The 576,716-nt window shown below is 41.5% G+C and overlaps 5 protein-coding genes, 2 long non-coding RNA genes, 2 other non-coding genes and 5 pseudogenes across 15 annotated transcripts in view; 9 read left to right on the top strand and 5 right to left on the bottom strand.

Annotated features, from left to right (window-relative positions):
- The first annotated feature begins 10,196 nt into the window (after window positions 1–10,196).
- LOC109687487 (mitochondrial import inner membrane translocase subunit Tim8 A pseudogene) lies at window positions 10,197–10,508 on the top strand (annotated as a pseudogene).
- A 66,086-nt stretch (window positions 10,509–76,594) lies between these two features.
- Tm9sf2 (transmembrane 9 superfamily member 2) lies at window positions 76,595–128,254 on the top strand. The gene is made up of 17 exons (XM_020165398.2): window positions 76,595–76,922; window positions 85,308–85,375; window positions 87,034–87,127; window positions 94,493–94,620; window positions 99,685–99,814; window positions 100,617–100,741; window positions 101,664–101,775; window positions 102,765–102,844; window positions 103,749–103,857; window positions 109,374–109,506; window positions 111,699–111,818; window positions 114,237–114,294; window positions 117,525–117,684; window positions 119,842–119,993; window positions 120,812–120,923; window positions 124,656–124,827; window positions 127,571–128,254. The coding sequence occupies exons 1-17, from the start codon at window positions 76,749–76,751 to the stop codon at window positions 127,636–127,638; spliced, it is 1,995 nt and encodes a 664-aa protein (XP_020020987.2). The 5' UTR covers window positions 76,595–76,748; the 3' UTR covers window positions 127,639–128,254.
- On the bottom strand, window positions 89,056–89,181 carry LOC141413186 (small nucleolar RNA SNORA66; annotated as a pseudogene).
- A 25,572-nt stretch (window positions 128,255–153,826) lies between the features above and the next one.
- Clybl (citramalyl-CoA lyase) lies at window positions 153,827–400,061 on the top strand. Of its 4 annotated transcripts, none has more exons than XM_074043055.1 (9): window positions 225,993–226,011; window positions 233,256–233,379; window positions 300,602–300,788; window positions 368,670–368,858; window positions 372,700–372,801; window positions 374,515–374,608; window positions 375,956–376,123; window positions 380,471–380,595; window positions 385,180–385,344. In XM_074043055.1, exons 2-9 carry the CDS (start codon window positions 233,288–233,290, stop codon window positions 385,327–385,329), a joined length of 1,107 nt encoding a protein of 368 aa, XP_073899156.1. In that variant the 5' UTR covers window positions 225,993–226,011; window positions 233,256–233,287; the 3' UTR covers window positions 385,330–385,344. The 4 variants fall into 4 exon arrangements, with proteins under 4 accessions (XP_073899157.1, XP_073899156.1, XP_073899155.1 ...); XM_020160884.2 differs by lacking the exons at window positions 225,993–226,011; window positions 385,180–385,344 and adding exons at window positions 397,830–397,949; window positions 398,927–400,061 and having other exon boundaries at window positions 233,014–233,379; XM_074043056.1 differs by lacking the exons at window positions 225,993–226,011; window positions 233,256–233,379 and adding an exon at window positions 153,827–153,919.
- Window positions 156,065–156,178, top strand: LOC141413074 (U2 spliceosomal RNA; annotated as a pseudogene).
- Window positions 214,133–214,260, top strand: LOC141413234 (small nucleolar RNA SNORA40). Its single transcript, XR_012438034.1, has one exon. It is a non-coding gene; the product is annotated as a small nucleolar RNA SNORA40 (small nucleolar RNA).
- On the top strand, window positions 264,922–265,028 carry LOC141413083 (U6 spliceosomal RNA). Its single transcript, XR_012437907.1, has one exon. It is a non-coding gene; the product is annotated as a U6 spliceosomal RNA (small nuclear RNA).
- On the bottom strand, window positions 357,028–369,281 carry LOC141411429 (uncharacterized). Its single transcript, XR_012436158.1, has 3 exons — window positions 369,060–369,281; window positions 363,386–363,504; window positions 357,028–358,092 (listed from the first exon to the last, which is right to left on the bottom strand). It is a non-coding gene; the product is annotated as an uncharacterized lncRNA (long non-coding RNA).
- Window positions 400,062–457,317: 57,256 nt separating the features above from the next.
- Zic5 (Zic family member 5) lies at window positions 457,318–465,994 on the bottom strand. The gene is made up of 2 exons (XM_020160879.2): window positions 464,415–465,994; window positions 457,318–460,217 (listed from the first exon to the last, which is right to left on the bottom strand). The coding sequence occupies exons 1-2, from the start codon at window positions 465,862–465,864 to the stop codon at window positions 459,775–459,777; spliced, it is 1,893 nt and encodes a 630-aa protein (XP_020016468.1). The 5' UTR covers window positions 465,865–465,994; the 3' UTR covers window positions 457,318–459,774.
- A 10,221-nt stretch (window positions 465,995–476,215) lies between these two features.
- Window positions 476,216–480,742, top strand: Zic2 (Zic family member 2). Of its 2 annotated transcripts, none has more exons than XM_020160878.2 (3): window positions 476,216–477,604; window positions 479,421–479,584; window positions 479,728–480,742. In XM_020160878.2, exons 1-3 carry the CDS (start codon window positions 476,533–476,535, stop codon window positions 480,079–480,081), a joined length of 1,590 nt encoding a protein of 529 aa, XP_020016467.1. In that variant the 5' UTR covers window positions 476,216–476,532; the 3' UTR covers window positions 480,082–480,742. The 2 variants fall into 2 exon arrangements, with proteins under 2 accessions (XP_020016467.1, XP_073899154.1); XM_074043053.1 differs by having other exon boundaries at window positions 479,691–479,864.
- Window positions 480,743–492,107: 11,365 nt separating this feature from the next.
- LOC141411579 (uncharacterized) lies at window positions 492,108–529,888 on the top strand. Its single transcript, XR_012436418.1, has 7 exons — window positions 492,108–492,442; window positions 492,952–493,000; window positions 495,487–495,541; window positions 518,316–518,350; window positions 524,532–524,658; window positions 527,846–527,942; window positions 528,156–529,888. It is a non-coding gene; the product is annotated as an uncharacterized lncRNA (long non-coding RNA).
- Window positions 522,340–524,049, bottom strand: LOC109684488 (asparagine synthetase [glutamine-hydrolyzing] pseudogene; annotated as a pseudogene).
- Window positions 529,889–546,708: 16,820 nt separating the features above from the next.
- The window catches only part of Pcca (propionyl-CoA carboxylase subunit alpha), a 356,147-nt gene continuing 326,139 nt past the window's right edge, over window positions 546,709–576,716 (top strand). For 2 of the 3 annotated variants that reach the window (XM_074043045.1, XM_074043044.1), the window contains exons 1-4: window positions 546,709–546,867; window positions 559,142–559,219; window positions 562,247–562,294; window positions 562,399–562,467. In XM_074043045.1, the coding sequence (XP_073899146.1) occupies window positions 546,763–546,867; window positions 559,142–559,219; window positions 562,247–562,294; window positions 562,399–562,467 (300 nt within the window). In that variant the 5' untranslated portion in view covers window positions 546,709–546,762. The remainder of the gene's footprint in view (window positions 546,868–559,141; window positions 559,220–562,246; window positions 562,295–562,398; window positions 562,468–576,716) is intronic. The other variant, XM_074043043.1, reaches the window with a different exon arrangement.
- LOC109684494 (E3 SUMO-protein ligase PIAS2 pseudogene) lies at window positions 559,821–561,641 on the bottom strand (annotated as a pseudogene).

Here is a 576,716-nt window from a genome sequence, read left to right as displayed (position 1 = left end):
AATCAGTGACTGGGTAAGAGAGAGACTCCCATTAGCATGACAACTCCCACACACCCTTATAAACCTTTGGGTAAAGGAATAAAATGTTCAACTGCTAAAGTCCCACTGGAGGGGCCCTTTTGTGGTTGTTTTGTCTACCACCACCATAGTTAAGGTAGCAGAGATTGTTCCCTGGATCCACTACTGCCGAGTAAAGCCAGCTTCCCTCGAATGCAAGTGCATCCCTGATCCAGCCTCACCATACAATGCCTGTGCCCTCTTACATCAGGACCCTGCTACCCAGGAGACAACAGGAGACCACAGACAGTGAGACATCAAAGACCATGGACAATGAGACTTCATGCCTACTCTAGTTACTCCTGAAGCTGACTAGTCCATGCATGGTGGAAGCTTGGGGAGTCACACATCTCACCTTTGAGGATGACTCCATTCCATGTATTCTTCTTACTAATCTTGGTCAGCTCTCTACCTGGGGACCCCCAGGCTTTGGACTGTGACTCATGTATGAGCACTATCCAAATGGGGAGTGCTGTTACCAAAACTCTGGTTTTCCATACTTATTATTCCTGTGCAGGCACCATTGCTGGGTCATGCACCAGCAACCATACCACCACTCAGTGTGCTTTCATGATGGTCAGTATATCTGTTTTAACCCCATCTATTGCCCTCAGGAGCAATGCCTAGAGGTTGAAAGCTTCACCAGCACTGGGAAGCTCGTTAACCACACCTGAATTAATGACCTCAACAAACCTGTGTCTATATACTTTGATGTGTGTGCCACAATAGCTAAAAACACCAGGCCTCAGGGCAACTTCGGGGTGTTTAGCCTAGGAAAGGACCTACAGGTTAAATGACAAGTATGTATGTCAAAAGATGACAGTGGAACATCTGGTTGTGTATACTGTGAACAACTCTACTGCCTTTTTGGGGTTATAAAAGGTGGGCAACTTGGCTTAAAGGGGAGGTCCATACCTCACATGGAACTGCCACACTTTTACAAAAAAGGGGAAGCAACCCCTAACTACATTCTTGGTGCTTGTAACCCTGTAAATTTCACTATTTTCAACCTGAATTAAAGAAGCAGCAAAGTTGGAAAAAAGTTTAACATTTTAATCTATTAAAAAAAAAAAGCAGATCTTGGTACTTTGCTGCATTTTCAACTCATTATGAGAGCTGCTCATACCAGGTCTTTCACTACTTTTACAAGGAGTTACAAAGTGAGTTTCCCATCTCAGTTACAACCAAAAACCTGTTCCTCTCACTGAGTCCATAGCACAAACTCTAAATGTACCTTCGTGTTGTTTGTAGAGGAATGAATATGAGATACCATTGGCTGTATCTGTGGAGGCAAAAGAGCTAAATCCACAAGAGCACTTTAATGAAACCATTCTCCCTAGCCTCGGGGAGAGCGTTTGGCTCCTAAAAACCTCTATTATTGGGAATTACTGTATCTCCCATCCAAAAGGCCAATTCTCCACCCCCCTGCAGGGGACTTGATCTGCTTGGGACAAAAGTACAATGATGCAACTCAGGAGACTCAGTTGTGGGGGGCTCCCAATCACACAGACTCCCAACCTCACCCACTGGCTAACTTCCCTAAATTTATAGTAACCTAAAATAATCTCAATCTGAGTAACTGCTGTTTACAGATTGATGATAAAAAAGGGTAATTAAAGAAATTACCAACAAGATAAAAAAAGCTTGCTCATGTCCATGTGTAGACCTAAAATGGATAGAGTCCCAGTGACCTATTCAGGGGCTGGTTCTCAACCCTAGGTGGGTTCAATACCCTAACAGAGACAATGTTCCTTGTCATAAGACCATGCTTGATATTACCCTGCCTAATCCAGTGGTACTGGGGTCTTTATCAAGATGATGCTCTTTGACCTAAAAGTGGGTCTGAGCATCAAAGGGGGGAATTGTGGCTGGAAGGCAGGGAGGGGAAAAAGAGATTAATGCGTGATATGGTAAAACAAATTAAAACCAGAGCTGGGGAGTGTTATCTGGAGGCCAGAGAAGGGTCACTTCACCCCAGAGGTTAGAGCAGTCAATGAAATGACATGTGATTATGTATGGGACAAGCTGCACCTTCCCTCCAATTTCTGTAACTTGCTGTAAATGGTATATAAGGAAAGCCACCCTTTTGTTCTGGGGGCTCAGCCTTTGGACTTGAGTCCCCTGAGTTGCTGCAGGCTTACTTAATAAACTTGCTTCCTGAAAGCTTTGGTGCCCTCTCAGTCTGTCTGAGCCTTCCTGCAACAGAAGAGCTCTGTTTCCTCAGAATTAAAAATCCCAGGGGAATTCCAAGATGGCAGCTAGAGGTAGGAAGCAGAAAGCGACCCTCCTATAGTGAAATCTTGGAGAGATGCTGGAGACACACTTTACAGGCATAATCACAGAGAAAAGGCATAACTTTGACCCCTCCACATCTCCAGCCGGTGCAGAGAATCTCCACTTCACGTTAAACGGAGAAACGAGGAGGGCCCCCGGGGCCACCAGTGGCCAGCGCCCATACAGCTTGGGAAGACGCGGACCAGGTGAGCTTCGTGGTACCACGGTAGCCCCACAGACAAGCCTGGGCCAGAGCAGCATAGCCCCCTGGACAGACTGACCTCCACCCAGGAAAAAAAAAAAAAGAGAAACTGAGTAATAAGCAATAAGAACAGTTAAGACACGCTGGAAAGAGGGTGGGGCACCCTGAGCGCTGAAGATTGGGGGAAGGGAATCCTTCCCGGGACTGTAAATAAACAAGCCGGGCAGGCCGGAGAGCCTCTGGCGGGAGTGGGGGCGCGCACCCAGCAACCAGGAGAGGGGAAGCTTGTGGGAGGAGGGAAGACCCACTTCCCATGTGAACTGTAAACAAACATGGCGGCCGGCAGGAGCAGCAGCACCACCCAGTAAGCAGGAGCAGGAAAGCTTCTGAAAGTGGCAGTGGGAGGAAAACTTCAGAGGAGAGGGGGGAAGACCCACCTCCCACATGAACTGTAAATAAACACGCAGGCCTGACAACGCGGGGGCAGTGTCACCTTTCCCAGTGCTTGGAAAGGGGAAAGCCTGTAGCAGAGGCTCCCGCACAGGAGAACTCTGAGCAAACAAAGCCTGTGGGACCAGGTGAGTGCTAGCTCACCCCAGAGATCTGCATAAATAACGCCGCCAGCTACAGGCTGAGAGCAGCGGGCAGGCAAGCCACAGTTGCAGATACCACTCTCAGAACTGTCTCCAGATGCTTTTTTTTTTCTTTTTCTCCCTACCTTTGATGAGAGAACAACCGAATTACACCTGCAAGCCAAAAAACTTACTGAAACTGTATTGCATTTGAACTGGGGACACTTGGGGCTTTGTGTGTGTGTGTGTGTGTGTGTGTGTGTGAGTGTGTAGTTTTGTTCTACTTTATACATCCCCTTTGATGAGACAACTACAGAACAACATCTGAGGCACCAACTCCAGGACTGGAGATTGAGACGGACACCCAAATTATTAAGACTGAAACTGTATTGCATATAAACTTGGAAGTTTTTTGGGTTTTTTTTTTTTTAATTTTCTATTTTCCATTTTATTTTAATTCATTTTTATATATAGATATTACTTTCATTTACTTATTTTTTATTTTTTTATCTTTGATTTTCAATCCTCTCTCTGTCTCTCTAATGTCTGTTCAGTTTACTGTCGATTAGTACACTAACACTCCCTGTTTATACCTTTGAAACTCTCTTGTCTGATACCTTGTTCTGCTTTCTCCCTCTTGTCTGTATATTTGTTTTCCCCTTTTCTTTAACTTCTTGCTTTCCATCTCAGCTCACTCTTCCATTCTAAATATTACCATTGTTATTATTACAAGCTAGAAAATACTTAATTACACACAGTACAGGGACAGTAACAACACCAAGGACAATGACGAGAAGACAGAAAAAACAGGGAAACCAGTTTCCCCACAGCAAAAAAATTAGTACAGGAACCAGAGGGGAATGAAGAGAACAGAAACTCAGATCTCAGAAGATAAACTATGCCAAAGGACCCAATGAAGCCCACAAGAATAATTTAAAAGACATACTACAAGTATTCAATGAGAATTTTATAGAGATGATACTGGATAGGGTCAACCAAAATGTACAGAAGACACTCAAGAAATTCCAAGACAACAAAAATAGACAGTTTGAAAAAGCAAAAGAAGAAATAAAGGAAACCATAGAAGCACTGTATAAACACCAAAGTGAAAGAGAGAACACAATGAATAAATGGATAAATGAACTCAGGACAAAAATAGACAACAATAAAGAAGAAAACTGCCAGGATATGGAAAACCTCAGAAAAAAGAACGAAACAGAACTGCAAAACAAAATGGAAGGCCAATCCAGCAGAATAGAACAAACAGAAGACAGAATCTCAGAACTTGAAGATGAAATGGTAATTAAAGGAAAAACCGAAGAACTATTAATTAAACAACTCAAGACCTGTGAAAAGAAAATGCAAGAACTCACTCACTCCATCAAAAGACCAAACTTGAGAATCATGGGCATCGAAGAAGGAGAAGCGGTGCAAGTGAAGGGAATGTGTAATATATTCAACAAAATAATAACGGAAAATTTCCCAAATCTAGAGAAAGATATTCCCATACAGATGCAAGAGGCCTCCAGGACACCAAACAGACCAGATCAAAATAGAACTACTCCACGACATATCATCATTAAAACAACAAGTTCAGAAACTAAGGAAAGAATATTGAAGGCTGTAAGAGAGAAAAAACAAGTAACATACAAAGGTAAACCCATCAAAATCACAGCATACTTCTCAACAGAAACATTAAAAGCAAGAAGAGCGTGGGGTGAGATCTTCCGGGCACTGAATGAAAATAACTTCAACCCCAGGATACTCTACCCAGCAAAGCTATCATTCAAAATAGATGGAGCAATAAAAGTCTTCCATGATAAGCAGAAACTAAAACAGTATGTGACCACAAAGCCACCATTACAAAAGATTCTGCAAGGGATCCTGCACACAGAAAGTGACACCCAACTTAACCATGAAAAGGCAGGCAGCACCAAACCACAGGATAAGAAAAAGCAAGACAGTAGAGAGTAACCTCAACTTAGGTACACACAATCAAACCTTCAAACAACTAAGACAACTAAATGGCAGGAATCACCACATATCTATCAGTACTAAAGCTTAATGTTAATGGACTTAATTCACCCATCAAAAGGCACCGTTTGACAAAATGGATTAAAAAAGAAGATCCAACAATTTGTTGCTTACAGGAGACTCATCTCACCAACAGAAATAAGCATATGCTTAGGATGAAAGGCTGGAAGAAGATTTACCAAGCCAATGGCCCCCGAAAACAAGCAGGAGTAGCAATACTTATCTCTGACAAAGTAGACTTCAAACCTACATTGATCAAATGAGATAAAGAAGGACATTCCATACTACTAATAAAAGGGGAAATAGACCAAAAGGAAATAATAATCATCGATCTGTACGCACCCAATGTCAACGCACCCAATTTCATCAAACATACCCTGAAAGACCTAAAAGCATATATAAACGCCAACACAGTGGTTGTGGGAGACTTTAACACTCCATTATCATCAATAGATAGGTCATCCAAACAAAAACTCAATAAAGAAATCCAAGATCTAAAATATGCAATAGATCAAGTGGACCTAGTAGATGTCTACAGAACATTTCATCCAACCTCTACACAATACACATTCTTCTCAGCAGCCCATGGAACCTTCTCCAAAATAGATCATATCCTAGGGCACAAAGCAAGCCTCAGCAAATATAAGAAAATAGAAATAATACCGTGCATACTATCTGACCACAATGCAGTAAAAGTAGAACTCAACAACAAAAGTAAAGACAAAAAACATGCAAACAACTGTAAACTAAATAACTCATTACTTAATGAAGAATGGATCATCGATGCAATAAAAGAGGAAATTAAAAAGTTCCTGGAAGTCAATGAAAATGAAAACACAACCTACTGGAACCTATGGGACACAGCTAAGGCAGTCTTGAGAGGAAAATTTGTAGCCATGAGTGCATATATTAAAAAGACTGAAAGATCCCAAATCAATGACCTAATGATACATCTCAAACTCCTAGAAAAACAAGAACAAGCAAATCCCAAAACAAATAGAAGGAGAGAAATAATAAAAACAAGAGCTGAAATCAATGAAATAGAAACCAAAAAAACCATACAAAGAATTAATGAAACAAAAAGTTGGTTCTTTGAAAAAATAAACAAGATCGATAGACCCCTGGCAAACCTGACTAAAATGAGGAGAGAAAAAACCCAAATTAGTAGAATTAGGAATGCAAAAGGGGAGATAACAACAAACACCATGGAAGTCCAGGAAATCATCAGACTACTTTGAGAACCTATATTCATATAAATTTGAAAATCTAAAAGAAATGGACAGATTTCTAGATACATATGATCATCCAAAACTGAACCAAGAGGAAATTAATCACCTGAATAGACCTATAACACAAAATGAAATTGAAGCAGCAATCAAGAGTCTCCTCAAAAAGAAAAGTCCAGGACCTGATGGATTCTCTGCTGAATTCTATCAGACCTTTAAAGAAGAACTGATACCAACCCTCCTTAAACTGTTCCACGAAATAGAAAGGGAAGGAAAACTGCCTAACACATTTTATGAAGCCAGTATTACACTTATCCCAACACCAGGCAAAGACACCTCCAAAAAGGAGAACTATAGGCCAATCTCCTTAATGAACATTGATGCAAAAATCCTCAACAAAATAATGGCAAACCGAATTCAACAACACATCAAAAAGATCATTCACCATGACCAAGTAGGCTTCATCCCAGGGATGCAGGGGTGGTTCAACATATGAAAATCAATAAACGTAATAAACCACATTAACAGAAGCAAAGACAAAAACCACTTGATCATCTCAATAGATGCAGAAAAAGCCTTTGATAAGATCCAACATCATTTCATGATAAAAGCTCTAAGAAAACTAGGAATAGAAGGAAAGTTCCTCAACATTATAAAAGCTATATATGACAAACCTACAGCCAGCATTATACTTAACGGAGAAAAATTAAAACCATTCCCTCTAAAATCAGGAACCAGACAAGGATGCCCACTATCTCCACTCCTATTCAACATAGTACTGGAATTCCTAGCCAGAGCAATTAGGCAAGAAGAAGGAATAAAAGGAATACAAATAGGTAAAGAAACTGTCAAAATATCCCTATTTGCAGATGACATGATCCTATACCTTAAAGACCCAAAAAACTCTACTCAGAAGCTTCTAGACATCATCAATAGCTATAGCAAGGTAGCAGGATATAAAATCAACATAGAAAAATCATTACCATTTCTATACACTAACAATGAGCAAACGGAAAAAGAATGTATGAAAACAATTCCATTTACAATAGCCTCAAACAAAATCAAATACCTAGGTGTAAACCTAACAAAAGATGTGAAAGACATCTACAAGGAAAACTATACACTTCTGAAGAAAGAGATTGAGGAAGACTATAGAAAGTGGAGAGATCTCCCATGCTCATGGATTGGTAGAATCAACATAGTAAAAATGTCAATACTCCCCAAAGTAATCTACATGTTTAATGCAATTCCCATCAAAATTCCAATGACATTCATTAAAGAGATTGAAAAATCTACTGTAAAATTTGTATGGAAACACAAGAGGCCACGAATAGCCAAGGCAATACTCAGTCAAAAGAACAATGCAGGAGGTATCACAATACCTGACTTCAAACTATATTACAAAGCAATAACAATAAAAACAGCATGGTACTGGCACAAAAACAGACAGGAAGACCAGTGGAACAGAATAGAGGATCCAGATATGAAGCCACACAACTATAAGCAACTTATCTTTGACAAAGGAGCTAAAAATATACAATGGAGAAATAGCAGCCTCTTCAACAAAAACTGCTGGGAAAACTGGTTAGCAGTCTGCAAAAAACTGAAACTAGATCCATGTATATCACCCTATACCAATATTAACTCAAAATGGATCAAGGATCTTAATATCAGACCCCAAACTCTTAAGTTGATACAGGAAAGAGTAGGAAATACTCTGGAGTTAGTAGGTATAGGTAAGAACTTTCTCAATGAAACCCCAGCAGCACAGCAACTAAGAGATAGCATAGATAAATGGGACCTCATAAAACTAAAAAGCTTATGCTCATCAAAAGAAATGGTCTCCAAACTGAAGAGAACACCCACAGAGTGGGAGAAAATATTTGCCAACTATACATCAGACAAAGGACCGATAACCAGAATATACAGGGAACTTAAAAAACTAAATTCTCCCAAAACTAATGAACCAATAAAGAAATGGGCAAGTGAACTAAACAGAACTTTCTCAAAAGAAGAAATTCAAATGGCCAAAAAACACATGAAAAAATGCTCACCATCTCTAGCAATAAAGGAAATGCAAATTAAAACCACGCTAAGATTCCACCTCACCCCTGTTAGAATAGCCATCATCAGCAACACCACCAACAACAGGTGTTGGCAAGGATGCGGGGAAAAAGGAACCCTCTTACACTGTTGGTGGGAATGTAGACTAGTACAACCACTCTGGAAAAAAATTTGGAGGCTACTTAAAAAGCTGGACATCGATCTACCATTTGATCCAGCAATACCACTCTTGGGGATATACCCAAAAGACTGTTAGTCCAGAGGCACCTGCACATCCATGTTTATTGCGGCACTATTCACAATAGCCAAGTTATGGAAACAGCCAAGATGCCCCACCACTGACGAATGGATTAAGAAAATGTGGTGTTTATGCACAATGGAATTTTATGCAGCCATGAAGAAGAACGAAATGTTATCATTCACTGGTAAATGGATGGAATTGGAGAACATCATTCTGAGTGAGGTTAGCCTGGCTCAAAAAACCAAAAATCGTATGTTCTCCCTCATATGTGGACATTAGATCAAGGGCAAACACAACAAGGGGATTGGACTATGAGCACATGATAAAAGCAAGAGCACACAAGGGAGGGGTGAGGATAGGTAAGACACCTAAAAAACTAGCTAGCATTTGTTGCCCTTAATGCAGAGAAACTAAAGCAGATACCTTAAAGCAACTGAGGCCAATAGGAAAAGGGGACCAGGAACTAGAGAAAAGGTTAGATCAAAAAGAATTAACCTAGAAGGTAACACCCACGCACAGGAAATCAATGTGAGTCAATGCCCTGTATAGCTATCCTTATCTCAACCAGCAAAACCCCTTGTTCCTTCCTATTATTGCTTATACTCTCTCTACAACAAAATTAGAGATAAGGGCAAAATAGTTTCTGCTGGGTATTGAGGGGAGGGAGCGGGAGGGGGTGGAGTGGGTGGTAAGGGAGGGGGTGGGGGCAGGGGGGAGAAATGAACCAAGCCTTGTATGCACATATGAATAATAAAAGAAAAATGAAAAAAAAAAAAGGAAAAGGGGAACAGGTACTAGAGAAAAGGTTAGATCAAAAAGAATTAACCTAGAAGGTAACACCCACGCACAGGAAATCAATGTGAGTCAATGCCCTGTATAGCTATCCTTATCTCAACCAGCAAAAACCCTTGTTCCTTCCTATTATTGCTTATACTCTCTCTACAACAAAATTAGAGATAAGGGCAAAATAGTTTCTGCTGGGTATTGGGGGGGGGAGCGGGAGGGGGTGGGGATAGGGGGGAGAAATGAACCAAGCCTTGTATGCACATATGAATAATAAAAGAAAAATGAAAAAAAAAAAAAAGAAAATCCCATCAGATTTTATCTTTGTTAATTTGAGTCAATAAGTTTTGGTTAAACAAAAGGTCATAGAAACTTTCTCTAATCTGTTTAAGTTTTATGCTAATTTTCATTTTGCCTGGTTTTTGACTAGCAGTTTTATAAACCCATTAGTTTCTTCATTAGAGATCTGGAAATCCCTTTGTCATCCAATAATACTACAAATTCAGAGTTACTCCAAACTTGTACTTGGAACTGAGTGCTGAAGCCTGGGCACGCTGCATAGCACAGCCAACTTGGGTGCTAGCCTCAGATGCTGAAGCAGTGCGTTCCCAGGCAATCTCTCAGGCGAAGGCTGCAGTTCCTTCCGGTTGTGGTTCCTTCCGGTTGTGGTTCCTTCCGGTTCCGGTTCAAGGCAGAGACACCGAAAGTTCGGTGCTCTGGTGCGCAAGCGTGGTATGGGCAGCATGGATCCCTCCTGGTCTTGGTCCTCGGCAGGATTAGGCGCGATGGACCCGCAGTTGCAACATTTCATTGAGGTGGAGAAGCAGAAGCAGCGCTTCCAGCAGCTGGTGCACCAGATGACGGGGCTTTGTTGGGAAAAGTGCATGGACAAGCCCGGGCCCAAGTTGGACGGTCGGGCTGAGGCCTGTTTGGTGAACTGCGTGGAGCGCTTCATTGATACGAGCCAGTTCATCTTGAGTCGACTGCAGCAGGTGCAAAAACCCAAGTCAGTCTTCGCAGAAAGCTTTTCTGACTGATCTCAGCATCGCCCCTTCCGAAGGTAGTTTAAGAAATGAAGCATTGTTGATGGGATGGTTCCGCCATGCGGGAATTGGCCTCTGCCTTTTGTCACTCTTGGGACATCTTGTCATCTGCAAATGAACAAAGACCAATTTTGCGTGTGTAGTGGGGATGAAAAGTGTTTTTAATTTTTTTTAATGCTAATCTTGTGAAAAAATAATTGACAGATGAACGGAAAACTAATAGATGCATATTAGATTATGTGGACTATGTTTTTCTCAAGGTCCCCTCAACTGCTTCCTATAATTTCAATAGTGGAACTGCTTTCTATAATTTAACTGTGTCTACTAATGCTGGGGAGAGGGGGAATCTATGGAGTGTTCACACCATATACTTTCTAGGTTTTCTTCCTCCCCTGTACTATGATTTATTTAAATACTTAAAGTATGGTCTCAAGGTAGAACAGGTATCTTGAGAATCTCCAGACCTTCACTTGTAAAGGAATCTAGTCAATGAACATAATTCTTATTACTAGACTGCTACAGAAAAAAGTTATCTTACCTTTATATCCGGATACAAAAAAAAATTTCAATGTACCCAAAGAAATTTTAAAAATTTAGGACAGTCAAACTTACAGCAGTTTCAGGTAGAGGCACATGCCTGATAGTAATCATTTTAGATTCTATGTACTGCATTCTTTTGATCACTGAAGCAAAAGTTTCTACTGGGTTTAAAAAGAAAATCTGTACCTATTAATTCTTTTAATACTTTCTATGAATCTCCTTGAAGACACAACTACAGAATTATTGGTGCTGGCAAAAAATCTTCCAGAAAGACATTAGAATAAAACAATTTCACTGTGGACAAGACTTAAAATAGCTATAGTTAAAGATCTGATGAGCAGCCACAATTGATAAATTTGGTTGTTTCTTTAGAACACAAAAATTTTGTCATTAGTAATAACACACACAAAGACATATCAGATTTCTAGGAATCTCATACCATTTTGGGCACATATTAATAACATATTTATACAAATATAAACTAATATATGTCTTTTGTACTTCCAGGTATATTCTGAAGATCCCAAAGTTAATTCTATATGGAAAATTTTAGACTCACGCCTAAAATCCTAGCTCTTCAGAAGGCAGAAATCAGGTGGATCATGGTTTGAAGTTAGCGTTGGGCAAATAGTTCAAGATACCTTATCTCAAAAATACCCAACACAAAACAGGACTGGTAGAATGATTCAAGTGGTAGAGCATCTGCCTAGCAAATGTGAGGCATACACACACACAAAAAAATCTAGAGGTTTAAGCTATTTGATCAAGTATAATCTTGGTTAGTTATTCAATTAAAATATAACAGGTACATAGAAACTATTTGCTAAAAAACATTGACTCCTCACTTGGGCCCGCAAGTTAATTAAAAGCAGGATAAAAGCCTGGCATCCCTGCCTTCATTTTGTATTTGTCTCTTTTGCCTTAAAATATTGTATCAGATTCCTGCTAAACTTTGCACATAGACATGTTAATCACTCAAGGAGTGTCTGTCTAAAAATGTGATTCCTAACCTATCTCATCCCCCTTCAAGGCTGAAGGCACAGAGATAAGAGCAACTGAGGCATCTTACTATCAGCTCTTGCAGTGTCCTGTTCCAGACCCCCAGAAAGGCATCCAAAAGTCTCCAGTCATTGTCATAAACCTGTAGTCACCATGGATTCCAGGAACAGCAGAGCCTCACAGACAGATCATCTTATGATGAGATCACCCCCAAGCAGGAGCAGTCATCTAGAGAAAACTGGATTGTTCCCTCAAGCAATAAAGATTTCTTCGAACCACCTTGCAGAACCAGAACTGAGATAATGATTGGCCAGACCACACTTTGACCAAGACTGCTTAATTATGCAAACCTCTGCCCTCCTGCCCCAGTTCTTCATCTATTTAAACCTACAGCTCATGTCAGTACCCCAAAGACAAATTGGAGGAGGGGTATCACTGAAGCCCTTTTTTTATCTGTACTTCCCAATGTGGCCATGTTGAATAAATCTCCTTTCTCTGCCCTTTGTCACTGCCTGCCTCTTTGATTGGCATATTGGAATGGGTGGCCAAACCTAGTCCATTAGACTCCCAGAGCCAAGCTTTTGCCCTGAAACTCCTTTTTTTTTTAAAGTGATAATAAAAATTAAAAGGCAAATTAAGAAGTTTTGAGATGTTAAAAACTTAAGTTTGAGAAGACTCACTTCTCAGTAATCAGAAGGACCTAATAAAAGCACAGAGCACAAGGAATTATCTTGTAAAGACAGAGTTGTGTTGGAGCATTTTTCAAGTGGTAGAGCTCCTGCCTATCAAGCACAACACCTGAGTTCAAACTCCAATACCATCACAAGACAAAAAAAAGACAATATTTTATTCCTAGGCTAGCTATCTAAAACTTTGTTGTTATAGTATATATGAACTATATTTTCATTTTGCATTAGTGTACATTTGATATAGGTTAGCCTATAAATAATTCCCATTTAATTTTAGCCAACTTGATCACACATAAAATTGCTTTCACAAGTTCATCCTGTACAGGCTACACCTTGTTTAACACTTCAATTTTGCCAGGCACTGGTGGCTCACACCTATAATCCTAACTACTTGGGAGACTGAGATCCAGAGGATCAAGGTTCAAGGGCTAGCACAGGCCAATAATTCATGAGACCCCCATCTCCAAAATAACCAGAGCTAAATGGTGGGGCTCAAGCAGTAAAGCACCTGCTTCAATACTTTTTTCCTTATTTTAACAGCAAAATATTGTTTCTTAAATAAAAATTACTTTATCATAACTTTCTTTCCCTAAAATATATCCTCATACTTAACCATTTTTTCTTTTGGTGGTTCTGGGGTTTTAATTCAGGACTTCATGCTTGCAAGACAGACTCACTCCACTGCTTGAGCTATGCCTCCAATCCTTTTTTGCTCTGGTGATTTTGGAGATAGGGTCTCATTTTTTTGCCCAGGTTGTCCTGAACCATGATCCTCCTAATTTAAGCTTCCCATCATTGCTGGAATAAAGGCACATGCCACTGTGCCCAACTTTTTGTCCCTTGCGATGGGGTCTCACAAACCTACCTCCCACCCCCACTGGCTTGGAACCATGATCCTCCCAATCTCAGCCTCCCAACTACAAGTGCACATCAATGTGCCCAGTTACTGGTTGAAATGGGGTCTCATGAACTTTTTGCCTAAGCTGGCCTTGAACTGCAGTCCTCCTGATCTCAGCCTCCCAAGCAGCTAGGATTGCAGGTTTTAGGCACCAAAGCCTGACCAGTCTCAGTCATTTTAGAAAAAGAATCTTGTAGGGAAGGGATTTTAGAGCTTATGGATCATCATAGAAGTCTGAATCTGGATGTCCTGGTTGTTGTTGTTGTCCTAATTGCTCTGCTTGCTCTACGTTAAAAAACATTTCCTCCTTCTGAGAGAAGGAAATGTGTGCAAAGTGAGTTTCTGAGAAATTCCCACTAAGAAGATGTATTAGTGTAGATGGGATAAGTAGAAAATAATGAGAGGTCAGAAGAATCCTCACTTGGAACGTGAGTTGGGACTTGTCACGATGAGCTATGTCAGAAACATATACAGACATGCTTGTGTCTTTCTGCAATGTCAGAATTTATTGAGCAACAATAAATTCACCAGCTACGTCAATTTTGTTGGCATTAATTTGCCAAGTACTACTGATTCTTTTTGATAGCCATGAGCCAGTTGGCAAAAGTTTCTTTTAATTTATGTGCGTATGTGTGTGTGTGGGTGGGGGGTACAGGGGTTTGAACTCAGGGTCTTACATTTGCTAGGCAGGTGTTCTTCCACTTGAGCAATTCCACCAGCCTTATTTTAATTTCAATTACTAATATTAGGTCTCAGATCACACATTATACTCACAATATATCAGGTACAGAATGACTAAGAAAGAGTTAAAGTGGCTATAGGATTCAAAGAGGCTTTGATGAAAGCAAGAGTAGAGACCTGATACAGATGCAAAGGGAGTCACTGCAGGTGGCTAGATATTAACATAATGAACCCAGTCACAGTCACAAAGCTGTTGAGGTACAGTGGTATCAAAACATGGCTGGTGCTAATTCATGGTTCAATGCTGGTTCAAGGCACAGAACTGCTTCCAAGCTTTCTGGATCCAGATGGATTTGAATGGATCATGTCAAATAGGAAGAATGAGCTGAGTGAAGCCCCAGGGACAGAGTTGGAAGCTCATTCCCCATTAATCTATGATACATCCACTGCGTGGTCTGATGTCAGGCCAGTGTGTAGCACTGTATTCCAGTGTCAGGTGTCCCTTCTTTTATATGATCCAAGTGAGGGGATTGCATCATTCCTTGGTTTGGTGTGTTCAGTGAGTTCATTGACCTGGTTTTTCTGATGTTTTTTATATCCCATGTCTCCATGATTTAATTTGATAAGTTTATAAATGGTACTTTCTTATTTGCATAAATAAGTTATTTATCAGTCTGTCTCATGGTTTGTGCTGGACAGATGATGGTTGTTTCCTTGCACAACAAGATGTACAGTCATTCTGCCTTGGCATTTGCACTCAAAATGGAGCAAACTGCTGTTTTATAAAGTGACGTCACTCAGGGGAAGGCACAGCCTGAAAGTTATTGTTCTGTACAACAGCAGGGCACAGCCTGATCTCCACAGAACCGATAAACAGTCATAGAGATAAGAGTATGCAGGTAGAAAGGGAACAGCAACACAAAGAAGTCAGAGAACAGGTGCAGTACCAGACCAGGTACATTTTGCCATCCTTGAGTATGGTTAAATATGACATAGGCTACTTCTTAATGCAGTGACCGACAGTCCTCCAGCAGAGACCTTTCCCACTAAAAAGGTTAGCCTGGGGCCTCATCTACAATTCATTAACGTTGCATACATGTACCTCTCAAATCGGCATTTTGGCTCTGAGGACACTGTGTTAGGTAAACCACCTCCTGTCCTCCAGTTATTGGAAATTTCTTCCTATTTCTCAGAAGCCTCCACAGTTATGTAAATATCCTTAGCATAATCATTAAACACTAACCAAAAAAGTGACTAGGGCCCAGGAGCTCAGCACACTTGACTGCTTGGTAAGCTGCCTGCCTTCACTCTCCTAGGGGGGGTGTTCTTTCACTTATGTTTAATCTAGCTTTTGCTTTAATATGTATCACTCTACTAAAACTCCTCTGTTTGTCTGCCCCTGAATTCTTTCTCAGCGAGACCAAGAACCTGCCATTTACCTCAGCTGTCAATACAGTTCGAAACCCCCACCATTTAAATGGTTTTAGTACTCTGAGGAAGGGAGGGATCACATAAAGTGCTAAGGTTGAGGATAGACGGAGTGGCTCCAGCTAGTTCCTATTTGAGTCCAGTTTCTTCTTTGTTGATAAACATTTCGATTTCACCTAAGGTGTTAGTAAGGAGAAAAATGAAAGGCCCCCTGGGAACTCTCAGGGCACCCCATGGGAGTATAAAGGGACCAGGGCACAGCCTAATCTCCACAGGACTTATAAACAGTCATAGTGAGACAGGAAACCTCTTGCAGAGGTTTTTCTTTTTTTTAAGGGAGGGTATAGGGCTGAAGGTGTATCTCAATGCCTAGCATGTCCAAGGCCCTAGGTTTCAAAGGGAGAAGGTAAAGTGGGGGGAAGCTGCAGTGTTCCATCTGTCCTCCCTTCTACTATGCTCCACCTCCGAAAGTTTCTACGCCCCTGATAGCACTACGGGCTGGCATCCAGATCTTTACCACATGGGCTTTGGGGTCACCTATCCAAACTATGGCACTGTTTTTTTGTTTGTTTGTTTTGTGGTACTGGGGTTTCAACTCAGGGCCTATACCTTGAGCCAATCCACCAGCCCTTTTTTGTGATAGTTTTTTTTCGAGATAGGGTCTCAAGAGCTAGCTTCAAACTGCCATCTTTCTGATCTCTGCCTCTTGAGTAACTAAGAGTACAGGCATGAGCCACCAGCACTCAGCACTGGGTTTTTATAGATTAAAAAAAGAAGGCTACAACAAACTGATGATTACAATTGCATGGTCAATAAGAATAGCACAGGACGTTGGTTGGTCATTGGTTACTTATATTGAACATTCTAGGTAAGAGTTATGAAAAGAAGGAAAAAGCTTTTACTGGAGTTACTTATTATCTTTATGACAGCAGAAACATGCCATGCTAGGTCAGAGTGACCTAAGTGACTGTGGTCTCATGTCCTATGTTTCTCCCAAGCTACAGAATTTTACACCCTCATTATTAGGACATGACATTTAAAATCCTTTCTCAGGGAACTCACCGCACAGAGGCTCAGTGTAACATCTGCCCATCTGGTGTGACGTTATCATCTCTGCTAACCGTGACTCTTAGCTTTGCCTAGGAGTCAGCATCAGTCCACATTGGCCAATGTAACTTCAGTAGAATGAGCCCTGCCCTGAACACTGCAGTCAGTCTCCTGGCCCTTCCTTTCTCCTGTCCTTCATTCTGGGCTTTTCACCTGTGCTACACACTGGATGCTACATTGGCTTGGCTTGTTCTGTTTCTTATGCAGAGCTGTTTCCTTTCAATCCGCTAATGAGTTCCTCAAGGGTAGAAATTATAGCAGCCTCTTTTATATAAACCAGCTGCTGGGGCTAAAGGGATTGGAGAGATTATCCAGTCCATGGGGGCCAGAACCCAGGAGGCCTGTGAGCTGGGGTGTGGAAACGATTACATTTTTCTTTTTACGAGACTGTAACTGAAATGTGGCATTTCAGTTATGGACGCAGGTGCCAGCCTCTGTGATCTGAAGAGTACCCGTGACTTAGTCTCTGACAGACACCTCAGACCTTCTCATATCCCATTGCAGGTGATGCACCATTTATGCTCATCGTTACTTTGAAATTTCAGTTGTTATTAGGTATATCACTAGTGGCTAAAGAAGCATATATAGCATTGCAAATCTGGTTTTTAAGCTTGGGCATTTATGTTCTAATATGAGAGGGTTTTTGTTTTTTGTAATCTTACATGTTCTACTTTATACCTTTAAAACCCATTATTCTGGGAAAGGGTCTATGCCACAAGAAAAGGTAGAGGATCCTTGATCTAGTCTATCAATTTTATCTCACAAGTCGGGAAACTGAGGCATGGAATGTTTTCCAAAGCCTCCAGGGTATCCATCAAGACAGGATAGGAGAGATGGGGGTCTAGCTCAGTGATAAGAGTTTGCCTAGCATGTGTGAGGCCCTGGGTTTGATCCCCAGTACTGAGAAAAGAAAAAAAGGACCTTGGGTGCCTGAACCCTCTTCCATTTCAGGGCTCCCCTCACTTCTACCTTCTCTCACTACCAAATTAATGATGACAGAGGAAATATTGTTCCCTGAAGACTGAAATCTGGACCTAACGTATGACTTCTTGATCCACTCATTGTTCTGATTCCTTCTCAAGATGGACTCACAGGCTGGGTGCCTGTGGCTCATACCTATAATCCTAGCTACTCAGGAGGCAGAGATCAGGAGGATTGTGGTTTGAAGTCAGCTTTGGGCAAATAGTTTTCAGGACCCTATCTTGAAAAAACCCATCACAAAAAAAGGGCTGGTGGAGTGGCTCAAGGTGTAGGACCCGAGTTCAAGCCCCAGTACCACACAAAAAAAAGAAAAGATGGCTTCATGAGCCTCCTTCCTTTTAATCCATTTTTCATCTCACACCTGGCCCTCAACAAATGTCAGTAGGGCCCAGAGCCTCCCTGTTTGTCCAGGAAACCAATAGTGACACCCATAACTGAGGCCCTACTGTTTGTCAAACATTCAGCTATATTTACATTTACCTGACTTTGTTCATGAAGAGGCGTTATTATCCCCATTTTGTAGATGAGGAAATGAGGCTCAGAGAAGTTAAGTGATTTGTCCAAGGCCCCATAGCCAATTGTATCAAAGACCCAGATTCTTCAGAGGGGTTCAACCACAAGGAGGTAAGGGCTGGGGCCTCAGGTAGGAAGGTGGCCAAACCCTAGTCTCTCTCAGATCTGAAGGGCAGGCACATGGTGGGCTGCTGTTCTTGCATGGGGGGAGGGTGGGTAAAGCCCTAGGCTGCTGACAGTGTTTCGCCATCCCCCTGAAGCAGCTTCACACAGCACTGATTTTCTGTGCCGCCCCAGCAGAGCAGAGGTGACACCCCTATCTCATCTCTGTGGTTGTATGGCTGCTTCAGCCCTGAGCTGAGCAGAGCCACCATGTGGCTTAGCTCAGGGCACTACATCCTGGAGCTGCTATAGGCACCACTTTTTTCTTTTTTAAAATGTTGAAGAGGAAAAGAATTGGAAATATTTGCTACTTGTCCTTCCTCACTTGCCCTTTATTCACTGAAAGGACTTCTCAACACATGAGCAGCACACTTGTATTTAATGCTTGCTGGTGCTACACTTTGCCTGGTTTCCAGGACTGGCTAGGTGTGCAACGGGGACAAAAGCCCCCCTTCTGGGAAAGGTTAAATGGGCAGGTGAGAACTGTGGGCAAGAGACAAAGCATGCAGTGCAGGGTGCTGAGGTGACAGGGGAGGAGACTCTTCCTGGTTCCGGGCAGTCAGCGAGATTCCCCAAGCACCAGGGTGAGGAATATGTTCAAGTCCAGGTCCATCTTCCCTCAGATTCTCTATAGTCCATTTTCCTTTTCTGTGACAAAATACCTGAGGCTAGGTAATGCTTAAAGAAAACAGGTTTATTTAGCACAGTTCTGGAGATTCAAGAGCAGGGGACCAGCTTCAATTTAGCTGTGGTAAGAGCTTCATGGCAGATGGCATCACAGTGGCAGGTAATTGTGCATCATGTGACAAGACAGGAAGCCAGAGCGATGCAGGGTTGAGGCCCATGCTGTTATAACAACTCACTCTGTAGGAACTAACTGAGACCTACAAGAAATATCTTAATTACATGCAAGGGCAGTGGCCACAATCATGTAGCCACTTCTCACTAGGCCACGCCTCTTAAAGGTCCCACAGCCTCAATATCACCACCCTGAGAGCCAAGCCTGTAACACATAAGTCTTGGGGAGCAAAGCACATCCAATCCAGAGCAAATCCCCTCCACCTCCTGGTTGGCCTGTCCTCCAAAGCACCTCCCCATGGCCTCTCTGTGCCTTGCTCATACTCCCTAAATGTGCCATCACCCCCAAGTCACCCTGGTTCTGTGTTCTCACCTCCTCCACTGCGTTCTGGTGGCAGTGGGCTCTCTAAGACAACAGTCACAGCTCCTCCCTTCCTGGCCTCTGACCTTGATTCTCCAGTCCATTCTACATTCTGCTTCCTGCTAGGAGGCTGAGTTTGCTAAAACACACAGCAGATTGTGCTCTTTGCTGGCACAATCCTTTGATGGCCCCAACTTTTCTTTAGGACACAGTCCTAATTCCATGACCTGCCATTTGCTACTCTCTCTGCCTGGAATGTGTTTTCCCCTTCTCATGCATGTATCCTCATCAATTCTGCTTACTTCCTCACTCAAGACTCAGCTCTCCTCCGCTCAGTCTTCCTTGACTGCCCCATCTCCCATCTAATTTAGATGTTCCCTACACTATGTCTTGATATTAGCATACACATTAAGCAACTATTGTTGGTCAGGTAGGAAGCCATTTAGGGACATGACAGCTCTTACTTGTCATCGTCCCTCTAGACCTGTCACAAGGGTTGGTGCAGAAGAGGAGCTTGGTAGATGGTTACTGGCTTGAGCAGTGAGTGCTGTTCCACACATGCCTCCACTCTGCCTACTGGTTTGACTCTACACTTCGCCCAAAACCTTCTTCCCCCAATATGCACTGAGCACCTCCATTGTACCCCATGCTAGCCTCTGTGGAGGACTGGGACACTGTCTGAGACACATTCATACCCAAGAAGTTGCGTGGGAAGTCACTAAGAACCACCTGGTGTTCAAAGTGGGGATGGCAGCTGGGGAAAGAAGCCACCCTGTGCCTCCCTTTGCCGTCAGAGAGTAACCAGATAAAGGAAACTGATGAAGGCTCACAAATGGGAGATAAAGAAGTCAAGGCCCAGAGAGGTCACACTAGTCACCTGTAGCCAGCCAGCTGCCACCAACACCACTGAGACCCAGGCCAGCCTGGGGGCTCTGAAGCAAACACTCCTCAAGAATCAGAAAACATGGCACCTGCCCCTTCCCCACATGCACTAAGAATGACGAGAGGAAACCTTGGGTTCACTGGACCACCTGTAGTTTTGTCACACACGTCTGAGGGGTCTTTTGTTCTATCCTGACAGAAAAGGCAGGGAGCAGCTCCGTCAGTGTGGGCACTCCTGGACCTCCGAGTTGCCAGAGTCTTATGGGCAGGGCTTTCCAAGCCAGAGGCTCACAGCTCTAAGCCTGGAGAACCAGAGGCCCATGGCTCTAGGTTGTCACAGTCAGAGGGTTGTCACTCTGCTTTGACAGCCAGTGGCCCAGACGCTAGTGCTACAGTCCCAAACTTCAGGCGTCAGGACTCTCAGTTTGTAGCCACCCTGGGTGGCTCCTTGGCAGCCACAGTTGGTAAGCTCCAGCAGCTTTCTGGAAGTCTTCCAGTGGCCAGGGTCTGTAGCTCACCCTCTTGGTTCCTTTGCAGCCCCTCACCTTCTGCAGTGTCGGCTTCCCCCACCTCTTACTTCAGCACTCCCGCTGTCCTTCGTGGTCCACTCCTGGCAGCTTTCTGGGACTCCAGCTTCCTTCCAGCTGCTACTGGCTGTGCCTGGGACTGGAAGCCCCAGCTTTCTGTCCACTCTTCAACAGCCAGTTCAGTCCACTTACCCATGATACAGACCACAGGTAAGCAGAGAGAGACTTTTATTGGAGCCTGAGGTTGTAACATAGGGGGCTGGTGCACAGGAGGGAAGCCTTCCAGACTGACCTGAGGAGGCTGAGTGAAGTGCTGCTTACAGAGCCAGTTCCAGCACCCACACTAGCTGTCGTGGGTGGGGAAGGAGATGCAGTGGGCGGAGTCAGTAAGAGCAGTGGGATCCTCTAAAGGTCATCTAGAATTGTTGAAGGATGGGATGTGGTGTCTCACACATGTAATCCCAGCAACTAGGGAAGCAGAGATCAGGAGTATTGTAGTTTGAGGCCAGCCCAGGCAAAAAGTTAGCAAGACTCCATCTCAATTAATAAGCTAGGCATGGTGGTATATACTGTAATCTCAGCTAGGGTTATCACATAGGTAGGAGGATCCTGGTCTAAGGCTGGCCTAGGCAAAAGTGATACACTATCTGAAAAATAGCTAAAGCAAAAAAAAGGGCTGGGGTGTGGCCCAAGCGGTGGAGCACCTGCCCAGCAAGCACAAGGCCCTGAGTTCAAACCCCAGTACCACCAAATAATAACAATAATGAAATGAAAATAGGGTCGTCGAGGCCTGAGTGACATCACGCTGAACCATCCAGGGTGGTTGGTGTGACTGTGACTGCAGCAGAGTTTTTCTGAGCAAAGCTGGGGTTGGAGCTGAAGCCGTGACAGTGGCAGTACCCATGGCCGTGGCAGTACCCATGGCCAGATGGAGTCCTTGGGGTGTCTGCAGCTGGATCAGAGCTGCCTTTGGACGTCTGAGGCTGGACTGCAGTCTCCCAGAGTGGCCAAGAGTTGTTCAAACAGCCTTGGCTGTTCTATGACAGAGCAAAGAAATGGTGAGGGGCTGGTTGTTTGATTGACAGCTCCAGGGAAAACTGCAGAGCTGAAGCCACATGGCCTCCTCGGAGAGATAGCAACCAGATTCCGCCTCATCCCTACGCGGCCCAGGGCACTCTCCTAGTTCCACTCTCAGGCAGCTGCTGCTGCAGTGGGGGAAGGTCCGACAGCTGTCAATCAAGGGATCTCAGGGCCTTCCCCCACAATTTTGCCTATTCAAAGAAACATAATAAAAGGGTGCTTACAGTAAAGACCTAACCCCAAATTAAATTCTTCTCAAACTGGGCATGGCATGGTGGTACACATCTGTAATCCCAGCTACTGGGGAGGCAGAGACAGGAGGAGCTCAAGTTCAAGGCCAGCCTAGGAAAAGTAGAGAGCTCCTATTTGAGAAACAAAACACAAAAGGGTGTAGGGATTTAGCTCACGTGGTAGAGCACTTTAAGTTTGCGGCCTTGAGTTCAATCCCCAGTAATGCAAAATAAATAAATAAATAAATAATAAAATTCATCTTTGGTAAACCTTATCTAACAAGGCTAAATCCCAGCCAAATGAATACCCCTTAGAGGAAGCTGGGTCCTCCTGGTGTGTCTGTTTTTCTTCCCTGCACTCGTCCTTCAAGAGGCAGTGCAATTTAAATTAAACCATTTCTTCTTCCTCTCTTTTAGTGATTGAAGCGCCTTCCGTGGTCAAAGCACCATGCACCACACCGGACACAGCCAAGAGAAAAATTCACCCTTGCTTCGGGCTGAGGGGACAAACCTGTGTGCCTGACACATTAACCAAGAATGCGAGGGAAATGCCAAAGGAAAGGTTCAAACCGGGAAGACAGTTGCTAAAAATTTCAGAAGAAAATACCCCAAGGAGAGATTTAGTCAGACAAACAACTTCTGAGAGATCCCTGGGCTCAATTTACCCCATCGTGAGCACCTGCCACCTACCATCCTACTGTGTGGAATGACTTGAGATTGTGAGCTCCTGCATGGGAATGTGCAGAGCCCACAAAATTAGAAGTTATGATCACTGGGTCAGGTTCTGTATTAGACCCAAGCGCTCCGAAAGGAGGGGCGCTGTCCTCCCCCAAGGCCCTGCGTGGTGTCTGTCTCAGGCCCCAGGAACCAATGTGCGTATGAGCTGAATAAGTAAGAGCTCAACCCCAATGAGGTATAATGTGGTATAGGATGCATCACCCCCACATATGACACAATGGCACTTAAGAGGACAGCAGGGGCAGGGCGGTCACACTCAGTGTCCCTAACCTTTCTCCCCTGAAGCAGGTCAGAAAATCTTCATTTGAGAGACGGTCTGCCCACAGCCACGGGAAATGAACATTCTTGTCTCTGAAGACACAAGGACCCAGACAGGAAGCTGAGCAAACAAGCCTTACTGTGCGCCCACCAGTTTGCTAGCATTAGGTCACACTTGTGAGCATTTCACACTTGGTCACATTTCTCCACGCCTGTCCACTCTTCAGCACACCTGAGCACAAGAATCCGTGGCCTCCCTGTTTGCTGGACTTTACTCCTTATGGAGGCTCTCAGGTCACATGAAGCTTGTGCTAAATGCAGTGGTACGCTTCTCTTGTAACCCGTCTCTTGTTCCCAGGCTTTAGCCAGGAAGCTAGAGATGGGTGAGGAGAGATATTTGTTTCACCTAAGAGTTAAGAAGTAGCTCTGCAATTCTTAGTTTGGGGGTTTCTCTCTCTCTCTCTCTCTCTCCCTCTCCTCTCCTCTCTCTTCCCCTCTCCTCTCCTCTCTCTTCCCCATCCCCTCTTGTCTCTTTTAATCTTATCAAGTACTTATTCCAAATAGGACAGGACAGAAAACCAAGGCTCCATGGCTGGATAATCTGAATCGTCAACTTCTCTTGAAAACTTAAGTAATCAAGATTGTCATTTATCTATAAAATTGTCAAAAAACATATTTCTTCCATAAGCATTTAGTCTATAGGTGGCCAACTTCAGTAGCAATCTCTAATAATTATTCAAAATAGGGTTTTTTTGGGGGGGACTGTGGTTTGAATTCAAGGTTTTGTGCTTGAAAGCAAGCATTCCACTGCTTGAGCCCTTGGGTCTGGGGACCTAAAGGACAGGTGAGTCAGTATCCCATCTGCCTTGGAGAGCACTATGAGCCCTGCACCCTGAGAAGGAGTTACAGGGCCTCATAAATCTGCCACGAGGCTGATAGGATGCTCTCAAGGTTGTTCCTCCGCCCTCCCTCTCCCCCTCCGCCCCTCCACCCTGCTGCATAAGGAGCAAACAGACCAGCTCATCTAAGAGCCCGCATGCAAACCCATGACCAATGGAAACAACCCACCTAACCCTTACCTTAACCCCGAATTAAAGCATCCATAAAAAGTCCCAGCTTTCACCGGAGCAGGAAGCCACCAGTTTCCGGGCTCTGCTGCACTGCTCCAGCTGCAGCCTTTTTTTTTCTAATAAACCTACTGTGTGTGCACTATCCATGTCTCATGAGCTTATTCCTAAGCCCAGCAAAGACAAGAACCCCTGGAGCGGCTGCCCTGTACCTCACAACAGAGCCATCCTCTGGTCCATTTTGGAGATGGGGGGTCTCATGAACTATTTGCCCTAGGCCTTCAGCAATCCTTCCAATATCAGCCTCCCAAGTAGCTAGGATTACATATCTGAGCCACAGATCTGTGGATTTGCCCAGCAAAACAGTTGTCTTAATTTGTAAGTAAGTGCATCTTCAAATGAGTATTCCTAAAATAAATGCCTCCCCCTGTAAATACAAGTCCTAGTGAAATTTAAGTTAGTTGTGGAACATCAAAACCACCTCAAATATTTTCTTAGGCTAGCTACCCAGAACTCTAAGACCCACATGATTCAAAATCCACTGCAGTATTCAATCTTCAACTAGATCAACTCAATTTATCAACAGAAAATTTAATCTTATTACTAATGATTTCTTTTATTGAGTACATGTGCTTTTAGGATTCACTATCCTAGCTTATTCTCATCACACGAAGGAAAATTTCCTCCCAAATAAAGTTAAAATGCTGGGTGCAGTGGCTCATGGCCAGGTACAGTGTCTTGTGCCTGTAATCCCAGCTACTCAAGAGGCAGAGTTCAGGATGATCAAAGTTTAAGGCCAGCCCAGGCAAAAAGTTATCTGAACCAATAAGCTGGGCATGGTGACAAATGACTGTCACCATAGCTACCCAGGAGGTGCAAATAGGAGGATCACTGTCCAGGAAAGCCTGGACAAAAATGAGAGACTGTTTTAAAAAAACTAAAGCAAAAAGGGCTGTAGTAGAGTTCCTCGCTTATAAACTCAAGGCTGTTCAAACCCCAATACTGCCAAAAAAATATATATCGGGATAAGTTAACTGATAAATGAACAGAAATATCAAGCACAAAACTTAATCATTATATAAAAACTTTAGGCAGAAACTTGACCCAATCTTTAAGTGTTTTATTTATTTGGTTTTTTGGCAGTACTGGGATTTGAACTTAGGACCTCATATTTGCTAGGCAGGCACTCCACCACTTAAAGTGTTTGTTTTTTGTGTTTTCTAAAGAGAGAGTTAACTTAGCATACAATTCAAGTAATATACATCATTTTATTACAATTTTTTTTTTTGCAGTACTGGGGTTTGAACTTGGGGCCCACACCTTGAGCCACTCCACCAGCCCTTTTTTTGTGTTGGGTTTTCTTAAGATAGAGTCTGGACAACTGTTGTCTGGGGCTGACTTCAAACTGCCATTTCTGTCTCCTGAGTAGCTGTAGGCATGAGCTACAAGCGCCGACACAATTAAAAAAAAAAAAAAAAACACAAAATGCAACAACCTAAAAAACCCAAAATTTACTACTAATACTAATTCCTATGATGCTTTCTGTGAAACCATATGCGAGAAATTAAAGAAACCATTAAATATTTAGGGATATGTGACATCAAAAGCTTTAAAATCTTAAAGCATTTTCACTGCCCCTCAACAAAACTACAGTCTGCATTTTTAAAAGAGCATTTTCTCTCCATGAATCTTATCAGCTATTCAAAATATCCATACAGTTTTTATATTAAAACTAGCATTGGGCTAGACTTGAATTCACACCCTTAGCAAGACAATCGCCTGAGCACATGCCCGTCCACATCACTTCAGGACAGACATTGGTTCTTCATCCTCTTCCTCGTCTTCTGGTTCATTCTTAGTTGAGCCTGTTGGCTTGCTGGGCGTCCCTCTTGCCCTTGGCACGGTATCGGTGACATCCTGTCCATATTTCAGCTGCTCTGTTCTCGTGCTGTTACCTTCGGCCCACCATTCAGACACATTTCACCCACGTTTTTGCAGTGACCCCAATGGAAAGCCTTCGGCTGTTGACTTGTGATCTTTGGGTGATGTTCAGGACAAAATAGGAAAGAAGCAGATGGTGGTCTTGTAGGTGCGTCAGGATTTTTTTTCTTTCCTTTCTTATCTTTGGGAAGAATGTAATTTTTCATTTCCTTGTCACAGCAATCTTTGTTACTTTTGTCCTGTCTTCAGACTTTGACTTTTCCTTTGCAAACATGGTCTTCCATCTCTGAAAACTTCTTGGAGAATTTAGCCAAGTTGACAGAAGAGTCCGGGTGCTTCTTTTGTGCACTTCCCAGCAGGTCTGCAGAAAGAAGCTACAGGACACTGCCCCACAGCTTGTTGGGGTCCCCTTCACCCATGATGGCAAAGAAGTGCCTACCTGGTGCGAGCTTTTCGCAGAGGCTGGCAGAGTGAGATTTGAGTTGACAGAGATGCTTCCTTCCCAGGGCTCTGGTCTGAACTGGTTTAGTTCATTTTTGGTTTTGTTTGTTTGTTTGTTTGAGACAGGGTTTCACTATGAGGACAGGGTTGGCCTTGAATTTGAGATCCTCCTGTCTCAACCTCCCTGGTGCTGGGATTGCAGGTATGCACTGCCACTCCTGGCTCCTTAGTTGTTCTTTCAGTAAAGTTTTTTTGGTTTTGTTTTGTTTTTTACTGAAGTAGAACACATATGGCAAGGGAGAAAATATAATCTCTTTTCTCACCCATCACAGATTCCTGGCTGCTGACCCTGTAACAAAATCCATATCAACAAGAGAAGATCCTAAGAGAAATATTTGATAGTTTTACATGATACAGTAATCTTCAGAAATGAAGACCCAAAGAAACAAGGAAAGCTGTATTTTATGCTCAGGTTTGATGCAGAGTAGACAGTAGTGTACAGGTAAGATTGCTCAAGGTGGGGGGGGGGTCAACCTAATGGGAACCCCCTGGGCTGAATTTAGCAGCCTATTCATATTCTTCTTGGCCTTTAGGCATAGGGCAGACATAGATCACACAGGGTTTTAAGACTGACTTTCAGGGAGTTACATCAGAGAATTCTTTTATGGCCAGGCTTCAGGGGAGAGAGATAGGAGAAAATCAGAGTGACTGTCTCACTTCTTTACTTCTCTCCATTTCCCTCAGCTACAGTGTTGTATTTTGAGAGGTTATTGGTTCTGAGCATCAATAATACTTTCAGAAAGGATCTGGGCACAGTAGCACAGGCCTGTAATTCCACCTACCCAGGAGGCACAGGTAGGAGGATAAAGGTTCAAGGCCAGCATGGGCAAAAACACAAGACCCTATTCAAAAAATAGCTAAAGCAAAAAAAGGGCTGGGGTTGTGGCTCAAATGGTAGAGTGCTTGCCTAGAAAGTGTGAGGTCCTGAATTCAAACCCCAGTACTGAAAAAAAAATTACAAAAAGGGCACAAATCATAAACTCCATGAATTTCCACATTAACATATCCATGTTACTAGAACCCTGACCAAAAACACTCAGAAGCTCCTCCCAGACTCTACCCTCCAAGCTTAGTCCTACATGAGTTTTGTCTCGAACTTTATATAAATGGAATCTTACAATACATGTTCTTTTGCTCAACATTATTTTGGTGTATAGGAAAGAAACCTAATGCGTTTCCCTCATCCATCACCAGAGGTTGTGGCTCGTATCTCTATAAGAAAGGACAGACATACAAGAGAAAACACAAGTTTACCAGTTTTACATGACCCCAAAAACATGACTACTGGTTTTTATCCTTAGTTTTGAGGAATAATAGACAGTCATGAAGAAGTATGACGGAGCAAAAAGGGCCTAAAATGTAATGTTAGAAAACTGAGTGAATACAGGGCGCAGCCAAGCCTCACCAGATCCTTCTTGGCCTCTGGGTATAGGGCAGGACCTCTCTAGGAGGAAGGTCATGTGACCTGACAGCAGGCAAGCTGGGTCAGAGAATTTGTTAAGACAGCCCTACTGCAGAAAGGCAGGGAGATCTGGCTTCTTTGTTACTGGGGTTTGAACTCAAGGCCTACGCCTTGAGCCACTCCACCAGCCATCTTTTTTTTGTGTGATGGGTTTTTTTGAGATAGGGTCTCTCAGACTATTTGTCCAGGTTGTCTCTGAACCTCAATCCTCCTGATCTCTGCTTCCTGAGTAGCTAGGATTACAGGTGTGAGTTACCGGTGCCTGACCACAATTAGACTTTTTAAAAAATAACTGAGGCTGAGGATTTAGCTCAGTGGCAGAGTGTTTGCCTTGCATGTACAAGGCCCTGGGTTTGATCCCAGAGATCATGATAATAATTTTAAAATCATAATAGAGGACTGGAGGCATGACTCAAGTGGTAGAGCTCCTGCCCAGCAAGCACAAAGTCCTAAGTTCAAATCCCAGTACTGCCAAAAATAATAATAAAAATAGAGAAGCTGGGTGTGGCGGCACATTTCTATAATCCCAGTACTTAGGAGGCTGAGCAAGGAGGATCTCAAGTTTCAGGTCACCCTGGGCTACATAGCAAAACCTTGTCTCAAAAAACAAAAAAAAAAATAGAGAAAAGCATAAAAATGCTTTTCAACCTGTGGGTTGAAATCCACAATAAGTTGTTTTAAATTTTTTTATTGTGGCAAAATATTTGTAACAAAGATTTACCACTTTAAACAGTTACAATGGGTATGAGATAATTTTAGTGGGTCATATGCAGAATTTAAAAATGAAACTGGAACAGAGCAGGAAAAGTGAGCCCTAGGAGGGATACCTGCTGTATCCTGAACTTTCCTTTCAGTTGTGGGCACTCTGCGTCAAAATGGTTTGCGAAACACAGGTCTTGCCCAACCCTTTTCATTTACAAATTGGGAAACACTAGAAGGGACATTCGGGGTCCAGTGCAGTTTTTCCCAAGCCCATCTCCACGTCTTTGCTGTTGATCTTGTCAGACTCACAGCTGGCGGGACAGAATCTTCATAGGGCCATTGGTGATAAGAGGTGTCACAGTCTTTGCCACCTGAGTTGATCCCCAACATTAGACGGTGGGACTTGGAATGGCAAATCCTTCCACGTCTTAGCCAAGGGTGCTCCATTTGACCCTGTCTGTTTTGGGGTCAACCAGGAATAGTACAAATCTAGAAACCTAAAAGAAGAATGGGGAACGGGCCTGCGGTTTGACATTTTTCAGAATTTTTTTCCTGTGTGTGTGTGCGTAGAGTGCTTTTCATGTGTGGGACTCTGCAGAGGAAGCACTAAAAATAGAAGGCCACGGAGAGGGGGAAGGGAGAAAGGAAGTGTGCTGGGGCACCTGTGACTCTCTAGATCAGGGCCCTGGTGGGGCTTTTCAGGGGCAATTCAGAAGCAGACATACACACACACACACACACACACACACGCATCTCACCAGAAACTTCCCCAGCCCGGCCAAACCCCAAGCTCTCTGGCTCAGTTCCATGCGCCCCAGCTCCAGCCTGACCCCAGGGCCCCCCAAGACAGCCATGGGAGGAAGCGGAGCCTTGCAGATGTGAATTTCTGAGACATTAGGGCAGGACTCAACCCGGGTGCAAACCAGTCACGCCTTCCCAGTGGCTTAGAACGCCGCCCCAGCCATGCCACGCGCAGTAGACCCCGAGAGGAAGCCCACATTTCCTCCAGCAGGTGGAAGGGAGCCAGGTCCCCAGTCTCCACTTACTTGGACGTCATTTGCTGATGTGATGTACAGTTCAGTTCCTTGGGGGCCAGCTTTGGTAGGAAGAAGAGAAAAGGCCATGGAGATTGCTGGGGGAAGGGCCTGATGCCCTCTCTTTCCTGCACCCCTCATCCCTACCTGCCCCCTACCTCACCTTTTACCCCCACGGTGCCCCCACCCCCACCTCTCTCGTGCTTTCTCTGTGCCTGTCCTGGCCACTCCTCCCACTCTTGGATCTCCACTGTTCATCACTTTGGTGGAGAGGGTGCCAGGGACTGCACCATGGGTCAGCCCTGTCACACCATGGGCAACTCCCTCAAACACCTGCTGCGGGATGTGCCAGTTGGACTTCGGTTGTGTAATTATTAAATCAGCTCCCCTACCCCCACACGCAGAGAACTGAGAGGTCTGGGGACCATCTGGGTTGGTTCTGCTCAATGCTGTTACCCACACTGTGGTGTAGTGGATACACAGGAGTGACCGCCCAGGACATGAGTCATTGGGGTGTGAGTGCAGAGAGATGGAGGGAAGGAGGAAGGGAAGTAAGAAGGACAGGGTGAGAGTGCAGGGGCAAGGAGGGATGGAAAGACAGAGAGAAGGGAGGTGAAGGAAAAGGAGGGAGGAGTGAGAGAGCCAGTTATCATTAGGAATGAGGGGCTCACTCCCTTCCTTCTGGTCACTCCATGAAAACTGGTTTTACAGTCCCCACCCCTCCCACCTTCTAACTAGTCAAGTCATCTTAAAATGGCTGACTCCCACAAGTTTCATTGGAACACAACCAGGATAAGAGGCCCTTGGGTAACTGCAGTCCAGAGGGAGATACGAAAAAACCCTTAGGGGGAGTTATGCTCCAAAGAGCCTCTGCCAAGGTGGTGGGTGCCAAGGGAGACCCAGACCAAGGGTAAACAGGTAGGATATGGCTAACAGATCCAGAGCTAAGCAGCTTCCCATCCCCCTTGTCCAACATTCTCAAAGAATATCCATTTGAAAGAGTCCTATTCTATTCTGCCCGGTGTGCTAATTGAGGTATGATTTTCATGCCATAAAATGCATCCTTTCATAGTGTGACTCAATGATTTTTAATAATTGTAGAGCTGTGCAACCATCCCCACAGTCCAGTTCTAGAACATTCCCATCACCCTCAAACAGATTGCTTGTGTCCACCTACAGTGACTTCCAGTTACATTCCAGCCCCAACCAACCTCCAGTCTAATTTCTCTCTAATTTCTCTCTATGTATATTTGCCTTTTCTGCACATCTCACGTGGATGGAATCAGCCTTTGGAATCTGGATTCTTTCAAAGACCATCATGTTTTTGAGATTCATGAGATGGCATGCATATATTAAGTTTGTTTCTTTTTTATTGCTGAATATTACTCCCAGGTCCTATATTTTTATCAACAGAGAGGGAAGATGTTTGCAGTCTATAGAAACCATTTCTTTCTTTAAGGATGCAAAGAAGGGGGGATAGCCTGACTGAGGCTCCTATAAGGGGACTGAGAGATGGATCTTCATTGCAGATGGAGACATACATCAGAAAGACACAGAAGACACTGGATGGCAAAATTTAAGATCTCAATGGGATAGAACGGCCAACAGTGCTGAAGGGTTCTAGTTTCTCCATATCCTCATCCGCATCTGTTATTTTGTTTGTTTTATAATAGCTGTCCTAATGGGTATGAAAGCCACTGCCTTTCCTATGTTTGTCTTGTATCCAGCCACCTTACCAAACTCTCACATTAGGTTTTTATTCGATGTCTTGGACTTTCTAGGTATATCATCTGCAAAAGTGACCATTTTGTTTTTTCTCACTTTATGATTCATGCCCCCTTATCTTATTTTACTACATTGGTGAGGTCCCATGTTCCAAGGTGGGAGAGAAGCATCCATGGCAGGTATCTCTGCTTTTACTGTGTCACTATTAAGTGTCATGATTTGTATAGATGGCACCTTTGCCAAGTTAGGAACATGGTAGCTTTTGTGCTGGATTGCTGAGAGTTTTATCAACAGTATTTAGCTTTGTCAAATGCTTTTCTGGGTGTCTCCTGAGATAACTGTGCAGCTCAGTGCAGTGAATCACATTGACAGATTCCCTAATGATAGCCCATTCTAGTGTTAATTGGATGAACCTACTTGTCATGAACGACTTGTCCATGCTTAGCCCCCAAACCTGGTGAGATAAAAACTCTATTTGGACTTGGGCTGCCTAGGTTCTCCCACACGCACGAACAGTGGCTGAGATACACTGTTGTAATAAAATGAAGAAAACTGTATTCATCAAAATGAACCTTGAGAAGAATTCTGGGTGGGTTTGGAAGAAACCATTTGACAAGCAGCTTGAAATAACTGAACTGCCTATCCAAGAGGAGACCCTTGCCCTGGGCTGAGATGAGTAGGACTGGGAAGGAGCTGGGGCTGAGCAGAACTTCTGGAATGCAGAGGGGACCAAGTAAAGAATGAAGAGGAAGAATGGGGGAGTCCAGGGAGACCTGTCAAGGTTAGGAGGAAAGAGGGAAAGAAAAGGACGAATTCATGGCATGGGAACAAAAAAGACATAGATGGCTGTAGGGGGATGGAAGCCCACTCAGTTTGTGGGTTGGTTGCTGTGATCTGTGCCACAAATCTCTGTGAACTGATGCTTTTGTGCCATGGGCCTGCTGGGGGAGCGGTAGGGAAAGCCCAGTACTGACTCCAGATGGAAGCTGTTATGGAGATGAGGGCAGGAGCTGAGGACACCTCACTTCAGATGACATGAAGGTGTTGAAAGTAGCAGCCCTTACAACTGAGCCACTGGGGGGTTGAAAGATGACTGGCTAACTTGAGAGACAGACTAGTCTGGAGGCTTTTAACCAAACATACGTGACTCCTCCAGGGTTCCATGAGTAGAACTCAGTGGGTTCATGAACCTAAATGGAACACTTTAATAACTCTAAATGCCTTTTTTTAAGGTTGGGTCTTCCTGTATAGGCTGGGCCTGGAACTTGAGATCCTCCTGCCTCAGCCTCCTGAGAGCTGGAATTGTGCACGCCTGACTGAGCAATTCCTTCCAGTCGGAACATAGATTCTGACCACTTAGTATTCACTGATAGAATAACAGAAATTTTCCTTCCAACATTTCCGAATACTGTTTATGCTCATTGCTACTTCAGAATCACGTGGGCAGAGACCCATCCTTGTGGGTGTCGGAGAGAGTGTTATAGTGCTGAGGGTCCCATCTGGGCTTTGGTGTTGTCATTCAATCCAACAAACATTTACTGAGTACATTCTCTGGTGGTTAGAGCAAATCCAACAATGAACAAGACAGAGACTTGGGGAGGAACTTGGAGTGGGGAAGGCACACTTCTAAGCATGATGAGTAATGATGACTCCTGTGTGAGTTGTGCCGAGATCATAAGGAAGAGTTGGAAGGTCAGACGTGGTTTCTCATGGGAAGTTACATTTGAACTGACTTTTTCAGGATATATTAAGAAGGGTGCACAAGGACTTAGGACTTTCCTTTAACCAGAAAAATCCCACGTAAAGAATATGTGTATCTCAGATCAGAGTTCAGAGAAGCAAAAAGCAGAAATTTCCCCTGGCTGTGGGGCTGAAACAGGAAACCACCCAGGAGCCCTCTGCAGAAGGAGGATGACGGGGATTCCCAGCTCCCCAGGACCAGGACGACATTTTCACAGGAAACATCTCTGGGTGCACCTCCCTTCTGTGCCCTCCCCCCTTCAGAGTGGAAGCCTCAGGTGGTCACGGAGTGCTCTCAGTTTTGAGAGCTAATAGAGGCCTGGCACCTGTGCCTGGCCCAGAAGTCTCCTGAAAAGGATTTGTTGACTGCATGAAGACCCGAGGTCTAAACCTTCCAAAACATGAGGACAGGCCATGGCTCTGTCTCTGTGTGGCATGTGTGTCTTCATACAGCTTTATTGCCTGCAGTCTAGGTGACCCTGAAAGGACAGCCCTTCCTCCTAACTTCAGTGCATCCAGACAGCTTCACAGCACTGAGCAGATGGAATGCCCCACACCTGGCTATTCAGGTATAGATAATTCTGTCTGCTCCCAGAACTGCAAGTCATTGGTCCATGATAGTGGGGGTGTCCACCCTGGGAACCCCCATCTTTGAGCTCGCTTGTGGTGGGTGGGAAAGACCACCACTTCCTGAGGCCTGACATACGCTAGTTCTTGATAAGTAAGGGCGAAAGCAGGATATTTTCCACATCACCTCTGTTACTTCCACCAATGTTATGGATGGAAATGTGTCCCTTCCCGAATTCATACGCTCAAGTCCTAATCCCCAGAACCTCCGAATGTGACTGCATTTGAAGTCAGGGCTTTTAAAAAGGAGTAAAGGAAAAACGATGTGATGTGGGTAGGCCCTAATCTACCAGGCCTGGTGTCCTTATTAAAAAGAGGAGATTGGGGCAGACAATCACAAGACCATGAGAAGATGGTCAAGGAGACAGGCTTCAGAAAAGACCAGTCCCATCTGCACTTTGATCTGGGACGTCCAGCCTCCAGAACTGTGAGGAAATGCATTTCTGTTATTTAAACCACCCAGTCTATGGCCCTTGGTTATGGCAGACTGAGTGTCTGATGCAAGCATTCTCACTCAGTGAACATCTTCCCCACTCCCTCCCTCCCTCCCTCCCTTCCTTCTCTCCTCCCTCCCTCCCTCCTTCCCTCCCTTCTCCCTTTCTCCCTCCCTTCCTTCCTCCCTCCCTCCCTTCCTTCTCTCCTCCCTCCCTCCTCCCTTCCTCCCTTCCTTCTCTCCTCCCTCCCTCCCTCCTTCCCTCTCTTCTCTTCTCCCTCCCTCCTCCTTCCCTTCCTCCCTGCCTCCCTTCCTTCCTCCTTCCCTCCCTTCTTTTCTTCCTTTCTTCCTTCTTTCCTTCATCCCTCCCTCCCTCTCTCTCCTCCCTTCCTTCTGTGCTGGAATTGAACCCAGGGTCTTGTACTTGCTAGGCATGTGCTCTTCCACTGAGCTGTACCCCCAGTCCTTAATGAGGTTTTTCAGTGGGCCCCCACAAGAAGAAATAAAGGAAAATATAGACCTGGTCCAGAAGTCACAGGTCAGAAAGGCCCTGTGACTCCAGGTGGCCTGTTTGGTCTTTGGGTGATCTGCCTGCCCTCTGGGGAAGATGAGCGGGTTTCAGAGTGCAGACTTCCCAGCAGCTTCAGTGCTGCCTGCTGATGTCAACCTTACAGTAAGCGGGTTTGCTGAGGCAGGTTTTACACATGGAGAACCACAGCCCCGACATAGATTAAATGGCTCATGTCTGCAGGGAGCTGAGTGGGCTTTTGATGTTAGAAAACAAACAAAAACTCAAGCTGTCTTGTTCTTTTACAAGGTTTATAGCCCAAAGAATAATAAAGTAAGTCAATTTGGAAGTTTCATAAGGCCCTTGGCAGTCTTTGAATGTTAAGAAGATTTCATTTCTGAACTGAAAATGTATATGGGGAAAGGCAAGTGGGCCCCAGCTCTCTAGGTCCCCTCCCCTGGCACTTTGCCTTTGATTGCTCTGGGCTGATCTCCTGCAGCCAGCTGGGCTCCCCTGCCACCTGTGGAGTGACTGATGCCAAGACTGCTTTCTGCAATTTAGGTTGGGTCATACCACAAGTGCCTTCTACTGGGACCTACCATCCTGCCACTGTCTGCCCCACCAGAGTGTGAATGGAGGGGGGTAGAGGTACCAGGGGGTGCAGGCTTAGCAGTTAACTGGCCAAGTTGCTTTACTTTCTGGGATTCAGTTTCATCCTTCATAAGACAAAAACAATCATAGCCACCCCTCAGGGAACTTTTGAGAGGATTGCAGAAGTCTCTTTCCCACGGACTGTGTCTGGGGCACAAGGACTCCTAAATGTCCTTTTCCTATCTTCTACAGCAGGACGATGACTTCTATACCCCCACATCACCTGAGAATGGAATAGGAATGCACTAATGACTTGCTTGGTCTTCTGCAGTGCACACATCACTCACCCGTATCAAGCTCAGGCGGTACTATCTGTGGAAATTTCAAGACCGAAGTGCAGAGTGTGTATGCAAACACAAAGAAAATACACGTGGTCAATGCCAACACCTGGAAATAATCATCAGTTAATATTTGGGGTATTTCCTTCCAGTACAGATGGGTCCCCGGCTGTCCTCCACAGCCTGGGCATTCAGTGATGTGTCCCAGGGCAACTCAGAACCATCACTCAGCTTCTAACGCCTGAAAGAGAAGACATGCTTTCTTCATGAAGCAGGCCACACATGCAGCCTCTCTCTCTCAGTAGATGAAGGACTATATATACCTGGTCTTGTCTCACGCTTCTGCCTCACCAACAGTCAATTCTGCTCCTACATTAATGGCACAACTAAGAGAGTGCTGGAGGCCCCTTCAGCTGTGCACAGAATTCAGAGACAAGAAGGCCTCTTGGCTTCTTGGCGTCTTGCTCTGTTCTGTCATCTGGCGGAAGCAATATAGCAGTTTTGTTTTTCTGCTTGCTGAGGAGAAGCTGGCATAGGGCCACCTCAGATCCTTTGCTTAGCTTGAGGAAGGCAGGCGTTGGCAGCTCGCTCATTCCTTCCCTTGCTCATGTTAGCCAGCATGCCCAGCCTGGACATTCAGTGGGGTTTCTAGGCTGGGCAAATTAATCCAATCCAAAGCATTTTTAGAAAACACAGATTGTTCTGATCACTTATAGGGTGATCAGAGTCCAGCAGGACCCCAATGTGCCTTTCTGTTTGGAGCCCTGTCCAGAATTCTCATCCCAGAAGTGTGAACAGAGCCCTTGTTCTGGTAACTGGCTCTCCTATCATTGTGGTTTTTGTCTTAAACTGGGTGCCTTTTGAGTCTGGGAGTCTTTCCCTGATCAATAGGCCCCTCTGTCTCTGCTGATGAGCCCAGGTACCCTTGAGATGCATGAAGCAGGGGACAGAGTTGCTCGTGTGTGGGTATGCAGGATGCGTGTGACTGTGTGTGTCTCTGTAGAAGAGGGGAAGGGGAGACACTCCAGGCTCAGACTTGCACGGTTTCTTCTTGACTAGGTCTAACTTTTAACAAAGTTTTGGTCCTGAGACTATCTGCTTCTCTCTCTAGTTTTTCTTCAGTATTCATACTCCGCCCTTCGTCCTGAAATATGCTGGGTACTGAGAATACATTTATGTGTGTGTTCGTACACACAGGTGCAGGTGTGCACACAACCCACACCCACACCCACCCCACTCCATACACACATTCAGGGCTTCACTCCCCAACAGGCAGACAGTTAGTGACAGCTTGGTTGTTATTGTTGCTGGGAATGAAAGTCTGGCCTTTAAAATCCAGCGTGAACAGAAAAGGAGCCTCCAATATAGACCTGAGAACAGACTTCAGTTGTGTACAAAACCACTTCCCTAAGGGAAAGTGTCAAGTTGTCTGTCTTAAGTGGCTTGAGTGCATGCTGTGCCTCCTGGTGGTGGAAAGAGAGCATGACAGAACGACTGTCATGGTGAGGACACTGGAGATTTTCCTTGGTGTGCATGTTAGCACACTCTATTTGCTGACTATTACTATTCATCAGCCAGCTAGCCTGGTAATATACTAGGTAAGCCTCTTGCAAATCTTACCTCATGCAACATTTATAGTGACCTCACTGGATGACTGTTGTTAGCATTGATGTTTATAGAGCAGCAAGCTACAGTTCAGAGACATTGAGTAACCGTCCAGAGTCACACAGCTCATAGAAAATGGGCCAGGACTTAATCCCATGCTTTTAAGCACGTATCTACTTTAAAAAGTCTCTCTAGTCACCGATAGAGCAGTGTTTCTCAAAAGTGAGTTCCATGCAGGCCCCTTAAAAAATACTTTTTTGTGAATCAAAAAAAGAAAAGAAAAAGAGACTTCAATTTGAGAAACTATTGCATCAGTAAAACTCAGTAAGGGCAGAGGGTCAGGTACAAGGACAGTGATGCCTCAGAGCCTAGGGCAGACCCTGCAGGAATGTGGGGCGGGTGCTCAGAACAAACCATCATTTAAAATGTTATCACCAAAAAGAGAACAAAACTAAATTTAATTCTCAAGGGACCTGTGATGAGGCACTGCCTTCCTTAGCTCTGCAAAGCGTTTTGAATGGACCGCAGTCTGAGAAGTCTCCGCGTAGAATATGTGTAAAGAACTCCGATGGCGTGTATTTCACGGAGGCTCTGCTGCTGGGAACCCAGGACGCCTGAGACTCAACCTTCAGATAGGAGTAGCTGTGCCAGGAGAGCCTGGGGTTTGGTGCCTCCCCCACACACATAGGTCAAATGAGTAAGTGCTTCAAAAATTAATTAATAATGTAGAGTATGTGGCCGGCATACTCTGTTTCCTGTGTAGGTTATGCATTGACAGGATCAAAATTCAGAGGGTGCAAAAGGCTCACACCCTGCTGCCAGGTCTCATTGGTGGTGACAAGTGTTATCAATTACACAGGCTGGGGCTGGGGTTCAGTAGTAGAGCATTTTCTTAGCATGCTTTCATCCCCAGCACCACACACACAAAAAGTGCAGGCACTATTGTTTTCATTTCACAGTGTCTTAGAAACCATTCCATAGAAGTGATGGGATTCAAGACAGGCTACCCCCAAAATGTGCACAGTGACACATTGAGCACATTAAGCAAAAGGAATTTGAGAAGTGTCAGGTGCCATGCCAAAAGGACTCTGACCTTCCCCTGCAGCAGGTCATGAAAGGTGCCTCCCTATACCACAGGGACCATGACAGTGACACTTTTGAAAAGCTTTTGATTTGCAAAAGATTGAGCTCTATAAACCAATTAGCTCTACAAACCTCCCTGTACCCAGAGGAACAATGATTGGAATCTGAACAGGCCTTGAGCCCGCAGTATACCAGCCACAACTCATAGCTGGTCATTCTACCATATCTTGCCAGGACACTCCACTCTTCAGCAACCCTCATCTAAAAACATTTGGGTTTAACCATTCTTTGCATCCTCGTTTCCTTATTGTGGCTCTCATGTTAGGTACAATTTAATTTAAATAATGTGTATGTTTTTCTCCTGTTAATCTGTCTTTTGTGCCAGGACCCTACCACAGAACCTAGAAGGGTGGAGGAAAACTTTGGTTTTTCCTCCTCTACTGTAGTTTTAAAGGAACTCATTCATTCATTTTTTTCTCTCCTTGACAGTTGCCTTGTGTTTCATTGCACAGACTTGTCGTGGGGACAATTCAATTGTTTCCAGTAACTTGCATGTGTGCAAGTATACCTGCCAGATAAAGAAGATTTTCAAAAGATTTCAAAAGGTATGTGTATTTGCAGTTTTTATAAATATTGCCAGAATAGACTCCAAAGAGTTTAGACCAGTTCACATTCCGTCAAGGACATGTAATCTACCCCTCCCTGCCACTGCTGCCAACCTAATCAATGAAAATTGTATCTCAGAATTATTTTTAACTTATACTTTTTTGCAATGCTGGGAATGGAACACAGGGCTTCATGTATATTCAACAAGGGCTCTACCACTGAGCTACACACGCCTGCCTCTACAAATTCATACAAAAGTAAGAGGCTGGTGGAGTGGCTCAAGTGATAGAGCACCTGCCTAACAAGAGGCTTGAGTTCAAGTCCCAGCTCTGCCAATAAATAAATAAATTAATTAATTAAACCCTCATACAAAACTAAGATTGAACATAATTTTATGTGTTTAAGAGCCTGGGGTTTCTTTCTGTGAATGGGTAGGCTATATCCTTTGGCTATATCCTTTGTTTTTGCTGTTTTATGCTTGATGATTTGTAGAGCTCTTTATCTGTTAGGGAAATTAGGGCTTTGCATAGGATATGTGTATGTTATGACATAGAAATTGCATATCATTGGAACAGAGTTTTTTTTCTTTCATTCTTATGAGTAGTTAATTGTAATTGTGGGTGCTCACACCTATAATCCTAGCTACTCAAGAGGCAAAGATAATGAGGATCACAGTTTGAAGTCAGTTGTGCAAATAGTTTGCCAGACCCTATCTCAAAAAAAAAAAAAATCATCACAAAAAAGGGCTGGTGGACTGGCTCAAGGTGTACGCCCTGAGTTCAAACCCCAGTAACACACACACGCACACAAAATGTTATAGCATAATTGGTCACACAGGCGGTTTTCTTATTCATTTCTGGGAATTAGACTAATACATTGGCTTTAAATGTAGTAAACTTTCCCAGGTGTCACTTGTAGGCTAGTTAAATATTAAATCTTTTGTTTTGCTTTCTTTCTCCAAGATTTTATTTCAGCTCATGTTGCTATTATCTGATATATGTCCCGATGGCCCACATCCTCCCAACGTCCTGAACTCAAACCAAGTCTCACATGGTTGATGACCAGCCATGTGACATCCACGTGGTCGCTCCCTTCTCTCAGCCTCTGGGAGGACGGAATAATGGGAAGGACATAGGCTTCACCAGAACACCCAAAGAGGTCCTTAGCTTCTGTCTGGGCTGCAGTATCATATTGTATCCAGGAGAGGGCACTAGAGTACCTATGCAAAGCTGTAGCAATTAACACTGCACATTTTCTGTATTTCCATGCAATACAGAAATGTCCTCTACATTTCTATTTTTTTTAGAATATTAATAATGTATGCACTGTGATTAGAATATGGAAATGCTTTCAGGCCTGCTCTCCTATGTATCTGTTGACTTAAAATTCCCATAACGTTTTTTAAATGATTACATGAACAGCTGGTACTGAAGTTATTTTTAAACTGTATCCTATAGCTGGAACTACTTTGTAATTCCTGTTCTGTAGAAAAGTAGGAAATGAGCATAAAATGGAAATTAATATAAAGAATAACCTGGGGTGGGAGCATAGCTCAGTGGTAGAGCATATGCTCAGCATATGCAAGGTTCTACTGTTTGATCCCAGCGCTGCCCCTCAAAAGAAACATCCAGCCTGACCACGTTACAGATAGAGTGATGAGGGAGTTTGGGTGCTCTGCAGGAAAGAAGGGAGTTCAAGGTCCCTGCCCAGCCCAACTAGAGCATTATCAGCTTTGCATTACTGTGACAAAAGATCTGAGGTGACTAACTTAATGAAGAGAAATGGTATATTATTTAACTAGACATTTTGGAGGTTCAAGTCCAAGACTGAGTGATTCCATTGGTTTAGGTTTCTGATACAGGCACAGATGGCAATGGTGGAAGCTTGTGTCAGAGCAGCCATATCTGGAGCCAGGAAACAGAGAGAGAGAGACTGAGAAGCTAGGGCCCCACCTCCAATGGGGCCCTACCTCCAATGACTAACGATCTCCCATCAGACCCCACTTCTTGTTTTCTTGCGGTGCTGGAGATCAAACCCAGGGCCTTAGGCAAGCCAGGCAAACACTCTACCACTGAAACTACATCCCAACCCCAGACCCCTCCTTTGAGAGCTGGAGACCAAGCTCTACATATGGGTCTTTGGAAGAGACACTAGAATTATAACAGTACCATTACCCAAAGGCACCCTTGGTGTATTTATGTTCTTTTTTCCTTAGCAAAAAATTCTTCCAGTCACATTTTCAAGATCTCATCACTTTGATACTTGTCAGGTTGTGCAGAGGCTCTGTGCTGACTGCACACAACGTGTTTGGCCTGGTGGCCCATTCAAAAGCAGGACACTTTTGCTCTTTTCTGTCTCCCTTCATCTACCTGCCCCAACCCATGCCCTACAGAGATAACAAGTGAAGTGTTTACCAATCCTTGAATAGAAAATGAAAGCCAATTTGATCTCTCAAAGTAAATTTGTTTTTTTGTAATTTTGTCTTTTGCCAGGGCTTACAAATCCAGTTTTTGGCAGGTAGATGCGTCTATTCAAAATAAATGTGCATTTAAGATGTGTTTATTACTGAGAGCTAAACTAGATCAACATTAAACTATGGCTAATAAAATATTTAAAGGGAAGTGTCCTGGCATTTGCAATTTGCATCATCAAAAAACTGGGATGACTTAGAGATGGGAAGAGGGAAGAGAGGTGACATTGATGAAATCTGTAAGACATGGCTGGTAGAATCCAGGTGATGGGTGTACAGGTGTTCCCTGTAAAACTCTTTCCACTTTGAATGTTCGAGATGTTTGAAAATAGAGTAATCCAGTCTCTGCCACAATTAACGTAGGGTCACAGCCTCCAAATTGGGGATCCTGAATTGTCGCTTGTCCTCAGTCTTTAATGGGTAAGTACGTTAAATGTCTAACGCTTAGTGAACTTGAGCAAGTTGTCTGCCCTCTGTGACATACATTAGGTCACACCCCATTGTCAAGGGAGTCAGTGTGTGGTCAGCAATCAGGCCAGGTGGACAAGAGGTTGGTCCCTTTTGGAAACCAAGTTGGTAGAGAATATACACCTTTGAGGTCTCCCAGAGACGTGAGGGAGCTGTTGCTTGGGTATGAAATGTCCTTCCCCAAAAGGCTCATGTGTTAAGGGCTTAGTCCCCAGCAGATGGTGCTGTTTGGAAAGGTTCTAGAAACTTGAGGAGATGGGGCCTAGCTGGAGGAAGTAGGTTGCTGGGGGAAGGTCCTTGGGGTTATCTTGTCACTAGCCCCTTCCTGTCTGCCATGAAGTGACTAGCTCTCCTCCACATGTTGCCATTGCTGTGCCCAAGAGAATGGGACCATGGGAATGTATTCTGAACCTTCTGAAACCATGAGTCAAAATAAATCCTTCCTCCTTTAACTTGTTTCTGCCAGTTATTTCATCGTGGGGACACCTCTCCTGTCAGCCATTGGTTGAGGCTGCTCTCAGGAGGTGTCATGTTCTCTCCCATCCCAGAAACATGGTCAGAGAAATTCCTTCACCACAAAAGGAGAAAAGGAGACCCTGGCAGTGTGAACTTGGACAGGTATGTACTGAGATAGTTGGAACAAGGGACATAGACAGGACCCGACAGTGTACTCCAGCATGGGAAATGGTGCCTGATCATCTAGGAGGAGCTTCACAGCGAGGCAAGATGAGGACACATGGCAGGACCACAGAACTATCAGAGTACACCAGCACCCCACTGTGATCTGAACATCCTGCAGTCCAAAAGACAAAATGGAGCTGGATTTGGTGACTCACACCTGTATTCCTAACTACTTGGGAAGCTGAGACCTCGTGGTTTGAAGCCAGCCTGGGCAAATAGTTCACAAAAGCCCATCTCCAAAATAACCAGAGCAAAATGGACTGGAGGTATGGCTCACACTTGCTTTGCAAGTGTGAAGTCTTGAGTTCAAACTCCAGTCCCACCAAAAAAAAAAAAGACAAAATGGTGCAGAGAAACAACCACACACTCAGAATTCATTAATGCGGGCAGTGCAAAAAAGGAAAACCCACAGAGACCAAAGGTAGGTTTATGGTTGTCCGGTGCCAGCAGGCATGAGACCAGGGAGTGACTGCTGATGGACACAAGGGCTCTTCTGGAGGAGATGGAAATGTTCTCAGGTTGGAGTTGTGGCTGCACAGCTCTGTAACTGTAGTACACAAACACCAAATCATGCTTTTGAAATTAATGTTATGGTATTTAAATTTCACCTCAGGAAGGTATTTTTCCAAAAATGGTACAGAAAGACTTAAACCTGCCAACAAGCACAGGATTTCAGACTGGACTCTGTCTTTGACGTATGCATTGTGGGAACTTTGGTGCCCCTAAGTCAGAACCATGCTGGATGGTACTGGGCCAAAACAGCATTGCTGTTGGAAACCCATCAGACATTGGTGGCTATGAGCCAGATGGGCACCGACCCATTCTTTGTTTTCTTCATGTGGACAGCATTGGGTGTTTTCTAAAGTTCACGGGGAGACTGAGCCCTCTCAATTTGATCTATTTGTGACATGGTACCATTACAGGTGACTTTGGCACGGTGAGGTGTAAATTCAGTAATGGAGAGTCAGCCAAACAAAAGTGGTTTTGGAAAGCATTCTAATCCCAGGGCACTTTGTAAAATGAATGTGACTTTTAGTATGAATAATGCAGCAGTCATTAGGAAGAGAGTCCAGCCTTGGACACAGGAGGAGAGCACCAGAGAGATAAAGGTGGCTAGTGTCTTTCTGGATGTGAGATTTTTAATGTTTATCCCCTTGGTAGAAATTCTGGCTTCAGGAAAGCTCTAACTCAGCTTGATGAAGAAAGAAAGGAATTTCTATTTCTTACTGCCGTCCTTGGGGTGACAAAAGAAAACTGAAACCACTGAAGCAAGCTTCATGAGACCAAGGTTATTGATTTGGTTTAAACAGTTGATAAATGGCTGGGGTGATGTGTGTGATTGGTGAAATTAAACCATACCAAGTCATCCATTTTAATCAAACCTGGTCTAGAACTTCTCTTGTATTGAATCCCTCTGAGCAACTCAGTATTCTGTCAATTTTTCCTCAATACTTTTGTAAATAGTTGTGTTTTCTCTGAGGTTTTTGAGATCATACTGTACCAACTGCTAACAAAATTAAGTCAGCCAACAAATGCTAGTTGGAGATGACTTTTGTAAAAATACTGCCTAATGGGTGTCTCACTGTCAGAATGAAACATCAAATCAAGGGAAGCCTGCACACTTCCAGGCTCTCAAAGGGTTTTACTTACAGAAAATAATGGCTCTACTGGTGATTTGTATTGTCCTTATTTTTTTTTCTGAATTTCACAAATATTCTAAAAATAAATTGGTATTCTTTTGCCTTTAATTTTAGGTATTTTAGTTTAATTATGTTTAAATAATACATGAATGTATCCTAGTGATAAAAGATCCAAACAACCCTGAGGGACCTGAATGACAAGTCCCACACCACTGTCACCACCAAGTCTGACTCTGTGTTCAGTTGCGAGGACTGTAGTAGTCAGATGTGCATTTCTGTCATTTGGATCTGGACTGTCCCCAAAGACCCATATGCTAAACACTTGTCCCTCAGCCTGTGGCATTATTGGAGGTGGTGGAACTTTTAAGAGGTGGAGCCTAATGGGAGCAAGCTAGGTCATCAGGAAATCCTCAAGGGGATTTTGGACTTTCTCCCCCTCTCCCCACACTTCCCTATTTCCTTCTTTTTGTTCTCAGCCACCATGAGGTAAGCAGCTTTCTATGGTGTGTGCTCCCACTATGATGTTCTGCCTCACCACAGGCCCAAAACAATGGGCCAACTGGACGTGGACAGAAACTGTGAGCCAAAATAAACCTTGCTTCCTTATAAGTCAATTATCTCAGGTATTTTGTCACAGTGATAGAAAGCTGACTGACTTATGCATCCTGCTGATTCTTTATTTAGACCCATATATACTTTCATTGTTGTTTGTTTGTTACGACAACATCTTGCTCTGTAGCTCAGGCTAGCCTCAAACCTGTGATCCTCCTGCCTTAGCTTCCTGAGTGCTGGGATTATATGCATGCACCATTATGCCTAACTTGGAGTCATTTGTAGTTTTCATGGTATTATACATTTTTATTGTATTTTATACGTTGTGCCTTGCTTTTGTGCTTAATAAAGTCTGTGCAATCTTTAACTATTAAAAAATAAATTCTCTGTGACTTTTACAACTGCATCATATTCCAATTCTGTAGCTTATCTTACAGCTCCCACTGTATGGACATTCAGTGGAATGATGGACATTCCTTTGATTTTCCAGTTTATTGGGAATTCCTTGCGTGTGCACACTTGCGCACATGAGCAAACATTTTTGCAGGAAGGATTGCTAGAAGAAGGATTGGTGAATGGTAGAGTACTTGCATTCTTAGTTCTCATAGGTCCTGCCATATTGCTGTTCACACATGTCCAGTCCACCAACAGCTTATCAGTGATTAGCTCTTAAACAAACCCAGAATATTGTCTATTTTTAAAGTTTTGCCAGTATAATGAGCAAAAAATGTCCCATTTCTTGAATGATGGTGAAGTTGAGGTTAGGATATTTTCATACATTTATGATCATAGTTCTCGCCTTCTGTGAATTGCTTGTTCATATTTCTCACCTATATTTCTGTTAAGCTGCCTTCTTATTCATTTGCAGGAGCTCTTTACATATTGTAAATGCATGCCTTTTGTTCACTTTACATGCTGCAAATATATTCTCCTAGTCTTTCTCATGATCCTTATTTTAGTTTCTATTATTTGTCTTACAGAAATATTTCATTTTCAAGCAGACAAATCTCCCCTTTTCTTTACAGCCTTTGCATCTTGATTCAGTTAGAAAATCTTTTCCTATAGATTATAAAACCATTCTCTTGCATTTGCTTCTAGTCCTTTTTTGCTTTTCTAAAATTAAAGCTTCATTTTATTTGAGAATTTTGGTTTTATGAGGTGTGAGATAGGGCTCTAACTTTATGCATATAAAAAAATGACCACTGCACAACACTATTATGAAATGATAAATCCTTCCACCACTAGCATGAAATTCCTCTTTTTATCAATTCAGGGTCCTTTTCCATTGCATTTTCTACTTGGTTATTGTTGATATACAGGAAACATAATATTGATTTAGTTTATAATTTTTAAGCATTTTAAGAAAAAGTCACCTCGTTTTTTAAAGTGGGGCAGAAGCAAACTCTTACATCACATTGTCTTGGAAAGATAGAAATTGTTTTCATACCAAGTACCAATGAAAAGAATGCAGAGGAAAGATTGAAAGGCATTTTCTTCAAGGAAAATGTAGTACTTTTACTCAGAGTGTGGACCATAGACCATCAGAAAAGTTATTAAAATTTAGTTTCTCAGATCTTCCCCGACCCACTGAATCAGGAACCACATTAACAAAAAGCAAAACAAAACAAACAAAAACAAAACATGAAGGACCTAAACAATACAGCTAGTAAAGTAAATTACTCAGTCTATTCCCTCCCTAGAAGGGCTGTTTGTTCGCACAGCTCAACTGCTACGTGGATTTCTGATCATGTCTGAGCCATTTGCTCTCTGAGAGAAGCTTACACCATGAAGGCCCTTAGTCTAGCACTCCTTTGTAGGGTTATAATAGGTGATATGATAAAGAGGAGGAACAAGCTGTAGCTGTTTTATATCCATATTACATTAATCATGTCTTCTTTTTCAGAAGAGGAATTACATACTGCAGTAAGAAAAGAAATTGGGTATTCGTCAAATCTCTAAGAAACTTATCTAAGAATCCTTCTTCCTTTCTATTTTATTCTTTCTATGAAAGAACACACAAGACACACCCATGGTATGTGCTGAGAGCATTCCTGCAGCAGTCACTGAAGGCATTTCCACCTTCCCCCTTGTGAAGCCAGCACCTGCAGAACCTGCCCTTCCTGCAGATGCAGCTGGGGTCCTGAGCAGCACCTCCACAGTTGTGCATAGACCAGGTAAGCAGGGTCCCAGAAATGCTCAGGCATGTGGAAAATCCATTGTAGAGCAGGGAGCTGAGATTGTATAGATGTGGCCTAGAGTTTGTGGGCAAACTGTTCTGGATAGAAGCTATCCAAAGCTACAATGTGTGTCCCAGAAACTCCTGGGTTCAAACCTAAGCACTATTGTCACAGTACTGGGAAGGGCAGCCACCAAGAGGTGATTAGGTCAAGTTAGTGGGATTGGTGCTGTTGTAAAAGAGGCCCTGAGAGCTGCCACTGTGTGAGGACAGGCAACAAGGCACCCTCTGTGAACTAGGAAATGGACCCTCCCAGACACCAAACTTGCCAGTGCCCTGATCTTCCCAATCCCAGAAATGTGAGAAATAAATTCTGATTGTGTACAAGCTACCCAGTTTATGGCTGTTTGTTTCAGCAGGCTGAATGGGCTACAGCACTATCCATTAGACTGTCATTACCTATGGTTGTATAGAAACTGCCACCTCATTAATTGTTAAAAAGAATTATGCTGAGCACAGCAGTTCACAGCTGTAATCTCAGGAGGCAGACATTGGGAAGAATGTGGTTGGAGGCCAGCCTGGGCAAAAAAAATTAGTGAGACCCCCATCTCAACAAATAAGCCAGGCATGGTGGTATGTTTGTAATCCCAGTGGCAGGAAGTGTAAGTGAGATGACTGTGGTCCAAGGCCAGCCCAGGCAGAAAGTGTGAGACCCTATCCAAAAAATAACCTAATGTGAAAAGGGCTGGAGGTGTGGCTCAAAGGATAGAGTGTTTGCCTAGTAAACACAGGTCCCTGAGTTCAAACTCCAGTACCATAAAAAAGGGGGGAAATCGTACTTAAAATAAGAGGTACGATGAGTGGATTGTTGAAGCTGGATGGTGCATATATGGAGGTTTCTTGTACTTTTTCCCAATTCATGAGTAATTTGAATTTTGTCATAATGGAAAGTTGAGAGAGAGAGAGAGAGATTGGAGGTCTATTCCAGAGAAGGATTGCGCAAGTGTTTAAACAGCTGAGTGAATTCCATATTATGTAGCCCACCAAGTCTCTGTAGCTTCATCCGTGATGTGAGGTCAATGATGACCTATGCATAGAGCGCTGTCCTAGGAAAGGGTTCCAAGAACAATACCCTTTTGCCAACAAAACAAGTACTTATTTGCAGCAAGATGTGTTTCTTTGGTGACTAAAGTAACTCTCAAAGGATTTGAAGACTCTTGGGACTTCGCCATTACAGCTTGAGGACAGTAAAGCTCGTGGATTTGGGTAGCAATGCCATTTCAAATATGAGGGACTGGCTTTTAGCTGAAGATTGCAAAGTGCTGCTGGACCTTTTGCCTGGGTGGCCGCAGCCCCTCTTGTCAGTCTCTTCTCTCTGGGTTCTTAGCCCTGGCCCACTCACTGTCTCCTGGACCATTTTAGAAGGCCCAGGGCTCCACTCAGCTGGCCCCTAGGGAAGGCCCAGATGCTATCCCAACAGGACATCTGAGGTATGCATAGAAGTTGCAGAGGTTCACTGTGCTCCACAGAGGCGAGGAACACAGTTCCTGGGGTCCCTTCATTCCTCTCCTCCATCGGCACCACTGATAGACTTGCTCACGATGCTTAAAACTGGACACTGTACTGCCTTCTTTGGCTTAGAATTCTTCCATTCTTTCCTACTGAACTTTGGATGGATAAAAGGTGAAATTAACCCACAAGGCAAGCACCTGCTTCTAATTTCACAGTGGAACTGGAAATTAAATTCCATAACTCCAACTGCTGCAGATAAGTTGGGAGAAAACCTGATGCCGTATTGGGTTTCTTTTCACCAGGTTCCCATGGGTCTTTGCCCAAGCATTTAGAACATCGTGCTACAGTGTTTAGAATATGTCACCTATCACTGATTTTCCCTACTAGACAATGAGCTTTTTGACATATAATAAATGATCAACAAATGTTTATTAAGGATGGATGGATGGAAGGAAGAAAAGATAGCTGGGTGGATGGAAGGAGGGTTGGTGGATGGAAGAAAGGATGGATGGACAGGTGGATGAAAAGGATGGATTGATGGGTGGATGGAAGGATGGATGGATGGGTGGATGGAAGGATGGATGGATGGGTGGATGAAGGAGGACTAGCATGAGAGTGAGTAAATGACGAGGTCTCTGGGCCACAGGGTGGGTGGGAGGATGGTGTTTGGAATCTACTTCCTCTGTGTGGCTCTGCCTCTATGGTTTCTGAATAAGATGTGTATTGTGTCCCTCCAAATTCGTAAACAGAAGCCTCAGCTCCCAGTCTGATGGTATTTGGAGTGGGGCCTTTGGGAGGTGCTTGGGTTTAGACCAGGGCATGACAACAGAAGCCATGTGATAAGATTAGTGCCCTTAAAGAAGAGAAGGAGAATGGGTGCTGGTGGTTAACTCCTGCAATCCCAGCTACACAGGTGGCAGAAATCAGGAAGGTCATGTTTCAAAGCCAACCCCTGGCAAATAGTTCACAAGACCTTATCTCAAAAAAACCCAACACACACAAAAAAAAAGGTGGAGTGGCTCAAGCCAGTAGAGCATCTACTTAGCAAGGTGTGAATGAGGCCCTGCATTCATACCTCCTCAGTACTGCCAAAAAAAAAAAAAAGAAAGAAAGAAAGAAGAAAAGGGGCCATGAGAGCATCTTCTCTCTCTTTGCACACTCCTAGGAGAAGACATGAGAGCCACAGCAAGAAAGTACTACCTGCAAGCCAGAGAAGAGCCCTTGCAAAGAGCCAAACCTCCCGGCCACTTGATCTTGGCCATGCCAGCCTTCAGACCAGGAGAAGTAGACGTCTCTTGCTGAAGTCACCAGTCCATGGTGCTTCCTTGCAGCCAGGTTGACTATGACCACCCACTTCTGCCTTCAGTCTGCTGGTGCATCCAGCCCTAAGAACATGTGTTTCCTATGCCCTCTGCCTTGAATCTCCATGTGAAAGAACCTTGATTCATTCTGGGATTCTGTGTACATGATGACACATATCTTTGTTGACCCTCTATTGTGCTTTTTGACTGTGTTTATTAACATTGTTTTTCCTTTCTTTCTGTTTTTGTTTGCTTGTTTTGAAAGAGTCTCTCTATGTAGCTCTGTCTGGCCTTGAACTTGTGATTTTCCTGCCTCAGGTTCCAGGGTGCTGGGATTACAGGTGCTCACCACCACGCCCAGCTCATTAACACATTTGTAACAGAATGCGGTATCTATTTATACGGTAAGACAAACTAGACACAAAATTGTATGTACAAAAACCAGTAAGTTATAGAACTGTGGAGAGTGCTTGTTCTCTCGGAGTTAAGTTTTCTCACTTGTAAAATGAGAAGGTCAGTGCTGTGTCTAGTTTTCTGGGGTGTACCTAGGTTGCTCATTTGGGGGTTCCTAATTCTTGGAGGCTGCCCTTATTGTGGATGGACACATATTTCTATGTGTGCTGCTTAGAAGGAAAATACTGATATTAAAAGACAATTTGGGAACATCTCCCAAGTCCACGTAGCATATTCCTTCTGTCCCCATTGCCACACCAAAGACCAGAGGGCTCCAGAGCTAGGTGACAACTGGTGGGCAAAGTGGCGAGAAGGAGCACGAAAACTGAGGGACCATACCAGTCAGTCAAACAAAGAGCTGTGCCCTCTGTAGGAATTCATGCCCCCTCACCCTCCCCCACCCTCTCCCCTTCCTTCATCTTACCCTCTCCACCCTTACGCCCCACTAGAGCTGAAGTCACGGCCCACTTCCATCCTCTCCTGGGGAGCCTCTTGCCCATGCAGTCTGCTGATTACCAAGAATAAAAGTGTGTGCAGAACTGTGATGCTATGACCACAGCATAGCACTTCCATGGAGCCATTCCTGTGTGGGATGCATTACACTAAGCAAGTGTTCTCTCATTCCTTCTCTTTCAAGAGTCTCCTTGACCTGGGCTCCTGTTCGCTCATTAGAACTGTTACAGCTGGGCCAGTTGTTAAAACAGAAATTCTTCATTTCTGACAGGTGTCTAGGTGAGACCAAGCCCACCAAGTGTTCTCACCTACATTCTGCCTTGGCCCTAGGTAGGGTGGCCACCCTGGCACCCAGCCTCTAAGAACCTGCTGAGGCTCCCAACTCCCACCCCATGTGTAACCCCCCCAAACAGACCCCAGACCCTGAGCGGGGAGATGCCCCCTATGGGAAATACCCATGGTCCACCTGTTATTTTCTACAACTACTGCAAGTAGAGAGTACAAATCACTAAATATTTTGAATGTATCTTGCCTTTTTCTTTTTCTTTCCTTCCTTGTTTTGCACCAACTATAAGATTAAAGCAAAATCAATTAAAGGATTCTTTTAAATCTCACTAGAAAACAGGTGTTTTCATTTTTAGCTGTTGTCATGGAGACCTTGTTTGTAAATATCTGCAATTATTACACAGTTGTAATCACAGTAAAGTTTGGTTTTTTTTTATTTTGCTTCTTTTTTATTTTGTATTTTTTCTTTATTTATTTTAGTGAGACTGGGGTTTGAACTCGGGGCTTTGAGCATGTAAAGCCGTGCCTCCAGTCCATTTTGCTCTGGTTATTTTGGAGATAGGGTCTCATGAACTCTTTGCTCAGGCTGGCCTCCAACTGAGATCCTCCGAATCTCAGCCTCCCAAGTAGTTAGGATGAAAAGTGTGAGACACCAGTGTCCAGCTTTTATCTTGCTTCTTTTGTGTAATGTTACATCACAAGCAGTTTCTCAAATTATGACATAGTTGTCAAGAATTATTATGTTAAAAGGTGATCAGTTCCCACCAAAGTGGATACTAGTACTGGTGGTCCAAACAAAGAGCTGAAGTATCTGTCTGCCCCCCCAAAGTGACATCTGGTAAACATGGGATCCAATCCCATGAATTTCCCAACAGGAATCAGATAACTGAAGTTCTGCTGACCAGTCAAATTCATAGTCCCAGAGAAGTTCCCGGAGGACGTAACAGCAAAGCCCCCACACTCACCAGCCGCTTTGGTTCCATGTTACTTGTTTTACTGCCCTGTCCTTGGGGAGGCACAATCCCCAGGACACTCATGGGCTTTTTGTAAAGGCGCTAAGGCTGTGATTAAAAAAAAAAAGTAGGGTAGCAAGAACAAATTGTTAGTTTTGAGAACACAACATGTCCATTACATTCTGGAATAAGATCCCTAATTTCTCAGCAGCATCACTTAATGATTTTAAAGTGACAATTGGGTCCCCCTTTTCCAGGCCCTAAATTGTCTCTTTACTGTCGCCATGTCTTCTTTCAAGGTGAAAAAGGAATCAAGGGAGAAAGGAGTTTGAAAACGTTAGGTATTTGCTGCACTTGCCTGTTGTAGGTAGGGCTTTAATTTTTTTTTTGTTCTGGAGAACACTGTATTATCCCATGCTTAGCTTGCCGGAAGCAATTTAGCAACAGGATTTACCTAACTAGCAGAACAGTTCTGGCTCCATCTAATTTAGGTAATTACCTCTTTTCAAAGCCTGTTCCTCTCGTGCTTCTCCTGGGCCTAGCTGGTCACACCACAACATTTACCTGCTGCTTTTAAAGCATTGAGAAAGCTCAATTTCCTTCATCAAATATCAAACATGAACTATAAATCAACATGTAAAGTAAGGAATTTGACTCCAGTCATAAAAATCTACCCACAAACAGATGGCAAATTGGACGGTGGCGGGGAGGGGAGAACAGAATACCAAAGTCAATAAAAGATCTCATAAAGTGAAGCAAACGCTAGCCCCACTAGCAGCTGCATGTATCTAATCTGAGCCATTCACTACCCAAATATGGCGACCTGATCTATGCTCATCCTGGATGTCATCACTCAAAGGCTCTGCTTCCCTGTACCTGGGTTTGCTGATGCCTTCATGAAGTTAATCCCTGGAAATGGCAGGGTGGGGGGAGAGGGATGCTCTGCAGCAATTTCTCTCACTTTTGGAAAAATGATATTTTTTTTCTTGCACAGCCTTCGATCTTTTTGGGAACATTTTTAAATGCTTTACCTCAAATAATGATATGTTCATTTTCTAACATTCAGTACAAGGAAGAAAAGAAAAAAATGTCTTTTATTTTTGTCTCAGAACTTCCTTAGCACCAGGCACTGAGATAGTACCTATAGGTGTTGGCTTATGGAAACTGACCAGGCCATATCTAAGAGCTGTCCCTGGGGCTCCACAGCACCTGGCTGTCTTATCAGGACCATAATTGTTTCTTTGCTTCATTTTAGTTTGGTTCACACACATACACACACCCTGCATTTATACTGGGGATTGATCTCAAGGCTTTGGACTAAGCACTCTAGCTTCAGCCATGCCACCAGACTTCCTAGCTTGTTTTTGAGATAAGGTCACTATAGCTCCACTATAGCTCCTGAACAGAACACCTCACTCAACCCATGTTTTCCACTCAATGGAAAGGAAGCCTTCAAAAGTGAATAGAGAGGGGAATTCCAAGATGGCAGCTAGAGGGAGGAAGCAGAAAGTGAGCCTCCTATAGGGAAATCTTGGAGAGACACTGGAGACACACCTTGCAGGCAAAACCACTGAGAAGAGGCAAAACTTTGACCCCTCCACACCTCCAGCTGGTGCAGAGAATCTCCACTTCACGTTAAATGGAGAAAGCAGGAGGACCCCTGGGCCACCAGTCACCTGCGCCCAGACGGCTTGGGAAGATGTGGACAAGTTTTGTTCAACTTTATGTGTCCCCTTTGATGAGACAAGTACAGAACAACATCTGAGACACCATCTCCAGGATTAGAGGCTGAGATGGACACCAAAATTATTAAGACTAAAACTTCATTTCATTTGAACTTGGAGGGTTTTTTTTTATTTTCTATTTTTCATTTTGTTTTATTTTATTTTTATTTTTTTTTCTTTCATTTACTTCTTTTTTACTTTTATTCTTATCTTTATTCTTTTTGTTTTTTATTTTCAATCCTCTCTGTCTCTCTAATGCCTGTTCAGCTTACTGTTGATTAGAACACTAACACTCCCTGTTTATAGCTTTGAACATTTTGTTTGATTCTTTGTTTTCTTTTTTCCTACTTGTCTGTTTATTTGTTTTTCCCTTTTTCTTTAACTTCTGTGCTTTCTGTCTCCTCTTGCCCTTCCATTCTAAATATCAGCATGGCTATTATTACAAGCTAGAAAATACTTAATTGCACACAGTATAGGGACAATAACAACACCAAAGGCAATGATGGGAAGACAGAAAAAACAAGGAAACCAGTTTCCCCACAGCAAAAAATTAGTACAGGAACCAGAGGGAAATGAAGAAAACAGATACTCAGATCCAGACTACAACAAAATGATGATAAACTATACCAAAGAACCCAATGAAGCAAACAAGAATAATTTAAAACAAGACATACTACAGGTACTCAATGAGAATTTTATAGAGATGATACTGGATAGGGTCAACCAAAATGTACAGGAGACACTCAAGAAATTCCAAGACAACAAAAATAGAGAATTTGAAAAAGCAAAAGAAGAAATAAAGGAAACCATAGAAGCACTGTATAAACACCAAAGTGAAATAGAGAACACGATTAATAAAGAGACAAATGAACTCAGGGCAAAAATAGACAACATTAAAGAGGAAACCACCCAGGATATGGAAAACCTCAGAAAAAAGAACAAAACAGAACTGCAAAACAAAACGGAAGGCCAATCCAGCAGAATAGAACAAACAGAAGACAGAATCTCAGAACTCGAAGATGAAATGGTAATTAAAGGAAAAACCGAAGAACTACTAATTAAACAACTCAAGACCTGTGAAAAGAAAATGCAAGAACTCACCGACTCCATCAAAGACCAAACTTGAGAATCATGGGCATCAAAGAAGGAGAAGAGGTGCAAGCAAAGGGCATGCATAATATATTCAACAAAATAATAACAGAAAATTTCCCAAATCTAGAGAAAGTTCTTCCCATACAGATGCAAGAGGCCTCCAGGACACCAAACAGACCAGATCAAAATAGAACTACCCCATGACATATCATCATTAAAACAACAAGTTCAGAAACTAGGGAAAGAATATTGAAGCTGTAAGAGAGAAAAAACAAATAACATACAAAGGTAATCCCATCAAAATCACAGCAGACTTCTCAACAGAAACATTAAAAGCAAGAAGAGCTTGGGATGAGATCTTCCAGGAACTGAATGAAAATAATTTCAACCCCAGGATACTCTACCCAGCAAAACTATCATTCAAAATAGATGGAGCAATAAAAGTCTTCCATGATGAGCAGAAACTAAAACAATATGTGACCACAAAGTCACCACTACAAAAGTTTCTTCAAGGGATTCTGCACACAGAAAGTGAAACCCAACTTAACCATGAAAAGACAGGCAACACCAAACCACAGGAAAAGAAAAAGCAAGACAGTAGAGAGTAACCTCAACTTAGGTACACACAATCGAACCTTCAAACAACTAAGACAACTAAATGACAGGAATCACCAGATATCTATCAGTACTAATGCTTAATGTTAACGGACTTAATTCACCCATAAAAAGGCACCACTTGATGAAATGGATTAAAAAGAAAGATCCAACAATTTGTTGCTTACAGGAGATCCATCTCACCAACAGAAATAAGCATAGGCTTAGGATGAAAGGCTGGAAGAAGATTTACCAAGCCAATGGCCCCCGAAAACAGGCAGGAGTAGCAATACTTATCTCTGACAAAGTAGACTTCAAACCTACATTGATCAAACGAGATAAAGAAGGACATTCCATACTAATAAAAGGGGAAATAGACCAAAAGGAAATAAAATCATCAACCTATATGCAGCCAATGTCGACACACCCAATTTTATAAAACATACCCTGAAAGACCTAAAAGCATATATTAACGCCAACACAGTGGTTGTGGGAGACTTTAATACCCCATTATCATCAATAGATAGATCATCCAAATAAAAAATCAATAAAGAAATCCAAGATCTAAAATATAGAATAGATCAAATGGACCTACTTAATGTCTACAGAACATTTCATTCAACTTCTACACAATATATATTCTTCTCAGCACCCATGGAACCTTCTCCAAAATAGATCATATTCTAGGGCACAAAGCAAGCCTCAGCAAATATAAGAAAATGGAAATTATACTGTGCATACTATCTGATCACAATGCAGTAAAACTAGAACTCAACAACAAAAGTAAAGACAAAAAACATGCAAACAGCTGGAAACTACATAACTCATTACTTAATGAACAATGGCTCATCGATGAAATAAGAGAGGAAATTAAAAAGTTCCTGGAAGTCAATGAAAATGAAAACACAACCTACCAGAACCTAAGGGACACAGCAAAGGCAGTCCTGAGAGGAAAGTTTATAGCCATGACTGCATATATTAAAAAGACTGAAAGATCCCAAATCAATGACCTAATGATACATCCCAAACTCCTAGAAAAGCAAAAACAAGCAAATCCCAAAACAAATAGAAAGAGAGAAATAATAAAAATAATAGCTGAAATCAACGAAATAGAAATCAAAAAAACCATACAAAGAATTAATGAAACAAAAAGTTGGTTCTTTGAAAAAATAAACAAGATTGATAGACCCCTGGCAAACCTGACTAAAATGAGGAGAGAAAAAAACCCAAATTAGTAGAATCAGGAATGTGAAAGGGGAGATAACAACAAACACCATGGAAGTCCAGGAAATCATCAGAGACTACTTCAGGAACCTATATTCATATAAATTTGAAAATCTTAAAGAAATGGACAGATTTCTAGATCCATATGATCATCCAAAACTGAACCAAGAGGAAATTAATCACCTGAATAGACCTATAACACAAAACGAAATTGAAGCAGCAATCAAGAGTCTCCCCAAAAAGAAAAGTCCAGGACCTGATGGATTCTCTGCTGAATTCTATCAGACCTTTAAAGAAGAACTGATACCAACCCTCCTTAAACTGTTCCACGAAATAGAAAGGGAAGGAAAACTGCCAAACACACTTTATGAAGCCAGTATTACACTTATCCCAACACCAGGCAAAGACACCTCCAAAAAGGAGAACTATAGGCCAATCTCCTTAATGAACATTGATGCAAAAATCCTCAACAAAATAATGGCAAACTGGATTCAACAACACATCAAAAAGATTATTCACCACGACCAAGGAGGCTTCATCCCAGGAATGCAGGGGTGGTTCAACATACAAAAATCAATAAACGTAATAAACCACATTAACAGAAGCAAAGACAAAAACCACTTGATCATCTCAATAGATGCAGAAAAAGCCTTTGATAAGATCCAACACCATTTCATGATCAAAGCTCTAAGAAAACTAGGAATAGAAGGAAAGTTCCTCAACATTATAAAAGCTATATATGACAAACCTACAGCCAGCATTATACTTAATGGAGAAAAACTGAAACCATTCCCTCTAAAATCAGGAACTAGACAAGGATGCCCACTATCTCCACTCCTATTCAACATAGTACTGGAATTCTTAGCTAGAGCAATTAGGAAAGAAGAAGGAATAAAAGGAATACAAATAGGTAAAGAAACTGTCAAAATATCCCTATTTGCAGATGACATGATCCTATACCTTAAAGACCCAAAAAACTCTACTCAGAAGCTTCTAGACATCATCAATAGCTACAGCAAGGTAGCAGGATATAAAATCAACACAGAAAAATCATTAGCATTTCCATACACTAACAATGAACAAACTGAAAAAGAATGTATGAAAACAATTCCATTTACAATAGCCTCAAACAAAATCAAATACCTAGGTGTAAACCTAACAAAAGATGTGAAAGACCTCTACAAGGAAAACTATACACTTCTGAAGAAAGAGATTGAGAAAGACTATAGAAAGTGGAGAGATCTCCCATGCTCATGGATTGGTAGAATCAACATAGTAAAAATGTCTATACTCCCAAAAGTAATCTACATTTTTCATGCAATTCCCATCAAAATTCCAATGACATTCATTAAAGAGACTGAAAAATCTACCGTGAAATTTATATGGAAACACAAGAGGCCATGAATAGCCAAGGCAATACTCAGTCAAAAGAACAATGCAGGAGGTATCACAATACCCAACTTCAAACTATATTACAAAGCAATAACAATAAAAACAGCATGGTACTGGCACAAAAACAGACATGAAGAACAGTGGAACAGAATAGAGGACCCAGATATGAAACCACACAACTATAACCAACTTGTCTTTGACAAAGGAGCTAAAAATATACGATGGAGAAAAAGCAGCCTCTTCAACAAAAACTGCTGGGAAAACTGGTTAGCAGTCTGCAAAAAACTGAAACTAGATCCATGTATATCACCCTATACCAAGATTAACTCAAAATGGATCAAGGATCTTAATATCAGACCCCAAACTCTAAAGTTGATACAGAAAAGAGTAGGAAATATTCTGGAGTTAGTAGGTATAGGTAAGCACTTTCTCAATGGAACTCCAGCAGCACAACAACTAAGAGATAGCATAGATAAATTGGACTTCATAAAACTAAAAAGCTTCTGCTCATCAAAAGAAATGGTCTCCAAACTGAAGAGAACACCCACAGAGTGGGAGAAAATATTTGCCAGTTACACATCAGACAAAGGACTGATAACCAGAATATATAGGGAACTTAAAAAACTAAATTCTCCCAAAACTAATGAACCAATAAAGAAATGGGCACGTGAACTAAACAGAACTTTCTCAAAAGAAGAAATTCAAATGGCCAAAAAAACACATGAAAAAATGCTCACCATCTCTAGTAAAAAAGGAAATGCAAATTAAAACCACACTAAGATTCCACCTCAACACCACCACCAACAGATGTTGGTGAGGATGCAGGGAAAAAGGAACCTTCTTACACTGTTGGTGGGAATGTAAACTAGTACAACCACTCTGGAAAAAAATTTGGAGGCTACTTAAAAAGCTAACCATTGATCTACCATTTGATCCAGCAATACCACTCTTGGGGATATACCCAAAAGACTGTGATACAGGTTATTCCAGAGGCACCTGCACACCCATGTTTATTGCGGCACTATTCACAATAGCCAAGTTATGGAAACAGCCAAGATGCCCCACCACTGACGAATGGATTGACAAAATGTGGTATCTATACACAATGGAATTTTATGCAGCCATGAAGAAGAACGAAATGTTATCATTCACTGGTAAATGGATGGAATTGGAGTACATCATTCTGAGTGAGGTCAGCCTGACCCAAAAGACCAAAAATCGTATGTTCTCCCTCTTATGTGGACATTAGATCAAGGGCAAAGACAACAAGGGAATTGGACTTTGAGCACATGATAAAAGCGAGAGCACACAAGGGAGGGGTGAGGATAGGTAAGACACCTAAAAAATTAGCTAGCATTTGTTGCCCTTAACGCAGAGAAACTAAAGCAGATACCTTAAAAGCAACTGAGGCCAATAGGAAAAGGGGACCAGGAACTAGAGAAAAGGTGAGATCAAAAAAAATTAACCTAGAAGGTAACACACACGCACAGGAAATCAATGTGAGTCAATGCCCTGTATAGCTATCCTTATCTCAACCAGCAAAAACCGTTGTTCCTTCCTATTATTGCTATACTCTCTCTACAACAAAATTAGAGATAAGGGCAAAATAGTTTCTGCCAGGTAGTGAGGGGGTTGGGGGGGAGAGGGAGGGGGCAGAGTGGGTGGTAAGGGGGGGGCAGGGGGGAGAAATGACCCAAGCCTTGTATGCACATATGAATAATAAAACAATAAATAAAAGTGAATAGAAAGCATTTGGGAAATGAAGGGTCCACTTGAGTTACACAAGGCATGTGATTTGGGGGGCAAGCCTAGCTCTGTCTTTGTCTCACGCTCTGTGCTACCACTCCACCAGAAGCTCCATATCCCTGTCCTGCTTTATTATGCCAATGCAACTAGTGAGAAAAGTCCTCACTCCTTCATTGCAGAGGGAACTGTGAAAAGAACCCAGAAATGGATGGATGAAACTGGGCAAGCACCTGTCAGGAGGATTGCCTGAGCCTGGGAATGAGGGACCAGCCTGGGCAGCATAGTGAGACCCCAAGAAAAGAAGGAAGGAAGGAAGGAAGGAAGGAAGGAAGGAAGGAAGGAAGGAAGGAAAAGAAATGAATTAAATCAAATGAATTGAGAAAGAAATTTTTCTCTAAAAGTTTTCTCTAAAAGTAGATATTTTTCTTCAAATAAAGAATGACCTATTACCACTCTTAGAACCTTATTTTCTGAGAAACATTGAGTATATATATAATTTTACTAATGTCTTTGGCAGTAATATCTTAAATTTTAATAAATGCATCAATGTAATTATGGCTACAAATAGGGGGTCATGTGAATGATTACAGAACTTTCTTTTTCCGTTTAAACATGACAGATTGTACTTAAAGTAGAGCTAAGAATAGAATTTAAGGGCATCATCAGGGAGTCTAAATTTCCTACTTGGAAATTTTGCACATTGAAAAGTGGGCTATATTTAAGAACAATGCATTTTATTTTAGTGGTACGGTCCCTCCCTGGGAGAACATTCATCCCTGTTACTTCTGTGAACTTCTTTTAGTCCAACATGGTGACTCATTTTCCTGTACTGAATTTCTGATTGTTGTTTTCTCCTAACAGGTCATTATGTTATCTCTCATGTCTCCTTTGAAATGTTCTCATTCTTGATTCTCTAGAAAAATAGCTGGCTAATGATGAAGGAAGTAAAGAGGAAGGGAAACAGGGAGGGAGGGAGGAAAGGAAGGAGGGGGAGGGAAGGAAATAGGGAGGGAGTGAAGGAGGAAAGGAGGGAGGAATAAAGGAAAGGCTGTAGGGAGGGAGGGAAGGAGGAAAGAGGGGAGAGAAGAAGGAAAACAGGGAGGAAGAGAGGGAAGGTTTTAGGGAGGGAGGGAAAGAATTAGAAAAGGAGGGAGGGAAGTATGGAAGAAGGAAGAGAAGGAGGGGGAAGAGGGAAGATCAAGTACATCATAAGCAACATTTCTTATGATGCTGCTCTCATATACCTCAGGCTACTCTTTGCCTTCAAGTTCTTTGCCAGTGCTGGTTGTTTTTATTATTCTGAACCTTCCAAACCTCTGCAACTAGAACTAAGTTCTGGTCCAGGGAGCCCTGATCTTCCTGTCCTCAAGCTGTGTCCTCTGTGACTCTCAGTCTCAAGTGTCCTTCAAGCAGTGGCCTGATGACAGAGTCCTCTAAACATGCCAAATAGTTGTGCCACGACCTCCCCTCTGGTCCTCTTTCACTTTGCACTTCCTTGTGGACTCTGTCACCTTGAGTTACCCTCCCTTTGCCTTGCTGACTCACTCACTCTGCAAGGCAGGAGCCATGTCTTCACCTTGTCAGTCCGTCCTTGGTGGAGACTCAGTGTCAGCCTGAGCATATTCTTTCTTTGTACCCAGGAAATGTTGCCACCTTCTTCTGGTGCTCACACTCAGATTAGATGAAGTTCTCAAAAGGCTTCACGTGGCTTCTCAAGGTCCTTTTCCCAAAATCTAGACATTCATCTAGCTAGGGGTTATTCTGGGCCTGTGCCCCCCAGCATCCCCCAGCTTGCTTCCTGTCTGTGTTCTCTCCACACCCTCCAGATCTCCTCTCTTTTCTTTTCTCATGTGGTCACCTGGGTTCCTGGATGTTCTTGTACCTCACAGTCACTCAGCAGGATGAACAGGAATAATCCACCTGAGAACTGCTTGAGTATCATGAGACTATCAATCCCATTGTGTCATTCCTCCATGGTACTTTCCCAGCTGTGGCACTACCTTTCCTAGTCAGTGCTCTTAAAAATCCCCAGGCTATGGTTTAAAAGTCCTTCCACAACCAATGTTGAAATGTAATCGCTTTTGTAAAAGTATTAAGAGGTGGGGTCTTTAAGAGGTGACTAGGTCAAGAGGGCTGTGCCATCCTGAATAGATAATGTCATGACAGCCGAATGGGTTAGATATCACAGGAGGGGTCCTGATAAAGAAAGTAAGTTCAGAGCATTCTTCCTCTCTCCTGCCTCATGTGTACCTTCTTGCCATGTTATGACAAAGCACAAAGTTTCCTGGCCATGCTGGCACCGTTTTTGGACATCCCATCTCCAGAACCATGAGTCAAATAAATTTTTATTGTTTACAGATTCCCCAGTCTGTGGTATGATACACCAGAAAATGTACTAAAACACCCCAATTCCTTTTCCAAATGCAGTGTTTGCCTTAAGACTTGCATAAGCAAGGAAGGAATACTCTTAGTCCTCTAAAATTCTTAGCACCTTCAAAGCACTGGTCTTATAAAACAAAATGGTAAATTTATCCACCTTTTGTCCAAAGAACAAGGATTCTAAGACTTCGATGATATAAGTTCTAAAAACTGTTAAGAGTTACAGTCAAATTTATTGAATAAATATTTGTAATTTTACTGATTCGTTGGTATTCCTTTAAATGGACGTATTACAGTTTCTTTAAGTAATTCCCCTCTTGCTGGATACATGAATTACTTTTTTTTTTGGTGGTGATCCTGGCGTTTGAACTCAGGGCTTCACACTTTGCAAAGCAGGTGCTCTTCATCTTGAGCCATATAGGCAAATTTGTCTCCAGCCCTATAGGCAAATTTACAACACTCCCACTTCCAATCTTAATATTTTCATAGCCAGTGTATGTCCTTCCACACCATTTTCCAATGCACTTAGGTACGTATTTGGGTAGATGCAGGACTACAGCACATAGAAGTACTTGGCTCTGGTTTCCTTCCAGAACTGTTACTGGGAGCGAAAGCCAATCCCCTCAGAAACTATAAAGCCCGTCACAGCTTTTATAATCCCCTTGCCCTGTGGGGTTTAGTTCTTAAAGGCAGACAATTGCTTAGCACCTAACTGCCAAACTGAAGCATAAAATCCGGTAAATAGCTGAAGACTGGTGAGAACCATCATTGAACTGTTAGTGGCTCTGGCCCCACCTCCTGCTCTTACTGACAGGAATGGAAGAGAGAGGCTGGGATCCACCACGAGTGGGTAGAAGTGAGGATGGACAACCATGTTCCGGGAGGGGTCTTTGATCAGGATCTCAGACCTCTGTCATAAGTGCTGCAAATAATGGCAAAGCAGTCCAAATGCTTTTGGATCTTTGAATGAAACAATTTTAAAGTTCATTTGGCATAACTTTGATGACTTTCATAAAGCAAAATTCAACCACTGGCACTTCTGGAAGCTTCCTGATGCTTAATACTTAATGAGAGCATGAAGACAGCGGGTTTAATGGAATGGGAAGCAGATACTTGGTCTAGGATGGCATCATTGCGCCTGCATTATTTTCTCCATTTCTTAAAGGACTCTGGCTGCATCCCAGGAAGCAAGCAGTGTTGGTTAATGGATGCTGGTGGGAAAGCCCATAGTGCAGTAGAGGACCAGAGCACTTGTCCTGTGGCCAGTGACAGACAGAAAGTTGACAGAGATGATAGCACTGTGGTTATCACAAGCTTATCACTAGCACCCACTAACCCTGTCTCCAGTCACTACAGTTTGGCAATACTGAAATGTCATATAAATGGAATTACAGATCACGTGACCATCTAGGATTGTGTATAAGACTCATTCACAATGTGGTATATTGCTGACTCATTCCTCTTTATTGCTGAGTAATATGCCATTGAATATATGTACTATAGTTATTACGTTCAGGCTGAAAGACATTTGGATTATTTCCAATTTTGGTGATTATGAATAAAGCTGCTTGTAAATAGTTGTACAAGCCTAAGTTTTCCTTTCTCTGGAGTTTAGGCTCCTAGAAGTAGGATTACTGGGTTGTACGGTGAGTGTCTGCTTAACTTTGTAAGAAATTGAATGGGACTGTTTTACATTCCCAGCAGAAACACATGAAAGTTCCAGAAACTTCACATCCTTTCAGCACTTGGTATTGTCTGTATATTTAATTTTATCTATTCTGATAGGTGCACAGTGGCATTTTATCATGATTTTTAAATTTTTTATTAGTGTTCATGGATTGCACAAAATAAAGGGTTTCCTTATGGCAATTTCATACATCTCATCATCTCTTAAATTTACATTTCCATAATGGCTAATGGCATTGACTGTCTTCTCCTGTACTTTTTTTTTTATTGTTTTATTATTCATATGTGCATACAAGGCTTAGGTCATTTCTCCCCCTGCCCCCACACCCTCCCTTACCATCCGCTCCACCCCCTCCCTCTCCTCCCCACCCCTTCAACACATAGCAGAAACTGTTTTGCCCTTATCTCTAATTTTGTTGAAGAGAGAGTATAGGCAATAATAGGAAGGAACAAGTGTTCCTGGTTGAGATAAGGATAGCTATACAGGGAGTTGACTCACATTCATTTCCTGTGCGTGTGTGTTGCCTTCTAGGTTAATTCTTTTTGATCTCACCTTTTCTCTAGTTCCTGGTCCCCTTTTCCTATTGGCCTCAGTTGCTTTTAAGGTATCTGCTTTAGTTTCTCTGCATTAAGGGCAACAAATGCCAGCTAATTTTTTAGGTGTCTTACCTATCCTCACCCCTCCATTGTGTGTTCTCGCTTTTATCTTGTGCTCAAAGTCCAATTCCCTTGTTGTGTTTGCCCTTGATCTAATGTCCACATAAGAGGGAGAACATACGATTTTTGGTCTTTTGGGTCAGGCTGACCTCACTCAGAATGATGTTCTCCAATTCCATCCATTTACCAGCGAATAATAACATTTCGTTCTTCTTCATGGCTGCATAAAATTCCATTGTGCATAAACACCACATTTTCTTAATCCATTCGTCAGTAGTGGGGCATCTTGGCTGTTTCCATAACTTGGCTATTGTGAATAGTGCCGCAATAAAAATGGGTGTGCAGGTGCCTCTGGAGTAACCTGTGTCACAGTCTTTTGGGTATATCCCCAAGAGTGGTATTGCTGGATCAAATGGTAGATCAATGGTTAGCTTTTTAAGTAGCCTCCAAATTTTTTTCCAGAGTGGTTGTACTAGTTTACATTCCCACCAACAGTGTAAGAGGGTTCCTTTTTCCCCGCATCCTCGCCAACACCTGTTATTAGTGGTGTTGCTAATGATGGCTATTCTAACAGGGGTGAGGTGGAATCTTAGTGTGGTTTTAATTTGCATTTCCCTTATTGCTAGAGATGGTGAGCATTTTTTCATGTGTTTTTTTGGCCATTTGAATTTCTTCTTTTGAGAAAGTTCTGTTTAGTTCACTTGCCCATATCTTTATTGGTTCATTAGTTTTGGGAGAATTTAGTTTTTTAAGTTCCCTATATATTCTGGTTATCAGTCCTTTGTCTGATGTGTAACTGGCAAATATTTTCTCCCACTCTGTGGGTGTTCTCTTCAGTTTGGAGACCATTTCTTTTGATGAGCAGAAGCTTTTTAGTTTTATGAAGTCCCATTTATCTATGCTATCTCTTAGTTGCTGTGCTGCTGGGGTTTCATTGAGAAAGTGCTTACCTATACCTACTAACTCCAGAGTATTTCCTACTCTTTCCTGTATCAACTTTAGAGTTTTGGTTAGTCTGATATTAAGATCCTTGATCCATTTTGAGTTAATCTTGGTATAGGGTGATATACATGGATCTAGTTTCAGTTTTTTGCAGACTGCTAACCAGTTTTCCCAGCAGTTTTTGTTGAAGAGGCTGCTTTTTCTCCATCATATATTTTTAGCTCCTTTGTCAAAGACAAGTTGGTTATAGTTGTGTGGCTTCATATCTGGATCTTCTATTCTGTTCCACTGGTCTTCATGTCTGTTTTTGTGCCAGTACCATGCTGTTTTTATTGTTATTGCTTTGTAATATAGTTTGAAGTCAGGTATTGTGATACCTCCAGCATTGTTCTTTTGACTGAGTATTGCCTTGGCTATTCATGGCCTCTTGTGTTTCCATATAAATTTCATGGTAGATTTTTCGATGTCTTTAATGAATGTCATTGGAATTTTGATAGGAATTGCATGAAACATGTAGATTACTTTTGGGAGTATAGACATTTTTACTATGTTGATTCTACCAATCCATGAGCATGGGAGATATCTCCACTTTCTATAGTCTTCCTCAATCTCTTTCTTCAGAAGTGTATAGTTTTCCTTGTAGAGGTCATTCACATCTTTTGTTAGGTTTACACCTAGGTATTTGATTTTTTTTTTGAGGCTATTGTAAATGGAATTGTTTTCATACATTCTTTTTCAGTTTGTTCATTGTTAGTGTATAGAAATGCTAATGATTTTTCTATGTTGATTTTATATCCTACCTTGCTGTAGCTATTGATGTTGTCTAGAAGCTTCTGAGTAGAGTTTTTTGGGTCTTTAAGGTATAGGATCATGTCATCTGCAAATAGGGATATTTTGACAGTTTCTTTACCTATTTGTATTCCTTTTATTCCTTCTTCTTGCCTAATTGCTCTGGCCAGGAATTCCAGTACTATGTTGAATAGGAGTGGAGATAGTGGGCATCTTTGTCTGGTTCCTGATTTTAGAGGGAATGGTTTCAGTTTTTCTCCATTAAGTATAATGCTGGCTGTAGGTTTGTCATATAGCTTTTATAATGTTGAGGTACTTTCCTTCTATTCCTAGTTTTCTTAGAGCTTTGATCATGAAATGGTGTTGGATCTTATCAAAGGCTTTTTCTGCACCTATTGAGATGATCAAGTGGTTTTTATTTTTGCTTCTGTTAATGTGGTTTATTACGTTTATTGATTTTTGTATGTTGAACCACCCCTGCATTCCTGGGATGAAACCTACTTGGTCATGGTGAATAATCTTTTTGATGTGTTGTTGAATCCGGTTTGCCATTATTTTGTTGAGGATTTTTGCATCAATGTTCATTAAGGAGATTGGTCTATAGTTCTCCTTTTTGGAGGTGTCTTTGCCTGGTTTGGGGATAAGTGTAATTCTGGCATCCTAAAATGTGTTAGGCAGTTTTCCTTCCCTTTCTATTGTGGGACAGTTTAAGGAAGGTTGGTATCAGTTCTTCTTTAGAGGTCTGATAGAATTCAGCAGAGAATCCATCAGGTCCTGGACTTTTTTTTGGGGGGAGACTCTTAATTGCTGCTTCAAGTTCATTTTGTGTTATAGATCTATTCAGGTGATTAATTTCCTCTTGGTTAAGTTTTGGATGATCATATGGATCTAGAAATCTGTCCATTTCTTTAAGATTTTCAAATTTATATGAATATAGGTTCCTGAAGTAGTCTCTGATGATTTCCTGGACTTCCATGGTGTTTGTTGTTATCTCCCCTTTCACATTCCTGATTCTACTAATTTGGGTTTTTTCTCTCCTCATTTTAGTCAGGTTTGCCAGGGGTCTATCAATCTTGTTTATTTTTTCAAAGAACCAACTTTTTGTTTCATTAATTCTTTGTATGGTTTTTTTGATTTCTATTTCGTTGATTTCAGCTATTATTTTTATTATTTCTCTCTTTCTATTTGTTTTGGGATTTGCTTGTTTTTGCTTTTCTAGGAGTTTGGGATGTATCATTAGGTCATTGATTTGGGATCTTTCAGTCTTTTTAATATATGCAGTCATGGCTATAAACTTTCCTCTCAGGACTGCCTTTGCTGTGTCCCTTAGGTTCCGGTAGGTTGTGTTTTCATTTTCATTGACTTCCAGGAACTTTTTAATTTCCTCTCTTATTTCATCGATGAGCCATTGTTCATTAAGTAATGAGTTATGTAGTTTCCAGCTGTTTGCATGTTTTTTGTCTTTACTTTTGTTGTTGAGTTCTAGTTTTACTGCATTGTGATCAGATAGTATGCACAGTATAATTTCTATTTTCTTATATTTGCTGAGGCTTGCTTTGTGCCCTAGAATATGATCTATTTTGGAGAAGGTTCCATGGGCTGCTGAGAAGAATATATATTGTGTAGAAGTTGAATGAAATGTTCTGTAGACATCAAGTAGGTCCATTTGATCTATTCTATATTTTAGATCTTGGATTTCTTTATTGATTTTTTGTTTGGATGACCTATCTATTGATGATAATGGGGTGTTAAAGTCTCCCACAACCACTGTGTTGGCGTTAATATATGCTTTTAGGTCTTTCAGGGTATGTTTGATGAAATTGGGTGTGTCGACATTGGCTGCATATAGGTTGATGATTTTATTTCCTTTTGGTCTATTTCCCCTTTTATTAGTATGGAATGTCCTTCTTTATCTCGTTTGACCAATGTAGGTTTGAAGTCTACTTTGTCAGAGATAAGCATTGCTACTCCTGCCTGTTTTCGGGGGCCATTGGCTTGGTAAATCTTCTTCCAGCCTTTCATCCTAAGCCTATGCTTATTTCTGTTGGTGAGATGGCTCTCCTTAAGCAACAAATTGTTGGAGCTTCCTTTTTAATCCATTTCGTCAAATGGTGCCTTTTTATGGGTGAATTAAGTCCGTTAACATTAAGCGTTAGTACTGATAGATATCTGGTGATTCCTGTCATTTAGTTGTCTTAGTTGTTTGAAAGTTTGATTGTGTGTACCTAAGGTGAGGTTACTCTCTACTTTCTTAGTGTTTCTTTTGCTGTAGTTTAGTGCTGCCTGTCCTTTCATGGTTACGTTGAGTTTCACTTTCTGTGTTCAGAATCCCTTGAAGAATCTTTTGTAGTGGTGGCTTTGTGGTCACATATTGTTTTAGTTTTTGCTTATCATGGAAGACTTTTATTGCTCCATCTATTTTGAATGATAGTTTTGCTGGGTAGAGTATCCTGGGGTTGAAGTTATTTTCATTCAGTGCCCGGAAGGTCTCACCCCAAGCTCTTCTTGCTTTTAATGTTTCTGTTGAGAAGTCTGCTGTGATTTTGATGGGTTTACCTTTGTATATATTTGTTTTTTCTCTCTTACAGTCTGCAATATTCTTTCCCTAGTTTCTGAACTTGTTGTTTTAATGATGATATGTCATGGGGTAGTTCTATTTTGATTTGGTCTGTTTGGTGTCCTGGAGGCCTCTTGCATCTGTATGGGAATACCTTTCTCAAGATTTGGGAAATTTTCTGTTATTATTTTGTTGAATATATTACACATGCCCTTTGCTTGCTCCTCTTCTCCTTCTTCGATGCCCATGATTCTCAAGTTTGGTCTTTGATGGAGTCGGTGAGTTCTTGCATTTTCTTTTCACAGGTCTTGAGTTGTTTAATTAGTAGTTCTTCAGTTTTTCCTTTAATTACCATTTCATCTTCGAGTTCTGAGATTCTGTCTTCTGTTTGTTCTATTCTGCTGGATTGGCCTTCGGTTTTGTTTTGCAGTTCTGTTTTGTTCTTTTTTCTGAGGTTTTCCATATCCTGGGTGGTTTCCTCTTTAATGTTGTCTATTTTTGCCCTGAGTTCATTTGTCTCTTTATTAATCGTGTTCTCTATTTCACTTTAGTGTTTATACAGTGCTTCTATGGTTTCCTTTATTTCTTCTTTTGCTTTTTCAAATTCTCTATTTTTGTTGTCTTGGAATTTCTTGAGTGTCTCCTGTACATTTTGGTTGACCATCTCCAGTATCATCTCTATAAAATTCTCATGAAGTACCTGTAGTATGTCTTGTTTTAAATTATTCTTGTCTGCTTCATTGGGTTCTTTGGCATAGTTTATCTTTATTTTGTTGTAGTCTGGATCTGAGTATCTGTTTTCTTCATTTCCCTCTGGTTCCTGTACTAGTTTTTTGCTGTGGGGAAACTGGTTTCCTTGTTTTTTCTGTCTTCCCGTCATTGCCCTTGGTGTTGTTACTGTCCCTGTACTGTGTGCAATTAAGTATTTTCTAGCTTGTAATAATAACCATGCTGATATTTAGAATGGAAGGGCGAGAGGAGACAGAAAGCACAGAAGTTAAAGAAAAAGGGAAAAACAGATAAACAGACAAGTAGGAAAAAACAAAACAAAGAATCAAACAAAAAAGTTTCAAAGATATAAACAGGGAGAGACAGCGTACTAATCAACAGTAAGCTTGTGGTCCACGTCTTCCCAAGCCGTCTGGGCGCGGACGACTGGTGGCGGCCCTGGGACCCTCCTGGTTTCTCCGTTTAACGTGAAGTGGAGATGCTCTGTGCAGGCTGGAGGTGTTAGGGGTCAATGTTTTGCCTCTTCTCGGTGGCCTTGCCTGCAAGGTGTGTCTCCAGTGTCTCTCCAAGATTTCACTTTAGGAGACACGCTTTCTGCTTCCTCCCTCTAGCCGCCATCTTGAAAAATCCCCTTTTTTCTCCTTCTGAACTTTATATAAATGGAAGCATACACGTTCTTGTTATCTGACTTTCTTTACTTAATATTACACTATGAGATTGTTCCTTTGCTATGCAGTGTTCTATTACAGAGCTATACTATAATTTCTTTATCTATTCTACTGCAAACAGAGATCTGAGTTCTGTTTTGGTGAACACACATTTTGGTGACTATAAATTGACTTTTAGAGGGAGGAGTGGAATTTCTGAGTTATAGAATATGCATGCCAAGCAATTTTCTGCAAATTCATACTCTCACTGGTAGTTTACAGCACTCTAGTTGTTTCATGCCCTTGTCAACATATGCTATTATCTTTTAAATTTTAGCTATTTTGTTCTTTGCATAGCTATCTCACACTGAGGTTCTTATTTGTAACCTCTTGATGAATGAGACTGGACACATTCATTTCTGTTGACCCTTGGCAATCTACTCCAGTAATAAGACTGGTCTAGTCTCTTGCCCACTTTTCTACTTAGGTGCCTTGAAATTTTTTTTATTTGTCAGAGTTCCTCTATCATGCATAGGAACTCTATGTTAGCTATATGCACTGTAAATATAGCTAGTCTGTATTTAAAAGATTCCTAGGGTCACAGAAGAAAGCAGAGTACTGGAAGAAAGTATTGCTGTTCATTGCCATTTAAAAAAAAAAACTGTAAAAAAAACTTTCCCAATATGAGGTTCTGTGTTTGGATTTACTCGGTGGTTTAATAGTTTCATAGAAGCATCAAGAAAAAGGCAATGTTATACAGCAGTACATCAGAGACTGACTGATTACCCTATCCGGGTTCTCTGTGTATAGCATTATCTTGGTAAGGAAAAGAAAAGCATCCCTTGACATGAGAATCTGGCCTGGTCTTTACCAGTAGGCCTTATTATTCTCCTTTTAAACAGGATTTCACAGGACATGAACATCAGACAAGGCCACTCTGACCTTGATGGATCAAGATCAAAACACATCTCTCTGTAAGCATGTCTAAACAGCACACAAAAACCTAAACATTGTCCAAACCATAAAAGGACCAGACATCCCCCTAGTTGGCTAGTGCTTCTTTACCAGTCATAGCTTTAGCGTTAGTCTAGTCTGCTTGCCTCCTGGATAAGTCTTGTTATTTACCACCAGGAAAATTTCAGAATTCATTCTTAGATTGGGATAGCTGCTGTAATAGTTCACACTTCATCTTATGAGGCAGGGAGTACAACATTATCAGCATTCTCAGAATTACCCCAGCTTCCTGATAGCATCCAATCCACAGGAAAACTCTATTTCTATTTTCTCCCTGAAACTACAGAACACAAGCTCAAATCCTGTAAGTTCATGTCTAATACTCTCTTATTGAGAGGCCCAGTGGCTCCCTATGGTATGCAGTATGCATTCTCTCTTGCTAAAAGGGGCAATAAACCCAACCAGAGGTGTGTTCCTGATGGTCTTCATCTGGAGGGCATTGACATTGGAAAATTCAGAACAATTTCAACCAGAGATGACCAATTTGTCAGGACACTAAAAACAGATCTATTTCTTCATTGTGAATCTATTTTAACCAGAAACATAAAAACTGATGGCTAAATAAAATTACCAATATCAATTTACATAAAAGAAACAAAATCTCTGAAGAGTGAGAAAAGACAAAGTATATATAGAAAAAGTAAATTAGTGGTTTCTGGAGCTGAGTGTGAAAAGGGAGACTAGCTGTCAAAGGTTTAGGGATCTTTTGGAGCAGTGGAAATGTTCTAAAACTGGATTAGAATAATTGATGCACAACTCTGTAGCTTTACTAAAAATCCATTTAGCCGAACAGTTAAAATGAGTGACTTGCATGGTGTTTAAGGTATTCTTAATAAAGTTGTTTAAGACAATAATAATGGAAGAAACCTGCTGGAGTACAACAGGGAAAAATTCTCCCTATGTAGGTAAACTATATGGCAAGCTAAACTTTAAACAGGAAGTTGGTTAGTGGTCATAAATTCAGAGTCAGTAGGATTAGTTTCATGATTACAATATGTTCATCTACCTCACAGAGCTCTACTGTTGTCTTCCCAAGTGACTGTTGGGTTTGTCTCTGTAACTTTTATTTTTCCAGGTTCTCCTGCACACATATACTCTTCCAGTTGCAACTCCTATGTTAATCTATAAATAAAGTCTTAGAATGGTTTGGATACGAAGCATTCCCCAAAAGTCTTTTATATTGAATACTTGGTTCCTAGCTGATAGATCCAATCATTGAAAGGTAACTGAATCCTTAAGGCTCTTATTGGATCTATGGGTTAATTATTGATGAAGTCATAATTTTATGGCATTATTTGGAGGTGGAGCCTAGTTGGAGGAAGTAGGTCACAGAGGCATATTCTTTGGAGCTATATCTTACCCCAACCAAGCACTCATTCACTCTCTCTCTCTCATCCTCCGTTTCCTGATCACCATGAGGTAAGCAGCTCTGTACCACAGAAATGATGAGCTGACCATGGACTAAAACCTCTGAAACCATGAGCCAAAATAAATCTTTCCTCCTTTAAGTTGTTTCTGTTAAGTATTTTTGTCACAGAAATGCAAAATTGACTTACACAGGGCCATTCTTTATCTTGAAACGTAATATGCTTCAAACTTTGGCTCTGATGTCTGAGTTCCATTTATGGCTTATTGTTCAAGGCCAGTTGTAGTTCCAAGTTGTGGTATAGAGAAGGGAAAACTTGCCCTCTATCCTCTTGTGTTCTGTGTCTGTGGCTCGTAAATGAAACTGAAAAAGGTAATTTAACAAAAGTAAAAACATGGTAAGTTTTATTTATATTTTATAATTATATTTTAATTTCAACTTGACACAAAAGTAGGGTGGCCAGACTATATACATGTATGTCGCATGGAATATTTGGAACGTAGTTATACTAAATATTATCATCTGAAATTAAACTTTATCTGGGCAACCTGTATTTTTATTTGGTAAATACGACAATCCTATACAAAAGTTGTGAGAAACTCAGAAAAACAGGATGTATATCTTGGCAGAAAGGAATGGAAGAAACAAATGCCAGGAATTTTCTAAATTGAGATAAACACATAATAAAAAATTTATTATTTTAACCATTCTTAACTGCACATTTCAGCGGCAATCACATTGCTGTACCACCATCACCACTATCCATCTCCAGTACTTTTCAACCATCCATCCCATACTGAATCTGTGTACCCCTAAAAGATAACACCCCGTTTCCACCCCACCCTCTCTGTAGTCAGTTCTACTTTCTTAGTGTAATAATGCCGTATTTTCAGTTTGAAATCCAAATTGGCAAGTGCAATATGCAGCAAAGAGAGGAAGAAAATCATATCCCTCCTGTGGCAATATCAGTACTTTGAAGAAAGGGGCGTCACAGCACAGGAAATCTTCCTTTCTTCCTGGTTTGGAACCGAAAATCCCGCTTCTCACGCCTTTCTGCATTACGGTGCCCTGGCACTTCCGCCTACGCTCCATTCCGCGGAAAAGTGAAGCGCACCGCCATCTCTGTCTCCGCCACGCCCCGGCACCAGGTAACCAAGGGAACCCCGGCCGAGGCCGGATCCGGAAGTAAGGATCCGCTCCGCCCCTCAGTCAAGCCCCACCCACAGCCCTGCCCTCCAGGAGCTGGATGACGTGTTTCAGTAGGAGTTGGCAAGGTGAGGCCGGCGCATGCGCGATACGCGCTCCGGGGAAGCCATAGCCGTCTCGAATCTGGAGGTCATTTTTGATTAGGAAGGCTTCTTTTGTCCGGTTTTTTTCTGATATTGAGCCCAGGGTGTTGAAGAAGCGGCGGAGACTGAAGGAAAGAGGGGTGGGGTCCTCTGGTTCCCCCAGGGGTAGCATAGTCACTGCGGAAATCACTCGCGGTGCTTAGGTTCGTCTTGGTCTGTGTGAGAGGGAAACCTTGGATTTATTTCAGCGCAGAAAGTCTGCGTTTCTAAACTCAGATCTGAACCCGTGTGATCTGGGCAGAATGGGTCGTGTAGGGCTTTATCGTTCCTCCAGGCCTTTGGGATGTAGAAGTGTAAGACGCCGACGGGCCCTTGTTCCCACGGGGAAGGAGACAGTGAAGAAGCGTCGGTCCGAATAGTGGTAAATCTTGTGGAGTGCCCGAGTGGAAGCAGAGGGATGTCAGACTATGGAAGCTCGCTCTTGGCAGGAGTGCAAGCCGAGTCCAGGGGAGCTCAGTGGTAGCCGTGAACCTGGAGACGACTTTGAGGGTTTAGTGTACAGTTCAGAGGCCCAGCGAACAGGACTTGCTGAAGGACTGGGTGTAAGGAGAGATCACCAAGAGAATTTTGGGACATCTATCAGGTCTGGAGCCTGAGATTAGGTGGCCGGGAGTGCCATTTTCTGAGGGGAGAAAAGCTTGGGGTGGAGGCAGTGAGATAGTGAAGGTCAAGTTTTAGTGGAACCGGAAAAATAGAAGATAGTGAAGAAATTTAATTCCTCCCGCCTCTTTTTTTTTCCTTATGTTTGAAGAGCTGCATATTACTTTTGGTCCAAGTACAGAATATTACAAATTATTTTCCCTAGCCCAGAGTTCAGTGTGTTAATGTATTCGAGGCTGGGGAGGGGAGAAACACCTAGCACTTTTTTGCTCAGGCCCTTACTAAATTGGCTTTTGTTATAAAATGGCCACCATTCTTCTGAGCCATTGTTCCATACATTTTTTATTTAATCTTTGAAACATTGTAGGAAGATGGGTGTGCTGTTCTCTGTTTTCTCCCTACTTCTCAGTTCTTCCTTAACACGGCCAAGTTCTCATAGCTAGGTAGTGGTGTTCCAAAGTTGGAGCTCTTGGTTTAATGCAAGCTGTCTTTGCAAGCAAGAATTTTATCTCTCCTTGTTCTCATTAGCCCACAGTATAGATCATTAGTTCTTAATCTTTCTTGCAGGATGCTAGATTCCTCTGAAACTTTGGTGAAAGTTATAAACCTTCCCTGGGGAAAATTTGCAAAAACCAGTAAGAATTTAGATAGGAGTTCATGGGGCTCCATAGCTTTCTGAACTTAACTATTTTCCAAACTTGCTGGTTCTTGTACTGTGGATTGAACTCAGGGCCCTACCTGGTAGGGAAATACTTTACCACTTGAGCACACACAGTTCTTTTGCTTTTCGTTTGTTTTTGAGGTAGGGTCTAGCGCTAATTCAGCCCCCATCCTCCTACCTCTGCCTTCCAATAGCTGTGACCACAGGCTTGTTTTTGAGATAGGGTCTCACTAACTTTTGCCTAGGCTGGCCTGGAACGCCATCCTCCTGTCCTAGCTTCCTGGGTTGATTTTACTGGACTTCTGAGCTAGAGCTAGAGTCCCTGTTTTGTACTGTAAGATGATGAACTTTTCCAGAGTGTTCGATTGACCTCTGAAGCTCAACTGACCTTTTATGTCTCCAAGAATGAGTTTCTCCTCGAAAAGTACTCAGGAAATGCAACACATAGATAAGTGTGCACAAATACGCATGTGCACTTTACACACATGGACACCATATTCCATCATTCATGGGGAAAAGGTAATCATACCCTAATAGTCTATCTCACCAGAACTACTTTCCTCATTGAACTCAGTTGTGTCCGTGTTTCCGTTTGCAAAGTAATGTGAACACTATCTTTCATTCACCTATTCCTATTTTTCTCTCCATCTCCGTTTATTCTGTGCACAAAATTACTGTCACTCAAAGATGCAACGTCGTACCCGATGCTTGGAAACTGTTCCTGCATATCCCTCTAAGCAGCTGTCTTTTTGACGATTCATAGATAGTTCTTCCCCATTTGTTTCCTTATCCTCAGGTGCCCCCCGCCCCGAACGTTCCCTCCTAGCCACCAACTCCGCCTCCATCAGCAAGTACTTTCTAGAGCACCAGTTCTACAACAGGGGCAGGCCCGCCGAGGGCAGTATGGGCAGCAAACCGTAAGAGGTTTAAGGGAAACAGTAAGACACTGCAGCGGCAAGCCCGACTCCCCGCGGAACTGGAATTTGGAATGCGAGCGTGAGCGCCGGCACGGCCCCGGCGGAAGTCACTCGGCAGGCGCGCGTAGAACCCGGAAGACGGATGTCCTCCCCACTCCCTCCCGGAAGCTGCGCGCTGCGCTTGCGGCGCTCTTACTGAGCATGTGCAGGCGGCGCTGCGCATGCTCCGAGGAGGGCCGGCTGGCTTTCTGTTGGGCGGCCCCGGTGTCTCCTAGCGCAACCGGAACTAGCCGTTGTGGGGCTGGCCTTCCCCATCTCTGGCGGCCTTGTTGTAGTCTCCGAGCCTCCTTGTCCCTGCTCCTATCTTCACTTTCTAGGCTCGGTAGTTCTTTCCCCGGAGCAGCAGTCATGAGCCCCAAGCTGCCAGCGTCGTCTCCACCTCGGGGGCCGCGGCTGTTGCGACTGTCGCTGCTCCTCCTGCTGGGGATGGTCCCAGGCCCGCGCCCGGGTAGCGCTTTCTACTTGCCCGGCCTGGCGCCCGTCAACTTCTGCGACAAAGACAAAGAGAGCGACGAGTGCAAGGTGGGTGAGGCCTGGCGGGCCCCGGGTGCACTGTCTGAAGGGGAAGTCACCTCTGTCCGGAGAGCTAGGGTCCCCGGGTTGGAGCGAGGGGAAGGGGTGGAAGGCAGCGCCTGGGGCGGGGCTGGCTGGCTGGCGGCTCAGGAACGACCCGGCAGTGGTAGAGTTTGGAAGATTCAGCCTTGGGTCCCCACGCTAGACCCCGTGAGGCGTGCAGGCTGCAGGTAGCACCCACAGGTGTATTCCGTTTTCCCGGGTCTGGGCTGTGTGTGCTGTTGGAGTTGGGTGCGGGCAGGTCCGCAATCCTGCGTGTGCCCACAGCCCTGTAAACTCAGCCAAGGAAGCGGGCACCGACTGCCGGCCTGGGGCGACTCCCACAGTTAAAACTTCCAGTAACTTTTAACTTCATTGCTTCCTGTTTCATTGCACTTTTCTGTGTATCCTGGTTGGTTATGAGAGCCTGTTCTTTCTAGGACTTTGATTTCCAGCTTTATGATCAGCAGTTGAGTACTCAGTCGTGAAATACAGCATCCAGAGCCGCATAAACTGCATTAATAAAGAATTGCAGTAGTGGTTGAGACACTTAGTTTCTGGCCTTTAAGTGTAAATTTAAAAAAATACACAAGATGCCACTGCTGCGTTTCTCCCAGATTGTTTTAAACACGTAAAAGAAGCATATGAGAGGAGAAATAGTTGTCTTTCCTAGAGTAGGTTTGGAGGACGTTGACCTCCAAGAACATTTACACTCAAGATTTTCAGTTGAGATACAGAAGGAGGCGTAAGGATCCTGCTTTTAGGTTATTCGGTGTAGGGCATGACAGTATGCACACAAATGGTTTCACTAAGTTTTAAAAACAGCCATATAGAGAATGAGGATCTCCTTGAAACCAATAATTTTAACAATACAAGTAATCGTTCAGCAAACTTTTACAATCTATAAATAAGTTTATTTACTAAGTTTGATTTTTTTTAAAAGTGGGTGTTTATTTTATTACTGCTAGTTTTACTGTAGCCGTGAACTCTGAGGTTATTTAGAGCATTAGAAAAGCTATTAAACTTTCATTGCATTTTACAGTTTCTGTTTAAGTTTGTCATCTGTCCTGAGTGGCATATTGATACATCTGTTTAAGGAAAAAAAACAAAACCAAAACAAAACCCTACACAACTTGTATCCGTAAAAATGCCTAAGGATTTAGGACTTCAGCACTTAACCCTGCAGTTCAAGAAGCTATAGCTCGTTTTCCAGGGTTCTGACTGAAAGAATATAGAGGAAAGCCAGTCTTGCACACACACTGGGTTCCCCTTCCCCCCATTAAATATTTTAGTATCCAGTCTTTAAAAACTGGTAATCGGCCTTTAAATTAACAGCAACTGTAGTTTCTCAAAGATGAAAAAACTATATTCCCTACCCTCTAGGAACCTCAAAAGTAATGAAATCTGATATATTATGAGAGATGTATGTCCAAAGTGCTCTAAAACACAAATGAGAAAACGTGTGGATTGGAGTCTTCAGGGAAAGCTGCAGAGAGGAAGTGTCATTTGAGATGGAATTCAGGAAAGGAATGAGTGAAATTTACAGGTGATCTTCCTGTTCCATGACCTTTCTCAGAAGGTCTTTCTTTTAAGTGGCTGTTTGTTATCTTTTAGTTAATTTGGAGGGGTCCTTGGGGATTTTTATTTTGATAGGTATAGGGATGAAACAGGCAAGGTAGATCATTTTTCTGGAATACTTGGATTTTGATCTTTGTTGTCAGCCATTTGCATCTTGGTCAATGGAAACAACTCCTAGAAGAGAAGGAGGATGTACTTTGTAACCCCTTGTCCTACAATTTGGCCAACTGATGCAGAGAATTTGTAGTAAATGTTCTTATTTCTTCCCTTTGCTCAGTGGAGATGCTAGAACAGATGCTATCAGTTGAGCCATGCCCCCCCAGCCCTTTTTGCTTTGAGATATTTTTCAAAAAGAGTCTGGCATTCCATAGGGATACTCCTATTTACCCCTCCTGCATGGCTAGGGTGACAGATGCATCATCATGTTCAACTTTTTATTGGTTGAGATGGGGTCTCATGAATTTTGTGCATAGGTTGGCCTCAAGAACTGTGATCCAGTGTCCACCTCCTGAGCAGCTAGGATTACAGACATGAGGCACCGTGCCTAGCAGCCTTGAGATTATTTTATGTTTAATTTACTAGCAGAGAAACAGGAGTCCAGTGAACATAAAACTCTTACGTTTATGTTGCCCTAACTTTTGATTTATGATCTTAACCTTCATAAATACTATAACTGGGTTTTCTGTGGCTTACTTTTTTTTTTTTTTTTTTTTTCCGCCGTACTGGTGCTTGAACTCAGGCCTTCACCCTGAGCCACTCCACCAGTTCTATTTCTGTGAAGGGTTTTTTGAGACAGGGTCTCTTGAACTATTTGCCTGGGCTGGCTTTGAACCACGATCCTCCTGATCTCTTGCCTTACTTCTTTTTTTATCACATGTGCATACATTTTAATCAATAGAGTGTACATTCTTAATGCTTTTTTGTAGTCTATAGTATTCCATTCTTATTACTATACTGTTTACTTAGCTGTTCCTTGCAAGCTACTTAGATTGATCCCACATTTTCTGTTATAAATAGCTTTGCTAGAATGTATTTAGCAGGGATTATTTGCATATTCTCAAATATAAAATTAGTAGGTCACAGGCAAGAAACAGTTTTATAGTTCTATTTAATATTGCCAGATTTCTTTCAAGAAAATTAGGTTTGATTTACAATGCCTCTAGCTAAATGATACCTTGGGTTTGCACATATTTTAATTTTTATCAATTTAATGGTTATATAATGATACTTAAAACATTTTTAATGCATTGCTTTCAGTGCTATCGAGGCTTCTGTGTCTTTTTACTTTTTCTTTTGTTTGCCTTATTTTGTTAGTTTTTGAAATAGTAAAAATGGATTCCTTTCCTGTAGCATTTGCTTCTGTTTTTACAGTCAGAGGACAAAATATGGCTGTCATAAGTAGAATAAAGCCCTGGTTAGAAATGAATAGGTTTTCATAGGTAAAGTGTCCAGTTCTCATTTTGTCTGTAACAGTTTTGACTGGGTTGGCTGCTGTACACTGGTTAGCTTTAGGCCAAGTCTCAAGCATGCTGAGAGGCATTCTGACAGCTAATAGTTGAAGATTAGTGTGCAGTTCACCTTTGCTGCTTTTAATTAACTTTCAAGTAATCATTGGCTCCCCACACGAATTCAGATCTAAGAACTAAAAACAGCTTTAGTTATCTAAAACATCTGCCTCTTTTTTACTTTCTGATATATAGATCATGTTCTTAGGTGAAAGATTAAGATTGTTTTTCCTATGCTACAACAACAAAAAAGTTGAAACAAATTAGTTTAACAGCTTTTTGACAAAAAGGAAATTTACTCAGAATCATATTTTTAACTGTCCTTTCTTGGTAGTTATTTTAAAGCTTTTTATAAATTGCATCTATTTTGGAGACAGTTACCTTTAAATATGGAATAAGACAAATTTAAGAAAATAGTCCTGACTGTTGCTCTGAACAGATGTAGAATGAATATATCTAAACCTGCTTTAATTTGGCTGTGGAAGTAGTTTGAAGATTTAGAAAAATACATGACTTATATGTGTTCTTATTGGAATAAGTGACTAGTATTTATTGATAAATAAATTTCATGCTCTCATAGTTTTCTCTAGAAAGAAAAGCATTGATTTTTAGCTTCTGGAAGTTTACTACAGTGTGGGTGTTACTGATAACTGTCTCAAATCTGAAAACTGGCTATGGGAATCCCTTTTACCATAATAAATACACATTCCAACACTTGTTCTTCCTTCCGAAAGTGAACAGATGAAACAAAATTACAGACATGTGCTCCACACCCCACACCCCAACATAAACACACAGGCAAAGTTTTGCAGGGACTGGTCTGTTCTTTGTCACTCTCAGCGCCCAGTTCCCCCAAATCCCTATTTTCCCTATTCTTCCTTGCAGTTTTCTCTCTGTCACCGTGGTCTCCATTAATTTTCTAGTTGATTATAGCTACTTTACATGAGCTCAACAAGGTCATTCTCTGTTGCCATGAAAATTAACTTAAGTATCTATGAAAGGCTTTGGAAGAAATTTGTGAATTTTTTTTCTCTGCTTTTCTTCCCATCTTTCAAATCTCTTTATTGCCCTTCAATAATAATAGTGATAGTCTACAATTTGTGTTTTCTGTGTACCAGGTACCTTAATTAATCTTCATAACAACTGTGAAGTACAGATGGGGAAAGGGAAGCTCCGTAAGATTTAGTAACTGCCTCTAGCACACACAACTTGTAAGCATGAAGCCAGGGTGCAAACAAGCCCAGGACTGTCTGATTCTAAAGCCTGGGCTCTTTACCACTTTGGGATGCAGCTGTTTCTCCCCCTGTACGTTCTTCTGCTTCTTTGCCTTCCATCTTGGGAACCCTGACCGCTTATAATCCTGGACTTCAAGAATTATTGTGGTGATCAACAAAAAACTGTTCATATAATTGATATTTTTAGTAGTTGGATTTTGTATTCCATTCTTTGATATAGTCTAAAATTCAAATTTTATTTTTTAGGGCTGTGGAGTAAGAATCTTAATTATATAGGAGATCAACTTCTGGTCATTGCTGATAACTCATAGCTCATGAACAATAAAACACTCGCATGTTTTATTAGAATATGTGAGTTCTAGCTCCTAATGGGATTTTTTTTTTTAACTCATGTCTGAGTTAAGACTTCTCTTCTTCAGTTTGGGCCTGGTATACATGCCTGTAATCCCAGCACTTGGGAAGTAGAGGTAGAAGGATGGAGGAGAGTACAAGGCCAGCTTAGGCTACATAGGTAGACCTTGTCTGGGGTGGGAAAAGAAAAGACCTTTCTTCAGAATTTCCCATTGTGGACTTCTTTATTACTAAGCAATTGAAACTTCCATAGCTTTCCTTTTTTATGGCTGTACCTTCTTATCTCAGACCCTTGTGACTGGCTAGTCATTTGCTTTGATCCGTATGTGAAGTCACATTTCTTCACTGAGATTCCTTTCCCTCTTGAAAATCCAATGTATGTATTGGTTGGGGCAGATGTAATTGTGGCGGGATAAGGCAGAATACAATCAGAAACAGAGAAACGAGGAAATAGGGGAAAACCACAGTCCATGGTGGTGCCCGCATGCCTTTAAGAAATAAAATAGACTGTAGCTGTGACCACAGCTGGGATGAGATGCAGAATGGGATTGTTCAAACTAGAGATAAAAATACATTTGGGAGAAGGATTGAGAAGGGAGACCATTGAACTCTAAGTTAAATAAAATCATTTCCACAAAAATTTCTTAGTGTAAGGCCACACTCAGTCTTGAGTTTGTCTAAGTAATTTAGGATTTGATAACTTCCTTAAAATGTTTTATGTTGTTTAAACTTTCCAAGCTTCTAATAACCTTGGTGGGGACAGTGTGAAAGTAAGAATGTAAAGAGAGTAATCTGTAAGGTTTTCCTAGTCACGCCAGTGATAACTTAAGAGTTGTCTACTTCTATTTAAGGCAAATTTCTAGAAGAAAATGAACCTGATTAACTTTTGGATGGTGACTATAAAGATGTGTAGAGTGGAAGATGACTTAACTATTACGCTCACAGTAGGTACTATTTAAATGATCAGAAAACTAAATCCCACAGATTCAGTAGCTACCCCAAGAACACATAAATAGCTCTGTTGCTTTTTTCCTTTACTTTCTTGAGCATATGTCTTTTTTTTTTTCTTTTTGGTGGTACTGGGGTTTGAACTCAAGGCCTCACGCTTGCAAGGCAGGTGCTCTATCACTTGAGCCACTCCTTCAGCCTTGAGTGTGTGTCTTTTCTCTCCATCTGGATTATAAATTCTGTGAAAGCAAATGTTCATGATTTTGTATTTATCACCTACAGTGTGCAATAAATTCAAATGTTGGATGAATTTCTCAGTCTTTAGCATCTGTGGTTGTAAATGTCTTTCACTTCTCACATCTATTGAAAATTCTAGTATTTTTCCCTTATTTAATAAATTGACTAGTTTGAGGTTGTCCTTCTTGCTTCTAGAATGTCTTTCCATCCTAAATCTTACTCTTGTCTTTGTTTCTTTTCTTTTTTCCAGTGCTGGGGATTGAACCCAGCATGCCCAAGATTGATCCCCAGCACCACCAAAAATAAAATAAAACCAAGAGTGGAAAAAGTGTCAGAAGAAAAGTAGAGGGATGAAAGCAACAGAAATTAAGTGATGGTAGCCACAATTGAGTTTATCCAGCTGCTGTTGTTTGTGCAGTTCAGTTTTTAAAATTATTTCCTTGTCTTAAAGTGGGGTGTATAATCCCTAGCTGATAATGTTATGATGAGAATTATGCTTGGTTATCATCTTCCCCTTCCCTAGACTAGTAGCCAAGATGAGGCTACGGATAGGCTTGTGCGCTGGCCAAACACTGCTGTAGTTGCTTCCACTTTTGATGGAGGGGAGAGGAAAGGCCTCTCACAGGGACCCTGAGGCCTAAGCCCTGTGGGGGGCTCATATCTGTAATCCTAGCCACTCGGGAAGCAGAGATCAGGAGGGTTTCGTTTCCAAGCCAGTCAGGGTAAATAGTTCATGAGACCCTATCTTGAAAAGACCTTTCACAAAAAAGGGCTGGTGGAGTGGACCAGGTGGTAGAGCACCTGCCTAGCAAGTATGAGGCCCTGAGTTCAAAGCCCAGTAACTGCCCTCCCCCCCCACCAAAAGGAAAGAGAACCGGAAGGCTATCTGCATGCTAGTAAGTCTTTATTCACATTCAGAAATAGACAGTTTCTTTAACAGGCAGTAACAGATATGCATATTTATTCATTTAATTTACAACTATCGTGTGCCAAATGTGGACCACCTTGCATTTTGTTTTACTATTTCCTCATTTGGTCCTCACATTTAAAGTTATTCCTTGCTCAAGAGCATGTTTGTTGAGTAGATCTAGAGTTAGAAGTGAACCTAGCAATGTGACACTCTGAACTGACGTCGTGTCCCCTTCTTCTGAGCTGTGTGCCAGAATTAACTGTTTTTAGGTGAAAGATTCATGAGAAGTATTGTTTTTTATTTTACATTTTAGAAAATTTTGTGGCTAGCCCTTGATAATTAAAGACATCCTTATAAATCACAAAGCAAGGCTAAAACATACACCTGTTAAGTGACATTGTTAACATCTTTTTTTATGAGTAGAATTTGAGGCTGCTTTGTCAGAGCAGAAAAGTCGACAGACAGATAAATGTAATGGGGATTTGATAATGGATAAAATGTGTGTAAGACAGGTTAAAAACTAATAAAGTACACATAAGTACTCCAATTTTGACAATGGAGAAGGAAAGGGTATGAAAAACACCTTTGGTGCCAGGTGCATCAAGGTTCAAAGCCAGCCCGGGCAAAAAAAGTTCGTGAGACCCTATCTTGAAAAACCCTTCACAAAAATAGGGCTGGTGGAGTGGTTCAAGGTGAAGGCCCTGAGTTCAAGCCCCAGTACCACCAAAAAAAAAAAAAGTATTTCAGGGCACAAATGACTTGCTGGCTTCTTCCACTAGTGAATTCTGTTGTAACTGTCAGTAGCTCCATCTGAGAGAGCGGGAAGTTACGTGGGTCCTGTGGAACATCATCTATACCAGGGAGAAATTTGGCAAGCTTTGGTAAGAAGCTGTAGTTTAATTCCCTTCTGTTTCCTAAGAAGTTGATTGAGCTTTTCTCTCCATCCTGTTGCTGAGCTCATTGAACTGGCCATTGTGAATTTCTTCACTGTTACTACCTGTAGTGCAGCATTCTCACATGGATCAGCGCTGTCCTTCAAAACTAGACCATGCATTGTTACCTCCTGTCTGCCTAAGTGCAGGGGATTGTAGTTAACAGTAGCATTCATCTAGAAGCTTCTGACCAACTTGCCACCATTTCTTGGTTGCAGTGAGAATGTTGAAAAATGTTTAAAAATAGAAATTTTTTTGTGCTGTAAAATGAAATATTAATTTGGAAGCCAGAATTTTTTAAAAACAACATATATATATATGCATATATATATGTATGTATATATATATATATTACTGTGATGAATGTTTTTAGTTAAAGTTTTCTTCTTTAATACTTTAGGAAAGATTAAAAAGCATTTAAAAATATTGGAGACATTTGTATTCTGAAAGTTATTTTGATATATTTTAAATGCATATAAATTCATTCAGCGAATGGATGTATAGGAGATGCCTGTAAATCCATTATAAGAGAATAGTTTAAATAGGTTGAATATTATAAAACTTCACATTTCAAGCATGTCAAATATTTTCATTTCCAAGCTTGACTTAAGTCTTTATCTGCAGTTGTTTATGTTCTAATTCTCTTTCCTGGTTTTCAGGCTGAAATAGAACTATTTGTGAACAGGCTGGACTCAGTGGAATCTGTTCTTCCTTATGAATACACAGCGTAAGTTTTTCAGATTCATTTTAATATAAAATTTTATGTGACTCATCAGAATTTTGTGCATTTAGAACTTTATTTTCACCACAGTCAGGGATAAATTTGTATGCATTTAAAAATGTGTGGGGCCTGACAACACTTTTTTTTTTTTTTTTTTTTTTTTTTTCATTTTTCTTTTATTATTCATGTGTGCATACAAGGCTTGGTTCATTTCTCCCCCCTGCCCCCACCCCCTCCCTTACCACCCACTCCGCCCCCTCCCGCTCCCCCCCTCAATACCCAGCAGAAACTATTTTGCCCTTATCTCTAATTTCTGACAACACTTTTTGAAGATACGTTCTTCCAAGAATTAAAGATGTGATCATCTATTTTAATGTTTTTTTGCAGTACAACAGATGCACCAACCAAAACAAGGAACTTCCTTTTTTCTCATTGTTCAAAAGCCTACTTTGTTTTCTTAAACCTTTTAATTATTAAAAACCTCATTTTTGTTCTTTTTTTGAGACAGGGTCTCACTATGTAACTCAGACTTGCCTCAAACTCAAGATCCTCCTGCCTCTGACTCCTGAGTGCTGGGATTACAGCTATGTACTCCATACCTGACTCCCACACATTTTTAAATAGAATTCTTCTGTCTCACATGAGTAGTCCCCAAAAAGAACTACTACTTTGATGTGTATATGGCACACTTTTTTCTTTGAGTATTCTAATGTGTACAACCATCTGTATACATTTTTGTTTTAAACAAAAGTAAGCGCATACTGTTATATCTAATTTGTACCTCCTTTCTCAACAAATGTTTTAGGCATCTTCCATGTAAATATGTAATTCAGTCTTTTTAGTGACTTTATTATTCTGTTGAACAGGTTATATCTGTATATATGTGTGTGTATATTCCATTGTCTATTAATTTTCTGTTTATCAACATTTAGTTTCCAGTTTTTGATACTATGGAAAAATGCTGCATGAAAATTATGCACCACTGTATCCCATATTGCTATGAATAAATTTTAGTTGGCTTCATTTTCCTACTTTAAAGAATTTTAAAAGAAAATATGTGTTTGCTGTAAGTAAAAGCATACACAAAAAGACTACCTTATAAAAATGTATATCCCTAAATATGTATGAGAAGAGAGTATAGAATTCATGAATGGATGGACCACAATTTATAGCACTTGGAGACTTAAATGTGTTTTTTGTTTGTTTAGTTTTTGTTTTGTTAAATAAACAACCATCTCTACCTGAATCTTTGCGAATATTCTTTTCAGAAACCCCAGTGGCTCTGTTACACCAAGACAAGGAGAGACTTCCTCTGGGGACTGCCCAGCCCCAGTTTTTGTCACTTTAGAAATTTGCCTTCCTCTTAGGAATCTTGCTCATCTGTTGCTATTCTGCTGTATATTGCTATACTATAAAATGTGTCCATTTTTTAAATCCTACAGTTCACATTTTAACAAAGTGTTATTTAGCAGAGTATTCTGTGTTGTAATCTGGAGTTTCTGTTTTGTTTTGGAGAGCCATGGTACATAGGACTTGGAGTATAAATACATTTCTTACTCATCTATAAGAACTGTTAGAATGATCAGTAGCTAATCTTTCAATATTGGCCAGGTTCATATTTCATTGTTACCTTTTGTTTAAAAACTTGCATACTCTTCCCTCAGGTTTGATTTTTGCCAGGCATCAGAAGGAAAACGCCCATCTGAAAATCTTGGTCAGGTGTTATTTGGGGAAAGAATTGAACCATCACCATATAAGGTTTGTATTTAGTGTTACATAAAATTTATTTAGTTACAGCTTTTGAATTTTCTTTCTTTTTTTTTTTGAGAAATGCCTCAAATAAGGGGCAATTTATTTCTTTTATATTTGGGAATAATTTCTTAAAAGCACAGTTTCTCCTTACAGTACAGCATTGTAAGTCTATCCTGATGAACTTTCATAAACTAGCATTGTAAATGATGAGGTGGTGCATAAAGGACAGTGCTCAGGCCCCATTCACCCTACAGGAGGACCAGGCACCCACTTGTCCACAAAACTTCCAGCTGCTCTCACCTACTTCCTCCTCTTTCCAAACAATCTTAGACTTCTCTGCTCCCAAGTATAGCACTGCCTGGCTTCCCCACTGTTTTTTTGGAAGCTAATCTTTCTATCTTGACCATTAAAAGTATATTTGGAACATCTGTTTTCCTTCTACATTGTTGTCCTCTGTTCATTTTATATCTGCTGTCCTACTGAACAAAGAACATCTTTCTCTTTTAGAAACATTAAAAGTTTATAATAATATATCACCATATAAAAAAATTAAATGATACAGAATTCAAATGGAAAGTATCTCTTCTCTCCCGGTTCTACTTCAGTTGTTACTCCTTCCCAAGAAGTTCCACACACCTACAAGTTTAAATAAATAAAAGTCGATTTACTTATTTATATTTTAATGCATTCTGCACTTTGCATTTTTCCTTACCTCACTACTTTGGGCCTCTGTCTACATGAGAACTTTCACTGTAATGGCTGTAACTTGACCCCAGGCTTTATTCCCCAGTCTGACAGCTGCCTCTCCTGGCTTCTTGTTCTTCCCTCCTGTGGCTTAGAACTTTGCTTAGACACCTTGTCTACTCCTATCTCCTGTGGCACTTTTATATGGCGCATCTATGCAGAAAATATGTGGGCCTAGACTGGTCCCACTAGCCAGCTTACTCTCTCTAGCACCTGGACCTCTACCGCAAAGCCTGGCAGGAAAGACACATCATTGTGCAAGCTTGATCCACTATAAGTTTATAGTTTTTAGTCACAAATATATCCTCACAAAATATTCTCATCTGAAATTTTTTACTCTAAAAATTCCAGAAGTTTTAAACATTTTGAAAGACAATAGATTTGAAAGCCTAATGGAATGAAGTCACTGGGGAAGAACTCAGTGTCTAGACATGGGTAACACTGAGCAGGGCAAGCATGTCAACTGTGGAACCCCTCTCCATTATGATATTTTCAGAGATCACTTTGAAAGTTACTGCATTCTTTCTATAGCAGAGGGTGATATTCAGGTGTATTAAATTGTACAGTCAAATCAATATTCCATTAGTCTCTCAGCCCTATCTTCCTATTTACTTACATGTTGGTCTTGAGAAATGGTGGGAGAGATGATTGTCAGTAATGCCATTGAGGACATAAAGGACAGCAGGGATTTCTAAGCACACAGGCAGGCCATAACAAAAAGCAGTAAGCAGAGAGGAAGCCAGCAAAATGTTCAAACCCATGGAGAGGTTTTGTCACTTTGGGACAGATGCTAAAGGCATAGTTCTGCTCTTAGTAGGATATCATTCTGGAACATTTCTGTTTATGTGTGAAGACTATGCTTAAGAGTCCCTGGGTTCTGTACTTTTCAGATTTAATCCCTTGTCCTAGGAGTTGAGATAAAAGTACAACAACAGAAGGAGAGCTTTAAAAATGGAGAAAGATACAAACCTAACATTTTCCCAGAGTTCCATCGAAAATTTGAAGGTCAAGATTCATGTTAAATTCTTTAATTTCCAAACTTAAAGGAACAGAGCAGATGCTCTTTAACATCAAGGCATAGGGAAAGCATGGGGCTGAGGAATCAGATTTTTCTGTCCAGACCAGCCATAAATATATTGAGCAACATTTTTCATTTCATCTCTGATTCTTATATATTCATTTATTACTTACACTGTGCTAGGATAGAATGAGCCACCTCAGGGGCTTCTGATGCAAAGACATTCCTATCACCACAATTACTTTAGCAAACCTGGTTCCCTTAGCTTCTGCCACACCAGCCAGAATGGATTCTTCTTTTATTTTCAAAGATTTTTACCTAATTTTAGATCAGCATAAAAAACAATGGTAACAATTAACAACAAAACAGAACTCCAAGTCTGCTTTTTCACCTTTTACCTATTACTTGTTTAGGTCAGGAAAAGAACAGTATTAAACCAGTTGAGTGTATTATATGAAGGGGGACCCACATCTTAGATGATTATAAAGCCTCATCTCACTTCTTAACCATTCATATTCACTCATTCACTTGCTTAACACATGCATTGGATACCTTTCTCATTCCAGATACTATTGTAGATGTGGGATATAGCAATGAACAAGACAAAAAATGTTTGCGCTTGAGAGTTATCTGATCTCATGGGGAGAAGAAAACAGTATAGACTTCCAAAGTCTGTAGTGAATTAGTTATTGTCAAAAGAACTACTGAAAATAAGTCAGGAAAACTGGTCAGGGAATTTGCAATTTTAAGTAGACTTACTGAGAAGGTGACATTTAAAAATGTAAATTTAAAAAGTCTCACTGAGAAGTGACATTTGAATAAAAGATCTGAAACAAGTAAGGGAGTAAGCCTTATGAATACCCAGGGAAGGTATTCTAGGTGAAGAGAGCAGCAAATGCCAAGGTCCCAGGTATGAGCTTGCCTGGTATGTTCAAAGTACAGAAAAAAATTGATACAACTTGGGCAGGCGAGGGCATAGAGAATATTAGGAGATGAGGGCAAAGAAATGGACCATGTCATAGAATGACTCATAGGCCACTATAAAAACTTTGACCTTGGCCTGGGGATATAGCTCACTGGTAGAGCACTTTCCCAAGACCCTGCTTTTGATTCCCAGCATCAAAGAAAAAAAGCTTGGTGTTTGCGTCTGAGCAAGATTGAAGGTTGTTGTATCAGCTTAGATTTCATCAGGATTACTTACTCTGGCTGCCTTGTTGAGAATGGACCATGGGAGTGCAAGAAGAAAAGTAGAAGACCAGTTAGGAGATTTTACAGCCATCCAGATAGGACCTGATGTTGGTTAGACCTAGGAGATGGAGGGGAAGGGATTGTGAAGTGGTCAGAATCTTAGAATCTGACTATATTTTGAAGACAGAGCAAAGAATTTACTGAGGGATGGAGTATTGACTGGAGTTTTTGTTTTTAAGAAGGAAAAGTGTGAGTAGAGTAGGTTGGTATCTATGGGGTGGAGGGGGTAGGGGATGGGGAAGTTACTTAGACATGTTAAGTGTGAGTTGTTTATTAGGCATCCAAGTAAAAATGTTGAGAAAACAGTTAAATATATTAAATATATATATATGTCTGGAATTTGGAAAAGTATATCAGCCTGGAGATGAACACACACACACACACACACACACACACACACACACTATATTTCATGTTTATTTTTAAAGAATCATCAGTGTATAGATGGTATTTAAAGCCATGGAATTGGTTGGATCCTGAAGGGTGTGGATATAGGTGAAAAAGGCAAGAATTCCAGGGTCAAACCCTGGGGTACTTGGTATTGTGGGTCAAAAGTGTGAAGAGTATCTAGTGAAGACTGAGAAGGAGCCACTAGTGAAAAGAGGGGAAAACAAGAAGAGTATGGTTTCTGGAAGCCAAGATAAAAGTTCATTTTGGGAAGGAAGAAGTTGGCTGATCTGTCACTGATAGGTGAGGGCTAGAGAATTGACTGTGGGTTTAGCCTTCAGCGTGGAAGTGATTGATGTGAAGGCAGCTGTAACAGGGTAGCCATGTGGAGAGAGGAAGGAAAGAACCATGGCAGATGACCATATATGCAGCTCCTTTGAGAACCTGGATTTTAGAGGCAGTGAGGAAAAGAGTGGTAGTGGGGGGTGTTACAGTGTCAAAGTACTTGTTATTTATCTTTAAAACAGGTTTGTGTGTGCCTGAGGAGAGATTGGCTTAGTGACCTGGTTCATCCATGGTAACTGGAGGGAAGAACATGCTGCTGAGAGGTGGATATGGTGACTGCTTTCTAGTTTCTCAATGAAAGAGATTGAGGGGAAGGGGAGGAGGGGGCTGTGGATTTGCAAGGAGAGGAGGGAGACGATGAAAGGAGTAATAGATGGTACGAGAACCACAGGGTCTGTTGATTGTGGTGTCCAGGACTTAACAAAGTTGAGGATCACTTGAGCCAGTGACCTGGAAAAGTGGGAGGTGTTGTGATGACACTGGAACACTTGACATTCAGATACTTGAAGGTCTGCTCTCAGGAACAGAGGCAGGGAGAGAGTGCTTTGATGTAATACAAGGGGAGCATCACTGGAGAAGAGGTCAGAGAACCAAAAGGATCATTTGTATAAATATTACAGTCACCAAGGAGCCAGGAGCTAAGATCTTCAAGGCCTGAAGACCTGGAGCTGGTGGATGGCACAGTGAGGTGATGTAGTCTGATAACATGAGTGTCAAAGTTGGGGTTAGGAGTCTGGCCCAGTCCTATGGCCTGGGAGAGAAAACAGCTACCAATAGTGATAAGGCAGCATCCCTCTGAGGAAACAGATTTGCCTTGGGGTAGATTTCAGAGGCCATTCCAAGAAGAGGGTGAGGATGGAGAAGGGCTTCTGCTGATGACACCTGAGTGCAGAGGGGCCCAGTTGAAGGGTGTGAGAAGTTTCGGAGGGGTGAGAGATGGCATTACAAAGGGAGTGTTGCGTCCATCTCAGGATTCAAATGTAAAAAGGAATATTGTGGAGATTTGGGACATTAGAATGATTAACATGAAGAGGGATAGGACATTTGGGATTAGTCCTGAGGACCTCAAGGCAGCAGAGGCTGTGTAGGTAAGAGGTCTTGCTAGGAGCCCCCAGCATTATGAGTCTCTCAGAATGTGAAGGATGTTCACATAATTTTTCTTTTTTTGGCAGGGATTGATTTCAGGACCTTATGCAAGCACTCTAACACTTGAGCCATGCCACCAGTCCTCTTTTTTTCAGATAGAGTCTTGCACTAACTCCCAGGGCCTCCTCCAACCATCGCCTCCTGAGTACCTGAGACACCACTAGGCCCGACTCACATAATTTCTCTAACATTTGCAAAAAGCTGGTGGTGGGATATGTAATAATAACTGTCAGTTAGTAAATACTTGTATTTGTCAATTAAGTAGTTTTTTGCACGTATTACTATGTTAATCTAACAACCCTACAAAGCATCACTGAACCCATTTTACAGAGAGTCAATTGAAGCTAAGATAGGATTAATTCCCTTTCCAAGGTCTCAGTAAGACTGAGGTAGATTTGTACCCAGGTCTGACTCTAGGTTCATCAAGTGTTTGATTTAATGACTTTCACAGAATTATTCCACACACTACACTAAATAATTCAAGAAATATTACAATGAACATTTTCCTGAATAAATTACATACTGTGTTTTTATATTTTAGTTGAATATTTAAAAGTAGAATAATAATGAGCTTTCATGTTATCAGGAGGATTTGGTTTCCTTGAGAGCTAATAACATTCTTAAATCTTTAACAAAACATAAGTACAATTAAATCTGTAGCCAAAGATAATTTAAGATACTATAAATTTTGAACTAAATGTAGCATAGGGAGAGGCAGTAGAGTATTGTGATTAACAGCATTATCTCTAGCACTCAACTTGCTTGGGTTAAATCCTGGCTCTGCAATTTGTTAGTTGTGTGACTTTTTGTGCTTTGGTTTTCTAATCTAACATATGGATTAGAATACCTACCTTGTACAGTTGTTGGGAGGAGTACATGAGATTTTGATAAATATAAAGTACATAGGAATACTGAGGAAAGATTGACTATTATTATTAAATGTCATCTTTGATCTTGCTGTATTCCTTCCAATTGAACATACAAGTTGTCTCAACTAAAGCCAGTGAGCATTGGATTGAGGTGTAGTAGTTACTGTTCTGGTGTAACTGATCATGTCTATCTCTGCTAAATTTATTTTAAGTTTGCCATTTATACTTCTAATACTGCATTATCTATATTTTTGTATTTCCTTTTTCCACTTTACAAAAATAAACCTTTAAGGTTTATATAAGGTTCAGAATATCAAATAATGGTGCAAATAATTCATATATTGACAGGGATTGTGATGTGGTAAAAATTAAACTGCTGGCTGGCAGGTGGCAGCAGTGGGTCACACTTAAACATTCACTTGTCAGCTAATGGACAGCACCTGGTTTAGGAATGTTAATAAGTAATATATTAAAAAAGTGAAGTATTAGCTGTGTATGTTGGCACACACCTGTAATCCCAGTACTCTGGAAGCTGAGGCAGGAGGATTGTGAGTTCAAGGCCAACCTGGACTACTTAGTGAGCCCCTGTCTTTGCAAAAAAAGTTGACTACTTAGAAGTGAAATACCTGTAATAAAGTTTTTAACCTGTAATAAAGTTTGAATTTAGTAAGAGATTTATAATTGTGGACTATCTGTTGGTAAATTACAGCCTACCAAAAACTAGGAGATACATATCTATAGATAGATAGATAGATTTTTTTTTTTTTTTTTTTGGATACTAAGGATTGAACTTGGGTCCTCATGCATGCTAACGCAGCACATACTCTACCACTGAGCTTAATCTCCAACTCCAGGAAATTTATTTTCAAAATCAAGATTTAAATGGCTCCTGGTAGAGTAAACTATTATAATATACTGTGCATATCTTTATTTTTACACACATAAAATAAGTCATAAACTCCAAAATTGGGAGGAATCCTTAACTTAAATAAGATCCTGAAAATTGAGTCTTTAAACTTGAATAAAGTTTACCTTGATTTTAGATATCAAAATATAACTTTTTTTTATATCATCACATTCTGTGTCGTTCACTGATGGATGTCCTTTAGCTGACACTTAAGGGGACACTTGATATCTATTGAATATTTGGACATTAAAATTTGTCTGCTTATTACTAGAAAGCCATCGTTTCCAGAGTTCTAAATCGTGACCATGGCTATTACTATGGGGAGACTGATGTCCTGTTTTGCTCCACACATTTTTGTGGGTTTATTCTTTTTGTTCTGGAATTCATTTACATTTGAAAAGTGGGTAGGGTTGAGGGTGGAACTCCGTGGTAGAGCACTTGCCTAGCATGCTTAAGACAGGCTCTCCTGCACCACAAGAGAAAAAAAAGTTGGCTAGATTGAAATTATTAGTAAGAAAAGTTAAAATTTACAAAAAGAAAAATGGTAAGTTTTTAGAGAAAGAGATTGAAATTCAAATCTGATCTGTGAGGGATTTAAAAATGTTTATTATTAATATTAGTGCATGTAAGTAATACTCTATCTGACATCCTTATGAAGAATCTGGATTTTTTTTTTTAAATGTACTTCTTACTTTCTTTTTATACAGTTTATATTTAATAGGGAGGATACCTGTAAACTTGTTTGTACGAAGACATACCATACAGACAAAGCTGAAGACAAACAAAAGTTAGATTTCTTGAAAAAAAGCATGTTACTGAATTATCAACATCACTGGTAAGATATGGAGATTTTTGATTTTTGGCTTTTTCAAGAAGAAACATCTGTTTCAATGATTATAAATTATAGACTATGTAAAATAGCAAATAAATTGATTTTCTTAGTAGTAACACGAAGTAGTGACTTTTACTTGTCATCGTAATTTAGAGTACTGTCATTTAACTGTGTTTAGATTACTGAATAGCTGGTACTTTTTTTCGTCCACGGACCTGGTATATAGCATGTTTCTTTTATTCATGTGTAGTATATAGAAGAATACTTGTCTCTTGGGGAAAGGACCTAGAGAAATGGTACTTTAACACTGTGCGCTATGGAAAAGATCAAAGCAAGACAAAATTTAACTTTTGTTTTATGTTTTATAAGTAATATCTACCTCAAATCAACATTTACATTTTGTAATCATGATACAACATTAACAAGTTTCTCACCAGTTTGTGCTGAAATCAGAAAGTTACTTTTCTTTCCAGAGTAGTTTATACTTACTATTCAATATTCAAACATGGAAAATTACAAGAAGCTCTCAAAATCTTCCCTTTCAAATATAACCATTATTATTATTCCAGATAATTTTGCTGTATGACTGTATAACCTATAAATGCCTGTATTCTATGTGGTGTATGTATATTTTACCTCTTTAGAAAGTGTAAAGTGCTGGAAGTGCTGACCAGAAGGGTTATCTTGTTTTTCCCTTGAGTGTTCCTGTTGGTGTCTCAGGTTAAACCATTTGCCTACCACCAGGGCGGTTAGGAACCTCAGACTTCAATTCAGACCTGTCAGGTCCTACAGTTCAGATACTGGCATTGGAACCCCTTATTCCCTCTTGTCCACTCACTTCTTCTCCCTTTTTCCTTGTATACTGAGAGCATAAAGGAGTCCTGGAAAGGGAGCCTCAGTTCATATGCCTATCCTATCCATGAACTAATTGTGGTTAGGCCATTCTGATCAGCAGACCTGGGAAGCTTACACTTGAGCCCCATAGAAATGAGTTCCCTTAGACAATCATGGCTGTGGTAGAAGAAAGGAAAGGGTACTGTCAGAAGCTTGCCCCTTCCACTATCAGTAGCTCCTCCATCTCCATGTCTGTGGTTTCTAGTAGATCAAGAGCTTTTCCCCCCCTAAGCTGCCAGGAGTACACACTTAATTACTGGATCTGTGTGAATTGGATTTATTATATTCATAAGTGAAATCTCCTTTGGTGTTTTTCTGTCCTTCAAATTGTTCTTTATACCCATCAAAATTAATGTTTAAGGCTCAGTTATTTTCTCTTATATTAGCCACCCCATAACTTCTCATTTACTGTAATGGCGGCTGGTTTGTTGACTGAATGAAACAGTGACTCTTCAGGCCCATAGGTGATTCTATCCCCACTTGCACCCCTCACACATACAGACATGTGCGTATGTACACACACACACACACACACACACACACACACACACACACACACACACACACACGTAATAGAAGCAGCTCTTCCTTAGAAGTCTCCATCCAGGAAAGTACTTAGAAATATTTTAAACTAACTTATGATGCAGTTAACCTAGGTTCTGTCTTGATGCTAAGATAGTTAATAACAAGAATAAATACAATAGAATAAGCAATTTAAAATAGCCTACAAAGTTAGAAAGCATTCAGTAGCAATATTTACTAAACACCTTCTAATAGCTATATCAGTTACAAACTTAAACTATTCTGCCTAAAAAACAATTGGGAAAAGTTCTGGCAAATAATTGACTTAGTAGTTAAATTGGAAAAGTTTATGATTTCAAATCTGAATCCATTAATAAAAAAATCTATCAGAAATACATAGTCTGGTAATTCTAGACAATGGGCTTTAACATTTAAGTCAGCTCATTGTACTTTTGGAAAATACTGATTCGTAGTGATGATTTTACTGAAAACATTGGGTGAAAATATGTCTGTCCTTGACTTATTTTGAAAGGTTTTTACTGTATAAATTGATTTTAAGTACGAATAACACAGTTGGAAGAGCTAAAATGTGTATACTTGGGAATTTGAAAGACTTTCAGAAATACAGTATTCTCTTGTGAATTTTCTTGTGCATTCTTGTGAATGCATTTCATTTTAATCTTTGCACTAAGTTACTTTAGAGAGAGCATAAAGCAATACATGCCTGTGAAAACTCACATGCCATACAAGAGAATATTAAATAGCAAGAATCTTCTACCATTCTCAGCTTTTTAAATCCTATTTAATCTCCCTCCCTAGAGGTAGTATTATTATTTCTCATGCATGTTTTCAGATTTTCTGTGCATTCACAGGAATGTAAAAAGATGTATGCATATTTAAAATAACACAGCTGAAATATTATTCTGCTATTTGCTTGTCTCATTTAAGAAAATGTTACTGGCATTTTTCCAGCTCAGATGCCTCTGTACATCTGTATTTATCCCATTCTTTTTTTTCAGTTTTATGACATTCCTTTACATGCATGAACTTTTTCCTCCATAATGTTCTAACCATGCATGAATACATTCTTCTCATTATGGGGACGTGTTAATGTTATTTAATTTTCTTAAGTTGAGGAATACTTTTCTTCATTATCTGGGATGTTAAAACACGATTTCAGGATCTTTTGGGATTGCGCAGTCTGTCTAAGCTACTCTGTGATTTTTGAGTCTGGTGTTTTGATCCCGACACCAAGTTGCTGAATTCTCTCAACTATGCTCTCCATGGTTTGTGGTTATACTTCTTGCCTAAGTTTCCAAATCTTTATGGTGTGTTCATGCATGCCTATATGGCTCTTGCACATGCTAGGCAAGCACTCTACCGTTGAACTTCACCCCTTGCCCTTTATGGCACTTTTAAAATCAAAGAATAACTGTTGAACTAGTTTCCAGAGTTCTTATGACTCACTAGTCTCATTAGAATCCTTAGACTGTAGCTTATTGGACAGAACAACTTGTAATAAGTATATCAGTTATAAAGTTAAACTATTCTACCTAAAAAGGAAAAAATACCATACTGGTAAAGTGTTGGTAAACAATGGCTTTGCAGTTGAATTGGAAAAGTTTATGATTTCAAGTCTGAAGATACTTTAGTGCATTCAACTCCAGATCCCACCAAGTTAACAATGGTAAATGATGTGCTAGTTTCAAAAATTCAAAACCCTAATGGATGGAGGTTAGTGGAATGACTCAAGTGGTAGAGTACCTGCCTAGCAAGTGTGAGGCCCTGAGTTCAAACCCCAGTACCATCCCCCACGCCCCCGAAAAAAATCCCAATGGGTAGTATAAATTCATACATGTTAAAATATTAACACAGAGTAACTTAAAGGCCAATTTTCTTTGCTTTTGAGGACAATTTTGGTTATTTCAATTTGATCAGAAATGTTTGTATCTAATTTATTGGCAAAGTGAGTTGAAAAGTGTTTCGAATGAGGTTCCTACATAGTAGAGGAAAATATATCTCATGGTAAAAAGTCGGGACTCATTATTCAGCCTCATTCTTGTGAGTCCTCTTTTCATATTCTTTTTCACTCTGTCAGATTAGAAATAAGATTTAAAATTTTTCCAATGTTAGGAAATCAAATAAATATTAATTCCTAACTTAGGGAAAGCAGTAATTAAAACTTAACGTTCTTTAAATTTTCTTACATTTATTTCAAAGGCTTTGTTGTTGTTTAAATGGCCTACTATCTGAAATAGTCTATTATGTCAAGGCATTATATAAATGATACATAAATAAGATGTTTGTTTTTAAAAAGCTTATATTGCCCCCAAATTCCTCATTTTGTAACTAGAACTATAATTTTTATGTAGCACTTTCTCTTCAGTATGACAGCATAAAAGATAGTTACTTATTGCTTGTATATAGTCACAATTAAACTCATGATTTTCTCTACTAAAAAGTTAAAGCAATTAACTGATTCTTTGGGCTTCTAGAAAATCTGAATTATTTATTTTATATAGCATTTTTATAGCATTGCTTTATGCTTCTTTTATTGTTTTATGCTTCTAATATTTTATAGTCTTTTTCACTGGAATTAGTAGCCTGCTGGTTATAGTAATAAGCAACTTAATAGGATAGGTTATTCTAAAATTTGGTACATTCGGTTCTGTTAAGTAGCATTTAAATGTGATGAGACATGTTTTATTAGGTCATTAATGTGCACCTTGGGTGATTATGGAATCATAATTTTACTTCCTAAGGCATACATTAATTAACAAATAAAACATGCCCTGGAGTGTTATCGTATGACTACTAAAAGTAGTGCATTATGACTAATTTTTTTTATTTGTATCCTGCAGTGTGTTCAGGGCATAGGGGACCACATGCTCAAACTTTAATGTAGTCATGCAATGTCACAGAGCTTTATTCTTTACTTTTATCCTTTAAAAAAAAGTGGTTTTCACTGTAGAACTTAAACATTTGGTGTTTTAGCTTTCTAGCAGTATTTCCTTTAGAAATTACTTGGATTTGTAATTTTAACAGATAATATTATAATTTTCACTTTTTTACCTGACCCTTTAAACTTCCCTTATCTTGCAATTACATTCTTCTCCTTTTTACTGAACTACCTGAGTAATAAATGTCATTTACTTTTATATTACCTAATAAATGGTTCCCAAAGAACTGGTTATATTGCTTTGTACCCATTTAAAGCTTGGCATGTTCTACTAAAGATAAATTGTACTTAGATGTCTAGAAAATACCATCTCTCTTTTTTTTTTTTACTGTACTGGGGTTTGAACTCAGGACCTCACACTTGCAAGGCAGGCACTCTACCACTTAAGCCACTCCACCAGCCCTAGAAAATACCATACGTTAGCAATTATAACAAGTAATTTATAAAACTCCTCCTACATACATTTATAGTTTTCAAAACAGCAATAAAATTTTTTCCTCACTACAGTGTATCAGATATTGCCGTAATGTCATTACTTAGAAATACCATGTTTCATCAAAGTTGGTGTGGTTTTAGGATCTTACAGTATTTAGATGTTTATGTCTTAGAAAGCGGTGACACTGATTTAGGCAGTAACCTTTAGCCATGTTTTCTAGACTCTGTCCTAACTTGATTTTGACTTCTGTGCATAGGATTGTGGATAATATGCCTGTAACGTGGTGTTATGATGTTGAAGATGGTCAGAGGTTCTGTAATCCTGGATTTCCTATTGGCTGCTACATTACAGATAAGGGCCATGCAAAAGATGCCTGTGTTATTAATGTAAGTTTGTAGTGAGTTCTATGCTTCTTTTTAAGACATGGCATTTTGGAAGGAGAATTCAGTCTTTTAAAGGACAAAAATTGCCATATTCACTGAATGAGTGTGATCCAGATGTTCTGGAGTACAGCTGCTTAGATCATAAACTTTAGCCAATATGAAGATTTAACTCTAGGATTAAAATAATTCATATTAAGTTCAGCATTTAATGAGAGTACCTCTTATATGCTATGCTAAGACTTAGGACTTTGTTCTAGCTCTATCAACAGTTAAATTCATACTTTTTTTTTTTGGGTGGTGGTGCTGGTGTTGAAATCAGGGCCTTGTGCTTGCTAGGCAGGTATTCTACACTTGAGCCACTGTACCAGCCCTGGTTAATGCTTTTGTGAGAGTTGACCAGAGGATGTACTTGAATAGTTTAGGTTATTGGCTTAGTCCAGAGTTACAAACTTTTAGGGGAGGAAAGTCCTTAAGTGTAAGATTGAGTATGTCTGTGATTTTGAGTAAGTTTGTTTTGTTACCTTTATTGTAAGCTAGAAAATACTAGATTTGTATTTGTTTGAATAGGTATTTATTAGATTTTATGTGAAAATTAAAACTTTAAAAAGCATATTTAATACCTTCCCTAATTAATTTTTGGTTTATAATTTTTAGATTAAAATTTAAGCATTTTAGCGGGAAAGGATTAAAATTCTATCTTAGCTTAAGTTTTCCTACTTGTTTCAGCCCATTTTAAAAACTTCAAAAGTTTTGTGTTTGATTCATGTAGCCAGTTTTCTACCTTTAACTTTAAGTTCTTCCACAGTCAGAATTCCATGAAAGAGATACGTTTTACATCTTCAACCACGTTGACATCAAAATACACTATCATGTTGTGGAAACTGGGTCCATGGGAGCAAGATTAGTAGCTGCTAAACTTGAACCAAAAAGGTAAGTATACAAATCGATAAGAATGTGATAAGGGAAATTAGATCCGAAGAATAAGTACCGTGGGCCCAGTTAACTTAATCCTTAAGCATTATTCTGACATTTCAGGAATGATTGTAACTAAATCTCCTTTTAGCATGATTTTTTTTACTAAGTTATGGGTTGTTCAGAAAAACCTTAATTATTTTTCCCTGTCATAGTAAGTGGTCAGGCCAAGGTGCCTTTCTGTTTTGTTTTCAGTCAGGAAGTTTTGATGACTTTTTGGTTTGTCCAGTGGCAGGAGCACTGCCTCAGTGACATGTGGCTGTCCTGGTGAGAGTCTCACAGGAGCTGATGGTGCTGCCTCTGTAGAGCCAGCATACCAGTATGGAAGAGTTATTGAAGGAATGTCTCTCTAAGTTGTTGAGAATGTTAGCATGAAAGTACGTATTTTGATCCAGTGCTGGCATTTTTTTCCTGCCGTTGAATTAGCCATTTTCTCACATCACTGGTAGTAAAGATGAGTTGGCATTTCTCTCTGTGCTTCTTTTTTTTTTCTTCCTTAAGATTATTTAGCCAGGCACAATGGTGTGCATCTGTAGTGCCAGCACTTGGGAGGCCTGAGGCAGGAGGCACATGTGAGCCCAGGAGTTCAAGATCAACCCAGGCAACATAGCACAAGACCCTGTCTGAAAAAAAAAAAAATTTACCTAATGCTCTTCCAAGTATTTTAAGAGTTTGTTTATAGTTCTGAGTAATGATTTTGTACACACAGCTATGCCAATTTTTATATGAAGCAAATATTTGTACTATTGAATTAACATGAATAATTTAATCTTTGGCTATCAACAGCACTGTGAAATACGTACAGAATTTCTAACCTTTATTTTACCCATTTTCTACACTGTATTTTATCAGCATCTTTCCAAAATGTTTCTTCCTATAGCTTCAAGCATACCCATATAGACAAACCAGACTGCTCTGGACCCCCCATGGACATAAGTAATAAAGCTTCTGGGGAGATCAAGATTGCCTATACTTACTCTGTTAGTTTTGTGGTGAGTTTATTTTTATCTTTAGTATAACTCAGAAATTGATTTTAAATTTGTACTTCTTAAACTAATTGCATATACTAATGATTAGCTTGTTGAATAGATAAGCTTTTAATGAGCTGATTTTTTGATTAGTTTGTCAGTACACCAAGTAGCATAATCACTCTTGAAACTAAGTTTTAGTTTAAATGAAAAGGTGTGGGAAATTGGAGAATCAAGACAAAAAGTAGATAATAGGCATAGAAGGTGGCATTAAAATGTCAAAGACATATGGCAAAAGCATTTAGGAAGAAACACCATTTTCAAACTTAGGATTTGAGTATGAACTTAAGTGGAGAATTTCCTTTTGGTAGAAATGGAAGGAAGTGTTTTCGTCAGTGGAGAAGTTCCTTAGGAGGAAAGTAAAAGTTGATAGAAGCTTAAGCAGTATTTTAACGCTATTTTAAAATCTATTTTGAAAATTTAATATAGTTGTGATGTTTAATGTACCCATATCTTGTTTAATTTTGCAAGACAAGTACAATAAACACTATATATTTCTAGGTGTTAAGAACCCAGTGTGAGTGACATCTGCCAGATGCTCAGTGTACCTGGGTTATGACTTTGTGGACTAGTGAGTTGTCCCATAGATGCAGTAAAGAATAAGTTATTCCGTTTGGTTATTTTCGAAAAAAATTAAATATAGCTGTAAATTTTGACATAGAAAAATGTACTTTCACTAGCTGTAATTTAAAGCAAGACTTAAAACACAAATACATGGATATCGTTGGAACTCTTGTGGGTATTTTGTTTTAATTTACTACTTTATCTCATCCTGACTTCCACTAGACCTGAGTAAATCTGAAATTCCCTGAATCGCACGACTAACCCAGGTTATTCTATTAGAAATTGCAGGTGTCTGACTAAATAGAAGGGCAAACAATTGAAGGGAATTTTGGATTCTTAATGTGCTTTGGTAGCAGATGCTCAAAGATTTTTTTTCTCTCCTCCTCTAGGAAGACAAAAATATCAGATGGGCATCTAGATGGGACTATATTCTGGAGTCTATGCCTCACACCCACATTCAGTGGTTTAGGTAAGAGCACATAGAGTCTTCTTTCAGCTTTCTGTTTGTCCTTTAGAGCATCTCATTTCCTCTGTTATCTTCTTCACTGTGTTCAGAAGTTGCTTATCAGGGCAGGCTATTTCTCAAGTTTTTTTTTTTTTTTTAATCTAGAAATACCTAGTTCATGGCAGTGTTCTGAGGTTAAAGAAGAACATTACCTGTAAGCGTGTCTAGTAAATAGAGCTGCTCTTGTTGAATGGATGTTATTCTCTCCCGAGTGTGACTTAAAACTTTTACCTCCTAACCCTGTTCTTAGCGCCATCACTTTCCTGACTAATCTTTTTGACACTCACTAATTTACTAAGTAAATTTGTTCTTCAATAAATTGAAGTCCTTTGTTGACTCCTTACTGTGTGTGCTGTGGTGATTTAGGCACAGCAGTTACTTAATAATGTTGATAATGAGCAGAAATAGTTCTAGTTCAAAACAGACTATAAAACTGCAGTGGTTAGGGATGTAGCTCAGTGGTGAAGCACTTGCCTAGCATGTGTGAGGCCCTTGGGGTCAGTCTCCAATACCACACACAACACACACACATACACACACAAAAGCTGAGTGCAGTGGTGAATGCCTATAGTCCCAGCTACTTGGGAGGCTAAGACAGGAGAATCGCAAGTTTGAGGCCAGCCTGGACAATTTAGCAAGACCCTGTCTAAAAAAAAAAAAAAAAAAGTATTGTAAGTACATAAAGCTGTATATTCACTAAAAGGAAGCATGGAAGAAGACTGTTCACTGACTGTGTTGGAGTTTAGGTACTTTTAATTTGATTTTGATTAGTGATGTTTTAATATTACTCAATGAACAGTTTTTTGACACTGATTAAAGTGTTCTATTTTTAAGCTACAGATTAATCATGGTATGCTTACTTCTACAGCATAATGAATTCTCTGGTCATTGTTCTCTTCTTATCTGGAATGGTAGCTATGATTATGCTACGGACCCTGCATAAAGATATTGCCAGATACAATCAGATGGATTCTACGGTGAGTGAAAACATTGTACTGGTCTTTGATCCACCAAAGACAGTTGTTATTGGTGCTTTAGAAAATGCTAAAAGAATAATTTAGAATCTGCTTTTAAACCATCCTTCTCAAAAGTTATCTTTAATTTCCAAATAAGAACATGATACTTAAGAGCTGATATTCTCCAGCACTTCAGTCATCACAGCACTCAGAGCCAGTGTCAGTAGGTTGGTACAGGATAGGTTATAGGTGCACAGCTTCCACACTGTCACCTTCCCTCACTTAGGTGCATCAACTGTCAGCTTCCCCATCCCCACTGTATATCCAGTTTATGAAATAGCAAAGTTATAAATGGAATAATTCCCAAGCAATTTTTATTTGTGTGTACATTTAAATTTTAGATACTAATTTTCAATGAATTTTTGTCATTTCACCTTTTCTGGTACATTGAAAGTAATTTCATTGCCCCAGGTCATTTATTTTCAAACTTTTTCTCTTTGGTGGTACTAGGGCTTGATCACAGGGCCTCATGCTTACTAAGCTTGCACTCTACCACTTGAACTACTCTGCCAATGGCATAATGTTAACACATTTTATACTTTTTTCACTTCATGACAACACAGAAATAAAATTTTTATAAGAATCAGAGTAACCTGTAATGAATGCAAAAGTTCCTCCAACCTTTCTGTCCTTTTCTGGTTGGAAAAAGAACATATTAATATTTATAAGCTTTTAGCATTTCTACTCCATAGTGTCTTTTCTTTAACTTTTGTTGCTTATATATCTTGTTAAATATTTTATTAAAGTAATTTTAAGCTGAGGACATGGCTCAAGAAGTAAAGTGCCTGACTAGCAAGTTCTAAGCCCTGACCTCAAACCCCAGTACTACCAAACAAAAATAATAATAATAATAATAATTTTAAATACTTTGATCATAATCAGCTATTCCACATAATTTCTGTTAATGGGATTTTTTTCCTTAATGTGTTTGCCATATGGAATACAGGTTTGTGGTAACCCTGCCTCCTGCTCCTGCTCTCATTCTTGTCCTCTTTTTTATTCTCTTGCCACAGCAGTTAGGGCAAATGAGCTCAAACATGAGTCAGATCACCTCACTCCCAAGCTTAGCCATTCAGTGACTTCCCACTTCATTCAGAGTAAACGCAGAGCCTATGATGGCTTATAAGGCCCCATGTTACTTCTCAGACTTTTGCTCCAACCCTACTGGCCACCTTGTTCTGCAACGCAGGCACACATTCTTACTTCAAGGACTTCATCCTTGCTGTTCTGTCTACTTGGAATGCTTCTCACTCAGATACATACATGGCTAGCTCCCTTTTCTCTTACCAGCTCTGTAGAAATGCCATCTTCTCATTGAGACCCTTCTGACCATCCCGCTTAAAATTATATCCCCTGCAACACACCTCATTTTTCCCTAGAGTGTTTATTACCATCTAATATACTACCTACTATTTTGCTTACTCTTTTGTCTGCCTTCCCATTGAAAACTTATACTCATGAGAACTGGGATTTTCCTGTTTCTTACACTAGAGTTCCTCTGGTATTTTAAATAGTGCTGAACAGTTAGTGCTAAATAAATATTTGTGGAGTGAATGAATAAATTAGTAGGCCATGATGTACCAAACTGGTGCATTAATGCACTTATGCTTTTGGGCAAAAGAAATATCCAGGGCCTTCCCCTACTGTTCTCTGTACCCCAAAAGAGTGGCCAAAACCAGAACAGGAGACAGAATGCAAGTGACAGGGTTCCCTGGGTGAAGCGTATGTCTCTCTAACCAGTTGGAAGGCTAATCCTTGGGTCTGTAGCAAAGAGCTGAATCTCAGTCTTCAGAAATAAGCCTGGTTTCTGGCAGGGGATCTGAATCAGAATAATTCTAGGTCATGAGTGTCTCTGACTCTTGCTGGAATCAAGTAGAAATCCTTTGAAAGAAAGTCTCTACAAGTTAGGTTTTCAGGATTCCTCTAATTTAAGATCAGTAAAATAAGAGCTGTTATTTAGAAATTCACAAAATTTTATGATAAACAACAGATTTAGACCTCTCCCAAAGATTTCACATACTGGAACTATTAGTTACAGAATATAAAATATATCAGAAGGTAAGGGCCAAGAATTTTCCAGAAGAGATAAGAGACAAAAATCACAGATAATCCAGGCACCAGTGGCTTACTGCTGTAATCCTCACTACTCAGGAGCCAGAGATCAGGAGGATCACGGTTCATAGTCAGTCCAGGAAAATAGTTCCACAAGACCCTATCTCAAAAAATCCTTCACAAAAATAGGGCTGGTGGAGTGGTTCAAGGTAAAGGCCCTGAGTTCAAGCCCTAGTACCATTTAAAAAAAAAAAATCACAGATAAATACACCATATCCTAAGTAGAATAAATAAAAAGTCCACAGCTAGATCAATTGCAACCACAGGACATCAGAAGAGGGAGAAGCTCTGGAATCAGCCAGAGGAAAATAAACCTGAGCATCTACAGAGGAAGACAGTGAGCTAACAGTGGAGGCTCAAGGACAAATGTCTGTACATGTTTTGGAGTGAGAAATGAACCATTCACAGAGTCCTGCACCTGAACTGCTTTAGGATTGAGACCGAAACACCTTTTTCAGAAGAACAAAAGCAGTTGACCACAAAGAGACCTACACTTAAGGAATTTCAGTAGAAGTTCTTCAGCAAAAACAAATAAGTAAATGAAACTAATCTAAAACAATTTAAAGTATTGATGAACAAAGAAATCACAAGTAAACATTTTCTGTATATAATAATGATAAGTCTAAGTTTGGAAGGTTAATAAAGGTGTATAGACAGGGACAAGACACTGTTTGGCAAATGATACTAGAATAAGTGGCCACCTGGAAAGAATAAGGTAAATTTCACCTTTATTTTTTAAATTAAAAAAGTGACTTAAATGGAAAGACTTCTATAAACTGTTAGAACACATGGAAAGTTAAGTTTAAATCTTGGAGAAGGGTAGAATTTTATGACATCCAGAAACTGTAAAGGAAAAGATTGCTCTGTGATTACTACATTTAAAGAAATACAAGTGGAGTGGTTCAAGTGGTAGAACACCTGCCTAGCAAGCTTGAGGCTATGAGTTCAAACCACAGTACCACAAATAAATAAATAAACACTTAAAATGTACAAGTGGCAATGTATATATGTATGTAGCCCAAAAAAAAGAGAAAGTGTCACATGGGAAAAATCTTTTAAACAATTGTCACAGTTAATTCCCCAATAAATAAGGAAATCCTAAAATTATTAAGAAAGCAATCAACAACCTGGAAAGAAAGTAGGAAAGATACATGAAAAGGTAGTCCATAAAAAAGAAAATATAGGTGGTTCTTAAATATATTAAAAGATGTGACATTGTTCATAATAAGAGAAATGCAAATTAAAAGTACAGTGCAATATTATTAAAAAAAATTGTCCATGGGATGCATTGGCTGAAATCAAAATATGTTCCTATTTTGGGGGATTGCAGACAGGGGCACTTGGATACACAGTGTATGAAAATGTAAAGTGCTGTAACACGTGGAAGGCAGTTTGGCCATATCTATCCTCGTTCATGAAATAGTTTAGCTCAACAATTTCATTTTTTGAAGTTAATGTGAATGCAAAGGATTTTTTTTTCTTTTTTTTCTTTTTTTTTTTTTTTGGCACTATTGGAGTTTGAACACAGGGCTTCACACATGCAAGGCAGGTGTTCTACAGATTGAACCATGCCTCCAGCTCTTTTTGCTCTGATTATTTTGGAGAGAAGTTCTTGCTTTTTTGCCCAGGCTGGCCTGGTCCAGGAGCCTTCTATTTTAAGCTGACAGTCGCATGTCAGCACATCCTTTTCCATTGAGACATTCTTGCTTTTTTGCCTGGGCTGGCCTAGAACTCTGATCCTTCCAATCTCAGCCTCCCCCAAAGCTTGTGATGACAGGTAGGCCCCACTGCAGCCAGCAGTTGGTTTAGAAGGAATCTTACAGACTCCCTGCCCTGACTGGCCTTGAATCATGATCCTCCCAGTCTTAGCCTCCCAAGTAGCTAGGATTACAGGTGTGAGTGATCAGCACCTGGCTTACTGTTATTTTTATTTTAAAACAGTAGATGTTATTATTGCTTATAAATAGCCGAAGATTGTAAGTAACCCAAATTTTCATCAGTAGTGAAATGACCATAAATTATGGCATCAATATAATGAATACTTATAATCATTAAAAAAAGAATAGGACAACTCTGTATATACTTAGAGTAGAAAGAATCTTCAAGATGTTATTAGACTGGGTCTGACAGAGTGGCTCAAGTGGTAGAATACCTGTCTAGCAAACATGAGTTCCTGAGTTCAAACCCCAGTACTACCCCCAAAAAAGATGTTATTAGACTAAAAAAGCAAATTATGAAATATGTATGTATGGTGGCACACACCTGTCATCCCAGCACTCAGTAGGCTGAAGCAGGCAGATCTCAAGTTTAGGGCTACATAGCAAGCAAGTTCTAGGTTAGCTCAGGCTAGAGCCGGATTAATACCTTCATACAATTTTCACATTACAGATTTAGTTGATTTATATGTAGTAGCTTACCTCACAAAAAAAGGAAAAGAGAAATATGTATATAATATGCTACCATTTTATTTAAAAAATAAGAAAACATATTCATATATTTTCTTATTACAAGTATATTATCTCTGCAAGGGTAACAAGAATGTAGTTACATAAGCACATATGTTTGCTAAGAACTGCCAGTGTGGTACCTGCAATAAAGGCAACACTTAAGCCAGATGACTGCTGAACCCATAATCCTCTAGCTGAGTCCAAAAGTCTGAGCTGTGTCCACTGTGTTCAACTGGGCTGTGACCAGGACCTAGTGGCACTTCCTCAGCATCCAGCAATGGTTGCGAATGTCCACATGCATAAGCAAGTATCTGACCTCAGAATGTTCGTTTGTAATGGATTGTAAATGGATAATTCGTTTGTTGAAGTAGAACTTAGTTTTGCAATGTGAAAAAATGTTAAGTTGGATCACAAAGTTAGAGTAAAATTAGATGGGAATCACATTGTCTTTTTGGTGTTGGATGTTTTCTAGATAGGTTCTCACTAACTGTTTGTCTGTACTGGCTTTGAATCAAGATCCTCCTAATCTCTGTCTCCCGAGTAGATGGGATTACAGATGCAAGCCACCAGCGCCCAACTCACATGTCTTTGTAAAGCAACCTTTGCCGCTGCCTTCTCCCTTCCCCCACCTTGGTAGTGCTGGGGATAGAACCCAGGACTTGATGTGTGTTAGGTAGACTTTCTACCAATGAGCTAAATCCCCAGACCATAAAGTTTCTCAATAAATATATGTATAGATGTTAATACACAACATTCTTTTATAAACAATTCAAGAACTTCAGGCTGTGCTCTTCAAAACTGAAATAGATATGAACATTTATAAATTTTATAAACATTCTGTCTTTATTAGTGAACAAACTGTCCAGTTGTTTTGATGATACCATATGACACATTGAACTGATGTCATTCTCTTTGTAGGAAGATGCCCAGGAAGAATTTGGCTGGAAACTAGTTCATGGTGATATATTCCGTCCTCCAAGAAAAGGGATGCTGCTGTCAGTCTTTCTAGGATCTGGGACACAGATTTTAATTATGACTTTTGTAACTTTGTGTAAGTGCTGAGTGAAAATTTAAAAGTAGAAAATACTTTTTCTAAATAATTATTTGAAACCAGTTTCCTAAGTGAAGTAACTAGGCTAGATTGTTTCTAAGAGTCCTTTTAACTCTAAAATCTGTGTGCTTTGACTCTTAGTGGGTAGGAACAGGTTAGATGCTCCCCAAGGCTGACTCAGTATCACCCTGCAGCTCTGTAGACCAGCCCTTTGTCTGGTGACTCTGGGCTACAGATAAGTAGGTCCTTTTAGAACATCTGTATTGTGGCTGGCCTGGAACCAGAGTCACTCAGATTGACGATTCTACCCAACCTTCAAGGGAAGGAGCCATTGATTAAGATTCCAGGACATACTTGGGCTCCAGGAGTGAAGGAGGAAGGGAAGGGTGATGGTGGGAGGCAGGAGGATTTTTTGTAGCTGTTTCTCATCTGGAGAGGACTTAGGAAGCAAAACTTCTTTCTTTTTCTACCAGTGTTCATGAAAGGTCTTCCCACACACACACAAAAGAAAATACCTCTTCCTGAACCACCTGAGTACCTTAAAAACATTATTATTTAAAGTTTTGTTAATCAGGATGGCCTTTTTTTCCTTTCTTCAAACAGACCTCCTTTAAGAGGTAGTTGTCAGCTACAGGTGGTTCTGAGATTGCTCTCTGGGGATACGTTAATTCCAGATTCTTTTAGTTTTCCTAATTATAAAAGAAAAAAGGTTTATGAATAGAATTTTCTGCATTTTATATTTTTTCCCATTTTTTTACTAAACATTTGTTCCTGTGTTTGATTGCATAGTAAATAGATAACAGTATAGTCATTTTTCATTAGTAAAATAGTCCCAAATTTTGATAATGAAATTAACTATATAAATGTTTTGCAAAGAGGATTGTTGGCACCTGAATTAGTTTGGGAACCACTGTTTCAGACCTTCAGGATCGATATGAAGACTAATCAAAACATATGTTTTTTAAATTTACTAACAACTTGAGTGGCTACAGCTTTGATAGATAGGGCTAGAATTTATAAGATTAGATTGAAGAGGGTAGGCTGGGAGAAGACATCATAAAAGAGGTTTGGATACACTAGAGACCAATACAAAGGCATTTGATGCTGGAGAGTCAAGGCGGACTTAAACCAGAAGGGATGCTTGAAGATGGAACTCTGCTATAAAATTTTATCAGAAGCCACTTTCTGCTACTCCATCAATCTGGTCCTTGTTGAGGTCAGCTAGAAAGTGAACTTACGAGGAAGAAAAGTTTCAGAGTCTAGAATAGGAAATGAAAGGAATCATTCTCCCTAAATCCTCAAATACAGATTTTCTGCATAAGGACTGTCCCTTTCTCAGGCCTGGGACTGAGGCAGGGTCCCAGTTGATTTTCTGGCAGATCTTTAAACTACCCTGATCTGTTTCCTGCTGGTCATGACTTTGGGACTAGTCAGAAGATATATGTGCCTGGTCATGCACACTGTATGGGGAAACAGTGGGCATTTCTTTGCTATGAGGATTGAAAGCCACTTGAAACTCTTCTTGGCAGTCTCTTCCTGGCCTTGGAATTATAAGCAAGTCATGACTTCTGAACTTAAAACTGGAAGTCTATGAATGTAAGATAGAATTTTTATCCTCATTAGTAGGAAGGTGGTATATATAAGGAAGAGCAAACAAAGCCAACAAAGCTAAAGTAAATGTAGGAGGACAGTTTCCCTATCATTGACCAAGTCCTTTCATAGTCACGAAAAGTTTATGGAACCTTGAACTGTTTCCCCCCCCGATTTTGCTCTATATTAGTTTTCTGTCATATGTTTAAATGTTTTTTAAGTATTTGTTTTATCACAGAGTATCTTGTATTTTAAATGGGAATATTTTTATTTACATTAATTTTGAAGGCTGTACTTGAATCTCAGAAGAGCTGAAAGCTCTCTTGTACATCTGTTCAGCCTCCCTTGGTCGTGGGAGAGATGGGGTCTTATGGACCCTGATGAGAGAAACTCTTAAGTGGAGTCATATGATGTAGGGTCATTTGATGCAGTACATTAAATACTACTCAGGCCTGATACAGCTGCATGGTAGGAGTGTATGTTTTTCCTGAGGTTGTATTTGTTTTATTTTTAAAAAATTAAAATGAGAGAGGTCTATCATTTTGCAACAAAGGAAACAGAAGCAGAGTAACATTTATAACCTTTAATGACTTATTTTTTAGTTTTTGCTTGCCTGGGATTTTTGTCCCCTGCCAATCGAGGAGCACTGATGACATGTGCTGTCGTCTTATGGGTGCTGCTGGGCACACCTGCAGGCTACGTTGCTGCCAGATTCTATAAGTGTAAGTAAAAACCGTTGTGATTAAGTGTCAGATGAGTGAGGCTCTGAAGCATATATTGCACATGTCTCTCCTAGGGGGAAGAAGCTTGGTTGGTGGCTTTGTTACGTGAATGATTATCTGTAGATTTATCTGTTTAAAATGCTTAGATCATGAAATAAGTAATTAGATGCTGCTTATCTACCATCCTCTCCCAAACTGTTTGCCTGGGCTGACTTGGAACCACGATCCTCCTGATCTCTCTGCCTCCTGAGTAGCTAGTATTACAGGCATGAGCCACCAGCGCACTGCTCCCTCATTTTATTTTAAGCTTTGTTATGTTCATAGAAGCATGTAGAGACTAACAAAGGAAGAACTTACACAAACAAGTTTCTTAACTGAATTAAGAAACATATCTAGGTTTACTTGTTCTTCCATAAGAGGTCATACTTAACCTATCAATTTAATATTTATAAAATTGTATTTAAAGTAAACTAAGGTCTCACTATTTCGAGTTCCCTGAAATAAGTTACTTTTGTAATAACATTAGTTACAATCTCTTATATACTTGCTTTCTGGAAGAAAAAATTCAGTGAACAGGTCAGGCCACAGAGTAGGGCTGAGATGGGATCAGATAGCTTAAAAAACAGCATGGCAGGATCAGAGCATGTCACCTTTGTGCCTAACTACTCTTAACACCTGTCTGTCCTTCAGATCTCCCTGCTGCAGATTAGGTAGCATGTTAATTAGACAGGAAATTACTGAGAGGTGCTGTTGGTGGCCCTATATAGAAAAGTACTGTTGTATGCACATATGAATAATAAAACAATAAAAAAAGAAAAGGAAAGTACTTTTTCGTAGAATTTCTTTTAGTGGGGGGCTAGGGCATGTCTTGCTGCATTTTCCAGTCTGGTTCTGAATTCCTGGGCTCAAGCAATCCTGCCTCAGCCTCCCAAGTAGCTAGGACTACAGGTATGTTTCACCACACCCAACTTATGAAAGTATTTTTCATATTTTATAAATATTATTTGAATTTAGGAGTTGTATTAAACACAATTTCATGACAGTCTGTCAGTAATGCTGAATTCATATTTATGATTTTATGTGTGTATAAAGTTTTATCATGTTCTTTTAGAGCAAGTGGTTCTTAAACTTTATTAATTTTTTTTTTGTGGTACTGGGGCTTGAACTCAGGGCATTCACCTTGAGCTACTCCACCAGCCCTATTTTTGTGAAGAGTTTTTCGAGATAGGGTCTCTCGAACTATTTGTCTGGGCTGGCTTCTAACCACATCCTCCTGATCTCTGCCTCCTGAATAGCTAAGATTATAGGTGTGAGCCACTGGCACCCATCTTGGTACTTAAACTTTATTATAAATAATGCTAAAATTTTTTAAAAAACAAAGCTGTTCTCAGCTGGGCTTGGTGGCCAACACCTATAATCCTAGTTACTCAGGAGGCAGAGATCAGGAGGATCTCCATTTGAGGCCAGCCCCAGGCATATAGTTCTCTCTCAAAAATACCAACACAAAACAGCACTGGCAGAGTGACTCAAATGGTAAGAGCCCCTGCCTAACAAGTGTGAGGCCCTGAGCTCAAACCCCAGTACCGCAAAAAGCAGAGCTGTTTCATCTCAGCGCGTTTCATTTCTGACTTAAAATGGGGAAAAGAAAAGTACTTCCATTGTATGCTGGTCTACATATATCATTATTTGGTATTTTTAAGTGGGGAGAAAACTAGAGGGGACAAAGGCAAATAAAAGGTTTACACTGGTTTTTGGTTTTTTTTTCCTTTCATTCTTTTTTTTGGTACTTGTTAGGCAGACATTCTACCACTTGAGCTGCTCCAGCAGCCCTAACAGTGAAAGTTCTATAAGCAAATTTGTTCTGTCAAAAAACCACATGCAACCCTTTTTCTTTTCTTAATCTCCTGATCTGACATACTCATCTTCCCAGTGGGTTCTACTTGAAACCATAGTGCTAGAAGGGTCCTGAAGAATCAGACTGAGTATGGAAATTTAATTGTGTTGCATGCACACTTAAGGATTCTTGGTTTTAGAAAAATTCTAAAACTGACTCCAAGATAAACAAGAGTCCCTTTATATTCCTGGTCCCATTGATTGACAGTAGACTAGGATTTAGAAGATTGTTCTGAGGTAAGAATAAATAAGAACTGGTCTGGATGACTTATCCTTTGATACTGAGTTTGTTTTATGCTGAGGCAAAATTCTCTAAAGCAACACACAGTCAGGGTTGTCCTGTGTTGCATGTCTGAGATTTGAACCATTTAATAAGGGACATCATAGCATATTTGCAAGGATCATTTTCTAAGAATGAGCAGCCAGTACTCCTGACAGTCTGGCAAATACCAGACCTGGACTATGAGTTTTGGTTTGCATTAAAGAAGAGTCTATAATTATACTTTTTTTTCTTTTCTTCTGTAGCCTTTGGAGGTGAGAAGTGGAAAACAAATGTTTTATTGACATCCTTTCTTTGCCCTGGGTAAGTGAATTTTTCAATAGTTTTTTTGTTTCTTTGGTTTTGTTTCATTTTGGGTTTTTTGTGGTACTTTGGTTTGAACTCAAGGCCTTGTGTTTGTTAGGCAAACACTCTACCACTTGAGCTGTACCTCCAGCCCAAATTTTCCAATAATTTCTAACAGTCATATTTTAGTTCCCATCCTTTCAGTTCCTTAAGTCTTCATTTTTCTCTCTAAATCATGTACCTAAGAAAATGAATTTAAGTTTTGAAAAGGGGAAGAAGGGGAGATGCCAAACATCTCTACTTACCTGGGAAAACTACCTTTAGATAAGAGTTTTCTGTTGTTTTTTGCTTTTTTAGTACAGGGGTTGGAACTCAAAGCCTACACCTTGAGCCACTCCACCAGCCCTTTTTTGTGATGGGTTGTTTTGAAATAGGGTCTTGTGAACTATTTGTCCTGGCTGGCTTCAAACCACAGTCCTCTTGATCTCTCTCTGCCTTCTGAGTAGCTACAATTACAGGCATGAGCCACTGGCATCAGGCAGTAAGAAATGTTTTTGTTCCTTTACTTAGAAATCTTTCTAATGTGTGAAAGGAGAGAAGGCTAGCATTCACCCTAAGTAGAAATCTTGCTATTTCTTAGCCTGAGGTGGTCAGTCTGACATGTTGCTATATAAAGTTTATATATAATTTAAAACACTTCACCTAATCACGGGAACAGGGCCTCCCTGAAGATGTTCAAGCAAAAATATGTTTTTGGATTTTTATCAAAAGTAATTGTCACTTCTTAGCAACAGTTCCATTAAGTAGAGTGACATGTATCAAAGGTAATCACCACAAAACAAAACAAAAGCCTGACTTTCTGGAAAAACACCTCTAATGTCATGAATCTAATATGCTCCCCAACTCCCCAAATTTCTGTTGTGCAAGAACTGGCTGCTGTACAAGCAATAGCAATAAAGAATGTAAAAGTTGAGATCTTAAAACCAGCACCATTCCACTTGTGGACCAGAAACAGAACCGTGATGACAGCTGGCATTTTTATATACATTTGGGATAAATAACTTCTTCAATTAGCGCTTCCATTGAAGATCCAAGTGCTTCTCAGCCATTCATGTTCTAGTCAGATTCATAAACTTTTCTCAAGCCATATTCTTTGTCATTGTTCCCTCTGCTGTCAACTCAACAAGTGTCCCAGCTTGCCAAGATTCTTTTCTGTGATTTCCTTCAGCATCTGTGCCTTGCAAGCATCCGCCCAGCCCCTAACATCTCCTATTGCTCCCTTTCCATGTGTTCTATTCATGTGGTTCTTCTCATTCCTACAAATATGTTTAGGCCCCTTACCTCCTAAAAAGAGTTTCCTAAAAGCATCTTTCCTGCTACTGAATTTTTCTTTACCATTCCCAACACAGTGCCTTGAAAACACAGTCTATATTTCCCATTCTCATTTGCTCTGGTATTCTTCCCCATTACTTTATTGAAATTTCTCAGGCTTACCAGTAATGTTCTTATTTTCAAATCTGGAAAACATTGTCTTCATCCCCTGTCTAACATTGACATACCTTCTTAAAACTTCTTCATAGATTATACCCTATTCTGGTTCTTTGTGTCTTTGATCAACTGTTCTCTGATTTATATTCTTTAATCTTACCCTTAGAAATAGATGTTCACAAGCAAGGTGGTAAGGTAAATAGAGCGTACACATGCTTGAGAGCTCAGGCTACAGAATCCAGCTGTTTCAGGAGCAAATTCCATTAAGTCACTTTTATAGCTTCAGTTACTTAAGTTCTACTCATAGCAAGGCAGGAAACAAATAGGTGAAATACATTCCAGAAAAATAAGAGATCAGGCTGGAGGCATGGCTCAAGTGGTTGAGTGTTTGCCTAGCAAGCAGAAGTCCCTGAATTCAAACCCCAGTACCAGGAGGAAAAAAAAGACAAAAATCATGTTATTATTCATAGGTGTTGATATTTGTATACAAGAGCAGTTTTATTCTTTAACTTATAACTTACAGAATTAATAAAAAAAAAGAATTTAGCAAAATGGATAGATATTAGTAATATTCCAAAATCCTGAATAGCACCAGTAACCAGTTAAAGACTTTTACTGGTAATGGGTGCTGTGTAGAAGACTATTCACGGTAGTATTAGCAACAGAAAACTTATGTAGTACTTTAGATAACCTCTGAAAATTTGTGCATTCCACACAAAATAACTGTTGCTTTATGAAAAGATCTGATATTGTCAAAGAATTTGGAGATGTTTCTCCTACCTACCAGGACTAGGGACCTTATCTGCATGGAATAATACTAGACATGGCATCACAAGGCAGAGGAACAGTTGAATCACTGGTACTAGGACAGCTCATTATATGAAGGCCGAAAAATCCTGTTCTTATATCATGCATGCAGAGTTTTAACTCTGGGTAGGTTAACACCAAAATGGAATAGGCAGAATAATCGAGTGAAAATACAGAAGTGTATCTTCATGACCCCATGTTAGGGGTACTTTCTTCTCTTAAATAGGATACTCAGAGCATAAAATGATGCCTTTAAAAACTATAGGCTGAGGAGTGGGGCAAGGTAATTCAGGGTCTAGTAGAGCACATGTTTAGCATATGTAAGACCCTCTGTTCCATCCCCCAGTACCACAGAAACAAAAACAAAACTAAGATGTATAAAAGTGATTATTGTATGATTCCAGACATGTTTTCTTAAAATGTACTCAGAAGAAAGTCTGGAAGGAAATTTAACTGCACACATTCAGATGTTTAGGTTTAGAAAAAGCACAGACTGGGCGAGCAAAATTTTTAATGAGGAATTAAGTGGCTGGAGTATTTAGATAATTCACATACATGACTTTGCAAAAGATATGCAACCCAAATAAAAAATGAGTAGTGAGTGTAATCAGCAAGTCACAGAAGCTAAAATCTAGAAAGCCAACAAACACCAGATGCTCGCTGCAGTTGTCCACAGGAAATGCAAGGTAAAACAACAGCTCTCAAGTGATGAAAACATGTAAAGAAGTAACTTTCACAAGCTGCTTACTGGAGTTTAAACCAAGTAAAACCAACCAGAAGATCAATTTTGCAGTTCTAGTCAGGTTTTAAGTTCATATACCCTATGACTTGTCAATTCTACCTTTGTTTATATGCTAAAAATTTTAAAGTTGTATTATTAATTATATATTATGTAATGGTATATAATTCTGCTTCTAACTCTACTTTTACCCAGAACCTGTTGTGTCTTTCAGGATCGTGTTCGCAGACTTCTTCATAATGAATCTGATCCTCTGGGGAGAAGGGTCTTCAGCAGCCATTCCTTTTGGCACACTTGTTGCCATATTGGCCCTTTGGTTTTGCATATCTGTGCCTTTGACGTTTATTGGTGCATACTTTGGTTTTAAGAAGAATGTAAGTTGACCAGTGTTAACATATTCAAGCAAATTTCAGCTGTGGAAATTAGCATGTGCAAATTCTTAAAATACTAGTTTAGGAATGGGATAGCTAGGTTACAGATGTAAACTTAGATTTCAGAGTTCAAGTAAATAGAAACTAATATAGATTGAGAAAGGAATGCCAATAAAATTCATGCAAACTTTGAGATTTTGACATTAAATACGTTACTTCTTTTTAATAAAAAAATGTGCATTTAATCTCTCAGACATAAGCGTTGCTAGTGCACAGTACTTAACAAAGCAAAGAATATATTTTAGAAAGTTAAGCTATAAGAAGAACAAAAAGTAAGAGTAGCACTCTTGGTACATGACTTTGAAATAAATTTTATATGCTAATTCTTGACATTAAGTCTCAGTCATTCCTCCCTTTTACTCTTTCCCTTTCCTCTCTCTTCTCCCTCAATCTGTCCTTTTCACTTCTGCTGCCTCCTTCTACCATCAGCATAGGAGGAAAAAAATAATTTGTTCTGTCTCATCAATACTGCTCTCTTACTCCCTGCTTTACCATCCCTATTCTTCTTCCAAAATATCAAGCACATAGGTTATAAGAAATAACAGGATAAGGAGCGTGGAGTGTAACTCAGTGGTAGAATGCTTGCCTAACAGATCCATGAGGTCCTGGGTTCCATCCCCAGCACCAAAAGAAGAAAAAGAAGTAACATGATAGTATACACATGAGGGAGACCTGGCATGACCTGGCTGAGACTATCATGACTTCATGATCTCCACTGCGTTTGGCATGCCAAGCTACTAAAGGATGCAAGATTCTTTGGAATTTTTTTAAATTTATGGTTTAAAATCTGTATATTATAACCAGTAAGCTGGCAGATTGAATCTTTTAATTTTATAGATTAAATAAACAATTCTAAAACTATGCTGGTTAAAAGTTAAAAATTAGGGTTGGTGAGTCACTCAAGTGGTAGACTCTGAGTTCAAACCCCAATATTGCCCCCCCTCAAAAAAAATTAAAAATTGCACATATTAAAGAATGATATAATTCTTTACCTACATACATGAGCATATAGCATATAAAAATAATGTGCTCTATGAAAGTATAATCTTGATGACAGTAACAAGGTGTTTGGGGAGTGGGGTGTTGTGTTTTTACTTGCAGTGCTGGCTATCGAATCCAGGATCTTAAGCATACTCTGCAGTTGTTCTACCACTGACTATATTCCCAGCCCTTTTCTATCTTATTTTGAGATAGGATCTCACTAAGTTGCCCAGGCTGGCCTCAAACCTGAGATCCTCTTACCTCAGTCTCTGAAGTAGTAGTCAAAATTATGGGCATACACTCCCACACCCAACTCAAAGTATCAAGTTTTAAATTTAATTTTATCTTCACAAAAACTGTGGAAGGCTCTTTTTGAACTTTTTTGTTGTTGTTATTGTTAGAAAATGAAAAATTTCTTCCTTGCTACCTTTTCCCCCTCATGTTATCTATATGTTTAGATATGTTAGGTTCCAGGTATTTGTATACTACCACATATTATATCATGTGGGGACAGCTATTAAGAACATCTACAATGCTTTATGGTCAGAAGTCCTCATATCACCTGTCATTGTCTTCTTTGTGTTCTTGACTCTTAATAAAATTCAGCATTTTAGGGACTGGTGGAGTGGCTCAAGTGGTAGAGCACCTGCCTAGCAAGCATGGGGCCCTAAGTTCAAACCCCAGTACCCCAAAGACAAAATTGAGCATTTTAATAACGATGTCTTTGCCCACCTCCAAATAAAAATATTTTTTTCAGAACTAGCTGATTTCTAACAGTGAAATATAATTAAAATGAAAAACCTAACTGTTTTGATATGAACTATTATCGTCCAAGTACTACATTCTCTTATGTGTATTTCTCATCTTGTCTAAAACTATTCATCAATGGATAGCTGCTGGAAACAGTGTTGGCTCGCTCCAGTAGACAGACCAAGTATTGTACCTGATGGTATTAGACTCATTGCTTCTGAATACAAATTTGAGTTTGATGACATAAGTAGACTTTCATTGCCATTAGTGTCAGTATGGAATCTGCGAATAAGCAAATAAACTTGTATAAAGAAGAATTTTAAAAAGAAGTGTGTAATCATGAATCCTTCCTTTCTTCCTTCACCAAAGGCCATTGAACACCCAGTCCGAACCAATCAGATTCCACGTCAGATTCCCGAACAGTCATTTTACACAAAGCCCTTGCCTGGGATTATCATGGGAGGAATTTTGCCCTTTGGCTGCATCTTTATACAGCTTTTCTTCATTCTGAATAGTATTTGGTAAGCTGAGGACAAAGTCCTCTTATTCTCATTACCAGTTTATGTAATACTTGCTTTTTGTTTATATGGAAAATGTAAGCAGTTCTTTGATGACCAAAAATCCTAAGAGCCAAAAAGTATGTTATCTGTGCTGTGGGAAGAAGAATAATGAATAATAGTGATAGTAGCTATTATTAATTGAAGGTTTATTACTTCTCACTCTTACTTAACTCTTATTTTCAGAATTCTATGAGATAGACATTGTCTCCATTTTACAAAGATGAAAGTGGGTTTAGGAGGTTGAATAATTATTTCACACAGTTGCACGTGACAGAAAATTGACCTAAGTCTCTCCAAACCCATGTTCTCAAGTAATCTGTATTGCTCCAGGGAGAAGGTCCTCTGGGTGCTTGTTGGAGGCAACTGAGCAGGGGTTGATCTAGGTGACCTTCAGATCCTGTCCAGTCCCCAGGTGCCTTTGTTCTCTTGATTTCTTATTCCCATGGAAAATTTGTAGTGGTAATTTTGAGCCACTCTATTATAATATATGTGCATATGTGTTATGGTACCGAGGGTTGGAGTAGCATAAAATTAGAACTAAACTTGAGCTTTTTGATGAGTAGACTAAGCATATTTGATGTGGTAGTTTCAGGTTCTTCCTGAGCAGAAGGTAAAATCCAGTGATGCTTCACCTCCCTCCTTCATCATCTAAACCTATGAAAATTTGTCTTGTGTGGTTAATTGGGAGAAAAAAACCTTTTCAGTTCAAGAAAAATGAATAGATTGCATCATTTATTGTGTCAATGAAAATATTTATAGCTTGACATGTTTGATTATAGGTCACACCAGATGTATTACATGTTTGGCTTCCTGTTTCTGGTATTTATCATTTTGGTTATTACATGTTCTGAAGCAACTATTCTCCTTTGCTATTTCCACCTGTGTGCAGAGGTATGTATCAGCAGTGTTCACTTACGTTAATTCATAGACAATACTTATAACATTGGCCTGTTGCACCTTGAATACTGTGAATTAAGATGATGTATGTATACATGTTTATTATAAAAGAAATTGACCTATATTTCCAAATCAAAAATACCCTCTTTAGGATTGAATTAAGATCATATCGCAGCTCAGTATTCTTACTTAGAGCTTACCATTAGAGATTTTAGAATGTTAACTTCCTGAGACTAGCATTTTGTGTTAAATTTTCACTGTTGAGTTGTGTAAATGTCTAAGTTAAGAAATTATATTCTTAGTTTAACTTAGTGTTGGATGCCTGTAAGCTCAGCACTCAGGAGGCTGAGGTTCGAGGATTGTGACTTCAAGGCTAGCCTGGGCAACAGAGCAGTTTCAAGGCCAGCCTGAGATGTCATGGGAAGACCCTGCCTCAAAACAGAAATAATTTTTTTGTTTTATATTTTTATTATAATGTAGATGTTTATGGGCTGTGAAAACTTAAGTAAAAATGAACGTTTCAGTGATTAGTGTGATGTGTTATATTCATGGCAACATCAAAGTAATGGCATCATTAGATAATAGTAGAATTGAGTTGTAAAGATGTAGATCACTAGATCCATTCTTTTATAACTTTCTACATGAGATAAAGTCTGTTAAGCTGAGTATGTTGTCTTATTTCTTTAACATCTTATTAGCATATATCAGTTGTACATAGGGATCTAGTTGTGATATTTTCGTGCATGCATATAATGTACATTGGCCATATTCAAACCTCATCACTCTCTTCTTTTGCCTCTCCACTCTGCTGGCTCTCCCCCAGACAGTCCCCCTTTTGTTTTGCTTTTTAATTGAGGTTAAATTCATACAACATGGACTGGAGGTGTGGCTAAAGGGGTAGAGCACTTGCTTTGTAGGTATGAAGCCCTGAGTTCAAATCCCAGTAAGCCAAAAAAAAAAAAAAGATCACACAACATAAAATTGACCATTTTAAAATAAACAAGTCACTGAAACTTACTTACATTATGGTACAACCATCACTTCATTCTTATGACAAATGCTTTCACATGCACACACAGAACCCTATCCTGCCCAGTACTTAAAGCAGTTATTCCCCATTTCCCTCTTCCCCAGATCTTAAAACCACAGGTCTGCTTTGTAATCTCTAAAGATTCTGTCCGGATGATCCTTTTTTGTTTTGTGCGTTTTATTTTTGTTTTTGGCGGTGCTGGGGTTTAAACTCAGGGCCTCATGTTTGTAAGGCAAGCACTCTTCACCAGCCCCTCTGGATGCTTCTTTTTTTTTTTTTTTTTTTTCTGTTATATTATTGTTGTACTGGGGGTACATTGTGACATTTACAAAAGTTCTTAACCATATGTCACAGTTGAATTCACCCCTCTGGATGCTTCTTAATGGGATCATATAGCACAAGGCCTTTTGTGTCTGGTGCCTTACTTGGTGGAATGTTTTCAAAGTTCATCCATGCTATAGCCTATTTTAATACTTTTAATAATTCAGTAATATTCCATTGTATTTTTGCTTATACATTCATCCATTGATGGGCATTTGTGTTGTTTCCACCTTTTGGCTATTGTAAATAATGCTGTTATGAACATTCATAAACAAGTATTTGACTACATTTTTTCAGTTCTGTTGACTATATACTGAGGAGTAGGATTGCTTTGTCATATGCAGTTCTTTAACTTTTTTTTTTTTGTAGTACTGGGGATTGAACTCAGGGCTTAGGGCTGGCTAGACAAGTGCTGTACTGCTTGAGTCATATCCCCAGTCCTTTTGGGGGTTTTTTAGTTTGTTTTGCAGATAGAGTCCAGGCTTTTGCCTGACTAGCCTTGGTTGGTGATCCTCCTACCTCCAACTCCCACATAGCTGGGATTAGACATGTAATCATGTAATCACCATGCTGACTTACTTTTGAGATAGGGTCTCTAACGCTTGTTCTTGCTGGCTTGAAACTTCATTCCTCTCGAGTAGCTGGGATTATAGGTATGAGCCATCACACGTGCCCAACCTTTGTTTAACTTTTTGAATAACCACATTTTATACTACTATCAGTGATATACAAAGGTTCCAATTTTTCTAAATCCTTGCCACAAAGCATTTGTTTTCTCTGTATCTTTTTAATTTGTTATTATAGCTATCCTAGATATAAAATGTCATCTCATTTGATTTGCATTTCCCAAGGCTAATGATGTCAAACATCTTGAGTGGATTGACAATTTGTATATCTTCTTTTGAAGAAAGTCTATCCAAGTCCTTTGCCCAGCTTTGAAATAGAGAAGGGTTAGTCCTCCAGCTTTGTGTTCAAGATTATTTTGATTTATTTGGGGCCCCTTATAATGCTATATGAAATTTAAAGATTGGCTTTTCATTTCTGTAAAAGAGATCTTTGAAGTTTTGATAGAGATTATATTGACACTATAAACCACTATCATACCAATACTAAGTCTTCCAATTTACAAACGTGGGGTGTCTTTCCATTTATTTAGATCTTTTGTAATTCCTTCCAGTAATGTTTTCTAGTTTCAGCATGTAAGTCTTTCATGTCCTTGATTAATTTATTCCTAGATATTTGTATGTCCTCTTTCGGTTGTCCACTGCTGGTATGTGAGAGCACAACTGAGATGGGGGAGTAGCTTACTGGTAGAGAGCTTGCCTCACATGTGCTAGGCCCTGGCTCCAATCCCCAGCACTACAAATGCTCACACACACATGCACAGGCACATACACCCTGGTTTTGGTGTGTAGATCTTATAACCTGAAACTGCTGAGTTCACTTACTAGCTGTGGTGGGGTGTGTGCGTGTGTGTGTGTGTGTGTGTGTATGTGTGTGTCTAGATTCTTTGGGATTTTCTAATCATGTGCTTTTTAAAATTCAGTGTTTTCACATATTCCAAATGATGGGACAATTCTTGAAGTGTCCTCTTTTAAAAGATCTCCTGTTAACCTATAAACGACTCAATGTAAAGGCAAGAAGAGCTGTTTTAATCTCTTACGTTGTTTAAATATATTATTAATAACTAGAAATTATTTTTTCTTTTTTTTTTGGTGGTTGTATTCGGGCTTGAACTCTGGGTCTCGCACTTGCTAGGCAGGCGCTCTACCACTTGAGCTACTTCGTCAGCCCTTGACTAGATTTTAATATAATGAACATTAATTTTGAGCCATGTAAGTAAGGTCTTGTTCATTGCTTTTCCTTGAGAATCATAAATTTTGGAATATAACCTAATGCATTATTATTCATACATGTTTTTATCTAGTTTTTAAGTAGCTCCATAACAGATATGGGGTACTTCTGGGTTTTTTTGTTTTTTTTTTTTTTTTGTGGTGGTGGTACTAGGGTTTGAACTCAGTACTTCACGCTTCCAAAGCAGGCGCTCTACCATTTGAGCCACACCTTCAGCCCATTCCCATTTTGCTGTGGTTATTTTGGAGATGGAGTCTCAAGAATTGTTTGCCCAAGCTGGCCTCTAACCACGATCCTTCTGATCTCAGCCTCCCAAGTAGCTAGGCATGTGGCACCAGCTATCAGGTATTTCCTGGTACCTTTATTGAGGTGGGAAACTTGCAAAGTTCAGTAGGAGCCAGTGACTAGAACTGGTGGCAAAAATTGCGCTTGGGGAACTTGGTCTGTAACTTTGCTCAGCTACATGTTACCTGACATTCTAGAGTAACTCTTGCTCTTTACCTTCTCTCTTCTTTCCCTAGGATTATCATTGGCAGTGGCGCTCATTCCTTACCAGCGGCTTTACTGCAGTTTATTTCTTAGTATATGCAATACACTATTTCTTTTCGAAACTGCAGATCACCGGAACAGCGAGTACAATTCTGTATTTTGGTTATACCATGATAATGGTTTTGATCTTCTTTCTTTTTACAGGTAAGAATAAAAGATTATTTTAGTAAGTTTTTAGACAAATAATTTATTTTCCCTTTACAAAACCCATACTATTCAGTACTCCTGTATTTAACCCTCAATATAAGTAAGCATCAGTTGGTGTGCCCACCAGTGGGTTGCAGCTCAGTGAAGCAAAGATGATAAACAAGTCAGAAGAGGGTGAAGCAGGATTTGTTGTGCTATAAGGACAGGGTACCTGGGTAAGCATCTTCAGTATGCCTTGTGTTAACCTTTGAGGGGTGTCATTGCTTTCTTTTGCTCTCCTACAGAAATAGGCAAAAAGCTGTTGTCAGCTAAGTTTAGTAGTAGGGTTGACATTGAGGACATGATGTCAGGTGAGGCTGAAAGTGGGTGACATCAAAAATGACAAGCATAGGACACTTCCTATTCTGGAAGTTTTTTAAACTAAAAAGTTTCATCTTCATCTCTACTTTAAATTCAAGTACCTGATGGGATATAATGCATTTATATAATTTATATATAAGTGACATTTATATATGGATTGACATTTATATATGTATATTCAAATTTTGTAATTGCAATTTTAGAGCCACATCAAATTGAATTGATAACAGTTTTCTGTATCTAAAGCCCTTGGTAAGAAGTTGCAGAGTAAGTGAATGGACTGAAATAAGAAAATTATGGGACCTTTATCACAAAAAGTAATGTTGAACTGGGCACCATGTCCAGCATTTGGGAGACTGAGGTGAGAGGGTTGTGGGTTCCATGCCAGCCTGGGCTGCAGAGCAATCTCAGGGAAAAAGAAAAGTAATATTGCACAAAATGTACGCCTAAAACTTTATTTAAGATTGTGTTGCATGTTATAAGGAATTGTAATAGCCAAAAGAAAAAGCAATTATTTTGTTGTTGTTGTTGTTGTTGCGACATGTTTGCACTAGGACTTCAAGCTTGCAAAGCAGGCCCTCTGCCACTTGAGCCACACCTCCAGTCTATTTTACTCTGGTTATTTTGGAGATGGGGTCTCACAGACAGTTTGCCTGGACTGGCCTCTAACTGCAACCCTCCTGATCTCAGCCTCCCCAGTTGCTAGGAGTAGAGATAGGAGTCACTGGCTCTTTTTTTAAAATTAGAACTGTTTTACTTGCCTGTTGGTTGAAGAGCGCTAGGTAGTCTGTGAAGTGTCTTCTGAGGTTCCAGTGTGTAACAGGCTCTGTTTCCAGGTGGGGCACCAGAGGTGGTGGGGTTGGGTACGTATCTTGGTGCTGTGTAACATATTTAGAAACACAGCCATACATCTTAATAAATGGCTTAGAAAATAGTAATGGCCTATGAAACAAGGAATTACTGTTTTTGTGTCTCTGTGTTTGTGTCCATAAGTGTATATGTAGAAATAATAGCTTAACAATCACTAACTCATTAAACCAGTTTGGTAATCTGAATCTCGGAGCCTATCAAATTGAATCAAACAGTGAACCAATAACCTTCCATGTACTTCATTTGGTGGATGGATTCTGTTGAGATAGTGGGGAGCACTCTAATGCTCTTTTTTTCCTCAAGTGTGTTTATGGCTGTATTTGCTTTGAATTCCATACTGACACAATTTTAAGTCAATCCATTTCACAAAAAAAATTTGAAGGCAGGGTGGAGAAATGACCCAAACAATGTATGCACATGTAAATAAATAATTTTTGAAAATATGTAACCTAAGGAAAAATACCATTTTTAGTATGTACATTGTGTCCCATAGGGTTGCCCCCAGGATGGTGATTAAGGTATTTATGTTTTCACTATTAGTTTTGTGAAATTAACCCCAGCTTCTTCTCAAACCTTTAAGAAAATCTAAAAGGTATATATCTGTGTGTCCTCCAAAACATACACAAAGCCTTGCATGTACCATGTCCTCAGTGCATGTCCAGTGGAAGAATGAGTATCATAACAGAACTTCCCAAAGGAATGTCCCACATTTGGTCTGTCAATTTAGAAAGTCGTCTTTAATACTTTTCTTAAACAGTGTTCAGGAAAACCAGTCAGGACATTAAATATAAACCTTAAACGGGGACCACATCTGTCCTCTGCTGTCTGTGTTTTTTCCCCAGCCTATTGACTATTTCCCAGGGAGTTTCTGGAAAAATGCTTTCTCAATTTATTTTGAAAATATGTTGGGCAATTTTACAACTTAGTATATATTCTTTTGCAAAACAAAGTCTCTGAATTTGTATGTAATAAGTCTAAATACAGTTTACAAGAGTTCTACACTTGAAATCAGAAAAAACAAATTTAAATTCTAGTCATACTTATTAGCCACACTGAGATAATTCCTCAACCCCTTTGATGTTCTCTTTTGTTATATTTAGAAAACATCCCCATTTAATCTGTGAACCTGGCAGTCTTATTTAGAGTACCACTTTTTTGGAAAAAATTTTAGTAGCACTTCCATTCTGTGACAAAATATTCTTAAATAAGAAAGAAAATGTGGGATCCTTTTCATTTGTTTAATTCAGTCTTTTATGTAGTAAGGAAAATAACTCCTATTACAGAAAGCTTAGGTGATCATTACAATACAAAAATTCTATTAGTTTTTGTAAGAAATTTGATTTGAAGTGGTTTTATATTTTTCAGAAAAGCTCATGGTCTATGGAGTGTTTGTTTCTGGTGTGTTTATACTTTTGTGCCTTTTTAAATGGACCAGTCATTTTAAGTCTGTATTGGTGTAAATTAACAAACTTCCTTTGAAAAGGGACTTACTTTTGTTCTTTTTTTCTAGGAACAATTGGCTTCTTTGCATGCTTTTGGTTTGTTACTAAAATATACAGTGTGGTGAAGGTTGACTGAAGAAGCCCAGAACATCCAGTTAAAACAGAAATAAATTAAATTCTTCATCAACAAAGACCTGTTTTTGTGACTACCTTGAGTTTTATCAGACTTTTGGCCTAGTGATCCTTCAGAAACAACATTCTTCTAAATACACCTCTTCCCATACACCTGTTCCCACAAAATGTGTTTTCGACACTAAAGCATTTGTATTGTGATTTGATTAAGTATATATTCAGTTGTTCTCAATGAAGAGCAAATTTAAATATTATGTGCATTTGTAAATACAATAGGTATAAAGTTTTCAATACTTCTAATGGCAGAATAGAGAGGCCATAATACTGATGAAATACACGACAGTTAATTGTAAATAGGATTTTCTAGGCTCGGTAGGTGGAAAGAATTATTTTTCTTTGAAGGAAATAACTTTTTATCATGGTAATTTTGAAGGATGATTCCTATGATGTGCTCATTGGGGGAGTGTGGCTTTAAAAAATCTTGTACTGATTGTAACTGTTCATACCTTCTTTCTTTTCTGTGTTGACTTCATTATTCCCATGGTGTTGGCCTTTTAAACTATGTGCCTCTGAGTCTTTCAATTTATAAAGTTATTATCTTAATAAATACTGTAAAAACATCTTCATTGCAGCATTACCTGTTATGTATTCAAGGAGATTCTGTAAATGCAAGTCTGTTGGCCAAGGACATTTTAAGGTGATTTGCACTGTTTTATCACATGCATTGAATTCTGTTCATGTAACACTTTCCGAGTTTTGATCTAAGTGAAATGTCAGTCTTTCGGGTTTTATGTCCAGTCTAAAATTTTCACTGTTAAGTCATGCCTGTGCAGTCAGATAAATGATGTAAGTAAGTTCTTAATGTGGGCCTTACATTGTCATTAAGTATTTTATATTCTTGACTTGTTTTTCAAAACACAGTATTTTGACTATTTAAAAGTCAGGCTTTATGATCTATACATTAGCATTGACTAGCAAATCTTCATCTTTATGATGATACTGTTTTAATTTGGATTTCACAAATAATTCTTTTCCTGGAGTTAGGAAATCACTATTTCTTTTTCACATTCATCTGACTAATTGAAGTTTGTTTATGTAGACTATGGAAATTTGAGATGAGTTCAGAATTATTAGTCTGCTTATGTCTGTGAGAAGTTCTTTGTATTCAGGGGCTCACTGCTTGCTGCTTATAAGAAAATCAGACACCGTCATTAAAATTATAACTAAAATTACTGTCACATATATCATGTTGCTTGGTTCTTACCGAGTAATTGTATGTCACTGTCTTTAAAAAAAAAAAAATGAGCCAGGCACGATGGTGACTCCTGTATTCCAGTGCGTGGAAGGCTAAGGCAGGAGGATCATGGGCTTGAGGCCAGCTGGTTTTGAAGAATGAAGAAGCTCTAGGTATTTTTAAACTCTCCCATAAGAGGATTTAAGAGAAAAGTTCTTTTCCAACTTATTTTTCCTGTCTTTTGCACTTTAGCAGTATTATTGAGGTAGGCTGGTTAATGAAAAGGAAAGGTTTTGCTTAAAATGACACACTCTTGAGGTTAGTTTTATTGGGTCAAAGTTAAGGTTTCTTTCATTTCTCCTTCAATGAACAATCAGTGATTAAAAACGAGCTGGAGGCATGGCTCAAGTGGTAGAGCGCCTGTCAGGCAAGCATGAGGCCCTGAGTTCAAACCCCCCAGTCCTGCCAAGTAAGTCAACTTACTGTTTTGGTCTAACTTTATGAGGTGACCATGTAACAGTGAATAGATAGATGGCAAGTGGGAAAATGCAGTACAGGCTGAGTACCGCTTATCCAAAATGCTTGGGACCAGAACTGCTTCAGATTGCAGAGTTCTTCAGATTTGGGGATATTTGCATAGACTGCAACCAGTTGAGCATCATGTCAGTGCTATAAAAATTTCCAGTTTCTGGACTAGGGATATACTTGGTGGCAGAGCATTTATCTTTCGTGCGCTAAGGCCCTAGGTTAAGGAATGTTCAGCCTATATTAAGGATAAAGGGAAATGAGTGTGAGGGAGGAATGATGGGGGAATAGTGAGGCAAGTGAGGAGAGCAGTAGAGAAATGCTCTGCACTCTGTCTTGAGGGAATTCCCCAGCAAAGAGCCCCCAGACCCTTAGCACCATAAACCCTTCTCCTCATGCGGTGTTGAGATGTGAGCATCCAGGAACCTCAGGGAGAAGTCTTGTGGGAAAGCATTCATGAAGGAAGCAGGAATGTAGTGAAGGCCTGGAAACCAGTGACAGAGGCACTTTGCTGCCAGAGGTATGTTTGATTCATTCTTTTGTCTCCCTGGGTCATTTCTAAGATCTAACCATTTTGCAAGGCTGTCCTGAGCACTGTTTTAATGAAAGTAGCCTTTTGTCTGCAACCTGCCTCATCAAGAAGGTAACCAGGCATTCGGGCAGCACCCTGGCTGCCTAGCCTCTTCACTGCCACAATTTCTTGCTCCAGCTGTGCCTTCACCCCATACCCGATTCCAATCTCACCTGGCCTTCCTAGCTGTTCCCCACTGCCTCCTCTCAGTTTCCCTTCTGTGTTCAAATCTCCCTTTCCTTGCTCTGTTTTTAAATATGCTGAACTTTCTGCTAGGTTTTACAAACCAACACAAAAGCCCTCCAAACCCACTTTCCTCTGCCCATCTGTCTTTGGCTTCTCACATCTCTCGGATTCTGCTGGAAGTTCTGTCGCAGAGGTCTCCATTGCCCACTGAATCCCCCAGCCAGTAGGTACCTTTCAGTCTGGATTTTACCAGCCCCCTCTTAACATGGCGTGGCTCTCAGCATTTCTCTTTTTGTTGAAATGCAGTGTTTCTCAAGGCCTGGACTTGGGTCACCTGCATAGAACCCAGAGAGCCCCCACCCCAGAGAGTCCCACCCCAGAGAGCCCCACCCCAGAGAGCCTCACCCACGTATCCTGGCCCTACATGTGTCTTGAGAACCCCAAAAAGCCTTACCCATGTCCTGGCCCTGCACAAGTCTTGAGAGCCTCACCCATGTCCTGGCCCTACACACGTCTTGAGAACCCCAAAGAGCGTCACCGCATGTCCTGGCCCTACACGTGTCTTGAGAAGTGCGTTAAATAAGAGATGCCATCCCTTTTTTTTCCTCCAAATTCTGCCACCTGTCTATCCTTTGGGAAACTCCATTCTTCTGCTTACCCAGTTCTCTGTCCAGTTTCACTCTCATTTTTTGTTGTGTTGGTGGGAGTTGAACTCAGTGCTGCACAATTCCAAAGGAGGGGCTCCACCGCTTAAATCACACCTGCAGTCCACTTTGCTCTGGTTATTTTGGAGATAGGGTCTCATGAACTGTTTGCTGAGGCTAGCATTAATCCTTCTGATCTCAGCCTTCCAAGTAGCTAGGATTACAGGAGTGAGCCGGTGCCTGGCTTCTCTCTCATTTTAATAAGCTTCGCCTCCATCTCCAGCTGTTACCACCTGCTTTCTGAACAACCTGTGTGGTCCCCACGAACCTCAAGCTCATGTACAGAAGTGAGCTGCTCCATCCCCTAGCCCCCCCACACACACACCCTGGGTTCTGCACCTCCAGACAGACCAGACAGCTACTTCATCACCCATGCTGGAATCTCAGGTCACCTGGGCACTTGCCATCAATCACCAAGTTTTGTGCATTTCACCTCCAACTCCTCAGATCTGCTGCTCCCTGCCCGCCTCCTCCACAACTGGATCCTGCAGCAACATCTCCCAGATGACTGCAGCTGGCCCTGGCTAATCCTGTTCCTTGCATGTCTCTCCGCAGTGACACTTGCCATAGCTGCTGTGGAATGGGTCTCAAACAGCCACACCTGCTATTCACCTCCCTCCATAACAGCCCCATCCACCCCAAACTACATGTGCTCTCCAATTTTGCAAATAAGAAAAAGCCTTCCCAAAGGTGTAGCAAAACAGCACAGAAATTTTAACTTGAAAACAAAGTGCCAGACACTGGTGGCTCACACCTGTAATCCTAGCTACTTGGGAGGCTGAGATAAGGAGGATCAGTGTTCAAGGTCAGACCAGGTAAATAGTTCCCAAGACCTCCTCTCCAAAGTAAGCAGAGCAAATGAAATGGAGGTAGAGGGCCTGCTTTGCAAACACACATCGCAGTCCCACAAAAACCCAAACACGTTGAGGTGTTCAAGGGTTCAAGCAACTCTTTCAACATTGGTCATAGAGGTTTGTTTACTGCACTTACTAGAGCCCACTGGAGTTCGTAATGGATTTGCGTGACAAAAAGAAAACCTTTTAGGTGTTTCAAATGCACTTGCTCCAAAATTATGACATGAATCTCATGTCACCAAAAGCCTTGTTTTAGATCTGAAAAACAGCAAACCCCAATGACTTCAGTTACACCAATCACTTCTGTTTTGTTTAATGCAAGTATTAGTTGTTAGTACTGCCATGATAAAATACGATAGACGGGCCCATGAGTAACAAATTCATTTTCTCACAGTGCTCAAGGCTGGACATCTAAGATCAAAGTCAGCAAGTTTGTTTCCTCCTGAGGCCTCTCCTGCTTGTTGGTAGCTACCTTTTTTTTTTTTCTTGTTGAGTTTTTTCTTTGCAGTGCTGGGGATTAAACCCAGGGCCTCCAGCATGCTGCAAGCGCTCCACTACTGAGTTACACCCCAGCCCCTGGTGGCCATCTTCTTCATGTGTCTTCACGTGGCCTCTCCTCTGCTTGCACGTGTCTTGGTGTCTCTTTGTCCCAATTTCCTCCTCTTATATAAGGTCACCAAACTGACCCACTCTTATAAAGTAATTGGACTTTCTTAAAGATCCTATTTTCAAACAAAGTCACATTTGTAAGTCCTGGGAGTTAGGGTTCCAACATGCCAATGGGGTGGGGGATCAAATCAGTCTGTAATAATACACTTCTTTCTAGGGAAATACAAAGAACATATGAATTCTTTCATCTTTTCAGCACTAAAGTCAAAGCCACCCATTGAACCAAATGTCACAGGAATTCATCCTTGGATCACAGTTAAGTCTGTGACCCCTGCCTGAAGAAACTCAGTGTTGGATGTCCAGGGTGGCCCTCCTCCGGCCAGGCTCCCACACCTGACAGAAGCAGCTGGGTGGTTAACAGGGCAACGGGTATCTGCACCACGCTGGGCTTCTCTGGAGCATCAGGCCCCACAGAGGATAAAAGGTTGCTTCTGGGCTGGATCTGTTCTATAGCCAGATAATTATTTTATTTGAGAAGTCTTGTTTCTGACATAACCAAAATTGCTCAAGAAAAAGGAGCCTTGACTGTAGGTTTGGAAAGGTTTTTATAAACCCCATTATAACGGCCTCTTCATGCTTTACAACGCAGTCATACTAGGTGTATCTCCCTACACAGACCCCCCTCCGAGGAATTATAAGCTCTTTGGGACTGGGCCCTACCTTACTCATCTCGGTTGCCATGGTGACATGCTCACGGAAGGTAGCCATGTGCTTTCAGAATTAAGAAATGAATACTTTCAAATCGTCCTTGTCACTTAAGGACCTGCCTAGTTATGTCATTTTTCTCAGCCCCAACTTTTGACTAATTTGATCATTTAGACAATGCCAATAAAAAGAGTAGTCTTCGCAGGTGCATTTGCCACTTGTATTTTATGTTTCATAGTATGTAATCCATGCCTTAATTGAAAGGAGAGACTCTACAGTGTAAAGTGTGCCATTACGACAATTTGGAGGCTCAGGCAAACACAGACCCAGCTCTCTGTTCCCATCACACATACAAGGTGCCCAGCATGAGCACAGGTGCGGCCCAAGCATTGCTGTGGGGTCACAAATGGGCACCTGGTGACAGTTGAGCTGTGTTTGACTTGGAAATTACCAGCACTTCAAATCTGTGCAATTGAAGCCTTATTCTTTTCAGAGATCATTAATATCCCAATAATCACAAAACACTTAAAAACTGTAAAACATTACAGGTCTTAAAGATTTTTTTTTTTTAACAATCAACTGTAGAAGGCTTTATGAAGGCCTTTGGGGGTTTGTTGTATTTCTTTGAGATGCTGGGGGTCAAACCTAGGGCCTCACACATGCTAGGCAAGTGCTCTACCAGCCATGCTTTGGGGTTTTAATGAACAGAATAAATAACCTCTGTTAACAGAATAAATTCTTCATTTTTCTGCCTATGGATAACAGGACATTCTTGTACTTAATACGTACATTTGTCATGAAGAAATTGTTTTTCCAAATTTATATTTTTTCTACTGTAGTTCAGATAGATGGTGACCATACTTAAGCTACATTATGATCACATGTGTAGATAGTGCTTTTGTTTCTCAGATATGAACCTGTTTCGTTCTGCCGATTTGTCTCTCCTTAACTATGTTATTTGAAATCTAAGCACTGAAATCATTGTTTCTGCTCATTCCTCTCAGTTCTGGAATTCTACTGAATTTCTTCAGTATGCTCACTTCATATCTACATTCTACATTTGATTATCTTTTTTTCCCTTTTATTCTTGGACCCAATGGTTATTTGGCATTCTCTTTAGTAATGATTTTTTTTTAATCTTGTAAAGAAGAAAACATGGCTCTAAGAAGTTTCATTATATCCTTTGGATACTTTTAGCAAAGCTAGTCTAGGTCACATGATTGGTGTTGACCATGATAAATAACCTTATAAAAAGTCATAGGTCATAACACAAAGTATCATTTCCTGAGGACTTAACAGACAGATGCATGGTCATGGTGGCAGCAAGACCAGTAGAACTCTGCAACTTGGGTCAGAGACGGGACTTACATAGTGGCCAGGACAAGGTGGGTATCATTCAAGTCACAGCATCCCTGATTTGTGTGGAGCTGACATTGTCAGTGCACTCCTGATACTGACGGCACATACCACTCTGCTGGGTTTATCTACAGTATGCTAGGAAACTGAGGGAGTGGGGACAGGCCAGGGTGATGAAAGGGCAATCATGGTGGCCATGGCTCAAGATGGCTTCAGGAAGGTCAAGCTGGTTCCCTACAATAATACTTCTAATAGGTGCATATTTGTTGACTGGAATTTAGATAAGCGGTACTGATTTTAAATATTTAAATTATTGTTTAGCATAATGACTTAAATACATCATTTCAATATTCTGTTTAGTTCTCAGATTCCAGAACATGCTATTTTGATTCCGTAAAGTAATGCATTTTAATGTGCATGCAACAAAATTATCTTGTACACTTTGTTCTACGTTCATTGACAGTTGTTAAAACAAATCAGCACTGGCAGAACTTGGCCAGCTCCCCTCCACACCTAGTTTGAACTGTTACCCGTGGAACCAGCCCAAACAGAAAGCTACAAAGAGGCTAATTGAAATCAGAATGCTGGGTCACTTTTCATTCAAACAAAACAGATGGCCCTTCTGCCACACTTCTGTCAAACTTGGGGGAAACCATTAAAAGCATTTTTAACTCCCACACATGTTTACTCGCTCCTTAAAGGAATTATACATAGCTCCTCAAATGCTGGAGAGGGGGAAGGGAGCTTTTTAAATCACAGAGCTTGTGTCCCTTTATCTCCAAGTTTTAAGAAAAAGCATTTTTAATAAGGGTATTCAGCATTTGAAGTTTCAACTTAGATTATAAAAACTTTAATTTTCATTTATATTAATTATCTTTTTTCTTTGGCACACAATTCAAAATGTTACAGTAGGTTGGAGACATAACTCAAGTGGTAGAGCACTCCCTGTAAGCATGAGGCTGTGAGTTCAAACCCCAGTACCACCAAAAAGAAAGGAAGGAAGGGAGGGAGGGGAAAGAAAAGAAAGAAAAAGGGGGAAATAGTTTGGACAGGTGTGTTGGTACATGCCTGTAATTTCAAGGTCAGACCATCAAAAAGTTAGCAAGACTTCATCTCAACAACCTGGGTGTGGTGCTATACACCTGTCATCCCAGCTTTGCAAGAGGCGTTGGTAGGAAGATCAAGATCTGAGGCTGGCCCCAGAAAAATGAAAAACAAAACAACAAAAAAAAAACCCCATGAGATCCTATCTGAAAAGTAACACTTCTTGCTGGGGGTATAGCCCACGTAGTAGAGCTCCTGCCTAGCAAGCTCCACGCCCTGAGTTTAAACCCCAGTGTCTCCAAAAAAAATGTAGACTATAGAGAAAAGTAAGACTTCTGTCATCCCCTGGAGATAACAACTGTTAATAACAAACCAGGTTTCTTTCCAGAAATTAAACCTTTTTAATCTCTTATTTGAATACCTATTTAACTGAAAATAATATTTAATTTCAAAACTAATATGCAGGTTTTTAAAAAGCAGCCATGGCACTGGAGTTTTTATTGTGTAGAGAGTAATGGAAGTATTAATACAAGGCATCACTGTGCCATTGAACGACACATCTGATATTTAATAAATATGTAAAGTGACATAAGCCACCTCTTGGGGCCTATTGGAGGAAAGAAATGACAACATTCAGAACTTTGACCGCTGGCCCATGTCTCAACTGCCCAGAGTCAGTACATGGTGACAAAAGCCCTAATAAGAGCATTACCTGTATTTACTAATGGTGTGCCATCCGTGCCACACAATGAGGCCCCTTACTAATGATCTCTGAGCAACAGTGAAGACAGCTGCTCCCAGCCGGAGCGTGGGGAGTGTCGGCCTTGACACTGTACCTCCAGGTTGGCTCTGGAACTGCAGACTTTCCAGCATTAACTCTGTCCCCCAGGCTCATCAGAGCTTCATTTCAGAATCACCCGGCTTATCTCTACCTCAGGCTTATCTCTACCTAATTTTCTTTTTACCTGTCAGAGGGTAGCATTTTTGTGTAACAGTGGAATGAAAAGCTTGATTTTCTATTAAATTACAAAAAAAAAAAAAGCAACCCAAGGATCAGTGTAGATGGGTGGAGCAGATGGGGCCTGCACTTTTCTCTGGTGCCCTTGCCATTTCTCCACTGAGGAGGCTGCTCCTCCCCTTACCAGGAAGCTGGGTTGTGGCTAATTTGACAGCTCTGGAGCAACCAACCTGGCCTATTTGAAGGCCTCTGCCTTTGTATCACTTGGGCTCAGGTGAGGAAGGCCAGGTGCCCAGGTGCCTCATGCTACAGGGCACATTCCCTGTAGATCGAGGTTCCAGCAATTCTTGAACATGTTCTCCATGCCTCCCAGGAGGTCCCAGGAGGCTCTCCACCTTCCAACACCTGACTCAAAGAGAATGGGGCAGGAAGCCCCCCAGGGAAAGAACAGACTTCATGCTGTGCCTCTAGGTTGTCCTGGAAGTCTAGACTGTTTCAAAGCCCTGAGAAGTCTGTGCAGTCTACCCTTATCTTTCTGAGTTACACTTGCACTCAGATATTTAAACTTCACATTTGCTATCCTTGTACGTCAGTAAATATATGTGTACTTCGTGAGCCAGTAACAAAAGGCTGAAAAGGAACTGGGTAGGGATGGAAGCCACGACTACCTCTGTCCTCACAATGTTGGAGTGTGCAAACACAGTGCTTTGGCATTTGCAAGATTTACCATAATTTTAGCAGATTTTCTATGTTTAGATTTTCCATACATTATACAGAGTGAATTACTGTTCTTTATTTTCCTCAAAATTATAGTATGACCACTATGGGAAGGAGAGAAGTTGTTGGAAGCTGGACTTCCTGGCAGCAATGAGAGTGTGTAACCCCTCATCTCTGTGTCTCAGAAGAAATTGACTGCTTGCTGCTCAGTACTGAGGTTTCAATTCACCTTAGGATTGCTAGGCAGGTGCTCTATCACTTGAACCACACGCCCCCAGCCCTTTTTTGCTTTTAGTTATTTTCCAGGTATGGTGTCAAGTTTTTGTGCATGCCAGTCTCAGATCACAGTCTTCCAACCCATGGCTTCCCACATTGCTGGAATAATAGGAGTGTGCCACCATGCCAGTTTTATTAGTTGAGGATGGGGGTCTCACTAACTTTTAGTCGAGGCTGGCCTCAAACCTCGATCCTCCTGATCTCCATTTCCTGAGTAACTGGGATTACAGATGTGAGTTACCACCCCCATTCCCTATTGTTCATTTTGAGGGTACAAGTTGCTGATTGTGTGGTGGGGAACAAGCCTGAGCCCTTCCCAGTCAAGAGAAAGAACGGTGGTGAGACAGATGTGGAGAGGTAAAGGGAGGGCAGTGAATTGGTGTCTGGGTATGGAGCCATTTCTCTGACTCCCTGCTGCCAGGCCACTTGCTTTCTGAAAAAGCCAAGTGGCTCTTGATTGAAGTGGATTGTGTCCCCTCCCAAAAAAAAGATATGTTGAAGTCCTCCCCCCCAATGCCTCATTGCAGATGTAGCTAACTGAGATGAAATCCTCTCCAATATGGTCAATATCCCTGTGGACAGGAGATACTGCTGCATGGTGCCTGGGATAGAGGCTGGAGCTATGCAACTGCAAACCAAGGAACCAAGAATTGCCAGCAAACCAGGAGAAGCTAGGAAGAGGTAAAGAAGACTCCCCTGTGGTTTCAGAGGGAGCATGGCTCCTTGATTCCAGTCTTCCAGCCCCTAGAACTGTGAAAGGAGGAATTTCTGTTGTTCAGCAGCCCTGAGAAAGTAATTCGGTAGCTGCTATATTTAGACCCACATCTAGTGAGTAAAGAAATACGTTCTAACAGAGACAGAATTAAAATGAAAACATCCATCTGAGGGAGCCCTAGAGCCGTCACTTCTACCGTCCTAATTTGACTCTAACTTAAATAATAGCTGTTTTCAGGACATGCTCTCTGAATCTCCTTTCAAAGTGATGCTCCTTATTTTTAGTTTCTGTTCTATTGAAATTTGGATTCTGCCTTTCAAATGCCTTTATTGCACTGAATGCCTTTGACCTGTGTGGGTGTTAGCAAAAGTGCAAGATTCTGAGTGAGGCAGGTGCTCAATGACCCATTGACCAGCTCCGACTGGTCTCGTCAGGCCTGGATGCTGGGGTAGTGTGACAACGGCTTGAATGAAGAAGACTACCCTCCCTGTCTACAGTTTGATGATGGGACAGGAATACTTTTTGAGGGCAATTTTTTAGGGGCCAAGGAAACTGCAAATTCTGCTGTCCTCTGGAAATTTTCATCTGGACCAACAACATAGAAACAGTCTCCATCTGCCCGCTACATCCAGCCAAGCCACAGAGGGATTTGATTTTCTCAGACATTCGTTCTGGTGGCTCTCAGTGGGGTTCCCAGACCCACAGTGTCCATGTTGCCTGAGAACTTGTTAGAGATGCCCTGCCCTAGACCTACCAGATGAGTCACAGGCTCTGCAGGAGGGCCTAGCAGCTGTCCAGATGCTTCAGATGCCCACTAGTGTTTGAGAACCAAAGCTGGAATCTGATGCTGACTGTAGCAATGCACTGCTTCAATTCTTCTCCTGCCCGTCCAGCTGCTTCTTCATCATATTTCATTCTGTCTCCTTCTTCCTTTATATCCCTGCTCATATATGAATATGTACACGTTCATTCATTCATTCAGAAAACACTGACAAAGGATATGCTGTGGTCAGTTTAGTGGCTGGATCCAGATGGGTGTGAAGCTCTCTCTAAGGTGTGCTGGGTAAGCTCCCTTGGGTTGTAAGGAGCAAAGGCTCTTTCAGCTTTTGCAAATGACAACATTTATTGTAATGCAAGGAGATCTGAGCATCAGTTAGTACTGCCAGGAAAATACATAGTTAAAGTTATTTCTTTCTCCAAAGGAAAGGTGAAGCAACGAGAAGTAAGAAATATGGGAAATTGGCCAACACGTAGTATCCATGTTGTCTTGAAACATTCTTATGACAAGCTGTAAGTCCCAACAGTCCCACAGGTAGCTCCAAGGCCAGGTGTCCTTCACTGCTTTACTGGCCCTATAAATGCCAAAGCATGTATGCCAGAGCTTTGCTATGTTGCTGTTTCTTTCTTTGGTGGGACTGGGGTTTGAACTCAGGGCCTCATGCTTGCTAGATAGGCACTCTACCATTTGAGTCACTCTGCCAACTTTTGCTTTCCAATTTTTAACAGCTTTTTTGTTTCATTTCTGCATGTAAGTGGAGCGTCATGAAGATGACTCTCCCCACACCAGTTGGTTCCCTTCTCTTTTCCCCTGCTCATAGTCAGTCATGAAGCAGGACCAGGAAGGGACCTTCATCTAAAACCAAAGCAAAGCAGAATATGAAAATGGCAGATAGGGAGAAATCACTACTTCTAGGACTGAGGCAAAATGTCTAAGAAAGACAAACTTGGAGGAAGGCTCCCCTCCATCTGAGGTTAGGGCCCCTTGGTTATAGGAGTGTGGCCCCCGGATGGAGTGGACATTTGCTAAGGAGCTGTAGGCCATGTTGGCAGCAGAAAACCACATGCTGGGACTGGCAAAATGGCTCAAGTGGTAGAGCATCCGCCTAGCAAGTGTGAGGCCCTGAGTTCAAACCCCAATGCCACCAAATAAAAAAAAAAAACACATGCTAGGTGGCTAGGTGCTGGTGAGACTCATCAGGAAGCTGCCTGCTTGGGGGACAATAAGCCCCCCTGAAGGGGTGTGTGTAGGTCCTCCCTCCCCCGCTGACTGCCCACACCACAGGAACAAGAAAATGTTCCCTGGGACCAGAAGGAAAAGCCTCTCCCCCTGCAGTGACCCTCCAGGGCCTACTCCTGACAAAACTTAATGTTGTCTCGGATGTCAAAGGGCCTGTTTACAGCAGGGCCAAAAGGATGGCAGGATGGCTCTGGAACTTGGAGCCCAAATGGATGCCCTGCAATGAAGTCAGGAGAGCTAAGCGTTCGTGTCCATGACAGTCCATTGACCAGGGCCTCCATGATGGCAACTCTGGAGAACTTTCCAGTCCTCATCTCTAGTCCTGTCTGCTTGTTCAAGATCTAGTCTAGTCTGGAAGCCACTACCAATTTGACGGTCACATATTTGGAACTCAGGTTTGCAGAATTTAGCTCATTTCACTCTTACCATCTGTACCCATAAGGCCCTTCTCATTTTATATTTTTTCTTTTAATTTTCAGGCCTTACTCCCATTTCCGATCTACCCTATCCTTGTAATACATTTGGCACATGTTCTTGGATGTTGCTCTGGTTTGAATATGGTGTAGCCTCAAAAGCTCATGTGCTAGAAGCTTGCTCAACAATGTGGAGGTGTTAAGGTGTGGAACCCTTAAGCCTGGGCCCAAAAATTAGGTAATTAGGTCATGGGGTTCCACCCTTGTGAATGGATTAATGCTGGTGTCTCAGAGTGGGTTGTCTCATGGCAGTAGATTAGCTCTCTGAAGAGTGGAATGTTTCATAACACTGGCTTCCCGTAGCAAGTGGCCCTTCTGCCCACAGCCAGTTCCCCTTCTACTTCTCTACCATATTGTGGCACCACTTGGCAGCTCTAGGGCACCATGCTGTTTGGATCCTTCAGCCACCAAAATCATGGGCCAAATAAACCTCTCTGTAAGTTTCCCATCATCAGGAATTTTGTTATAACAATCCAAAATGAACTAAGACTGACTTGCACATAATTTTTAAAAATATATAGAATTGCTTTGTCCATGTATTTATACATACATACAAACGTGCAACAGGGTTGAGCTACAGGTCTGGTTTTGTCTCTGTCTTTCCTTTTCCCAAACATATTTTGTTGTCGTTTGTTTGTATTTGTGTTTCTTTAAAGCAGCCTCTTGCTAAGTTGCTCAGACTACCTTCAAACTTGCAATCTTCCTACCTCAGCCTCCTGAATATTGAGATTACAAGCATGTGCCCCCACATCCAGTTTTTTTTTGTTGTTTTTTTTTTTGCAGTACTGGGGTATTTGAACTCAGGGCCTCATGCTTGCTAGGCAGGCACCCTACCACTTGAGGTACTCCACCAGCCCTTTTCTGTGTTGGATATTTTTCAGATAGGGTCTCATGATTGTGGCTTCGAACCACAATCCTCCTGATCTCTGCCTCCTGAGTAGCTAGGATTACAGGCGTGAGCCACCGGTGCCTGGCTCCACATCCTGTTTTTAAGATCTGTCCATGTAGCTCTATGTACCTCTTGTTCATGGTTTCTAAATGTGTTTTAGCCCTCCATGTGACACACCAATGACAGTCTATTTATCCTTTCCTCCACTCATTATTAGGTTGATTCCAATGGCCAGACTGCCAAGTTGTGTACCCCAGACACATTCTCTCACAGACCTGTGCTAAGTTTCTTGGCCTCATATGGGTGGGATTGAGGAGTCCTGGAGTCCAGGCATGAATACTATAACTTTTACCGAGCTCTGGAGACTCCATCATCTGTAGCTCTGTCTGGTTGCCTGATCATTTCCATTTCCCTACATCCTTGTCAACTACTGCTGTCATCTGACTTCCTAACTTTTCTCACTTGTGGGTGGCAAGTAGCATGTCATTTTTCATATAATTTGCATTTCTCTGACTAATAACATTAGGTTGTGGTTGAACATTTCTTCCCATTTTTCCTTTCATATCCTTGGCCCATCTTTCTACTTCGTTGCTAACATTTTCCTTAGAGTCCAGATGACTTCTTTGTATATTCTAGATAAGACATGGATAAGGGCTTAGATAGTAAATATTTGGGGCTCTGCAGATCAATATTCCCTGCTGCATCAAATCGGCTCTGGCAGTGTAGAGCAAAGGCAGCCATAGACAATGCATAAGGAGACAATATGTTATGAGCTGTGTTCTAATAAAACTTTATTTACAAAAACAGATGGTAAGACCAGACTCAATGTGTGGGCTGTTTGATGACCTCTGTTCTAAATATAATTCGTTGTTGGATTTTGACACTACAGTTATCTTCTCCCACTCTTCCTTTGATGTTCCTGTAGACTGGAGCAATAATTTCTGTGGTTTATTTGCCATTGGGCAAAACAATTGCACCTTTAGAATTTATGTAATAAGACTTCCCAACCTCAGGATTTCAAAGTTATTTGACATTTTTTTTTCATATTTTTATTTGCAAATTTAGATTTTGGATCACCCAAGATTGACCTGTATATATAGCATTTGTTTTCTTCCATGCAGTAAACCTTTTTTCCCAGCACCCTCTATTAAATAATCTGTCTTTTCTCAACAAGTTTGTGGTAGTGTCTCACATATCAATGGATCCATTTTTGAGTTGCACAGTGTTTTTATTAGTATGGCTTTCTAACTTGCCTTTTTTTTTTTGTGATACTGGGGCTTGAACTCAGGGCCTCACACTTGGTAGGCAGGTGCTCTGCCACTTGAGTCACTCCTCCAGCCCTGTAATTGTTTTCATATCTTGCATTGTGAATTTCTTCATATCTCTTCAAAAGCTCATGAAGCCACAGCTATTTCAGTGATGCAGACTTCATATCTTTTCTTCTGCCACTTGGCTTCAAGCCACTTAGAGGAAGAAGAAGGAATATGAAATAAGCCATCTGGGAGTCATCCCCCATTGAGTGCTGTGTAGTTATTTCTTGAATATTTACTGAATTTGGACTATTGGTTTCTGGACTCAAAAACTCAACTGTAATTATCTTAATCAAAAAACATATACATATTCACACTTGTGGCTAGAAAGTCCAATAAATGACATTGTTTAATCTAAGCAGTCAAATGATATCATTAAGCCAGGCATGTGGTACATACTTATATTCCCAGCTATCAGGAGGCTGAGGCAGGAGGATCTCGAGTTCAAGGTCAGACTGGGCTAGATAGTGAGACCCTGTCTCAAAAAACAAAACCAAATTAATTTAATACCATTAAAGTGACCTCTCCTTCTCCATCTCTCATCTCTGCTGTTTTCTGAGTTGGCTTCAGTCTCAATCTTTCCCCAAAGTAACCTATGTGGAAATACCATGAGGCTCACAGTGTCTGTACTGCTCTGGACGTTGGAGGAAAGACCCCATTCCCACCAAACTCAGCTCCGAATGGACTCTGCCCATTGGGTCATGTGCCTTTGCCTGGATCTGTCACAGCAGCAGAGCAGGTGGTTGTGAGAGTGACAGCCCACCAGCTAGTGGCAGGCAAAGGAGGAGACACTGAACAGATGCTCCTATCACTGCACCCCCATCATAAGACCACAAGCCTCCCAACCCTGAGGGCTGGTGCAGGGGAGAACACTGAGGCACAGAGAGGTTTAACTACTTAGAAAGACCCATGGCCTGTAAGAGGCTGAGCCAGGATCCACAGCCAGGTCTATTTTAAAGCAGCACTCTTTCCACTACCCACTCTTCCATTCTGTCACACTAGTCACTTCAAAGCCACAATGGCACAAACTAAGCTCATTATTTTCCTAAAGTCATATCCGAAGTTCAAAGCCTTCTAAAATCATCACCTTTTCCTCAGTCTCCCCAGGTGTGAAAATGGCATCGCCTTCCATTACTCAGTCTTTTCTTTCATCCTGGCAACTAATCCTTTCTCCCTCTCTTTCCTTTTCCTACCCCCTCTTGTACCACAGTCTCTGCACTTGCTTAAGGGCCAATCACTTGATAGCTATAAAACCTCTTCTTAACTTCGGCCCTTCCTGGACATAGCTACACTCTAAACTCTCTAGTACAGGTTTTTAAAAATCTATTCTTTTTTAAAAAAGAAATTTAGTACCTATTGTACATATTTACGGAGCATAATGTAATAATTCAATACATATATGCAATGTGTAATGACCAAATTAAGGTAATTAGCATTTCCATCTGCTCAAACATTTATCATTTCTATGTGTTGGGAACCTTGGAATTCTAGTTATTTTGAAATGCATGATAAATTGATGTAGACTACACTCTATCGTGCTCTAGAATGAATTTCATCATTTTGGTATCTGTAACTCAACCTCACTCTTTGCCTCACCTCCTCTTCTCAATATCTAGTGATCACTATTTTACTTCTATGAGACCAGCTAAGAAACTGATTCTTTTTTGCTTAAAAATATGTCTTGGTTTGTATTTCTGCAACAGTGCAGCATGGTGGAGCACTTCAATAGATATTTATCATGGCTGATGTGATCGCGTGTCTGTTGAGAATCACCTGACCTGGTTTGGGCTGGGCTTCACACTGGAGCAGCTAGGGTGGTTTGGTTCCACTGTAGCTCTGTGGGGCAGCTCTGCTGCACGGGTCTCGTATGCTCCTGGATGTGGTTGGCTTTGCTAGGACATGTTCTTCTCACTGGAATAACAGAAGAGCAAGCAGAAGCGTGTAAGGCTTTTCTGGGTTTAGAGTTGGGACTGACAGAATCCCTGGCCAAGCTCAAAGTCAAGGGCAAGGAGGGACAGTGCACCTATGTGGGTCAGAAAAGGGGAAGAACTGCATTTTCTGATTGCACAGAGAGGCAAGTGTAAATATCTCCGGCCTGAATTTCATTCTTCCAGGGTTGATCTCACGCCCTCCATGTAGTCAAACCCTCACTTTGGGTGAGGGTGGGACACAGCTTATTGTCCTTGGGAGTCTTCTAGAAGCTGGACAAGATCAGGGAACTGGGCTGGTGGAGTGGCTCAAGGGGTTAGAGCACCTGCCTAGCAAGATCTAGGCCCTGAGCTCAAGCCTCAGTACTGCAAAATAATAATAATAATAATAATAATAATAATATAAAGACCAGGCACTGATGCTAGGCAGCTAACTCCCTACCAACTGGAAGCCAAACCGCATGGCCTGGCTTTCCCACCATCCAACAAAGAGGAAGGAATTGTCTGGACTTAGTCAGTAGTAAAACAATTTCTTCTCTAGGAAATAAAGATTCCCTGAGCCAAGGATGTTCTTTGTGATTTTTTTTTTCCTTTTGGAAAAAATGTCAAGGAATTAATTTCCCAATAAACAATAGCAACAGTTTGTTTATTTTCCTTGGCTTGACTTGGATTCTCCCCCCACTTCCTTTTTTTTTATTTAAGTGAGAGGTTGACTATAGAATTGAGAAAGAGATATGGTTCTATTCTTTTTTTGTGTGTGGTTTCTCTCGGCATTCTTTCTGTATCCAGCACACTTCAAAGTTGTAAAAATTTGGATGAAGTACACCGGGGTTATGGGTGTTCTAGATTTTAGTCTTTTTATAACTTCCTCATATTTCGCATTTGCTTGACCTGAGGTTAAAGGAATGCTTTTGAAAAGAATAATGATTTGATCCTAGCAATGGATGTAGCAAAAATACCAGGGTCAAAAAGTGAAAAGCTGTAAAAAAAAAAAAAAAAGAAGACGCAGAAGAAAAAGAAGCAGCAAAAGCTAGATTTTGCAAACTTTAAGCTTAGGACTACATGAAATAGGAGAATTATCCAGTTGTATCCTTATTTTTTTAAAAAAATTTGTGGTGTGAAAATTTTTTTCAAAGTTTGCCAGAGCAAAAAGTTTGAGTTAGGGAAACCAACTTACCTGAACTCTGAGCTCATTGTCCCAGATTACACAGCAATTTCTCTTCAGTATTTTTATATATGTATTTTGTTTCTTCTCTTTCATACAAAAATCTGAATATCTCCATGTGTGTTGGGGTTTTGCAATATTATCTAAAATACATGTTGCAATGATTTATTGAGGAAGGAAGAAACAAATCTCAAAACAGTATGTATAAATGAGGTTATTTTTGCTAAGAACTATGTATGTGTGTATGTTTCTATCTATCTTAATCAATCATATATCTATCTGTCATCTCTCCATCTTGCAAGATATACACACAAAGAAAAAAACATGTCTACAAGGAAGATATAAGAATATTAACAGTTACCTTACCTTTGAGTGCTAACTTTCTCCCACACCCCCTACTTTTAATTTTTGTATGTTTCAATTTATCTATAATAAAAATCTATTCTTACTTATATGATGCTAAGTGGGATTTTTCAACAGGAGAAATAGATGTTTAACCATTTAGCCTTTTTGCATGAGGAATTCTAAAACTCCTCCAATTCTAAGGAAACTAACAACAAATCCTCCAATTGGGCCCTTGTTTGAATTCTGTTTTTTTGAGGTGGGAGGCAGTACTGGGGTTTGAGCTCACAGTTTCACGTTTGCTAGACAGGTGCTCTACCACTTGAGCCACTGTGGCAGCCCTTGAATTCTGGAAACCATCTGACTGGTAGTACTGTGGCATTACAAAGAAAATTTGAACAAAGAAGGAAGAAATGGGGAAGGATGAATTTGTATCCCAATGGCTGCCTTCTTCCTCTGGCTGGCACTAATGGGTTCCCAGAGCAACAGAAGTGGCTCAAATGCCCAGATCTCTGGGCTCGGGCTTGTTCATCGGATTTCATTTGCAAGTTACATAAAGTAGCTAAAAGACCATGGGTCAGGAAGAGCCTATTGAGTGTGCTTAGAAATCTTTTCTTGTGCAGGTATTTTCTGTTTATGACATTTATTGCAATATTATGGGTAAACTTAAATATGAGCAATATGCATTGGTTTAGACTTTGGCACTTAGTGTTTAATTTCTTACAAATCAAAAGGAATTACAGATCAAATTTAATTTCCTCTCTATTCCAAATGTCTTCTACTAAAATTCAGATTTCTGAGAACATTTCCCTGGGGTAATTAGGCTAGTTTATGAACAGGGCAATCCCACAAATGTTTTTGAGAGCCCGTTTTGTGGTACCTACTATACCTGATGCTCAGAATGCAGAGGTGAGTGAATAAATGACCTTGACCTTCATCTTGTCACAGCAATAAGTTTAAGATTTGCTTTGCTCTTTTTTTTTTTTTTCTTTTTTGATGGGACTAGGGTTTGAACTCAAGGATTTGTGCTTGCAAAACTGGCACTCTGCTGCTTGAGCCACACCTCCAGTCCTTGCTTTGTCCTTTTATTTAAATAATTCTTAGGACAACAAGTAAGAGAAAGAAGAATGCGCTGGAGAATCTTAGCCATGTGGACAATAATGTTGTGCTTTGTTGGATGTACCATTTTCAATGTGGGATCAAGGTCATTGATGTCATCGTGGGCAGGGGTGCACAGAGTCAGCAAGTGGGGATTAAGGAGCAGCTCAGGGCAATTAACATGAAGTCCTAAATGTTTAATTTATCAGGATGAATCCAAGTTTTGGCTCCTGTTGCTAAAAGAAAAAGTAAAAAGCGATGCACATATACTTACAAGCAAACCTGGGGGCATGCTGTCTATTATCAGCAATAAACAGATCTGATTCTTTTTGAAATGAGATTGGCAGGGCCCCAGGGATTTGTCAGAGTCTGGATAATCCTCCAATCATCTGCCTGCCCCACCATGGTAATAGAAAACTGTTGGTAATAAGGCTGGTTAACAATCTTCTTGTCTGCTGCATTAAAGACAACCCCACACAACCTAGAGGGTCTTAACCAAACCGCCTCCATGATACCGTCCGGCATTAGACAGCTTACCGGGTATCACCTCCACCAATGCTGCCGGCTCTCAATCTACTGTGCAAAACACTGGCTGGACATGGGGAGTTTTTAATGCAGTATAGGATATGGAACCAACACAAAACGCAGTGGTCGCAAAGATACAAAAATGCAGATGGTATCACACCTTCCATGTGCCAAGACATGTCCAGGGGAGGCCCTGGGTGAGGGCCAGTTTGTGACTAAAGCTTCATGAAAGTGACACTGCAATTTCTCTTTTCTTTATTTCACCTTATTGTCCAAATGATTTAAATATATTGCTTTAAATAAGTGATACATTTAAGAATTGCAAAAAGGGACATAGTGAAAACCTTCTTCCCCTTCCTTATCTCCACTTACTCTGCTCCTATGTCCCCTGGCAGGTGACTTTCTTCAGCATTATTTTATCATTTCAGAGTTTAAAAAAAAAATATGAGAAAGTATGAAATAGCCCTGAAGACTTTATGATAAGTAAAACAAGCCAGTTACAAAAAGACAAATATATTCCACCTGATATATTTGTAGTCTTAAAGTAGTCAAATTCACAGAGACAGAACTCACACTGGCGGTTTGTAGTGGGGCTGGAAAGGGGAGAGGAAAAGTGTAAGGGATAGAGTTTCAGTCTGGAAGATGAAAAATTCTGCAGAGGGATGGTAGTGATGGTTGCACAACAATGTGATGTGAATATACTTTTTTTTTTTTGGCTCAAACCAGGCAAGTACTCTACCACTGAGCTACACTCCCAGCCCAATGTCAGTGCACTCAAACGCCACAGCACTACACACCTAGAAATAAATAAAATGTAAATTTTGCCACATATCTTTTTCACAATAAAAAAGAAAATATGAAATTCATATTTTCATTTTATACTTCTTTTTTTATACAAAAGATGGAATACAATACAATTGTTCCGTTCCTTGTCTTTTTCACCTGGCAGTATATCTTAAAGATGTTTCTATGCTAGCAACTGGAAATAGTCCTTATTCTTTTTTGTGATTGTATGCTGTTCTGCCATTTCATGACCTATATTTTTATAAATTGATCTGTTGATGAGTTAGATTTTTTTTCAGTATTTTGCTATAACAAGCAATGATACAGTGAATAAACATGCACGTAAATCCTTTCATGTGTTCTATTTTTTCAAAGGGGTGCCTTGTAGTGGCCAAGAAAGGGACTTTCTTCTCTGTAATTTAAAAACCAAAATTATAGTCTCTTATAATAAGCCGATGTCCTTTTTTTGGTGCAGTACTGGGACTTGAACTCAGGGCCTATGCCTTGAGCCACTCCACCAGCCCTTTTTTTGTGATGGGTTTTTTTGAGATAGGGTGTCAAGAACTAATTGCCCAGCTGGTTTTGAACCTCCATCCTCCTGATCTCTGCCTCCTCAGTAGCTAGGATGACAGGCGTGAGCCACCAGCACCCGGCTACTAATGTCCTTTTTATTTCCCCAACACCTGAATTGTGAAGAGTTAATCATTGAACCCTCTGAAGCTAGACACAACAAACAAAGTCAACTTGGATCCTGCCTTCCTGGGGCTTACCTTCTAATGGAAAGTAATATCACAAACATGATGTCACTGGATTTGGACCACTGGGCCAGAAGTCAGAAGGTTCTTGGTCTTGATGGAGAAAGGATTCAAGGACAGACACAGAGGAGACTTAAGCAGAAGCAGGTTTATTAGTGCAAAGCAAAGTGAAAGCAAAAGCCAAGGCAAAGTACACCTTCAGATGGGATGGTGGGCTGCTCAAGGAGTACCTGGGGGTCCTAACACGTCAAGCTTTCCCTGGGGTCTGTGGACATGGTCAGTTCTGCAACACTGGGTTATGTGTCATTAACTTCCAGACTGGGCTGTGTATCATCAACTTCTCCCACATGTCAGATGTGAAAGTTCCTGGCCTTGAATGGTTGGGCCAAGGCTGTCATTATCTGTGGGCTGCAGGGGCTGCAGGTCAGCAAGACCTTGTTATATGTCACAAGTCATTCTATTAACATCAGCTGGCCAGGATGTGATTTTTTTTAAATCAAAATTCTAATCATCATTCTCAGTCATCAATTCCTTAACTCTCTACCTAACTCTTATAGTAAGACAGTAATGGTAGACAGTAGACATATAAATGCATAATGTAATTTCAGGCAGTGATACATGCTGTACGTCTCTAATTAGTCCAGAGGTGGAAAACCCTTCTAATACAGCACACAGAGAAAAGTTTCTGACTCCGTCTTGAAATATTACTGCCGGACACGAACCACCATGGGAGGCTCAGCACTTGGGAGGTAGAGGTAGGAGGATCTCAAGTTTGAGGCCAGCTCAGGATACATAGAGAGATACTGTCCAAAACCAAAAAAAAACAAATAAAGAACCCAAGCAAACAAGCCAAAAAACATTGAAGAAATATATTCAGGCAAGGTCTGGCCAAAGCAAATGCTTGTTGATTCTGCCTGGCACCAATAGAAGTGTCTGTGATCTTTTGAGTCATATAGTGTCACTTTGGACTTGCAAATGTCTTAAAAAGCAGTCTTTAAGAATCTGTTCCTGGATGGAGGAAACTTTGGGAAGGTTTTTCTTTTTACTATGTGTTTCAGGGTCCTGTTGCTGCTACAATAAATTGCCACAAACCTAGTGGCTTAAAACAACACGATTTCATTATCTCACAGTTCTGGAGGCCAAAAGTTCAAAATAGCTCTTGTGGGGGTAAAATCATGGTGTCAGCAGGGCTGCATTCCCTCTGGAGGCTGGAGGAAAAAAGCCATTTTGTCACCTTTTCCAGCATCTAGGGGCTGCTTCCTGCCTTGGTGTGTGACCCCACATTGTGCCCCATTGTGCTTTCTTGCCACATCTCTGTCACTTTGACTTGACTCTAGCATCCGTTTTTTTTTTTTTTTTTTAATATAGCCCAGCTGGCCTCAGCCTCTCAAGGGCTGGGATTACAGAAGTGTGCCACCATGCCCAACTCTTGCTTCTCTCTTACAAGACCCCTTGTGATGACATTGGGTCCAGCCAGATGATCCAGGAAAATCTCCCCATTTCAAGATCCTTAGTTTAATCATCACACCTGCTAAGTGAGATGCTCACAGGTTCTGAGGCCTAGGATACAGCTGTCATTGGAAGCCAGTATTTTTAGCACCAGATGCTAGGAGAATAAGAGACAGCAACTGGGGATCAGGATAATGGTCAGTCTACAAAGTAAACGAAAGTAACAGGGAATTATGGAAAGAAAACGTTTGGCAGAAGAAGCCTCAAGATTCAGCACTTTGAATTCAACAAAAATGTTTTAAGTACCCACCATGTGCCAGGTCCTTTTACAGGTGCTTGGGATACATTAGTGAATTAAACAGGCCTGAGCCCTACCCTCCTGGGGTTTCCATTCACCAGACATCATAATTAAGCACCTTATCTAGCCCTTAAAAGTGAATAAGCAATATGGAAAAAAGAAAAGAGGGAATGGTGGCGGGGGTGGGACACCACCTGCCCGCTGACACTAGGGGGCGCGGCAGCGCAGTTTTCACGACTGACTTTGGAAACTGATGGAAGTCATAAAAATCAGATTTATGGCCTTTGGGAGCCAGAAGGAATTTTAGAGGCCATCTAATCCAACTTCTTCGGCTTATAGAGAGGAGGCTTATAGGAGGAGGTCCACATTGTGGTCGCTAGTTATTCTGCATTTGGCCTAAATCTGAGAGACAGTCTCTTCCTCTCTCCCCAAGGAGCCAGCCGCAGTCATCACCCTTATCAAAGGCATCGCCGCCTGGGAGGGCGGCTTGGAGGGTTTTGTATCATAGCAGCAGGAGGGAGGGATGATCTCAGAGCCAAGTTCTATCTGTGCCACTGTTTAAAAATCATTCCACAGAACTTCTAATAGGTATCTTTCTAAGTGTGGAATTCTGAAGTCTTAAATCAGTGACACCAGCCGGCTCAGCCTTTGAGACTAAACTTTGGTGAAAATAACCTACATCGGCCAGACACCAAAAGGAAGGAAAGAATAGATTCTGATAAAGAGCCTTTGGTGTTCTTACCGAAAGAATAAAGCAGCTTCATTTTCCTAATAGTTCTCTGTAGGACTGGAAAGATCCTTAAATATTACAGCAACCCATGGGTGAATTAGACATTTTTATCCAATATGTCCTTGGATGTGCTTATTTGCCAAAAGTCAGATGTCCTTAAGATTAGTGGCGAAAGTCATTTCATTATGATCACAAGACCATGTGGTATAAACACAACACATTTCTATTCAGGATACCTGCATTTGTTGAGGGCAACATTGACTAAGATGAACATTCTGGGGTGGGGTGGAGCTCAGTGGTACAGCGCATGCCTGACACGCATGACACCCTGGGTTCTAGCACAGCATAAAAAAAGCATTCAGATCATTAAGTATCTTTTCAAGACAATCCTTAGATCCCCACTGTTTCTCTCTGCTTGCCTTACTTTCCCCTAAGTCTTTACCTTCTCTCAAAAGCTGCCCACTGGTTCCTTGCCCTTCTCAAGCATTACAGTGGTTCTTTCTACCAATGTTAGTAATCGAAGTTTTAGTTTGGGAGACTTTAGAAATGAGGCTCCAAAGAACCTAAAATTGTGTTTTTATGCTTGGATAGCCATGGAGAAATGTGACTGGACAAAAGGTTAGGATGTGATGGTAACAACTTGAGGAGGGAACCTAGCCAGGCCCGTCTGCTCAGCTTCTCCTAGGCCTCTCCTTCCTTCTGGGTATGAGGCAGGATCCCTTTGGAATGAGGCTTTGGAGAGAGTGGTTCTAGTTTCTATAACCTGCCTTAGGGAAGAGGAATTCTGCTTTTTATGAATCACATCAGATGGGGACCAGAATCATGAAATAAATTAAGATACATAATATTTCTACACAATATTCTGAGAATTAAGATAATGGGGAAATTCCATTATAAACATAACATCAGTTTTAAAGACAGGATAGGTGTTCTTGATTTTTCCTGTGCCTCAGGCTACAGAATGTCTGGGATTCAGGGAGGGCTTGAGTAGTCTGTCCTGTTGGTATTATGTACAATACCTATGTCCTTCAGATATTCACATCTGTGTTCCCAGTCACCTGGACTTTTCCAAGGAACTTGGAACTCACTCTGTCTTTGTTTAAAGAGTTGCTCCTTGCATCTAAGAGCGCATTCAGCTTCCCACAATTCTGAGAAGTGTTTCCAAGTATAAATTCAGAGAAGGAATGGAACATGGCCACAGATGAAAAAGAAAAATGCAGAGCTAGAAGACAGTTTGGGGAATGACCAGACAGTAGGTAAAGGCATGACTGATTAGGTAAGGAGGAGAAGGATGGGGCAGGAGACCTTCAGTGGGCAGGGCCCAGTTGAGAGTTCCCACCACTGCTGGATGACCAGAAGGCGCGAGAGTGAAGGGCTTGCATTTCTCTGCCCAGAGAGCGACCAACAGCTGCTCTGATCCTGTGCCACCCAGTACATGTTCCAGAATGGAGTCTCCGGGTATTTTGTTTGAGCACTCTTAGGCACGCATATGACATGGCTCACAAGCTACTGTTAGGCGGAATTTAGCAATTAAAAACAATAAAAATCTCTAAAAAATTTGGCCTGTGGTGGTTGGAAAAAAATGCAAGTTCTTTCAACAGTCACCCAATGAGAAGGAGCCATCCCGCAAGTCTTCTGCTCTGTCCTCCACGAGAGCGGCGAGGACAAGCGTCCTGACAGCGCGCTCAGCCCGGGCCGGGTCGAACGAGTGACCTTGGTCTTCCAGGCCAAAGTCAGTCAGTACTCAGCCGGAGGGATAGGTGCGCAGAGGGTTGGGCGTGGCTAGTGGGAGGTGGGCGGAGCGTAGAGAGACGGAGGCGGGGCGAAGTTAGAGCAAGGCGCGAGGTTACTAAAGGGCGTGGTCACGGGGCGTGGAACGTGGAGGCGGGGCGGGGCTGAGAGACCCGAAGCTGGGAGAGTGGGGCGTGGCTAAACGGTGTTGGGGCGTGGCTAAACCATGACGGGGCGTGGTGGGGGCGTGGCGATGGGCACGTCGGGAAGATGGCGCTGCGTCTGTTGCGGAGGGCGGTGCGCGGAGCGGCGGCGGTGGCGGCGGCGCTGCCCAGGCTGTGAGTGCTCGTCCTCGTCCCCAGCCCGGCCTGGGCTAGCGAAAGTCGGTTCCCGATGCAGCCTCGCTGGCCCGGGCGGCCTCTCGGAGGCCTCGCGGGAGCCCGAGCGGGGGCACCGCGGGGCTCCCGCGCTTGGGTCGCTGCTACCGGTGCCTCCCTGTGGGAGGGCGCTTGTTGGACCCGGAAAATGGGTACAAACATTAAACAGAGTTCCCTGGACTCTGCCAGCCCCAGGAAACTAAACGACCCTCCCCTCGCCGTGGCGCACACGCGCGGGGCGCTCCCGATGAGTGACAGCGCAACGGTTCCTAAGCGTTTGGTCTCCCGCCTCGCCTAGAAGTTATCGAGGGTCCCAAAGAGCTTTTACTTAGGTCTGTTGATTTTTAGTCCTAAGAATTGAGACAAAAAAATTTTTTGATATCAATTCATTTAAAAATAACCAACATTACATTTTAACACACGTGAATGTTTAATGTAGTTTTTTAAGATGAGAAGAGTGTAATGGTTTTATATTTTTCAAAAATTTCTTTGGTAGCCGGGCGCCAGTGACTTATGCCTATAATCTTAGCGACTCGGGAGGCAGAGATCAGGAGGATCAGCGTTCGAAGCCAGCCCGGGCAAATAGTTTATGAGACCGTATCTTGAAAACACCCTTCACAAAAAAGGGCTGGTGGAGTAGCTCAAGGTTTAGGCCGTGAGTTCAAACCCCATACCACAAAAAAAAAAAAAAAAAAATTTTTTCCTTTGGTTTAACAAAAAGACAGTGTCTCATGCCACCTGGAGAAAATAATTGAAAGAAATTTTGATCTTATGCAGATGCAGACACCAATTAGAAAAGGGAGGAATGAGTGGACCTTCACCAGGGTCTCAGGGACCCTCAGGTGACCTTGAGCCACACTTTGAGAACCACTGGTCTAGCACTTGCCCATTTGCTAACTTCAGATACATACTCTTTGGTTTCCCTGAGCACACGTGAAGAAGTAAGAGGATCAGGTTTATGATGAGGAAACAGGATCAGAGAGAGAGGCTAAGTGGCTCTCTTAAAGCCCTATGACTGGTAGTGGTAGAGCCATGTTTATTATAGCTCCTGGTCTGGAACTTTTTTCTTTTTTTTTGCCGTACTGGGGCTTGAACTCACGGCCACTCCTTGATTCACTCCACCGGCCCTTTTTTTTTTGTGAAGGGTTTTTTCTAGATAGGTCTCTCAAACTATTCGCCCAGGTTGGCTTTAAACCATGATCCTACTAATCTCTCCCTCCTCAGTAGCGCTCACCTAGTCTGGAACTTTTTACATCTCCTTGCTTTCTGCTTTATCAGCCACCTCTAACCCAGGATAGGACACACCTGCTCCTACATCCCCATTTCCTCTACCACCTGTGGCACAGGGTGCTGGGCCCTGGCTGGGAAGATGGAACCAGAGAAGTAGCTGATAGGGTATACCCAGGCCTCATTTAAGGACATGGGAAGGGGCTGGCCTCTGCAGCTGTTCAACAGTGACCACACTTGATCACTACTTCTAATATGCCTGAGGCTTAATGCCCAATGCTCTTCACCTCCCTTAGCACACTTGCACACTTCCTACCAAGGCCACTAAGTTTTATAGAGCCTAATCAGGGGTAAATCCATCCTGTTGTCTTCATTTACTTATTCAGTTGTTCTGATACTGCTGGTATGTACACAGTGGTATCAGAATTGTTAACCCACATCCCACTGGAAAGAAATTTATCCACTAGAGGACCTGCTTATGTGCTATTGTGTTCCTTTAGTCTTTCAGGCTTGGTTCATGGCTAGAGTTTCTTAAGGTCAGCATCATTTTCTGCCTGTCCACTTCAGTGAGGTTGTCTCATGCATTTGTAATACAGTTAGACCCTCTTGTCATAATCTTCATTCTTCCTTAGGATCTCTCTATCTCTTAGGTGATTTTTTAAATTGCAAATATTGAAGTTCACTTTTTGTGCTGTAAAGTTCTATGATTTTTGACAAGGACATAATGTGACATATCTACTATTACATTATTACGGTATCATACAGAATAGCTTTACTTCCCTAAAAATCCCATGTTCTCATCCATTCTGCAGTTCTCCAATCCTGCAAAGCTCCTGCAAAGTTCTGATATGCTACTGTCTCTATGTTTTTCCTCTTCCTGTCACTTCTCAACCTTTTGGCTAAGATCAAGTGTAGTATCTGTTCTTATCAGTTTAGTATTTTTCCTTTTCCAGAATGTCAAATAATTGGAATCATACAATGTGTAGACTTTTTAATTGGGTTCTTTCATTTAACATTATGCATGTGAAATTCCTTTGTGTCTTCTTGTGACTTGATAGCTCACGTCTTTTTGTTGTAATGTTCTATTGTATTGATATACCACAGTGTGTTTATATATTTACCCATTGAAGGATATTTTGGTTGCTTCCAGTTTTTGTTGATTATAAATAAGCCTGCTAGGTACATATTTGTGTTTAGGTTTTTGTATAGACATAAATTGGGTAAATGCTAGGAGTACTGTTGTTGAATTTGTTGATAAGATTATATTTAGCTTTATAAGAAACTACTCAACTGTCTACCAAAGTGTCTGTGTTATTTTTTATTTCTAACATCAATGAATGAATGCCCCTGTTGATCTGCATCCTCAGCATTTGGTATGATTGTCAGTGTTTGTTTTTAATTTACGACTGGTCATGTGGTGCACACCTGTGATCGCAGCTGCTCTGGAGGTAAAACAAACTGAAGCAAAAAGGGCTGGGAGCATGGTTCAAGTGGTAGAGTGCCTGCTTACCAAGTGCAAGGTCCTCAGTTCAAACTGCCAAAAAAACCCAAAAAAAGCCATTCTAATAAGTGTGTAGTGATAATCTTGTTCTAACTTATTAATTTGTTTTAACTTGAAATTCTCTCAAATGATGTTGAGCATCTGTTTCATATGTTTATATGCCATCTGCAATATTCTGGTGAAATCTGTTCTTCTCCCATTTCTTAATTGGGTTGTGTGATGTTGTGATATGATAAGACTATATATTTGGTTTCTGTCTCTCTTTCCTGGCACATAGTTCCTAGAATCATTGGAATCTCCAGAGTGATGAGTATCTTTTGTATAGATTGAGATGACTGTGGTTTGGGGGCCCCTATTAAGCTTCAGGATAGGGCCTGTCACTATAAAAACTGAAGCATGATTGGATGGTGGGAACTTAAAGCCCCACCCACCCCAACATCTGGTGAAGGGAGAGAGGACTAAAGATGAAGTTGATCACCAGTGGTGAATAATTTAATCAGTCATGCCTATATATTGAATCTTCCATAAAAATCCAAAAGGCCAGAGTTTGGAGAGCTTCCAGATGGCTGAGTATATAGAGATTGTTTGTGTTGAGAGGGTGTAGAGACCATACCTCTCCCTTATACCTTGCCCTATTCATCTTTTCCTTCTGGCTGTTAATCTCTGTCTTTTGTAATATCTCTTTGTAATAATCAAATCATGTTCTTCTGAGTTTTGTGAGATAGCCTAGCAAATTAATCAAACCTGAAGAGGAAGGTGTAAGGTACCCCTGAATTATGGCACAGGTAAAATGCAGAAGCACAGGTAAAACAACCTGTGGCTTGCAATTTGCACTGAAGTGGGGGCAATCTTGTGAAAGCAGGATAAACACTTTGGTTTTCCTATGTCTCATAGGTTGTTTTCTTGTTGAGGTTTAACTGTTGGTGGTATGCATTGGCTATGCAAGTCCTTTATCAAGATGTATGTTTGGTTAGGAGCATGGCTTACATGGTAAAGCGCCTACCTAGCAAGTGTGAGGCCCTGAGTTCAAATCCCAGAACCATAAAAATATGTATGTGTGTTTTGCAAGTATTTTCCCAGTCTGTGACTTGTCTTCCTTTACATTCTTTTAATAGTGTCTTTCACAGAGAATTTTTTAATTTTAATGAAGTCCAGTTGATCAAATTTTTCTTTCATGGATTATGTATTTGGTGTTATATCTAAAAACTCAAATTACAAACTCAAGGTCACATAGATTTTCTCATATTTGCTTTTGGAAGTTTTGCAGTATTGTTTTTACTTGCGTCTTTGATTCATTTAGAGAGAATTTTTGTTATAAGTTTAAGAACTGTCTCTAATTCAACTCTTTGCAGATTGATATCCAGTTATTCTAGCCACCTTATTGAGAAAACTATTCAGTAGTAGTTTCTCCATTAAAAGTGCCTTTGCTCTTTTGTCAAAGATCAGTTGGTTGCATTTGTATAAGTCTGTTTTGGGGCTCTCTATCTTGTATTGATGTTTCTGTTCTCATCAGTCTTTTGTTCTTCAGTGTTGGCTCTTCTGTCCATATAAACTTTAGAATCAATTTGTGAATATACACAAAATAACTTGCTGGGGTTTTGATTGGGATTGTATTGTATCTATAGAATAAATTAGGAAGAATTGACATTGTAGCAATATCAAGTCTTCTAATCTGTGAATAATATTTCCATTTGTTTAGATATTCTTGGTTTCAGTCATCAGCAGTTTTCTGCATACAGATTATAAGTATTTCTGTTTTGGATGCTATTGTAAAGACCATTTTGTTTTTAATTTCAGATTCTAATGTTTATGGAAAGCAGTTGACTTTTTAAATATTAATTGTATTTTCTTCAACATTATAATCTTGTATAATTGTACATTTTTTTGTTGTTTCTTTGGATTTTCTACATAGGCAATCATGTCATTTGAAACAGTTTTGTTTTTTCCTTCCTAATCTGTAAAAGATTTTATTTCCTTTTCTTGTCTTACTGCACTATCTAGGGCTTCCAATAAGAGGTTAAACAGGAGTGATGTTCCCAATCTTAGGGAAAACTTACATATTTGCACCATTAAGTATGATGTTATCTATACCTTTTTTGTTGTTATTGTTTGTTTGAGACAGGATCTTGCTGTGTAATCTAGTCTGGCCTCAAACTGTCAGTTCTCTTGCCTCAAGCTCCTGAGTAGCTGAAATTACAGGTATGTGCTACTGTGCCTGGCATCTGTAGGTTTTTGTTTTTATAAATAAATTATAAGTTGAGGAAGTTTTCCTCTGTTCCGCATTTGCTGAAGTTGCTTTTTGTTTGTTTTGTATGAATAGGTGTTAGGTTTTGTCAAGTGCTTTTTCTGTATCAGTTGATATAATTGTATGATTTTTCTTCACTTAGTTGATGTGGCATATTCTATTAACTGATATTTCAAATGGTGAACCAGCTTTGCATATCTGGGATAAATCCTACTTGGTCATGGCATATAGTTATTTTTATACATTATTGGATTCAATTTGCTAATATTTTATTTGTGTATTTTATAAAACACACCTTTCTATGTGTGTTCATGAGAAATATTTGTAGTTTTTCTTTCTTAGGTCTTTGTTTCTTATTTATTATTGCTGTTACTCTTTTCTCTCTTTGCTGCTTTCTTTTGTCTGAACTGATTTTTTTTTTTCAGTACTGGAACTTAAACACTTGCTAGAAAGGCTCACTTGACCCACACCATCCTCCCAACCATTCTCAATTTAATTATTTTTCAGATAGGGTCTTATTTTTTTGCCTGAGGCCAGTCTCAGACTGATATGCCTCCCAGTAACTGTGTTGGTTGAGATGGGGTCTTCCTAACTTTATGGCCCGGCCACCCTCAAACCACGGCAATCCTGATTGCCACCACACCAAGCTACCTCTGTTATTTGTGATGAGAAGTCAGCTGTTAATCTTATTAGAGTACCATGTAAGTGATGAGTCATTTTTCTATTTCTACTTTCAAGAATTTCTCTTTGTCTCTTGACAGTTTTATTATGACAAACATGGATCTCTTTGACTTTATCCTCCTTGGAGTTTGTTGAGGTTCTTGGATGCATATACATCACATTTTAGGATTTTTTTTTTTTTTTGGCTATCGTTTATTCAAAACATTGTTGTACTCCCTTATCTCTCTTCTGAGACTCCCAATATATGTAATTTGATACATACAAGTTGATAGTGATGGCATCTCACAGGTCTTTGAGAGTTTTTCTTCACTTTTGTTCATTTTTTTTCTTTCTGATGGTGATGGTTTCTCACAGTTATTGTTCATTTTTCTTTCTGTTCTACAAGCTGCAAAATCTCGATTTAAGAATCTTCAGGACTGCTGATTCCTCAGTAGTATATACTGAGTAGTATATATACTACTTCCTTAGTAGTATATATCATTTTCACTTCAGTTCTTGTACTTTCCAATTTAGAATTTCTATTTTTTTTCTGTAATTTCTGTCTCTTATTGTTACTATTTACTGAAACATCATTCTCATACTTTCCTTTAGTTTTTATGGTTCCCTTTAGCTTTTGAATGTATTTTAAATAGCTGACCTAGCCAGGTGCTGGTGGTTTACACTTGTAATCCTAGCTACTTGGGAGGCAGAAATCAGGAGGACCAAGGCCCTATCTTGAAAAATACCAAACACAAAAAAGGGCATGGTGGAGTGGCTCAAGCGGTAGAGCACCTGCCTAGCAAGTGTGAGGCCCTGAGTTCAAACCCCTGTACTGTCAAAAAAAAAAAAAAATTAGCTGACCTAAGTAGTAAGTCCAATTTCTGGACTTCCTCAAGGACAGTTTGTGCTGATCGTGTTTGGGCCAGACTTTTTTATTTCTTTGCATGTCTTGTAGATTTTTATTGAAAACTATTTATTTTAAATAATATAATGTGGCACCTCTGAAAATCGGATTCTCCTTGTTGCTCTTTGTTGATGTTTACTTATGCATTTAATGAACTAATTCTGCACTGTAGTCTTCCTCGTGTGACCTCCGATGACTCGGTTAGCTTAGTTGCCACATAGAGAGGTCCTCAAATGCCTGGAGTCAGTAAGTCTCCTAGTCTTTGCTGAGGGACTCGGCATGTGTTGGGGCTTGTCTTAAACATTTGTCTGCTTTTGCCTTCACTTTCTGCTTGCACAGAGACTGAAGTGAGTTAGGCATGAGAGCTTGAGGTCTTCTCAAGTTTTTCTTGACCGTGTGTACAGCCATAGGCATGCACACAGCTCTTCCCATGAGCATGGCCTTCTAGATCCCCAGGAATATGACAGAGCTTTTCACTTCTCCAGTTTTTCCTTTTAAGCTTTGTGCTTAGCCCATTGTTTGCTCCACTGTTGTCCTCCATCTCAGATAGCTGTGGTGTTAAATTATTGCTTCTGATCATTTTGACAAATGACCACAGATAAAGAGCTGTTTCCACTTTGTGAGCCCCGAGTCAGGTCATTGGAGCCTTGCAAATAGGGTCTTCCAGGGAACCACCGTCTGCATGTCACATGGAGACATTCTCTGGGCATGGGGCTTTGGAAACTCTAATCCCGTTCTTTCTCCTTCATTGGATGCCAGGCTGGGGTTTTCACTGTGATTGTGGCTGTTGGTTTTCAAGGCTACCACAGCACTGCAAAGGGGTAGGGTAAGTTAAGACCCCATAAAAATTACTATTTGGGGATTTATCCATTTTTCTTTAATAAGCATTCCCCAGATCAGATTATTGAAAATTTTTGGTTAATATCCAGAGTTCTGAAAAGATTGATTCTGACTTTTTATTTCACTATTCTCTTTGTTTTTACGGAGGATAGGATTTTCCAGGGTCCTGTATTTTTGTCCTGTGTTTTGGCTGAAGTTACCCCTACTTAGAATTTTGATTATGAATGGATTTAAATTTGTAAAATAAAAAAAATGAAATTGGGTTGGCACAGTGGTTCAAGTAGTAGAATGCCTGCCCAGCAGGTGTGAGGCCCTGAGTTCAAACTCCCGTCCCACAAAAAAAAAAAAAATTAAATCTGTTATGAGGATCATATGGCTTTCATTTTTAGTGTGTTAATATGGCGAATTATAGTGATTAGAGTTTTGAGTTACGCCAACCTTGTCTCCCTAGAATAAACATAGTATTTTATATTCAGATTGAAAGTGCTAAAATTTTGTTAAAGTTATGTGTTTCTATGCTCAAAAAGAGTATTTAGTCTATGGTTTGCTCATACTGCCTTGGTCTGGGTTTGTTTTGGAGTAATGATGGCTACCCAAGATGAGCTAGAGAGTGCTTCTTCCCCTTCTGTTTTCTGGAATAGTTTGTGTAGAATTGGTAACACTTTTTCCTTAAATGTATGATTCCGCCCAAAGTTTTCTCTACTCTGTTTAGACTACAAAATCAGTTTCTTTATTAGGTAGAGGCTATTAAGGCCTTGGAGTTCTTGAGTGAGCTTTGGCCTTTTGGTCTTTCAAAGAGTATGTCCATTTCACCTAAGTTGCCAAGCTCACAGGCATAGTTGTTCATGATAATTTCTTATCCTGCTGCTTACAGCCTTATAGTTGTGTAAAACTCACCCTTCATATGGCTAAATAATTTCTACCACACCTATAGGGTTGTGCAGCCATTGACACAGTACAGTTTTAGACATCCCCCATCTCCGTAATCCCACCAAATTCTCTTAAACCCATTTGCAGTTAATCCTTACTCTCACCTCCAGCCCTGTCATCTCTGATGTTCAGATTGTTACTGGTGATGTGCTGTCTCTCATCGTTGATAGTTGTGATTCTCTTTTCTCTCTTTTTTATTTAATCAGTCTGGATAGAGTTTTAATCAGTGTTATTGCTTTTCTTAAAGCATCATCTTTTGGTTTTACTGATTTTTCTGTTCCTCACATTTCTATTTCAGTGATTTCTGTTTTGTTTTTTTGGTGTTTGGAGTTTGAACTCAGGGCTTCACACTCACTAAGCAGGCGCTTTTGAGATAGGGTCTCACAAACTGTTTGACAGGGCTGATCATCCAATTCTTATCTTTACCTCCCCAATAGCTAGGATTACAGGCATGAGCCACTGGCGCCCAGCTCTGTTCTATCTTTATTATTTCCTATTTTCAGTTTAACTTGCCTTTTTCTTTTTCTAGTTTGTAAGGGGAAATGTAGAGAGTTGATGTAGACCTAGACCTCTCACTTTTGTTTTTTTCTTCAGTGCTGGGGATTGAACCCAGGAGCCTTGAACATATCCTACCACTGATCTACACCTTAGTCTCCCATGGTACTCTTTAAATATAAGCATTTAATAATAAATTTCCCTAGTGTAAGGGTTGTTTTTACCTGCCTTTAGCAAATTTTGTGAGGTTTTTGATATTTATTTTCACTTCTTTATAACTTTGTCTTCAAAAGTAGTAATAAAACTCTAAGGGAGTGGCTGGGAGTGCGGTCCTGGCGTGGGCAGGGCCCTGGGTGATTTCATCCCCGGCACTACAAACAATAATAAAAGTTAAAAAAAAGGCTAAGGGCTCAGTGACTATGTATGCAACTCTTTATGTTTAGAAGTAGCAGTGAAGGAGTGTGTTGGAAGGTCCCTCTTATTTTGTAGTGCCAGGGTAGAGAGGAACCTGGTAAAGAGAAAAACAGATGAAGACAGTTTCTAGAGATACCCAGTATAAGCTACACACCTGAAACTCTGGGCAAAACAAGAAGGGGACAGACAGTGTATGAGCAGCCAGGAGGGCTGTGGGAAGTGGCCCGAGGGGACTCTGATAGGTTACTTGTCAGGGGTCCAAATGGGCCTTTTGGTAGAGTTGGTCTCATCTTTGAAGTCTTGCTGAGGTTACGGTGACAGCCACTGGTGTCCCTGTGTGCTACTGTAAGGGCTATCAAGGGAAGAGGGAGGGGAGGAATACAAAGGGATCGTGGAAAGAGAAAGGGAAGCAAAGGGGAGAGGGGCAGAGAAGGATGGAGGCAGTAAGCAAGAAAGGGAAGAAACCTGACTGCCTAAGAAGGCAGAGGTAAAAATCAAGAAATTACAAGTGATCATTCTGAGAAATTAAAAGTGATTATTTTGAAGAGAACTGACACAGGATAAGAACAAATATGAGTTCTTTTCACTTGATCTGATGTTAAAAGGTCAGTGTGAAGTGCTATTTTTAAATGTTATTGGCATCATTAGAAGTTGACTTCAGGGTCCAAATACACGGGGGAAGCTAAAAGGAGATGCTTTAAGCAAAAATAATGTTGGGATTGAAGGGGGAAAGTAACTTAGGCAATCACAAAAGTAACTTAGGCAATCACCCAGATCAATTTTCTTGGACTGTCCCAGTTTTAGTACAGAAATCCCACATTCTGGGCGACCACTCAGTTCACCCTAAAGATAGAGAAGTGAAGGACTACAGGATGAAGAAGGATGCTTATTATGAACGGGAGGAGGATGGAGTTGAGGGGGTGAGTGAAGGGCAGGATTCAGGGCCCAGAAGGAGAGTGTTTGACAGAACATAGGAGAAAGAAAGAAAAGACAGGTGATTTTAGGTAGAAAACTTAAGGGAAGGTTCAAGAACTGGAGCTAGAGCCTTCTGAAATTGCCTCCATTGTAGAACAGACAGGGAATATTCAGAATGCTTTAATGGAGAAAGAAGAACCACTGCTAAGGATAGAGCTGAAGGGAAAGAGGAAGGAGACTGGAAGGAATGTGCTGTAATACCAGGATAGTTGGGAGTAGTTGGGGCCCGAGACATGCCTTGGTTTGGACAGAGGAGGTAGTGGTAAATGAGATTTCCCAGAACAACTAGCAGGTGACATAGACTGCAGTACCAGAGCTGCACCTTGTAGCTGGTAGCTGGGCCTGAATTGGAAGATGCAGATGCGTGTGAAGAGTGCCTCCTGGAGAGCGGTAGCTGTAAGAGGGAGTTTTCACAGGGACTGTTTGCTAGTGCACAACTGTGCCACACCTTGAACTTGGCTCTGATGCAGCTTTGTGGAGCTTGTGCTGGGGACTGAAGCACATGTGTGTGCAGGCCTAGATCCTACCAGGTAGCCCAGGCAGTCCTGTGGAAGATGATGCGCTCCTCATAGGAAGGCCCTGTCCCTCCACCCCTTGGCCTATGAATCCAGAGGAGAGTTGGGGACTAGCTCACCGCACATGCTTCATTGAACTTGATTCTACTCTGAAACTGTGGCCACTGGGAAGCCTGTTCTCACAAGGAGCTCTCCTGAGTGCTGCATGTTTCAAATGTTTGAGAGTGGCAAAGCACTTCATTCTTCTACAAGTACTCCATGGTGGTGAGTTGCTAACACCAGGAATCTGCAGATAGAGTACTCTCAGAAGTTATCTTTGAAGCTTAGAAGGTGTTCATATAGGCTTAGTTGTGGATGTACTGGGCTGAAACATTACAGATGTCATTGGCAGTTTCCTGAACGGTTGTTTTCTCTGGTAATAGCTTTGACCAGCCAAGGCCTGACTAATGTCATTTCTGAAAAAAGCCTTTGGTCAGATTCCTTAACTAAATGTGGTGGCTGCTCTGTAGGAGCTGCCATTTATTGTGTGATTCCTGCAGGGAAGCCCAGAGGTGCCCTGGCTAAAAATTTAGGACCAGATGAAAACCCAGAGAAGAAAGCTGGGTTCCTTGGGGAGGCACTATCAGTATGTATGATGAAATTTTTTAAGATGTGAAGAGTTGTTAATTGTGAAACAGTATGTTTTCCTGCTCCTGAATACAACCATACCTGTGTTCTGTTGTTAAACATCATTCATTTATTCTATACCTTGTTCATGATCTCAACAGGTTTAGAATTTTATTAGGCAATAAAGAAAATATTGAGGAAATGGTATTTGTGTTTTCATATAGGTCACTTGGGTATTAATTGAAATCCATTGTAATTGAAACAGGTTTAATTTATTTTATGTTGTTCTTGACTGTTTTATAGCTTGTTGCTATGGTTTGGATGTGACCCCACCAAGGCTCATGTGTTGGAAATTTAATCCCCATAGCAAGTGTTGAGAAGTGGGACCTTTAAGAGGTAATTAGGTCATGAGGGCTCTATCTTTTTCTTTTTTTTTTATTTGTGACAGGGTCTCACAATGTAGCTAGACTATCCTCGATCTTAGGATCCTCCTGCCTCAGCCTCCCAAGTGCTAGGATTATAGGCTTGTGCTACCACACCTGGCAGTAAGTAACTTTTCTTATCAGTTGTCCAGTCTGTGATAGTCTGAGCAACAAAGAATGGTCTAAAACAAACAACTCACTCAAATGATTTAGATCATAAATGGGACCCAGAATTGAGATTCCTTCTTTCCTTTCTCTTTTTACCTTTTTTTCTGTCTCCATTATAAGCCAGGTTTAGAACAGTTTTTAATTTAACTGTTTTGGTTTTAGTTTCTTTCTATTTTAGGATGTAACCTAATAATCCAGGACATCAGTAATGCTATCTATTGCCCCACAAGACTAGCACATACATGTATGTGTTTATAGACAGATAGACATACGTATATTTGTATGTGTATAACTACAGCTGTTGATTTAGTCTATCTCCAAGTTTTCTTTCTTGAGAAATGCAGAGGTAAATGTTGTATCCCCAAATCTCTGTGGATACCCCTGCTTATATCCCTGGAGTTACTTTCTGTGTGAACGTGCTGCCTTACAGAGCATGGCATTTGATGCTTTTTATGTCTATTGTCATATCACCTTCGAGAAGGGACACGTAAGTAAATCTGTCCATGGACTGTAAGATGCCTTTTGGAGGTTTGTCTGTCCTGATTTCCTTGGCATTAGCAGCCTGTGCGCAGTAAAGAAAGCACAGACTGTCTTGCTTATAAGACATTTCTTGTGTCCTATACAGTTGGCAGTGCCAGACCTAGAAAGAGCCTGATCCCTGGCTATTAGCCACTGAGCAGCTCTCCTTACCCCCACCAACCTCAACTGGTGCTCTGACGCAGTCTGAGGGTAGTTCAGTGAATGGCCAGGAAAGTTACCTACAGATTCTATTCTAAGCTACATCACACGTAACTTTCTTACAGCTAGGCTTTTGAGATTGATAGAGGTGCCCCATTAATAAAGAAAGGAATGAAGCCGAGGGCTAATGGTTCACACCTGTAATCCTAGCTGCTTGGGAGACTGAGATCTGAAGGACTGAGGTTTGAAGGCAGATGAGGCAAAAAAAGTTAGCAAGACCCATCTCAAGCATTACCTGGGCACAAGCCCCTCATCCCAGAGACTAGAAGTTGGGTTCCAGGCTGGCCCAGGCAGAAAGCAAGACACTATCCCCAGAATAATCACAGCAAAAAGGACCAGAGGCAGGCTCCAAGTGGTACAATGCCTCCCTTCGCAATCATGAAGCCCTTGAGTTCAAACGCCAGTACTGCCTAAAGAAAAAAATACTAAAAATAAAATTAAAAATAAAGGAATGAAAGTCAATCTCATTGAGAGTTTAGTGGAAAACCTGGCAAGGATGAGTCTGTCGTAACTATCCCTGAGTTCTGGCCGAGTAGGAAAAGTAACTAGTGCTCTGCAAGTACTCTTAAATGTAGTTTTCAGAACCCAAATACTGAACAATTTAAGGTAACATTTCTGCTTTATTGTCCTAATTGACAGTTCTACATTGCTTAAAAAATTATCTTTTTTTCCCAGTAAAGGCCCCTCCTTGGACCTTCTTAAAATTTATATGGTCATTAAAATATCATTGCACACATATACTTTGTACCACTTTAGTTTGGAAGTAGTACAGGCTTGTGTAAAAGCACTTACACTTGACTTGTCTTCTTATTTCATCTCACATTGTCTTTGTGAGAAGGGAGTTAGGACCACATTATTTTTTGACCAAAAGCAAAAGTTCAGGATTAAAAAAAAAAGCTCCAGCCCTCTTGCTAAGTGCAGTTTGGCCCTGAGGCACTGGAGGGCGTTCTAGCAACAGGAGATGCAACCAGTCTGTGTAGTGGCCTGCTTAACACACAGGCTATTTTCTGAAGACAGGAGGGCTGGTTTTCCTGTTCTTTTTTTTCTTTTTCTTTTTTCTCCTGTTCATTTTTAAGACAAATAAAAGACACATTGATGAGAGGAAATATTTCTATACTTCCCTATAAATGGTCCCTTTAAAAGCTTACAAGAAACAAGAAGTAGCACTATGCTCAGTAGTTCTGTGCTTCAGCCCCCTCACTACCTTCTGTCCCTTCACTCCTGCAACCTCACTGGGCTGCCTGAGTGGTGCTGTGTTCCCAGCCTTGAGCACTCTGTCTCTTAGGTCTCACTAATCAGAGAGGTCTTTCCTTACCCCTAGTACAACACAGCACCACTCCCCAGCACCACCATCAACTGCCTTTGTGCTCTGTCCCCTCACCCTGTCTAATGTTTTTCCCATTGTCCTATTTCTATCAGACATATTTATGCTTATTTGTTTATTATCTGTGGGCCCCCAAATATTCATGACCCAAACCGACAACAATTGACATTTCATTGTCTAGAAGGGAAGTATTGCCCTAAAGTAAGAGGACCTTGGAGATTCACAAATATAAGATCGTTTTTTAAGTTTTGAGTTGTTTTGGTCAATTTGACCAGAGATTGAAGAAAATAAAGTTCTGTATTCCCCAGTCTTATGGGTACAATCCGCACTGGTGGTGTTGGAAATCGAACCCAGGGCCTCATGTGTGCTAAGCATGTACTCTGTACCACTGAGTCACACACCCAACCCCCACACTCAGTTGGTTTTGTTGCCTTCTTTGCCCTCATGGGAGGTTTGTTTGGTCCTGTTTTTGCTGTACCGCTCTGTCTTCAGGAGGAATGGTGTTTTCATTGTGTCCCTTTCCCCACTGCAGGAACTGCTGCCAGGTGCTTTGTTTGATCTGTTCTGTGGCTGATAACAGGTTCAGTGCCGAGGGGAAAGGATTTTAACTAATCCACATATACTGGGAATCAAAACCTAAAAGAACTTAGGAATATGAAGAGGAAGAAGATAATGTTCTAAATTTCATTCTGATCCTCAAGGTTTTGACTCAGAGAAGTGGATGCCTGATTTTTGCCTATATCCAACCCCCTTCATCTCCTTGAGGGCCCTCCTGGTGCCCTCAAGCTAGTTTACATGTGCCCCAGAGCCTGGACTGTCCTCTCGGTCCCATAGTTGGCAGTCCACCCTCAGTGGGCAGGGAGAACAACGCAGGATGCACAGCCCTGCCAGATGCTGCATTTGGATGCATGCCTCCAAGTGCCTCAGCTGCAAAGCAGTTGGCCCATTAAGCATCTCCTCTGCGAGGGGAGAAAACCCGGGCGCAGGAGAGGCACGGGGTGCCCTCCTAGACAAAAAGTTCAGATCCACAGTGTCTGCCTGTGCTGTGGAACATCAGGGATGTACTGCATGGTCTGGTGACATGCCTGCTACTGGAGACTGTAGAGAAGCCTCTGTCACATGCACACACTTCTTACTGGCCTTAAGCCTTCAAAAGCTGGGCTCTGGTCATGCTGCCTGCCACTTCCATTATATAAATTTTCCATGAGCTCCAGTGGTTTGCTACACAGAGCCTGGAGCCCTTAGTGTGGTGTGCCTGTGCCTCATCACCCACCATCTTTCCAGCATTTCCTGGGCACTGCTCACTTTGCCCCTTTATGTCCATCCAATCAGATAGATGCTCTTCTCCTCATACTAACCTAGCCCTTCCCCCACCGTTTTGCTCACACTGTTTCCCAGCCCTCATCCTTCACGGCCTTCACCTATTCCACTTCCTCCTGAAAGCCTGTTGTCCTTGGATCTCTCAGGTGGCAGCCATTTGTCTTGTCCCTCTGAAGCCCTGCCCTCCTCTGATATCTCTTGCCACCCTTACCTTCATTAAGGGTATTTGTGTTCAAAACCCTCAGGCATCTGTTAACACTTTGTCCACCTTCCTTTCTTCCCTTGCCTCATCTGTTGCTAGGCCTGTTGATTTTCGCCTTCACTTGCTGACTCCTTTTTTCTGTTGTATTAGTTTTCTGTTCCTATAAGAGATTACCACAAACTTTGGCATAAAATAGCATAAAAATTACACTTCTGAGCTGGGGGCTGGTGGCTCACACTTGTAATTCTAGCTACTTGGGAGGCAGAGATCGGGAGGATTGAGGTTTGAGGCCAGCCCAAGCAAATAGTTCATGAGACCCCATCTCCAAAATAACCAGAGCAAAATGGACTGCAGGTGTGGCTCAAAGTGGTAGAGTGCCTACTTGGCAAGCTCAAAGCCCAGTCCCGCCAAAAACAACAACAACAAATACACTTCTGGAAGCCAGAAGTCTGACGTGGGTCTCAGCAGGCTAAAACTGTGGTATCCACAGGGCTACATTCCTTTCTGCAGGCTCCAGGGGAGAACCCAGGTCCTTGCCTTTCCCAGTTTGTAGAGGCTGCCCACATCCTTTGGCTTATGGCCCCTTCCTCCATCTTCAAAGCCAGCCACAGTTGGTTGAGTTCTTATCACACTGCAGTCTTTCTAGTTCTCTGTTCTGCTTTCCTCTTCTGCTTATGGAAACCCTTGTAACTAGATTGAGCCTCTGGATAATCAAGGCTAATCTCCCTGGTTTGAGGTCAACTGATTTACACCCTTAATTTTACTTTATCATGTAACCTAATGTACTAACAGGTTCTGGGGTTTTGGATGTGGGTGTCTTCAAGGGGCCATTATTTTGCCCATCTGTTCAGTTCCTAGTGGTTGTCTCTCACTGCATGGTTCTTTTACATCCACCTGTGTCCCTAAAAGCTATCTTTTTAAAAATTGAGGTGAAATTCACATAATATAAAAGCAGCCATTTTAAAGTATCCTATTAAAGGACTTTTTAGTATATTCACAGTTTTGTACAACTATCATCCGTATCTAGTTCTAGAACATTTTCATCACCTCCAAGAAAAACCCCATTTCCTCCTCTCCTAAACCCCTGGCAACCACCAATATGCCTCTGTCTCTAGAATTTATGAAATATTCTGGATATTTTATTTAAGTGGGGTCATACAATCTGCGCTTTTTTTGTGACTGGCTTCTTTCACTTAGTATAGTGGGTTCAAGGTTCATGCATGCTGTAGTGTGCCTCAGTGCTTTGTTCCTTTCTATGGCTGTGTTATCTACTCATCAGCTGATGGACACTTGGGTGGTTTCCACCTCTTGGCAGTTGTGAGCTGGGTGTCTTTCTAGGAGTGGAGTATAGTAATTCCATGCTTCTTCAGGAGCCACCAAATTGTTTTCCACAGTAGCTGTACCATGTTCCATCTCAGCAGTAGTGTACGAGGGTTCTGACCTCTCCAATCCTTCCACTGCGCTATTATTTTTATTGTAGCTGTTCCAGCAGGTGCGACGTGGTATCTCGTTGTTTCCTTCAAGTCTTTCATAAGTACACAATTTGGCTCAGTTCACTGCTCTGCTTAACATTCTCCCCATTGAATTCATGACAACCTCAGCCCCTTCCCTTGGTCTTTGGAGCATGTATGATCTTCCCTCTCCATGTCACACCTCACTTCTGCCACTCTCCTCACATACTTCACTCAACAAGCCTCATGGGCCTTCTCCCATTTGCTCAAGTGAGACCATAGCCTTTGAGGCTAAAGGTTCAGCTCCAACGTCCACTTAGAACTAAATGCACTGAATACTAGGTTTGGTGGTATACGGACTTCAACAAACAGTGGATGTAGGAAAGAAAATCAGGTAGATACGTAACGCTCCTCTCCGGAGGGGCCACCACCTGGGACATGGTCTCCCTCACGCTTTCCATTCTTCATTTCACCTACCTAGGGAAACTGTTTCCTTGTGACGTTGGTCTCCCTATTAGACTGGAGGCTCCACACTCACCTCTTTATGCCTATACCCAGAATAATGCCTGACACTAATAGACACTGATTGAAGAACTCTTGAATGAATACATCATCACATAGAGAATTCCTTACTAATTATCTGTCCGACATGAGGGTGGAAAGACAACTTTTTATGTGTGAGTGTGGGTGTATGTATGTTTTCCTAGATTATAGATTTGTCTAAACATTTCTGCTAATTGAAGATGTCAAATCTGAAGGTTCTTTCTTGGCTTGCATTTTTTAACACAGGTCAGGGCTGTTTTCAGATTCCTCAGTATTCCCTCTTTTGTGAAAGAGTTTCAAAAGTATATATGGGATGGCTTCTGTGCATACTAGCCAACACTGAGCTTACTCAGTTGAGTTATGGGTACCTTAACGTCTGCATGTGGCATCATTAGCCCACCCTTGAGGTGGCCACAGGAGACCCTGGCCAGTCCGACTTAGTGTGGCCTAAGCTTCTCCCCAGTCATTGCCACATCCTTTCTATTTTCTTCAGAATTTCTGCTTCTGTTTTCTTTAGACTTTCTAACCCCAGAAACACTTTCTCAATTTAGCATCAGAAGGTGCAAGAAAAATAATCATGGTTTAGGGGCCTAATCCCAGCTACTCAGGAAGCAAAGAATTGTAATCTGAGGCCAGCTAGGGCACGAGTGCAAGACCTAATCTGAAAAACTGAGAACAAAAGGAGTCGGGGTGTGGTTTAAGAGGCGTGAGGCCCTGAGTCCAATCCCCAGTCTCTCTGTCTCTTTCCACACACACACACACACACACACACACACACACACGCACACACACACGACATGGTTTAGACTGGGGTGTAGCTCAGGGTAGAGCACTTGCCTAGCACTCTCAAGGCCCTGGTGTTGATCCCAGCACTGCAAAGAACAAAAGAGTTGTGCTAAGGGAAGGCATCTTAGCAGGATTTATCCTGAAATTGTCTTTTCTGTTTCTGTTTTCCCCCGATCCTCATCACTGCCCAGCCCTGCCTCTCATACCTTTGGGCTGGGTCCAGAAGTAATTTCAGAAGTGGACTCTCTGCAATTTGACTTAGTGAGCTGTGGCAGTGGAAGAGTGTGGTCAGGGTGCTCCCTCTGGAGCCTGCTACCAACCCACACCCTGCTTGGCCAAGGCCCCATGGGGGTCTTCTGCCCTTTTGCACCTGTTGGGCCATAAGCTCCTTGAGGACAAGGCTCAGGTCTACTGAGCTCTGTCTCTGCTCAGAACCTGTGTGGAGCTGCACTGCTAACTAGCTGCTTATGAAGCCCATGGATGGCTCCAGTTTTCTGTTGGTGTGGGAGCCACTAAGCATTAGCAACTAGCCAGTGACCAGCAGTGATTAGCAGCTTTCCAGACTCCACAAACATTTAATATGTTAAATGAGGATCCCAGGCATCAGCCCAGGAGTGAGCCAGTGACTTAGGAAGAAGGATACAGTACTCTTGACACAGGTACATTTCATTAACTAGTATACTGTTGGACGCAATTAGTAAAAATGTTAATATTTCCAGGATTATAGTTAATGTGGGATAAAAAAACTCATCTTTTTTATCTTCAGAATCACATGGTTTACTGCTTGATGTGGTTTTCTCCTTTTGGAATGTTTTTAAACATGGTTTACTTTTAGTAAGGATGAAACTGTTTCCTTGTAGAACTCATTTATCAAGCAGGAAGAAGTACTTCATACAACAGCTCATTGTCAGAAAAACTTCTAGAACACATCAGTGATATTATTTTTAAGTAAGAGATATTCATGAAACATTTCTTTTTTTGTTAGTCAGACACTCATTTTTCCATCGTTCTGCAAAGAATGGGAACTATGACCGGGTTCTGATAATTACTACTGAAGCAGCTTCTGAAAGGGAAAATTTTCCAGGGTCTCTTCTGTGCCAGGCACCAGAAGTTTCTGTGTTTGGTACGTCTCATGTAAGCCATGGCCTTCGTTCTAAGTGTACAGTCTAAGGCTGGCTGGGTGGAAGACCCAGGAGTAATTCTACCCCAATTGTTCCTTAGTCTTCAAGCAGCTAGCATAGCACCTGGCCCATGGTAGGTACTCGTTAATGCTGATTGAACTGAATGTGCCATGGCAAGTGGCAAAGCAGGGATAAGAACAAAATGTTGTAGAATACCAGGCTGGGGGTATTCAGAGGGTACCTGGACTGTTCCCAGGGAAGCTGAGCTCTGAGTAGACTTTAAATGATGAGAGCAGAGGGAAAGGTGTTCTTGGTAGGGGGACTGCATGTACAGAGGTCTGAGAGGAGTCATGAACAGGTCCTCGCGGGGTGTGGTCTGCCTAGTAGCATAGGGTTGGGCATGAAGCCGAGCAAGGGGGCCGAAGCCAGTCTGATGAGTTTCCCAGGCTGGCCCTGGGCTTCTAATTTACATCCTGTGGGCCACAGGAAGCCGGGATATGTTTAATCTTCTCCACTTCCAGTCCTCTCTTCACTCTAATCTGATCTAAGGGGTAGTCCCATGCCATTTCTGCCGCTTGCTTTCCTCTTTTACCTTACATTCAAAGTGAGCTGGGGTCTGGGAATGTAGCTCAGTGGTAGAGTGTTTGCTTGTATACACTGAGACCCTGGCTTCCATCCCCAGCGCAGCAAGATAAGACAGGCTAGAAAGCTAATTGGATCACAAAAAGAGTGATGGCACTCTGCAGCCTGGGAGGCAGCCTCCGGGCCTCTAATGTACTCACTGCATTTGAATAGTTCTAGTTGTTTGCAGCTTTCAGGTGACTTCATTTCTCTGAGTACTGCACACTTAGCTTCCTACATCTGCAGTTAATTTGTTAAGCGACCTTAATGAGAAACTTCAAACAGTTTAAATGTCAATTACCAAAAAAGTGAGGTTTTCAAGTTCCAGTATTCTGCCCATATTGGTCATCGGACGTAATTCCAGGTGGATGTAATTTAAGACAGATGACATTCCAGAGCTTCAGTTACAAAGGGCTTCTATATGAGGGACTAATAAGCTGGCTTTGGGTGCTGCTTCCTTGCAGGATTGTCCTGTAATGACTGTCGCTCTTGTTCCCTGTGTTCACTCGGTTCCGTGTTTGTGTGGTGCTTTTGAATCGGAAAAGGCCCAAAAGCTTCTGTGTGCATAAAAATATGTCGTAGTAAAATGTTGTAGTAATTCCAATGTTAACCCTTCACATTTGAGGGGAAAAAGTATGCGTTGGCTGGGCCTGTTTAGCTCAGTGCCTCGCATGCTCGAGATGCTGGTTTCCATCTTTAGCACAAAAAAAGTATTCATGATGTTCGTTGTCATAGGGTTAATTAATGTGGAAATTTAAATTTTTTACTCAGAAATCCTGATTTGTTTGTTTCTTGCTACTCCCTCCTTTTTTCTGTGTTCTTTCCTTTGTTTTTAATTTTTTATTAAGGTAAAATGCATGAAAAAGGGGTTAGTATGGTGATGAGTCTTATTTTAACAGAAAGTAAAACTAAAAACATGCAGACTAAATTAACCCCGCATTTTCTCTGCAGGTCAGTTAGTGGGTGTTACATCCTTAGTCGTTCGTGCTACAAAGTAAATAATTTTTGGCAGCTGCTTTGGTTTTCACCACTTCTGAGTCTGTGACAAATGATCCTGGAAGACATTTGGTCTTAAAAAGGAAAACTTCTTGTGTGTGAGTTTTAAGTTGAGCTTTTTTTCTTTTTTTTTTTTTTGAAGCCTTTTTTAATATGAGGTATTTATGTGGAATTTTGTTTTATTTGAATTGGAAAAATTTTAAAACTAGTTGGAGTCTACCATATTGAACTGTTTTTCATTTTTGGCATCCAAAAGTTAATATACCTTTTCAACAGTTTGTTTTGTGAGATAGGATTTTGCTATGTAGCCTAGGCTGGCTTAGAACTCACTGTGTATACAGCCCAGGCTGACCTCAAACTCATGGTCTCCTGCCTCTGACTACAGAATGCTGGGATTACAGATTGGTACTAGCATGCCCAGCTACCTTCTCTATTATTTAAAAGATACTGAAAAAAAATTCATTATTTCTTAATCAAATTTTTTGAAAATTGAAAAATTATTTTTACTTTGGATTATTTTAGGTTATTTTTCCCCCCAGTTAAAATAATGTTGCTAAACAGTCTTACACCTACATTTATGTGTTTAGCCTGCCAAAAGTCAGTTTCTAAGCAAATGATTATACAAAGTTAGATATACCTGAACATGTGATTTTATGCAGTTTCTGGTAACCAACCCTGTTTAAAAGACTTCTAGGAGTTGTTTTCTTTCAAAAGCAGCTGATTGGTACTGAATTTGGCTTGTTGTATGTTGTTAAAACTTCATATAAATGTAGAAGTACTAAAACATGTAGTTTATAGACCCATTGGGACCTTTTTTCGTGTTGCTAACATGATCACTTCTACAAGTTACAATAATCTTTGTGCTGTGGGCATGTCTACAAAATTGATGTCCAGCTTATCTGATTAAAATGTGAAATTTAATATTTTTCAGTAGTTATTTCCCAATATTCAAGATCATCTGATATCCATCAAATGTGTATATGCGACTGTAAATATAAAGGATCAGCTGCTTAATCGGCATTACAGCTGGTAGGAAGTGAATTCACCTTACTCGATCTCCAGAGAGGCCACTTGGTGACTTATTATCCCTGGTTTCCCAAGGTAACGTAGTAGAGCCTGTTTGAATTAATCAGAAGCTTAGGGAGTTGGAGCAATGATTTGAAATAGTGAGTGGAAAAGTTCCTTGCGCCTGGAGAAGTCAGGGGCCAGGACTGAGAGACGTGTCCTTGTCCTTTCCCTGGTGGCTCTTCACCTGTGAAGTTGCACCAGGGTGGTAATAAAATCGCTGGAGCTCATTTTATGTGAAGCCATTAGCAGCCTGAGAATTCGGGACTAGCCACCTCTCATACTTTAAGACTGGTAGGTGTCATTTATAAGTGTAGAGGGCCAGCAGGAAGGTAGAACAGGCTTGTAAACCTGAACTTTAGGCCCTGGATAGTAACTATTTTGTAATATAGTTTAAAGTCCTCAGTTATCAGAATCACAAGTGTGCCTTTAAGTGTGGTGGGCAAATCCCATGAGACATCTGTCTATAAAAGGTGGGTACAATGGACAGTTATTTACGCCTTGCTAGTATGATAGTGTTGTTTCTGACATCATGGACTGGGGAGGGAGGCAGTATCGCAAGTGTAAAAAGTGAATAGAATTGTGAATATTTTTGTTAGTTGGGAAAAAAGTGTACCATGTGACAGTTCTAAACATCAGAGCTAATATGGAGGTTTTTACCTAGAAACAGCCACCACTGCCCAGTTCCTACTGCTTTGTGCCACCTACACTGAATTCCAAGGACAAGGAAGTGTGTGACAGGCAGAGAGAGCCCTGGGAGCCAGGGAAAGGGGGAAGTTTTCCAGCTTCCATTTCACTCATATGGTGGAGGGCTCCCAAATGTGGGGACAGGATACAGGTTCTTGGCTGCCTGAGGAAATGACATATCCCTGACAGTGGGCCAACATTCCTGTTGACAAGAGTGGTTCTTTAACTGAAACCATGAAGGAAACCGAAAGATTAGATTAGAGATGGAGAACAGCATCCAGAATCTACCTGGGTATAATGATGTGTATCCTGAGTGCTCTGGGCAGTGCTTCCTGACAACGTTTAAATGTCAGTACTCCGGGTCTTCACTTGCTGCTCGGTGGTGGTCATCCTGCTTCTGGGTCCTAATGCAGTGAGAGACACGGTTCCCTCTGCAGCCTTTCTCTGCTCTGGGGATTTCACCACTTGTCCTTCTCTGGCAATGGGAGCATGTCTTCTGATTCTCACTGGGGGCTGTGAAGGGCTATTGAGGAAAGTGTGGGCCTGCAGTAATATTCTGCCCTTCTTCTCAAGGGCTGTTTGTTTCCAGGGTGTGCAGATGGGATGGGGCAGCAAAGAGATGGCTCCGCATCAAAAGATCAGTATTATCTGAATGAAACCACTACACCTGTAGACCCTGGGCTCCTGATGCCTAGGGTCCCTGTTTAAGCCTGGTTTCATGTGAAGACTTCTTTCTTCCCTCACCACCCAGATTTTATGCTGATTCTCTCTTGAGAATCTCAAGATGTTCCACCACCTTTTGGCTTAGAGATAGTGTTTATTGGTTTCAAGGTGACTTCTGCTAATGCGCCTGTTCAGAGTCACCAGGTGCAGAGTTTTCTTTAGTTGTGTTGTCAGAGAGGCAGTGTGCAAGCCACCTCTGCCCCTGGGGTCTGAGACATGCCCAGAGATGATCAGACATGGCTTCTCTACTTAGGTAGTCTTGCCCTTATGAGGATGGTCACCTAAGCAGGAAGTAGATGGATGGTTCTATCAAGTAGAGGCACATTTGGATGCTGGGTAAAAATCCTTGCCTTTGCTTCAGAAGCAGCTTGGGGTATTACTACTTAACCTTCATGTAAACCTCTTAAGCAATGCCTTTTGAGAGGAACATTGTCCCGATAAACTGTAAAGTGTGCTTTCAAATCCATCCTGGTGTTTCTTTCCTTTTCCCCTTTCTATACTCAGGAGTCACTTACAGATTGGACATTCATGTATTTGTGAGAAGTGGTCTTCTTGGAGTTGAGGATGGTTTTAGTAGAGCTGTTGGTTAATATGCTCTCCAAAAAAATAGGACTAGTTATAACACAGGCCCCAGGCTGGCAGGATCCCAGAGGGCTCAGAACAGTGCTAAAAGTGGAAGGGTTGGGGCAGGGAGAGTGCTAGCAAGGGTGAACTTTGCTTATTTCACAGGTTTTCACTAAAGTAGTTCTGAACAAGAAAAGTGTTTGATGGAATCTTACCTAGTACAAAGACATTATTTCTGGCCTCTTTTTTCTTCTCCCCTTTTTTTCTTTCACCTTTCCCCTGTGACCTCCTATTCCAGCTGAGCCCTCTTGTCCCTAGTTGCACTGTACTGTTGATCTTAACCCCATCTCTGCCCCTTCCTAAATCATATTCTTATTCCTGGGAAAGATTGCACTCTTTTCAGCTTTTTCTACATATCAAGCACTTGCTTTATATTTGTTAGCAGTATCATAAGGAAAATATTTCTTTACCTGTTTTATAGATGAGGAATCTCACTTCTCTAAATCTACACACTTACTAAGGGATGAAGCAGGAGTCAGACCTCTGTCTCTGAATCCTATTAAATGAACCACTACATTTCAGCCCTCCAGTTTTGACACCTCTGGAAAGGAGGATTCTTTTACTGTTACCAAAAAACATACTATTCTAAAATGCCCATAAACTGGGAATTTATTAAGTAAAATACAGTATAGTCATACTATAATAATGATGTAACTATTAAAAAGAACAAGGGAGGTCTCACGAATGGAGAGAAGCTTGATTGCTCAGACCCCCATAAATTGCATTAATGAAACCTGCATAAAATATTTGTACCAGCTATTATAAAGCTGCTGCAGGGCAAGCAGAATCAGTCAGAAACTGAGGGGTGTGTGTGGAATGCTGATTTACCATAGAAGACAAACTGCAATAGATAAGGTTTACAGATTTGTGAAGGCACTCCCAAATCTTCCAAAGCCTTATTGCATTGAGGTCTTAGACAATAGTGCTGGAAACTAGCAGAGCAGCCAGAAAGTTAGGAGGAAAATCCAGAGGGAAGGGAGCTACCCTTGGGGGAAAACTTCAAAGTCTATAAAATGGCTCAAGTCCATGGTTGGCCATTAAACTATGTGGCTCTCAAGAAACCTGATGAAAAAGTAGCAGCTGGAAGCTGAAAGAATTGAGCAACGATCTCAGCTGCTGCCCCCCACCGGTTTGGTGAAAATTGTAAAATTTATTAAAAGAAACAGCTTAAGAGGACATTAGCAAGATTGAAATTGTTACTGGCTAATCTGTTCAAGAGCAGATTTCAGGTATCAGTTAGCAAACAAAAAGAATTGACTGGGGTGGTTGCCTGGCACTGCAAAAAAAATTTTTTAATTAAAACTTAAAATAGATTAATATTCAGCCAACTTAACTGTGTGCTAGAAAAAAATTAGTCTTTAGAAGAATATATTCTGAATGCAGAATGTGTGCAACACATCATTCATAATGTCCAGTGCCCTATCAAAAATTACTAGACAAAGAAACAAGGTGGGAGGCAGTTAATAGAAGCAAAACTCAAGCTGATCTGGATGTTTCTATTAACAGACAAGGACTCGAAAACATCTATCACAAATCTGTTCAAGGAGTTAATAGAAAATATTTACACAATGAATAAACAGATAGGGAACACCAGCTTAAAAACAGAAACTATGAAAAAAGAGCTGGAAGTTTAGCTGAGAGAGGAGGGAGTAGAGAGTCACTGCATAATGAGTGTGAGGTTTCCTTTTAGGGTGGCGAAATGTTCTTGGGACTAGTGATCATCCTAACACAACATTGTGAAATGTACTAAATGTTACTGAAGTGTGTACTTTATTTTGTAGTTTTTAGGTGGTGTCTCACTTTGTTGCTCAGGCTGGCTTTGAACTGCTAGGCTGAAGTCATCCGCTACCTCAGCCTCCCCCGTAGCTGGGACTACAGATATGAGCCACCATGCCTGGCTCTGAATTGTACACTTTAAAATGGTGAAAATTGTAATATTTGTGGAAAGAAACAGCTTAAGAGGACATTAATTAGATTGAAATTGTTACTGGCTAATCTGCTCAAGAGCAGATTTCAGGTATCAGTTAGCAAACAAAAAGAATTGACTGGGGTGCTTGCCTGGCACTGCAAAAAATTTTTTAATTAAAACTCAAAATAGATGAATAGAATTACTCAGTTTAAGGAACATAGAGAAAAAGATTAAAGAAAAGACTTCAGAAACCTGTGGGACAAAGTCAAACATCTAACGTATAGTTGGAATTGCAGAGGAAAGATGAGCAGAAAAATAATTGGAGGATTAATGGCCAGAAACTCTCCAAATTTGATGAAATACATTAAGTTATAAATCAGCCAGAAAATCCCCAACAAGATAAATTTAAAACACACACATCCCATGAGAACCACACTGATATAATCCAAAAATAAGGAAAAAATATTGAAAGCATCCAGAGGGAAAAAAATGATACATATAAAGGAACAATGATGAATGACAGCAGACTTCCTATTAGAAACAATGGAGAGTAGAAAGTAAATATATAGAAAGAAAAATCATTGTCAGTCCCAGATTCTATGTTCAGCAAAGCTGTCCTTTAGAAATGAAGCAAAATTGCTGGGTATGGTGGTGCATGCCTATAATCCCAGCACTAAGGAGCTGAGGTAGAAGAATTGTAAATTCTAGGCCAGCCTGAGCTGAACAGTGAGACCCTGCCTCAAAAAAAAAACAATAGCAGTGCACTGGAGGTATGTTCAAGGGTAAAGCACCTGCCTAGCAAGCATAAAGCCCTGAGTTCAAACCCTAGTACCACCAAAAAATATAATAATAAAAAAAGAAAAGAAACCTTAAGAAGGTCAAATGTTTGTTGGTTGTCTAATATTCTTGGATTCGATGGAACCAACACAATCAGTTGTCCTTGACAGAACTCCAGTTTGTGTGTTCAGTGTTCATATTCCTCTCTGTTGTACTAGCGGGGAAAGATGTTTTAACATTTTCTTAAGGCTAGTGCTTTAGTTTCATGTGATTTCATCACCTAAAGTTGCCCTTAACCATAAAGAATTGCCAAGGATTTTGCACAAACTTCTCCATGTCTAAGGTCCTTTTTATCAAGGCAGTTATGCTCATCAGTCTCCTGCCTTTACCCCACCAATACCATCTTTTAGATGACCGCTCATCATGCTTAAGGATAGCATTTCCTTTCTAACAGAACCCAGGCACTAATTCCTAGATTCATAATGTTGGTATATTGAAGGTACAGTTAAAGTTGTCCTTCAGTTTTGAAGCTGTGCATAAAATTTAACCATGTTGTAAAATATCTATTTGTATAAGACAGAGTGGGTAGTTTTTAATTCTCAAAACTCATTTTATACACATAGACTGAGTTTCTTTATATGAAGCTAGTGTTACTTCTGTGTTATTACAGAATAAAAACAATGATTTACTTTTTCCCAAAGCCAGTATAATTTGGGCTCATCACTGAAGGTGAGTAACTTTATATTTTAAAGCTAAAGCCAGTAGCCCTATTGGAAACCAGACAAAACACTGACTTTTAAATACAGACTTTTTAAATGAGGCTAGGGATGTAATTCAGAAGTACAGTGCTGGCATGATGAAAGCGAGAGCACACAAGGGAGGAGTGAGGATAGGTAAGACACCTAAAAAATTAGCATTTGTTGCCCTTAACGCAGAGAAACTAAAGCAGATACCTTAAAAGCAACTGAGGCCAATAGGAAAAGGGGAACAGGTACTAGAGAAAAGGTTAGATCAAAAAGAATTAACCTAGAAGGTAACACACACGCACAGGAAATGAATGTGAGTCAACTCCCTGTATAGCTATCCTTATCTCAACCAGCAAAAACCCTTGTTCCTTCCTATTATTGCTTATACTCTCTCTTCAACAAAATTAGAAATAAGGGCAAAATAGTTTCTGCTGGGTATTGAGGGGGTCGGGGGGAGAGGGAGGGGGTGGAGTGGGTGGTAAGGGAGGGTGTGGGGGCAGGGGGGAGAAATGACCCAAGCCTTGTATGCACATATGAATAATAAAAGAAAAATAAATAAATAAATAAAAATAAAAATAAATCAGAAAAAAAAAAAAAGAAGTACAGTGCTGGCCTACCATGTGCAAAGCCCTGGATTCAACTCCTGGCACTGCAAAAAAATAAAATAAAATGGACTGTTTTCTTTCGGAACTAGAATAAGGATAGTTAATATTCCTCCACAAATCATTATTATGTTCATTATTGTTGTTATGATAATAGAAAACATTTTATTTATTTTATGCCAGCTTCTATTGTGAGAACACATTTAATCATTTTGGATTTTATCAATCTGTTATATTTGTCCTTGGAACACCTTTCTTGAATTTGAAGTTTGTAGTTGACAAGTTTATTCAAAACTAAAAACAAAACCAAAAATACTATTGTTTTTACAGAATAAGTTTATTGGAGTGTGTAACAAAAGAAATAATCAGGGCTGGAGGCTCAAGTGGTAGAGCACCTGCCTAGAAAGCATGAAGCTGTGAATTCAAACTTTAGTACCGCCAAAAAAAACCAAAAAGAAAAAAGAATCAGATGTATATGTGCTGGTATGAACATTTAGTGGTAGTAATGGATATTTATACAGTGAGTCGTATTCTGAATGCTTTAGATATCATTTAACCTGGCAACAATCTTGTGAAGTGGGTACCCTTATTAATCTCGTTGTGCAGAGGTGAAAACTGAGGCACAGAGTAACTTGTCCAAGTAGGATGAAAACTCAGCATTCTGACTCTGGAGGCCGTTTTCTTAGCCACTGCACCACACTGCCTCTGCCTCTGAAGACAGATGAACAAAATATAAGACATTTTTTCAGACAAAGCTGTGTACTCATAGTGTGACCCCATTTGTGCAATTAAAAGTATATATTGAGGCTGGGGATATAGCTCAATGGCAGAGTGATTGCCTAGCATGCACAAGGCTCTCAGTTCAATTTCCAGCACTGCAGAAAAAAAAAAAAAGTATTTATGATGGCGATCACATGTTTTTAGAAGGATATACAAGAATCCTCCTTTAGCAGTGGTCACCTTCCCTATGGAAAGGAGGAGTAAATTTTTGTTTTGTGCTTTTCTAGATTGACTATTTTGAATGCACATTTATCACTTTAAATTTTAGCTTAATTTGGTGCTGGTGGGGATTAAACCCAGGGCCTCATGCATGCTAAGCATGAGCTCTACTACTGAGTTACATCCCCAGAACCTCACTTTTATTTTTTAAAAAAATAAAATTTTAAATGTCATGAAATAGCTCAGAAATGTAGAGACACTTGAAGTGGGAAAATGTCTCTCAACCTTAAGGGAATATAACAGAAATGAAGAAAATATAGTCTGGGAATCAGGATTCTGGGTTTCTTTCCTGCTCTGTCGCAAGACACTGTGCCACATGACTAAGGCCATGGAGAAGTGTCAGTATGGTCTCTTGCTTCTGAGCCTTTCTTCCTTTCCTGCATCTTCTTCCCTGTCCCCAGGCTCCTCCCAACCCCGCCATGCACTTGGGACAGCTCATGCTAAAATAATGTCAATACTCCATTACCCCACACAGACTGATCACATCTTACTCAGGTGCCAGTGACTGCCATTAGGACACCAGGGCTGGTTCCTCTGAGTCTCAGATGATGACAGTACCATTGCACCTTCTGTCACCTGTGTCATCAGCCTGAGATTTCTCCCTTACTCACCTTTTTAACAACCTCCAGGTACATTTCATCACATTTTGCCAGTTGACCCAAATACTTCTCACGTATGCCTCTCTCTCTGATAGAATGGCCGTCTCCAAGGTCAAATGAACACTTCCTCTTGTTTATAGGGAGAGATCCTGTTCATTTGTCCCAGATATTCCTATCCTGGCTCCTGCCCCATGTCCAACCTCATCTGCTATTAGTTTCCACCCGTACCATTCTAGACTCTTTACTACACATAAACAACTGCTGGCTCTGTTCAGATTTCTCCTTTTTCCCGTGATCCCTTTCATATTTTTTTACATAGCAAATCATTGTCACCTCCAAAAATACCTTGTTCCAGAGGCTATTTTTTACCAAGTGGTCCTGTTTCTACTCCCATAATTATTCTTAATGCTTCAAATCTGGCCTTTGCAGAGACCATTTACATGGATGGGAAGAGGACAGTTTGCAGTTGAGCAGATTTGGTTTCAGTTTTGCTAGCTTTATGAGTTCAGTCAGGCAAGTTATTTAATCTTCCCAGCCTCAGTTTCCTCAACTATATTTTGGCAAGACAGAAGGCCTAAAAATAACATATATAAAGTGCTTAGCCTGTTTCCTATTATAGCTGTTATTCATATAATACTTTTGACACTGTGTTGGATCCACCTGATTAAATGTCTTTCTTTCCCAATAGACTCTACACTCCATGAAGTCAGCTGTGCTTGATAAATGTTTTTGTATTGAGCTCTTTCTAGTATGTTGAATTTTAAGAAAGAAGGCTTGATCAGTTAAAAGAGTGATTACTTTTAATTAATCATGGTATTTTATATATTGTAAAATTCAGAACTTTATGCATATTTCTAGCAGACTCCTTAGATTGTATCTTTGAAGTAAAACACCATTCCACTGCGTAGTCCATTTTGTGTTGCCAAAACATAATACTTGATGCCAGGCAATATATAAAGAAAAGAGGTTTACTTTGACTCACAATTCTGGTGGCTGGAAAATCCAGACAGCACGTTGCTGGTATCTGATGAGGGTTCCCTCATTGTATCACAGTAAGACAGAAAAATAGAGAGCCAGCTTGACTGGAAGCCTGGCTCAACTGGCAGAGCACCTTCCTAGCAAGTGTGAAGCTCTGAGTTCAAACCCCAGTACTGCCAAAAGGAAAACAAAACAATACAAAACAAATAGCCAGGTGCCAGTGGCTCACACCTGTAATCCTAGCTACTTGGAAGGCAGAGATCAGGAGGATCATGGTTTGAGGCTAGGCCAGGCAAATAGTCCATGAGACCCTATCTTGAAAGTACCCAACACATACAAAAAAAAAAGGGCTGGTGGAGTGGCTCAAGTGGCAGAGTACCTGCCTAGCAAGTGTGAGACCCTGAGTTCAAATCAAACCCCAGTATTGCCAAAAAACAAAGAAGCAAAAAAGTCTATCAAAAGAGAACCAGCTATATACAAACGGGGCCAAGCACGTGATACCCACTGTTGTGAGAGCTAATTAGGCACACAAAAGCTAACCCATTCACTTAAAGCCCACAAGATGGGCCTTAATCTCTTCTAAGGGCTGTACCTCAAGACCTGGGTACTGGGATTACAGTTGTATACCACTAGGCCTGGCTTAGGCCCCTCTCTTACAGTTTCCACCACCTCAATTCTATTACATTGGAGATGAAGCTTCCAGCACATGAACAATTGGGTGACAAACCAGAGCCAAATCATAGCACTCACCTTATAAGTTTACCATACATATCTTTCTTACCCTGTTCTTCTTTGCTCAGCCTTGTTACAAATCACTTAATATATGGACAAATGGAATTACCAATATTATCAAGGTTGTAAAGTTCTGTTGAGAAAATATTGATTGAGTTTGTCTATAGAAATACCATCTGTGAGTTCACAGTGTTTAAAAATAGGGGAAGGACCTGGCATGTCAGCTGGGTGTCAGCTGATGTGATGTCAGCAAATGTCAGGGCTAGGCTGGGCCTTGAGTGTGCTCTGGACAGGGTCCTGTGGCCATCTTTGCTCAGTTGAGCTGCAGCCTGGCACCTTGGACCCCCTGCTGTCTGCTGAGCCCTTTCCTCTTGCCAGGGTTGTTTCAATACCATTGCCTTCCTGCCCTCTCACTTTGCATAAAAGACCTCTGATTGTAAGGAGCAAAGTTTACGAGATGTTTCCCATGATACAGCAGATAGGATTAACTTTTGTGTGCACGACCTACCCTGGATCTTATTTTCTTGGCTAGTGTATAGAGAAAATGGTGGTTCTACGGTGGTGCCCATGGTAAATAGGAAAAATTAGTGGTTCTTGCTTCTCCCATGCCTGGGTCCGTTATGTTCACAGTGGCAGTATGGAGCATTAGCAAGGCAGAACCAGTGTGTGGGTGCATGTAATTTCAGCTTTGTATTTTTGCGAATGCCAATGTAGTGGGATTGCCCAAGTTGGCAGTGTGCGTACCTGAATGTGAAAGTGCTAAGGTTGAGTGGAAGATTCCCAATTATTAGGTCCCTCCTTTCTCTAATTCAAAAATATTACATGAAAACCAGTTTTGGAGACAGGTTAAGCAGTATCACTGCCCTAAGCTGTTTCTGCCAAACCTGGTTTCTCCGATGTACTGTACCTTTCCTTCCTGTCTTGCCAGTGAGATGAGTGAAAAAGAAATAAAGTTGCCAAAGAATGCAATGTATATAAAGTGTAGAATTCCCCCACAGCCCGCATGTGTGTATAAATGATGAGTGTGCGTCTACATATGTGCACCTTTATGTTTCCATAAAGCTTTAGAGGATGGTTTTTAAGTACTTTCAAGCATAGAAGATATATTGCTTTATATGCAAAGAAGCTAATTGTAGCTATTTCTTACCCAGTTATTAAAGTCAGCTTAATGATGCTATTAAACTACACTTATTAACCTCCTACTTACTTTATGTGATTAAGTAGTCGTTTCTTAGCCAGGCGCTAGTGGCTTACACCTGTAATGCTAGCAATTTGGGAGGCTGAGATTAGGAGGATTGTGGTTCAAGGCCAGCTCAAGCAAATAGTTCAAGAGACCACCATCTCCAAAAAGTAACCAGAGCAAAATGGGCTGGAGGTATGGTTTGAGCGATAGAGTACCTGCTTTGAAAGCATGAAGTCCTGAGTTCAAGCCCCAATCCCACCAAAAAGAAAAAAAAAGCAGTTTCTTTAAAGCTTTTTACTAATTCTTTTATTGAGGCAAGCATTCTACCAGTAAGTTATATCCATAGTCCAATTTCTTTTTTATAACTCAAATTTTTGAGAATTTTATTAACATACAAAGGTCATATTATTGTAGATAGTAATATATAGACATGTACTCATATCCATATAATATCTATGTTCCCTATTCATTTCATAAAACCATGTGAATAAATGTTTATTAACACTTCCTATGTTTTAGTCTTTGTGCTAGATATGAGGGATTTAGCAGTGATTTAGGAGTATCTGCTCTCATGGAGCCAACAGCCCAGCAAAAGGGGCTGGGAAGGTAGCTCCGGTAGAGCATTGGCCTGGCATGTGCGAGGGTTTCAATCCTAGTACCACAAAAAAAAAAAAAGAAGTATTCAGAATAGAGGACCCAGATATGAAGCCACACAACTATAACCAACTTGTCTTTGACAAAGGCGCTAAAAATATACGATGGAGAAATAGCAGCCTCTTCAACAAAAACTGCTGGGAAAATTGGTTAGTATTCTGTAAAAAAACTGAAACTAGATCCATGTCTATCACCCTATACCAGTATTAACTCAAAATGGATCAAGGATCTTAATATCAGACTCCAAACTCTAAAGTTGGTACAGGAAAGAGTAGGAAATACTCTGGAATTAATAGGTATAGGTAAGAACTTTCTCAATGGAACCCCAGCAGCACAACAACTAAGAGACAGCATAGATAAATGGGACTTCATAAAACTAAAAAGCTTCTGCTCAACAAAAGAAATGGTCTCTAAACTGAAGAGACCACCCTCAGTGTGGGAGAAAATATTTGCCAGCTACACATCAGACAAAGGACTGATAACCAGAATATATAGGGAACTTAAAAAACTAAATTCTCCCAAAATTAATGAACCAATAAAGAAATGGGCAAGTGAACTAAACAGAACTTTTCTCAAAAGAAGACAAACGGCGAAAAAACACATGAAAAAATGCTCACCATCTCTAGCAATAAAGGAAATGCAAATTAAAACCACACTAAGATTTCACCTCACCCCTGTTAGAATAGCCATCAGTAGTAACACCACCAACAACAGGTGTTGGTGAGGATGCGGGGAAAAAGGAACCCTCTTACACTGCTGGTGGGAATGTAAACTCGTACAACCACTCTGGAAAAAAATTTGGAGGCTACTTGAAAAGCTAAACATTGGTCTACCATTTGATCCAGCAATACCACTCTTGGGGATATACCCAAAAGACTGTGACACAGGTTACTCCAGAGGCACCTGCACATCCATGTTTATTGCTGCACTATTCACAATAGCCAAGTTATGGAAACAGCCAAGATGCCCCACCACTGACGAATGGATTAAGAAAATGTGGTATCTATACACAGTGGAATTCTATGCAGCCATGAAGAAGAATGAAATGTTATCATTCGCTGGTAAATGGATGGAATTGGAAAACATCATTCTGAGTGAGGTTAGCCTGGCCCAAAAGACCAAAAATCGTATGTTCTCCCTCATATGTGGACGTTAGCTCAAGGGCAAACACAACAAGGGGATTGGACTTTGAGCACATGATAAAAGCGAGAGCACACAAGGGAGGGGTGAGGATAGGTAAGACACCTAAAAAATTAGCTAGCATTTGTTGCTCTTAACGCAGAGAAACTAAAGCAGATACCTTAAAAGCAACTGAGGCCAATAAGAAAAGGGGAACAGGTACTAGAGAAAAGGTTAGATCAAAAAGAATTAACCTAGAAGGTAACACACACACACAGGAAATGAATGTGAGTCAACTCCCTGTATAGCTATCCTAATCTCAACCAGCAAAAACCCTTGTTCCTTCCTATTACAGCTTATACTCTCTACAACAAAATTAGAAATAAGGGCAAAATAGTTTCTGCTGGGTAGCGAGGGGGTAGGGGGAAAAGGGAGGGGGCCAGGGGGTAAGGGAGGGGGTGGGGGGGAGAGGGAGGGGGCGGAGTGGGGGGTAAGGGAGGGGGTGGGGGCAGTGGGGAGAAATGACCCAAGCGTTGTATGCACATATGAATAAAAGAAAAGTTAAAAAAAGAAAAGAAGTATTGCAAAAGAACATTGAGAAAGAAGTTAGTCTGTAGCCATGTATATTGTACATTTGTTGAGCACTTGCTATATTCTGGGTGGTGTGGTTACACTTTCAGTGTTATTCCCTGTTGTGTTCTCAATAGCCATGTGAGACAAATTTTATTTATTGTCCCACAGGTAAACTAAATTACCTGCCTAAGGTATATTAGTCTGTTTTTCATTACCATAATGAAATACCTAAAGCAGGTTAACTTTATAAAGTGAAGAGGCTTATTTGTCATATAGTTCTAGAGACTGAAGGGAATGGTCCTGGTATCAATTTGGCTCTGGTGAGGACCTTATAGCATAAGGAGCACATGCAGGAAGGAGAGACCACATTTCCAAACAGGAAGCAGGAGAGAGACTGGGTTACCATAATCACTTCTGACAGCATGTAGCCAATGATGTAATGACCTCCCACTAGGCCTCACTTCTTAAATGTTTCACATGCCTGGGGACCAAGCTCCCAACACGTGAACCTTGGGAGACAAACCGCATCCAACACAGAGCATAAGGTAACTCAGCTAGCAAAGAGAGGACCAGGATTTGAACCCAGTTCTATAACTCACTTTCCCCTTAGCAAGGGTGGCACCTGTGCTGTTAACCTTCCGTGAGTGAGTCTTCCCAACTGCTAGGTCAGAGAACCAAGGAGCAGAACTGGAATCCCAGCCCCAGGGCTGTCCCACAAAACTCCAAAGCTGGGCTATGCAGCTTTGTCTCTTGTGTTCGTTTTTTTTGCTCAGAGCTAAATGGGTCACAACCCATGACATTTTGAAAAATCATTCACTTGAAGACCCAGTTGGTGGTGGTGATAAAAGCCAGTAGAGAACCAGCAATCTCTGGATCTTAACACTGGAGTGCCGGGTGGCCTTTGATGGAACACTTAGAATCTGGACATTTTTGGGAGTGGAAGTGATGCTATTAATATTGACATCAGGAGTCAACTCAGGGTGGGATGTAGCTCAGTGGTAGAGTCCTTGCTTGGCATGTGCGAGGCTCTGGGTTCGATCCCAGCACCAAAAAAAAAGAAAAGACAAAGGAGTCAACCAGGACTGTCCAGGTGAACCAGGGTTTGTCACTCTGTGTACACACAGCATATTATTTAATGCCACACAATACATGCATTGTTATTTGTAGATTTCATTACCCTTTGGAATATAAGCCTCTAAATGAGCCAGAGGAACTCTGCTGTGCTTTCCTCTTACTTTGTTTCATAAATATTGGTAACCATAACAATAAATACTTGACCAAATCCAGTCCTACAACAGAAACATTTATAGTCATTCTTAAAAGAGTGTTCCCATGATTTAGCAATTATTTAATTGCATTTATATGTAACAAATGAAATTTCAAAACATAACCAAAGCATAGAACTCATCCTTTTTGCCTAGGCAAGTGATTGTGTTTTTAGAAACGCAAATTGATGTATCTAGTCTACTTATGTGATAATAAGTAAATTTATCAAAGTAGATGATAGGATGGCATATTTGAAGGTGAAGTTAGGTAGGTGGGTTCCAGACATGTGATTGCTATTATTCATAGTTGAAAATTTATATTCTCTATGTAAGTTAAACTTTAAACAGAATGATCTGATTTTTAACCTTTTTGATACAAAAGTTGTGAATTTGTTCATTTATTTTTTGGTTTTACTTTTAATCATGAAAATTAATAAGCACATATCAACTTAAAATTTTATTTCACTTTTTTTCTACAAAAGCAATTTAATAGACTGAACAATTGCATATTAAATTACTCGATTTTTTGCTAGTCTCAATTTAAGTTTTAAAAATAATTTACCCCTGCTGGGTGTAGTGGCTTGTGCCTGTAACCTCAGCTACTCAGGAGGCAGAGATTGGGAGGATTAAGGTTCACGCCAGGCTGGGCAAAAACGTTGGCCAGAGCCCATTTCCACCAATAGCTGGGTGTAGTGGAGTGAGCCTGTTATCCCAGCTACTTGGGAAGCGTAAATAGGATCACAGCCAGGTCAGCCCAGCCATAAACTCAAGACCCTATCTCCAAAATGACTAAAGCAAAAAGGGGTAGGGGTGTGACTCAAGTGATAGTAGAGTGGTTGCCTAGCAAGCTTGAGGCCCTGAGTTCAAACCCTGCTACCACCAAAAAAAAGTTTTACCTTGGAGCCAGGTATATTTCATTGAGGTTTTTATATGTTAATTGACATAAAATGTGATCGTTAGCATTTCATTTTTAGCTCAAATTTAACAGAATGTAGCCAGGTGTGGTGGTACACACTTGTGTTCCCTGCTACTTGGGAGACAGAGGCAAGAAAACCTCAAGTTTGAGGCCAGCTTGGGCTGTTAGTGAGACTCCACCTCAAAAACAAAATACAAAAGGGCTGGGAGCATAGCTCACATGGTAGAGCGTTTGCCTAGCATGACCCTGAGTTACTGAATTCAGTACTGCAAAAATGAATGAATGAATGAAATGAGTGAGTAAATGAATTAATGAATTAAATTTAATAGAATACAAAAACTTATCCCTTTGGTGTTAAAACCCATAGGATAGGTCTCAAGAACAAACCCCCAACCCTAGGAAGAACACCTCTGATGGTGCCAGTGATTGATGACTATGAGAGGTGATTGGGAAGAATCCTCATTTCACAAATGCCAACCATGTGTAGGCGTGGTTAGATGGGGGGCGAGGGTCATCAGCCTGTGCACCCTGACCTTCAGTACTGTACTATGGGTAACGCGTACCTCATGTGCGAATGACCTTGGTCACTGGGGACATCTAGTCACTGTCAGCTAAAGCCAGGTGCAGGTGGACTGTTAGTAGTTCTAGGAATGTGGCTTGAATCCATCTTGGGGTGAAAAATCAGAGTGTTGGCTCAATTCCAATACAGTGAACTCCAGTACTCCCTGGACACAATCTTCTTGAGGACCCTTACATTTAAGCTCATGGAAGTTCTTTGAGGTCTGTATTGGCCCTGAAGTCACCATAGTTATCCCTTCATGGAATCTGTTGACTCCTCTAGAGAGAAAGTGTAGTAGGTTGAGCACTTCTTTATGTATTTATTAGCCATTTGTACCTCTTCCTTTGAAATTTTCCTATTGAATTCATGTACACATTTCTTCACTGGGTTGTTGATTCTTGGGGGGTTGAGTTTTTTGAGTTCCCTGTGGATTCTGAATATTAGTGTTTATATGATTTTCTTTGACTGTGCAGAAGCTTTTTAGTTTGGTGTAGTCCTATTTGTTTGTCCTTGCTCTTATTTGCTGAGCCATCGGAGTACTACTTAGGAAGTCATTGCCTTTGCCTATATGTTTCAGTGTATTTCCTACTACTTCTTTTAGTTGTTGCAAAGTTCCAGGCAGGCTTTCTATTAAGGTCCTTAATCCACTTTGAGTTGATATTTGTACAGGGTGAGACACATGGATCTAGTTTCAGTTTTCTGCATGCAGTTTTCACAGCATTTGTTGAAGAGGCTGTCTTTTCTCCATCATGTTTTTTGATGCTTTTGTCAAAACTCAGGTGGGCATAGCTGCATGGATTCATATCTGGGTCTTCTGTTCAGTTTCACTGGTCTTCATGTCTTTTTTGTTCCGGTACCATGCTGTTTTTATTGCTATGGCTCTTTAGTATAGTTTGAAGTTGGGTATTGTGATACCTTCAGCTTTGCTCTTTTTGATCAGTATTGCCTTGGCTGTTTGCAGTCTTTTATGCTTCCATATGAACTTTAGGGTTTATTTTTCAATCTGCGTGATGAATGTCATTGGAATTTTGATGGTGATTGCATTGAACATGTAGATTGCTTTTGGTAATATAGACATTTTCGTAATATTGATTCTACCAGTCCATTAGCATGGGAGAGCTTTCCATCTTCTGTAGTCTTCTTTGGTTTCTTTCTTCATTGAAAACCCAGGTTTTGACTGGAATGATGTCCATGCTTTTTTTTTTTTTTTCTTTTTTAATTTACTTATCTTCAGGCTTTTCATCAGCATGATTTATATTCTTTATTTTGTTTTCTACTATATATATTTATCTGTATGCTCGGGTTTTCTCCCACCATCTACAGATCTTCATAAAGGTAGGAAAGAAGGAGAAAGAAGTTATTTACACAAGTAGAAGCCTAAACCATGCAGACACGTGCATTTCTGAGATGTTTGCACGAATCTGTGTCAATTTTATATTTTTGTATGTAATTATAATTTTGGCATCCAGTCTATGAAGTTGCAGGGACTCGGGTCTATAGTCATCATGCCCAACCTGTGCTCTTCAGTTTAGATTATTCAGTGCAAGGGTGTTCTACACTGTGGTCCTCAGACCATGAGTGAGCTGAGAGATTGATTGGGTCATTGCCAGCATCTAAAAAAAATGAACTATAATAGAATAGAAAATGTGCTATGCAGGGTCCATCACACATTTTATTTTATAAAACTTTATTTTGTGCGTGGGTTATGTGTGTGCACACATATGCATGCATGTGTGTTTATGCACTCTGAATATGAAATGTATTTCTTTCTATGGGTTGCAGTAAAAAGCATTTGAGAAATATTCCTTAGGGGTATTTCTTTAATTTTATTTTTTAATTAACATACATTAATAATATGAGGGGATTTCAATGTGATAATTCCATAATGTATACAGTGTACTTTGAAAAAGTTCACTCCCTCCATCATATTCCCTTTTACCTCCTCTCTCCTCTCCTTTTTGCAAACAGTGTTTGGTGGATTTCATTATCCTTTCTTTGTGTGTGTGTGTGTGTGTGTGTGTGTGTGTGTGTGTGTAGTATACTTTGGTACTTTGGTTCTCTTTACTCCTTAGGGGAATTTCTGAGAGAAATTTCAGAGCGATGGCTTTCTTTAAGGTGGTGTGGTACATTAACAAATGACTAGTGTCAGATGCTGGTGGCTCACGCCTGTAATCCTTGCTACTCAGGAGGCAGAGATCAGGAAGACTGCAGTTTGAAGCCAGTCTGGGCAAATAGTTTGAGAGACCCTATCTTGAAAAAAAATCATCACCAGAGAATGATGAAGGGATGAATTCAAATTGATAGATGGTAAGAACTTTTGTAAATGTCACAGTGTACCCCTAGTAAAATAATTTTTAAAATGTTAAAAACAAAAAAAACATTTCTGTGGCACATCATCAAAAAAAAAAAAAAATCACTAAAAAGGGCTGGTGAGTGACTCAAGTAAGAGTACCTGCCTAGCAAGTGTGAGGCCCTGAGTTCAAACCTCAGTGCCTCCAAAAAAATTTTTTTTAAATAAATGATTAGCAGTGTCCAGGTTTCTTCTTTTTTACAGCTCCAAAATCCCTAGTTTAAACGAGTTCTCTTTCCCAAGAACATGCTGGTTCAAACAGTGACACTGTGGACATTGTGGTGCTTACTGGGCTTTTGTGAGCTATCCTGAGGGCCCAGCTGACATTTTTAACACTTTTTCCATGGGAAAGAATTTGTTTTCAGTTCCAAAGAAGCAACTTCTTGGTGAAATATTTTGATCTGGACCTTGTTCTAAATTAAGTACTGCTTTTGTACATTTCTGTATGTAAATAGTAGATCTGTGTGTACCTTAAGTAGTCTTTCATGCTCCTTTATTCCCTTTAGTTCCTGATGAAGAGTTATGTACTCTAGGAGCTCAGGATGGAGCAGTGCATGTTGCTGAAGGACAGGAGGAGGCCTGGGTGAGGCCATAGGTCAGAAGGTATGTGCAGTTGACCAAGTTACACCCCCATGAGGCTTGAGGAGAAGGGCATCTTCCTGCTGGTCATGGAGGCTGATGGGGGTCTCACAGGCCATAGATATAAGGAGCTCTTTGCAAAGGTGAGCTCATGCCAGATCTGGCTGCTAGTCTCCCAGTAGACTTGGCTGAGCACCTTCTCTGTGCTGGGCACTTTTCTAGGCCCAGGAGTACTGCAGTGAGCAAGGCAGGCAGTGTCCTTTTGGCTGTGTGGGCCATCTGCACATGCTAGCCTTTCGGTCCATCAGGCATGCGTGCTGGTGCCAAGCTGCACCACAGATTCTGAAATGCACATGGAGCCTCAGATCCACTGAGCTGTCACCTAGGTAGAGCCAGGTATCCATTGTTTGAAAGGCTCACAAGAGAGACTAAAAGGGAGTCCTTAAAAACAATACCCAAACCCAAAGCCTTATGAAGATTTAGAAAGCTCTGGCTCAACATAATTGTAGCTGGGACACAAGCTTGTGTGGATAGCAGTGAGAGGGAACCATGACAGTGTGCATCAAATCAGAATTTATTGTTCCTGGGCTAGAGGTGTAACAACCAGTGCTTAGCATGCATGGGGCCTTGGGTTCTTAGCACACACCCTCCCCCACACACAGACTTGCACATGTACGTGCACACATACATACGTACGTACACACACACACATACACACACACACATACACACACACACACACACACACACACAGGATTTGTTCCCAAAACCTTCTTGGAAAAGCCCCCACCCCCAAACTATAGCTTCCTATAGTATCGAAACCCTTGTGAAATCCAACCATGTCACTCCACAACCACCCAAATACATCTCCACCTTAGGAAGAACTTATTTCAGCACTTGTTTTTCCTGAGGTTTATAAAAACAAAATGTGTGAAGGGAATGTATGCTGAATCTCTTGGGACTAATTAAACAAACAGATTCAGAGAAAGAAAGCAGAGAAGATTTAGGATAGTTACGATGAAAAAAAAGTAATTTTCGGGATAACAGCCATCAATTTTTCCACTTGAGTGTTTTTCCGAAGGGTAGAGGGCAAGAAGCACCGTACATCCTCTCAAAGCTGAGACACATTTCAACATGGAGATATTAGGAGCGAATTTGGTGCCCAAGACAGGTGCCAGATTTTAATTACAGTTGGCATTTCTGAGCATGCTTTTGGCAGAGGTGGCCATCTTGTTAGAAAAGCCATAGATTTTGACACTAGCAGTATGGGTGCCCAGTTAAGAACAAATGAAAATAATTTCCCTCCTATTTCCATCCTGTTGGTTGTGAGAGAAAACTTCAGCGTTAGTATTTAAACAAGATATTCTCTGTTCAGAGAAAATATTTGTTGGTAGGGATTGTCTTGGTGGCTTGGTGTGTGTCAGATTTCAGGGTAATAATTTCTGTTGTAGAGCCTTAAAAAAAAACCCAGTTAAAACAATAAAATAGGATGTTTCATTACAAGCAATGGAGTTGGCATGCACCAGGTTTTCCATTAAGTTCCAGGTCACAGACAAATAAAGAAAGTATGTTAAGGGGAAAAAAATCCTTTTTAAAAATAATTAGGGAGCTGTCTGTTTTGTTCACCAGATGGAAAATCCATAGTTGTGGGTGGTCTGTGTTGGAGAGGGCATCTCACAATTGGCAGGCCTATGCCTTCAACTTTTTAAGTCCTAGGACAAAAATCTCAGCACCATCCACTGTTCAGAAGGCTCTGAATATGTGTTAGCCCCTCCTGGCTCTGCTCGCCTACATTTTACCTGCTTTCTAAAAACAGTCTGTAGGTAAAATCATTATGGAATGCCAAAACTAATAGTTCATTGTTCCTTAGACTCTGAAACAGTGTTGCTGTCAGTCCTGGCTTCTGTACTTCTCTTGTTGTCAATATATTATGATGACAGTTTGATTAGTGGGACTGCCTGTGTTCCTAGTTAGAAGCCCCCGCTCCTTTTATTACATTTATATCTTTCAGAGCAGGTAGGACAGCCAGAAGTACCTAGAGCTTAAGAAATGGTCATAAGATTGTGATTTATTGAAGGATATTGTCCCATCGTAGATGTTTAGGGTCTTTTATAAGCTTGCTTTGATATTCTAGTCAAATTTATTCAGTGAAAAATTTGCTTTCCTCACTGTTAATAATAGTTAATCATCTAGCTTCATTAGTAGTTTTTAAAAATTAGCGGATTTTTTTGTTGGAGGTGGTGGTTTATTTGGTGAGACTGGGGTTTGACTTCAGGGGTTCATGCTTGCAAAACAGGCGTTCTACTGCTTGAGCCACACCTCCAGCTATTTTGCTCTGGTTATTTTGGAGATAGGATCTCTTGAACTGTTTGCCTGATTCAAACTGCGATCCTCCCAATATCAGTCTCCCAACTAGCTAGGATTGAAGATGGGAGCTACCAGTTTCCGGCCAAAAATTAGTGCTTTTAAAAATATATATCCAAAATACCATTTTTTCCAGCTCAATCTTTTGGGTTTTTTTGGTGGTACCAGGGGCTGAACTTAGAGTCTCGTGTTAGCTAGGCAGGCATTCTACCACTTGAGCCACACCACCAGCCCTCCATCTCAATCTTATATGTTATGTAGCTTTATATCTACTAAGTAGATTTTGAAATGTTTTGTTTGAACATGAAGATGTATATATGTTTATATTAATATTTCATTCATAAATTTACTCAGCCTCCCAAATGAAAAATCAAACTGCTAATGTTTAAAGGAGAGTTAAATTAATACAATAATCTAGGATGCTTAAATGTATAAACTTCCAAGCTGAATGAAAAAGTCCTGAGACACAACTCCCTTTTCTCTGACAGCAAAGGTGCTTGGTTTGGATGGACACTCGTGCTGTACAGGCAGAATGAACTGCAGTTACTTACTGGCTCCCTGCACTTGCAGAGGCTGTCCCATTTCTGGGCACTCAGCAGTGGGTTTTAAGAACATCATCCCACTCAAGTTTCCTGTGCTGTACTATTATATTGCAGCCCTTTGTGGTTCCTGCCAGCTCACTTTGAGCATAAGACAATGATGTGTGAGACTAGCTTTAACTAAAGTACTACTGATTGGTACCCATCTTTCATATGATAGTCCAGGTGCAGTCTGTGAAGAATAGAAGTTTCCTTAAATACTGTGTCATGGGATAAAAAAGCTAAACAGCGTACAGTTAAGTAGACTTCAATGGAACGTATCAGTGCCACTGCTTCTTTTGCTAGTCTTACTTATCTGCCAATACAAGGGGACAAAGGGTGCAGAAAATTTGAAACAGTGACCAAGGACTTATATGCTAAGTGTTCTATAATTCCTATGAAAAAGAAGTTTTTGCAAGAAGAGGCAACGAGGGGCAGTGGTACAAGTCTGAGGTGTTCGGCCACTTATACCTTCCCTGCTGAGGGAGGCAAATTCCCACATCTCATTGCCTTCCTCTAAACCTTCACTAGGCCTGACACTGAAGAGTGAACACCTTACATGGTTGTACAGTGTCCTTTACACCTGGACCCCACATTACCTTTCTAGAATCATCTCCATCTCATCCCATACCCCTGACCTTTTCAGACATGTGAAGATTCTTTATGAAAAACCACCCTACTTCTTTCCTGTCTCTTTGCCATGGCAAACACTGATCCTTCTGCCTTTGGGGCCTCCTCCTATTTTCTGTTTGGTAACGTGCTAATCTGACATCCTACGTCTGTGATTTTTCTAGCAGTCAACTGCTCTCACCCTGGCTAGCAGACAGCTGCTTTATATCCCCTGCATTCTGCTTCATTGCTGTATGATCATTGATCTTTGTGTCCTGTGCTGTCCCACATTAAATTGAACTTTCTAGCCAGGCATGGTGGTACGTGCCTGTAATCCCAGCACTCAGGAAGCTGAGGAAGGAGGATCAAGAGTTCAAGGCCAGCCTGGACTACAGAGGGAATCCCTGTCTCACAAAACCAAAATAATAAAGTAAGTTATACTTCCTAGAGCATGGAGCTACTTCTTGTACTTGTTTGAGAGCCCAGTACCTGTCCCAGTACAGAGCACGTGACAAAAATTGAATTTTCAATGAAATGGAATTCTGGCTGTGGCTTTCAGCCCATTAAGGCCCTTGGTTAAAGAATCACTTGGCACATCTGGCCGTGTTGGATGAAGGCCTTTATTTGAAGGCTATGGGTACACTCCCAGAGCCAGGGGGTAGCAGCTCTGCACATTGATATCCACACCACTCCTCCATTGTGTCTCAGCTCAGCCACCAGAGCCCTGTACTGCCAGTGTATTAGACCCTTATTCTCTCTGGATGCAAACTCCAGGGAGAGAGGAGGACACTCTCTAATGGGGTCCATCCTTTGGCTTTGGGAGAGCCATACACCTTGATAATGTAACAGCAGACTGTAAGCTGTGGGTAGGATGAGGCCGTTCCTTAGGAGGCCAGTTAGTAACAATAAATGTTCAACATGGGACTGAACCTCTGGGCTAGCACTGAAGCACCCCTGCTAGCCTGACTGGTGTGATGTGCTGAGGGTCCTATGTAGGAAACGAAGTCCTTTTATTAAATTGCAGGCATCATCCCAGTGAGGCAGGGACCACAGCCCTGTCAGCCAGCATCAATTTGCCAGAGACCTGCAGATGTGGGGTACAGAGTAGACATGAGCAGATGAGGCTGGGAAGGGTTATGACCATTCTAGAACACTCTCACCTTCATATGTATGATGAGGTCACTCAGTGGCCTCCACTGGAGAACAGGCCAGCTCTGGCTGGGTCCCGAAGGTGACAAGAACCTTGAAGCACCCTGTATAAACCAGTCACATCAAAATGATGGACACACGAGTAACACATGACCACAGTACTCCCAAGTGGGCTTTGTACATGCTTGGCAGGAGGTGTGTGGCCCTGGAGGAGTTGGTGCTCAGGCCTTCCCTATCATGGGCCATGGAAGGACCTGCTCCGTCCTTTAGGGGCACAATGTCCTGCTCGCCCTGACATTCCATCAGCCAGGACACTGTCACAGGAATGCACCCAGGCTCAGGAGAGATGTATTCCTCAGTTGGGCATCTATGGGGCTCTCCCTGAGTCTATCCTTAGGAGCAGACCATGTCCACCGTCTATATGCACTTCAGACTCAAGGGGTAGCAGAGGAGTGTGTGGGGCTGGGGAGCGAGGCAGGGAGCTTGGCTCTTCTGGTTGCACATCACACCCCAGGACCCATGTGGACCTGACAAAGAGGGCCTGCTGGACCTGCACCAAGTGTTATGGGGGTGGCAAGGGAGGCGGGGGGAGGGAGGGCTGTCCAACCCAAACCTTCTGCGCCTGAAGCACCTCTCCCACTATATTCTGCTTCAAGGCCCTGTAGTCTTGCTCATTGTCAAGGTGTCCAAAGGAATCATGGGAACTCTCTATTACTTGACTTCCGTGTGCAAGGCAGTGGGTAGAAATGAGTGGGCAGAACGCATGGGTTCCCTCAGAGCCAGTAGTGAACTTGGGGGAGGGGTGGGCAGTACTGTTTTTACATATGAAGGTGGGGCTCACAGAATGAAGACAGGACAGTGGCCTCTAGTGGCTGGGACAGAGCTGTAGGTCAGTGGCCTCTGAGTCTCCCAGCCCGTGGTAAACCATGGAAGCTGGGTAGCCAGAGAGGCAATACTAGGAGTTGTGCGTGGCAGAGCTGGTGGTGGTGTTCTTGCATCCCAGTAATTGACACATTGGTGAGCTGGGCTACTGTGGAGCTTGCAACCAAAGTATTTGTAGCAGGAAATTGTTTGCCTTGCTTCTGGGGGTCTGTTGTCATTTGGTGACATAGCCTTCCCTGGATGCCCATGAGTCAGATGGATTGAGGGATGGCAAAAACAAACACCACTTTGCTACCTCACACTTTACTCTTTTTTTTTTTTTATTTTTTTATTATTCATATGTGCATACAATGCTTGGGTCATTTCTCTCCCCTGCCCCCACCCCCTCCCTTACTACCCACGCCACCCCCTCCCTCTTCCCCCGACCCCCTTGATACCCGGCAGAAACTATTTTGCCTTTATCTCTAATTTTGTAGAAGAGAAAGTATAAGCAATAATAGGAAGGAACAAGGGTTTTTGCTAGTTGAGATAAGGATAGCTATACAGGGAGTTGACTCACATTAATTTCCTGTGCATGTGTGTTACCTTCTAGGTTAATTCTTTTTGATCTAACCTTTTCTCTAGTTCCTGGTCCCCTTCTCCCATTGGCCTCAGTTGCTTTTAAGGTATCTGCTTTAGTTTCTCTGCATTAAGGGCAACAAATGCTAGCCAAATTTTTAGGTGTCTTACCTATCCTCACCCCTCCCTTGTGTGCTCTCGCTTTTATCATGTGCTCAAAGTCCAGTCCCCTTGTTGTGTTTGCCCTTGATCTAATGTCCACATATGAGGGAGAACATATGATTTTTGGTCTTTTGGGCCAGGCTAACCTCACTCAGAATGATGTTCTCCAATTCCATCCATTTACCAGCGAATGATAACATTTCGTTCTTCTTCATGGCTGCATAAAATTCCACTGTGTATAGATACCACATTTTCTTAATCCATTCGTCAGTGGTGGGGCATCTTGGCTGTTTCCATAACTTGGCTATTGTGAATAGTGCTGCAATAAACATGGGTGTGCAGGTGCCTCTGGAGTAACCTGCCTCACACTTTACTCTTAACATGGCAAATACCCAAGGAGTCTATTTATGAGTGAGCAAGTGCCCAGTCATAGAGCTAATTATTTTCCTCCAGAAAGGTTAATATGCTGACCCCAAAGAATGGGCAGGTGTGAGCAGCAGGGTTCATCGAATTGAGTCCTTAAGGTGTGGTAAAAACAATTCCTTAGATATACATAGCCCCTTTGAGGCTTATGCTGTGGCTCCCAGGCAGCTTCGGTAGTTGGGGACCTGTGATACCACATGCTGCTTTTGCTAAACCATCCCACTTTGGGATCATCCCTCTTTCTGCTCTGTTTTCCTAGGCTTTTTGGTTTTTTAGTTTATTTTGTAATTGGGCAGAAAAGCTACAATTACTGGGTAGAAGGATTGGGAATGCTGGAGTGAGCAGGAATGGGGTGGGAACATGGGGATAGGGAGCCACAGACTATAGCATGGAGTGTTCATAGGTACAAACACTAGGATGCAGTTATGAGATGGGCACTAGATGGCACTCATACACTGGTGTTCGGACCAGTCCATGACACTTTCCACTGTGGGCTTCTGTAAAATCTCACAAGAGACTAGCCAAAGCTTTGTATCTGTCATCTCTCCATCCATTCATCCTTTTAACCTCTCTTGATCTACAGATAGGTAGATAGGCAGAAAGATGTCTCTTTCTAGTTCATTTCACTCTCTCAATATTTAGTGATCTTAAAAACCTGGCAAAAATACCTTCAAAGGCTTGAACACCTTGTTAGCTGCATTGCTGTATTTTCACTATTGCTCCTAAGCAGATGAAAGTAAATCCATTTTATAGTAGGTAATAGAGGGAAACTTGTTTCTCTTCTAGTCATTTTGAGGGTATGTTTAATAAAGTGAATGGAAATTGAGGGTGAGTGAGTTATTAGAAAAGAAAAAAGATGTTTAAAAAACACTTCCATTCAAAATTATGGGTTGGTGATATACTTAATGTGTTGTTTTATCAGATCATTTTGTATTATTGGAGAATTTTCAGCAAGCTGAGATTCAAATGCAAAATGTCTTGTTGCACATCCCTGGGGCTAGGAGGGAGACAGGACAGGAACTCTCAGGTGATGTTACTATCTCAATAAGATGCATGTGCTGTAAAAGCAAAACTCCCATCTTAAACCCTCATCTGTTCTGATGTTTCAGAGACATAAAAAGTAATTTCTACGTGTCACCTAAAATGGATTCTGTTCCTGCCTGGTTCAATCTTCTCTTAGCTACGTGGACATCTTGGGGAGCTGCTGGGTGGGGGGAGTGCATGCAGACATGATTGTCTGTGCACTTCTTAGCTGAGCTAACAGTGCTCTGAGCCCCACTGTTAAGGTTAACCTGTACACTGCAGAAGGACAACAGATGGAAATTCTGGTCTGCAGCCACTGCAGAAAAATAAAAACATGTTCCAAAGGGAAAAGGATCTTGTATTTCTGTGCTTGAACCTTTGATCTGCATTCACATCTGAAGGGAGGGCTAAACCTTTTGGTGGAGACACATGGCTTTGCATCTGTGAAAACACAGCTGTAAAGAGCAAAACAAAACTTGTGGAAAATACAGTGCTTTTGCTGTGTCAGACCCATTGCTAATGCTCATATTCTATACAAATATTGTCTTTTGATAGCGCTTTCAAATATTCTTCATTTTCCACATAGTTGCTTCGTAATGTTATTCTTTTAAATTCAGATTTTGGGATTTTTTTTTTTTGATTAAGGCATATATGTCTCTTTCATCTTTTATCATCTTTTAAAAAGGAAGTAAAATAAATGAGTGGTAGTCAGATCTCAATAACATTATCTAAATTCTGACCTAATTGGTGACAGGGAAACAGAAAAATTAAACTCCTTAAAAAAAGATTACGGTGAAGTTCTAATTTCATCCTTGAGCCTAATTTTTTTTAAAGGAAGTACTGCATGCACTTTGTCTTGCAAGTTGCAGTCAAGGAAGGGCCTTTGAAGCCCTAAACTTAGCTGCTTTGTTTTGAGCAATTAAGATTTGTTATTGAGAGAATTGAGCAGCCCAGCTTTCATTCATCTGTAAATAGTGGTCTTAGCAGTTTCCCATCCCGCTTCCTGGAACTGAAGCCAAGTTTATTGTTCTGAGGGTCTTTCTCCAGTCTCCGTTTTCCCCCCCAACTCCAGGCAGAATCCATGTCTGCCCACCTCCTTCCCTGCCCTCCAGTTTCCTACTGTTGAATTGGCCTTCTCTATCCCTTGGTGCTGTCCCCACCTTCAGCTCCCCAGTGCAGAAATGGGGCACAGGGATGTGCCACAGCCAAAAGCTGAGGATGTACTTGAATCAGGAGGCTGTCTCCTCCCTCTGCAGAGGGATGGATCACGTCGTTCTGAAGAATCGATGCCAGGGGACAGTCATCATGCAGTCATCCTCCCTACCCTCTTCTTCCAACACCAACAGCTTCATCAGCAGGCTTGCTCAGAAGATGAAAAGTATGGTGTCTCTTTAAGAGAAAATTTTATATTCTCAATACTGTTAACCATCTCAGTGTTCCTTATGCTGATGGAAAGAGCATGAGCTAGATAACAAACCCTCCCAGGCACCCTGAAAGGTTCCTCTTTTGAAGTGCTGGAAGAAGGGAAAGAAAACAAGGGTGGAGACCCAAGCCACTGAGGAATGCTGACTTGACGACTTTCCCCCGGCCGGCCTCCCCTTTCCTTGCTGGTCCTCTCTGCCTTTCAACTCTGCCCTTTGAAACTTCAGGGTTGGGTGGCCAGGCCTTGCAGTCAGGCCCTGGCTCAGGGACAGGACTCTCTGGGATGGCAGTGTATGGGGGTGGAGGTTGAGGAGGAAGAGGAGGGTGGAAGGAAGGCATTATGAAGAGCTTGTCTTCTAAAGGGTTTCAGCTGAAGATCTGACCCATCTTTTTGAAAGAAAAAAACCAACACCTCCCTTTACCCCCCCCACCAGAAAAACCCCACAACATAACCCTCCTCCAACCTCAGAGCCTCCTTCACAGTTGCATTTTGTTCCTGGGACTGTTGGTGTCACCAGAACCTCTTTTTTTGCAATTTGAGACTATCGCAAAGGACTTTGTAAAGCCTATGAATTTTTCAGGCAAAACAGATCAAGCCCGACTTTGATGCGGCTATTCTCTAATTTAGTATTCAAAGGTAAAGAATCCTTTCCCCTTCTCCTTACTTTTTACATAATTCAAAGATCCCAACCCCCTCCAAATGGCAAATAACTGGTTGCTTAGTATTTTTTGAAGTAAAAGATCTAACTTTTGCTATCACATCTATTTTTATGCTCTTTCCTAAATTCAACCAATGTTTACCTTTTGCTGATATTTAGTTGCATGACAGATGGGATTGCAGACAGTATTTTCCTCCTTGAATTCATTCCACTAAGCTTAAATGTATATATTTCTCGTCTGAACAAACTGATAGTGCAATTAAAAATAAAAGTGTTGAGAATCATGGATTACCCTAACTGGCCCAGGACTCTCCATTTGAATGTTCTAAAGTTCAGTGGACTTTCACAGGTTTCCATCTGCTGTGTTTAATCGCAAATTGTGACCTTCCAAGCCCCTTCAGGGCCTTTTGTGTTCTTATCTGCGCATTTCAATACTGGCTGGGGAAGTGCCTTGCTTTCACTACATATGCAAAAGACCTGGCTGGAATTTTTTGACACCCCCTGTTCGTTTGTTGGTGGTGTCCTGTTTTCCATTGTTTGGTTGTTGATGTTGGCAAAAGCCATTTATTTAACCATGCCAGGGATAGTGTGCCTTGTTCTTTATTGGCATGCAATGAGGAAGCATCCGGAGGAGTTTAAAAATTAATGCATACCATTGAAACGTTTGCATACAAAGAAAATTTTATTTTCCCTCTAAAGGTAGGTAATATTTTAAAGGTAATAATCACCACAAGCCAATTAAAACTACGAGCATTCTATCAAAACCTGTTTGGTGGCATAAATAATTGATATCTGTACATAAAGCAGTGGCTGTCTGGGCAGGGCCTGCTGCACGGGCCTGCAAAGCCACAGCGGCTGGGGTTCAGACTGTTCTGTCACCTGGGTTTTAGAACCTTGATAATAAGGCCACACACAATCATTTTTTTAAAAAAGAGTCTCTTTGGCCTACAGAGAGAGGGAGGAGATAGTGACATTATTTGCGGGTGTCGGAGAAAAAGCAGCAAATCCCAGGCTCCTGTGAGCTGGGTGCAAGTGGAATGAATCGTCCCGCTTTTGAAAATGACGTGATTAAAAAGGACGTCTGAGAACAAACTTAAGAAGTTGTTATGGCAACTGAAATACTTGGATCGAAATGTGTGTACCTAAACATGAAAGATTGTAGGAAGCCCAAGAAACAAGGCGGGCATTGTGTTTGGGAAGGGCGATTGAACAGGGTAGGCAAATATTATTTCTCCGGCGGTCATCCTTCAGGGTAACTGCCTCGGTTTCCACTGTTCAAAACGCGTGGTGATTGATGCTTTCAGGGACGGTGTCGCCCTGAGTCCCCAGGCCTTGCACCGGCGTTTGCTCATTGGTCCTTTGACCTGGGGCGCGCCGGAGCTTCGCATTGTGTGCCACGCGGGCCTGCGTTGATGTCGCCTCCGCACTTACCCTGGGTTTATTCTCCTGTGTTCTGTTACTGTGCTCCTTTGTGAAGTCTCTGCTGTCCTCATTCACTGTCGGCCCCGTCCTCACTCTCCGGTGGCCACCTACAAACAGCCACACTCACAAGGGTCCAAATATTTAAATCTCGGTAGAATTCTTGGCGCTCTTCTAAAAGTGCTGTATCTCTTCTGCCTGACTTAATTCTATTTGAATTTATCATGATTAAGAAAAATTTTCCTCACCAGTGCTGGCAAGAATATTAAATAGTTGTTGCTTTAAGTGACAGGCAAGAATATTTTTAAAATAACACATATGTGTAAACGTGTATTATAGTGTATTGCAGTTTGTTGGAAAATCAGTACCTTAAGCCACATTCAGAATGCATCAGACTTTTCCAGTTATTAGATTTCAGATGCATACATTGTATAAAAAATAGTTTTAAAAAAAATGTTATTGCAGATTCCTTGTAATATATTTTAGGGTTTTTTTTTAAACTTTAAATGAAATGATAGTTGCATCTCAATTATAATAATTTTAGTAGGCCATCTTATAAGTTTACTATTTTTTTTTCAGGTTTTTAAAATAACCTTTATTAAGTTAACATGTGCATTACAGGAAACAAACACATGAAGCAAAGAACAAAATCATCCATAGCCACAAGTTTACTATTTTAATTGGAAAAAATTTGCAAAACATTCATTTACACCAAAAAATTGAAATGAAGTAATTTCTTTAATGATATTGTTGTGTGTTGATTACGCCTCCTTCATTTTAAGTATGACACTTTACTTTCAATAACCTTAAGTCTTAAAGTTAGGCAAAGCAAAAGTGAAAAAGAAAATTTTCTGAGAAAAAATTTTCTGAAAATTGTATTTCCTCTAAGTCATGAACTAGAATTCTTTACTCATACTGAAATTACTCAAATGTTTCTTAGTTGGATGCGAGTGACCAATAAAAATCTTCCTTTCTGTAAAGGATTGCCTTCTTAGATGTTTAAAGATTGAGATCCAAACATTTTTCTATTTTATTACAAAATTAACTGCTGTTAATCTGCCAGGCTAATTATTCATTTAATATATTTTATTAAACCTGTACATCCCTTTTTGCATATGCAGAGGGATGTGATTTCATTTTGATGTAATTCCTTTATTTTGAAAACCCATAAATTGAAGATGGTACAATCAAGATATTTAAAAGAGGTTTCAAGTGCATTAAATGTAAAAAATTGGGGTCTTTGCACACATCTTACAGTAATATTCCTTTTTCTTTCTTCAGCCTTTCCATTTTAAGGAGTTTTTTTCCCTAAGTATAATTTTGATGTTTCCAAATAGATACTACTTTATTTCAGGTGGGTCATTTAATAGTTTGTTGATGTTTTCAAGGTCTCTAAACAAAGTCTGATGTGTTAACAGTCTTATTAACGATGTTAAAATAGAATTAACAGCTTGTGGATGCCTCCGGAGCACAATAGCCTGTCAGCCTCCCCTGCCCCCTTATAAATTGTGCCCCTGCTGTCTTCCCTTTGTTTCAGGCCCAATCAGCAAACTAAACTTTTGTGGAGCGAGAAGGCAGTTCAAGTGTTTCTGCTGCAGCTGAAGGGAGGAGCTAATGTGGAATTTATTGGGAGACCAATCAGTGCTGGGGGAAGAATGACCCCAAATTGGGAAGGACTTTGCTGACCTGTGTGGCTCCCTGACCTTTCTTTGCTGTTTTGTCTCTTTAAAGAGTTTTACTCTGGTTGTCGTTTACTTTATGGTACTGAAAACACCAGAAGTTTCGGATTATTTAAGTTACATCTCAGCGCAGATAAAACTGTGCCAGGTGATTTTTGGAACTTGGTTAGATGTCATTGCTCAGTCATTTTTAAAAAATCTAACACAAACTATTAATAGTTTTCTAGACTTCAGTCAATACTCTTGAACCCAGATAGGCTCCAGTTCTCTTCTAGTGTCTTTCCCTTTCACTGTGGTCACAGGGAGATTCACGTTAGCTACTGACATTAGAACACTGGTTGCGTTTTGTTTAATTTGTGCTTTAAAAACTAAAGTTATGTGTTCTAGTTCTTTAAAACATTGTCTTTATCAAGTAATAATCATATTAAGTTAAAACTGAAGGTTTTTAGGGGGAGAAGCCTTACTTTTTTCATGAGTATTGCTAGTAACAGATTTGACAAATGATCCCATCTTGAAGTACAGATTCACCTGACAAATGGCCGATGCCACTTTTTCCTTTGCCATCATCCGATTTAATAATTTATAAAATATAGCACATTTATAAGCCATTTCCCCATTCTCACTGAACATTATACCAATTTTAGTAAGGGACAATGGGATACTGTTAAGAATTAAGTATTTTTCAGGTTTCATGGGAACTTTGTTGGCTTGTTGTCCCTTGCAGTGTGGTTTGTTGCTTATATTTCCTTTTCAATGGGCCACTGGTTAGGGAATTGAGATCTGAGGTCTGAGGTGGTCACTGGAGGAAAAAAATGTGTCTGGCAGCCTGCAAGGTACTGAACATTTTCTTTAAAGCAACTTTCCATAAAATTACTCAAGTGTGCCCAAATACTGGGAATGAGATGCAGATAGTGCACTGTAGTTTCAAAATATGATTGTCATAGAATATGCTATCAGGAAAACAGGGCAGTGTGAGCTTGAGCCTTCTTGTAGCTCACTTCGTGCTACTTAGGTAAAACCCCAAGGGGAATATTTTCTTGTACTTTATAAAACCTAAAGATTCGCATCCATAGATTGAACAATGTATGAAACTGGAGTAATGGTCTTGTTTGATACAAGCCACATGCTTGGGTATAAATAGAAGCGCTTTCGGGTTAGTAGGTTAGCATCCTTGACTGGGTGCTGCTTGATTAGGGGCATTTTGACTGGCCAAGGAAGAATGTCTCTGTGGCAGTTCTCCCTCAATCGTTACTGCATGTCATTTTTACCGGCAGTATACATTGCTGCTCACCCCCCATCCGTGGCTTAGTGTGTCCTCACATTCCTGTGCTGGGCAACAGAACTGTCTTGTACCCAAGTGTAACTGACCTCTTTTTTAGTGTGCCCACTGAAAGAGCATGCCAGGCCTTGGTATTGGGGATATGCCTAGGGACGTGAGCACCATGCTGCTGGCATCAATGCCAGACGTCAATACTGTGTCCACCTGATAGAAGTGCCTGGTGCATGTCCACATGACTTAGGGACACTAAGAAAGCCAAAAGGATTAGCAACAAACAAAGAAAGCTTGTCACCTTTGTGCAGAAGCCAGCTGGCATCTCTCAGGGACAACCTGAGCGGCTCTATTTTCATAAAGCTGTGCTCAAGAGAGATCCTATTTTACTACCACAAACTCCAGAGCCTGTTGCAAGCTTGGATGTTGAGGGGAAAGGGGGAGAATAGCCTGGAGCTGAGGGTGGAACAGGGAGAGAGAAAACTGCAAATTTAAGCAAAATTTTATAACCAGTACAATTTTTCTCCTTAAATACCATTTATCTGTAAAAATTTATCTGTCTTCCTGACTTATTTCCTGAACTTAAGGGAAAAAGAAAAATTAATGGTTCCCCAAAAGAAAAAGTCATGCTTTAGTGGATGACCTAGGTGGATTATAACTCTTAACCACTGACGTTTACCAAAATAAATCTGTCATAGATGTGAGCTTGATCTGATGTGGCTCTGGGAGCAGTCCTCTTGTATGAGTTCTGCTGTGCTCTTAGGAATCTGAATTAGCTACAGCACCTTTAGGAAAAGAAAGGATACAATTAAAGTTTCTGACAGTGTTATTATTTGCATTGACATTTTAAAATTTACCAAATATAAGAATTATTGTTTTCTCTATTGTAATTCCCTGAAGTAGATGCTTTAAAGCCAGTTGTGAAATGCCACTGTAAAGACAATCCATGTAAGTGTGTTTCTTTAATCACAAGAGAAATTTGGAGAAAGGATGTTTTATTTTTCAGTAGTTGTTCCATAAGAATATTAAATGATGAGCATTATGATAACTAAAAATACATTACCTTCTCATAATACTTCCTAATTGTTAATGTACTTTTATAAATATTATTACATACATTCTTTGAAAGAATTCTCTAGGAAGATATTGTTATCCTGGTTTTGTAGATGAAGAAATGATAAATGCACATTAATCACATTGTGCCAGCTTTGTTTTACCAGAGGATTATGTTTTAGGAAAGATACCTGATAAGTAAAATCATTAGAAAACACAAATCTGGGCGTGGAGAAATTTCTGTTCCACAAGGTACCTATAAAAGGTGACAAAAATTAGGAATAAAATCATGTGATAATGTGCAATCCTTTTTTTAGTGCATGAACCTTGTTTTGATGGCAGTTTAGTTCTCACATTTGTAAAATACCATAGTATGCTGCATAAGTGTAGCATAACTATAAAGCAGGACAATTTCCCCTTTGTATTTTAAAGACCAAAATTCTAATCACCATGTCAGCAGAACAATGTTGTCCAATTAAATTGTGTGACTCTTACAAAATGAAATCTCAAAATGTCCCAAATGTAATTAATCTCTTTTTAGTGTATATTAATTGTGCAAAGCAGTGGGTTTCATTGTGACATTTTCCTATGTGCTTATAATGTACTTTGATCATATTCATCCTCTCTGGTATCCTTTCTTATCCCATATATTTACTCTTACAAGTAATAATTTTCCCCGTACTTGTTAGAGACTGGGCGCCCAGGCCATTTGCTTGGGGGCAACTCACGACTACCATTCAGAAACAGAACTGTATTACCGGGCACGGGAAATCCCATTAGTCTAAGAATTGTTGTAGCCTCGTCAGACAGGGAAGGAGTTCGTAGTGCTAAGGGTTAAAAATGATTTAACTAGGAAAACTTCTTGTTTAAAGAAAGGAAAGAAAAGAAATACATGTTTGCTGAAAATTATTAAAATTGTCTAGGTGATATTTTTGAATATTTTTCATACTACTTTCATATTATTTACATAAAAATATTTTGGTCAAGGGGATCAGAGGACAGAAGGATTAAAATGAGAAAGGAAATAAAAAATGTTCCTATTTTTAAAAGATCCAAAATCTTATCAATATAGATTTCAGTGGAAAAGAAAATTTTAGGTAAACTTTCACAGAATAACCCTAACAAAAGTCTTCACATATGGTCCCAAAGGTTTAAAAAAATAAACCTGTGGGGAAATAGTCATTTTATGAAAAGAAGTCTATTTAGACATTCACTGGGGCCACTGCTAGAATCCAACTGAGCTTCATTTCTGCCGTTCATGGTGATAGTCAAGTGTACATTTTACATTCTGGGAGTTGAGAGGTGGTGTTATATGTCCATGGTTTTCTTTAAACAACTCTTAACATCAAAATGGCCAAACTGTTGGACGGATGCATGTTAGATAAAACAGATGGGATTCTCAGATCGTGCACCGTTCAGCCGTTTGATGGAATTCGCGCCACCCTGACCAGCGAGCCCAGATGGCGCTTAAATCTGTCACTCTTTAACGACCCTACTGTTTTTTAAAAATATTTTTATATTTGAGCCCATTCAGTTAATCTGAGAGATTAATCATTTCCAAGATGTGTCTGGGGAGGGCTGGGCTGAGAGTTTTACTTGCAGGAGCTGAGTGAGAGGGAAAAGAATGGCACAGGTCTACCTGCCACAAGGGTCCTGGGGAGGGGGTGCCTGGTGGATGTTGGGCTTTGGGACATTCATAGGCAGCAAGACTGAGAACCCCACCTGGGGAATAGTAGTGATGGGGGTTAGGGGATGAAGGGATGGACATTTGGGAAGGGCCTGGGGGGTGGAGATAAATACTGATCCCATCCAGAGAAGATGCTGCCATTGCCAAGCTTTGCTCCCTTGCAAGGGGCCATGTGCTGGCTATGGCTACACCAGGGTGGCTTTGAGCAGCCTGACTGTCACTGCAGTGGGGTGACCCAATGGGTGTGCCACCTGGAGCAGACCCGAAGATGGGGTCCAACAGGGTGACCCTTTCTGAGATGATTTTAAAAAGAACCTGCTTGCATAGATCTCACAAGGCTTTTCCTTGAAGGTTTTGTTTTTGTTTTTCTTCTTTCTTAATTCATTATTTTGAGACAGTCAGACTCCTGAAATGCTTCAGGGATTTGGGGCATGAGATACTGGCAAGGCCTTCTGTCCAAAATCTCTTAACCTTTCTCAGAGTGGCTTGGAATTACTTTCTATTCCTGCAGGAATGGGAAAGAGTGAAATGAATATCTTTTCATTATGCAGATGCAGTTTTTTCCTGAATCTGATGTAGCAGGTGTCCCAATATGCTGCAGAATTTACAACATTAATATGAAAATTTCCAATGCCTGGAAAGACCCACTAGCAATGGACATACCCACATATATTCACAGAGGAAAGAGGCCCCACTGCCTGTAAACATGCTCCTGGTGATATCTGGGTACTCTATGTTAGTTTTTCTGTGAGTCATATAGATGCTGCTTCTACTTGGGGATCTCCTGGAGGGACACTGACGTGACTCATATACATGTGATATGGGTCTGAAAGCCTTGTGCCTTTCCTGAGTGTCTACTCACTGAAGACATGTTGGAATTTCTGCTTTTGAGGGAGTTTCCTCCTAAATAAAATGACCTTCATATAGACCCAAAAGGGAGCAAAGAAGCAAGCTGTATGGGTAGGTTATTCTGGAAGCTTCAGGGTTTGGAAGTCACTGTTCTACTAGAACGCGGTGGGGGCTGACACTTGTAGCTAAAACCCTTCCACATGTTCCATCCCATGGGGATGGACCTTGATCTGTCCTGAGTAGAGGAACATTGTTTCAGCTTCCATGAAACATGCAACAGCCAGGGTTCCACAAATATGTACACAAACAGAGAGTTTATGGAAGGGATTTCAGTGTGGTCCTGCCTAAGGCCTGCTGTGTTTGTATAGCATTCTGTCTTTGTATAGACTATATACTGATGCTGGAAAAGTGGAGTGGCCCCCCGCTAGTGTTTGATGGTAAGCAGTACCAAGATTCTGTGTGTGTACTGGCTTCAGTTTACTGGATAGGTTTTGCATGTTTGCAGAGTAAAATTGAGCACTTTTGTGGTGTAACTCATGGTGCCCACATTAAAACTTATCTTGATGAAGTCATCAATGTATTTGATATTGTCTAAAACACGAATTTCTTTTTGGACTAGATTAAATATTCCTGTAGTCATAATAAAATTCTCTCTTAAATTTTTTACTTGTCAGTTCATTCCACCTGACTTGATATCCTCCCAAAACTAAAATCTTCCTATTATTCCTACTGGCAAATTGTAAATGGTCTGTTTTGGAACAAAAGGATACACACAAACACATATACACACACAATATGCATACATGTATTTGAAGAATTCTGTGGTTATCTGAGAAATAAAGCTTTTGCTTTATTTCATTTTTCATTAATGTTTGCCATGTGTGAAAAGATGAGACGCAAAAATAAAACTTCCTCTTTAATATAATGTCTGTTTGAACAAGATGAATTTGTTTTAGTAGCTAGAAGAGTGAGAAGCTAGAACTGCCTGTGTCTAAACTCCCTCCCTCCCTCCCTGGGCATGAAGATGGCACAGAGACCTTAGCCATGCTCCCACAATGCCTGTTGGTGATGGCCTGACCAGGTCTAAGGTACTGGAGCCATTCCCAGGGATAGGATTAATAGATAAAACCAAACTCAAGGTCATGGAATGGTTGAATCAAGGTGTTAACCCAGATGACAGAAGTCAGGTTCATACCAACCAAGACTTTAGGGCAGAACAAACTGGTCAAGGGGCATCCTCAGCTACTGAACAGAACCACAGGTATTTTTATAGGACCTCAGCTTTGTGATACTGGGAATTGAACCACTGATGGATTCATAATTTAGTGGTGTTATTGGGAGGTGATAGAAACTAGGAGGAGGGGCCTGGTTGGAGGAAGTAAAGGGCATACCTTGTTGCCAGCCCCTTGTACTGTCTTTGCTCCTGTCTACCATGAGTTGAGTAACTTTGCTTTACCACATGGTCCCTGCTATGCTGATCTGCCTCACCACACAGGGGCCAGAAGCAACAGAGTCGAATGACCATGGAAATCTCTGAAACCATGAGACAAAACAAATCCCTCCTTCCTGAAGTTGTTTTCTCGGGTATTTTGTCACAGTGCCAAAAACTGACTAACACAGATGAAAAGATACTATGAATAGCATGTTGGTTCCTTCCTTCCTTCCTTCCTTCCTTCCTTCCTTCCTCCCTCCCCCCCTCCCCCCCCCCACCCCTTTCATGCTGGGGATGGCAAAAATCAGTGTGTTGCACTTGTGTGTGTATTTGTTTAACCTCTGGACAAAAACTTATAGACAGGTACAAAAAATAAATTCTCTTTTGCAACCCAGAACTCATTGTAAAGAATGAATTTTGATACATGTACGAAGGAATCTGGTATAAAAAGAAAAAAAAATTTATCAGTGTATGTATGTTGGAGGGGTACCCAGCCTTGAAAAAGTTGGGTATCCCCAGGATCCCTACTTCTCCAAATAGGAGATGTTGAGTTGGTGGTTGTTTCAAATCATTGTTTCATTTTCTTCACGCCTACAAGATTTCCTGATTTACTGAGAGCCTACCTTCAATTGCATGGATATTGGAATGTTTCTTTTTCATTACTCCAAAAGATCCCTATTTTTAGCTTAATAGCTGTTACAACTGAGACATAAACTGCATCTGCACCCCACACAGTACACATTGTACAAGTAGAGATGGAGATCCTAGAAATGCAAGACAAGTTTGGGTTTAGTCAGTCAGGTTTCTCTATGGGTTTATTTCTACTTGTATTATTTTAGTAAGAAGATTGATAGAAATTTCTGTGTATGAATGGTGCCTAAAAAAGTACTCACAGCCGGGCGCCAGTGGATCATGCCTGTAATTCTAGCTACTCAGGAGGCAAAGATCAGGAGGATGGTGGTTCGAAACCAGTTCCAGCAAATAGTTTGTGAGACCCTATCTTGAAAAACCCTTCACAAAAGAAGGGCTGGTGGAGTGGCTCAAGGTGAAGGCCCTGAGTTCAAGCCCCAGTACTGAAAAAAAAAAAAAAAAAAAGACTCACTATAGGGCTGGGGTTGGAACTCAGTAGTAGAGTGCCTGCCTAGCATATACAAGATTCTGGGTTCCATCCCCACACCACACAAAAAAGTGTTTACCATCCAAATTATCTTATTGGAATTTCCCGTACCAGTTCCTTTTTCCATGAAATATAACTTGCCTGCAATTTCTAGATACCTGCTCTAAAACCAGATATTTATTGGCCTGACTTTAATGGGTTTTAGGAATCTGTGCCCTGTCTGTACCTTTTAACTATTTAAGTAAAATACAAAGGTGTTTTTCACATTTGTGATTTCCTCTACTGCTGACTTTTGGGATTCTGTGATTTGTTTTTAGTCAAAACAACAGTAACAACAAAGACAAACACTGGTTAATTGCAAAATTAACCCATTGCTGACAGCAAACAATGGCTACTTTTTCCCATTCAACAGCACACCTACTCATAGGAGTGTAGTTGGTCCTGCTACCTGGGACTACTAGACCGTGAATGGTTTCAGAATTCACCTGTTCCTGCTCCCCTATTCCATTCTGTAATAGCAGACCAGACCATCAGATCATGTTACTGCCCTGCTTATAATTTTTCCAAAGCTTCACTGGGAGCTGGGAGAATAGCTCAGTGGTAGAGCATTTGACTAGCATGCATGAGGCCCTGTGTTTGATCCCCAACACACACACACACACACACACAGTTCACTTAGAATAAAATCCTCATTTTTGCATGGCCTAGGCCAAGGGTCTGCATTTCTGGTCCCCGTCAGCCTTACCAGCTTAGACTACTCTCCAGTTTGCTCACTCCTGTAAGGCACACTGGTCTCCTATCAGTGCCTCTAACATGTGGCAGCTGCTTCCTGCCTCAGGATCATTGTACCAGCTGTCTGGCTGCCCATTTATTTCTGTAGCTGGCTCTTTTCGTCTTGGAGCCCTAAACCTTCTCTACCATCCTATTTTAGGACTCTTTTTCCTCAACTTCCTACCATGATTCTCTGTTGTAGCATTCTGTGTCTTTCCTTAAGTGTATTATGATGTGTCAATTTTTTGTTCTGTTTTCTCATATGATATTTTCTTCCGCATTGCAACCTAAACTCCCAGAGGCCAAGAACCAGGTCTATTAGAGTATCACTAGCGTCAGCAAGGCACATGTCCAGCACATAGTAGGTGCCCCATAAATATTAAGTGAACAGATGAATGAAACGACTCAGCGTCCTCCATGTGACTGCAAGTGGACTCCCTGTGCCACACTAGCTCTACAGCGCCCACCTCGCTCTGGGCATTGGGAAATTCTTGGGAGGTATTCCCCAAGTACAACAGCTTCACACCTGGTGAAACTCCAGGTGGTACTGTGTGGTCCAAGAAAAAGCCTTTTTTTTCTTTGAGGTATGTGCTTGCTTTAATGTACATTGGGAGGTGGGGAGAGGATGTAATTAGCACTTTAAATCTGGAATTTCGCCAGGTACTGGTGGTTCACATCTGTAGTCCTACTACTCAGGAGGCAGAGATGAGAAGGAAGCCAGCCTGGGCAAATAGTTCATAAAACCCTATCTCAAAAAAACCCTTCACAACAAAGGGCTTGTGGAGTGGTTCAAGGTGTAGGCCCTGAGTTCAAACCTCAGCACTGAAAAAAAAAAAAGTAAATTAATTAAATCTGGAATTTCTTAGAGAATATTGCTAAGACAAGGCTAAAGAATTATGTCCATTTTAAAAAGTGAGTTGGTTTGAGGAAAATAAATAAATAATAGTATGGTAGCATGTTGGATATGGCAGATACTGTGATAAGCAGACAAAGGTGGAAAGTATGAAGTAGCAGGAAGTACAGTAGAAACATAGGTGTTTAACTACCAGGCCAATGAGCTGGAACTGAGCAATGAGGAGCCACTGAAAGTTTTTGTGCAGGAGGGGGATATAATATGATTACATTTTAGGAAGGGCTTGGTAGAGGCAAGGGGAAGACTGAAACAAAAGCTAAAAATAGAAATTTATTGCGAAAGTCGTACTGGGAGGTAACAGGGACACAAATTTGTGGGTGGGAAGGGATGTGTGTGAGATTCCTCTTGGGCCAGGACTTGTGCTCTGCAGCCCCAAAGACACAGTCCCTAGGTCACCTCCTCTCCTTCACTTCTTCCCCTCCTTCACCTTCTAAGGGAAAATGAGCTGCTTCTTGGTGAAGCTGTTTCTTCAGAGGAAGGCACTTGGGGCCTCCTAGGTGACTGTGGAGAGTCATGTGTCTCCTGTCTTTTCAAAGATGCTGTAGTCTCCTTATCAAAGCCCTTCACAAGGAAGAATAAATTCATCATAGGTGACTACTGAGCTCTTTTTCTTTGGGGATATCTTTAGTCTTAATTTGAAACTTTTTTTTTTTTTAGTATATAGTATTTTCACTTAGAATATGGCAGTGCTTTCCTGGCCTCACTGGAAAATTTCAGAAAGTGTTGGCAATAATGGTGCCAATGGGTTTTGATTCTTACTGCACCCTTAAGCTTCTGTGTCCCAGGGGAACCATAAGATCCTAACCAATCAGATCATGGCGAGTCTCACTAAGGGGTATTTAAGCCCCTGCCCCTCTCTCCCTCTCTCTCTTGGCTCTCTCCCTCTCCCACCTGGCAATAAAGAATCTCTTGGCCAGATCACTCCTCTCTACATTGTCACTTTTGGGGCCTACAGAAACCATTTCTAAAACTGCAGGTGTAAATCAGAATTTTCTAAACCCAACAACGCATCTTGCTTACACAAAGACCAGAGTTATACTCTGATAGTCAAGTCACTGTGACTTTCTTCCTTTCACTGCATGACTTGTCATAGAACTCTGAACATCTCGCAGATCACCCAAGTCATATGGACATCTATGAGCTGCACTGTCCTCTCTACTCCAAAAGTCGGACGTAAGCTCTTGGGAAACTCAGAGTCTGTTCCTTTCCTTTACCTGTGATTTTTTTTGTTTGTTAGAAGAATGTATCTGAACAGCCACAATTTCATTGTGAGATTCTTGAGTTGAGAGAATCTCCTTTGCATTTTTCAGGGATATAATCAATATTAGGAAGCAGCAAATATCTGTCCCTCAGTTTTTTCCACTGCTCATTTTATTTCAAAATTTGTGAGGCAAAATTTTATGCTCTTAACTCAAAGTTGCCACATGCAAGATGTTGGCAGGAGATGACTTCAGTGGGATTCACAGCTCTCATTTATTCATGTGGCATATATGTATTGAGCAGGGAGACCAGTCAAGAGGTGGTTGCCAGGAGCTAGATGCACAAACCAAAGTGAGAAGTTGCTAGATGCATTTGGGTATATTTTGAAGCAAAACCAAGGAGATTTCCTGATGGACTGAATGTTTTTCAGTTAGAAATGAAAGAGGAGTCAGGGAAGCCTGTGTAGGTTTATGGCTTGGGTGACTGGAAAAAAGAGTTGCCTTCAACTGAGATGGACTGGGGATAGATGGAAGAAGCTTGGTTTTGTTGGAAGGGCAGTCAAGTGTTTGTCTTTGAACATGTAGATTTGAGACATTTATATTAGAATTCTACATGGGGTTGTCAATAGGCAGTTGAGTATAAGAGTCTGGCATTTGTGAAAAAGGTCAGGACTGGAGACCTGCATGTGGGAGTTGCAAGTAGAGAGATGATATTAAAGCAAGTTTCAATCAAACTGACTTTGGAGCACTCATGAGTCTTTGTGGTTGACTCTGAATTTTCTCTTGTCACACACATTAAGGGTGTAAGAATCATTGCGTTAACAAGATGTATATGTGCATACTTCACATGCATGCACATACTTTGTGTACATTAGGTTAACTGAGAAAAAAATTTTTGTTCCATGCAATTCATCTATTTAAAATATACAGTTCAGTGAATTTAGTATTTTCTTAGTTATTCAGTGTTGTACAACCATCACTATGATCAATATTTTATATCCATATTTCATGAGCCCAAAAGGAAACCCTGTGCTGATTAGCAGTCACTCCCCATTTTCCCCCAAACTTTCAGAACTAGGCAATCACTAATCTATTTTTTGTCCCTGTGGGTTTGCTGAGTCTTGGCAGTTCATACAAATGGAATCATGTAATATGTGGTCCTTTTGTGACTGACTTCTTTCACTTACTATAATGTTTTCTAGGTTTATCTATGTTGTAGCATGTGTCAGTACCTCCTTCTTAAGGCCAAATTTTGCATTGTGTGTGCATGCCATATTTTATTTATTCATTGGTCAGTTGATGGAAATTTGGTTTGTTCTTACTTTTGGTTTATTTTAAATAATGTTTCTATGTACATTCATGTACAAGTTTTTGTCTGGACATATATTTTCTGGGGTATATACTTAGGAGTGGAATTAGATTTCTACTTCTTGGTAATACTCCCAAATAACCTATGTCAATTTCATTACTAGTGTCAAAACATCAGACAAATTTGAGAAGTAAGACCAAAAGCACAATTTTTCCCCTTTTCTTTCCTTGGGTCCATAGGTTCCTGGAGATGTTTCAGCTACTGTCCATGTTAACTTATAGGGCTACATGGCCATTTTTCTTTTTTCTATTTCTGGAGAAAGAAAATAGTAGGTTGCATCTAAAAGGGCAAACAACGAGGGAGAGAATCCACCTGCATTCGCATATTGAGAAGATAAGGTTATTTCAGAATCCTTTGTTTACTTTTAGCTGCATAATAATCTTCAAGTAGATTTTCTTACAACCTCTCCAAAATAAGGTTGCCAGGAAAGGCAGCCAAGTACACTGACTTTGAGAGGGGAAAAAAAAAAGGCTTGTAATTGCCTATCACTCCCTGGATTTACTTCTGGGGAGCACCAATTAAAAATCTCAAACATGTGGCTTTTTCAGTGAAATTATATTAATATGAAAGAGTTCTTATCAAATATGAGTGCATATGTGTGCATACATGTGTGTGTATGTGTGTGTGTGTGTTTTAAACATTTCCATAATGAGTTCCCAAGTGCTTTTTTGGCCATGGTTATTAAAGCTTGTGTGTTTGCAATTTCTTTGGCAAAGTGCCTTGAGCGAAGAAAGGATATAGTGTTCTCTTGGTTCTTTGCCCAAAGTAATTTTGGAGAAGTCTGTGACTGTATTTAGTTCATGTCATTCATTGGAGACAAGTCATTGTAATTACATTTGATCACAATCAGTTTACAGTTGTTTTATCATGTTTTCATGCTGAATATCTACTCAGACATCATAGCAAAACTTAATGGCTACTGTTTTATTTGTACATAAAATGTTTTATAGCCTTTTTTTCCAGTACACATCGGGTTTCAATCATCACTACTGCATAGCAAGAGGAAGGCTATGGATAAAGAACTATCAAAAATCCTTGACTACATAAAATTTTATTTCAGGTCACCCTGCCATAAAAGATACTGAATATATTTCAGTGGCTTTTCTGCCAACATGCTCACCATTGTAGAAGGGTTAGAGGAAACCATATGAAATACAGAACTTAATTCAACTAAGATGCCTTACATTTGCATGTGTTTTCCTTTGCAATGGGCAGACCAGTATTTTGAATGGCCCCTAGATAACACAGAGTAAAAGACACTAGAATACTGATATTTGGGGGATTTATGAAGCTGGGTATCTTCTTAGCCATAAGGCTGCACGTTTTGTCATTGTTGTTTCAGGTCTGCTCTAACATCTGCACTGTGGCAGAATTATGTTACAGGGTGTTATTTACAGCTGCCAAATGCTGAAGGCTCTTCTGTCTTGGACAGTCCCCGATTTGCTAATTGAGGAGGCCTTGCTTCACCAGTGAACTTAGATGAATTCACTTGTTATCTTCCAAGTGTCAGTTCTCACCATGTCTTATTTTCCCCAAAAGGTTGGTACAATATCTTCTGAAAACTGCTCCTGGTCTGGATGTTTGAGTCTGCATTGCTGCAGAAACTCCTATTAGAAAAGTGTAATTAATAGGAAACTTTGACATCCAGCTGAGAAAATTAGTTTGCATCAAAAAAGGCAAGATAAAAGATTAAAGAAAATTTAGTCCTAATCTAATTAACACCAATTAAAAGATGCTGATGAATTTGCACCAACAAATTGTTAATCATGCACCAATTTGCCTTTTCTGCAACCAAACCCAGATCAGGAAAATATTATTATCTTTTTTTATTTGAGGAGACTTAAATAGAGGGTTTGTTACGATCATCTTTTGTATAATTAAAGAAAAAGTAGGTGACAAAAGTTAGTGTGAAATATTTCACTCTACTGATATTTTAACTCTTTAAAAACATAAAATACAGGATAATTCTGTTAGTTTTCTTTAACCTGACATTCACTGAGGACCTAGTGTGCAAGCAGTTGCTCTATTAATGAAAAACTGAGTGTTTATGCAGCAACTTTTTTCCTCACCCAAAATATTTTAATTTGTTTGTATTTCTCATATGCTGCTCCTTAGAAATGAGCCTTTTGACTAAAATTTTCTTGCTAATTAAACTCTGCCCTGGATTCATGTTATAAAAGAATTGAGCTTTTACGCCTCCAGAAATGCTCTTGCTGTCTTAGAACTCCTCTTTAACAATGTGACTTTTTAGGGTTTCCAGCTAAAGTCCTCCTCACTTGGCAAGTCTGTGTTTCTGTTTAGCAGTGTTACTCAGATGGCCACTGTGCTGGGACTTATTTTTTCCTTGTGAATTGCTCTTACAGCTCCTCAGATGGTGATCTGAGTAATTGTGCAGGGGGCAGTGAAGCACAGACCTGTTATATCTGCAAATGACACATCTGTCCAAATGTCATGTAATGAGTAACCACAATCCACTTTATATGAAACCGTATTTCTTCTCTTTCCAAAATGGGAAAGGGAAGGTGGGAGGGAACTGTCTGGTAGGAACAGGAAGGAGAGATTTCTATGGATTCCTCTAGCCATTAATTATATAGGAAATTCTACAGCTGCCCTCAGATTTCCAGGTGCCTATTATTAAACTCCATTCAAAGAAAATGTTTGGTCACTAAGTCCTGATGTGAGAAAACAGCATCCTACAGAGCTATGTGTATTTCTGTCTAGTGTGTGTACTTAGATATTAAATAATATTAAATGACCTTATTATCTTCTTGAGGCAAAAGTTGATATCAAAATTTAGGAGGCTTAGGAAGCCCTGATTTGAAACCCCAGTCACACCAAAAAAAAAAAAAAAAAGGATGCTTCGTTTGTATTTTTAACTATTTGTGCAGGAATTTTTACATTCATGAGTTGGATGAGTTGGCCCAAACAAACTGGCTGGTGTTTTATTGAAGTTGGCAGTGCCTATGACAGCAAAAAAAGAAAGGCATTCTTTACAAATATCCTCTTCCTCCACACATTCTCAAGGTGATACCTGATACCAACCTTGCCATTGCCTTCTTGAGCACACTTGGTACCTCTCTGTGGTTTTGCCTGCAGGTCTCTGATGGTACAGCAGATCTTTCCACAGGACATACTCCCATTTCCATATTCCACTTTTGGTATGAAATTGTGCATCAAGATAAAGGTGAGATGGCATTAGTAGGGTTAGGATATCAGAGTTATCTGGTGGATATTCCTATACAGTTGAAATAAAAGAATGACATCTAAGTTAATTGACTTTATAAAAAGTAGCTGTAAGCTGGGGATTAGCTCAGTGGTAGAGTGCTAACCTATTATGTACAGGGCCTGGATTTAATCCCTAACACTGCAAAATAAATAAATAAATAAATAGTAATTTTATATGAGGCCTTCAAAAATAGTTGACAGGGGCTTGTCAGTGAACAGACCAAACACCCTACTTCCAATCTAAAACCCAGAGTTTGTTACCACTTGTAGAAAGCTTATTTATTTTAAACTTAGATAAGTTTTTTTTTTTTTTCCCCCTTATTTTGGTGGGACTAGTGTTTGAACTCAGGGCTTTGACCTGCAAAGCAAGTGTCCTACCACTGGAGCCACACTTCCAGTCCATTTTGCTCTGGTTATTTTGGAGACGAGGGTCTCACAAACTATTTGCCCAGGCTGACCTCAAACTACAATCCTCCAATCTCATCCTCCCAAGTAGCTAGGATTATAGGTGTGAGCTACCTTCGCTTGGCTCCTAGGTAAGATCTTGAGTTATCTGACGTCCTTCTATCATAGAATGACCCATCAGAGCAGCATAGGGGTTCTGAGTGTTTCTTCTGGGGCCATTGCCACCTGTGCTCTATGTCTGGCTTCCCTCTTACCAGTAGTACAGACACTGGGTGACTGCCAAAACTCAGGGTCCAGTTTTTGGTCTTAGGACAGACCACTTGGGGTTCTCTTGTTAGCCTCAAACCTTAATTACATTAGCACTAAGCTTGGACCAAATTTTTTTAAATGGCCTAGTTGGGGCTGGTGGTAGCTCACTTGCCTAGCAAGGGCAAGGCCCTGAGTTTAACCCCCAGTACTTGTCAACAAAACAATACATATAGCTAATTAATAACATTAAAATGATAAAAAAAAAATGGCCTGGTTGATGGTACATAACATTTCTCGTGATGACCTATTCACATGTTCTTTCCTATGTTATTAAAGAAAGAAAGATCATTTGAGGACTGGAGACTTGACTTAAGTGGTAGTGCTAGAGCCTGCCTAGCAAGTGTGAGGTCCTGACTTCAAACCCTAGAACCACCAAAAAAAAAAAAAATTATTTGAATTGTTTTATAGATTTTCATTTTTGGTGATTGTTTTTGATAGCAGCCATAACATCAGAAGATTATAAGAGGGGTCATTTGTCTGTGAACAGAGTCCTCAAGAAAGAGGTAGAATTATACTTTACCTTTCGCAGGCAACACAAATACCAAGTGCGTGATTGACTCTAGAATGGATCTTGAGTATTCAGAGTGTTTGGTTTCGTTTTGTTTTTGGTGCTATCTTTACAGCTTCTCTGTTAATTTGAAATTATTTTAAAAAGGGAAAATTTTTAAATATAAAAACTGGATTTCTCAAATGAACCTTCTTGGGCATGATTCTGAAAAGAAGCCAGAGGTTACACTAGGCCAGGGATTCTCAGGCCACCACCTCACCTGTAGGGGGCAGTCTTCCTAGTCAGTGGACCCTGAGAGCAGCTTGATTATGTTCCACAGTTTAACGTAGCTCTGCAGGATCTACCAGCCTGATGATGCAGTGAACTAAATGGTCCCCCGAAATGACAAATAACAAGATAAAATGTTCCCAAATCCATTTACTTCTTACGCCTGCCACCCGAGCCATAGGTTTAAGTGAACACTTGAACTGAGGTTCACGGTATTGTGTGTTTCTGCTCTGAGGAGTTCACAAAACCTTCTTTTATAAAGAAAACAACCAGCCAATAAAATGGTATTAGAGTACATTATATATGTGACCAATCATTTTATAAAATCTGATGTAAGCCCTCAGGCATAATTGGAGTTCTTAGCAAAATACTTTGGTTTTAAATATTTCTATGACCCTCTAAGGGGAACTTAGCAATTACTCTTAAATTTTCAAAGTGGTGCATGGAGTTTCAGCTGTGTGATTTCCATTAAAGCCCATAGGAGTCTTGTTGCTAAAACGTCACACGACTCACGAAAATGTGCTCCTTCTTGTGAGATTGTTAGAAGTAATGGGTATGGAAGTGTAGCCCAGCATTTTTGGTACATTTACAGGCTTTCTGCACTTGTTTCAAATTCTATACTCATAAAAACTCAACAGTTGCATAAGAATTGAAAGGGGAAAAAAGGCCTATTATGTGTTTTCCAAAAGTGAAGGGTAGAAAAAACAGAGAATGGATTTTTTAAATTAAGAACTAAATTTTAAAATAATTCTTAAAAAAATCCAAGTGTTTAAAAAAAAATCATCATCTTTGTTTGAAAATTAATATAGCAGCCTCCAGACTTTCCTTAAAATCAAACTTAAAAAAAAAAAGACAGTTTTTCACTATAATCATATAAAATGGTATTGGGTTTTCAGTGACCTCCCCTATTGAAACCTACCATTTGAGCATCATTCCCTCAGATGGGGGGAGACCTGAAGGTGTGAGTTCCTTCTGTGTTGTCCCTTCTGTACATTATTTGCCTGCATCCCTGTGATTAAGGAGCTGTTATTCCTATTAATACAATCTAGGAGGTCAGAGCCCACATCTGTCTGACTCTAGAGACCAGATTTCCCCATTACTCTATGATGTGCCACCCATGAGGAGAAAGCGCAGCAGCTGGCAGGGACTGCTGTGGGGTTGTGACAGGCACACTCCTTCCACCCTCACTGTACCATACTCTGACTTCTTCAAGAGCATAGGGCTGCTGCACTTGAACTGCACCCCAGATCCACACGGAGAAGCAGGCAGTCCCCGGCTCATTGGCCTGGCCTACCCAAACACCTGAGGGATGAAACCCAGTTCCTTCTATGGCAGAGACATCTTTGGAATTCTGTTTTCACAGTCCTTTGGGGACAGTTGAGGCCAGGAGCTGGCCTGAGTCATATAAGTATTTGTTTCATTACCTTAAGAGAAAGAAAACTAGAGAATGAGACTCCATGACTCTCTTGAGATCATTATTGTTGGCTCAGTTTCAATAGGGTGATGTTTTGCTGTAGATTGCTTTACTAAGCCGTCCCAAATTACCATTTATATTCCTTGTCGAATCTCAGGGAGATCCTGTAGACATGATTTTTCTGAAATCTCTCCTGATGTCTGACAAGCAAATTTTAGGATAGCCTTTAAAAATAATGGTGAACATTATATAGAACCAGTTTTCCCCACATAGCAGTACATGAATAACATTGGTTGAGGATGTCCCAGCGGGGGTCAGAATTGGGTACCAAGCAAGGGAATGTCAGAAGGGCCGGGGAGAATATCAAGGTACAAATGGGAGGAAATAAGCCATTGTTTCTTTAAAAGCTTAGTGTCCTCAATAATGAGAGGCTATGAACTAGTTTTTTTAGAACAGTAACTTCTTAACTTCCCAGCCTTAATAGCTCCAAGGGTCACTAGCCCAGAGCCCCGGGCTACACCTGCCTTGCATAGATTAGGGTTCGCTGCAGCTGTCTTCATTTGCAAGACTAAGGTGTAGCTGGAGAGGCCGAAGCGCTCAGCGTGGCGCCCTCCTCCTCATCTCCGTAGGCTGGCGTCGCGGATTAAGATGGCCATTGCAAGCCAGGCCATTGCAAAAATTGCAAGATGAGGCAGGTAACGACTTCCTGGGTTTTATGTGTCAGACCTTCCGAGGTATGAAGCGGGAACCTTCTACGGGTCTGCCTTGAATTAGCCATACCTTTTACAATCAGCTCTGTTGAGGAGCTGCTGCCAGCACTGTCCCCCGCATATCCGTGGGCCAAGCAAGCCTTTGGCACACAGACATTTGTAGCGAGCTGGCGAATGGGTGGCATGATCTCTCCGTGAGCACAAAAGGGAATGAATGCGCTTTGAAACCTGTAGTTAGCGTCAGTCTGTGAGTTGGACAAGCTTTTCCCTGTAATGGGAATTCGTTTTGCAGAAAATACAATTAGGATAATTCTTGTGTGTTCTCTACAGGAAGGAAGTAGTATACTGCTTGTGAATGGTGGGCTAAATGAGGGAACCATTAAAGGGTTTTTAATAGACTTTTGAACCAAAAGACATAAGGGACTCTAGTTATGTTGCCTTAATTGAGAAATATTTTGCAGTGTGAGGAGACTTAATCAAGTGTTCATTACATACCTGGTCAGGGATCAGGCTGAATGTTTGTTTAAGCAATTGGATAAAGTGCGCATTGAAGACCCGTTAGTTATGTGAGAATGCGATGCCGTGCTCATCATGTCTCCTGTGGGTGCAGAGTATCAGATACTTGGTTTACTGTGTTGGGTTGAATGCTTCTGTTCTAATTTCTAATGAACTTTACCACCAGACTACTTGATCATGACTAAGCCCAGGAACAATGCAAATGGAATTGCCCCCTGATGGGGCAGAATGGGCCCAGATGGCCCTTAAAAGGTGATAATTAGGAAATATAGCATATCTGAGTAGCTAGAGAGAGAGAAGCTTGTTAAAGACAGTCAATCTGTTTGAAGCAATGGTCTTTCCCTTAATTATATGCATTTTCATTTAGAGTTGCTTTAAAGTAAAATTTTCCCAGGAAAAATTATTAGTAGCTAGAACCTAGAAACCACACTTTTTTTTTTTTTTTGGGTACTCTGTTTCAGATTATCTTGAAAATTCTTTTCTTCATACTTTTTTTTTCCCCCAGATCTGTGTAACAGACTTGCTGTGTGTATATGTTTAAGGGTCCATTTTAGGTTATTTTAGCTCTTATACTAAAACAGTGGGGGAGTGATTAAAAGTGAGAAGAATAGTGGTATTTGTAAACTGAGTTTTTAAAATTAAAATAGTTGCAAGATATTACAGTCTGTGATTTCATATACTTTGTAAGATTGCCTTAAATGCTTCCTTCTTGGCAGCATAATATCCAAATACTTTTTAAATATGTTGTTAAGATAATTTTGCATATGACAAGTTGGACTTTTAAAGAAGTATATTTTTATCTGAACTAGTATATTTGCACTTACTAATAATACCACTCATTTGACTTTTCTTTAGTCAGGTTGTGTGTGTGTGTGTACAAACTTGGCATTACTGTAAGAATAATAAGTGAACTGGGAAAGAGAAAGTGGCAGCTTGAAAAGAAAGAAGAAATATGCTCATCCTACCTCTTCCAGCTCCTGCATGGAATGGAGGATGGTGAAAGTAGCAGGTCCTGGAAATTAAAATATAGTACAAAAGCCAGAGCAGCCAGAAGGCAACTTCCCCTTATTTGTAAAGTCAGAAAGTCAAATTGCATTGAATTGCTATATTAAATTATTTTGAATATTTTGGCAGTCATATTTTGGCAAGATGAGTTGCTTTACTGAAATTTCTCAATACCATCACTCATTCTGACAAAAGCCAGTGGTACACATGCACCTTTGGAACTGAAGCCAAGGTGAAAACCTGCCTTTTCCAGGTCTGCTCACTCACTCAGGTTTGGAAGGACTCATCATAAAGTTGGCCTCACACCCCAAGCATCACTCTTTCCATCCGGGTCCCAGGAGCTAGTGCTTGGGGCTTAATACAAATATGTAGAACATCTTCCCCATAAAAATTTCTTTTGGGTCTTGACACTTTAAGGTTTGTTACTGAAAAATGGATCTAGCTCACTTTCAGTTTCAGGATTCCAGAAGCAAACAGCCAGACAGAGTGAACGAAGAGGCACCCTGCTGTCCTTCAGTAAGCTGCAGGAAGAGGGAGGACCCTGAGTGAGCCATAGGGACGTTACCTATAGGATGTTTTGAACTGTATCCTTGCAGTTATTAACAAGTTGTCCTATCCAAAGTAATCTGGCTCAAACTTATTACCAGTGAAAAATAAAAATTATCTAGTGCAGGCATCTTAAAGGGAAGACAGAAGAGGAAAATGGAGATAAAAGTCACAGTTATGTTTAATTTCATGATTCTCAGCAAGGAACGATTTAAATCCCTTACCCCCGACCATATCTGTAAACGAGAGTATGATTTTGGGGGATTGAATTCAATGATTTCAACTTGAGTAATTTCGAATTAAGACCCAGTACCATGTTTACCAAATGACTGCATTTATTTACTGTTATTTTCTATGTGCAGCCAGATTCTAACCTTTTTTAAATCCCTCATAGAATAATCTCTGAAGAGCAGCCTCAACTTTTTCAAGTGTTTTTCTTGTTTTGTTTTGTTCTTTTTAAGATAAATTTGATCAACAACCAAGCTGGCCTCTTGTCAAAATCACTAATACCCGAATGCTATAACAGTATTTGGAACTTTAACGGAAATTTAAAGAACCCAGTTAGCCCATGAGGTGGATGGCCATTAACTTTGCATTCTTTTTAGACTGTTTTATTAATTAGTTCTCTTGAACTCAAATAGGTTACATCCTCAGCAGTAAATTGCATCCATTTGCAAATTCTGTGGACGAAATTTGCATTTGGCCTAAATGCTATCCACATTGTTGTGTTAAGTAGTGTTTTATCTCTCTGTACTGTACCCTACCTCCTCCTCTGCCTCCTCCCCCACCCCCAGCAGAAAGTTTTATTCACTTTTCTTCTGAGAAGGGAGGGTAGCCTGTAGTTTGGTCACTTGGCACCATCTTTTTTTATTGTTAAATCCACTAAAGCCATTATGCCTGGCGGTATCAGGCAAGGTCCTTCCGGTGTTCTGGTCGGCTAAGCTTTCAGAGTTCTTTGCTGTTTATTTTACATGGAATGGTTTCAGCTTCTGCCCTTGCTTTGAGAGCTGATAAAAAGGAACCTTAAAAAAAGAAGTTAGTTTTTGTTGGAGATTTTTTTTTTCCTCTTGAATTTTCCCTTGTATTTCTACACCTTCACCCCCACCCCCAATCATCACCTTTTGTTTGTGTGGTTATTTAAAAATATTTTTGAATTAATAATAATATTCATAGGTTGGAAGACAAAATAGAATTGGTTCACTCCCCACTACCAATTGATGTAGTCATCAGTGTTTCAGTTCTGTTTGCCATCATGATTTGAGAATATCCAAAGATACTGGTATTTAACAGAACTTCCTGTCATTTATTTGCACAACTCTTTTCAAAGAGTTAATATCAAACTTACACATGAAAATCTACCATTTATAATGGGATGGGTTCCTTTTCAATTCATACTTTACAATTCAACAGGGGGATCTCTTCCCTCTTAAAAAATCATTAATCACATACTTCTGTCGTTTTCTCTCAGTTTCCTCAGGGGAAAAGTTATTTGAATAACAAACAAACAAACAAAAACCCTTCACCACAAGTAGCTGTCAACCTCCTACTTGAACAAAAGCTTTCTCTCATACTGAGACCTACAGTGTTTTGTTTAGTTAGAGGCAGCAGGGTGGTATAGATTCTATGCAGAAAGGCTGGGTTAATAAGCACTTTCTGGAGTTAGTATCGCTCTTGATTAACTCTTGGATTACTTGCTTTTTGTTGGAGACCTGCACTCACTGCCCCCTCCAGAATTCCAGCGTGGTCCTCCTCCATAGATGCCTCTGCCTAGATGCTGTGAAGGTGGACAGCAGGGAAAGCAAAAAGTCTAAACATTACTTGTTTCTTTAACCTAAGTCACATTTTCTTTTATGATTATTATTATTATTTTAGTGGGACTGGGGTTTGAATTTAGGGCTTCATGCTGGCAAAACAGGTACTCTACTGCTTGAGGCACTCCTCCAGTACATTGGCTCTGGTTATTTTGGAGATGGGATCGAACAATCTTCTTGATCTCACTCAGCCTTCCAAGTAGCTAGGTTTACAGGTATGAGCCACCAGCACTGGGTAGATTTTTTTAATGAATATCTAAGATGATCTGGAGTTGTAAATAAGCTGTGCAAACTAATTTTTAGATGCAAGTCTTTAGTTCAAGCCAACTTTGGGGGGGGGGCGGTACTGGAGTTTGAACTCAGGGCCTACACCTTGAGCCACTCCACCAGCCCTTTTTTGTGATGGGTTTTTCCAGATAGAGTCTAGCGAACTATTTGCCTGCCTGGGCTTGCTTCAAACTGAGATCATCCTGATCTCTGCCTCCTGAGTAGCAAGGATTACAGGTGATAGCCACTAGCCACCCATGCCTGACTCAAACCAAGTCTTATATAGAAACTAAATTTGGGGGAATAGCCTGGGATCAGAATCGCTCTCCCTTACCTCTCTGTTGAAAGGAGCTTTAGAGCCCCAAGTTTAAAAATCATTCTGTATAATAAAATAGGATGAAAAAGATTCTTTCTTGAGACTGTGTATTAGATTAAGCCATATGAAATTGCCACTATTTCAGCAATTTTGACTTAAAAAAAATTGGCACTAGCAACATTGGTTTTATTGCATCTCTTACAATCACACCACCTGGTAAAGAAATGAAAAAAAAAGAGAAAGCTTGAGAATTGGACTACAAGCTCCTAATGAGCAAATAGTAACTTCCCCTCTTCCTCCCGCTCTCCCTTCTTCCCTCCTTTCTCATTCACCTGGTGAGTCCCTATGTACTGCTGGTTCTAGGAATATAAGTGATGAAAGAACTAGTCACTGCCCCAACTCACTCACAGTAGAGAGGATAAATAAATACAGGACAACCCATGTGCTGGAACAGCCACAGGCGGTGGAAACAGAGCTGAAGAGTCTAGGATCCTGAAAACCATGCTGCACAGAGGTCCAAGTCCCTGAGTGTTTAGAATGCTGCTTCTATGAATGGTATCAAAAGTATGAATGGTGTCAGAAAGTAGATACTCAGGGTTCATTCTTCATAGCCAGGAGGTGTGAAAGTGAGCCATAAATCCAGTGACTTGTTTGTTTTCTTCTTTCTTTCTTTCATTTTTAATAAAGTGCTTAGAGCCAGGCATTAATGGCTCACACCTGTAATCCTAGCTATTTCGGAGGTAGAGATCAGGAGGATTTCAGTTTGAAGCCAGCCTGGGCAAATAGTTCTAGAGACCCTATGTCAAAAAACCCATCACAAAAAGGGCTGGTGGAGTGACTCAAGGTGTAGGCCTTGAGTTCAAATCCCAGTATTGAAATAAGTAAAGTGCTTAGAACTTATACTACTTAATACCAATTGCCCTGTTTCTGTAGTCACAATTACTTCCAGCCCGAAATTGACATAGCATTTAAAACTAACAGTTTTAGAGTGGAATGTGGTGGTGTAGGCCTGTAATCCCAGCCCTTAGAGGCTGAGGAGGAGGCTCATGAGTTTGAGGTCAGCCTGAGCTATCTAGCAAGACCCTATCTCAAAACAAAACAAAAATAGCCAGGTACTAGTAGCTCATACCTGTAATCCTAGCTACTGGGGAGATTGAGAAGCCCTGAGTTCAAACCCCAGTCCCACCAAAAAGTTAAATAATTAAAATTACAGATTAATTGAAAAATATTTCGAATACCATAATTTTCACATTTTGAAAAGTATAGAATTAAATGGTTTTTAGCCTATTGACAAAGTTGTGAAGTGATCATTACTGTCTAATTCTAGGATATTTTTCTTGTCACCTGAAGCCCCTATTCCCACTGGCATTCACTCCTCATGTCCTGTCTTCCCTCCTCTGACAATCGCCAATCTACTTTCTTAATCTGTAGATTTGCCTATTCTGGACATTTCCTATAAATGGTAATATAATTGTGGTGGTTTATGTCTAGCTTCTTTCACCTAACATAATGTCTTCAAGGGTCATCCATTCCTTTCTTACAATGCTTTCCTCTTTATAATAGCTCCTTTCTAGGAATATATCACATTGCATGCATGCATACATCCAATGATGGCTATTTGGGTTGTTTCCACTTTTTGTCTGTTATGACTGGATTTTAAATTTCTTGTGACAGGCATCGTCCTTGTTCTTTATGTATCCCCACAATACAGCCCCCACAAGGCACAAAGTAGATCCTCAGAAAACTCTAGGGGATAGAAATAACCAATTCAGTGTCCTTGAAATCACTAGTATGCCTAACACAGATATATTCATATTCTCTCTCTCTCTCTCTTTCTCTCACTCAACAAATGACAGCTTATCTGGATAGAAGCTCAGTACTGTCCATCAAGCCATCCAGCTGAGAGTAGACCCTCCTTATCTGCTGTGGGGCCTTCACAAGGATCCTGGGATTTCTTCAGGTTGCCTCATCCCCATGGCAGCAGTTACATGACCCGCTTTGGTTTATATAGATCCTTTAAGAGAGATTATTCTAAGTACCACTGGAACCCAAGCAGTGGCAGGCCCCATGGAAACCCCAGCATTTGGGGGCACCCTCCCTGTTTGACACTGTTCATCTTCTTTCTGGGGGATTTGAGCAGGGAAGCTCTAACAAACCTAACCAGGCTTCAGCTTGGGAGCATTGTGCAGGAGATTTAAGGAAGATTATTTTAAGACTCTGGGAAGACAGGAGCAACATCTTTCTGATTTATTCTGTCTTTCCTTCAAAGTCTGTGATTTTTACCATGTATTTCAGGTTGGATTTAAGAAACAGAGCTGGCCTCTACCTTTGATGTTACAGTACTGAGGAGAGGAGGGGCAGTTGAAACAAAACTCGTAATTGCCCAAATTTACAATAGGTTCCCAGCAGCAGCCAGCACAAAAGAAATGTTAATGTGATAAACTGTAAATGGAAGGAAGCTAAGCAGGATTTATGGCTGGAGTGCACCTCCATGAAGACTCTGGAGTCTCCTTCCTTCATAAGTGAGGCATTTCAGTGGCCACAGTAGAATTGAGCTCATTTGAAAAAAGGTGACCAGTCTGTGTCCTCCCTGCCTCATATGCACAAACTGGCTGCTGTAAAAACCTGGGAAATCTGAGGAAGACTTGCAGGAGAGCATCAGGCATCTGAAGATGGAGCCTAAAAGCCTGCCAGAGCCAAGAGCACATGTTAGCTGTGAGCATGCATGTGCCACAGCTGCAACTGAAGCATGCGTTTTCCTTCCACAGGCCTGCACTGGGGACTGCCACAGACACAGCAGATGGCTGCAGTGTTTCTGTGTTTCAACCGCAGAGTGAGAGGGCAGTGTGTCATTCGCTGGTCAGACACCTCCCCCTCCACCAGGGCCATGCTGTAAGTGGCTGCTTTTCACACTTGGGTTCCCGAGGGTTCTGTCTCATTCCAGCCTCACACATACCTTTACCTTGGTTGGGGTGGTGTTGTCCCCTTGGCCAGTTTGGTTTTGTTAATGAGCTGAGAGCACAGTCTATAAGAGTGCTGAGATCTCCTTTCCTTACTTCACGTCATGAGGGGCTTCCCCTCATGTAACTAGGAGCAGTTCTCTTGCCCACTTGCCTTGGGTACCTTCCCCACTGGCTTGGGAATTCCAGTTGTAGCCTTAGACTTTACATATTAATAATAGATAAAATTAAAAGCAAACCTGCATATCAGCTAAGTGTGTTTTCCCCCTCTCCCCCTTTTGGAAGTTGGGGAAAGAACTCAAATAGGTGTCTTCTGTTTGTTTGCTTTTTACGGTGCCTGGGATCAAACTCAGAGCCACTGAATACTGAAGTCCTTAGTTTCAGGTATGTCATCTACATGTGAGCAGCATGACTTGGGGTAGCCTGCAAGTCCTCATTGCTCTAGAATTAATTCCAGAATTCTAACTTTAAAATAAAGTATCCATATTTAAAAGTTCTTGCCAGTTTTAAATACTACCTTAGTGGTGCTGCAGAGCAGGATGTGCAGGAACACATCGTAGGGCACATAGTTCTAGGGATCTGCTCTGCTCATTTGTAAGTAAGAAAAGATCTCTTTTCCTCATCCATCGAAGGGTTCATGGCTGACACAATGATAGATTAACAAAAAAAAAAATGCCTTTATTTAATACAGGTTTTTCATGGTATGGGAGCCTTCAGAAATGAAAACCCAAAGAACTTGGGAAAACTGTTTTTATGGACAGGCATGCAGAAGTGTGATTAGAGAACAAAGAGGGATGATCTGATGGTACTGAACTAGGGGACTTAGCAGGACCTGCTTGTTCACATTCCTCTTGGTGTTCTTGTGTGACATTCCCCCTGGACACAGGGAAGGACACTTGTCACATGAGGGTTTTCAGGGGATGACCTTCAGGAAGGTCATCTTCTGACCTTCCTGCTTCTGCAGTTTTTTCAGATGTCTTCAGCTGAAAATACTCAGTATGGCAAGGTGCCATGTTTGGGAAGATTGAAGGAAGACTTTCTGAAGTTTTTGCTGAGAGGTGCAAAAGAGAAATTTAGAGTAATGGTCCCTAGGTCAAGGTGGCCACTCCATAGTCTCATTTTCTCTGAAGGATGGCAAGCTGTCCTCCAGAAGTCTATTCTGGAAAAGGCTCTATAATTGCTTTCTAATCAATGTGTGGACAAAATTTTGGGGCATATAGAAGTTTGACACTAAAACCACATAACAAAGATCACTCATTAGTAAAAATAATTGAAATTTAAATCTACTGTTCAGATCTTAGTACATATGACACATGGCAAAAATCAATTTTTTCACATAGGAAAGAAGGGGGAAAAAGGCTGAAAAAGAAAGATGAGAATAGAAGGAACTCTGTTCACAGAGAGCTATACTTTATTTGTTTATTGCAGTGGTGGAGATTGAACCCAGGGCCTGGTACATGCTAGGTAAGGAAGTGCTTACCTTTTGGGCTGTACCCTCATTCCTTTTTGTTGTTGTTGTTGTTTGGCAGTACTGGAGTTTGAACTCAGGGCCTCGTGCTTACTAGACAGGCACTCTACCACTTGAGCCACACCTCCAACTATATATTTTTTTTCCAGAGAGAGTCTTGCTAACTGCTCAGGGTGGCCTCGAATTCATGATCCTCCTATCTCAGCCTCCCAAGTAGCTGAGCTGGTGATCCCAGGGGTGTGTCACCATTCTTAAATCTCCATTTTTCTTCACAAAGGCACACACCTGTACTTCATAACTTTCTGCTTCTTTTGACTCTGTCTTTTCTAGGTTTTATAACAGAGCTCATCTTTTTATGTGTGCCTCTGTTGCTGCTACAGGTACTTTCCCCAAAACATGGGTCACTGTATTCTTTTGTTGTTGTTTTGGTTTTGTTTCTTGAGACTAGTTCTCACTGTGTTGTCTAGGCTGTCCTTTAACCTGGGGACTCAAGTGATCTCCCTGCCTCAGCCTTCTCAGTACTGGAACTATAGGCTTATGACACCTTGCTGGCTTGGGCCATTGTATCCTAATGCCCTGATCCATTCCACTAAGTTCTGTTAGTTTCTTTATTATTTTTGAGTCTTAAGAGTGTTGAGGGTGTGTGACAGTAAAAAACACATGGATTGGAATTAGGGCTTGGAGAAACCCTGAGGTGGAATAGTTTGACTCTGTGATCTGTCAAATGGGTATAATCAAAGTCTTTGATGGGTAGTTGTAAACCAGTGTGCTCACAGTGAGTTTACTGTCATTTGCAATAACCTTCTGTTTAATTTTATCTGCAAATGGCACTAGCTTTTGATTTCCTCTTTTGTGCTGATATTGGTTCTGCTGCACTCCACAGGCTGTTAAAGCACCAAGTCATCAGGGCACTGGGTCTAAAAGTGTATGTGTTGCCCTACATTTTGGTTGCATGGTAATAGGAAAGAAATTGATTAAGGATATTAATGTGGCCTACCACTAAATCTCAGGAAGGCTCCCAGGCCACACAAAACACAAAATCCTTACAACACGTACATGTTCGTATGGTTGTGGATGATTCAAAGGCGTTGTGTCATGTGCTGTTTTTTAAATTGTTGGATTATGTGGACTCAGTGTTGCATGCCTTGATGGAGTTGCCATTTGAGGATCAGTGTCATTTCTGGGCCCCCAACAGAATTACATTCAAGCTATAAGTAGTTATGCAGAGTCATAGGTTAAATGATTTGGGAATAAATGTCATTTGACATGACAGAAATGAACCCTCTGAGGCTTGTATTTCCGATGGGACTTGCTCTCACTTATAGTTCCCGTGTTAAGTAATTTTATTAACTGAGGCAAGGAGGGGCATGTGGTGACAAGGAAATATTTTTTCTAACATTTTAATCCCAATCACAAAATTTATTATGTGTGGCTTTATGCGCGTTTGTAGCTATAAAACCCTGGAAGACGACGAAAGTAAAAATTAGAATGTGTTGTTTCTCTTCCCAGGTGTTATTTAAAGCATTGTATGAATTGTCAAAAAGATTAATTGTTGCTTGCAGCTAAACAGATGATAAATTTTAAAATTATATTATTACTGTGTGTCAGCATAAAAGCTCTGTGTCCCAAGTGTGTCACCTTTTTCTGTTGCTGTTGACAAGGTTCACATTTTATAGCACACTGCCAGAAGGTGTTGACATATATTCAGATTACTGATTAAATGTTTTAAAAACGTGCCACTCAGACACTAACCCTGATGTTCTATGAAAGAGTTGTTTTTAGGAGTAAATTTTTTTTCTCCCTTCACCATTGATATGGAGGAAATTTTAAAAGTTGCCATTTAAAAACTAAACCTAATGTTATTACAAAGTCCTATTTTAAATCATCTCTATTTTCAGTTGCAGCCTGCAAAAGAAATTTTCATTCCTTGCCTTCTCCTTAGAAAGAAAGACACAACGTGGTATAAAAAATGTCTTGGAGGAAGGTGCTAAATTGTGACGTGTAAACACCCCTGCTTGGCGCTGGATGGAGGGAGGAGGGAGGTGAGGACTGGTTTGAGATTGTATGTGCCTCATAATTCTCTTGTTTTCACTCCAAGTTTCAAAGCTGATACAGCTCTTGTATCTCAAATTGTTGAAGCCCCTATAAGTCCTTTGACACTGGAATGCTTAAAGACATCACTGGTCATGGCTTTTTGAATTTTGTGGATGAAATGGTCTTAGTCCAGAGGCTTCAATGGAGCTCAAATATATATTTGCTACAGTGACAAATGTAATGCCTCATGAATCAGGCACCCTGACTCATGCCTGTAATCCTAGATGCTCAGGAGGCAGAGATCAGAAGGATGGAGGTTCAAAACCAGCCAGGGCAAATAGTTCTTGAGACACTATCTGGAAAATACCCAACAAATAAAAGGGCTGGCAGAGTGGCAAAAAAAAAAAAAAAAAAAAAAAATCCTCATGAATCAGTACTTGATAGCTTTTCTCTTTGGTGTTAAAGGTATTTGTGAGACATGGTTAGTAAAATCTCCTTTTCTCTGAGCACACTTGAAAGAACTTTAAAACAGAGCTGGGCATGGTGGTGCATACTTGTAATCTCAGCTACTCAAGAAGCTATGGCAGGAGGATCAAGTTCCAGATCAGCCTGGGGTACACAGTGAGACTGACCCTGTCTTATAAAAATAAAAAGAAAAAAAGAACTGTAAGACAAATGATTGTGGAAAAGATGGAATTTTCCTCTTTCTTATTGTCATGTGGGTTCTGGAGCATGAATGTTTCCTCCTGGTACAAAGGAAATTGACAGTAATTCAGTGAAGTTACAGAAGCTGATGTAGGACAGCCATAAGCCCATGCCATTGTCACCTTAGCCTGGTACAATGTTAGCGATGCAGTTAGAGCCCTTCAGGGGGCACAAAATCCCTAAGTTATCTCTATGACCAAATAGCTCACAGCAACACGAATCCTAGGTGCCATCTTTGGAGCAGTTGATGCACTGGCAGACTACATGTATTGTCTTATTTAGGTCCAGCAACATAATAGCGCTAAGTGAGGATGTGTTTTTACCTTCATTTTCCTCTCCCCCTGCCAGCATTTGAACTCAGATATCAGATTTTAGAGCCTCACTCACATCAGCAGCAGTTAATTTTTATTTTAATTTTTTTGGAGGTATTGGAGTTTGAACTCGGGACCTCGCACTTACTAGACAGGTGCTCTATTGCTTAAGTCATGCCCCCTGCCTGCCAGCTACTCATTAATTATCTACCATGATAGGTACTACTTCAGTCACATCTGTCTTTTATCTGCTTTTTAGTTTATTCATTTGAACTTTTAAAAAAATGAAAAGCAAGCCTCACATAGAATTCCCTGCAAGTTTAGAATAAAACAGTATTCTGCAGGCCTGGAGTGAGGAGGAAGAAGATTAAGTTTTCTTTAAAATACCCCATGCAGGTCAGGCACTGGTGGCTTATGCCTGTAATCCCAGCTACTTGGGGGCAGAGATCAGGAGGATTGCAGTTTGAAGCCAACCTGGGCAAATAGTTCACAAGATCCTATCGTGAAAAAAACCCATCACTAATAAAAGGGCTGGTAGAGTGGCTCAAACAGTACAGCACCTTTTCTAGCAAGTGTGAGGACCTGAGTTCAAACCCCAGTGCAACCAACCAAACAAAAACATTTTGGTACTGTCTCCTTTACTGGGGTCACGTGGGTACCAAACCCAGGCCCTCATGCATGCTAGGCATGTGCTGTTTCCCTGAGCTCCACCTGGCTCTTTATTTAAACCCTTAGCTCTGTGAAAAGCTGACAGTATTAGTTGCCTTCACGGAGGTGAACTGGAGTTAGGGTGACTGGGTGGATGAGAGGAATGCTTTTCACTCTGAAAGCTTTGGCACTTTTCTGGAACCATAAGAATACGATCTTTACAAAGACTGTAATACAATGTCTTTTCTTTTGAACCTGATCATTGTACTAGAATATTAAGCGATTTTTTTTCTTTAAAAGGCATTTTTGGTAAATGAAGGTGAAATGAAAATTTCATTGGACACAGATAGTCATGCAAATGTGGTTGGCCCTATATTTATTCTTTTTGTTGTTGTTTGTTGATTTTTGGGGGTGGTGGTGCTGGACCTCATGCTTGCTAAGTAGGCACTCTACAACTTGAGCCACTCTGCCAGCCTAAATCTCATTTTTTTTTGGTGAGGCTGGGGTTTGAACTTAGGGCTTTGTGCTTGTAAATGAGGTGCTCTACTGCTTGATCCACACCTCCAGTCCTTCCTTCCTTCCTTCCTTCCTTCCTTCCTTCCTTCCTTTCTTCCTTCCTTTCTTCCTTCCTTCCTTCTTTCCTCCCAGTCTCCCTCCCTCCCTCCCTCCCTTGTTCCTCTCTTCCTCCCTTCCTTCCTTTCTTTCTTTTTTTGGTACTGGGGTTTGAACTTAAGAGCCTCACTTGCTAAGAAGGTACTCTACTAGTCTCGGTTATTTTTTTGTTGTGGCTGCTGTGCCACCCAGTTTGCATGTCCATTTGTCCTTTTCTTCTTTGTTTCCTGTGCTCTCACCTCCTTAGTGCCTTCTTTATTTCATTGATTCCTTGCTTAATGTCAGCTGTTTGTTTTCTTCTCACTTCCTGCTCTGTTTTTTAATGTGTAGATGTCTTTGGAAGGTGTTTGCTTTTTATATATGTTCTTTACACAGGAGATGCATTCAGAAAGATTTTCTGTCCATCTTTCTTATGTAAAACATTTGTTTTTTTTTTTTCCTTTGGAAGCTCATCTTCTGGGTTTAGCATAGAAAGGAAAATTTGGCCTTAATTTGTCCTATACACTGACTGAAAACTTTCGTACTTTTATGCTGGCAGGCATAAAATAATCCTTATACCCATATGATAATATGTATCATGAATAAAGATCTGTAGAATGCTGTTTCATAAATCTTGTATTTGTGAAACAGAACCCATGCTTATGCAAGTAGCTATATTCCTGTGTTTGCCTTTGTCAAGGGCTTCTAGAGAAAGTGGTTGCTGTGAAGGAGCAAAGCACTTGTGGAGGTCATTTGCGTAAATGCTATTTATGTAAATTCTCAAGCCATCAGTAAGAGTGGAAGATTTCTTTGTATTGTTAATGACTTTCAGATCTTTCCTTTGAATGAGGGTTGTCACTCTGAATGGGTGTTGTCATTCATTTCCTCTAGCCTTCAGATGTGGTTTTCACCTATCTGACTCACTCTGGGAAGAGTTACAGGAAAGATTTATTTATATTGCTTGATTTCATTCTCTTGTTGGAAGTCTGGTGACCCAGTTATGGGCAGGTTCACAGAACATTTAAAGTCCAGTTCTGGATTATACAATAGCCTGATTGACATAAATCAACTTTCTATAAACCTATATCATGATTGTAAACTAATTTAAATGTTACTTAGAATTCAAATGGTGATCAAATCCATTTATTGACTTGTTTGTCTAACAGCAATGCATTTCTTTCTTTGATAGGTTATGTATTCATATTATGAACAGGCCCACATTCAGGGCCAAATTTTAAAACGCCAGGTCCATAGCCCATGCTCAATAATCATCTCTTGTTTAAACTGATGAAATTAACTTAAAAGAAAGAGGCAGGAGAGGGTAGAACGTTCCATTGTCCTAGAATATTAAGCACTTTGTTGTCAACAGACCAGCTGCTTTCACAGGGACAGGCTATACTCTGCAGGGATCCCAAGCCGTCTTGAATCTTTGGTAAAAAGCAAGGTGACTCTGTTAACTAAGGCATTCAAACTTGAGCTACTTCCATCATACTCAGCACACTGGAAGCGTGCATCTGATTGCATCATTATGTTTACAGCACTTATGTTTATAATATTATGTGTAAAGAAGTCATCATGAGGCAACAAACATAGAATTACCAATCCCACTTCCAGGTGTGCACCCCAAGGACTTGAAAGCAGGGACTCAGATATTAATACACCCATGTTCATAGCAGCCAAAAGTGAGAAGCAACCCAGCTGTCCATTAGCAAATGAACAATAACTGTAATATGGCATATACTTACCATGGAGTATTATTCTACCTTAAAAAGAAATGAAATTTTGATCCATGTTATAATATGGATGAATGTTAAATGAATTATGCTGAATGAAATATGCCAGACATAAATGGGTAAATATGTGATTTTGTTTGTATGAGTACCTGGAGTAGTCAGATTTATAGTGGTGAAATTAGAATAGTGGTTACCAGGGCTGGGAGGAAGAAGGAATGGGGAGCTTGTTTAACAGATACAGTTTCAGTTTGGGATGATGAAAAAGTTCTGGAAATAGGTAATGGTGATGGTCGCATAATATTGTGAAAGTACAACACAAAACTCTATGCCTAAAAGTGGTTTGAATCATAAATTTTATCTATATATTTGCCACCATTTAAAAAATAATAATAAGCTGGGCACTGGTAGCTAGTGCCTGTAATCCTAGCTACTTGGGAGGCTGAGATTAGGAGGATCAAGGTTTGAGGCCAGCCCAGAGAAATAGTTCATGAGCCTTCCATCTCCAAAATAACCAGAGGAAAATGGACTGGAGGTGTAGCTCAAGTGGTAGAGCACCTGCTTTGCAAGTGTGAAGCCCCAAGTTCAAACCCTAGTCCACAACAAAACAAATAAAGCCAAATATATCCAGAAGGTCAAAAATATAAAACTGTAAATTCAGTTCCCCATCCCCGCTACAGGATACTCCTGCTTGGTTGGTATCCTAAGTCTCCTGTTTGGTGGCGCTTTGATGAGGTCACAGTCAGGTAGGCATAGAGGCTGTACAATGGTGATGATGACTTTTTGATTCTTATTTTGGATTATTTGTAGAATTTGTTTCTGAGACCAAAACTTATCAGGGGAGTATTATTATTTGGAAGGTGATATAAAGAAATTGCATCCTTCTTGGGCATTCCATCTAAATTCAGTAGTAAAGGGAAAATTATATTCTGTGAAATTCAGGTTCAAATTTCTGATGATGTTGCATTGAACCAATATATGACTGAGTTGACGGATCACAAACATATTTCCCCTGCAGCTCTGGGGTGGATCTCTGTTTCCTCAGCTGAGAAACAGAAGTATTGCCAGTAAGTGAAGACTGGGGAATCTGAAAGATTGAGACCCAATGTTCCAGGTTCAAAGAAAGAATTTAGAGACGAGACAAAGTACTGAATTGGGAGGAAGTTTGTTAAAGAGAAAAAGTACACACTTAAGGGGGTGGGTGGGTGAGTTTGGGCTCTTCAAGAGAATTACATTGCCCAAAGCCTGGGATTTTGAATGCTGTTATGGGTAGATGTTAAAGGAGGGGAAAATTATTCATGAGTTAAGGTGAGGGTGAGGAAAAAGGTGAGGAATTCCAGGAATGGGTCAGGATTTTCCAGGAATAGGGTTTATTCCCCTTTTCTGCCCTTATATGGGATTTTCGGATGTACCATAGCACAGTCAGATGCAGGATAGGAGCAGGCAATTTTACGGCTAATAATGTGGAGATGTCACAATGAAGCAAAGGACAATTAGCTGTTGCCTTGGTCGGCAGTATTGGTCCCAGCTGGCTTGGGGTGGTCTTGTTCTTTGTGTGGTCACACAATGCCCTGCTTCATCTAATATAGCTCTGTGGTTGATCAGCCTCCAGCAGCCATGCAGTGGTCCTTTTTCTCTTTATACCTATCTAGCCTACCTCAAAAAAGGGAAGGTTGGCTGGGTACGGGAGGCTCCCGCCTGTAATCCTAGCTACTCAAGAGGTAGAGATCAGGAGTATTGAGATTCAAAGCCAGTCTGGGCAAATAGTTCATGAGATCCTATCTCTAAAAAACCCATCACAAAAAAGGGCTGGTGGAGTGGCTCAAGGTACAGGCCCTGAGTTCAAGCTCTAGTACCACAAAAAAAAAAAAAGAAAGAAAGAAAGATAAGGAAAAAAAAAGGGAGGGGGGAAGTGGCTACATTTAGAGTTAGATTCTAGGAAGAAGTTGTTTTTTTTTTTTTTCTCTCACTCTGCCACTGAGCTATATCCCCAGTCCTACAGTAGTTCGAAATCTGATTTTAGATACAGGCAGCACACACTTAGTCCCCAACAAAAGATAGTGGCTCACAGTGGATATCTGGAAGGACTCTATAGTCTGATTATGTCTGTCTTCTCCCCCTCTTTCTCCTTCTCCTCTTTCTGAGTTTGACAAAATTTATTTCTATTTTAGTAAAAACTTCATCTCAATCAGTTCTCTTTCCTTATCTTGACCTAAGGTTGTTTCATTTGGATCAAGTAAAGAATATGCAGGAGAGGGATGTTTAACAAACAGTAAAATGGACAAAAATGGATAGTTTGCCTACATAAAAGTAAGTTAAATTTGTGTTAAATCATGTAAGAACTATTGCTAGCTGGGCGCAGTAGCTCCCGCCTGTAATCCTAGCTACCAGGAGACAGAGATTGGAAAGATAGTGGTTTTAGGCCAGGCTGGGCAAAAAGTTATGGAGACACCATCTCAATTATGAGCTGGTTGTGGTGCACACTTCTGTCAACTCAGCTAAATGGAAAGCTTAAGGGAGGATTTAGGCCCAGAATGGCCCAAGCATAAATGTGAGATCCTAATACTCAGTACTTCACATAAAATTTTTTAAAAAATTAAAAAGAGCTAAGATCTGTATCTCCTGATAATAACGCTATACCTAGTATGTGATTACTTCATGCCAAACCAATGCTCATAAAGATAAATAGCTGTATTTAAATTTTGTCTAAATTTAGTTTCAGTTAGTAGTCTAGTAACATTTTCCTCTCAAGACATACTTCCTCTCTCTATAGGGCTGTTCCTGGGACTCAGACAGTTTAAGTAATGTGGGAATTAAGTCAGGAGAATGACTGTTTGCAGTTTTAAATAGACAATAACTTTTTGGTTCTTTTAATGTGCTAGTAGTCTTAAAAAGTATAATTCTTTTTTTTTTTTTTTTTTTTTTTTTTGTTTGGCTATACTGGTGTTTGAACTCAAGGCCTTGCTCTTGCTAGACAGATGCTCTACTGCTTGAGCCATGCTTCTAGCCCTCAAATGCAGTTCTTTTTTTTCATGCATGAAGCTGTTCATTCCAATATTTTCCCTCCTTTTTATTTATTTATTTATTTATTTATTTATTTATTTATTTATTTATTTATTTATTTTCCCCCTTTTTCTTTATTATTCATATGTGCATACAAGGCTTGGTTCATTTCTCCCCCCTACCCCCACCCCCTCCCTTACCACCCAGTCCACCCCCTCCCTCTTCCCCCTGCCAATACCCAGCAGAAACTATTTTGCCCTTATTTCTAATTTTGTTGTAGAGAGAGTATAAGCAATAATAGGAAGGAACAAGGGTTTTTGCTGGTTGAGATAAGGATAGCTATACAGGGCATTGACTCACATTGACTTCCTGTGCGTGGGTGTTACCTTCTAGGTTAATTCATCTTGAACTAACCTTTTCTCTAGTACCTGTTCCCCTTTTCCTATTGGCCTCAGTTGCTTTTAAGGTATCTGCTTTAGTTTCTCTGCGTTGAGGGCAACAAATGCTAGCTAATTTTTTAGGTGTCTTACCTATCCTCACCCCTCCCTTGTGTGCTCTCGCTTTTATCATGTGCTCATAGTCCAATCCCCTTGTTGTGTCCACATATGAGGGAGAACATACGATTTTTGGTCTTTTGGGCCAGGCTAACCTCACTCAGAATGATGTTCTCCAATTCCATCCATTTACCAGCGAATGATAACATTTCGTTCTTCTTCATGGCTGCATAAAATTCCATTGTGTCTAGATACCACATTTTCTTAATCCATTCGTCAGTGGTGGGGCATCTTGGCTGTTTCCATAACTTGGCTATTGTGAATGGTGCCGCAATAAACATGGGTGTGCAGGTGCCTCTGGAGTAACAGTCTTTTGGGTATATCCCCAAGAGTGGTATTACTGGATCAAATGGTAGATCAATGTCTAGCTTTTTAAGTAGCCTCCAAATTTTTTTCCAGAGTGGTTGTACTAGTCTACATTCCCACCAACAGTGTAAGAGGGTTCCTTTTTCCCCGCATCCTCGCCAACACCTGTTGTTGGTGGTGTTGCTGATGATGGCTATTCTAACAGGGGTGAGGTGGAATCTTAGCGTGGTTTTAATTTGCATTTCTTTTATTGCTAGAGATGGTGAGCATTTTTTCATGTGTTTTCTGGCCATTTGAATTTCTTTTGAGAAAGTTCTGTTTAGTTCACTTGCCCATTTCTTTATTGGTTCATTAGTTTTGGGAGAATTTAGTTTTTTAAGTTCCGTATATATTCTGGTTATCAGTCCTTTGTCTGATGTATAGTTGGCAAATATTTTCTCCCACTCTGTGGGTGTTCTCTTCAGTTTAGAGACCATTTCTTTTGATGAACAGAAGCTTTTTAGCTTTATGAGGTCCCATTTATCTATGCTATCTCTTAGTTGCTGTGCTGCTGGGGTTTCATTGAGAAAGTTCTTACCTATACCTACTAACTCCAGAGTATTTCCTACTCTTTCCTGTATCAACTTAAGAGTTTGGGGTCTGATATTAAGATTCTTGATCCATTTTGAGTTAATCTTGGTATAGGGTGATATACATGGATCAAGTTTCAGTTTTTTGCAGACTGCTAACCAGTTTTCCCAACAGTTTCAAATGCAGTTCTTAAAAGGGCACCATTGCTGATTTCTGTGTTATCTATAACCCTTTGTAAACTAATAACATGAAACTGCAAAGTAGCAAATGTCTTGAAATCTGTATATAAAACATAATTACCTCTAATTTCAAATTCTCATTTATTAGTGTACCACTCAATCCATCCTTTCTTCCTTCCTTCCTCCCTTCCTCCCTCCCTTCCCTTTCTTTTTTTGGCAGTAGTGGGATGCTGTACCATTTGAGCCACATCCTAGCTCTACCATTCTTTCAAAAAGGAAACTATTCCTTTGAACTTTACACTCACCCCACACCCCAGTTTCAAAACATATCATTTCATCATCTTGGTCATGGACAGTTCCCAGATAACATTTTATATTTCATTGCCATTGCTCTGGTTATCAGAAAATCCTTGTTTTCCTTTGTCAAAGGAGTTTGGTTCAGCTGATGTTTGTGTATCTTTTCCAGCATTCTTCACCCTCGTCTTTGCTTCTGGAGGGAGGCATTTCTTCTGCTTCACTATTTTCACCTTCATTAGAAGCTGCTACTACTGAAAGGTTTTGGAGCAAGAGTTGAAACAGTTAATTTCAGCTAACTTGAGCCAAGGTTGATGGGCTTGGCCATTTCTTTCTTTGTGGTCTGACTACCTATGGCAAATCCAAACTTGGAGAATTTTGTAGGCTTTGTTGGGAGATATGCTGCTTCTTCAGCTGATGGATTCTCAGTGCTGCAGCTGGATCTTTCCCTTCCCTTACTCTGCCCTTCCAGTTCAGGCTTCTCCTCTCCCACCTACCAGTCTGCCACTTCCCCTACCCCTATGTCTTTCTCCTTAAGTCAAGTGGCTGGGCCAGTTGCCCTCTTTAAGTGATTTCTCTTTCCTTTACACCTTTTTCTTCCAAGCATATAAATTTAATGTGATTTTTTTTTTTTTTCTTTTTGAGAAAGAATTTGGCCTTGGTTTTTGGATTTTTTTTTTTTTGGTGAAGTTTTTTTTCAAGATAGGGTCTCTCTGCCTCCTGACAGAGCTCAGGATTACAGGTATGAGCCATCAGCACCCAGCCAGATTAATGATTTTAAATGATCATTTTCAGTGATAAACACATAAACACTTCCTACTGCAGAAAGCTCTTTCAGTAATGACAGTTCATCCTGCTGCTGTGGAGACAGCTGACCTGAACCAGAGAGGCGATGAAGCCTCCTGTATCGTTGCTTACGTTGTGTTTTTCTCAGGCTAGCCGTTCAGATCTCATCCCTTACATTTGAAAGTCACCGCAAAATTGTTTCAGTAAAGCTAAGGCAAATATAAATCATTAATGCCTGTGTCTCCTGCCACTAGGCACATATTCTGTTAAATTCTAGCCTATACACTTTCTGCTAGGTGCCACTTAGCTTCACCCTGAACTTAAGGATTCTACAAGTAATCTGCTGGATATTTTAGACAATGGTTTCACCTATCATCTACCATTGTCTATTCCCCATTCATATATATCAGTCATTCACTTGTCCATTTATTGATTGATTTGATTACCAAAAATAGTTGAATGTATGGAACATTGGGATTTTTTTTTCTTGCTGTGTAGCACAGGATGGCATCAAACTCAGGCTTCTTCTGCCTCTGCCTTCCAAGTGCTAGGATTCCAGAAATGTGCCATCATGTCCACTTTAACACTGCAACGATTGAATTGTCTTATAATATACAAAATAACTGACAGATAGTGTTTAGCACCTAAGGACCCATAAGGACCAGTTCTGAAACCCTAGCTCTGTTAATTACCTGTTGTTTGATCTAATTTCCCTCACAAGTGAGGCCAGCCTGGGCTACATAGTAAGGGTGTGGCTCAGTTGTAGGGTGCTTAAAGCACCTACTCGTGCAGTTGCCAGCACTGGGGAAAAAACAGCTACAGGATTGGGGGCCCTGCTCAGTGGGAAGAGTACTTGTCTAGCTGGCATGTGCCAGGCTCCTGGGTACCACCCAAACACTGCAAAAACAAAAGAAGAAAAGAAAAAGGAAAGATTGTAACCCCTTACAAATTGTTAACTCCCAAACTCTCGGTGAAAGTGAGTTTATTTTGGTAAATTCTTTCAATATAAAGGAAATGTAGATAAACAGCCATAAGAAATGAAGCAATAGAAAAGACTTTATCAAGAAGAGAGCCTGTCACTGTTTCAGTGAGCAAATTCCCTCTTACTTATTTTTAAATTAGTGGCTTGGGTTTTTTGTTTACTTGCTTTTAAAGAAACTTGAAATTGGGCACTGTCCCTATCCCCTTCCCCTCCTGAGGCCGAGAGCCATGCAGCAGGGTCACATTCTGGACTGGGCAGTCACTGGGCAGTGGAGAGCATTTGTTCTTCCCAGGGACCTTCTGCTACATTTCTCTGCCTCAGTGGAGCTGGGGGAATAATAAAGCTGTTATTATTTATACTGCACTGCATTTTTGTCACTGATCTTTGTCATTGAGACTTAGGAAGACAATATAAGGCATGAGGGAACTGAGATTTTTTCCAGGCTTTGTGACAGGTAAATGGTGGTTATTTTGCCAGGAATGTTGCTTTCCCAAGCCCTCCAGCTCTTCCCAGTGCCTTTCTTTGCCCTTTGGAGTGCTTTCTGTGGCCTCTGGACTCCCCAACCCCCGGCACTTTGCCTCCTTCCTGCCCCATCCGAGGCACCCCTCCTAGCAGTACTGTATTACCATAGATCCCCACCAATTTCCCTGACACTAGGAAATATATAAAATATATTTTTGAGGGAATGCTAGGGATCAAACTCAGGGCCTTGCACATGCTTAAGCAAGTGTTCTACCACTGACCTACATCCTCAGTGGTTTTTTAAGATAGGGTTTAGCTAGGTAGCTCAGGCTGGCTTTGAACAATGTAGCCCAGGTTGTCCTCAAACATTCCATCCTCCTGCCTCAGCCTCCTGAGTGCTGAAATTATAGGCATGCACCACCATATGCAGCTTAAAATCCTATTCTTCATAATCAGGTTTCTCTACAGTCTGTTTCTACTTTCCCTGTCATCTAAATATCTTGTTCTTTAAACCAAAAGAGAAGTAATGGTTCTTCTTCAGAGGTTTCCAGGCCCTAACCTAAGAATCATGGAAAATTATAGGACCCTTCACAACCTCATTCCCCTGCAGGTTGACAGGAATCTTCTGCCTTTCTTCCTCCTTTTTGCCTCATCTCTGGGTATCTTGGTTTAGCGCTTAGGTCCTTCATCTCTTGTTTTTCACTCCTTGTCCATTTGTGGAGTTATTCCCCACATTCTACAAAGATGTTCTATGCATATCTTCTGTTGATATGTCTCCCAACTTCTCTTGGAGCCCAACTTCTTGAGGAGACATTTATACCTACCCTCCTTACCACTTGAAGAGTCATATTGAATTTTCATCTGATGGGAGTGCGTTCATTCCCTCTGACTCAAAACCTTCCTAAAGTCTCAGATGCCGTCATTATTGCCAAATCCAAGGCCCCATTCAAATCCTTATACTAGTTGACTCCAGCTCTTGGTGCTGGATATCCTCCACTTCCCAAAACTCACTCTTCCCTTCACTTTGACGGACTGGTCTCCTGGCTTTTCATCCTTCTGTCTGAATAGTCCTTTTTGGTTTCCTTAAAGGGTTCTTTAAAATCCTTTATTGGGCCTTAAAATGCTGATATTCTCTAAGGTGGTTTCTTTCTCTTTATGTGCCATTTCCCTTCATAATTATGCCCTTTTCATTCATAATGGTTCCAGAATCTTATTTCACCTGGATGTTTGTATGACTTCTTAGATTACTTGTTTCCCAAACCTGATTTCATTCACTTTTTCAAAAACATCTATTTCTTCATGACTTTTGGTCCAAATAATGGCTCAGTTTTAGTACTTACCGTGTTGTGTTATGATTTCTCGCTCTCTTTTTTTTTTTTAATTCTCTCTTTTATGTGTCTTTCCATCCAACTAAAACTTGAAAACTATGAAGATAGGAATTATGACTTTATTACAGAATCTGTGTATGATTGTTGCTGTTGTATGAGAATATTGTTTGATTTTTTAATGGAAATTTAAATTTTTATGAAAAGATACAATTTACAGAGTTAGAAAGTCAAATGATTCTGTAAAACTCCTAGTTTGGTTCTGCAAGGCAACCACTTTGAACTCTTTTGGCTGAGTTTGATCAGTGTGTGCCACCACACTTATAAATAATATATTGTCATTCTTGATTTTTATTTAATTTAATTAGTTTATTCATTTATTGGCAATAGTAGGGTTTGAACTCAATGCCTCGTGCTTGCTAGGCAGGCACTCTACCACTTGAGCTACTTCACCAATCTTATTTATCCATTTTTGGAGTCTCACTTTGTTGCCCAGGCTGATCTTGAACTCCTGGGTTCAAGTGATTCTTCCACCTTGAACTCTCCAGTGCTGAGACTACAGGTGCATGCCACGCGTGGCTTGATTTTAATTTTAGATATCCAGTTGTCCTAGTGTCTTCATGTTATAACAAAATACCGTTAACTGGATAGCTTATAAGCAACAACATGTATTTCTCACAGTTGTGGAGTCTGGGAAGTTCAAGATCAAGGCACCCGCAGATTCAGTGTCTAATGAGGGCCTGCTTCCTGGCTCAGAGATGTAGATCCTGTGTCACTGTCCTCGAAGGGCAGAAGAAGTGAGGGAATGTTTCTCTAGCCTCTTTCATAAGGGCTTCAATCCCACCCCTGAGTCCTCTGCTCTCTTGACGTAATCACCAAAGGCCCTACCTTCTCATACCAGCAAAATGGGGTAAGGATCTCAACGTATAAATTGTGGGGAGACAGAAACATTCAGTGTATAGCACCACTGGCCTCCTGCTATGAAGGATGGAGGCCTAGTTCTTGTTAGTGTCACTTGTCAACCTGGTGTGTATGTAATGGTTCATACTATGCTGACAAAAATACTGCTTGCAGCTGAGCCTCACAGTGCCCTAGAACTAAGCCTGCTTTCTTGTGTGACTTTCCTTCTTATGGATCTTTGTTCCCCTCCACTTAATACTTGACTCCTTAGCCAAAACTAATCTTTTATCCAAGCTCTCAACAATGTTGTTAATATTAAGCCATCTATTTTGGGGACGCAGAGAAAAATAATACCCAGGACTAAGGATATTATTAGTGCTCTGTCACCTTAGTAAATAAAGTGGTAGAGCACGTGCCTAGTATGCAGGAGGCCCCGGGTTCCACCCTTGGTACCACAAAAATGAAACAAAACCAAGCAACCAGACAAACAAACAACATCAACAACAAACAGTACCCTAAACTATGGCACCTTGGTAGACTAAGTACTTTGAACAAAAGAAGACTGCAAGGCCTCAGAGGCAGCCTCAGAAGAGTCTCTCTCTGACTTTCTGTCCTCATGTCCCCATCCCTTTTTCTTCTAAGTGGGTCATGAAATCAGAATGGGTAAAACTTAAGAAAGGTCAGTCTTGCTTCTCCTTTCTCCCTTGAAGACCTCCATTGATGATTCCTGCCCCATTACCCAGAAGAGAGAAGGAAGCTACACAGAGCAGCCAAGAAGAATAAATGGCTAGGCCTTGCTGGTTTTCCCCCCTTAGTCTATCACCATCAGATTGTACCCTGTTGTACCCCTTCCCTTCCCTCCCCTTCCTTCTTTGTTTCTTCCCTCTTTTCTCAAACTTTGCTCTGGCTCACTTCAGTGAGAATAATGTTTTCTTAATTGTACAATTAAGGGTCAGTGGGCTCTTCAGCCTAGAAACTCCTATCTTTCAGTACCAGGAGCTGTCCTTGTGTGTTTCTTTGATAAATTCCTTTTCTCCATTTTTTTCTACTTCATCTTTGAACACTCATTGCTTGAATGTTGAATATATTTTATTCACTATTTTTGGAATCTTTCCTATTTTTGGTATTTTTATTTAACTTTCTGTAATATTTCCTCAACCTTATCTTCCATTATTTACAATGATAAGCAGAATGGCTCAAGTACCTAACAAGGTCCTATGTTCACCTTCCAAAAATCTAATTTGCTTTCATGTTTTATTTCTGACAGCCTTTCCACATTCTCTAATGTTTCTTTTATACTTTTTTTTTGAGTCAGGGTCTTGTCATGTAGCTCAGGTTGACCTCAAACTCACGATACTCCTGCCTCATCCTCCCCAGTGCTTATTTACAAGGTGTTTACCACCATACCCAGCTCAACTTGTGTGTGTGTGTGTGTGTGTGTGTGTGTGTGTGTGTGTGTGTGTGTTGACTACTAGTTTGATATATTTAATAACATATGATAGTTTCTGCTTTCCTAGATCTGTTTTGTTGAGGCTTGAACCCAGGGCCTCCTGCACTTTAAGCATATGCTTTACCACTGAGCTATACCTCCATCCCCTTGTCCCTCCTTTTGAATAATAACTAAGTTGAACTGAAGACTAAAGACTGTTGTCTTGCAATATTATTCCATGACTTATATGTTCTGTAGCTTCGCAATTATGTTTAAGTGTTGATTTGTGATTTTTTTATGCAGCTCATGAATGTGCTTCTTCAGTCTGAGAACGTAAGTATTTCTTTGCTCTGACAAGGTGTCAGTTAATAATGCTTATTTTTGCTATTCTCTCTTTGATACTGGTTGTAATGGCTCATGCTGTCCTTTCTGTTCCTTATCCTCATGCCTCCCATCTCCTAACTCTCTGTACCGTGTTCTGTGTGATTCCCCTGCATCCATTCTACAGCTCATTAATTCTTCAATCAGCCATGTCTAATCTACTGTTTTTCTTTTTAATTTCAGTGAATTGATTTATTTTCATATAAAACTGCTGTTTGGTTCCCTTTTAAACTAATGTAGCCTGCCTTGCATTTTTCTTCTGCAAACCAAGGCTCATTTGTTTACTGTCATTATTGTAATTTCACTACTTGTGACTTTCAACCATCCAGGTGGTATAAACCTAATCCCTGCTCTTAACACAGGCACATGGTTTCAATGACTCATACCAAAGGTCTTCATTATTTTTCACAGGGTTCAAGCCAGACCTCAGGCTACCTGGCTATTTATTTGGTGGTCACGTTTCTTCTAGTTCTCTTTTCAGGGCCTGGGTAACTTCTTGAGGGGTCGACCTTGGTTTAGTTTCCTCCTTACCTTGCAGAGGCCCAAGTTCATGTCTTCTGTCCCAGGTGGACGTTGCTACTCTGGGCCTCAGTTCTTGTTTTCCAGGGCTGAGAGCCCGCAGAGGATATAGCAACTCAGCATTTACTTCCAGCCCTAGAGTCTGCTGTATCTGGCACTTGCAGGTTTCCTTTCCCTCTTTTTTCAAGTCCCTGTACACATGAAATCTTTAAAACCCATTTTCTTTTGTTTTAGATTATCCAATATGTCTGTGTATTTTAAACAGGAGGGTGTCTGCATCAGCTCAGTCTAGCATAAACCTTACTCACTTTCATATTCTTCAGACCAAAAGCTGGACGAATGAATGAGTGAATGAATGCAATTTCCATTTCCAGAAGCAGATGGAAGCAGTATTCCAGAAGAATTTACTTTTTTTTTTTTTGGTGGTATGAGAGTTTGATCTCAGGGCCTTAAGCTTGTTAAGCAGACCATTTGAGCCATGCCCCCAGTTCTTTTTTACTTTATTTTTTCTGACAGAGTCTCATATTTTTGTTCAGGGCCAGCCTCAGACCTTGATCTTCCTACTTATGGCCTCCTCGGCAGTTGGAATGACAGGTGCACCACCACACTAGCTTATTGGTTGAGATGGGTCTTTTTTTTTTTTTTTTTTTTTTTTTTTTAAGTGGTATTGGGTTTGAGCTCAGATCCTCATGCTTGCTAGGCAGGCACTCTACCATGTGAGCCACTCTGCCAGCCTTGATGGGGCACTGCTAATTTTTTCCCCCTTGGCTGGCCTTGAGCTGTGATCCTCCCAATCTCTAGCTATGATTACAGGTATGGGCTACCACACCCAGCCCCAGAATTTACTGTTCTAGGAGGATGTAAGTGAGGAGAGTTCCTAATGAAAAAATGAGAAGAGGACTTCTTAGATACTTTGTTTTGTTTTGTTTTGTTTTTTCTTTCTTTCCTTCTTTTTTGAGCTTGAGTCTCACTATGTAGCCTAGGCTGGCCTTGAACTCACCATCTTCTGGCTTCAACCTTCTTTGTGCTGGGATCACATGAGTGTGCCACTACGCTTGGCTTACATGTTTTACATGCTTTTTCTTTAAGTCCTAGAGCAATGGTAATCTTTAACAGCACTGTACTGCTTGATTCATGAAAGTGGATTGACAACTAAGTTTTCATACTGTTGGCTGGTGGCTTCACACAGCATCATTCCCAAGAGGGAGAACTAAAGAGTCGCAGAGAATAGGACACTGGGCCTGTTTACTTCCCCTTCCTCGGTTTAAAAAAAGCTGCCTTTGATGAGACATAGCCACAGGCTCTTGTTTTACATATTACATCAGCTACATTGTCAGAGGTGGGTTATTGATGCCATGCCCTGTTTTAATTCACACTTCTCTGCTAATCAATTACAGCGTTTATCCATTAATCAGGCATTCTGACAGGGTCAATAACTGCTTTTTGCATCTTGTGCAAGGCTGCACATTACAAGTAAGAAATAAGGTTCAGGAGCAAGCTTTAAAACACGGTGTGACTTTCCCAGGCTGGTGGACTTCCGGAGCAATAAACATCTAGTGGGGGTTTCATATGGTGGGTTTTAATATATTTGGTAGATGGGATTTTCTCCCCAAACACTTCATTAGCAGGGCTCAGCGTTAGTGAAGTGTGGACAGGTGTGCCTCTGCTTAAGAAAAACAGAAACATCAAAAGGTCATTATTCCTGTCACATATCAATGACTGCATCCACCTAAAAGTAGCATGAAATCCCCAGCTTCCTTCCTTCATATTCAGTGTTTACAAACAGTACCTTGGCACTAGGGTTTCAGAGTAAAGAAATTTAAAACCCATATGTTTGGTGCTGGTGCTAGGTGAAAATCAACCTGAAATTTAGATCAAACTCTCTGTAGTCACAATGTGAGTGGAAAGGAAAATATTTTATGAAGAAAAGCTGAGTTTCTCCATATAAACTTCCCGAGGCCCGTCTTTCACATCTTTCACATGGAGTGATTTAAACCTCCACATCCATTTTCTCACCCATGTGCACACACACATTTCCTGTACCCCTTAGCCTTTCTGGTGTGTTGCCACATACACAGATATTTGTAAGTGATCACAGAAATGAAACTTCATTTTAGGAAGGCTAAGAAAGGGGCAGCAAGGTTTAACTGGAGTTACAGTGTGGGTAGCTAAGTTACCATGCCTAACAGTGGCTTCAGGTTTCGGTGGTCTTTTTATGACAGATGTACCAACATTTAATTGTTTTTTATCAAGGATGGAGAGAAAAGACACTTGTGTAGATTTTTCAATTCTCCTACGTGTCACTTAGCTGTCCTCACTATTGTCTGAGCCCCTTTCTCTCATCCTTTTCGCTGCAATGAGTTGTGTCATTCCCTCACGGTCAGCACTTTTGTTGTCTTTGTTTTTTGCTGTACCTCAGAAGTCCATCTTTTCTTTCATCTCCTTCCCATTCATGCATGAGGGAACAGTTGTGCCCTGTTGTGGGGATGTTCCGCTGGGTTTCAAACAGTAGGGTTTCTTTTTATTCTCTTCTGAGTAGTACAATGGGGCTGAATGTCTGTTGCAGAATGCACACACTAATATGCCAGGTTATTTGGTTCCTAAGAAGTCAATAAAAAATACTACATTTAGGCCCTGTGCTTGGGTTCCTTTTTCCCGGCTTGCTTTTCAAGTCTTCAGTTGTAAATCTGTTTGTTTGTTTCTGATCGTAAAATATAATCTTCCATATTAAATCGAAGGGTGGAATCAACAAACACTTAGAGAAAAATGTTTCTGGCGGTGGAGTATTTTCACACTAACAGGGTTGGCAGGCAGCACCCTAGAAACAGCCGCCAGAGCTAATTAATGGCAGCTACGACTCAGAGATGATGGAAAAAGAATGGATCCCAAGTAGGTCTTGGCTAAACTTTGAGTGTAAGAAACTAGCACATGTCTGCATTTGGAGGGGTGAAGCTCTGGTATTTCTTTACAGACTAGCGTGCTCGGTTCTTGTTTTGGGGAAGGCTAGTGTGAGCGGAGTGTTCCTAGTTGCAAACACAGCCTCAAAGGCCAGCACAGCAGCAAAAGGCTAAAGACACAAAAAGCACGAGATGTCTCAAGACACTTTGTTCTCATATTCAGGAACAATCTTCAAAATCCTCCTTAATTAGGTCATAAAAGAAAAAAATGGAACAAGTGTTCCTTGTGTACCTCGCTAGGGCGTGTCGTCAGGGTCACTTGCCACCAGTATCCTATTTAAAAAGGGATTGGGATAGTTCAATCAAGCATTGCATTAAGAGGGACACTTTGATTAATTCCTTCTCTTTTCTTTTGTGCAACAGATAATTTCAGTAAATTTGTGATACTTTCTTCTTAGCCACTGCTGAGGCTTAAAGTTTAGGATGCATCCTGCTGAGTATTAGCATTTATCGGGCCTACTTGGCTATGGAGAAGAGGAGCATATGGGGCACACAGCTCTCTAATCCTTGACAAGGGAAGCTGGTATTTAAACATTACCATTATCTGGGATCTTGACTTAGGAAAGAGCTCGCTTTCAGATCGGAGGCAGAATCACAATTTTGATGTACAACAAGAAAGACCCAAGAGTAAGAAAGTTGGTGGTTTTCTGCTGGAAATGTTTTGAAAGGTCCTGGAACTGCCTCTTGCCCAGAGACTCACAGCTCTGGTAAGTTTCACGGAAAGCTCTCAAGGGGAACAAAAGCAAGAAGGGGAAAGTGAGGGCTGACAATGTGAGCTTTCACTGGGGCTGTTATGGGGGAGCTGAAGTCGGCCCCAGATGGACAGGATCAGGTAGGAAACCGGATTCTATTGTCATGTGTTTTCTTTTATTTACCAACTTTTTTGTTTGTTGGGAGGCAGTCAGAGCGATAAAGGGACATTTTAGCACTATTCTGAAAAGCCACTGGGGACTGTTAACTCTGGTTCTTTTGATCTCAGGTAGGTTAAAGTGCCTAGTTTAAAAACTCAGTCACATACCTACTGTATTTTGAAAGCTGATTTTGGAAATGGATGTAGTGTTTATTTATTTATTCAGTATCTGTACATTTAGATGCTGTTGAAAGTAGGACTTGGGTCCTGATGGGCCGGGAGGTATTATGGTGACTGTGTGAATCTCCCTTCATTTTCGGCTGACTCCACGCACTCCATCAGGTTGTAGAGCCGTTGCTTTCTACTCTGTTAATTCAGCTACTGCACATGCGCATGAAGGCAACAGGTTAACAGTCGTGATTTAAGAGGGTAGTTTCAGGTACAGATAGACAGAATTCCTGCTTTCCTATTTGAAGCATCTTTTTTCAGCTGAAAGCAGTGTAATTAGGGTTTTTTTTCAATGAATTTATACATCAGATATGTTTGTGTTAAGGTAGGTCAGGATTTCAGAATTAATTTCAGAGTATGTTTCATGATATTTGCTACTATCCTGCTAAAATTTAATAGCCAATTGTAAGTTTTTATAATTTACTATTTTATATATATATATATATATATTTTTTTTTTTTTCTTTTGGGAGTCCTTACATAGAATCCTGGACCTTGCTTAGCTAGGCTACTGCTTTACCACTTAAGCCAAAATTTATTATTTTAACACTAATAAGACATTCAACTTCTCACTGATTCTATTTATGGTAGTGTTTCCGGCTTAAGAACCCAAAGATGAACTCATTCATTTATCAGATACTATTTATGAAGCTCCTACTTTATGCCAGGCTCATAATATTTTAACACCATTGTTATAACTATTGATGTAATTATTTTTAAATTTGTATTTAAAATGATTATTAGAAGTGATAGATACCCCTAAGATCCTAGTGTTTAGCAATCAGCTTTAATTCTCCACGGGGGGGCGTGTTCTTTCTGAAGCGTGTCTTTGAGCAGATTACTCAGGCCTCACCCTACTTCTAGTGTTAACTGAATTGTGTGAGTGACAGACTTCTCAAGATTTGAGACTGGAGTGATCCACGGAGGCAGAACAATAGCATGGAAACAACCCAGGTGGCCACTTTTCCTTGCCTGAAAAGGGCAGAGCAAGCAGCTCAGGCTCAGTGTGAGAATTTGATCATAAATGTGAGCTGGCCCACAGTGCATCCTTGAGGATGGCTCTCCTCTACCCCATATTCCTTAGAAATTCCTTAGAACATCCAGCATTGGCATTGTGGTTTCCACAAAGCACTCCCAGGGCAGGGAAGTTACCTGTCAGTGATTTCTCTGCACCACAGAGGAATGCAAGTGGATAGTCAGAGCTTCATTCCTGTGGAAAGTACCTCAAAGACTTATTAGGTATACCTACCTCATTTGCTTGTTTGAAGCAAAATTGCAGATTTTTGGTTTTGCTGTGCTGGGGATGCAATTCAGAGCCTCACGCATGCTAGGCAAGTACTCTACCACTGTGCCACATCACCAGCCTGACAGACATTTTTAATACTTCCTACAGCGGACTTTCTTTTTCTCCCAAATATTGCTTTTTCACTGAATCAGCATGGTAAATGTTGAGAAGAAAGAACTCCCTTAAAATCGAACCTGCTTCCACATGTCTTTCAGGATCACAGGTCTTTTTCAGATAAATGAGGGAGGAGTGAAAGGTCTTTTCCTAAAATTGGAAGATCGCAGTCCTCTGGCTCCTTTGTCTCTGATATCAAGTGAAAAGGGAAGATACACATACACACAAATACACACACACACACACATACATACATACATACATACATTTCATTCTCCTCCAATAAACTTCCTTAGGTCAGATCAAGGATCCAGGAAGTAGTAAAAGTCCACCTAGCAAAAGAACCATTTCCCTTGAAGGAGAGACAATCAAAGATCTAGTTAGACCCAATTCTTTCTCCCAAGGCCAATGTGCAGTGACTGTTAGCTGAAGAAAATTGTCTTTCTATTCGGGACAGATCTCACAGAGAGCTTTTGGTCTTCTCTATTTATAGAGGATATTAATATTACATGTTTCTTTTCATGACTCTTGTGATGGATATTCTCCAAAGCCCATTCAATATAAACTGGGCCCTCCTCTGTACTTAATTTAATGCAGCAGTTTTCAATCTATTCAAGACACTGCACCTTCTACTTTGGAATGCATAATTGTGTTCTGGGAGGACTTTCAGGCCTTGCTGATAGAGCCAGAGAAAGCAGAATGGTAAGGGCCAGCAGATCATCTTCATCCTGCAGAACAGGATGAAGGACTACATTAAAAGTTCCTCTCATCTTAAGCTGGGAATAAGTAGCAATGAAAATAGTGATCTGGACTCTTTTTCTCTTGTCTTTTGTATGTGTGAACTCTAAAAGGGAGAGAGGGGTCTTTGTGTGCTGTGATACGCCTGACACGTTGTTAGTAGCTAACAAATGTACTCAGGCATTTATATGGAGATAATGTATACATGATCTTAGCCAAAAGACCCTCTGCTTATAGGTCAACTACTAAGCTTTTCTTCATCAGCCTTTTTTATTGTGTTCATTTGTGAACCACCTGCTTGAGTACCAGTTATACTTAAGCAAAAGACACAGGAAATGAGGCCGGAGTTTCATCTGGTTAGTAAGATCTGTGTCTTTGTATACGTGGATCTGTTTGAGGATGAATATCTTCAGAGTTTGATGGGCTTTGAAAATGTGAGTAAAGGGAGGTGAGCCAGAGGCTAGTTACCTCATCACTTCTCTACGCTGTACCCTGGAAGGGACTGAAGAAAGTGCAGACATCCACTGGCCCATTGGTGAGGCATTCAAGAGTCATTGAAAAGATACTTTTTCTTTCTCTGTCACCTAGCAAAGTGTGGTTTTCTTCTGTTGATACAGTTTATGAAGGGAGGAAGAGGGGTGCTGAGTCTTGGCTGCTTTCAGCCTGTGGGTCTGCTTGTGTTACTACCCTTGTTCCCCATTGTCATGCCTACTGTTAGTATTGGCTTAGCCTAGTTAGTGCTGTTGCTAGGCCAGCCACTCGCTGGAAGACTGGGGTCAAGAACAGTTGGAGCTTGTCACCAGAGTGGGGACCTCAAAGTGTACCTGTGGGTACTCAGGAAAGTGGCTTCTTGGTTGGGATAGGGCTTCATTTCCTGTGTTGATATATTTCATCTGTTCTGTATCCAAACTCACCTATTAAAAGTGACTGTTGCTGTGGTAAGATCCAGTTACTCCACAGCCTGCGGGTGAGGATCTGGCAGGACAGCAAAAGGCTCAGTAGATGGACAAGAGGGGGCAGGCTGGATCTGGCAGGATGAGGGGTTGGTTAGAAAGCATTTGACTGCTTTGCAGACTGGCCACTTTGTTAGTGAGATCCCAAGACTGCCACTTGGATCACTTTCCCTACCAAGGTTGGCCAAGAGGAGGGACCTCCCTATGTGGAGATGGCAGACAGGGTATAGGGAGCCTCTGAGCAGAGGGCCCCAGGGGCTCGGGAACCAATGGAGCAACACAAGTTGATTCTGCATGGAAGACAAGGGCAGAGGGACCATAGCTTGAGGTCTCAAAAGGCCCCAGCACAGGCCATGTAGAGAAAACACTAGAAACCCCAGAGGCAGAACATCTTCCTTATTGTTTCCCCTATAAGGCATGGGCTAGAAGAGAGGAGGCAGGTCCTGGTTTTGTTGTACTTTGTTAACGTGGGCCAGATATTGGAAAATTGAATTATATAAAGAAAAATAATTAGGGACACAAGAGTTACAAGGATGGGATAGTCCAAAAATAGAAGTCAGCAAAGCCTTGTTTGAAAGTTGGGATGACTTTATTTTGTTTCTTACTTATACAAAAAGTCTATCAGCAGAGTAAATGATTATCTAGCATGCCTTAAAATAGAAGGATGCCTCAAAGTGTTGACATCAAACTTATTGACGATTTCCCTGGGAGAACTGAAGTGTGTGCAGTTGGTCAGACCATTATGGGTAAAAGAGAAGGCCATGAATGAGTTCAGGAGTGAGCAGGTGAAGGACTCAGAGGGGAGACATTTGGGGAAGATAGGTGTCAGGACAGAAGGGTTAGAATAGTGAGTCACCATACTGTGATGTCACTATCACAAAAGAGTTTAAAAACCTGTAACTGGTTCCTGACCTCAGGGAACAACCTATAAACTTAAAGTGTCATAAATATCTGAATGAGCTTAAAAATAGGCTAAAATATGAAAATATTGCAATATAAAAGGGATTCATTGCCTTTTCCTTACCTATCTGTTTCAGTGGGACTACTTTATACTTGACCTAAGGTTATTTAAAAATAGATCAATTTTTGCTGGATGCTGGTGGCTCATACCTGTACTCCTAGCTGCTCAGGAAACAGAGATCAGGAGGATCGAGGTTCAAACCCAGCCCAGGCAAATAGTTCTCGAGACCCTATTTTGAAAATACTCAACACAAAACAGGGCTGGTGGAGTGACTTAAGTGGTAGAGCACCTGCCTAGCAAGTATGAGGCCCTGAGTTCAAGCCTCAGTTCCACCACTGAAAAAAAAAAAAAATCAAATTTCTTTGAAACTTCTGTCACTGTTTTCATTTTTTCTTTGTGTGTGGGGGTGGGTGGCACTCGGGTTTGGGTGGCAGAGGACCTCACACTTGGTAGGTAGGCAGTCTTACCACTGGAACTACTCTACCAGCTCTTTTTCGGTTGGGTATTTTTCAAGATAGGGTCTCATGAACTATTTGCCTGGGGCTGGCTTTGACCCTTGATCCTCTGATTTCTGCCTCTTTAGTAGGTAGTAGCCACTAGCGCCTTGCACTATTTTTAATTTGAATGATTAACAGAAGCACATTGGTTAGTGTGATTTTACTTGCTCCTGTTTCCTCTATCTCCCTCTCTGTCTTTCTGAGACAGGGTCTCCCTATGAAGCTCAGTCTGACCTTGAACTTAAGATCCTCCTCCTTCCAATTCCTGAGTATTGGTATTACAGGTGTGTGCCATTACAACTGGTTTGCTCTTTTCATTTTTAAGTGCTTTAAAAATAATATCATGCGATTAAGGAAAATAAATTATATAAGGTAACTTATGATAATTAGCTTTTACATTCATGTATTTATACACTATATATTTAATTAGTATATATTATATGCTAGCTATAGGGCTTAGGTCAGCAACTCCCTAAAATCATGGCTCTTAGGATCACTTATTTCTTTCTTACTCAAATAATATCACCTCCTCTGCCTTGTCATTTAGATCAGAGATTTATATTTATTTTTGAGATCTTTGTAATTCCGATGATATAATATGCTGTAGGGGTGGCTAGAGAGGAAAAAATCTTTTAAAAAATTATAATTTCTAGCTGGATGGGGTGGTGCAGACCTGTAATGCTGGCATTGGGAGGCTGAGGCAGGAAGATTGTGAGTTTGAGGCCAATCTGGGCTACATATTAAGACCCTGCCTCAAAAAATAAAAGAAAAAATGTAATTACTGGGAAGTTGACTACACCAGAGAAGTGAACAGACTTGTCCAAGATTGTCCTTATAGACAGAGGGCTACTAAGGCTGGACAGACCCCTGCTATAATCTGCGGGCTTAAAACTCTTCCCACTTTTATCATCAAAACTACTGCCCACTTTCACCTTCTTATTTGCCCATTTCCCTCAATTTTTATCTGTATGCTACCAGTATGCAATGTAAACATGTTTAACTACTTCCTAAGGCATTATTAGTCATCAGGAGCACAGTTCATTATGGATTTAGATACATGGCATTCAGCCCATCAGCACCAAGTTGACTAATTTGGAAAATCTGGTCCTTTCAAAAGAAACAGCTCCTTTGGACATGTGGAAGATCACCGTGTGCATTTCTCAATTCACTCTGAGCAATCAGAGCCAGTGCACGGCCAGATGCTGGAAATGGAGTTTAATTCACAGTGGCCAGCTTTCCCTAGAATGTCTGTCCACATAAAAAGGGGGAAAGCTGTGCAACTTCCGCCTCCTGTTCCGTTTTGGGTGAGCTCTTGACTTACCTTCCCTGTGATTATTATTGACTGGAATGTAACCCTGAATCTTTCACCAGATGTTGTCTTGTCATCTTAAAGGGAAAAAGAAAATTATAATGGATGTTTTGAATGTACTCGACTTTTATTTTGTTCAGACCCAAAAGGACTGAGGCAAAGAGGTTAAAATCTTTTCTTGTTCCATCTGAGTAAGCATGAAAACCTACCATCCTTAATCTGTTAAAAGAAAAATAACCCTTCTCTGTTTGTGGGATTTCTGATTCATTTCTCCTACCCTGCTCCCCTGCTCTGCATTTTTGTAGTCAAATACTGTCTGGACTTTTGTGCGCCAGTCACCTCCCTCCTCACCTCTCTGCTCTCCTCCCCTCCCCTCCCCTGTGATCACACAAAGAGCAGGGATCCCACAAAAGACTGAGTTTCTGGGTTTTGTATTTTAAAAGGATGAAGTACTTGCTATACTTAGAAACATAAAACTGATCTGTTAGAACTTGCCCCCCAAAGAAATTTGTTGGCATCCAAATAGGAGGAATAAGGAAGAAGAAGAAATGAAGAGTTTAAAAATGCAACAAAACAGAGGAAACTATAACACTGACTTTTGTTGATTCACACCAAACTGACTTTCCTTTAGTGTGACACAAACTAGTAGGATGACTTCAAACCTCCCAAGTTAACAAGCCAGAGCCATGGTGCCTGAAAGCCTTCTATTTGCTCATTTCTCTTGAATAGTAACTGGGCCGATACACTGGACCTTGCTCTCAAGAGGCCTTCAGTCCTGACCTCTCTGCCCTGTTACCATGATTGCAGTCAGGGCTGATCTATGACTTAGGTCCTTTGTAAAATGCTGGGACTCTAGAGTATACATATTGGTCTGTGGCTAAACCTGAAGACAAATGTTCTAATCCACGATCCGCAAGCCAAGCCAGAACACCACCTATTTCTTTTTTTTTTTTCCTTTTTCTTTTATTATTCATATGTGCATACAAGGCTTGGTTCATTTCTCCCCCCTGCCCCCACCCCTTCCCTTAGCACCCACTCCGCCCCCTACCTCTTCCCCGCCTCAATACCCAGCAGAAACTATTTTGCCCTTATTCCTAATTTTGTTGTAGAGAGAGTATAAGCAATAACAGGAAGGAACAAGGGTTTTTGCTGGTTGAGATAAGGATAGCTATACAGGGAGTTGACTCACATTGATTTCCTGTGCATGGGTGTTACCTTCTAGGTTAATTCTTTTTGATCTAACCTTTTCTCTAGTACCTGTTCCCCTTTTCCTATTGGCCTCAGTTGCTTTTAAGGTATCTGCTTTAGTTTCTCTGCGTTAAGGGCAACAAATGCTAGCTAGTTTTTTAGGTGTCTTACCTATCCTCACCCCTCCCTTGTGTGCTCTCGCTTTTATCATGTGCTCATAGTCCAATCCCCTTGTTGTGTTTGCCCTTGATCTAATGTCCACATATGAGGGAGAACATACGATTTTTGGTCTTTTGGGCCAGGCTAACCTCACTCAGAATGATGTTCTCCAATTCCATCCATTTACCAGCGAATGATAACATTTCGTTCTTCTTCATGGCTGCATAGAATTCCATTGTGTATAGATACCACATTTTCTTAATCCATTCGTCAGTGGTGGGGCATCTTGGCTGTTTCCATAACTTGGCTATTGAGAACACCACCTATTTCTGTACAGGCCTCTACGTAAGAATGACTTTTCCAAATGAATAAGCTGATGATGGGAACATTCATTACCTTTGAATCCCAGTTAAACGAAATGCTACCCCCCAAAACAATTTAATTTTTCTCATGTGTGGAACTATGTTACCAAAACATTGTATGCAATTTTATCTTGAATTTCCTCACTAAAAATCTGTAGGCATTTGTATTCTTCCTGTTATACAAGTTCCTATATAATCTCCTCACCTTTGTCTCTCAACCCACAGAGGCTGAAGTATTTCCTATCTGGTACTTTCAGGCAAAAGTTTTCTGAGCCAGTTATAAACTGACACAAATAGCGACACTTGAGGGGAAGATAAGGCATTCTTACTGTGAGTCTGTGCTTGAGTCTGTCTTGTCTACTGTTGAAGGAGGTTTTTCTGGCCAGTGTGGGTGAGCGTTATTGTGCTTTGGCCTGTGCGGCATCCTGAGAAAACACCTAGCAATTGTGAAATGTGGTATCATATTGTCAGCAGCTGTCCTGAAAATTTAGATTACAGAATAAAATATATCTGTTACCTGTGTTTCCATATATAAAACAGCCAGCAATAATAGCACCTAGTTCATAGGATTGTTGAAAAGATTGAGAAAATTCAAACAAGAGACTCCGTAAATATTAAAAAGGAAAAAAAAATCTACCATTGAAAATTTAGGTTTGCTTGCATTAGTATAAGTTCAGATACTTTTTGTTAAAAAAGTGTGCTCGCTTCGGCAGCACATATACTAAAATTGGAACGATACAGAGAAGATTAGCATGGCCCCTGCGCAAGGATGACACGCAAATTCGTGAAGCGTTCCATATTTTTAAAAAAAAAAAAAAAAAAAAAGTGTACAGATAGACTGTCCCTAGTACACTGTAGTTACCTAAATAACTGTTCCCATAAACTTCCACTAATACAGAATATAATCTAGTTGTATATCTTTTCAATACAATTCTGATTTTAAAACAAGGGTCTTTTTAAAATTTTATTTTATTCATATGTACATATAATGTTTGGGTCATTTCTCCCCCTTTCCCCCGCCCTCTCCCTTAGCCACCCCTCCCTCTCCCCGCCCCCCCTCGCTTCCAGGCAGAAACTATTTTGCCCTTAATCTCTAATTTTGTTGAAGAGAGAGTATAAGCAATAATAGGAAGGACCAAGGGTTTTTGCTGGTTGAGATAAGGATAGCTATACAGGGAGTTGACTCACATTGATTTCCTGTACATGTGTGTTACCTTCTAGGTTAATTCTTTTTGATCTCACCTTTTCTCTAGTTCCTGGTCCCCTTCTCCTATTGGCCTCTGCCGCTTTAAAGTATCTGCATTAGTTTCTCTGTGTTGAGGGCAACAAATGCTATCTAGTTTTTTAGGTGTCTTACCTATCCTCATACCTCTCTTGTGTGTTCTCGCTTTATCATGTGATCAAAGACCAATCCCCTTACTGTGTTTGCCCTTGATCTAATGTCCGCAATGTGAGGGAGAACATATGATTTTTGGTCTTTTGGGCCAGGCTAACCTCACTCAGAATAATGTTCTCCAGTTCCATCCATTTACCTGCGAATGATAACATTTTGTTCTTCTTCATGGCTGCATAAAATTCCATTGTGTATAGATAACCACATTTTCTTAATCCATTCGTCAGTGGTGGGGCATCTAGGCTATTGTGAATAGTGCTGCAATAAACGTGGGTGTGCAGGTGCCTCTGGAGTAACCTGTGTCGCATTCTTTTGGGTATATCCCCAAGAGTGGTATTGCTGGATCATATGGTAGATCTATGTTTAGCTTTTTAAGAAGCCTCCAAATTTTTTTCCAGAGTGGTTGTACTAGTTTACATTCCCACCAGCAGTGTAAGAGGGTTCCTTTTTCCCTGCATCCTCGCCAACACCTGTTGTTAGTGGCGTTGCTACTGATGGCTGTTCTAACAGGGGTGACGTGGAATCTTAGTGTGGTTTTAATTTGCATTTCCTTTATTGCTAGGGATGGTGAGCATTATCGGTTCATTAATTTTGGGAGAATTTAGTTTTTTGAGTTCCCTATATATTCTGATTATCAGTCCTTTGATGTATAGCTGGCAAATATTTTCTCCCACTCTGAGGGTGGTCTCTTCAGTTTAGAGACCATTTCTTTTGTTGAGCGAAGCTTTTTAGTTTCATGAAGTCCCATTTATCTATGCTGTCTCTTAATTGCTGAGCTGCTGGGGTTCCATTGAGAAAGTTCTTGCCCTATACCTATTAATTCCAGAGTATTTCCTACTCTTTCCTGTATCAACTTTAGAGTTTGGGGTCTGATATTAAGATCCTTGATCCATTTTGAGTTTATATTGGTTTATCCATGATAAACATGGATCTAGTTTCAGTTTTTTGCAGACTGCTAACCAGTTTTCCCAGCAGTTTTTGTTGAAGAGGCTGTCTTTTCTCCATCGTATATTTTTAGCCCCTTTAAAACAGAGGTCTTTTTTTGTGTGTGTGGTACTAGGGTTTGAACTCAGGGCCTCATGCCCTCATGCCCTCATGCTTGCTAGGTAGGCAGTCCACCACTTGAGCCACTTCACCAGCCCTTTTTTGTGTTACATATTTTTGATAGGGTCTCACCAACTATTTGCCTAGGCTGGCTTTGAACCATGATCCTCCTGATCTTTGCCACCTGAGTAGCTAGGATTACAAGCATGAGCCACTGGTGCCTAGCAAGAAAACTCTTCTTAAAGAGTCTTCTGAAAGACTTTATCTGTGAAATACAATTATTGCTTAGGTTTTTATATATTTCTAATAAATTTTTAAAGAATAAACAGGAAGTATCAGAAAGCAAAAAAAAAAAGCTTACTTTGGTTTGGAAATTGCAGGATATTGGGCGTTACTATTTCACTAAACATCTATATCTAGGCCTGGGAATCCCCACGTGCATGAAGTAAAAAGGTAAGTCTTAGAGATGTTGCAGGGAAAATGACCTCTGGTGCTGAGATGAAAGTAATGGCCCACCTATTCCTCACCCTGCAGCTCCCACAATGCATTTGTTGCCTCTAGAATTTGTCCTTCTCCCTCTAAGCCCCAATTCACCATCACCTTCATGAGAGGCCTCTGAGACTGCCCCCTGCACTTGAATAAGCCCCTCCTACCCTTGAGCTTGGACCACTATTTTCCACCTGATGTTAACATCAACTTCCCAACAGCTGAATTCTCTCCTCCTCATTTTGATACACCCAGGCCTGGTTTAGGTGTCCAGATGCTACTTGAGTTAAATGCTGAAAAACAACTTGTCCAACATTAAAATAAAAGGCAATACTCTTTTGGAATCCCTTTCTTTAGATGTGGACTAACAGGCATAATCTCAAGGTATTATTTTAAAGCTGGTTAAAATTCACAGAGAAGTTCAGATTTACATACAATTCATCCAACTTCCAGTTCTAAAGAACCTGGGGGGCACTGGGGAGTAGATACGAGTCCATCTTTATTATCTGCACTACTAGCCCCTCTGTGTGGAAGCAGCAACTCAGGTCCTTGCCAGGTGTGTTTTCTATATGTGGCAAAGATCCTGTCACCATCTGTATCTGTCCTAGATGATGCTTCCAGACCCATTCATCTAGCTCGTGGAGGTAAGGGGTGGAGGAGTGTCTTCTGAATAATAGTCCCTATTATTTGTGTGTGTGTGTGTGTGTGTGTGTGTGTGTGTGCGCGCGCGCGCGCGCGCAGTGCTGGGTGTCCCACCCAGGGTTTCATGCACACTAAGTAGGTGCCTTACCCCAATGGTTGCTTTATTGCTATCTATCAAATGCATTACATGTATCATTCCACTGACTTCTCACAACAACCTTGTTGTCGTATGCAACTCCTAAGGTGTAGCTGAGATTCAGAGAAGTTAAGTAACACTCCTAAGTTATCACCCACTTTTGACTGCACCACTTTCCTACCCCTCCCCTCTTTTCCAGCAAGAGTGGGGCCTCACAACCCTTGTTTCTCCCCTGAGCACAGATTTGAGGAGCCATGTGGGGAAGGGAATTATTTATCATTATTTGTCCTTTTCTGAGCTCAAGTGAAAAAGATCTTCAGAGGTAGGAATTGTGTCCTGGTCACCAAGTCTCTGGTCCTTCCTGATCCAGAGCAGAGTCACAGCACAGATGAGGCCAGGCTCCAAGCTGAAGGTGACAGCAGAGGCAAAATACAACCCAGTCCTTCAAGTTTTAGGAAGGGTTTCTGTGCACTTCAGTGCTATCTAAGCTTTTCTGGTGGCTTACATGGAAGTACAAGCGAGTTAAATCCAGTGAGTACTGTGTGCTGCAAGTTTCAGGCAATGAGAAATGAGCTTCATGGTAATTGAGAATGAAGTTAAGGAAGAAATTTTTATTGTTAATCAAGAGCTTAATTGCCTCTGGGACATTTTAAATAAATGCCATGCAGCACTTAAGGAACGATGCTCTGTAAGTGAGATGCAAAAATCCTTTAATTAATCCCATCATGGGTATTCCCTGATTGAAATATCTGCCTTTATCTTAATAGTTAAGCCTTCATGATTCATGTAACAACTCAATCAGTGAGGGAGTAAATTAAGGGCTCCTTAAGAGAACAAATCAATTGTGTAAAATTGATTGGAATTGTTTCGGAGGTAGTCTTCTTTGAGCTTCTTTGTATTGATCAGAGCATGTTGTTGGTGCATTTTATGTTTAGTTGTCTTAAATTAAGCCATGTTTCAGCCTACAAGAGCCAGATTGTGGCTATGGCATAGTACAGGGCAGACAGTGCAATAATTTAGCTGAGAAATAGAACAAATGTGAGAGTTTTCTGGCCATTGAGAAAAGAAACATTTCTCCAGTTTGCTAAGTCATGCATTTAGTCCATCAACAAACCTGAGTACAGCCAAATGCAAGGTCCTGTGTTTAACATTAAGTTTACATCAATGTCAAATAAACTAGAGTCAGAGATTCAAGGACACTTGCAGGCCTCTTACTGTATTAGAAAAAACAAAAAACAAACCCAAGACAGTTATTCAAAAGTTTAAACTTCCTAGATTGCTTAATTCGTGAGTAGCAGAAGCACCTGGTGTGGAGCCTGTTGAAATCTTGAGAAAAGAATGAAGGAAAGAGGACGGGGAGGTGCCTGAAAGGAAGGAGGAGCCTATGTATCTGCATTGCAAAGCATTGTCTGACTAGAAGGATCCTCAGCTGTGACTCTCCTGCCATTAGCAGAAGTTGTCATGAGAATTCAAAAAGTACAACAGGAGTACTTCAGTGGCATTTTTTAAGTGTGGGCTTGGTTGGTTTGCCACGTGAACACTGTGATTTCATTTATTTAGGGAAAAATTGGGTCTGCAGGCATGACTGAAGGTATAGTGCTTGTAACTGATTTCCAAGTGGTATGAACTTACTTAAAAAATGTTTATGTCCTAGGACACCAAATCCCTATCCCAGTATTCAATAGGGTCACATTACTTTTTAATGATTCTATAATGTCAGATGAGATCTATCTGGGAATCATTTTCTCTGACTAGCAAACCTGCCTTCCTGAGCTCAGTTGTGAGTACAGGATTAGCATGTAAGAGGTGCAAAGTTCTCGTGACCAATCCCCCTCCCCCTCCCCCCGTTCTCAGCAGAGCCATCCTGTCTATAAGCCCCACTTCATTCACTGGCTTCGAAGCAGAGGGTCGCCATTCATCAGAGCCTCCTGTCACAGGGCTCTGGTGTTAGATCTTTTTTGCTGTTGTGTGGGTTCTGTTTGATCACTTCCCCTGTCTGTCAGTCCTGTGCACTTATGTGCTGATCTTGCCTTAGTTCATATGCATTCGGGACAAGATATCATTAGCGACTTGACACCCATGTTATGACTTAACGAGCTGGAAAGTCGGCTTGTATAGATTTTGCATCTCTCAAACTGAGATTTTTGATTCCTAGACGGATCACCTGTAGGCTCTTCCCAGAGGCCTTGGCTGCTTGGGACACAGATTGTAATCACAGTAATTAGCACTGAATTTTCAAGTCCTGCTCTCCAGCTTGACCTGGCAGCATTTAAGCAGCGTGCACACAGCTGGAGCAATAGCAGGCATTGAAGGGCCCAGTTGTGGGGCTGTTACTGGCAGCCTGTGGTGGGCACCATTCCTGGGGAATTCTATGAGTGCATCAGGGACAAGGGGCAGTCCACAGAACTGGGGTGGCCCAGGAAGAAATATGATATTGGTAAAGTAGCTGCTGATGGGAATCGTGTTAAAGATCCTTACAAGAGACAGATGGCAATGCAAACTTTGCCTGAAATTCATTATCCATTTTGTGTTTCTCCCTCACTCTTGTTTCAGTTGTGAATATTCCTAAAATGTCCTTTGCTAATTTACATTTTTTCCCTAAGAGAAAACACCTACAGATGTTAATCCAAAAGCAAGTGTAAACAACTGTCAGATATGAAACAAATACTTTGATGGCACACTTGTGGCAAGGAAACACCAATACCCAGAAATAAGTTATTTCTTTTGAAATAAGTTATAGGGAGGTGTGATGGTAATGGTGGTAATGACAGGGAATCAAGCTCACGTAAGCTGTGGCTGCTTCTTTGTCCTCCACATCCTCATCCCAGACCTAGGGAGTGTGGCATCTCACCAGCCTGCCAGAGGTAAGGGGCATGAAACATGTTAGTGAGGGAATGTTAGGCTCCATTGATAACTCGGGATCTGGGCAGATAGCTGAACACTGACTGCTAAATATCAGCAGGCTTCAGCTTATAGGAAATTCTTAACTCTCAACACAAAATCTGTGGCATATGTAGGATCTCTAACAGTGCCATCAGTGTAGTCCAAAAAGCATGGCAGGCATATGAAAGCTAATGAGAGAAACAATTGGTCCCTTCTACCATTGCACATCAGAAGTTCAGCTAAGGCTAAACTTTGAGGGAGTACATTACATTTTTTAGTTGGCAGCATTTGTACTGATTTAAATTGCTAGAATAATTATATGGAAAATGAGGGCAATTCTGTGTTTAAATGGTCTGTTGTCAGATATCTGGCTTGACAGTCATTTTATGATTTGAATGTTCACTTGACATCGGAACCTCACATGCTCACACATAGTAGTTTTCAGGCCATAATTATATTCGCCACTAATTCATATGACATTTATCAGTGCCACTGTGAAGTACTGTGCCCTGTTCCAGTGATGTGGAGTGGAGCCTTTGCACTGTTATCTCCCAGGAGAAACCTGGCATCTCATGTTCTGGAAAAATTCCTTACAGTCTAACAGCCCATTCAGGCACATGCTTGGTACTTTTTCCTAAAACTCTTTTGTAAACCTAAAGAATTTTATTTCTTTCCTGTTTTTAATATATAAAACAGGAAATAATGGCAAAAACTCACACACACATATGTAGGGTTTTTTTTTTGTTTTTTTAATTTTTATTTTATTCATATGTGCATACAATGTTTGGGCATTTCTTCCCCCTTCCCCCACCCCCTCCCTTTCCCCCTCACCCCCTCAATACCTGGCAGAAACTATTTTGCCCTTATCTCTAATTTTGTTGAAGAGAGAGTATAAGCAATAATAGGAAGGACCAAGAGTTTTTGCCACTTGAGATAAGGATAGCTATACAGGGAGTTGACTCACATTGATTTCCTGTGCATGTGCATTACCTTCTAAGTTAATTCTTCTTGAGAGCTTGTTTGGAGGTTCTAGCAGGGGAGCGCAGCTACTCGTATACCCTTGACCGAAGAACGGTCCTCATCTATCGGAGATGGTCGTCCTCTTCGACCGAGTGCACAGCTTTGGGAGGGACGCACATGGAGCGGTGAGGGAGGAAGGGGACACCCGCCTAGCCAGCCAGATCAGCCGAATCAACCCTGGCGATCAATGGGGTGACAGATGTTGCAGCCAGATCGCCCTCACATCCTAAGTTAATTCTTCTTGAACTAACCTTTCCTCTAGTTCCTGGTCCCCTTCTCCTCTTGGCCACAGTTCCTTTCAAGTGTGTGCTTTAGTTTCTCTGTGTTGAGGGCAACAAATGCTATCTAGTTTTTTTTAGATGTCTTACCTATCCTCATACCTCCTTTGTGTGCTCTCGCTTTATCATGTGATCAAAGTCCAATCCCCTTATTGTGTTTGCCCTTGATCTAATGTCCGCAATATGAGGGAGAACCTATGATTTTTGGTGTTTTGGGCCAGACTAACCTCACTCAGAATGATGTTCTCCAATTCCATCCATTTATCTGCGAATGATAACATTTCGTTCTTCTTCATGGCTGCATAAAATTTCATTGTGTATAAATACCACATTTTCTTAATCTCTTAATCAGTAGTGGGGCATCTTGGCTGTTTTCATAACTTGCCTGTTGTGAATAGTGCTACAATAAACCTGGGTGTGTGCAGGTGCCTCTGGAGTAACCTGTGTCACAGTCTTTTGGGTATATCCCCAAGAGTAGTATTGCTGGATAATATGGTAGATCAATGTTTAGCTTTTTAAGTAGCCTCCAAATTTTTTTACAGAGTGGTTGTATGAGTTTACATTCCCACCAGCAGTGTAAGAGGGTTCCTTTTTCCCCGAATCCTCACCAACACCTGTTGTTAGTAGTGTTGCTACTGATGGCTATTCTAACAGGGGTGAGGTGGAATCTTAGTGTGGTTTTAATTTGCATTTCCTTTATTGCTAGAGATGGTGAGCATTTTTTCATGTGTTTTTTGGCCATTTGAATGTCTTCTTTTGAGAAAGTTCTGTTTAGTTCACTTGCCCATTTCTTTATTGGTTCATTGATTTTTGGAGAATTTAGTTTCTTTTGTTGAGCAGAAGCTTTTTAGTTTTATGAGGTCCCATTTATCCATGCTATCTCTTAGTTGCTGCGCTGCTGGAGTTCCATTGAGAAAGTTCTTGCCTATACCTACTAATTCCAGAGTATTTCCTACTCTTTCCTGTACCAACTTTAGAGTTTGGGGTCTCATATTAAGATCCTTGATCCATTTTGAGTTAATGTTGGTATAGGGTGATATACATGGATCTAGTTTTCAGTTTTTTGCAGACTGCTAACCAGTTTTCCCAGCAGTTTTTGTTGAAGAGGCTGTCTTTTCTCCATCGTCTATTTTTAGCGCCTTTGTCAAAGACAAGTTGGTTATAGTTGTGTGGCTTCATATCTGGGTCCTCTGTTCTGTTCCACTGGTCTTCATGTCTGTTTTTGTGCCAATACCGTGCTGTTTTTATTGTTATTTTGCTTTGTAATATAGTTTGAAGTCGGGTATCGTGATACCTCCAGCATTGTTCTTTTGACTGAGTATTGCCTTGGCTATTCGTGGCCTCTTGTGTTTCCATATAAATTTAACGGTAGATTTTTCAATCTCTTTAATGAATGTCATTGGAATTTTGATGGGAATTGCATTAAACATGTAGATTACTTTTGGGAGTATAGACAATTTTACTATGTTGATTCTACCAATCCATGAGCATGGGAGATCTCTCCACTTTCTGTAGTCTTCCTCAATCTCTTTCTTCAGAAGTGTATAGTTTTCCTTGTAGAGGTGGTTCATATCCTTTGTTAAGTTTACACGTAGGTATTTGATTTTTTTTGAGGCTACTGTAAATGGAATTGTTTTCATACATTCTTTCTCAGTTTGTTCATTATTAGTGTATAGAAATGCTAATGATTTTTCTATGTTGATTTTATATCCTGCTATTTTGCTATAGCTATTGATGGTGTCTAGGAGCTTTTGAGTAGAGTTTTTTGGGTCTTTAAGATACAGGATCATATCATCTGCAAATAGGGATATTTTGACAGTTTCTTTACCTATTTGTATTCCTTTTATTCCTTCTTCTTGCCTAATTGCTCTGGCTAGGAATTCCAGTACTATCTTGAATAGGAGTAGAGATAGTGGTCCTCCTTGTCTGGTTCCTGATTGTAGAGGGAATCTCCATTAAGTATAATGCTGGCTGTAGGTTTGTCATATATAGCTTTTATAATGTTGAGGTACTTTCCTTCTATTCCTAGTTTTCTTAGAGCTTTGATCATGAAATGGTGTTGGATCTTATCAAAGGCTTTTCCTGCATCTACTGAGATGATCAAGTGGTTTTGTCTTTGCTTCTGTTAATGTGGTTTATTACGTTTATTGTTTTTCGTATGTTGAACCACCCCTGCATTCCTGGGATGAAGCCTACTTGGTCGTGGTGAATGATCTTTTTGATGTGTTGTTGAATTCGGTTTTTTTGTTGAGGATTTTTGCATCAATGTTCATTAAGGAGATTGGCCTATAGTTCTCCTTTTTTGAGGTGTCTTTGCCTGGTTTTGGGATAAGTGTAATACTGGCTTCATAAAATGTGTTAGGCAGTTTTCCTTCCCGTTCTATTTCATGGAACAGTTTAAGGAGGGTTGGTATCAGTTCTTCTTTAAAGGTCTGATAGAATTCAGCCGAGAATTCATCAGGTCCTAGACTTTTCTTTTTCGGGAGACTCTTGATTGCTGCTTCAATTTCACTTTGTGTTATAGATCTATTCAGGTGAATAATATCCTCTTGGTTCAGTTTTGGATGATATGTATCTAGAAACCTGACCATTTCTTTAAGATTTTCGAATTTATTTGAATATAGGTTCTCAAAGTAGTCTCTGATGATTTCCTGGACTTCCATGGTGTTTGTTGTTATCTCCCCTTTTGCATTCCTGATTCTACTAATTTGGGGTTTTTTCCTCTCCTCATTTTAGTCAGGTTTTCCAGGGGTCAATCGATCTTGTTTATTTTTTCAAAGAACCAACTTTTTGTTTCATTAATTCTTTGTTTTTTTTTTTTTTTTTTTGGTTTCTATTTCATTGATTTCAGCTCTTATTTTTATTATTTCTCTCCTATTTGTTTTGGGATTTGCTTGTTCTTGTTTTTCTAGGAGTTTGAGATGTATCATTAGGTCATTGATTTGGGATCTTTCAGTCTTTTTAATCTATGCACTCATGGCTATAAACTTTCCTCTCAGGACTGCCTTTGCTGTGTCCCATAGGTTCCGGTAGGTTGTGTTTTCATTTTCATTGACTTCCAGGAACTTTTGCATTTCTTCTTTTATTTCATCAATGACCCATTGTTCATTAAGCAATGAGTTATTCAGTTTCCAGCTGTGTGCATGTTTTTTGTCTTTACTTTTGTTGTTGAGTTCTAGTTTTATTGCATTGTGATCAGATAGAATGCATGGTATAATTTCTGTTTTCTTATATTTGCTGAGGCTTGCTTTGTGCCCTAGGATATGATCTATTTTGGAGAAGGTTCCATGGGCTGCTGAGAAGAATGTATATTGTGTAGAAGTTGGATGAAATGTTCTAAAGACATCAACTAGGTCCATTTGATCTATGGTATATTTTAGATGTAGGATTTCTTTATTGATTTTTTGTTTGCATGACCTTTTATTGGTGATAATGGGGTGTTAAAGTCTCCCACGACCGCTGTGTTGGAGTTAATATATGTTTTTATGTCCTTCAAGGTATGTGTGATGACATTGGGTGCATATAGGTTGATAATTGTTATTTCCTTTTGTTCTGTTTCCTCTTTTATTAGTATGGAATGTCCTTCTTTATTTCGTTTGATCAATGTAGGTTTGAAGTCTACTTTGTCAGAGACAGGTATTGCTACTCCTGCCTGCTTTCAGGGGCCATTGGCTTGGTAAATCTTCTTCCAGCCTTTCATCCTAAGCCTGTGCTTATTTCTGTCAGTGAGATGGGTCTCCTATAAGCAACAAATTGTTGAATCTTCCTTTTTCACCCAGTTCTTCAAAGGTGACTTTTGATGGGGGAATTAAGTCCATTAACATTAAGTGTTAGTGATTCCTGTCATTTAGTTGTCTTAGTTGTTTGAAGGTTTGATTGTGTGTACCTAAATTGAGGTTACTCTCTACTTTCTTGCTTTTTCTTTTCCTGTAGTTTGGTGCTGCCTGCCCTTTCATTGTTATGTTGGGTTTTACTTTCTGTGTGTAGAATCCTTTGAAGAATCTTTTTTAGTGGTGGCTTTGTGGTCACATATTGTTTTAGTTTGTGGTTATCATGGAAGACTTTTATTGGTCCATCTATTTTGAATGGTAATTTTGCTGGGTAGAGTATCCTAGGGTTGAAGTTTTTTTCATTCAGTGTCCAGAAGATCTCACCCCAAGCTCTTCTTGCTTTTAATGTTTCTGTTGAGAAATCTGCTGTGATTTTGATGGGTTTACCTTTGTATGTTACTTATTTTTTCTCTCTTACAGCCTTCAATATTCTTTCTCATGTCTCTGTATTTGTTGTTTTAATGATAATATGCTATGGGGTAGTTCTATTTTGGTCTGGTCTGTTTGGTGTTCTGGAGGCCTCTTGCATCTGTATGGGAATAGATTTCTCTAGATTTGGAAATTTTTCTGTTATTATTTTGTTGAATATATTACACATTACCTTTGCTTGCACCTCTTCTCCTTCCTCAATGCCCATGATTCTCAGGTTTGATCTTTTGATGTGAGTTCTTGCATTTTCTTTTCACAGGTCTTGAGTTGTTTAACTCATAGTTCTTTGGTTTTTCCTTTAATTACCCTTTCATCTTTGAGTTCTGAAATTCTGTCTTCTCTTTGTTCTTTTCTGCTGGATTGGTCTTCCATTTTGTTTTACAATTCTGTTTCGTTCTTTTTTTCTGATGTTTTCTATATTCTGGGTCATTTCCTCTTTAATATTGTCTAGTTTTATCCTGAGTTCATTTATCTCTTTATTAATCATGTTCCTTGTTTCACTTTGATACTTATACAGTTCTTCTATGGTTTCTTCTATTTTTTCTTGTGCTTTTTCAAATTCTCTGTTTTTGTTGTCATGGAATTTCTTGAGTGTCCCTTGTACATTTTGGTTGACCATATCCAGTATCATCTCTATAAAATTCTCATTGATTACCTGTAGGATTTCTTCTTTTAAATTATTCTTGTGGGCTTCATTGGGTTCTTTGGCATAGTTTATCTTCATTTTGTTGGAGTCTGGATCTAGGTATCTGTTTTCTTCATTTCCCTCTGGTTCCTGTACTAATTTTTTGCTGTGGCAAAACTGGCTTCCCTGTTTTTTCTGTCTTACCATCATTGCCCTTGGTGTTGTTATTGTCCCTGTACTGTGTGCAATTAAGTATTTTCTAGCTTGTAATAATAACATTGGTGATATTTAGAATGGAAGGGTGAGAGGAGAAGGTAAGCAAAGAAGTTAAAGAACAAGGGAAAATCAAATAAACAAACAAGTAAAAAAAAAACAAAAAGTTTCAAAGATATAAACAGGGAGAGATAGTGTACTAATCAACAGTAAGCTAAACAGGCATTAATGATCAGAGAGAGAATTGAAAATAAAAAATAAAATAAAAATAAAAACTAAATATACAAAAAAAAAATCTCCAAGTTCAAATGCAATAAAGTTTCAGTCTTAATAATTTTGGTGTTAGTCCCTCAGCCTCCAATCCTGGAGATGCTGTCTCAGAAGTAGTTCTGTCATTGTCTCATCAAAGGGGAAAAAAACCAAAAAAAAACCCGAAAACAAAAAAAACACCACAAAGTGTCCCAAGTTCAAATGCAATACAGTTTCAGTAAGTTTTTCAGCATGCAGGTGTAGTTCGGTAATTGTCTCATCAAAGGTAGGGAGGAGAAAAAAAGAGTCTGGAGATAGTTCTGTTAATGGCTATCTGCAGCTGTGGCTCACCTGCCCGCTGCTGTCAGCCTGCTGTTGCTGGAGGCTTTATTTATGCTGATCTCAGGGGTGAGCTTAGCACTCACCTGGCCCCGCAGGCTTTGTTTGCTCGGCGTTCTCCTGGTCGCAAGCCTCTGCTACAAGCTTTCCCCTTTCCAAGCGCACTGGGGGAGGTGACACTGCACCAGCTTTCTCAGGCCTGCGTGTTTATTGAAAGTTCACGTGGGAAGTGGTCTTCCCTCCTCTCCTGTGGAGTTTTCTTCCCACAGCTGCTTTTACAAGCTTTCCTGCTCCTGGTTGCTCGGCGTGTGCTGCCACTCTTGCCTTCTCCAGCCAGCTTGTTTATTTACAGTTCCGTGAGGGGTTGCTCCTCCCCCGCCTTCTGCACTCAGGGTGCCCTGCCCTCTTTGCTACCTGTCTTTTTTGTTGTTACTACTTATTATTCAGGTTTTTTTTTCTTTTTTTCCCTGGGTGGGGGATTGGTTTGTCCAGGGGGCTGTGCTGATCTGGCCCAGGGTTGTTTGTGGGAGTACCGCGTGCTGCTTAGCTCACCTTGTGGTCTGTGTCTTCCCCAGCCGTCTGGGCCCTGGCGTCTGGTGGCGGCCTGGGAGCTCTCCTGGTTTCTCTGTTTTAACATGAAGTGGAGATGCTCTGCACAGGCTGGAGGTGTGGAGGAGTCAAAGTTTTGCCTCTTCTCGGTGGTTTTTCCTGTAAGGTGTATCTCCATCGTCTCCCCAAGAATTTACTGTAGGAAGCCTGCTTTCTGCTTCCTCCCTCTAGCCGCCATCTTGGAATCTCTGTATGGTTATTTTAACACCTTATCTTACAGCTGTTGAGGAGTCATATTTTAATTAAGATATTTTAGTCAAGCATCAAAACCAGAGAATCATTCCTGTTTCCCACATCATTCGACCATGGCTCTTCATTTTTTAAAAAGTACAAACCAAAAATCACTATGTTAAACTTTTGCTGGCTTTAAAGGTAAAGTATAAAAGTCCAAGAACTTTGGTTTATTTTAATAGCTGATTTAAATAAGTCTCTTTAGAATTCTATGCCAAATTCTTAAAAATTCCTCACATCTTGTCTTTATAAGTAACTGTAGAATTAGACACACCATAAACTTATTCTGCATTTTCTTAGTAAGTTTGAATTTTGAGAGAGTCTGTTTTTTATATTATAGACCATATATGGTTGTTTCATGTTGAAGAAATCTAGCCAATATCATTATACTTTTTTCTTAGGTGCAGAAGTTGGATGGGGACAGGGACTGTTTGGAAAACATTGGTTTTCTTTTTTCTCCTTCCTTTTCTACTGTGTTTATTTCATTTTGTAGTTGGGGTATTTTTTCACTTTAGACTTTTGCTCTCTTTCCTTTGGCTTTACAATTTACACTAGAAGAAGGTAGTGGGCTTTTCTTTTCTTCTTTTTTTTTTTTTTTCCTTTCTTTTTTTGTTTGCATGTTTCTTCTTTTCTTGGGAGAGATTGTTGCTGACCAAATTTAAAACACTTGGGTGTTTAGGATCCCTGCAGGGCCATTTTAAGTATTTGGACCCGTAAAGCGCCCCAAGCAATAACTACCTGAATTGCTTTTAATTACACAATATAGCTGCATCATTTTACTTCAGATTCTTTTTGATTGATGCTGCAAAGCAATTGTAACCACGGATGATGGGATTAAGTGCCTCTTGAAGTGACTTTAGCTTCTTGTGGGAACAAAGGGAAAGAGGAGAACACTTAGTTCCTTTTTGCCTGAGCAGCCTTTTTCTTCACTTGCTATAAAGAAATACAATTAACAAACATTATCCCCAGAGGTAAATTGAAATGTACATGCGGACAAGAACTGCTCTTGACTGCAATTAGACATATATGATCCAAGGTATCCTGGCCATTCATTAGTGCTAATTGTTTGAGAAACAAGCCCAGAACAAATGATTAAAATGTAGGTGCCATAACTAGGATTAATAGTATGTGTGATAAAATGCACTCTCTTAGCTGTACCAACCAACAGCTTTGGAAAGTAACTATGATTCCACAAATGCTTGGTTCAGCTCTGTGGTGATCTCTCTGTGTTTGCTTAAGACCTGGTGGTGTTCATAACAAACAGCTTCTATCTTTCTTAATTAGTAGGAATTACAGCACAAATGTTGGCATTTTGTAATTTAATATCCTTTCCCATCCCTGTGCCTTTGGGCTGTTAACTCCATTCTGTTGGTGTTGCTAAGAATCAGTATAAACAAGTTCTTAAGTTTTATTTCTTTGCTCTGCTTTCTTTAAAATGTTGGATGCCAGGGAGGGCCACCCTAAAGTTTGTTCTCTTGCTTAGTTTTTGAATCACATCCACCCGGTAGTTAGAGAACAAGGTTCACTAGATCCTCTGGCATTTGGAACTTGTATTAAGGTCCTAGAGATCTGACAGAAAGTAACTGGAGTTGGCTGACTCATATGATGGCAGCATTGTGACAGATCCTTGAAGGCTAAGAGACTGGAGGGGGGGGATCTCTCAGCATAGAGTGAAAGGAGCCCAAGACCTCTGTTTGCAGAGAATACCTAACCCAAGTGAAATGGCCAGAGTGAGGACTAATTTAGAGAGATGGACGGCTGTGATATTCCACTGAAAGTTCATTTAGAGGTTGGGTTGGCAAGTCAGCAACAGAGAGATAGGAGGCACCAAGAGAAAGGGGGCAGTATGAGATGGAAGAATGGGGCAAGGGATCATCACGCTGGCAGAAACTGAAACTCAAGATGGGCCTGTCCAACAGTCTGCTTCAGGCCCCTTACAGCTGCTCAGTGGTCCTCTGTCCTCTGCTGGCATTTCTGCAACTGGAGTCAGGGAGGCACCATTCAGAGATTGTCCCTTTGGTGCCATGAAACACAAAACTTCCCTGTCTCCAGAGGTCTATCCTTGTCACCTGAAATACTGCAGACCACTTACCTGTTAGGATATCATTAGCTCATTCCAAAATGAGATGAATTATTATCAGCATTAATCTATTTAAGATTTAAGATGAATTACTTTTAAAATTAGTAACCATATTCCAAGGACAAACACTAGAGATTTTTTTGGTTATCCAGTACTCTGGCTGACCTATTCTGTCTTTCTTGCCATTATACAGAAAACTAGGACTCAAGCAAGGCACAGATACACTATAACATAGACTATTATAGATATACAGCTTGTGAAAGACTTCATCTCTTAATTTTTAAATTTTATTCCCTTCATATTTAAAAATCCTAAGTATTACTCTCTGAATTTGGACAGTTCAATCCACTGAAAACTAAGTGACAAAATAATTTAATAGGAGTGTTTTTAGGGGAAACTAAAAATCAACTGTTTTGCACTTGCAGATGGTGCATTGCTAGAAAAAAACTTAACCTCCCCTAAAATTAGAGCAAGTTCTAGGACGCCTTGCCTTAAATAGATATTTAAAGAAATTAGGGCTTTTGTGGTACATTAACATACTAAAAAAAAAAAAACAAAAACCCTAACTATGTTAGAAAAAGCTCTCATGATCACACCCATATGTTTAGTTTTAATTTTCATCACACTTAGCTCTGAATAATTAAGAAGGAAAAAACAATTTTAATCTTATTGTGGGTCCCACACAATCAAAGCCGTGCACACGTGATTCGTTATCACAGCTTGTATTCACAGCTTTCGTGTGTGTGGTATGGGTCTGGCAATTAGACTCAGACTGTGTTTTTTCTAAAAATTATTCAGTGTGAGAGAGAGATCAATATTAAACCCTCCCAAAATCTACAGATCAGAATAATCAAGGGATGATGGCTAACAAAATATCAAAATTCTAAGCTATGTAACATTTTGGCCTCATTTCATTGAGATTGACACTTGAAAGGAACTTTTGAGAGAATCGAGGAAGAAAACAGACATTCCATTAACCCAGATCATTTTCATGACAGTTACCAAAAAAATAAGACGTGGGAAAAACTGTTTCCTCAAAATTCCAGAGCCATTTTCTAGAGGGAAAAAAAAAAAATTCTGCCATGATTACTTTGATACCAAAGAACCCAGTCATGGTGGAGATGCATTAATTTGATATGTTTAGCAGCCTTCGAGCTTTTGAAAAACTCTGCTAAAGAATCCATGGCTCTCTCTGTCACCTTGACAGTCTTCTTCCCTGACCTTTAAAAATAAGTTAAGGAGAAATTGGTCTTTCGGTCAAAGAGTGATCATCTTGGCTTTAAATATTATTCTTTTTGACATAGAATCACCCACCCAGTACTAATGGAATCTCCAAGTGGAGAAGTTTAGTGGATACTTTTTTTTTCAAAATACTTTATTTGGTATTGATCTTTATTCTTTACAAATTGCTTTGATACACACGATCTCATTCTTTGTGAAGATCACATATTCGATGGTGGGATTGTTTATTATTTTATTCATTTATCATTTTTGAGGCAGAGTCTCACTACATTGCCCAGTTTGGCCTCTGACTCTTGGGCTCATGGATCCTCTTGCCTCAGTCTTTTGAGTAGCTGGAACTACAGGTAGGTACCCCTGCCCATGGCTAGATGGTCTTATGGTAACAGTATTTCAGATACTCTCCACGGTCTGTTTCAATACACTTGCTACTAAATATTGTCTTTTCTGTAACTGGTTTTAGGATGAGATCTTCTTAGTTAGGAATGTGAAAACAGCAATCTGAAACTGAAAGACTGCTCCGAATATTCGCCTCTGGCAAGTTGTAGAGCACTGATTGCTTATACACAGTTTCAGGATCCAAAATCATAAATGGTCTTTACTAAGGAAAGTCAGGTTAGCAGATTCCATGGCTTTAATTGCAGTTTTCCAGACACTGTCACGTCATGTGCCTGACAGGTGCCTTGCCCTTAGTTTTCTGCTGACCAGCTTTCAGGCATTAACAGTTAACCATTAATGAACAACATCCTTTGAATCCTTTGTGTTTCCAGGAGCCCCTCTAGAGGCAGCCCAGAAAGAGCAGAGATGCTAATCGCATTGTGTTCCTAAACGTGGTCAGTGAAGGAGTGCAGGTTTCCCTCTTGACCCCGGTGTCAAGCCAGAGAAAAAACCCTCCAGTTTTCCGTTCACATAAAACCACTGTTCCTCCTCTCATCCAAAGGAGAGCAAGAAAGTGGGATTAAGGCGAATACCCACTAACAGGCACATGCTCTATTGTTATCCCACTCAACACGAAACAAGGATCTTTGCAGAAAAACAAAAGGCTCCTCTCCTCTCCCTGCCCCCACTCTCGCTTTCTTCTCCCTCCTTCCCCTTCCCTTCCTACCTCACACTTTCCCATCGCCAGATTTGCACACCATCACCCATCTTTCTTCTCTTTCCTTGTCCTTTCTGTCCCCTCTCTCATCTACACTCAATACCTGTCCCCTACCTCTCCTCTGCCTTCTTACATTCTTCTCATCTGTTTTAGGCTTAGCTCCTATGAAACCCTTGCTCTTTATCTTCTTTTCAGAAAAATGTCCCTCTTTTGCTCTCAGAAGTGTTACCAAGCACCCAAGTACCACCCTGAAAGCTGCCATTGCCACATTTATTAATAAAGACTGACTCACACTAACCCCCACATATAAACACAAGTCTCTATTTGGGATCCATTAATGGTTGTTTGGGGCTTTCCCTGTTGCTGGAACTTGCCACCCCCTCCAAGCCACACACCTGCCTGGACAATTAGAAATCTATGGCCACAGCAGGAGGAGTGGGTGACAGTAAGGTACTACTGGACAGCTAGCTTTTCATCCATTTATATAGCTCACCATCCTTACTTAGGAAAGACCAGCTCATTTTAGTCTCAGTGTTTGTTGCCTGCATAATTGATCCTAAATGTGAATACATTTTTTTGTGTATGAAATGATAGCATGGATGTGACAAGGCAAACAGATTTGATAATGTTACTTTTTTTTTTTTTTTTTTTCTTTTTGAGATAGGTCTTACTGTACTGCCCAGGCTGGCCTCAAATTCCTGGACTCAAGTGGTCCTCCTGCCTCAGGCCTCTCAAGTAGTTGGCATATGCTGTCATATTCAGCTCTTTATTATTTATTTATTTTTCAGTACTGGGGCTTGAACTCAGGGCCTACACCTTGAGCCACTCCACCAGCCCTTTCTTATGAAGGGTATTTTCAAGATAGGGTCTAGCAAACTATTTGCCTGGGTTGGCTTCAAACCAAGATACTCATGATCTCTGCCTCCTACGTAGCTAGGATTATAGACGCAAGCCACCGGTGCTTAGCCTTAATTTAATTTTTAATTAACTTATTTTTTGACAGTATTGGGAGTTGAACTCAGGGTCTTGTGCTGGCTTGGCAGGTGCTCTAGAACTTGAGCCAATCACTCCACCAGTGTTTCATGCTGGTTATTTTTGAGACAGGGTCTTGTTTTATGCCCAGCCTGGATTGCGAGCCTCTTATTTTACACTTCCTCTTATTGCAGGGCTGGGATGATAGGCATGCACTATATCCACCCATTGGTTGAGATGGGGTCTTGTGAACTTTTGCAGGGAGGGGCTGCTTCGAACTGCAATTCTCCCGATCTCTGCCTCCCAAGTAGCTAGGATTACAGGCTTTGTCCACCACACACAGCTAACTATATTTTATTTTTTTATGGTAAAATATACAGAAAAGTTACCATTTTTGACCATTTTTAGATGTCCAGTTCAGTGCTTCAAGTGCATTTTAAATGTCATGCAACTGTCACCACCATCCATCTCCAGAACTTTTGTATCTTCTCAACTGAAATGCCAAACCTTTAAATAATAGTTACTCCACTCCCCTTCCCCCCTGCTTCTGGCAACTACCATTCAACTTTCTGGGTTTGTTTATTTATTGCTTTTTTGAGACAGGGTCTTGCTATGTAGTAGCCAAGGTTAAACTTTCAATCCTCTTGTCTCTGCCTCCTGAATGCTGGGATTAAAGGGGCATGACACCGCACCCAGCTACAACTTGACTCACCAACTCTACAAATTTGACTCCTCTGGGGACCTCCTGTAAATGGGATCATATAGTATTTGTCCTTTGTGTCTGGCTTATTCCATTCAGCATAATGGGTAACTTAGATGTTTTTGTTTAACTTCTCATTCTGTGTAAAAGAAGGTTCTTGCAACTGGGGTCCCTGTAGGAAACAGTTTGGCCCCTTCGTATCCTGATAGTTTGGGAGGCAGTGCTGGGTGCTAGAACAGCACAGTCCCACTATTACCACACTGGACAAGACTAGGATGCTGCTTTTTTCCTCCTGTCTGCTCAGTCCTTTATCCTACAACCACCCTTTTCCTCAGGGTTTCCTCTGTCCCTGCCATGGAGAGACAAGAGTAGAGCAGGATGAAGTCCCTTTCCCCTGAACCCCTGCTTTGTACATGAAGCCCCTCAGTGGCTTTAAGGCTGACCTGTGGCTTTGGGGTACCCCTATCCTGAGCCTTGATGTGGACCCCCAGCAGACTGCCAACAATCCTGTGTGTGTGTGCTTTGAATGCAAGACCATTTTTTCATTTCAGCACAAAATGCAGCACTTGAGTATTGTTCACAAAAGAGTTTGCCCTGGAAACATCTTCTTTCGTGCAACAGGCTACACACTGTATTTGTGCCATACAGTAGTCTTACGAAGGGCCTGTTCTGCTGACGAGAGGACAAATAGCTGTTCTTTGCTCTGTGTCCATGGAAAGCTCCCCTTATCTGCGCACTGTTACCATAGTAACTGAAACAGTTCTTCAAAGTAGGGAAGGAATCTCTTGGGGCACTTGGGAACTTAGCAAAGTGCGAACATAAGTAGGCCTCAATTATAGATGCTGGCGTAAATATCTGGTTATTAATAGCCATAAGCGTGGTGGAAATTAGTAGGTGAATTTTGCTGTCATTTGGAGGGTAGAAAAAACAGGCAAATGCACTGTTATTTCACTCAGCATCTCAGATTCTTCTGTACCCATTGCCACACGAGGTTAGAACTCAGCTTTTCCTACAATATAACTAAGGAGGGGACAATGGCAGAGTCTCGTTACGTGTCTTCACCTCCTTCAAAGGACTGAAGATGCAGCCCTAAGTAGGAATCCGTTGTGAATCTATCACACTGCTGTGGATTTGTGCAAACTATCCCATAAGAAATTTGTGTTTGGCAACCTACCGGAACCTATGGGGCACAGCAAAGGCAGTCCTGAGAGGAAAGTTTATAGCCATGAGTGCATATATTAAAAAGACTGAAAGATCCCAAATCAATGACCTAATGATATATCTAAAACTCTTAGAAAAACAAGAATAAGCAAATCCCAAAAAAACAGGAGAGAAATAATAAAAATAAGAGCTGAAATCAACGAAATAGAAACCAAAAAAACCATACAAAGAATTAATGAAACAAAAAGTTGGTTCTTTGAAAAAATAAACAAGATCGATAGACCCCTGGCAAACCTGACTAAAATGAGGAGAGAAAAAACCCAAATTAGTAGAATCAGGAATGCAAAAGGAGAGATAACAACAAACACCATGGAAGTCCAGAAAATCATCAGAGACTACTTCAAGAACATATTTTCAAATAAATTTGAAAATCTTAAAGAAATGGACAGATTTCTAGATACATATCATCATCTAAAACTGAACCAAGAGGAAATTAATCACCTGAATAGATCTATAACACAAAATGAACTGAAGCAGCAATCAAGAGTCTCCCGAAAAAGAAAAGTCCAGGACCTGATGGATTCTCTGCTGAATTCTATCAGACCTTTAAAGAAGAACTGATACCAACCCTCCTTAAACTGTTCCACGAAATAGAAAGGGAAGGAAAACTGCCTAACACAGTTTATGAAGCCAGTATTACACTTATCCCAAAACCAGGCAAAGACACCTCAAAAAAGGAGAACTATGGGCCAATCTCCTTAATGAACATTGATGCAAAAATCCTCAACAAAAAAACCAAATTCAATAACACATCAAAAAGATCATTCACCACGACCAAGTAGGCTTCATCCCAGGAATGCAGGGGTGGTTCAACATACGAAAAACAATAAACGTAATAAACCACATTAACTGAAGCAAAGACAAAAACCACTTGATCATCTCAGTAGATGCAGGAAAAGCCTTTGATAAGATCCAACACCATTTCATGATCAAAGCTCTAAGAAAACTAGGAATAGAAGGAAAGTACCTCAACATTATAAAAGCTATATATGACAAACCTACAGCCAGCATTATACTTAATGGAGATTCCCTCTACAATCAGGAACCAGACAAGGAGGACCACTATCTCTACTCCTATTCAAGATAGTACTGGAATTCCTAGCCAGAGCAATTAGGCAAGAAGAAGGAATAAAAGGAATACAAATAGGTAAAGAAACTGTCAAAATATCCCTATTTGCAGATGATATGATCCTGTATCTTAAAGACCCAAAAAACTCTACTCAAAAGCTCCTAGACACCATCAATAGCTATAGGAAAATAGCAGGATATAAAATCAACATAGAAAAATCATTAGCATTTCTATACACTAATAATGAACAAACTGAGAAAGAATGTATGAAAACAATTCCATTTACAGTAGCCTCAAAAAAAATCAAATACCTATGTGTAAACTTAACAAAGGATATGAACCACCTCTACAAGGAAAACTATACACTTCTGAAGAAAGAGATTGAGGAAGACTACAGAAAGTGGAGAGATCTCCCATGCTCATGGATTGGTAGAATCAACATAGTAAAATTGTCTATACTCCCAAAAGTAATCTACATGTTTAATGCAATTCCCATCAAAATTCCAATGACATTCATTAAAGAGATTGAAAAATCTACCGTTAAATTTATATGGAAACACAAGAGGCCACGAATAGCCAAGGCAATACTCAGTCAAAAGAACAATGCTGGAGGTATCACGATACCCAACTTCAAACTATATTACAAAGCAATAACAATAAAAACAGCACGGTATTGGCACAAAAACAGACATGAAGACCAGTGGAACAGAACAGAGGACCCAGATATGAAGCCACACAACTATAACCAACTTGTCTTTGACAAAGGCGCTAAAAATAGACGATGGCGAAAAAGCAGCCTCTTCAACAAAAACTGCTGGGAAAACTGGTTAGCAGTCTGCAAAAAACTGAAAACTAGATCCATGTATTTCACCCTATACCACGATTAACTCAAAATGGATCAAGGATCTTAATATCAGACCCCAAACTCTAAAGTTGGTACAGGAAAGAGTAGGAAATACTCTGGAGTTAGTAGGTATAAGTAAGCACTTTCTCAATGGAACCCCAGCAGCACAACAACTAAGAGATAGCATGGATAAATGGGACCTCATAAAACTAAAAAGCTTCTGCTCATCAAAAGAAATGGTCTCTAAACTGAAGAGAACACCCGCAGAGTGGGAGAAAATATTTGCCAGCTACACATCAGACAAAGGACTGATAACCAGAATATATAGGGAACTTAAAAAAACTAAATTCTCCCAAAACTAATGAACCAATAAATGGGCAAGTGAACTAAACAGAACTTTCTCAAAAGAAGACATTCAAATGGCCAAAAAACACATGAAAAAATGCTCACCATCTCTAGCAATAAAGGAAATGCAAATTAAAACCACACTAAGATTCCACCTTACCCCTGTTAGAATAGCCATCATCAGCAACACCACCAACAACAGGTGTTGGTGAGGATTCGGGGAAAAAGGAACCCTCTTACACTGTTGGTGGGAATGTAAACTAGTACAACCACTCTGGAAAAAAATTTGGAGGCTACTTAAAAAGCTAAACATTGATCTACCCTTTGATCCAGCAATACCACTCTTGGGGATATACCCAAAAGACTGTGACACAGGTTACTCCAGAGGCACCTGCACACCCATATTTATTGCGGCACTATTCACAATAGCCAAGTTATGGAAACAGCCAAGATGCCCCACTACTGATGAATGGATCAAGAAAGTGTGGTATCTATATACAATGGAATTTTAAGCAGCCATGAAGAAGAGCGAAATGTTATCATTCTCTGGTAAATGGATGGAATTGGAGAACATCATTCTGAGTGAGGTTAGCCTGGCCCAAAAGACCAAAAATCGCATGTTCTCCCTCATATGCGGACATTAGATCAAAGGCAAACACAACAAGGCGATTGGACTTTGAGCACATGATAAAAGCGAGAGCACACAAGGGAGGTGTGAGGATAGGTAAGACACCTAAAAAATTAGCTAGCATTTGTTGCCCTTAACGCAGAGAAACTAAAGCAGATACCTTAAAAGCAAGTGAGGCCAATAGGAAAAGGGGACCAGGAACTAGAGGAAAGGTTAGATCAAAAAGAATTAACCTGCAAGGTAACACACACGCACAGGAAATTAATGTGAGTCAACTCCCTGTATAGCTGTCCTTATCTCAACTAGCAAAAACCCTTGTTCCTTCCTATTATTGCTTATGCTCTCTCTTCAACAAAATTAGAGATAAGGGCAAAATAGTTTCTGCTGGGTATTGAGGGGGTGGGCGGGAGATGGACGGGGCAGTGTGGGTGGTAAGGGAGGGGATGAGGGCAGGGGGGAGAAATGACCCAAGCATTTTATGCACCTATGAGTAATAAAACAATAAAAAAAAAGAAATTTTTGTTTGGGGCTTGGAGTGTGGCTCAAGTGGCAAAGTGCTTGCCTAGCATGCCATAAGGCCCTGGGCTCATTCCCCAGTACTACCAAAAAGAAAAGAAAAAAGGAATTTTAATTTTCAACCTTTATCAGCTCTTAAGGTGAAAATCTTAAAGGAACTTAAAGGGTCATTGCATATCTATGTGGCCTCCTAAATGGAAAGTAACTGATGTATTATTTTTAAGTGATGTCTCATTGGGTTTTTCTTTTTATAATTTCTTATGCTTGAGAACAAATGAGAACTTAAGGAAACTTATTAAAAATTGTTGAAGCTCCTCCCAGTGCCTCAGTCACCTGACAGTTTGAGCAGTCATGTCACCAGGACTGCAGGAACTTCCTTTCTCTTTGCACTTCTCCCAGGGATCCACTTCCTTTAGAGTCAGATCTGAGGTGGAAAGCTGCATCTCACCAATAAGCTGTGCTCCTACCTTGTGTGTACTGGTAAAACTCCCTTCCTCAAGTCATCAGCATACTTGGGAAAGCTTGTCAAACTGGACAACAAGAGTAAAATATGATATAATATTAAAATCCACTAACTTTTTTTTTTTGGTGGTGTTACTGGAGTTTGAACTCGGGTTTCCTGCTTATGAGTCAGGTGCTATACTGCTTGAGTCATACCTCCAGTCCTTCTTGTTCCTGTAATTTTGGAGATAGAGTCTTGCTTTTTACCCAAGCTGGCCTCGATTGTGATCCTCTTATTTTACATTTCCTGTTGTTGCTGAGATGGTAGGCATGTACCATGTCCAGCTTTTTTCCATTGAGATGGGGTCTTGCTAACTTTTTTGCCCAGGCTGGACTGAAACCAAAATCATCCCAATATCAGCCTCCCGTGTAACATGGTATGACAGATGTGCATCACCATGCACAACTATTGGTTGTGATTCAGTATCAAAAGCTTTTTGCCCTGCCTGGCCTTGAACCATGACCCTTCCAAATAGAGAGGGTTATAGGCCACCAGCATCTGGCTTCCATTAGCTATTAAAAAATAATAATAATGATTACTCTATTAAAAATATTTCACTCCCCCCCCCCCAAATACATTGGTTACTAGGCTAATAGTGAGTTGGTCCAGTAAATATGAAAGTTTCTAAACCCAAAAGGGGTTCTTCTTGGGACAGGAGATTCAGATTGCCCCCTGCAACCAGCCTGATTGGGTTCTGCACTGAATCACTGATGGGTTCTCAGCATGAAGGCTGGATGGATGTTTGCTAACTTGAGATTCTGTCTGACAGCCTTCAACTTAGTCCTCAGAATTGCAAGTTTCCCTTCTTGTTGAGTTTGTTAAAGTGCTTTTTATCAGAAAAGATTTTGTCAACTGCCTTTTCTGTATCTATTGAGATGAACATATGGTTTTTGTGGAATTAATTTTGAGTTAATTGGCACCCACTAAAGGAAATGTAACCTCTTGGAAAGCACATGGTTAGTGAGATGCAGTGGTATGCCCCAACTGGAGGCACCAGTCTCTGTAGAGGTAAAACTCAACCTGTGATTCTTTTTTACCCAGGGGGTCACAGGTCATGAGAAGGTACTAAGTCAAAATCAGAGCATGATCCTTCTCCTTCTCTTGGAACTCTAGCTTCTGCTGCATTGCACTGGCGACAAATAGAAAATTCTTAGAAAAAAAAAGAGTTGGGAGGTGGAAGGAGGAAAGAGGTCTCAGAGGCAAGAAAATTTGTGGCAGAAATGGCTCCGTCAGAAAGACAGGAACCACATGTTAAGCTACTCAGGGTTAAGGGGTTTGGGGGGGGTTGGTTTTTATGGTAATGGGGTTTGAACTCAAGGCCTTATGCTTGCTAGGCAGGTGCTTTACCACTTGAGCCATACCCTTGCCCAGAGTCTGTCTGCACAAAGTCTTTGATATGCTGTTGAAAATGTAGACAGGTTTAATTCAAATGTGCCAAAAATTCAGCTTCATTTTGTGTAATCCATCTCATTTTGGTGTGAAATGTCCCTTCCTGTGCATTGGTAGGGGGAAAATGCATACAAATGTGCCCAGTCAAGGTGACCCTTGACCTTTAAGTAACTACCCACTGCCCTTTATTCTAGGTGGCAAGGTCCCAAGAGGAAGCCTGTGTCATAGTGCTCCTGTGAAGAGTTCCTAGGCCCTTAGCACTGGCAGTGGATTGGTGGGCTGTCTTCTCACATAGGAGGTGCTCTCCTGTTGCTGCCCACGCCTGACAGTCCTCCTGCCCCAGCCTTGCTGTCCACCCTGTGCCTTAGAGATAGAGATCCTCACCCTTCCTAGGCAGAAATTTCTGGAGTCTTCCACATCCTGGGTAATGAGGAGCACACTGCTTTGGCCTCTTCTCCGTCTTGGTGCATATGGTTACTGCTCTCCTGCACTGCCTGTATCATTGGGGAGCCCCCATGAAGACTTACAGACTCTGAAGTGGGAAGATGGCAGAATCCCTCCTGCCTTCAGCTCCTGTCCTGAGCTTGCTTGGAAGTCCCCATCACCTTTCTGGCCACCTCCACCACTCTGCAGGTTCCTAGAACAAGGACACCTTTACCCAGTCCTGGCATGTGCCTCAGAGCTTTTCTTAGCACCTTATAGTTCCTGAAGGAATTTGAGGACTTTCTTCCCTGCAGGTCTCCCATTCCTTTTCCTCTCAGTCTCCTAGGAGCGCCACGTTCAGACCTTCAAGCTGCTTCCTTCTCTATCAACAAAACCAAGTCTATTATCTCACTCTGGACTTGGTATGAGAATCTAGTTGTAGCTTCATGCTCAGCAAGGAGCCAGAGTCTTGGACTTCAGGTTCAAACTCCTGAGTTTCCACGTGTCAGATCCACCTACTCACCCCTATACACCAAGCAAAGAGACATGGTGAAGGCAGAGAAAGGAGATTTACTACATGGCTTGGGACGTGCTGTGGGAAGAGCAGAGTAAATATTCAGCCCATCTTCAGCCGTCTTCAGGTTTAGACATGAGTTTTAACCTTAAATAGAGAAAGACTTAGGGGCAAGGGACAAAAGGCGTGTATAGTTAAACAGCCCCAGTCATGACCTGGCTGACCATTATCTCAGTCGGAGGGTTCAGGGGAGGGTTCCAGAGAAGTTATTGCTGTCATCACTTGGAGGGAGCGAACTGGTTCCCATGAGATGATTGCGCCTGCCCCAGGGTGCAGCCTCATCATTATAGGTAATTGTCCTCATTTGGAGGGGTGGTCTGTCCTGCAGGGCTCCTCTGTTTCTTAGAGGAAGTTTCAGTCGTAAAGATATTACCGATCATTCCTGTCCTTCTTTGATTTAGGTGGCTGCAGGAGAGAATGGCTCAGAGCAAAGATGACAGGTACAAAATGGGGACAGAGATGCCAAGCTTTTCCCCAATGTTTAGTTAATTCGTGGGCCCAGTGCTTTTCAGGAAAAGCAGTTTAAGCACCTCTTACACCCTCACCCCTACACCTTTGCACTACTGATACAGCAAGTGGAGAACAAAAAGTGGTGTGACTCTCAAGAAGGAACATTACCACTCACTCAATGTTTCCATTCCTCATCACTTGATTAGTGGACAGTTGTGTAATTGGTCCCCACCTCCCCTGCTGAAATATAATAGGATTAGATTCTGGTAACAACCCAAGTCCTACCTTGGCTTAGTAAGACCCTTTGATTGTGCTGAGAGCCCTGTGCAGACACTCTCACCTTTGGCTGCACTTGAGAGTCTCTCTGGAAGTGTAAAGAAGCAGTGATGTGGAGGGGTCTCCATGCAAGGCTCCTCTGTTGTAATTGATTTGCACTTCTGCCTAGGTATGGGTTTTGTTTTCATTTTTTTGTTTTTTTCAAAATTCCCCAGGCTGGCTGGACATGATGACACATGTCTGTAATTCCAGTTACTTGGGACATGAGGTTGGGAGGATTGGGGTTAAAGGCCAGCCTGGGCAAAAAGTTAGTGAGACCCTATATCAACAAACATGTTGGGCATGATGGTATACATCTGTAGCCCCAGCTATGCAGAAAGTATAGGTAGGAGGATCATGGCCTGGGCAAAAAGTGAGAAACCCTATCTGAAAGGTAAAGCAAAATAAAGGGCTGTGGGCGTGGCTCAAGTGGTAGAGCACCTACCTAGCCACCATGAGGCCCCAAGTTAAAAACAGGTTCCCCGGTTGACTACGTCCATGTGTACTCTCAGCTAAGGAAAACATCAACGCAGGTTTAGAAGTCCTGTACTATTTAGAGATCCTCAACTGGCATTAGATTTGATTATTGCTGCTATTTTAAATATCATTAGTGTTCAAATTTACTTTTTTTTTTTAAATCAGAAAGGCTCTTCTTTAAGCATTTTTTTCCTTTAAATTCACTGTATTTTCAGTTATGTTTTTTTTTTTTTAATTTCACACCATCTCCTTGTATAGAAAGGTAGCATATGGCTCACATAAGAGAAATTTTTATTGATGCAGAATTTCTTGCATTATTGCAGTGACTATACATTGGGACAATCCAGCATGGTGGCCCTGCCACTTGACTGCAATTTTAATCCCATAGAGAACTTTGAAAAGGCCCAAAGCTTAGGTCTTACCCTGCACTAGTGATGTCAGACTCCTGTGGCCGGGGCTTGAGTATCACCAGATGAAAAAACTCCTCAGGTGACCTCCAGATGCTGCCAGGTTTGAGACTCTGACCTGGAGTACAATTCACAGACTTCCTGGAATGTGCTGCAGCTGGGGAGGTTCTGCATAGCAGGGTTGGGGCCCCAGGTTCTACATTTCTGACCCACTTCTCATAACCCATTCTCCTGGGAGGTGGGAGAGCCTCACATAAGGTAGATAGGAGGCCCCACTCAAGCAGCTTTGAAAGTTCCCAAAGTCTGGGCCCTGTTCCCGGTAAAGTTCATTTCATTGTGCTGATTGCAGCCTAGTATTTGATGGTTTTTAAAAGCATCCCGGGTGGTGGTTATGTGGAATCCAGGTTGAGAACCCCTGTGGTGCTCAGGACTAGTTATGTCTCTAGTTATATAAACAGTTAATTAATGGCGTCAGGTGGAGGACAAAAGGCAGAAGACAAAAACGAGGCCAGGAGGCCCTCTGGAATGTCATAGCTTAAAAGAGTCCCTTTCTAAAGAAAATTCAACATAAGGCTACCAGATTTTTTTTCAACTCGTGGTAAGCCCTGCTTTGCATGTTGTTTGAATATTTATTTACATGTTGACTACCAAGAGGTCCTAAGTCCAAGTGTGGAAGATAAAATAAGTTTGATCTTGTCACCTATTGCAGTTGTATTCATAAGCAATGTCAGTGCTGAATACAATCCCAGCACAGAACAGATTTTGGAACAGCCAGGGCTAGGGGAAGAAGAAGACTCAGCTGCCAGAAGGGAGGAGGAAGGCTTGAGGGAAGCCCTTCTTTGTCCTTCTGAGCCATGACTGCCATGCCTGGGCTCCTGACAACCCTTCCAGACCCTGGGCCCACAACAGAACCTGCAGCCTAATCTCCATAACACCTTTTTCAGCTTGCTTTCAGTCTTGCTGCCTTGATCCTTGCTGGCCTTGGTTTTACAGGTCACCTTCTGGGCACCTCACACTCCTTGTAGGCTGCCTCTCACTGTGCTTAGCACTTTCGTGACTTGGGGCCACTGCATGTGGTTGTGCAGGGTGTGCCCTGGACAGGGCGCCTGGTGAGGGCACAACAGGGCTGAACTCCAACTTGCCTCCACACCCCAGACCATGCTGCAGCAGAAACAAGAAGTGCCTTTTTGGTCTTCTGTGCACTGCAACGTGCAGGGGGCTGCCTTTTTGTAATCTGCACATTGATGCTGCCATGTGTGCTAGAGGAAGCCTAGTATGGGGCACCCACTGGGCATTTACTAACTGCTCACTAAATGAATGAAGGAAAGAACAAAGTGGGGACAGTAAGGCTTTCATGTCATTTAGGTAAAGGTGAAGTGGGTCCTAAAATCGAGTGTAAATGTATTACAGGGAGAAGTAGATGTCAGAGGAAAGAAGGGACAGACAGGTTGGATACAAGGTTCAAAGATGGAGAAGGGGGCAGAAAACAGAAATTATCTCCTACTGTAGTCACCACTACTGCTTGACTTCCACCAGAACAAGGATGGGGTGGCAGATGAGTCTACACCTCTGGTCTGGACGGCTTTGGTTGGTGCTGCAGTTTGGAACTGGTTTGAGTTTGCCCCCAGCAGTTCATGCATTGGAAGTCTGCTCTAATACATGTGATTCGAAAGGTGGAGGGACCTTTAAGAGGTGGGCCTAACCCTAGTAGGAGGTCTTTAGGTCATGGGAGTGTCCTCAGAAGGAAGTAGGGTATTTTTGTGGGACCCCTGAGTTGGTTCTGCAAGAGTGTTGTTATGAAAGAACTGGCCTGTCCATTCTCGGCCTCTTTTGGCTTCCTGGTCTTGCAATGCCATCTCTCACTCTTGCACACACTCCAGCATAGTGGTGCTATCCATCATGAGGTGACATAGCCACAAGGGCCCCCACTAGAGCTGTCATAGGTTGTTTGGACTTCACTTCCAACTGTGAGTCAAATAAACCTCTTTTCTTTATAAAGTTACCCAGCCTGAAGTATTTTGTGTAACTTCACCTCTCCCTAAATAGCAATGAAAGCTTCTTGTCATTGCCTCTACTTCCTTTGTTCATATGTTCGTTCATTCATTCATTCATTCATCCAGTGAGCAGTTAGTAACAAAAAACAGACTAACAGAGTTAGCTAACAAGTTAACACAAATGTATACGTCTTATGTGCCTAAGAGTTAGGAGACCATCCCTGCCTCGAGAGTTTATCACCTAGATGAGCATACTGGAACAAAATTCCTGATGCTGGGCTGTGTCGCCCAACAGCACATAGGTGGCAAGTACCAGATAAAGTAGCAGCTTACTGTCTCTGGTGAGCTTTAACCTGTACGAGGTGGCCCATATGGGACTTCTTACTCATCTTCTGACAGTTAGATACTGGGTTGAACCAGATAAAATTACCACTTCATAGGGAAGAAATAGTCAGACAGCAGCAGTTTCATATCATTCAGCCTAGTGCTTGCCACTCTATTGTATTGGCATTTGACACCTTTTAAATGCTTTGAGTTTTTGATTGTTTTTTTTTTTCAGCCACCGATGATAGGAATTTAAAAAGGAATAATGTTCTTCCTGGAAATGTGAAAAATAGAAAAAAAAAGGAAGAAAAATCTTAATCCTAAATTTGGCAATTCAGAGACATCCCTAGTAAGATTCGTAGTAGTATTTTCTTTTAGATATTTTTCTCTTCATTTCACATGAAGTTGGACTGATGCTGCATATATGATGTTACATCTTCCATTTAAAACTAACAATTAAGCGTGGTGATGCACCCTTGTGACCTCAGTACTTGGGCATCTGACGCTGGAAGCTAGTCAGCTCAAGGCTAGCCTGGGCTATATAGCAGGATCCTGTCTCAAAAACAGAGTAATTGACAAAATCTCATTTGCTCAAGGTATCCATCATGATTTATTTTTTCAGGGCTGGGATCGATCCCAGGGCCTTGCACATGGTGGGCAAGCACTTTGCACTGAGCCGCATCCCAGCCCTCATCACGAGGTTTTGACATATGTGTTCATTATGAAATTATTATTGGTTAGCAGCTGTGCTTATTTGTTGATTTTTGGCAGCACTGGGGTTTAAACTCAGGGCCTCACGTTTGCTAGGCAGGCACTCTACCACTTGAACCACTCCACCAGCCCACTGGTTAGCAGCTGATTGACATAGGCCACCTCGTGTAGTTATCTTTTGTGTACCTGTTTGGTAAGAATAGTTAAGATCCACTTTCTCAGCAAATTTCAGGTGTACAATACATTGTTATTAACTTACTCGTCTTCAACTGCAAGTCCGTCCCCTTTGACCAGCATTTCTCCGTTTTCTCTAGCTTCCTCCCACCTCCACCATTCACAGCAAGATGGATGACCCTGGAGGATTTTATGCTAAGCAGGCCAAACACAAAAACTCAAATACTGCATGATCTTACATGTGGAATCTAAAAAGGTTCAACTCACAGAAACAGAGTGGAACAGTGAATCCCTCTCATGAATTTCTCACTTCAGTTATTGTAATTTTCAGCACTAGAGAGTGTGTGTGTGTGTGTGTGTAATACTGGGTTTTGAACTCAGGACTTCACACTTGCTAAGCAAACAGTATCACTTGGGTTACCCCCCCCCCCCCCCCCCCCCCCGGTTCTTTTTTACTTTATTTTTCAGCTAGGTGTTGTGTTTTTGTCTGGGAGCCAGCCTCAGACTGTGGTCTTCCTAACTTTTTTCCCCCCCTAGGTTGACCTAGAACCAAGATCCTCCCATCTTCTCCCCCGACATAGCTGAGATTACAAGTGTACACCACCCTGCCCAACCCAAGTCCTCTAGATTTTCTTTTTGATACGTCCACTTTGTTTATACATTGTTTCCTTGGTTTTATTCACATCTTCTAAAAGCTCTTTAAGACAGTTGTTTTTAGTTTGGGTGTGGTGATTCATGCCTACAATGCTAGCAGTTGGGATACAAAGGCAGGAGGATCTAGAATTCAAAGCCAGCTTGGACTGCGTTAGTGAGGCCCTAAAAGACAGTTGTTTTAAAATCTTTGTCTAGTATATCTGACATCAGGTGTTTTTCAGAGATAATTTCTATCAACTTATTTCTTCCTTCGACTGGGCCCTATTTCCCTATTTCTCTATATGCCTTGTGACCTTTGTTGTTGAAAACTTGGGCATTTGAATCTAAAAATGTGGTAGACTTTGTTACCAGACTGACCCCTTCCCTAAGGCTTGCTGGTTTTGTTCCTGGTTTTGGTGGCTCTAGATTGTCCAATTCTGGGTACATGCATGTTGGGTGAGTGTTTTACTTGCCTACATTGAGATACATCCCCATTCCTTTGTTACAGTTCTATTTTGAGACTGTGCAGGCTGATCTTGAGCTTACTATGTAACCCATGTGGGCCTTGAACTTGGGATCCTTCTGCCTCTACTTCCTAAGTAGCTGGGATTACAGTCATAAGCCACCATGCATAGATCAACTTTGGTCCTATGTGGCTGGTTAAGCTAAATCCTGATGAGCAGAGATTTTTGTCTGAAGGGTTTCCTGGTTTTGTGGGAAATGCATGTGTTGAAAACTCTTTCACTGTGAATGATAAATAAAATATGGCTGTTGCTGTTACATCATTACATTTTCACTCTTGTTTTCAATCAATGAACAATGACAGATATTTGAGGCATTTGTCAATTAGTTGGCCTTAATATAGTTCATATTGAGTTAAAGGTTTTGTACATACAGTTTAAAGACCTATTTATACCTTCCCATATCTCACGTAGCACAGTGCTTATTTTGTGGAAAAACAAGTAGTTTATTAGCAAGAAGGAATGAGGATGTCTGCACAAACTTGCTAGCCTCCCCAAAAGACAATGCTTTTTTTTTGCAATTCACTAAGTAACAAGGCACATTAGTCACGGTGAAATGTTTTAGCCATGCAAAATACCTGCTGTAACTTAGGATGAGCACTGACTTCAGCAGTTCGGGTTGGTACCAGTCAGGGGAGGGGACGGAAAGATCACGTGGGAGAATGGTGCAGATTCTGTGTGCACATGTATGTAAATGGAAAAATGAGACCTGCTGAAACCGTCCCAGGAATGGGGGAGCTAAAGGAGAACGGTGGCGGGGGTGAGTCTAACTATGATATATTTGATACATTGTAAGAACGTTTGCAAATGCCACAGTGTACCTCCACCCAGCACAACAATAAGAAAAAATTAAAATTTTCATAAAAAGTTCTCCTGAAGAATTGAGCTGATAGTTTTGGAAAGAATCACATTATTTACATCAGGGAGTAAAACATCAGGATGTCACTAGTTTGCTAGGGTTTAACCTTTCCTTAACCAGCAGTCTTCATGACATAGAGCCTCATCTGTTACAGGCAGGGCTGGCTTCATGCATGTGTACTGTGTGCTCTCAAGTGCTGGCACTTGAAATAAAGTTCTGTTGCCATCTAGAAATTCCCACCACACTTTAAACAGGGGTTCTGCGTTTTCATTTTGCACTGGGCTCTGCCAGTTTCGTAGCAGAGCCTGACTGTGAGAACTGATTCCCCTTTCATCAAATTTTATAGTCTATAGCATCATTTTTTACAGGAAAAACTATGGTAGAGGCAGGGGCTGCAGGGAGCTAAAACTTAGATGATAGGAAAGGCAAAGAGCACTGTACTGAGGGCCACCGGTCCTTCATTAATAGCAATAGGAACTGCTACCACCCCTGCTCCGCCCTCTACCCACCAAGCTCTCACTAAGATTCCGTGTGCACCATTGCCTTTTGTTTAGTCTTCTTGCTAATCTGCAAAATGGTGAGGAGTTGAAGCTTCTAATAAGTCAGTTGTCTACAATGAACACTGTCCTTTCTACCCAGTTAAGAAGGAGCCAGCCTATCTTAACTGTTGTTAAATTTAGACTCAAATCACTGTTTTACCTACTTTCAGAATTGCATTTGCAGAGAGGGGCCACAGATTACAGCTTACATAGTTTGTTGATTTTCTAGTTTTTAATTTACATGTAAGTATAGGTAGTGCAGGTTATGCATCCCTGATCTAGAAAATCTGAAATTTGAAAATTCAAAACTTTTTGAGCACTGACATGCTGCAAACTGACATTATGGGATGGGTTACAACATCAAAACACAGATGCAAACTGGGCATGGTGGCCAAGTCTATAATCCCAGAACTCAAGAAGCAGAGGTAGAAGGATTTCCGAGACCGTGTCTCAAGAAATCAAGGGCTGCTGGTGTTGCTCAGCAGGAGAGCACTTGTCTAGCGTGCACAAAGTCCTGGGTTCAATTCCCAGCACTGCCAAAAATAATTAATAAAATTACCTTCAGGCTATGTATGTATGAAACACAAATGAATTTTATGTTGATACTTGAGTCCTGGAATTTTCCAAGAAGAAATAAGCACCCCTCCTCCTTCTCTCAGGAGATAATGCCAGTAAACAATGCTGTCTAGTTTTTAAACTTCAGCCAAAATGACATTTTGTTTAGTGGTTATTTTCATTGTAATTATTTTCCTAGTTTTTATGTGTGATTCTGTTCTGCCATAATTAAGAAAGATAATCCACGTGTTCTATTTTAAATTTCACATTTTAAAATAAGGGTTTTGTGGATTTTTTTTTTTTAGGCTGAAATTGAGCAAGGATTAGGTGCTGAGTTCAAACCCCAGTACTGAAAAAGAAATTACAAATAAAGAAATTCTATTTTGAACTAACCCCAATTATGTCTCCTGCAGGAAGACGTCCCTAGCAGCTGATGTCTCCAGGCGTGGATACAGTCATGTGCCCAGTCACAAGTACATCCCTCGGAGGGCAGTGCTCTATGTACCTGGAGATGACGAAAAGAAAATAAAGAAGATCCCATCCCTGAAAGTAGATTGTGCAGTGCTCGACTGTGAGGATGGTGTGGCTGCAAACAAAAAGGTAAGGCCTGATTTTCAGATGCGAGAGAGAAAGGAACTAAAATTTGCTATTCTTGGGCTGCATTGCTCAGTTTGGAAAGATCCTACTGTACTCATGCTTTGCTGATTGCTAACAGTTTCTGGGTCAGCCCTTCCATGGGTTCTGATTTTGTGTGTGTGTGTGTGTGTGTGTGTGTCTTCTCTGAGAGAAAGGAAGAATTCAAACAAAATATATTCAAATACCATGATCTTCAATGCGTGTGGCCATTATGTGTACAGATAAAGAGACAATTTTGGCCATGATATTTGCTGGTAAATGAGGTATACAAGTCTACAATTATAGTGTAAAATTTTCAGGCCAATTAAAATACAACTGAGGAAATTGAGTAATGGTCTTATATCTTCTGAGAAAAATGCCAAGAAAATAAAAGATAATCTTCCATGGATAAGTCACCAGTATTCCTACTTACATAGAAACTATACATGAATCTTAGGGTCGTTTGTAGCTTCTGACTGATTTTCTCATGACCTGATCGAAGAAATGAACCTTAGGAAATTTCTGACTTGTGAATGGGTACCAAAGGTGTTTCTCCTCCTCCTCCTCCACTATCACCACCACCACCACCACCACTGTGCTCAGCACACAAGGTTCTTATTTGGTGGTGTATAGTGGATGCTTTTGGTTTCATTTTGTTTTGCTTAACTATACTTTCTAGATTTTTATAAAGAACACAGATCTGATCAGTAACTAGGTGAATATGTAAATCTTTATAATAAAAACTTATGTTTGTATGGAATGTTTTTGTGTAAAAACATGCTTTCTTCTTTATATTTCCAATGTGTGGACACTGAAGTTGGAGTGGGAATGGATCGTGGGGCTGAGGGATGGAGGGAGCTGGCCATCTGGATTTCTGCCTATTTGGGTGGCCCCTTCCCCAGGTGATCTGAAATAACCTGTGTGTACTGTAAAACTTTCTAGATTAATTGCTTTCTTTAGAGAGTCTAGCAAACAAACACATGCCTTAGTTTAAAAAAATGAAGTTATTTCTACCAGTAAAACCAAGGCTTTCAAAGTATTTGGAAAAGGGTTAGAATAAGTATGCAGAGTCTGCTTCTCCTAAACATCTTTGGTGTGTGCCAAGGAAAATACAATTAATCTTCTTTCTTCCAGAGATTAAGGTAAATAGCTGCCCCCACCCCCCTTTTTTTAAACTATATTGTGATTCTAGTCTGCTCCCTCCCAAAGCTCATATAGTGTGCTCTGAGATTAGATGCTGAATTGTAATTCCATCTCCTTGCGACCCAGGGCAATTCACTTCACTTCTTTGCCTCAGTTTCTTATCTGCACTTGGTGTATGACAATATCTTCTTTTGTCAGGAACACGGATTATTATGGGAGAAAAGCTGATAAAGTGCCTGGAAGTAGCTTGATTTCCTATAAGAAGTAGTTTAGATAAAGTCTGTAGTAATCATGATTAGAGGGAATTCTTTCAGCATTACGGCATAGTAAGCCATTAGGCATCCCGATAAAGTCCTAATTATACTTCAACGCAAGTTTTGAGGCTGTTCTCTGAGATCCACCTGAGGGTGTTTCCTGTCCCCCACATGCATTGGAAACTGGTCCATTCCTACACATTGCTGACTGTTTATCTGTGTCCTCACCCATCCTTGTATTCAGAGTCACAGGCTGTGAGCTACCACATGGAGAACCTAAGAGGAGAGGGTAGAGAACAGTTCACGATGGGCAAGTTGTGCCCACCATCTTGGAGTATACATGCACACAGTGCCTTATTAGGATAGGACACTCCAGTTCTCTTAACACAGCCGAACATTACAGTCATTGCTAGACGCACTCTTTTCTGCATGTTGAGCTTAGAGTCACCTACATTTCCCTTTAAAATCCACAGAAAATCCTGATAAGCCAGGATAGTACTTGTAAAAAAATTTTTTTTCTTACAATTTCTATCTAGGATTTAATTTCATCTTAGATACTTCATTTTATAGCTGTAGCCTGTCAAGATTTTTTGGGCTGTTGATTTCATCATCCAACATTTATATTCTCTGAGAATTTGACAGAACACCATATGAACAATTAACAAGTTTCCTATGGAAATGTTGAAGAGGTTGGAGCCAAGCGCTGCACAAACATTCCATTCACAAACAAACTCTGTTCAAGTGTGTTTAACAAACACTTGTGCTGTGCTGACTAAATGCCAGGCAGTGTAACTTACATGACAATCTGTTGACACTTGATTACATTCCTCTTACAAGTAAGGAAAGTGAAGCCTACAGATGTCATGTGCATGATTAATATTGGGAATATCATGGTTCAGTCACCTACCTCTTAACATCCAGCCCTTTTCTGTGGTACTGAGATTTGAACTCAGGGCTTTGTGCTTGCTAGACAGGCGCTTTACACTTGAGCTGAACCTCCAGCCCTTTTTGCTCTGATTATTTTTGAAATATAGTCTCACTTTTTTGCCCAGGCTGGCCTGGACTGTGATCCTCTTATTTTAGGATTCCCTCCAGAGCTGGAGTTACAGGTACGTACTACCACACTCAGCTTTTTCTGTTGAGATGGGATCTTGCAAACTTTTTGCCCTGGCTGGTTTTGAACCAAGAGCCTCCCAGTCTCAGCCTCGCAAGTAGCTAGGATTACATGCGTCTTTTAATGAAGGTATTATAAGGTTTTTCTCAAGTGCCTTTTCATAATAAAATTATATTCCCTGTGTACACTCTGTACCTCTGCATCACCAGAGGTCAGATAGATAAGACTTGTTCATGATGAGTCTATGTCAGTACCTAGCTGCTCCCACCTCTTTTTGAAGTGGTAGAAATAAAAAAGAAAAAAAAAGTTTACTGAGAATTTTCTATCTCACAGGTACTGTTTTGCATATATCACTATTTGTATACATTGTTTCATTCATATATGATTTTCCTATATAATCTCATTTAATCTTTGGCATAAAGTTTTGAAATCTTTTCAAGGTTACCTTGCCACTACATGGCAGAACTAAGATTTGAATTTCCTAGAATTTTTGATAGAATCAGCCTGATGCTCACTGGCAGCATATTCCATAATTCACTTTTCCCCCTTTCTCAGAAGGCTAGTGCCTTGGCCTCTCTTTTTCTTTTGTTGACTTTGAGCTTGCCATGATTTGTCAAAGATTGCTGGCAGGAGCTCTTTGTTTACATCTTAATTCTTTCAGTGTCCTGGGATTGTAATTCATTGAGACCTAGTGACTTCAATTCATTCTAAATGTCCAGATAAGTCCGAAATTTCTCACATCTCCTGTTCTTGTTTCTTTCTTGAAGTCACTGTTTAATGGTGGAGGGGGGTGAATTCAAGTATGATATATTTGATACATCGTAAGAACTTTTGTAAATGCCACAGTGTATCCCTACCCAGCACAACAATTAAAAAAAAAAAAAAAGGAATCACTGCTTAATTATTTTTCTTATTTGAATGTTATTCTTCTTGATGAATAGAGACCATTTTTGGTGAGTTTAATTTCTTACTAAGTGGAAGTCCATGTCATTTATTGATTGACTGATTTTTTTTTTTTTTTTTGAGGCAGGGCCTCACTATGTAGTGCAGGCTAACCTTGAATTCATGATCCTCCTACCTCTGCCATCCAACTGTTGGGATTACAGTTCTGTACCACCTGGTCATATTAAACTCTTATTTCAGATTATCTAGTTATAGTTTTGGTAAACCAAGCTATTATTACCTAATTTAGCTTTGTTGGAATTATTAAAATGTAGTCACTTCATTTTATATCCCATTTTATTCCCTTTTAATTAATAGACTAATCCCATATTTCATTTGGAAATGGAGTGTGGGATTATAATGAAGACAATAGGAGTTTCCACAAAGCAGTTTATAAGTATGAATACCTTCCAGCAGGCTCTAATCCTTCCTGTTAATTCAAGTTGTCATTCCTTTGCATCAAAAATGATTCCACCAGCTCACTTCCTAAGCATGAATGATGAAAAGGCTACTGCTCTCCCCCTTATCTTCTCCTCTTCATCGTTAAATACATGAGGAGGTGCTAGGCTGTCTAAGCCACTGCTTACTAGGCCACGGTAGAAGCATCCCATGTAAGGCATAGAATTCTGGTGAATCATCTTGATACCGGGTATGGTGAAGAAGATAGGAATGGAGGAGTAGAGGCAGGATTCCAGGGCTGCTATTTCAGTTGAATAGGTATTGAAACACTTAGTTAAACTTGAGTAAATACTCAATGTCTAAGTGAATATTGAGTACCCATTCAACCATGTCTAATGGCCAGCAGGAGGAATGCAAAGACGGTTGAATGGTCCCCAACTGGGAGGAGTCGCATGCCTGTGGTGAAGTAGACGAAAGAATAAACTTACAAATCAACAATCCCTCTCTGCAAAAACACATTCTGTTTATTTTCATTTGATTCTAAGTGGGTTTTTTTTTTGTCATACTGGAATTTGAACTCAGTGCCTCGTGCTTGCCAGGCAGGCACTCTACCACTTGAGCCATTCCATCAGCCCTGTTTTGTGTTGGCTATTTTTGAGATAGAGTCTCCCAAACTATTTGTCTGAGCTGGCTTTGAACCTCAATTCTCCTGATATCTGCCTCCTGAGTAGCTAGGGTTACAGGTGTGAGCCACCGGCACCTACCTCTAATTGGTTTTTAATTGCCAATTTGATCTCTTGCTTGAACCATGAGATATTAAAAAAAAAAAATGCTCTGTAGTGAAGAAGCAGTTCAGTTACTTTCATTTGTTGCTTTGCTTTTTCTTTTTTTTAATGTTTGCAATCCTTTGTGTACTAATACTTTCATAAAATACAGTAAAAATAAGTTGCTTTGAATTAGATGCTTCTTAGGTGTCACAGCAATGTTAAATGCTATAGAAGTTTCCAAACTCTTCTCTCCATGTCAGGCTTACCTCATGGTGGCACAGTAAGATTGGAGCAACACCACACTTTGAGCAGTAGGGATGTCCAGATTTCCAAGAGTATAGGAGATTATCTCTTTTAGTTAGCATTTTGTTGCTGATGGTTAGACAACGGGCTGTGAATGATCATGACTGTAATAGGTATACCAATTTGAGTTCTTACATCTTTTTGGTATATTGAATCATCTATTATGATGCTGACTTTTATCCTCTGTAATATTTCTTGCTCCCAACCTAATTTTAGTGATAACTCTCTTTTGGTTAGCATTGTCCGTTATAGTATTTTCATCCTTTTGCCTTCAGATCTTACTATTTTTAAGTTTTCTATATCTATGAGGATGTCTGTCTTCCGACTGAAACATTACTCTTTTTCTGATAGTACCGGCATTTGCTAGACAATCACTCTACCACTTGAGCCATATTTCCAGTCCTTTTTGCTTTAGGTTATTTTTCAAATAGGATCTTGCTTTTTGCCAGGACTGGCCTGGGCAGGAATCCTCCCACCTATGGCCTCTGGCATAGCTGGGAATATAGGTGTGAGCCACCATGTCTAGCCAAATCTCTTTACTTTTAATGTAATTACTGCTAAGTTTCGATTTAATTACACCATTTCATTTTGTCCTATTTTTCCCACCTGTTTCTTATCTTTCTGGCCTTTTAAAAGATTATTTGATTGTGATTTGGTTATTTTCTCAGTCTATTTTTTCCTTTTAAATTAGAAGTTAGCATAGAAGTAAAAAAAAAAAAAAAAAATTCCAAAAAACAAAAAGGGGTTTCCCTGTACAAAGGTTTGTTAATGGTAAGCACTCAGTTTTTGTTCACTTAACAATGTCTTTATTGTTTGTCCCACTACAGAAGTCTAAACTGACAGCTATTTTTGTTCAGATTTTTCAAGATATTATTTCGCTGTCTTTTGGTTCCTGTTGTTGCTTTTGAGACCTCCACAGGCAATAGAAACACTAAGTTGCTTGCCTTTTTTCCATTGGCTGCTTTTAAGATATCTTTGACCTACAAAAGTCTTACTGAAGTGTGACTAGGTGAGCATTTATTGTTCCCTTCCTGTCCTTTTTGCTTGGCGGAAGTTATGTTTCCTATATTTGTGGATTGATGTCTTTTGTCAATTTTGCAGTCTCTACTAGTACTTCAAACATTGCTTCTATTCTATCCTTCCTGTCCTTTCCTTCAGAAATGCTGAGTATACATGTTTGGGAACTTTTCATTCTTTCGTCTTTGTCTCTATTTTGTTGTTTTGTTTTGGTGGGATTGGGGTTTGAACTCAGGGCATTGCTCTTTCAGAGCAAGCACTTTACTGCTCAAGCCACACCTCCAGTCCATTTTGCTCTGGTTATTTTGAGGATGGGGTCTTAAGAACTATTTTTCCAGGCTGGCTTCAAGCTGCAGTCCTCCTATTCTCAGCTACTCAAGTTGTTAGGATTACAGGCTTGAGCCACAGACACTGGATCCTCTTTGTCTCTTAATATCTTCTTATAATTTCTGTTTCCTTGTGTATGTTACGTTCTGGGTTAGTTCTTCACATCCAGTTTCCTAATTCTTTCTTCACTTGTATCTAATCTGTCTAGTTTATACTCTAAGTTTTTAATTTTAATAATTATATTTTTCAAATGTAAAAGTTCTATTTGGATCTTTATCATATTTCCTTGGTATATTCTGAATCTGGTAATTTCAATATTTTGGAGTCTAAATTAGTTTTTGCTGTTCCTGCTGACCTTTACTCAGGGTATGAGCCTATATTGATCAGAATAAATTCTTAGAAATTCCAAGGGCTTAGAGAGGGAAGGTTTTTCTCCAGAGAAAATTTGTGATTTTGCCAACTGGTAGTCAAGAGTTGTAATCTGGGAATCTTTGTTTATTTTTCCCATCCTTGTAGTTGTAATTCTGATATGCATTTGGTTCCCAGTTTTTTCATTTTCCTTTTCCCTCACACATCAGATTTTAACTCATTTACTTATTATTTTTTTATGTTGGCCTCTGGAAAATTCTCTTACATTCATACACATTACATATATATACATATATGAATCCAATCAGCCATAAAGAAGAATTAAACTTTGTCATTTGCAGGAAAAAGGATGGAACTTGAGATGATTATATTGAATGAAATAAGCCAAGTATATCTCACGGTTTCATCCCATGTGGAGTCTAGACCCAAAATGATGATGATGATAACAATGGGACATGAGTGTTAAAAAAGGGGGCAGATGCGGGGGCAGGGAGAAGAATCAGCAGGAAGAGTGAGGGGGAACGGAGGGGGAACTGGGAAGTGAAGAGGATCTAAATACATTATCTATCTATCTGTCTATCCATCTATCTGTCTGTCTATCTAAATGGAGTCCACCAAATACTGTTTGAAAAAGGGGAGAGGCAGATGGGGAGCTAAGGGAAGGTAATGGAGGGAGTGAATTCACTCAAAGTACATTGTACACACCTATGGAATTATCACAGTGAAACTTCCCCCTTGTACTATTAATGTTTGCTAATAAAATATGGTATGTGAAGCAAAAGAGAAAAATACTTTTTGTTGAAGTGTATCCGCTTTGTAGTAGGATAGTCCTTCAGAGAATATAATTGATCATCTTGCCAAAAGTAAAGTACCCATCTTTAAATTTTTTTTTCTTTTATTATTCATATGTGCATACAAGGATTGGTTCATTTCTCCCCACTGCCCCCACCCCTTCCCTTACCACCCACTCCGCCCCCTCCCTCTCCCCCCCCTCAATACCCAGCAGAAACTATTTTGCCCTTATTTCTAATTTTGTTGTAGAGAGAGTATCAGCAATAATAGGAAGGAACAAGGGTTTTTGCTGGTTGAGATAAGGATAGCTATACAGGGCATTGACTCACATTGATTTCCTGTGCGTGGGTGTTACCTTCTAGGTTAATTCTTTTTGATCTAACCTTTTCTCTAGTACCTGTTCCCCTTTTCCTATTGGCCTCAGTTGCTTTAAGGTATCTGCTTTAGTTTCTCTGCGTTAAGGGCAACAAATGCTAGCTAGTTTTTTAGGTGCCATCTTTAAATTTTTAAAGTAAATTTTTATTAGGATATATTTATGGTTCAGGGAGGGATTCATAGTGACAATTCTGATTAGACTTACACTGTACATTATTTTCCCATTGTCGCTCCCTCTCAACCACCTTCCCACCCCACTTAAAGCAATTGCAAGAGGTTTCTTAGTTCTGTTTCATATAGGTATATGAAGTCCATCTACCATATACCGTCACCTTGTCTAAAAGTTTTTTGATAATAAACTTTAAAACAATTAGTCTAAACTTTATTTTTATACATAATGTGAAGAGTCAAACAGTTGTAAAATAAAGCAACCCCCAGATCATTCCGCTCTTTACAGGCATTCGCTTTTTCCTCCTTCAGCTTATTATTGTTTTTTTCTTCCACATCTCTAGCTAATACTCTTAAATAGTTTTTTTCAACTTCAGGCATGATACTTGACTCCTTGCTAGGCGAATGAGAATTAATCTCTTCTATCCTGCCACACTGTCCCCACACATGGGAACCTTGCCTGTCCCCTTTGGTGAGATAGGATTCAATGTGAAAACTATTTAGACCTCAACCATGTAGTAATATACTGGTTACTTTTCCTTTTCTGCTCAACCTGTTACTCTGTTGTTTTCTGTTGTGGGGAATTCATTGCTGTTCTTCTTTTTTTTCTTCTTCTTCTTCCTGGTTTAGTCTGCTACTCAGTTGTCACTAGTTCAACACTCGCCTCTTGACTAATTGTTTAAGAAGCACCCAGTAGTCTTTCAGTTTCATCTTCTTGGAAAAAGCCCATGCAGGCACTGGTGGCTCATGCCCATAAACCTAGCTACTAAGGAGGCAAAGATCAGAAAGAATGTAGTTTGAAGCCAACCCTGGGCATGTAGTTCTGAGACTCTATCTGGAAAAAAACCTATCCAGACTCTATCTGGAAAAAAAGGGCTGGTGGAGTGGCTCAAGTGGTAAGAGTGCCTGCCTAGAGAGTGTTTGAACCTTGAATTCAAACCCCAGTGCCACCAAAAACAGAAGAAAAGAAAAAAAGAAATCCCTTCCTGACCCTTCCAATCCCTTGGAGTCTAGACTGCCTGCCATCAGACCTGTAGCATACTAGAGCCCTGGACTTTCCCTTCACCATCCTGGGCATTCCCTTCACCTCTCTTGGTGATCATCATCCTGTGACTTTTTATTTCTGGGTATGTTTCTGTGTTTGGATAAGACACATCCTTCCACTGGGTCTTGAGGCACAGAAACAGTTAATGTGAACATAACTCTAATTTGGTTTGTAAAGGAGTTTATGGTCATGGTTTCACACATGCTGTCTTATGGTCTCACGAGGACCCATCAGGAAGCCAAGGAAGTAGCTCTGACTTGGGAGTCAAAGAAGACTCTTTTGTGGGAACTGAGCCAATAAAGTCTAGGGGCCACTTCATTTGATACCAGAAGAAGGGGTCGAGTGTGTGACAGCAGAAAACCCATTTAAATCTCCCAATTTTGACACTGCCTCGTCAGGGTACTTGAGTCCTTTTATCTCATGAGTCTCTGTTCCCTTAATCTGTCCCATGAGGTTGGTGATAATGAAACACATACCACCCACCATAGGGCCAGCTGGGGGACTCCAACAGAAAAGCTCTTTGTGAACTCTCAGTGCTATGTAAATAGTATTTTTTTTTTTAAAGCAGTGGTGTCATTTTAGAGATAGAAAACATAGAGAATGGGTAGCACATTCTTTAAAATGTCTCTTTCATATAGAAGGGCATAATTTGACCGTCAATAAGACAGATTTGGGAGTAGGGGTGTAGCTCAGTGGGAGAGCTATGTTCAGACTGTTCCAGGCCCTGGGTTTGATCCCCAGAAAGAGGGAAAAAAAACTACAGATTGGGCCTTAGTTTCCTCTACTATAAAATAAAGGCAATAATGGGAATAGTTTTCTACCCCCACACAATTAGATTAAATGTATTGATACTTGTAAAGTGCTTGGAACAGTGCCTGGCACAGACTAAGTGCTATGAATGTGTGATTAATGTGTAAATAGCAATTGTCTTAGCTGTGCTCCTGGCCAAGGGTCTGACAGTGGCCATCAGCCTCTGGTGGTTGCTTAGATTACCCAGGCTCACTGATCATTTTTTTAATAATAATAATTTTTATCATAATTATTGGCTTTTTGAGACAGTGTCCTTCTATATAGCTTGGCTGGAACTCACAGTCCTCCTGCCTCAGCCTCCCCAGTACTGGGATTACAATAAGTATCACCATTCCCAGGTAGCTGGTATTGATCAATACCTTGGATCTCTGACTCACACAGGATAATGTAGTGGGACATGCAGATTTTTGCTGTGAGTGTGATAGACTTTTAACCTTCTCCCTCAATCATAGTAGACAATTAAAGGAAAGCCTCCAGAAAATACAAATCCTCTCACAAGTTTTATTTTTTGTTTGTTTGTGGGTTTTGCCAGGACTAGAATTTGAACTCAAAGCAAAGCAAGCATTCTAACACTTGAGTCACATCTCCAGTCCATTTTGCTGTAGTTATTTTGGAGATGGGGTCTCATGAACCATTTACCCCGGCTGGCCTCCCAATCTCAAATCTCCCAAGTAGCGAGGATTACAGATGTGAGCCAATGGTGCCTGACTCCTCACAGGCTTCTTAACACGAAGGAACTAGGAACAGCTCTCTTAGGAACATTGTTGTTGTCTTCCCTTCAGGAAACCAGAGAGAAAATTGTCTTTCTTAGTTTGCTCAGCAATCACCTTTTTACTTTGTATTTCTGTGCTGAGTACTCAAGCAGCTTTGGAAGCAAGGAAGTAAGAAAAAGGCCAAGGGAAGTAGAAAATGGGCCTGTGAGGTAAGGCCTGTGGGCAGTCAGACCAGTGAGAACCTGTGGCCACCCCAAGTGAGCTAGCAGCCAGAGGTGGGTGGGGCTTTTGGAGAGAAGGGAGTTTTGGCAGAGTGGGCCCTGGAAGAGACTTCCCAGCCACCTGCAGGGCTGCCAGGAGGACTGGCTTGTCACAGCTGTCCTCCACATTGAAAAGCAAGAACAAGCCATTTACTTTCTTAGTGACAGTCAGCGCCTCAGCAGTCCCTTGGGACCACCCTATGGGCTGTCGTTTGATGGGCTGGGTTCTGCTCCGTGCTGGATATCAGGACACAATGGAGGTCTAACAGAAGCTTAGCCACTGGGGAGTAGCAAGCACTGAGTGCTGCAAAGGCTATGTCCCCCACAATAAGCCCCTTTTCCAGTGCCTCTTCCCTACAGGGACTTCTCTACTTACCTAGCAGACTCTGCAGAACTGGGGAATTATCCCATTTGCTAGTGTGAGTTGCCTAAGAAGTGCCAAATATCAACTGGGATTATTGATTTATCACTACTCTTTGATTAATATAAATAGGCTTTCCTGACAGATCTTTATTGTTTCCTCTTTGCCATGCTAGGGATGAACCCAGGGCGTGGCACGTGCTGGGCAAGCACTGTACCATTAAGTAATAGCCCCAGCTGACACTCATCATTTTAAATCACTGATTTCTTGAGTTCCTCTGTAATACCTTTCATCGCCATACAGATTTTCCACTCTGAACATATGTAGCCACTCTCATTTGCACCTCCTTTTTTATGTGTACGCTCATTCACACATTCACACACACACACACATAGACACTAAGCGCCATTTGCACTTATCCACGTGCCCAGAACAGATTCATACATCCATTTGGCTAAATTAAAAAAATTTCTCAGTGTTGTCCCTTTTGCTGAAATAAAGTAGAAGAGTAGCTAGGTGTATTCTTCCCACAGGAAGCAAGCTGAAGGGTGTACAGTGAATGATTAGATGTACGCAGGGGCATGACAAACTGACTCCTCTTCAGTAGGGGTGTGAATTAGGATGGAAAGGCTCCTCTCCCAGGTGCCATGCCTTTATTAAAAGACTTAAGAGCATGGGAGATTTCTTCAATAGCAGTTGGGGTATCTGTGAGTCTTTTGGGAACAGTATGGAAAGCTGAACTGTGCTTAGGAACTCTGCAAGGTCTTTTTGATCCTTAACGGTTCTGATATTAAAAAAAACCTATCTAGGTTTTCATAAAAGTAGTAAAGTATTTTCAGTCTTTTATTTAATCCCTTCATACTCTTAAATAACCTTTCCCCTTGAGAAGTAGTTTTTTTAAGCCAAAACAAACATTTTTTTCTTTCATTGTTTTAATCTTCAAACAGGCATCTTCTTGTTGCAAACTTATAATAGTCAGGAATTTCCATTTAATGAGCTCAACAGTTTCTTTACAAAGAGAAGCAGGCTTTAAATTGTCAGTTATTTCTTTTCCTGCAATTCCTAGGAATCCAATTAAATAAGACTGACTATGAGCCACCATATGATATTATAGAAAGAATAGGCCTAGCCAATAAAACAAATCTTTGAGTTACAGCTTAAAATTAAGATTAACAAAAGAAGAAGAAAGAAAAGAATCCAGCTAAAGCGATCCAAAGCTTTATAAATATGGAAACTGTATAGCCTTTTCCTCTATAATGAAATGAGAGAGCTTGGAGACTCCAGTGAGTAACATTAAACTTGGTGTGGTGTAGCTCAGTTGCTAGAGCACTATCAAGCATGCAAAGTCCTGGGGTTAATCCCTCGCTCTCCCACCACACCCAAAACATCATTGAGCTAATTTATTACAATCGTAGGTAAGTAAAATCCATTTTTTTAAGTCACAGGACCACAGGTAATTTTCACAAAATAAACCCAAGAGGTTTCAATTTGCTAAATCTCTTAACTAGAGAGCTAAGTTTCTCTAGTCACCACCAAAATAAAGAGATAGCATGGAATCTTGTAGAATAACATGCTTGATATTAAAAAAAGGGGTTTTCCCTCATTTAAAAAACTTTACTAGCCACAATTCATAGCAAATAATTTAATAACACTATATTTTCGATAACAAATTGATGGGGGACTAGGGGCATAGTTCAAGTGATAAGAGTGGTTGCTTAGCAAATGCAAGACCCTGAGTTCAAACCCCACTACCAATAAATAAGACATACTTTAATGTTCTGATTTATAGAAACATCTAAGAAATAATATTATTCTTTTGCCATGTACTTTTATTTCTAGATTTTTATTTATTTATTGGTGGTATTGTGGTTTGAACTCAGGTCTTCATGCTTGTGAGACAGGCTCTCATGCCTCCAGCCCTTGTGTACTTTTTTTTTTTTTTCTTTTTCTTTTTTTTTTTTTTTCATTTATCTTTTATTATTCATATGTGCATACAAGGCTTGGTTCATTTCTCCCCCCTGCCCCCCACCCCCTCCCTTACCACCCACTCCACCCCCTCCCGCTCCCCCCCCCCAATACCCAGCAGAAACTATTTTGCCCTTATCTCTAATTTTGTTGTAGAGAGAGTATAAGCAATAATAGGAAGGAACAAGGGGTTTTGCTGGTTGAGATAAGGATAGCTATACAGGGCATTGACTCACATTGATTTCTGTGCATGGGTGTTACCTTCTAGGTTAATTCTTTTTGATCTCACCTTTTCTCTAGTTCCTGGTCCCCTTTTCCTATTGGCCTCAGTTGCTTTAAGGTATCTGCTTTAGTTTCTCTGCATTAAGGGCAACAAATGCTAGCTAGTTTTTTAGGTGTCTTACCTATCCTCACCCCTCCCTTGTGTGCTCTCGCTTTTATCATGTGCTCATAGTCCAATCCCCTTGTTGTGTTTGCCCTTGATCTAATGTCCACATATGAGGGAGAACATACGATTTTTGGTCTTTTGGGCCAGGCTAACCTCACTCAGAATGATGTTCTCCAATTCCATCCATTTACCAGCGAATGATAGAAAGTTCTTCTTCATGGCTGCATAAAATACCTTGTGTACTTTTAAAAAAGAGCTTCTCAGAAGGATGACAGTGATAGTGGTTTAATTCTTATTCTATGTCTGTGATGTAGATGGTGTTTTGTTGGCGGAAGAAAAGATAGGTGTTGCTCACCGCGGGCAAATGTCAGGTCAAAACTAACACAAAGCAAGGCTTACTTTCTACTAAAGATATGCTGTCTGTTTCAAATACATTTTTAAATTTTCATGTGACACAATTGTCCTAGCAGAAATTAACCTCCAGGAAGTTAGCAGCTGGGCCCTGAATTCCCAGCCATATCTAGTCTAAGACGTGGTATATTCTTGGGCACATTATTGATTAGCTTCAGAGAACAGACCAAAAGGGCCTCACTAGATGTGTCAGAAGAGCTCAAAACCCTAAAGAGAAAGATGAGCCAGGGAACTGGTCTGAGATGAAAGTGGGTTTCTCAAAGATACTTCAGATTTTTCCGTCAAGAGGGTAAATCCTTGGAGCTTCCTGAGATAGGAATGCAAAGCTAGAGTTGAACACCCATAGGCACTCCACTAAGCATTTCACCCACATTGCCAATTCCCCTTCCATAGATGCAGTCAGCCTGGTGCTCTGATCCAGCTAGTACAAGTCTCTAGGGTATGGGGGCTGTGGGTGTCAAGAATGTCCTTTTTTCTTAGAAAAAGACATTTTTTTTTCTAGGAAAAAAATGACTAAATAGATGCAAGGGGATTGCAAAGAGAGTTAGGGCCAGTAAATAAATTTTTTAAAAACCAGCCAAAAAACCCAACCTGTTCCTCCTCATAGTCTATCAGAGCCAAACAAGCCTAAAGTGGGTATGAAGGGTCCAAATTTGGAGTCAAGATATGAGAGGGCTAGGGAGAGCCAGCTCAAGGAACTCTGACTGGTCAGGGCAGCCATCAGTCTTCAGTTTGACAGACATTATCACCACTCCCTCCTGGGTTCAGCTGGAGGATGGTGGCTTCTTGAATTTGTCACCATCACATTTTCCAGCTTCTGCCCTTCCTGAGGCCGGGTCTTAGAGCTGACCATGGTGCTGACAGTGGGTTTGGCCATTCAGTGAGTCACCAGAATTCTGTGTGCCAACACTATTTCTAAGTGCTTTGCATGGATTAACTCATTTCATGCTCACAGCAACTCTATGAAAAAAGGTGCTTTTATTATTCCCACTGACAGATAAGGAAAGTAGAATATAGAGAGCTTAACAAATTTGCTCAAGGTCACACAACCAATGGGGAAGCCAGGCAATTCACACCCTGGACATGCACTTTTGATCACCACATTTTGTGTGTATGTATGTGTGTTTTATCTTTTTTATAACTACACTTGTCAAAATTATTATTGAAAGAGTCATATAGAACCTCTGTTCTTTTCACTTGTTTGTTATCATCCTAGCCGAATGAGCCAAGTTTGCCCATCTCAAATAGACAGACAGGTTACTATGCATTGACAGCTCAGAGAGCCATATACAAAAGTGAAGACTGTTTGGGTAACCTGCCTATTCTATCATGACAGCCACCACACCCTGGTGTGGTCTACCGACTCTTCGGTTTGTAAAAAGAATTCCATTATTGTCCCACACCTGTACCAGAGTGCCCTATAACATAAAAGGTACTCAGCTAATGTATCTGATGAATAAGTGAGTTATATGTGATCAATATGAGGTAACTGTTGTTAACATGTATATTTCAACCTTAACCGAAGCACCAAGTTGTAGAAGCTTTGTGCTGTGTATTTGCCATGTGCCATTGAGGAGTTTACATATGTTCAGAATGCATCTAATTTCTTATAGATGTATCTTCAGAGACAAAAACCAAAGAAAGAACTAAAGTAATGGTTTGGACCATATGAATGCTAAACACATATATGACTGAATTTTTTTTCATGTAAGGTTTGGAATCTTGTACATATTTTAGATTTGAGACCTTAGTATCTCAGGAAGGTAGTTCTGTTGACATGAAAATAATTCTCAACTGTCTCGTTCCATGTTAACAGAGCATGGTGGCAGTTAGGTCACATTTCAATTAAATTTCTCATTTCGGTGCTGAGTTTATTGCCTATTTGTTATTTGATTTTAGCCAAACCATGTTTTTGTTATGTTGTGTTAACATGTGAAAGATTCCCGTATCTGCCATCTCAACTGTTTTCCAGTGTGTGTGTGTGTTTAAACAACACTCCACAGCTGAGCTCTTGGAGGACCAGGCCTATTTTGACAGCTCCCCTTAGTCCATGTATCACCACGCTCGTTCTCTGCCAATATGTTTCACATGATTTTGTGGACATGTGTAGCGTGCCTGTGTGCCTTGCAAACACCCATACATTATTACAATAATAATTGGTTTTGATGCAACTGGAACTCAGTACTACCAAGCTGCCAGCATTTCCTTTTGGCCACCAGTACTAGGCAGGAAAATTATAGTCTAACTGTCTTCCTGTTTATTGATAAACAAAATGGCCAGCCCAGCAATGGAGCCTGATTAGCAGTTTGCACCCTTTGTGAAAGGATAAACAGAACCCTACTGTTCTCTGTGTTTGACTGCAATTTGCATCTTTAAAGAGGTTGGACTGCCCTGAGACTTACGTTCAACTTCCGAGTGCCTGGATAGTCTTTGATATGTTACATGTCAGCCTCCTTGTTTTCCTCTCCTTCATCTTGAGACAATATTTGCCAGCATTTCTCTGTTCCCATCTGGCTTACCATAAGCTTCCCCATAGTCACCTGTCTGAAGGAGGAGAGGGAGGGGGTGGGTGGGAGAAGAAATATGTCTCTGTTTCATCAGTGCCTGAATTTTACATTCTCATAAGGCCTATTATGCCCACTTCATTTTTCCAAGAGACAGTAATAGACAAAAAGAAATTTGTTTACCACCATCTTTGACCCACAGGATCAGTTTTGATCTCATTCCTCCTCCATCTTTACCCACCCACTAAAAAGTGCCTTCCCCCTTTATAAAGTAAATTACGGTAGTAACCTTCTGCCTGAGCCTGGTGTAGTGTTCTATTCTGAAATTTATTCTAAACTAATTAAGTTCTTAAACTAAATGGTAACAGACCAAATAGTTGACTCCCTCTATAATTACTTTCAAGTGAAAGGAATGAAGATCATTTGAACTTGAATTTGCATGATGTAAAAGAGCATAAATACATGTAAACATGCATTAATCTGTTTAAACAAACTTTTCCCATAATCCTCACCGTATGTAAACAACATTTGTTCTGCCTTAGAGATATTGCATGATTGGACCCACGAGACTCTAGTTATCCCACTGAACAGTTTCCTTTTATAACTTCAAAAGAAATGTTATATATTTATTGGAGGTTGTAGGGTGTTAAGTGTAGTTAGACATAAAATGTACCTCAGCTATTTTGTTAATGCCAGTGGGGATTAAATTAGATTTTATAGCTGTTGTAGAAGTCTATTTGGTAGTTAACAAGTGGGATTTTAAATCCTGGAAAACATAATCCTATTATAAAACAGGCAGCTGAATTAACATTACCCAGGAAGGGACTCTTCGTGGATTAGCATTTTTTTTTTAACAGTAACAAAGAAAATCATCAAATTCTATGGGGATATTACATGCTTTTCTCAAAGTAAGAACAATGAATTGGGAAAAAGTAGGATGATAAATGGCCAAACATGCCATTACTTAGAGTCTGTTCCTTTTTCAGGGGAAGGGCAATAGAGGTTGAGAAGTGAGGTTGAGTGCGGCCTGCCCACATTACCCGAACCCGCACTGTGTTGGAAATGGAGCCTTGAGAATTTGCATATCTGCATCTTTCTCTTAGTTGTGAAGTTATTCGAATTGGCAATTCCCTATCACTAGGAACCTCTGTCTGCTACACAAACACAAATCGATTGGTGAGTAAATATCTGTTGCTTTCTGTGAAATTACTAATCTTTCTTGGTTATTGTTAGACTCTAGAATCTGAGAATTTTAGAGCTGGAAAAGCCCTTGACATTTATTTTAGTTTTTAAAGTCCTATTGCAAGTTTTATTTTAAATACTTCATGAAGGTAGATTCCTGGTGTGTATGTGTATGTGATTTATCAGAGAGAGATATACACACATGTACACATACATACTTACTAGTGTATGGGTGGCCTTTTTAATTTTAAAGAACCTTAAGTCTTAGTGGTTGGTTTTCATTGCTGGTGAGGGTTATTATTAGAGCTTGCAGGACTTGCCAATTTTCATTTGCACGGGTATCGTCTTAGCAGATAATCACACGGACATCCATCACTGGCATGTCATTGTGTTAGATGATTGCGTGGCCATCAGTCATGTGCGGATCTGGAGCGAGTCATCACGTGGGCATCATTTCACTATCTAGAGGAAGGTAATTGCATTCGAAGCGGGGAAGGGTGTGTCCTCACGGTAGATAATCACATGGGGATCAATCACATAGGTATCGAGGTAGATAACCCTGTGTCACGTTCATCACATGTCCCTGCGTGGTTAATTACACGGATCTCAATCGCCTCAACACCCTGGTTTTGCGGTACAGGGTTACGTGTGTAGCAAAGGTGTCCTGTGTTTGCTTATGTGGGGAAAGAGGCTGGTGTTCTCCTGCAGGAAGTCAGGTGCCCACCGATGGCTTGGCAGTCTGAGAAAGTCATGCTGCTCCTGGCAAGGACTTCCTCGGCAGAGATCTAGAAACACCATCATTAGAATTAATATTGTCTTCTTTTAAGGCTGTGATTCCCGTTTTTCCTTCTTTAGACCTTCTTGGCCCCTGATTGAATTCTCAGTGCCTGTTTTCTGAGCATGCGTTCAACCCCAGAGGAGTCTGGTACAACTGATCAGTGAGCTGCATTCCACTAGCCACAATGATTGGCTCAGAGCAGGACACGTGACATTCACCAGTCCAATCAGAGTGAACTTTGGGGTTCTGCGGGAGAAATGGGGAGGGGAGGACTTCCTCTGTAGAGGTTACCTGCTGCTACCACTGCCCTCAGTGCTTGCGGGACCCCATTGTGTTGTAGGGCCCGCCATGTGTGCTGAAAATGTAACCTGCCAGAGAAGTCGGGACTGAGAGGCCGAGAGAAACCCAGCCAAGGCGTTGCTTGGACCTGATTGCAGCAGTTCCTGAAGTCAAATGGAAATGCTCACATGAGCCACTCAGGATTGGCTTTCCGCCCCCGTGCTTCAGAAGGAGCACAGGCTGACAGGACAAGTTCACCTCAGCCTCTTTCTGAGAGCCAGGCTGAAGAGGCGCCAGCCACTGGCACAAGGAGCAGCCTGGGAAGGAAGGGAGGGCGGGCAGGAGGGGAGCCCCAGGCAAAGCTTAAAGAGCAGTCATCATTGCCCTGGGCCTGGGCCTGGAGCAGCAGCTGGTGATTGTCACCAGTGCACTCCCCGTTGGAGGGGGGGTAGAGCCCTGAGTTCAGAACTCAGTCCCACCAAAAAACAAAAAAACCTTTAAATGCAGGATTAATGTTTTCCCTTTTCCTCCTGCCTTTTCTTATTACTTTGATATTTATCAAATACAATGCACTTGGTCTGCATTAATGTAGAGGTGCAGATTCTATCATCAAAATGAATGAAAAACACAGGTAGGTGGCCTTATGGCAAGAACCATTCTAAGGCGTTCTTTTATTGCCATTTCAGTAGAAAGATTTTGTTTTGTTTTGGTTTTTAAACTAAGGCTTTGTGCTTGTAGAGCAAGCCCTCATTCACTTGAGCCATGCCTCCATTCCACTTCCTCTGGTTATTTTGGAGAAGGAATCTCTCAAACTATTTGCCCAGGCTGGCCTTGAACCACTTATCCTCCCAATCTCAGCCTCCCAAGTAGCTAGGATGATTACAGGTGTGAGCCACAGTCACCAGCTGCTTTCGTTTTTTTAATCAGCCTGAATGCTACATCTGCTGATTCTTGATTGACTTCTAAAGAGCCAATAGTTTTGGAATAGAAAGTATTCTTCTTGAAGTAAAGCTGTGCCTTTCTGTTTCAGTCTGTATTGCTGATGCTATCACTTTCTGGGTATGCTGAGGTTTGAAATCAGAAGGTAATATGACAATCCATAGAAACACCTTGCAAGAGAACCTCGATCATTGATGTTTACTAAGAATCTTTGTTTTAATCTGTTTGGACTGCTGTAACAAAAGACCATAAATTGAGTGGCTTAAGCAACTAATTTTTTTCTCATAGTCCTGTTGGCTAGGAAGTTGAAGATCAAGAAGCTGGCCGTTGCTGATGAAGGCTCTCTTCCTGGTTTGCAGATGGCCTCCTTCTTGTGTATCTTCCATGGCCAGAAAGAGGAATCTTCCCCTCTTGTCTCTTCTTATAAGGGCACCAATCCACTTTATAAAGGTCCCACCTCACAATCCAACTACCTCCCAAAGATATGCCATCACATTGGGGATTGGGGCTTCAACATAAGAGGGGGAGGTATATTCAGACCATAGCAATTTTAAAACTTCATTTTAACTTAGTAATTCAACTCTTTTTTGTCGTTGTTTATGTTAACTCAAACTTAAGAGACAGTGGAAGGTACCTCCTCCTGTTTGAAATTCACCTCTTTTGCAGGGTCCAGACTCCAGCAGAAGTTCAGATAAACAATAGGATAGCTAAAGGGAGAGAGAGGCAAAGTGTCAGCCTTGACTCATTCACAGACTAATAAAACTTCCCCATTGAGGTTTGTATGTTCTTACCTACTGCAGGCAGGCATTTGTGCATTGAAGGCATGTAAGAATGAATGATTGAATAAATTACTAGTCTCTGGCTGGAAGGCGTCCAGAGGACTCAAGGTGGAGAATGAGAGCTGTCCGGTTCATTCTCCACTCCAGGCTTCACATGTGCTCTGCCTCATGTTGTCAGGTCTCATTGGGATTATTCTTCTAGGAGGCCTCCCAAAACTCAGCTGTTTCCCTGGCTCTATGTTCTACGTGTGCTGTATGTATTTACCCTTCTGTGACATGCATGAGACACCCCTGTTTTTCATTTTAGACTGGGTGTGAGTTTGAGTTGCTATTGCCCAGTGCTGTGCCCCACATGTACCACTTGTTGCACTCAGAAGAAGTGGGGATGGCAGGATTGGGGTCTCAAGGTCTGTCCCACTTCTAGGCAGTCAAGTAATGACTGTAGTTGGGAGAACCCCTCCCAACTCAAATGCTACGTCTGACTAGGCCACTAAAGGGTAGATTGGTTTTCTTTGCTGTCAGTGAAACATGTCGAATGGTTTGCTAAGGGTTTCTTATGTGGTTTTCCTTCCTCTTAAAAAGAAACCATGGTGAACTAGTCTTTCCTTCCCACTGACAATGACAAAGTGACACATTGCTACAGTCACTAATAAGAACAGTCCTCCTTAGAGCAAGGGCAACAATGTGGGTAGCAAATGAACAAATATCTTTGATGACGTTGAGCTCTGACTTCACCACTCCACTGTTGGTTGTTGTCCCATAAATGTCTTCAGTATTTAATCGAGACAGTCTGAATCAAATTTTCCAATCTTCGCAGCCTGAAGTACCCTAACAGAAATGAAACTGCTGTAGGAAGCAGATGGGCTTTGATGTCAGATACAGTGGATTTAATTCTTGCTGGCATGAACTTAGGCCTGACTTTTCTAATAATGTGTAGGAGAAAAAGTTACACTGTTTAGGTGGAGTTGGTGTGTGCATGAAATGAAAATACATGTGGGAGACACCCACCAGTTAAGTACTCAACACATGTTATTTCTTTTCCACTCTGGAGCTGTTTCACATGTCTTGGGAGTTCATGGGTTGACTTAACCACCAATGAAATGAATTAACCACCAGGTCCTTTGCACATGAACTGGCAAGTGGTTTGCAGTCTAGTTTGGTAGTCAGACAGACATTCACAGTCACAATCACAGTGGGGTTCCTCAGCAGTCCTAGTTGTAGAACAGTGTCCAGTTAAAGACATAAAAGAGTACTGGTCAGACCACATCTGAAGGCTGGAGTTCAGGTTATGAAGCTATAGACCAAAGGACAAGAACTCGGTGAAGATGCTAAGTGTATTACTACTCCTTATGAAAGACTTGAAGCCAGAAAAGGTTTCATGGAGAAGAGGGATTGGATTATTCTAGTTTGCTTTAGAGGGCAGCCTCCATCAACAAAGGACTTGGATGTAAATTTCTGCTTGACAGGAGAATGAACTGTCCAAGAAGTAACAGGGCATAAATGGGAGAAAGCAAGACCCCCATCAAGAAAGCAGAACCCCACCTCCACCCCAAACACTCATCAGGAACTGCCCCTGGCAAAGATTACCACCCCACCTCCTCCCCAACACTCACCATTCACCACTGGTTGTTCTGTATTTCCTTGATGACCAGAGGGATCCTGTACAAGCATGTAGAATCGTGGGATTTGTGTAACTACAATGCAGTTTTTATTGGAACTGAGAGGCTACCTGCGCTATAATCTCTTTGCCTGACCTATGCAATACCTGAAATTTTCCCTTTTTCTCATCTTTCACGGAAGGTATTTTCTCAAGAAAGCACTTGTTTAAGATGTTAACATAGTATTTGGCAAGTTGTTGATATATTAACAGAACAGCAATGCCATATACTTTTTAAAAATTGGGTAAGATGTGTAGAACATAAATTTTACCATTTTAACTATTTTTAAGTTTACAGTTCGATAGCATTAACCCATTCACATCTTTGTGCAACCATCGCTACCAGCTGTCTCCAAAATGTTTCATCTTCCCAGAGACTCTGTACCCATTAAACAACTCCCCATTCTTCTCTTCCTCACCCCTGATAATCACGATCCTGCTTTCTATCTCTATGACTTTGCCTATTCTAGTGCCTTACATAAGTGAAGCCTTACCGTGTTTGTTCTCTTGTGACTAGCTTATATTACTTAACATAATGTCCTCAAGGCTCATCCATGCTGTAGCATTTTCTCAGAATTTCCTTCCTTTTTCATGATAAGTAATATTCCATTGTATATATATCGCATTTTATTTGTTCGTGCATTTGTGAATGGATACATGGTACTATAGTTTGGGTCTTGAATGCCCACAAAGGCCCATATGTTAAAACTTGGTTGCCAGGGTGGTGCTATTGGAGGTAGTGGAGCCTTTGAGAGGTGAGGCTTATGTTCTGCCATCGGGGATGTGCCTTCAAAGCCAGCTGTGGGCCTTTTGGTTCTTGGCAATAAGGTAAATGGTTTTGCTCCACCACACACTTTACCATGATGTGCTGCCTCGCCATATGCCCAAAGCAACAGTGCCAATCATGAACTGGGGCCTCCAAAACTGTGAGCCAAATACTCCTTTTCTCTGTTATAAGTTGATTATCTTAGCTATTTTGTTATAGTGATGGAAAGCTGACCAACACAGGAAGGTTGCTCCTATCTCTTGGCTACTCTGAATGAGTATGCTATGAGCATGGTATATCTGTTTGAGTCTCTGTTTTCAGTTCATTTGCTAGAATTTCTGGTAATGCTATGTTTATTATGGTGAGGAACTGCCATTCCGTTAATACTGTAAGCTTTTTAAAATAGCACACTAACCAAGGAGAAAAGAACAAGTAATTTTAGTGAGTCAGAAAGTTAAGTGTCCAGAGCCTACTGAGCTCTAGAAGTCATAGATAAAAACAGTAAAGAGCGAAGTAAACACTGGCTGAGAAAGAGAGGCCATACTGGAAACTCCTCATAGAACTCCAGTGTGCCCAGTGTTGATCGTGCCCCTCCGGGTGCTAGCGCTGTAAGGAAGGAAAGAGAGGAAGAGAGGGATGACTATTGCGTGCCTGCAGGAGTTATTTCTAGGTGCTTTTACATCCATTAACTTACTTAATCATCAAAACAGCCCAGCAGGTGCCCCTATTTTTATGGACAAGTCTTGTCAGGTACTTATAATTTATAATTTTTATTGCTTTTAACACCAATAAAGAATATCTTTAAAGGAAAGAAATCATTGTGAATCCACCAATTTCACACAAGATACTTTCCTGCTCTTCTCCAGTCTTGATCCCTTTGCAACCATTGTTGTAATTGTACGTTCTGCTTTTTAAATTGCCACAAAAATCTTTGTTTTTATTATTTTAACAGTTGTATAATATACACCAAATAGATTCACTTCAACTCAGTTAACTATTTCTCTACTGGTGAATATTTGAATTGTCTTCAGTTTTTTACTATAATTTTATAATTTGAAATTTGATAATTTTGACTGGAGGCATGACTCAAGTGGTAGCGCACCTGCTTTAAAGCATGAAGCCCTGAGTTCAAACTCCAGTAACGCAAAAAAATTAATAATTTTATCAATAAAACTTTTCTTTTTATACTTTTTAATACTTCTTTCTTTAGAATGTATTTGTAGGACTGGAATTATCAGATCAATAGTAGAGATATTTTATGGCTTTTGTCATATATTGCCAAAGTTTTTTAGTAAAGCCATATCGTGGTGGTGCATACGTGTAATATCAGCTCTTGGGAGACTGAGGCAGGAAGATCATGAGTTTGAGGTCTGCCTGGGCTAAATATTAAAATATCAAATATCAAAAAACCCACAAACCAAAACCAAAGTTACCTACATAATCTTTTCTGTGCAAAATGCTGCCCTTAGACATCCCCAAATCTCTCATCAACAGCACCAGTCATAGTGCTTTCTACTCCAAATTGTAGTTGTTGACTTATTTGTGCAGTTTTTCCTCTAGCACATAAATTTTCTTGAGGCCACAGCACATTCGTTTCCTAAGCATCTGCTCCAGCTTGATGCATACAAAATACACTTGACAGATGGTTGAGGGAGGTGGGTTAGGAGGAAAGATATGCCTTAATTTACCCAGATGCCATGCTTGTTAATTTTGAATATCCACATCCCCCAGAGATCCATGCTACCTTCTATTTTGATACCTATGTGAACATTTTCTAGATAAAGCTGTCCACTATTTCAATGAATTATGATAAATAGCTTTATATTAAATATAATTTAACAAAGAAACTATGAGGATTGTTACTTACTTTAATCTTCTCATAGGAAGCTTATTTGTAAGGTCCACACAAGAGTGTTCAGTCGACGTCCACCTGCACAGTCTCCTGAAAGCAAAGCGTTTCTTTGGTGAGACTCATTTCCAAGAATGGCCATGTCACTCTGAAGAACATCTTCTGCCGTGCTGAGTTTGAAATCGCATCTCCGAAGTCCAGAGTGCTTCATTTGGATAGAAACATCCTATTTCAAGCATGGCAACAGATAAAGAGAGGATTCCCAAAGTGTCTCATGAAAGGTGGGGGAGGAAATTCCATTTGTGAGTCAGGAGCTGTGTCTTCATGCCTGGTTTCCTCTTTTGGCACTTTTTCCCTGTGGGGGACACATTCTACAGTGAAGAAAGGGACGGCTGTGGGCCCTGGGCCCTCACGCTGTTAGTGATTAGCTGTTTTCAGCAATTACGCCCTTCCATTCAGGGTGTGACGGCTGGCGCCTCTGGTAATGAGATGATTTCCAGGGCTTGTGCATTTAAGGCCCCGATGGCTTCCTCTTGGCCCTCACTTGCTGCTCTCCTTGGCAGACGCCAAGTTTACTGACATTACCACCAGTGTGACATGTTCTTCTTGGCCAACATAAGAACTCAGGGAAGGCATGCCAGTCTGCCATCACAGAGGGCCTTAGGAGCTTCAGAGAGAAGTGTGAAGCCAGATGAAGCCAGCAAGCAGGGAGCAGGGCATCTGCTTAGTCAGTCACCTGCACTAGCGAGCTCAAAACTCTCAGGAACATTCCATGACCAAGTTTTTCCAAGTGGAAATTTCCATTCTACACTGGAATAATAGGAGTTCTTTTATTACACAGGAGTAGCATGCTTGGTAAAGTCATACCAACTAGATAAATGATTTATCCTGTAACTCCAAGGCTCTTACTGCAGGTGACAATGTAAGGGTAGCCCTTCTCTCAGAGCTCATGGCTGGTGAGATAGACATCAGTCCAGTGCTCACTTGAACCTGTATAGAGTTATAAATTGTCATACATGATGAAAAGACAAAGTACAAGGTGCCAGGATTGCTAAAGACAGGCTCCGAAATGACATTTGAACTAGGGTCTGAAGGGTAGGTAGGAAGTAATTAAATCTACACTACAGAGGGACCTGGGGCCTGGCATGAGCCTCTGGGTAGATGGAGAGGCATGTGCAAAGGCCCAGGGACAACAAGAAGCTTGTCATTTTGAAGGAACTATGACAAAGGCAATCTGGCTAATGTCCAGAGCCTGAGGATATGTAAGATGAGGCTAGGAGCTAGATGATGCAGGACCACAAATCACAGTAAGGATTGTAGATGCACTTTATGGTAGTGTTAGGTGCCGAAGGCGTTGAAACAGCAGAGATATGTGCCTTAAAAATATTCTGGATGCAGAGCAATGGATTTAAGTTGGGTGAGTGTGGATGTGGAGGGCACGTGCAGACTGTCTCAGTGGTCAGTGAGAAGAGAGGAGGAGGAAGAGGGTGAGGATGACAGATGACCTGAGAGACAGAACTTCCTTCCTCCTTCCCTCCTCCCTCCCTCCCTTCCTCCCTTCCTCCCTCCCTCCTTCCCTCCTCCCTCCCTCCCTTCCTCCCTCCCTTCCTTCCTCCCTCCCTTCCTTCCTTCCTCCCTTCCTTCCGTCTTTCCTTTCTTCTTCCTTCCTCCCTTCCTCCCTCCCTCCCCCTCTTCTTCCCTCCTTCTTTCCTTCCTTCCTCTACAAACACACACAATATGGGTTCTTTTTCTTAGAAGACCCCTCTAGTTTTCTATGTAAAATTCCATCTCCCTGTCCTTATGGGGAACTTCCTCATAGAAACAGGTACCTCCAGTTCTATGCCAGATGAACAACTTTGGTCAAGCCAGACTGATTCTGCAGCACAGGGCCTCCTCCACAAATGCAGTGGACCCTCTCTTGCTCCTCTAAGGCCCCCACATCCAGGCCCATTAGAACCCCCAAAGTGTCCTGATTTCCATCAATCCCTAAGCCAGCCAAGCAAGGTTACATTTATAAGTCGCCCTCCTGGTGACTGTCTAGAAAACAATGAAAACAGATGTAAGCCCTGCTGTGGCACAGAAGCCTACTTCAAGAACCAGGGGGTCAAGTGCCCATTATCCAGGTAAGCAAGCTCTCCCTGGGAGACCAAAAATGCATGTCAACATGCCAAGTGGCGAGGGCTGGAACCACCAGGGCCACCTGGGAAGGGAGGCCTCAGCCAGGCAGTACTAATAAAACTGGACAGTGCCACAGCACTGACATGGTGCAGCCAGGAGTGAGGCTAGGACGGGGGTGGGAGGATGGGCCTCCCTTCCTCCAAAATCAATGTTCCTGTTAACTTGGGCAGAAGAAAGTCTGACAGCTCTGGAAACCTGCCCATCTGAGGCAAAAGAGGAAGCTGAAAAGCAGTTAGAGCCAGAGAAAGACCAGAAATGGCAGACAAGATTACTTACCCATTGGGGACCTAGGACGTAAGCTCTCTGCTCTGCTTTTACTGATGCCTCAGGCACAGGTGCCACTCCTGTCCCCACATGACCTCCCAGCTGCCCCCTAAAGCAGCCCGCCCCTCTGGTGGTCCTGACTGGAGCTGTTTATGAAACATCCATGAAACAGACAGGCACTCAGCCCTGGTCTCAAGTTCCCAGGGGACTGTTCCATTTTGTTGTCTGGGATATAACTGAGAAGCCACTAGAGTAACTGAAATCTACAGAGATAAGTCTCCACAAGACAATTCTAGTGGAAAAGCACCATTTTAGCACAAAGCTGCAAACTAACTGGTTCATGATGTTTATTTCAAGCCTCTTATATGAAGAGTGTAGTATAGATTCATAGTCCTGCAATTCCAAAGTCCAAATAGCTCTGAAAACCAAAATTGGTATGACAGATTTGCAGCTGATGACCCACTTGTCAACGAAACCCAAGCTAAACTGGCCTGCAGCTATTAATTGACGCCATGCAAGGATTCTTGCACTTCAGCCCAGGTTTCAGAGAGGGAGGATATAAAATAGACTATCCAGATACCATTTCCCTTCTGAAAATCCAGCTCATTCTTAATTCCCAAACACATTTCTTCCTTGGGTTTGCTGAGAAGAGATTGTAAAAGTTGGGTTTAAGGATTTATGGTCCAGTTGAAAACTAAGAAATCCCAGAAAAGACTCAGTAGAGCCCTTTGCCCTACAAATATTCCTTAGACATAGAGATGTTTGGAATCACGGAATTCAGAAATTCCCTTTTATATGATCTGACTATCAATTTCAAGGGAGATTGTGTGGAAAAAAGCATGAGTTTGGGGGTTCAGGGTGGAGCTCAGTGGTAGGGCACATGCTTAGCATGTAAGGCATGGTTTGATCCCCAGCACCACTCACACACACAAAAAAGTCTATATGGTTTTTGGAATCAGAAGGGATCTGGTCATGATTAATTGCTCCTGTGGCCTTGGGCAAGACTTGTACAGGGCGATTGCTACACACACTTCTAGTTTTCGGATTCCATTTCCTATGAAGTACCTATAGGGGCAGAGGCAAGGGACTAGGCAGCAAAAAACTCAAAGAGGGCTCATCCCCATGAAATGGGAAAAAGAAAGATAATCATATTACTTGGACTCTTAGTAGGGATGGAAATAACATAAGCTGCTCAACTTGCATTCAGAGACTTGTCCCACCAGTTATGAAATGACTCACAGATCCTCAGGTGGCTGGGCAATTAATACACTGGGAACCCTGGATGGTAACAGCCCTGGTGACAAGCAAGGCCAAGGAGGGTCCCTGTTGTGCCAAGGCTGTGACATTGCATTCTACTGAAATCAATTTGGCTCTGTTTCATGCATACCTAGCAGATTTACCAGATTGTGAAAATGAATGTTTTCTATGTGCGTGGCTGATTTTTGCATGCATCTGTTCACTCATCTAAACCTTAGTTACATCCTGCTAGGAGAATGAAAGGCTATAATTTCTTCCTTTTGAATCAGGAGTGGTAGAGGCACCATGATTTCTGCTTGCAAATCCTGTGCCAAAATGGTTAACCACTTTTCTCCTTGTCTCAGGAAGAAAAATGTAGTGAGATGACTGTATTTTCTTCGGATTTTCAAAAGATCCTGACCTTATTAGGGATCCCAGGCTTGAGAGCATGGTTGTCAGAGTAGAAATATCTCATGGAATGCAAACATGAGCATTTAACCGTATCACTTGCATCTGACATTAATAAGCCCTTGCTGGCTTGTCACGTTTCCATTTTGGATGACACTACTGTCTTCAAATGTCAGTGGTCAAGTGCAAGAACAGTAATACTAGTATTTATTGAGTATTTGCCATTTCTGTGATGCTTTTACTATCCATAATTAGTAAACCACAAATCATTTCTGCTCACTCAGTAGCATGGTATTACAGTCTCCAGCGTCCATGGGGCAAGATGCTCTAATCACTAACAGGATGGTCTTAGGAATCAGTCAAACTCAGATTTGGGCTCTATGTCTGACTTCAGCCTCAACATCCTCATTGGTTAAGTGGGGATAAGGACAGGCTTGTCACACAGAGTGGGCATGAGGATTGAATCAGCACATGTATGTAAAATGCATGACATGGTGCCTGACAATAGTAAGTGCTCAGTATATCTACATGTAGGACAGATGTTAACCTCGTTGCTGCCTCCTAGTCTTCCAGCCAGTGGGAATCACACCACAGCACTATAAACTATTTACAATGGAAGTGTAGATGGCGCCATTACCATGGACCAAGATCCTGTCACCTTCCTGGCCTCTGAACTCCTCCCCTTCCTTATCCAATGACTAGAATCTCTCCATTCTAAATGCTTTATTTTGCAGAGAAGTGTGGTTTTCTTTGCCTTGCTCTTAGTCTTATCTCAGCCTACTCTCCACTGATGGTGGCCCTCACAGGTTTTGTTTTTAACTGAACAGAAGGAAATTCTTTCCTCTTAGTTTTTCAATACTAACTATATTAAAGGTGATTATTAAAATAACTTTTTAAAAAAACCCAGCTTTCTTCTTAAAGAATTCTGACACCAGCTTTTATATCCCCATTTCCCCTCTTCTCATTCCATGGGTTACTCTAAACCCAGGTTCATGGGCTGATCAACACACTGGAAAAGCAAGGAACCTACTCAAGGTCATATAATCAGAGATGGAGCTAGAAATCAGCATAGAAAACAAGGCTACTGTAATTCTCTTTATCCTAGAGGCAATGTTCCCTTTTTCTGAACATTGAAATAAAGAGAGAGAGCCAGGGTAGACCAGCTCAGACTGCTGGAGTGGCCCCAAAGGTAACACACTTCACATGGATCGTCCTACTCCGGGAGAAGACATGTGGCAGGCCCTGCTCACCAAGGATCACTTCTTGGGATAATTCCAGGAAGCTGTGTTCTCAAAAATTGCAGCTTAGAGTTCATGATCTTGGAGGAGCTAAAATGCCGCAAACAGCATGATGCATCACATGTAGGTATGAGCAGATGGTGTGTGGGCTGACATGGAAATGGCGAGTGGGGCTAGTGGAAGTCCAGGGATGCATAGACCTATAACAGCTCAGAGAAGACCTACGAGGGCAGAGCATAGGTCCATTGTACCTATTTCTTATAGGTACAGTTATCCATACTTACTTTAATAGTTTCTGAATTCTAGTCAAGCCATATGAATTCCAGTCATACAGTGATGAACTCAGTGTTTACGAAGTACCCAAATGTTCAGGGAATTGCCCTGCTTGTCAGAAGACAGAGAAATGCAAAATAGAAACTTCTTTTTTGGTGGTACTGGGGTTTGAACTCAAGACTTCATGATTGTCAGGCAGGTGGTCTACCACTTGAGCCATGCCTCCAGCTTCAAAACAGAAACTTCTGTTTTTCATATTGTCCAACCTAAACTCTGGCCATAACTTAAATGTTTGTCATAAATGACATTCACAAAAGACCAGCAGGATTTGGTAACTTGTTATTTGGATCAATTTGTTCATCAAATGAAAACATTTAACATCAAATATGTAGATGTATTGTGTACATATATATGGTACTGCTTCTGGGGTTTGAAATCAGAGCCTTGTACTTGCTGGCATGCACTCTACCACTTGAGCCATGCCTTCAGCTCTTTTTGCTTCAGTTATTTTTCAGATAAGGTCTCGCTTTTAGCACAGGGCTGGCCTCAAACTGTTGTCCTCCTACCTACACCTTTGGCATAGCCGGGATGGCAGGTGTGTGCCACCACATCCAGCTTTTTTTGTTGAGGTGGGAGTCTCCTTAACTTTTTGTCCAAGCTGGTCTCAAACTGCGATCCTCCTGCTCTTGCCTCATGCTGAGTAGCTGGGATTACAGATATAAACTGCTGCACTAGGCCCCAATTAAGATTTTAATGTGATGTTTAGGATGTTTTTGCTTGAAAGTGACTCCCAGCAATTGTGCCCTTACTTTTACTGATCAAGACCATGGTAGAGCTGCTCTGAAATAGGAAGTCCTCTGGAAATTTGGGCAGTGGGCTAGTAAAACAGGCTCTGCTATGGAATGAATGCTGTGTCTTTCCAAAATTCATGTGTTGAAATCTAATTCCCAATGTTATGATATTTGGAGGGGCCTTTGAGAGTTGATTATGTCATGAGGGTGGAGCCCTTGTGAATGAGATTAGTGCCCTTATAAAAGAGGCTCCAAAGAGCTCCCTTCTGCCCTGTGAGGACAGAGTGAGAAGGCACCATCTGTGTACTGGGAAGGAAGTAGATCCTCACCAGACACCAAACCTACTGGCACCTTGATCTTAGACTTCCCAGCCTCTAGAACTGTGAGAAATAAATGTCTAATGTTTATGTTTGTAATAGTGGTCTGAATAGTGTAAGACAGGCCCCAAAGAAGATAAACATGCCAAGTTCTTTCTAGTGCCTTCTGGCTGAGGTTTTTACGGGAAGTGATAGGGATCTGAATGTATGCCACAGGTAGGGTTTTATTTACTCTTACCCATGGATAATGGGATAATGCTTAGGCAAAGATGCAAGCAATACTGGAAATATGAATAAGGTCCATGTAATTCTGTTGGCATTTGTTCATTCTTCCTCAGCCACGTCAGCTCTTAGCCAGATTTTCTCGTTCCGAAAACTAAATTTATCCCTGGTAACTATTTCCTTCCTAGGAATTATATTCGTTGAGATCATGTTTCCTAAAAAGAATCAGAGATTGTATTTCAGGTGTCCTTAGAAGTAGAACTCTTTTCTGTTTAAATTTCAATACATTTCTTTATTTTTAATGTATCTATATATATTATTAGGATGTGTGTGTATTTGTGTGTGTGTGTGTGTGTGTGTGTGTGTGTGTGTGAGAGAGAGAGAGAGAAAGAGAGAGAGAGAGAAGAGCATAATTGAGAGAAGATTTGAAAATTTAAGCACTGATTTAAAGCTGAAATAGCTGGATTCTGATTCTTGCCCTACTTATGGTCAGATGCAAGAATTTGTGTGGTGGACATCAGCTAGCTGGTCACCAAATCCACTTCCTCTTCCTCTTTGCGTACAGATTATATATATTTCTTAGCTTCCTTTGCAGTTACATATTACCTTGTGATTAAATTTTGGTCAACAGACCGTGGGTAGAAATGATATATAGTACTTCTGGCCTTTTCCCATAAAAACTTCCTATTCTTCATGTTCTTTTTCCCTCCTGCAGTTAACTGGTAATAGTCAGAGAGAGACCTTGGCAGTTGTGGATTAAAGATGATAGCGCCACTGGCAGCCTGGGTCCCTGAGGACTGCACACACATGCACACACACACCACATATACAACTATGGATTTGACATGAACAAAAAAGGCACTACTTTGTTTTAAGCCTCTATAATTGTAGGGTTTCTCTACTACAGCTGCTCACATTGCTATAGCTAAAACATGCCATGAAGTTGTTTTAATCCCTTCAGTTTCTACAGATTGGAGGTAGGATTTGCTTTTTATAAAGCTCCACTTAAAACACTTGAGATTGAAATGTGAAGTGTGTAATATGCTTTTCTTGATCTGTGTTCTTTTCCAGCCCTTCTCCATGCATTTTTACCTAGTTGCAGTAAGTTTAATTTTTGTGTTTAGTTCTTTTTCCCTTAACACACCACAAGCATTTTCCCTCATCGCCACAGTGTTCATAATTATAAAATGTTAATGACTTTAATATTCCATCAAGCTGATGTACCATAATTGTCTAAAATTTGTGTAAGATGATGCTGCTGTTAGGTCCTGCTTTGAGAAAACTCATTTTATCAAAACAAAAAAAATCTATACAAGGGACTTTTAAATGCAGAGTTCCCCTAGTGTTTCTAAGGTATAATTTAAACTGCAAAAGTTTGATAGACCCTCAGTGCCAACTATGCAAAGTAAGGTCTGTGTATCATTATTATAAATATATAGAAATAGTGTTAGGGTTCTCTGGAAAGGCTGTAAGGATATATAAAAGAGGACTCATTGTGGGAATTGGCTCATATGATCATGGAGGCTGAGAAGTCCTGTGATCTGCTTTGTGCAAACCAGAGAACTAGAAAACCCAGTAGTGTGGTTCAGTTTATGCCCAAACATCTGAGAACCAAGGAGGGCAACTGGCCCAAGAACTAGGAACTTTGACAGCCAACAGCAGGAGAGAATGGATGTCCCAGCTCAAGAAGGAAAGAGAGAGAATTTGCACCATTTGTTTGACTCACCTTTTTATTCTATCCGTGCCTTCAACACATTGAATAATGAGGGAAATGTTAATTTGTTCCAAACACTCCCTCATAGACACACCTAGGAATAGTGTTTTGCCAGCTATCTGGGCATCCCATATCCCAGTCAAATTGACATATAAAATGATATATACCTGTAAAGGTGGACCTGTGCACTCAGTGGCTACTGGGTGCAGAGAATCCCAGCTGCCCCAAGGTAGACCTGATCTTTCCCAGTGTCCAGCTTTCCACCTTTGTCCTGTCTGTGCCACTGTGTCTGTTTCTTAGCACAGAGGCCAAAGAGTAGGTTGCCCTGTCAGGTGGTAAGCTTTAAAGTGACCACTGCCTATGGTCCAGCCAGACATTGAGGATCAACCATGGGCAGGGTAGTGTGACTATATGTCCATTGCTTCTGTATGTGCCCATGTCTATCTTATCTTTACTGCGCAGATAAGAACATGAGCATAGAATAATAACAACGAACAAGTCACTCAGAAACCTATCACAGTAACCGACTCTGTACTGCTTCTATATAGTTTGTTCTCCTTGCCTGGCTGCACACAGAATGTACACCTATCTGTATTTACCTGAGTACAGTTTTGTTTTGTTGGTCGTATAGCCCTCCACAGGGATCATGGTGTGTTGCTTCATAATTTCCATCTGCATTTGAGATAACCTTATATCTAGACTCTCACAGTTGGAATAGTCACTATAACAACCTACAGAAACTTTTAACTCAGAATTTACCATCTGAATCAAAAATCCCAACACAGTTTGCATGTGTGTGCTGGCAAAAACATGTAGGACTCGTGAGTTTGAATTAGAGGAGTGAAGGCTGCTCAGCTGCTCTGGCCAGAACAGCATTGTTTTGTTGAAATGTGTGCATTGTCACTAAGGGTTATCCTGTGTTAGTAAGTGGAAATATGTTCTAAGCAGGCTCTTTAGTAGGTTGTTTCATTGCTCATGTCTATTACCATATATGTTTAGTACGACATCAGAGGAAAGCATAAATTGTACTGTATAAAACCCACCCATGATTGCCCATTCATTGTTAAATAATTAGATAACCTTTCATCTTTATGTTATGTAGAAAATTCTTGGTGGGTTGTTGTAAAGCAACAAAATTTCTTTTTAATGTTATTTGGGGGCATTGCTTACGGTTTTTAGATGGGCTGGGAACCCAGTACTGGTGGTCCTGTTTATAATAAAGGAAACCAGTCTCCCACAATCTAAACTTACTATTCAATTATGTTCAGGAATGGGTCCCATTTTGGACATTAAGGGGTATCTGTATTTATCTCTCTTCCTACTAGGTTATGAGTACCCTAAGGACAGAAGCTATGATGCACTCAGCACCTAGTACAGTACCTAGCATTTAGTTGGCTTAATTCATATTATTCTATGAATAAATAAATGAAAAGGTATATTAATAATTTATTCAAAATTGCTATTACTGGATAAGCATATACTTAATATTTTCCTTTTTTTAATGAAAATTTGGCTTTTTGCTCCTTAGAAGGGGACAGACAAGGAGTACACCAAGACTGTACCAAGTGATTGCATATGTGTGGTCAAAGCCCCACTTTTTCCTCCCTGCCTTTCCCAGGTCTGGCCAAGCCTATGGCATTGAGTTTGGAGGAATCTGGTTCCCTTTGTAGATGCATGTTGCTTCTTTTTTCTTCCATGCATGGACAATAAAGGAGCCAAAAATAAATTCTCCATTTCCTGGAGAACTATCTAATCCCTACTTGATGCTTCTAGCTAGAGATGAAGCAAGAACCTAGAGTATAGCCGGGATGGTGCCTTTGGTGGACTCCACTGATTTCTGCCTCCCATATCCATACCCTCCTGTAGTCACTTCCCATATTCTCAGCTAGGCCATGTGACTTGCCTTGATCAGCCGGACATATTAGGTTTGCATGTCTGGAACTCTATACCTTGTGAAAAATCCCAGGCTATCCTGCTGGAGACAGATGGCCCTAATGACAGCCTGCACCAAGATTCAGACAAGTGACTGGAGCCATCTTAGATTATCTAGCCCTAGTTAAGCCACCAGATAACTGACTCTTAGGAAGACCAAGGAGAAAACCACCCATGTGAGGCAGCACAAATTCTGACCCATAGAATCATAGTGAAACAAACTGGTTATGATTTTAAGGCACTAAGTTTTAAGGCAGCTTGTTGCTACACAGCAGTAAAGAACTCATACCGTAACCACAATATCAATTCCACTTGGGCAGCTTATAATTTAAACAGGAGAGTAGAACAATAGTACTGATGGTACTGGCATAGGACCAGAGTCATGAAAGAAGTTAAGGTAATGGCTCAGAAGTAAGGCTCACACCAGCTTGTGAAAGCTGGTTTGGTATTTGGTGCATTGGCAGGGACAGGCATGGTGGCTTACAGGAACCATGATCAACAAGATCAAGTGCAATACAACCATTAATTATCCCAGGGAGCCTCAGGAAGTCTGGCTATTTCATCTGTGGTGGCCATGGATTCGTGCTTATCCCTCCATATATAGTAGCTGGGTTCCACTGGGAACCCAGCACACATTTTCAATGAAATGAAGAAGGTCTAATCCATGCACTCAGAGAAAGAGACCATAACTCTGACCTGCCCACTAAGTAACTGTGCACCAAAGTGCTAAGAAATTAGGGAAACCCAGCTGATTTAATTGCTTCCTTTCTTAAAGAAACTGTCAAAATATCCCTATTTGCAGACGACATGATCCTATACCTTAAAGACCCAAAAAACTCTACTCAGAAGCTTCTAGACATCATCAATAGCTATAGCAAAGTAGCAGGATATAAAATCAACATAGAAAAATCATTAGCATTTCTATACACTAATAATGAGCAAACGGAAAAAGAATGTATGAAAACAATTCCATTTACAGTAGCCTCAAAAAAAATCAAATACCTAGGTGTAAACCTAACAAAAGATGTGAAAGACCTCTACAAGGAAAACTATACACTTCTGAAGAAAGAGATTGAGGAAGACTATAGAAAGTGGAGAGATCTCCCATGCTCATGGATTGGTAGAATCAACATAGTAAAAATGTCTATACTCCCAAAAGTAATCTACATGTTTAATGCAATTCCCATCAAAATTCCAATGACATTCATCAAAGAGATTGAAAAATCTACTGTTAAATTTATATGGAAACACAAGAGGCCACGAATAGCCAAGGCAATACTCAGTCAAAAGAACAATGCAGGAGGTATTACAATACCTGACTTCAAACTATATTACAAAGCAATAACAATAAAAACAGCATGGTACTGGCACAAAAACAGACATGAAGACCAGTGGAACAGAATAGAGGATCCAGATATGAAGCCACACAACTATGAGCAACTTATCTTTGACAAAGGAGCTAAAAATATACGATGGAGAAATAGCAGCCTCTTCAACAAAAACTGCTGGGAAAACTGGTTAGCAGTCTGCAAAAAACTGAAACTAGATCCATGTATATCACCCTATACCAAGATTAACTCAAAATGGATCAAGGATCTTAATATCAGACCCCAAACTCTTAAGTTGATACAAGAAAGAGTAGGAAATACTCTGGAGTTAGTAGGTATAGGTAAGAACTTTCTCAATGAAACCCCAGCAGCACAGCAACTAAGAGATAGCATAGATAAATGGGACCTCATAAAACTAAAAAGCTTCTGTTCATCAAAAGAAATGGTCTCTAAACTGAAGAGAACACCCACAGAGTGGGAGAAAATATTTGCCAACTATACATCAGACAAAGGACTGATAACCAGAATATACAGGGAACTTAAAAAACTAAATTCTCCCAAAACTAATGAACCAATAAAGAAATGGGCATGTGAACTAAACAGAACTTTCTCAAAAGAAGAAATTCAAATGGCCAGAAAACACATGAAAAAATGCTCACCATCTCTAGCAATAAAGGAAATGCAAATTAAAACCACACTAAGATTCCACCTCACCCCTGTTAGAACAGCCATCATCAGCAACACCACCACCAACAGGTGTTGGCGAGGATGCGGGGAAAAAGGAACCCTCTTACACTGTTGGTGGGAATGTAGACTAGTACAACCACTCTGGAAAAAAATTTGGAGGCTACTTAAAAAGCTGGACATCGATCTACCATTTGATCCAGCAATACCACTCTTGGGGATATACCCAAAAGACTGTTACTCCAGAGGCACCTGCACATCCATGTTTATTGCGGCACTATTCACAATAGCCAAGTTATGGAAACAGCCAAGATGCCCCACCACTGACGAATGGATTAAGAAAATGTGGTATCTATACACAATGGAATTTTATGCAGCCATGAAGAAGAACGAAATGTTATCATTCGCTGGTAAATGGATGGAATTGGAGAACATCATTCTGAGTGAGGTTAGCCTGGCTCAAAAAACCAAAAATCGTATGTTCTCCCTCATATGTGGACATTAGATCAAGGGCAAACACAACAATGGGATTGGACTATGAGCACATGATAAAAGCGAGAGCACACAAGGGAGGGGTGAGGATAGGTAAGACACCTAAAAAACTAAGCTAGCATTTGTTGCCCTTAATGCAGAGAAACTAAAGCAGATACCTTAAAGCAACTGAGGCCAATAGGAAAAGGGGAACAGGTACTAGAGAAAAGGTTAGATCAAAAAGAATTAACCTAGAAGGTAACACCCACGCACAGGAAATCAATGTGAGTCAATGCCCTGTATAGCTATCTTTATCTCAACCAGCAAAACCCCTTGTTCCTTCCTATTATTGCTTATACTCTCTCTACAACAAAATTAGAGATAAGGGCAAAATAGTTTCTGCTGGGTATTGAGGGGGGGAGCGGGAGGGGGTGGAGTGGGTGGTAAGGGAGGGGGTGGGGGCAGGGGGGAGAAATAAACCAAGCCTTGTATGCACATATGAATAATAAAAGAAAAATGAAAAAAAAAATTGCTTCCTTTCTGCTACAGTAATGCTCATAAAGTCAGCCTTCTCTGTCTACCATGACTCACTCATAAAAGAAGCTACTTTCAACTATTTTAACTTTCTTGCTGTTTACCTCCATATTTTCTAGACAACATGGTTATGCTATTATTTCTTGTTTTTTCATTTGAAGATATTGTCTGTTGACTTCCTTCTGTATGAGTATTGCGCGTCCCCACCATCTTCCGTATATAAATACACGTGTATGTGTGTGTGTGTGTATATATAATTCTATTAATAGTCCCTGTATACTTAACATGACTATGTAAATACTTTCACAAGTAACATATGTGATTTAGTGATAATATTTGCTTTCTTGTTTTCCTGAACTTAATGATTGCCTTGGATTTATATATTTATATAAATTTTTTTTTCTAACTCAAATCCATAGTTTGTATTTGGATTCACTTTTTTTTTGTGTCATGCATTTTATGGGTTTTGACAAATGCATAATTTGTCAAAATTTGTATTTGGATTCACTTTTTTGATTTGTGTCATGCATTTTATGGGTTTTGACAAATGCATAATGCCATGTGTCCATTCTTACAGTCTCATACTGTAAAATATCCCATTGCTTCATGAATTCATCCTCCTACAGTGAGCCTGTGATAACCACTGATCTCTATAGATTTTTCCAGAGTGTCATAGTTGTATTTATGTGGTATTTAGCTTTTTCAGACTGGTTTCCTTCTTTTAACAATATGCATTTAAGGTTCTTCTATGTCTTTCTATGACTTCATAGCTTATTTCTTTTTACCACTGAATAATATTTCATTGCCTGGATATATCACAGTTTGTTTATTCACCTACTAAATTTGCTTTTTTTTTTCTATGTATCTATCACCAATGCAATTCCAAACGCTAATGGATCTGTAAAATGTCTTAAAATACATAAGTAACCTATAAATTCTATTTTTCCCCCTCAAGTGCAATCTGAGCTTTTTGCCCACTAAATTATTATCTGGTAACTTTCCTTTCTTTCATCTAGGGAAATCCGTGGGCCTGATTTCTGAGTTGGAGGTTTTTTTTAAAACTAGATCCCATGTCTTTTTGTTTCTTGGTTTATTCTCTCATTTTAATGGAGTACATCTTCTAGTCACGTCTTCAAGGATATAGGTGAGGTAATTTGTTTATTTTTTTTTTTTTTGAGACAGGGTCTTGCTATGTAGCCCAGGCTGGCTTTGAACTCACAATCCTCCTGTCTCTGCCTCCTGAGTGCTGGGATTACTGATGTATACCTCCCACACCAGACTGGGAAATAATTAACAAAATATTTAGCATGAATATAAAAGTATTTTTTCTATCCTCAGAGATCAAACATTTCTAGACTTAAATCCCAAGAGTGAAACAAGCTGGATTCCTGGTGACTTGGCATAAGCATGCCACTAAGAGATTCCTGAACACTTAGGATTCTGTTATTTCTTGTATCCTTGGTCTAATTTTTCTTTGCTACTAGTTTGAAAAACTTCTGACTAATATCCACCCCTACCCCTCCATAATGCTTTTGCAAATTGGTTTGAATTAGCCTCACTTCATCAGCTGAAGTGAAGCATTAGAAATGCTAACCTCTGTGTAGATATATATTACTGCACAAGAGTGGTTGTGTTCACTTATTAGTATTTCTCTCCCCACTTTTGGATTGAAACAAGTACAGAATAATTAGAGCAGAGACTATTTCTGGCAAATAAGACAGTTAATAGTTGGAAAGGTATGTTTTAGTGAAAATTGTTTATAAACACACCTCTTGCTGCCAAGATCTTAAAGTCTAATTAATTAGTATCAACCCAGCCCCGCCTTTCTGCTTCTATCACTCACTTTCATCTTCCTTCATTTATACACACACATTCACATAAACACATGCACTTCTTTCGCTTTTCTTCTTTCACCACCTTTGCACAGGTTTGTGCACGGAGTTGGCTTGCTTTCTAGCTGTTTTGTTCTCTCACTCCATCAAAAATTATTTTCTGCATCTCTAATTTCATCAAGATATTCCTGACTGAGAATGTCAAAACCACTGAGCAGAAGTGTTTAATCCAAAGTTGGCTCAGATTAAACCAGTGATGATCAGCTGAGGAAACAACCTTGAATTTCTTCCTAATTATTTATTGGGATGTAAGTCTTCATAACTTGGTGGGGTAAATTCACATCCTCCTCTTCACACTCCCACCCCTGGCTCTTCGTTGTGCAGGGGCCTCCAACTGACTTCAAATAGAGCTTTCTGGGCCTAAGAATGACACAGGGAGGAAGAAGAAAGGGTGCCTGGCTATATGTAGGAACAGTGATTTTAACAAAGGTTTTCCATAAGCAGAGAGTTGCTTCATGAGTTATTGAATGGGCAGATTTTGGCCACATTTATGTAACTCCATAAACTGAAGTTTGAAAAGTGGAGCTGGTCACCATCAACGGGTCCTAGGAGAGTTGAAGCAGCCCAGCAGGAAGCAGAAGGACACACAGTTCCAATCCTTGCTAGGCAGTCTGATGGCTAGATGGCTTAGGAAAGTCTGTTCACTCCTATGAGCCTTAGAGCCATCATCTGTAAACGAAGAGAATTCCATTAAGCACCCACGGTTGCTGCAAGGATAGAAAGAAATGTATGTGAAAACGCTTTATCAATGATAAGCTGCCTTGTAAATGATACTTATTATTGGCTGACTTTAGAAATAAGAATCAAAAGGATACACCTTTATTGCAAGTTTTCTCCTTTGGATTGTGTGTGTGTGTGTGTGTGTGTGTGTGTGTGTGTGTAATAGATACTGGGGATTAAACCTAAGGCCTCATGCATGCCAGGCAAGCACTCTACTACTCCCACTACATCACCAGCCCTTAGTCCTCTTTTCCATCATAGATAATTTGTTGTTTACAGAATTCTGTAAATGTAAAAATTATGAAATGAAAGGCTTGGCAGATACTTAGTGGGAAAGGAAGCTTTTTTTTCTCCAGGATGAGTACTGTTGGCCCCGTACAAAACATTGGTGATCTCAGTTCACGAGGCTCAGTACCATGTTGAGAGCACACTATGCCAAAGGCATACTTAGGGAATATTCTAGAACAATAATGAGAGCCAGCAAGTGCCAGGAACAGGCAGGTGAGTAGCACAGATCACAATATATTGGCTGTCGTTGGAATAAGTACTTCAGAGACACTGGCAGACCAGAATGGAACTCATAAAAATAGATATGTTTCCTTCCCCCATTTTACCCAGTGTGCCAGCTGCCTTTCTGTTCACCATGCACACAGGCTTAGGATGTACAGCACTCTGTGAGGAAGACCATCAAGCAGTATAGATCACTAGTGGCTGATCTGTTGGGTACGTAGCTCACAGGACTCTTCCACAGGGAGAAGACTGGAATCTTCATGGACTTTGTTATTTTTTCAGTTTGGATGAAAGCTACTGTGATGGTGAATTTCAGGTACCAACTTGGCTAGGCTTATTGTAGCTTGTTATTTAATCAAGCACAAATCTAGATGTTTCTGAGGAGGTATTTTGTAGGTGGAGTTAACACCTACAGCCAGTTGATTTTATGGATAGAAAATTACTTTCCATAATGTGAGTGAACTTCATCTAGCCATCAGACCTACAAGCCAAACTGGGGAAGAAATTCTGCCTTACAATTACAAAATCAACTCCTGCCTGAGTTTGCAGGCTGCTGGCTTGCCCTGCACATTCCATGCTTCAGTCCACATATCACACTGGCCAGTTCCTTAAACTAACTCTGTCTACCTATCAGACTATGTATCTCACACTAGCCTATTTCCAGAGAACTTAACCGATGCTGCTACTCTTTGTCCAGAGATCACCTTTTCCTTGTTTCATTTTATCTCATCACACAGCAGTCCAGGGTTTGAAATATTTTCTTGCCACTAAGAAAATCAACTACATTGCTGGAACAACAAACCATGTCAATCTTTCTCAAATTATAATCCAATTCTGATCTTAAAATATACTAAGCTTTAAAAGAACTAAAGCACATCCTTTCTAAAAATCTCTATCAGTTATACCCCATCAAAGGCCAGGCATTCAAAACATCTGCATTTTAATCAGTATTTGTCTTGGTTCTCACAACTGCATAGTTGCTTACTGCCCCCTGTGTGAACACATGTCCGTGAGTAAGGAATCTCAGTACACCAGTGAGCTAGGCACTGAGGCAATGGAACTCAAGTTGTAGGCTTTATGTTGCAATGAGCTGTCTTTCCCTACACACTAGATTTGAAAAAGTGGTTATCTCATAATTGTAGGTTCCATGATCTCTAAGGAGCGACACATTCCTCCCTGCTTAAGTTATTTTTATTTTCAGGGCCAGTCCTGGAATCCTTTACACACATTCTAGTCACTCTAATGCTGTGAATCACAGATGTCACAAACCTCACTTTGGCCAGGCCCAGGCATACTAGTCAAGGCCTAGGTTCTGTGAGTGATTTGCCACAGACTTCAGTTCAAAGCAGTTCCCCGTGGAGTGATGTGTGAGCCTCTTCAGTTGTCCGTGACTGTGTTCCACATACACATATCGATCCCTGGCTCTAATTCCCAACACTGCTGTTCTGCACTTCTGTCTGACTTGGTGGAGCCCCTGAGGGCTGGGAGACAGCCAGTCAGCAGCTCCCAAAGAGATCATGAGTTTGGTCTTGTGGATGAGGAATATAGTCACAGTCACACAAAAACGTCCCCAATCTGTGCCTCAGGACCCCATGCATGGCCCATCATCCTTGCTGTAAAAAGAAACCGGACAGGCCTTCCCCTTAGGAGCCTGTCAGTCCTTATCACCAGTCAGCCCAGGGGCTACTCAGAATGACTGGAGCACGCACTTCCACCCCCTGCCAACAGCACCACCAGCTCTTAGGCCTTGCCACCTGGGGAGGCCACAACAGGGCAGAGCCATCAAGCTGGCTTCTGCATACTGTGTGATGCTTGCCATCAGCCAAGATCCTGAAATATTTATAGTTATACCTGCAGGGCTTAGATTCTTATATCTACCAACACACGCCCTAAATGTCAGGATGGGCTTGGCTTAAGAGGGTCCCTCTTAAGGGACCTCTTAAGAAAGGAGGGACTTCACTTACCAAAGTAGCCAAAAAGCCGTTCATGGTCCTGAATTTATGCATTGGAAGAAACAGACATCAGAAAATGACATACTCTCCCCCTTCTTTAATTCAGAGATTTTATTTCATTTGTGCACAGGGGAAAAGCCAAACTGCCCCTCCTTATGGATACCACTCTGGGAACCCAGGATCAGCAGATGAGTGGATGCAATGAATGTATAAATTTATTTCTTTTCTTTTTCATTTTGACAGTACTGGGGTTTGAACTCAGAGCCTCACACTTGCTGAGCAGGTGTTCCACTGCTTGAGCTACTCCACCAGCCCTTTTTTGTGTTGTGTATTTTTGAGATAGGGTCTCACACTATTTGCCTGGACTTGTTTCAAACCCTGATCCTCTTGATCTCTGCCTCGTGAGTAACTAGGATTATAGACGTGAGCCACCAGCATCTGTTTTCTTTTTTGTTTTGTTTTGTTTTTTAGAGACAGAGTCTCACTATGTACCCCAGGCTGCCCTTGAACTTCTGATCCTCCTGTCCTAGTCTCCATGCGCTGGGGTTTCAGGTATACAATACCATACCCAGCTACTTATTTTCAAAGATGGCATGAAATGACACCCTAGAGCTTCTGTGTGGCTACCTAGTCTCTTTTGAAGAACTATTTGAAAAAAACTAGATGATTGGCAAAAAACCCCACAAAACTATAGAAGGGAAAATCCGCATTTTTAGCAAAGATGCAGATTCAGTTAGCAGTTGTTTCCAAATACTTCAGCAAACACGTGTCGGACACCAGTATTCTGGTGAAGATAAAAGCCTGAAGGTCAGGTGAATTTTCCCATGCTAGTGACAGCCATCCCCATAGAAGCCACCCAGTTTATCTCCAAACTGTAGGTTTCACTAGCTTGGGCTGCTCATCAAATTGATTTTGCAAGCATGGGAATTATTGTTAAGTACTCTAAAATGGTATCATTTCCTGGTTGCAAATTATTTGGGTGTATTTTGAAGCTAATTAAAAGGAAAATGTCCTGTTTTGTAAAGAGCAGCATTTCTACATTTTAAAAATCAGATGTTCTCAGTGGGGAGTAGGGTTTTATCTTTGTCAGTGTTGGCTTTTGCTAAGTGCATTCCAGATTGAAAATCTAAATGAAATAACTACAAGGAAAGGCATGGGGGAAGTTTATGTTGGAAAAGCAGGAGGGAGATGCATACACATATATAATACATAGACGATTTATCTGTGAATTTAGAAAGCCTTTTTATGTCGTATTTTTTTCTATCTTGCTAGTTCCTCATTATTTCACTGGGAGCCTTGCAAATATGGAAGGCTGCAGAGGTGCCAGGCTCCATCATTGTGTCCAAAAATTGGCTTTGTACATATGCTAAATTAGAGATTGGCTGGCAGAAGCAGTTCGCAGATCCTAGATTGGCAGGGATTCCTCATGAAAGAAGACAGGGCAGCAAGCCCGTGGGACTCACTCTGCAGCCAGCAGTAATGCAACATGCTCCATCCAACATGCCAAAACCTGTTTTAAAAGAAATTCTGAATCTTCATCAGGCATCATTTCTGGCCCAGATAACATGCCCCACAAAAACCGAGGCTCCTTTCCTGTTCCTGAGGAAGGGATTGGGTTGAATCTTACACGGGACAGAGCTTCAACATTTTTCACCAAAGGATCCAGGTCATTTTCATCAGCTCCTAGGTCACCCTAGTATCAAAGGAGGAAGGTAGGAATCTTCTGGACAAAACCATTTGTTTTTGTCTTCCATGGAAAAATCAAATTTCCATGATGGTTGTGATACAAGAAGAATTAACACAGTGAGGAAGCATATCAGACAGCAAGAGCAGATAAGTCTATGCCAAAAGAATCTGCCATCTGGGTCTTTTCTCTCAGTGTGTCAACCAGAAAATGCCTCTTTCATTTATGAGTAGGTAGCTTATGGCTTTACTCCTCCCAAGAGATATACTTTATTTTCTAGGCAGTAATAAGTTTAAACAAAACAAAAACAGCCCTGTTGCTATTGTTACCATTGTTGACCTTGGGTTTCCTATTTAATTTTACAGTCAAGTACTAGAAAGGAAATGAGAAGACTTGTTTTCTAGACTAAGAGGTGCTTTGATCCAAATGATGACACTAGGCATATCTTTGAACTCATAAATCAGGACAGTAGCTCCAGTTATTTTACCTTTACTCTAAGGGTATGGTAAAGAATCAAGAGCTGAATGAGGTGATCTGAGTCCTAATCAATTCCTAGATGTGACAGCTGATCAGAGCCTTACAGCCTCTGGGGTACTTTTTTTTTTTTTTTTTTATTCATATGTGCATTCAAGGCTTGGTTCATTTCTCCCCCCTGCCCCCACCCCACCTCCCTTACCACCCACTCCACCCCCTCCCTCTCACTCACCTGAGTCCACGAGCTCCATGGGTACAGAGTTAGTCTGTCTGGAGCACACACTCAGTAAATATCATTGACTACATTCCCTGGGTTCATGACCTCTTTGAATGGCCCCAAGGAGACATGTCAAACATAATAGGAGCAGGTGTGCCACTTGTGATACAGTGAACAGGTGCTTGGATGGGCTGCAGGAGACTTAGGCTCTAGTCCTGGTTGTTGCAGCATGTTGAGTGACTTTCCGTCATTTGTTGATCTCTCTGGGATTTTCATCTCCTTATTTCTAAATGACTAGGTAAATGTGGGCCTGTCTTCAACCCTAACATTGCAATCTTAGGATTCTGAATCTTAGCCAACCATCAAAAATTACACTCTCTGAATAATGATAGATACTGCTACTAAATCAAAGAGACAGCATTCTTAGTGAAAGTAATTACTGCAAGCCTAGACCCCAAAGACAGTGGTTCAAAAGTCTCATCTTCCCCTTCTAGGACCTACTCTTCCAATACAGATGAGCAGCAAGATGAAAAAGAATGGGTGTGGAAAGAATGGCCAATCTTGTCTCCAGACAGTGCCATTTATGAGTACTATAGAATCAGAGACAGCCAAGAACAAGATGAACTTGGAAGCAATGAGCAGTTGTGGGCGCCACTGGGCCAGGAATGTTTCAGAGGACTTGTGTGAGTTTAGGATTTTCACACATTACCTGTAAGATCTGTCTAACGCAGCTACCGTGTGTCTGTGATAATCCCAAACTCTATCTTGAGGGAAACAGTGTCACCCCTAAAGATTTTGTCAAAGATCTGTTACTTTAAATGGAGGTAGGAAGAAGAGGAGGAGATAGAATAGGAGGAACTTACCTTTATTTATTTTTATGGTACTGGGATTTGAACTCAGGGCTTCAATGCTTGCTAAGCAGGTGCTCTACTACTTGAGCCACTCTGTCAGCCCTTCACAGTTATTATCATACTGCCTTCTAACAGTTCCTTTTAGGAACTGTCATTCCACTGGTTTTGTTGTTTGTTTGTTTTTTGCAGTACTAAGGCTTGAACCTTGAGCCATTCCACCAGCCCTTTTTTATGTCAGGTATTTTCAAGATAGGGTGTTGTGGAATTAATTGCCTGGGGCTGGCTTCGAACTGCGATCCTCCTGATCTCTGCCTCCTGAGTAGCTAGGATTACAGACGTGAGCCACTGGTGCCCGGCCATTCCACTGTTCTTAAAGTATGCTTCCAGTGATGGATTGAATGGTGTCCTCCCAAAAGATATATCCTCAACCTAACCCCCAAAACCAGTGAATGTGGCCTAATCTGGAAAGAAGGTTTTTGCAAATAAAGTTAAAGATCTACAGGTGAGATTTCCAAGGACTATCCAGGTGGGCCCTAAATCCAATGATAAGTGTCCTTATAAGATACATACAGAGGAGAAGGTATTTATAAGATACATACAGAGGAGAAGCTATAGAAGCAGAGGTTGGAGTGAGGTGGCCACAGGGTTTGCCAATACCCACAGAAGCTGGAAGATGCCAAGAGGATTCTCTAGAGAGGGAGGACAGCCCAATAATAACCTGATCTCAAATCTCTGTTCTCCAGAACTGTGAGAAAGGAAAATTCTGTTTCGTAGCTGGGCGCCAGTGGCTCATACTTGTCATCCTAGCTACTTGGAAGACTGAGATCAAGAGGATCATGATTCGACACCAACCTGGGCTAATGGTTTGAGAGACCCCATCTCCAAAATAACCAGAGCAAAATGGACTGGAGACGTGGCTCAAGCAGTGATACAGTGCTGCTTTGCAAGCACAAGCCCTGTGTTCAAACCCTAATCCCGTCCAAAAAAAAAAAAAAAATCCTGTGGTTTTTTGTTGTTGTTGTTGTTTTATTATTTGTGGTACTGGTGCTTTGCTAGGCAGGTACACTACCTACCACTCGAGCCATTCCACCAGCCCTTTTTGTATTGGGTCTGGCTTTATGCCTGGGCCAGCCTGGCTTGCAACACTCCTGTATGTGCTTCCCACATAGCTGAGGATGACAGGTGCATTCGACAGCACCCACTTTTTGCCTGGAGTGGCCTTAAACCAGGATCCTCCTGATCTCAGTCTCCCAAGTACCTACTTGGATTACAGGCTTGAGCCACCACCACGCTTGGCTAATTCTGTTGTTTTAAGTTGCTGAATTTGTTGTTATAATTTGTTCTGGCAGCCTTAAGAAACCAATATACCTTAAATGGGTGTTTTTCAGAGGGTAGATATCATTCATTGGGAGCACCAATATCTCTTCTTAGTGACATCATGGAAGGTCTTACAAATAATAAAAACAAAAGCCCTCTAATTTAAAACATACCAATAATATTGCTAAGTGGGAATATTGTATCTCTTTTGAAGTAAGTTTTTTTATTGCTGTTTCTCACATGACAGCTGACTTCTGAATCAACCACCATGTTCCTAAGGTTTTCTTGTATTTTTGGTAGCAAGAAACGGCCCATTATCAGAGAAAAGGGCTTTGTTTTTATATTCCTCTAACAAAAAAAAGTTTTTTTGGTAACTTTTTTTGTTTCTTCATCATATTCACATTCTTAATTAACCTCATCATTTTAGAGTATTGCAGCTTCAATGAGCAGTAGTATCAATAAAGCCCACTGTTTTATTATGCATTTATCCAATAATCAACTATCTGGTGTTTTGGCCAGAATTTGTTGGCCTATTCTTGGAGCTCTGTCTCAAAACATCTTTTGAGAACTGTTTTCCAACATAGCTTTCATTTCAATTTTCAAATATGATGTTCACCAATTTAGCAGCTCACAACACAGCTTAGAATGTTTGTGAGAGTACTGTGCTTCTTTCTTCCAAATGGGTGATTTTTAAATAACAGCACATTGTGTTCTTGTTTGTTTATCACAATCTAATTTCATCATCTGAGCAACTTTGCTTTGCTGGTTGACTTCCATTAGGAAAACTATGAAAGCAATTGCCTTGTTACAACATTGGTCTCAATTCTTCCTGGCAGGTTTGCCTTTCCATGGTGTAGAACCAGTGGGTTGTACCTCTTATTTCTCCTTTCATATTTTCAGACAATCTCATGAAAGAGCCCATTTTAGATCCCCCTATTGCCTTACATCTATTTCTTTTTCTTATTATTCAATTTGATTCTATAAGCATCTATTAAATGCTAGCTAGGTGGAAGAAAGAAACCTACATAGTGCAGGTCACATCAGGAGACAGTCAGGACTGATGGTAAGTACGTGGAGAATGCATGTTTAGATGGTATGTGGAGTTGAGCCGGTGCATTCAGATTTATTTAAAAACTGAAAAGGAATGTTGTTGTCAAAGAGACTTATCCAGTCCTAAAGTTATTTTCCAAGGGAGCTCAAAACTCATCAAGCAGTCAGAGAAAAGACACACACACACACACACACACACACACACACACACACACAAAGACCTACATGAACTGGACAGAACAAGCTGTCCATTTACCACTTGTCACAATCAGAATTAGGAGCTTGGGTACCATAATAATTCTTGGTCTCTGATAGTCATTGAGTGGAAGCAAAAACATCAATAGCAGCTCCATATGCCCACCAGTGGAAGCCTACTGAATTTAGGATATACCATATCAAGTCTGAGCAAAAGAGAAAGATTTGAAGGAGGGAGGGAAAGAGGGAGAGAGAAAAAAAAGAAAAGAAAACCCACAAACAATCCATTAAATGTTAATGGAAAAGTTTAACAGAACTTGAAGTACTGTTGTGTGTTATTTTATTAAGTAGTTTATGTTTTTCATTTCTCTAGTTCTTACTGTTTAAAGGAAGCTACATAATAGTGTTCAATATAGTGGACCCATTTTTCAACCAATTTATGGAAAAGAACAAACTAAAAATGAGTGAATAGGGTTGGATGAATGAATAAGACATTAGAATTGCCACCAGAGGTCCTGAAATCAGCTCCCCAGTGCATACTCACAGATATAACCATCCCTGAGCTGTAGGTATTGGTTCTGCCTGAGGCCCTGAGAATCAAGTGTGTGACGAGGAAAGGGCCACCCTGTTGCTTATTATGATACCTGGGTGCCTCAAACTCTGCCTCTTGAGGGACAGGGAGGCAGTACTTAGTGAGAAAAATGGGCATAGCTGAGTGTGCAGTGTGGTGCAAAGGAAAATCAAAGAGTTCACAGGAGGGAAACCTTCTATCCATTGTCACGCTCATGTAACTTAGGGTGATTCACAGGACGGGGAAACCTATATGGCTTATAAGAACTTTGTGAGAAAATAGTCTGCTCTCTACTAAGGCTGCCATCCCAGTACACAGCAGCAGAAGCCAGAAGGTAGCCCTGTCTTGCAGAGGGGAAGGCTGTGCTAAGACTCCTGGTGAACCCTCAACCTGGGAGTGCCTAAGAGTCGATCCTGTCCGGAATAGACAACTCCATTCTGACCCATTTGGGGGACTTATGAGAGGTGGACTCAGAAGGCCTCCCTGGGGGCATGCAGGAGCCTCACAGTCAGCATCATTACAGGGGACACTCATTGCTTATGCTGAACTCTCTTATGTAGAATTCCTGGCTTCTCCCTACCCCTCCACACATCTCTAAGTCAGGGTGCCTAGCTGTGTGACAATATTGGTATATGTGACTCTGCCACCTCCTTTCTCCCTCCTTGAGGGAGCAGGCTACCTGTAGGGAAGGCAAATGATCCGCTGCTCCCCAGGCCCTCTCTCTGTGGGATGAGGTTCTCTGTCAGTCCTGTGCAGCCTACTGGGTAGATCAGTCTCACTTCAGGGCCAATGTAGAAAGCCAAGTGGCTCTTCCATTCAGCTGTGTCCTCAGCCAGTACACATATGTATACACTACACACACACCCACACACACAAGTTCTGCCTGTTGTTCCTCCCTCATTGCCAAAATACTCTTTCCCCTCTCAATATACACCCAGGAATGAGAAGGGATTTTCCAGTAAGAAGATGGCCAAGCACTGATAGCTCAGAGCCTGTTTTCATGTTTACATCTTTCCTCCACTCTCCTTGCCACTGTGCAGTCTGTTCTTACCATTGCCCCATTAAGCACTTGATCAGCCCCCCTCTTGTGTTTATGTATAGGTTAAGCTGCTATATATATTTTTAAAGACCCAAAGTAAGTAGCTCCTAGCAAATGAAGTTTATTTCTCTCTCACCCAACAGTCCAGGAGTAGGTGAGTTGTTCAAGGCAGGTGGGAGGTGCTCCTCTTCAAAGGCATCCAAAAAGTCAAGTTGCTTCTGCCTTAGTGCCCCCCCATCCTTATCAGCGTGGCTGAAACTGACTTTTCATACCATGTTTGAATTCCAGCCTGTGAGACTGAAGGAAGAGAGAGTGGAGGACAGGTGGTTTCCTCTTAAAAAATTAAACATTGTCTATGCCCCTTCTATTCAATTCACATGCTACCTACAAGTGGGGCTGGGATATGCAGGGTATGAAAGGTAGACCATGTGCTAGGCTCAAAGGAAGAGGGGAAAGTGAATGCTGAGGGCTATTAGCAGTCGGTTTCTGCCACACCCTTTGCAGCCACCGTGTGATGTCTGTACTGTTACACATCCATCATCTTGCACTGCATTTTTGCATTTGTGGTCATTGTAAGAAGAGTGCATCCCCAGGACCTAGGACAGTGGCTAACATTGTTGAGTTGAACAGATCAGGAAATGAGGCAAGAGTTAAAGAGAATTAAAGGAGAGCAGGAATTGAGGATGCTATGATGGTGCCAGCTGGAAGTCCAGTTACGTGGTAGATTCCCAAGAAAATCTAAGCCAACATCACAGAGAGCTAAGACCTGCAAGACATGCAAATGCAAAAAAGACAACAAGGACAAGGGTTAGCTGAGAGCTCACATCAGAAAAGGTGGTTTCAGGGTTTGAAATGTTAGGAATGAAGAAGTTTTGTGAAAGATGAGACCAAAGTGTGACCAAGTCATCAAGGAAAGTTGGAAAACACCTAGGGTCATGAGAAAGAATTTCCCTAGTAGCTGTAGGGAGAAGCTTCCATTAAGGAGCATAATGGGACTTGAAAAAGTGACATGACTAGATGGCATGGACTTCTGTGGGGGGAGTGACAGTCAGGCAGTGGGGGACAGGCAAGGATGAAGACGATGCTCTTGCCTTGGACAGAGTTTCTGGTGGGTAATTTTGAAGACTCCTTCTCAATTCTAAGACTCTGATTCTCTGTGATTCTTATTCTAGGACTGACCTAAGTTTCTGATCATATTTACAGAATACAAGAAGGTAAGAAGGAGTCCACCATACCTAAGGATGGGGCATCTACTTTTGACCAGCGAACCTGAAAGACACAGAGAAAACTCTGTGTGTGTGTGTGTGTGTGTGTGTGTGTGTGTGTGTCAGATACACCATTTAGTAGGGGGAAGGCAGAGTTTCCATGGAACTATCTAGTTAATTGTGCAAACATTTAGTTCCCAGGTGGGCAGCAAATCTGTGCAAGGATTTCTGAGTGCTTCAAATCACATTCCTGACCTCACTGAGTTCAGTTCACCCATCTGGTTGTAGTAAGAAGACTAACATCTCTAAGATGATCAAGGAGACATCAAGGAACTCTTTCCTTTCAGAATCAATCCATCCTTCCTTCCTCCCTTCCTTCCTCCCTCCCTCCCTCCTACCTATCTACCTACTTACCAGGGTTTTGTGTGTTTGGTATTGAGGTTAGAACTTAGGGCCTTGTGCTTGTTAGGCAGACACTAACAACTTGAGTCACACCTTCAGCCCCATAGTATTTATTCTTTCATTCTCTTCACTATGCCTTATTCTCCTTGCCTTAAAAAAATTCATAGCTCACTGCAATTCACCCACCTTAATTACAACTACCTCAATTCCAAAAGGTTACATATGCATACAACCTGAGAACAGGTAGGAAACCTCTTGTCCCCTACTGAACGTCTTAGGAAACAGTGCCAAGGTGTAGTACATGTTGTGGAAACCTATTGAATGTGACTGAGAAATCAGTTTACGTGCAGCCATATTTACGTCTTTAAAATCAGCCCTATGCCTAGGCATTACTGCAGCAGGTAGACAAAGGAAAACCTGGAGTATGGTCACGTTTTGCACTTACAGCCTAGACCCTTTCAGGTTGAGTCAGTGGCCATCTGCAACCTGTGGCCTTCACTCCTACCAAGCCACTGATGGAGAGTTTAGGTTTCTAAGTTGGAACAAAGCATAAAGCAGATGGTTCTCTGTTTTTCTTTTTTTTAATCAAGAGACAGAAAGCACACAAGTCTACCTGGATTCCCGAAGAATCCAGCAACCTGAAGGCTACAGTGCATGATGAAAGTGGACTCTAGTTGTTTCATAACTGATTTCATATAGAAGGAGAGATCTAAGAGTAGATGGAGTTGGGGTACAATAGAATGCCTTTTCCTCACCCATCACAAGGTTCACAGCTGAGGCACCTATAGTAAAAGACACTAGCAAGAGCAAAACATACACGTTTACTTATTGTAACTTTTACATGAAGGGGAGCCTTCAGAAATGAAGACCACAGAAACAAGGAACACTTGTGTTTTTATGCTCAGGTTTGATGCAGCATGGACAGTCACACACAAGTATGATGGACAAGAGATTTGACTCCTGGGAAAAAATGGGGCTCAGTAGGCCTTTCTGGTCAGATCTCTGGCGCCTGTGTCTTTAAGGGTAAGGATGTTCCTTTCCTCAAGTTTAGGAAGGGCAATGAAGGTTTTCTGACCTGCTTCGGAGGAGAAAGATGAGGGGAGGTGAGTGTGGCCTTCCTGCTTCTGCTGCTTTCTGAAGTGCCAAGTTGTCCTATTTGCGTATCCTGAACCTCATCCACAGGTAGGGCAGCTCCCATTATCCTGTGAGTAAAGTGGCTTCTTTGGGGACACTCTCAGTGCCAAGAGACCATCTCCCTGGGCTTTCCCTTTTGATTGGATGCTGAGGACACCAGTGCTACAAGCTACACTCTGTTCTTAATGCAGTCCTAGTCCTGGAGTGAGGACATTGGGTTTCTGAAGACAGGGGCAAACTAACATGCGCTCAGAACCAACCTCCATTGGATAGGCACCAGGAGATGAGAGTTTAAATTTCTATAGTCCTTTTTGAAAAAGCAGTTAAAATGAGCATGCATTTTTTTTTTTAATTTAACAGTTGTTAAGTCCTTCTGCTATATCATTTCAATCCTCATGATCCCTGAGTCAGGTACTGTTATCGTCCCCATGTTTCACATGAGGGAAGTGAGGCACAGCAAGGTTAAGAGACCATCCTGTCACTCATGCAGGCAGTCACTGGGCACAGTGGGGACTTGAAGTAAGACTTGCGGCCTCCAGCATCAGATTAGAGGGAGTCTATGAGAGGTGGTTTCATGGCCATTCCTAGAAGTGTAAACGATAGGTGAAATTACCTGTGTCTTCAAGAAGGTAAATGTTCTGGGATGTTTGTTATGGCTTTGTTTAAAAATTGTCAGGTATTAGGGCAACAGTCATCCTCAAAGAAGTTGTTTGGTCACCCTAACTCAGGTCCCCTTACCCTCATCACTAATGTCACTGAATTCTGTTCTCTTTGTGAGTCTTACATAGCTTGCGATTATTGTTGGCTTATTTGTTTATTAGCTGTTTTCCTGGCGACAGTGTAAGTTCCAAGTAGGCAACGAGCTGCTCTCTCCACCTCAATTAGTAACTGCATGTTCAGTGGACTCAGTAAATAAATAGCTCTTGAATGAAATGAATGAATGAATAACCAAAAATAAAATGCTAGGAAGAATTTAAATCCCAAGGGTTAGCAGATTGAGCAGATCATTTCTGGTCTGTCCATGCAAGAGCATCAGTGCTTGTGCCCATTGTGCCCTAATGAGGTTTCTACATGTTGTTGAATGAAAAAGACGGGACAGAATGCAATTCCTGCATCCAGCAGGGTTTCTGGTAGCCAACCACAGAATTTAGTCTAAATGGGTATAAATAGAAAACAAAAGAGTTTATGATAGCCTACTGGGAGTTCAAGGACAGGGGTCTGCCTGCAGAACACAGATTGGGAGCCTGAGTTGTGAGTTCTGCTCACCTTGACTGTGGACTGCTTGTGGGGCGTCCAGATAAGACTGACCTCTATTCTTCAGGCAGATGTGGATAATAAAATCTGCACTGTCTGCTCCTTGGGTCATTGTGAGGGCAACAAGCCCAACTCCCAATCTGTCCCATGACCATGAGGGAGACAACACTCTACAGTGTTTTATGAGGCTAAGCTAGGATGTTCTGTAGGTTAGGGCTGTGAGATGCATTTTACTGATGACATTTTAATGTACGATGTATCAGGATGGAATCCCATAACATGTGAAAGGGCATCTGTGTATATCATTCCAAAGCCATTGGGGTTGGGACTGTCTTTGGACTTCACTGTCTATTCTGTTAGCTAACTGTGCACCACAAGTGTTTTCTTGCTGTCACTACCACTGTGGGGTGACTTGTGTTCTGCTCGGAGCCTTTCCATTTCTCAAGGCTCACCAATCCTGCCATCTTTGGGGACTAGACTGTTTTCATCTCTGGGCTTTACACTGGTAGCTGCAAGGCTTGGCTTCTATTCTGGAAGCCCCAAGCAGCATGGTCATTGCCAGGAGAGCCAACATGCAGATACCAACTTCAAAGCCACTCCACCAAGGTTGCATGCTTGACTCAAGCAATTGACTAGGCATGTGTCAAAGGCCAGATACAAAGAGCTAAAGTTTCCTTATAATTCCTTTTTTTTTTTTTTTTGTATATATTTTTAAAAAGTCCTTGGTGTCCCTGGTCCTCCTAGGGTTACAGGAAAACAACAGCTGTGGCACACAAGGCTAACAAGGCATGGCTGTCATCAGGAGGACTGTGATATTCTGAAGCCAGACATGCGCGTGGCGGGGTGATTTTTCCCTTTCCCACAGGCCCAGAGGCCTCTCCTGGCAGAGCTGCTAGTCCAGGAGACTAACTAGCGTTTGTGGAAGCTGTGGATTGTCCACTGCCAACACCGCAGTGGTGCAAGCGCATCGGAAATTTATGCTTAGGAAACTTTACTGGGCGCAAAAGGAGTGAAGAAAATCCAAGTGGTGGGAGGTGCGCCTGCCAAGGAACCAAGGGATGAAGCTGCCGAGGAGTCCTCCTAAGAGCTGGGGATGAAAAAGGTGGAAGCTGCAGGGAGATCGTTGGTTAGAAAAGGTCTGCAATGGCAAGTGCCCAGGGTTGGTGAGCTTGGTAACTCAGCTCCTGGGGATGGGCAGGCCAGTCCTCCGCATGCTTTGTAAAAATGGTGTCTCTATTCTCTATCCTCTAGGTTTTCTACTGAGCATTCTTCTTTTCTTTCCCTTGTTGAATTTAAGAGAAAATAAAGTAGGAGAAGAATAGGATGGAAAAGTACAACCTTTAAAATACCTGTAAATTTGCCACCTAAAAGAAACAAAGCTTTTTTTCTTTCTTTCTTTTTTTTTTTTTTTTAGTTAAGATTTTCTTTGGAAAGTAGTTAAGAAAGACAAAAGCAACACATAAATCAATAAATTAAAATAAGCGATTAGCTGCTAACAAAATGAGGGCATGACCATGTGCATACTTGAGTGACAGCAACCAGAACATACAAAGGTGGAACCAACAGGTGATATTTTATATGGGGAGGGTTTTTTAAAATTCTTTTTTAGTTTTAAAGCCTCACCTACTTTAAAAGCAACTCAAGAGAACTATATCTAGTTTCATGTACCCACTATAAGTATTTCCTTGTATTCTTCTTGTGCCATGGCATAGTTTACTTCATTGCTTGGTTTCTTCATTTCTGCCTACTAGGAAGACTTATGAGTGCAGTGATGAATATGAAGAGTCATCTTTAGGATGTGGCTGTGCTGCACAAAGTGCAGCCTCCTCAGGAGACAGGGAGTCAGGGCTTGATCCTGCCTAACTGAAAATAGTGTTAGTCTGGTTGCTTCAGTTCAAGGCTGTTTCATTTGGTTTTCTGCCATTTATACGTCTGTTGTGAATTTTTATAACCTCCTACCTATGCAGACAAGATTCTTTGTGTCAGCACCTTAGAACGGCATTGCTGAAGCAGCTGGCACACAAACAAGAACCTCTGACCCCAGTGTGGGCGCCTGTTCATAACCCACTTCAGCCAGTTTGGGAGACATGTGGCCCAGTGCCCCTCCAAAGTTTGATGATGGGCAGGGAGACAGATGTTGTCACTTGTAGAAGGAAGCCTTTTGCTTTTTTAAAATGTGGGTCTTGATATTCACACGAAGGGGACCATTTTGATGTGTTTCCAGCCATGTATCTCAAGTTGGCCTGAGAACTAGAGCAAGTCATCAGCCAAAACATGTTTCAAGCATCACTCTAAAAGGGCTGGGGCCAGGCACAGGTGATTCGTCTGCTATGTGATGCGTGTCTGCAACCACAGCAAGGCTGCCTCATTAAATTATGAACCCATCACTCTTGACTTACGGTTTAAAAGAATGAAAGGACCAGACCTTGCCCTGAGCAGGATCCGTGCACCTGCAGCAAATGGTGCATTTTCCTCTTCATAATGAAGAAAGGTAGGTGCAAAGTCTTTTGATGACACTGCTCCCTTTTGCTTGTTTACTTTGATTCTCCCACGCAGACTGCGACCCAGCAGGAGGGCTTTTAAACCAAAACAGTTAATTACCTCCTCTAACCCAGAGAAGTCAGGAAACATAAATACAGTGAGAGGGAAAGGGCAGCTGTGCTCTGGGCTGTACTTTGTACCAGTTAGGGAAGAGAACCACCTTCCCAGTCCTCCATGGGCAGGGTGGAGGGAGACCAATTATGAGGTGCCCACAGGAATGTGGCCAGCCACCTGCCCACAGTGTCCATTCCATCTCCGTGCCAGTGCACTGGCCTATAAATCCCCAAATCAGAACCCCACGTGTACACACCCATTCCAATGATGAAGCCAAGCAACTCCTGGGCCAGAGGCCCTCCACAACAAAAGAAAGGACCTCTGGACAGAAGGGCCTGGGCAGGTACCTTCTCTCCGAAGGACGGCCCCTCCCCAAATGCAGTCTGGGACTCAGGACAGCTTCAGGGAGGTACCTTTCAGCTGATCTGAGAATTCAGGCCCAAACACCACCATTAACCTTGCTCCCCAGTGGAACAGAGCCTCAGCCCTGCGCTGTTAAATCATGGACTGGCCCCTTAGGACTTTCCTCTGCCTTTCTGTCCATAGCAAGAACTCTCTTTCCCTGACCATCCACCTTTTAGTTACCCCTCACTAGTCCTGTCTTTTTTTGAGTTCTCTGTGGGTGCTATACCCACTTACTGAAAGCCTACTCAGTCTTAAGAGGCCAGCTCCAGCCCCAGCCTTCCCTTCCCCATCTCAGTTAGAAGTGCTGTCCCCTGCTTCTAAGTCCCAGGCCGCTGGTCATTCGCTGATGAAACTGTTCTTTCATTTTCTTATTCTGTGGGCCTTTCAGCAACAGCCACAACTGGTGATGAGAGTCCTGGAGGTCTCTTCACTATGCCCCCACCCCTGCCCCAGCATCTGGGACAATATAGAGCATTTGACTAATTCCATTCCTACTGACTGAAAATGTAAATATACCAGATCTCAGTCATCAGAAAGAATCTGCACATGGTATTCAGGAATTTTCCCCTTCAGAACCACAGAAATTCTTTAAAAGAAAAAGAAAAGGGCAGAGCCTCTTGGTTATCTCAATATTCTCAAGTATCTGGATATTTGGACTTAAGTACATAAAACAACTAGGTAAATGGTAGTGAATGGTTTTGTTTTCAGCCAGCATGCAGGAGGCTAAGTCAGGATGATTACAAGGTAGAGGCCAGTCTGGGATAAATAACAGGACCTGTCTTTAAAAAAAAAAAAAACAAACAAACAGAAAAAGGTATTTGCAAAGTGTACCTCAAAGCCACACCACCAAGTCATCAAGTTAATAAGAAATATAAAAAGTGTAAGTGGCAAATCTCAGTACCACATTGCCCTATGAGTTAATGGATTAGAGGACCTCAGAGGCCCAAGGACATCTGTCAAGTGTCTTAAAGAAATCCAAGGCCTGGCACATGCACATATGGGACATCCTTCAGGAGGAGATGGGAAAAGAAGAAAGGGAGGTTGCTGATAGGGCTATGGCAGCAAGAAAAGCAAATGATGGCTCGCTGTCAGTCAGCCTAGAGCAAAGCTAAGCCCCTCTTTCCACTGAAGCTTCTCCTCCCAGGAAATTTTCATCATGTTTTGTTGAAAAATAAAGACTAGAAACACAAAAGTATCACAGGTCCCCTACTTCACACCATATACAAAATACATATATACATATGTATATACATGTGTGTATATATGTATGTGTGTATATATATATATATATATATTCAAAATATATCAAACACATATATGTTAGAGGTAAGCCTATAAAACTCCTAAAGCAGGCCCGTTGTGGTAGGACATGATTGTAATCCCAACACTTTCGAAGCTGAGACAAGAGGATCACAAGTTCAAACCAGCCTGGGCTATATATTGAGACCCTGTCTCAATTAACCAAAGCAAAACAAATTAAAAAAAAGAACAAGACTCCTAAAGGAAGTCATAGCCATAAATCTCTGCGAAATGGCCTCAAAATGATAACAAATGCCCAAGCAACAACAACAAAATAAATCAGACTTTAGAAAAATTGTAACTTTTTGCTTCATAGGACACCATGAAATAAGTGAAAATTGCCAGGCCTGGTGGCCCTTGACTGTAATCCTAGCACTCGGGGGGGGGGGGGGGGGGTGGAGGCAGGAGGATTGGAAGTTGGAGGCCACCCTGGGCTATAAAAAATAAGTGATTATGATCAAAGTACTTTATATGCATGTATGAAAACAGAATAATGAATCCCATTACAAATTGGTTAAAAAGGGAGTGGGAGACAAGAAAGAACAACTTAGAATTCTATTGAATACATTATACGTATGTATGGAAATGTCAGACTGAAACCCCTTTGTTCAATTAACATATGCTAACAAAAAGCAAGCAAGCAAACAAAAATACTCTACAAGAAGAAAAAAGAAATGAAAGAAAGTGAAGAGACAGCTACAGAATGGGAGAAAGTATTTGCAAATCACACATATAATAAGGGTTTAGTATCCAGAAACATAAAGAACTCTTACAACAACAAAAAGACGACACAGTTTGATTTCGGTGGTACTGGGGGTTGAACCCAGGGTCTTGAGCTTGCTAGGCAGGCGCTCTACCACTTGGCCACATCTCTAGCATCAACCCAGTTTGAAAGCAGACAAAAGACCTCAAGACATGTCTCCGAAGAAGATACACAGCCATCCAGTAAGTACACAGACAGCTGCTCAGAATTATTAGTAATTAGGGTAATGCACATGGAAACCACAAGGAGATACCACATCACACCCACTAGCTGCTGTTATCAAAAACAAACACGTAAAACAGAAAAGAATAAGGCTGGTAAGGATGTGGAGAAACCTGATCCCTGTGCACTGCTGATAGGAATGTGAAATGCTGCAGCCACTGTGGAAAAGAGATTGGCAGTCCCTCAAAAGCTAAAAGATTACTTACTCCTAGGTACATACCCAACATACGTTCAAAGAGAAACATATGTGCCAATATTTATGGCATCATTGTTCACAGTAATGGAAATGTGGCAACAATCCAAATGTCCATCAACAGACAAATCTATGACAAACTACAGTATGTACACTCAATAGAATATTATTGAGCCATAGAAAGGAATGAAGCCAAGTGCTGGTGGCTTACGCCTGTAATCATGACTACTAGAGAGGCAGAGATCAAGAGGATCGCGGTTCAAAGCCAGCCCATGCAAATAGTACACGCGACCCTATCTCAAAAATACCCAAAAACAACAATAAAAAGGTTGGTGGAGTGGCTCAAATGGTAGAGTGCCTGCCTAGCAAGCATGAGGCCCTGAGTTCAAACTCCATACCACAAAATAAATAAAATAAATAAATAAAAGGAATGAAATTTAGATATATGCTATAACATGACCAAAGTTTAAAACAGTGTTATGCTAAGTGAATTAATAGAACCAAAGGATAAATATTGCATGATTTCACTTGTGAAATACCATCGATACATAAAGTAGATTAGAGGTTACCTGGAGTGAGAGGCAGGAGAGAATGAGGGAAACAGAGTTTCTGTTTGAGGTGATAAAAAGTTTTGGAAATGGGTAGTGGTGACAGCTGCACACAGTATGAAGGTAATTAATACCACTAAACTGTTCACATAAAAATGGTTAACGGTTAACATGAGGACAGGTATAACTAAGTGTGTAGAGCACTTACCTAGCATGCTTGAGGCACTGGGTTTAATCCCCAGCACCACAATAAATAAATAGATAAGTAAATATTTTTTAAAAGGTTAAAATGGAAATTGTTATACTCTTGTATGTCTTACTACACTTTTTTAAACTGCCAAAAGATTGGAATGGACATTTCTCCAAGAAAGATATAAAAATGACCAATAAGTACATAAAAGGATTTTCAGTATGGTTAGTTATAAGGGAAATGCAAGTCAGGATGGCTATAATCGAACAGACAGATGGTGGTACACGTGGGTGAGGATGCAGAGCACCTGCAGCCCTGGGCACGTGCTGAGGAACATAAATTGGTGCAGCCATTTGGGAAACAGTGACAGTCCCTCCAAAGGTTAAATGTATAGTTACCAGCCACCCAGATTGCACTTTCTCTTAGACATATATTCAAGAGAAGTGGAAGCATTGCGTCCACTCAACAACTTGTACGTGAACATTCATAGAGCATGTCTCATCACAGCCAAAGAGGGGACAGCCCAATGTCCGTTAACTGGATGGAACATAAAAAATGGGCCACATCCACACAACGGAATATTAGCTAGCAGTAAAAAGGAAGTACTAATATATGGTAATGGTACGCTATGGTTGAACCTTGAAAGAGTATCCTAAGTGAAAGAAGCCAGTAACAGAAGGCCACATGTTGCATGGTTCCATTTATAAATTCTAGAATAAGCAAATCTGTAGAGAGAAAAATTACATTAGTGGTACGCTTTGTGTAGATTTATATATCATGTGACCTTTATCTCATTAAAGCTATTTCATAAAAAAAATCACAAATATCTTCCCAAAATAATTTCCTGTAAATAACAAGTAAAATAAAGTTTAAGTTGTTAATAAGTTTTAACTTTTTATTGTGGAAATATTCAAATATATACAAACATAAACAGAATAGTGTAAAAAGCCCCCATATATTCATCAGTCAGTTCAAAAAATATGAGCATTTTAGAGGTACCTTTTCAAAAGATTTCAAACATCAGAAAAGTTGAAAGACTGTACAGTGAATACCCTGTTGTCTGCCGTATTTTCCCAGTAATGTTTTATTATGCTTGCCTTAATCTAAATCTGACTGTCCTCCTGTCCAGCCATCAATTCATCTTACTTTTTTACTTATCTCAAAGTAAACTGCAGACAGCAATACACTTCCAGTTAAGTACTTCTGCTTTCATACCATTGACTAGCGATCATAATTTATTTAGTTTTGTGTTTGAAATGAAATTTATATAAGGTAAAACACACAAATTTAAAGAGAGAAAAAAGAAAAAAGTCTCCATTCCATGATTTTTGACAAATGTAAAGAGTTGCAGGAACTCAAAGCCATTGTTCTGCTGTCTTTTAGAGCTATTTTAATTGCTCAGGGATCATCAAATTATTTTCATAGATTTGGAGGTTATATATAGTTGTGTTTCTCTTTTCAAGTAAATTCCAAGGGCCAGAAATTCCAATTACGTACCCTAAGCTTCCCATTCAGACATATCCTTCTTAGTCCTTGGAATAAAAGCTGATTTTGTATTTTTTATTATAAACCTGTGTCTTAGTATATCTTTCATGATTAACACATCAAAAACTTTGCTGTACCAAAATCTATGGCTTAAGGCTAAATAGGGTACCTGGCATGTAGAAGCTTGAAGGATGAATCAGTGTTTGAAATTTTAAACCAGTAACACATGGTATGTTCAATATTGTGGATTTTCTTCTTTTTCTCAGAAGACAGGCAAACCAATACTTTCTGCATGTGAAAAAAAAACAATGAGGTAGAAAATTAATATGATGAAAGTATATTATATGTATACATATGAAAATGTCACAATGAAACCATTGTTTCTTACAACTAATGTGTACTGAAAAAGAGTCAACACTATCACCTTGCCTAACAAAACACACTGCCAGTTTCCAAGAATCAGTGAGAATTTGTTTTCCAATGCAGTCTCTGTAACTATTGCTATGATAAAATTTATACGTTTAAAGAAAAACAATATGATAGTGAGGACCTGTTTTGTTTCACAGGAACTACTGGTTTTTTGGGGTTTTTTTTTTGTTTTTACTATAAATGTGCAAAAGAGGTCCTGTGAAAAAGGAGATCCTTAAATGGAACAATTCACTGGTAGATTTTTTAATTTAAAGCAAACTTGACCTTGGAATTTGCAAGAAATTTTTTGCAGGGCCTTCTGCGCACAACGTGAACTACCCCATGGCTGCCTGAGACATCATTTCATAGATGAGGTGGAACCGAAATGGGTTAAAATGGGCGAGTGCAGAAAAGGGGGAACTCACAGCATTTCTGAATGCACAGCACAGCGGTTTGGCTTTTGTGGGGAGAAATATTAATTACACCCATTCGTGTTTTCATTACAAGCCCCCCTCCCGGAGTCCGGCGGGCCTCCTATTCCTTAATTCCCACGTCTCGGCCGCGGTTGCACGCGCGCTGCTTTGCGTGGCAGAGCCGAAGGACAGGTGGCAATTCGGATGCGGCGAAGGGGTGGCCGGGCCGTGCTTGCAGGCACTGGCTCGGGTGTGCTACACTGCGGTTCATACGGAAGCCCAGGCTCCTTGTGTCCTGTCTCCTTGCCTCGCGTCCTGTCTGTCTGTCCCTCCTGCCTGGCCGTAGAACCGTGCCGCTCTAAGCCTGCAAGTTTGGAACTAATGAACTGACTGCTGAGCTGCCGCCACGGAGCTTGGTCCCAAACTATACAGTACTTCACACTCGATTTATCTCCAGATGGCGAGACTGTGCCGCCCCGCCGCGAGGGACCACCTCGTCCACTGGAGTGTAAAAGTGGACGGATGTTGTTTTCTTTGCAGATTTGATCATTCTGAGCTGGAAACTTGCGAGGATGATTAGTTATTAGCTCTAATGGGTGCCAATTGAACCAACTGCACGCATATTTTCTCCTTTCATTTTGGAGTCCGAAGGTGTCTCTACGTCACCCGAGCGTGTCTCCTCCCCAAGTGACAGGAATCCAGTCTCTGAAATCATAGCACGCCTTCCTTCCTGGCCCAGAGGCAGTCACATAATACCGTGGCTTATGGATAAGGACAAGTTTATTAGCCCCTGGTCCACTGCACTGAGCAGCCCACGGCACGAAACATCGATCGACTGCGGGAACTTTGGGAACGCCACTTTCAGAACAGGGGCCTGCCAGGACTCCGGTCCGGCCCCGCTTTCCCTGTGACCTCGGCGAAGTCAGGCCTTTATCAAGCACGATGCAGGACACACTAGGGTAATTCGTCTCCTGGACGATCTAATGGAACTGTTGATAAAGGTTAATTCTGTTATCCAGTTTTTCTCCAACTTGTCAGATCGCAGGCGGACAAGTTAATTCCACAAAGGACACTTCACCTGGCTGTCCTGTACCGGTGTTTAGAACGCAGGCCCTTTTAGGGCCTCTTTGTGAACAACCCACGTTCACAAAGTTCTTTCCCCAGTGGCCTCTTTTCATTTCCTTCTTTCCCCCACAAAGCACTTCCTCCCAAAATCTCAGCAGGGCCCCTCTGAGAGGTGATATCTGCAGGCAACTACTAAGGAGATGGAGGGAGGAGCAGGGCCAGGGGAAAGGAGAAGGAAAGTGTGAAAGGGAAGGGGTGATGGAGATGAGAGAGATGAAAGAAAGATGGCAGCAAGAAGTAAGGTGGGGAGGAAGGGAGGGGGGTGGAGAGAGAGAGAGAGAAAGCAGAATGTCTTTGTTTTCACAACTGGGTAGACTGATTCTCTCTAACTGAACACCCAGCACTAAACTTAATTGTTCTTAGAAACTGCCTTCCTCTCAACCCAACAGATGGCATGGGTGTGTTTGCTAGCACAGTGACATATTTCACCATTAAAATACCAAAAAGAAAAAAAATCAACCTGCTTGTTAGTTGGTGTACATTCAGTGAAGTTGTTGGATATTTTGAGATAGACGCCAGAGGGATGCATACTTCGTTTATGTAAATTGTAGCAAGCAGCAGCCTGTGACTAAGGCTGTGGTGTAGCCATATACCTGGAAAGCCACCATCTCTTTTTGGAAAGGTGCAGAATGATGATGTGAAAAGAGCTTGGTTTTAATTCTGAGCCAAAAAAAAAAAGCTCAATAAAATGCTAAGTACTCACTGTTCGTTATTATAACATGAAAAGTACTAATCAGATTATGCCTGAAATTGGAATTAGGTACTTCATTTGCAGCCAATTTCACAAGGGCCAGATTTCACTAAGTAAACTGGAATGTGCTGAAACTATGCAATCTAACTTCAGATAAAAATCACAAACAGGTTTAGAACATGAGCTTTGAACAAACAGTCCCCTGCAAGTCCAAGTGAAACATGACCACTTACAGGTCAGATTGTTTGACACCAACATTAGAATTCAGGAAGCTGATGTCGAAAGGGGACAGATTAAAGTAGAGGGGGACTATATATCCTTTAGTGGAGGACGGTGATGGAGTCTGAACTCAGGGCCTCGTGCTTGCTAGGCACATGTTCTTCCACTTGAGCCACTCTACCAGACCTTTTTTGGTTTTGTTATTTTTCAGATGGAGTCTTGTGTTTCTACCTGGGGCTAGCTTCAGACCAAGATCCTCCTACCTACAGCTTCCCACATAGCTGGGATTACAACCATATGCCACCATACCCAGCTTGTGGTACCTGTGATCCTAACTACTTGAGAGACTGAGATTGGGAGGATAGTGGGTTGAGGCCAGCCTAAGAAAATAGTTCACCAGACCCCATTTCCAAAAGAACTAGAGCAAAATGGACTGGAGGTGTGGCACTCAAGTGGTAGAGTGCCTGCCTTGCAAGCTCAAAGTCCTGAGTTCAAACCCTAGTCCCACCAAAAAAAAAAAAGAAAAATGGGAATCTCCCTAATGTTTTGCCTGGGCTGCTCGGGAACCATGATCCTCCAAATCTCTACCAATTGAGTAGCTGAGATTACAGATATGAGCCACCATGCCTGGCCCTTAATTTGAGTTTTAAAATACATTTTGGCCTAAGCAATTTAGTGAGTTCCCGTCAATTTCCTAGTCACTCTGTCCCAATACACCCTCTGCAAGGCTGACTTGTTATTGAAAGAGAGCCGAAAATTGGGATGTTTAAAAATTGGAGCAATGTGGAGTCCCATAGTTGTCCAGGCTGCATGGGGCATGCCACATTTTAGGCTCTCTGAGGCCATAGATCTAAAGAGCATTTGTCAATAAGCAGGAGTTTCTCCTGCAGCTCTAGATAGCCTCAGAGCCATGATATTGGACTAACTTCTGTGCTTTGCCTCCATGCACTTATATTTTGTGGCTGTAACCAGAGTGCATGGTAGAGCACATGGATGAGTTTTATAGCTGTGGAATAGCCAAAAGCATGGTGTGGAACCAAGCCATTGCCGGTTGCTGCATCCCTGACTCTCACTAGTGTGAGCTTTTGCCTACTTTTGTCTGAGCTTGGCCTAATTGTTGGCAGTCGAAGCTCTGTGAATTAGGACTCCACAGAGCTGTCCTACACTGATCCTACAGACTGTTTCCATATGACCTGATAACTCTAAGCTACTGTTTCCTCATACCATTTAACTCAGACCACATTTGAAAGCCTTCCTTGCTCCCATGAAGTGATAGACCTATATCCGCCTGGTTTATATCTACTGTCCTTGGTTGTCTCATTGATTGGACTTAGACTCCATATTGGCTGAAATAATTCTTGTTTGTGCTTTGGATTGCTATTTTCCTAGATAAGTATTGCTATTCAGATGTCAAAAGACTTTTAGCCAGATGCCAGTGGCTCATACCTGTAATCTTGGCTACTCAGGAAGTAGAAATGAGGAGGATAAGTTTGCGAGACCCTATATCGAAAAAAACATCACAAAAAAGGGCTGGTGGAGTGGCTCAAGGTATAGCCCCTGAGTTCAAACGTCAGTACTGAAAAAAAAAATCAAAAGACTTTTTCTTTAATGCACTGTGTGAGAAGCTTTAAATTTTTGTTAGTATAATAAAAACCCTTCCTAAATGACACAACTTTAGATAAGTGTTTATTCTGACAATGAGAAGTTATTGAGGGCTGTTGGCAAGTTGGAAGAATTCATTTTTGAAACTGAAATTGGCAGGAAGTGCTGTCTTTCTCTTGATGCCAACCCCCACCGCTCAATCCTACCCCCTACCCCACCTTCATCACCCTCTGTCAAAGCCAATAAATAACATATTTGGTCTCATACAGTTTTCCTTGAGATAATTCAAATACTGAAGCAGACTTTGAACCTTTCAACTTTTCATAACTGTAGCAAAGACTGTCAAAATTTAAAAAAAGGATTTGTCAAGCACTTTGTGAAGGGATTTCTTGATGATGTTACTGCCTTCCACCTGAATAAGTGGAGGCTTCTCTTGTAGCATAGATTGTCAGATTCCTGTGAGCACCTTCTTAATTGAATGTCAAGATGCAACTCAGTTTCAATAAAAAAAAGAAGTAAGGAAGCATGATACCTGGGGAAAAGAAAAACAAATCCTATTTTTTCCCTAATGTGAATCTACTGACAGATGAGACTGCCACTACCCAGTTGTTGCCCAGTTTCTCTCATTTATTAAATGGCAAAATCCAGGTAAAAGACTAGAACTTTGTTTAGCCCTTAGTTAATGCCCAATCAATGCCTATTTAAATGGAAAGCAGTACTAATGAGCAAAATGATACTATTATTTAGAAGAACACCAATATGCACAATAGTGGATCCCAACTGTTGGAGCCATCTTGAAGGAAGTCTAGAAATCAACCACCCCTCTATCAGACTGGATGACTGACTTCAAATATCACTTATTTGGTGGACAGAAAATTTATAGATCTAATAATAGTATTCATATTGAGTCCCCATAGCACTTTCACAGACTGTTCAATTATGCTTCTATTAATGATAAAAATAAACTTAAGAACATGTTTTATCAACACTTACAGAATGAAGCTCGATTGAGAATAGTAAAAACACTTGAAGACTTTGATCTGGGACCAACTGAAAAGTGTGTGCGAGTCAACTCAGTGTCCAGTGGTCTGGCCGAGGCAGACCTGGAGACTGTCCTGCAATCCCGGGTCCTGCCTTCCAGCCTAATGCTACCGAAGGTGGAAAGTCCTGAAGAAATCCAATGGGTGAGTAGCAAACGCTTTGCTTTAAGACTCTGGGGCAGCTAGGAAGGAATAGCAGAGGAAGGATTGGGATGCCATTGGTTTTGTAAATGCACACACAGAGCAGAGAGGAATTGAAAAAAAAAAAAAAAAAAAAAAAAGAGTGAGTACAAGCAACCTTCCCCTAGAATATGGCTTTGCCCAAACTTCTGTGGAACAGCTCACCTTTTTGAAATGATGCTTCTGCTTCCTAATTGAATTTGTGGCATGATCAGAACAACCTCCTCAGTAGCCATCTCAGAGCAATCCCTGGATTCTTGCTTGCCTGAGCATCTCAGTTCTGCTTCCACCCAGCCGGCCGGAAGCCAAGGAAGGGCATGGAGGAGCCATGACGTAAATGGGTCTTGCTGGGATGCATTTGAAATCATCACAGGCAGTGAGAGGACACTAGCCACATAGGAAAAAATGAACCCAACCAAGGGGAGAAAAGGTCACTCGTTAAGGCAACTAGAGGAATAAACAGGAAGCCTTTAACTAGTGGTTTTAATTAGCACAGACATTATTTCCTGAACAGTTCTCTAGTGCGTCCTTTTTAAATTGCTGACAGGTGTGTTTGTGTTTCATGACAGACTTTTCAGCCAATAAAAGCCTGAAATGTAAAGTGGTTGGCCTGTCAAATGACTTAAGAAAACTTTTGAAATGGGCCCAATTATACTACGATTGTTTTAATTGTGAAATGGGGGGGGGGGGTGTGTGGCGGCTATTTTGCAGGTCTCTGGAATAAAATAACATTTCATTATGCCACTCTAGGGCAGAGCCCGTGAGCTATGCATGCTAGGTGTGTTTGCTGTGGGGATCCAAAGCAATATCAAGTATCATCTCAAAGGTCGTGGACACAACCACAGCAATGTGCCGTGAGCCACTCACCTTTCCAACACGCGTGAATACGGTGCATCTGTACTGTCCAACCGAGTAGCCGCCTGCCACTGTGGCTACTGCGCACTTGATACACGGCCAGTGCAAATTGAGATGTGCTGTAAGTGTAAAGTAAAGTACACTTCCAGTGATTTTGAAGATTTGGTATTCCCCTGGTGGGGAGAGGAGAATGTAAAATATCTCCATAGTTTTAATATCGATTGCACATTGAAATGACACTATTTTGTCTCCATTGGGTTGAATATGAGATATGATAAAAATTAACTTCCCGTTCCCCTCTTGGAGTTTTACTCTTTGAATGTAGCTTCTAGAACATTTAAAATTGTACATGCTATTATGGCGATGTTAGCAGCTATGTGGAATCCTGCAGTCCCATCCTGGGGACCAGTGTTTACTTAGTAAACAGAAGTTCTCCTCTTAAGGTTACCCTGAGACACTGGGAGACGTGGCTCCAGTGTGGTCTTCTCAGGGCTCTGACCCCATTCAGATATGTCTTAAGTTGATGGAAATAGACTCTGAAGTCACTCTTCCCTTTGGTCTCAATGTTAATGCCTATTTATCTCCTGCATTACCCTTAATTTCAGCCAGGGGAGGAGCCTGTCACCAGCCTTCAGCTGATGCTTCTGTATGCCATTTCAAATTCTTGGATGTGAGGAAATGCAGAAATTTAAATAGGACTTCTGTTAACAGAAGTCTTTGGGGCTGTTTATTTTTTCCTCTCCGTTTGTATTTATGTGAAGCGTAAAACCCAGAGCCTGATGCACAACTGAAAGATGGGCTTACTTGTTTTCTTTTGTGCGAGAATCTCTCGCTCGCCTTTTGTCGCTAGTGTGGGTTCTTGTTTGACTGGCACGGCTTATTGGACTATAACAAGCGTAACTCTGCCTCTTTTGTGGCGGGACAATTCTCCCACAAATCCCGAACAGTGTGCATTCTTCCAACACACTATTGGGTGTGCACTGGAATTGAAAGAATTGCTGAGCCCTGCTACTTCATCTCCTCCCCAATCTCTTTGTAATTTTTCCCCCTTCTTTTCCTTCCCCCCTCCCCAGTCCCCTCCACCTCGCTGAAATGAACACTTTACCACGCCGGAAACATTTAATCGTCTCCTTTTGAAAAAATTAATTGAAACTTCTCCACTAGTTACCTTTTGTGTTAGTACTTAATGCAATTTTTTAAGAAAGGGGGAAGGGGAGGAGGGGCTAGCATATTTAATTTTTAAACGCCCCTATTGGCTTAAAAACAAAAGACATTTGAGATTTGGCTCAGGAAGAGCAGGGAATGTCTTGTAAAGGTTTACCTAGTTGTAAACTTTATGATTTGTGCAGTTATAATGGTGATCACAAAGAACGCTGCAAGTAGCATTGCGAGTTTTAACGAGCAACGAAAATCTACTCCTACATTCAGTACCCAAACCACTAATATTTCACTACCCATTTGCTAGCTTAATTGTGACATAAATTATGTCTTGTTTTCCCTTGCATCGGATGCTATACATTTGGTGCCCTTCCACAGCAGCCTTCTCTTCACCCTCACTGTTTGGAGTTATCCCTTCCCTTGAAAGTTAGTAAGGATGTGATGGTGATGCCATCTGAAAAGGGAGGGGCAGGGAGCAACTGGGAATCAGTCTTCATTACTGAGAGCTGTGATTTATTTTAGCCTAATTGTAAAGTTACTGCAAATTGCTCAAAAGCTTTTTAAAGATCCCAGTGATTAGATTTTTTTAGAGGGGGGTGCACAGGCGAGAAGGGGGCAGCTAAAAGGGGAAATAACACCTCTAATCCCGCTTCTGGTAAATAGGCTGCCAGCTTTTAAAATGAGTTTCCTTTCTATTAGTCAGAATATTATGCTAAGCCTTAAGCATTAGTTTTTTTATGTTGCCATAGCAGCCTTATTCCTGCAGGGTGGTGACCTGTGATGATTACAGTACAAAGCTTATAGGGTCTTGAAACCCCCTTTGAAGATGAAAAGTCTTTGATGGTTTATATTTATGCAAATCTCTTAGATATGATTTACCCAACTGAGACTGAATGGAGAGATGATTAAAATTCCCTTTTCCTTTGATATCCATTAATGGCTGAATATTCCTTAAATTTAAAATGAATATATATGTTTTCATCTTTATTTACAAAAATATCTTTATCATACCTGTGTTTCTTTTTTTATCTCCCCACATCTTATTAGATCTAGATAGACATAATAGATTTACAATTTAGATTGTGGGTTTTTTCCCCCCTTTTGAAAGGGGAGGTGGGGGGAATCTGTGTGAGAGCTTTTGTATGTTTCCAGATGATAGATTTTGGAATTTGGGCTACCCCACTGGCAGCACAGAGCTAGCTGTGAACTGGTCTCATGGAAAAAATTGGCAAGCTTTGGTCTTCAAAGAATTAAACTTCCTTTTTAAGGTCTTCCTAGGTAAGCTAAAAAATTATGAAGAAAACCCTTCCGAACAAAGGGTAATGGTGCTATAATGACTAACTGTGGATTCCACGTAGAAGGCAGCTGAACAGCTACATTGATGCCAGTGCTGGGCACAAAACAAAAACAGAATGTCAGGTAGAGCGGAGCCTGCATTGTCTTAAGGGCCTACCATTTGCATTGAATGCAGAGAGGGCGAGAGGTGTCACGTAAATATGTTTTCAAGGGAGTCTCCTTCCAGTTCAAACTGCTAGGCCTCAAAATGCTCCTTTGAGGTTAAAAATTTGTAATGCTTGGTGTTTTGCTATTTAGTTTGGTGAGAACTTTGTTATTTTTTTTAATTTCCTTTTTTTTTTTTTTTTTTTCTTTTGTGTGGAGGAAAGAGGCTGAGATATTACTTCCTCAGGTCAAAGACTTAAATACTGCTTCTATGTCTACATTTCAGGGACCGTCCTTTTTTTTTTTTTTTTTTTTTTTTGCCACTAATCACCTATGACACTTTTGATTTTAGTTTTCAGACAAATTTTCATTCCACTTAAAAGGCCGAAAACTTGAACAACCAATGAATTTAATCCCCTTTGTGGAAACTGCAATGGGTTTGCTCAATTTTAAGGTAAGAAAAACATAATGTGGTTACATAAGTTAATATTTTATTTATCATCAAAAGATAACTTTTGTTTTCAATTTTAACATCTACTTAAAATATCTTTAAAAGGATTTACAAGCCAGGTAAACCTTGCTCACCATTTCTTATCTGTAATAGTCCCAAAACAAGGTGGTCAGCATCCTAGAAAACAAAGAAATTTTTATGTCGAAAGGAAAAGCTTCCCACTCTTAACTATTGAAACGAAATTTTTGTATATTCCTAGTAATAGTTTTAAGTAAACAATCACTATATAGATATATGCTTTGAATCATTACACTTATAGGTTAAATGTACTTGGAAAATTTATTTTGTCACTGTTAAGAATTAACTGTGTTCTTTTTCTATTCATCGCCTTTCCATCTGGAAATTTTCTGGCTTCTTTGTAAGAGCTTTATCTATAATGTCTAGCAGACATGGTGATTGTTTGTAAGTTCATGTGCAATAATTTGTAGACTATTATTTCAATTTGCTATATTCGAACATAAAATAGTTTCTAATGAACATTCAGGAAGATTGACTGAGCCATGTGTTTTCAACCATGGTGTGATTGCATTAAATTACCTGCCTTACCAGATTCATGGCTGGCTTGTTTGTGCATTTATATTGTTTTCCAAAATATGCCTCTCATTCCATCTGACCTGTGAACAGCTACCTAGCACCCCTGTACCTTTCTCTCAGAGTTTCTAGTCCTCTTATTTTTTTTTTTTCTTACACTCCAAAGGACAGGAGAAAGAAATCACTAAAAACAAAGGGAAAGGTAGTTGATCTGCACTGGAGAGACATGTGTGAACAAATGCTCAGAGGAGGCTCTCACACCCGTGAGAAGACAGGAGGGGCTGGGTGCAAAGGTTTGGGGCTCGTGATCAGCTCACTTACACAAATAACCACAGACTTTTCCAGCCCACTCTCCAACCCTCTGCATATCATCAAAAGTACATCCCTTAGATGCAACCAGACACATACAGTGATTCAGTTTTAAGCACTGTTTTGCCATTTTATTCCATAATGTACTTAGGAGCCCCTACAACGCCTGAAATTAATCAGGTGTCCCCACCATTCCTCATTTCTTTCCCACCCACATATATATTAGCAGGTTACATCTCCACCCTCTGAGATTCACAGTTATGTCTCCGACAAATGTTACTAATCTTTACTTTCATTTAGAAATGTCAAAGTTGCTCTATTAGCACATGAAGGATGACTTGTTGCATTTTTATTTTCCCCTGTGAAGTTGTAGGTTTTGTATGCATGGCTTTAATTCCAAGACCATTTACTTGAACCCAATGCAAATAATCCAATTAGTTTGACTTTAAAATTCTTCTCCTGTGGTTTTGTATTTATTATCTAGGAGTTTCTGGAAGCAAAAATAAATTTTGGAAAAAATGTAAATAACAGTTAAATCAAAATGAGTTAACTCAAAGTTTCTCTAGAAATTGGATGACTTTTGCAATGTGAACAATATGACTATATTATTACATAGGAAGAGCACATTAATATAATCCATTAGGCAAAGCAAATATATACAGGATACTTATTCAGATGATATTAACTGCCTTTGGGAAGAGTTAATTTGGCTACTTCAGCCAAGCTGTGTTAGGAGCTGGGTCTCTGCTCCTGAGATGCACGGGGTTCCTCTCACAAGTGCATTTCTGTGAGACTCAATTCTGTTCTCTTTTCCAGGCAGTATGTGAAGAAACACTAAAGATCGGGATGCAAGTGGGTCTTTTTCTAGACGCAGTTGTTTTTGGAGGAGAAGATTTTCGAGCCAGCATAGGTGTCAAAGACCTCTCTTTCGTCTTCTGTGTGTGTGTGTGTGCGTGTGCGCGCACACGCCTGTATGAATGCATGTGTATACTGTATGTAATTTTTTCTTTGCCCCTCACAAACGGGTATTTACATAACAATGCATATTTACCAACCATGACAAAGGCTTTTCATGACAATGGAATGGACACCACTTCCTGATAATTTAGGGCTCCATGGAGCTGTCCTTATAGAACATTACATTTTCACTTTTGTTCATTTATAAAACAACTAATAAAAAGCCTGTTGCCACCTCAGGCATGTTCAAGAATATAGACTCTACTTTGCTTCTAGTATACATACAATGTTTTGTCTTCACGCCGTCAACGGCTGCCTGGGCCTCTAAAACAAATGCAAAGCACTTTCACATTGGCCTTAATGAATACTTTTCTATGTTAGATGTTTTAGGCAAATATTATTTCATATAGATTTAAATTTACTTTAAAATGTATTTCAGAACCCCTGTTATTAAATATGAACTGAGGCACTGCTAGTTTCCACTGATGTTCCCTATCCCTCGAGCCTGAGCTCCTGGCCAGGGTTTTCATATAATTGGGGGCTGTGAGGGCCAATGCCACAAGAATACATTTTGAGAACCGCATCCCAGTGACCTGGAGACACTTGCTGGAAGCAGTGAGTGTCATGGTCCAAGTGTAAACAGTGACATTCCCCTCCTCCCTTCAGGATGAAATGAGAATTTATTTTAATACCCATCTTCCCAGACTTTTGTGTATACTACAATCCAGTGAACTACAGAAGCCATAGCAACACTTTCTGCTTCTCTCAGAATGAGTGCCCTACCCTTACTCCCAAGTACTCTATCCAAACCCTGGAGCTGAGGCGTTTGGCTCAGGACCTCAGATGGGATGGAGCATTGCAACCCCAGCGTACTTGGGATGAGCCCAGCATGTGCCATTCCGTACTTAGTACAAGAAGTGAGTCGTTTCCATGCACGGCTTCCTGACCACTTTTTATGATGCTATCTTTGGATTGACACTTTCCAAGTCATGACAAGAAGGAAAAAATCTCTCAGGAGTCACTGTGACCCTGATTCCCCCCTGCAGTGGTAGCGAGACCTTTCCTTGAGGCAGGTAGAAGTGATTGTATTGAAAGATGCCTCACCAGTGAAGCAGACACATCTGCAGCATGGCTTTGCCTCCCAGAACCCTGCCCGGCTGTATGTTTGAATAATTGTTTTTGCTGGGAAGCAACTCCCAGGGAGACATAGATGTCTTTCCAAACTGAGTTTTTATAATAAATATCTGATTTTTGTTTCCAAAGTTAAAGCCTCCTTTTTCTGTCCATATCCCATTTTCAGGTGCAACAAGTAGTAAAGACGCCCAGGACATTCTCTACGCCCGACAAAAGATTGTGGTCGTAGCAAAGGCCTTTGGCTTACAAGCCATAGATCTGGTGTACATTGACTTCCGGGATGGAGACGGGCTTCTCAGACAGTCCAGAGAGGGAGCCGCCATGGGGTTCACTGGTATGACTCCTGATGATATCTTAGAAAGCAGTGTCTAGGTTAACAGCATCCCAGAAAAACAGAAATGTAACCAGAAATTGTGCTTGTAATGTCATCAAAGATATCTATACAGGATTTATCCTACTATTTGCAACAGAAAAAGGCCAGGCAGGGCAACAGCCACTGGGTAAATTAACATGTTTTTCCTGGCTCACAAATCAAAAAGTAAATCACTCATTTTATTTTCTCTATATTCACTAACATTTTTCTATCTTCAGATGTTTTATTTTAGTTTTGGTTGATTCCAGGGAAGGGATGAGGCTGTTAAAGATGCATTTTTGAGTGAATCGCCATTAAGAATTTAGGTTGATAGGTAGAAGAAAATTTTCCTAAAATAGTCAAAACACTAATTTTTTCTGAAAAAAATGTGATATATTCTGTGATTTGATCTGTACTCATAACTAGCTTTTTATTCTTCAGCCACTTCAAATCCCTCCTTCCTCTCCTATCTCCCAACACGTATCTGGGCACCTGGCGACACCTATGGGCATTGGCTGGCACTGGGGTCAGCATGCCCTCACAGTCTAGTTTAGGGTGCAGGCAGCTGATAACTTGTGTACCTGATCACTCCCATCCCCATGAGCCCAGGACACAACTAAAAACTGTTTTTATAATAGAAATCTACTTTTTTAAAAACCACAGTAGGGTTCTATGTGTAAACACATGTATGTTGCACACATACACACACTGGCAACATGGAAAAAACACCATATGCTTTTATTCTTGTTTGTTCTTGTATTGAAAGTTCTAAGAATATTAAAGCTAGAAATATATTCAGTAATAAAGAAATAAAGCAGGCACCCTGCTGTCCCTTTTATAAATGTTTTAATATTGTAGCTAGTTAGGGTTTACTCATAAAGTACCCTGAAAGATAAAAGATACCTGAATAGAGGATGATTTAACCATAAACAAAATCAAAACACTTAAAAAGCAATGTTATAGTTATGTTAGAATTAAATAAAGCTCTGACATTTGCATTTTTAACATAGAACTAAAATAAACATAAACCCCCAGTTTTTAAAATAAAACATAAACAAATATAATCCCTTGTAGAGAAATGTTTTCAGTTATCTGAACTGTTGGTAAGTGTGTCCTCTCTGCATTTAGCCGTGACTGAGAAAGAGTCCCCCTACCACATCAGGGGGATCATGCTTGTCCCTGCCCCCTTCTAACAACTGCTTAGGATGTGGCCCAAATGGAAAAGTTGGAGGAAAAACTCCATGAAATCTATCTAATAGACTCGGATGTTGTTGGCCTAAAATGTGTAGCACTGGCTGCCAGGGAGCCAGATGTGGCCCTGAAATGGGAACCAATTCAACAGAAGAGAGAGCCCTGGCCTATGCCACCAGCCCCTGGTTAAAACCTGGATTTCCTCAGCTTCTTTTTGGTCCTGTGTGCCTCAGAGCCTCTAAGAGGGCTGGAGCATTTCTCTAAGACACAGGACTGAATTAAATTGGTCCTGAATTCAGTCACAGAAAGACAGGCTATTCCAAATCTGGTTTACATTTCTAGACTGTGGCCAACTCAGCACGAGGAACGTACGGACCTGGCTCTATTGCTCCTCCACAATGGCGAGCATTAAATCACAGCACAACAGAGACAGGAGAGCAGGGAGGAACTGGGGCACAGTGCCCATCACATATTCAAGTGGACACAGCCGTGAATTGGGGGCCACCCTCCATAGCCACTTGGCAGTTTTTAGAGAGAAGGTCTTTGTGGTCCCAATTATATTTCTACATACTAATAAAAGCTAATTAAAAGATATGAGATTATTTGTAGTATTTGTTTAAAAAATAAATGCCTTTACTGAGTATTTTAGACCACTGTATTCTAGTAGAATAGTAGGACTAGTTCAGCATCTAATTGCCGTTCGGGAGCCCTCACAAGAGAAGGGAAGAAAGGAGGACGCAGGGAGGAAGTACCGCGCCCAGCTCTGAGATACTGATCTGGAGCAGGTGGTAGGAAAGTTTAAAAGCTAATGAAAGTACTGTGTTATATGCATAACACTGATAAGGAAGATTGAGTCCGGGCTATAAGGAGTTTCTGTACTTTTTAAAAAAATTATATCTTAATGAGTTGGATTTTTTTAAAGTTAGTCATATCATATACCAGTGAGCTATTGTTTCTTTTCTTCAGTCATTATCTCCTGGACTCACAGTTCATGTTGATTGATTTTAAATCAATGATTGGCAATATAAATAGCCATTAACTTTGAGATTTTCTAAATAAAAAGATACCCAAACTCAATCTTGGAATAAAGCTTTACCAGCTCACTTAGTCATTACGGTTACTCCAGTACTACATGCTGAGAAGAAAGATTACAAATATGAACCACTATAGGTTTTCTTTCTTTTGCAGTCTTTTGTAGAAGACAAAAATGACACCATCATACAGTTACCTAAAAGACTTGACAGGTATTGATTTAAAGCAAGATATATCAAGTGCTACTGTAAAAAGGATTTCATGGTCATAAATTTTAATGTCGTCCAATTTTGCACCCTCTCAGTAACTTGTCAATAGCAACTCTTCTGGATAAAATATTTCCTTCGTTCCCACATGGCATTGAAGCTTGTCATACAGATGTTGGAATACATATGGTGCAGCAAAAGAGAACTTCACATGTGAATGTACATAGATTTCTAAACCTAATATACATCTTAAAATCAGCCCGATTACCCCAGTAGAGGTACCTAAGAGCTCTCAGAGAATTCAGAGTATTCTAAGTAGTTTGTTTGCTCCTCAAATTATAGGGCCTATACCAAGAAGTTCCCATGAAATCTGCCTTGTTACAAATCCGTGCAAATTATGTACATAAATTGCGAAATTCAGGGCTAACAATTAGTAGAGAATGACTACCAGAACTGACATTTTTTATTAACAATATTGTTATAATTATTAGATTATTTAAGTATAATCTCAATACCTACTATTGAAAAGAGTTCTCGTCTGTCAACTCATGCTGTTTCCAGAAATTTATTTTTCAAATAATTTAAAGCACCTTTATTTATATAGGTTTTTAATGTGTTATTACTGTGCCAACAAATAAGAATGAAATAACTATGTAAGGCTGTTTTAATTATGCCATGGTAAAGAAAAGATATTGTTTTATTTCTCCACTTAAACTACTTTTCATGAAATACTAAAAAAATTTAATATTTTTTATAAATATTGTTCCTTTTCTACTCAACAAAATAATGACAGTAACAGAAATTTATAAAAACATTTTATAAATTTGTAAAATTTGTTTAAAAATTATAAATTTATAAAAGCATTTTTATAAAATAGCCAGGATATAATTTGTATTGGCTAAATATTAAAACGACTATTTCAAAAACAAAGCAAATTGCTATACCCACGAATATATGTAGCAGAACAAATGACATTAAGTGTATATTCACTTTTAAAGAGGCAGATTATTTCCACAACTTTATCGTCATTATTATAACATTAAATTGTGTTGCATTTTATTAAAGATTTGATTCTATACTTCCCTGATTGTTAAATTGTTTTTAAACAACAGCATGATTTCTTCTGGGGTATGTAAGATGCTGTAAAGAGGAAAATAGCCCACCTTTGTTCCATAAGCAAAGGAGGAAAAATCTGGATATATCTTTGGTAGAGAAATTTTCAGTAATTTTTTAATTAAAAAATGTTAGTAGAATAATATAGAGGACACACTGTTCAAATCTGCCTTCTATTTTACTCATAGATAACTTTTATTGAAATAGACATATGTTAGAAATGACACATGTTCATCTTAAAGAAAATTAAATGTATCACTGTAAGACACTTTGATATTAATATGGTGCTAATGTCTGCTTCCGTAAGCTTTATGAAAACTGACATACCACTTCTACAAGAACTCATGGAAGGTGGCATAATCCCCAAAATAAGCAAAAGACAACTTTTAAATTTGAGAGAATTCTCATTTAATTTCATTCTACGTTAACTCAAAATAATCACTCTAATTTGCAGACATTATCCTTTCGAGTCCCAGGCACACCATAATTCAACATGCTGCCTGGTCAATCCACCTGTGACTAAAAATGAGAAATTATCTGCATGGAGATGGCATTTCTGTAGGTCTGAAGCACAATTACTTCCATTGTCGTATTTGTTAGTATGTGGTATTCTGGAAAAGCCTGCCTCATCACGGGTTTGGTTTGGTTTGGTTTTTCTTCCAAGAAGTTCTAAGTTAGTTATTTAGAATGTGGTCTGAGAGGCATTCAGGAACCTCTTGCAGCAGGCACATTTTGTTTGCACATCTGTCTGTTGTGTGAGGTTCTGCTGTGATTACTTTCTTTGCAGGTAAGCAGGTGATTCACCCTAACCAAATCCCTGTGGTGCAGGAGCAGTTCACCCCCTCCCCAGAAAAAATCCAGTGGGCTGAAGAACTGATCGCTGCCTTTAAAGCGCACCAGCGATTAGGAAAGGTAAATGTTCTGTCGATGCCTTGGGTGCAAATGGCTTTAAAATACTTTGGGAAGAATGAAAAAGTATTGTTTGAATGGCTTTAGGAAAACTCATTGTATTAGAGGGGAGGTGAAGGAGGGGACAGAAACGAGTCATCAGTAAGAACTCCCTAAATACCTCACTTACTGGCTCTCAAATCTCTCACTTTATTCTTGTCATAACTATATCAGCATCCTTAGAGAAGGGAGAAGTGCGTTTAGTTCTTTCTCTGCAGAGTTCCATGCAGCATTCATATGAAAATAATTTTAGATCAAAGTGTGAGCAAGTAATAATGAAATAAACACAGTTTGACCAAATGGTTCTTGTGGAGAAAAGAAATAAATTCCAAGTTATTTTAATTTGGGGGGAAAAAGTACAAAAATCTCCTCTGGTTTAGTCACTGAAGAGTAGGAGGTTGTATATGTGTTTGTACCAGTTTCTAGACCTGAGATTTGGATAGAATGGAAAGCAAATTAACACTGGAGAACGGTTGTTCCTAATTTAGTGCATCATTGAGCCTCGCGTTTCCTGCTCTGTGGGTTTCTGCTATGTAAATATTGCAGTGGTAATGCACAATCTGTCTCCACTTTGTGCCAGTAACACTTAAATTAGGTGTCGCCTGAAGGAGGATTTTATGCTAGTTGCAGCATTGTCAGTTAATTATCTTAAAGGTTATTTGCAATAATGCCGTTTGCCTCTTTTTAAGAGGATAGGAGGGAAAGTTGCATTTATAAATCTATCCTAGAGGTAATCTCAAACTCAGCCTGACTTCCATAAGGAACAGTTTTGAGGGTTTCAGTGCAAAATTTCTTAGGAGAGAAAGAATATTGAAGAATTATTAAGGTTCTAAATGTTAAACAGTTTCCCTTTAAAAAAAAAAAAAGACCAAGAGGAAGAAGAAAAATAGGTTCAGTGAGGAACCTCTGACATTCATGTGAAATACATCCCTTGCACTTTTACTGGCAGCAAGAACTCCTAAAAATCCCAGGACTTGTAAAAGTGGGTAACAATATTAAATGAGTCAGTCCCCATGAATCTCTGCCTTCAACCCTAACTGTGACTGCATTCTCTCTCCCTCTCCCTCTCTCTCTTTCTTTCTTTCTCTCTCTCTAGCTCTCGCTCTCACTCCTTTCTCCCTCCCTCCATGTCCCTCTCTCATACACACAGGCTTATCTTTACACAAACTCACATTTAATATCCAAAGAATATGTTACATTGGAAACATCCAGTTTGGACATATAAAGCATTCTTTCATTTCACATCCACAATGACTATCAGAAAAATAATGCATTTCTTAGAAAAATATTTTTTGTTTGTTTGTTTTTTGGTGGGACTGGAGTTTGCACTCAGGACTTCAAACTTGCAAAGCAGGCATTCTGTGGCTTGAGACATACTTCCTTCATAGAAAAATATTTTTAAGTTGGCATTGTGTTGTATGTCCATTTCTACATCTGAACTCAACTCAAGATCCCCCATGAATAAACATAGATACTGACCTGAGAGAAGAGCCCTGGAGTCTTTCACTCATATGTGCAAACACCCACTCCACTCTTTCACATACCTACACACACACACACACACACGCACGCACGCACGCACGCGATCTTTCCCTCTGCTTCCTGACAATGCCACTGAGGATGTAAATGTGATAAACACTTCCTACTGAGATAGGAGATAGTAAACTGAGGCAGTATGTGCTTGACAGACAGAGCAGAGTTCCAGTGGGGGCAGAAACTGCCTTTACTACAGTTCAACTGCCTTTCACACTGGGTCACATCAAAGGTGGCCCAGTTAGGAGATAAAAGAAGTTACCCTAAATTTTACCAGCCATTAAACAAATGTCAAACCAGAAGCATCTCCCCGCCTTTGGCATTTCAGTTATTGAATGAGGAAAATGACCCTTTTCCATTGTTTCTTGAAAATGTTGTTCCCTGGGAAAATTGCCATGCCTTTTGATTATGGCAACGTAAATGTTAAATTCTGAGCTTTGTTTTGGTTGTTTGTTTGTTTGGGAGGTTTTTCCCCAAATAAGAAATGCCCTCTTGCTATGTTGGGCATAAGCTCTCACAACAGTGTGGCAGGATGGTGTTTCTTAAACAGAACCATAGAAACTGGAGCAGAGAAGAGCTGACTGCCTATGAGGCCATTTCTTCCTTGCCTGGTTCGTGGAGGTTTGTGTCCTATAGCAAATTCTTCTGGTGCTTTCTCCAGCAAGGTTCAAATAATTCAAATAATGGGGCTTCCAGCAGAGACGTATGGTTATTTTATCCAGTTAGCATATTTCTTTCACTCTGCCTATAAACTGGCTGGTCACAAAAATTGAGACTGCAGGTAGGTGATCTAGGTCTTGAGAGGTTCTTGGGGTTTAAATAGTGTGGGTTCTATCTACAAAGATTTTGTATAAATGGGTTGCTGAGTTGTAGAAAGTATCACCTCCAACAAATGTCTAATCTATTTTATTTCAAATGTGAATCACTGATAAAACATAAACTCTCAGATGCTCTGTCCAAAGCGCAGGTGACTTTCAAGAAGTGGAAACTTATGGCTTGTACTCTATGAAGAAACTCATAAATTTCTAAGAGACACCCCCCCACGCCAACCCCACCCCATGAAAATTTTATTCAAGTAATGTTTTGAATAGAAATGATCCAAGAAGGTATAATTATGTATCTTTGCTTTTCTCCATTTCTTCCTGCTCCCACCTTAAATTATATTCTGCCTGAGACCAAAGATATAGCTGAAGTTCACAGTTAATACTGAGTCATTTGTGTTTTCAGTAGTAATAAGAATTATTGTTATAGTTACCCAAAAATAAAAAGTCCTACTTTTCTTCCTGTCCTCGACAAATGTCAAAATTTGTGGGACTACTTGGATCATTAGCAGATAAGTTACTGGGGTTCAGCCTTTGATAACACAGAATTTTGTCTTCCTTTTCAATTAGAAGCTCTGTAGAAATAAAGTTTGATGCCCTTAGTGTAACATTGGGCAAAAACCACTTTACATTAGAAAAATAATGATAATTAGTTCATATAACCTAGTACTATTTGACAGGTAATGATAGTTGTGGCTGCATTACTTCAGCAAACTCAAAGGTATTTTCAGGCTGAAGAATTTTACCTGGCACAATGCTCCCCACTAATAAAAATGAGGGTAACAGACCAACATCAAGGAACCGATATTGTCTTCTCTTACTATAGTCTGTCAGGAAAAGTGTAGACATTCTACATAATCGGTGCTCCTATTTTCATTCCCAGAAGCTATAATATTCATAACATAGCTGGCATCATTTGTAAGGTATCCACTAGACCGATTCTTCCATCCTTCCAGAAGAATGTATTCTGAGCTGCAACTTAAATATCATTCATTATTTTAGTTTCTAATTATTTGATAAAGAGTGTTAGACAGAATGAATCATTTCTATGTGATTCATTTTAAATTTACAAAAGATTTTCTTAAAAGATAATTCCACTTTGATATCATTTTTTCATAATAATGGTGATTCCAAAAATATTTGCAAATTCTCCATTGAGAACCGAAGAATTAGATTTAGTATTATAGAACAGGATTTAGTATACAGCTTTAATAGTTCTTATATATAACTACTAGTTTACATAGTATGAAAATGAAAACATCTCAAGTAAATAATTAGCTAATTCTGATATCAATAGAAACTATAATTTATAGCAAAGTAAATACATGTAGCATATATATTAATGCTATACATATATTCAAGTATATTTGATACTGTGTATGTTTCACATCTGAATTGTGAACTGTTAAATTTTTCTCTTTCCTTATTCATCACTTATTAGGCAGAAATGACAGCTAAAGGAGTCAGTCTGTTGCTTTTTAAAAATAACTATTAATCACAGCAAATCTTAACATGAGAATTACCATTTCTTTCCAAATGGAAACACCACCAGAAAAATGTGAAGGAATAGCAACTATATATTTATATACACATATAAAATATATATAAATATATATACATAGTACATGCAATAGACTTTTTAAAGGAACTTTGCTAGAATATGTGTATTTCTGCACTATCTGACTACAAACATGACTTTGCTTCACTTTCAGCTTTCTGAGCTTCTGTCTTGTTCATGTCATTGATATAAGTACTTGAGCTTGGGAGGATTTTGTCTAACTTATCAGTATTTTTCATCCATTATAGCTTTACAAGCTGACTGAACATCAAAGAAGGCAAAGTGTTAATCTTTAAAATCTAGGTTCAATAACAAAATCTAGGTCAAAAACAAGGACACTACTTGACATAATGACTGTAAATATCACACATAACCGAAACATCTAGTTTCATTCTTGAGAGAATAGTACTACAAATTAATGAGTTAACATTAATAAGTGCATCCTATACTGGAATATAAATTAAGAACTTATCTCTTAATAAAGAAAACAGAAAGAGTTGTTTTCCTCATTCAAGTCTTTTTGTCTAGAAAACTGTATACAGTAATAAATCCCCCCTCCCAAATATCAGAAACAAATTATTTGCTTAGGTATCTGATTGCATCTCTCACACCTTTCCTTTATGTTTCCAAATGCAGAGCTTTACAAAAGAAATACTGTCTGGTCCAGATGGCCTTCTCGAAGGCTCCCTGAGAGAACTCAAGAGAAGTCTCTCTAGCCAAAAATATTGTTTCCGCTTATTCAAGTGCCAGAAATCCCACTGCCAGCCTTTCATGCACATCAAATAAACCATCTAAAGATTTGGTTGTTGTCTTTGTCAACTGAAAGGGTTGATTCCACTAATAGATGACGCTGTACCCTCCCCCCGCCACCCACCCCACCGCCCACAGCCTTTCCCCTTTATTTGTGAGCAGGGACACTCAAATCAGAATCTAGTGACTTCTGGTAAAAATGAAAGATGAAGGACAGACCTCTACTTTTGAGAGTCTGAGTAATTGCTTTCTTCCCTTTATATTCTTGTTCATGTAGTATTTTCAGAACTGGACACCATAATTTTGAGTTGAAAAAGTCCAATTCATAGAAAAGCTGAGTTTACCAGTGGTGACTTTATGATTGGTTTGACTAACACCAAATTTGCAAATTTTTGAACACTTAAAGCAAGGCAAAGAACTCCAGTGCAAGCAGATCCTAGCTCACAGCGTTTTTAGTGGCAAATGACTGGCTCGTTATTACAGGATAAGAGATTTTTTGTATAGGTTAAATCTGATAACTTTTTAAATCTTTCGCTTCGTCCCTAATTAATAATGCATTCTTAAGGATAGGTTTTTCCTCTGGTTTATATTTTTCAGGAATTTTTCCTAAATTTTGATTTTTAGAAAATGTCATTCTTATAGGCAGATGAAGTTTCAGAAGTCGTCTATTCAGTGTCCTTCTGTTTATACTGAGATCCAGTAAAAGTTCAGAAGTTGCCCAGCATCACTTACAACCAAGGTGGCAATACAGCTATGATCAAAATTCAGGGCTCCATTTGTAAATAAAAATATGAACACAGTTAGCATAAACGCAGCTTCAGTTGGGTGACAGGGAACATCCGTGCTAATGACAAACTAGAGTCTTAAAAGTATTCCATCACAACCAAAATGTACATCTATTTTTTGAACATGAGCAGAAACTAATGAGAAAGGAAAGAACAGATATCCCTGTGCCCACTCAGCCCTCCCCACAGTCCATGCCCACATCACTCCCGGCCCTGCTCTTGTCTACCAGCCTACCCTAGAAAGGCTTCTTCACTGACCCTGTTCACTGTAAACTTCACCCCATGCTGTTCATTATCACTCATTCAGTCTTCCAAGGTAGGTTGAATATTGCCAGAGAAAATGGAGAACCCTTACTTAGCAGAACCCTTACTTAGTAGCCAGCAAATACATAGGTTCATCTCACTCAAAGGATACAGACCGAAAGTTACATCCTCAGTTCGGCCTGTGGCCCACAAACACACACTGGCGTCACTGTTTTATAGCAAGATGCATGCAAGGGCCATTTCTCCTCCGACATTGTGCTCTCTCTTCCTCTTGCTGTATTTCTCCTTCATAGGCTGTCTGGATCTGTCGATACCCTTCCACATAGCTTCCCTGGTCCTCTCTCGTTCACTTTTCCCTAAATTCTTTGTTTCTGTTTCTTCCATCTCTTTCTTTCTCACCACCGTGTGGCCACACCACATCACCATCCCTTGCCTTCTCTTCTGTAGCTGATTATAATGGAGAAATCTGGTGCATTCTTCTAATTTTTTAAATATTCATTAAGGAATTTTCTCATTCTGATTTCTAGTAAAAGTAGATAAATGGAATTTTATTTAATTAAAAATCTAAAGCAAGCATTGCTAGAATTCCCTATTTTCTTCTACTTTAGGTTAGTGGGGCTCAATAGAAAAAAAAACACACATGGGGCAGTTTCTCATCATTACTGTAGAGAATAAAGAACTCTGTATTGTGTCACATGACACGTGACACAATGCAGCGTCTTGGTCAGAAATAGGTAGCAAACACCTTTAGTAAATACCAGTGAGATAACTGGTTTCCAAATTTTTCATAGTGCTAAAAAGGAATTACTGGGTGAGTTTTTAACATACTGACCTTCTGCTGCCTTCTAGAAAAATTGAAAGAAAATTTTTTCATTAGCTATTATTCATCTGCTGTACTTTTCAAAATGCATTGGTACTTCAGTAAATCTCCTGTAGTTCATTTATAGCTGCTTTCCAAAGAAAGAATAAGCATAGAAGTTTAGCATTATTAGTCTCAGCTAATAACATAATAATGCAGTAAAATGCCATTTGCCGTCTTTCTCATAGCTCACTGCAGCTTATATTTGATGAAATATTTTTAATTAAATAAAAATATTTAAGCAATTGGCTTATTACACTTTTTAAAATAAAAAAATAAATAAATAGGAAGATTGGAGGTATGGCTCAAGTAGTAGAGTGCCTGCTTTGCAAGCACGAAGCCCTGAGTTCAAACCCCAGTCCCACCAATTACAAAAAATAAAAATAAAAGGGAAAATTTAAGCAGGATTCCTAGTTTCAAAAAGAAATTTGAGGGCTGGGGGTATAGCTCAGTGGTAGAATGCTTGTGTAGCATGTGTTGAGACCCTGAGTTTGATCCCCAGTACCAAGAAAAAAGAAGGAAGGAAAAAAGGAAGAAAGGATAAGAGGGAGGGAGGAAGGAAGGAAAAAAAAGAAATCTGAAATGGAAATGATAGTTGCAGAACTCCATATAATTATTACTAAAAGAATCAATGAATTATATAGCGTGAGTGAATTTTATGGTATGCAAATCATGCCTCAATCAAGCCACTTTAAAAAAAACCAGAATATTAAGCACAGAGTCTAATTTGTAGCAAACTTGTAAACTCCTTTAGATTTCAACTCTTATAAATTAATCTAGATGTTTTATCTGAGTAAATAGCTTTCTGTGCAGCATACTGGGCTCAGTTTTTCCAGATCTCCTTTTCAAAAGATATTTAAACTAAAGAGTTATCTATTTCTGCCCAGTCATTCTGCCTGAATATTTTTAAGGTAAATATTAATACCTATGTTTCATAGACTGAATTTTTTAAATGGAAGGCTCCCTGGGTCTCATCTGTGGGTTCTTGAAAGTAAGAATTGCTCATAGTTCATTAGAGTGGTGATTACTAAGGAACTAATGCCATTGTTTATACCACCTGCTTCACCAAAACCAAAATATCATTTTCTATTGAGAAAACCTGGATTCAGAAAGCTCATTTCTGGGAAGAGACCTAAATTACTATTAGTAATAATTGTTTTCATTACTGTTACTGGACTAAGCCTCAAGAACTGGAATGATGGAGATACTAGTACAGAGAACTGCAGGGTGGCTTCATCTCACTGCTTGTTAAGTATGAAGTGGATATATTTGTAATTGTCATTTATCACAGATTAAATTTGAAACTGATTTTAAAAACAAACTTTTAAAATAATTTAAAACAAAAGAATTGCTCTGATCCACTGAGACCCTCCATCTGTACATGATTGGGTACTGCTCACACACTAAGACAAGTGAACCAAATATTCAGCCCGGCTCTCCGACTCTGGATCAGTTGCCTCAATCTTTCCCACCTTTTTCCTGCCAAATCTACCTTCCAAACTTCCTTCTGCTGCTTCTTTTTCCTCTGCCTTCCTAAAAACTATTGATAAAGTCCAAGTACTTCTTACCAAGTACAATCTATGAATTTCTCTATTTTCTATATGAGGCTAGAACTAATAATCTCATGCTTCCTTTTTAAAAGCAAAATGTCAATGCTGCCTATTCATCTTACATCCATTCCATTTCAACATTCCCTGAAATTTCATCCTTTGTAAATGTGCCTGGTGATTTGTCTTTGCACAAATCAGTTATCTGCTGAAAAACTGTATCCTGTGTCTCAGTACCTCCTCCAGTGTGAGCCAGCCTCCTGGGCTCACGTTATTGACATTTGATCAGTGTCTTCTCCAGCTAGTAGTATAAGTTTCTAAATTCTTCTAAACTGATTTGTTTTCCAACTGATGCTCTGTCAACATACAGCATTCCTGAGTCGTTTCTTGGAGACAAGGTTTATGATCTGTAAGAGTTTAGAGGAGACATAGGTGTGTCTGCCTCTGCTCATTTACTCACTGTATACATCATGTCTCTCAAGGTCTTTTGTTTTATTTTCCTTTTTTTTTTTTTTTTGTGGTTCTGGGTATTAAACCCAGGACCCTGCCCATGCTGGACAAGTGTTCCACCACTGAACTGCATCCCCAGTGCCACAAACTCTTAAAGCTGTTACAGCTAGACTGAAATCCAGCCTTGTCATGATTCAAACGCTCTGCTTTTCACTGGATGTGCAGTGGTAAACACAGTTAAATAGCTCTGAAAATAGCAATAGCAAGGTGAGTAGCAGCCGTCCCTGGAATCATGGTGGTAGTGGTTCTGGTGGAGTAACAATATTCAGACAAGGGTCCTAGTTTTGCCAAAGGGTGGCAGAAGTCACAGAGGTAACATGTCACAGCACTGTGACAGCAGTACTAGCAATAACAGCTCTCATTTCCTGAGAGCCCATTATGTGACAGGCCATTGCATGCATTACTTATTTAATCCTCTAGACAGTAAAGTATCATCACCCCATTTTACAGATGAAGACACTGAGGCTGGCAAAGTAACTTTATTTGTTGTGGCTCAAATAACAGGACTAGACATTCCTGGATTCACGTATTCAGATGTGGCTGAGTTCCAAAGCCCATATTCCTAACTTGTATATCAAACAGCATCAAAGGGGAAAACCCAGGAAGCAAGACCCTTCCTCCCCTTGTGTCTTTAGATCCTTTTATTCCAGTCTCAGGCCACTGAATACCATCTGAGCATGTGCCTACCTTGGCAAATGTTCTATTTTGGTTTAGTAGCACGTCACAGAGGGGCTGCAAGGAGCAAACTGTCCCCTAGTACCCTCTCAGGCCTGCTCTGGCCTGACAGGTGTAGCTGCACAGGGACCATACAAGGGCCTCCATTCTGTTCCCTGTTGGTGGCTCTGCAGTCTGAGTTTTGAGAGCCAGAGGTTTATTGGGCAAAGATGGGGAAAGCCTGGGAGGGATGTGCAGCTATGTGGATTCCATCCCCCACACCCTCTCCGCCCTGGCCCTGAGGCTGGGGCCAGTGAAGGGTCCCCGGGCTCTCAGCACATCGCTCCCACCCCATTCTCACTGCACTCCCTCATCAGGTGCAAAGCTAGCCCCCTTCAGATGGTCCACCTGTTACATCCTGACAGTCATTCCGATGGCTGCCCATCAAAGGCCACGGAATGTCATCTGATGAATTCCGGTCACGGTGACAAGGACAGATTAGCACAATGGGAATTGCTGTCCATGGTGAACGACTCCAGCTGAACTTTTAGAAACTTCATGTAGAGATACATTAGCATCTGTAAATTATCTGGCAATAGGAGTGAATGGCTGCCAAAATTTAATTCAAAATATCTATCAAATTATCACTACAATTTGAAGTGTTAAAAAAATATTCTGTTTCCCAAGCCTTCAGTAACATTCCCTTACTGTTTTCATGACAATTTTTAAAGATATCTATCCATAAAACAAAGGGTTACTGATATCCAGAAGCACATGCCAGGATCTAATGCCTCCTTTTTCATTCCTTTTAACAAAGGAATGGTTTGCTTCTTTTAAAGCTTAAATATTGAATTATTGAATTTTAATATTTCTAATATAATTATAGTAAGAACTTTCAAACAGCTCAAAATGAAAGCATGTAATGTTTCATTTTTCCCAAATTCAGTCATTAAAATTGCATTTTCACATACTTTCTGCCCATTATTTATACATTATTTTTTCAGCCTCATCCTAAGTAATAATATCTCTAAAATAATAGCATAGCTATGTTGTTATTATAAATTACATCAAAATAAAAATTCAAAAGATGCAGTATATTAAAATAAATGTATATTAACTTTTTAACACTTAATTGTTTTCTGTCGTCTCACTAATTCAGTGATCTGCCTTACCTTGGTGTACACTGAGTGTACACAAGAGGTCTGAGACTTGGGGGAAAAGCCCCAGAACTAGATTCCAATTCCGTCCTCAGAAGTTCCTTAAAAAGGTTAACTGATACTGAATCCCAGTTTCTGCATCTGTAAAACTGAACTAATGACACCTTCCCCACACAGTCTCTGGCAATGTTTTGTGGTCGTGTAAAGTACTATTCAATGAAATCTCTTGGGCGGAAGAACATGTGCTTAGCAAGCGAGGCCCTGGGTTCAATTCCTAGCACCACCACCACCCCCAAAAAAACTTTTTTGGGTAATGAGTCTCCCTAATGGTACTGCCACCCTGCAGTTTTCAGTTTGCTGGTCAGTTTTCCAGGGTTTCCCAAGGGCTATGGTTAACTAGACCATAGGTTAGAGGAGCTCTTCATGGTTCCTCATGGGAAAATTCCATCCTTTTCCCCACCCAGAAAGTTAATGCTGGCCCCTGAGGCAAAACTAGGCAGCCCATTCCTGCTAGACAAAGAAAATATCCAGAGGAAAGGGAAGGGAAGGACAAGGACAAGGAGGCTCAGCTTCCTCCCCGGGGGTCCAGAAAGGAGCAAGCCTTGGGGACCTAGTACACTGTGTCACAGCACATCTTTGTCTGTAGAGACCAACTGTGTGTGTGCTTTGTCATAGATGACATCTAGCAGCTAATGAGCAGCAGAACTGACATTTATGTGTTGTCCTGTCCAGATTGCTTGAATTAGGCAGTGTTAGGTTCTCATGCCTTCAGCCCTAGAAAAACCCCTTCAGCCACAGACTCAACCTCTGTTCTTTCATTTGCCTTGTCTGTGGAATCACTGGTGACCAGAGACACAGGGCTTCAATAGAACAGAGAAAGCCAACTCCGTACACATTACTTTACATGCAGCTTCTGGTCCCTTGGGGCTCTCAGTAGACACTCAAGTGGTATCCCTGACCTTCTACCCATGACTTTAATAAAAGTATTTGTTCCTCCAAGCCCTCCCCTGGCCACACTGCCCCATTTTGATGGCTCCTCTCTGTGGTTCATTGGCCCTTAAGCACTATGTATATGACATACTCGTACTATGAAGTCATTTGCAGGAGTTAGGCTGATCCCCACAACATTGCAATATTTTTTTTTTTGGCAGTAGTGGGGTTTGAACTCAGGGCTTTACTCTACCACTTGAGCTATGTCTCCAGCCTTTACATTACAGTATTTGAGTCAGTTGCTGTGTCTTGCTGACACTTGGCTCAAGTGTTAGTCAACTGGCCAGTGAATATCACCAGACCCAGGAAGATCAAGGACAAAGAAAGACACATGCACATAAAGGAGAGAAGAAGTTATTCTGTCACTGCCCCTCATTTGCCAGCTTGGGGCCCCACAAAAGAACTCAAGTTCCACCCAGAACTATCACATGCCTGGGTCTTTTTCCTTCCCTCCTGTCCCCCTTGCCCTGGGCATCTGCTAGTACCCTCCACATCTCAGCTTGACCATCACTTCCCAAAGGGAGCCATGTCTAACTAGTCAGGTCCCCTGTCAAATGTTTTTCTGCTACACTGTGCATTGCTTTTCTGAGCATGCGTACTCACTTGTAAGTATATGATCATTTCTAGAAATGTAATGTCTTTTGCTCCCATTAGAATGAAAGCTCCATGAGGTCAGGGACACATCTGCCTTGTTCCCTACTTAAGCAAGCCCCATGCCTAACTAGGCCCACACACAGTAGGTTCCGAATATGTTGGATGGTAAATGATCATGGAAGTGGGCAAAGGTCTTGCATAGCCTGATGGGGTGGGATACAGGGACTGGTCCCTAGGACTAATTGGGATGGATCCACACTGTACGTTTCACAGTGACTTAGGAACCCAGCAGTCACGTGCAGTAGAAAACAAAAAAACAAAAATCCAGTCACCACCTGTGGACCTGAGCCTTTCTATTCCATCAAGCCCATTATTGCTCCCTCCTTTTTTTTTTGGTACTGGGGAGGGAACCCAGCACTGGGCAAGTGCTCTACCACTGAGCTAAACCTCCAGCGCTCCTTTAGTATGTGCCATCATTGTCTAGTCGGCCTTCACAGAACATCTCCTATGTGCTTGTCATGTCCTGGGAGCATGTTCTGGAAAGTCATAGACCTGGTTCCACCCTCAAGGGCCTCCTAGCATAGTGAGAAAGGCAGTAATGACAAGAGAGTGGACAAAGGCTGTCACAGAGGCTGTGTGGGAAAGGAGAGATGACCAGGGAGATGAAACCTCCACAGAGGAGGCAGTACCTTCAGACATCTTAAAGCGTCAGGAGTTTGCCAGACCTAAGGGAAAGGACCTCTGGAGCAGAGACCACAGCACATGGCAGAATGCAGTACAGAGTGTGTGTGTCTGTGTGTGTTGGGGGTCGAAGTCCTACTACACTGTTAGGACACGAAGCTGGGACAGGGCTTGATTCTTTTAAGTCCAGAGGGAGCCACCACAGGGCTTAAGCAAATGGAGGAACCCATCAAATCTGCTTTAGGCTGGCGCTGGTGCTCACACCTATAATCCTAGCTACTCAGGGGCAGACATCAGGAGGATGACAGTTTGAAGCCAGCCTAGGCAAATAGTTTGTAAGGCCCTATCTCAAAAAATCCCATCTCAAAAATGGGCTGGTGGAGTGGCTCAAGGTGTAGACCCTGAGTTCAAACCCCAGTACTGGAAAAAAAAAAAAAAAATCTGCTTCAGAAAGATAACAGCCAGATCCCAATGAGGAAGTCAAACACAGAGAGAGAGAAAGAGAGAGAGAGAGAAAGAGAGAGAGAGAGAGAGAGACGTCCCAGCTCTCCCAGTGAGACATCTATCAGCCAGCTTAGCAGCTTCAGCCTCCCCAATGGAGCTCTGAGAGCCTGACACCTAAACCCCCATCCTTAAAATGAATATCACAAACTATGAGTGAATCAAAGCCACGTTGAGGGCCTGTCCAAGGACTTTGCCAGTGGGACCAGTGGAAAGAAAGGAAAGAGAGGAGTGAGACCTGCCATGAGAGTGTCCAGGTGAGAGCACATCCCTCCCTTCTGTGAGGAGCGTCAAGGAGCAGCTGACTGCTAAGAAGAACCCCTCACAGGGCAGGCTGGGGCTGAAGGACTTCAACAAGTAGACAGCACAACCAGGATCACAGTGAGAAATCCAATAAAGCCTAACACTGACTGATTAAAGTGCTGGGAATTCACTGGGAACTGTCATGGGTAAATGGTGAACTCACTGAGCAAAAGACTCACTACCACGTAGGAAAAGGTGTCAGCTCGAGGGGAAGACTGGAACAGCCGTGCTCTCATTACCCTGAGTGCTGGCCTAGAGATTCCTCTCTGAGGGAGTCAGCAGCAGCATCAGGATGTGCCAGGGAACACCCTGAGTGTGCAAAGAAGTTCTTGAAAACAAAGCAAATAGGAAAAGAATTAGATCAATGTTTGGCTTCTAGCTACTTGCCCTAGAGAAAAAAAAAATCTCAAGTACTAAGTGCCAGAAATGCAAAATATGTGACTATTCCCCATCTATGCAGTCACTGTTGTCATAACGACCACCCTCACCACTACTTTCCTCAGCAGACAGTAAGTTGGATTCTTCTCCATCTGAGGAAGTTTTGTTACTTCAGTGTCTATCTTGTCACAGCAATGACCAAGGTGTCAGAAAATCTACAGCCTGTGGTTACCATTTTCCCTCACATGCAGATGACGTGTATGCTACTGGGATACTGGTTCTCACTTCCAGGAGTCTGAAATCACAGACCTGTACCCAGTAAGAGGTGCCCAGCCACTGAGCAGGGATCTATGACAATAAGTGATGCATGAGGCCCCTGTGGAATAAAAGGCAGCAGTGTAGGAGTTGAAGGCTGCAAATGTGGCTCAAGCGGTAGAGCAACTGCCCAGCAAGTGCGAAGCTGAGTTCAAACTCCAGTACCACCAATAAGTAAATTACTTAAATAGAGAAGGAAATAGAATGGTGTTTGCCAGGGAGCTACAGGGAGGCAGAAAAGGGGCATTGTTTAATGGTGCAGAGTTTCAGTGTTGCAGGATGAGAAAGGTGTGGAGCTCCATGAGTACACAACACTACCAAACTATACATGTAAAAATGACAAAGATGGTAAATTTTATGTTATGTATTTTTCTACCAAAATCAAAAAAAGACTTTTAATGGAATGAATAATAATATCTACTCCAAAGTGTTGTTATTACATGAAATAAAACATGAAGTCCCAGGCACCGGTCCTAGGATTAGTAACCACTTAAAAAATTATCACTCTTACTATTTTGCTGTCATGGTTGTTAAAGAATGTAGCCATGAACATATTGTTATTTAAAGGTATTTTAAACAATTATAGTAAGAATCTTCAAGTTGGTGGAAATTCCCTGAACTTATTTATTTATTTATTTGGTGGTACTGGGGTTTGAACTCAGGGCTTCTCAATTGCTATGCAGGTACTCTACCACTTGAGCCACTCTGCCAGCCCCTCCCTGCACTTTTTGAGATGGGCAATTTTTCAAGACAGCATTAGGCAGTGAAATTGAAACTTCTCTATAATCATCCCTAAGGAATACTTCAAATCCTCCCTGAAAACCAAGTTGCTCCTTGACAAACTATATTTTTCCAAATCCCAAGCACCAGATTGCTTACATTTCCCATGTTTATCCATAATATTAAAAAAAAAAAACAGCCAGGTTATAGGTCGATGTGTGAAAGTGTAGGACATTTATACCATGCAGTCGAATTCTTAACACTAAAATCCTCAATTTGCAGAGATAAACACAGAACAAAAATGCTAAATTTTGTTTGCCACCAAACTAAAGTAAATCAAGCAAAATCTGCCACCATAAAAGAAAGAAATGAAGTAATTTTCAGCTTTGATGTGCATGTTGAATGCAAAGCAGTTGGGACAACAGGGCCTAGACCCAAAGGCATCGTTTTGATTCTCTGAGCATCGTTTTGATTTCACGTGCATCTATGCTAATTTTGTCTCTCCAGTCTATTATTTAAGCCATCGAAGGACAGATGTGCTGTTTTACAGGGCCATAATCCACTTGGTGGGCGGATCACCAAGAGGCCTTTGGTCTTCCTCATTACTCCAATCAGAAAACTAGAGGATTGCCTTATAAAACAGCATGTGACCCACACCCTGATGTCCATGGAATGCTAACCCAGGAAACCTCCACAAAGCAAATTCACAAAATTCATCATGGTCAGAAAGATGACCCACATTGGCGTTAGTCAGAATGAAATCAGACAGAGGCCAATCCGAGGTATAAGTAGTACAAGTGAAAGGATCATGAAGTGACTTACAGTACAGGATTTAGGTTCACACACTTGCTCACAGGACTCCAGTTCATTAGTCTAAAGCTGAGAAGGTCAGGCACTACTGGCAAAGTCTAATGTGTGTGTAGGCTTTGAAATTTCTATTGACTGAAAGATAAATTCTGAAGATATTGCTAAGAATCTCCTGCTAATTTCTCTGGGGGGTTTTTGTTTTTTAGGGGTTTTGTTTTGGTTTTTACTCCCATCATATGTATATATAGCCCCAAATGACTACCTCATAGCTCCCATTGTGGGAGTTCAGCACACACATCCCAGAAACCCTAAGCACGGCACTGACTGTGGACAAGCATCCAGAAATGGGCTGCACGGTATGCAAATGAACCATAATCAGTAAGGATTAAGAGTCTTTCAACCCACCTTCAGGTCTCAGAGGACCACCTGCTCCCCAATCACAGCAACCTCCTTGCCAACAGGTAGAAGAAGGAGAGTTAAGATAAGGACTGTGACTATAAGCAGCAAAAAGAAGTGATTAAAAGAACATAAATAACCAGACATTAACTAGGGTTCTGGGTATGCTGCCTTTTACCCATTTAATTTTCCCTTTACTGATACACTAAAGAAACCCAGCTATCTTAACATGGGAGTCTCTGGTGACAACACAAAGCTCTGGGACCCAAGTGTTAGCATAGCTCTGTTTCCTAGACATAGAACCTTGGAAGATCCCTTAACTATGCTGGCCCTCGCTTTTTACATGACACATAAATAAGCATTTTTAGAAAATTTATAAAAAGAACTGGCTGGAGGCATGGCTCAAGTGGAAGAATACCTGCGTCACAAACATGATGCCCTGAGTTCAAACCCTACTACTACCAAAAAAAAAAAAAAGAACCTGCAAAATAGTGGTAAAATGGAGATACACAAGGGTATCTCAGAGATGCCACCCAGTCTCATCAGTCAACAGATGTGTGATTTCTTTGTTACAGCTGCATGTCATTGTATTCTCCTTGTGTGTCCAAACAGCCTAGTCTCTTTCACTCAGCGCAATCATACTTTGCATTTGCTCATCACCATCCAGTGACACCCCTCAATTATGTTATGCAAGGAGGAAGCATTTTGCTGTTACTCTAATCAGGCAGTTTTTTAAACAATATTCAGTTACCAGAATACATTTTAAAGTCTTATATAATATTTCAAAAATGGTATATAAGGAAGCATTGAAATTTTCCTTCCATAGTTGTTTTCTGCTTCATGTCAGGAGATGATTTTTTCCTTTCCATTAAAATGCTGAAGAGGAGAGAAAGAAAAAAAAGAAAAGAAAGAAATCTTTCCCCTGCAATTTACTTTGGCTTTCTCAAAAGTTGGGCAGGAAAGTCAGCTCAATTCAGGTAGAATCTAAAATGTTCTTGTTATACAAGTGTGCACAGAAAGGAAGCCTATAATTTCCGAGCATTCTTTCAGGAAGTTTGTGTTCTCTGTTTTCCAGGGAGCTTTTACTTTCCAAGGGAGTATGATCGACATGCCATTACTGAAGCAGGCTCAGAACATTGTTACGCTTGCCACATCCATCAGGGAAAAATGATCTGTGAAATGAAGCTCTCATCAGGTGGGCTGAACATATACAGTGGGTTTCTTAAAGCCAGACCGTATACTCAAGGCAACTTGTTAGCATGTCAGATTGGGACCTCGCTCCATTCACAGCTCATGTTAATTACGCTTTTTTTGTTTTTGTTTTTGTTGCCTTACTGGCCAGTTATTCCTCTAAAATGAACTTTCTCCCTTTGGGGTCCAAACTTATGATTTTATTATTGTTTATTAATGTATTACAAATATGGATTTATGATTGCACGGGAAAATAAATTCCTGGGGAAAGATGGGTGGCAAGAGGAAGTTGAACTTTAGGGAAACAGATCTTTCCTCCACCCTTCTCCTGTTAGCAAATGTTTCCCACTTTATTCAGCCAAGACCACAGATAATTTAAAGAAAGGCCAAGCTTTTTAAAAATAATAACAAAATTAAGAGGTCTTGTAATATGATAAAAACAGAGATAGGATTGAAAGCCTTGTTAAGTATTATATTGGCTTTAAAAGATACCTTCAAAAATAAACTCAGAACCAATTCCTGTGCACCCTCAACCCCCAAATGCTACACCCACATCCTCGAACTGCAGGATGGTGAAGCCAAAGCTCTCCTCCTGGGTGAATGCTCTGTGTCAACAGTTACCGGCAATTAAAAAATAAATGCAGAAACACACGACCTCCATCTTTTATTTTCCCATTTAACTGTTCGCCAATGAGGCCATTTCCCCCCACCCCCCCACCCCCGCCTGAAATGTAAGGCCGGGACTGGACTCCCTCAGCCATAAACTTGTAGTGTCTCAGAAGACACAAAGCCATGGGGCTGGTGCATATGGCCCCTGTGAGATTTGCATCACATTAGAGATGCTGCTACAGGTCATATGGGTGGTGTGGTTAACTGGCTTAGTAAAGCTGTTTTGAAGAGGTTAACCCAGCTTGTAGTAAGGGTAAATAAACATAACAACCAGCCATTGTTCCCTATTCAGCATGTACTCTTATATTGAAGGCTAAAGGGTATTGAAGCTGCGAGGATCAACTTGTCCGTGCCAGAGGACGCCAATGAAGTTTGAAACACCAACAATCAGAGATTTTGTTTCTGTTCCTCATTAAATCATGAGCTTTTGTGTGGAGACTCTGGACAACTGTTCTTTAAGAAATTAACAGAATGGGAAGTTTAAAACTCTACACCAACCTTTTCATGACCTACACAGCAGCAATGCTGCTGCTCTTAGACAAACCCGGCAGGGAAGGCTGCTCTGTTGATTTAAATTTGTAAATAGAAAACAGTTGTTTTTCAGTTCCATCTTTCACCTCCTCCTATGCCTTTTTGGTTTTTCCCCTTTCTGGCCCCTGGCGTGTGCCCCAACCAGGGGTCTACTTTTAGCCACTTTCTTCCAATTCCTACAGGAAGCCTAAGAAGTGAGTAGAGGTTAAGTTTAGTTACCAGCAACAGCATCAGCAGCCCAAAATCGAGTCAGAAAATGCCACGAGGTCCATGCACCCCACCTATCCCAGTGCAGGACAGGAAGAAGCAGACCCTATTCCAACTGAGATGTGAAGGAACCAGATCCAGATCCAAACACAGGACCCAAGGAGACAGCTTTCTACCTGAGATGGGGCATACCAGGCTGGGGGCCGTTGTCTTGAGCAGTGCATCTCCCCCCCTCCCATGCAGCCTCTCCAGCCCCTCATTAGGGCATCATCACCCCTCACCTGGGTCGCCCTGTGCTGCCCCAGAGTTTCTGGAAAGGCAAGTGAAAACCATCCCCATCCTCACTCTGGAACTGGGAAGGAAGAAAATGCCATCTTGCCACCTTCAGATGCAACTGGCCTCTAGCCCGGCTATGCTTCAGGACTGAGGACAGGGACAGTGGGCCGAACTTCCTAAAGAAGTACCCACACCAAGCCCCTGCTGCAGCTGGGAATCATGAAGTCAAGTGTGCATGGGGTAAGCCAGGCCCACAGGTATTCACACTCAGTCTCTGTTCAGAACACAGACACAAGAGGACTGCACAGAGACAAAAGGAAGGCTCTCTCTCTCTCTCTCTCTCTCTCTCTCTCTCTCTCTCTCTCTCTGTCTCACACACACACACACACACACACACACACACTCACACACACACACACACACACACACAGACGGTCTTAGAAGAAGCAATGAGCCAGATAAGCTCTGAGAGGACCAAAGGCACAGGTTCTAGTCTCCTCCTCAATGGTGCAGGCAGCCTCCAAATGCATACAGGTGGCCCTCCTCAAGCCACAGCCTCCTTCTGAGGGAGCTACACCTGCAAGGACCAAAGGCATAGAGTCCTCAGGAAAAACAGTCCTTTAGTAGGTCTTGGGTGGTACTGAGAGCTGGATCTAGTTAGGCCTTCTTCCCCACCAGCAAGAGGCCCACAGGTTCCTTAGGTCCCCACCACGTTGGATTGTCCTTGTCTGAAGTTGCACCCTGTTTACACCTTGTTTGGTGTCTCCTCAAACATCAGCTTGATCTTATTCTTAACCCAGTGGTCCCATTCTGAGTAGGATCATGACACTGGGACCTGCTAGACTCCAAAAACAAAGACCAAGGTTTCACTCTGAGCAAAGACCCTAACGTGTTCAGTCATGGCCAGAGCTCCATCACACCTTTGACAGACAGAACTCCAGGACAAGGAGAGGTAGAGATATTCCTACTCTTCTCTAGCCTGCCTCTCTGGTGCTGTGGTGGGTGAAGGTGGGAGGCAGCCCTTGTGGTGAGCGAGCTGATATGTACTGCGCCCACAGCTAACATGGGAAATGCGGTCTACCCAACTCCTCTGCCGGGAAGCCAGCCCAGGAAGGCAGCTAAATTGGATTAATTAAAAACCATACCTGTTTATATTTTGTGTAGCTCATCACAGCCACTTGCTTCCCCGTATCACCCCCCTGTTATTAATTCTTGGAGGCTAAATTATGGGTAACACTATTAAAACATTATCAGAACTAATGAGAAACAATTACTTAGAAAATGAGCCAGGACAAGATTGAGTTGAGAACATCAGTGGTGATCACCATAGATTAGTTTAATAAATCATCAGGTGCAAGGCAAGTCTGACTGTATGTATGCAAAACCCCATCACGGGAAAATGAAATTGAGATTTTTTTTTTTGCATAATTTTTTCATTAATCTCAATAGGACCCGTGTGGTGTAAGATTGCTTTATTCCCCTAATACCTTGCCTGGGGTGGGGAGTGTACCCAATAATGTCTTCATTGTTTTACTGAGGTCTTAATGACAATCTGTGACAACCTCATTTTAATGTATAGAGGATTATATCAATAGTCATGTTTTATTGAAACGATCAAGGGAACTCCGGTCTCAGGGGGCCCAGTCTCTGAGCACAGTTAGGGAGTTCTGAGCATCTGGGGACCTTCCCTTCCGATGTCCAAGGTTTGAACTACTGTCTAGGCTACTTTCACCTGCTCTCCTCCAGGGACAGGCGGGTGAAACAGTGTCCTGCAGAATGAAGACTTCCCGGCCTCCGATTTGAATTTGAAAGTTTGGCCTGTTTTGCTGGGTAAAGAGAACAAACCATGTGCTGACTCACCTCTAAAACATAAGTATCATTCTGACCTTTGCTCTCCAGAGTTTTGTGGGAGCTTGGTGGGAGTTCAGGAAGCTGACTTTCTGTTGGGGACATGGAATTTTCTGAGATACCATGAACAGAAGAAAGCAGCAGCTTTTTGATTTGAGGGACATTCCGCTTTTAGAACTTGGGTGTATCTTGCGACCTGAAACTTCCATTTTTATTTTTACTTTTTCCTTAGCGCTAGGAAAGCAATTGAGGGTATAAAACAGGTCATAAGATTTCCAGCGGGACCCCGTGCACATTAACGCCGGCGAGGGTTACGGGACGGGTCTGTAACTGCGGAGGGCAGGGACGCGGACTCTGAGGTCCGAGCCTCCAGCTCCCCCCCGCGCGAGGTCTTCACCGGCCGATTTTAAGGGACAGCAATTACCGGACTTCCACATTTAAAGCCGTAATTTTAGCCTTTCTTTCCGCGCTCTAGTTTAAACTGGGCCAGGGGAGGGGGAGCTAAGAGAACGACCAAAATGGAAAGTAAATGACTTTCCGATCCCCAGCTTATACCTGCAAACTTGCGCGGTGGGACCCGGCAGCTTTCTGCAGTTCTGTGGCGGTGCATTTTGGTGGTGGTGGTGGTTTGTTTGGTTCCTGTAATTACCTGGCAGCACACCTCCACAGCGGCTGGCCGTGGAACGGCACCGGCAGCCTCCCCAGCTCGGAGATGGTTTGCCGCGTTCAACCCAGTTTCAGCTAAGCGGGCGGAAGCCTGCGGAGAATTTATTATGAAAGTCTTACGGGACTGCGTAACTAAGTCCTTCCTTTTTAGATTATTTTACTCGTTTGTTTTCTCCATTATAAGGGAGCAGCTGGGTTTTCCTTTTTCTCCTTCCGACGGGAAGGGCACGGCGAGCCTGGACACGCGCGCCGCGTGGGAAGTTGTTGCGCGCTGGCGGCCAGGACATGTCGGGTTCCGGTCCCGGTCCGGGTGCCCGCGCCGCGCGCTCTTCGCCATGGACTGCGATCAGCGCGAGGAGGCCCAGACCCGAAGACCAGCGACCCCGGCCGTCCCGCGTCGCACCGCACCGTCCGCGTCCCCGGAGGCCCCGCGCGAGGTGCGAGGAGGTGCGCGCGAGGAGCGGCGCTCGGGCGCAGCGGCCGTCGGGGCGGCGGGGACCGCGAGAGCCGCAGTGGGGGAGCCGGCGGCCCGGTGGCCGGGACTGCGGGCCCCGCTCGGCCGCCCGCCGCGGGCTGCCTGGGCCCTACGAGCCTGTCGCGCAGCCCGGCTGTAATGGTGGCAGATCAAAGGCTGCCCCGTGTCCCCGCGGAGCCGGAGACAATCCTGCGCCTTTGTGTGCTGTTGCTAGGAGCCAGAGAAACTAAGAGAAAGTGTCAGGAGCATGTTAATCAGACTCGTTACAGTGTAACAATAACGTCTCTCTCGGGTCTCCCAGGCCCCGCGCACCCTGTGCACAGGCCCGACACCTGCGTGGGGCCCTCATGCCCGCCCTGGGGACCCACCGCCCCTTGAATCTCCAGTTCCGAAGTCTGCGACTGGGCCACGCGCAACCACAAGGTCCGGGGGTGCTGTCAGCGCCAGGCGCATCTCTAGGGTCGTTGTCTCCTGCATCTGAGTCCCGTGCTCGGCTTGGAGTAGGTTTCGTGGTCCGCTTTGTGACCGATGGCCCTGGGCAGGATCCAGGTCCCCTGCCTTTTCAATCATGAAGTGAGAATGCTCACGTTAATCAAACACGGTATTTCAATAAAGAGAGAAATAAACACTGCATTTCAGAGAGCAAAAAGGTTAAGAGTTTCTCCAACACCATTAAATCAACTTTGCCAATTTCACTTGCACATCCATAGAGGATACTGTAAGTGATAAGCTACAGCTTAAGAAAGAAGAAAATCGCTGAGAGTAAACATTTCCCTGAACTTTTCCAGGGAATCACTTCATTCATTCGTTTAGCCCCGCAGCAAACACCTGTTGAGCCCAGTGGGGTGCCAGATAGCTGTCTGAAAGTCACAGAGCTGGCCCCAAATGAACTTTTCTAGGGAAGGACAAGACCATAAAATAACATGAAGTGTTAAAACAAAAGGAGGTACAATTGACTACAGTAGTGAAAGAGATTTAAATCAAGAATTGAAAACGTTTGGAAAAACCACAAGCCATATGCTTTCAAACAGGCCTCCTTCCTCTCCTGTCTCTCCTCTTGGTGGACAGGAGCGCTGCCAGGCTGCAGTGCTGAAGCCATTCCGAGCCCTGCCTGAGGTCTGGGGAATGAGGTCAGCCCTTCTGGCGTCTGCACACAGTCCCTCAGACTTGCCAGGGGAACTCACTGGGTCCTGGCCAGGTGCCCTCTCTTTTCCCCCACCCTCTTGGCCATACACAGGGAACAGGAAAGCTGTGCTCCAGCTCTGAGCAGTGGTTGGCCAAGATAAGGTGGTTTTCCCCCCAGACTTCCAGAGCCTACAAAGCTACTGTCACCAGGGGTCAGAAAGCCACCTCCCAGGTCACCTCCACCGACCTACTTTGGAGCAGGAATCCCCTAATGGTGGAAGACTCTATTGGTCCCAGTGGTTTCTCAGGTACTGATGTGTGTACCACTTAATCATACAGAAAACCATGTTCCCTAGAGGTTACAGTCCTGGGTCTGGAAGGAGCTTAGGCGATTCCTTTCATTACATAAATTAGAAAGTTCATAGACTGAAAGCAAGGGCCACCAAAACACTGTGATAGTTAAAATACTGCTGAAGAGGGGAATTCAGTGAAAAGAAGCTGGAGTTTGTGGTCTATACAATGCCAGTGAGCTGGTTTAGCTGGGTTTTGTTTTGTTTTTAAACCAGGAATCAAATTGCCTTATTCAGACACACTAACAGAATAAAAAGAACAAGATAATTCTGGATGTGACAATCACAGGAGCACACACTCTGGGCGTCTAGCTTACTATCCAAAGAAAAAAGGAGGGGGGGGGGGCTCTTCTGAGTTCCATGAGGGGAAGAACAAAAAAAACCAACAAGTACCTCGGGGTTGATTTTCTGGGGGACTATGGCAATAGTTCAAACTCCCAGATAAAAACAGAGCACATCCCATTTTCCCTCACTGGATTTCCAGAAACTGGAATTCATAGGAGCTCAGCCATGCTTGTCCCAGGCTGGCCTGAGAGAGCTCCAGGCACTGTGACAGCATGACCCCAGGCCACCATACAACTGAGCCAAAGCCCCTGCGGCTCTAACCACGCTGGCCTCTTGCAAAGCCTTTGCACAGCTGCAAACCCTCCCTCTCCATTATACCCAAAAAGCGACTAAGCGCTCAAGGCATGAATGTGTCCTGTGAGCTCTCCCCAGGTCCCCAGAGACAACTTGCTGGGCTTCTTTTGGTCCTTACATTGCATTGAATGGGATTTCTGTTGTAGGACTTGTGCACATGTGTGTCCCCCCAAACAGTGCAGATGCCCCGAATATTAGACATTGCCATGTATGTGCACCTCCCACTCCTCTCCTGCTCTCAGCAATCACCCCAGCATGTGCTCACTAAAAGTGTATTCAATAAAATCAGGAACCACATCTTTCCCCATCACACTTAGGTTCTGATCCTGCCTTTCCAACTAACAGGTGATGTTACATTCAGATGAATCATTTATTCTTTCTACATCAGTTTCCTCAGCTATATGAATAGTGACACCTAGCTTCAAGAGTTACCATGAGGATATGACAGTCAGAGAGGTATGTCACCCACATGGCTCTCAGGATCCCCACTTGCCCAGCTCAGGAGAGGCACTGAGCACACAGCCTCCAGCCCGCAGCTACTTCAGCATCTTCCTCAGTCTGGCCCAGGGCCTCACCCTTTTCCCAAGGGAAAGAGAAACAAAGGGGGAATATAAAGAGCCTGCCATTTGAACAAGAAGTAGGACACTCGGTGAGCCATACTGCTACAGAGCTCCCCGTGGGGTCACTGGGTCTGCTCCCTCCCACTTTCTTTCCTGGGGAGGGTTCCCTGGTATCTTGCACCCTAATGCCTGAGCGAATGCTTCTAGAAAGCCTAACTGATGACACAAGAGTAAATGAACTACTGTACTTTAACTCACCAAGAATATGCATACTGCCAGGACAGGGAGAGGCATGGGCAGTTTTATTTAGTGGAGACACAATTTCAGTTTTGCAAGATGAAAAGATCTGGAGATGGATGTGGTTGGTGATTGTCGCACATTATATGAATATGCTGACTGCCACTGAATTGTATCCTTAAAAATGGTCAAGATGAGACTAGGCTGTAGCTCTATGGTAGGCCCTGGGTTTGATCCCCAGCACCAAGGAGGAAAAAAAGGCTAAAATGGTAAACTATGCTATGTATACTTTGCCACAGTTTTAAAAAATAATTTTAATAAGGAATGTGAAATAAAAATAGGTACAGTATTTATAAAAAGCACCTGGCATCATGTTTGGCACACAGCAGGCACTTAGTAGAGACTAAATTGTTTCCATCCAGGGTCTCGACCTGCATTGTAATACAGGCTTGGAATCCCATGACAGCAAAGCTGGCTGGAAGGTACATTTCTATTAAGTGCACCCTGTTTTCTCATTTGCTTCTGTTATGGATGAAGGATATGTTCTCACAGGAAAACATACTGGTGGGGCAAATTCCTGTGCTTGCTGTGCAGCTCATGCATCTCAGGAGGCTCTGTGGCTCTGTCCTTAGGAATTTCCTAGCTCTACTGCTGGACTATAGAAATTTCCCTCAATGCTACAGATATTCTGAGTATAAACTCCTATTAGGTCATTTTGAGGAGCTTTTGAAACAGAGGAAAATAGCCAAAGCCTCCTTTCCCACAACCACTTCCCTCAGAGATAGTGACTGACTATGTAAAGACATCTGAACTCATCACAGTTCAGACAACCATCATCAAAAACAGCCAGAGTAACCCCAGAACTGGGGAGGCTGAGGCAAGAGGATCTGGAGCTCAAGGCCAGTCAGAAAAGACCAGGAAGCTCCAGTTCTGCCACCAGGCAAATACAGTCCCTCCCACCTTTTGTAGGATTTTCTGAATGGCTGCAGAATGTCTTGTTGTCTAAGACAGAAACCCAGGTGGGAGAATGAAGTAGCAGGAAGCTGACCTCAAGGACAGAGGAGGCACCATCAAGCCACCGTAGTTCCTGGCCTCACCCCCTCATCTCCATCCTCCAAGGCCACATCATTCTTTGTGGCTTCTCTCATCCTATCTCATTCCTGTGTTTATTGTCAGTTTGCCTTCTCTTCTTTTTTCCTTATAATTTTACCTTCTCTTTCTTCCAGCTTCGTAGTTCCAAAAGCAAAAATAATAAAAGCAGAAAAGAAGGGAACAAAATTGGGCAAAACTTTCCTCCTAGTTTTCTGGCTGCTAGAGGAGCATACAATCACTTACCATGAACTTGGCACAGGACATAGGTTATACCCATTCTACTGGTGAGACCCTAAGTGCAGATGACAGCTAAAGTTGTGCTTTGGGAATCAGAGTAGAAATGTCAAGGAGGCTGCTAATTATTCAGTAAATTAAATATTGCTGCCAGAGCTGCTCCTCCTGATGTCCTTCATCTGATCATGCCATCTTAATACAAAGCCAACATCTAGGTTGTATTTAGGCGATACAAAAGATAGCAAATTAGCTATTGCCTCTTTATGTTTTAGAAGTTATCTGAGTGTGCACCCTGAAACAGATGTGTGAGTCTAGTGATAAGTGATAAGGTTTAACTTTTCTATAAATTTTATATTATGTGCATGTAACTTATAAAGTTATTTACTTATGACTGATGAAGTTTTATTCCTATGCTAACTCTTTAATCTTATTCCCTTTTTTGGAAGTTTAGCAGAAAGGTAAACAACAAATGATTGTTATAAAACCTGACATTTTCAATTTATGATAAATATTCCATTTTAGAATGTGACCCAAAAAGATCATTTTTAAAACTTTGCCTCATAAGAGCCTTTTTGAAGAACAGTCTTTGTGTCATCTAAGGAATTTCAAATTGTGAAATATATTTATGAGAATATTTAAGGTAAATGTTTTTTAAATAAGTAGCAAGTGAATGGGGCATGAATTTGCATATTCCACCTCTGAAAATGAGCACATTTTGAAGAGGTTTGTTCAAAAACTGCCACTGGCCGCCTGTCTTCCTTCTTGAAGGGCATATGTGTTCGATTAGTACTCAGAAAAGAGTGTGTTTTCATAGCCTCCGGTGCAGCATTTATAAAAATTGTGAAGATTTTAGGAGTGCACCTTCATTTTTAGAATTTTCAAAAGGTGTCCCTTTTTACTCTTTTATTTTCTTTCAACAAAACAAAGACTGAAGAACCGCTTTAGGAAATTTTATACATTCTCACAGAGCCCCAGTTTGTTGACCTTCAGGCCACAGAGTAAAACCTTTCTTTTAAGTCAAGCATTCCCCTTTGGGAAGCACTCCAGCTTTTTCTTTTTATGAGGAATTTTAACTGCTGGACTTAATTTAATTATTGTATTTTGTACATACTCCCAGAAGCTCCAGGGCATGAGCTTTACTTTTTTCCAAACTTTCAAATAAATATCTTTAGAGATGCTTGTGTCCAGTGGCAGTGTTACTCCTTTGACTTGTATTTCTGATCCAAAGCCCAAACATGGGTCTTTTCTATTTCCTGCCTCGTGCACAGATAGACCTCCACCTCTGCAGCAGACAGCCTACCTCGAAGCACTCATAGTCCTGCTATCATTTGTGCTCCTGAGATGGGTCACCAGGCTTTGTTGTAAGGAGAAAATAAGAACCATCTCCAAAACTGAGCTGTAGTTTGAAAACAGGCCAGTTCTGGCAAAATAAGATCTCCTAGGCAGACATTGCCAGTGTGCTGGCCCCATGGCTGTGGCCTGCCACTGTTTGTCTCTGAAGGGATTCAGGAAGGTTCTCCTTAGCTACAGGGGTGTCATCCCCCACCCCAAAGCAGAGATTCATTTTAAACATGAACCCACAAACACTCACATGTGTGTGTACATGAGCCTAAAACTGTCATCCCAAGATAACAGCAAAGATTGAATTCCTTCTCATTATCTTTATGCATACACATTCTATTTGATCCTTTGGTTTTCAAGATTACCCCCTGGAAATCAAAATCTCTGACTACAGTTTGAGTTTCAAAGGTGAAAAGTAAATCTGTTCTGTAACTGACCTAAACCTCAATATTGACCAGGAAAGCAAACTAACTTCTCCACATTCACAAGATTTTCCCACAATGTTTTGTGGGAGTTGGATCACTTAGGAAGTAGTTTTTAGGACTTCTGAATTTAGGAAAAAGAGGTTTTTAAGCAGAATTATCCATGAAGTGGATTGGATTTTCCTTATCTGCTTTCATTTAAAGAATTAAACTATAGAAATCACCACATTCTAGTGCCAAGATTTTTTTTTTTTTCGTGGTACTGGAGTTTGAACTCAAGACCGACACCTTGAGCTACTCCACCAGCCCTTTTTTGTGAAGGTTTTTTCCAAGATAGCATCTCAAACCATCTGCCAAGGCTGGCTTTGAACCTTGCTCCTCCTGATGGCTGCCTCCTGAGTAACTAGAATTACAGGCATGAGCCACTGGCGCCTGGTGAGAAAGGACTTTTGAGATCATCTGAGCCAACCAGCTGCACTCTGGCTCTGTGTGAGAATGCTCTGATGGAGCTGGGTGCATGCCTGCAGTGTCATGTACTAGGGAGACTGAGGCAGGAGAATCATTTGAGCCTAGGTGTTGGAGGACAGCCTGAGCAACATGGTAAGACCCATCTCAAAAAAAAAAAAAAATCTGGTGGGCTTTTCATAGATATCACTGTCTAAGTCCCACCTTAGACTTGTGGAATCAGACTCTAGTCCAGCTGTCATTTTTCAGAATAAAGAGAAAAACAACCAAAACAAAACTGTACACCCTTCAAAGATGAAATGTGGCTGTCACATTAGAAGTAACCTGATTTGGAAACTCCTGGTCATGCCGAAGTCTAAAAAGCAAGCTTACTTCAAAGAAGTTTCCATAATTATGGGTTGGGCCACAGGAGTAGGTTTCACAAGTAAAAGAGTTGAATTATAGCTCTTATATAACCTAATTTCTTATTTCATCTACATGTACAGCAATTGCTCGGAGAAGAGGAATGGCCACCATTTCAAAGTCCCTCACATTGACTTTTCACAATCAGTCAACTTGACTGTAATTTTCACTGAAAAGCAAAGCCTTGACTTCTTTGGTGCCATTGGGGTTGTGGGCATGCATCATAACTAATAGTCTGTGAATTTATTTGTCTCCCATATGCTTAAAATATATCCAGAACAAGCAGTATTTGTCCCAAAGTCAGAGCTGTACACTGGTTTTTATTTAGAAAAAAAAAATGGTGGCAAAGTCATCAGCTGAAGGAGTCCTGAGACAGGATGGACTCCGCTGTACTCTGGGAGGGTCTCAGGAAAGAAGGTCATGCTACAGCAGTCTGCAGCTTCAGAAAGGCCTTGGGGAGTGCAGCTGACTTTGAGCAGCTCAGCCACAAGCATCACTGTCCCCCTTCTGTAGCCTTGGTGCTTTCCCCACCAGGGTGGGCCTGCTTGTAGGTCACCAAGACAAGGGAACACTTCAGTCATTTTGACTTGAAGGCCTGGTCCCCTGGGCTGGCTGTTCTCTGAGGTCTAGGACCTCCCTGGAGAGATCCAGGAAGCTTTGATCATAATTATTTGCCTTGGGCTAAAGGACCTCTGGTTGGCCACTCCTCCACCATCCTAATAAGGCCAAGACCTAGGATCACAGATGAGAACTTTTTTTTTCCTTTTAGCAAAGGGAATGCTGAGATGCAATGATTCAACAGTAGACTTACTATGAGAGCAGAGTACATGGCGGACCTCCATAGACTACCTTCACTCCTCTACCAAAATTACTGACCTATTATGCGTCTGCAGTAAGCAACAAGACTCAGGAGTTGGTGGCTGGGAGGTATGGAGCAGCTCCAGGCCCCACCCCTGTCTGGTAGTTCTATTGGATGTGAAAGCAAGTGGGCAGTTAAGGCCTTTTCTTATTCTCTTTCCCCCCCTTAGTCTGTTCCAACTACTCTTCATTATCTTTTAAAACAAACATGCAAATTAGCCTAGAACATAGCTCCAGGTCTGAGACCAATGCCTAGCACTGGTGGCTCATGCCTGTAATCCTGGCTACTCCAGAGGCAAAGATCAGGAGGATGGAGGTCCAAGGCCAGCCCAGGCAAACCATTCAAGAGACCCCATCTCCAAAAGACCCAAGGCAAAAAAAGGCTGGAGGAGTGCTCAAGTTGTAGAGCACCTGCCTGGCAAGTGTGAATCCTTGATTTCAAACCCCAATACCACCAAAAAAAAAAAAAAGTGCCTGGCACATAGTAGGTCCTGGACAGATGGCATCTACTATCTTATCCACAGTGTGATTAAACCAGGTTAAGGAGAAATGACACCTAAATATCAGCAAATACTATGTTTGGATGATAAGACTGCTGGTGATTTTTATTTTCAGTTCTTTTTACATTTTTGTACTTTTAATTTTTTCATTAAATATGTCAACTTTTTTTTTTAAGTTGGAGCTTATTATAAAATAAAGATTGCTTAAAACACTGCGTTTGGTTCTGATAGGGTTATGTATAAAAGACCACAAGTAGAGAGTCCCAGACAAGATCTGAACCTGGTATGTCCAGTGCCAGGACTCTGGGCACAGCTGGCTTCCTAGGGGCTCTGACCTATGCCTCTAGGTCGCCTCTGCTCCCGGGGAATGATGGGTTAGGCTGGGCTGAGTACCATAAAGTGCCCTAGAGAGTAACCAGAGTTCCAACCAGGCTCTGCCACTGGTCTCTATAAGGCAGGAACTGTGACCCAGTCCCAGTCCTCTGAGGTGACACAGAATTAGAAAAGTGGTGGAGAGGACCAACGTGAAACCTTGGAAGCCTGAAAGGCGAGAGTCCATCTGGGCCCCAGCTCTCTCAGAGCTCCTCCAGCAAAAAGGGCTGCTCTGTTTATACACCTGGACTCTGTGCAGGGAGGCTGGGGGCTGGGGAGCAGGGGCAGAGTCGGGGGGGGGGGGTGGGGGTTGGCTCCCTGACCATTTGTGGGATCATTCCTGCTCCCAGGCAACAGGCTACAGACAAGCCTTCAAAGACCTTACAGAAGCTAAGTGTAGGTTCTGACATCATTTCATAATGCTTGTAGCTTTCCATAAAACAAACAGATTAAACAGCCCCTCTTGTAGGGAGGGAGCCAACGTTTTTCCCAGCAGATCACCACCAAAATGGCCTTCCCTAACTTTAGACACTAGATCTGACTGACAGAGGCAACCAATGCCCAAGTAAGTAACACAGGAATAAAATGACTTAGCAACTCGATTTCCTCACACAGGTAGAAGGAAGGAGATAGAGAGGATGAAAGGACAAGAAATTTAGTCTTATTTTTTGTAGAACAGACAACTGAATCACATTTTAAAGTATCATCCTCCCTTTTTTAAGTCATACACTTGTGAGGTTGGCATGAGACCAGAGGTGGAAAGTTCTATGTGGTTCAGCCTTGTCTAGAGTGGTGCCTGTGTCTAATAAATTTTTATTGAATAAATGAGTTAGTGAATTAACAAATGGCTGGGAGATATTTTCCTCCATATCATACTACATTGTGTACAGAAATACATAATTCACAAATCCAAATTAGTGGGGAAGCCAGACACACAGATAGAAAATATCACAAATACAAAGTGGCATTCTTCAATTCATAGCACTATTCATTCTATGAATTCACAGTCAAGGTCCTCCTTTATATCAGGTACTTATGCTTATTAAAACCTAACCCCTTCCCTCAAAAGTGCATTATAAGGTGTGGAAAACAAACTTGAGGTCGAGAAAGCACCACACTATATGGAAAGCAAACAGAAATACGTACCCAATAGGGAGGCAGCACAGATACATGCTGCCTTCCAAGGGCTTGAATTCACAAAGCAGTGTGACCTTTGACAAATTATTTAGCTTCAGTTTTCTCATTTGTAAAATGGGAGTAATACCAGAAGCTATCTCACTGGGTTGTTAGTAAATAATGTAATATTTGTAAAATACTCAGGACAGTGTGTAAAAATACACAAAATACACCAGTTTCTCATGGAGAAGTCTGGCTTCCCTTTGCCATGCCTCATTATTCTCCTCCAATGGGGATCGGACGTGTGACAACTACCTAAAGGACTGTGATAACATTCCCAGTGAATGCCACTCCTTTCCACAGTCCAGGGCGGACATTCCTGGTCAACCTCCCTCCCCTACTATTCTCCCTCCCTTCCCCCCCAAGCCACCCTTCTCTCTCTCTCTCTCTCTCTCTCTCTCTCTCTCTCTCTTTCTCTCTCTCTCTCTCTCTCTCTTTCTCTCTCTCTCTCTCTCTCCCTTTCTCTTTTTTTTTTTTTTCCAGTGGGACTGGGGTTTGAACTAAGGGCTTCCAGTTTGCAAAGCAAGTGCTCTACAGCTTGAACCACTCCTCCAGTCCATTTTGCTCTGGCTATTTTGGAGATGGAGAACTCTCAAACCTAGAGTCTCAGGATCTCAGCCTCCCAAGCAGCTACAATTACATGTGTGAGTCACCAGGGCCAGCTTTGTTTTGTCTTTTTGGGGATACTAGAATTTGAACTTAACTAGGCACTTGTGCTTGCTAGGCAGGTACTCTACCACTTGAGTCATGCTCCCCCAGTCCTTTTCTGAATAGGGTTGTGCATTTTTGTGGGAGTGGCCTGGACCTTGATCCTATTTTTTGCATCCTGAACAGCTGTGATGACAGACACATACCACCATGCCCAGCTTATTGGTCGAGATTGGGGTTTGCCAAGGCTGGCCTTGAACTTGGACCCTCCTAATATCCATCCTTCTGTGTAGCTGATTACAAGTATAAGCCACTGATCTGCCTCTGCCTCCTCTTCTGACTCTGCCTCTCCCCTCCAACTCCACTTCCTTCCTTGGACTCTACCTTCCCCACTTAGACTCTGCCTCCTCCCTCTGACTATCTCCCTCTCTGGTTCCACCTCCCTGCTCTGACTCTGTCTTGACCTGCTCTCATCAGGTTATATTTGATGTCTGATCTGCATTCCAGAGAAACTGGCCCTACACCTCAGGCCCAGCGAATGCCCAAACAGCAGACTGCCCTGTGGCTGGCATTCCCTCCATGGTCCAGGGACAGTGTGTAGCCTCCTCTCCTTCTCACTAACTTTAATCCTCTGGCCAAGAGTGGTGGGGAAGGCTGGTTCCACCAGCCTCTTTGGAACCAGAGCCTCTTCCCAGCTTTTTCCCTTCCTCCTGTCAAAGCTCTGTGGACATTTCCATTTCAGGCTCCTCTTCCCAGGCTACAGGCCACCTGGGAAACAGTGAGCCCAGATGAAAAGTAGCCTGCCAAGGGGGCAGATTCACACAGAGTGCACAGGGCTCAGGGCTCAGGGCTGAAATCCCAGCCAGCTCACTGCATAGCCACCTTAAATGCGCATTGTGAAATGCAGTTGCTTCTTTTAATTGCTCCAAATAAATTCCAAGGGTAATTTGAAGAAAGTTATCTGCAGTGGCTCCTGGGCCATGCAAACCATTATTGCCAGGATAAGCTTTGGAGTATTGTTTGCTGAGAAAGGTGTGACATAAATTAAGATTCCTTTTGCTGAAAGTCCATGCAGTAAGAAACATTTCTCACCATGCACAAACTGCAAATTGTCCATGGTGAGACATGGACAATTGTTTTGATTAAAATATGCATTGCTGGTCCTCTAGGGGTTACCACCATTTCACTGACAGAAGACACTACCCAAAATGGCAGCAAGGGAAGCCTGTGGTCACAGGTTGTAAACTGGCTTCCTTCCCAGGCTTGCAAACCTAGACAGCTTCACATTGCATTTTCTGTGCAAATTTTACACAGCAAAGTTCACTACTGAGTCACCAGCTGGGGTACAAGCAGGTGTCCAGGGTGACTCTTGGGTCTCCTGTGCACCCTGCGCTGGCTGCAGTCCATCAACGACAAGGTGGAGATGCCACTGGGAGACCAAGGTGAGCGAAGCAACGTGTACAATTACCTGCTGTTAAATTTGGGGCAATGTCTTCTTCACAATACATTGTATTGTGAGAGAGGAAAATAAAGGACAAAATGAGCCCTAGAGGAGATGGAATTCACCAGCCCATCGCTCCCCAGAATGCCACAGCTTTTCCTTAGGACTTACCTGCTGCCCCCAACCCATGTCCCTTCACGGACAACCTTCAAGGCCAGTTCTGAAGTCAGGTTAATAAAAATCCACAAACCCCTTTCACAGCACAGCAGGACCCCTACAGAGGCCCTGGCAGAGGGGTCCACGCTAGTCCAGAATCTGAAACCAAAAACTGAAGTGTTTTTTTATTTTACTATTATTATTATTATTTTTTTTTTAGTTTAGTTGGGTCTGGCTTTTCATCTTCCATTCTGCCCAACTTCCCATTTTCAAGTAAATGCTCTTTAAGTCAACATCATCCAGACGCACATAAATATTTTTTATCACTGTCTAACCATTAGAATAGATTGCCCCTCTCTTTCATTTTGTGAATCATTTTGTTGCTTAGGTAATACAAAATAGCTTTGACTTACAAAGAAAAGCAGTGAGAGGGGAGAGGGAAAAAAAGAAAGGAAGACTTGGCAAAATGATTGATCCATAGCAGGATGGCTTGTATTTTGACAAGTAAAATGAACAACCTAGTCTGAACACAATGAATATCACCCAATCTTCTAGAAAGAGCTCTAAGGCTGCCGTCAGAGCCAGGCTGGAGCAAAATAAGACAAGCTATTTCCTCTGCAGGCACAAAGACAGAGGAGGGTGGGTTGAGGTGGGTGAAGACTCAAACACCACAAGTTCAAAGGCACAGACCACCCCTGCCTAGGCAGGACCTCACTCACACTCACACTTAGGCCCAGCTCCAGGTATGCATATTCATGAACCTAAACTGTCTCACCTGGGAGGAAAACATCCGGGGTAGAAACACGAAGTGCCAGCGGGGATCCTGACCCAATTTTCTAGGTATTGCCTTGTCTGTAGAACACAGCTAGGGGAAACTGCCATTATTATGCCACTTCTGTTTCAATCACATAAGGGTTAAATAAATTAAAATAATTCACAAATCCATAAATTAACTCTTTGAGAATTATTATACTTTCTTCTCTCCCTCTGAACTCCTTATATATTCTAATCTTAAATTCCCACTCTAATCCTAACCTGTGTCACCAACATGGTCATAGAATAGAAACAAAAAAGATAATCTGTTTTTCCCTTTTCTCTTCTTATTTTCCATCCTATTCATGTTCTCTATTAAAAAACCAATCATGCCAGGCACCAGTGGCTCATGCCTGTAATCCTAGCTACTCAGGAGGCAGAGGGCAGAGAGATCAAGGTTTGAAGCCAGCCTGGGCAAATAGTTTGAGAGACCCTATCTTGAAAAAACCCATCACAAAAAGGGACTGGTAGAGTAGCTCACGGTGTAGATCCTGAGTTCCAACCCAGTACTGTAAAAAAAAAAAAAAAGATCATAAGGAGAGCTGGGGCCATGGCTCAAGTGGTAGAGCATCTGCCTAGGAAGCACAAAGACCAGGGTGCAATCCCTAGCAACAGAAAAAAAAAAAATCCTACTTCGAAACCCAATCATAAGGCTAGAGGCATGGCTCATTTGGTAGAGCATCTGCCTAGCAAGCTCAAGCCCTAAGTTCAAACCCCAGTACCACCAAAAAATAACAATGATAACAATAAAATAAAATCAGCTGTGACCTTTCATTCATTCATTCAGGGAATATGTCTAGAATTTCCTAGGTGCTCAGAGGTAGACTGTTACCTCTCTTTTACTCAGGAGTTCTGGCAGCCCAGGGAGGCTAGGGAGTCCATCAGAACTCCCAGCTCCAGTGGCTTTTAAATTAGGGTTTGAAGAATCATGGAGAATCTACAAAAGGAATTGTTCCACATGGTGCCCCCTTCCAACTGCGCTTTCCTGCTTCGCCACTCTTCCAGCCTTCCAGGCACTAAGTGGTCCAGGGTCCTCTCCCTGTCCCACAGGCTGCGCTGCCCAAAGGGTTCCTTTCCATGGTTCCATTATCAACTCTAGTCTTGGCCATGCAGCAGATGCTGTACCTCCTCATGCTTCTACCCAAACTTTGCCCATATTTTCTGCTCTAGGCTGCCATTGGTGTTTTTGAACAGCCATCAATTGTTTCTATAAAGAATTTCAAAGCCGAGCATGTACATATGCGTATAATCCCAGCACTCAGGAGGCTAAGGCAGGAGGATCAGGAATTCAAGGGCAGCTTGGACAACTTAGTGAGACTTTATCTCAAAATAAAGTATAAAAGGGCTGGGGATGTACCTCAGTGGTAGAGCACTTGCCTAGCACACCTGTGTTTAATCCCAACAACAACACACATACTGAGGAGAGAGAGAGTCAATGACAGAACAAACATGTTGGAAAATGATTTTGAATTTAATGGACTGGTTGAACCAATCATACCGTGTTCAAACACAGCCTGCAAGCTGGTGAGCACCACAATGGGTCAAGAGGAGCATAAGAGACCAGTGGTACTGTCATCATCATCATCCACCACCACCAAGACCTAGGAACTGTTTACTGAAAGGTAAATAGGGAGGCCCTGCCAGACACTGGTAGATATCCCCAAAGGGAATGGAATCTTGATCTCTAGAGAGAAGAGAGTCGCAGACAAGAAGCTACAGGAGGAGGTCAAATCATTCTTTCTCTCTGTCTCTTTCTGTCTCTCTCTCTCCTCTTTCCCTCCCTCTCCTCTTTCCCTCCCTCTCATTCTCTCCTTCTGGTAGTCTAGATATTCTTGAGGGGGCTCCCAAAGGTTACAATCTAAAATGCCTTTTGCATGGAGGTGTGAGGACCTCCCTACTGTGAACACACAACAAACTCCCCTTAGTTATCCTTGAACTTCTGAATTTCCATCACCACAACTACCAAAAGACACCTGGAGAAGGGATTTCCTTCCTCCCTACCCCATCCCAGGGGAAATTCTTCTATTCTGCCAAGCCCAAGATTGAGAATATGGCAATATGGTTGACTATCACTAGCTCTCTTCCCCATTGGTTCCCCAAACAGAAAGGTAAAACCCCAGTCCTTATTTCCCATCACAGACAGGGGATGCTCCAGATGGACCAGGTGAATAGTCTGAGGCTTCCTCTTCTCCTCTTAGCCAGAATGCGTGGGCAGCATCCATCACTCACCAAGAGAGAAAGGATCCAATGGATATAGCATGCCACATTCGCGCCTTCTTCCCTCTTCATTCCCTGACCTCTCCATGTCTCCATCTTTCTCTTGATTTGGAGGGTCTTCCTTCTATCTTCCTTCTACATCTCATCCCCTTCCAGAGTTCTAGTTCTTTCTTTTGGGTTGGGAGACACCAGAGGGCAACCTAATCTCACCTACTTGCCAGTTCTTCCATTTCGCCAGTAGAGGGAAGAGTTTGAGAAACCTGCATAAACCAAGAGGACATGGAAATTATTTTGATGGAAATTATTTTGAACTATGGAATTAGCCAGAGAAACCGAACAGCTCTCTCAAAGGCATCTCGTGCCAAGGCATTCTGTTCCTGTTGGTAAATAATCTGTTATGAAATTGTTTAAACACATATTAACTCACCAGAGTGTGACATTGGCAAAACTTCCCTTCAGGCTGTGTTTTGCAGTTAGACAGAACTTCCACACCACGTAACACCTGAGATTAAACTCACAGAAGTCCCACTTCACAGTAACACTGGTACTCTATCCTTCACTCACCATTTAGTCTTCTGAGATCTGATTTTCATTTTGGTTCATAAATCTTTGACCTTTAGCCCTGAGTGTCTGGTGTCTGGTTTAGGGTACACATCATTTCAGCAATGTTGGCTTTTTAAGGGTGGTTATGAGCTTATTTGGGCAAGTGAAGCGGAGTTCATCAGAACTAATTATGAACCAAGTAGAGAGCTAGTGTGATGACTGCCCAAACAGCCATCGTCAAACATGATGGAAGTCCATGCAAGAACAAACTTCACCATGTCCTCCCCGTTCTGCCAGGCACATCCTGACAGTAGAGAAGGTTCCCTTTGATAGATGTCTGAAAGAGAGGGACTCCAAAATTAATCTTATGCCATTGAACTGACTGTTTACCAAACAATCATCCTGACCAAGTTAACATTAAAACTCTTACCAAGTAGATAGCATGCGGCTAAACTATCTGCTCAGCCATTGCCATTGGCTCCCTTGCTCAGACCTAATTACCTGGCCTGGACATTTTCTGCTTGGTAACCTCGGCATGTGAACCACTTCCAAGGCCAGAGCTTTATAGCCATGGTTTTTGAAAGATCCTAAGAGTCTGTGGCTTCTTCTTCTTTAGATGAATTTTTTTAACCTAATTGCTGGATTTTCCAGATGATTTTGTCTTCGTTTCTTCACCAAACCTCCTCTTTAATTAATGATCCAAAATAGGAGATCTTATCATCCTTAGGTCTGGAAGCAGGTTTGAACATTCCCAAGAGTCATCTGAAATTGGGGAAAGAATTTTATGGATGCACATTCGTGGCCACAACTTCTGTTGAGTTCTCAAAGGGCTCCATGACCTTCATCTTTTCACTATGCGTTCATGTTGACTAGACCAGAAGTCCCCAGTGGATGTGCAGGAATGGGGTACAGAAGTGTGTGGTAGTCTCTGACCCTCATACCTGGGGATGGCTGAACAGCATCAGGAATGCAGGAGCTTCCAAGCTGGGCATCTCCTGTCAAGAGTTGCCCAGTTGCCATAAAGACATTATGGCACAGTGGGTGAATTCTGGGAAGCACGGAGTAAGATGTACACTTTTTTTTAGAAATCAGAGATTGTTTTAATTGATAAAGCATAAGAACCAAAAGTATACAAAGAAATAGTTTGTCAGTTTTACTTGATCTGGGAGTTTCATTCTGGAAATAACTTTATTTTTGTTTTTCTGCATGGCAAGCTTCTTTGTGTCCTGTGAGAATTGGTCAAATATTGCCTACTCTTTGAAATGTTCCCTTACTTCACAAAGTTATAGATGCTTTCTTCTATAGTCTTTTTTTTTTTAATTTTTATTTTATTCATATGTGCATACAATGTTTGGATCATTTCTCCCTCTTTCCCTCCAGCCCCTCCCTTCCTCCCCTCCCTCTCTTCCCCCCTCCTAACCCCTCGCTAACCAGCAGAAACTATTTTGCCCCTATCTCTAATTTTGTTGAAGAGAGAGAGAGTATAAGTAATAATAGGAAGGACAAAGGGTTTTTGCTAGTTGAGTTGAGATACGGATAGCTATACAGGGAGTTGACTCGCATTGATTTCCTGTACATGTGTGTTACCTTGTAAGTTAATTCTTCTTGATCTAACCTTTTCTCTAGTTCCTGGTACCCTTCTCCTATTGGCCTCAGTTGTTTTCAAGTATCTGCTTTAGTTTCTCCATTGAGGGCAACAAATGCTATCTATTTTTTTAGGTGTCTTACCTATCCTCATACCTCCCTTATGTGCTCTCACTTTTATATTGTGATCAAAGTTCAATCCCCTTGTTGTGTTTGCCCTTGATCTAATGTCCACATATGAGGGAGAACATACGATTTTTGGTCTTTTGGGCCAGGCTAACCTCTCTCAGAATGATGTTCTCCAATTCCATCCATTTACCAGCGAATAATAACATTTTGTTCTTCTTCATGGCTGCATAAAATTCCATTGTGTATAAATACCACACTTTCTTAATCCATTCGTCAGTGGTGGGGCATCTTGGCTGTTTCCATAACTTGGCTATTGTGAATAGTGCTACAATAAACATGGGTGTGCAGGTGCCTCTGGAGTAACCTGTGTCACAGTCTTTTGGGTATATCCCCAAGAGTGGTATTGCTGGATCAAATGGTAGATCAATGTCTAGCTTTTTAAGTAGCCTCCAAATTTTTTTCCAGAGTGGTTATACTTACATTCCCACCAACAGTGTAAGAGGGTTCCTTTTTCCCCGAATCCCCACCAACACCTGTTGTTGGTGGTGTTGCTGATGATGGCTATTCTAACAGGGGTGAGGTGGAATCTTAGTGTGGTTTTAATTTGCATTTCCTTTATTGCTAGAGATGGTGAGCATTTTTTCATGTGTTTTTTGGCCATTTGAATTTCTTCTTTTGAGAAAGTTCTGTTTAGTTCACTTGCCCATTTCTTTATTGGTTCATTAGTTTTGGGAGAATTTAGTTTTTTAAGTTCCGTATATATTCTGGTTATCAGTCCTTTGTCTGATGTGTAGCTGGCAAATATTTTCTCCCACTCTGTGGGTGTTCTCTTCAGTTTAGAGACCATTTCTTTTGTTGAGTAGAAGCTTTTTAGTTTTATGAAGTCCCATTTATCTGTGCTCTATCAGCTGTGCACTTTTATCCCACCCCTACCTCTGCTCTCTGCCTCTCTCCCCTCACCTCCACCTCCTTGACCATCACAGAGAAACTCGGCATCTGCTGGCTGCCACTATGCAATGTGCTGTCCCCACTCACAACCCCCAAACACACAGATGCTGCTCCTAGTCCACATAGCTATTCTGTGAGAAAATGAAACACCATTTTTCCAGGAATTCAGGCTGATGCCCCAACATGTCAAAGATAGTTTCTAACTTCATCAAACCTTTGAAACATAGTACCCAATCAATATGTAAAACTTTCATGTGTCATTTAAAAAATTTTTTTAACATTCTTCCTTTCTCTGACCTGACTCACCTGCTCCTAGACACAGCTCTGCCCTGAACCTTTTAGTCAGTGCTTCATTTCAAAAACATCTCACCCCGGGCAGGAGCTATAGCTCAATAGTAAAGCGATTGCCTAGCACACACAAGGACATGGGTTCCATTCCCAGAAAAACTATACATATTTATAATCTCAACTATCAGAGAAAAGTTGTTGCTAAGCCATGAGGACTAAGTATGTGCTTCTTAGGTAGGTAAGTACACTGTTCCTAATGAGGAAGTGGTGTGAGGAGTGTAAGGTCAAGAACATGGGTGCTGGTCTTCCTCAGAGGTCACTGGTAGGATCTGCTAAATCTTTCTACTGTTGTAGATTTCACTTTGCTACCCAAGAAAAGTCACAGGCCCTCAAAGAAATGTTTGCTTAAAACCTAACACCACTAACTAATTGATCATTAATCAATTTTTCTTAGACTTCTTCCAGTGGCCCCATTTGGGTGGCACGGTAAAGGCCTCATCCTCTATATTGTAGGGCTTCTATGAAGAATATTTAGACCAAGACAAGTAATTTCCTTCTTAATGAATCTGACAACCAGACTGAACTCAGGATCACCCACTTGGAGGGCATAATCCCTGGCAAACAGTCATGTCACTTTTTATGTGTTTTAGAATAGGGGGTAACATTTGGATTAACTGCCTGAAAATCGCTCACAGTCTTTTTAAAATTTACTTTTTAAGGCAGTATCTGGAGTTACAAACTGGGTGATAGAATTCCCAAGCTAAATATATATCCATAAAATATTACATATTCTTTTTAGAACAATAAAATTCTATAGATTTACAGATCACAAAAATATTTTAATCTTGCTTTTAAAACACTTGCTGAGTTGACAGAAAATGAAACATGGAGCTGACCTTTGCAGCTGTCTAACAATGACCCAGTGTGACAGGCTTACTAGTTGGGATTCACTAACCTTAAGCATGCACCAGCATTCAAGATGAAGATGAATATATCCAGGGTGGGGAGAACCTCGGCCTGGTGGAAATTTGCAGGGAAATGAACACGAACCAATGAAACACTTCCATCAGCATCCTGTTCAACTCATATTTAAATATCACATGGCATAACCTGACTTGCATGTTCCAGCCCCAGTCCTCAAGAGTCTGAGAATTTGCATACTAGCAGTGATTAGCAATAGTCCTCATTTAAGATGAGACCCTAGTTTTGTTTCCACTTTTTATTTCTTTATTTCCATCTTATTTTCTTGGCAGTACTGGGATTTGAACTCAGGCCCTCACGCTTGCTAGGCAGGTGCTCTATCACCTGAATCATTTTATCAGTAGACTTTAACCACGAAAGTTTGTAAATAGTAAAAGTCTCCTTCTTCTTTTTAATTTTTTTTGTTTACTTGAGTTTAAAAGTATAATGTTTTTAACACTCCTGCATTTCCCTCTTGACGACTCTGATAGCTAAGGCTGCTTTCATGTATATTTTTGTTGATTAACCATGTCAGAGCAGAAAATAGTGCTTTCCAGGCCTGGAGCTGGGAGTGGAATCAGTAGTTGGGCACTTGCTTAGCTAGTGTAAGGCCCTGGGTTCCATCCCACCATTGAGGATACTGACGATTTAACTCAGGACCCCACTACCAACCTCCACCCCATCCCCACTTGCTAGGCAAGTGCTCTATCCCTTGAGTCATATCCCCAGCCTTCTTGCTTTTAGTTTTTCAGATGGGGTCTCAAACTAACCTTCCCACCACTGGCCTAAAACTGCAATCCTATCTACGCCCTCTGAGTAGCTAAGATTACAGGTGTGTACCACAGTTTTCAAAGCTTCCTGATTATCGGTACACTACCACCTCCTTACCCCCAACCACCCGTGAAGAAGAAGGAATAGGGAAATAGTAAGGCTACTCTTATGGCCTGAGACCTGGTGTCATGGAATTCTGTTGGACCCCTGCTGGCAGCTGCTTATATACTTCTCTTAATCTACTCTCTCTCTCTCTCTCTCTCTGGGGTTTGAACTCAAAGCTTCATGCTTGCAAAGCAGGCACCCTACTGCTTGAGCCATGCCTCCAGTCCATTTTGGTCTGGTTATTTTGGAGATGGGGTCTCCAGAAATATTTGTTCAGGCTGGCCTCAAACCACAATGCTCCCAAACTCAGCCTCCTAACTAGCTAGAGTTACAGGCATGAGCTACCAGCACCCAATTTATAGTTTCTCTCTTAAAACATAGATACACAATAGCAAAACTGAGCAGAAAAATAATTCTGGGTGTAGAATAGCTTAGTAGGTTCCTGGACTCAGTCAAGGTCCAAATCCCAATTACATCTGGCTGTTTCTGAGTTGAGTGGCCTGCATGTCACCTCCTCGTCCCTGGCCTGCCTTCCCCCCCACCCCCCCCCCGCTTGCTCTTTGGTATCCCAGTTGGATTTCATATGACCTTCCATTACAGCATCCATCACAATTAAACTGTTCACAGTCCTTCTACCTTCACATCCCTGGCTGTATAATTCCTTAAGAGCTGGACTGAGTGTCTGTCACCTGCCATGGCCACTCCCCATCAACTCTCGGAGGAGGTACTCAATGAATGTTGACTGAATAAATACTCGGGTCTCTAGTATCTTCATCCTGTTCTTGAAGTCCCATTTATCACATTCAGCCTGGAGCTGCTTGCCATTGAGGACAAAGATGAATCGAGCCTGTAGGATATACTAATAAAAATCCAGGTGGGGGGAAACACAGGTTACTAACACTCAAGGAACTGGAGGAAGCTAAAAAGTAGAGATGTGTGCATGGGACACAATTAGGAAAAGATGGAGAGATGTTGAATGAAGAAGGAGACTCAGAAGAAGTCACCAGAAAGAGTGGGAGTCATGCAGAAGGATGAGAAACCACAGAGGAACACAGACATTGAGTGAGCCCAAAGCACAAGTGTTGATCCTAAACACCTGTCACCCCAGGCTGCCTGAGTTCTTCCCCCATCCTAGGCGCCTGGCCTCTGCTGCCCAATCAGGTCTCCGGGGTTAGATCTTCTCCATCCTGCTTTCCAACACCTGCATGGTCCACACCACCTGCTGTCTGGGGCTCCCTGCCAGGTACCAAGGTGCTGCCTTATTTCCATGTTAACCAGTAACCTTCCTGCCAGGGATGTCGGGCACCATGCCAACCTATAAAAACCACCTTTGGGGCCAAATGGACATTTTTGTGCCCACAAAACCCCACTGTTAAGGTTGCCACCTATCTCCAAATAAGACCTACCCTAGAGGCAGCTGAGAATCTAAGGAGCTGAAACTACCTGGTCCTACATACTAAAATGTTGAGGACCTTAGGGAGGGACAGTTATGAAACATCCAGTGTGTACCGGGCACTGCTGTCTTTTACAGAAGGCCTCTTACTGAGGCCTTTAGAGCTAATGTCACTCAGTGAGCTGCCACTTCTCTCTCATGAAGCTGGCTGTTATTGAAAAAGTAGAAAGTAAGGGCTGGTGAGAATGCAGAGAAATCCCAACCTCCTGCACTGTGGATGAGAATATAAAATGGAGTTGTCATTTTGGGAAACAGTACCATGGTTCTGTAAAAAATAAAATTAAGCCCAGTACTGGTGGCTCATGCCTGTAATCCTAACTACTAGGGAGGCTGAGATCAGGAGGATCACATTTAGAGGCCAACACAGGCAAATAGTTCATGAGACCCCATCTCAACAAATAGATGGGCCTAGTGGTACACACCTGTCACCCCAACTATGCAGGAGGCTGAGATCAGTGGAATTGTGGTTCCAGGCCAACCCAGGAAAAAAGTTTTCAAGACCCCATCTCAACGGATAAAAGCTGGGTGTGGTGGTACAAGCTTGTCATCCCAGTGATGATGTCAAACATAAAACAGGAGGATCATGAAGCAAAAGGTGAGACCTAGCTCCAAAACAACCAGAGCAAAAAGGGCTGGGGCGTGGCTCATGCGGTAGAGCGCCTGCCCAGCACATGTGAGGCCTGAGTGCAAACCCAGGACCTCAAAAAAAAAAAAAAATAAGTAAATTAAACAGTATTCCTCTAGGATCCAGAAATTCCACAAGTGGTATATATCCAAAAGAATCCAAAGCAGAGACTCAGTGGATATCACCCATGTTCACTGCAACTCTAGTAACATCAGTCAAAAGGAGGAAGCCAACAGGGTGCTCGTCAGTGGATGGATGGAGAAAGAAATGTGATATTCATTAACACCCAATGTTATTTGGGTGTAAAAAGGAAGGAAATTCTGATGCATATTACAACACAGATGAACCTAGAGAACATCGTGTTAGTAAACTAGGCCAGGATAAATATTGTATGGTTTCACCCACAGGAGGCCCCAGAGAAGTCAAATTCACAGACAGAAAGAATGTACAAAGGTGGTTTGCAGGGGCTGGGGTTGGAGGGGAATGGGGAGTTATTTAATGGGCACGGAGTTTCAGTTTGGTTAAGTAAAAAGTTCTGAAGATGATAATGCTGATGGCTGTACTACAACATGAACACATAACCTCATTACACTCTAACAAGTGGTGAAAGCATGAAATTTATGTCATGCATATAATGTCACAATAAATTTGCGTGTGTGTGTGTGTGTGTGTAGTACTGGGGCTTGAACTCAGGGCCTTCACCTTGAGCCACTCCGCCAACCCTTTTTGTGGTAGGTATTTTCGAGATAGGGTCTCACTAACTATTTGCCTGGGCTGGCTTGGAACCACAATCCTCCTGATCTCTGCCTTCTGAGTAGTTAGGAGTACAGGTGTGAGCCAATGGTGTCCCACGTAACAATAAAAAAAAAATTTAAACATCAATCCCCCTTCCTACCAGTCCAGAAATCCAACTTAACCCATCATGTACCCTCTAGAGCAATCATCCGGGGCCTAACACCCCTCACACACACATCCTACCTCATGTCCCTGCCCTATTCTAGCACCACAGCTCTCTCAGCTCTGGAACCCTAGCCAGCAGAGCCTCATCTTCCTCAGCTAAACCTCAGCTAGTCCTTCTGCCTCTTGACGGCCTGTGCTTGTGCTCAAACTCAGTCCCCCAAAACAGAAGTAAACCTCACACTCCCCCAGGAAAGAGGGGTAAACAAAAAGGACACTCCCCAAATAATCCCCATCTCCATGTTTGTATCAGACTGTAGCGATTAAGTCCTCATCATGAGCCAGGGACTGTGCAAATGTTTTGCTCATCATCTTACTTAATTCTCACAACAATGCAACCAGTTTGTTCTTGTTACCATTATCCCTATTATAGACAGAAAAGCAGAGGCTTGAAGATGCTGTACCATTTGCACACAGCCCCAAAATCAGGAAGGTGTGGCTCAGAACAAGAGACAGGTCTCCTGGTTCATAGCCACATTCAGCTACGATGCCAAACCATGAGAAATCGCCCAAGTTCTGATGATACCACCTTCATTTTTCCCCTCACTGATGTTGAAATTAATGTGTAGAAGAAAAGAGAAAATGCTTGCTACATTCCAGCCGGTGCTCACCTCTGAAAAAAGAGGTCACAAAAAGCCAGATGCAAACTACAAGTCCCAGTCTGAGTGGAAACAGGAAGTCCCACAGTGACAGGATCATAATAGCCCGCTCTAGGAAATTCTGAGGCCAGAGGCTTGAAAGCAGACCATTTCCGAGTTTTGAACAACAGCTCCATTGGCCTGTGGGCTTTCAACCCTGGCATCTAATTTGTGATCTTAGGAAGGCTTGTTCGGAGAGTTTCCACAGGAAAGCAGCGAGGACAATCACATTCAGGTCTCTCCCAAACACAGAGCAGTAGGTCCAGGCTGCCTCTCCAGCAAGCGGTCAGCCCATAGGCGTTTAATTTGGAAGTTGATAGCTGCCTAAATTTCAAGATCTCCCGTAGGTGCACAAAGAATCCTCAACTGCCACTGGCAGAAATTCTCAGAAAAACAATCCTCCCAGTTGTTGCAATCACAACTGCCACTTTCACTCCTCACCTTCCTGTCACTGAAGAGACCGTTTTGATTTGAAATACAGGGGCCCAGGTGGACTGCCTGTGGTCCAAATGTGTGTGTGACAATGGACACTCCTTTGCTGGCCGCCCGGTGTTATTTCAGACACCGTTGGACAGATGGGCTCTGTTCTGAGGGGGGAAGGGCCACACCTTGGAGAAGAAATTTTTTATAGAGCTGTCATCTAACTGCACACAAAGTTCCTCCATCACTTCACCAGAGAATGGGCTGAATTGAGGCAGATCACTTCTGAATATCAGAACAATGGTCTTCCCCCCCACCCCCGCCCCGCATTCTCTCCCCTGTCTGGACTTAATTTGGGGATCCTGCCTGTCTGCTGGGCCCCCTGTGCAGCTCAGGCCGCTGCCATGTGTGGGGCATGTGCCTGCAGCCCAGCAGCTGTTGGAACACAGTAAATCCATTCACATAGTGACATAACCCAACGACTAATGCGGGCTTAGCAAGGAAACACACAGCGTTTGACAAGCAGAAACAACAGAATTACTTTTCGAGGGGTGAGGAAATGACACCCCCAATAGGCTTGAGCTCACCATTTGGTTTGGACCAGGGAGTCCTGGAAAGCTCACTGTGGGAGGCCACCCAGATGTCATCCCGGCCATCTACTGCCATTAATTCTAAGAAAAGGAGCCTGGCAGGTGTTTGGGGAATGAGAGTAGGAGGTGTAAGGAGAGGGTTTTTTTGAGATGATAGTGGACATGATTCAGACTCAAAAGTTTGAAGTGAGAGGTGGCTCTGTTTGTAGTTGGGAGTATGGGTTTTGGAATCAGACAGAACTGGGTTCAGATCTTGGCTCTACTACTTCTTCTATGACCAAGCTACATACCTACACCTCTGTTTCCTCCTCTATAAATTGGATGATAACAGGATTCTGACCTAATGAGGCAATTCTAGGAATAAACTAGAGTATCGCATAAGGCACTTAGCAGACAACAAACACTTAAAGATGGATCTTACTCATAATAGTCAATTACAGTACTTTTTTTTTTGCAGTACTGGGGTTTGAACCCAGGACCTCATGCTTGCTAGGCAGGTGCTCTACCACTTAGCCACCTCACCAGCACCACTCTGAGAACTATTTGCCTGGGCTGGTCTTGAACCCTGATCCTCCTGATCTCTGCCTGCCAAGTAGCTACGATTACAGGTGTGAGCCACCAATGCCTGGCATAATAGTACATTTTAAAGAAAAAAAGTCTATGCACTATGCAAATAGTCAAGTAGTCATCATGCTAAACAACCTTCCTCCCAAAACTGTGTGGAATGAAAACAAAGCACAGAAGAAAGAAGTTCAAGAGGTGTGCTGTCCAGCACAGTTGATAAACAATGCATTGTATTCTTGAAAGCCACTGAGAGTAGAATTTTAAGCATTCTCAACACAATAACTAGTGATGCACATGTCAATTAGGCTGACATAGCTATTCTACATAGATATATGTATTTCAAAATATCTTACACATGACAAACACATACATATTTGTGTTTAAAAATAATTTTTTAAAATGTAAAAGCAAGTGGGAAGGGGAAGGGGAATGAAGGAGATTAAGTGAGGGGATAAGGTTGATGGGTTTCATATACCTATATGAAACAGAACAAATAAACCTCTTGCAATTGCTTTAAGTGGGGTGGGGAAGGGGCTGGGAAGGGAGACTACAGGGGTGATAAAACTAATGTACAACGTAAGCCTAGTTGTAATTGTCATATGAATCCCCCCATATAACAAATACATCCTAATAAAAAATTTATTTTAAAAAGTCCACACTTACTGCCTTAAAAACATACTCTTCCCACCTTCCATCCAGCAGAGGCACCTTCAGCACTAATGAGTTGGGATCATCCTTCCTGCCCTAGCTGAAACATGTCGGACTCCACCCAACTTTGTGTTCTGAGTCAAAGCTCTGCAAACACTCCCCTGCCTTATGTGGCACACAATTAGGATGTCCCCATGCCATTCCCCTAAGACAGAAGGCAGTGACATGCATTGTACACAAATTTTTAGTCAACAGGTTTGGGATGTTTCAAACCCAGAACCCATTAGATTGGAAATAATAAAATATTCACCAGGAATAATCAAGGGTTATATGTATAGCAGTCAAACATAAGATGTATTCAATTCCCCCCAGCAACAGTGGTCACCATATCTACACTGAGAAAGAGCATCCACTAAGGGTGTTCCATTTCATTTAGACACCTTGAATCCACCAACAGAACCCACCAACGCCCTCTTCTCCTTCCAGGAAACAGCAGGCTTGTTCACACTGGCTATCCAACCCAGTAAGCAAACCGTGAATCATGGATACGACACCTTATAAAAAGCTTATCTAATGAAAACGAATTACCCACAACCAATAACTAGTAACACTAGTTATTAGTAACACTAATAACCCAGAGAAAACACATAGGGAGAGAAATATGGGTCTGATTATGCAAAGCAGGAAAACTGGAAGAATTCCACAAGCTTCATGGATGGCTCTCTCCTATAGCCTCCTCCTGCTGGCCAGGCCAAGGCAAGCTCTGCTGAGCTGTCCACAGGCATCCCCACTCCCCTCCCCACCTTAAGGCCACAGGTGTCTCCACTCTTCTTGCCCTCTTCTGGCCTCTCTTTGAGGCTAAGTGTTGCTTGGATTCTTCCTCAAAATTCACCTTTAAAGAGGCATCTTATTTCTGTGCCACATTTTTAGTTGAAGCCCGTATTTTTTCTTAATGACCAAAAATTATCAAAACTAACGTGCTTCATGGTCCTCTCTATCTCTGGGTGTCCTGGTGGTCTCAGTGCTTGCTTGCTTTCCTGGGCCTTCATCTCCACCATTTCCTTCCCCACCACTGACATTCCCTGTCTGCTCCACCACTGTACACCAGGCAGAATCTAAGGGAGCATCTCTAGATTTCCTTTCCTCCTTCCGCCTGCCATGAGCTCCAACCCCACTGAGTATTTATAGATACCAGGCAATGCCAAGCTGTTTGAAGATGCAGGACAGACAAAACTCTGAGGGCTGCTGCTTCCTGACACTTTCCCAAAAGCTGTCTTCCAGGATTTACAGCAAGAGAATTATTGATTTGTTATTCATTGTTCCTTGGGTGGGCACAGAAAGTACCAAGCAGAGGGAGGGACACACGCATTGCTTTGTGATCACTGGAATATTATCAAGTGTCTGCCCAGATCCCAAATTTACGCCATGAGCAGGGGAGCCAAAATGAGGAAAGGAACAGAACATTCTGTAAATGAGAGGCTAGCTGGGGAGGGGAAGGAGGGAAGGACGAAGGGAGGGAGAGGTAGGCAGGAGGTGAAGAGGAACCTGAAAGTTGGGGGGTGGGGAAGGCAGGGGAAGAGTTGAGGCTGGCACAGGGAAGGAGGAAGAGGTCTTGGGAAGGAAGCCAAATCTACCGTCAGGGTACAGGATCCAGAAAAATCTCACCAGTCCACATGAATAAGAGCCCAGCAGCAGAAAGAAATATTGCTCCTGACCCAAGAAACAGGCCTGGAAGATGAAGGGAAGCAGATTCTTACCTTTTGGGCAGGGGCCCAGCAACACAGGATGTAGAAGTCTTACCAGAGAGAGTGTCAAGGAACAAAGCCCCCAGAACTATCCATCCATGGAAGAAAACAAGACATTCCTGGCAAGGAAAATGGGCACAAACCTCACCACACACACACACATACACACGCACGCACGCACATACACAGACACACACATACACACTATGGGAAAGCACGACAGTATTTGCTGCCTGACCTCCCCCAAATAAGGCAGAGATGATGACTTTGCAACCAGACCCATGAGGCTTCTTCCCTGGAGCAGATGTCTAGTTCTTGGGGCAGTTTATCTGGGAAAGGGTCTTTCATCCTTGATACTCTGCAAGCTGACCAGCACCACACCCACAACATGGAAGAAGATGAACCTGCCGAGTCCTGGCTGTCACTCATTCACACCTGCCTTGCTGCTTGCCCAATGTTACTGAGTCACACAAGTGAGCCTGCCTTCTGACAAGCAATCCAACAAGAGACCGGGTGGTTTCCTGCCAGGAGAACATCACAGGTGTCTGGGAGCCTCCCCTTTTCCCCTCCTACCCCCCCACCCCACCCCGTGGGCCTGAGAGAGGAGGAATATTGTCTTCTCCATGGAGAACAGTACAGATGCTCGTATTTTTCTACTCACTCTCTTATCACAAGCTACTTGTGCACATTCATACTTGCCTGATCTATGTGTCACAGTCAGTAACACTACTTTAAGGGAATTCATAAACCTGAGCGCTTTCTAAGAGCTCTAGATGAACATACAGAAAAATCAACTGTTAGGGAATAAAAAAGATTTGGATGCCCTTTGAGGTATGGGTGTATAAGTAGTATTACCAATCTCCACCCCCCCCCCTTTTTTTTGGTGGAACTGGGGTTTGAACTCAGGGCTTTGAGCTTGCAAAGCAGACACTCTACCACTTGAGCTACACCTTCAGTCCACTTTCCCCTGTTTATTTTGGAGATGGGGTCTCAGGAATTATTTGCCTGAGCCAGCCTTGAACTTTGATCTTGGACTCCAAGTAGCCATGATTATAGGTGTGAACCACCAGCACCCAGCTTCTCCATCCCTACTGAATGCTAAGATTCTACTTTTTGGGGTGCTGAGAAATGAACCCAGATCCTCTTACATGCTAGACAAGTGCTCTACGACTGAGCTATTCCCCCATCCCTGAATAATAAGTAAAAAAAAAAAAAAAAAAGGACATAGAGTTGTTAGAATTCAGTCATCAAAAAAAAAGAAATCCTGCCATTTGCAACAATACGGTGAACCTGGAGCGCATTATAGGCAGGCACAGAAAGACAAATATGGGGCTGGAGTGCAGCTCAATGTGCAAGGCTCTGGTTTCAATCCCCAGTACCCAAAAAAAAAAAAAAAACCAAAAACACCTTATGTGTGGCATCTAAAAAAGTCAAACTCATAGAAGCACTGAGAACAGTGTTTGCCAGTGACTGGAGAGTGGAGAATATGGGGTGATGCATATCTTTATCAAATTATCATGTTACAGACCTTGAATATATGTCAAATGTGCAATTATATACTTTTAAATCTAGCAGGGCACTGGTGGCTCATGCCTACAATTCTAGCTACTTAGGAGGCAGAGATCAGGAAGATCTCGGTTCAAGGCCAGGCTGGGCAAATAGTTCCAGAGACCCTATCTCAAAAAAAAAAAAAAAAAAAAAAACTATCACAAAAAAGGGCTGGTGGAGTGGTTCAAGGTACAGGCCCTGAGTTCAAACCCCAGCCCATTAAATAAATAAATAAAAATTTAAAAACTTAAAGATAATTTTTTAAATTAAAAATTTTTGAAAAACAAATGACATGAGTATAAATCAGGGGAGCTCTTTGGGGGAAGCAGCAGGGAAGAAAGAAAAAGATGAAGGGGGAGTGGATATGATCAAAGTACTTCCTGTATGAAAATAGAATAATGAAACCCAGTAAAAATTGTTTTAAAAAAGGAGAAAAAGGGGAAGAAAGACTAACAGAGGGGATGAATTTGATCAAAGTACATTATACACATGTATGGAAAGATCACAATGAAACCCTTTTGTACAATTAATGTATGCTAATAAATAAGTTTAAAAAATATTAAAAATTTGAAAGCAATCCTGCTCAACCTCTAACACTTGCTAGACTAGCAGGGCACAATGTTAATCTTATTAGGAAACAGAATTGTCTTTCAAAAAAATTAAATGATGAAAGTAGTTATCAGGACTGGGAAGGTGGGAAACAGGAAATTGTTGATGAATGAGAATAAAGTTTCTGATTTGAAAGACGCTTAGAGGAACTGTCTGTTTTCCCACTAGTGAAATATACACTTAAAAATGGTTACGGTATAAATTTTAAGTGTTTTTTACCACAGCAAAAATGCTAATATTTTTTAAATTACATAATGATGAACTGCATATATAATGGAGGTCCTGTAAGATCATCTCACCAGTGACATCGTAGACATCTTAGTTCATGTAAATGTACTTGTGAAGTTGGCACAATGATGAAGTCAGCAAGCCATGTGTTTCTTATAACACATCCCCATAATTAAATGGCAAGTAAATAGGATTTTTCCTATATACCCCACTTGAGATCTTAACTATAATGTAACCAGCATTTAGCTGGAAAAATAACCTCAAGTGTATTCCTAGAGCTGAGATCCACCTGCCACCCTGGGGTGGTGTGGAAATGGGTCCCAGGCGTGTCAAAACCCTGAGCACCTCTCAGCTATGTGGGTGGCCGGCCAGTCTAGGTAGGACACAAGAGTCCTTGGGCCCAGACCCTTCAGAAGTGTGCAGCTTTGTCATTTTCCCATTGTATCATAAAACATCACTTTCTGTGAGTACCTTACTCGACAAAAGCTGAGATGCACACTGCCTTGGGCTCCACAGGTAAAATGCCTGAATTAAAATCCCAGTGCCCCCACTACTTAACCATACAAAGTTACTTTTCAGTGCCTCAGTTTCCTCATCTATAAAATGCAAATGAAAAACAATTACCTCATGCAGTAATTGTAAGAATACAAAATATGACATTTTCCAAGCGCAATCATTCAATAGTCATTAAATAAGTCACTGAGTAGAGCCACACAGGCTATCCCACTCATTTAGTCTTTGCTAAGAGCATCGCTCCTTGGAGTCATACCACTGTGCAACACTGACCATTAGCTTTACATTTTAACTTGGAGTGTCCTTCACAGTCAAGTTCATTACCTGCCACTAGCTCCCCACCCTACTGAACCTCTCATCTTGCACTGAAGTGCAACACTGCCATTGACAACTCCAGGCATTTTCACATGTGCTCCTTCTGCCTGGAATGTTCCCCTTATTCTTGCCTGTTACCCTTCTTATTCATTCTTTAAGGCTGAACCTAAAACCACATGCTCTCTAAGCTTTCTCCCAAACACAGTACTCCATCCCCTCAATTAGAAAAATCAGTATGACCTGGTGTGGTCACAGTGTAAGTTACATGCAAGCAGTCTTTGCTGAATTGAAAGTTCCTGGTGCTCTGATGGAGTCTCATTTGTCTTAGATATGCCTTGAACCACTCCCCTGCTCTGTGACAGCTAGAATCATGTGTAGAAAAGAGGTCTTGCTAGGACTCAGTATTGCCAAAGAAAGTTGGAATACCAGGCACACAGACCAACTTCAGAATACAGAAAATACCCTTGACCATATTCAAGTGAGGTCAAGTCCTCAATCCCCTCTCCCCCGGAACCATACTCAGCACACCAAAAGGTAACAAGGCCTCTGAAGGATTCTGGCGTTAACATATGTCCCCTGATGTCACCGAGACAACAGACTGGCAGCAATTATCTAAGTTGGGCTTTGTTTGATATGTGAGCGTCAAAACCAGGAGATGTGGCCCAGTTTCTCTTTTGAAATTCTTCCCTTCGTTATATTTGAATCGCTCTGCTTTGTTTCAAACTAAATATCAAAAGTCTCCACTTCTCTCATCTTCCTGACAGTTCTTCAATACACTGTATTAAAAACTCTCTGAGGACAAAAAATGACTTCCAAGCGATGTTTAGGAACTTGCCACCCCTCATCTTTCTTCATTTCTGAATCTCTTGGATGCCTCATAAAACAAAGAAAAGTACCAAAATGTGTTGCTTTTGTGCTAACTACTTAGAAAGAATTCCTTTGTTTTCTGGGGAAAACAGTACAGACCCAGATGTCAGGATTGTCACATAACTACGCATACATAATGTCAACGGGTCACTCAACATATCTACAGAAACTATGACACAGTAAGCTTAATTTCCACGCATGGTAACTAAAAAAAATGACTTTTACTTTGTAAATATTCTCTGCTTACCTGCCTACTCTACCAAATTGGGAAGCTGCAAGACATGAATTTAAATGCATTTGCTCTTGTTTGTGTCATAAATCTTAGATACAACTTTAGGAATAGGCTACTCTCATAAAACATTCATTCAGTTGTTTCATTAATTTTTTTTTTTGGGTGGGACTAGGTTTTGAACTCAGGGCTTCATACTGCTTGAGCCACACCTCTAGTCCATTTTGCTCTGGTTATTTTGGAGATGGGGTCTCCAAGACTGGCCTCAAATCACAATCCTCCCTATCTCAGCCTCCTAAGTAGCTAGGATTATAGCCATGAGCCACCCATGCCCAGTACTATTAATAGTTCTTAATTATCTACTATGCAACCTACAGTCACTGATTAAACAAATTTCTGCTTAGCTTCTCCATCAAGATTTCTCAACCTTGGCACTGTTGACATTCTGGACTGGAGAATTTTCTGTTGGGGCAGGGACTTGTATGATGTTTAGCCACATCTCTGGCCTCCACGCACTGGAGAGACATGTGAATGGCACCTTTATTCCCAGTTGTCACAGTCAAATGTTTCCAAATATAGGAAAAAGGTCAGTGGTGGCCGAGGAGTAGGGCAGGAAAGGGTGAATAGGCAGAGTATGGAGGATTTTTAGAGCACTGAAAATATTCTGAATGATACTGTCAAGACTCATAGAATGTTCACCAAGAGTGAGCCCTAATGTCAACTGTAGACTTTGGGCGATAATGATGTGTAGTATAGGTTCACAGAGTGTAACAAATGGACCACGTGGTGGGGAATATGGATAGCAGGGGAGGTTGGGGTGGGTAGGGCAGGGGGTATATGGGAAATCTCTACATACTCTGCTGAACTTTGCTATGAATCTCAACTCTTTTCTATGTGTATCTGTATGTGTGTGTGCTTTCAGTGTTGGGGTGCTGGGCATTAAACCCATGACCTTATGAAAAGAGCTCTACCACTGAGTTACATCCCTAGCTCTTGGTTTTTTGAAAAAGGATCTCCCTAAATAATCCAGGCTGGCTTAATACTTTCCATCCTCCTGCCTCAGCCTCCCAGTGCTGAGATTACAGATCCAAATTACATCACCATGCTATCTTATTTTTTTCATTATTAACTTTAAGAAAAAAATTTTTAAAAAGTCTCTATGCCTGCTTTACAGCTGCAAAGCTCTGAGTTCAAACCCCAGTCTCACCAAAAAAAAAGTCTCTACACATTGCCAAATGTCTGAGGAGGAGAGCGAATTACTTTTTGTCCTGTAATAGACATTATTTCTGGTCTCAATAAATACTGTTTTTTAAAAAATGGTGGTAAAATATTTGTAAGACTTGACTTACCATATTGACCATATTCAAGCGTAGATTTCTGTAGCATTAAGGGCATTCACAGTGTTGTACGACCATCATTATCCTCCATCTCTATGACTTGTTCATAATCCAAAATTGAAACTCTGTATGCCTTAAATAGTTTCCCATTCCCTTCCCCACAGCCCTGGCAGCCACCCTTCTCCTTTCTCTCTATGAATTTGACATCTCTAGGAACCTGATAAAAGTGGATTTATGGAGTACTTGTCTTTTCGTGACTGGCTTATTTCACTAGTTTAACGTCCTCAAGGCTCACCCATGTTGTAGCATGGGTCAAAATTTCTTTCCCTCTAGAGGCTGAATATGCCCATGTGTAGGTATGCCACATTTTGTCTATCCACTCATCCATTAATGGACACTTGGGTGGCTTCCGCACCGGGACTATCGTAAGCAATGCTGCTATGAACATGCGTGTGCGAGTATTTGACTCTTTGCTTGCAATTTTTGTGAGCATACACCTAGCAACACAATTGCTAAATACTTTGAAACATGTTTTCCGAAAACATTAAGCCAGAAAACACACGACACTGTAGTGAGTTATTTGACTAGTGGCAGGCGTGGCAGTAGCCAGTGGCTCTCAGACCCGCCGAGGGCTCACATCTACCCTCTGTCACAGCGGCTGGGCGAGTGTCTTCACCTCCTCACCACCGGGTTTCCTGCGATACCAGAAAGGACCAAGAAAGGGCCTCTCCCTACCTGGCTGGCTGCACGGAGACCTGAGGCAGTTGTGGAGCTGAGGGCGCTGGTAGGCACTCAGGGAACTGTCCGTCAGCGCCAGCTCTCCTTGGTCCTCAAGAAGCCACAGGGCCTACCAGGCCGGTCCCTCTTCTCCCCACTCAGGTAATACCCACCTGCTTGACGCCTGCATCATGGATAGCCTTCCCCTTCCCTGGGTCTGGCCCCTCCCCTTCCCTGGGTCTGGCCCCTCCCCTTCTCCGTGCCTGGCCCCTCCCCTTCTCTGGGTCTGGCCCCTCCCCTTCTCCATGCCTGGCCCCTCCCCTTCTCCGTGCCTGGCCCCTCCCCTTCCCTGGTCTGGCCCCTCCCCTTCTCCGTGCCTGGCCCCTCCCCTTCTCCGTGCCTGGCCCCACCCCTTCCCTGTGTCTGGCCCCTCCCCTTCTCCGTGCCTGGCCCCTCCCCTTCTCCGTGCCTAGCCCCTCCCCTTCCTCCTCAAATGTCCAATCCTGATCTGGCCTACAGAACGGTTGCCTCTAAGCAGAGCCTTGTGACCCAATTCTATTAGCCATGGGAGGAAGGAGAAAATTCCTAGATGAAACTACTTTAGAAAATAAATAAACTGGATGCTGGTGGCTCGCGCCTGTAATCCTAGCTACTCAGGAGGCAGAAATAAGGAGAGTCACTGTTCGAAGCCAGCCCCCACAAATAGCGCGTGAGGAAAAAAAAAAAAAAAGTAAAAGGGTTTATCTCTGTTTTTGGATAAAACATTTGCATGATTTCAAGCTCAACAATATAAAATAAGGAACATTCACAGTTGTCTCACCTCCAATCCGGTGTCCTACACCTGCTTCCTTCTCCTCCTTTAAAGGTAAATACTGTCTCTTTGGTTTGCTTGTTTCCCATGCAAATATTACCAAATGTGTGTTGTGTACTCCTTCCTTTCAACACATCTGTATATCTTTTTGTTGTTCTCATTATTGATTGGTTTTTTGGGGGAGGGGGGACTGGGGTTTGAACTCCTTGCAACTCAGGCACTACCACTTGAACCACACCTCCAGTCCTTTTTGCTCTGGTGCTCTGGTTATTTCAGAGGTGGAGACTCTCAAACTATTTGGCCAGGCTGCCTCAAACCTCCATCCTCCCGATCTCAGCCTCACAAACAACTAATATTACAGAAATGAGCCAGCGATGCCTGGCTTTATTCAATATTCTTGAATCTTGGAGATCCCTTCCTAGCTGTATGCACAGTGGTTCCTCATTTCTGCTTTACTGCCATGTAGTTAATTGTGTGCTGCATTATAGATTATCCACACAGTTCCTTATTGACAAACTCTCGGGTTACTTCCAGTTTTTTTTTTTTATTTATTTTATTTTATTGTTTTTACATTTACCCACATGTGTATACATTGTTTGGGCCACCTCCCCACCCCACCCCCATCCCCCAAAGCTTCTGGACTTCAGTTTTTGATTATCATAAATAACGCCATTGTGCATGAGCTGTTTTGAAGTTATGCCAGATACCATTTGGGATTGATTCCTAGAAGTAGGACTGTTGGGTTGAAGGGTGGTAACATGCATAATTACCCTATCTTTTGCCAAATTCTCTACTGTAGGAGTTGCCATCTTGTCTTTGGAAGTCCTTTTGTGTGTGTATGTGTGTGTGTGTGTGTGTGTGTGTGTGTGTCCCTTTGCTCTTTTTTCTGTGCCTTTTCTATTTTTTTATTTTTACTTTTAGTGGTACTGGGGCTTGAACTCAGGGCCTCACACCTGCTAGGTACTCTACCACTTGAGCCACTCTGCCAGCCCTTTTTGTGATGGTTGTTTTCTAGATAGGGTCCCAAGAACTATTTGCCCAGGGCTGGCTTCTAACGGCAAGCCTCCGGACCTCTGCCACCTGAGTAGCTAGGATTCCACCAGTGCCTGGCTCTGTGTCTTTTCTTCCTGCCTTTCTGCCAGAAGTTGACTCTAAAAAGAACAGCAGTCATCTCCCCACTGTGAGGATGATAGCTACCCCTAAGGACTGCAGAGCTGAAAGTCAGGAGAGCTCCCCAAAGCCTCTCTGGCCACCAACCCAGTTCTCCACTGCCCACACTGAGCCTTGTCTGTCTTTTGGAGGTACTAGGATTTGAACTCAGGGCCTGGAACTTAGTAGGCAGGCACTCTATCACTTGAGTCACCTCCCAGCCCTTATTTCTTTTTCAGACAGGGTCTCATTTTTTTGCCCAGGCTTGCTCTGACCTACTTATGCACAGTGAGCTTGTTACGGGAGGAATGTTAATGGCCTGCCTATACAGCCCTGGTTACTCAATTACCAACTACTTGCAGCCAGAGACAGCATAATAATTTGAATACTGAGTAAATTTAATTGAAATTACCTTAATTGAAAAGCTTAGTAAATGAGCACCTACTACTGCAAGCTGTGCCGTCCAATATGGTCTCTAGCCACATGTGGCAATATAAATTCATGGTAAATAAATTTAAAAATTTGCTGGGTGCCAGTGGCTCGCACCTGTAATCCTTGCTACTCAGGAGGCAGAGATCAGGGAGGATCGAGGTTCAAAGCCTGCCTGGGCAAATAGTTCCTGAGACCCTATCTCCAAAAAAACCATCACAAAAAGGGCTGGTGGCATGGATCAAGGTGTAGGCCCTGAGTTCAAACCCTAGTACTGCAAAAAAAAAAAAAAAAAACCTAAAAATGTAGTGCCTCGGTTGCACTGGCTACATTTCAAGAGTTCAGAAGGCAAGCCAGGTACTGGTGACTCACCTGTAATCCTAGTTACTTGGAGGCTGAGATCAGGAGGATCTTAGTTCTAGACCAGCCCAGGCAAATAGTTTTCTAGACGCCCCTCTCCCATCTCTAAAATAATCAGAGCAAAATGGACTGGAGGCGTGGCTCAAGTGGTAGAGAACCTGCTTTGTTAGTGTGACGCCCTGAGTTCATACCCCAGTCCCACAAAAAAAAAAAAAAGAAAAAAAAGTTCAATAGGCACAGGATTCAGGTGGACATTGAGCAGCACAGTACAGAAGGCTCTAGTGCTGATACACAGTTCGAGGTGGCACCCAGAGGCCACTCCATTTCTAACCGTTTAAGAAGGTGCCATTGTGATGACCTATATCTTCTAAAGTATTATTGAAAACATAACTCTATGATAAACTCATAGGTTTATCAATCAATTGATTAATGCAGTATTGCAATCCAAGATGCGACTTGCCTCAATTTGTCTATATGGACAAATCAACTTCCTGTGTCTTTCTGCCTCCTTACCAAGGGTGTTTGTGCTGTGGAAAATAGACCCAGCCACCATTCCTTTAAAGGTTTGGCCCTGTGACATAGTGTCCTATATCTTTCAGCAATAGGATTACAACACACACACACACACACACACACACACACACACACACATACACGCAATCAGAAAACACAATCACCAGAAAGGATAATTGGTATATTGTGAAGAAGAGATTATTTCACCAATAATGCAAAACATATGTCAGGATAGTGAAGACCACTAAAGAGAAAATTTCAGGGTAGAGCCCACAGTGGTTGAGCAGGATTCACCCCCCACCTCCTCACAAGCTTTACAGGGAAAGGCAAGGGCTGAGAAACAGAAAACAAGGAGGACGTTACAAGTTTCTGAAGCTTTGGGGGTTTTCACACAGTGAGGAAGCCCATATTGTGCGATGAGATCAAGTGAAATCTGTCAGCCTGTCTGTTCACATCACTCTGCTATTCATAGAAAATGTACTTCTCTCCATATACAGCACCATATGCCTGTTCTCTTACCTAATTAGGTGCTGAGTGTGCTGGCTTGCTAGGCACCTATACTGTTTTCCCAGGCCTGTGGCATGGAGCGGGAGGAGGCAATGCCAGTAACTCAAGAGGCCATTCCTGGCCCTTCTGTGGAAGATTCTGCAGGAATGTCAAGACCAATAGGGAATCCTAACAGTTAATAAACTTGAAGTCAGTTTTGACTCCTGCTGTGTATGGCAATATGAGAAAAGAAAGCAAGCAAAGAAAATCATCTTTTGGATTCCAAAGAGGTCAGTCACCTCTTGTACCTCCAGCTGCTCACAGAGCCCAAACTTGTGACCCACCATTGCAGTCAACTCCTTGCAACACCTTTCATTCCTTAGTCAATCCTGTGTAACTAACTGTCCACTCACCCTGTGTCTGCCCCTGAACATTACTGGGGAAACCCCTCAGCCTGGGATTGCCAGGGCTGGGGATGGGGGAGATTAGGAATTAGTGTTTAGTGGTAACAGCCCCTTAGTGGAGGAAGATGATAACATTCTGGAGACGGATGGTGGAGTAGCTGCACAACAATGTGAATGTGCTTGTCACTGAACTGTGTACTTCAAAACTGCTAACTTAAGCTGAGTGGCAGTGGCACTCTTGTAATCAAGGATCACACTTGTAATCCTGGCTACTTGGGAGGTTGAGATTTGGAGGATTGGGGTTTGAGACCCCCCAGGCAAATAGTTTGGAGACCCCTGTCTCCAAAACAACAAGAACAAAATGGACTGGAGGTGTGGCTCAAGCAGCAGAGTGTCTGCTTTACAAGTGCAAAGTCCTGACTTCAAACCCCACTCCCACCAAATTGTGATATTTTATCACAATTTTTTTAAATTTAAATTTGACAAAACCCACTCTATTGACTGGCCTCATTTTAATTTCAATCCTAATAAACTTCCCTTTTTTTTTTTTAACTTTAACACTCTCCAAATGACTATTTCACACTTTCTCCTGCTTTCCACCTGCACCCTACACCTTTCTCAAACCTAGGCTTTAATGAGAATGTTCTAGCAATCAGACAAACATACCCCTTCAGCCCCATTGACAGAACTGCAACCACCTTTTTCCTGTATGCTTGGTCTGTGCCTTGCCTCCCATTGTGGGGGTGGAGTGTCCAGTTCTTATCAAACCAGCCTCTCACTAGGAGTTTGGGGGGAAGGGAATTACTATGAAATGGTCTCAAGAGTTTTAGTTTAGGGTAAAAAATTTTGAAAATAGTACAATATGTTTGTGCATTATTGTGAATCCAATTAATGCCACTGAATTGTGTAGCTAAAATGTAATTTTTTTGTTCTATATAATTTACTACAATGAAAGATTTGTTTTTTAAACTGTAGCCTCCTGACCTGGGCTCCAATCCATTCTGTGGAAGGAATTCCTTTATCCCTTCAGCATTCTCTTTTGCTCCAACTCCACCAACCTCTCACAGTCCTCTGCCTGTACCCCAGACCACTCGGACCAGCAGGCAGACATGTTCCACAGGCTCCTGTCTGGAGAAGACTCTCGTGGCCTCCTCCCCAACACCCCTCACCTGCTTCAGCCCTCTACTCCATCCCAGCCCAGCCATCCTCCTGAAAGGGTCTACACTGAGCTCCTTCCTCACTTCACCCACCCACAGTCCTCATAATGCCATGGATGAACTCCGGGTCCCCTCGCACAGAACCACTCAGCCTTCATGATGCAACTTGACATTCCTGACACTGTCCTTTCTAGACTGCTCCTCCCTCACAGAGAGCTCCTTCCAGGGCTTTCTGTCATCCCTTGTCCATCTGCTCAAATGTCCCCAGGACTCTTCTGGGCTCCTTCTCTTGTCCACTCACACAACTCTCCTATCTGATCTCATTCCCTCTTGTGATTTTAGATTCTAAAAAAGACTAATATGCCCTCAAAACTTCCAAACTACATCTCTAGCACTCACCTTGCTCTGGGTCTCCAGAATTTTATAACTTCCTGTCTGCCTGGCACTGCTGCAATTCCACATAAGTGACTTCTGTCCCACACTGGCTCCAGCTTTTACTAATGTCACAGTGCTGGTTTGGAGAAGCTCATTCACTATGCTTTGACGACACTGACCAACTCTGGTCCTCACTCAGTGGTTTTCAGAGGACATTTGACGATAGCTGGAGACATTTTTGATTGATTCAGTTTGGAGGGGAAGAGGCAGCTGCTACTGGTACCTAGTGGGTAGGGACCAAGGATCCTACAAAACATCTATAGCAGAGAAAAGCTCCCCTTAAAATAATAGGTACAGGGCCAGACTCTGTGGCTCATACTAGTCATCCTAGCTACTTAGGAGGATTGCGATTTGAGGCCAACCTCGGGCAAAAAAGTTCAGGAGATCCCATCTCAACTAATAATAATAATAAAATGTCTGGGTGTAGTGTTACATGTCCTGTCATCCCAGCTAGGTGGGAAGCAGACATCAGGAGGATCACACAAGCTGGCTGGGGCATACATATATGTGAGACTCTACCGTAAAACTGGCAAAAGCCAAAAGGGCTAGGGGGTATGGGTCAAGTGATAGAACTCTTAGTTGAAACCCCAGCAGTAAAAAAAAAAAAAAAAAGAAAGAAAGAAAAGGAAAAGAGAAAAGGTGCAGATTATACAGATGTAATTATTTTTATTATTAGGATCCTTTTTCTGGAAATTCTATCAAAGGTTACTCAGAGACATGTGCATTTTAATGTAGACGAAAGACATTTTTATGACTTTTTTCTACCTACACATTTTAGAGAAGAAAAGGCAGGACTGCAGCTGAGGGCCAGGCACCCAGACCACTCTGCCTGTAGCTGGTCAGAGAGCACTGACTTTGCTTCTGTTCCTTGCCACTTCACGGGAACCTTTTAAAAGGCAGGGCCAGACACAATCACTCCCAAAAAGGAAATGCCAGCAAAATAACCTCTCCTTATTTCTTGCAAGGAAAAACTGATTTCCTTTCACTGTTTAGTCTAATAAGCAGGAATCTGGGACCCTCTGGCTCCATCCTCCGTATTGTGATGCAGGGGGAGATTGTGCAACTTTCCAAGACCTAAAAAAAAAAAATCCCAGAAAAGCAAGATTGCTGTGAACAGCTACCAAGAATTTCTTTAATTTGTGGATAAATCAAGGTGTATCCATTCATATTTTCTTAATCTCATCTTAACTTTTATCCTCTTTCATCTGAATTACAAGACAGACAACAAAAGTCATACCCTCCATAAAAAAGAACAGGCGCTGGAGGTATAGCTCACTGGTAGAGGGCTTGCCTAGCACTGTGAGGCCCTGGTTTTGAATCCTACTCTGAAAAAAAAATGAGAGGGGAGGAGAATGTGAATGAGTTGAGCAACTGTTACAGGAAGAAGTCTGTCCTAATCATTGTGTGATCTCTGCCTTTAATTCCTGCTGGAGGGCTTGGCCCTGGCAGAACTGAGTAGGAGGCAGGTTTCCTGCCTGACCAAGACAGCTTCTCACACCTCCCTGTGGTTTAGCACCCCTTATTCTACTCCTGGCAGGTGCCAGGGGAGGGTGTTCCTCCACAGTAAAAAGCTCACTAGTGGCTGAGAGCAAAGATCCCAGGCGGATTCTGGTCTAATGAGGAGACCACACCCAGTGGTGGAAGTGTGGGGCTGGGCTGGCAAGGATGCTCAAGGTGGAAGCCAGTGGAAGGAGGCCAAAGCTTCTGGTGTCTAGTCAAGAACAAGATGGCAGCCAAGAAAAAAGAAGGGCCCACTCTGTCATCTGTGCGGGGTTAAGGAATTGGAAGATGGGTAAGCCTAACCCTGTAGTGTCAGAAAGTATCTAGAAAAGATCTAGAGAGAGCTGGAGAAAGTGTTGCTAAAAACACAGTTGGGGGCTGACAGTGTGGGTCCAGGTGTAGACTTTACCTGCCCAGCATACAGGAGACCCTGGGTCCCATCCCCAGAGGAGGGAGGGGACAAAGAGAGAACCAGGGATAGAACTGCGAGTTGGGACTGGAAAGGCCCTGTGTGGGGGTGGGGGGGAGGGGGCAGAAGAGAGGCTGTGGGCCGGCAGTGAGCCCTCCTGGCAGGAGGGGGGAAGCTGGCTGGAGGCTCAGCTTGGTTGGATGCAGCCCAAAAAACTTCAACTCAAAGGACTTGTTTGAGTTTAATACTTCCCCAGGAACATGGAAGAGGAAAAAAGGGAGGGAGAAAAAAAGTCAGAAATCTCTAGCGGAGGGAGTTTTTTGTTTTAAAGGACCACCTCTTGGGCCTGTCCCTAATTTTCTGGGTTTTGTTTTTGGTTTAAAAGGAGAAGTTTTATGTCACCCATGAGAGTCTGCATTTTTGTGGGATTCAAATATTCCTTAATTAGGTGTTGTCTCTTTACAGAAAGAAAAGACGCCTTTTATTTCATTTTACTTTGCCATTTTAATTTACTCCCTTTCGTGTTTAATAACTAGGCAGGGAAATGTTAAACAGCTGCTGTAAAATATTACAAACCTGCTCCCGGGGAGCACAGAGAAGGAACTTTCCAGCACTATCCTGCATCCCAGAGCGGGGTTCCTGGGGAGGCATGGAAGTCAAGGATTGGGGTGCTCTTGCCCACCCCACCCACCTCTGCAGTTGAGGTTGGGGGTGGGAGCATGGGGCAGGATGCAGGGGATGTCTGAATGGAGGGTCAGTCACTGGGTTACTGGGAATCACACATCCAATGACCTATTTGTCTTTCCTCTTGGGCACCACCCTTTTAAGGAAGGCTTAGATTACTTTTTGCCCCTGTGAAACTCAGCAAATCAGGAAAAACAAAAACAAAAAACCCACAACCAAAAAAGCAGAAATGACCAGGAAAATGTTTGGCATTGGTCTATAGACACTTGCTTTCTCAGCTTGAGGAAAATGACAGAGAAGGGGTTGCACTGGAGTGTTTCTACAGCTAAAAATGTAGAGTGCATGCTTGCTATCTAGTTCAGCTGACCGTTCAGCAAAGGGCCAGTAGTTGTTTGCAAATTGCAGAAGCCTCCCAAGGGGTCTGGAGCACAAATTTGCAGGGCAGCCCAGGGTACCGGCTTCCATCTCCTGAGCTGCGTATGATGCTATGTGCTCATTCTACTGGCAAAAGAGCCTGTCATAAAATGTAATACTGACTATAAAACAAATCAGCGCTTTGAAACGACTTGCTTCAGATGTTTTCATAAATCCCTAATGGCTCAGGCACTGCCTGCTATTGATAATATTAATGTGTTAATAGTTCCTCCAAAGCAGGAGCGCTGGTGGGTCTGGACACACACACACACACACACACACACACACACAAAGATGGGAATGCCACGGAAACAGAAGACAACAGAATTCCAGCTGTACTTTGCTGACCTTAAAAAGTCAGATCAAGTGAGAAATCGGATATTCTGAATACTTGACAGGAACTCCCTTTAAAGTGCTTTACATTGGTTTATTTAAAAAGTATGTTACAGAGGTACACATGTCTAGAAAATAGCATGTCAGCACACCCATGTTCAAAGTAGCATAATTCCCAGCAGCCAAAAAGTGGAAACAACTCAAGTATCCGTCACCAACAGGACAAACAAAATGTGGTCTATCCATATGAAGGAATATTACTCAGCCATAAAAAGGAATGAATACTGATGCACACAGTAGCATGGATGACACTTCAGGGCATTGTGCTAAGTGAAAAAAGCCAGACATGAAAAGATAAATGTTGTATGGCCCCACTTACAGGAGGTCACTAGAGTAGTTAAATTCAGAGATGGACAATACAAAGGTGGTTGCCAGTGGCTGGGGGTAGGTGGAATGCAGGACTGCTGATTCATGGGCATAGAGATTCAGTCAGGGAAGGGGAGGTTATTGTGACTGACAGTGATGTTGGTTGCACAGCATTTTGAACACAATGCTACTGAACTATACAATTAAAAATGGCTGAAATGGTAAATTTTGTTATTTTACCCCAGTTTTTCCAGTACTGGGGATTAAACACAGGGCCTTGTGTATGCAAGGCAAACACTCTACCACTTAAGCCATACCCCCAGCTGGCTTTGGGGTTTTTTTTGTTTTGTTTTGTTTTTCAGTGCAGGGTTTGAACTCAGGGCCTACATCTTGAGCCATTCCACCAGCCCTTTTTTGTGATAGATTTTTCCAAGATAGGGTCTCTTAAACTATTTGCCCCAGCTGACTTCGAACCTCAATCCTCCTGATCTCTGCCTCCTGAATAGCTAGGATTACAGATGTGAGCCACTGGTGCCTGGCTTGTTTGTATTTTTTGAGATAGGGTCTCTATAACTTTGCCTGGACTGTCTTCGAAATCGAGATCCTTCTGCACTCTGCTGCTTAAGTAACTCTGATTACAGCTGTACACCACAAACCTGGCTATTACTCCACCTTTTTAACCGGTGCTGGAAGGCATTTGAGCAATGGACCCAGGTTTCTCTGAAACTCTCCCAGGTCTCGCCCCAGGGCCTTGGAGCTCCAAGGCTCAAGAAGTTAGTGTCTATCAGTCCCCAGATCCTCATGGGGCTAGGGAAACCTTCCCTTTCAGACCCCATTCCAATCCCAAAAAGGAATGGAAGGAGCCAAGAATGACCATCTTCATGATATGGTTTCCCGGCTTCCTTCCCAACAGGCTTTGCTCAGACTGAAGGATGTGGACACAGGCTGCAATCTCAGTGGTGGGCAAGGACACTGAGGTGCTTTCAAGGCACATTTCTAAAGTCTCTGGACCCCTGCAGCCCTCTGCTTCATGCAGTGAACATAATGGACCTGGGACCAAAGTCTGGGAATGAGAGGTAGCACTACTAAGTGCAGGTCTTCCTGGACTTGCCCCACCTCTTGGTGCATTTCCTACCCAGAAGTGCTTGCCTGGAACCATTCATGGTTTTTCCCCTCATAGGTGTAAGCCTGACGGCAGAGAGTGAAGGCCCTGCAGAGGCCTCTGCCCATCTAGAAGTTTCTCTCAGTAGCGCAACAGACACTGACCCCAGGCCAAGAGTTTTCTAATGCTTGCTCCTTGGGGTTGGTTTATTTAAGAAATAAATGACCAAAGCAGTCAACCTTTGCCCTCAGCCCTCAAAGGAGGCAAGCATTGGCATAGGCCCTCCCCTGAACTTCCCTTGCATGTCATTATCCAAAAACAGGCTGCCAAGAACGCTAGGGTCCTATTGTACCACTTTTGCCTAGCTTTTAATTTAGAAAATGCCAGTCCCAGACCTTTGTCTTGGTGCCAGGTCAGGAGGATGCAACCCGCAGCTGGTGACAAGAGTCCTACAGAGATGAGGACTGTCTGTTAGCCTGATGCCCAGTGGCATTAGACGGAGAGACCCAATGGCAAAGATCCCAGTTAAATAAAAAGGGGCTGGAGCATCCTACATACCCTGCCAGGGAGCTCCACTGAACAGGGATGGGGGCAGAGTTTGGGAGTCCCACTGATGAGGGTAGGGTGGGACTGACTGCCCAGGGATATGCTACCCAACAAAGGCAGAATCATTGAGAGTCTGATTGTTGAACAGAACAGAGCCAGCTCATAGATGAAAAGCAGTTAGGGCTTAGATCGCAGTTAGGATTTGGATCCCAGAGAGAGATTTGTAATCTGAATATCACCAAGAAAACTGCACTCAGCCTCCAGATTTTCTAAATCAACCACTTCACCAAATTCCCTGCCAGCTCATAAAATGCTTCCCTGACTTGCCTGCCTTTTTTCCAAACGATGCTGTTTTATTAAACAGCGTAGGAGGTAGAAGGGGGAGGAGTGGAGAAAAAAGTTAGGGGTAAATTACATTTTAATTTAATTTTTTAATTTTTTGCTATAACTGGGGTTTGAACTCAGGCTTCAAGCTCACAAAGTAGGCACTCTGCCCCTTGACCCACCCCTCCAATGCATCTTGCTCTGATTATTTTGGCGATGGGGTCGCTCCAACTATTTGCTGGGGCTGGCCTTGAACTGCAGTCCTCTTGATCTCAGCCTCTCAAGTAGCTAGGATTACAGACATGAGCCACCAGCACCTGGCTTATTTTTTTTTATTTTTTATGAATGTCTATGATATATTTTGCCCACTTTCTCACCTCTCATTCTTTCTTCTTTAAAATTTTTTTTCTAAATTTTGATTTATTGTACATTAGTAATACTAGGAGCTTTCATTGTGATAACTCCATACATGCATACAGTGCACCTTGAATAAATTCACCCCTCTATTGTATTTCTATTCCCTTTCTCCCTCTTCACCCATCTTTCAAACTTAATTTTTTTTTTTAATGTAGTTTTTCTCAGTCTTACTTCCTTTAAGGCTGTCCTAAATCTGGTGAGGTCCAGAGTCTCCTGAGTGCTGGGATTACAGACATACACCACCATGCCCTATGCAAAGTTGGAGTTACATGTGCTATAATGTACACATTATATTACATGTGAATGTGTGTGTGTAGGCTTGGCTGATCTAATATACATTTTACCCCTTGCTGTTCCATACGCTGAAGCAGAAATGTGTACAACAGACTGAAAGGATTCTGTATTCACAGGTTTTGAGTTCTAGATATTTTCAAGAAAATAGTGCTTGGGCTGGTGCCATGGCTCAAGTGGCAAAGCACTTAGCAAGCATGAGGCTCTGACTTCAAATCCCAGTACCACAAAAAAAAAAAAAAAAAAAGAATTAGGAAAATAGTACTTTGCTCTGTGCCCATTGACATTTCCTGGTAATTCTGGAACCATTTTAGCTGCTTAGGCATGGACTCACTCTGGGGGGAGGGAGTAGAGAAGTATGTAGTGTGCTTCTCCCAGACTGTTGACTGGCTGACTGAAGGTTCTTGTCTGGACCCAGGCTGACCCAAGTTCTCAGCTGTTAGGTCCTTAGCAGCCATGCATTGGAGTGAGATCCCCACCATTCAAGGGGGCTGAGGGAAATCCTATTTTGAAGCAGGATTCCAGCTGCCCCCTGCTTCTTTTTTGTTTCCAGTACTGGGGATTGAACCAGGGCCTCACCAATGTTAGGCAAACACTCAACTACTGAGCCCTTCCTTTCTCATCCTTATGTCCAGCAGGCAAATGATCCCCAAAACCCTAGGATAGAGGGGGCCATGTGACCTGTGTCAACTTTGCTAAACAAAGGATGATAGGAGGAACAGAATGAGTATAGGATGGTGCAACCTGAGGAACAGGGGAAAACAGGAAGAGGAAGGAGGAGGAGGAGATAGGACACTGCTAAAAGTGGAAGAGTTGTCATGGCTTTCCAGACTGAAAGCCTCAGGAATGTCTAAGCTGGGGTCTCTAGCAGGCTAAGTCACCACTTCAGGGAGTACCACCAAGCCTCACAAAGAAGTCCACCCAGACATTGCAGCCACACCTTCACCTTGTCTCACCATACAGTCACACACTGCAGCCCAGCCTCTGTTTGGGACACTGGAGTACAAACTCCAGTGATCTCTCACTAGAGACCATAGGTCAGGCACCAACAGCTGCCTCACACATTCACTGCCTCCAAGTAGTATCTGCAATGAGCCAGGCCAGGCCATAAAAACCTGTGGAGAAATCCAGGACCTAGTCGTCAAAAACTCATACATACAGTGTACCTAAGGGACTTAACAGAATGAATCCCCTGGACCACCGAGTCTTCTAGGGCCCACTCGTGGGGTGCCTGTCTTTTCCTAACTGCACAGTTGTTGGCACTCGCCTGCTCCTTTGGGAACCGCAGCAGGATCATCTGTGACCCCTCCAATCCCTGTGCTGGGATCACCAGCAGAAGTTGAGTGTTTCCTGTGCTGGAGGAATCGCTCCCATTTGGATCGGAAATCAGGACTGGGACAAGAAAGCAGAGGCGTGTCGCCCACGTTTCTGGCCCTGGGAGCCGAAATTCTTTGGATGTACACAGAATTTGGCCGGAGCTGCCGCGTGTGGGGGAAAAACGATTACACTCGGAATCACGACTCCTGCGGAGCCATTACTCGCGTCGCTCGGCACGCGCAGGTTCTGGCCTGGCTTTCGGCGTCTGCCCTTCCTCACTAACCACTCGCTGGTAATTTGTGGGTCGCTGCGGAGCTACGCCTGGGGCTGCAGCCCCCCAATTAAAGTACTTTTGTAACCCAGCGAGTTGCAGCGCACGCCAGGCCCGCACCTTCTGCTCCAGCTATTCTCCCTCCGCCAGCTCCCCAGCTGTTCAAACGCATGGGATTTCACGCACAGCCTGCGTGCACACACTCGTGCACACGCACGCAGAGCACACACTCGGATCCCCTGTCCAACGCCAGGCGCACACGTGCACGAGCCTGGCCGTTTTCCTTTTGTGCTAGCTTTGCAGGCCGAGCATTGCTGCCCTTAGTCTCCTCTTCCTTCGCCACTTTCCTTCTGGGTCGCCTGGACTCCCATCCCCTTCTGCCTCTGAGCCCTGGTAGAGCCCTTGGCCTCTCCTCCTGGGAGGAGAGGTGGCCGCGGAGATGCGCGTCCGGCGAGGGCTGAGTTCTGGGACCGGCTAGGGCTGCAGGGCTGGCCTCCGGCCTGTGCCCCGTTTGTTTTTTCTTCGCCCCATGAATGCTAGATTAAGACGTAAAGATTACCCGGGCCGAATAATGCCGGGAGTCAACACTCGAGCAAACAAAAGTGCTTGCACAACTCGCCAACCCCGCTGGGACCCAGGCCGCGGGCTGGGGGAGAAAACGCGCTCCTCGCTGCTAATTACAAATAAATGATGATGTGCTCACTAAGTAATTGATTTAATGAAGTTCCTATGAAACTATTAAACCCGGGTGGAGGTCAGGCTGGAGGCGCCCCAGAGCGCCCATTGTGGGCTGTTTAACTCCACCAGGCTCCTCAGAAAGACATCGGGGCTAATAGGTGAAGTCACAGCTGCGCTCGCTGACTTCTCAGAGCGCCCGGCCGGCCGCGGGCACCCTCGCGCCCTCCTCCTGTCGCACCCTTGTGTCCCGCCGCCCGCGCCCCGCGCCGGCCAGCTTACCCACGCCACTCCCAGCCCCGCCGCCAGCTCCCGAGGGCCTCTCCAAAGGGATCTCGGGTCTCGTTAAGAGAGGGAAGTTGAACACTGAACTTGTGCACACCACCAGCAGTTGGCGGCGTACACCGCCGCCCGCTCCTCCCCCCTCATCCCACCCCCGCCACTTCGCGCAGGAACTTCAGCCAGTGTGCCACGCAGGGTGCTCGCGCGCTCTTGGCAGGGTGCCTGGAGCCCAAGCGTGTGCCCTGTGTATTGGCTGGGAGGGCTAGGAGGTGTGAGTTACGCGTGTATGTGCGTGCAGTCCGGCATGTGTATGTGCCTTCTGGGTCAAAAGGCCAACTTTCTGCATCCCTTACTCCGGCCCGGGGCCTGTTCGTTCAAAAAAAAAAAAAAAAAGTAAAAATAGAACAGAGGAGAATGAGGAAGGTGCAAAACAGATCATTCGAGTCGGGCCTGGGAACTCAAGTCTTAGGCTTTGCGGGAGACCTGCTGCAGAAGTGGCCGGCTCTCTCTCGCCCTCCCACCACCCATCTTGTCAGGATTTCTGACCCCGCCAGGCATTTCCCCGCCCTCCAGGTCACAATAGGGCGGAGGGTCCTGGGCCAGCATCTCAAGGCTGACAGATGTGAGCTCATCTCGCCCCCCAAGTGCGCAGAGCCCAGCCTCTGCAGATAGGGTAGGGACTTCTTATCCCGCATGGCTCTTGGTGGGAAATGTGACTGTCCAGATTAAAAAGGCGGAGCCTCGAGAGAAGACATCCAAATGGAGACTCAGACATTGCAGATGGATTTAAAGTTTAGGAGTACTAAACTCCTCTACTGGGCAGCTAGAATCCAGATCACTCATACCTTTCACAGAAGAAAGAACGTTTAACACCCCCCCACACACACCTGCCAGGGGCCTTGTGGTATCCAGAAGCCCGCTCCCCCCCCACACACACACAGGGGCGTCCCTGGGGCTTCAGGTTGCAGAAATCAATCTGCAAGGATGCCCTGGCCCTTGAGCCCAGCCAAGTCTTGTCGCTCCTCATCTAGAGTTGATAGAGTTTCTCATGGCGTGCATTTCAATTATGCCACAGTAAGTTGGCAGTAGGCTTCATTTTTTTTTTATGTTAGGAATTTCCGACTTCTGAAAACAATTTCTATTTGATTTTGAACCAAACATTTGGAATTGAAGAAAGGGGGAAGGCTTATTTTTGGCATGGTTGTGGATCAACCTTCAATAGAACTCCACTTCTGCCCGGGTCTCAACCTTTCATTCCTCAGGGAATATTGACAGAAGTCATTTGTAAGTCTTGCTTGAGGTCTCAGTTTCGTCATCTGTAAAATCGGATCTGGAGACCCTTAGCTGAGGTACTTTGGGGGGGTTATTTGTGATCTGTGAAGGGGAGTAAAGGGAGGAGGAAGTCAGTAAAGAATCCTGTGCACCAAGCTTTTGTCTTTCTTTGCAGAAGCGAGTCCCTTTGAAAAAATAACGCCCCACCACACTGCCTAATGGATTTTTGCAGGGCTGGGTTTTTAATTTTCTTCACGCAGGAACGACAAAAGAGATGTCCAAACCTGACGAGTCCCGCGTGGTCCTTGTTTGCTAAGCGGCACTCTCCAAAATGTGCCCAAAGCAGGGCACTCGGGCGCACTGTTCTTCCCCTCCCAGGGCAGCTGTTCACATTTTGTTCCCGTACCTCCTCCTCCCCTCACCCCAGATTCTCCTATTCCTTTAACGCCTGCTGGTGACTGCATCTCTGCTCCCCTGAGTGTAGGATGGGCACTTCTCTTCAGCCTGCAAATGAGAAGTGACATTTGCACTGGGCTCAGCCAACGCGTGAGCAGAGCGCGGGGACAGAGGCCCATTGACCGAGCGCGGCCCAGGGGCCGGCTGGCTCCGCGGCATCCGAAGCTGCCTTAATTAATACCATCTTAAATAGTCCAGCAGCCACCGAGGACAAAGTTGAAGAAAGACTTTAAGGCTGAGTGCCCCTCGACAAGCTCTTTTTCCCCGTGTCATTCAATATTTAATGCGCCCGCTTGTAATGCTACTACTGGTGCTCCTTTCTCAACAAGGACATTATTTTTTCACGGTGCCCATAGCCAGGGAAAGCCCTTTAGGCAAAGAAAATCAAAATGTTTGTTGTTTTGGATGACTTATAACTCTTGTTTAACACAAGCACTTTCAGCAAAGTATAACAAGCGCAGCCTCTAAAGCAAACAACACAATCCTTGTGACAGAGTCGGACACAAAAAGCACATTGTCTTGCGGACTACCCCTTTCTCTCGTGCTAGATGGGGGCCTGTCTCCCAGTGAACACCACGATGCCATTTCACTTTTGAACTATTGTTTTTGAGTTATTCCATGTGGTCAAAAGGAGCGAGAGGGGGGGTGTTTCCAGGCTTCTAAGACAAACGAGTTGCTTTTTCAATGCAATTCCCCCCGCAATTCTTGAAAACGGAGTTTAAATGTCACCTCCGCCTTTCTAATGGGCACAGGACTGGAGGCGACCCTTCAAAGAGCCCGGGTGATAAACGACCCTTATTAAATATGGCCCGTACTGCTGGGAAAGTCCCGCGCCAGGTCTGTGCGCCCAAGAGCGCCCTTCACTGGAGGGCTCAGGAGAGCCACAGCCTCCTCCGCCCAGGCCGAGGCCCCAGGACTTGTTGGCTGTCTAGAAAAGGGAGAAGGAGCTGGGGCGGGGAGATGGAGTGGTGGGGGTGGGGTGACGGGGGTTGTAATACAACTTCTTATCTGCCGCTCCCCAACACGCCCGTGCGCCCCAGCCCCGGAGACGTGGCGTGAAAGGTTGGTGCGTCTCCCCCCTGACTTCTTTTTGTCCGTTGCCAGTGGCGTCTGCAAGTCTGAGCTGCAAAGTTACTGATTTGCAGGCTGCATGTTAAGGCAGCCCATGTAAGTAATTTCTGCGGGCACCCCAGCAAAGGAGAACAAATCGCTGACAAAGGCGAGCGCTTTCGATTCAGCGGCGTCGTTAAGGCAACCCCAAAGTATTCCTCCTATAATAAGTTCCACTTCAAAGGGGTCCTCATTCAGCGGTGACTGCTTCGCACTTTTATTAAGTCCGGGCTTTTTCACTCTGAGGAATCATCTGTTTGGTTATTTTTCATCGTGTTTATTTTTCACTATTCACACAGTACTTGTATTAAATAAACAAAGAACAATCGCTCTGCAAATAAAAGTACTTAGGTGGGGAGAGAAGGAAGAGGAACTGAGTCTCTGGCGCCCCTGCTCCTCTCCCCCCATCCTCTGACATTACCCACTCCCCGCCCCCACTCGACTTTCTCTCCTCTTCATTCTTTCTCCTTTCTCTCAAGCTAGGAGGTTCTATAGGGGAATCAACAAAAAGCGAATATTTATATATATGTACATATTTATGTGTGTATACATATATATGCATGCACACATATATAAATATATATGTATATATATATATTATATATATGTATATATATAATTTGTTTGGATATCTCTTTCCGATCAGGTGAAAATTGAAGTAACTTGGCATGAAAAGTAAAGGTCACTGAAACTGTATCTTAATAGAGTGTCTCGAATCGCGGTGGATCCGCTGCCAGGGACTCCTTTGGCCCTGACCATTGCCATAGCAATCCTGACTTTCTGCGTGGATGTATCATAAAAGCAGTAGTTTGAATTTCAAAGAACATGCCTTTGAACTTCTCCCCGCCTGATTAGGCACTTGCGTTGTACGTGAATGTGTGCTCTGGAGTGTTTCTGCGTGTCCGTGGGTGGGTGTGGGTGTTTGTGAGGTTTTGTGCACAGACAGGAAGTGTGCTGGTAACCCCAGGACGCTTTTCACTGTGGTTCTCCTTCGCCATCCATCCAGACCTGGAATGTGTCTTGTTGTGGTACCCTAGGGATGGATGGGCAAGGAAGTAGTGATATGACAGGATGGAAGTATTAATAAGCGGCTCGATTGTTTTGTTTGCCTTGTGATCAGCCTTCCTTTCCTGATTTAAGATGATCATTTGAGAAACCAGATTGTCCCCCTCCGCAAGGAATTGTTTCCTAACCAAACTGGGACTTAAAATGCTGGTGGCCAGCTTCTCACCGGTTCATATCATCATACAGATGATACATAAACCCACAATGGTCTCCAAAAGCTTCCACAAAGCTAAAGAGATTTTGAGGACAGGACACAAATATGATGGCTGTAGACAGGTTAGGCCCAGGTTACAGGGCCTTTAGGCCCCTTTTTTCTTCAAGTCCTCAACACAATGTCACTTGTGTGGCCATCTTCAACTCAAGAGAGTATAATTCCCATCCCAAGCTCTTCCTAAGTACCTTAGCTTTTAGGAGCATTAGCTTTACCAAAGAGCAAATGAATGGGAAATATATAAACTATAAATAATCACGTGTTTGAAGATTCTCCTAGCCTGTAAAACAAAGGAAGAGGATTTAAAGTGTTTTTGAGGGCCACATTTTGCCTAGGGAAGATGAAGTCTTTGATGATAGCCAACTTAGTGTCAATAAGTGGCTTTCTTTGAGACATATTCAGATGGGAACGTCTTGCTTGCCAATTGCCATAGAAATCTTAACACACCATGAAGATTGTCCAAGCGCCAAGCCTTCCGTTCTGGACTAAATTACTTTGAAGTGGCGCAGGACGAGCAGTGGTCAATTTTAACTCTATAGACTGGACAGAGAACGCTGGGAGTGGGAGATTGTGCGTTTTAAAGCAGAAAATAAGAAGGGGAAACTTGTTTTATACACTCTATACAAGGTTCTGCTCATTGTCAGATATCTTTTATCTTTTATATTTCCCATGAATGATTCATGTCTTGGTGGCTTTGTGTCACCCTTCTTTTCACAAGAAACTTCATTAGAGAGCTATAAGTTTTCCCGTTGATTGGAGCTCTCATTTACGAGCGGTTTTCTCCTTCGTGTGCTGGTTATTGTCATCTGGCTTAAAACAACTCTTGGCAACCTGTTTCACCTTTACTACTTTTAACAAACCTGACTTTTAAAAGCCACTATAACCTTTTAGAGAAATGCTTATTGACATTACTACTGATTGTTTTTAACTAGTTGCCTTTTCAGTTTTGTATCAGCTAACAAAAACAAGCAAACATCCAGCCTTGTTAGTGTGCACAGATCCATCAATTTAAGCCACTTGATTATTGTTACCACGAACCTAATTTCTCCTTAACATCTGCCCCCAAATGCTGGGCTTAAGTTACTTCTAGTCACTCAATATCCAAAACAAATAATAAAACTGTGTCTTCATCCCCCACAACCTGCTATTTCATTCCTTATCCAAACCAGCTCCTGAAGTTCTGCTTTCACCTTGTGTCTAGAAGGTTCTCATTATCCCTCCGTCTTTTTTGTTCATTATCTTTTTCCTTTTATTTTATAGAGACTAGACACTAAAGAAACGCTGAAATTCACTTTTCAGTTTTTTTACTCATTACAATCACTAAGCATATTACCAATTTCAACAAATGAAGTAATCCCTGAGATTATGTAACCTGCAGGGATTAGTCTTCATAAATATCTTGTATTCTCTAACTATCAGTTAAATCAAGCTATAAAAATATTTTATAGCATGAGATCAAGGGAGGACAACCTAATGTTCACTACCTTGGCAACTGTTCTGCTTTGAAAGAATGACAGAGATATGCCATTAGGTAAAATGTAGCAATACATAAGAATACCTTTATTACGTTTGTCACTTCAAAATCATTTTTGCTTTCTTTCTATTGGAGGTACAATTTTTATTTTAGGTTTATCAGGAGCCAATAAATCTGTGGCAGCGTTAACCTATGCATGGCAAAATACATAAAATACATATTCTTTTGTTTCATAATAAATAAACCTGTAGAATAAAGAATAGTGCAAACTACCATTGAGAAAGTTGTATAAATAAAACAACTCATTATACATCGGGAATATTTTGTCCTAATAAGTTTAAGATACATAAATTATCCCCCCCAAATTCATACCTTTATCTTTTCTATTTGAAAGAACTTTGAAAGTGATTAATATGAAAATCAAATAAACTTTTAAAATGTAGAATTCTTTTATATTTAAGTGTTAGGTCTTTTTCTTTATAAAGAAGGGTCTGCATGTTTCATCTTTACTGCAACAATCTGAACACAACAATGAAAGTGACAGCACCATGCACTGTACTATTAATATATCTATAAACTATATGAAATCCCATCAACACAATGCAAAAGACATGCAGGAAGAGTCTTGGTTTTTCACATTACATTGTTCATTCAAGTATGCTTAAAAATATATCTTTTCATTTTTTTTTTAAATAAACCATGGATCATAAATGACAATCTTTCACCAAAATTTATAATATAAGTCTTTGGTGTGCTTTGAACTCTTCCAGAAAAAAAAAAAAGATGATATCTGAAAATAAATTAATTCAACTGTACAAATAAAAGTGTTCACATACAAATTATTAACAATGACAAAACTACATCAACCACTCACAGCACACAAACAAATTTCTACAAGCCCTGGGGAGGGGGTGTCTTCAGGGTCTCTGAGGATAAATTAGTGCTCTTTAGTTTATTCGTATGATGTTTCTGATGGACTACATTATGCACAGGAGATGTGTTGTACCAACTGAAAATAAACTGACTAAGAGTTATTGTCCTAGATCCTTGACCTTTGTTATCCTAGTCTGACAGCTCTGGCAAAGGTCACACATTCATCAGTGTTTGGTGGTAACTATACACCTTTAAAAAATTTTAATATGTATAGCAACTCCCTCCCCTCTTTTAACGTAAATCATGTACTCCAAACTGTCATTTTCAAATGGAAGAGAGTTCGGTGTGCTCAGTGCACAGGTGGAAGAAGATGCACTAAAATGTAGTTCTAAGCATAAAAAATAAAGTCTTTTCTAAAAGGTCAATACAACAGTATAAAAGGAGGGTTGGCCTGTTTTAAAAACAACAGTTTTTCCAAAAATTAGGCACGATGCTATCTTCACACCTCCTCAGACTTGACTGTGAATGTTGGCATCCCAAAGAACTTAGGACCAAAAACATAATCTCTATTATCACCCAAGAAGTTTGGACACAGTAAGGAGGCAGCATCTGAGATTTCAGATTAAAATAATAATAATAATAATAATAATAATAATAATAATAAACAAAAAACAACACCAGAAAAACAAAAACCCCAGACAGGAAAAAGCAAGCACTCAAATTTCTTCTATTTTATAAAAGATCACAGTTTCTAGTTGTCTGTCAGCAGCTATTTTTCTCTCCACTTCTGCTCCAACAATCACAGTAGCACAGCATATATGGAGATATATTAAGGTTGCTGCACCTTTTGTTTTGTTTTGCTTTTTTTTAAAATCACAGAAGGGCACTGAAGAAATAATTCTGTATAAAAATAGTGTTAAGGTGAGACCAGTAATAAAAACGTGGAAATCAAAAAGTATAAATATTAAAACTTAGAGAGTTTTTTTACAAATACTTTTGGACACAGGCACAGTCCAGGATCTGTTGGCTATGCAGCAAGTGTGTAGCTTACAATCAAGAGGGCTTTGTAGAATTAGGGCCCTACAAGGAGGCTCAAAAGCAACCTATGTTATGGTGTCAAAGGCATCCAAGAGGCAGTCTGGGAAACAGAGGACCTGGTTGCTATGCTTAGTTCTAACTTAATGTTCTTTTCTCCCCCTCTAAAACACATATACATCTTGCATTGGCAGTGTGTAACTCCACTAATCTCTCCATTTGTTTTCCATGGTACAATTTGCCCCCAGTCCTGTACAATGTACAAGTACAGCTTGGTTGCAAATTTAATTTGTTTGTTACTACTTTTTTTTTTTTGAGGTGCTAAGAATGGAACCCAGGACTTCATGCATGCTAGGCAAGCGCTCAACCACTGAGCTACATCCCCAGTCCTGTTTGTTTTTAAGGAAAAAAAAAAAAAAAGCCCAAATATCTTAATTAAATTAATTAAATGTACCAACACCATAGGGTTTTATACTGAATAAATAGGGCTAATTAGACCCAGTGGCAAGTCTGAGTCACAAGTTTGTCTCAGGCTTGGTATTGTCTCAGGTTAGGATGTGGTCCAAGGACTCCTACTTATGATTTAATTTAGTAATAATAACAAATTCTAATGTATCGTCCGCACAACTTCTGGGTTTCCATACATTTCCTCATCTTCAGACTCGGAGGTGGTTCCATTGCTGGAAGGTGTGTGGAGGTGGCTGGGGGCCCCAGTAGCCTGGCAAACGTACCACTCATTGAGGTTGGTCACCTGAGGGGACAGAGTGCTGGATCGACTCCTGGCTGGGTCCAGCACAGGGGATAAGGGGTCACCCACCGGAGTCCCCACTGATGAGTAACCAAGGGCTCCTGGAGAAGGTGGGGGGGACTTGCAGTGAATCTTCATGTGCTTCCTCAGAGAACTTGGGTGAGTGTAGGATTTGTCGCAGCCTCGAATCTTACAGTAGTAGGGCTTGTCACTGGTGTGGACGTGGGAGTGTTTCTTTCGATCGCTGCTATTGGCAAACTTCCTGTCACAGCCATCAAATTCACATTTGAAAGGCTTTTCCCCTGCAACAAAACACAGGAAAGGTTAACAATGGCTTTCCAGAGACCTCTCTACCAGAGATATCTCGGAGCAGAACCCGGGATGCGTTTCCCATTCTCCTGAACAGCAACTCCCAGCCTTATTCCTAATTCCTCTGTTCCAGGATGGAAAGGGAAACCATAAGGCAAAGGACAGGCCTGAGTCCACTGGCCTGAACATTTCACTTGGACCTGGGTTGTGAAGGACCAGAGGTCAGCCCCTGTAATACCACAGAGGTCTAGGTGAGATTCCCATGGCTGGAGTAAGGTCCAAGGTGTGCCACTGAAATCCACCTGGGACCCCCATACTACTCCCTCATTCCTCTCAGGGTCTGAACACCCCAAACTACAGGTAGAATAAAACAGTATTTCCAAAGTCATTGGTGGGGGTGAGAATTGAAGAAAAAGAGAAGAACAACAAACACATATGCTAAATTAACAGTAAGATAATAATAAAGGCGTTTGTTTCAGAGGGTTCCTAGAATTGCACTGATGGGAAGTAACAGCAGGAGAGGAAAGGAAAGAAACCAAACACTCCTCTCTTTAAAAATAAAGGCACCTGTGAAGCATACAATCCTACCACTAAGATTTACAAGGCTGGAGGGGCGGAGAATAGGTTGTTGGCCTCTGCCTTCCACCAGCTTCCCCCATAAGTCACAGGACCAGGAAGAGCATGGCAGAATAAAATCTGTAAAGACATCAGTAAAGACCACAGCCTTAGTAGAACCTGCCAATTTACCTTACGTCCTAAGAAAACTTATTCCAACAGGTTTGTCCACTGCTTAAGGATCTGAACACCTTTTAAAAAAAACCAACAGGGTGTTTTGGCCTATCCTCTCTTCAAGCTGGTCTAGCCATCCCAAGAACACAAGGCCTTCAACACAAGGCCACTAGTCTAGGAAGTGGAAATGCTTAGTAAGACAATTAAAGAAATTCAGCCATTCTACCCCTTGGTGTTAAAAGGCAAGGGGAAGACAGCAGAACAGCATAACTGAGTTTCTTCTCTCATCTTAGTATTTATGAATTTGACACATTAGAGTTCATATAGGAATAAGTCATCTCGTACACATTGTACAGTATTTTCCTCTTACATAAAGATTTTAAAAAGCAGCAGCTGCTCTGGTGACATACCAGAGACAGCATTTTTCTTTGTTTTGCATAACTTACTTAAAAAAAAAAAACTATTAAAGAGTGCTTGGAGCACACAAATTTCTGTGGCGAATTTTCTTACTCCCTCCATAGAAATATTTCAGTGTCATCTGTTTTGTTCTCCCCCCTCCCCCCCATATTGCACCAGCAGAGTAACAGCTTTAATGCCAGGAAATGTTAGCACATCTGAAAATATTCAGATGCCTGTAATGTAACTTTCCCTACCTGGAAATATTGCTTAAAAATGAAATTAAACAGTACTCAAATATACCTCCTACATTAATCTATAAGCAGGAGGAAAACACAGAACTCAGAACTCAGTGATAATCATAACCTCTAAAAACTCTTTGATGAGCTGCAACAAAAAAATCACTTCTTATCAAATCAAACATCAGTGATTTGATTTCTGTATCTGGTTTTTAAAATTGGAGGTAACTGTAATTTAACATAACATTTTTTAAAAACAAAATTACAATTAGCCCTTCTTCAATATGGAGGCATACGTGGTTTTATATTCTATGCAAATGTATAGTGTTTAGAATTCTCATGTTTCTGTCCAACCTACATATCCCGGATTGTGAAAAACAAACACTTTGAAGATTGCGGTTTCCTCCATGGCACAGTAAGCAGCAATAAGAACCGGTAAAGGGAGATAGGGAGTGGAAGGAAAGGTGGAAATTATGGATAAATGAGAGATGGAAGGGGAGGACAGAAGAAAAAGAAGCAAGTTATGATAAAATGGCCCGTGTTATTTAGGGCCACTGAGCAAACTCCACCTAACAAGAAAGGCTGACAGGTACCAGTGTCCACATTTCAGATGCCGACAGAGAAGTCACACCAAATTTAACTATTTACAGTGTTTTGGAGACTGGGTGCCTGTGGGAATGCACTCTGTGATTGTTGCCCAGGTCTGCTTGCCAATTCTTTCTAGAGTGAGGCCTGGAGGCAGGTTATAAACTCAACAGAGGGCACGTGGATCAGGAAACAGGCCTTCAGGAGTGGCCTGGGGATTAGCCCTTTGATCAAACTGTTCTGGGATCCAGAATAACCCTCAAACGCAGCAGTGTGGTAAGGAGGGAGGGAAATAAGCCTGAGATGGGTCGTCTCCGGACACAGTGCCCAATGGCTAAGTGACCCAGGAACCACCAAAACGCCAGGCACGGAGATACGCTTGACCAGCAACCCTTCTGCGGGGACTCCACCCCACACGCTTCACCCGGCGAGACTCACGCGGCATGGGGGCCGGGGTGAGAAATGCAATCATCCGTGCGACGTGGAACCAGAAAATAAACTGGCTGTGGGTCCCCTGCCCCCAGCACGCGCTCCCACGAGCCATGCCCCGCCGCCGTTCGTGTCAGGAGTTGGCCTGTCCCGCAGGGGTCGGGAAAGCCAGGATGCAAGTCAGTTCCGCTGGGTCAGGGAAGGGAAGATCCCCTCGCCTGCCCTGGCCCGCGAAGGTGAGAAGGGCCGCGGCCGCGAGCACCGCGTTAAGAAGATCCCTTTGGGGACCCACTGCCCAGGCCCTGGCCCTGGCCCTTGCTTCGCCGGAAGTGCTGGGCAAGGAGCAAGCAGCCGACTTAGCTAGCCAGAACGTTTTTACGAGGGCCTCGTGGGAAGTTTCCTTTTGGAAAAGTCATTAAGGCGGATTGATCCCGATTAGAAGGGACTCAGGAGAACCGTGGTTCCAGTCCGCCCTGCCGGGCCCACAGGAGCAATGCCCCGGGCGCCAGCTCTGGGTCACCCGGACGCTGCTGCTCCTGCAGAGTCCCTATGGTCGCTGGCCCGGCGTCGGGGCCCTAGCCCGGGGCTGCCTGCTCGCCGCGCCCGCGCCGATAAATCAGTCAAGTGATTACTGAATGTAAACTCCAGTTCCTTAAGCGTCCTCCGAGGAGTAATATTGTCTGTGCTATAAATTTAGCCTGCGCCCGCGCTCAGCCGCGATTCCACCCGACGCGTCCGTTTCAAGGGGGCACGAAAGCCACATGTGGGGCCATCTCTCCGCCCCACGCCGCAGCCCCAAAGGCATGACAACTCCAAAGGCAGGGCGTGGGGTGCGGTGGGAGGAACCCCCCACACTAGTTCCTCGGCGGGGTAGGCCTAGCCTAGCGAGGGAGCAATCGGCGTCCTCCAACTAGAACCTTCCCTAAAAGGGGCAGAATTCAACTTCTCCAGCACCCAGTACACACTCGGGCGTTGGAGATGTGTTGAGGGCGTTGCGTGATGGCGTGTGCGGGTGTGTAAATGAGGTGGGAGGGTGTATATGGAAGGAAGGTGAGGGCATGTTGGTGTCAAAGGAGGGTGTGCACGAGGCCATGAGTGTGCGAGCCGGGGTGAGAGGCGTGTACGTGAAGGTTGTAGGAATGGGGTGGGTGAGAATGCGTGATTGGCGTGCGGTCTTCTGGGGCTCGAGGGTGCTGTGCTCTCCTCTCGCCTATGCACCCCGCCCCGGAGAGAGGCACAGGGTCCCCTCTCCCCCGAAGGGACCACACCAAGCTGTCCAATGCTGCAGCTAATCCCACGCGCCCCTCCCACGCCCGCTGTCCTCCATGCAGCGACCCCGCAGGGCCAGAGACCCGTGGGGAGGGAGGCGCCGCAGGGGCGACTTCAGCCCCAGGTCCCCCCCTCCCCATGGCCTTCCCGGGGCCGGGCGGGTTTGGGGCTGCCGACCGTCCTGAGCGCCTTCCTGTTCCTGCTGCTGCTGCTGCTGCTGCTGCTGCTGCTCCCGGGTGGTGGCGGCGGCGGCGGCGGCGGCTGGAGCGCGTGGCCGGTCCCGGCGGAGGGGCTGCGGGCGCGCTGGAGACTCCGCCGTGTGGGAAGCCAGCCCCGGCGGGGCCTGTGTGTGCTATCGAATTACTTATTCATAGAAAAAAAGGGGGGAGAGAAAAAAGAGAAGTCACATGTCCGGGTTATACGTATGCGAAGAGAAGCAGCAGAAGGAGGGAAAAATAAAAGCGAGCAGGAGGAGAAGCAGCAGCAGAAGCGGCGGCGGCGCAGGAGACGACGGCGATGGCGCGGCCGGGGACAGACACCCACCTGTATGAGTGCGCTTGTGGATCTTGAGGTTCTCGGAGCGCGCGAAGACCTTGCCGCAGCCCGGGAACGGGCAGGGGAAGGGCTTCTCGCCTGTGTGGACGCGGATGTGGTTGATAAGCTTGTATTTGGCCTTAAAGGGCTTGCCCTCGCGTGGACAGTCCTCCCAAAAGCAGACGTGGCTGCTTTGCTCCGGGCCGCCCACGTGCTCCACCGTGACGTGGTTCACTAGCTCGTGCATGGTGCCGAAAGTTTTGGAGCAGGGCTTGGCACCGCCGGCCGGGGGCGGTGGCGGCGGCGGTGGCTGCCCGGCCAGCTCGTCGGGGTCGATCCACTTGCAGATGAGTTCCTGCTTGATTGGCTGCCGCATATAGCGCAGGAAGGCCCCGGCCGCCCCTGGGAGGTGGGGGTGGTGCTGGTGCGGGTGCTGCGCGGACGCTGGTGGCGGTGCCGGGGGCGGCACGTGGTGCTGCAGGTGGGGCCCAGGCCCTGCGGCCGCTGCAGCCGCTGCGGCAGCGAGGTTCAGGTTTAAGTTCACGGCTCCGTAACCGTGCAGGGCGGCGGCTGCAGCGGCCGCCACCGCCCCGTAGTGCGCGTCCCCCGAGCGCGGAGCGAAGGGCGGCTCGGCGCGGCCGTACAGCTCGGCCGCCGCGGCTGCCGCCGCCGCTGCCAAGCCCAGGCGCATCTGGCCGTTGAGCGGGTGTGGGTGGCCGCCAGGAGCCCCCGGAGAGTCGTGAAGAGCCGGGAAGAGCGCCGGGCCACCACCGCCGTCCGGGCCCGCGTAGGTGCCGCTGGCGGAGATGAACATGCTGGCCGAGTGGGGAGGCGGGGCCGGGTGCTGGGGGGAGCTGGTGCCGGGCCGCTGCTCCCCTCCGAGCGGGGCCCCGTGCATGGCCGCCGCGGGGGCCGTGGCGGAAAGGTCCCTCCGGAGGACGAAGTCCCTGCTGTGGCCTTTGCCGCTGCTGCCGCCGCCGCCACTGTTGGTGGTGGTGTAGCCCGAGAGGGCAGGAGGAGGAGGCGGGGGAGGCGGAGGGGGTGAAGGGGAGGGAGGAAGAGGAGGGGCTGGGGGCGGGGGCGCGGAGGGCTGCGCGCCACTGCTGCCCCCGCCACCCGGGTAGGTGATGGCGCCTGGGTGCGCGGCTGAGGCTGCTGTGCGGGACGCAGCCGCTGGAGCCTCAGGCTGCACTGGGAGCGCCTGGGAGGGAGGGCTGAGGCCCTGCGTGCTCGCCTGGGCCATGTGCTCGGGTCCGAGCGGAGTGACGGCCACGACGGGGTCAACGCCCAGGTCCCGCGGGTGGAGGTGCGCAGCAGCGGCACGGAGTTGGGAGTGGGCGGGCGGGCCGGTCAGCACCGGGAAGCCTGTCATATTCTGAAGCGGTTGGGCCTGAGCCGTTGCCAAATCCCCTAATCTCAGCGCTGGCGGGTTCCTCTTGCTCAAAGGGGGCTCCATCATAACTACACAATCAGACCCATAGACTCTCACTGGGGGGACTTTTTTCCTTCTGCCCGCCTTCTAAAACATGTATATATTAGGCGCTCTTTAACTTCTTTTGTCCTGGCCTCCTAACTCTGCTTTTTCCTGTTCCCACTCTGTCCTCCAGCGATTGGCAGAGTGAACACCACATTTGAGCTGCACAGTGAGACCGAGATTTTGGAAATGGCACGGGTGGGATTGGAGGGAGCCGCATGATTGGCAGCAGCTTCGGCTGCCGGATTGGCTCCCGTTCAGGCCCTCGGCCCAGCGGGAATCCGCCCCCGTGCTCGCGACCGCCTGTGCTTTCACTTCCCGCCCCCTCCTCCCCTGGAGCTCTGCGTCCCCGCCTCCCTGGGGATGCCCAAGTTGCACTTGCAGAAAGTTTGCGCCTGGCCTGCGCGCGCAGCACCCTGCGCTTACTGGAGGCGCCTCGCAGAGAGCATCCGCTACCACGCGTCGGAGTGCATTGAGTGACTAGGACTGGGGACCCTCTCACCGCCACCCCCAAGGGTAAAGAGCGGGAAGAGAAGCCCCAACCACAAAAACCTAGTTATCGTTGCCCTTTGCATTCTCCCAGCACCCAAATATTCTCTACTTCCTTTTTTGGAAAATGCCTAGGATGCTGTCTAGGGAAAGAGGATGAACATCCTGTCTGTAGTGGTAATGCCAGAAACTTATTTGGACACTCAATCTCCCCAGCACCCTGGGCTCAACCAGGAGACACAATGACAAAGATTATTAAAGTCTTGGTTGCAAAACAGCTTGAGCGATTTGGCTCTGCAAAACACCAGGTGACGTTAAAATAAATCTTTTCCCAAGGAACAGTCTTACTTCGACTTTTCAGCTCATGGAGTCCCTTTCAACATGGTTCAAAGGAGTTGCCTCGAAGCGTAATCTCACTACTCATCGGTTCTAGATCTGCCACTTCCAATTAGATCTACCGGAGGGGCGGGGCAGCGGGAATATCGGGCGGCAAGGCTAACTTTTGCCTGTCGAAGATACAGTGGCAGGGCAGGCCAAAAGGCATCTCTCCAGAGGGAAGCCGCTAAATAAGCTATGTCCGTTAAGCAGAAGTTCTTCCTGGTCAGAACTCACTCCACATGTGTCCCTCAGTTTCTTTGAAAGGACCACAAATTAGAATAGATCCAATTAAATATTTTAAAACCAAGAAATATACTGGCTATTTACTCACAGTATAATCTTTCACCTTTTTGAACCGAGATTTCTTACTTCAAACCCATAAAACTGGTTTGTTTGTTTTTGTGTTTAGTGGACCTGGTCCCCAGTCCCTTTCATCAGTTTGCTACCAAATCAGTTTTGCTTTTTTTTTTTTTTTAATAGACATAGGTCCCTGAATCACTTCTAGAGAAATGGGAGACCTCCCCAAAATAGTGTTACTGCACAAAAGTGTCATTTCAATTTCTAAAAAGATAACACTTTTACATTTTGTGACGTTCCAAAATGCTGAAAGTATGGATTCAATTTTTTTACTTTGTTTTTCTCTATAGAATTATTTGTAAAATGTTCATAAGGAATAGCATGTAATCCCCTATCCTTGGGGCCGGTGGATACAACAATACAGGTTTCTACCTAATTTGTTTGTAGTTCAAGTAAAAAGTAGAACACACAAAGCCATCATCAGTGTAACAGTCCCAAGAAAAAATAAAGATTTTCAAAAGCGTTGATTTGCTAGCGCCATTGACATTGGTGTGAACAATGCTTCAGAGAAAGCTTCCCTATAAACCTTGGGAACGTCATTTCTCTTATAAAACTGACAAGCTAACAAAGACAACAATGTTATCAAATTTCTTAGATGGACTTTTTCTTTAAGTTTAAATGTTCAAATGTAGAGAAATATTAAGAGACATGTTAGTGGAAACAACGAAAAATTTTAATAAGCAGCAGTGACAAAATCCACATCTGTATTTGGAGATGAGGACTCCTTTCACAATTTTGTTTCAAAGACTTAAAACATCTCAAGCCAACCACAAAATGGTCGATCGAGAACTATTGCCATCTGTATGGATGGTTTATAAAAGGATGCAGTATATTGGGAATTATCACCATTCTCAAACATTTCAAATGAGTTTCTTTTATTTGAATTTCTTGGCAATGAGCATCCATACTTGCAGTAATGGCAGCTTTGAGTTCAATCCTGCAGGTTATAGGCAAAAACAAAACCAAAAAAAAAAAAAAAGGAGTGAATAAAGAAAGAATAAAATAAACACAACCTAGCCCATAATGTAGACTGTTGAGCATTTTTATTGTGCAGTAAAATGGGTACCTCCACCCCCTTCAAAATAGCTTTTCGTCAAAATTATAACTGCTTTGTTTTATTGAATTGCTGAAATTTAATGGTTTAATGGATGGAGGCATGAAGGAAAGGCTGTAAAAAATGTGAATAATGCTGCAGCAGAGCCGTGCGGAATCTGGAACCCGCCTCCTTGTACAACTCTTGTTAAACACAGCGTGATATGTATCTGTCATCGATTTAATATGTCTTAATTCAAATATAGCTCCCTGATCAATTTCTTTTTATGGAAGCCTTAAAAAAGAAAAGACTTTCTTAAGAAATAACAGATTTGGGTAGCGACTGGAAAGAGGGATATTTACAAAGTCAGTTTAATGAATATTTGCAAATTTATTACCAAACCCAGACCCTAAAAAGATAATTGACTCAGGTAAATCGACTTGAGATGCTAATTCTTAAAAGAAAGGACTAGGAGCAAAATTTCAATCAACACCAATAAGGCGCCAATAAACCACCTGCCAATTAAACCTGAGAATAGGCCTAGCTAGATGGTCATCAGGAAGGCTTGCAGTGGATTTCCGGGATTGCCTTTCTTTATAAAAGAGCTTTTTATTTTGTAGACGCGCTTTTTGTTATTGTGATGACCCGCCTGACCCCAGGTGCGCTGTTTCTTTTTCAAGCTATTTGGGAGTCAAATCAAACCCCCTTAAATCCCGAGTTTCTAAGGACCCAGTAACTGGGTCACACTTTCTAAATAAACACCAACAATTTCCAGGACGTTGAAGAAAATACTGCACTAGTTTAAAAAGCAGGGGACTATAGATGTCGTTATGCCAATTCCTCTTCTGTGGACTTAGCCTCATATTTTGACGTGGTGCTGGCATCAGGACCAGTCCCCCAAATTCAAACTGGTCTGTGCTTTTTGCTCCAGAGGTGCTTGTGTGGAGGCAGCAATTGTGGCAAGCCTTAGAAATGCCCTTTCTGGAGTCAACAGGGGCTTTAGGGGCTGTCGATTTCCAGACTGCTCGGTTGCACCCCGAACCCCAACCTCCTTCCAGCCCAAGACAAAGGCGCGGGCCGGCTGGGGAGGTGAGAGGCACAGTAAACTCCCAGCTGGCCAGAACCCGGGCGTCACGCAGCAGTTAAACTGCCTTAGAGGCCACAGGACCGGCTCTCTGGGGGTGCTCTCGATGGAGCCAGCGGCTTCCCGCGGGGAAGGGCGGGGTGGGGGAGCTGTGTCTCCCTAGCTCCCGGGTGCCCTCGGTTCCTCAGTGAACACAGCCAAGTTTCCTGCAATGGGTGTGGGCAATTAATAAACTCTAAGGGAAGTGAATTGGACATTTCCTGGCTTTTCAGCCTTTGTTTGATTGTTTCTTCGGGCAGGGGGGAAAAGGGGAAGAGGGGCACTTGGGGACGGTGGGGTGGACTAGAAAGGAGTTGGGGGGACCCACCCGCTGCCTTTTATTGCCCTTGCAATTGCTTTACGACTCGCTGGTCCCGCGTGGTTTCTGAGTGGGCGGCCTCCTTGCAGAAGAGCTGGGTGCCGGGCTGGTTTGGAGAGTCTCTTGTCATTTGGACCATGCCAGAGGCGGGTTCAAGAGCGAACCGGGCGCGCAGAGCTCGAGGAGGAATAAAAGGACTTTGAAGTTCGGCCCAAGGGTGCCAATGGGTGCTTAGAGCGGGTGGGAATAGGTATTGCTTGCCGACACTGGGAGGTTGGTGATGGACCACTCAGACCTCTCGAGGAGCCACAAGCGGGGACCATCAGATGGGCAGAGGAGATTGCGAGGATAGATTTTAGTGGTCTTTGTCAGGGCCGGAAGTGATGGGGACTTTGGGTTCAAGGGCTGTTTCCAAATCAGGTTCACCAGACATCTAGGCAACAAGGTCCAGAGCAGCCTATCCACACCTGGCAGGGACCAGATCCCCCACACTCGGCTCTCGGCTCTTTGGCTCCAGTGGGGCTGTGACTGGGCCCAAAGGCCTTGGTGCTCTGAATGGCCTTTGAAATTCGCAACCCTCTAGAGCACCTCTCAGAGGATTGCCTTTCTTTCCCGCCCTTCTGAGCTCCTGCAGAGTCCTTAGGCTCCAGGTTTACTTGGGGCTAAGAGCAGCCAGAATGTACATCTTGCCAAAGTTTATGGTCCCTGTTACACACGCATGAACATAATGTGGATTTCAAGGCAAAAGTCACGGCTGCGTTGCCATGACTGAGATGCTGGATTCCGAGCAGTCTTTTTTTTTTTTTTTTTTTTTTTCCTCTTGTTGTTTTGGGTAGCGGAGAATTGGACCTGTCCTATGTCCACTTGACCTTTGTGGTTAAAAGCTGTTGAAAAATTCTCTCTCTACTTTACCACTACTAAAACAACAAGTTGTGTAAAGATGGCCTGTGGTCAAATACTCCCATTCGATTCTCAGTCCTTTTTTTTCTTTGTTTTGGTACTGGGGCTTGAACTCAGGGCCTACACCTTGAGCCACTCCACCAACCCCTTTTTTGTGAGGGTTTTTTAAGAAAGGGTATTGCGAACTATTTGCCCAGGCTGGCTTGGAACCATGATCCTCCTGATCTCTAGTAGCTAGGATTACAGGAAATGGCTCTCAGTCATTTTTAAGCTCAGTGATAGAGGTTGTTGGAGAAAGGCCTTTGACCTAAATTTGACCATAAAAATTGGTGATTTCTAGACAAACACATCACCGTGTTCTAAAATATGTTCAGAAGGTGAGAACAAGAACCACAAAACTCCCTTACATGGTCAAGATTCACATAATCATTGAATACTTATTTATATTGGCACCAAGATACACTTCTCCTCCTTATCCTTTAGGATGTCTTCGAAGGTTGGTAAAGGAGAAGAAGTAGAGCCTTTGCAAGGTTTGTTGTTTTTTTAAGTCTCAAATTTTGGGAGTAGGTCCCCCCCACTCAGCACCCCTTTCAATATCTATACTTCCATATTTGAGGAAGCTGTTGAGATAAATCAAATAGTGACATGTTGATGGATTTACTTGTGTAAGCAATATGGTTGACATATGGCATTGTTATTTATGAATGACAGCATAAATTGTATTACAAAGTCTATGGCAATAATACTGCAGTTTATTGGAAAGCTGCTTGCCTGTCATTGGTATTCAACCTCTCTGGATATAGTTTGCCTGAAAGCCCAAAGGATAATGGCCCTCAGAATAATTAAACACATTTTGGAAAGCTAATGCCTCCTGGGTTTTTTGTTTGTTTGTTTGTTTTGTTTTATTTTATTTTATAGCAGTGGAAACACTCCCATCCCCCTAAGAGAGAGAGAGAAAGAGAGAGAGAGAGAGAGATGAAATAAAGACAATTCTCTTCCTTTTGCAAAATCACAACCACTATCACCAATGAAGGGATAAAGGCAGGGGTAGCTGCTACTTGTTTTGTGTTTTGTTGTTGGTGGTGATTTTTTTTTTTAAGTTCCTTTTGACAGATACAAAAGTATTTGCATCCCTGTCACTAAGCTTCTGGTGAGCATATATTTTATAGAAAGATCTTTTATAAGCTTAACTACAGAATAAAAAATTTTAACTGCTAAAAATTCTTTTAGCAGATTGGAGAGGGCTTTATCCAATGACATTCATACCCCCTCTTCTTAAAAATGGTATTTAAAAGTTACAGCATTGACTGAGATTTTCACAATTCCCTGTCTTTTACCCTTCTCTAAAGTCCTGACAAAGAACTTTTGTTCTAGGTGGGTTTTGCAGAGGGTGCTCCCCCACCACACATGTGGTCCTTCATAGGTCAGGGGTCATCCAGACCAGGAGTGTCAGAGACCACTGAATCAAAAGTGACCTGCAATTTAATATCCTGCTGATGATCTGTTGAATTTATGAGACGGTGATGTAGACGATGGTACTAGAATCTTCTAATATCCTCTTTTTTGTCCAGGATATACAGACAGTGTATTTCACACTTGTTTCTCCTATTTCTTCTCCCAGCTCCTCCCCCCACTTTCACCCCTTTTCTTAAGAGGAAAATTTGAATGTTATTGTGATCCAGTGCTTCTGCTTTCCAATTTAACAGTCGGTTTTGTTTGCTTGTTTGTTTTGGCTTCTCCTGCCCAGCAATGTACCTATGTGTGTGAGAGAGAGTATAGTGGACGTTCATATACTGTATTTATGTATATGCGAACAAAATGCACATCATACAAAACAAACCCTCAATCAACATCGTTCAGAGGCCCACAAACCAAAAGAAGAAGTGCTCAGTTGGTAAATGATACTTCCTTTTCCTTTTTTTTTTTTTTTTTTTTTAACAGCACGAATTCTTGATCGTGCTTTGATTCCCTACACTTGTCGAGAAATGAACGCCGGCCCTTGTGCCCAGGGGCCAGGATCCATATCAGCCCCAGGCTCAGGCTTTGCTGTTTGCCCTGTGCAGGCTTTTTAAGATTTGGAAAGTAATTTTAGGAAACTTACACAGAGGGAGCATGTTTGCCGGGTGGAGACAGTTATGGGTCTGTGAGTCTGACACCGCTACCGACCGGCCCCTTCAGAAACCTGTTGAAAAACTGAATTCACACTCACACAGTGCATAACGGAGCTTGGCCGCTTTCTCCGCCTCCCCACCTCCCGCCCCCCAGCCCTGAAATCCGAGTCTATTTTTGAGGCAGTAACTCTGAAAGACTTTGCAGTTTATTTTTCCTTGCTCTCTCTCTCTCGCTCGCTGTTCTCTCTCCTTCCTTTAAAAAAAAAAAAAACTGTCAAGAAGGAAAGGGGTTGTGTGGTTTGCAGAGAAATAAAGCACTTCTGAGAGGGGACGGAGACGTGACTTTGAACTTGGCTCAGATCCTCTGTGTCCTGCAGAGAGAGGAGAACTGGAGCCGGGAAAGAATAGCCAGGAGGGCCCAATCCGCGGGGTCTCCGGCGGGAATGAAGGCGTCTGCCCCACCGCCTGGCAGCGCTCGGCCCCGGAATCCAGTGCAAGCAAGCACCCAGCGGCGCCATCCCCAAATGCGAACGCAGCAAAGAAGGAATCAAAGCAAAAGGAGAGAATGGGTCAAAAAGGAGAGGGAGGGAGGATTGGGGAGGGGTGAGAAAGTGGGGAAGGAGAAAAACTTGGAAGTCTGAGACTTGAAAGAAGGAAGGGAACTGAGGTCTTTGGATATGCAGGATTGTTATTCCCACAACCAATCTCTAGGAAAATATTTTTTGGAAATAGTTTTGGAGTAAGTTATTCCAACTACTCCCTCTTCATTCAACCCCCTCCCCCAAATTAATTGACAAGTAAACAAGCATAAAAGACTGTGAGTTGGGCAATTTTTAATGGATTCAATAGGGCAGTCTTTTCGCCTGGCGATACACTGTCATTATCTCTCTCTCCCTTCCTCCATTTCTCCCTCCCCACTTCAGTGGGGTTAGTTTGGCAACTTCCCTCCTCCCCTTTTACACAAGAGATAGGTTTGTGGAAAGAGGAGTATTTCCTTCTTCCAGAAAGGCGAGAATCTCCAGCTTCGAGGCTTTCAGGCAAGATGCCAGTCTCTCTCCTTCCCCCGCCCCTTCTCCCCGCTTCGCCCCCCAATGGCAGGGAATCCGGAACACAGAAGGAAGGCTCAGGGCCCTTTATGGAAGGGACTTTGGTCAGCTCCAACATTGAGTAAGACCCACATAAGCTGGGAAAGTACCTAAGCCAGCGCGGGAGAGACTGGATTCTGCCAGCAATAAGCGAGCTAGAGGATTCTTCCCGCGTTTTTTATTGCATTTCAACATAAAAATTTGAAGTGCAGGTTGATTATACTCTCTTACTTGAATTTTATTTTAACTCCCAGATTTGTAAATAAAACCAGTTTTCCTAGTCAGCCAGATGAAGGACGACGTTGGCCTCAGGCCGTCCCTTCACATCTCCGCAGCATTCGGGCCCGCTCTGTTCCCTCTCCAGGCGGTGGGACAAGAAATGTCCTCAGTGGCCAGTCTGGGCTCCGGCTGCAGCTGGAGCCGCAGGGCCAGAGGCTGGTCATGCGCCGCTCAGGGTGCAGCTTCACGGTGGGCCCACCGCCCGAAGAGGCAGTCTCTGATCCAGGGGAAACAGTGATTATTTACCTTCTAGAAGGCTTAAACCCTAGACTGGCAGTTTCTCACTAGAGGCCCTGAGTCTGACCCGAAGCCAAACTTTGGCCTGAGCCTGGCTTGGCTGCCGGCGTCCCACTTTCCAGCCCCTCGTGGTGGCGGCCGGGGCTACTGGGCATCCACCCCGAGGGTGACACTGTCTTTAAACGACTACCAAACAACCCCTCCCTCGCAGGGGGCACTGGCTAGTGTTTACAGCTGTAATTGGAGCAGGACGCGAGCCGGCAGGGGGCTGGGGGGAGCCAAGCGCGTCCAGAGGCAGGTGGGGACCACCGCCCGGCGTGGGGGCGGTGTCTGGGTGAGCGTCCACAGTGGGAGGAAGGGGGAAGCCTGGCTTTCTCTACGCCCACCATCCTTCACCGGTATTTTCGACATCACAAACCGAGTTTACCAAGGTGGGTGGGGGAAAATAGGGAGCATGCTAACGGGGCAGTGCGCTCCTTGGAGGATCCCGAGCCTCAAATGTCCCCGCGCGTAGGGCCTTCTGCTACGCGACTCGTCTAAAAGCGACGTCTCAATGAGCAGGGTGTCCCTGCTGGGGGTCTCTAGGGTTGAGGTGTCGCTGGCAGTGGCTCGGAACCTCAATCGGTGGCCTCCGCTGAGGGACATGGGTACAGTGCGCCTTCCCGCTCCTGTCCGGGGCCGGGCCGAGAAGGGCATATGGCTCCGCAGCCTGGCCGGGCATAACGCCTGCCACCGGGCCCCTGAAAGCGCCAGCCGGGACGAGAAGCCGCAGCGGTAGGCGCGAGGGTGAAGCGCCGCAGGCTTGGGCCCGCGGGCACGCTCGGCGGCTGCTCAGGATGCAAAGAGCTCCTGGGGAGCGGTGGAGGCGGGGCGGGGCGGGTGCAGGGTTGGGGCCACCGGATTGACGAGGCCGTAGTGGCCAATGGTGGCTCCAGGAGGGCGGGCGGGGCGGGAGCCGCCGTTAAAGGGGCGGTGTGACCGGGAGGCCCGGCCTGGAGCGGGAGGGAGGGAAGCCGGGGCGGGAGGCTAGGGGACGCGGGGGAGGGGAGAGGAAAAGGAGGAGACAAAAAATAAAAGGCTTCTGCTGCGGCGGCAGCGCCCACCGAAATAAACAGAGGCGGTGGCGAATGCAGCCCACCGCAGCCAAGAGGGGGGAGCCCGCTTTGGCCTCCTCACACTTGCTTGGGCCGTGGACTCCGCTCTGTTCCCGCGGGTACAGCTACCCGCTCTCGGGCCATCGGCTAGGGCCGACCGGCCTGAGGAAGGGGGCGAGCGAGAGATTACTTTTTTATTGTTGTTATTGTTTTTCAGCCTAGCTTCCCTCTCCTCCCCTCCCCCTTCTCGCTTTCTCCCCTCCCACAGTCCCCTTCCCCCCTCTCCTCCCCCGCCTCCTCCTCCCGCACAACTTAAAGAAAGAAGGAGCGGCGCGGCTGTTTCCTTCATCTGGGGGAATTCGTGGCCACTGCAAGTTTACTACTCGAGGCGCAGCCAATGCCAAGCGCGGAGGACTAGGAGGGCTAAACACCTCAGTCGCGGCGCGGAACAATACCCGCAGCACGCGGGGCGGCCCGAGCTAGGACTCGGGAGAGGGATCGGCCGCCCAAACGCGCCGTGGACTCGGCGCCTGGCCTGCGCCTGTTTTCCCAGCGCCCGCGCCGTGGTCAGGTGGAGCCGCGGGTGCGTCGGGCTCGGGCGCCAGGCACTCAAAGCGGAGCTCGCCTCTGTCCTTTCCTCAACCGCCTGCCTGGCCCGCGCACGGCCGCCGCCCTCGGGCACTGTGGTCCTGCAGCTGCAGTGATTTCATTCTGCGGGCGCCGCTTGGCGCGATCTGCCCCGGGGTCCGCGGGGCGTGCGAGCGAGTGAGTGTGTGCGTGCGCGCGCGAGTGCGCGCAGGGGTGGGGGCCGCGGCGCTGCGCTCGCCCCCGTTGGCCCCCCTCTCTGCTCGGCTCTCCACACCTCCCTCCCGCTCCCTCCTCCCGCCCGCCCTCCCCTGCCCTGCTCGCCCGCCCCCGCCGCAGCTCCTTTAATACACTTTGGTTCTCCGCCTGGCTTTGGACTCTTCTCCTCCACCTCCTCCTCCTCCTCCTCCTCCCGCGCCTCCTCCGCCGCCGCCTCCTCCTCTTCCTCTCCGCGCCTTCGCTCGGTGCCCGGCTGCCCGAGGCAGATCCAGGCGGCGGCGGAGGCGGCGGGTGCAGGAGCGCGGCTCCCGGGGCAGAAGCCACAACTACCTCCGCCGCCTGCCCCCATAGCCGGTGGCCGCCGGACGCATCTCACGGATCGGAAGAGGGAGCCGAGGCGGCGCGGAAGCACAGGGCTCGCCGGGGCCGGCGGGCGCGCTGGCCATGCTTCTGGACGCGGGTCCGCAGTTCCCGGCCATCGGGGTGGGCAGCTTCGCGCGCCACCATCATCATTCGGCCGCCGCCGCGGCGGCGGCAGCCGCCGAGATGCAAGACCGTGAACTGAGCCTGGCGGCAGCACAGAACGGCTTCGTGGACTCGGCCGCTGCGCACATGGGAGCCTTCAAGCTCAACCCAGGCGCGCACGAACTGTCCCCCGGCCAGAGCTCGGCATTTACGTCGCAGGGCCCCGGTGCTTACCCTGGCTCCGCTGCGGCGGCTGCTGCCGCCGCCGCGCTCGGGCCCCACGCCGCTCATGTTGGCTCCTACTCCGGGCCTCCCTTTAACTCCACCCGGGACTTCCTGTTCCGCAGCCGCGGCTTCGGGGACTCGGCACCGGGCGGCGGGCAGCACGGGCTCTTCGGACCTGGCGCAGGCGGCCTTCACCATGCGCACTCGGACGCGCAGGGCCATCTCCTGTTCCCTGGCCTCCCGGAGCAGCATGGGCCGCACGGCTCGCAGAACGTGCTCAACGGGCAGATGCGCCTCGGGCTGCCGGGCGAGGTGTTCGGGCGCTCGGAGCAATACCGCCAAGTGGCCAGCCCGCGGACTGACCCCTACTCCGCGGCTCAACTCCACAACCAGTATGGCCCCATGAATATGAACATGGGTATGAACATGGCAGCGGCCGCGGCCCACCACCACCACCATCACCACCACCCCGGTGCCTTTTTCCGCTACATGCGGCAGCAATGCATCAAGCAGGAGCTCATCTGCAAGTGGATCGACCCCGAGCAGCTGAGCAACCCCAAGAAGAGCTGCAACAAAACTTTCAGCACCATGCACGAGCTGGTGACCCACGTCTCAGTGGAGCATGTCGGCGGCCCGGAGCAGAGCAACCACGTCTGCTTCTGGGAGGAGTGTCCGCGCGAGGGCAAGCCCTTCAAGGCCAAATACAAACTGGTCAACCACATCCGCGTCCACACAGGCGAGAAACCCTTCCCCTGCCCGTTCCCAGGCTGCGGCAAGGTTTTCGCGCGCTCCGAGAACCTCAAGATTCACAAAAGGACCCACACAGGTAATCGCGGGCAGGGACAGGGATCAGGCGCCCAGGGGAGAGACGCACAAGCTGAGGGGTGTGGGTGTTTGTGTGTATATGTGTGCGGATGCTGGGCGCCAGCCACCAGCCGGTGCCCTGGGATGGGAAATGTTTTTGTGTGTGCAAGAGAGCCAACGGCTTGTTTTTGTTGGAGGATGAAAGAGTATTATCGGGCTGGGTTTTTCCATGTGCGGAAATTGAGTTTTAAACGCTCATCATAACATCAAATGTATGCTTGCGGTGATGCAATTGTTGTTACTGAGTCCGGATTAATAATTTCCGTTCGAAATAGAACGCACAAAATAAAACTGCTCCCTAACCGTGCCCGGGAAGCGAAGCTAGCGAGGATTTTGCCGGCTTGTCCGAATGTGCTTTTCTCCGGGTGGATGCGTGCGTTTGAGTGGCTTGTGTGTTTTCACACTTCTTTTACTCAGAGTCCAAACGCCCTTCCCGGGACTGTTTCCCATTAAATGAGTCTGGTGTGAGCCGAAGCTGTAAAGCATTTCTCATTTTTAAAGTGTTTTTAAAGCCCTTCTCAGTGTGGGTCGCGGGGGCTTTACGGTGGTTTCGCAGCAGTTTGTGAAATTCTCTAATGGGCACCAGAGGGTTTGCAATTCCAAACTTGTACCCACAACCCGGCCAGTGAGAGCCCCAGGCATCACGGCCCCGCAGGGGGATCGCGTGAGGAGAGAGCGCCGCTAAAGAACGCGCCTTCCGCCTCATAGATTATTCATCTATGACCAGGTCTCAGCCAAAATCGTGCCAGACGATTTCCTAAAAGAAAGCCAAATGTTTTAGCAACTTCCCCCGTCAATATTTACTCCAAAGTGGGGATGCGCCCGCGGCCTATTGTTCTCTTTTGGGAAGGGAGGGAGCCGAGGTGCGAGACAAGCTTTTAACAAGGTTTAAAATTTGAGAAATTTATTTGCATGAAATGCTCGCTTTCGAGTCCTGTGTCTGAGCGGATGTCTTTAAAAAAAACAATTTAGGTGCTAATGGAATTTAACGTTAAACGGTCCCCTTTCCAAATGGAACGACGTTTGAGTTCTCACACCTCTAAATGACTCCAAGCATTTGGAATCCTGGCAACAGGATGCAGGGACCGCCAGAAAATTAAACAGCGATATTTTGAAAGGTTATCCTGATTCCAGCCCCCATCCCTCACCTCCGCTTGTGCCTGTCTACAATCATTCGAAGGCTGCCTTCTCTTTAATATTTACTTTTTTTCCAATTTTTTTTTTTTTTTAAAGAGTGGAGGTAGGATTCTGCTTAATTCAATTTGCAGAGTTTTGGATGAAAAAATACTGGCTCAGTCACTACCCACAGCCCGGCTCCTAGACAACACACAGCAACTCCAAATGTAATTGCTTACTGGCCCCAAAAAGAAACCAACAGGAGCTCTGCAGCCTGTGCGATTTTGATAATGCCCCAAATATTTTGTCATAATAACAGCTTCTCCATGGCGAGACCAACTTGTTAGAAGCTGGGAATCCAAGAAGCCCTGCAGGAGGAGGGATAGGGCCAGGAGCTACCCCACATTCGTTAGAAATACGAGGAGATGGGCGTCAGTCTGGAAGAAAGTAAATTACGAAATGAACGATCAGGTCTGTTAGTTGAAGAGGCGGTGAATTTCGTCTTGGATCTTCCACAGGGGGAATTTGGCCAGTTTCAGGGACTCGGCCCCTCGCCCTTCTTCCCCTCCCCCACAACGCAGCTCCTCTGCCCCCTGGCAGCCTGGGTAAAGGTTCTAGGGGTCTCAGGGTCCGCAGCAAGCGCCCCTGTTTGCCGTCCACAGGGGAGAAGCCCTTCCAGTGTGAGTTCGAGGGCTGCGACCGGCGCTTCGCCAACAGCAGCGACAGGAAGAAGCACATGCACGTCCACACCTCCGATAAGCCCTATCTCTGCAAGATGTGCGACAAGTCTTACACTCACCCCAGTTCTCTGCGGAAGCACATGAAGGTACCACCGCGGGAGCCGGGCCTGGACGGCCTAGGCAACCGGGGAGGGTCCCCAGGGGCCTGGGCGGCGGGGGCCCCGGCCTCACAGCAGCTGCACTCACACCCAGTCCCCTCTGGTCCCCCCTCCCGGCTTTTGTCTTGCAGGTCCATGAGTCCTCCCCTCAGGGCTCCGAGTCCTCCCCGGCCGCCAGCTCGGGCTACGAGTCCTCCACTCCCCCGGGGCTGGTGTCCCCCAGCGCTGAGCCCCAGAGCAGCTCCAACCTGTCCCCGGCGGCGGCGGCGGCGGCGGCAGCAGCAGCGGCGGCGGCGGCCGCGGTGTCCGCAGTGCACCGGGGCGGAGGCTCCGGCAGCGCCGGCTCCGGAGGCGGCTCGGGCGGAGGCAGCGGCGGGGGCGGCGGCGGGGCGGGCGGCGGGGGCGGCGGCAGCTCTGGCGGGGGCAGCGGGACAGCTGGAGGCCACAGCGGCCTCTCCTCCAACTTCAATGAATGGTACGTGTGAGGGGCCGGCGCCTCTCTCCCTCTCTCCCCTGTCCCCACCTCGGCAGCGTGTGCTGAGGGCACCTTGTGATCGTGTTGTTAAAATTACCAATCTGATTTTTATGATGATGAAAATGATTTTACCAGCAGAAGGATTTTTAAAAAAAAAAGTTTTTTTTTTTTAAAAAAAAACAAAAACAAAAAACAATCTAGGCATGAAAAGCAAAATATCCCTCTGGAGTCTCTGAAGCTGAAAATATAAGAAATTAAAAAAAAAAAACCACAAAAATATTGAACCAAACCTCCCTGCCTACTCCCGTGCCCACTTTCCTTCCCACGCTCTTCCTAGTCTTTTGACAAATTGTACATAGCGGACTCCTTCCTTCTCCGAGGTGATTTTAATGGCTTCTTGGTGTATAGAAGTTTGTCCATTTGTAAACTGGATTGCGTTCCTTCCTGCCTTCTTCCCCTTCCCTTCTCCAAGTGACGGGCTTTTTCTTTTCTCTTTTTAGTTTACCCGGTTTCTTTTTTAAGTAATGTGGAAGAAAATGGTTTATTTTGTATTGTGGTATTGAATATTGTGTTCCTTTTTATGAGGCAACTTGATTGTAAACTTCATGCAAGTATAGACTGGAAAAAAACAAAAACAAAACAAACAAAAAAAAAAAACGAGCCGTGCCAAAGTCTCCCTTCTGTTTCTTCAGTCACCTACCCATAGCACACACATACACACCACCAACGCTTGTGAATGTATTTTTCTGTTAGTTGGGTTTACATGTGATGTTTTAGTGCTTTTGCAAGTTCAATTTGTTAGTTCCTGTATGAAAGATTGTGGAGGAAAAATAAACGTTGTGCCGTTAGCTTTTTCCGTAATAACACCCTTCCTTCTGTAAATACCCGTTACCATATTTATCCATTTGTAATTAAATTATGGTATTAACTTGCTACAGAGGAAACAATATTTATAAAGAATGTTTCTTAACTATAAATATGTACAATTGTGGGCATAAACTGTTTCAGATTTTTTATTTGAAGGTTTTAAGTGGTTTGATCATTTCTTGTGATATGTTTTGAGAGTAATGCATACAGAAATATAATAAAACGTGTTGAAACTGTATGAACATATTTTTTTTCCTAGCAAGCTTTATTAAAGAAAATGGGAAGGAGATAGCTTGAGGGTTGACACGGGTATGGATCAGAGTGCCCGAGGGTATGGGAAGCCCCACCATTCATTCTGGGGAGGAAGGTGTATGTATGCATAGAAAGGAGGCCAGACTGCCCCTTTGGCAGAAAGTCTCAAAATTATTTTCTACATCCCTTTGTTTAGTAGCAGAGAATGAATTAAATTTTTGGAAAGCCCCTGTGAGGAATGGCGGCGGGAACCTTCAGAGTTTCTAATGGCTCCATTATCTGAGGGAATGCCTTTCTTTCTTTCAGCTATTTGGGCTGGATTTAAGAGCACTAAACATTTCCTTACTCTTTGTTTTCCCCCTTCCCTGCCCCCTTCCTCTCCCTCCCTCTGAAAAGCTGAGGTACAGTTATTTTTAATTGCACGTTTAAAACTGAGCTGAGTACTTTTGTTTTTGAACTTGGCCCAATGATTATAGTTTAAAAGGGCCCGTTTCTACCAGAAGTTTTTCCTTGAAATTTTAAGCAGAGCCTTGGTCTAGAAAACCTGCTTAAGTAGCTCTGCACCAATAATAAGGATGTTCAAGAGAAAGTAATAAAAGAGAATAGGTTTTCATTTTCTTTTGAGTAGAGACTAGATAGGGAAGCAACGACCCTTTGGCCCCAAACGAAAGGAAACCTCTGCAAGAATTAAGTATACTAAAACACAAGCTATAAAGACTGAAATTGCCAGATGGAAGTAACTGAGCTGGAGTACCAGCCACCAGCTTTTTCCGGGACGTTTGCGGCCTTTCTCCCCTCTCCCCCCACCCTCCAACAGGAGTTGGCTAGAGTCTTCTAAGGAAGAAAGCAAAAATAATTTTGATAGCCAAGGGGTAAAGATGGTGAAAATTATTTTTGAATCCCTGAAACCATCAAGGATGGTCTCCCTCTCCCTGGGTGTCCCTGTTGCTTAAGGCCCTGGGCGGTTGCCGAGCTACTTCCCCAGCGGTGAAAAGACCAGGCGGCAGCAGCAACACCTCCGTGGGATTGCGCAGTGCTGCGCCAGCCGAGATCAGAGCGCGGGGGGCTGAGGTGGCGAGCGCCGCTTTCTCCTTTCCCTGCGGCCCTCAGCAGAGCCGCACGATCAGGCAGGACAAGCCCCAGGGGCGCTTGGGGAGAGCAGGGCAACTCTGACCTTGAGGCCATGCTACCTGTTCAAGGGGGAGGAAAGCACCCCATCCAGCCTGGGGTTTGTGGGAGCATGTGACAATCAGAGGGTGACAAACGCCAGGTTCGCCCTCCCCAGCGGCTCAACGAGCTGCCTAAGCGCCAACTCCTGAAGCAATCAACCCTCTATTAAAATCGAATTTATAACCCCCTAATAATATTAAGGAAAATTATTAAAATAATTGGCATATGTTACTGATCCTTGGGAGAGTTCATTGAGCACATTATAAGCTGTGAGGAAAATCGTTTAGGGTTTTCCAAAGCCCCTCAAAGGGGGGTGGGGGAGAGACAAGGAGTCAGATTAAATATTCGTTATAACTTAGATAAGAATGAAACAGTCTATTCCAAATGCTTTCAGCTTTTTAATTTTGGGGATGGGAAATGTTGCTTTTAAGACACCTCCCAAATCTAGAAGGACTGAATGGAGCCTAGGGATGGGCAACTTTAACATCTTCTCCAGACCTTGGGGCCTTTCTCTCCTTGGAGGGAAGAAAGGAGAAAAATGAATGCTCTCACAATCTCCAGGTGGTTCGGTTGTTTTCCAGATCTGTGGGAGAGGTACCCCAGAGCCCATTAAGCTGGGGACTCTGATCCTAGTTTTCAGCGGTAAAGAGTGAAGGGACAAGGCGAGGAAGACCACGGCTTGAAAGTAGCTTCCCAGTCCATCCTAGAATGTACGGAGCCAAGGGGTGGGGGGGTGCAGCTTTCTTGAAAAATGGCTCCCAGTTCCTCGACTTTTGCGTCCCACGGCTTTGTCACAAACCCGACGACGTGGTGGCCTAGTCTCCCTCGTTCATCTTTCTTTTCCACCCTCCAAATCTCAGGGACTGGATGAAGGGCGAGGGATATGACAAAAGTGTTAGAAGAGTATGGATGATGTCAGAATTGCCTGCCCAGCAATACAGCGCCTAGGCCTGGGCCTGGGGCTAAGAGGGGCTTGGGGGTGTCCTTCCTTCCCTCCCCTGCGGCGCCACTCTAAATGAACCTGAATGCTAACCTGCCCTTGCCTTGAATCCAGAGCCACAAAACTGAAGCTCATCTTCACCTCCCTCAGGGGCCCAGAGCTGTGCTGCGGTTCGCTGCCCGCAGGGAGGCCGGCCCACCACGGCTGGAAGAAGGTTTCTGCCTGCCACCGTCTCAATTTGAACTTCAGTGCGCCCAGGCTCACTCCCTTCGCGCTCAGCTCCATCCACCACCGAGTAACTCCCCTCCATGTGAGATTCGCTTTATCCGGAGGCAGCTGGAGCTCCCTCGGGAGGCCCATCATTATTATTATTAATTATCGTGATCCCCGCTGCATTATTAATGACCACAAAGATAACTGGCATGGGTATCAAGCTTCTCCCAGTTCAGAGATGTTCTCCGAAGACCCCGGCGGGGAGGAGGTCATTCTCAGAGCAGAGGTCGTGTCGGTTCTGTTCCGGGTGTGGGCAAAGGGAGACCAAGCCCCGTGGGACGCGAGTAAAGGAAACACGTCCCAGGCTCCGCACACCCACCCCACGCCTGCCCCGGCCCCTTTCCTCTCTGTCGGTCACTTCGCTCTTCCTCCACCCCACCCCCTAGCCCCTTTGTCTCTTTTTCAGACGGATGTTTTCAGTATCAAGTGGTTTTATCTTCCGGACAAAACCCTGAGATCAAGGGCAGATCACTGACTGAACCGGAGGCTCTAGTTTCCCGGGACGCTATGCTTGTCTCCCGTATCCCTGTGTTGGCTGGGAAGGCCTGGGCCCTCAAAGTGACCGGTGGCCTGCCTGGGTTGGCGGGCCTGGTTTGGGGGAAGGTGTCCTGATAGGTCCCTGATGAACTCACTGGTAGCATGAGAGATGTGGGGGGGGATGAGGGAAAGGATGACCAGAAATTCAGGTGATGCCTTCACCCCACATCAATCCAAAGGGTACACGAAGGCCGCAAAATAGCACCCCAAATCGGTTGAACTTCGGCTGAATTATTTATTTATTTTTAACTAGACACGTGCTCTGGAAAGCGACCCTCGGGATCCAAAGTAAGGGTTCAATAAATACTTGTGAACTGATTGATTATAGTCTGATACCGCTCTGGTACGACAGAAACTTGGAGCTTCTCGGCCTACTGCTATACAGCAGACCACAAAGAATGTTTTCTATTTTTAACTAGCACCTCAGAACCGGGCCAGGAGAAATGTCACCCTTCCCTTTCCTCCGCTCTACATACCCGCGCCCCAAACCTCGCTCCCAGCTGGCTGTTCTTTCCAGATTGGATCCAGTGGTCCAGCATAAACCCTCAGGCCCATCCCGCTGGGTGTCTAAGGACGCTAAAGGCAGTAATAGTGATTTGAACAGGGTGTTACAAATAAGAACTCCTGCAGACCACAACCAGGGTAGCTGAAAGGGCCTAGTTCACGGTCAAGGCTGTGGGGTGACTGGAGCCAGAGGGTCCAGGCCCCGCCCCGCCCCTGAATGGCCACTGCCCAGATCTCAGGCGGAGAACTTAGGACCAGATCCTTCCACGGCTGCCCCGCCCCTACAAGACACAGCCCCGGAACAGTCGGTGTTGGGGCCAACTCCCCCCCACCCCACCCTACGCCGTTTCCTTTTGTTCCCAGGGGCTGACAAGCTTTTGAAGTGGTGACACCTGGCTTCGCCTTCTCCTGCTCCACGCCCTGCCCTCGTCCAGCATCCCTTCGGCACCATCGTGCGTGATGAGGTCAGCAGAGCAGCCTGGTAGCGGCTGGTGTGCTGGGGGGGAGGCGCCCCTTCACTTGCACACGCGCGCGCACACTGACAAATGCACACTCCATACTCCAACACGTCCACCCACACATGCTCACCTCCTGTGGCTTCTGCATCTCTCTGTCACGGCCCGCGTGAGTGGGAAGGCCCCGAGGCCGCAGAGATGCGTATGGGTGACTGGAAGACCAGCAAGCGATGCTTCCCTCATCCCTCCGCTCCTTCCCATCCCCCTCGCACCTTTCTTCTTCGCTCACAGGGGACTTGGCTTGGCCTGCACTCAACCCAACTTGGCTTTGGAGGATCCGTCGGCGGGCAGCGTTTCCGAGACCCACACCTCGAGTCTCCAGCAAGGGACTTGATAGGTGGGGGGGTTTACTTACAGTGGGATCCTCCAAGCGCATTTCCAGGGATGGGATGGGCCAGGCTGCCCTGCCCACCTGCACTCTCCCTACTCCCCTGGTGAGTGTAAGGAGTGCGCCCCTCGACTCTCTGGAGTGAGGGAAGAGCCAACTACCCCGCCCTATCTCTACAATCTTTGCCTCAATATCCCCTCCACCCCCAGCCGGCCAGCTTTGCTCTGTCCCAGAGGCTAAGCAAGTGGTCCTGGGGAGCAGAACGGAGTGCAGCGCAGCTAGAGAAGGGGAGTAGGACTGATAATGTTCTTAAACGTCAAAGATAATCGTCCTAGCTAACGCTCCGCGACTGGGCTGCTTCTCCGAAGCTGACAGAGGCCTGGGGGCACTCCTGATCCTTGGAACTGCAAGTGGGCATTGAGCTCCCTTTTTGAGAGAGGGGTACTCTTATGCAGCTCCCCTCCCCGGTCAAAAAAACAAAACAAAACCTCTAATCGGGACCTAGGTCGAGGCAACAGGGCCTTTTGCTGCAGACAGCGCTGGTTCTTTCCTTCTCTTGGCCCACTGGGGCCCACAGCGGTTAGTGTGGCCGACTGTGGTTTCCCGAAACTCTTTGGAGTCGGTTGGGTCTGTGTGCGCCCCCCCCCACCCCGCCGCCAGTCTTCGTCCACCCCCCACCCCGCCTCTCCCCGCCCGCCTGGGAATGGTGGATTTAATGAGCGCGGGTGCGTTTGGCCGGTGATTCTGAAGATGCTCTGACCTGTAGGGAGGGCGCGAAAGGTCAGGTTCACGCAGGGCAGGACTCGGGCTCCTCCTAAGCCCACGCTGTTCGGATATCGATCCTGGGAGAAAGATAAACAGAAAAGCTGGACATTCGGTCATGAATACTAATGAACCAGAGTAGGGATTTTAATTGCTGTGGACTTTCTTTTTCCAGTTAATCTTTACGGCAACTTCTCTGGAGTCAGGCTTCCCATCTTCGTTTTGTCTATTCTCTCCCCTCCCTCCTCATATCTTGACGGGAAATGCCCAGGCGAAAGAGAACGATGTCAACTTGACTTTGTACCCCTCGCAGCGTCGGGGTGAGCGCAAGAGCCCACAGCTCAGGGTCCCAGCGTGGCTCTGCTCACTAATTCTGGAAATGTAGGAGATCCTATAAAATAAATTGTTTCAATGTGGTTTTGGCAAGTCTGCTTCTTGACTTCCTCACCCTTATTGTTTCAAAGACTTCTTGTGTCCTTGGCCTTTAAAATTCCTCTTGACAATTACATCTTTTCTCTGGGCACCGTACTCCTTTTTACTCCAAACCCATGCATTCTACCTTCAAACTTTCCGGTTTGAGTCTCAGGTTTTGGCACTGGCTTTACCAACCGCAGTGTCTAAGTGTTTCAATCTAGCATTGTGCTCTTAGGAAAGCTAATTCACCAGTTCACATGAATTTAGTGTTTTCTTTGGTATCTACACACAACACTAAAATACAAGATAGGAACCTAAGGGAATTTCAGAAGGATTCTTGCCTTTGTGCTTGATATGCATTTGATAATTTACCCCTATTTTTATAAAATAAAACCCTCTTTGAATTGCATCCCCCCCCCTTCAAACTCATCTCATAAAGCTGTAGTCTCAGCTATGTGATTCAGGAAAAAATTTTTTAAAAAATGCAAGCCCATTTCTGTGACAGACTAGGTAGAAATGTGCTGAAACTCATGCCAGAAAAAGAAAAAATAAGCCGTGCTAGAATAATTTCCAGTATTAGTCTAATCTTTAAAGTTTTGGACAAAATAAACCCATATTTCACATCATTGCCAATAAGTCCCAAGCACTGAAGTCTCTTGAGGATTCTGTTTCACTTACACTTTTCAGTTCAAACTTTTTTTTTCTTCGCACAATGATTTATTATGTAGGTAATTTTAGGGGATACAGTTTACAACTTGAATTATTAGACTGAACACCTCTGGCTGACACCACGTCGCCTTTTTTTTTTTTTTTCTGCCTGCAGCTGTGAGTCACAACCCCATTTTCATACCCAACCTCTGCACATTCCTTCACAATGTATACTTCCTTCTTGCAAAGATCAAACATGCTTTGGTCAAAGTGTTTATTTTAAAATACAGGAAAATTAAAACTAAACACAGTTCTACTGAAAAATCCCCAAATGTACCATATTTTCCTCCTCTCATGCCCACACAAAAAAAAAAAGTAACAAATTGCACTACTTTCTGGAATCAAATTTTGAATTGAATGAGAACACACAGGCACATAAAGACACGGTTTTCATTTTATTATTCAAACACACCAGAAAAACTCCCACTTTTGTTCAGAGTTGGATTCCTGTTTGGATAGTTTTAGTCTCTGCCATAAAAATATCACATCAGAAAATAACAACATATCATTAAGAGATGCAAACAGACATCTACTTTATTCACCAGCCTACACATGCTTCATTCCTACTTGTCTTTTCTATATTAGTCTTTATCTTTTAATTTTACAGTCTAGAATATAACATTAAGGAGAGAAGGATATTTTGAAGTATTTGCCAAATGGAAAACAAAAGGTCTCTCAGTAACTCAGAAACAAGTTAACAATTCTTTGGTGTGTGCATGTGTTTCCTTTTTCCTTTCAAATGCAGGTGAAAAATAACAAGATAGAATCACTCTTAGCACCTAAATTCTATCAAGAGGATTTTAACTTTGGGTTTTGGTAGCCAAACTCCCCTTCTGCAGCCCACTCACTGATTGCTGTCTTGAAGCTCCCCTCTATTCCCTTGTGAAAGAGACCCAGACCTCAGTCACCTCCTCTTCAGGCAATTTACTCGGCTTCTCCAGCCACTCATTTCTTTAACGGGGCAGAAACCGTTGGGCTGTTTTTAATCAAGTTTGGAAGCTGAATCTTTTCCCTCTGACAACTGTGCCCAGGGGTGGATCCGGCTGAATGTCTGGCGCTGCGGGCAGCGAGCTCGGCCACCAGTTTTTCAGACACAACACCAGAAAATGGCATTGAAGTAACTGCGTGCAGCAGAAATGTTTAAAACATATTAACCTCTCTTGCTTCCCATACTTCTGAACTAAAAGACAAAAGAAGTCAAAAGAAAATCTGAAATGATACTCATTTACCTACTGGAGGAAGACCAAGAAACTGTAAAGAGGCTTGATGCTTTGAAAATGCTGTCCAAAAAACCTTTCAAATTAGATGCTGCTTGGGACCAACGGCCATCAAGATGCTTAAAGATTTGATTGGTTAAAACTTTTCTAGACATTAGTTACAAGAAATTGATAGATTGGAAATTTCTTTCTTGGGAATATTGTAGGGCCTATAAAAATTTGCTTTATTTGATCCTCTTCCTATTCTTTAAAGGGACACAAATTATAATCCATTCTACTAGGACTTTTTTTGTGGTAGAGAAGTAAATAAAAACATTTAGACTTCACATAGTATTGAAGATTCTTTGCAAGGGAGGGTAGAGAATCAAGAGCAAAAACAAAACAAAGAATCAGATTACAGTCTTTCTTTAAAATACATTTTTTCCTTTGCTGGGTTTTAAAATGGTCTGTCTGGTGATTCTTTGTTTATTTGAACAATCTCTTCAAATTAAAATGCATTGAATATTTCCCCATGGATAGCTTCCCTTCAGGCACACAAGTATTTCTAAAAGTTCTAAATGGAAATCAAAGAGTTTTATATGACCAAACCAATTTACTGTGAACTTCCTTTCATATTTGGTGTATTAGCATACATATAAATAATTCTCACCTTGAAAATGTCAGCTCTTCTGTCAATCTTATACATTTGAGAAACTAACTTTATGATATGCAATTTAGGGTTTGTGATTTCATTTCCATTTTTAAAACCCAAAAGCTTAATTCAAAAACTAGATTTGAATAGAGGGAAAATGTCAGTGCAAAGTCTTAAAGTATTAAATACATCTGAACTACCTTCCAGCACACACACACACACACACACACACACACACACATCCTTCCTGAAAAGAGAAAATATTTCAACTGAAGAAAAGTCATATCAGCCATCTGACTTCAAATTGCCTAAAGGGTCTAACATTTAACATAGCTATTTTATAACTTGGCAAAACCACCATCTAAAGTTTCAGGGTGACATCTTTTAAAATCTTCATGTAATAATTTACTAATTCAGAAATGTAACAAATGATTGTCTTTACTGAGCAAAATATTACTTCATCTATTTATATTAACATAGATATCACACAGGATAGGATTGTAACTTTTTTTTTGTACAATTGAGTTCACCTGTAGACAATTTTTTTTTTCTCATACCCTCAGCATTCTTGCAGTTGAAAATCGAATTGTTACTCAGGTTGGAAACCAAACCAAGTGCCTTGTACTGTACGGAAGCAAAAGATGTCTCCCTGACAGATGCTTCTTTGGGTGTCTTTTCTGCTAAACAATATCAGAGCTAATTTAACCTCATCATTTGCCTCTTTTTCCTTCCTAAGGTTTGTAGTCCAAGTGGTAGCCCTCCCTGCAATAGACCATAGGCTCTGTCTGGTAGCGGGAATGTCACCTATTTCTTTGCTTCAAGTTTCACTCCGTGTTTAAAATGCCATGAGTTTAAAACTCAGTTTTAAGTGAGCACTTTCAAGAAGCACTTCCTTTCCTGCTGCCAGACAGCGCTGCTCCCCAACCTCTTGGCTGGAACCCTCGCTTTCGATTTGTTTGTTTCACACATTTCCCTAAAGAACGGGGCTCTTTGCACTGTTTAATTCTGCTTTTAAAATGCACCGTTTCTGCTCTGAATCCTTCTCCGAAACAAATGGCTATCGAAAGTGGATCGGATTCGTTCCAAATACTAGATTTGGATCAATATTCCCAGGCTACAAATATTTGTTTAAATGGTTTTGGTCACAGAAATTACATTTTTTTTTTTGCAATGTATTTTCAGTTGAAGTAGGTTGCCTGAATCTCTCATCGTAAACAAAAAATAGCGATTACCGTCTGCTTAGACCTTCTTTTATTATTATTTTTAGCCCGTGTATCATTACCTAACTGGTATGTGTTCTTCTGTCCAGCTCTTGATGATCTAGTTGAATTTTAGACATTGTGCCAAGAAGTGTATTTGAAGCAGATAAGTACGTATAATACAAATGCGTTTTGTTAGACCTGATGGATGCTATTTTTCTTTTAATAGGTTTGTAGCAAACTAACACAATAACACAATGTATTCCTTTTCAAGGTACATTGTTGAAACAGGTCTATTAAGAGCGCGTTGAGCTATTTCTCGCTTCTATTGAACAGTCTGTTGCTCAAACACAACAGCCAACAAACGCCAGCTGCCTCAACAAAAGTAGAAACCTAGCCCTTTTATGTAATGTTTTAACAGAAAGGGTAGCTCTGTTTAATTAAAAACATTGATGATTCAGTGAAACAATGGAAACTCAAGTTCAAGTGGTGCTCTATTGATTTAAGATGATTTTTACTAGCAATGGGTATAATTCATTTTTCCCTCCAGCTCTCTCGTGTAAAGGGGTTCCTTCTTGGGGCATTATTTGGGTGAATAGGGAAAGACAGAGATGGCTATTGCCTTAGAAACCCGATTAACACACGTTGCTTTGAGGGTAAGGTGTTTAATTTATAAGTGCACCCCATATTTTTTGTCAGTTTATTCGCGGTGGGGAAGCTTTGAAAGTAGCTCCTCTCAGCAGGTTAAAAAGTGAAGTCTGCGTCCTGGCATTTAAATGTCTTTGTTATTGTGTCAAGCAAGTTGTTGAAAACTGCATGCCCGGAATACTAAGGTTGGGCAGCTAGGGGAGGCAAGTTGTGTGTGTGTGTGTGTGTGTGCGCCCCTGGGCGCAGGGCTGTGTGTGCGAGGACAATTATTTTCATCAGCTGCTTGCTAGTCCGCGCCCGACTGCTCCTCTTTGCAGAACCGACGGCCTCCCGGCTTTCAACTCTGGAAGTGAAGCAGGACGAATTCCTCCATGGAGACTCCCTCTTTGGGAGTGTCGAATTCTCTGTGCCTGGGGAGAGGGACTCCATCAAGGATACCCGGGTCGTCCCTTGGCAGGGGAGCGTTCGACGATCGCCAGGTTCAGGGTTTCGCCCTCTTGAGAACCTCGTGGGGTGGCCGGGGTCGGGGCGCCGGGGACCAGCGCCCAGCAGGAGGGCTGCGGCCTCGGGGTCAAGGTGGACGGGAGCAGGTGCTTCCCGCCGCCGCCGCTGCCACCGCCACCTTCCCGACCCGAAGCCGGCACCGAGCCGCCCAGCCTCGCGCGGAGCTGCGTTTCGCACTTTCTCTTCATCTCCGCCAGCAGGCCGGGATTCACAGTCCTGGGAACCTAGGGAAGGCGAGGGACTCAAGAGAACGCGGCTCCCGTCCACTCCCTCCAGCAAAGCAACGGCAGAGAGGGCCGCGAGTCCGCGAAGCCGGCCTCCAGGAGGCTTGGTCAGGCGGCTTCCCGGTAGGGCGGGGCGGACAGCTAAAGGCTATGGCCTCCATGGACCCTATCCAGCAGCCTGGTAGGACCCCAGGGCGGGGGCTTTGACGGGAGGCCCTGGTTTTACCGGCCCTCCCAGCGGCGGCCCAGGCCGCCAAGGCCCGCGCGCCAGGCCTCAACAGGCCCCGAGGGCCGCACTTCCGCCGTTCCCGGCGTCCTGCGCGCCCAGGGGTGAAAGGGCGCGGCCGCCCAGGCTGGCTTCGGGGGACCGCGCGCTGGGCGGACTCTTCCCGGGGGGCCAGACGGCCAAGGAACGGTGAGGCGCAGGTGCGATGGCGGCCCAGTGTCGCGGAGGAGGCAATCCAGGAGAATGAGCGCAGAAGGAGACCTGGGAGGGGAGCGTCCACATGGGCCCCTCAGGCCCAGAGTGAATTATTTAAGCCGTTCCTGGTGTTTAAAGAGGTTTTTCAGTTTTTAAAGAATGTTGTAAAAAAATATCAGCCCTTGTTAACTTCCTCATTACATGGTTTCTTTTCCCCTCAGCTGAACAAGCCCTGTTTCCTGAGGCCGAGGAGCTGTGTAAGTGTTTAAACATGTGTCAAGTGTCTTATAAATAATACAAATTCATAAAGAAGAGAAGGGAATTTAACTGATACCTGGAGCACTTGGCACGGCTGCATTTCACCGAGAGGTTATTTTTGGCTGTGAAATTGTAGCAAGCAAAGGGCCTTGAGGTTGTGGCTCCTCCTGGAATGCTCTCCTTCACTTGGCGAGTTGGGTTTGGGTATGAATGTCCTGAACTAGAAACGCCTTTTCCATCCATAAAGGAAGTTCAAGTGTTCTCAAAGGTGTAGTCCATACTCAGTATTTTGGAGTCGGTTTTCTTCTCAGCCCCTTTCCCTTTGTCCCATTTTCTCTTTTTGCTCTTTTTCCTTCAAAGTATTTTTGCTGTGACATTGATAGGATCTTCCATTCTTGTTAGGATGGAAGTCTTCTGGTCCAAAAGACAGTAGGAAAGATGAGCGTTGAGCTTTCATTTGGGATCTGGACTAACCATTTTAAGTTATTGTGTTCATTCTCTTACCTAGAAACGTTTAAAAGGGAAGGTTTTCCTGACGTATTTTGAGAACTGAGAAGGTAAGAACAAAGTATTATTTTACAATAAAATGGTGTATAATGTATAGAAATTAAACTGTGGTGGTCTCCCTCTCCTTCCTAGGGAAAAAACAAAACAAACAAAAAAGCTTTAGGGTTACTCCCTTCACTTTGGTTCCAGTGTGGCATTTTTTATATTGGCTGTCATTCTTAGAAAGATTTCTGTGGGCATTCTATTTTTAGCTATTTAAAAATGTTTAAAGACAAATGTAGAAATTTTCAGTCATTAATCAAATATTCTCATAAAGTAAAAAAGTCTTAATTTTAAAACATTATACATCGTATTCAATGTGGTAGATTAGCAAAAATTGACCACATTACAGATTTGAACAATAGGTTATAAATTCACCTGTCTAAATGATATTCTCCCACTGTTTTTGTTGTTATTATTGTTTTGTGCTTTTGGTCAGACAGGAAGGAGGGGTTGGTTTGAAATCAGGACCTCATGCTTGGTAGGCAGGCACTCTACCACTTGAGTCACTCTGCCAGCCCTTTCTTGTATTTGGTGTTTTCAAGATAGGGCCTCTCCAACTTTTTGCCCCAACTGGCTTTAAACCACTATCTTCCTGATTTCTGCCTCCTGAGTAGTTATGATTATAGGCATGGGCCACTGGCTCCTGGCCGTATATAATAATATATTATATTAAAAATTTAAAAAAAATTGGTGGTACTGGGGTTTGAACTCAGGGTCTTGTGCTTGCTAGTGAAGCACTCTACCAGTTGAGCCATGCCTCCAGCCCCAGTATATTACATTGTTAATCTCTTCTCCACTATTTACCTCTTCCATAAGTTTTGCCATACTCCATGGTTGCCTCATCTGTGTGTACTATTGATATTTCTGCTGAATGTTGTCCCTCTTATCAGAAATCTCTGTTGTGTATTGTTTCTGCTGCTTCTGGAGATAGATGGTGATGACTGTACTGGTAATAATAGAGATGCCAAAGCTTTATGGTGTTCGTTGTTGAGTATCTGATGTACTTTGGCCTATAATGTACTCAGTCACTGGTTTTAATATAAACAGGTATTTTTATTTTTACTTATCTCTGTCTCTCTTCCAAGAACCCAGATTTGAATCCAAGATGGTCTGAGCTAGAGATAATTCCTAGCATTAGAATCTATGGTGCATTAAATTACTCCTCTCCTCTAAGCATCAAAGCTCCTTGTTTCTAGATTAAGCTACCTGATCTTCTCTTGGCATAAGAAAATGTTTACTCCTGGGAGGCTTTTCAGTCTCTCATGTAAATACATTTCAGGTGTATTGTTTTCCTGTTCTTCTACATTTGATAATGAACCCCAGTGATGAAAACAGCTCAGACTGTATAGTTAGAACATAGATGGGACTATTACCTTTCCATACAACCAGTCAGGAGGTATAACTAGGAGGATAGCAGTTCAGGCAAAAATCAAACACCTTATTCAAAAAATAACTAAACCAAAAAGAGCTGGAGGTGTGGCTCAGGTAGTAGGGCATCTGGCTACCAAGTGCAAGCCCCTGATTTCAAACCTCAGTACTGTCAAAAAAAAGAAAGACATATCAATATATTGTTATAGTGTGCAGAGATAGGTAAGATAACAAAGAAATACCATATAGGTTAGCAGCATATGTATGGGCAGACGTATAAGACAGAAGAATGATATTTTGAAAGAACTTAAAGAGTATAATATAACCCAAAATACTATACCCAGCTAAACTATTATTCAAAACACTTTGTATGGTGTGTGTGTGCGTGTATGGTGTTAGAGATTAAACCCAGGGCCTATGCATGTTAGACAACAAACTTTTCACTGAACTACACCTGCCAGCCCAGCAAAAACAAATTCAGATAAAATTTACCTTCCACAGACCTCTGATAATTATTGCAGGGGGTATAGGATATACAGGAGGAAATCTATTAAACACAGAAGGAGCGGACTAGAAGAAGAAGTGGTATGCAAAGAAGTTGATTGCCAACATGTAAGGATATTGAAACAATTATTACATAAATAATAATAATGACTAATTTAGGGTATTTAAACAATGCTGGGAACACAGCTTACCAAAAACTGAGAGAAGATAAAATAGACAGTAAATGTAAATGATACAGGATATGTGTATATGTGTATACACATGAACATAATCCATTATCTAAAACTGTTGAACAATCACTTTTTTTTTTGGTAGTATTGGGGTTTGAACTCAGGGCTTGGCACTTGCGAAGCAGGTGCTCTACCACTTGAACCACACCTCCAGTCTATTTTGCTCTGGTTGTTTTGGAGATGGGGGTCTCTCAAACTATTTGCCTGTGCTGGTCTTGAACCTTGATCTGCCTGGTCTCAGCCTCCCAAGTAGTTAGGATTATAGGCATGAGTCACTGGTGCCTGTTAAACAATCACTGTTGCTTCTGACTAAAAGGGAATGATTGGTACAGAGTGTAAGCCACTATAAAACTGTACAAAATACATAAAACAACTGTTTTCCTACCTTTCAGTTCGGGTTAGCTGGCACTGCAGGACTGTATCTGCTAGAGAAGGGAAACACAGAAGGTAAGCCTCATGATTTCCCTGATGTTTAATGGGGAGGCACTTTCTAACCCATGGCGTAGGGAGATGGAACCCATGTCAAACATGACAGTCTTCTGGGTTGAAGAGATGGAGGTTGAATTTTTGGGTTGTTGAGATTTGTGATTGCTAGGCTGGGGTATCAGAGCTGCACAGAGAAGCAGCTTCAAAAATCTACATAAGGACCCCTAAAGTCTTTGGCAAAATACAAGTTGTATATGCATAGGGAGAGACTCTGCAAGACCTGGCAGAAAATAGCTATGGTGATCTGCTGAATGGAGATTCCAGAGATCACACTGTGCTGGTAGATCTGTGCTTCTAAGCAGCCACATGGGAGACCCCTCATTAAATATTCTACTTTGTAGTTTAGGAGTATGGCTATCTAATATTAGAGTAACATATCTTTAAGGCCCATGCACACAAAATTTTAAATTTAGCCTTAAAATGATTGAGTTGACTTGTCAGGACAAAAATATCTTCCAGAACTAAGCTGTTTAAAGACAAATATAATCCATAATCAAAACAATAAATTAGCATGCTCAGTACCTAACATAAATGTTCAAAATTATTAGATACAAAGAAGCAGGAAATCTAACTAGGATAAAAATAATTAATAGAAACAGACTGAGAGTTGGGTGCTGGTGTTTCACGCTGTAATCCTAGTTAATTGGGAAGCAGAGATCAGGAGGATCACGTTCAAAGCCAGCTTGGGCAAATAGTTCATTAGACCTTATCCTGAAAATAACAGGACTGGAAGAATGGCTCAAGTGATAGAATTTCTGCTTAGCAAATGTGACGCCCTGAGTTCAAACCTTAGCACTGCCAAAAAAAAAAAAAAAAAAGAAACAGACTGAGAACTTAGCATGTGAGAGAAGTGTCAGAAATAAGCAGACCAGAACTTAATATGACTATTATAAATGTTTAACAATTAAAGAGAAAGAAGGATCTAAAGAATAAACAGATGGAGAATCCCAGTTGAGATATGGAAACTACTTAAACCAAATACAAATTCAAGAGTGAAAAATATGATATCTAAAGGGAAAATTATACATGATGGGTTTGATAGTAGTTTTTCTATTGTTTTGAAATGGGGTCTTGCTGTGCTGCTCAGGCTGGCTTCAAACTCCAGATTCTCTTTTCTCAGCCTCCAGATAGCTGGAATTACAGGTGTGTGTCACTGCCTCTGGCTTGACAGTGGATTTGACATCAGTGGTGATGTTAAGAGATGGTAGGCTCTTTAAAATGTAGAGCCTGTAAGTGATAGAGCACCTACCTAGCAAGCATGAGGCCCTAAGTTTAAACCTCAGTATTGCCAAAAAAACAAAAAAGAGTCTGCTGGGTGCCAGTGGCTCATGCCTATAATCCTAGCTACTTAGGAGGCTGAGATTGGGAGGATTGAGGTTTGAGGCCAGCCCAGGCAAATAGTTTGTGAGACCCTACCTTCAAAACAACAAGAGCAAAATGGATTGGAGGTGTGGCTCAAGTGGTAGAATGCAGGCTTTGTAAGTGTGAAGTCCTGAGTTCACCAAAAAAAAAGGTAGAGACTAGTAGGTGATTGTTAGATTATGGGGACGCTGCCCTCAGAAGGGATTAACATAGTTCTCATGGGACTCTGGTTAGTTTTGGAGCAAGGGTTAATATAAAAGAGCAATTCTCACCCCTCCCTGGTCTTTCTGTCTTCCTATCTTGCCATATGACTTCTTCCTCTTGTAGAAGGTCACCATGATGTCATCTGCCATGTAGTGACCCAGCCCAAGTAGTCCTCACCAGAAACAAAATCCACAGAGCCCTCCAGTTTTGGACTTGCAGCCTCTAAAATTTTGAGTTAAATAAAACTCTTTTCTTTATAAAGTACTGAGCCTCGGGTATTTTGATATAGCAACAGAGAATGGACTAATACACTATCCAAATTGAAGCAGAGACAGCAAAAGGGCTGGGAAAAAAGAATGAAGTGTCAGTGACCTGTGCAGCAAGATGTGTGAAACTGGAACCATGTAAAGTTAGGGAGACTAAGAAAAAATATTAAAGCAGTAGTGGCTGAAAATTTTGACATATTTGAGGAAAACCATAAACCCACAGATCTAAGATCTTCAATAAGGCCTAAGTAGAGTTAACAAACAGAAACACACCTAGGCACATCATAGTTAAATTTCTTTGATTTGTTTTTATTTGTCTGCCATGTTGGGATCAACCCAAGGCCTTTTGCATGCTCTGCCACTAAGCTGTCTCGTTCAGCTCCATAGTTACATTTCTAAAAACCAAATACAAAAAACATTCTTACTGTTTTTTCTTACAGTAAGAAAATATCATCTATAGGGAATATTGAGAGGAATGGGTCCTCACCAGAAACAGTGCAAACCAGGAAATAAGGAAGTAACTTCTTTAAAGGGCACAGAGAAGAAAATGGAAGCACGTTTTAATACTCTTTTTTTTGTTGTTTATTTTATTATTATTTTGTAGTTCAGGCTGCCCTTGAGTTTGTGATCTTCCTGCCTTAGTCTCCTGATTGCTGGACTTACAGGGTGCCATGCCTGGCTCTAAGTTTCGTTTGTTAAATACAAAGTGGTTCGACATTAATTCATGTAGACTGTGATAAGTTAAGAATAACTTATTATTCTAGTTATTAAGAACTGGTTATTAAGAACTAGTTTTCCTAAGAATAATCAGTAAAAAATAGTGTGAAGAGAAATAAATAAAAAACTGTTAGACGACATAGAGTTGAAAAATAAAAATAATCTAAAACAAGTCAGTGCTGGGTGCTGGTGGCTCACGCCTGTAATCCTAGCTACCCAGGCGGCAGAGATCAGGAGGATCAGGGTTCAAAGCCAGCCTGGGCAAATAGTTCATGAGGTTAAAAACCATCACTAAAAAGGGCTGGTGGAGTGGCTAAAGGTGAAGGCCCTGAGTTCAAACCCCTGTACCACAAATAAATAAATACATACATACATACACACATACATAAATACATAAAATAAAATAAAGAGAAAACAAAAACAAAAACCAAGATAGGACTATTAGAAAACAAAAATGGTAGACTGAAACCAAACAATGTCAATAGTTGCTCTAAATATAAATAGACCAAAGATATAAAATAAATGACAGAGGCTGTCAGTCTAGATTAAAAAAAAAACAAACCAGAAATCCACTCAGGGCCTGCACCTTGAAACACTCCACCAGTCCTTTTTTGAAGGATTGTTTTGAGATAGGGTCTCATGAACTGTTTGCCTGGGTTGGCTGCAAACGGCGATCTTCCTGACCTCTGCCTCATGAGTCTCTAAGATTACAGGTATGAGCCACCAGTGCCAAGTCATCTGATCTTTGACAATGGTTTCAGAAACATACATTGGCAAAAAGCAGCCTCTTCAACAATTGCTGTTGGGAAAACTGGATATCCTCATGTAGAAGTCTGAAACTAGATCACTCTCTCTTACCCTGTACTAAAATAAATTCCAAATGGATCAAAGATTTTAATGTAAGAATTGAAACTGAAACTACTACAGGAAAACACAGTGAAAACCCTTGAAGATACAGAGACAGTAACTCCAATAACTCAGGAAATAGGAGCAATAATTGACAAATGGGATTGTATCAAATTTAAAAAAGTTTCTGCACATCAAAAGAAATAACTACCAGAATGAAGACACAGCCTACAGAATAAGAAAAATCTTTGCCAGCTATTCATCTGAAAAGAGATTAATATACAGAGTTAAAAAAATTAAGCACCAAAAGAACAAATGACCCCATTAATAAATGGGCAAGTGAATTGAACAGACAATTCACAAAAGAAGTTAATATGGCCAATAAATTCATGAAGAAATATTCAGCATCCTTAACCATAAAAGAAATGCAAATCAAAATGACACTGAGATTCTATCTTACCAGTCAGAATGGCTATCATTAAGGGAACAACAAATGTTAGCAAAGATTGAGGGGAGGGGGAAGATCCCTCAGACAGTGTTGATGGGATGTAAATTAGTGCAACCACTATGGAAATCTGTATGGAAGTTCCTAAAAAAAAAAAAAAAAAAAAATAGAACTACTATATGGCCTGCTGTACCACTTCTGGGCACACATCAAGGAATGTAAGTCAGCATACTGTGTAGAGACACCTGCACACTTGTGTTTATAGCAGCACTATTCACAATAGCTAAGCTATGGAACCAGCCTACGTTCCATTAACAGATGAATAGATAAAGAAAATGTGGTATATATACAATAGAATATTATTCAACCATGAAGAAGAATGAAATTATGTCACTTGTAGAAAAATGGATTAAACTGGAGATCATATTAAGTAAAATAAGCCAGACTCAGAAAAGCAAATACTATATTTTCTCTAATTTGCGGCTATATATATACACACACACACACACACACACCAGGGAATATGACAAACATCTGACGTATATAGGTATATGACAATGTAAAGGAGGGCCTATTTGGGGGCAGTGACCCAGTGGGAGGAGAGAAGGGGAAAGAAGTTGATAGGGATGTGAATATGATGAAAGTACATTATATGCATGCATGAAAATCACATAAACCCATTGAAAATTGTAAAAAAAAAAAATGAGAAACTCGGGGTAATTATGATCAAAGTACATTATATTCATGTATGAAAATACAACAATGAAAATTCATATAAGTAATACATGCTAATAAAAGTAACAAAAAAGATTGTGCTTTGGGCCTAGAACATTATCTTATATGGAGACAACCCTTATAGCTTTTGCTAAGTTAATTTTAAATAATTATAAAAATCTATATAATGAGACTATTTAACTCAAAATTAGCCAAAAGATGGGGTGAGGAAGAGGTTGAGGGGGAGAGAGGAAGGGAGCAATGTAAGTAATGTACAGTATGAGTCTAATTGGAATTGTCACTATGAGTCCCACCCATGTAATGAATATATCCTAATTTTTTTTAATTAGCAGAAAGAAGAGACTTATGAAGTAGAAAATGAACAAATGATAGAGAAAATTGAAGATAGACTTTCAGCTCTATAGCCAAGCCGCATTTCCCACTCTCCCGCGCAGCCTGGTGAATAAGTTGCTACCAGAGGACAGGTTCCCTGAATGGTGTTTGCTCACCCAGCTTTTCTCCTGTTACCTGCATTTCTTAGGGAGAATGTACCAAAAACACAACATCCCAAGGAAAGAAGGGACTGTCTGGAGTAGCCCAGGCTTTGTCCTTGTCCCTCCTAGAATAGGAAATCTTCCAACTTCAACTATTGTTGGAGAAGGGGGAGAATGGATTTTGCTGGACAATAGTAGTCTCTAATAACTACATTAAAACAAATTCAACAGACCCTGGTGACTCATGCCTGTAATCCTAGCTACTCAGGAGACAGAGATCAGGAGGATCATGGTTCTAAGCCAGCCCGGGCAAATAGTTTGCCAAACTATCTTGAAAACACCCCCACAAAAAAGGACTGGTGAAGTGACTCCAGTGGTAGAGTGCCTTCCTAGCAAGTGTTAGGCCATGAGATCAAACCCCAGTACCACCAAAAATAAAATACTAAAGAAAAAAAGAAAAAGAAATTGTTCATAATAAAAGACAGTTATCAAAAATGGAATACTAAAAAAAGGAAGACATTTTTAAGACATTGATATCAGGAATGTATGCACACTTAATACAAATGAACAACCAAAACATGGTTAGTCATTTCAAAAAGAGGAAACTTGAATGATTTATGACACTTACCCTCAGTAGCAAATCAGGGAAATGCAAATTAAAACAAAAGGAAATACTATTTTGTATCCATGAGAGTGGTAAAAATTAATTTCATAGCCTGAGTTAATTGGGAAAATTGAAACTTTTCTTCAGTGTTGTTGGGATTGTAAATCAGAATTCTTTGGAATTTTTAGAGAGATTTGGAAATACTTAAAATGGCAGCAACTACCTGCTAGTTGCTTACCACAATAGGAGAGTCTGTTCTTTCTTAGAAATAGAATATAATGTTTACTGGGTATAAAACCATCCAGAATAAAGACTGTATTTTTCATCTCTCATGCAGGTGGGTGCGATCTTGCGATTAAGTTCTAACCATGTTCTGGTACATAATATTTGCTCTAAAGAAATTGAGGCTGGGGATATAGTTTCAATGGTACAGTGCTTGCCTTTCATGTCTGAGGCCCTGGGTTCAATCCCTAGTATCATAAAACACAAAAATAAACAACAAAAAAAGAAATTCTAATATATCTACACCAGAAAGACATGTTCAAGGATTCATAGTATCACTTTGAAATAGCAAAAGTAGAATCATCACATTCAAGAGGAAAAAGAATATATAAATTGTGGTTTGTCTATACAATGGAACACCATGTAGCATTTAAAAATTAATGAATTGAATCTAAATAATTAGCATTGATCTCAAACATAATATATAAAGATAGGTAAGTACCAGAATGACTCATGTATCATATTTATGTAAAAATTAAAAACATTATTAAGCATAGAGTAAAAGTACAAAAATACAACAACATCAATTTTAGGAGAGTGGTGGTTATCTCTATGGAGGGCAAAGGGTAAGGGGGAACTTTTAATTGTTCTGACATTTTCTTTTTTAAAAAGGTATTACGAAGTAAATGTGGTAACAAGTTACTATCTTTGGTTATTTAATTTTCTAATGTTCTCTATATATTTGAAAAAAATTCATAATTAAAAGATTTTAAAGAATTATATAGTTAACTGCTAACCTGTTAAACTCTGGAAATGTATGCCACAGACAGGCTCATAAATGAATGCTTAACAGGTAACTTATTTTTTAATTAAAAAATTTCTTTGGGCTGGAGGCATGGCTCAAGTGGTAGAGTGCCTACCTACTAATCTCAGGGCCTTAAATTCAAATCCCAGTAACACACACACACACACACACACACACAAATTAAGCCAGTCACAGTGATGTGTGCCTATAATTCCCAACATTTGGAAGGGTTGGGTAGGAGGCCAACCTGAGCTACATAATGAGATCCTGTCTCAAGAAAAAAAAACAACTTTTAGGCTAGAGGTGTAGCTCAGTTATAGAGTGCTTGTCTAGAATGTACAGGCCTGAGGCTGGGTTCCCAGCACTCCCCTACACCACTACCTCCCAAAAAAGGAAAAAAATCATAACCACACACTTTAAATCAAGTTAATAGTAAGTAATGAAAATGAAATTATATGAAAAGCTCCATAGCTTGCATGTTTAAATAATTTTTTATTGTCTGTATTTGTAACATGTTGCAGTTGGGTCTAGCTCCTGAATCATCTTTTTTGTGATGGAATAAATTATATATTGTTCTGGAATTCCACTCAAGTTGAATTTATTGGTTTGTTGAAGTGAATGTAAGAGCAGTAGGTGATTTTGATGTTAGAGGATCAGCAGTCAAAGAAAGAAAACAATGGTTCCATTTGGGAGGCACCATGTGTCCATCCACATCCCAGGATGTGTTTTGCCAGTCATTTCAGTAATATATGTAAATCACTGGTAAAAAAAAATCACTGTTTCCATCCACGGCCTTGTACAACTAGTGTTTGTTTCCATATTTGCTTCCTTCATTAATTTTTTCCTACTTACAGCAGCTTCTAAATTATAAGAAAACTGAAAATTGTTTTGAGATGACCCAAAGTTATCTTTAAGTTCTGCATCTTCCAGTTTTCATCCCCAAGACAGGGTCCTGCTGTGTAGCTTAGTTGGTCTTGAGTTTACTATCTTCCTGACTTTGACTCTTGAGTACTGGGATTACAGGCATGCATCACCACATCCAAAACAGCTTTCAAGTGTAGTTGTTTACATTTCTATCCTAATTAGTTGTAACTTAGTTAAATGTTGTTGCCTCATTTTAATTAGAAAGAATGTCTAGTTATAGACACAGGGATGAGTTTTTCAAAAATAAAGTGTAAAAGAACATAGTGTGGGTAAAAATATATATACTTGTAGTATTTTGCAATGGTGCTCTCAAAAATTTATGGATTATTTTGATTCTTTTAGATTTAATGAATTTAAGTAGAGCCATAATCATCTTTCGAAAAATTGTATTTGATTTTGGGGAATTTTCTTTTGTAATTTTCTGTATATTTCTTACACTGGAATTTCCTTCCATTTAAAATATCACTGCAGAAATAAGACAAGGAAACAAGCTATACTTGACCTTGAAGATACTGCTTGAGATTAGCAAGCAGTCATACTGAATTATTGATAGATTAAAGCAGACCATGCCAAAATTTTTTTAATATGCAAAAATTATTTGAGGAAAACTTTAAAATTTAAGGAAAAATAAATAAAAGCTTACTCATGACAATAAATGCCACAAGTAATGTTAAGAGGCAAATGATTGAGTGGGAAAAAAGTATTTGTAACTCAAATTACAAAGACCTAAGAGTCCTAAAATATAAAGAGCTTTTAAAGATAAATCAAGAAGAAACAGCAATTACCCAGTAGAAAAATACTTAAGAGAAAAAGAAATTCTGTAAATATGTAGAAATATATTCAAACTTACACTTTAAAATCATATAAAGTATTTGGTCACTTGGTTATGATAGAGACTTAAGGTAGAGTTCTCTCAGTCATAAAAGTAATTTTCCTCTGGAGTTACAAGCAATCTATTTAACTATACTTCAGTATAATGCAGATACCCCTTCACCCAGTGATTAAGCACACATCTCATTTTGTCATTTGGCTTGCCCTGATGTGTTTTGATTCATATTCCTAGGCCTGAGGTCAGAAGACATCTCCATGTAGATTAGTGGTTTTCAACTGCAGGCAATTTTGCCCCTTCGTGGACATTTTGCAATGTCTGGAGACAACTGGGGTGTGAGGCAAGGTAGTAGGTAGAGGCCAGGGCTGCTGCTAGCATCCTATGGCATGACACATGGGGCCAACCTGTGTAGCAGGTAATTACCTATCCCAGAGGGTCAATAATTCCACTGTTGAGAAACCTTAATATATGTATTGAATTCAGTTTCTCATCACACATATTTCATTTTTGCTGACCCTAGTAAAGTTTTAGAGCCTGTCTTTGGTAATGGTAGGAACCAAGCAGATGTTAGAGTCCATCAAAATTTCCCATGATTCCAACCAGGCAGATTTTTACTACCCACCTGTTCTTTTTATTTTCTTTATAGGTATCTTTTCAAGAATTCAAATTGCCTTTTCTACTCTTAGTAAGCTAATAAATAGCAAGGGCAAAAAAACAAAAAACAAAACACATCAAAGCATTTTTATCAGCTTATGTGTTTCCTGGAAGAGTTTGGAATGTCATCTTAAAAGCCCCAGAGCCAGGGAAAGAAAATGGAGAACTATCAAGCTAAATTAAGAATTCACTGTTAAAAAATGGCCCAGAGAGAGTGACCAGAGTTCAAGAAGGGGCATGGGAGTGCAAAGGGCATTTCCATTCTCACACCTGTAAGTTATTAATGATCTTTGAAGTGATTGTTGATAGAAGCACTTGTACATTTGAGCTGCTTCATATGTATGCTTAGTGTATTCAGAGAACTGCCTAGCTTCTGGAGTATCTTCAAGCTGAATCAGAGATCAAACAGTGAAATCCATGACCAGGGGATATCATATAGCCATGTGACCTGTGGAAGGACACAGATTATGAGAACCAATGCCTAAATAACTATACTATATTTTTAACTTGAGAGATTTAGCATTGCTCTTAACTTTTAAAATAGAAACATTAGAATAATACCCCAGAGTTTCACAGTAATATAGCAGGAAGTAACATTTTTAAATATATTTTTGGATTCATAAACCTATTTTTAGAATATTAAACCTAAATATCCTGTCACTGGATAACTTATATGGTATTTGCTGGTTGTATATTTTGAACTCTCCTGACATTGCCTTTCCTGTTGAGAGCTTAGTCAACAACTTTGTTTACACTTAAAAGAGACTGAATCACTCCAAGTCTAACTTTCTCTCTGTCCCTGGGAGCTTTGACAGGAACTAGCAAAATTCATAGATCTGTGCCCTTATGTCTCTTTTTCCAAACAAAATTTCTTAAAATTATTTTTCATACTTTCACTAAGATATGTTTTTATCTAGACTAACAGCAACTGTTGATATGACATGGTATTAAGAGACAATCCTGAAGAATTAAATGGAAAAATTATAGAACATGATTTATTTCCAAAGTAAAGTTTTTATTTCTTATTAGTAGGCAAGTGTTTCAAGTGAATCTTTTGATTACAAATGAGAAATTATTTCCTTTAATTTGCTGAGTTTCTACAAAATAAAAAACTTAAGAAAAAGATAGGAGATTTATCATTATTTTTGAATACTCTATAAACAGGATGCTCCAGAGAATAAGAAAAAGGGAATAGGAATATTATGAGAATAATTATTTTAGACTTGGGGTCCTATCTATGGTCAGCAATTCTTCTTTATGTTTGAAGTTCTCAGTCCGTTTTTTGCATTTTTCTTTCTCATTAATCTTTATGAAAGAGATTCATTTAGTGCAACACCACAAACCAAAAGCATAGTACAAGAAACATGTAGGTTCATCTTATTCATAAACAAATCCTAAGTAAAATCTGACCGAATCTAGTGATGAATAAAAATGAGAAATGTCATGGCCAAATTGGATTCATCCCAGTAATGCAGTTAGTTTAACATTTGGAAATCAATTTTGTTATGATTAATATATGTGCTTACTAGATTAAGAGGATAAAGAATTAAAAATAAATGACCATGTTAATGGAGAAAGAAAAAAAAAAAAAAGGTCCACTCTAAACCAGGTAGGAATATGAAGAAAGTTCCATATCCTGGTAAAGCTCATCTCCAAAACAGCCACAGCAAATATATTTAATGGTGAAATGTTGGTAACATTCCTTTTGAATGATAGCAGGATTAAGGATTCCCTGAATCATCATTTCTGGGTAGGCACTCTTAAAACTTTTTTTCCTAGCTGATATACTTTTTAATTTTTGTGGTACTAGGGTTTGAACTCAGGGCCTCATGCTTGCTAGGCCAGTGCTAATACCACACGAGCCACACCTCCAAGTCCTCATTTCTATTCAAATTTTTAGTTGAGAATTATTCTCAAGTAATTTGAGAAGAAATAGAAGGTATGAGGTTTGCAAATGAGAAGCCAACATTATTTATACATGATACAATTGTGCTTGTTTAAAAGATCCATAATCAATAAGTGGATTATTCTCCAGGCCCTGGGCTTCATCCCTAATGCTACAAACAAACACACACTTGCAATTACATTTAAACACTAGGAACAATCTGTTAGAACAGTTTTTTTAAAGATTCTGTTTATTCTAACAAAAATTATGAGGTACTTTAGAAAGTGTAACAATGGTTGTTCAAGATATCTAAATATCAGTATATACTTTAAAACATATATATTTTAAAATCAATATATACTTTGAAAAAGGAAGGTAAAACAGGTCCTCAACGTGGGTATGTACCAGTGGAAGCAGGGAAGGTAAGTGGAGAGGGTGAAGAAGGGCAAGTATGGTTGATGTACTTTGTACACATGTCTGAAAATAGAACAATGAAACTTGTTGAAACTGTTCTAAGAAGAAGGGATGAGGGAGAATGATGGAGGAGGTGAATCCAATTAAGTACATTGTAAACACATATGTAAGTGTCAAAATGACCCCAGCCCCATAAGTAATACATGCTAATAAAACATAAAGAGCTCTAAATATAAAGCTATTCTGTATGGGTGAGCAAGACCCAATCTTGTAAGAATGCTAATTCTGACTGGGTACTGTGGTTCATACCTGTAATCCCAGCTACTAGAGGCTCAGATAGGATAGTGGTCCAAGGTGACCCCAGGCAAAAATGCCAGACACTAGCTGGGTGGCAGTGGCTCACGCCTGTAATCCTAGCTACTCAGGAGACAGAGATCAGGAGGATTGTTGTTCAAAACCAGCACAGGCAAATAGTTCACAAGACCCTATCTTGAAAAAAACCCTTCACAAAAAAGGGTGAATCAAGGTGTAGGCTCTGAGTTCAAGCCCCAGTGCAGAAGAAAAAATAAAAGCCAGATACTATCTGAAAAATAACTAAATCAAAAAAAGGGTTTGGGGGTGTGGTAGAGTATCTGCCTAGCAAGTGCAGGGCTCTGAATTCAAACCCCAGTATTGTCATCCACCTCCCCCATCCCTCAAAAGCACTAATTCTGCTCGGAGAGTTGTTAAAACTTCAAGCTGAACCTATAATTGATATGGAGGAACAAAGGCCTAAAATATCCAAGACACACTTGTAGAAAAATAGGCTGTATTAGATCTTAAACTTTACTGTACAGATATAGTAATTCAGACAGTGTTGAATTGGTACAAGATTAAAGAAATAGACCAGTAGAACACAATAGAGAACGAAGAATTAGAGCCCAACACATGTATGGCCAGTATAGGCACTGAAAATCAGGGGCATGATAGATGATTGCTTAAAAAATGGTCCAAATACAGTTGGAAGGAAAACAAAGTCAATTCCCTACCACAACCATATACAAAATCAATTCCCAGTAAATGAGCAATTTAACTGCAAAGGGCAAAGCCATAAAACTAAAAAGACAGTAACTTTATTACTTCAGAATATGAAAGAATTTGACCCAAAATGTTCAAACCAAAAATTAAAGATTAACCAATTTGATTACATGAAAATTCATTTTTTTGTTTGTTTAAAGGAAGGCATCAGAAAGAGTAAAAAGGGGCAGGGGTACAGCTCAATGGCAGAGTACTTGCCTAGCATGCAGGAGGCACTGGGTTCCATTCCCAGCACCCCTCCGTCTCCCCACCCACATAGCACATCAAAATAAGCTACCACCTGGGAGAGCATAATTGTAGAATGTATAGAAAAGTCTTACAGATTAATAAAAAGATCTGGGGAGTATGGCTCAAGTGACAGAGTGCCTGCCTAGCCAGGTTGTGAATTCAAACCCCAGTACTGCTCAAAAATAATAATTTTTTTAAAAAGTGAAAGGGGAGTGGAGGTGGAGCTCAGTGATTGAACGGTGCTTAGCATACATGAGGCCTATGCCAGCCCTTTTTTGTGATGGATTTTTTTTGGGATAGGGTCTTACGAAGTATTTGCCCAGTGTGGGCTTTGAACCTCCTTTGATCCTCCCAATCTCTGCCTCCTGAGTTGTGGGAGCGGATTATGAGAAACCTATGAAAATTTGCCATAAGCACAGCTGTGCCCAATAATCTACAGGCTGAGTTTGGCCCGGCCCAGCTGTAGAAGAGAGCGAAGGCAAGATGCAGCACAGGTGCTTTTCCTAAGTTGTTTTAGTAGAGACCCTTCCCAAGAACTGTTGCTCCCCCTCCTTATTTACCACTGGATATAAAAGACTTCCCAAAGAAGGATGGTGGCTTTTGATGGGGGATTTTGATGGGCTGCCGCTGCCGCTGTTGCTGGCCACTGTATTTCTCCACCAGAGCAGTTTTCTGCACCGAGATCTTTATACATAGGCTTTAGAAAAGCTAAGCTAAAGAGAACATGGGACAGTGCAAGTCTGAGGGCAAAGGCTTTAAGAGAGATTATGCTAAAGAAAAGCTAAGAGAAAACATGGGACACAGTGAGTCTAAGGAAAGAGACTTTAAAGAACAGAAAAGAAGACTTTAGAAGCAAGGTCTTAAAGAATAAAGATAGAGAAAAGAAGCAAAGGAAAAGAAGAGAAAGATAGAGAAAAGAAGCAGTGAGGTGGTTGTACGTCTCCATCTGAGTGGCCCAGCACACCTGACCCCAACTTTATGCATGTCTGTCTTCTATCCTTTGTCTTTTGTGCATCTCCCGTCGCCCCCAGTTAGCCCAGTAAAGTCAGTAGTAACAGGATCAAGAAAAACATCGCTCCACTGAGTAGCTAGGATTACAGGGGGAGGCTTGAGTTCAATCCCCAGCACCACAAGAAAAAAAACAGTAGCAGGCATTTCATAAAAGAGAAATGCAAACAACCAATAACCATATGCAAAGTGGTCAATCTCAGTAGCCAGGGTTGTGCAAATTAAAGTATAATAGGTAACATTCATATTTCCATAACGGAAAATTTGTATAGTACCAAATGTTGACAGGGTTACAGAGTGAAGAATTTCTAATATGTAGCTGGTGAGGACAGAAGCTGTTGCAATTCCTTTGAAAGCCGTTTGGTATTGTCTAGTAATCATTCACAGAAGTAGTCAGCTGTAAGGTCGAGCACCGAATACCAGCTATTCCATTCCTAGGAAGGTATCCCAGAGAAAGCTTCTGCACGTGTTTATCAAGAGACAAGTGCAAGAATGTCAACAGCCTCATGGCTTGATAACAACAAGGCACAGAAGCAACAAAAATGTTCAATAGTAAGCTGGAGAAGTAAGTTGTAGTGTAGTCATCTATCATCTATTTTATAGGAATGAGTATCAATGAACCATATAATGAGTCTCAAAATGGTATTGAGTGAAAAAAGGCCCTGAGTTCAAATGCTAGCACCATCAAAAAAATGAAGAAAAATACCCTATTTGAATAAAATGTAAATCAAGCACATTTATTTTTAAATTTTTTATATTTATTTATTTTTGTATGTGTGTTGGGAACCAAACCCAGGGCTGTACATGTTAGGCCAGTGGTCTACTATTGAGCTGCTTACCCAGTCCTAAAACAGGCCATTTGAGTGATCATATTGTTAATTTCTACATACATAAATGATAAAACTATGAAGAAATCACAAAATGCAGAATAGTAATACCTGGAGTAGAATGATGAAGGTGTGGGGAAAAAGCACGATGTGATGGGGTAAAGTACTAACAGGTTTCTCTATGAGCTCCCTTCTGGGTACACACCCGTGTATTCATGTTATTATCTATTAAACTGTGTGTTCATAATATACATGCTTATTTGTATGCTATTTTTCCACAATGAAATGGTTAAGAAGAAGAATTCATTAAAAGTTAGATTTATGACTCTTAATCCCTTTACCTTAATCAAGGATACAAATGAATCATGTTCTTAGAGATTAAGACAGAGCAGGCTTTTTTTTTTAATTCTTTTAAACAAAAAGCTTTTTATTTGGAAATAATTTCAAACTTACAAGAAAGTTGCAAGACACCTGTTTATGTTTTATCCCAATTCACTTGTTTGTTTTATTGTTAAAGATTTATTCTCTCAACATCTACATAGTTGTATCTAAACTATTTGGGAATAAGCTGAATATATCCATGTCCCTTTGCCTCCGGAAACTTCATTGTGTATTTCCTTAGCCAAAGAACCTTCTATTATGTAACCATATTGTAGTTACCAAAGTCAGGAAATTTAACATTGAAACAATACTATGTAAAAACCTGCCATCCACGTTCCAATTTGTCACCTACCCTTATGACGTCCTTTTACAGCGTTTGAGTTTTTCTTCCACTAGAGGTTGCAGTGTATGTATTGCATTTAGTTTTCCTGTTTCTTTAGTCTCTTTCATCTGGAACAGTTCCTCAGCCTATCTTTAGCCTTTATGACAATGACATTTATTTATTTATTTATTTAATTCTTATGTGCATACAATGTTTGGGTCATTTCTCCCCCCAACAATGACATTTTTGAAAAATACTGATTTAAAAATTTTTTGAGTTTTAAAAAATGGTTTCTTAGGATTATATTCACGTATGGGTCCTTAATCAAAACACAATATAAATGATGTATTCACATCTTAAGGTGCCCACATTGTCTGCCTCACATTGGTGATATAATTTGGTAATTTGGCCATGATGTTGTTTAGTATCTCTACTGTAAGACTAAGAAACCTCTAGAAAGATTTCTTTGGAGATAATTGCTGATGGGATTGAACCCTGCTATCCTAATGGAGAGAAGTAGGAATGTGATTTCCCCCTTTCAAGTCAAAAGAGAGCCCACTGCAGATCCTGCCTGTGGGAGAGGACAAAGTCTAATATTTAATTAATTCTGAGGTTCTTGTTATTTTATGGGTTAAAACATTTTAATTTAAAATTCAGTTGAACCGGGAACCAGCGACTCATGCATGTAATCCTAGCTATTCAGGAGGCAGAGATCAGGAGAATCAAAGTTCAAGGCCAGCTTGGGCAAAAAAACAAAAGAAAAAGTCAGACCCTAGCTCATAAACACCCAACACAAAAAAGGACTGGCAGAGAAGCTTAAGTGGTAGAGTGCCTGCCAGCAAATGTGAGGCCCTGAGTTCAAAACCAAGTATCACAAAAATAGAATAAACTTCCAAGTATTTGTGATTTCAAGTATTATATAGAATTTTTAAGAGTGATTGGGACCAAGTGTGGTTGCCCAGGTACTTATGAGGCAGAGGTAGGAGCATCAAGATTTGAGCCCTGGCAAAGTTAGTTTGAGACCATATCTAAAAGTCAAACCTAATTATAACCATTGAATCTTGCCTGTTCAGCATACTGGTTATAGTCCTAAATTGGGGAAGTGGTCACTGGAAGTAGAAATTTGTCGCTGCTTCATAGTAGAAGACAAGTCAGAAGGGAAAGAGAAAGGAGAACCAGTTTACAAGATGGGATAGGAGAAATGTAATGAAAAAAAAACAAACTCAGAGTGATGTGTATGAAAATGGAAAAATGAGACCTGTTGAAACTATTCTAAGAATGGGGGGAAGATAAAGAATGATGGAGGAGTGAATTCAACTACAATACATTGTAAGAACTTTTGTAAATGTCACAGTGTACCTCCAATACAACAATAATAGGGTTTTAAAAATCTTTTTATTTATTTTATTTATCTATTTTTATTGTTGTGCTGGGTGGAAGTACATTGTGGCATTTACAAAAGATCTTACAGCTGGGGACTGGTGGTTCACGCCTGTAATCCTAGCTACTCAGGAGGCAGAGATCAGGAGGATTGTGGTTTGAAGCCAACCCTGGGCAAAATAGATCTTGAGACCCTCTCTCTAAAAAACCCATCACAAAAAAGGGCTGGTGGAGTGGCTCAAGGTGTACGCCCTGAGTTCAAACCCCAGTACCACAAAAAAAAAAAAGTTCTTACACTATATCATACTTGAATTCATCCCCTCCATCATTCTCCCTTATTACTGCCACACACCCCTCATTCCTGGAATCATTTCAACAGGTCTCATTTTTCTGTTTACATACATGTGCACACAGTATTTGTACCATATTCACCCAACAATAATATGATTTTTAAAAAACCTCAGAGTGAATATAGTAGAATGGTCATGAGGGTGTGCAGGACTTGAACTGAATGGTGCTTCTCGGGCTCCCCACCTTAAATTTTTTAAAAACATTGTAAATTGACACATTTTAGTTTTATATATTTTCAGGGTATAAACTGATGTTATGATTTATGAATACAATGTGGCATAAAAGCTAATTAACATATCCATCACCTCAAAGATTTAACATTTTTGTGGTGAAAACGATTAAAGTTTACTCAGTGACTTTGAGGTGTGCAATGCATTACTATGAAGTATAATCACCACTCTGCAAAATACTTCGAGGAAGAAAGACCCCATTCCTCCTGTCTGCCTAAAGCTTTGTATCTCCATCCTTTTAGTGTCTTTGGGGGAAGGCACAGTGCAATGATTCTAAAATGTAAATTAAAATTGTTACAGAATTTTTTCATTTTCACAACTGAAGCTGTATCCATTAAACAGTAATTCTCTGTCCCCTGTCCCATCTCTGGGGACAACTATTCTACTTTCTGCTTCTATGAATTTGAGTAGCTTCCATCCTTCATAGAAGTTGAGTTATGCAGTATTTGCCTTCTGTGACTGGCTTATTTCACTTAGCACAATGTCTTTAAGGTTCAACCATGTCATAGCATGTGGCAGGATTTCATTCCTGTTAAAGTCTATGATATGTATATAACACATTTTGTTTATCCATTTATCCATCGATGGGCATTGGAGTTGCTTCTAATGTTGCTATAAACACGGATGTACAAATATATCTTTGAGCTCTTGCTTTCAGTTCTTTTGCATATATATATCCATAAGTGGAATTGTTGCATTATAATTTTCTTTTTAATTTTTTGAGGAAAGCCATACTGTTTTCCATTGCTGTTGTACCATTTTATACTCCCACCAACAGAGCACAAGTGTTCTAGTTTTTTCAAATCTTTGATAGTACTTATACACTGTTATTATTGTTACTATTTCTATTACTAAATTGTTTTTGAATCTGGGGCCTCCTGCTTGCTAGGTAAGTGCTTTCCCACTTGAGCTGTGGCCCCAATCCTTTTGCTTTTTGGGGGGCCACATGCTTGCTAGGCAGGTGCTCTTACTGCTTGAGCCACTCTGCCAATCCTTGTGTTTTTTTTTTTTTTTTAAGTTTGTTTTTCAGATAGGGTCTCATGCTTTTGCCCAGACTGGCTTCAGACCACAATCTTCCTATCTCCATCTCCTGAGTAGCTGGAACTATAGGATGTGCCACCATGCCCAACTCTGTTTCCAGATAGGTTCTCTGTAACTGTTTTGCCCAGCTGGTCTTGAATGCAATCTTCCTATCTCTGCCTCCTGAGTAGCTGAGATTATAGTTGTGTGCTTTTAGGCCTGGCTGTTTTCTGTTATTCTGATCATCGCCATACTAACGGATGTGAAGTGACATCTCATTGTGGTTTTGGTTTGAATTTCTCTAATGATTAGTGGTAAAGGGCACCTTTTCATACACTTGTTGGCTATTTGGGAAAATGCCTGTTCAAGTTCTTTGCTCATATTTGTTTTTGAGTTGTAAGAGTTCTTTATTTGGAAACCTTTTTTTTGGAGGAGGTAGTACTAGGGTTTGAACTCAGATCCTTGAGCTTGCTTGGCAGGTGCTCTGCCACTTGAGCTACAATTCACTCTGTGTATGCTTTGATATACAGAAGTTTCAACGTTTGATGCAGTCTCATTTGTCTAGTTTTGCTTCTGTTGCTGTACTTTTAGTGTCATATCCAAGATATCATTGCCAGCTCCGATGTCATGAAGTGGTTTCTCTGTTTTCTTCTATGAGTTGTATAGTTTTAGGTCTCATGTTTAGGTCTTTAATGCATTTGAGTTGTAACATCTTTTTCCCCTTCATTTTTGCTGGTACTAATTCTTTTTTCTTTTAGCACTCTGAAACTGCCATTTTATTGTCTTCTGACTTCCCTAATTTCTCTTGACTTGTTTTTAGACTTACTGTTGCCCTTTTGAAGGTAGCATGTCATTTTTGTCTTTCTTTCCTATTTTGTTTTATTTTATTTTTTTTGTGGTGCTGGGTCCACATGCATTTGTCTTCTGTTTTAATTTTTTTTCTCTTTATATTTGGTTTTCTTTAGTTTGATTAATGTAGACCTAGGTCTAATTTTCTCTGTATTTTTTCTTTCTGTGGCAGTACTGAAGGTTTGAATTCAGGGCCTCACACTTGCTAGGCAAGCACTACCACTTGAGTCACTCTGCCACCTCTTTTCTACTTATCTTGACTGTGTATTAATAACCACTCGTCAGTTTTGTTGTCGTTTTTTGATAGGGTCATGCTGTGTAACTCAGGCTGGTCTCACACTTGGGATTCTCCTACCTCAGGTTCCCAAGTGCTGGCATTATTGGTATGCATCACTATGCCTAGCCCACTCATCAATTTTGGAAACATTTTGTCTATTATTTTTCCCATATTTTATGGAGTGGAAGATCAAACTCAAGGCCTTACACATGATAGGCAAGTTCTCTACTACTGAGCTATTTCCTCATCTCCCAATATTGTTTCTGTTCCATTCTTTTTCTCTTCTGCTTCTTCAACTCCAATTACATAGATGTTATATCTTGTCATCATGTTCCATGCAACGCTTTTTTTTTTTCTTTTAATTTTTAACTATGCTGGGCCTGATGCTTCTATGCAGAGGCCCTACACTTGAGCCATATCTCCAGCACTTTCCACTTTAGACATTTTTCAGGTAGGGTTTTTTGTTTGTGTTTTTGTTTTGTTTCTTTGGCGGTACTGGTAATTGAACTCAGGCCCTCACATTTGCTAAGCAAGTACTGTACCACTTGAGCCACTCCAACAGTCCTTATACAACTCTTACGTTCTTTTCTGTGTTTTCCATCTTTTGATTTTTACTATCTGTGCTTTGACTTGGTTATTTTATACTGACCTGTTCTCCAGTTCACTTACTCTGTGTTCTCTTGTGTATCATCTAATATTTAACTCATCAAGTGAATTACTAATTTCAGATATAAATTGTTTGTATTACAAAATTTTTATTTGGCTATATATATATGTATATACATAATTGCTGTTTGGTTAAATTCAACATCTTTTTAAAATTTCTTTTTTAGAATTTTTTTTTCCCTTAATATAGGTCTGGTTCCTTGATTTTTTTTTTATCATTTGGTGTTTTGTTTTTTGGTGAACTGGGGCTTGAACTCAGGGGCTATATCTTGAGTTACTCTACCAGTCCTTTTTTGTGATGGGTTTTTTCAAGATAGGGTCTTGAGAATTATTTGCCTGGGCTGGCTTTGAACATGATCCTCCTGATCTCTGCCTCCTGAGTAGCTAGGATTAAAGGTGTGAGCCACCAGCGCCTGGCAAGTGTTGGGTATTTTTGAGATAGGGTCTCTCGAACTATTTGCTCAGGCTGGCCTCAAACTGAGATCTCCTGATCTCTGCCTCCTCAGTAGGTAGGAGATAAGTGTGAACCATTAGTGCCTGGCTTGATGTTATTCACTCATTTGTTTATTCATTCATCCTTTTATATTTAGTGGTACTGGGGTTTGAACTCAGGGCTTCACACTTGCAAGGCAGGCACTCTACTACTTGAGCTAAGCCTTATTTATTTATTTTTTGTGATATTGGTGTTTGAACTCAGGGACTATACCTGGAGCCACTCCACCAGCCCTTTTTTTTGTGATGGGTTTTTTTGAGATAGGGTCTCATGAACTTTTTGCCTGGGCTGGCTTCGAATCTCAAGCCTCCTGATCTCTGTCTCCTGAGTAGCTAGGATTCACCAGCACCTGACACCCTATTTGTTTGTTAACTGGAGATTAAGCCCAGGGCCACATGTGGGCAATGCTGTACTGCTGAGTTTTAGCATGTTTAATTGGATCTGGACTTCCACATTTTTTTTTCATCAGTGCATCATCTTGACTGTTATGTTTCTCTTCTGGAATTGTTAGATCCTATGTGGTTTTTTCCAGTCTTTTAAACAGTTTGTCATAGATTTGATTTTTCCCAAAAGTAGATCCTGATTTGGGGAAAATGATTAAGAAAGTATTTCCTGGGCTGGCAGTGTTGCTCAAGTGGTAGAGTATCTGCCTAGCAAGCACAAAGCCATGAGTTCAAATTCCAGTATTGAATAAAAAATACTTCCTAGATAAACCAGGAGTAGGAGACAAAGGAGTTGGAAGGGAAGAAAGCAAAGAAGCAAAGTTATAGTTCAGGTAAAGCCCCAGATTCAGCCTCATCTCTAGAACCCTCTGGAACATCACAGGGTTCCTTACTACCTTAGGGTTTGTCTCACTCTGAGGCAGAAGAGTTGGGCTTTTGTATTCTCATAATAGCATGAGAATATCATCACTCATTGGTTATGGTCAGTCCCAGACAATGTTAAACTTCCAGGTAATTCTGGCTCTTCTGGTCAAAATAGCTACCGTACCCAATTACAACACTCCAGAGCATTGTTCTGCATCCCTAGTAAGATTTTTTTAGGCATTGTTTTTCTAATCACCTCCTATAAGACTTTGTTGCTACAAATATGCTGTATTTTTGTTTGTGGTTTTTTTTTTTTTTTTTTTGCGGTACTGGGTTTGAACTAAGGGCTTCACACTTGCTAGCAGGCGCTCTACTGCTTGAACCATGCCTCCAGCCCATGTGCTATGCTTAAATAAAAACACAAATAAGTGCTTTACACATCAAAAAAGTAAAATTCATTTTTCTCCCCAAGGATCAATGATTGCTCCTGTTGAGAGTGTATAGCCTAAAAGTTGCAGGTGTGAACTGTTAGCAATAAAGCATGTAGGTACTGACAACTGAGCACACAGGATTAGGAAAAGACATCGAAAGGGATCTGGGGGAGGGCACCATCAGTTTTGTCACACAGTTGTTTTAAGTATTTTGTGTAATATATATAAATATATGTATTTGTTATTTTGTGGGTTAGTCAAATCCAAGTTTTTAATCATGGCTGGAAGCAAAAAGCTTTCATTTTTTTTGAGATAGGGTCTCACAAACTGTTTGCCCGGGCTGGCTTTGAACCTCGATCCTCCTGATCTCTGCCTCCTGAGCAGTCAGGATTGGCACTGTCACCCGGCCAATGAACCCATTTTAATCTACATAGGGAGCCTGAGTTTTGAGGGACATTGTCCATGCATCTGCTTATTCTGAGAGGAGCACTGCTGAAGTAGAAGAAACAGTAATAGTTGGTGGGGGAGGCAGGTGGGACGCGGCCTGAGAGTAGCCAGCAAAGTGTTTTGCATCACTGCCTTTTAGAAGCTTACACTGAGACCTAGTTATAATGGTTATGAGTTCTAGCTAGACGCAGGGAGGCTGGGCCTTGGTGGCTCCTGCCTGTACTCCCAGCTACTCAGGAGGCAGGGATCAGGAGGGTCAAGGTTCCAAGCCAGACCAGGCAAACTGTTGGAGAGACACCATCTCAAAAACACCCAACACAAAAAAGGGCCAGTGGTACTGGGTTCTGGTGGCTCAAGTGATAGAGTGCCTGCCTAGCAAACGTGAGGCCCTGAGTTCAAACCCCAGTACCACTGCCACCAAAAAAAAAAAGAAAAAAGAGCTTGGATGTGATCCCCAATAGTGCAAAAGGGCTGTGTTTCTGCCCTAATGGTAACATTTATACTGGCTTTATTATACGTATAGCCCCTCCTCTTTCATTTTCTTTTTTATTTTGCAGTGTGGGGCTCGAATCCAGGGCCTTTCCTGTGTTGGGTAAGTACATTACTACTGAGCTGCATCTGTGGCCCTCCTCTTTGACTTTGTGTATTATAGTTTTCTTTGATGAAAATATTGAAATTAGCTGATAACCTCTTTTCCCCCCTCCCCTAGCATCTGATTTCATTTACTTCAGCTTATAAAACAATCACAGAGCTTAGTCTATTTTTCATACCTCTCTATTGTCGATGATTAAACTGTATCACATGTCAGAGAATACCACCATGGCTATGCTACTTCTTTTATAATCATTTTACCTTATCACTACAGGTAAATGCATAGTTATTACTCACCACCTGTATCTCCAGTCATTTGATTGCCTGAAACATGCTTAAGAAGTGCTTAAGAATGTTTCTGAGTTCTTTCATGTATATGTCTATAACTTCTATACTTTAAAGTTGTTTGGTTTTGGTCATGTTTTCTAGAATATCTTAAAAATAGGTCACTTCATTGTCTTTTGGCATAAAGTATTATTCTCAAAAAAAATTCTTCCAATAATATACTTTTTTGCAACTTGGTATTTTTTTCCTGGGTACCATTTATCTTTTCTGCTTATGTGTTTTGTAGAGTTTTTTCCTTTCTTTCTTTTTTTTTTTTTTTTGTGCTTAGAGTAGAACCCAGGACCTTGTGCTTTAGCACTGAGCTATATCCCCAGCCCTCATGTTTTGAAGTTTTATCAGAATATGTCCTGGAGTTGAGTGTTCTGAGTTGTTTCTTCACTTTAGAAAAGTTGTCTCAAAATAGTTTTAGCATTTGTACTCTCCTTGCTCTGTGTCCACTTTATCCACTACTTTTTCCTCAAATCTTTTTTTTTTGTGTGCTGCAGGAGTTGAACCCAGAGCTTTGTACAATGGAAGGCAAGAGTCCTGTCACTGAGCTACATCTCCACCCCTCAAATCTTTTAAATCTCTTTCTGAATTTACTTTTAAGATTTAAATTTTTTCTTCTATTTATGTCTTTTAAAAATGTGCTCTGTTACTTCTAATTTAATCTTCTGTTTTGAAATTATCTTTTTGTTACATTAGTTATTCCTTCTTGAATTCTATCCTCTTTTTAGACTTTTAAATTTTTTACTTATGTTGTATTATTTCATTACTTTCTTTTAGCTTATTTTGAATTACTAGTTTATAGTTTTCATCTGGGTGGTGGGCATGTTTTAACTTGCTTTCATTGTCTTTAGGGATATTATTGATGTTATTTCTGTTCTTTATTTGCTTTTTTTTTTTTTCATAAGAACTTTGAGATGTGACTGCTTTTCATTTTTGTTGCTCATTTCCATGTAAAGTTAATTTTCTCAAACTTTAAGATAAGAGGAATAAGTCAGGATAACTTTCTAGCTTTGTGATTTAATGCCTCTACGCAAATATTTTTACAAAGAACTCAAAACTTGCCTTATTCTTTCTGAGCTCTCTTGGCTTCATTTGTTACCTGGGTCTGTTCTCACCTTTGCCCTTATATCCCAGTGTTAGTCAATTTGGAGTCTACTCCCTATAGTTTCGTCACAGTGGGAGCCTTTGTTCTGTCCTGTTGCTGGTATTTGCTGTTTCCTCTAATACTCTTGCTTCTATCTGCTTCCTTCTTCACAAATGCTGATGTTATGCAGATCTGGTGGCCTCTGCTGGTTTTTTCCTACCTACTCGTATTTTGCTGTTTGTGGTAATATCTCTTAGTTTTGATACTATAGTTTGTCTGCTTGTTTAGTTGGATTTAGGGAATGTAAATACTATATCATCATCATCACCATCTTCTGAAATATATTTTAAAAAGCTTCATCCTAGTCTGGGCATGGTGGCACAGATCTGTACTCCCAGCACTTGGGAGGGTGATGGCAGTAGGATTGCAAGTTCAAGTCCAGTCTGTGTTACATAGTGAATTTGAGGCCATCCTGAGCATGGTGGGTAAGACCCTGTCTCAAAAAAAAAAAAAAAAAAAAAAAAAAAGCCATCTTTTGTTTTTTTTAAACCCTGTTAGGGTAATTTTTTTGCAAATGTGGATTCATTTCTTTTGCTTTATCAAGAAAACCTCTCTCTGTGACCAGTCTTTGAATCTCAGTCTTTGAATTCTTGAACTTCAGGAATTTTCACTTTCTTAAATTGGTGTCTCTGCTTGTCTTTGCTATTTTGTATCTCACTCTTGGGGAAGTAAATTAACTGACTTTACCTTTACTTCCATAGGGGACCAAACCTGTTCTTTCAGCTCTTTTCTCTTATTTCCTTATTTTGGTCTTTCTTCTCTTTTCTCCTCCTTTGTTAGAACCAGATTATACAGAGAAATTAAGTCAAATGCACTCTGCGGCAAAGCCATTGAGTTTAGCTGTTAGGTGGTCACACAAAGTTTTAGTGATTTCATTTTGCTTCTGATAGTGTTAAAGTTTGCTTTAAAAATTTTTTTTGGTATGCTGGGCGCGTTGGCTCACACCTCTAATCCTAGCTACTCAAGAGGCAGAGATCAGAAGGATCGAAGTTGAAGCCAGCCTGGGCAAAACAGATCACAGACCTATCTCGAAAAAACCCATCACAAAAAAGGACTGGTGGAATGACTCAAGGTGTAGGCCCTGAGTTCAAACCCCAGTAGTGCAAAAAAAATAGAAAAAAAAAATTGGTGGGGGAGGAGGGAAGGCATGAGGAAAGGGTGAAAGAGGGCAAATATGGTAGAAGTATTTTGTATTCACGTATGAAGATAGAACAATGGAACCTGTTGAAATTATTCTAGAAGGGGGGAGGGGAATAAAGGAGAATGATGGAGGGGGTGAATCTGACTAAAATATATTATAAGCACTTATGTAAATGTCATGATGTACCACCTATGCAGCTATAATATGCGAATAATAAAAAAATTTTTGGCGGTACTGGGGTTTGAACTTAGGGCCTTGTACTTGTTAGTCAGGCACTCTACCACTTGAGCCATGTCCCCAACGCTTTTTACTTTCATTAGTTTTTCATAGGGTCTTGTGTTTTTGCCCTGGCTAGCCTGGACTGTGATCCTCCTATTTATGCCACCCGAGTAGCTGGAATGACAGGTATACAACACTACACTGTGCTTATTGGTTCGGATGGGGTCTCACTAACTTTTTGCCTGGGCTGGCCTAGAACCTTGATCCTCCTAATGTTTGCATTGCAAGCAGCTGGAATTACAGGCATGAACCACTGCACTTTGTCTAAAATTTGCTATTTTTAGAGCTATGTTAAATATTGCAAGGCCCTGAGTTCAAACTCCAGTACTATTAAAAAAAAAAAAAGCTGGGTGCTGGTGGGTCACACCTGTAATCCTAGCTACTCAAGAGGCAGAGATTAGGAGTATTGTGGTTCAAAGCCAGCTCAGGCAAAGAGCTTGCAAGACCCTATCTCGAAAAAACCCAACTCATAAAAGGGCTAGTGGAGTGGCTCAAGGTGTAGGTCCTGAGTTCAAACACCAGTACTGAAAAACAAAAAACAAAAAACAGGCCTGGTAGAATGGCTCAAGTGGTACAGCAAATCCCTAGCAAGTACAAGGTCCTGAGTTCAAACTACAGTACCATTTAAAAAATAAATAAATAAAAATAAAATATTAGGACATTCCTTTTGTCCCAGCTGCTTGGGATGCTGAGGCAGGAGGATCACTTGACCTTGAGAGTTCAAGGTCTAGACAACATAGTGAGATCCTGTCTCATATAAAAAGGGGGTGGGCTATGGAGTGACTTAAGCAAGCATGCCCTTGGGTTCAATCCCCAGTACTGAAAAAAAAAAAAAATACTCACATGGTCCCAAAGTCAAATATACAAAACTTATATGGCTTCATAGCAGATCCCTCCATCCTGCTCCTTCCTTCACATCATTGGTAGCCATTTCCTTTTAAATTTTTTCACACCCAACTAAGCCTTCGTGGTTGAGCCTTATTGCTTCTCCTACCCACCTCCAGCCCTCTGACCCTTCAGAACAAGAATAAACATTTACTTTGACTCTGTAGCTTGGAGAATGTGTAAACTTTGACAGTTGACTTGTAATGGGTCAGAGTGCAGCAGAAGGGTCTGTGCCTTGATCCACTTGGTCATCCAGTAACGGGTCGGCCAGGCACATTTGATAGCAGCAATAGCCTTCTTTAGTTTTGGGAGCATTCAAGGGGAATTTTTATGCTGCAGTTGACATCATTACATCAGCAACCTAGTGTTCAGTATTTTCCTGTAAAATCCTAAACCAGGAATTCATCATTGAGGTTATTCCATCACTGATCTGGCTCCTTTTGGTGGCCAGAGAATATCTTTAGGTATCATATTAGAGTCCTCAAATAGAGTACTCTCTGTCCAGAGATGTTTTTCTGTCCCATTCTTTGGAATCCTTCTTTATGGTGGCAGAGACAATAGGAAGAAAACAGATGATCCAAAATGAGACTTTTAGTTCTAGGTCACAGGCAGCAGCAGTTTGATCTGCACAGAAAATCCCAAACAGACAGAGTTCCTTCAGGAGCCTCTCACGTTCCTCCTTGGCTTTTCCAGAAGGAGCCTTGTGAAGATACCTGTCACTCTGTGCAAGTTCATCTGACCCTTCCCTAGAAACAATCACTAGCTGTGTTCTTCCAAACATGCTTGGAAATTAAATCCCTACCTGTTGAATTGTGAACCATTATAACATTGCAAGTTTCCAAGGAAAATGTGACATCATCAGCGGCATTCCTCAGAGTGAGATGACTTTGTGGTGTTCACTCCTGGTATGGTTTGCCTCCTTTGTAGCAGCCACACACTGGGACTGTGCTCCATGCCAACTGCAGATGTCTAGAGAGTGTCCTGCACTTAGACTCCTTCAGCTGCATCAGCACAGTAGCAGCAGCCACGCTGGAACCCAAGCTCTTGATGAAAGGCAAATCCTCTTTGTCAGCAGCCAGTTCTTAATAGCCTCATCAAAAGGAATCCAGAGGTTGCTCCTCACACTGCTATCTCAAAATTGCTTCTCCCATTAATACAGAGGGCAGCAGAGGTTCATCTCTAAGGGATGATATTTACCATATACATTGATATGAATTTCCCATGTGGCTTTAGATCTGAAACTTTATACTGTCCCAGAAGAAAAGGCTCTGCTTTAAAAAAAGAAGTTCTGGAGTACTTCAAGTTAAGAAGACCTTTCATTTCTTGAGCACATGGTCAAAGAAGCCATCTTCTGTCATGGTTCTAAACAAAGGTTTGACTCTATAGATGTCCCTCCCTGACCAGGAATACTTTGTTACTGACAGTATCCAAAAAAATAAAAGCAAGCACCTATGCAATATGCAAATGGTTTGCTTAGTTGCTCCCTTGTCATAAAGATGGAGAATAATCTCTACATCTGTTTTGGTTTTGTAATCAAATTTAAAGTGGTATTTTGTTAGAAATTTCACCATGGTAACAGAGACACAAATAAGGCTATTTCCTCACTCAATTCTGGCTGCATTCCAAATAGTGGGTCAACCACCATCAAGTGGTGAAATCCGAAGCACCAGTTGGCATATCCATTGATATTCTCAAGACAAAATGCATCTGAACCCATGTATAATTTTCATAGCACTCAGACACTGACAGTGAGGCAGTCACGGGTGCCAAAAGGGTCCAAATACCACCCATGATGCAGTAGAGCGACCCGCTCCTGTGGGTGCAAGCAGACCAGGCTGTCAGAAGCTGAGATGAGACTTGTGGACTGTTTCCACTGCTTATTTTTAATGCAAGCTTCCCTCTCTCTATTTGTCTTCATTCCTCCTTTCTTAGATAAATAGTAGCAAACTGTACACACTTTTCTGTACCTTGATTGTTTTCTCTCAATGATATATCCTGGAGATGGGTACACAGTTGTATATAGAGATTTTCCTCCTTTTTTTAATAGATATATTAAAAAATATATTAAATATTCATGTCCTGGTACTCCAGGACATGAATGTTCTGGTATATTTTAAGAAGGAGGAAGGTACTAGGAAAGATTCAAAATATGGGAAAAATTTTGGAAGAAGAGGTCTTTTACTTTAGCCAATCCATGGGTAACTCAGGGTTTCCAGGGCTGAGATGCTTGTGCCAACAAAGAGATGGCTGAAGGAAATATAATATTAGCATGATTGCCTCTGATGCTACTCAATAAATCTTTGTTCTCTGACATGAACAGGAACTGGAAAAGCATTTGAGGAAAGAAATAAGCTGTTTCCTTTCCTCTACACTACTTAATTTTTCATTCTGGTGTTCCAGGCCTAACATTACCCAAGGTACAGCTGTTTTTCATGGGAGAAGACTGTCATGCAGTTTTGGGGATGTCTGCTTTCACCTTTGTGGGACCTCTTCCTGATCATGGTTGTTTCTCCTCTGGGCAGATGAGGTATGTCCTTCAGAAATCTCTTAAATGAATAATAATAATAAAAAAACCCAAACAAAAAAACTTTATACTATCCAAAGTCCTGTTATACACAAGATGCTTAGATTCATCCTCTAGGCTCTTTTCCATCTCACACTACATCCAGTGATACTGTCTGACTAAGCTTACTATAGACAGTGTTTCAATGACTACTACGTAATAGTATGGACAGCAATGTTAGCATATGTAAAATCCTCAGCAGAGCGAGTACAACAAGAATCAGGAAAATGGTGCAGAGAAGGTGTTTGCTACTGTTTACCTTTTTTCAGTCCCCTTCCCTACCTCTTCTCAAGGAGACGAGTCATCAGTAGGATAGTCATTTGACCTGGTCACAAAGAGGATGAGATCACTGTACTTTCAAAGATTATGCACAAATCCCATATGAGGAAGCTTTTGAATATTCCTGAAAAAAATCGCAAAAATAATCAGACAAAAACAGAAATACATTCCCTGTTCTTGGATAGGACCAGTCAATATCATAAAGATGTCAGGGCTGCCCAGTTAACATATAAATTTAATCTAATTCCAACAAAAAATGCTAATAGTTTTTCCTGGAACTCAATTCTAGACTTCATATAGAAAAATGAATCAGCTAGAGTATCTATGAACATTCTTTAAAGCAAGAACACTAAAAAGGGGTTCTGGCTTTACCACACATTAAAAATTACTTTAGAACTGGGTGCAGTGGCTCACGCCTATAATCCTAGCTTCTTGGGAGGCTGAGATGTGGAAGATCACGGTTTAAGCCCAGCCCAGGCAAATACTTCATGAGACTCCATCTCCAAAATGACTAGGAGCTGTGGCTCAAGTGGTAGAGTGCCTGCTTTATAACTGTGAAGCCCTGCATTCAAACCCCAGTTACACCAAAATAAAACAAAATAAATTTAAAAATTAGTATAAAAACTTACAATTAAAACAGTATGGAAAATTTTTTTTAAATACAGTATGGTATTGGTGACTGGCTAGGCAGACAAACCAATAGGAATAGATCCAAGTATGTATGGAAATTTAGCAATGACAATGATAGCATTTTCAATCATTGGAAACAGACGGTTATTTTGAGTTGGTGGTCATGCCATACTGCCCTGTTGGTTGAATTCCTGGGTTCAAGTAATCCTCCCACCTCAGCCCCCTGAGTAGCTGAAATTACAGGCATCTGACACTGGGCTTAGTTAAGATTAACTTTTATTTATTCATTATTATTGTCATTTGTTTTGTAGTGTTGAGGTTCAAACCCAGGGCCTCAGACCTGATAGGGCAAGTACTCTACCAGTAAACAATACACTCAGCCTTCAGATTAACTTTTATTTAATTATTATTATTTTGATTTTTTGATATAGGGTGTCACTATGTAGCCCAGGCTGGCCTCAAACTCCTAATTCTCCTTTCTCAGTCTTGTGAATACTGGGATAACAGACCACCACATTTGGCTTCAATTAATTTTTTTTTTTTTTTTTTGGAATTGAACCCAGGGCCTTAAGCATAGTAGACATATGCTCTACCACTGAGCTACATTCCAGCCAGATTAAATAAGAGCATTATCATAACTGGAGAGTCATTGAAAATAAACGTATAGGCCAGATTTGTTGTCTCACACCTTTAATCTCAGCTACTTAGAGGGAGGAGATTGTAGGACAGTGTTTGAGGCCAGCTGAGGCAAAAAGTTAGTGTGATCCTATCTCAACCAACAAGAATGCCTATAATCCAAGTTACCAAAAGGCGTAGGTAGGAGGATTGCAATCTGAGGCAGGCCTGAGCAAAAAGCCTGAGATCTGATCTCAGAATGTTTTTCTCTGATCTCTGAATGTTTTTTTCAGATCTGATCTGAAAAATAACCTAAAGCAAAAGGGTTTAGGGATCTGGCTCAAGGGGTAGAGTGCCTACCTAACAAGTCAGAGGCCCTGAGTTTAAAACCCCAGTACTGCCAAAAAAGGGAAAAAAACAAAAAGAAAAAAAGTATTTGGGTTTATGTCCCTTACTTTTCATTAGCATATACTCTAAGTAGATCAGTTACTGCAATATGAAAAATAAAAAATCAAAATGTAGGTTCGAGATCAATATGTGAGAATGTTTTTATAATCTGGACATAGGAGAGCTTTTATAATTATAAAAGAATCCATAAAGAAAGATTGGTAAAATCAAACTTATCTATAAACCAGCATCCAGAGCCAAAAATTTCACAGTACTCTGCATTGTGAAATTATTTGTAATACAAATGGCTTAAAAATAAATCTAGTTAATATCTAGAATCCATAAAGAAAGATTAATAAAATCAAATTTATCTATAAATATTTATCTAGCTATAAAAACACAAACATATATATGTATATAGTATATGTATATATATGACCTTTTTGCTTGGCAAAAACATAAGTCAAAAGACAGATGGGGTGGTAGAGAGCTTGCCTAGCAAGTGTGAGGCCCTGAGTTCAAACCTCAGTACTACCAAAAAAAAAAAAAAAAAAAAAAAGACGAAAACCTGTGGTTTAAATTACACAAACTAATTCCATCACAGATAACTCAAAAATAGAGAGTACTGATATGTGCTACAATATGGATGAACCTCAAAAGTATTATGCTAAGTGAAAGAAGTCAGTCACAAAAGACCATGCATTGCATAATACCATTTATATGGAATGTCTAGAAGAGATAATCGATACAGTTAGGATGGATTAGTGGTTGCCTCGGATTGGATGGGGTGGGAAGCCAGGAGTGGAAAAGACTGCTGCTAAAGGGTGTGATGTTTCTTTGGGGGTTTTTAATGTTCCAAAAGAGTTGCACAATATATTAATTTTAATATATTAATAACTATACTAAGAATCATTGAATTGTATACTTTAAATGGTGAACATTATGGCTAGTATGTGGATTATATCTCAAGGCTGCTTAAATGAAAAAGATGAAAACCTAGTTGGAAAATGGCCCAAAGTGTTAAGACACAGCTCACAGGAGGTGAAAGGCAAATAATGTCTGTGGAACACTTGGAAAAATACTCGGCATCACTCCTGACAAAAGAAATGCAAATTAAAATACATTAAAATTTATTGAAATACTATTCTTAATCTATCCGATTAGCAGTGTTGAAAGACTGTGCTCCCTGGTGGTTTTTACACATCTTGTGACAGCTTTTGTTCTTAACTATCTTTTCCAGGATGTTTGTGGAGCAAAGAACTGGGAAGGACAGAGGGTGCTTGTTTTCTGACCAAGATAATGAAGATAACATATTCCTCTGGGGCAAAGTTTGGCAGGTTTTCTAATATATATCTTTATAATTTTTTTTTAGCAGCCCTTTATAAGACTTGGGGTTTTCTAATCTTTGTGTTCCTCAGACACAGCATCCACTAGGGTGCTCCTTGTCATTCCCATGGGATTGGAAGGATGGAAAAGGGGGACCAATACCAACTTGAAGCTCAGGCATCTGCAGTGGTCTAAATATTAAAATCTCTTTTTTTCTGACATAGGAGTCTAGTGTCTTCCACCAATACTCACAAAACTGTGCGAGGCTAACTTATTAGCATGCAAAATGGGTAAAAAAATCTCAGACCTGCCACAGTTCTTAATGGGGAAGAGTCCACAGGCTTTGCTGGTAAGTCTGGGTAAAAACAGTTAATCTCACTCAGCTGGTGGTATTGTAAGATAACGAAATCCCTTTAGAGGGAAATTTGATGATATTTAACAAAATTGTATGTGTATGTACCCTTTGACTCAGAAAGTCTTCTAGAAATCTGGCTGAAGATATACCTCCACAAATGGAAAATATGATATATGATATAATGTTTTGCATTGTGAAATTATTTGTAATAAGAATGGCTTGTAAATAAATCTAGTTCATATCCAGAATATATAAAGAACTCAAAGATTAAACATCAAAAAAGCAAATAATCCAATCAACAAATGGGCAAATGAACTGGACAGTTCTTAAAGGAAGTAAAAATGGCCAATAAATACATGCAAAAATGTTCAACATCTTTAGCTATCAGAGAAATGAAAATCAAAGCTACATTGAGATTTCACCTCATCCCAGTTAGAATGCTACCATCAAGAAAGCAAAAAGCAGAAATCAGGATGATCGTGGTTTCAAGCCAGACTGAGCAAATAGTTCTCAAAATCTTTTCTCCAAAATGCCTCATACCAAGAAGGGCCAGTGCAGTGGCTCAAGTGGTAGAGCATTTGCCTAGCAAGCATGAGGTCCTGAGTTCAAGTCGCAGTACCAGAAAAAAAAACCCAAAAAACAACGAAGAGTCAAAACCAGAGATAGAAAGCAGCATGGTGGTTGCCAGGGTCTGGGAAGAGGAGGGGAAAATGGAGTAGAGTTTTAGTTTTGCAAGAAAAACTATCTCCCTGTATGGTGGTAGTGGCACAATAGTGAGAATGTACTGACTATCACAGCCCTGTACACATAAAAAAATATTAAAATGCTGTATTTTATATTATGTCTATATTTTTTCACCATACCTTAAAAAAACATGACTATCTCACATGAGTCATTTACAGTATTTAACTTTATCAGCTTCTAATGAGGTACAGTCTGTCTTTGAGGGCAATATTCCCAGGCAAGTGAGACACTTAACTGTTAGTAAATAGTTCAGAGTCAATGTGCTGTCTGTGGAGTTGACTTCTTGTCATTAATAGAAAAGACAACAGTCAAGGCCAAGGAAACTGAAGGATTTCCAGAAGTTTAACCAGAGTTAAGAATTCCTTCCTTGTTTCCTTCCTCCTTTCCTCCTGATGGTGTCTTGCTATGTTGCCTAGGCTAGTCTTGAACTCCTGGGCTCAAGTGATCCTTCCACCTCAGCCTCCTGAGTGCCGGGACTACAGGTGCATGCCACTGTGCCCAGCCCCATTTGTTCTTTCTGTATTACTTGAGGTTTGAGTGTGTTAGACTCAATACTTATTGATCCTCACAAAGATCCTTTATAAAAATTCCAAAGAAATGAGTGCCTCTGGGTCTAAAGAGAGAGGTTTCAGGACTCTTTAGGTAGGGAACTTTATGCTGCACTCAAAGTTGTAACTCTCTTAAAAGAGACTTCATCCTGATAACTTAAAGTTATTGAGACACATTCATATCCCATTTGTGGAATAATTTTATACAACCCATTTAGAGTGCTCAAATGGATTTTGAGGCTAGGTTTGTAGCTCAGTGGTAGAGCACTTGCTTAGCATTCACAAAGCCCTTGGGTTTGATACCTAGCTTGGGGGTGGGGGTGGAGTGGGAGGGTTGAAACTTTTGGTTTTATTTTCTTTTGACCTTCACTATATTGCCAGAATTTGTTGCAGGCAGGAGAGATTTCACTGGAAACATCTTTGACTGTGCTATTGGACTGAAATGGTAGCCAAATTATCTCTGCTGTGGTTATAAACTGAAGAGCTTGACCAGCAGGTAAACCAGTAATATCTAGATGGAAAAGAGTGGGATCCTTTGTTCAAGTGTAACACACAATTTAATTAAAGAGGTATAGTCCTAGTGAACGTGTTGTGCACAGTCAGGACACTGAATGACTCCAGAGTTTAAGTCATAGACTGTGTTTGGCTCTGATTGGCAAGGGTATTGAAACAAAATAATTTTTAGGCAATCACTGTACTCCTTTTAGAGTTTAGCAATTGAGTATCTCCATAATCTTAATTGGGAGTTGAGAGTCAGGAGGCAGAGCTGGGAAGTTTACCAATAAATGTGCAGAAGAGTTAACACAGGCCTGAAGTGCCTATCATTAGAAGGCCCCGAGGTTGGCCCTCAGCTGCCAATCTGGGAAATTAAACTTTAGAAATGTTTCATGACTGACAAGGGTGGTCTACTGTGTTCAGACTGGTTTATGCTGAACAGTTGCTTTCTTTCTGGAATCTGAAGTTTTGGTAGATGCCAGGCAGAGGGTGCTTACATGACCACCCCCAATAAGAATGTTGGCACTGAGCATCTAGTGGTTGTCCCTAGGCAGAAACATCACACATAACTTATTTTCATTTCTGGGGGAAGAGGGTGCTCTGTTCACCCCCTCATGGGAAGGTACTCTGGGTTTTGTGTCCCTCCAAAATTCACTTTGAAGCCCAATCCCAAATGACTCTTATTTGGAGATATGCCCTATAAGGAAGCAATTAAGACTAAACGAAATCATAAGGATGGGTCCCTGATGAGAGAGGATTAGCTTTATATGACAAGACACCAGTAAGCCAGTGCTGTCTGTCTTTTCACATACCAGACTCAGGAAAGGCTGTGAGAGATCATTACACCAGCTAGGAAGAGAGCCAATGCCAAGAACCCAATTGGCTGACACCTTGATCTTGGACTTGTAATCTCCAGAACTGTGAGGAAAAAAATGTCTGTTGTTTAAACCACCCACTTGGAAGTATTTCATTTTAACAGCCCCAACAGACTAACAGAAGGAAAGAGCCTAATAAGGAAGTATTGAAGTCTGCATTTGAGGTAGAGGATATAATGATATGTATTGAAAGCTGTTGAATGATGGGGGGGTGGGAGGGAAGAGGTAAGGGATAGTAATGGAAGGGACTGAACTGACCAAGGTAAAGTATACTCACAGTAGGGATACATCGAGAAACCTCTTTGAAATTGACTTTGGAATTAATAATGAAAAACAGGACTGTAAAATAGGTACAGTGTGTGTGTGTGGGGGAGTACTTATGGGAGGGGAGGGTGAATGGAGAAGATGAGGGTGAGGGAATATGGTTGATGGGCTTCATATACATATACGAAATAGAATGATGAAACCTCTTCCAAGAGCTTCAAGTGGGGCAAGGAGGGGGTTGTGTGGGGGCACGTTGGAGGGGATAATCTAACCAGGCTTACAGTGTAAGCCTACTTGAAATTGTCACAAGGAATCATCCCAAACAAGGAATATGTCCTAATAAAAAATAATATGTATAATTTTTTTTTTAAAAAAAGGGAGTCTGCACGTGGATGGCTCCAGACTCCACCAGTGTGTACTTTAACAATGTTGCTGTAGTACATCTGGACTGAGCACAACTGTATGTTGAGTCTCATGAGTCTTTCTAGTGAATCTTCAAAGGTAAGGGTAGTCTTGGAAACCCCTGAACACAGTAAGAAAGAAAACAAACAAACAAAAAAACCTATGTATTTCTTTTGTTATTGACAGCTGAGGAAGGTTGCTTGGGTCTTGTAAGTTGACTAGGATATGAGACATTCAGTGCTGAAACCAGAATAGTTGGTTGCTTTAGACTGGAATTTAAGAGAAATGCTATTTTCTATTAACTTTCCAGATGGTCTCTTCTCTGCTTTGATTTCGACTTTTCCAGTCTTGGGTGGCTTTTTTACAGTTTCAGAACCAGACATTTTTGTTTGTGTTTTCTAGAGGCAACATAAGGGGATGGAAAACTCACGACACTGGAGCCAAGCAGCCTAGGTTGAATTCTGGCTCAGCTCTAGGACCTTGGGCCAGTTCCTTGGCCACTGAGATGCATTTTCCTCACCTAAAAAATGAGGACAACACAACCACATCTTGAATAATTATTATTATCATTATCAGTGAGGATCAGATGAGATTTTTCTTTTGTAGCTTTGCTACATAACCAAGACTGACCTGGAACTTGCTATTTAGCACAGGCTGACCTTGAACTCTCAATCCTCCTATCTCAGCTTCCTGAGTGCTGGGATTACAGACATGTACCACCTTGTCTGACTCAGATGAGATCTTGAGTGTGAACTTATCTAGTGTAGGTCTTGACACATACCTAATCCATTTCCTTTTTAGTGAATGGAGTCAAAGACATGGAAAATAGACACCAATGTGTAAGACTGGGGATTTGAGTGATATAAATTTCTACTTTTCCTTTTGCCACAGTTATGTACCACATTTATAAGCAACTCAATATACAGACTCTATGTAGGTTATACTTTTTCTATGCTGTCTTTCAGATTCTGTATTAGTGTTCTATAGTGAAACAGAACCAACTGGAGATTGACAGATATGTATCAGAAGATTTATTACAGGAATTGGCTCACACAGTTATGGAGGCCAAGAAGTTCGGGACTCAGAGATACTTAATATTGCATTTTAGATTGGCCACGCTCTGGCTCAGGAACTGCCCTCACCTGGCCCAGGAACTGCACATGCCACTCCCCACTCATTGATTATTGGATGGGAATCACCTGGTTCCTCCCTTCCCATAGGTTAGCATAGGTTTTTAAGGCACCTGGAGAAGAGAAGCAGGCTCTCTTGGCCGCCAGATTCTACCTGGGCCCACCATGCTTCCCTTTGTATTTCCTTCCCTAACTTTAATAAACTCCATTTACACCCACATGTCCTGCCATGGATTCTTCCACATGGACGAAAAGAATCTGGAAGTCTTCTGATCACAGACTGCACCATGCCAACAACAGTCCCGTGTTCTGCCATTTGAATCCAGGAACCAAGAAAAGCCCAGAGGCCTGAGACTCTGGCACCAATAGCTTAAGTCCCAGCTCCAGTCTGAAAGCCCAAGAAGCAGGAGCACCTGTGTCCAAGATAGAGGTCCCAGCTCATGCAGAGAAGGTGAATTTGCTTTTCTTCCACCTCTTTGTTGTTTTCAGGCCCTCAGAGATTTGATGATGCTGCCTGCACTGATGAGGGTCATCTTTACTCAGTCTACTGATTCAAATGCTAACCACTTCTGGAAACACCCTCTCAGACACACCCAGAATACTGTTTTACCAGCTAACTGGCCATCCCTTAGCCCAGAAGGTGAACCCATAAAATTAGCCATAATCTGTGCTTTTCTAGTGTAAACTCTTAATTTAGTAAATATAATCCTAAATTTGTCCATTGAAAGGAGCACCCAAGGAATAGTGACCACATCTAGTGCCAAGGCCTTGGTTTCTAAACACCATTCACTACCAAGAGGAATCAGAACTCTTTAGAGAAATATCTAATTTCGGCTCTAGAGCAATAAAACATATAAGGTAAGCCTGCTAAAGAAGCTCTTAAAGACTAAGGGGGCATGTAAAAGGATAAAGAGGCTTCCTGGCCACTTTGGAAAAATCCAAATAACAAAAAGAATGATTGTAATTTACAAAAAATAATTTTCAATACAAAATTCAATTATAAAATAATTTGTAATTTTCAAATAAAAAGCTGTGATGAAGTACTACTACTTCTTACTACATAGTAAGAAGTATGGAAGGAAGCTGGGCATGGTGGTGCATACCTGTAATCCCTGCATTTGGGAGGTTGAGGCAGGAGGATTGAGTTCAAGACCATCCTAGGGTACATAGTGAATCATTATCTCAATTAAAAAAATAGAATTGAAAACCCCTGTATAATAATTGATTTAAATTAATGTATTCAAATTAAGGGGTGCTAAAACCATTAGTTGAAAGATTTTTGGAATCAAGAAAATAGTTGTCTAAAGCTAAGGACTCATCCTATGGGTCACTCTAGTCACAGCAGGGGAAAACTTATCTGAAAGTAGTCTCTACTTCAACTAATTGGCCAAACTTAGTAGTTCACTAATAGGGAGCAACCTGACATTGTATTCCTCCACATGTGATACAATGTGAATACGTACGTTATATCACTTCTGAGACACTTTTGTTACCACAGTTAACCTGGAGACCAGAGGAGGGTCACCTTGCCCCAGAGGTTAAAACAGCCAATGAAATAACATGTGGTTATATATAGGATGAGCTGTACCCCTCCCCCCCATTTCTGTAACTTGCTCTAAATGGTATATAAGGAAAGCCCCCTTTGTTCTCGGGGCTCAGCCTTTGGGCATGAGTCTGCTGAGTTGCTGCCGGCTGCTTAATAAACTTGCTTCCTGAAAGCTTTGGTTCCCTCTCATTCTCTGTTCAAGCCCTCCTGTAACACTTCTGGAGGCTCATCCGGGATTTGGAGGGTGGTGTTTTCACCTCCTTGTCACTGGCTCAGTACACCCAGCCCACCAGGAGGGCTGCCTCTGCCAGGCACCACCAGACCATGTTGATAAGGGGAGGGAACCTCGCTCCTGTTGAGCTGATGATGTGAGTTCCAGTTGTACAAAGGAACCTGGAAAGGCTCGGGAACCAACCTGGGAGTCCTGCTTATCAGACGTAAGAATCTGGGTTCAAATTCAGGCCTGCCTCAGGAGGCAGAAGGGGAGTCTGATCAACTCTTAAAAGGCACCCTGTAACCAACTTTTTTGGGGTGAAATCATGTCTTTCAGGTTCAGTGAGTAGGGTGGAAGTACTGTGCTGTGTGAGAATGTGTGAAAGTATGAACCTGAGATGTAGCCTGGTTATGAAGTGAGTGTGGAGTCCTGATCTGCAGGTCCATGGCAAACTCATATGGTGTAGGGTGAGCCCTAACAGGACTCACTATGGCCAAGAGATGCCTAAATCCCCATGAGAAGAGCAGCCAGAGACAGACAAAGCAAATGGTGTTATTTGTTGGCAATAATGGCGCCTATAGGTTTCAGTTCTTACTGCACCCTTAAGCTTCTGTTTTCCTGGGTCACAGTCCTGCCTCGAGTCTAGCTTGAACCCTCCTTCTGCCCCAACCTCCAATCAGCATGAACCATAAGATCCTAACCAATCAAATCATGCTGAGTCCCACTGAGGGGTATTTAAGCCCCTGCCCCTCTCTCCCTCTCTCTCTTGGCTCTCTCTGCTCTCTCCCTCTCCCACCCAGCAATAAAGAATCTCTTGGCCAGATCACTCCTCTCCACGTGGTCACTTTGGGGCCTATATTTCCTTACATTATTTGATTTCCCCTGTGTGCTGGAGAGGAGGACCCCTTACCTCCTCTCCACAGCCCTCATCTCTTCTGTCTTTGTCTCTGTCCAGATGTCTTGGCAAACAGGAGAAATGGGAGGAGGTTAGTGTAAGAACACCCTCCTAGAACTTTACGAGGGGATTTAATAGAGATTACGGGGTCAAGTTGACTCCTGGCAAGCTTAGGACCTTCTGTGAGATAGACACCTGCTTTTGGTGTAGGATGGCCCTTGGAAGGGTCATTAGGGAAGGTCGCAGTCAATAGAGTTTTAAAAGTGGTTGTAGGGGAGCCTGAAACACCCAGATGTTTCTTTATATTGACTGCTGGCAAGATGAAGTCCTCAGTCAGCTCAGGTGGGTAAAGCCCCACCTAGAGAAAGCATGTAGGGTTATGGTAGCCAGGGCAGCAGCAGCTTTCAAGTACAGGGAAAAATGTAAAAAGCCAGAGAAAACCCGTGTTAGTGGGAGACCCCAAGGAGTCCCTGCACCCCTTATGTGCCACTATACAGATTAGAGAATTTCTAGGAGTCACAGGTTTCTGCCAGATCTGGATCACCAATTACTTCTCTTGGCAAAACCCCTTTAAGCCATGATAGGGAGAGGGGGAGAGAACGGGAACCCATGGTGTGGAGAGAGGAGCAAAAAAACAAAAACAAAAAAAAAGGCCTTTAAAGAAATTAAGAGGACACTCACAAATGCCCCTGCTCTGGGCTTACCAGATGTGATAAAGCCCTTCTTCCTATATGTACATGAAAAACCGGGGACAGCTGTAGGAATCTTGACCCAGCTGTTAGGTCCCTGGCACCACCTGGTGGCCTATTTATCAAAGCTACTTGATGCAGTTTCCCAAGGCTGGCCACCCTGCCTGTGCACCCTGGCAGGCACTGCTGTCTTGATGGCTGAAGCAGACAAACTTACTTTGAGAAGAACTCAGTTCCCCACTCTGTTTTAACTCTCATAAAATATAAAGAAAATTTGTGGTTAACTGTTGCCACTTATCAGCAGGACCTTGGTGATCGGAGCCGAAAAAGATGGGGGGGGACTATCAAGTTGTGCTCAATAGCCACTTTATTGAAGATCGCTTCTGCTTTTTATAAACTCCTTTTTCACAGAGAGCATTTGGTCAGAAAAAGCATGCCGAGTATTACGTGTCAAGTTTACATTAGTACAAGGAAGCACAGTTAAAATTAACTCTGTCTTTGTTATGTCTCTTTTAAAACAGGAACAGAGAAGCACATGGTCAACATAACTTTCTTTTTTACATCTGAAGGACATGAAGCCATCTGGGGAACCTTGAGCACTGTTATTTTTCTGAACATCTAGTCCTGAGATCTTTGCCTCAGTTCCTTGGAGCTTTCTCACAAGGCCAAATACCAAATCACACAGGCAAGGTCTGGGCCTGAGACCTTTGTCTCAGTTCCTTGGAGCTTTCTTACAAGGCTAAATGCCAAATCACACAGGCATGGTCCCACTGCTGGCTCTGACAGTTAACAAACTCCCAAATGGTCAAATATCAAAGCACATTATGTGAAAACCTGTGTGTTTGGCTAGAGGTTGTTAAGACTCTAAACCCAGTCACCCTATTACAGGTTAATTCAGGCCCACTGGAGCATGACTGTTTAGAGATTATAGATGAGGTGTTCTCCAGCTGGCCAGACTTGACTGACCAGCCCATTGGTCATCTGGACATTGAATATTTCATAGATGGCAACAGCTTTGTCCAGGATGGCACACGTTTTGCCAGATATTCAGACTCTAAATATGCCTTCACTTCCATTCATGTCCATGGAGCCCTATATAAAGAAGGGGGTTCATTAACTTGGGAGAAAAAGGTGTTAAATATGGACAAAAAAATTCTAAAATAACTAAAAGCTGTATGGGCCCCTAAGCGAGTAGCGATCATGCACTGCTAGAGCACCAGAAGGAGGAGACAACAACTGTTCCAGGAAATTAAAAGGCTGATTGGGAAGCCAAGCAAGCAGCCCTCACAGGAAGACAAACCTTCGCCTCACTGGCAGCTGCCTTGTTCCTGCATCCCTCATCTAAATGGGACCCACAGTATACTTCACAAGAACAGGCTTGATTTGAGACTGAAGGAGGAAATTTTCTACCAGACAGATGATGAAAGTTTACTTATGGCCACATTGTCATAGCTCGGTCATTGGCTCCCACATTTGTCAAGCAGTTCCATGAAGGAACTCACTCAGGGCAGACAGCTCTTGAGACCACCTTGGCCCAGCACTTTTATGTCCCCACGCTCTCCAACATAAGTAAGACAATATGTGAAAGTTGCAGTCTGTGTGCCAGAAACAATCCCCAATATTTGCTGGTGTTTGCCGGAACCTTCTCAGGATGGATAAAAGCCTTCCCCACTTGGACAGAGAAAGCCCAATAAGTGGCCAGGTGTCTGTTAAAGAAAATCATGCCTGTATTCAGAATACCAGTATCTATTGGGTCAAACAATGGACTGGCCTTGGTGGCTGAGGTGGTACAGTTGATGGCTAAAAGATTAAAAATAACTTAAAAGCTACACACAGTCTACTGCCCCCCGCCCAGAGTTCAGAAAGAATAAAACATAGAAACGGGACTTTAAAACTACAATTGGGAAAACTATGCCAGGAGACCCACCTACAATGGGCTCAATCATTGCCCGTAGCCTACTCAGGATTAGGTCAAGCCCCAACAAATGGACGGGTCTCTTCCCCTTTAAAATTCTTTTTGGACATCCACCCCCTTTAGTCAAGGGCCTGTGAGGGGACCTTAAAAAAACAGTCAGGGTGAGGTAACCTCATCCTGAGAGAACAGATACAGGCCCTCCATTGACTCTGAAAAATCAGTGACTGGGTAAGAGAGACCATCCCTGTTAGCCTGATAACTCCCACACACCCTTATAAATCAGGGGATGCTGTTTGAGTAATTGTTCCCTGGATCCACCACAGCTGAGTGAAGCCAGCTTCCTTTGAATGGGAATGCATCCCTGACCCAGCTTCACCATACAAAAAAACCCACCAGCACCCTTCCCCGACAGGACCCTGCTTCCCAGGAGACAACAGGAGACCAAGGATGAGGAAATGTCAGCCCTGCTCTAATCACTCTGGAAGTTGACTATTCTATGCACCGCAGAAGCTTGGGGAGCTGCCCACCTCACCTTTGAGGATGAGTTCGTTCTGTGTATTCTTGCTAATCTTGGTCAGCTCTCTACCTGGGGACCCCCAGGTTTTGGACTGTTGACTCATGTATGCACACTACCCAAGCTGGAGTACTGTTACCAAAACTCTGGTTTTCCATACTTATTACTCCTGTACAGGCACTGTTGCTGAATCACAACCATACCACCTACTCAGTGTGCTTTCATGATGGTCAGTATATCTGTTTTAACCCCATCTATCACCCTCAGGAGCAATGGCTAGAGGTCCAAAGCTTCACCAGCACTGGGAGGCTTGTTAACTGCATCCAGGTTAATGACCCCAAAAAACCTGTGTCCATATACTTTGATATGTGTGCTGCAATAGCTGAAAACACTGGGCCTTAGGGCAACTGTGGGGGGCTAGCCTGAAAAAGGACCTATAAAGTGAGGGGGAAGAGGGCGGCGGGGGGGGGGGGGGAACGGATGGGGGAGAAATGACCCAAACAATGTATACAAGTGTGAATAATTAAAAAATAGAAAAAGAAAAAGAAAATTGACCTATATGTTAAATGACAAGTACATATGCCCAAAAGATGACAGTGAAGCATCTGGTTGTGTGTTCTATGACCTTAATAGGGACAACATTCCTTGTCTTAGGAGCATACCTGATATTACCCTGACTAATCCCCCTGGTACTGCGGTATTAATCAAGATGATGCTTTTTGACCCAGAAGTGGGTCAAAAGGGGGAATGTGGCAGGAAGGCAGGGAAGGGGAAGAGAGATTAATGAGTTCTACAGTGAAACAAAGGAAAACTGGAGTTGGGGAATGTTACCTGGAGACCAGAGGAGGGTCACCTTGCCCCAGAGGTTAAAACAGTCAACGAAATGACATGTGATTATGTATGGGACAAGCTGTACCCCCCCACTTCTGTAAACTGCTCTAAATGGTATATAAGGAAAGCCCCCTTTGTTCTTGGGGCTCAGCCTTTGGACAGGAGTCTTCTGAGTTGCTGCTGGCTTGCTTAATACACTTGCTTCCTGAAAGCTTTGGTGCCCTCTCAGCCTCTGTCCGAGCCCTCTTGCAACAAACCCAGATCTAACGAAGCCTAATTCACACTTAAGTTTCAGTTTGTTGCAAAGTTCCTCACCTGAGCATTTTGGCCAGATAATTCTCTGTTACAGGTGGTGGTGCAGTGCATCGTAGGATATTTAGGAGTATCCCTAGCCTCTATCCACTAGCTTGCAGTGGTACCCCTCTCCTCACTCTCCTCCCAGTCAGGTCTGACAAACTAAAATGTCTCCAGAACTTGCTAAGTATCCTCCAGGGCAAAGTCTTTCTTGGTTGAGACCACTGGTTTGTCGTACAGGGAATAGAATAGAAAGTCAATTAGTGTCATGAAAAAATGATCAGACAAATCCAGAACATAGTACATTCTACAAGACAAGAGGCCTGGACTCTTCAAAAATTTAATGTCATGGAAAAAATAAGGTTGGATCTGTTACAGATTTTAATTCTTCTTTTCAGACAGGGTCTCACTCTGTAGCTCAGGCTGGCTTTGTGCTTAACAATCCTCCTGCCTCAGTCTCAAGCATGCACCATGTTCATCTTGGAACTATTACAGATCTAAAGTCGTTAAAGAGATGTGACAGCTAAATACAAAGCAAGAAGCCTGGCTGGATACAGGTTAAAAATAAAACAGCTATCAAAAACATTGCTGAAACTGAATGTGGACTGTTCGATGGTATTATGAAATTTTATTAATTTGCTAAATTATAAAAGTAGCATTGTGATTATTTAAGATAGGAATCAAAAAAACTGGTCCACAGGTCAAATCTAATCTGCTGCTTATTTTTATAATTTCAATGGAACACAGTCACATTCACTCATTTATATATTGTCTCTGGCTGTTTTGAGGCTACAACAGAATTCAGTGGTTGCAACAGTGACTGCATGGCCTCCAAAATGTAGAAAATTCACTATTTGATCCAGTAAGAAAAATTTGAGGACTGGCAGAGTGGTTCACATGGTGGAATAGCTATCTAGCAAGTCCGAGGCCCACAGTACTGCTACCAAAAAAAAAAAAAGAGAAAGAAATGGAAGTACCTTTTAAAGAAGTGATTAAGTTAAATGAGGTCTGTAGAGTGAACCTTAATTCAATATAACTGGTGTCCTTATAAGAAAAAGAAATGTGGCATACATACAGAGAAAGGTTACAGACAGAAGGCAACCTTCTGCAAGCCAAGGAGAGAGGCCTCAGAAGCATACAAATCTGCTGATACCTTGATCTTGGACTTGCAGCTTCCAGATTGTGGAAAAGTACATTTCCTGGGCTGGGGACTGAGGGTGTGGCCCATGGTAGAGTATGTGCTTCATATATGCAATGCCCTGTATTCAATCCAGGCACCAAAACAAAAATTTCCCTTGTCTAGGGTACAACCTGTCTCCCAAATTTAGATTAACATTTCCATGATTACTTCATGCCTTTATTACTTATGTATGCTGGCCAATAAAATGAGAGGTTTTTTTGCAACTTGTTTTTATTTTATTTTTGCCCCATCTTCTATTTGTGTGAATTATCTATGAACTCACCCCCTATGTCATTCTCCTTTATTCTTCCTCTCACCATTTCCGGAATAGTTTCAACAGATCTCATTTTTTCATTTTCCTACATGAGTGCATACTATTTGCAATATATTCACCCTCCTGAAAATACTTTCTAAAATGCAAATACAATCATATCATTTCATGGATTAAGAAGGAACAGGGAAAAACAAAAACAAAAACACATGCATCTAAATTGGAGTAAAGCCTCAGGTGTAACCCTTGATATTCTCCTTGTTGGGAAGTCATTTGGAATGTCATCTATCTTCTCATTTGGTTTTTGAGACCAGTATAATTCTAATTCTGTGAAGGTCTTTCTTTACCCACATACAAAAACTGATTATTTTCTAGCTAAAAAGGTACACTTTTATTTTTACTTAAATTGTGCAGATATTTTGAAACACACAGAAAAAGATAGAATAATATGCAGAGTGACCATTCCAATAAATTACATGAATTGATTGTGACACTTTTCCATTCTAACCTCTATTTCTCTTTTAATTTTTTTAGTTTTTATATATATATATATATATATATATATGTATTTTTTTTTTTTTTGAGACAGGGTCTTACTATGTAGCACAAGCTGGCCTAGAACTCAAAATCTGCCTGCTCCGGCAGGGATTACAGGTGTGTACCACCACATCCAGCCCAGCTAAGGTAGTAAAATATTCATAGCTATAGTTGTAGCTCCTGTGAGAGATATACTTAGCATAGTCGAATGCATGTACTCTGGACTCCTTTCCTAGGTTCATTATCCCTGCTTTGCCACTGAGTAGCTGATCACCTACAGCAAATTGTTTAACTGGCTCATTTGGAAAAGCAGGTAAGAATAATCTCTATGTTATAGTTATGAGGATTAAGAATACATTCACACAGCTGGGCACTGGTGGCTCATGCCTGTAAAACTAGCTAAAAAGAAATAGAATCACACCACTTAAAGTGAGCATTCAATAAATATTAACTACTGGTATATTATCTATTCTTTTTATCTGAAGCAGGAATTGACTGTAGCCTTTTAATATTTTAGGACACAGTCAAGTTTATCCTTATTCTACACCTATTAGACTAAACAATAGTATTTACAATTGGTTCTTGTGGTACAGGTATGAGTTAGGGGATCTTAATATACTTAAGGGCAGTGGTCGTGAGCTATTACTCATTTGTTCCTGTGAGAATAAGTAATTGTTGTAAAGAGGTGCCTAGGGTTCAAGCATATCTGAGAATTTTGCCAAGTCTTCCGTAATAGTTGATTTCACATTCTTGGGCTCATAAATTGTGTCAAGGATGAGATGGTCACTTGATAGAAAGCATGGTTACTTAAAGCTTCAGGAATCTCCTCTGGTTGCTATGCAGGGACAAAGTTGTCACCATGGCAGGCATTTCATGGACTTTTTGGAAGTAGGCTTACATGGAGTGGTGCACAATTTGATGCTTATTATTTGTTTTCAGTGCACTACTTTGTACTCTCCAGATAAATTTTAAACTCCTTGAGAAAAGAGAACACACTTCTGCTCTTCTGTTACACTATTTGAAACAGAAGAACTCAATACATTCTTGTTGAATCAAGACAGCTGTCTGGTCTTAGTAATAGTATGGGCATACTACTTAGTTTGAGGTAATGAACTAATTTTATTTATTTGGTAGGAATCCATTAGCAAACAAGAGTCTAGCTAGTTTAGATAAAAATGGAATCTATTAGGAAAGATTAACAAGCACTTCGAAGGGCCTAAACATCAAGTGAGAGAATACATAGCAGAGGAAAAAAAAATGCCCCATTACTCCTCAAAGACCACAGCAAAGACCCCAGTTCATGTGGGCACTCAATGCCAGAATCTCTGCTACCGCTTCATCACCTTGCTGTCTTGAGTCAAGGTCACTGTAGGATGCAGCTACTTGTGCAGCTAGGTCAATTGTCTGAACCCTAGCTGCAAGGGAGGAAGACAAAGCAAATTTCTGTTCTATCTTGGCAAGACTCATCATGTGGGAAATACTCCACTATAAGAAAGGTGTTGAAATGATGGTGGATGCTCATAAAACATGACACATAACCGGGTGCTGGTGGCTCACACCAGTAATCCTAGCTACTTGAGAGGCTGAGATCAGGAGGATCTCAGTTTGAGGCCAGCCTCAAATAGTTCAAGGGAACTCATCTCCAAGTTAACCAGAGCAAAATGGGCTGGAGGTGTGGCTCAAGCAGTAGAGTGCCTGCTTTGCAAGTGAGAAGCTCTGAGTTAAACCTCAGTTCTACCAAAAACAAACCAAAAACTTGACACAGGCCTTTGACACCAGCATGATGAAAAGTGTGGTCTGCAGGCTAGCCCCAGTGCTCCAAGTGCTGGTTATAGGGGCTCTGCTGGGATAAATTCTGAAACCAAGAGTAGCATTTATCAGTTTTTAATTAAAAATTATGTCTAGGGAGGGGACGGGGGGGGGGGGAGAAATGACCCAAACAATGTATGCACATGTGAATAAATGAATAATTAATAAAAAACTCTATGAGCTTTTAAAAAAATTATATCTATCTATCTATCTATAGAGAGAGAGAAAGAGAAAGAGAGAATAACTTACTATGTTACCCAGACTGGTCTTGAACTACTGAACTTATGTGATTCTCCTGCCTCAGCCTCCAGGAGTAGTTAAGACTAGAGATGTGTGCTTCTACATCCAGATAATATGTACTTTTAAATTTTGATTTGTTTATTTATTTATATATGGTACTAGGCCTTGAACCCAGGGTCTCTAGCAAGTCCTTTGCCATTAAGCTACAGCCACAGTCATTTATGTGTGTGTATATATATATAGATAGATAGATAGATAGATAGATAGATATACACACATATATACATATATATGTATATATAAACACATAGTAATTGTACATGTGTATATCTATCTATCTATCTATATTTTTGGGGGGGCAGTACCGGGGCTTTATCTAAGGGCCTTGTGCTTGCTAGGCAGGTGCTTTACCACTTGCGCCATTCCATCATCCCTGTTTTATGTTGGGTATTTTTGAGGGTCTTGTGAACTATTTGCCCAGGTTGGCTTTGAACCTTGATCCTCCAGATCTCTGCCTCCCAAATAGTTAGGAGAACAGGCATGAGCCACTGGTGCCCAGACAGTAATTGTACATATTGATGGAGTATAGTGTGGTATTTCAGTACATACATACAATTTATATTGATTTGATTGGATAATGGTGTATCTTTCACCTAAGACATATACCATTTCTTTGAGCTGGGAACATTCAAAATCCTATTTGCTATTTTGACATATTCAATTAATTGTTTTCAACCATAGTTACCCTAGCATTTATCTTATCACAGCTCTATAGAATACAGGTGTTTCTATTTCATCACAGAATTATAAAAGTATGCAGACTGGCATTGATTCTTGGACTACATTTGGAGGAATTCCACTCCAGACCACTTGGCTCAGGTGTAGTTTGCAAACTATACCTGGGCCAAATCTGCTCAGGTCACTTTTTATAAAGGCTTTTGAGCTAAAAACTCAAAATTTTATTTATTGCTTGTTTGCTTATTTATTTATGTATTTTTTCCATGCTGTGGATTGAACCCAGGGCTTCTCATATTCTAGACAAATCCTTTACACTGAGCTATACATCTAGTGCTTTTCTGGGGGGAGGGTGTTAATATAAGGTCTAGCTATGTAGCACAGGCTGTCCTTAGACTTATGCTTCTGCAGCTTCAACCTCCCCAGTGCTGGGATTATTGGCATGTTCCTGGCTCTCCCAGTCTTTAAAAAAAAAAAAAAAGTAAAGAATTGTTAAACAACTGTGCAGTAAAGAGGTATGTGGCTTTGAAACCCTGAAATATTTACTCTGTCCCTTTATAGAAAATGTTTGCTGGTCCCTATGCTGATTCTGTCTTGGAGAAGGAATGTTCACTACATTTTTAGATGCCTTGGTTGTTATTCATAGCAATAAATATTGTTTTTCACATTGTTAATGTATGTTTGCATTCTGACAGTTTTTAAGCAGTGGTTTAATTTTGTTATATTAATTTATCACATTTGGATTTGGAAGAGAAGAGTTCTTTATTGTTAACATCCCCTTACCCACCTACCGTGGTGGTAGGTGGTACCAGGGTGCGAACTCAGGTCTTTGCACTTGCAAAGCAGGTGCTCTAAGGCTTGAGCCATACCTCCAGTCCTCATTTTCAACATTTATGAATTATATAACTTAGTTTTATGGCTTCCTTCTCTCCATTTTCAGAGAGAGAGATCATCCTTGCTCTTAATTCTTACCTTTTTCCTTCTAATATGTCTAACAATCTCTTCTATTTAATTTCCCTTCTATTAGCACTGCACTAGGCTGGGAAGACTGTTCTAGAAATCCACAAATCTTAATTGCCTCAGAAAATAAATGGCTGATTTTCTGTTTATGTTACAGTTCAGTGTGGAAAGGTGAGAAGGATTTGCCTTCCTTCACCATCAGTCTCTATTGACATTAGGAGTCTGGACAGCTGGGAGGAGAAAGGGGGACATGGAAGATTTCATGGATACTTTTATGATCCAAAACTAGAAGGGGTGTATTGCATTTCTACACACATTTCATTAGCCAAAACTCAAGTGCTCTTCCACTGAATTAACCATAGTGGGAGAAAAAGAAAAAAGAATAGCAGGTTTTCTGGATAGAAATTGTAAGATAGTGCCGAATAAAGACCATGCCACGTGTGGAAAGATTTATTGGGATCCAGACTGCAGGACTGTCACTCTTTCGGGTTTGGAGTGCAGCGGCTTGGCTGAAAATGGGTAGTGGGCTTTATAGGAGGGGCCAAGCCATGGGGGAGGGAGCGAGTTTCTGGTCTGATTATCTGTGATCACCAGATGGAACAGGTCAACATGCCTGGCTAGTTGGGTAACTGGAAGTTTCTGATGTGTTTTTCAAGTGGAGAAACAATCAAAGGAGTTGGGCAAGCAGTCATAAATCAGGGGGTCTGGTTTCAGTGCCAACCTGGGATCTTCTGCCTGCCCCAAGAATGCCAGGAACCTAACAGAAATGGATTCAGCTCCAGGTACCTAGGTGAGAAATCTGTGACACAGATAATTCTTTTCATTTGTCACTTAAGTTCCTGCTTCTCTGATATTCCCAAATATTTGCTTATGTCTCAATTGACCGTGCTGTAACCTACTCCAGGTCATTCCTAGTTTTGTAATTCTCTCAAGGTGACTTGTAGGAGAGGCAAAGTAGTTAATAGCATTTTGTGTAGTTAATTGAATTTTCAGGCGTTCACGGGTGAGATGATTAGCTGAGATTTGCTGTAAAATACTCCTGCAAAAGATAAAAAGGGGAACTGATGACACAAGGTTGGCAAATGTAGGTCTGCTGAAGCAGTACGCAGGGTACATCCCAGCAGGCCTCGCAACTCTCCCCGACCGGTGGCCTCCAGCTCAGCTCGCGGCCACACGCTCCGCCGGCCCGTTCCCTCCGGGTCCTAGCGCGCTTGATCCAGCCCCAGTCCACCAGCTAGTGCCCAGCAGCCTCACGCCCCAGCCCACGCGACGGGGGGGGCGGGGCTTCGAATCTCAGGCTCCTGATTGGCCGAAGCTCGGGCGCTCCCCTTCTCCGCCCCTTTCAGCGGGGTGAGAGGTCAGCGGAGCACGGGTCGGCCGGGGCGACAATGGCGGGGCTTTTGGTAGGGGCTGTGTCGCGGGTCGCGGCCGGCCGGCGCGGGCGGCGGCCACCGCGGCAACTGATGTGGAGCGCGGTGCTGTGGACCCTGAGGGTAAGCAGGGACGGCCCTGCGGGCCTGGGCTTCACCCGGCGTCCATCCCGCCGACCCTTTCGGTAGCAGTGCCGGGGAGTGTCGGTTCGGTCCCGCCGCCCGCGCTTCCCTGGCGACACTCGCGTCCCCTCCCACCGTCCCCGCGTGCTGGGTTCCTCGCGGCGGAGCTCCCGAGGGCCGCGGAGGGTGGAGACCCGAGGAGGCGGCTCGGCGTGTTCCGCGCTCGCCCCGGCGTGTGACGGCGGGCGCCTCGGGCACTGGCCGGGTTCGGTTTCCACGCGTGCTTTCAAGGTGCTTAATACTTGCGCGTTCCCTCGCACCTTTTCGCTGCTTGGAAAGGGCGTTGTGAATTGCTGTTCAAGTGGAGTTGGGGTTGGGAGCTTATCTTAACTTCTTCCAGCATCGTACTGTGATAATGGTCAGGCTTGCCGAGAGGTTTTATGAGTGGCCTGAGAGCCTTCGTCGGTTGCATGGCACACCGGTGCACCGAGTGTGAAATGCATCGGGAGTTTATTTTTCTAGGGGTGGTTAGCCTGATTTGAGACATCACCGCACTGATGGCCCCTCGGGGTCGTGGTGGTCACTTGATCTACAGGTTGGAGTGTGTTGGACGTACTTCTTTTTCACTTCCATATGGAGTCTCTTGTAATTTCTGTCTATGGACTGCCTAACTTACTTCATTAATAGGGTTTATGAAGTCACTTGAACAAATTCTTAAAAACGAAGGCCTCCTGAAATCTGCCTGCAGCTGGTTCAGTGTGCTTGTTAAGCTTCCTTTTCCTTTTTTTTTTTTTTTTTGGCGGTACTGGGGTTTGAACTCAGGGTCTACACCTTGAGCCACTCCAACAGGCCTTTTTTTGGGATTTTTTTTTTTTTTTTTTTTTTTGAGATAGGGTCTCGTGAACTATTTGCCTGGGCTGGCTTCCTACTGTTATTCTTCTGATCTCTGCCTTCTGAATAGCTAGGATTACAGGCATGAGCCACTGGTGCCCGGCTTGAAGCAGCACCTTTTGAAGATTTGAGTCCCTTCCATCAGTCCTTTCCTCCACTTCTGCAAACCTTTTGGTTAGATGGAAAATAGACAGCTAATTCCAGACTAGAGAATTCAGACCATTCTTTTAGCCAGTTAACAGGGTTTGTTTATTTTTAGGTGATATATGTAGAATTCATTATTTATTTAGGTGATACTGGAGTTTGAACTCAGGGCTTCAAGCTTGCTAAGCAGGCCCTCTACAACTGGAGGCCTACCCATAGTCCTTTCACTTTAGTTTTTTTTCCAATAGAATCTTCTGTTTTTGCCCAGACAGGTCCCAGACTGCAGTCCTCTTACCTACAGTACAGCCTCCTGAGTAGCTGGGATCACTGGTGTGTACCACCATACCCACTTATTGATTGAGATTGGGTCTCAGTAACTTTTTGCCTGAGTTGACCGAACTGCAGTCTTCTTGATCTCTGCCTTCTGAGTAGCTGGGATTACAGGCCTGCACTGTATATGGCCAAGTTCACCTTAAGAGTATTGTTTTATGTAACAGCTTTATAAACACATTCTGTTAAAACACCAAATATTCCTTTGCCTAGATTCACTGGCTAGTTTTATTGAACCTTTATTGCTACAGTTTATTGAACCTTTACATTCCTTATGTGCTTTTCATATTTATATATTTGCTATCCATGGAGCAAGTAGGTCAAAAATCCCACTTTTACAGATGAGGAAACAAAGCTCAGAGCAGTTAGGTGACTTAAGGATACAATTGGCTGAGGTAGAACTTGAACCTTGGACACAGAGGGATTCTAGAGCTTTGCTTTTCCAGTTAAAAGTTGCATCTCATTTGAATGGCAGTGTCATTGTGCGGTGCATTCACAGAGTTTGAATGCTTGACCATTCTTTTCCGTGTTTACTGATCAGTATTTTGAAATATATGGTTCACTTCTAATCAGCAAACATTGAAAAAAATAGTTAAGCATAACTGAGTACTTTAGAATTGTCCAGAGGCAAATTTTTTTTTTTTTTTTAACACTTTGATAAATTTCTGACAAATCGTTTGGGAAAGAAGATCTAAAACTATTATAGAAACTAGTTTCTGGTGTAGTATATGTGGATACTTATGTATTTATTTATTCAGCTACTCATTGAATTTCTTTCTGTTCTGTTCAGAACAGAGATAAAAACCTGCAATAACCCTTTTCTAAATAAAGGGGGAAGTTGGTGACATTTTTGTCAAGAAAGTACAGGAAAAGGAGTTGTTTAAATGATTAAAACTTTTTTTTTGTGGTACTGCGGTTTGAACTCAGGGCATTGTGCTTGCTAGGCAAGCACTTTATGGCTAGAGCCATGCCTCTAGCCATTTTTGCTCTGGTTATTTTGAAGGTAGGGTCTTGCTGGCCTGGCTATGATCCTCATATTTTACACTTCCTGCCATTACTGTGATGACAGGTGGGTGCCACTGTGCCCTGCTGTTGGTTGAGATGGAGTCTTGTGAACTTCTTGCCTGGGTTGGAAGCATAGAGAGAAAGAGATAGAGATAGAGAGATGAGAGAGAGAGAGAGAGAGAGAGAGAGAGAGATGAGAGAGAGAGAGAGAGAGAGAGAGGAGAGAGAGAGAGAGAGAGAGAGGGGGAGAGAGAGAGAGAGAGAGAGAGAGAGAGAGAGAGAGAGAGAGAGAGAGAGAGAGAGAAAGAGAGAAAGAGAGAAAAAGGAGGCCTGGGACAAGATTTTAATCCGTTAGTGGATTAGCCCGTTGATGAAGTCAGATCCCTCATGATCCAAGCACTTCCTGAACCTTCAAGACTATAGTGGTGAGTTAATATTTAATGGAATAAATGCTTCATGTTATAATCCATTAGGATTTGGAAGAAGGTAAAACAAATAACAGGATTTTGAGCAATGGTTTGAGAGGAGCCAGGACAGTAGAACATTGTTAAACCAAGGTATTCTAGTCTGTTTTCTGTCACTGTGACTAAATACCTGAGAAAACAAAAGAAGACATTCAGATGGCCAGAAACGGCATGAAAAAATGCTCACCATCTCTAACCGTAAAGGAAATGCAAATTAAAACCATGCTAAGATCCCACCTCACCCGTTAGAATAGCCATCGTCAGCAACACCACCAACAGGTGTTGTCGAGGATGCGGGGAAAAATGAACCCTCTTACACTGTTGGTGGGAATGTAAACTAGTACAACCACTCTGGAAAAAAATTTGGAGGCTACTTAAAAAGCTAGACATTGATCTACCATTTGATCCAGCAATACCACTCTTGGAGATATACCCAAAAGACTGTGACTCAGGTTACTCCAGAGGCACCTGCACACCCATGTTTATTGCGGCACTATTCACAATAGCCAAGTTATGGAAACAGCCAAGATGCCCCACAACTGATGAATGGATTAAGAAAATGTGGAATCTATACACAATGGAATTTTATGCAGCCATGAAGAAGAATGAAATGTTATCATTTGCAGGTAAATGGACGGAACTGGAGAACATAATTCTGAGTGAGGTTAGCCTGGCCCAAAAGACCAAAAATCATATGTTCTCCCTCATATGTGGACATTAGGTCAAGGGCAAACACAACAAGGGGATTGGACTTTGATCACATGATAAAGCAAGAGCACACTTGGGAGGTATGAGGATAGGTAAGACACCCAAAAAACTAGATAGCATTTTTTGCCCTCAATGCAGAGAAACTAATGCAGATACTTTAAAGCGACAGAGGTCAATAGGAGAAGGGAACCAGGAACTAGAGAAAAGGTTACTTTGAGAAGAATTAATTTAGCAAGTAACACACATGCACAGGAAAGCAATGTAAGTCAACTCCCTGTATAGCTATCCTTATCTCAACTAGCAAAAACTCTTGGTCCTTCCTATTATTGCTTATACTCTCTCTTCAACAAAATTAGAGATAAGGGCAAAATAGTTTCTGCCTGGTAGCGAGGGGTTGGGGGGGGTGAGGGAGGGAGTTGGGGGTAAGGGAGTTGGCAGGGGGAAGGGGGGAGAAATGACCCAAACATTGTATGCACATATAAATAAAAAAAAAAAAACAAACCTGAGAAAAACATCTTAAAGTAGGAAATGTTATTTTGACTCACAGTTTCAGAGGTTTCAATTCTTGGTCATTTGGCTTTGTTGCTTCTGGGCCTGTGGTTATGCAGAACATCATAAAGCCAGGAGGCATGAGGGAGAGTAAAGTGGTTCACCTTAGGTGGATGGGTGGGGGGACGGCACTGAGGGGGAGGTGGGGAGAGAGAGAGAGAGAGAGAGAGAGAGAGAGAGAGAGAGAGAGAGAGAGAGAGAGAGAGGAAGGAAAGAGACTGGGGACAAGATACATCTTCCATGGCACACCCTCAAGGACTCACCTCCTTCAACTAGGTCCTAAATCCTGTTTCTGTCACCTTTCAATATTATGGATCAATCAGTTGATGATGTCATAGTCCTATGATCCAATCACTTCCTCTGAATACTGCTACATTGGGGACCAAGCCTTGAATATATGAGCCTTTGGAGGACGTTTCCGATCCAAACCATAGCACAAGGGAAGAACTTATTAGAAATAGTTTGCATTTATTCGTATGTGTAGAGATGTAGCCATCTGTCCATCAGAAAGTACTCAGGGAACATCTCCTGAGTCCCAAGCCCTATGATATATACTGAGAAGACCAGAAGAAATTGAGACATACGTCCTTACCGTGCCCTAGGTACAGAAAGGCTAAGGAATAAAATATAAAGATTGGTGAAATAATTTGATAACTTTGTTGGTCGTGAATGAGAATAATTTCAGTAGCATGATTAAGTATTGTGTGCAAAAGTATTGCTTTTGTTTTGAAAATACTCTAATAGTTGAATCAGGAATAACCTTTTTGAAAGACCAAGGATATTACATGATTTTTAAAAGTTTCTTAATTTACTTCAAATGCCTTTTGACATTTTCATTAAAACAGGAAAGACCACAATCTGATGGGACCAATATCATATCAAAATAAAAGTGAATCTTAAAAAAAGTTTGAAGGTGGGCCAGATATGGTAGTATACTCCTGTAATCCCAGTTATGAGAGAGGTAAGAGATTGGAGGATTAGGGCATAAGGCCAGGCCAGGCAAAAATATAGTGAGACCCTGTTAGAAAATAAGCTGGGTGTGGTGGTACATATCTGTAATCCCCCGTCGGCAGGAAGTGGAGGTAGGAAAATGGAGGCCCAGGTCTGGCCTCAGGCATAAGTGCAAGACCCTATCTGAAAACGAAACTAAAGCAAAAAGGGCTGGGAGCATAGCTGAAGGCCGAGTTCAAACCCCAGTACTACAAAAACCCCAATTTACAAACAAAATATTCAAAGATACAGACTTGTAGTTTTGTGTGGGTGATGTAACTAATAGGGTGTCCACGTTGTCTATTCTCTTTGGTATTCTTTATTCAGGAAACTTTATTAGATTCCTAGGACTGCCTTACAAATGACTACAAACATAATGGCTTAAAACAACAGGAATTCATTCTCTCACAGCTCTGGAGGGTAGAAGTCTGAAATCAAGGTGTCAGCAGGGCCACCCTTCCTCTGAAGGCCCTAGGGATGAATTTTTCCTTGCCTCTTTGAGATTCTGTTGTCTCCAGGCCTCCTTTGGATGTGGCAGTATCACTCTAGTCTTAGTCTCTGTCTTCACATGGCTTTTTCCTCCTCCTCCCTGTGTGTCTTCTCCTCTTCTGTTTTATAAGGATATGTGTGACTGGATTTAGGGCTATGACAGGATCCAGGATAATCTCATTTCAAGATGCTTACCTTCATCACAACTGCCACCACCCCTTTTCACAGGTTCCAAGACATGGATGCATTTCTCTGGGGGCCACCATTTGACCCCTTTATCCTAGTGTACAACAGATACCATTTCATATACTTTTTGCCTTTGTTGCAGTTGTATTTGAGAACAGGAGACTGACAGTGTTCACATAAATAGATAGGTTTGAATAGTGGTAGGTGCTCTATAAGGAATAATAATAATAAAGAAATGATGGATATATTAGTTACTTTCTTGTCACCGTGACCAAATACCCGACACAAATGACTTAAGGAAGAAAAGGTTTATTTTGCTCACAGTTACAGAGGTTTCATTCCATTATGGCTTGGAGTGCTTGGCAGAACAGCTCACATGGTGGACAGGAATCACAACAGAGCCCCTTATAAGGAGCTCAAGGCAAGATGTAGTCCCATTGATCTACTTCCTCCAGCCAGGGCCCACCTTTCACAGTTTCACCACCTCCCAATAGTCTGTTCAGATTTTGAATCCATTCATTAGGTCAGAACCCTCATGATATAATCATCTCTGGGAAGTATACTTTACTAGTTCAGTGAAGATGACAATAATTCTTGATTCTAGAACAGTCAGCATTTCATTCTATAAGCTAGAATCAGCTTTCCAACGAGCTGAGGAGAGGAGGTTGGTTTAGAGACTGCAAAGGGCTGAAGAAAGCACAAATAAGAATTGAAAAAAATCCTTTCAGAGTTATTTTCCTTTTAAGGCTGAGACAGGGAGACAGAATATAGAAGAATAACTGGCTAGTTAACAGTGGGTTACTTAGGGTTACCTTTATTTGGGTGAGTATTAAGTCTGGAGAACTTAAGTAATTTTTCAGTCCTTCATTATTATGGCATTTAAAACTGCCCTGTTGGGGAAATTTGACTTTCTCAAATCCTGATTTCTGGGAAGATCAAATAAACAGTTTTAGCTTGGATTTTTAGCTTGAGTGACTTTGATTTTTAGCTTGCTCTGTTTGGCTTAGTCCAAAACAGTGGCCTCCTGTGATTTTTATTTGTCAGGTATTACATCTTCAAAATCTGGTGTGTAATTTAGTTTTAGAGCACCTCTGAATTTGGACCACTTGGAATTAGGCCCACTTCATGTGCTCAGTTGCTGCAGGTGGCTAGTAGCTACCATGTTGGATAGGGCAGCTCTAGAGCACAGATTGTTATACTGGATTGGTTTTACCTTGAGGTGAGGGGACTGACCTTCTGAACCCTGTCCTATGTTAATCCTTGACTGTGGGCTGGAAGAGGTAGCTTCTAGGCTTGATGGAGAACTCCTGGGTGGTTGTGGAAAATTGTCAAGATGAGAGAGCAGGTGTGAGCCACAAGGCCTCAACACAGCAGCTACAGGATGCCACACAGCTTGGTGAGGAGGGTCTGCAATATCTGCTGTGGCTGGGAAGAATGGTCTGGTGGAAGTCAGGTGGGCATGATGAAGTTTTAGAGTTGGCATACAGTTTCTTGGTGGTCTAGCTTATCATAGAGGCAGAGCCTGGAATATACTGAGATTTGACCACCCCTCCCATATATGAGGTGTTCAACTTAGCTTTTGGCTGCCAGTGAAGATTGAAATGGCTGCTGGGGTCCTGAAGACCAAAACAGTCAATATCTGTGAAAGAAAAGCAGTACTTGATGACCAGATCTGGACTCTGTGTTTAGAAAGGGCTCATCTCTCAGAAGGTCTTTTAAAATGCTAAAATCAATACTCAAGTGATGCCTCTGAACATGTCATGAAACATGGAGGAGAGGCCCTTCCTTTGTCTAGAAGTTTAGAAATGAAGCACTGACTCCTGTTTACTTTTATCTTGGTAAGATCATCTTATGCTCCATTAACTCAGTTTTCCCTTTTTAAAATTGCTGGGGGACATTGTGGCATTTATAAAAGTTCTTGCAGTATATCAAATATATCATACTTGAACTCACCCCCTCCGTCATTCTCATTTATCCTTTCCTCCCCCCATTCCTGGGACGGTTTCAGCAGGTCTCATTTTTCCATTTACATACATGTGCACACAGAATCTGCACCACATTCTCCCTCCTATGCCTTTCCACCAAGGTTAAGTTTTTTCGCTGAATTAACTTTTTAACAGAAATGTTTTAGTGTTATTCACCTGAAGGCCATATAGTAAAAGCAGCCATTGTTTTGGTTTTGGCAGAACTAATGGTTTAAATTGTCCTTCAAGATTATTGCTAATGGATTTAACAGTTTTGCCTACCGTGAGGCCCCATCTCCAAAGTGAAGTTAGACACTTTTTTAGCATATAAATTTAGGGATATTTGTTTCCCTGTTTTCAGTGGCTAGAAGTCATGTGTCCAGTTTATTTAAAGGTTGCACCATCCACCCCTTTTTTGGGGGCTGTTATTGTATGCTGACTATAATATAGTTTAGAATGTGCTAGATATTTTGTGGTGCTCATAGCAGTATTGTGACCTAAATAGGTAGCAGTATTGTCCTCACTTCACACTTAGGAAATGCCAGAGTCTAGACCAAGACTCTTATTAGCTCATTAATTTAGTCCCAGTGGCTCTAGCATAATTGTAAGAAGGGCAAAGCTGTTTTTGTACTTAGTTTTGTGTAATACCTTACTTTTTTTTTTTTTTTTTAGCACTTCATGATTTGTAAAGACTCAATTTGATCCTCTTAACAACTCTCTTGGAAAGCAGGGAGGTATTGTGACCTACATTTTTTTAGGTGGAGACTGGGAGTTAGAGAAGTGAGTTGCTCCTTGTCTTGTAGTTATAAGGTAGTGGAACTAAGAGTTAGTCCAGGCCTGTGACTCTTGAGTGAGAGTCATGGCACTTACCATATGCCATGCTGTTAGCTGGCATTTCTTTTGTAAGTGTGGAAAATAAAGGAAATTCTTCTTCCTGAGGAAGGGAACCAGTGGCAACATGGTTTTGGGATGTCAATTTGCTTTCATTAGCTTTTCTGTTTTTTGGCTGTGACAGTGTCAATAGTCACTATAAATGGAGCTGAGTAAAAAGTTTTCCTCATACTTTTTTTTTTTTTTTTTTTCCAGTACTGAGGACTGAATCTAGGGCCTTGTGCATGCTAGGTAAGCACTTTACTGCTAAATCGCACAAAGTCATACAGGTCAGCCTTGAACTTGCGATCCTCAAGTGTCAGCCTTGAGTAGCTGGAATTACAGGTGTGAACCACTGTGCCCAGCATCCTCAGAACTTTTGTTGTTAGAAGTTTCTTTCTTTCTTTGTTTCTCTCTCCCTCCCTCCCTCTTCCTTTTTTTTTTTTTTTTTTCTTTTCCGGTGATACTGGGGTTTGAAAGCTCTGATTTTCATTGGGCTCTGATTTTCACTGGAGTTTGAAAAAGTTTTGTCCTTGCTAGGCAGGTGCTCTACCACTTAAGCCATGCCTCCAGCCCTTTTTGCTATGGTTCTTTTGGACCTAGGGTTTTTTTTTCCCAGGTTGACCTAGACCATGATCTTCCTATTTTATGCTTTTATGCCTCTAGCCATTGCTGGGATGGTAGGTGCACGCCACCATGCCTAACTTTTTTCCATTGAGATGAGGTCTTGCAAACTTTTTTGCTCAGGCTTGCTTGCGATCCTCCCAAATCAGTCTCCTGTGCAGCTGGGAATGACAGGCATGTGCCACTGTGCCCAGCTATTGCTTGAGAGGGGGTTCTCTCGAACTTTTTCCCCAGGTTGGTCTTGAACTGTGATCCTGGTTCCAGCCTTTCAAGAAGCTAGGATTATAGGAGGGAACCAGTGGCGCTGGATAGGCATATCTTTTGTATTTATCATTCTGGAATTTGGGTTTTGAACTCAGGGCCTTGTGCTTGCTAGTTGGGTACTCTCTTTACCACTTGAGCCATGCCCACAGCCCTTTTTGCTTTTTTAGTTATGTATTGGATAGGATCTTGCTTTTTTGCCTAGGGGATGGGGAAGGGTGGCCTGGACCGCTATTCTCCTATATATGCTTTCCCCATAGCTTGGATCTCAGGCATGCACCACCATGTCTGTCTTGTTTGTTGGGATGGAGTCTTGCTAACTTTTTACCAAGGCTGACTCAAATTTCAAATCCTGATCCTCTTGAGAATCTTTGCCTCCTGAGTAGCCAGTATTATAGGCATGTACCACCATGCCTGACTGTCTGAATTCTTCATTTTCAAACTTCTGTGAAGGTCTGCCAGGAGTAAACAGAAACTGAGGCCTTATGGGTTTGACTGCAGACTAGTTCAGACTTGCAGTGGGAAGGGCTCTGACTTATTTTTCCTGGGTACTTCTGTTACAGGTCTGCTTTAATGACACACTTTTAGTTAATGGCTAACCAGGGATCTCCATGCTTTTTAAAACTTTGAGCTACATTATTGCAAATTCACAAGCGTACAATTGTATGTTTTCTTTTTTGATAATGGTGACAAAAAAGTCTCTTAGGTCTTAAGAACTATAGTAATAAAAAGATTAAAAAATACCCATTTTGCTCAGTTAGGCATACTGGTACGTCTTTTACAGTTTGGTCAGGTATAACTTGTAATAGATTTAATTAGTTTTAGACCTCCGTGGTATAGTTTTTTTAGTCTATTTTAAATTATTGATAGTTTTTGGGAGTAAATATAGTATACATTGCTTCAGTTAACCCAAATATTCCTCACAGCTTGCTGTTTAGAAATTTCTGAGTTGTTGTTTTCTGTTGAGCCAAGTTTAGCTTAGTTTATTCTTCTTAAGCCCATCTGATGAGATACAGTTCATAGCCTGAGGTAATTCATGCTCATCAGAATCAATGACTTTAGCTCGATTTCCTCATTTTTGTTTGGTTGATCTCAGAGAAGATCAGCAGTGAGATTAGTATCACTGTCTTCTTGACCCCATGTTCATTTTGAATGAACTTCATGTCTTGCAATAAATCCCCTGGGCTCGCATGTGCATGTATGAAGTTTTTAGTTTCTGTCAGTAAGGGACTTTGGAAAAAAGTCACCTGTACTTCCATTTCTAGAATAGAGCAAGGGGATTCAAATGGATAGCTCCCTGGGGAAAGCTACATTCACAGGTATTGCTTTTCCCAAGTAAAGTGAATTCAGATATTGAAAATTTCTGTGCAGATTGTATTTTGCACCTCAAAGACATTCTACTCTGCATTAGAAATGTTATATCCGTTATTGTTATTGTCATCATCATTATTTTATTTTTTTCGGTGGCGTTAGGGATTGGAGGTCCTCATGAATGCTACGCAAGCACTCTAACACTGAGCCACATCCTTTAGGCCCAAGGTGCCCTTTATTAGTGATTAAAGAAATGTGTGATTTTGCTTTTTCTAAAAGAATATTTGACATGTTACTGTAATAAACCAGCATGTGGTTATAATGTTAGGAGAATTAGTAAAAATACAAACTCTTTGTTCCCTTTTATAAAATTGATAGGAAGCTGGTCTAGTATGTTGTTTACTTGAGCAAATGTTCTAGTGCTACCTTGCAGTGACATAAATTTTGGAAATTCCAGGGTGGTTTTTGTTTCTTATCCCAAGATAAGAAGTTTGTTTTTGTGTTGGCTAAGGCTGTGAACACATGATTTTTTGGGTAAGGAGTATTATCTTTATTAAATTTGCTATAGCAGTAAAGTTTCTAAATTATAGATACTCTGCTGAAGGCAATAGAAGACTGAAGTTTTATTTGAACGTGGAGGGAGTGGTCAGTCCCCCTTGGTAAATTGTCATTTTTCTCACCCCAAATCTCATCTTTTAGTAGACATTAATCTCATTGTGGGAAGTGCCACTGTTTTTATTTTTAAATAAGAAAAAATTCAGAAAGTTTAAAATCTATGCTTAAATTTTCTACTCATTAAAACCTAGCCCTGTGACTATTGAAAAAATTTAAGCCTCTAGGATTCCATTTGTCATTTATAAAATTGGGAATAATACTCTAACTTACAGGGCTGCCAGAAGGAATAAGCGAAATAATCTTGGACTTTATTATTATTATTATTTTTTGTTTTTCCTTTTTTGGTGCTGGGACCGAACCCAGGGCCTTGTGCATGCTAGGCAAGTGCTCTACCGCTAAGCTACATCCCAGGCCTAATCTTTGTAGTAGAAGCCCAACAAAGTTAATTTTCTTTCCATTTTCAGTTCATTGTTCTTTATGTGGTAGTGTAAAGGCTTTATTTAGTAAACATTATCTTTCTGTTACCTTCACTTTTATGCAAAGGTTATATTTTGCAGTTTTAGGCTTCATACTTTTTAAAAGTGTATGTATCTTTGAGTTGCTTATTTCTTGAGTGATTATCCTCTTAGAAAGTTCTAAGAGGTACTTATTGCCTTTTGCTGGGTTTTTTTTTTTTTCCCTTCTCCATTTTTTGGTCTAGTTTTACCAGTGACTACTGGATAAACTGTTTTTTTTTTTTTTTTTTTTTTTTTTTATCTATTGCTTAGAATCATATATTGACTGATAAAATGTTTTAACTAAAAGCAAACTAGAAGTACCATGACAAATATCTTAAACCTATTTAAGAATGTAACTTTCTCTTTTTTTAAATAGCATGCTCCACACTGTTCAAGACCGTGCCTAATACTGTCCCGTAGTCTCAGTTCGGTGGGATCTGATTCTAAGGAAAAAGTGAGTATTTAATAAATATTCTCAATGGCTACATTGTTATGTTTTATTTATTTTGTTTGTGTTATGCTGGGACTTAAACTCTGGACCTCATGCTTAGCCTTCTAGTACTTGAGCCGCATCCTCAGACCTTTTGCTTTTAATGTTTTTCAGATACGGCTGCCTCAGGCCATCATCCTCCTGTCTCCACCTCCCAAGTAACTGGGATTTCAAGGTGTACCCCATCACACCTGGCTTTTACTTTCTCTCTGTTTTTTAAATTTACATAATCTTTATTGCTCTTTATTATAACAAAAATTATTATGATTTGTAGAATCCATCTAGTAGTGTATGAAATTGAAATCCACTACTCAAGAAGACACCATTAGACTGAATGTATCTGATACTCAGCATATATCATGAGTAAGACAAGTGCTTGCATTTCTTTCTTGCTGGAGTCATCTGGATTCAGCTCTCAAAAAGCAAAGAATCCATCTGATGTGTCAATAAATACCAAATTGCCAAAAACCAGCCAACCAACCAAACAAAAATACTTTGATGGATGAGAGATATATAAGAAAGAGCAGTTTCAATGAATGATTCCCAGAATCAAGTGAATCCTCCACTAGTCCAATGAGATGAGGTCTGGAATGTTAGGTTACATCCTCTGCTGGTTAAGATCCCTGTCTCATTCCTGCTTTTGAATGAACTGACATGAGTACTGCTTTCATGGGGGCTGGTGGTGGTGACAGACATACTGTGTGCTGTTAAGGGCAAGGTGAGACTATCTAAAACTATAGGAGGATAGTGTTGAGGAGCAGCTGGAATAGGGGAGTAAAGAAAGTCCGGACGCGATGACATGTTTGGTACTGGCAGGTGGTGGAATGATACTGAATAGTCTGTTAATGAAGGTGAAATGGTAGCAGGATCAACTGCCACCATGGGTCTCACTGGACACCCTTGCAGAAGATGGCTGAAACATGAGAACATCTTTGGTTGGGCTGCTTTGTGGTAGTGATAAAAAGATGCATTTCTTTTTGGCAGGAGGGTCTTGGTCTTCATCAGAAGAACTTTCTATTGCTAGATCAATCACATCCACCTTCTTCTTGCTTGCTTTACTGGCTACCGTCACTGAACAAGGCTTACTGAAGACACTTGGAACCTTTTATTTTTGTGTACAATTGGCTGGATACTTTCATAGCTTCTTTCTTTGGCCTCAAGATGACACCAAGAACTGTCATCTTGGAATTTGAATTCATCTTCATCAACACAGTCATTCAGGATTTCTATAAAATCAGACTTTTATAGTTAGCTTTTTTTGTCATACACAGGACATATCCAGGTGGGCTTCTTCTCATTCATTTGTAGATGCAGGGCAGCATCAAAACACTGAAGATGTGTACAAGTCACTGTACTGCATGGGATCAACAGCCTCATTTTCCCTTAATGGCATATAAAGGATACCTGGAGAGTAGTTGTAGCAGTTTCACTATGAGGCTCTATAGTAAGTTTTCCTTTAGTGCTCTGGGATGATCAGGGTTTCTAATACCTTTCATTTTTTATCTCTATGATTACATGGCTGATGTGAGCTGTCATAAAAGATTCACAGACATGGAGCAATTCTTTCCAGTTTTGGATGTCTAAGTATTAGAAATGTGATTTGGCATAGCTGAAGGCAGCCTAAATAAATGAAGGTGTGGTATTCCAGGGGCACTGTCTGTCAGTTCCACTTTTAGGCTGTGGTGCATAGTGAGGCAAGGGAAATGGCTTCCCATGTCCTTTTATACATGCGCTACTGGGATGGCTATCTTCCTGAGGGCGATTTGTCTCCCAGGCAGTGTCACTTGAACTGGGATGCATTAATCTTTCCTATCATCAGGCAGGAAATGCCTTGATACATATATTTTTCCTACTTGTTGAGGTGTCAAAGCAAAAATAAAAAACTTCTCTTGGCTCTTGAAACTATTGAATACTACTTTGAACAGTTGGGCTTGATGAGAACATCAACAATATTATGAAAGGCAGGGATTTTACCTACACATAGAATGGACAGGAGGAGTTAGAAGAGATGGTTGCTACATCTGAAATGTAGGCTCAGGGTTAGAAGCAACACAGTACCGACAGGAGACAATGGTAAGTGAGTATAACTGAAAGCAGAAAGAGTAAGTGGATTCCAGCCATGGCAAATGAGGCTCTACAGGTGGTGGACTACAAATAGAACACCGATGATTTGATGTGGATAAATGAGAAAATCCTTCAGGACTCTGGATTTCAGTGCCATATAGTTCTCAGATTGTCATCTGAACTGCAGGGCTGCAGCTGCTCTTCAGTAATTGTGCTACCCTCATCACAAGGTCATGCTTGTGTCCACTTTTATTCTATCCAGCGAAGCCTAGCAACAGTTACAGCTCAGAAACCCTAAAACTAGAAGCCATATTCCTCAACTCTTCAACATTGCCACTTACACCACCTTGGTGTTTTGGTGCTGCCTCTTTTTCCAGTGTTGCCGCCTGTATGCGTCCTGTTGGCACTCTCCCTTCTCAGTACCCAGCTCCTGGACACAGTGTTAGTGTAGCATTGAACACAATTGTTGTAATTGTGCCACCATCCACTGACATCCTCTAGTGCAGTTGATACTTATGTAATTGTTGGTGCTGAGGGAGGCGTTGTCAGGTTGGTTTAACTTGTTTGTATACATAGGCTTGAGTATGCACAGCCTTTTCTGGAAGAACATACAGTAAACTGACAGTGGTTGCCCTTGAGGACAGGGACCTGGATGCATCTTCAGTACTTTTAAAATTCAGAACATCCATGTCTATGATTTATTTAAAAGAAAATTTAATGTGTGGAAGGTTGATTTTGATGAAATTCAGCTTTACTGAATTTCTGTACTTACTGGGATTGCATTAATAGTCTTAAAGAAGATGTGTCAGGTGCAATTTTTTTTTTTTTTAATGATACTGGAGTTTCAACTCAGGGCTTTTAGAAAAATTTGGTGTTCTGTGGTCCCAAAGTGAGAATAACAATTTCAAATTTTTTCTCCTTCTTCAGACTTTTGATAAAATTCTTATTGCTAATCGAGGAGAAATTGCATGTAGGGTGAGTAGAATTTGAATTATTTTCTCTTTATTCTAGGAAATTTATTAAATCCCCTTAAATATGAAACTGTTAATAGATAAATAACATTAATGTATTTTAAATAGGTTATCAAAACTTGCAAGAAGATGGGCATTAAGACGGTTGCCATCCACAGTGATGTTGATGCTAGTTCTGTAAGTAGTTTCTATTTATTTTTGTTTAGTTTAAATAAGGAGCTAGTTTTGGGTCTAGGAGAACAAAAGTTAAATTTGTTTTATTTTTTCTTAGCCTGCAGAAGATATGTTCAATTTTTAAAAACTATTTTAACTGTTCACTGTTGTACTAGGTAAAACGGAAGTATGACAATATAATCCAGAAGTGTCTTAATTACTTTTTTCAAAGCTCTAAAAACCTAAAAAATATTAAAAAATTGCCAGGCCAATTGCTGGACAGCAAGTTGATTTAAGGAGAGTATGAAAAAGTTAGATTTATAATGTTTACACAGTGGTCACTTATGAGAGCACTTTTCCCCAGCATTCCTCCAGTGTCACTGCGGGAATGACATGATTGTTTAACCTTTCCAAAGTGTGTTAATGTGTTCAGCTGAAAGTTTGATAAATGAGAGAGAGATAGCCTGATGCTAATTGGATCTGAACAAAAGAAGGTATAGCATAAAGCATTGAATGATACATAATTTTATTTGGCATTTTTAACACAGCAGGCACTTTTTAGCAGTAATGAGCTGTGAATGAATAGGAAAAAAATCCCATGGGAAAAGAAGGTAAATTATTAGAACTTTATGAGATGTAGTTGCACTTTAATGCAAGTTACTGTTTTTCATTCTTTCATCCTACTTTTGATAAACAGACCTTTGGTAATGTCAGTTTTTACAAAGAGTTTTCCAATTTGGTGATCTTTAAAATGAACTGTTGCTCATTTTGTCTTACTGTAACTGTCTTCATTTTTAAAAAACAAAATGGAAATAATTGCAAACTAACTTCCTGAAAATGAATGTTAACTGTGTAATTTATTTGACAGGTACACTTAAAATATCTTTTAATGAGAAGCAATTAAATATGTTTTGCATATGTACTATTTGATTTTTTAAGAAAACTTTTATTCTGGCTTCTTTGCTAAAATTTGTTTTAACTATGATAGTTTCAGTAGTAATTTACATTCCGGACAAGATATTTATGAAATATTGAGAAAACTGTTACTTTCATTACTCTTAATTCTTCATTGGTAATCTAGATACTTATCAACAATAAGGCCATCTAGAAAAAGTTTGTTAAAGTCATCATCAAATTAGTAATTGATTTAAAATACATACTTTCATGTTTATTTTCAGTGTATGAGCTCATGAGAAGTTTTCACCCGTGGATAAATTGAGAGAAAAAAAAAGTTTGAATTGTGGATAGCCACTGTTTTTATTTCAAGTCTGCTTAGTTACTTTTCACTTATTACTTTTTCCATATTAAAATATAGTTAATTCTTGCTGGGCACCTATGGTTCATGCCTATAATCCTAGCTACTCAGGAATCAAAGATCAGGAGGATTGTGGTTCAAGACCAGCCTGGGCAAATAGTTCTTGAGACCTGATCTTGAAAATACCTAACACAAAACAGGACTGGTGGAGCAGCTCAAGTTGTGGAGTGCCTTCCTAGCAAGTGTGAGGCCCTGAGTTCAAACCCCAGTACTGTAATAAACAAAAACTCGTATATATGCATATCTCTAGATATTTAATTTTCTATGTTATGTTCTCTTAGAAGTGACTATTGGTAAAAATAGTTGAAAGTAATTTATATTTTGATTTTTTCCTAAATACTTAATATTTCAGAGTTGGTATTATAGAATCTACTTCTGTAAGGTGTTGCCCCAGATAACATGGCTAACTTTCCCATTCTTACACTTCTGGCTTTGCATTCTGATCTCTAGAGGTAGACAGTTACTTTTTAGACTTTGTAAAACTAGCTCCAAAAGAGTTACTGTAAGTTTTAAGTCTTTCTTACACATATCTTTTCTAATGCGTATGTGATAGTTTTATATTTTACAGACTTTAATTTGGTCAGAAAGTAGTAGTGAATAAATCAAGAATTATAATATATAATCTAAAATATGATTTGCCAGGCCCCACATTGGAAGCATTGCATTCTTAGCCAAAACTCTACAGAAGGGCCAACTCAGAGAAAGCTATTTGGTTTTTGCTTCATTCTCAAGAAGACTGAAAAGGTATTCCCCAATAGCATTTTTTGCTTGTTCAACACATGATCACAGAGGTTTCCATCATATCTAATCAGCTTTATAATATCAGTAAGAAGAACAAGCCATGCTGTTCAGATGTATTGTTAAGTATTTGTCTTAAGAGGTGAGCATTTAAAATGTAACTTATAGTAAAACTTTACATACTTTATGTGCTTTATATATTAATTCCTAAGCATGAATGTACTATTGTAGGAAAATACCGCAATGGTTGATTTGAATCCTATCCATTTATGTTAAAAACAGCTTGTTTTTAGTTAACTAACTTGGTATAACTTATTACACAAGTTAAGTAATAAGTTATACAAACAAGGAAAGCCCATTGCACAATTGGTGTTTAATGGAAAAAGTAGCCTTTTAAAGGTGAACAATTGGTGTTTAATGGAAAAAGTAGCCTTTTAAAGGTGAGTATTTAGTTCTCTTTTATCAGGCCCTTTCCCTCAATGTAGTCTTCACAATTCTTTTTAGTATTCTTTGCTCTCCTGTGTGAATTTTAGGATGAGTTTGCAAAGCTGTCTTCATGTCCCCTCATCTGTGTCCCCCTGCCACGCACGGTTTTTACTTACTACATACAAAGCTCCTATAAACATACTTTTATAGGTCTTTTTGTGAGCATATACTTTTATTTCTCTTGGGTAAATGCCTAGGAGGGAGTTTCTACATCATTTGTTAGATGAGGTGTTGGCAGCCTCTTTCTGTGTGGAGAGTAAACTTATTTTAGACTTTACAGGCAGCTAGGTGTCTGCTAGTGTTGCTCTTCTTCCTTTTCTCCTCCCCTTTTCCTTCCTCACCTTTAAAAACATGAAAGCTATTCTTAGCTTGAGGGCTGTACAGAAATAGTCCTTGGATTAAATCAGGTGGACAGCATTAACTCTTGAAAGAAATAAGTGCACATTTAAGTGTGTGAGAAACTCCTGAACACTTGTCTGGTGCAGTAGTACTGTTAAGTACCTTATTCCACTCCCACCAGCAGTGTAGAAAGTTCTTGATTGGAAAACTAAGGCATTTGTCAGCTGTAAGCTCATTGATTGCATTTGTAGTCTTTTTAGCTGGCAAGAATTCTGTTGATTGTCGTCTTCTTGAAACTGAGGTTTTTTTTTTTTGGTGGTACTGGGGATTGAACACAGGGCCTTGTGCAAGTACTGCACCAAGTACTGCAAGCTTGTTGCATGCTTGTCAACACTTGGTGGTCCTTTTGATTTTTGCTGTTTTCATTGTGCTTTTGATTTAGATTCCACTGATGAATGCTGATACTGGATGCCTTTTCTTATTCTTGGCCGTTCATTTGTATTCTTTTCTGAAGTGTTTGTTCAAATATAATGAAACAATTGAAAAAGTAGTACACTAGATTCGAGTGTACTTTTCACCAAGATTCATCACGTGTTAACATTTTGCCATAGTTGCTTTCTATCTCCGTCTTGTATTGTGTATGTCTTTTCCTTTTTGGCCAAAGAATTAAAAAAATAAGTTACAGACATTGTGTCATTTCACCCTAAATACTTTAGCCTGATCTCTCAGGAATAAGGATATTATCCTATGTATCTATAATACCTTATCAAATCTTAGGAAATCCTACTGATTCTGTGATGTCTTTTAACATGCATACCATATTAGGTTTACCTCATTGCTCCCAAATGCCTCTTATAGCATATTTCTTTGATTCGCAGTCCAGTCAAGTTTCACAGATTATATTTGGTTATTATATCTCTTTAGTCTCTTATCTTCCTTTTTTTTTTTTTGCTTGATGTTTTTAGAAATCCAGGCCAGTTGTCTTACAAATACTCTGGGTATATCTCATTATTTCTTCATGAATACATTTAGGTTAAATATTTTTGACCGGAATACTTCATAAGTGATGTTCGTTCTTTCTTTCTTTCTTTTTTTTTTTTTGCTGAGACTGAGCCTCATGCTTGCTAGGCAGGCGCTCTACCATTTGAGCCACTCCACCAGCCCTTTCTTTGTGATGGGTGTTTTTTTGAGATAGGGTCTTACCAACTGTTTGCCTGGGACTCAGTCCTGTTGATCACTGCCTCCTGAGTAGCTAGGATTGCAAGTGTGAGCCCCTGGTGCCTGCTGGTGCTGTTTCTTATTGTATCCTATCAAGAAGTTGACAATGTTGGGAATTATATCGGTTCTGCAAGGTTTAATCATTTGGTTTTCATCAGGTCATACTGTTATGGTATATTTTTTCTTCTTTTTTCATTAAAGAGTTTGTAGGGTGAATCTTTGAATCCATATGAATATTTTGACCCCAGCAATCTCTCCAATAGTTTACATTAATGAAAATTGGCTAACTCAGTGAGAACTGAGCATTTGTCTTCTTTGTTGTCTGTTAAGAAATCTGTTTTTCTTCTCCCTTTTTAAACTGCCTTTTTTTGTGGTGGTGGTGTTCCAACCGAGGGCCTTGAGTAAGTATTCTGCCACTGAGCTTCATCCCCAGCCCTTGTGTTTACTTTTTCTTTTCTTTTCTTTAATCTTTTTTCCTTATGTTTTTAAATCCTTCTTTCATCTCTTATTATTATTTTGAGTTGTTAGATGTCTGATTCTATTCTTGATTCTTCTTCATGATGTATTATTTCTTTACATGTTTAGGTTTTGCCTTTTGACCTCATAGTTGGTATCTTTATTGTTGGATTTCAAGATGGGTTGGGTTGCAGAAATGACCTGGTAATATGGGTGTTATATTTGTTTCTGTCAGGCACTTCAGGGAGGGTATCACTGGTCTGGCAATACTTTTTACATTCTTGGTGTGAAGGTTTCCAGATTATTAGGATAGTGGGAAGAACAAAGTGAGATTATATACGCACACATGCAATAACAGTCCACCTGTTGAATTGACCCATCTCTTGCCAAGATTGGCTGTAGTATTTGCTGTTGTGGAGACAGTCTGGTTTTTAGCTTCCTCTTTTCTTTCTTTTTTTTTTTTTTCTTGTAGTGTTGGGGATCAAAACCCAGGACTTTGTGCAAGCTATGTAAGAATTTTTGATCTCTGGAGCTTGCCTATAATTTCTTGTAAGGCAAACTATTAATTTAAAGGATGTTTGTTGTATTTAATCTAGAATTTTAGGTGTTTCTGGGGAGGATTCGCAGGTTATCTTATTGGATTGTCTTGAGAAAATATGACATCAGATCCTCTGTTGAGGAAGATTTCTTGTATTTTTTGAAAAGTAGACTGATTTGGAGCAGCCTTAAAGCAGGCTTTTCTCAGGGGAACATTCATTTATAGTGATGAGATTAGTGTAGTCACATTCAGGGGATGAGTCCAAGGCAAGCAGTTTAAAGTACTCCAATGGGAAATGGTGAGGGCAGGAGAAAGCAAAATAGGAGTTAAGCCTCTTATTGTCATGAATTGTCTTTTATCTTTCATTTTGTAGGCTCCAGGAAAGCACACATTATTCCTTGAAAAGATTCGTGAATAATGATTTACTAAGAGAAGATATTCCTAGTATAAGACTTGTATTCAGTTTTGACTGGGACTGTGTCTGTAGGTCAGTTTGGGTAACACAGCTCTCAGCCTTTTTCAGTTTCCTCCCTATCCATGAACATGTGATGCCCTCCCAGTTACTTAGGCCGCTTTAATCTCAACAGTGTTTTAGAATTTTAAGAATATACGTTTATACTTTGCTATGTTTATTCCTAAGTATTTTATTATTTTTTATACCAGTATAAGTGATTTTTTTTGTTGGTTCTGTGATTTGAACTCAGGGCTTTGCACTTACTTGACAAAGCACAAGTGTAATTATTTTAATTTTTAATTGTAAATGAATAGAAATACAGTTGGGTTTTATATGATGATTTTGTATCCTGCAACCTGTTTGAACTTGTGTTTTAGTTCTAATAGTTTCTTCATGGATTCTGTAGGTTTATCATTTCATGTGTGAAAAGAGATAGCTTTACTTGCTTCTGCTTGGGTGCTTTTCCATATTTTTGCCTAATTTAACTTTCTAGAACAATGTTGAGCAGAAGTGTTGAGAGTATCTTTCTTCTTATCTTTTTATTTTTTATTCTTTTGGTATTAAATTAATTGATTTTTGGATGCTAAATCAGCCTTGCATTCCTGGGAAAAATCCTGCATGGTTTTGTTGCTAGATTCAGTTTGCATGTATTTTGTTAAGGGTTTTGTATCTATATTTGTAAGAGATACTGGTCTATAGTTTTCTCTTGATATCTTTGGTTGGTATCAGATTCTCCTAGTCTCATGAATTGGAAAATTTTCTTTTAACTTCTGTTTATTGGGAAGAATTGGTAAAAAATTGGTACTGTTCTTCAAATGTTTAATAGAATTCCAAGCCAGTATACTCGTCTGGGTTTGGGCTTTTCTGTGAGTAGCTTTTTTTTTTTTTTTTTTTTGGTGTTACTGGGGTTTGAACTCAGGGTCTCATGCTTGCTAGGTAGGCACTCTACCACTTGAGCCACTCTGCCAGCCCTGTTTTGTGTTGAGTGTTTTCGATATAGGGTCTGGAGAACTATTTGCCCAGGATGGCCTTGAACTAGAATCCTCCTGATCTGATTTCTGCCTCCTGAGTAGCTAGGATTACAAGTGTGAGCTATCAGTGTCCAGCAAGAATTAATTATATTTTAATATGGAAAAAGTAATAAATGAAATTTACTAAGCAGATTTGAAATAAAAACAATGGCTAGCTACAGTTTGTCCACTGTTTGCCCAAGCTGGCTTTCAACAGGGATCCTCCTGATTTCTGCCTCCTGAGGTGAGCTACCAGCACCTGGCTGTGGATAGTTTTTTGGTTACTAATTCTGTTTACTTGTTACTGGTTTATTCAGATTTTCTACTTTCTTCAATGTTTGTAGTCTTTGTCTTGCTAGGAATATGTTCATTTCATCTCAGTTACTTTGTTTATTGGCATAAAGTTGTTAATAGTATTTCCTTATATCATCTTTATTTCTGTAAGGTAGGTTGTAATGTCTCCTCTTTCCAGATTTTAGACATTTGAGTCTTGTCTTTTTCTCTTGGTCACTGTCATAGATAGTCCATTCAGTCTGCTATAATGGTTATCAGAGCCTGGAGGTTGGGATGTCAAGATCAGGGCACTGACAGATTCAGTGTTTGGTGATGGTCCCCTTGTTGGTTCATAGAAACCATCTAACTGTGTCCTTACATGGTAGAAGGGTTAAGGACCTTTCTGGTATTTTTTATAAGGTCATTGATCTCATGCATGAGATTTCCTTTACTATTGTTATTAGCCATGCTAGGGGTGCACTTAGAGAAGAGCTGTAAGATGGTGGACAGCAAAGGCAAAAATAAGATGTTATGGAGTTTCTAGTTATACAGTGAACTGAGTAACTCTAGAAACAATAAGAAAAAAATCTCTGGCATTTGCTTTAAAGAATAATGAAAAAATCTCTAGTTTTCATATATATCTCAACAAGGTAGAAAAGAGAAGCTTAAAAAAATATGTAACTGTGGGGCTGGTGGAGTGGCTCAAGTGGTAGAGCACCTGCCTAGCAAGCACGAGGTCCTAAGTTCAAACCCCAGTGCCGCAAATATATGTGTGTGTGTATATGTGTGTGTATAGATATTGTGGAAGTAATAGTGTAAGATATGGATTTAAATGAAAAATTGAGGGCTGGCAGCATGGCTCAAATGGTAGAGTATCTGCCTAGCAAGTGTGAGGCCCTGAGTTCAAACCATAGTACCATTAAAAAAAAGAAAAAAAGGAAATTTTGAGGACTTACTGTTCATATAGGGAAAGTGAATATTTTTTAAAATGCTAGTTATTCTTAAATTACCCTGTACATTTTCCTATTAAATCCTAATAAATACAGTAATGTGATTTTTTTTTTTTTGGAAGTTGACAAAAGAGTAAATATGCAAGATTGCCCTAGAAAATTCTGAGGAAAATTGATAGGAGTAATAGCCTAACATATTAAAATACGTTATAAAGTGGAGATAAATTAAGGAGGACCACTTATAAAATGTTGGAACAAGAAGAGGTGTATGGAATAATTTCATTAGATTTCAGGCACAGGGCTAATGTGGGTAGATTTCTCAACTTGGTAGAGAGGGTCTTACGTTTACTTAGAAGGCAGAGGCGGGGTATTTCCAGGGTGTCTGTGATTTTTCGGTAGTTTCAGGGAAGATAAAGAACGAGAAATTTCTAATGGTTTGAGTGACTAGGAGTCTCTACATGGGCAGGTGCGTCCCCCACTTCATTAGTTTGATGAGCATTTGGAACAAAGAAATTGAGAAGTTAGAGATTGTTCTTGGGCTTCTCAAAATGCACTTGGATAACATTCCTGTGGTCTTTCCTGTTTAAGTAAAAAGACTAGAATACTTCTTCACACAAGGTAGTAACATATTTAACTACTACAGTTAGGGTTTTGATTTTTTTTAAATGAGATTTTATTAGGTTTAATGAAAAGGGTCAAGAATCTTCATTTCAAATGACAAAAATTATTCAGTACCTCAGCCTTGGCCATATTTTCTATCTGTACTCCTCAATTGAACTTATCAGTGTTTTGTTGCTTTGTATACAGTTGTGTTGAATTAAATATTTGATACTTACCATATTGAAACAAGAATCTAAAAGCAGGAATCACTGTGACTCACTGTGATTCCTGGTGTGTACTAGAGTTTCAGCTTTAGGATTCTGTAATGAGGTTGAGAGGGGCTTCCTGTGAGCACCCTGGAATGATTGGCAGTAAGGTGAGGGCAATCATCGCTTTTCATGCCTACCTTGATAATATTTCCCTGTTGGCTGGGGAGGGACCGAGGACAAGTAGGACTTTGTGATGTCTGAGTAATCAGTGTATGTTGGTTCCAGCTGAACAAACTGGAGGGCAGTGATCAAGGAAGTGGAGATGGAATGCATTAATGTAGGCCAAGGTAAGAGGCGTTAGGGAAAACTTATCAAATTTCATGGGGTTGTTGAAATGAATATCTTTATATCCTTTCAAATATAGCTTTATATATTTATATCTTTGTTATCATATCTTTAGTTTTACCCTCCATGTGTACAGGGATTAAAGCAATTTAAGTGTAAAGATTTCAAATGCAAATTTTTTTCTTTTATAAGATATCAGGATATTTGTCAACATTTTTTTTGCTGGAAAAGAGTTACAGTTCTTAATTAAATAATTTTTTTTGAGACTGAGTCTCTATATAGTCCAGATTATCTTGGAACTTTCTATATAGTACTGGCTCGTCTTGAACTTGTGAGCCTTCTATAATCCCCAGTTCTGGGATTACAGGTGTATGCCACCATTCCCAGCTTAAAAAATGATAGCAAAATTTGTTAAAGGGTTTATTTGTAGTAGATGCTAGCACTGATCCTCAAATAGGAATAAATGTCTAAGGTCAGGTTGGTAAGACACTTTTGGGAGTGTTAATGGAAACATGCCAGGTGACCTTTTATTGTAATACATGTGTGCATTTGTAGCTGAAGTGGAATGTTTAAATAATGTTTTCTTAAATTGTGTTTAGTAGGAAAGAATGTGAAGATGATGGCCACCATGGTCCATGTTCCCAGTTTGTGACTTTTTTCTTTTGGTGATTGTGGGGTTTGAAACTCAGGGCTTCATGTTTGTGAGGCAGCTGCTTTACTGCTTGAACCACCCCATAGATCCCTGGTCTTAATTAGGTCAAAAGTACTTCCAGACATTTAGATTGCAATAGAATATCTATGGGATTATTAATTTATTCTTACAAGAAATATTTACAATTGTCATCCTTCTCTAGGAGGTTTCCTTAGCAATATAAAGTCTAATGGCAAAGTGTCTAAATAGTGACTTTAGGGCTTCATTCAATTGAAAGGAAGGAAATGGTTTTAATGTGATTTGGGATCTTGAAATTCTGGTAATTAGGTGATTAAATAGGGGTGTGTGTGTGTGTGTGTGTGTGTGTGTGTGTGTGTGTGTGTGTGTGTGTGTGTGTTTGTGTGTTTGTGTGTGTGTTTGTTTGTTTTTTCTTTGAAATGAGGTTTCACTATGTTATCTAGGCTGATCTAGAACTCCTGGGCTCAAGAACGCCTAGACTCAAATGATCCATTTGCCTTATCCTCCTGACAGGACTGTAGGCATGTGCCACCCTAGTCAAAGGGTTTTTAAATGTCATACTTGCTGTAAAACTTGCTACTGCTCATTTTTCTTATAAAATTTAGCCTTCAGTAACCATTTTTAGATTTAGAATACGATATATGTGCTTATGCAGATTGAAAACGTTAGACTTTTCAGTGAAGAACTCAGAAGAAAGCATTTAAGATGTTTAGATGTTTTCTTTTTTTTTTCTTCTGTTACTGTCTTTGGAAAAACTTATTTTGCAGAAACATTATAGTGACTCCATTTTAAATGTTTTGATTATCTTTGGTTTGACTAAATTACTTTTTCTGCATTTTGGATAAGGTGGAATAGGATAGGATCCCTGGTAGGAATTTGTTCACATTAATATGGCTCATCAGGGACATTATATTTAATTGGAGATCCTGCAGAATAGTAGCAGGAGGCTGAAGAGAATTATTTAGCATTAGCAATGGCTCGTCTGGGAGTTGTGCACTAATCAGGGCGTTGGAGTGTTAGTGGTGGGGTGATGGAAATTATGACGGTTATGACATGTAAGCGCGTCTGTGTGCGAACTGGACAGGCAATGAGTTAATCAAGAAGTATATTAAATGGCTCCCATGCCGATTCATTATTATCTACCGTAGTGCCTGTCAGGTTGTGTATTTAAAAAATGCAATAATTGCCGAATTCAATATGTATGTGAGCTGAATCAGCCATCATTCTTTGCTTTTGAATAAAGTAACCTCAAATTGCCTTATACATATAAAAATAGAAAATTGTGTCAATTGTGTTAATCATGGGATTTGTGTTTTAAAGTACACTATCTTTTTTTGTTTTTTTTTTGGCACGTTAGAGTAATTCTCTAGTTTCAGATTCATTTAACAATTTGCTTGCTTTGCCCTTTCCTATATTGGTTTATTTTCTATTGCACAAATGATTTGGGTTTAAAAATAAAATTTATTTATCTTTATTTTTCAAGATGAAAAAATGATTCCAGTATTTCAGAGAGAGAAATGAATATTTAACACATGAAGCTCTGGAAAACCAAACCATTAATCTTTTCCACCATCAAAATGCTCCCGAAACAGAGAGGGGGTAGAAGTTTCCTTTGCTGTAGTGGGAGGTCTCTTTGTGCCAGGTAGACCCATTCTGTGCCCAGCATGGTTAGAGCCATCTGTCACGAAACTATCAGTTAGAAGTGTTAGAAATGTACATATTTTGGGGAACTGGAACTAATAAATTGAATTCCTTTTAGAAAATAAATTGAAATGCAGCATAAGTCCAGAGCAAACTGGGTTGTATCTATAGACAGATTTATAGAGTTGCTGTACAGTTGAACACAGTTTTTTTTTGATCGAAAGACTGCCAAATTTAATAGAACTTTCTACCAAACTGTGACCTTTGTGTATTGACTTAATTAAAGCAATATTACAAATAATGCTCAAAGTGGTAACCTGTGTGTGGTTGTTTCTGAAGTCCATTATCTATGGGGTCAGTGTTAGTGGTCAGCAGCAGCAGAAAAACTTGAAACCAAGACCTTCCCTTCGGAGCTGTGAGCTCACCAGGTTAAATTGTCAAAACTTAAAAGACTGATAGTTTAAGACCCCTGGAGTTATAGGTAAACCAATCATTCCAGTCAGGAAAGACTATGATTTTGTTTAGGAGTCAGGCAAAAATTCCATTTGGACAAGAAGAAAAGGGTTTATCTTCATGTATGATTTTTTTCATTTTTATGTTCATATACCTTGCTATTTAATTTTAATAAAAACATTAAAACTTCTCTTTTTCTGTTTTTTTTTTTTTTTTTTGGTGCTGGTTATTGCACCCAGACTTTCTAGGCAAGCATTCTACTACTGAGCTACATCCATAACGCCAACTTCTTTTAATCTATGGAAAGTTACTTGTAAAATTAAAAAAAAAAAGAAAAATAGTATGGAATGTCCCAAAGCCTAAATTTTTTTTATTAATAAGAGTTTTGTCTTTTTACTTAAAGAACAAAACAAAATATTATGAGTATATCTTTTTGGTTTTGTGTATTTAAACAATTCTGGCTGGGAGTGTAGCTCAGTGGTAGAACACTTGCCTGGTACACATGAGAAGTCCCGGGTTCAATCCTCAGCAACACACCCACACAAACACACACACCCACACACACTCATACACACACACACAATCTGGTGAATTTAAATGACAGGTTGTTTTTAATTCATTTATTCACATGTGCATACATTGTTTGGGCCATTTCTCCCCCCCCCACCCTCCTTCCACCTCCACCTCCCCACGCTTCCAGGCAGAATCTGTTCTGCCCTTATCTCTAATTTTGTTGAAGAGAAAGTATAAGCAATAATAAGAAAGACAAAGTGTTTTTGCTAGTTGAGATAAGGATAGCTATACAAAGAGAATAAGGATAGCTATACAAAGAGATTCCTAGCATTGTTTCCATGTACAAATGTGTTACATCCTAAGTTGATTCATCTCTAACTGACCTTTTCCCTATTTCCTGATCCCCTTCTCATACTGACCTCTGTCACTTTAAGGTTTCTGTATTAGTTCCTCTGCAGTGGGGACATCAAATACTATCATGTTTTGGGTTTCTTACCTATCCCCATACCTCCTGTGTGTGCTCTCTCCTTATCATGTGACCCAAGTCCAACCACATTGCTGTATTTGCCCTAGATCTAAAGTCCGCAAATGAGGGAGAACATATGATTTTTGGTCTTCTGAGCCTGGCTAACCTTGCTCAGAATGATGTTCTCCAGTTCCATCCATTTACTTGTGAATGATAAGATTTCATTCTTCTTTATGGCTGAGTAAAATTCTATTGTGTGTAAATACCACATTTTCTTAATCCATTCATCAGTAGTGGGGCATCTTGGCTGTTTCCATAATTTGGCTATTGTGAATAGCACTACAATAAACATGGGTATGCAAGTGCCTCTGGAGTAATCTGTGTCTCCTTCCTTTGGGTGTATCCCCAGGAGTGGGATTGCTGGATCATATGGCAGATCTATGTTTAGATTTTTAAGAAGCCTCCAAATTTTTTTCCAGAGTGGTTGCACTAGTTTGCATTCCCACCAGCAGTGTAAGAGGGTTCCTTTTCCCCGCATCCTCGCCAACACCTGTTGTTAGTGGTGTTTTTGATGATGGCTGTTCTAACAGGGGTGAGGTGGAATCTTAGTGTGGTTTTGATTTGCATTTCCTTTACAGCTAGAGATGGTGAGCATTTTTTCATGTTTTTTTTGGCCATTTGAATGTCTTCTTTTGAGAAAGTTCTGTTTAGTTCACTTGCCCATTTCTTTATTGGTTCATTAATTTTGGGAGAGTTTAGTTTTTTGAGTTCCCTATATATTCTGGTTATCAGTTCTTTGATGTATAGCTGGCACATATTTTCTCTCACTCTGAGGCTGGTCTGTTCAGTTTAGAGACCATTTCTTTTGTTGTACGGAAACTTTTAAATTTTATCAAGTCCCATTTGTCCATACTTTCTCTTAGTTGCTAAGCTGCTGGGGTTCCATTGAGGAAGTCCTTGCCTATACCTATTACTTCTAGAGTGTTTCCTACTCTTTCCTGTACCAACTTTAGTGTTTCGGGTCTGATATTAATGTCCTTGATCCATTTTGAGTTGATAAATGACAGTTTTAAAGGGAACTTAAATATTTCAGTATTCTTATCATCTGGTGCTATGGTTTTATTTTTCTGTAAGTATCTATTTATGAAGGATTCGAAGTACTATTTTACTGAAAAGAGTAATAAAATATTTGAAAGTACTACTTAAGTTTATCTGATGGTCCAATGTCCATGAGGCCATAAATCAATTCATACCTATTACAACTTCTTGAGGGGGAGAACGTCATTCTAAACAATACCACATTTACCACTTATTGAGCGATCATAATACACTTATTGAATATCTTTGTATACTAGATAAGCACACAGTAGTTATGGAAGGGGAATGTTACTGTCACTACCTGAAATTGAGAAAACTGGGGCTTCCAGATGTAAAATGGGTTGCCATAGATTGTTCACCTTGTAAGTAGTGGAGCTACTTTTTAATTGTGTGTAGCTCTTAAGTTGTATTTTTTTCCATTGTAGCATGTTGCTGTCCATACTAAGTATAAGGGGAAGCACTCCCTTCCTTAAAAGATAGTGAAGTTCATTATTTTGAAGA

This window comes from Castor canadensis, chromosome 10, assembly GCF_047511655.1.
Source record: "Castor canadensis chromosome 10, mCasCan1.hap1v2, whole genome shotgun sequence".
Taxonomy (NCBI): Eukaryota; Metazoa; Chordata; class Mammalia; order Rodentia; family Castoridae; genus Castor; species Castor canadensis.
The sequence above is the reverse complement of the archived record's forward strand: the minus strand, read 5'-3'. Positions and strand labels throughout refer to the sequence as shown.

What these genes read in the sequence shown, in the direction of transcription:
- Zic5 (XM_020160879.2), bottom strand. Translation starts at nt 465,864, where the DNA reads ATGATGGAGCCCCCTTTGAGCAAGAGGAACCCGCCAGCGCTGAGATTA. An exon ending in CCACAAGCGCACTCATACAG is followed by an intron (nt 460,218 to 464,414) that starts GTGGGTGTCTGT and finishes GTTTTGTTGCAG; the next exon opens with GGGAAAAGCCTTTCAAATGT.
- Tm9sf2 (XM_020165398.2), top strand. Translation starts at nt 76,749, where the DNA reads ATGAGCCCCAAGCTGCCAGCGTCGTCTCCACCTCGGGGGCCGCGGCTG. An exon ending in GCTAAACTTGAACCAAAAAG is followed by an intron (nt 100,742 to 101,663) that starts GTAAGTATACAA and finishes TTCTTCCTATAG; the next exon opens with CTTCAAGCATACCCATATAG. An exon ending in ATTTCCACCTGTGTGCAGAG is followed by an intron (nt 120,924 to 124,655) that starts GTATGTATCAGC and finishes TTCTTTCCCTAG; the next exon opens with GATTATCATTGGCAGTGGCG.
- Clybl (XM_074043054.1), top strand. Translation starts at nt 233,237, where the DNA reads ATGCGTTTTCCTTCCACAGGCCTGCACTGGGGACTGCCACAGACACAG. An exon ending in CCCTCCACCAGGGCCATGCT is followed by an intron (nt 233,380 to 300,601) that starts GTAAGTGGCTGC and finishes TGTCTCCTGCAG; the next exon opens with GAAGACGTCCCTAGCAGCTG. An exon ending in CGCACCAGCGATTAGGAAAG is followed by an intron (nt 380,596 to 385,179) that starts GTAAATGTTCTG and finishes TTCCAAATGCAG; the next exon opens with AGCTTTACAAAAGAAATACT.
- Zic2 (XM_020160878.2), top strand. Translation starts at nt 476,533, where the DNA reads ATGCTTCTGGACGCGGGTCCGCAGTTCCCGGCCATCGGGGTGGGCAGC. An exon ending in TCACAAAAGGACCCACACAG is followed by an intron (nt 477,605 to 479,420) that starts GTAATCGCGGGC and finishes TGCCGTCCACAG; the next exon opens with GGGAGAAGCCCTTCCAGTGT. An exon ending in CTCTGCGGAAGCACATGAAG is followed by an intron (nt 479,585 to 479,727) that starts GTACCACCGCGG and finishes TTTGTCTTGCAG; the next exon opens with GTCCATGAGTCCTCCCCTCA.